The following is a 576,716-nucleotide window of genomic DNA, read 5'->3' as shown; positions in this document are numbered from 1 at the left end:
TAAATTCTAAAATCTTTAAGAACAGCCCTAATTCCCACTATCTCCCTCAACATACAGTATTTATTCTCTTGGCCAGGGCAGATGTGCACTTAGAGAGCTTATTACTTGGCCTTCCCCACTGTGCTGGCTTTTACCCCACAGACTAATGACCCAATATGGTGTTTTGTGAACTACCAGGTAAGGCTTCCCGGGCTTAGAGAATTCAAGGGAATCTAGTGATTCAAGATTTCCTAGGTCTTCAAACTAGATGTATTCACTCCATATGTCAGGTTCCCATTCTTTTTCAATTAACTCTTTTTGGAGCTTGGCTACTCTGATGATTAAGTCTTGGTTCTGGTCCTTGGCTTTCTCTATCCTCCCATTGTAGAGATGAAAGCCTCTCTGTAAGCTCTCAGGAAGACCTGGATTTCACACTTTGTTTCCAATGGGCAATTAATGCTCCCAGCTTTTCATTATTTTTTTCTAGTTCTTCATGATAATCGATAGCATTGTCCTTACAGTTACTATAGTGACCCCTCATATAGTTTGCTTAGATTCTTCAAATGCCTCATATACTAGTATCTCACCAGCTAATTAATTTCCTTCCACCATATATCAAACAATTCACCCCTGGAGAAAGTTTTAACAACCTGTGATGTGTCCTTATCATACTAGTAAGAAGTGATACAGTTCCAAAATTTAATTTTGTAACTGCTCCTTTATTAAAACTCTCTGGTAACAACTGTCATAGGATGAATTTATCAGGAAGCTGAGACCACTTTGGCTGAGATGACCAGGCCTTTATTCCTTTTTGTTGATAAAAGTTGTCGGAGATGGGCCTTCCAAAGTGGTGGGCACTGGATGAGGTGAGGGAACTGACAGCTGGATGTTGCCTGCTGACAGCAACGCTGGGACAGCAAATCCTTCATAGAAGGGACTCAGTGTGGGTATCTCAGTGCCCACCAGAGAAGTTTATGGTATAAGTTCAAAAGACTTAAGGGCTACATCAAGCATATGTGTTATATTGATCATATGATCCTGATTCAACTATAAAAGTTATTATGTGAGAATCAGAGAAACTGAATACTAAACAGTGATATTAAGACATGTTGATTTTTAGGTATGATCATGGTATACAGTCATGTTTTCCTGTTTGAGCTCTTTCTTACCTTTTAGAGATACATGCTCAAATGTTTATAGATGAAATGATGGCTAGCTGGGATTTGCTTCAAAGAAATAGGTTGAAGCAAGTTAGAGATACGTGGGACAAGGGTGACTATGAGTTGTTGGTATGGATGGAAGACAAAATAATGCCTCCCTGCCTGCCAAAGGTGGCCATGTTCTAATCTTTAGAACCTGTGAATATGTTAGCTTACATGGCAAAAGTGTTTTTGCAGGTATGATTAAGTTAAGGATCTTGAGATGGGAATATTACCCTGGATTTTTCCAGGTGGGCCCCATATAACCACAAGTGTCCTTATTAGAAGGAGGCAAAGGAGTCAAAGTCAAAAAAAGGAAAAGAGCATGTCATAATGGAAGCAGAGTCAAAGAAAGAAGATGCTTTGCTGCTAACTTGGAAAACGGAGGAAGGAGCCACCAGCCAAGGAATGAAGGAAGCCACTAGACTAGAAGATGAAGAAGGCAAGAGACAGATTCTTTCCTGAAACCTTCAGGAGAAATGCAGCCCTGCTGACACCCTGATTTTAAACTGCTGACTTTCAGAACCATAAGAGAATAAATTTGCATTGTTTTAAGCAACTAAATTTATAGTAATTTGTTACAGCAATAGAAATCGAATACAGTAGATATATGAGGATTTAATATGCTATTTTTTCTACTTTTGTGAAATTTTCTATAATAAAAAGTTTTTTAAAAAATAAAAAACCAGCATTAAGAAATAAATGTAGCCTAGTTGGTGTGGCTCAGTGGTTGAGCACTGACCTATGAACCAGGTCAGGGTTCGATTCCCGGTCAGGGCACATGCTTATGCTGTGGGCTCAATCCCCAGTGTGGAGCATGTAGGAGGCAGCCAATTGTTGACTCTCTCTCATCACTCATGTTTCTATCTCTCTCCCCTCTCTGAAATCAATAAAAAATATAATTAAAAAATCAATAAAAATATAATTTTAAAAATATAAATAAATAAATAAATGTAATAGGAGCTGAAACGAACTCGGGCAAGTCCTCCATTGCTTTTCTTTTCCCCCCATTAGGGAAGGGGTTCGTTTTATTTTTCAAAAGCCTCAGGAGTTATTCTATTATAAAGGGACATGGCTGAAGAGGTAGGAATTCCCCATTGTGAGTTCTCCTGATGGCTTCTGCAAGAATCATGGAGATGTTGATCACTTGTATTTTGGAGCAATGCTTCGTCTTATGCTCCTGAGGTATGGTATTGGTGACCACTACTGCTTCAAAGCATGCATTGTTAATGCGAGGAATGGCGGAGCCAGAAAAGATTCCGTGAGTCAAGACAGCATAAACTCTGGTGGCTCCAGCTGAAAGAAGTTTGTCAGCTGCATAGCAGATTGTGCCACAAGTGTCAGCCATGTCATCCACGAGACTGGCCACCCGGTCCTTCACGTCTCCTACCAGCACCATGCGGTCCACTTCCTTGGCCTTCTTCCGTTCTTTATGAATCAAGGCAAAGTCAACATTCAACCGGTCTGCAATGGAGATCACTCTCTTAGCTCCCCTACGTCGGTAAGACAATAGTGCAGTTCCTCCACTCAGATATATTCTCCCTTATCCACTTCAGGACAACTGGTTCTGCATACAAATTGTCCACAGGGATATCAAAAAAGCCCTGAATTTGAGAAGCATGAAGGTCCATGGTAATAATATGATCTGCACCTGCTACGGAGAGCATATTTGCAACAAGCTTGGCTGAGATCGGAGCTCAGCTCCAGGCACAGGCAGTCAGCAATTTTCTGGGACAAGTCCTGGTGGGAGATGCCGCTGAAGATTCTGATATTCGACATCTTGGCCAACTACCCTAGGCACTCTTTGCTCAGCAATCACTGCTGCTGCAAGTCCTGAACCAAAGTCAGCCCAGAGACTCAGTATAAAAGCTTCCGCTGCTACTCCACCATCTTATGTTCCCCCGGGGCCACCCATTGCTTTTTAAAAAAATATAATTTTTGCTGTTCTTCCACATTTTGTCTCCCAAATATATTTTTAATTGGCTTGTCAAATTTCTGTTTAAAAAAAAATCAAGTATTTTATCAGAATTTTATTGAATATAGATTAATTTTGGGAAAATCATATCAAAGATAACTGTAGCCCTACCCGGTTTGGCTCAGTGGATAGAGCATCGGCCTGTGGACTAAAAGGTCCTAGGTTCGATTCTGATCAAGGGCATGTACCTTGGTTGCAGGCACATCCCCAGTAGGTGTGCAGGAGGCAGCTGATCGATGTTTCTCTCTCATCGATGTTTCTTTTTTTTTCTTCCTTTTTTTTCTTTTAATTAAATCTTTATTGTTCAGATTATTACATTTGTTCCTCTTTTTTCCCCCCCATAACTCCCCTCCTCCCAGTTCCCGCCCCACCCTCCGCCCTCACTCCCCACCCACTGTCCTCATCCATAGGTGCACGATTTTTGTCCAGTCTCTTCCCACAACTCCCACACCCCTTTCCCCCCCAAGAATAGTCAGTCCATTCCCTTTCTATGTCCCTGATTCTATTATAATCAACAGTTCATTCTGTTCATCAGATTGTTTATTCACTTGATTCTTAGATTCAGAATTTGACTTCAGCACTGCGCCTCCTCTGAGTGTCCGTATGCGTTTCTCTTTCCTCCTAGTTGTAGGACCTCCACTCAGCCAGCGTTCCTGTGGTTCTGGGTGACATCCCTTCCGTTTTCTGGTTTCACTTTTGAAGTAGTTGTTCAAAGCAGCAAACTCCAGCGTTAACCTATGCCGCCATCTTGGTTCTCCCTCTCATTGATGTTTCTAACTCTCTATCCCTCTCCCTTCCTCTTTGTAAAAAATCAATAAAAATTATTTAAAAATTAAAATAAAATAAAATATTTTTTTAAAATATATTTTATTGATTTTTTACAGGGAGGAAGGGAGAGAGATAGAGAGTTAGAAACATCGATGAGAGAGAAACATCGATCAGCTGCCTCCTGTACATCCCCCACTGGGGAAGTGCCCGCAACCCAGGTACATGCCCTTGACCGGAATCGAACCCGGGACCTCTCAGTCCGCAGGCTGACGCTCTATCCACTGAGCCAAACCGGTTTCGGCAATAAAATATTTTTTTTTAAAAAAAGGTAAATGTAACAATATGTCCCTGCTAGTTGGAGCTGATTATTGTGTATGTCTAGTGGATAGATGTCCCTTCTAAGTTACAGGAGTTCAAGGAGGTCTGTGGTTCTCCAGGCAAGCCATCTATGACTAAGTGGGCAAGTTCTATTCAGAGAGAAGAGAAAAAAAAAAGACACTTGATCTCCCTTTCAAGACACAGTCTCAGGATAACTTTACTACCAACATGTAATTATTTTAAGCCCTGTTTGTACTGCTCTCAATTGGGTATTTGGGGCTGCCCTGGAATCAAAGAATTTCCTCTATCCCTTCACTCTCCCTCCATTGGAGACAATAATTTTCCTAGTTCCTTTTCTCATTTCTTTTTAAACTTCACAACATGTTGTTGAAGACATTGGCAAATTATGTAATATGTATAAGCTGGACTGTGGGAGTTTCACTCCTGACCTGTCCCATGGAAATCTTAGGATGGTTCTCTTTGGTTTCACACAGTTGCTAGTGGGGCCTTCACTTCCTTACCTTCCCTAGCCACCCATCTTGTCCAGGGCCCCACTTTCGGGAGACAGGAGCAAAGCTTAGAAGTATTTTGGACCATGGGAGAGGGGTGCAGGAGGCAGCCAATCGATGATTCTCTCTCATCATTGATGTTTTTCTCTCTCTCTCTAGATCTTCCTTGCTTTCTAAAATCAATTTTTTTAAAAAGAAATCATTGTTTTAAAAAAATAGAGTAGTTTTGTGAGATGACGTAGACTTAAGGTGACCATCTTATAGGTATATGAAGGCAGAAGCCTTTGGAATACCATCTTTCCACAAAGACCACTAACACACACCTCAGCACAGGTAATCTGTGGCATTCCCTGGCACAGCAAAGAAGGATCTTCCTAGAAATAGGATAGAAATTGATATAGGGATATAGGTTAGACCAGCTGTGGGCAAACTATGGCCCGCAGGCCGGATCCGGCCCGTTTGAAATGAATAAAACTAAAAAAAAAAAGAGACCGTACCCTTTTATGTAATGACTAGAGGCCCAGTGCACAAAATTCGTGCACGGATAGGGTCCCTAAGTGGCTGCAAGCTCCCGGCTGGAGTCTCCCTTCCCCCGGCTGCCTGCCACCACCGCCGGCTGGGGCCTCCAGCCGACCCCAACCCCTGGTTGAACTCATGGTCAAGGGGACAATTTGCATATTAGGCTTTTATTATATAGGATGTTTACTTTGAATTTATATTAGTTCACACAAACACTCCATCCATGCTTTTGTTCCGACCCTCCGGTCCAGTTTAAGAACCCATTGTGGCCCTCGAGTCAAAAAGTTTGCCCACCCCTGGGTTAGACTCAAGTTAGGGTTAGACTTAGGTTTGGCTCCCATGGGTCTTCCTGGTGCCAGGAAGCAGTGTAGTCTTTTGAGGCAGACTCTTTTTTTTTTCTTTCATGTTATGGATCTGGGAGGTGTCTAAAGCCCTCCTCCAACTCTTGAGGATGTTTTTGTCCTCCAGTTTCCAATCCAAAATCTTGTAAACCCTTGGTCCTTGGTGGTTTACATATTTATCCTATATAATAAAAGGGTAATATGCAAATTGACTGACCGCTGAACAACCAGTTGCTATGACACACACTGACCACCAGGGGGCAGACACTCAACATAGGAGCTTCCCCCTGGTGGTCAGTGCACTCCCACAGGGGAAGCACTGCTCAGCCAGAAGCTGGGCTCATGGCTAGTGAGCACAGTGGTGGTGGCAGGAGCCTCTCCCACCTCTGCGGTAGTGCTAAGGATGTCCGACTGCTGGCTTAGGCCCGCTCCTCGGAGGCATCCCTCGAGAGCTCCTGGACTGTGAGAGGGTGCAGGCTGGGCTGAGGAACCTCACCCCCCCCCCCCGAGTGCCCAAATTTCGTGCACTGGGCATCTAGTATATTAATAAATATATACTTATTTATTTATATTGACCAATGTCACCCCAATAAATTTAAGTTTTAAAAAAGTTTCCCCCAACATTTAATTATGAAAAATTTCAAACATATAGATAAACTGAAAAAAAAAACCAAGATGGCAGTGTAAGTAAATGCTGGTACTTGCTGCCTCCCAAAATTACAACTAAAATACAAAACCACCATCAGTCAGAACCACCTGAAAGCTGGCTGAATGGAAGTCCTACAACTAGAGAAGTAAAGAAGAAAGTATATTGAGACTGGTAGGAAGGGCAGAGGTGCGGAACAGACTGGTCCAACACCCACGTGTGGCATTTTTATAATAAGGAGGGATATCTCTAAGGCCTTCCATAAGAAGCAGGGTTTCCCAGACCCACACCAGACCCCCAGCCCAGGATTCCAGAGCTGGGAAGAGAAGTCCCTGTAACCTTGGGCTATAAAAACCAGCGGGGATTGTGACTGAGTGACACGGAGGCTGCTGTAGTCCCAGGTGTTACTCTTAAAGGGCCCATGCACAAATTTACATGGTCCTGCTTCCTCTGAGCTACAGCACTGGGTGGTAGCTTTGGGGGAATCTGGGGACACATGGGGAGGAACTGGACTGTCTGGCATCAGGACAGGAACTTGGGGGTTTGCTTTCTCCCAGACAGGGGTGTTTGCAGGGGTCATTGTTCCTGTGCTGACACCTCCCCCATTGCAGAGCTGACTGGAAGCCATATCTGAGTTTCCATCAGTGTGGGCTCACTGTTTTCTCCACCCTGGTGATTCCCTGAGACCCTGCCCCATCCAATTTGCAGCCCCACCCAAGCTGTTTGCAGCAGCTTTTCCTTATGAATGGTCTGTCCTGGCTCAGGCTTCAGATTATGCTAAAATCTCTCAAACAAGCATCATCTGGCATCAGTGTGCCCCAAACCTATCAATAAAAAGCCCAAGACCCAGGCACTAGCACCAGCCTACCATGCTTCACAGCTGGGCCAAAGGTTACTTCCTAGCCCAATACAAGTAGCAGCTATCTTCAGATCTCTCTGTAGCTCCTGCTGGGTGGCCCCAGGTAGTGTCTGACTTTGCACCTCCTAGATGACCCCAGAGCCAGGTCACCTGGTGGGCAGCTTCAGACCATAATAGATTACAACTCTACACATCCACAAGTGACACACTCAAGGGGCAGACTCAGTGAGCACCAAAGCCCCACTGAAGCAAGTCCTACTTCATATGGGTGTCTCTTGCACAACTGCTCTTCCACTGTAGTCACAGCTGGTCCTCACAGCTAATTGGCCTGTAGTCAATTCCTCCCAGTGATTCCAACAGCAATCAAAGTTCAACTACAAAACTGTGCACACAGCTCACCCATGTGCGCACCTACAGCGCCCAGCTCAGGTTACTGGGGAAGCTGAGCCACTGGGCCCTATAGGACACCTAATACACAAGGCCACTCTACCAATTCTAGGAAACATAACAGCTCTACCTAATACATAGAAACAAACATAGGGAAGCAGCTGAAATGAGGAGTCAAAGAAACAGACATGTCACAAATGAAAGAAATGGAATCAAGCAAACTACTGGATACAGAGTTTAAGACCATGGTTATAAGGATACTCAATGATCATAATGAGAGCTTCAGGGACTTAATGAGAGCTTCGAGGGATTTAATGAGAGCTTCAAGGGACTTAGCGAGACTTTCAAGGATCTTAGTGAGAATGTCAAAGACATGAAAAAGGGCCAGGGATTCAATAGTAGAGTAGAGGATTCCAAGAATCAATGATTTGGAATATAAGGAAGCAAAAAATGCCCAATTAGAATAGCAAAAAGAATAAAGAATCCAAAAATATGAAGATAGTGTAAGGAGCTGTGGGATAACTTCAAGTGTACCAACATTCGCATTATGGAGGTGCCAGAAGGAAAAGAGAGAGCAAGACATTGAAAACCTATTTGAAGAAATAATGACAGAAAACTTCCCTTATCTGGTGAAAGAAATAGACTTACAAGTCCAGGAAACACAGAGAGTCCTAAACAAGAGGAATCCAAAGAGGTCCACACAAAGACACATCCCTAGCTGGTTTGGCTCAGTGGATAGGGTGTCAGCCTAAAGACCAAAGCGTCCCAGGTTTGATTCCAGTCAAGGTCATGTACCTTGTCATGTACTGGGGCCTGGCAGGGGCCTGTGCAAGAGGCAACCAATCAATGTATCTCTCTCACATCAATGTTTCTTTCTCTCTGTCTCTCCCCTTCCCTTCCACTATCTCTAAAAATCAATGGAAAATATCCTCAGGTGAGGATTAACAACAACAGAAATAATAAATAAATAAATAAATAAATAAATAAATAAATAAATACCAAAGGTTAAAGACAAAGAGAGAATCTTAAAAGCAGCAAGAGGAATATAGTTAGTTATCTACAAGGGAGTGCCCATATGTCTGTCAGCTGATTTCTCAACAGAAACTTTGCAGGCCAGAAGGGAGTGGCAAGAAATATTCAAAGTGATGAATAGCAAGGACCTACAACCAAGATTACTCTATCCAGCAAAGCTATCATTTAGAATTGCGGGTCAGATAAAGAGCTTCACAGACAAGAAAAAGCTAAAGGAGTTTATCACCACCAAACCAGTATTACATGAAATGTTAAAGGGTATTCTTTAGGAAGAGAAGAGAAAGGAGAAGCAGAAGGTTAAGGAAAAGGAGAAGAAGAAGAAGAAAGAAGAAAGAAGAAGAAGAAGAAGAAGAAGAAGAAGAAGAAGAAGAAGAAGAAGAAGAAGAAATAAAAAATATGATCAATAAAATGGCAATAAATACATATCTATCAATAATTGAATCTAAAAATCAAAACAAACAAAAAATCGAATGAACAAAATAAATTGACTAAAATAGAATCAGAGGCATGGAAACATGGAACAGACTGATGAATCTCTGAGGGAAGGGGAGAGGGGGTGTGGGAAGAAATTAACCAAGGATCTTATATGAATATATATGCATTACCTATGAACACAGACAATAGGATGGTGAAGGCCTGGGGTGGGGCTGGACCCAGGTAGAGGTTGGGGAAAAGGGAGGACATCTGTAATACTCTCAACAATAAAGATTTAAAAAAATAAAACCATACAGACAAGCTGAAAGATTTACACAGAGAACATAAGTATATCCACCACCTAGATTCTGTTATAACATTTCACTATACTTGCTTTGTCAAACTTTATATGCAACCATCAATCCACCTCATTTTTTATACATTTCAAGTAAATTGTAAACATAACTTCACTTACCCCTAAATTCTTTAGCACTAATATCATTAATGAAATTTCAAATTTTGCTTACTATTTTTTCTTTTGAATGAGATGCAAAGATCTTAAGGGTTGAGTTTTGACAAGTGCATATACCTGAATCACCCAAATCCCTACCACAATATAGAACATTACATTACCCCAGAAAGGATTACTTTTAACTGTATTCCTTTTAGCACCTCCTGATTTTTGTACGATGTGCTTGTGTTTTCTATTTTTAAATTAAATATTCAAACACTGTAAATACTTAAACACTCTTATAATGATGGACCCTAGAATCTAAATTGGATGAGGAAAAAAGTGAAAACAAGAGGGGATGATAGATAACCAGGAAGTGGTGGTGGTCAATGGAATGGAGAACTCATTGTAGTCAGAATCATAGCAGTGGTGTTGCCAAAATTAAGTGAGTTAGGAGGATGGAGTGTCTTGTTAGACAGTGGGATGTTTGAAAATGAGTTTTCAAAAGGAGCCATAAGGTTCAGAGTGTGACCAAAGAACAATGGTAATTAGGATATTAGTCCTCCACCCTACCATATCATATCAAGTGCATGTTGTAGTTTTCCTTTGCAGTATTTGTCACAATTCCAAATAATTTATTTGTGTAACTATGCTTCATACCTCGCTTCCTTATAAAAACTATAAGCTCCCGGAGGACAGAGTTGTCTGTCTCGTTGATTTCTTGTGTTTCCAGTGCCTAGTAGATTTTGCGGGTTCAGTTCCAGACTACCACAACAAAGGGAGTAGGAATCTTTTTGCTGGTGGAGGGTCTTGCCTTCAATTTGTAAAAAATGCAACATTTGGGATAATAAAGACCATTATAAATTGATGAACAAAAATAGATACAGAGGCAGAGCAGCACTGAACAGACTGTCAAACTACAGTGGGGAGGTTTGCGGGGGTGGGGGTTTAAGAGATCAACCGAAGGACTTGTATGCATGCATATAAGCATAACCAATGGACACAAGACACTGGGAGGTAGGGGAGGCGGGGGGAAGGTCAAGGGGCCCCCCCCCCAAAAAAAAAAGAGGCATATGTAATACTCTTTGTAATACCTTAAGCAATAAAACAAAATTAAAAAATAAAAATAAATAAATAAAGAGTTTTTGTATATATTAGAGACATAAAAAAATGCAACATTTGGGAAGTGGAAGAAAGTGAAGAGCAATAAAACGAGGTATGCCTGTGGTAGGTACTCAAACAAGTATTAAATACTTAATTGGATTCTTTAAGTAGGGTCCTACATTCATTCATTCACTCCTTATATCACAGCTTGTCACCTACCTTTTTTTTTTTTTTTAAGAGTGCATAAAGCTGATTATAATTTAATATTGAGTCTTACATTTTACATTAAGCATTAGAGTTGAACCAGGGTTAAAGATAACCTAGTTTCCCTGGAAAAGGGAACCATAATTATATAAAGTTTACTTTGGATGAGGTCTTTTCTCTAACCCAGTTGAGTGACCCTGGCCAGATCACTTCTCTGAGCCTCATTTTTTCTTATCTGTAGAACAAAGAAGACCTCTAAGAGTCATCCCTATGTTAACATTCTTCCAGGACATTAGGGCATAGTAGCTCTGTTCCACTACTTACTCACTATTTAATAGTGCCTAGATTGCTCTCTATTAAGTCATTTGTAAAACGGAGACCCCCAAGGTGGCATGATTTTTGTGTTGAGTTCATGAATATTACAAAACCTTTCTAAATTACCCTGCTGCTTCTCTTCACCATGCAGCAGTCACAGTAATATGTTAAAATGGGAGTCTGACCATGGCAGTCCTTTGTTCAAAAGCCTGCCATGATGCCCCACCTCCCCCAGAATAAAAACCAGACTTTAGCCCTAGCTGGTTTGGCTCAGTGAATAGAGCATCAGCTCTTGGACTGAAGGATCCCGGGTTCAATTCTGGTCAAGGGCACGTACCTGGGTTGCAGGCTCACTCCCTGGCGTGCTGGAGGCAGCCAATCCATGTTTGTCTTTCCCCCTCCCTTCCACTCTCTCTACAAATTAAAAATCAATGGGAAAATATCCTCGGGTGAGGATTACCAACAACAACAAAAAGTCGTTACAGTCAACAAAGTCCTATACAATCTTACGCTCTCCTTACTTTTTCTGCTCTGAACACACCACCCTTCTCACTGTTCCTTGGGCCTTCGGGGCACCCTGCCACCTGAGTCCCGGCTGGACTGCTCTTCTCCCACCTACACTTGGCCTTCTGCCTTACTTTCTTCGAGTCTTTGCTCAAATGCCATCTGCTCAGTGAGCCCCACCCGGCTCACTCTATTTAAAATTCCAAACTTCATCCCCCTCCCCTGGTTTATTTCCTTCTAACACTGTAAATCCTGTTTGTAAACATGCATAACACAATATTGCATTGTATTATGTAGGTTCTACATATAAATTACGTTCTCTTCCCTTGGCCAGTGGCTTGTGGTCTGAAGGGGTAAGGCTTGGGGGGCTCACGGTTCAGAAGCTGCTAATATAATGTGCCTTCAGGAAATCCAAGGTTAATACTATGAACCTTGATTGATCCATCGTTTATAGATTTCAGTGCCGGGCACTCTTGAATAGAATAGTTAGTACGTTGGTGCATTCACCCACTCATATATTCATTCCACAAATATCTACTGGGCGGCTTCTACGTGCTAGTTCATGTTGAAAACAGCTGTTAAAAGCATTTCATTCGGGATCAGGTACCTCGGGATGTGGGGCGCGGGATGAGGGAAGATGTGCGGTCCCGCCAGCAGAGGGCGCGCTCCCGCCCCTTCGCCGCCGCCGGGCCCACCTAGGCTGCCAGGCTCCCACGCTCGCTCCCGAGCGCGCCCCCGCCCCGCCCGCCGCGTCACGTGATGCGGCCGAGGAGCCCGAGCTGCCGGGCCTAAGCCCAGCTAAGTTCGGAGCCGGTGGCCGCCGCGGGTGCAGCCACAAAGGCTAACCCGAAGGCGTGGGGAAGCTCGTGGAGCCGATGCTTCCTCTTCCAGTCCAGGTCGGCTCCCGTTACCTTCTCCCTGTTCGCCGGAGCGGCCTCCCTGAGCGTGTGCATGAGCTCTTCCGTGTGGGGCAGCTGCGGTGACCATGTAGGGGAGACAGTGAGAGCGCTCCAGGGACTTGGGACGAGGTCCGCGCGTCGGCAGGCCGCCCGCTCCCGCCGCACCCGGTGCGGCCCGCTGGGCCCGTCGGCCCCGTGGGCACCGCGGCCTCCGGCTGCGGCCTGGTCCCGAGCGCCACGAAGTCGCGCGCCGTCTCGCGAGACTCGAAGTTGAAGGAACATGGCGACGTCTAATCTGTTAAAGGTAAGACCCTCCGTCCCGCTTGGCTTCCACTCGGTGACCGCTGGGTCCAGCTTTTTGGGAGAGGCTCGGTTCAGGTTCCGGAGGGGAAGTGTGGGCGGTGTCTCACGGGAGGGAAGCCCGGGAGGCTGCGGCCGGGGCCCGGACCGGGACGCGGGTCTCCGGCCTTGGGGTCGAGAGGCTCCGGGTGTCCCTCCGGCGCGTTGACCGGTGTGCGGGAGGCCGGGCTGCGGGCTGACGGGGTGATGCTGGCGGGGGGACCCGCTGTGGCCTCGGGCGGGAGATGAAAGGAAGTGCATGTGCCCCGACCGGCCAGGCAGTTGCTACTCTTGGGGTCTCCGTTCCTTCTGAAACGAGGGTGTAAGGTGCATGCGAGGAAAATCCGAGGAAACGCTGCCCGACGTGGGTCTCCGTTTCTGTCCTCGTCCTCCGCCCGGATTCCGCGTCGGACGGCGGTGCTTCCACCCTACCCCACCCCCGGCGGCACGCTGTCCTCGCCCGCGATCGGCCCCCGGTTCTTCCGCGCCCGGGCTACCCCTTTTCCTTCGGAAACTGCACCCCAACCCATTGCAGATGGGGACCGAGGCACTGCTGCCTCGTTGTAGGGCTTAGCCTGGAAGCGTTACCTTTGTCAAAGAAAACGGCTTAAAAGTTAAGTTTTCTGTACCTGGGAGAGCCAAGGCGAGCTAGGCCCCGAGGGGCAGGTTCTCTGTCGCCGGTGACCGCGTTGGGAGGAGGAGGAGGAAGAAGACGACGGGGCCCCTCGAGTCTGTCTGTCCTGTGCGTGTGTTCCCAGGAGGAGCCTTGTGCCTGGAAAGTCTCCCAGCGGTTCTCAACCTGTGGGTCGCGACCCCTTTGGGTGGGGGGGGGGGGTGTCGAACGACCCTTTCACAGAGGTCGCCTGTAAGACCATCGGAAAACACACATATCATTACATACCGTTTCTGTGATTCATCACTATGCTTTAATGATGTTCAATGTGTAACAATGAAATTGGGGTTCACCACAACTAGAGGAACCGTATTAAAGGGTGGGGGCATTAGGAAGGTTGAGAACCACCGACACCGAAATAAATGGGGGTGCGATGAGCTCGGGGAGCCTCGGTGCAAAGGGTGGGCTCCTCGCCCAGGTCATCGTCGGACGGTGTAGATGGATATAGGAAACAGCTGGGTGGAAAATGGGTTAGCGTATCCTGACACCCCTCGCAGGCCTTACTGACTGCCCGGTAGGTGGGACTGACTCTGAAGGTGGACCTATTTCTACTAACCTAAGAGGCAATGTGTGTTCTTTTCAATGAAAGGGAGGAGGGGTCTAGAGCCGGACAGTGTGGGCTGCTTCGGAAGCTGTTTGACCTTAGGGAAGTTTCCTGCCCTCTCTGCCCGGTTATTCATCCGTAGAATGGGACTATTAATAGCACCTGTTAAATACCGTGAAGGTTGAGTTGAATGAGTGTAAAATGCTTAAAACAGTGACTGGCAATTGAGTATGCAATACACAGAAATCACTAGAATTGCTACTCTTGGCTGTTTCTCTAAGAAAAACAATTCATGGGCATTGAGTAACCCGTCCTATTCAGCTCTTAGAACAGTATAGCAAAGTCCTAATATATTAGTTCAGAAAGAACACTTGTTTGCCTTCTAAAGACGACTGTTAGTGCACCCACATGCAATATACTAAGAAGTGCTATCTCGTCATTAATTGAAACGTCTCCAAGAAACGATTGGGTTCCTGATTCTTTGTGAATTCCTGACTTGATTGTTGCACATATACAACAAGGTCTTTTCCCCCAAAACCTCTCTCGGAAAAGAGCGAGTTGCTGTATTTGCCCCCATTCAAAGCCTTGCCAAGGACTGACTGGAGGAGATATACTAAATCTGAAGCTGGTTCAGTCAACACGAGTAAGTCCTTACCTTGTGGAGATGATGAGTCTACACCTACAGCATACACCTGCCCAGTGAAGGAACTGTCTGAAGGTACAGAACACGAGTACTTCGTGTTTAGGTTAAAAAGATAACAAGGATTCAAAAGTTCTGTGACTCCAACAACTTTTATAAATAAGAGGAAAGAAACAGTGTTTTGGAACACTGCTAATGACTCGCTCTAGTGAACATGAACACAGATGCCAAAGATTCACTGGGATCTTTTCAATAAAATTGTTTTATGAAATGTTGAACGGAGGGAAAAATAATTTCTAAATATTATTTTTAGTAGTGTGTGGTTTTAAATACGTTCCACTAACATAATATAAAGGACACTATAAAGAGACATTTAATTCTTTTATCTGTATCACCAAAAGTATACTTTTTTTTTTCTTCAAAAGTTTACGTATTTAAAGGGAAGCCCGGGAGGCTGGAGCCAAGGACCGGGACCAGGGTCCATAACATAATTCATAGGATCATTTAAATTCCAGGCTGGTGGTACCTTGAATAAAGATAGGGCTGGCTAGGGTATGGCCAGATTCACCTCATTTCCTTTTTCTGACACAATTAATAGACTGGTTCATTAGAAAAATGTTTACACATTGTGCAGTTAGATTTCACCAGAGAGAGAGAGAGAGAGAGCACGCGCGAGCAAGCGTTTTATTGATTTTAGAGAGCGGAAGGGGGAAAGAGAGGGAGAAACATCGATCGGTTGCCTGCCATTCACAAAACCTGGGTATGTGCCTGACCGGGAATCCAATCGGACAACTTGTGGTGTGTGGGATGACGCTCCAACTGAGCCATCCAGCCAGAGCTTCACTAGAGCACATTTGACAGAATTAGCATGTCCTGTGGTCGAAATGGAGATATGTGAGCTGGATAAGAATTCGGTTAGAATTTGATTCATTATCAGTTAAATAACTGTACTTACAGACTGGTGACCACTAAGCTGTCATCAACCCTGAAGGGAGGCCTTTAGTGTCCGACTTGAGGAAAATGTCCTCTTTCTGTTTATCAGTAACTTGGATTAAGTTTATTGAATTTGTGGATGACAGACTTCAGAAGGATAGTTAATATGTTATGACTGATTCAAAACTTTGATATGAAACTTGAAATAAAAATCACCTACTTATTTTAAATATTGGATTTTGATTGTAATAACAATTGTATTCTTTATTTAAAGAAAGTGGACTATTGCCCTGGCCAATGTGGCTTGGTTGGTTGGAGTGTCTCCCATACACCAAAAAGGTGACAGGTTCGTTTCCCCGTCAGGGCACATAACGAGATGGCCGGTTTGATCTGGGTTTGGGGGAACATGCAGGAGGTAACCCATCTATGTTTTTCTCACATCACTGTTTCTCTTTCTCTCCTTCCCTCCTCTTCCTCTCTCTAAAATCAATTAAAAAAATTTTTTTTTAATTTAAAAGAAGTAGGTTGTTGCTGGATTTTGGAAATCTTTTGGATAATACAAGATTTGCGTTGTACATTTTGACATTCGATTATCAGTTGCTTGGGGAGTTTATAACTTTAATATTACTACTTGAAAATTTTGTTTTAACGTTTAATGCTGCTTGTTCCTTTATTTTTGCAGTTACCATCTAGGTCCTTGGTGCCTATTTTCTTCATTTCCAATTGAGTATCCTTTCCCGAATAGCAATTGTTTCAATCTTATTTTGCTGAGCATCACCCCATTTAATTCTTTTTTTTTTTTAATATTTTTTATTGATTAAGATATTACATATGTGTACCCTCTACCCCCCCCCCTCCCCGCTCACCCCCTCACCCCCCCGTTGTCCGTGTCCATTGGTTAGGCCTATATGCTTGCATATAAGTCTTTTGGTTGATCTTTCCCCCTTGCCCCCACCCTCCCCTACCTTCCCTCCAAGGCCCGACAGTCCAATCAATGCCTCTCCGTCTCTGGGTCAGTCCTTGTTCATCAGTTTATGTTGTTCATTATATTCCACAAATAAGTGAGATCTTGTGGTATTTATCCGCTCTCCAGTTCCATCCATGCTGTGGCAAATGGTAAGAGTTCCTTTTTCTTCTTCCTCTTCTTAAAGAATACCTTTCAGCATTTCATATAATGCTGGTTTGGTGGTGATGAACTCCTTTAGCTTTTTCTTATCCGTGAAGCTCTTTATCTGACCTTCCATTCTGAATGATAGCTTTGCTGGATAAAGTAATCTTGGTTGCAGGTTCTTGCTATTCATCTCTTTGAATATTTCTTGCCACTCTCTTCTGGCCTGCATGGTTTCTGTTGAGAAATCAGCTGACAGTCGGATGGGTACTCCCTTGTAGGTAACTGACTGTCTTTCTCTTGCTGCTTTTAAGATTCTCTCTTTATCTTTTGCTCTTGGCATTTTAATTATGATGTGTCTTGGTGTGGTCCTCTTTGGATTCCTTTTGTTTGGGGTTCTCTGCGCTTCCTGGACTTGTAAGTCCATTTCTTTCACCAGGTGGGGGAAGTTTTCTGTCATTATTTCTTCAAAAAGGTTTTCAATATCTTGCCCTCTCTCTCCTTCTGGTACCCCTATAATTCTGATGTTGGTACGCTTGAAGTTGTCCCAGAGGTTCCTTACACTATCTTCATATTTTTTGTATCTCTTTTCTTTCTTCTTTTTTGGTTGGGTATTTTTTGTTTCTTTGCATTTCAAATCTTTGACTTGATTCTTGGGATCCTCTTGTCTGCTGTTGGATCTCTGTAATGTATTCTTTATTTCAGTCAGTGTATGCATAATTTCTAATTGGTCCTTTTTCATGACCTCCATGGTCTCACCATACTCCTTGAGGGATTCATTAAATTTATCGGCGGTTTCCATAAAATTCTTGACAAACCTTATAAACGTGGCCTTGAACTCTATATCCAGTCGTCTGGCCTCCTCCGTTTCTGCCAATTGTGACCTGTTTCTTTGTCTCCGCATTTTGGCTGCTTCCCTGTGTTGATAGAGTGGCCTGCGCGCCAGGTGTCCTGTAGGGCCCAGTGGCTCAGCCTCCCCAGTTACCTGGGGTGGACACTCTTGGTGCACTCTTGGTGCCTCGGTTGTTGTAGGATCACTGGGAGGAATTGACCTCCAGGCCAATTGGCTGTGGGAAGCAGCTGTGTCTGAAGTGGGAGAATGGACCCCCTCTGACCACTGGGTACAGTGGCTCCTGGATCTAAGGAGGTGCTAATTCAGCCCCTGCCTGAGGCCACCCAGCAGGAACTACGAAGAGGCTCAGCTGTGAAGCAATGCAAGCCGCTGCGAGGCCTTGGGCCTTCTCTTGGAAGTTCCGGGTCTGTCTGGCCCGGCTGCAGTTAGGTAATTATCAGGTTGCAAAGTTCTGGGGCATTCACATGCAAAAGCCTCTGCCGCAGCCCGGGTGGGGCGTGGTCTCAGGGAGTCAAAGGGCGTAGAAAGAAGCAATGGCTGATTCTCCGCGCCTGGAGTCGCGCGTCTCAGTGTCCCGGTAACGGCTGCAAGCACCTCTGAGGGAAAGCGGCCCTCAAGTTCGCCCGCTGCCGCCTGAGAGAGCCGCCTCTCCCCGTATGTGTCCTAAGTCCCCAGAGACTTCCCAGAACCGGAGATCAGAGCAGTCGGGAGCTTGTGATTCAAAAAGACAGCCACGTCCTCAGGTGCCACCCCCTTTCCGCACGCCCGAGCCGCCACCGTACCTCTGCACTCAGCCTCCGCAGCTCCTCTGGCTCTCAGCGTGCTTTTCTTTTCTTCTAGTTGTAGAAATTACACTCAGCCAGCCTTCCTGTTGTTTTGGACGATGTTTGCTCCGTCCTTTGGGCTAATTTTCAATTGTTGTGGGAGGCGACTATTTCCCGGTGTTTATCTATGCCGCCATCTTAGTTTCTCCCCACCCCATTTAATTCTTGGCACATTACTTTATCAAGCTATTTGGAGTGCCGTTAACTTCCTTGGTCAATACCACAAAATTTCCTGGTTTTCCCTATGTTCTCTTTTCCAAGGCACCTTCTGTTTTGCCCTCTTCCGCTTGTTCTGCCTTCATTTCACCCCTACGGCCTGGCAGCATGTCTCCTATATTGTGTTTCAATCTCCTTTATTCTTTGGAAATAAAAAAAGTTCATGTAACTACTCATATAAGCTTACCCTGTGCTCTTTTTGCCCTCAAACTTGTGTTCTTTTTTCTCTTTCCATTCACTGTCACAGTTCTTAGAAAAGCAGCCCCCACTTGCTGCTTTGTAATTCTTCCCCTTTTCCCTTAACTTGCTGTGACTTGGCTCTCTTCCTACCCTCACACAGTTATACTGAAGCTATTAGTCTTAAGGGGTCCAGCAGCCTCCTCACTGCCAAGTAAGATCCTTCTCAGACATTCGTCCTCTTTCCGGATATTGTTGATTACTACATCTGCTTCCCTTTTGGTTTCTATGACATTCTCTTCTTGATCTCCTATGTTTCAAATCACTTTGTGTTTTTCACTGACTTCCCTCTTCTTCTCTCCTCCCCAATGTAATTATTTCTCAATATTTAATCTTTAGCCCTTTTCTATTATTGTACTTTCTTTTTTTGGGGGGGGGAGGGGGCAGTCATAACTCCCATGATTTCACGATTTTTATCTCTTAACTCTGTTGTGAGCTCTAGTCCAAAACTAACCAGTACTAACCATTTAACTTTCCTGCTCGGATACCTTTGGTGGTTCAAACTCTTAGATACCCTTCCAACTGGGTCTTCTCCATAATAACACATTCATATTCACATTTCTCCCTCTTTCTCTCTCTCTCTCTGTCTACCTGGCTGGTTATTTTTGGTTCACTAGCATACTAGAGCCTTTAAGACTCTTATGTTTGATGTTTCTTTTATCAAGAATCCCCCCTCCCCTCAGTGTTTGCCTATTAAAAAATCTTATTTATTCATTAAGACTTAGCCAAACTACCTCCTTTCTTTTAGTGCTTTCATTTGCAATTAATTGTTGCCTACTTTGCACAACCGTAGCCCTGCATCAGTCTCTTCTAGCACTTACATTATGCCTTGAGTATTAGTTACAGGATCTGTTTACATATCTCTCTTTCTGGATTGTAAGCCCCTTTAGTGCCAGGACTTCATTAATTTGTGTGGATGCCTTAACCATCTTCTGCAAAGGAGTGATTCAGAGTTGTGTAGAATTTACTCATTATTAAAATAATTTTTTAAAATATGTTTTTTATTGTCTTTAGAGAGAGAGGAAGGGAGAAGGAGAGAAAGAGAGAGAAACATCGATGTGAGAGAAACACCAATTGGCTGCCTCCTGCACGTGCCCCACCAGGGATTGAGCCTGCAACCAGGGCCTGTGCCCTGACCGGGAATCAAACTGCCACCTTTTGGTGCGTGGAATGACGCTCAGCCAACTGAGCCACACTAGCCAGGGCTAAAATAATTTTATCAGATATGTGTGCAAGGTATCATGAAGGATAACAAGGATGTGTAAACAATGCCCAGCCTATTTGGGAATTTACCATATACTAAAAAAGATTAAAAAATAATGATTTGCTCTAAGGCAGAAACTTCAAGAGTGTTACTGTGCGCTGTAAGATCCCTCACAGACTGAGATCCTTTCTGGTGGATGATCAAGGAAAGTTTTATGGTGAAAACATTGGAGCTGGATTTTGAAGAATGGGTAGACTGTTTGTAGGTGGTGATTAGCAGAAAATTTGCCAGGAATGGAGACTAGATCAGTATGGCTACCTTGTAGCTGGACTGTATGCTGCGTTGCATTCTCTATGAATGGTCCTCCTGAAATCTTTGCAGTACAGTAACCCAGAATATGGGAAACAGTGAGAGATAGGAATGCAAAGGAAAGTGAGGGTTAGATTGTGAAAGGTCTTTAATGCTGGACTAGGGAGTTGAAATAAAGTTCCATAGAGAATGAATAATGAAAATACGTGATCAGATACATTGTTAGGCCCTCAATCTCTTCTTGGCTGTCACATGTAAATCCTGTTACTCATCAGTACTTCTCTTATGCGTGTATTCAGAATCTGATTTGTGGGGTGGCCATGATTGAAGGGCATTGGTGCTAATGAAACCATGTTCATTGAAACCAAACAGGAGTCTTTAAGTCTGTGGAAAATAAAGTCATTTCAACAAGCATTTTCTAATTCCAACTAGACAATGGCTATCTAGGTAGACAAATACTTACCCTTAATGTAACTTACATTTTTGTGGGGAAGAGAGGCAATAAACATATAAGCAAATAGTGTATATTAAAAGGTTAGGTTGTGATAAATGTTCTGAAGAAAAATAATCAGGGTAAAGGATAGAGAGTGATAGGTATTATTTTTGATAGGATGATCAGGGAAGGCCTGTAAGGAGATAAGTGAGGCGAGATCTGAATGAAGCAAGGGAACAGCCAAGTGCATATTTGGGAGAGGAGTTTCAGGTGGAAGGAACAGAACAGCCAATGCGAAGGCATTGAGTCAGGAACATGCTTGGCCAGGAATATGGACGTGATACCAAGATTTGAATGTTGTCAATGAGTGTAGTTAAGATACACAACTGGAACTTTCTTTTTAATGTCTATTTTAACATAGATAAGAGCCTCCTTTATTTAGAACCTTACTTGTCGGGTTTCATTGGGTTAATGGAAATTACCCTCTTGAATGGGCATCTAAGAGTGATGTGATCCTTGGGCTGCCTTCTCACTCCAGTGTCTTGTCCTGGAGACATGGTTACATTTGACACTCACAGCCTAGGGAGAAAACAAACTCAGGTGTATGTTGATTATTGGTAGAGTGGGAATAATGGATCAAATCACATACTGTAAAACTGTGTGATAAATGTGTGAAAATTTTTCATGGTATGAGAAAATAAGTGAGTGAATAGTTACCATAATCTAGAAATGATGTATGTTCATTAAAGCTACTAACAGGAAGTCACAGTTCCAGATAAACTTTGAGAGATCAGTCATTTCATGAATTAGAAGAGCATTTTAGACTCATGAAGGCATCAAGAGGACACTAGGCTTCTATCTGGTGGACAGAGAAGGATAGGAAAGACAAAGACATGTTTCTTCTTAGGTGTTTTGCTAGGAGACTGGTGAACTCAGCTGTGTCACAGAAAGCCATCTGCCTCTTGCCTCAGTATAGTAGGTAAAGCAAACTGGTGCCTGATAGGCTTTGTAAACAAACCAAGTTACAGCTCAGGTTAAAACATTGGTCATAATACATGGAGTACATACAAGTAATATTGAGGATATTTGATCTGTATAACGGGGGTTTATTCATTCCACTAATACCTGAGCATCTACTCTGTGCTCAATACTATGTGACAGACAAGTTAAAGAAGTAAGTAACACATTGGGTAGGTTTTGTAGCAATGAGGGCTGTGTTGAAAACAATATAATCAAGAGTGTTCAGAAGATGGGGCACTATTTTACTTATTTACAGCAGAAAATAATTTTATTTTTTACCCTTAATATCACTTTCAACTATGTTGCGTTGAATTTTCCTTCCTTGCTTAGAACACATTTTAGTCAGATCCCATAGCTTTCTGGTCTTCTTAAAAAGTACTCTTTAGTCTGAATCAAAATGTCAGTCTCATAGCAAAATCAAAGCAACACTTCTACCAGCTCATGACCTTGGCTCTGGATATGCAGAAAAGACAGTGAGAGAGCATTTTTCTTGGATTGGTTTGGGAAGCCCTCTCTGAAGTGACATTGATCCTGAGCCCTGAATGATCTGCATGTTAGGCAGAGGTCTTGAGGTGCAGTGGTGAGCTTGGCATATTTTAGGAAAACCATTTCTTAAATGCATTTTTATTGATTTCAGGGAGGAAGGGAGAGGAAGAGCGAGATAGAAACATTGGTGATGAGAGAGAATCATTGATTGGCTGCCTCCTGCAAGCCCCACACTGGGGATCAAGCCCGCAACCCAGGCATATGCCCTGACTGGGAATTGAACTGTGACCTCCTGATTCATAGGTTGACGCTCAACCACTGAGCCACGATGCCTGGGCTGAGGAACACCTTTAAAAGGGTTGTGTGGCTGGAACATAGAATTGCCAGTATTCAAATGTATACTGTAGTTTGTGGTTCTTTTGGTTAATGGGGATTGCAAATGTGGTTTTAAAATCACATAACTGGGAGCACTAGTGGCTCATAGACAATATGGGAACCCACACATTCAAATAGCGAACCTCATAATTTGTTTGAGAGACTTAAAATATACAAATTGGATTCCTTTTGTAAGTTATTAGAATGCCATCATTGGATATAATCTGTAGTCAATAGATTAGAAACTTCAAAGAGAGAACAAATACAGATCTTAAAACAACTAAACTCCTTGTATTGTAGTCAAAATGTTATGGGCATGAAAAAATACAAAGGACAGAAAATAATTGCTATAGATATTATTATTTCTTGTCTTGCCTTCAACTTGTCCTTTCACCGTAACTCTCCTTGCACTTTTGTCATGAAGAAGATGTAGCATGATGATGTACAGCAATAGTAACTACTGTTTTTTATCCTCACCCAAGGATATGTGTATGTTTTTATTTGTTTGAGATAGAGAGATATTGACAGGTTGCTTCCCATACGGGCCCCAACCTGATCGAACCTGAAACCTAGGTATGTGCCCTGACTTGGAATTGAACCCATGACCTTTTGATGTATGGGACAGTGCTCCAACCATCTGAGCCATCGACCAGGAAAATAACTTCATTCTTTATTTCCTCTTAAAAGCAACAGTTGACATCATTGTAAAATATTGTAGTAATATTGCTCCTACTAATTGATGGGGTATGTTTTGTTCTGTATATTATCTAGGAATTTCTGGACATTTTCAGGCAAACCAATAGGTCAATATTTGTTTCAAAGTAAGTGAGTCATTAAAAAATGATAATCTTACTTTTAAAACATTTTAGCCCAGCAGTCGTAGCTCAGTGATTGAGTGTCGACCTATGACCCAGGAGGTTATGGTTCTATTCCCGGTCAGGGAGCACATGCACGGGTTGTGGGCTCGATCCCCAGTGGGGGACGTGCAGGAGGCAGCTGATCAATGATTCTCTCTCATCATTGATATTTCCATCTCTCTCCCCGCTTCCTCCCTCTCTGAAATCTATAATAATATTTAAAAAAAATTTTTACAAACCAGTGTTTTTGTTAATTTGTATGTATTTATTTAAGCATTCCTATTTTTTAACATGGTATCAAATTCTCCACATAAGCAATTGTATATCTACTTCTTGGGACTGAATAAAGTAGAATTGTAAATTAACTCGTTATTTGAAAAAGCATTCTTGAATTTTGATGGGAGGTGTGCAGATTTTTTTAAGTAGTGCTCTATTCTAGAAAGATCCATATTGCATCTTTCATTACTGGCCTATAACACCTCCCCACACTCCAAGCACATTATAAAAAGTTAAACTTTTTCTGTAACTTATTCCTAATGCATGTCTTGTTTGTTTGTTGTTTGCTTTTAAACAACAGTGGCTACAACTAAGAGATTGTGAGACTTTACTGTCTATCTGTTTTATTTATTTTTTTCTTATTTATTGATTTTTAGAGAGAGAGAGGAAGGGAGAGAAAGAGAAGGAAACATCAGTTTGCTGTTCCTTGTATGTGCCCTGACCAGGGATGGAACCCACAACCTTGGTGTATTGGGAGGTCGCTCTAACCAACTGAACTACCCTGCCAGGGCTTTTGGTTTTGTTTTGTTTTTAAATTTTTTTAATCTATTGATTTGAGAGAGAGGAGAGAGAGAGAGAAAGGGAAGGAGGGAGAGAGAGAGAAGGAATATCAACTTGTTATTCCACTTATTAATGCATTCATTGGTTGCTTCTTGTGTATGCCTTAGCTGGGATCGAACCTGCAAACCCTTCGGTGCAGAGGCCGACATTCTAACCATTGAGAAACACTGACCAGGGCCAGTTGTTTTGTTGCTTTTTAAATAACCATGGCTTCAGAGAAGTGATTGTGGGACTTTACTGTCAATCTGTCTTTTTCTTGTCTTTTCTTATTTATTGACTTGAGGCCCGGTGCACGAAATTTGTGCACTCGGCGGGTAGGGGGAGTCACTCAGCCCAGCCTGCACCCTTTACCAGTCTGGGAGCTTTCGAGGGATGTCCAACTGATGGCTTAGGTCCGCTCCTGGGAGGAGTGGGCTTAAGCTGTCAGTTGGATATCCTTAGTGCTGCTGTGGAGCCTGGCTTCTGGCTGAGTGGTGCTCCCCCTCTGGGAGTGCACTGACCACGAGGGGGCAGCTCCTGCATTGAGCGATTGTCTCCTGGTGGTCAGTGCACGTCATAGCGACTGGTCGTTCTGCCATGGGGCCGAAACTGGCTCTCCAACATCCCCCGAGGGATCCCAGATTGTGAGAGGTCACAGGCCAGACAAGGGACCCCACTGGTGCATGATTGGGGCTGGGGAGGTTAGCCAGCCAGGGAGGGACCGCGGGGAGGGCTCCAGGGCATGTCCGGCACGTCTCGCTCAGTCCCAATCAGCCGGACCCCAGCAGCAAGCTAACCTACCGGTTGGAGTATCTGCCCCCTGGTGGTCAGGGTAGATAGAAAGACAGACAGACATCAATTTGCTGTTCTGTGTATGTGTCCTGACCAGGGCTTGAACCTGCAACTGTGATGTTTTTAACTATTCTTTCATTAGGTAATACTTTTCAGATAAGGCTGAATATATTTTATTTGAGTCTGTGCAAGCAACATTTTATATTAAGACATCCTGATTTTTTAATGCTGATTAGAGCAGGTAAAGGGAGCTGAACTTTCGTTCACATGTTTTTCTTTCATCATTTTTTTTCTTACTATTTTCATCCTCTCTCCTTAATTGTTTCTGAGAAAATTGACACTGGTTTTTCCCCCTCAGCCCTATGAAGGTGATATTAACACATTGTGGACCAGTAATTTTATTGCTAACTTTACCCAGTGGCCAGATAAGTTTCTATTGAATGAGTACAAAAAAACGTTTTACTTAAATTTTAAAGACATGCTTTAAAATTAAATACCCATTGCATTTTGAAGTTATTTATTACATGTTCTTGCAAGCTAATATCTTTTTAAAGTATGATACTTTGTAAAACACTGTGTAATATGAAGTGAGAATTCTCATGATCTATCTGCAATGTGTTAAGTAAAAAGCAGTGGGGAGTACAAGTGATGAAGGGGACTATACACTAGTCATTTGAGAGCTTAAGGCCTTAATATTGCTTGTGTTGAGTTATTTTCAACATTCTTTTTCTCAGTCCCACATCTCATTATCACCAAATCTTGTTATTATTGAAGCAGAAGCAGTGGAAGTTCTAATCTTTCCTAATAATAGACAAATATGTAAATTAACCGTCCCTCCATTACGCTCACCAGCCAATCAGGAGAGTATACAAATTAACCCAACAAAGATAGCAGTTAATTTGCATACGTAGGGGTGAAGTGGCGGAGCGAAGACTGAAGGCTCCGTCCAGAGCGAAGGCCTGGGTCCTGGGTGCCAAAGGAAAACCGGTGCCGGCAGCCAGGGAAGGGAAGGCCTATTGCACGAATCTCTTTGGGTAACGGGCCTCTAGTATTATAATGATAGCCAACACTGTATGTTTCTTTATGTCAACTACCTTTCTGAACATTTCACACATATCCTATCTAATAAAAGAGAAACATGGTAATTAGCGTACAACCGCTACCCTTCCCATTGGCTAATCAGGGCAATATGCAAATTAACTGCCAGCCAAGATGGCGGCCGGCAGCCAGGCAGCTTAAAGCGAACATGAGGCTTGCTTGCTTCAGTGACGGAGGACTCCAACGTTCCCCGCCTGCCGCTGCAGGCCTCTGAGCTGCAACTCTAAGCAACTATGTTACAAATATAGAAGCTAAACAAAACCCCGGAAACCTGCTTTAGTCAGCCCGGCTTCAGCCAGCAGGATCGCAACATTGTTTCAAATACAGAAGGTAAACAAAGGCCAGAAACCTGCTTTCAGCAGCGGAGCCCTAAGAGCTGAAGCTAAGCCTCCGAGCTAAAGCTGGCCCAGAATAAAAAAGAAAAGAAAAAAAGGAGTGGTTGGGAGCTTTAGTCACCCGCCAGCCTGAAAACAGCCCTCAGCCCCTCATCCAGACTGGTCAGGCACCCCAGTGGGGACCCCCACCCTGAAGGGTGTGTGACCAGCTGCAAACAGCCATCATCCCCTCACCCAGGCTGGCCAGGCACCCCAGTGGGGACCCCCACCCTGATCCAGGACACCCTTCAGGGCAAACCAGCCGGCCCCCACCCGTGCACCAGGCCTCTATCCTATATAGTAAAAGGGTAATATGCCTCCCGGCACCCAAACCCCCTGATCGCCCTGTGGCTCTGTGTGTGACGGGGCGGGGCCACAACCTCCCTATCGGCCCTGCTGTGTTCCTGACAGGGGAAGGCGCCCCAACCCCCTGATCAGCCCTGCTCTGTGCCTGATAGGGGGGAGCTCCCCAACCCCCTGATTGCCCTGCGGCTCTGTGTGTGACAGGCTGCGGTGCCCCAACCCCCTGATCGGCCCTGCTCTGTGCGTGACAGGGGGGAGCTCCCCAACCCCCTGATGGGCCCTGCTCTGTGCGTGACAGGGTACGGAGTCCTAACCCCCTGATGGGCCCTGCTCTGTGCGTGACGGTACGGAGTCCCAACCCCCCTGATGGGCCCTGCCCTGTGCGTGACAGGGGGTGGCGCCCCAACCTGCCCATCGACCCTGCCTTGAGTGTGACAGGGGGCGCTGCCCCAAACCCCCAATCAGCCCTACCCTGAGCATGACTGAGGGTGGCATCGCAGCCTCCCGATCCGCCCTGCTCTGTGCATGACAGGGGCGGCACCCCAACTCCCCAATCAGCCCTGCTCTGAGCCCTACCAGGATCTGCACCTAGGGATTGGGCCTGCCCTCCGCCACCTGGGAGCAGGCCTAAGCCAGCAGGTCGTTATCTCCCGAGGGGTCCCAGACTGCGAGAGGGCACAGGCCAGGCTGAGGGACCCCCCTTCCCCCCGAGTGCACAAATTTTTGTGCACCGAGCCTCTAGTATACTTATAACAGCCTTTTCAAATACATACTTATTATATCCATTTTATATAGATGAAACTGGAGCAGAAAGAGTTTAAGTAATTTACTCAAGGTAACACATTTGGCAAGTGGCTACATTATAATCTTATTCTTACAAAATCTGCTTCATAACCATCTTACCATTAACACCTTCCTTTCTGTTTCATTGCCTCAGTTTTAGGCATAATCATTTATTGCCCCATAGTAGTAGCTTTTTGCTAGACTCCCTTTCAATTTTTCCTTCAGTGAATTTATAGATGATCTTTGTAGAAGTTGAATATGATTATGTCAGTAGCCAATGGCTATCATTCTCCCACCATCCAAAGAATTGTATTAACTAATATATTACAGATTGTTACTATCATTTATTTTGCTTAGATTGAATACTTTCTTACTTTACTCAACCTTGGAACTAGCATGTTCTCTAAGAAGCCTTTTCATGGAATAGGGTATTGCAAAATCAAAATCTGGATGCTAGGTATGCTAATGTCTACTGGGGAGTCACTCCTTGCAGACCCTCTCAGTAGACTGAACTAGACATACACATACACACCCTATACTTATTTATCTGTATTATTGAAACCTATGAGTTCATCTCAATTCAATAAATTGATTTCTATCCTTTTCCATATATGTAACTTCCTTCTCTGGAAGTGAAAAATCTGGCTTTTGGACTGAATTATTCAGGAAAGAGGAATGAAGGGACGGAAGGAAGGAAAGAAACTAGTACAATATTCTTGATATGTGTAGATGTAAAAGTCGCTGTACATTTCTTAAGTTCAGTGTATATATATATATATATATATATATATATATATATATATGGCTAAGTGACCAACTGTACGTACGTCTGACCGACCAACTGGCCAGTACATATGATGCGCACTGGCAATTTAAAAATAAACATTGACTCACACATGCACGATACATATAAAGCTCTAGCTGGCACCAATCGTACATGTATGTTTCGATCTTTCATTGTCCATTGTGAATTTGGTTGTTTTTGTTCACATTCTGAAGCTGAAAGAAAGCATCATCATTGACAGAATATGTCTGAAGACCAAGTATTGGCACAATATACCTCTGAAGCCAAAAGAAGCTGGTGTTGTCAACAGAATGTATCTGAAGACCAACTGTTGGGACAACATACCATTTGAGTGATGATTCCATTGATTCAGTGGATGATGCCAAAAAGGAAAATTTTCTCATCGAGTTTCTTAATAGTATTACTCCTTCGGGCATTCCCGAGCTTCATAAATTAAAATTGAAAGTAGGAGCAATGGTGATACTACTGAGAAATCTTAATAGTAAATGGTGTCTTTGTAATGGTACTAGATTTATTATCAAAAGATTGCGACCTAACATAATTGAAGCTGAAGTATTACTAGGATCTGTGGAAGGAGTGGTTGTTCTGATTCCAAGAATTGATTTGTCCCCTTCTGACACTGGCTTCCCATTTAAATTAATTCGAAGACAGTTTCCCGTGATGTCAGCATTTGCGATAACTATTAATAAATCACAAGGACAAACTCTAGAACAGCGGTCACCAACCTTTTGGACCTCATGGACCACCAGTGGTCCGTGGAACACTGGTTGACAACCACTGCTCTAGACAGACTAGGAATATCCCTACCTGAACCATTTTCAGACATGGTCAGTTATATGTTGCTTTCTCTCAAGTTTGAAGAGCGTGTGACGTTAAAGTTGTAAATACTTCATCACAAGGGAAATTATTCAAGCACTCTGAAAGTGTTTTTACTCTTAGTGTGGTATACAGGGAGATATTAGAGTAAGTTTAATCAATTTATCAGTCATTGTTTTTATCAGTGATTTTATATCACTTTTTGTTGTTTTTATATCATATCTTTGTTGTTTTTATAGCATGTTTTTGTTTTTATATTATGTCTGTTGTTCCTATATCATGTTATTTATTAATCAACTAGAGGCCCTGTGCACAAAAATTTGTGCACTTCGGGGGTCCCTCAGCCCGGCCTGTGCCCTCTCACAGTCTGGGACCCCTCAGGGGATGACCACCTGCTGGCTTAGGCCGGCTCCCTAGGGGATCAGGCTTAAGCTGGCAGTCAGACATTCCTCTGGCAGCCCGGGAGCCCTCGGGGGATGTCCACTTGCCAGCGGGGAGCAGGCCTAAGCTTCAGTTGGACATCCTTAGTGCGGCTGAGGAGGTGGGAGAGGCTCCCCCCACCACCGCTGTACTGGCCGCCATCAGCCTGGCTTGTGGCTGAGCAGAGCTCCCCCTGTGGGAGCGACCTGACCACCAGGGGGCAGCTCCTGCATTGAGCATCTGCCCCCTGGTGGTCAGTGTGTGTCATAGTGACCAGTCATTCCCAGTCGTTCTGCTGTTAGGGTCAATTTGCATATTGCCCTCTTATTATATAGGAGTGCCTGGCCAGCCTGGGTGAGGGGCTGATGGCTGTTTGCAGGCTGGCCACAGCCCCTTCAGGGTGGGGGGTTCCTGCTGGGGTGCCTGGCCAGCCTGGGTGAGTGGCTGATGGCAGTTTACAGGCTGGTTACAACCCCTTCAGGGTGGAGGTCCCCGCTGGGGTGCCTGGCCAGCCTGGGTGAGGGGCTGATGGCTGTTTGCAGGCTGGCCACAGCCCCTTCAGTGTGGGTGTCCCCACTGGGGTGCCTGGCCATCCTGGGTGAGGGGCTGAGGGCCGTTTGCAGGCTGGCCACAGCCCCTTCAGGGTGGGGAGTCCTGCTGGGGTGTCTGGCCAGTCTGGGTTAGGGGCTGAGGGCTGTTTTCAGGCTGGCTAAGCCCCCCAGTGGGGACCCTCACCCCATGAGGGTGTGGCCAGCCTGGGTGAGGGGCTGATGGCTGTTTGCAGGCTGGCCACAACCCCCTAGCCACCCAAGCTCCCAGTGGAGGCTGGCTGGAAGCAGGTATCTGGGATTTATTTGTCTTCTATAATTGAAACTTTGTTGCCATGAGAGGAGGCTACAGCTGGCTCAGAGCAGGGGGAAAGCTTGGCTTCCTCCATCACCCGGGCAACCAAGCCTCCTGCTTGCTCCAGCTCCATGGCTGCCGGCTGCCATCTTGGCTGGGTTAATTTGCATAGTCGCTCTGATTGGCTGGTGGGCGTGGCTTAGGGCGTAGCAAAGGTATGGTCAATTAGCATCTGTCTTTTATTAGTGTAGATGTATATATTATTTTCATATATATCTTACTAATTTTCATTCAGTTCTGACACTTCTATTATAGAGAAAGGGTAAATAGTGATATTAAGGTATTTCTTCTAATTAATTTCCTTTTAATGTGCATAAATTTGTGCACCAGGCCACTGGTTCTTTTATTTTTTTATTTTTTCACTAGTTCTTTAATAATTAATGAATAGATTTACCAGTTAAATGCAGCACTAAAATCTCAACAAGATTTAAATGAACAACACCAGCATGACAATTTTTAAATAATTGTATTATGATCTCTATACAGGCATTTTTAATTAACATACCTGTATAATCAGCACCCTATCTAGGTAAAATGTTAACAGTACCCCCAAAAGCCCCTCTCTTGCCCTGTCCCTGCCTCTATCTTGCTATCCCCTCCCCAAGATAATCACTGTTCTGATTTCTGATAATTGTAGTTGTGTTTTGCCTATTCATGAGCATAGTTAGTACTCTTGTGTCTGACTTCATTGCTCAACATTATGTTTATGAGATTCATCTGCATTATTACATGTTAAACTTTTCTTGCTTTACCGTAGTTCATTGTTATGACTGTTCCACAATTTATCCATCCTATTGTTGATGGATATTGGGTTGTTTCCAGTTTTTTACTATTGAGAATAAAGATACTATGTACTTTATTTTATAAATAGACAAATGTATGCAGCTCTGTTGGAAGTATATCTACAAGTGAAATTGCTGGATTATATAGTATACATATGCTTAGCTTTCATACATGCTGATAAATCATTTTTTGAAATGGTTGTACCAATTTACACTCTTACCAGTACAATGAGAGTTGTGATTTCTCTAAATTATTTCCAATACTTGGTATTGTCGTTCTTTTCTATTTTAGCCTTTTTGGTAATATGTAGTAATATTTCACTGTGGGGTTTTTTAAAAATAGTTTTAAATTGATTTTAGAGAGAAAGAGAAAGGGGGTGGGAAGGAGAGAAACAGTGATATGAAAAACATCACTTGGTTGTGTCCTGCACATATTCGACCAGGCTCAAACCTGCGACCTGGGCATGCACTCTGGCCAGAATTGAACCAGTTACCCTTCAGTGCACGGGACTGCTGCATTATACTCACCCAACTGAGCCACACTAGGCCAGGGCTCATTGGGGTTTTAATATGTATTTTCCTTTTGATGAATGATGATGGGTGCCTTTTCATAGGGTTATTTGCCATTTAGATACTGTCCTTGTGAAAGGTTTGTTCAAATGTTTTGCCAGTTTTTAAATTGGGTTGTCTTTCTTATTGATTTTTAGGAATAAAACTAACAATGTCGGATACCAATCAAAAATCTTGGGTATATGTATTAGAAATATTTTTTCTACTCCGTGGATTGCTTATTTTCACTCTCTTAATGGAACGAGAGTTCTTAATTTTAATATAATACAACTTGTGTTTTTTTAATGGTTAGTCTTAGTTATAAGGTCATAAAAATGATCCACACTCTACTTGTATTAATATTTTATTTAACTTTTTAAAACAAATAACAAAGTAAAAAAATTTTTTTCTTAGTTTTGAGCCTCAAGAATATATCCTGCCATCGCCAGTTTGGCCTAGTGGATAGAGTGTCAGCCTGTGGACTGAAGGGTCCTGAGTTCGATTGCCAGTTAGGAGGGCACATGCCCAGGTTGCGGGCTTGATCCCCAGTAGGGGGCGTGCAGGAGGTAGCTGATCAATGATTCTGTCATCATTGATGTTTCTCTCTCCTTTCCTCTCTCAAATCAATAAAAATATTTTTTTAAAAAATACATCCTGGGGCCCTTTAAGGAACCTATGAACCACAATTTAAAAAGCACTATACTAGAATGTCAATTCCTTGAAGGCCTTTCATTTATGTGTCCCAGTAACTGACATAATTCTTCATGTACAGTAGGCAGTCAGATACTGGTTGAATGAATAAATGTAATAAATGAATGATAAAGAAGCCCCCTAAAATAAAGTGTTTCATCATTACTATTATTTTTGTTTTTTTCCCCTTAAAATAAGTTGTTTGAGTTTCAGAAAATAAAGCATTGTCAGAATTTGTTTAAAATTTTTTTTCCTCTACAAGAGAAACCTAAAGATTTTAAAGAGAAGTGTAATGTGATATTTTCTATTTCAATGAAAACAGATATTTAAGTTTTGGGAACATAGTGTCCTCCCCCTCTCTCATCATGTTTAAGGAGAAATATATCTTTTATGTAGTGATGCTTCTACCTTATGGCTTCTAGATAATTGCCACTAAATTCTTTTAATTTAGATTTTTGTAGTTTACAAACCTGATGAAATTAAGTGAAAGGCTGGATCTGGCCAAATGTTAGTTCTTCCATTCCTCATCCAGGAAAAATCCAGGGAGTAGTTAAGAATGTGGCTCTAACAGAATTAAACTATTCAGATTTGAACTCTGTCACTTTTACCTATAAGTTTAGGGAAATATCCTAATCTCAGGCTACAATGTACAGTATTTTTCATTTATAAAATGATACTGTCACCTAACACATAGAATAGCTGTAAAGATTAAATGAATTTATCCTTATATTTGTTTATTTTTTGCAAGAATTTATTGACCGCAGCAAAAACATACGTAGGGTAATGAAACAAGGAAGGGCACAGGAGAAGCAACAGGAGAGCCTAGACTGGGCTGTGTTGGCTTCCTGGGAAGTCAGAGAAAAGGGGGAAAGGGAGACTTGGAGACAGGTTCAGGGGGTTAGCCCAGGACAAGCTGCCACTGCCCATTGCTCCCCTGGCTGCATGTCTCATGAGATCCCTTAGGCTTAGAGGTTAGGTAGAGGAAACTCGCTAAAAATTAACAAAAGGAAGTCCTCTTTTGTACCACAGATATCATATGCATAAGTTTCATTGTGCTCTATTAACCCAGAATAGCCAAATGACATATATTTTTAATGAAAGAAATAGTAGAAAATTTTGCAATAAAATGATTAAATAAAACAATCTATAATAATAAAAGCCTATTATGCTAATTAGACCCAACAGTGGACGACCTTCCAGACATCATTCCCGACATCCTTCTGGACAACCTTCCAGACGAAGCTGTGGCGGCAGGGGCCGAGGCAGAGGCGGCCACCACAGCAGGCGAGGGCTGAGGCAGAGGCAGTTAGGGGCAATCAGACAGGCAGGTGAGTAGTTAGGGGCGATCAGGCAGGCAGGCAGAGGGGTTTGGGGCTATCAGGCAGGCAGGAGAGTAGTTACGGGTGATGAGGCAGGCAGGCAAGTGGTTAGGGGCCATGAGGCAGGCAGGCGAGCAGTTAGGGGCGATCAGGCAGGCAGGTAGAGTGGTTAGGGGCGATCAGGCAGGCAGGCAGGCAGGCGAGAGGTTAGGAGCCAGCAGTCCCAGATTGTGAGAGGGATTTTGGATTGCGAGAGAGATGTCTGGCTGCCAGCTTAGGCCCGATTTCTGTGGGATCAGGCCTAAACTGGCAGTCAGACATCCCCCAAGAGGTCCCGGATTGTGAGAGGGTGCAGGCCGGGCTGAGGGATTTACCCCCCACGCATGCACAAAGTTTGTGCAGTGGGCCTCTAGTAATATAATGAGAAAGTTTTTTAAATTCTACCCTTCCATAACCTCAGTTTCAAGCATCCCACTCTGATTACTTCCTCCTGTCTTTCTAACTCATGCTAAAGCTCTTATTTCAGTAATCTAACTCTACTAGGGCCTCCTTTTCATTGATTATACCTGTTTATTGTTTAATGTCTTAGATCTGTGGGGCTTTAGCTTTCATCAAATTAGGAAACATTGGCTTTTATTTCTTCAAATATTCCCTCCACCCCAAGACTCCAGTTATATGTGGGTTAGGTCATTTGATGTTGTCCCACAGCTCACAGATACTCATTTTAAAAAAAAATCTTTTGTTTGTATGATGTTCATGCTTTCCTCTGTCTTCTTGAATGTGTGGAGTATATTTATAATAGCTGACTTAATGTCTTTGTCTACTAAAACTATCCATGTCATTTCTGGGTCAGTTGATGTTGATGGCTTTTTTCAGATTTTCCTCTTTTTTGCCTTCCTGTTCATTTTTATTGGATGTCAGACATTGTTAGTTTTAAGTTTTGGGAGCTGATTTTTTTTTTTTTAATTTTCACCCAAGGATATGTTTATTGATTGTAGAAAAAGGGGGAGAGAGAAACATCGATGTGAGAGCACATCAATTGACCGCCTCCTGCACGCCCCCCCCCCCACACACACACACACACACACACTGAGGATTGAGCCCACAACCCCGGCATGGTCCCTGACCAGGAATCGAACCAGTAACCTTTTGGTGCACACAACCATGCCCAACTAACTGAGCCACACAGGCCAGTGTGAGTGACTGGATTTTTAAAATTTCCTTTAAATATTTTGATTTGGCTATGACACAGTAAAGTTACTTTGAATCAACTTGATCCTTTTTTTTTAAATCTTTATTGTTCAGATTATTACATATGTTCCTCTTTTTTCCCCCATACCTCCCCTCCACCGGGTTCCCACCCCACCCGATGCCCTCACCCCACCCCCCATTGTCCTCGTCCATAGGTGTAAGATTTTTGTTCAATCTCTTCCTGCACCGCCCCCCCACACCCCTTTCCCCCCGAGAATTGTCAGGCCTTTCACTTTCTATGCCCCTGATTCTATTACATTCACCAGTTTACTCTGTTCATCTGATTTTGTATTCATTTGATTTTTAGATTCACTTATTGATAGATATGTATTTGTTGTCACTTTGTTGTTCATAATTTTTTATCTTTACTTTTTTTTCTTCTTCCTCTTCTTAAAGAACACACTTCAGTATTTCATATGATATTGGTTTGGTGGTGATGAACTCCTTTAGCTTTTTCTTGTCTGTGAAGCTCGTTATCTGACCTTCAATTCTAAATGATAGCTTTGCTGGGTAGAGTAATCTTGGTTGTAGGTTCTTGCTATTCATCATCACTTTGAATATTTCTTGCCACTCCCTTCTGGCCTGCATAGTTTCTGTTGAGAAATCAGCTGACAGTTGTATGGGTACTCCCTTGTAGGTAACTAAATGTTTTTCTTTTGCTGCTTTTAAGATTCTCTCTTTGTTTTTTTCCCTTGGCATTTTAATTATGATGTGTCTTGGTGTGGTCCCCTTTGGATTCCTCTTGTTTGGGGTTCTCTGCACTTCCTGGACTTATAAGTCTATTTCTTTCACGAGGTATGGGAAGTTTTCTGTCATCATTTCTTCAAATAGGTTTTCAGTATCTTGCTCTCTCTCTTCTTCTGGAACCCCCATAATTCGAATGTTGGTACGCTTGAAGTTCTCCCAGAGGCTCCTTGCACTATCTTCATATTTTTGGATTCTTTTTTCTTTTTGCTCTTCCAGTTGGGTGTTTTTTGCTTCCTTGTATTTCAAATCTTTGACTTGATTCTTGGGATCCTCTACTCTATTGTTGAATCTCTGTAAATTATTCTTTATTTCAGTCAGTGTATGCTTAATTTCTGACTGGTCCCTTTCCATTTTTTTGGCATTCTCACTAAGATCCTTGAAGGTCTCACTAAGATCCTCAGGTGTTTCCAGAAGATTCTTGAGTAACCTTGTAACTGTGGTTTTGAACTCTATATCCAGTAGTTTGCTTTCCTCCATTTCTGTCATTTGTGACCTGTTTCTTTATCTCCGCATTTTGGCTGCTTCCCTGTGTTGATAGAGTGGCGTTCTGTGCTAGGTGTCCTATAGGGCCCAGTGGCTCAGCCTCCCCAGTTACCTGAGGTGGACACTCTTGGTGCACCCCTTTGTGGGCTGTGTGCACAGTCTTGTTGTAGTTAAGCCTTGATTGTAGTTGGTATCACTGGGAGGAATTGACCTCCAGGCCAATAGGCTGTGAGGACCAGCTGTGTCTACAATGGAAGAACCGCTGTGCAGGAGACACCCCTATGGGGCAGGACTTGCTTCAGTGGGGCTTTGGTGCTCACTGAGTCTGCCCCTTGAGTGTGTCTCTTATGGATGTGAAGAGTTGTGATCTGGTATGGTCTCACACTGACCACTGGGTACACTGGTTCTTGGATCTCCAAGGAGGTGCAAAGACAGCCACTGCCTGAGGCCACCCAGCAGGAGCTACAGAGAGATCTGCAGATTTCTCCTCTTTGTATGGGGTTTGGAAGTGCCCAGATGAGGCCCAGCTGTGAAGCAATGCAGGCTGCTGCTGCCGGGCCTTGGGCCTTCTTTTGGAAGCTTTGGGCTCTCTGACCCAGCTTCAGTTTGACAGGTTTTAGGCTGAGAAAGGACAGGCCATTCATATGCAAAAGCTGCTGTGCACAGCTTGGGTGGGGTTGTAAATTGGGTGGGGCGGGGGTCTCAGAATCACAAGGGCAGAGCAAACAGCAATGGCTGCCAGTCAGCCCTGCACCAGAGTGGTCTACGCATCTCCGCATCCCATGCCCCTGCGCAGGAACAATGATCACTGCAAGCACTTCTGAGAGAAAGCCACCCAGCGTTCTGGCCCGATGTCAGCAGTCCAGTTTCTCCCCATATGAGTCTGGGTTCCCAGAGTCTCACCTGGAACTGGAGTTCAGAGCAATTGGGGGCTTGTATCTCCCTCCCAATTTTAAAAAAACAAACAGCACACCCGGTTTCCAGCCTGTTCCGCGGGCGCCTTCACACCTCCTACCAATCTCAATGCACTTTTTTCTTTCCTTCTAATTGTAGAACTTCCACTCAGCCAGCTTTCCCGCAGTTCTGGGTGATAGTTGTTTTGTCTTTTAGTTGTAGTTTTGATGTGGTTTTGAGAGGCAGCAAGTACAGGTGTTACCTATGTCGCCATCTTGGTTCTCTCCTCAACTTGATCCTTTTGAAGCTTGCTTTTAAGTTTTGTTAGGATGAGTCTAGAACAGTGGTTTCCAACCTTTTTCTGGCCATGCCCCACCGAAGCATCTCTAAAATCCTGATGCTCCCCTCCCGTAGCATATAATTCTTATTATTATACAAAAATTGAGCTCTTATTCAAGTGGAGGAAGCCTAAAAGGCCATTAACTTGGTTTAAACAAGCTTCCAAAGAACATGAGATCCATGAAAGAGAAAAATAAAAGAACTAAAGGACAGTTGAAGTACTGAGGAAGAAACCATTAAGAAATTGTTAAGAAGAATAATAATATGAAGTGATACGAAAAAATAGAAAATAAAGTTTCAAAACATCATAGACAACTGAAATGCATAAATATGTCACAATATATATTTATACTAGAGGCCCAGTGCATGAAATTTGTGCATTGGAGGGGGGGTGTCTCTTAGTCCAGCCTGCATCCTCTCCAATCTGGGACCCCTTGGTGGATGTCTGACTGCCGGTTTACCCTAAACCGGCAGTCGGACATCCCTCTCACAATCCGGGACTGCTGGCTCCTAACCACTCGCCTGCCTGCCTGCCTGATTGCCCTTAACCACTCCCATGCCAGCCTGATCACCCCCTAACCACTCCCATGCCAGCCTGACTGACACCTAACTGCTCCCCTGCCAGCATGATCGTCCTCAACTGCCCTCCCTGCTGGTCCGATTACCTCCACCTGCCCTCCCCTGCCAGCCTGATCGCCTCCACCTGCCCTCCCCTGCCAGTCCAATAGCCTCCAACTGCCTTCCCCTGCAGGACTGAGGAGACTGGAGGACTGAGGCTGGATGCTGTGGGGACTGGATGAGGCGGAGCTGAGGGGACTCCGGCTGGATGAGGCGGGGCTGAGGGGACAGGGGGACTGAGGCTGGATGAGGCGGGGCTGAGGGGACTGAGGCTGGATGAGGGGGGCTGAGGGGACTGAGGCTGGATGAGGCGGGGCTGAGGGGACAGGGGGACTGAAGCTGGATGAGGTGGGGCTGAGGCGACTAGGCGCCTCCATCTTGTGACTGTGGGTTCTGCCATCTTTGTAAGGGCGTGGTAATCAATTAGCATATTCCCTTTTTATTGGCTGTGGGTGCTGCCATCTTGTGAGGACGTGATGGTCAATTAGCATATTCCCTCTTTACTAGATGGGATTCTGTATAGGAGGTCCCTAGAAGCATAAGAAATGTAAAAAATGCACTGTTGATAACTCTCAAATTGCCCTCCTTAGAAATAAAATTGTGACACCTCCCCCCCTCCTCCGTGGGGCATATGCCCCACCTTGGGAACCACTGGTCTAGAACAACATTCATGGTAGGGCTATTTTGGCTCCACTATAAATGCAATATCTTTTTGAGGTCTCTACCCAATGCCTAGCTTGTTACGGAACATTTAACTCTGCCCAGCTGGCGTGGCTCAGTGGTTGAGCGTCAACCTATGAACCAATAGGTCACAGTTCAATTCCTGGTCAGGGCACATGCCTGGGTTGCAGGCTCGATCTCCAGTTGGGGGATGTGCAGAAGGCAACTAATCAATGATTCTCTCACATGATTGATGTTTCTATCTCTCTCTCCCTCCCTTTCTCTCTGAAATCAAATATATATATAAAGGAACATTTAAGTCTGGCTGGTGGGAACACAAACTCTTCCTAGCCCTGTGTGGGCTCTAGGGATTGTTCTGTCCACTTCTTTCTCATAGTTCTTCATCCAGTCTCTGGTATTTTTCTCACACAAGTGTCTAGGTTAATATTCAGTCTCTAGGGGACCCCTCTGCATATCTCCATAGCTCCCTCTCTAGTTTTCTTTTTTCTGGTACTCATGGTGCCACAAAATTTTGTTGCTTTGACTTGCCAAACTTTGAAATCTGTCTTCTAAACTTAGTGGAACCATAGTAATTTATTCTTCCACTTTCCTAGATGCCTATTTCACATATTTTCTCTAAGATTCCAGCACCTCCTCCCCCATCTCCCAAGCATTTTTCTTATTTCCACATCACTGAGAAACTGAAGCAATAAAAAATGAACTCAGCATGGTGCCTCGTCTATCCTCCTAATCAGCACCTATTTCCTACCAGTATCTACAGGTGCATACTTTGCCTTCCCCCTTAGCATATAGCCAATTCCTCCACCTATGCATTAGATTCCATTCCCTTCTGCTTCCCCAGGGCAATTTAAATTCTATGGCAACTTCTCCTTTTTTCTCCTACTTCATCAATATTATGTCCTGGAGCATGCCTACCAATATACAAACATTGTATTCCATCCTTTTTTTAAGCTTTTATTTATTTTTTTAAAATGTATTTATTATATTTTTTTATTGATTTCAGAGAGAAGGATGAGGGGGTGAGAGATAGAAATATCAATACTGAGTGAGAATCATTGAACAGCTGCCTCCTACATGCCCTCCACTAGGGATCGAGCCTACAAACCAGGCATATTCTGCAACCAGGAAGAGAACCATGCCCTCTGGGTTCATAAGTTGATGCTCAACCACTGAGCCACACTGGCCGGACTGTATGCCATCTTAAAAAAACAATTGACTCCCTCTCATTATACCAGTTATTATGCCATTTCTGTGCTCCCTTTTAAAGCTAAAATTATCAAGTTCTCTTTACTTTTTCTAGTGCCTTTCTTTCTCTCTCTTTTTTAAAAATACATTTTTATTGATTTCAGACAGGAAGGGAGAGAGAGATAGAAACATGCATGATGAGAGAAAATCATTGATTGGCTGCCTCTGGGGATTGAGCCTGCAACCCAGTCATGTGCCCTGATTCAGAATTGAACCGAGACCTCCTGGTTCATAGGTTGAGGCTCAAACACTGAGCTACGCTGGCTGGACTTCTCTTTAAAAAAAAAAAAAAGGTGATAATTATGATAAATCTCCCATCCATCTGACACCATACATAGTTACTAGATTGTTATTGACTATATTCCTTATGCTGTACATTACATCTGCATGACTATTCTGTACAACCAATTTGTATTTCTTAATCCCTTCACCTTTTTCACCCATCCTCACCACCCCCTCCCATCTGGCAACTGTCAAAACGTTTTCTGAATCTATGAGTCTGTTTCTGTACTGCTTGTTTGTACATTTTGTTTTTTAGATTCAATTGCAGATAGGTAATGTATTTATTGCCATTTTATTGTTCATACTCTTTTTTATTTGATCTTTAAGAGAGGAAGGGAGGGAGAGAGAGAAGCATCGATCTGTTGCCTCCTGTAAGCCCCCCAACTGAAGATCGAACCCGAAACCTAGTTATGTGCCCTGACCGGGAATCAAATCCACCACCTTTGGTGTACAGAACAACACTCCAACCAACTGAGTTACACTGGCCAGGGGTATTGTTCATATTCTTGGTTTTTGTCTTAAAGAAGACCCTTTAACATTTCATATAATACTGGTTTGTTGGTGATTAACTCCTTTAGATTTTTCTCGTCACAGGAGCTGTTTATCTGTCCTTCAAGTCTAAATGATAGCATTTCTGGGTAGAGTAATCTTGATTATAGGTCCTTGCTTTTCATCATTTTGAATGTTTCTTACCAGTTCCTTATGGCCTGCAACATTTCTCTGAGAAATCAGCTGTCAATCTTATGGGAACTCCCTTGTAGATAACTAACTGCTTTTCTCTTGCTGCTTTTGATTCTCTTTGTCTTTAACCTTTGGCATTTTAATTATGATGTTCTTGGTGTGGGCCTCTTTGGGTTTATCTTGCTTGGGATTCTCTGTGCTTCCTGGCCTTGTATGTCTATTTTCTTCACCAAGTTAGGGAAGTTTTCTGTCATTGTTTTTTCAAATAGGTTTTCAATTTATTGCTCTCTCTCTCTCCTTCCAGCATTCCCATGATGCGAATATTGGTATGCTTGAAGTTGTCCCAGAGGCTACTTACACTGGCCACACTTTTTGGATATTTTTTTCCTGCTCTGCTTGGGTGTTTCTTACTTCCTTATGTTTCAAATGGCTGATTTGATTCTCGGCTTCATCTACTCTAGTGTTGATTCCTTATAAGACATTTCTGTTAGTATATCCTTTATTTCTGGTTCTTTTGTATGATGTTGAGGTTCTCACTAAGTTCATTGAGCATCCATATAACCCATGTTTTGAACTTTGCATATAGTAGATTTTTTTAGTTCTTTTTCTGGTGTTTTGCTTTGTTCTTTCATTTGGGGTGTGTTTCTTTTGTCTCCTTATTTTAGCAACCTCCCTGTTTGTTTAAGTGTATTAGGCAGAGCTGACCCATCTTCCAGCCTTGGTAGAGTGGCCTAATGTAGTAGGTATCCTGTAGGGTCCAGTGGCACAGCCTCCCCTATCACCCAAGCTGGGAACTCAAGGTATGCCCTCCTCTGTGGTCTGTACACCCTCATCTTGTGGTTGAGCCTTGATTGTTGGCACATCAATGGGAGGGATTTACCCAGGTCAGTCAGCTGCAAGGACTGTCTGTGACCACTGATTTCTGACCACCATAGAGGATTGGCTGTGCAGGGGCCCAGCCTATGGAGTAGGACTTACTCTGGCAGGGCTTGGGTGCCTGCTGAGTCCACTTCTTGAGTGTGACACTGGTAGTTAGGTGGTTCTTCGACATTGTCTGAAGCTGTCCACTGATTGCACTTGCTCTGGGGCCTCCCGTGAGGTGCAGACCAAAGTCAGCCCTGTCCTATGTTCTGCCTGGGGCCACCTGGCATAAGCTACAAAGTGATCTGCAGATATCTGCTACTTGTGATGGGCTTGGAGCAGCTTAGGCAAAGCCAAGCTATGAACCAAGGCTGGCTGCTGCTAATGCTGGGCCTGGAGCCACTTAGCTGCTGGTATGAGGCTCACTGAGGCCACATGCTTCTTATTTGAGAGAATTTAGTAAGATCTCTCTTAATTATACTCCAGTATGGCTTTTGTTCATATCACCCTAGAAAAACTATTATTGACAAAGTCTCAGTAACTTTCATGTTGCTATTTCATGGGTTATCATACATAACCTTTTAGGAGGATTGCTAAAGTGGATCATCCTCTCTTTCTTGATATGGTTTCATTCACTTAGTTTCCAGAATGCCATACTCTTTGTGTGTGTGTGTGTGTGTATGTGTCATTTAAAATTTTTTTAAATTTATTGTTTTGAATTACAGTTTATATTCAGTATTATTCTGTATTAGTTTCAGATGTACAGCAAAGTGGTTAGAAAATTATGTACTTTACAGAGTAGTCCCCCTGCTGCTTCAAGTACCCACCTGGCCGCATACATAGTTATCATGATACTATTGACTGTAATCCCTATGCTGCAATCTACATCTCTGTGACTGTTCTGTAACTACCAATTTGTACTGCTTAATCCCGTCACCTTTTTCACCCAGCTCCCAATCCCCTCCCCTCTGACAACTGTCGGTCTGTTCTCTGTATCTATGAGTCTTTCTATTTTATTTATTTTGTTCATTAGATTCCACATATAAGTGAAATCATATGGTATTTTTCTTTGTCTGACTTACATCACTTAGCATAATACCCTCTAGATCAGCGGTTCTCAACCTGTGGGTCGTGACCCCTTTGGAGGTCGAATAACCCTTTCACAGGGGTCGCCTAAGACCATCGGAAAACACATATTTTCAATGGTCTTAGGAACCGAGACACTGCTCCTCTATCCATCTCCAGGCAGGCCCGCCCACATGCAGATACGCCCACATACAAGTACCCGGCGTGATGACATCATCGCGCCAACCCCATCACATACACCCCATACAAATACAGGTGTATGTGACAGGGTTGGCGCCATAATGTACTTATGCGGACCAGTCACACATGTGTAGAGAGCAGCTACTGTGTAGAGAGCAGCTACTGTGTAGAAAGCAGCTGCTGTGTTGAAAGCAGCTACTCTGTTAAAAGCAGCAGTATTGGAGGTAAAACGACACTTCATGAGTTATAATTACTGGGTAAATGTAAAATCATGTACTGTAAAATCATCAACTACTGCAAAAAAGAATATCTGTACCATGGGAACTTAATCTGGATGCTGATCAGTCTTTTTATATTCAGCTGTGGTTGATGTGAATACTGCCCCCTTGTGATAGTAACAGGTATGTAAAAAAACAACACAGAGAATGGTAAATCATAGGAAAGTTTAATGAACTGTATTGACTGAACTATGCCATGTATCATCTTTTGTATTATTAAAGCTATTGTTATATATTATTTTCATTAGCAAACCATCCCATGACAATGGATCGTGTAGAGAAGAACGTTAAGAAAAGAAAATATAGTGAGGATTTTTTACAGTATGGTTTTACCTCAATAATTACAGCAGGAATTGAGAAACCGCAATGTGTTATTTGTTGTGAAGTTCTATCAGCCAAATCTATGAAGCCGAACAAACTAAAACGCCATTTTGATAGCAAGCATCCAAGATTTGCTGGCAAGGATACCAACTATTTTAGAAGCAAAGCTGATAGACTCAAGAAAGCCAGACTTGACACTGGTGGCAAGTACCACAAACAAAATGTAGCAGCCGTTGAAGCTTCATATTTGGTGGCACTCAGAATCGCCAGAGCTATGAAACCTCACACCATTGCTGAGGATTTACTGTTGCCAGTGGCCAAGGACATTGTTCGAGTTATGATCGGAGACAAATTTGTTATGAAATTGAGTGCAATTTCCTTATCTAACGACATTGTCCGCAGAAGAATAGATGACATGTCTGCTGATATTCTTGGTCAGGTAATCCAGGAAATTAAATCTGCTCCACTTCTAATATTTAGTATCCAGATTGATGAATCTACAGATGTTGCAAAGTGCTCACAGTTACTGGTTTACGTGAGGTATATTAATGATGGCGACTTTAAAGATGAGTTTATTTTTTGCAAACCTCTTGAAACAACAACTACTGCACGTGATGTATTTGACACAGTTGGTTCATAAGCTCTCCTAGGAAAAGGTTTGTGGTGTTTGCACAGATGGTGCTCCAGCTATGCTAGGATGTCGCTCTGGATTTCAATGTTTGGTACTGAATGAGTCACCAAAAGTCATTGGAATTCACTGTATGATTCATCAGCAAATACTAGCAATGAAGACGCTGCCACAAGAGTTACAAGAAGTAATGAAAAGCGTCATAAGTTGTGTCAATTTTATAAAGGCGAGCACTTTAAACAGTTGACTGTTTTTGCAACTGTGCAACGAGTTGGATGCGCCGAACAATGCTCTGCTATTTCACACTGAAGCGAGATGGTTTTTTAATCAGAAAGCAAGACCGCAGTTCAAAGCACTTTTCAGCAATAAAAGTGAACTGCAGAAAATAGTTTACTTGGTTGACATCTTTGCCATCTTGAATGAGTTAAATTTATCACTGCAAGGACCAAATGCGACATGCCTCGATTTGTCTGAAAAGATCCGATCATTCCAAATGAAACTTCAGCTTTGGCAAAAAAAAATTGGATGAAAATAAAATTTACATGTTGCCTACCTTATCTGCTCTCTTTGAGGAACATGACATTGAACCAGACAAAAGGATTATGATGATAATTTCTGTGAAAGAACACTTGCACATGCTTGCAGACGAAATTTCATCATACTTTCCAAAACTAGCTGACACCCCATTTTCACTTGCCAGAAGCCCATTCATAGTCAAAGTTGAAGATGTTCCTGAGACAGCACAAAGAGGAGTTCATTGAACTTATTAATAACAATGCAGCGAGAACTGATTTCTCTACAATGCCAGTTACAAAATTCTGGATAAAGTGTTTGCACTCATATCCTGTTCTGTCTGAGACTGTGTTGTGCCTTCTTCCATTTCCAACAACATATCTTTGTGAAACAGGGTTTTCCAGCTTGTTGGTTATCAAGTCTAAATACAGAAGTAGACTTGTTGTGGAAGATGATCTTTGTTGTGCTCTTGCAAAGACTGCCCCGAGAATTTCTGATCTGGTGAGAAAGAAGCAATCTCAACCTTCACACTGACATTGGCTTTTTATGCTTACTGTCACAAAATGTAGCAATGGAGTTTACTGTTGTTATATTAAGACTGTTACCCATGCTACACCATGCTTCAAGACAAAATTTCATTTATTTGTAATTAGAAATAAATATTTCACAATATATAATTACATATTGTTTTTGTGATTAATTACTATGCCTTAATTATGTTCAATTTGTAACAATGAAAATATATCCTGCATATCAGATATTTACGTTACGATTCATAACAGTAGCAAAATTACAGTTATGAAGTTGGAACAAAAATAATTTTATGGTTGGGGGTCACCACAACATAAGGAACTGTATTAAAGGGTCGCGTCATTAGGAAGGTTGAGAACCACTGCTCTAGATAAAACATGTCAAACTCAAAGGTTAACACAGGCCAAATAAACAAGGCATGTGGCCCGTGGCCTGCGAGTTTGACATGCTTGCTCTAGATCCATCTATGTTGCAAAAGATAAAGTTTCATTATTTTTACCGCTGAGTAGTATCCATTGTGTAAATGTACCATAGCTGTTGTTTTTTTATCCACTCTTCTACTGGTGGGCACTTGAGCTGCTTCCATATCTTGGCTATTGTAAATAATGCTGCAATGAACATAGGGGTGCATATATTCTTTTGAATTAGTATTTGGGGTTTCTTCAGAGGTATTCCCAGAAGTGCAATCACTGGGCAAAAGGCAGTTCCATTTTTAACTTTTTATTTTTATTTTTTTATTTTTACTGATTTCAGAGAAGAAGGGAAAGGGAGAGATAGAAACATCAATGATGAGAGAGAATCATTCATTGGCTGCCTCCAACTGGGGGCCGTGCCCAACCGGGGCATGTGCCCTTGACTGGGATGGAACCTGGGACCCTCCAGTCCGCAGGCCGATGCTCTGTCCACTGAGCCAAACCGGCTGGGACCCAACTAGGTCCAACTAATTTTATGTTTCATGAGCACAGAAACTTTGTTTGTCATATTCATCACTCTATCCCCAAAGCTAGAGCAATGCCTGGAACATATAGTATATGCTTAATAACTACTTGTTGAATAAATAAATGTTTTTTATGATGATTATGATGATGACAACGAAACCTCGAAGGACCTGGCCATAAATTCTAACAATTTTCCCAAGAATAATAATTGCAGTTCCGAAGTTAGATCCTGGAAGACAGTGGAAACCTGATAATAAAAGATCTAGGGGCCCTGACCGGTTTGGCTCAGTGGATAGAGCATCAGCTTGCGGACTGAAGGGTCGCGGGTTCGATTCCGGTCAAGGGCATGTACCTGGGTGGCGGACACTTCCTCAGTAGGGGGTGTGCAGGAGGCAGCTGATGATGTTTCTCTCTCATCGATATTTTGAACTCTCTATCCCTCTCCCTTCCTCTCTGTAAAAAAAATCAATTAAGAAAAATATATAAAAAGATCTGGGGCAGAAGGCTGGGGGAAGCAAAGGGAATATTAGAACTTTGTCCTTTTTTCCCTATTCAAGGACCCCAGATACCTTGCAAAAGGAAGGCCTAGAATCTTTTGATCAGAAATTCCAGGCCAGCCACAATGGATGATTTTTATCCATGATTCTTCGCAGCCACTTTTGCTAAGTCGCAAATACGCAAACACCTCTCCATTTTTAACTTCTTGAGGAACCTCCTCAATGTTTTCCATAATGGTTGCACTGCCAAGAGTGCACTGGGGTTCCCTTTTCTCCAACACTTGTTGGTTTATCTATGGTAGCCATTTATCTATGGTATCTCATTGTGGTTTTGATTTGCATTTCTCTAATGATTAGTGATGTTGAACAACTTTTATTTATTTATTTATTTATTTACTTATTTATTTTTAATCCTCATCCAAGGATATGTTTTTCATTTATTCTAGAGAGAGAGGGAGTTTTGAGGGAGAGAGCGAGAGAAAGAGGGAGGGAAACATCATTGTAACCGAGAAACATCTATCGGTTGCCTCACACACAGATGGTTGCCTGCCATCTTTTGATGCACTGGATGATGCTTCAGCCAATTGAGACACACTAGCCAGGGCTCAAAAAAAAAAAATTATTAATCTCCAAAATTTATAGGGAACTCATACAACTTAACAAAAGGAAGATAAACAATCCAATCAAAAAATGGGCAAAGGACCTAAATAGACACCTTTCAAAAGAGGACATTCAGAAAGCCAAGAGACATATGAAAACATGCTCAAAGTCACTAATCATCCAAGAGATGCAAATCAAAACAACAATGAGGTACCATCTCACACCTGTCAGACTGGCTATCATCAACAAATCAACAAACGACAAGTGCTGGAGAGGATGTGGAGAAAAAGGAACACTTGTGCACTGCTGGTGGGAATGCAGACTGGTGCAGCCACTATGGAAGACAGTATGGAGTTTCCTTAAAAAACTGAAAATGCTCTGTGGGTAATAGAGGGCGGCGCCCCAACCCCCTGATCCGCCCTGCCCTGAGTGTGACGGGGCGGTGTCCCCAACTCCTCTATCGGCCCTACTCTGTGAGTGACAGGGGGGAGCTCCTCAACCCCCTGATCGGCCCTGCTCTGTGCGTGACAGGGGGGAGCTCCCCAACCCCCTGATTGGCCCTGCTCTGTGCGTGACAGGGGGTGGCGCCGCAACCTCCCCATCAACCCTGCCTTGAGTGTGACAGGGGGCGGTGACCCAACCCCCCAATCGGCCCTACCCTGAGCGTGACTGAGGGTGGCATCGCAACCTCCCAATCTGCCCTGCTCTGTGCATGACAGGGGAAGGCGCCCCAACTCCCCAATCGCCCCTGTTCTGAGCCCGACCAGGGGCTGCACCTAGGGATTGGGCCTGCCCTCTGCCACCCAGGAGCAGGCCTAAGCCAGCAGGTCATTATCTCCCGAGGGGTCCCAGACTGCAAGAGGGCACAGGCTGGTCTGAGGGACCCCCCCCCCCTTCCCCCGAGTGCACAAATTTTTGTGCACCGGGCCTCTAGTCTATTATAAAAACTTAATAGAAAACATTTAATTATTAAATTCCTTCTTTAATTGATTATTAGGAGAAAGTGTTTCTGTAGTTAATCTTGTATGTTTCATCAAACAGAAGCACCAAAATGTATTTCCTGTTATTTTGCCGTAGCTGATAGATTTCAGAGCCTAACCAGTATTTAATTTATCTCAAATACCTATTTATTCTAGTCCTCTGTACCTTTTTAATTTTAATTGAAGGATTTATACTACATTTTATTTTATAAATTGCCAAAATGACTTATGGAAATAGACTTAATTGACATTATAAAATATCCTTTTATTAAGAGGAAATTATGATTCTCCATGTCATAATCAAGAAGATTTGTGCCCTGGCCAGGTGGCTCAGTTGTTGGAGTGTCATCCCATACATTAAAAGGTTACAGGCTCAATACCTGGTCAGGGCACATACCTAGGTTGTGGGCTTGATCCCCAGTTGGCTGCATATGGGATGCAACCAATCTCTAATCACATTAATGTTTCTCTCCTTCTCCTTCTCTCCCCCCCCCCCTTTCTCCTTTCCTCTCTATAAAATAAAAAATAAAATTTTTAAAGTACATACCTTGGGTGAGACAGTACAATAAATTTTAGGATCAACTGTATTTGTAGGTGTAAGAAGGATCACTTGCTTTCGAAGAGTTTAATATTAGTGGTTTCTAACTTTTTGAGTCATAAGCCCTCCTAACATTTTTGTACACTTTTATCATGAATTTGTTATATATGCAAATTCTAATCTCACCTCAAGAGATTCTGATCCAGCCCTGCTGGCATTGCTCAGTGGTTAAGTGCCAACCTATGAACCAGGAGACCACAGTTCAATTCCTGGTGAGGGCACATGCTTGAATTATGGGCTCAGTTTCCAGTGCAAGGGGCAGCCAATCAATGATTCTTTCTCATCATTGATGTTTCTATGTCTCCCTCTCCGTTCCTATCTGAAGTCAATGAAAATAGATTTTTAAGAAAAAAAAGAGATTCTGATCCAGCAGGTCTGAGTTAGGTTTTAGAAATCTATATGTGTAATCACCATCCTAGGTGATTCTGGTGTAGGGTCTTGTCAGACCATATGTTTAAAAGCTGCTCCTGGCTCAGCCAGCGTGGCTCAATGATGGAGCATCAACCTATGAACCAGGGAATCATGGTTCGATTCCTGGTCAGGGCACATGCCTGGGTTGCGGGCTCGATCCTCTGTGTGGGGTGTGGAGGAGGCAACCGATCGATGATTCCCTCTCATTATTGATGTTTCTACCTCTTTCTCCCTTTCCCTTCCTCTCTGAAATCACTAAAGTATATTTTAAAAAATAAAAATAAAAACTGCTTCTGGGTTATAGTTTCAGGGAGTTTACAGATTCCATGCCGTCAGTGCATGAATCTTACCTGATACAAGTGAGCAACACCTTCAATAAGATATAGTAAAAACAATAATGAGTTTCTTAGGGTGTGTGATACTGGTATGTTAGAAAATTAATGATTTTTATTCAAATTTATGTGCAAAAGCAAGTCACATGGCTATATTTAACTTATGGGGTCTCTTTAGTAATGTAACAAATTGATATTTTTTTCTAATATTGAGCCACTTTGACATTCCTGGGATAAATTGTGCATAATTATAAGGTGTCATTCTGTTGATATACCACTTGTTTAATTTACTATTTATTTAAGAGGTTACATCTATGTTCTCTATGTTAGATTGGTCTAGAGCAGTGGTTCTCAACCTTCCTAATGCCACGACCCTTTAATACAGTTCCTCATGTTGTGGTGACCCCCAACCATAAAATTATTTTCTTTTTTTTTTTTTTAAATATATTTTATTGATTTTTTACAGAGAGGAAGGGAGAGAGATAGAGAGCTAGAAACATCGATGAGAGAGAAACATCGATCAGCTGCCTCCTGCACATCCCCCACTGGGGATGTGCCCGCAACCCAGGTACATGCCCTTGACCGGAATCGAACCTGGGACCCTTGAGTCCGCAGGCTGACGCTCTATCCACTGAGCCAAACCAGTTTCGGCCATAAAATTATTTTCATTGATACTTCATAACTGTAATTTTGCTACTGTTTTGAATCGTAATGTAAATATCTGATATGCAGGATGTATTTTCATTGTTACAAATTGAACATCATTAAAGCATAGTGATTAATCACAAAAACAATATGTAATTAAATATGTGTTTTCCGATGGTCTTAGGCGACCCCTGTGAAAGGGTCATTTGACCCCCAAAGGGGTCGCAACCCACAGGTTGAGAATCGCTGGTCTAGAGTTTTCATTTTTTCTCTTCTCACTAGTTTGGTATCAGTATTTTCTTAGCATTTTAAAATGAAATGGAATATCTTCTTGTGTGGGTTTTTTTTTTCTTCTCAGTTTTCAGAGTTTATATAGATTTTAAATGTACATTTTGTGAGGAGTTTAGGGCAACTATAAAATTTGAGGCCATATTCTTTGCACACATGACCACCTTCATTTCTGACACTAGCTACATACATGTGGGGTTCCCAAAACAGCATGAGGTTTCATAATTCATTAGAAAAACTCATAGATCTTACTGAAAGCTGCTTTACTCATGGTTATGATTTGTTACAAGGAAAGAAAAGATTAAGATCAGCCGAAGAAAGAGACATATAGGGTTGAGTCCAGGAAGGTTTTTTCGAGCAGAGCTTCCCTTGTCCTTCCTGGTGTAGTCAGGTCTCATTTCTCTCCTTGCCTCACTGTGTGACAGTGCATATAGAGTACTGCCACCATGAAACTCACCCAATTTTTGATGTCCAGAATTTTTATTGAGGCTTTGTCATGTAGGCATGATTAATTGATTGCTCACATGGGTAATCTCAGTCTCCAGGTTGGTTGAACCAAAGCCCCCACCCTAATTTGCATTGTTATTGTTTCCGAATTGGCCAGTCCCCACCCAAAGACTATGTGGGTTTGGTTAGTTCCCTTCCTAAATCACATTGTTAGAATATTCAGTATGAACCAAGGTCCCCAGGCAAATAATGACATAACATTCCAAGGGCCCAGACTAGAAGCCAAGGGCAAAGGGTAGACCTTCACTTTGGACAACACCAAATTCTTCACTATATAATTTTGTACAATTGATTTTTTTTTTTATGGTTGTCTTTCTGTGATTTCTTGATACCAGGTTAAATTTATAGAGATTCCATTATGGAAAACTGATTCTTTTAAATTTCTCTTGCTATCTTTTAAAAAATAAAAATAAACACTTTTGATTTAACTGCATTTAAATTAAACTATTATTTATTCTTTTCTTTTTATCAAAGAATAAAGGTTCTCTTCAGTTTGAAGACAAATGGGATTTCATGCGTCCAATTGTGTTGAAGCTTTTACGCCAAGAGTCTGTTACAAAACAGCAGTGGTTTGATCTGTTTTCGTAAGTAATCCATTAATTCTAACATTTTGCTAACATAAAGGAAGTTTGGGTGGTGTATTTCTATATTCAAGTGAAATGTTTACTCTATTGATCTAGTTACTTGTTTAAAAGTATAACTACTTACGTTGGGGGTCCTCAAGACCACCCCTGATTTCAGTGATTTGCAAGGACTCATAGGACTTAACATGTAGTTATACTCACAGCTATGATTTATCACAAAGCAAAATCAGCAAAGGGGAAAAGGCACATGGGGTGAAGTCTGAGGAAAGAAACACAAACTGCCAAGAGTATTCGCCCAGTAGAGTCACATGAGGCACACTTAACTTCCCCAGCAACAGGATTGACAACGTGATGTGTTGTCTTCCAGAGAAGCTCATTGGAGACTCAGTGCCCAGGATTTTTATTGGAGGCTGGTCACATAGGCAGCTTCTGCCTGTCATGTACCAAAAATTCAGACCCTCAGAAAAAGAGAGCAGGTGTTCAGTGTAAACCATACTATTTACACAAATAGATTATTAGACACAGTTAGCCATTCTTATCATTTCAGGAAAGTTTTGTCAGTGTAGGGAACTGTTGACCATTCAAGTTCTCAGATTCCAGCCCAGGCCAAGCAGGCCTTTCTAAGGAATACAGTCTCCGGTCTGCTGTGTTAACTCCTGACCTTTGGCTAAATGTCTTTACAGCAAAACTGTTATCAGTAGGACTTCACACAGCAAGGCAAGACCAACCTATAGAATTGATCTCAGGTACATCTTTTAGAGGTCCTGGATTTAGTTAGTTAAAATAAGTCCCATTAACCATGAGGTTTGTCTTAGAAAAGTAGGTGACTTTCTGTATGGACCTTTTTACATGGCCTGAAGTATCAATTCAGGCACAGTACAACTCTGGTCTATAAATTGAAGCGGACCTGAACACTTCCAGGGTTCAAGCAGTGTCATGATAGGGTACACAAATAAAGAAGTACAGCCTTAGACGGTGTACATGGTACCCTTGGGAACAAATAGTTTACAATTGTTAGTCCGGTAGTATAGGTTAAGAAGGCGCCCTAGTGTGCCCTCCTCCCAGGCCTTTCACTCTAGAGTTCCTAATCCAGTCCAGTTAATTCAGTTCAGGCCTTGATTTCAGGCTTGGATTGCAATTAATTCCAAACAGTTTAATTTATCTATGACACCAGTTCATTTGCCTCACCAGTGCAGATTACATTTAGAGTTGGTCTTTGTGGAAAATGTCGGAATTGGGGCTGCTCTCTGCTGTCCCGGAGCACTGTTAGGTGTGATTGGAAGCTCGGCAGTCAGCTTGAAGTCAAAGCATTCACAGCAGCATGGAAAGTTAACACCAGGAGTTTTTTGTTTTTGTTTATTTTTGTGTGTGTTTTGTTTTCCAGGAAGAGGTGAAAGCTTTCCAGAATAGTTCTGAAAAACAAAAATCATTAATGTCCTCCTGATGCTGAGTTTTGTTTTCTCTCCCTTATAAAATCAGTATGTCCAATGCATTAATGAAAATTATTCATTGCCCCAATTATCCAGACCTGCAAGAGGTACAAAAGCATTTGTATAGAAAGACATTTTTGTACAACCTACCTAGAAAGATGTATCATGTTTCGGGATTTGCTGGATGAAATCCCAACTTTTCAAAAACTTTCAAAAATAGATTTACATGACCTCCCACCTCTTTTGTCCTGATAATCTAGTGAGCAGCCTGGAAAAAGTTAGTTCCTCTGAAAATAGCAGTGTTTAATAGTTAAGTTGCCTAACTAAAATGTGTGTACACGGAGGGGTGAGGTAAAAGTAAGAGAAATAGAGTCAGGTTATTAATATGTTGTTGAAAACTGCAGCTAATCCAGAAAGCTGAACACAAGTCAATAGTAGTGAGAGATCCCTAAGAGCAATGGAGAGTCCAGGCTGGAAGGAGCGAGTACAGTGCCCTCTGCCAACTAGAGCTTTTGTCAGTAACCACAAGTTAGGAAGGTACTTAGTCTCTGTATCAGATAGATAAAACCAGGCAACAGCTTGATTTCAGATGGTCCATCAGAGAATAAGCCCTTTTCTGTGGGCATTGCAAGTGGTTCCGATGGTCCATCCAAACAAAGTATATGGTGTTTTCAGCTTATGGCTCCACAGAAGTGTGTCTTAAATCTTCAGCAATCAAGTCAAAGACGAGTTCACTGAGCATATGCCTGATTTAGTTCAGTACACTAAACTGAAGTTTGAAGTTTAAACAGCCCAACACCAGACATTATCAGGTTTCAGCTTAGATTCAGATCCAGGCTTAGGATTTGCGAATTCGGGATTCCAAAAAAGCCAATGACTTTTCTTCAGCGTAGCAAAGACAGTATATGACAGAACAGACAGTCATGTTCCAAGTCCCAGTGACAAGACTTTTCTAAGCCTATTTTACTCTTGCCAGTCTTAGATTCCAAATGGATCCACTCAAAAATAGCACATCAGGCTGGAAGATCATCAGCCTCTAAGGGCCAGACATCTGATTTCAAAAGAGCTCAGTAGCAACTAACAACTGTGTTTTGAAACTCCAAAAGTGTATTGCTATCTGGAGATTTTCTATGTTTTCTTCCTTTTCTCAGAGACACCAATAGGTAAAAATAACAGTAAATATCTTTCATTACAGCAACTTAATCTGTTTCCAATACTTAAACACTTTAAATTCCAATCCCCTCACCAGCAGTAAAAAGCGAGGAGGGTGTGTATTGCTAACTTTTTATTTTACAACTTTTTCTGATTGATATGATCCCTCTAGCATTTATGAGAGTACAAACATATAACATTTTATATCTTTATCATACATCCATGTTTAATAGTCACAAAATACAAAGCCATCTTTTTAAACTTACCCTGCTCCTTTTTTCATTACAAATTTACTCAAATTCCAGGAGTAAAATTCAGCATTTATAACATTAACATAGTTGCTGGGAGATCCTACCTGAAATGGAAGCAGTATGAAGGTGTTGTTGCAGCAGCAAGTTAGGCTAAAGAAACAGTTGGAGTGGTTTCCCCTCCCTTGGTTTATCTAAACCCTTCCCCTGCCCTGGGATCTAATTTAACTATTATTTCCTCATGCTTAGAATAGAGCAACACAAAAGTTTAACCTTTGTGGTCCACCCAAAGCTTACCTGTGGGAACTATTAGGTCTTTTCTCCTCCGACTTGGAGGTGAGAACAAAAACCAAATGCATTATCCAGGCTGTACTGCTTCTCTTCTCACTTGAATCAACATGGCCCAAAAGCAGCCAGGAAATTAAGCGACGCAACTCGCCTGGGGTTATTTTTAAATTTCATAGATAGCTCTTCCCTCTCATAGCAGATACCAACTCAGCTGCTGTTCATAGCCACCCTAGCAGGAAAGGTTTGTCATCCTACCATTTCATCCTTGCTTTTCCCAAACAATGCTTTCACCATGTTTCAATGAGTCAGTTCTAGTGAATCCCACTTCTGACACCAACATGTCAGCAGTCTCAAGACCACCCTGGGTTCAAGGAATGCTAGGAAGACTCATAGGACTGACCATATAATTGTATTCCTGGCTGTACTTTATTATAATGAAGGATACAAAACAAAATGCCAACAAGATGCATGTGGTAAAGTTCAGGTTAACCAAGCATCTTCTCCGAGTGAAGTCACACAGGATAGACCTGATTCTTTCAGCAACAAATTGTTACAACACATGTGAAATCCTGTCTACCATGGAAGCTCATTAAAGACTCAGTGCCCAGGGTTTTACCTGGGGCCAGTCACATAGGCAGCCTCTGCCTGACATGAACCAAAGTTCCAGACTCTTAGGTGGAAAGCAAGTGTTTAACATAAATCAGATTTTTACATAATCAGTATAGATACAGTGAACCAGTCTTATCAGGAAATGGTGAGAACATTCCCAAAATCCAAGTTCCCAGATGCCAGCCAAGGGTCAACTTTGCAACCATGTCTTCCTAAAGATGGCAGTCTCACACCTGCTATAATTTGTGTGTGCGCACTAGTGAAATACTATATCAATGACTATATCAGTGAATTGTAGACATGTGACTGAGTAATCTATATGTATACATTAAGCTATTGTGCTCATTTTTTCTCTTTATTACATAAGAAAATAATCTAATTTCCCTAAACAATATAGAACTTGTTGCATATTAACTTATATCCATGATTCTGCCTTTTAATAACTTAGCATTTAATAAGAAACAGCAGAGACCTTTTAAAAGTTCATAGCATTCATATATACATGTATTTTTCTTAAATTATTTGATTAAACTATTTTATGAATAATATGTTGAATGTGGTAGGGTTTCTTTTTGTTTTATTTTTTCTAATTTGTATTGATAATATGCTTTATCATCTAGAATAATGCTTGTTCTCTGTGCACTCCTGCCTGGGAACAGGACCATAGTGTGATGCCGTTCCTTGCTTAATGTGTACTTTTAAGCAGAAGTAGTCAATAACTTTGTACTTGCTACAGCTAGTGGCTTTAATATACTGTTTTTAAAAATCTTTGATCTCCTTGGAGTTACCCAAGGTTTATCAATATGTTGTCCTCTTAGGATTCCTGGATGTCTTATCATGCTATCACCAAAGTTGCAGGACCTACCTTTCCAAATTTTAACCTATTGAACCATAATAATAACAGAGCTTGCTTATCTCTAAATCTGACGTGTTTAATGTATTGATGTTTAACTACATTGACTATTTACTCCCCTTTGCTTATAATCTTCATCCTTATTTTTCAGTAAGAGTGTTATTAACGTTTTGAGTGGTTATAAAAGATGATCCTACATGTTGTGGGTTGTCTATTATTCTGGCATTCATCCTCATAACATTTAGTAGCGGACACTCCTTGTTTACTCTCCTCCCCTCCCCTCATTATTGAACAGAAAAGGCTCTCATATGTTTCCAGATGTCCTTGGGAGGGGTGGGAAGCACCTCACTCAGTTGAGAATTACTTCTTTTTTAAAAAAATATATTTTTATTGCCCGACCAGAGAGTTGGCCTATGAACCAGGAGGTCATGGTTCAATTCCTGGTCAGGGCACATGCCCAGGTTTCAGGCTCGATCGCCAGTAGGGGGTGTGCAGAAGGCAGCCGATCAATGATTCTCTCTCATCATTGATATTTCTATCTTCCTCTCTGAAATCAATAAAAAAAAAATTTAATAAATATCAAGGCTAGATCTAGAATCAGATTAACTTCTACTAAAAAGGGTTTCAGAAGGAGAGAACAAAAATAGTAGAGGAGAAGATACAGGCAAAGTACAAGAAGAAAGTTTCTAGGACTAAAAAGTCTTCCCCTTGCCACCTATTCCTACAAGTTTTCATATTGAAGGTGCTTAAAAAAATGCCTAGACACATCCTCAAGGAATGTCAGAATTCCAAGGATAAAGAAAATAATCCTAATTCTTGCAGAGAAAAATAAATTACCTTCCAAACAAAACAGACTACCCCCACTCTTTTCATTGGACAAATGGGATGCAGGAGGCTAAAGGAAGATTTTCTTTAAATATTTGAAAGGGTAGTATCCTATACCTAATCAAGTTTAAGACAAAATGGAAATATTTTCGGACAGGTTAGAGGATTTAAGGATTCTGCAGAAATGAAAACACATACCTTTTCCTCCACCATTACCAATATCAGCCATTATCAAATTGAGCTTTATCAAACACAAACTAATTATTGAAATTCTGCGGCACACCAAAAAAATATATTTTTGGCCTATCTGACAAAAAAGAAATAGGTACAGTTTTGATTCATTCACACCAAATAGTAATTATTGTGTTGGCTGTTGTCATTTTTTTATTTGACAATCTAAGGCAGTGGTTCTCAACCTTGGCTGCACATTAGAATCACCTGGGAATCTCTTTAAAATCCTGATTTCTGGGCCTCATCCTCCGGAAATTCTGTTTCTTTGTTACTAATGTTGTGGCCCCACCCCATAACAAAGAAACAGAATTTCCGGAGGATGAGGCCCAGAAATCAGGATTTTAAAAAGATTCCCCAGGTGATTCTAATGTGCAGCCAAGGTTGAGAACCACTGATCTAATGGAAAAGAGTTCAGTGCCCCTGACTAAATAGTCAGGTATTGCAATGTTTTAAAAATTCTTGTGGCACACCAGTTGAAAATCACCAATCTAAGTCACTGTTAATTGAGTTTAATGTTTTCAGTTGTGTACATCCTGGATGTTATAAGGATGTGTTAAAGTATTCCAAAGTATTTGTATCTTACATATCTAATTATATTTTTTTATATGTTGGTATAAATTTTCTGGTATAAACATTTTTTGTCTATTCATAAAGCTTTTATTCTACTTACATAATACACATTCTTAACAGTTATGCTTAGATTATTCGTGAAAAAATTTCATGAGACATTAAACAAAGCTAATCATAATTTCCAGTTATTTCACTGTTAACTATTTTGCAGCATGTGCTGCATGTTAGGCAAGTATCAAAGAAAAATCCACAAAAGCAAAAACCTTTAAAAATGGTAAATACATGTTTTGTTTTTTGTTTTACTGCTGTGCTTGATGTACATGAAATAATGGATATCAAGCAATTCACTTTATTGCATCTTGATTTGTACATGTGTTCTTAAGTTGCCTAACACATTTAAATACAAATAAAATGAGTGTAGCAAAGTGAATGAAAGTAAACAGCAGGTAATTTTACAAATTAGGGAATGTGAACCATTTCTGCCCTTATCCAGAGTAAATTGGGTCACGTGTAAAGAAATACTTTTTCAGCTGTAGTCACAGGTGTGCAGGTGTGAACATTGAAAGTATTCCACAGATACACACATGGTTCAACATGTGCTATCCATGGGATATCCATTTTTACTACATCCCTCTAAGTGAGGAGTAGAGAACAAACGTCTGGCTCATGGGGCATATAAAGCCTGAGAAATCATTGGGTCTGGCCCTGCCAATGCATTAGGGATGAGGTAATTAAATGTTTGACCAAATATAGCAGGCTAATTTTTAAGTTGATAATTTTGTATGGCCTACAAATCCTATATAATAAAGAAGGAATATGCAAATTGACCGTCACTCTGCCACATAGATGGCGGCACCCACTGTGGAGGCTGAGTTCCCATAATAAGCCTTAACGAGCAATCAGCAGGGACCTGAGGCTGCACCGCCCCCCCCCCACCCAGCCCCCATGGGGCTTGACAGGGGACCTCAGACCACACACCTCCGCCCTGGTGCCAGCCCAGGGGACCTCATGCTGCGTCCCCTGCCTTGGCGCCAGGCCAGGGGACCTCAGGCTGTGCCCCCTGCCCAGCAGGGCTTGATGGGGGACCTCAGGCCCCACCTCGACACCAAGCCAGGGGACCTGAGGCCACGCCCCCTGTGCTAGCACTGGGCCAGAGGACGTGAGGCCACACCCCCTGCCTGGCAGGGCTTGACAGGGGACCTCAGGCCGTACTCCCCACCCGGCGGGCCTTGACAGGGGACCTCAAAGTGTGCCCGCCCCAGTGCTGGGCTGGGGGACCTCAGGCTGCACCCCATGCCCAGCAGGGCTTTACAGGGGACCTGAGGCTGCGCCCCCCTCCTGGCCAGGCTTGACGGGGGCCTCAAGATGCACCCCCCGCCCGGTGGAGCTTGACAGGGTACCTCAGGCCAAGCCCCCCATCTGGCGGGGCTTGACAGGGGATCTCAGGCCATATCCCCCACCTTTCATGGTTTGACAGGGGACCTCAAAGTGCACCCCCAGCCTGGGCTGGGGGACCTCAGGCCGCACCCCCCGCCCTGTCGCCAGGCCAGGGGACCTCAGGCTGTGCCCTCCGCCTGGAGGGGCTTGACAAGGGTGGGACCAGCCAGGTATGGATCTAGCCCAATGGGGGTGGGGTGCCGGCCAAGTCTGGGTCTTACGCGATTTTGAGGCAGACGACGTGGGTGGGCAGGGACTTGACTCTGGGTCCCATGGTGCGCCCCAGACTCTGACAGGAGGAAGATTTTCATATATATTTTACTAATTTTCTCTAATCTCTGACACTTCTATTATAGAGAAAGAGCAAATAGCAATATTAAAACATTTCGTCTAATCCCCTTCTATTTTATTTTTTTTAAATATATATATTTTTTAAATTAAATCTATATTGTTCGATTATTACAGTTGTTACTCTTTTTTTTTTCCCCATAGCTCCCATCCACCCAGTTCCCCCCCCCACCCTCCACCCTCACCCCCCCCCACTGTCCTCATCCATAGGTGCACGATTTTTGTCCAGTCTCTTCCCACATTCCCCACACCCCTTTCCCCCCCAAGAATAGTCAGTCTGCTCCCTTTCTATGCCCCTGATTCTATTATACTCATCAGTTTATTCTGTTCATCAGATTATTCACTTGATTTTTAGATTCACTTGTTGATAGATGTGTATTTGTTGTTCATAATTTGTATCTTTACCTTTTTATTCTTCTTCCTCTTCTTAAAGGATACCTTTCAGCATTTCATATAATACTGGGTTGGTGGTGATGAACTCCTTTAGCTTTTCCTTATCTGTGAAGCTCTTTTCTGACCTTCAATTCTGAATGATAGCTTTGCTGGATAAAGTAATCTTGGTTGTAGGTTCTTGGCATTCATCACTTTGAATATTTCTTGCCATTCCCTTCTGGCCTGCAAAGTTTCTGTTGAGAAATCAGCTGACAGTCGTATGGGTATTCCCTTGTAGGTAACTGAGTTTCTTTCTCTTGCTGTTTTTAAGATTCTCTCTTTGTCTTTTGCTCTTGGCATTTTAATTATGATGTGTCTTGGTGTGGTCCTCTTTGGATTCCTTTTGTTTGGGGTTCTCTGCACTTCCTGGACTTGTAAGTCTATTTCTTTCACGAGGTAGGGGAAGTTTTCTGTCATTATTTCTTCAGATAGGTTTTCAATATCTTGCTCTCTCTCATCTTCTGGCACCCCTATAATTCGGATGTTGGCATGCTTGAAGCTGTCCCAGAGGCTCCTTACACTATCTTCGTATTTTTGGATTCTTTTTTTATTTTGCTTTTCTGTTTGGGTGCTTTTTGCTTCTTTGTATTTCAAATCTTTGACTTGATTCTTGCGATCTTCTAGTATGCTGTTGGAACTCTGCATAATACCCTTTATTTCAGTCAGTGTATGCTTAATTTCTAGTTGGTCCTTTATCATAACCTCAAGGGTCTCACTAGATTTCTTGAGGGTCTCACTACATTTATCGGTGGTCTCACCAGACTTTTTGAGGGACTTACTAAATTTATTGGCGGTTTCTAGAAAGTTCTTGAAAAACCTTAAAAGTGTGGTTTTGAACTCTATATTCAGTCGTTTGCTTTCCTCCATTTCTGTCATTTGTGACCTGTTTCTTTGTCTCTGCATTTTTTATGCTTCCCTGTGTTGGTAGATTGTCTTTGTGTGCTACATGTTCTATAGGGCCCAGTGGCTCAGCCTCCCCAATTACCTGAGGTGGTGGGCTGTGTGCACAGTCCTGTTGTAGTTAAGCCTTGATTGTAGTTGGTATCACTGGGAGGAATTGACCTCCAGGCCAATAGGCTGTGAGTACCAGCTGTGTCTACAATGGAAGAACCGCTGTGCAGGATACACCGCTATGGGACAGGACTTGCTTCAGTGGGGCTTTGGTGCTCACTGAGTCTGCCCCCTGAGTGTGTCCCTTATGGATCTGAGGAGTTGTAATCTGGATGGTCCCACTCTGACCACTGGGTACACTGGCTCTTGGATCTAAGGAGGTGCTAATTTAGCCTCTGCCTGAGGCTACCCAGTAGGAGCTACGAAGAGATCTGCAGATTCCCCTTCCTTGTTTGGGGTTTGGAGGTGCCCAAATGAGGCCCAGCTGTGAAGCAATGCAAGCTGCTGTGGGGCCTTGGACCTTCTCTTGGAAGTTCTGGATCTGTCTGGCCTAGCTGCAGTTTTTTAGGTACTTTTCAGATTGCAAAGGGCCAGGGCATTCATATGCAAAAGCCTCTGCCACAGCTTGGGTTGGCGGGGTCTCAGGGAATCAACAGGGTGGAGCAAGCAGCTATGGCTGATCCTCAGACCTGCCCTAAGGGGCCCCGAGTCTCAGTGTCCCGGTAATCGCTGCAGGCACCTTTGAGAGAAAGCCACCCTCGAGTTCTGAGTTCTGCCCTCTGCCAGACAGTCCATTTTCTCCCTGTATGAGTCTGGATCCCCGGAGACTCACCCAGCACTGGAGTTCAGAGCAGTCAGGGGCTTGTGACTCCCTCCCGATTCAAAAAGACACCCGTGTCATCAGTTGCCAGCCCATGTCATGTGTGCTTCCGTACCTCTGCACTTCCGCACCTCCTCTGAGTCTCAGTGTGCTTTTCTCTTTCCTTCTAGTTGTAGAATTTCCACGCAGCCAGCCTTCCTGTGGTTCTGGATGATGTCCGTTTTGTCTTTTAGTGTATTTTTGAATTTGTTGTGGGAGGCAGCAATTTCCGGTGTTTACCTATGCCGCCATCTTGGTTTCTCTAAATATATTTTATTGATTTTTTTACAGAGAGGAAGGGAGAGGAATAGAGAGTTAGAAATAGCGATGAGAGAGAAACATCAATCAACTGCCTCCTGCACACCTCCCACTGGGGGTGTGCCTGCAACCAAGGTTCATGCACTTGACCGGAATCGAACCTGGGACCTTTCAGTCCGCTGGCCGACGCTCTATCCACTGAGCCAAACCGGTTAGGGCTAATTAATCCCCTTTTAATGTGCATGAATTTTGTGCACCAGGCTACTAGTCTATCTACACTAATAAAAGAGAAACATGCAAATTGACTGTCCCTTCGCTATGCCCACCAGCCCATGAGAGTGAGTATGCAAATTAACCCAACAAAGATGGCAGTTAGTTTGCATATGCAGGCGGGGGCGAAGACTAAAGACAGTGTAGAAGGAAGCCAAGAGCTGTAGAAAGGAGCAAAGTGGCAGAGAAGGGAGGGAGCCGAGGCAGCGGACACGGCAGCCGAGCCAAGGCAGTGGAGAAGAGAAAAGCTCCCTTCTCTGCTTCGCTCCAGCCACAGGAAGCCCTATTCTTGCAGGAATAGGCCTGAGGAAGCGCTGTTCTTGCAGGAATCTTCCTGCAACGGGCCTCTAGTATATATATATATATATATAAAAGGCTAATATGCAAAGTGTCCCCTCAGAAGTTCACCTGGGAGTTTGCTCGCTATGATGTGCGCTGACCACCAGGAGGCGGTGCGGAAAGAAAGAAGGCCCCAGCCGGCAACCTGGGAAGGAAGGCCCCGATTAGCCCTGATCACCAGCTAGGCCTACGAACCCCACCTGTGCACAAATTTCATGCACCGGGCCTCTAGTGATGTTTTAAAACATCAGTAAAAAGGTTCCCCACCTCTGCTCTAAGTGCTCCAAAACTTCAATACCTACAACTACACTTGTGACTAGAAGCAATTATTCTTTTTATTCCCCACCAGGAAAAACCAACATGTAGGCAGTTTTCTTTGCTTAGACATGGAAACTGTTTTAACACTGGTCCTTGTGAAGCCACAGTGTTCCACATGTACTATGTCAAATATTTATAACTTGTATAAAAATCCCACATCCCCCTATTGGCCACCTCAAGATGAAAACAGAACTCCCTAAATGTTAACTATTTCTATTCCCCTAATATTAAACATAAAAACCACATGGAAGATAGAGAAATTCAAATTAAAATAACAAATCTGTCATAAATGGTAAACAAAAAACTATTTGTGGGACAGCATGGACGAGAAATGGTACACTGTGTAAATTTTAAAATGAGGCAGACAAAAGTTGGGAGGTGGGTTAATTTTCTCTTCATTCTCCTGCTTCAGCTCTGTCTTTTTTAGGCATCCAATATCCACAATGTCAAGTGTTCTCTCAGTAATTGCATTATTAGCTTGCTGTCTTTGTGTGACTCTTCACGTAATATATCAAGTTCAGCAATGGCTTCATCAAGTTTTGTTTGCAAAGCAGACTTTCTTCAAAGAGTTCAGAATCTCATACTAGAACACTGAGAAGTTAAGGACCAGCCAGATCCAATCTGATAGGGTGTGTTGGTTACCTTTCTTTTGCTGATTTCAAAAGCATCTTGGTATGCTGGTTGTGACTGATCCACAATTCCTTTATTGTCATCACCAGCAGCAACCTCAGTCAAGTAACAATAGTAGTCCTTTACTTTTCATAAATTTCTTTTTTTCTTTTTTTTTTTTTTTTATTTTGAGAGAGAGGAAGGGGGAGAGAGAAACATCAATCAGCTGCCTCCCAACCAGGTATCAAACCTACCACCCGGGTTTGTGCCCTGACCGGGAATCAAACCCACCACCTTTTTGTGTAAGGGATGACGTTCCAACCAACTGGAGCCACACCAGTCAGGACTCCTTTCCTTTTCAAATTGAAAGCTTTGCTCTGTTCTTGTGAAGCTTTGGGGATCAAGAACTTTTCCAAGAGAGACAGTACTACATCATTGCATATAGCCCCTAACTCGGTCTCAATTTTCTCTTTATATTGAGCCATCTGCTGTTTCTTCTCAGCACCTCTCATTTTTCGCTCAATAGTGGAGATGACTCTCCAAGATAACCCGGACTGCTATAACATTCTTACAAGCAACTGAGAGAAGATTCCTCTCTTCATTGGATAATTCAGCTCCTTGCATTGTAGGTTTATCCCTGGCCCAGGTTCTTGTAGTTCACTTCCCATTTCCCCTCACAGACATTTACCTCAATAAATCTCTTGTTCTTCTAATCCCATCTGCCTCTTGGAAAACCTAAACTAACATGAATCAATATATGTAGAGTGTCTGACTCATGGCAGTCAGTTCATACTGGTTTTTGTTATAATCAAGAGATTATCATGATTTTAATTATATAATGGTCGTGATGGATGGAAATATCCAAATTAGAGTGGTATTTAGGAAATGGGTATAATAGGACCATGATTGAACTTAGGGGCTAAAATAAGGTTAGTTTGCCTAATTTTTTGCTTATCACTCCCCACTTTACATACTAAACACAGTGATTTGTTTATAGTGCACTACAGACACCATAGTAATCCACAGTTCTTTACTCATTGTTACTTCATAAAATATTCTTCCACCACTCTCTTATGCCTTGTGTTTATATGCACAGTAATAGTTGTAAACATACTGAGTTATAATCAATCTATTTTTGTATCAATTTCTTCTTTTCAACTCTTGATTCCTTTAGTTATGAGGTGATACTGCAGCGTATTATAGGGGTCAATTAGCCATTTTGTACTTTATTCAAAGAGTAGTGGAACACCATTGGATGATTTTAAATGTAGAGGTAATATGCTGTGATTTTTGAGTTTCATAAAGATTATTTTGGCTACTGTTGGTTGGATGGATTGAGGAAGTGCAAAAGTAAATCTGGGGAAATGGTTGGTGTGACCTCTGGAGCCCAACTGCCTGTTTCCACCATATATACTAGCTCTGTAATCTTGGGAATGTTACTTGGGAATGCTCCTTAACCTCTCTTTGCCTGTTTCCACATCTGTAAAATTGCAATGAAAATAATACTCCTTCAGAGTTGCTGTGAAGGATAAATGAGTTAAAACAGCTTAGAATAGAATCTGGCACATTGAGCAGTCAGATGTTACTTGACCATTATGTTGTTATTTAACAAATATTTGTGTGCTTACTGCATTCCAGACACTGGAGCAGATACCACTATTAAGCTGAATTAAACAAATGACAAAAGCAAGTTCAAATTAATATGCAGCCTGGATGGTGTTGCTCAGTGGTTGAGGTTTTTGACCTACGAACCAGGAGGTCACAGATTCCCTGTCAGGGCACATGCCCTGGTTGCGGGCTCGATCCCCAGTGCGGGGTGTGCAGGAGGCAGCCGATCAATGATTCTCTTTCATCATTGATGTTTCTTTCTTTCTCTCTCCCCCTCTCCCTTCCTCTCTGACATCAATAAAAATATATTTTAAAAAATTAATATGCAGCCCTAGCCGGTGTCGCTCAGTGGATAGAACTTCAGGCTGTGGACTGAAAGGTCCCAGGTTTGATTCTGGTCAAGGACACATGCCTGCGTTGTGGGCTCGATCCCTAGTGTGGGGCGTGCAGAAAGCAGCCGATCAATGATTCTCTCTCATCATTGATGTTTCTCTCTCTTCCTTCCTCTCTGAAATCAATAAAAATATACAGTATTAAAAAAAATTAATATGCAGACAGAACTTTGGGTTATACTGATGTTCCTTACAATCTGAATATAAAACAAACTATTTGGCCATTATTATAATGTTATAATTCTGGAGGTGTTTTATTTAGATTTCTTTGACATTTTTTACACTTGATCTTAGCCAAAAGGCCTAGAAGCGATCTTTGACATTTTTTATAGCAGGGACTTGAGAAGGTGCTGAATAAGTCACTGGGGAGCATTTTCTAAATAAAAGAATCCTTAGTAAAAAATCCTGAATAAAAGACTACCCTTTTGTTATGTTTCCCTGCTCTACAACTTAGTAATTAACAAATTGACTTTGAGGATATGTATTAATCTTAAATATATTTCTGTAATGAATTTCTTTGGTTAAAATATGTCAACTTGATAAGTTTAGAGTTTTTTTAACCAGTTTATGAGAGTTTTTGTTTTTTTAACTAAAGGAGACACAATAGTAATTAATGTGTAAATGTAATGAATGTATGGAAGATTCACTGTAATGGGATCTAAGTTACTATATTTTTAAAACAATAGACTAGTTTACATATATTGAATTAAAGAATTAATAGGGTTTATACTTGCTTTGCACAAGAAAATATTAATAGGAGTTCACTTTGGGGAATGGGATTAGGAGATAGTATACTTTTATAATTAAAAATATTTATGCAGCCCTAGCCAGTTTGGCTCAGTGGATAGAGTGTCAGCCTGCAGAACAAAGGGTCCTGGGTTCGATTCTGGTCAAGGGCATGTACCTTGGTTACAGGCTCCTCCCCGGCCCCAGCCCTGGTCAGGGCTCTTGCAGGTGACACCAATCGCTGAGTTTCTCTCACATCACTATTTCTCTCTGTCTTTCTCTCTCTCTTCTGCTTTCTCTAAAAATCAATGGAAAAATATCCTTGGGTGAGGATTTAAAAATATATGTATACTAGTGGCCTGGTGCACAAAATTCATGTATGGGGGTGGGAGGGTGTCCCTCAGTCCAGCCTGCACCCTCTCCAATCTGGGACCCCTCGGGAGATGTCTGACTGCCGGTTTAACCAGCAGTCAGACATCCCTCTCTCAATCCAGGACCGCTGGCTCCTAACTGCTCACCTGCCTGCCTGCCTGATCACCCCTAACCACTCTGTCTGCCGGCCTGCTCGCCCCCAGCTGCCCCCCCTGCCGGCCTGCTTGCCCCCAACTGCCTGCCACCACCAGCCTGATTGCCCCCAAATGCCCCCCACCACCGGCCTGACTGCCCCCAACTGCCCCCAACTGCTGGCCTGATCACCCCAAATTGCCACTGCCTCGGCCCCACCACCGTGGCTTTTTCTGGAAGGACGTCTGGAAGGTCTCCTGGAAGGTCTCCCAGTCTAATTAGCATATTACCCTTTTATTAGTATAGATATTTATGCAGCCCTGGCCAGGTTGCTTGGTTGGAGAATTGTCCCATACACCAAAAGGTTGCGGGTTCAATCCCCAGTCTAGGCACACATGAGGCAACCCATCAATGTTTCTCTCTCACATCAATCAATTTCTCTCTCCCTCTCTCCCTCCCTCCCTCCCTTCCTCCTTTCCTCCCTCCTTCTATTTCTAAAAAATCAGTAAACATATCCTTGGATAAAAATAAAAAAATCTATATATATTATGCAATAACTGGCAGAGATTTAAAGAAAACAATGAATGACAAAGAAAATAGAAACGAATATGAGACAACTTACAACACATGCTTAGTTCATATGAATGGATTCTATGGTCCATGGAAACTGTATAAAAACAGAACTTAACATGAGTTTTGTCTTTGTTCTTGTTCCAGTGTTAATGTTTGTTTATCTGCTTTATTTTTATAGGGATGTGCATGCTGTCTGTCTCTGGGATGACAAAGGCCCAGCAAAAATTCACCAGGCTTTAAAAGAAGATATTCTTGAGTTTATTAAGCAAGCACAGGCAGTAAGTTCTGCACCTTTATATTACGTTTATTTTAAGGTTTTACTCAAAGAATATTATAAAAAATACTTCAAATGTAGGACTTTCTGAAGTAATTTTAAATATTATATTGGCTCGACGTATTTCTTAAATAAATTTTTTCATGAAATGATAATCATTTGGTTATTTCCCCCCCTCAGTGACATTTCTTTTAAGAGAGTACATTATTATCCTCAATTAAAAGATGCTATTAACAAGGGAACAAACAAAACAAAGTTATAGACACAGACAACAATATGGTGGTTACCAGAGGGGAAGGAGGGTGGAGGGATGTTGAAGAGGGTAAAGATGGTAAAGATGGTGACAGAAAGAGACTAGATTTTGGGAGGTGAGCACACAATGTAATATACACATAATGTATTATTGAATTGTACACTTGAAACTTATATAAAGGTTATTAACTAATGTCACCACAATAAATTTAATTGTTAAAAACAAAGATTTAAAATTTCAGTTTTTTATAGGTCCTTTAGATGTCCCCACCACCATTTATTTTTAGCCATATGTCAGCCCACATAAATCTATTTTTTCTCACACTAATACCTCTTTTCAAACTGACAGTAGTTTTCTTCAAATTCCATCCATGTTGTTCCAAATGGCATGACATTTTTTTATGGTTGAATAATATTTCATTCTGTGTATGTACCACATATTCTTTCTCCATTCATCTGTCTATGGACATTTAGGTTGTTTCCATATCTTGGCTATTGTAAATAATATTGCAACGAACATGGGGGGTTTTCATGGGGGTTTGGTTCAAGGACTCCTAGCAGATGCCAAAATCCATGGATGCTCAAATCCCTTAGTCCGCCCTTTGTATCTTTTGGCTCTGAATCTGTAGATTAAACCAATTACAAATGCAGAACCCATGAATACAGAGGGCCGAGTGTATATTTTTTCAAATTAGTGTTTTTGTTTTCTTTGGATGGATAGAGGTAGAATTTCTGAATCATATGGTAGTTCTATTTTTTATTTTTTGAGGAACCTTGATACTATTTTCCATAGTGGCTGTACTAATTCACATTCCCACCAAAGTGCAGAAGGGTTCCCTTTTCTCCACATCCAACATTTATTCTTGTCTTCTTGATAATAGCCATTCTACCAGGTGTGAAGTGGTATCTCATTGTGGTTTGGATTATCATTTCCATGATGATTAGTGATACTGAACATCTTTTCATGTACCTGTTGGTCATCTGTATGTCTTCTTTGGAAAAAGGTCTATTTGAATTCTCTGCCCATTTTTAATTGGTTTTTTGTTTTTTTTTTGTTTTGTTTCTGTATTGCTATTGAGTTGTATGATTTTTTAAGATCTATTTTGGATATTGACTCTTATCAGATAGGATTTGCAAATATTTTCTCCCATTCAGTAGATTGCCTTTGTATTTTGTTGATACTTTCCTTTGATGTTTGGAAGCTTTGTTGTACATTGATGTCCTCCTACAATGTTTATTTTTGCTTTTTGTACCAACTGCAAAAAAAAAAAACACTACCAACATTGATGTCAAGGAGCTTACTACCTGTGTTTTCTTTTAGTAGTTTTATGGTTTCAGATCTTAAATTCAATCTTTAATCTGTTTTGAATTAATGTTATTTATGTTGAAAGATGGTCAAGTTTTATTCTTTTGCATGTGGCTGTCCAATTTTCCCAGCACCATTTATTGAAGATATTGTCCTTTTCCCATTGTAGATTGCTTTGGGGTTTATGCACATTTTAACAATATTCTTCCAAGTCCTGAGCACAGAATATCTTTTCATTTTTGTGCCTTCTTTAGTTTCTTTTATCAATGTTTTATAGTTTCCAGTGTAGGTCTTTCCCCTTCCTGGTTAAATTTGTTCTTAGGTATTTTATTCTTTTTGATGCATTGTAAATAGGATTGTTTTTATAATTTCTCTTTCCAGTAGTTTCCTATGAAACAAACAGTATAGAAACACAATGGATTTTTGGGTTGTGATTTTGTATCCTGCAACTTTACTGAATTTATTTATTCTAACAGTTTTTTTGTGGTGGTGTTAGGATTTTCTATATATAACATCATATCATTTGGAAATGGTGAGTTTTTCGCCTTCCTTTCCAATTTAGTTGCTTTGTATTTCTTTTTCTTGCCTAATTGCTTTGGCTGGGACTTCCAATGTTTTGTTGAATAGGATTGGTGAGAGTGGGCATCCTGTCTTGTTCCTGACCTTAGAGGAAAGACTTTCGGCTTTCTCCGTTGAATATGACATTAGTTGTGGGCTTGTCACGTAAATCCTTTATTATGTTGAGGTACTTTCTCACTATACCCACCTGGTTGAGAGTCTTTATCATATAAGGATGTTGAATTGTGTCAAATGTATCTTCAGCATCTACCAAGGTGATCATGTGCTTTTTATCCATCTTGTCAACATGACATTATCACATGGATTGATTTGCCAATGTTGAACCATTCTTGCATCACTGGAATAAATCCCACTTGATCATGGTGTGTAATCCTTTTAATGTGCTGTAGAATTTGATTTGCTAATATTTTCAGGATTTTTGCATCTACATTTATTAGGGATTTTAGCCTGTAATTTTCTTTCTTGTGGCACTCTTGTCTAGTTTTAGAATCAAGATAATGCTGGCCTTGTAAAATGAGTTTGGAAGTATTTTCTGTAAGAATTTGAGAAGAATTTGGTATTAATTCTTCTTTAAATACTTGATAAAATTTACCAGTGAAGCCATCTGGCCCTGGACTTTTGTTTTGTTTGTTGACTTAAAAAAAATTTTTTTTTATTGATTTCGGAGAGGACCAGAAAGGGAGAGAGAGATAGAAACATCAATGATGAAAGAGAATCATTGATCAGCTGCCTCCTGCATCTCCCCTTCTATTCACGCCCCTCCCCAGGAATCAAGCCTACAACCGGGGCGTGTGCCCTAACTGGGGAATCGAACTGTGACCTCCTGGTCCATAGGTTAACCTTTGAGCCACACCAGCCGGGCTGTTTGTTGACGTTTTTGATTGAATCTCCTTACTAGTGATCCGTCTGTTCAGATTTTCTATTTTTGTATGATTCACTTTTGGTAGACTGTATGTTTCTGGTAATCTGTTCATCAGTTCTAGGTTGTCAGATTTGTTGGCATGTGATGGTCATAGTAGTCTCAAGACCCTTTGTATTTCTGTGGTATCAGTTGTATGTCTCCACTTTCATTTCTGATTTTGAGTCCTTTCTCTTTTATAGGTAAGTGCACAAGTTTTTGTGAACATTTTCTGTACACAGATATTTATAATAATACTAGAGGTCCGATGCACAAAATTTGTTCTTAGAGTGGGGGTTCCCTCAGCCCAGTTTGCACCCACTCCAATTGGACATCCCTCTCACAATCTGGGACCACTGGCAACTAACAACTCACCTGCCTGCCTGCTTGATTGCCCCTAACCTCTCTGCCTGCCTGCCTGATCACCCCTAACTGCCGTCCTCTGCCGGCCTGATTGAACCCCCAGCTGCTCTCCCCTGCCAGCCTGATCTCGCCCCCACCTGCCCTCTCCTGCTGTCCTGATCTCACCCCCAACTGCCGTCCCCTGCCAGCCTGGTTGCCCCGAACTGCCCTCCCCTGCTAGGCTGATCTTGCCCCCAACGGCCCTCCCCTGCCTGCCTGTTCGCCCCTAACTGCCGTCCCCTGCCAGTCTTATCTCACCCCCAACTACTCTTCCCTGCCGGCCTGATTGCCCCTAACTGCTCTGCCTGCCTGATCACCCCTAACTGCCCTCCCCTGCCCGCCTGATCTCGCTCCCAACTCCCCCCCCCCCCCCCCCCCGTAGGCCTGATCTCACCCCCAACTGCCCCCCTCTGCCGGCCAATTTGGTTCTGATTGGTCAGTTTCTATGCCAGTCACCATCAGAAACTTCGCCTCCTAGGCAGCCATTGGCTCCTCACAGTTGACCCAGATTTGGTTCTGATTGGTCAGTTTCTATGCCAGTCAGCGTCAAAAGCTCTCCCTCCCAGGCAGCCAGTGGCTCCTTATATTCACCCAGATTTGGTTCTGATTGGTCAGTTTCTATGCCTGACTGCATCTCTGGGCCTATCAACAGCACCTGATCAGAAAGATGGGGCTGATCAGCAGCCCTGGTGGAGGCCTGGAGAGAAATGGAGGTGTGGCTATTGGCCAGGCCTAGAGAAAAAGAGAGGCAAGTTCTGATCAATGGCTGCCACAGAGGCTACAGATCAGACCCTGCCTCTCTCTCCACAGGCCTCTCTCCGGGCCTGATCCACAGCCCCCTAGGCAGTCAGTGCTGGGTCGGGGCGCCCGCAGCGGCCCCAGTCAGTGCTAGGTCGCCACAGCAACCCAGCACTGACTTCCAGTCTGGTCGAGCCTTGTTACGACCCTGGCTCTTTATTATATAGACTAGAGGCCCAGCACACAAAATCGTGTGTGGATATGGTCCCTAGGACTACCCTGTGATCAAGGCCATCTTCCCCAGCTGCCAGCAGCCGGCCTCACCCCCCACTGCCACCCACCCCAGTTTCCCATTCACCATCCAGCGATGAGAACCTGATGGCCGGGGGAGGGACTGAAAGGTCGGCCATTCCCGCCTGCTTGCCAGCCCCGACCCCAACACCGGTTGCCCTCTGTGTGTGGGGGGGGCGACCAGCAGAGCAGGGGTCTTGGCCTGGCGCCACCCGCATCCCCCACCACCCACCCAGGGTCCTTGTTCACCATCGGTGATCGGAGCCTGCCTGCCAGGGAAAGGGACTGAGAGGTGGTCAGTGCACCTCATAGTGACTGGTTGAGCGGTCATCTGGTCGTTCTGCCGTTACGGCCGCTGGGCTTTTATTATATAGGATTATTCATGATAAGTAAAAGGTGAAAACAACCCAATGTCTGTCAGTGGACAAAAATGAATAAAATATAGTGCTTCGATAAAATGAAATAGTATTTAGCCACAAAAAGGAATATAACATGGGCATACTCTACAACAGGCAAATATGTGGACACAGAAAGTAAATTAGTGGTTGTTTAAGGCTGAGAAAGGGGTAGGAGAGGGGAGAGATAAAGGGGAAGATAAGGTGATAATGGATACAGGGGTTTTGTTTTTTGTTGTTTTTTTTCTTTCTACAACATTCATTTATTTGCCTTTTGCTTTTCTTTTTTTTTTAAATATATTTTATTGATTTTTTACAGAGAGGAAGGGAGAGGGATAGAGAGCCAGAAACATCGATGAGAGAGAAACATCGATCAGCTGCCTCCTGCACGCCCCCCACTGGGGATGTGCCCGCAACCAAGGTACATGCCCTTGACCGGAATCGAACCCGGGACCCTTGAGTCCACAGGCCGACGCTCTATCCACTGAGCCAAACCGGTTCTGGCAATGCTTTTCTTTTCTTTTTAATTTTGTTTTATTGCCTAAAGTATTACAAAGAGTATGATACAGGGTTTTTTTAATTGACATTATTGACATAGAGCATTTTATTAGTTTCATGTATATACCATAATGATCAGATATATGTATTAATTGTCAAATCACAAGTCTGTGTGAACATTTTAATTTTCTCTTGGATATTACATATGTTTTAATTTCTTTTGGGTATAAGATAGTTTATGCTATAAATATTCTAAATTTATAGCATTAAAATGTTCTAGTATTCTTTAAAGCACCTGTATTTCAAATTGATACAATTCTTTTCTTTTTTTCCAGCGAGTACTAAGCCATCAAGATGATACAGCTTTGCTAAAAGCATATATTGTTGAATGGCGAAAATTCTTTACACAATGTGATATTTTACCAAAGCCTTTTTGTCAACTAGAGATTACTTTATTGGGTAAACAGGGCGGCAATAAAAAATCAAATGTAGAAGACGGTATTGTTCGAAAGGTAAGTAAGTTTTCCCATCTTTTTTCCAATATTCTTCAGGAAGGATGATTTAAAGACTTAAAATATATATTGATTACAGAGAGGAAGGACAGTGGAAGGAGAGAGATATAAACATCAGTGGTGAGAAAGAACTACCAATCAGCTGCCTCCTGCACACCCCACACTGGGGATTGAGCCTGCAACCCAGGCATGCACTCTGACCAGGAATCAAACCGTGACCTCCTGGTTCATAAGTTGACACATAACCACTGAGCCTGGGCAGATTTGAAAACTTTTGAAAGTACTTTATATATTAAGTGGGTTTTTCTGCTTCACATATAAATTCCTTTCTAGCTCTTGTTGGGTTTTATCAAATAATGTTTTTTCCCATTTTTAGCTTCAATTTTCTTTCATCTTTTTATATGGTGTTAAGCTGTAGATCTGTGTTTCAAACATTACCTTCTTTGCTTTTCCTTTCACTTTCTTCTTTTCCTAGTTTTATCTTCGAGTTTTTATTTTCTTATTCTTTCTTTGTATCTTTCCCTTCCTCTAAATTACATTACTTTTATTGTGTTTCAAAAATCTCTTCTTTTATTAGGTTACCTTCTGATATCTTTGTATTTACATAATTGTGGCTAAATATTTTGCATAATTTGTAGTTAAAAGCACTGTACCCAGTAATAACTCATGATTTAATGGAAAAAGCTAAGCTCTGAAATTGGAGTCCCAGATTTCCCTTTCAACTCTTCAATCAGCAATAACCTAACCTCTCCGTCCTCATTTATCATGTATTTTCCTACTTGTGAGAATCACATTAAACCATATTTGAAAAGTTAAAAAGGCCATTTAAACTTTAAACAACTCTCACTACTTGCTGCAATGTTGTAACAACAAAATCCGGCATTCAAACATTCAGGTAGTGGCCTGGGCATTAAAATTTGTATTAATGCTGACGAGATTACTGTAAATTTGAGACTCCTACTGGTAGAAATTTCTTCAGTGGTAGAAATAACTGCAGTATGAGACATTATCACCACCACCCCAAAAAAGAAAAAAACACTTCTGGATGGTTTTTAATTTGCAGTTTCATAATCTTGTTCACTCTTGGCGTGTTTGTTTTTTTTTGTTTGTTTTTAAATTTCTTTAATTTTAACTGTTCCCTACAGATTGTGGGAATCAGCATCACTTAATGATTAAGAGCATAGACTCTGCAGCAGTTCTCAACCTGTGGGTCGCGACCCCTTTGGCAGTCGAACGACCCTTTCACAGGGGTCGTCTAAGACCATCCTGCATATCAGATATTTACATTACGATTCATAACAGTAGCAACATTACAGTTATGAAGTAGCAACGAAAATAATTTTATGGTTGTATTTAAAGGGCCAGAAGGTTGAGAACCACTGGCATAGAGTCTAGTCAGGTGGGCAAACTTTTTGACTCGAGGGCCACAATGGGTTCTTAAACTGGACCGGAGGGCCGGAACAAAAGCATGGATGGAGTGTTTGTGTGAACTAATATAAATTCAAAGTAAACATCATTACATAAAAGGGTACTGTCTTTTTTTTCAATAGTTTTATTCATTTCAAACGGGCCGGATCCGGCCCGCGGGCCGTAGTTTGCCCACGGCTGGATACTACAGTTGTTGCATTCAAGTTCTCGTGTTGTCACTATGAGCTCTGTAAATATGGGAACATTAGCTTTCCTCTCTGTGCCCCAGGTTCCTCATATCTAAAAGGAGATAATTGTACCTATATATAAGTTGTGAGGATTAAATGAGTTATATGTGGAAAGTATTTAGAGCAGTGCTAGGTACATAGTGAATGTTATATAACTATTATTCTTGTTATTGCTGTTGCTGCTATTATTAATATATTTCCTATATCTGACAAAGTTACTTTTGGAGTGACAGTACATACTCATGAATGTGTATACAGTAGGTCCTCAGGTTACATTGGAGATCCATTCCTACTGCATGACATAATGCGATTTTCGCCTTAAATTGGAACCCACCTACATAAGCACCTACGTCACTCACATGGAGCACATACACAGCAGTAATTAAGTGAAACAGCAAAAAAATATTTAAAAGAAAGATAACAATTCCTGACCTTTACTTGTGGTAAATAAATAATAAAAACATAAAGCACATATGTACATACGTCGAAATGACAGAACTTTTTTTTTTAAATAAATAAATGGGAGATGGCGACGTAACCACGAAATGTCGTAACCCGAGGACTGCCTGTATATTATTTCCATCATTTAAATGGAACATCTATAAGATTGATGGATTTATATGTTCCTTTTTTATAAGGTCCACTATCAAACAGATTTTCAGTTGTTTTCGCATTTATTATGTGTTTCTACAAATGTGCACATGAGCATTCCAAACACATAACCAATATTTCTTGTTTGTTTGTTTATTAATTTTAGAGAGAGTGGTGGTGGGAGGGAAACATTCCTTTATTGTTCCACTTATTTATGCATTCATCAGTTGATTCTTGTGCCCTGACTGGGGATCAAACCCACAACCTTGGCTTATTGGGATGATGCTCTAACCAACTGAGCTACCCGGCCAGTGCCATACCAGTATTTCTGAAATTCAACCTTGGAACTATAAGGGAATTAACATTTTCCATGTATTACCATATTTAATTTTTGCAACCAGTTGAAATTTATACTATTATTTTCATTATTTTATAGATGGAAAGGAGGTAAATAAGTAACAGAGCTGGAATTCAAACCTAATTATGTTTGATTTTTATTTTGGCTTTGGTTGTGCATATTTTAATCACTTTCTGATAAAGAATAAGGTCAGTCTAAAACTAAATATTGCATACCACACCAAACTTTGCCATAAGCAAAAGTAATGATTTCAAACAGAAAAATATCACTATTAGTAATAGTCAATATATATAAATTATAACTTTTTAAAATAGTCCACAAATTTTACATATTTTTTCATTTTAATCCACATAACTAAATTTTGATGTTTAACAGTTATCTTGGATTCTGAAACACATATTCTTTACCATTAATTGCCATGTATTCTTTACCACATTTAAATATACTGCTTCCCTGAAGGGTTCAAGTGAATGTAGGTCTAAGAATTTGATTTCCTTTTTTAGTATTTGTACTTAATTTTTTTTACCCTAGCTTCGTTTTCAAAATGCCCACCCCTCTCTTTCTAAGACTCACACTCATCTCAATCTCAATTCATCTGAACTCCAAACTCCATTCCCAAATAAAAGAAAGTGCTCCATTGTTCCCACTTCAAAAAAAAAATGTGTATATGTGGTGCTTTGTATATTAATAATTTAAATGAATTGTGTATTTTGTTCTTTTTTTCTTAGCTCATGCTTGATACATGGAATGAGTCCATCTTTTCAAATATAAAAAACAGACTCCAAGATAGTGCAATGAAGCTGGTACATGCTGAACGATTAGGAGAAGCTTTTGATTCTCAGCTGGTCATTGGAGTAAGAGAATCCTATGGTATGTTCTGAACTTTTATGATCATAATTTCCTTTTCATGCAAATTCTAAGACAATCATAGAGTAGTGCTAGCAAAAGTATGTTTATTAGCACAAGTAACATGTACTTTTAGTGCCAAATGCTTTCCGAGTACACAAAAGGTATTCTGCTTTAAAGAAACCTACAAAAATTAATATTTGAGTGGTGAATATTTATTTTCTCCTTCTCATTTATTGGTTGATGAATGTTTTTAGCAACTTAAATTAGAGAAGTGTAGATTTGAATCTTTAGCTTATAAATTAACTGGTATAGTACTTATATATTTAGGATGTAAGTTAATTTCATATGTACATTTGTCTCCAGTCTTTTCTGTTTCTGACAATGATATTCTCATTTTTTCTTTCAATCAGATATTCCTCTGACTAGAATATTCTTCCTCCTCCCGTTTTATCTTCTTACTTATTCTCATCTTCTATTTCCTCATGCAGCCCTTTCCTAATACCCAGACTAAGTTGGGCCCTCTCATAGTGCTTTATAGTACCTATTAGAAGCCCGGTGCATAAAATTCGTGCAAGGGTAGGCCTTCCTTTCCTCGGCTGCCGGCACCGGCTTCCCTCTGGCCCCTTGGGCCCGGGCTTCCCTCGCAGCCCCAGCTTTGTCCGGAAGGACATCCGGTCTAATTAGCATATTATGCTTTTATTATAATAGATGCCTCCTTGTCATTCTACTTTCAAGCAATTAACTGTGTTGTTGACATTGTATTTTTGCTGAACATGGAATGCCTGGCACAAAATGGTTGTCATTAAGAATTTTTTATATTAATGAACCTTTAGTTACCATTGACTTGCTTTCTTCATTGCCCTCATACTTCTTTAGGTATCAAATCTAAATTTTCATTAGCCAAGTCCCTATTCATTCCTTTTTTTTTTGCATTTTCATATACATATATATATATATATATATATATATATATATATATATATACACACACACACACACACACACACACACACACACACACACACATATATATATATTTCATTTCCATTTACTTGTTTTTTGCATTTCCACCTATATATTTTTTGTGTGTGTGTGATTTTATTTTTTCATTGATTAAGGTACTACATATGTATCCTTATTCTCCCATTGCCCACCCACTCATGCCCTCACCCCCCTGGTGTCTGTGTCCATTTGTTAGGCTTATATGCATGTATACAAGTCCTTTGGTTGACCTCTCCCCCTTACTCCCACCCTCCCCTACCTTCCTTTTTATTTCACCTGCCATCAGTTTGAACTTCTCTAAACTTTACTTCTGGAATTTTGAAATAGTCTTCTTATATGGATCATATTGTTATTATTTTACCCATATGCTGTTCACAAGATTAATTTTAAGTACTGTTTTATTGCTATTTTCCTTATCCACTTAGTGGTACACCATACTAAATTCAGGTTACTTAGCCTGAGATATGAGGCTCTCCACAACCACTTACCCTTACCTTCTGTTAACCTTACAATCTACTCAGACAATCTAGTCATTATACTTTGACTTGACCTTGTGCTTTTCTACTTCTAAATATTTTTTTTTTACTTACTTTAGATAGATCTAGCTATGTAAATCCTAGTTTATCCCTTAAAACTCATTTCAAATCTCATCTCTTTTGTGAATGGTGTCTTGATCCAGTTAGAAGTCAGTGTCTTTCCTATTCAAAATAAAATATCATGTTCTCTATGCTGTTTGTTGCTTTACTGCTTTGTGCTGTTAACTTTTAAGTTTTTTATAGAGAAGGTTTTGTCCCATATATTTTTATGTTCTCTTGAGCATTGTCAGTCCCTTATACATAATGACTCCTCATTATTTGTTATTTCATTTATCTTACTCAAAATACTGATATTAATCGTAATTAGAGTAAAATTTTATTTTCTGTTTTTCAGTTAACCTTTGTTCTAATCCTGAGGATAAGCTTCAAATTTATAGGGACAATTTTGAGAAGGCGTACTTGGATTCAACAGAGAGATTTTATAGAACACAGGCACCCTCATATTTACAACAAAATGGTGTACAGAATTATATGAAATATGTAAGTCAGAACTTAGTATAAGTGCTAATTTGAGCTGTTCTCTTGATATTCTTAAAATGATTGCTATTTTGCCTCTGGACAGGCAGATGCTAAATTAAAAGAAGAAGAAAAACGAGCACTACGTTATTTAGAAACAAGACGGGAATGTAACTCTGTTGAAGCAGTAAGTAGTTTTTTAACTGTATATTCTATGGGATTATTTGAAGTACAGTAGCCCAGGGATGGCAAATATATAATACACGTAACATGACTTATCCTTTCTCTGTCTCTGACCAACATTACTAATTGATTATAGTACTTTCGCAGTGAGACAGAGCACAGCTTTAATAGACACCTTATTGAGAACACATTGATTTTCAGAGCTTACATGAAAGATAAAGTGTATTTGCCATCCTTGCTCTAGACTTTTTGCTATATTAAATGTATTCACTTTTTAATCAGTCTCCTTTATTATGTGTTATGCATATCTAAAGTTAACCCTTTTAGTGACTTTCATGTGGCAAGTAAAATATGCTCCCCAAAGATACATTTGATTCTCATTATTTGCAGAGATTATGTTCTATAAAATGGCTGTGAACACTGAATTAGTGAGTACTGAATCATTGCTGCTGCGGGATATTTCCTCTTCTTATGGGCGGATGTTTTCAAACTTCATCTTGTCATGAGATAAAATACTATTTGATAAGTGAACACCAGTCTTTAAAATTGTTTCATGTAATTTATATTGCATGCTCCTCATTTTAAAAAAACTGATCTGAGGTAGTAGCTATGCTACAATATCTGTTCTGGGTGTTTTCTCTTATATGGAGAATGACTTTAGTGTACTTTAATAAGGAAAATATAGCAATAATATTTCCTCCAGTTCCTTTCAGCCTTTGGAGCCTGGGAATTAGGTTTAGGTTTACATTCAAAGAAGTAATATTTCAGTTTGCCTACAACCAAACATTTTCAACTGATTTTTTTTTTCCTTCTGACTTTTCTTTGGCTTCTTTCATCTTAAATGGTAGTCATGTTTATTCTTTGTTCAGGGTTTGGGTTGGGTTGGGTTGGGTTGGGTTGGGTTGGGTTGAGTTGGGTTGGGTTGGGTTGGGTTGGGTTGGATCTTTTACCTCCCTTGTTTTTGTTTTGTATTGCTTTTCATAACGGGCAGTATATTTCCTTTTTCAAAGGTTAAAATAACTTTGCTATTGGCCAGGAAAGGAGGCTAACTAGCGTATGGTTGTTTTATAGAAGTTTTCTATAGAAATTTAAAGCTGGCTAGGGCTTCATTCAGAAGGCAGGGAAGGCCATTGAATGTTTGTTAAATAAGTTTGCCTTGGGAAGATTAATGTAGTGACAGTATGAAAGTTCAATTGAAGTGGGGAAGAGCTGAGAATCGGGAGTAAGAAGGAGGCTTTTACAGTAATTCAAGAAGGTATTTGCAGTACCAAGTAGGGTTATAGCAATGGGAAGGAAAGGATCAGGTAAAGACTGCCAGTGGTGGAATGTTGTATCCTATGGGTTGGGCTAGATATTGGACAGAATTGAGTCCCTTTGTTTCTGAGGTTTTGGCTTGGGAAAATTGTGCTGCTACAGAGACCAGGTATAAGAATAAATCCTAGTAGTAAGGGAGAAAGATGAGTTCAGTTAGAGCAGCAATTGTCAACCTGTGGGTCGCGACCCCTTTGGGGGTCAAACGACCCTTTCACAGGGGTCACCTAAGACCATTGGAAAACCCATATATAATTACATATTGTTCACAGTAGCAAAATTACAGTTATGAAGTAGCAACAAAAATAATTTTATGGCCAAAACCGGTTTGGCTCAGTGGATAGAGCGTCAGCCTGCGGACTGAAAGGTCCCGGGTTCAATTCCGGTCAGGGGCATGTACCTGGGTTGCAGGCATATCCCCGGTAGGAGATGTGCAGGAGGCGGCTGATCGATGTTTCTAACTCTCTATCTCTCTTCTTCTCTGTAAAAAATCAATAAAATATATTTTAAAAAATAATAATAATTTTATGGTTGGGGGTCACCACAACATGAGGAACTGTATTAAAGGGTCGTGGCATTAGGAAGGTTGAGAACCACTGAGTTTGAGGGATTTTACTATTTTAAGTTTATTATGTGTCCATTTCATCTGGGTGGAGAATGTTGCAGTTTCGTATGATAGGATTGTTGTTCTATTCTTCTACTCTAGTTTATGTAACTTAATTAGAGCATACCCATATTAACATGGAAATTCAACTATAATGGTCTGACTGAGAATCAGAGACAGCAAGAAAAACAGAATGAGAAAGGTAGAGATAAACAAATACACATGACAGCCTGAAAGAACAGTTAAATCTCCCTTTCTACTTTATTTATTTGTCTGTTTGTTTTGTTAATCCTCACCAGAGGATATTTTTCCCATTGATTTTTAGAGAGTGAAAGGGAGGGGTGTGAGAGAGAGAAACATCAGTGAGAGAGAGACACATCGATTGGTTGCTTCCCGCACATGCCCCAACCGGCCCAGGGATTCAACCTGAAACCCAGGTTTGTGCCCTTGATCAGGAATTGAACCCGCAAAGCTCCGGTCTTCCGGCCGATGCTCTAACCGCTGAGCACACTCACCCAGGCTCTCCCTTTGTACTTTTAACACACACACACACACACACACACACACACACACACACACACGAGCAAGCACGTGCGCACGGAAAAAACTTGAACTAAGAGATGTGAATTTGCTCTACCACAGTTACCAAATAGTGTGAGCATCTCACCAGCTAAATGATGCTAGAATTTAAAGATAAGTCTTTTTATTATTTTTCAACAAAGACACTAAATGCAATATAGCTTGCTTCCAAATAAACCTTCTACCCTATAAAGGGTGGTTACTTTCTCTTTCTTCAAAGATTATCATCTCCTAACTTTTAACAACATAGATTATAGCAAAATTTGGTGTAGAGAAGACATTAAGCATCAGAACTTTAGAATTAATTATGACAGTGGGAATGTAAGACTTAATGCAGATGTATTACTATATTATATACCTCACTGAAGTAAAGCCGTTATACTGTATACATAATATTTACTATAATGTTTGTTAATTTACATTTTTTGTTTTCAAAGAGAAATAATGTGTTAGAATGATGTACTGGAAGGAACAGAAAACAAAAAATCACGCAAGTCCTAGGTCAGTGATGGCGAACCTTTTGAGCTCGGCGTGTCAGCATTTTGAAAAACCCTAACTTAACTCTGGTGCCGTGTCACATATAGAAATTTTTTGATATCTGCAACCATGGTAAAACAAAGACTTATATTTTTGATATTTATTTTATATATTTAAATGCCATTTAACAAAGAAAAATCAACCAAAAAAATGAGTTCGCATGTCACCTCTGACACGCGTGTCATAGGTTCGCTGTCACTGTCCTAGGTTCTACTAGTAATCCTATATAATAAAGAGCTAATATGCTAATTAGACCAAACAGCAGAACGACCGCCTGGACTACCTTCTGGATGAAGCTGGGGCTGCGAGGGCCGAGCCCCTTACACGAATTTCATGCATCGGGCCTCTAGTTTAATATAAATAAGGTGTAGCTGTAGCTGGTTTGGCTTAGTGGATGGACCATCGGCCTGTGGACTAAAGGGTCCTGGGTCAATTCTGGTCAAGGGCACATGCCCAGGTTACGGGCTCGATCCCCAGTGGGAAGCATGCAGGAGGCAGCCTATCAATGAGTCTCTCTAATCATTGATGTTTTTATCTCTCTCCCTCTCCCTTCATCTCTGCAATCAATAAAATATATATATATATATAAAGTGTAAACACTATTATTTGAACAACTAGTAAAAAACAAGCCACTTTCTATACTAAAAACTATTGGAAACAGACTTACTCTCCTAAATTTTCTCTTAGAGGAATTATCAGTCATCAGAACACGTTATGCTATATCTTTATTGATACTAATTTTGTCTATACTTATCTATTAGGCTATTCTTATTAATGGAGGACAGTTATATGGTCAGTCATATGGGGCTACACAAAAATGCACAGCAGAATTTAAGATTAAAGTAGTACATTTTTGGCACGTGTATTTTCCTCTAACATCTAGCAAATTATTATGGTTTATGATTCACCTTCTTTAAATTTAGTTAGCCTGGGTCACTCTTCTAAACCTGATTAGTTTTCAATATATGCAGAAAAAAAGTTTCTGGACTGTGTTCTGTATAATAGCAAGCCTCACCTAGGTAGTACCCAGTTGTGAGGCCAGGCCTAATGAAGGCCAGATGTACATTTCAAGTGCTCATAAAGTGCTTAGCAGCTTACTGATTTTTTTCGTGGTTTTTAAGAGTGTTATTTCATTCTTTTATTCCAAGCATCTAATTGTCATTTGTAAATGATGTTGCTTCTTCTTTTCTAATATTAATACCTTCTATTTCCTTCAGTGAATTAAATCCGTCTAATATTAAATGGTTAATTTTAGAAAAATGTTAATAATTTCTAGATCCTTGTCTTCTTCTGATCTTTGATGGGAATGCTTCTAAATTTTCACCATTATGCATGGTGGTGTTTTTTTGGCATGATCTATGCATTTTTATTATATTAAGTGAGTATACTCTTATTCTTCCCTTAAGAATATTATCAGGCTCTTCTACTTTACCTTATAGGAGAGCAACTTAGCACCACTCAGATCCACTTCCAGTAGACACGCAATTCTAATAAGCTTGATTATCTTTGGATTGGTCTAGAGCAAAAGATCAGCAGTATGTTAGTGAAACTGGGTAAGAGGCTTCAGAGCTGTGCTCCTGAAGAGGCATTATTGATAGCAAAAAGAGACCCACAATAGTAAGAAAAGACCAAGGAAAAAATTTTAAACCAAAATAAATTTTTTCTATGGCCATTAATATTTTAGGTGATAGTCCAACATACCTTGGAGTTCCTGAGAGCACTCAGTTAGTATTTATTATGCACCTAAACTATGTCAGGCCTTGTGCTAGGGGAATAATAAGATAGACCCGGTTCCTGTCTTAGGAGTGACCCTGGAGTACAGTGGGTGGTTACATGGCAGAGTAGTGGCATAGAGAGTTACTGGTGGTGACAAACATCTCCTCAAAAGGACTGGGCACTCGTGGGGAGTCAGAGACAGTGTTACAGTGGTCGGGGCATTCATATGGAACTAGTGAGGATTTGAATTCCACTGTTGTCATTATACCAGCTGTGTGCCCTTTGGCAAATTATTCAACCTCTGTAATCCTTGTTTTCCCAACTGTACAATGGGATAATGCCCACTTATGTTATCAGAGTGTAATAAAATAACTGTATAGAAAACATTTAAGCACTGTCTCTGCCATGGTAGTTTTTACTGTTAGGGCTCTGGTTTGGAGAAAGTTGCTTACTGATTCTAAGACAGAAACTAGTTTACTGTCTGTAAAAAACATTGATAAAACTCAGAACTAGGTCATAGTCATAAATTATTGTCTTTAAAGTGGATAGTTGTTAATCTTGAATATTTTAGTATATTAAAGGTGATATCCAAAAAGTTAAGGTGAATTAGTTTGACTATTCATTGTTCTGTTTAAAGGGTTACTTTTGTAACTAGTTTAGAAATGAAGCAAGCACCACTACTTAAAATGGCAAAAGGGAAGGATTGAGGGAGGGAGGGAGGGAGGGAGGGAAGGAGAGAGGGAGGGAGGGAGGTCTAAACCAAGCTAGAAAGTCCAAGAGAAATTAATTTTGAGAATAACCTCCCACACATGGAATAAATTAATTATTGAATACATCACAGATATCTGTGTATGGTTAAATACCTAGTTGATAATGAAAAAGTAGAATCTAAAAGTGGAGAAACATAGGATAATTTTTAGTTCAAACTTCTATTTTATACCTGAGGCAAAGCAAATTATTACTGATACAGAATTACATAACTAATGGAAATCAGAACTGTTCTTGTTGCTTCTTACTAAATTTCAGTGAAGTAGAGTTAATTGTTGAAATTGAATACCACTAAGAGAAGACTACTGTATCACTTAGCCTGCCTCTCCCACCTTTCATTTTCGACAGTTACTGAGTGCCTGCGGTGTTTTATGGCAGGCATCGTCTTTGAAGAGTTTTGCTATAGAGGAAGGTAAATCATCAAGCACATTGATAGTTAAGTGTTTCACCTTGCAGACCTCTGGGGAGAGATTGCTTTGGATTTAGAAGTTGTGCTTATCTCAGGCAAAATATAGGAGTGATGGCATATAGCAAAAGTTTTTTTCTTCACGGAAGCTAGCGAAAGGAGACAGAAAGGAATACAGGGTGAGAGAGAATGGCTTATCACTGTCCTTTCATTCAAGATGTATTTTTCAAATAGCAAGAATATATTCAGGGTCGACTGTATATAGTACTTTGAAAATGATGGGGAAGAAATACAAAGGAGGAATAACATGGTCTCTGTCCTCCAAAAACTTACCCTCTTATTAAAATAAAACTCATTTGAAATAAAGAGAGAACACTATAAGCAACCTTCCTTTCTTCTTTTTGCCAACATAGAATAGAGTTCTAAAGATTTTTCAACACATAGGGATCTATACTATAATCTTTTTTTTAAGAAAAGCTTTGTTATAAAAGTTTTCAAATATTTATAAAAGTTGAGAAAAATAATATAATGAATCCAGCTCACCATACCCAAATCCCAGATTTAATAATGTTCATCATTTTGTCATATTTGCTAAGTTGATCCCTCTTTTCTTCTTCCTACCCTTCCTTCCTTTTTCTTTCTTTACTCTAGCATTTTTTTAAAAAAATTTATGACATGCATTTTTACTCCAAACCAAGCATATCAAACTCATGGCCAGTGGGCCGCATGCCTTGACCACGAGTTTAACATGCTTACTCTAAACCCTTCTATAGTATAACATTTTTAATACCTGTATATTTTTTATCATATGTGTATGTGTGTGTTAATATACCTAACCAATCCTCTAATTATGGGCACTTGAATTATTATTCATCCTATATAACAAAAGGCTAATATGCAAATCGACCAACCAGTGGAATGACTGGTCGCTATGATGCGCACTGACCACCAGGGGGCAGATGCTCAATGCAGGAGCTGCCCCCTGGTGGTTAGTGCACTCCCACAGGAGGAGCACTGCGCTTGCTTGGCCGGCAAGTGCAGTGGTGGTGGTGGGAGTCTCTCCCGCCTCTGTAGCAGCACTAAGGATGTCCAATTGACGGCTTAGTCAGACATCCTCTGAGGGCTCCCAGACTGTGAGAGGGTGCAGGCCGGGCTGAGGGACCCCCACCCCCGCCAAGTGCACGAATTTCATTTCATGCACCAGGCCTCTAGTGATACTATATTTCTTACAAATAATACTTCTTGGAATGTCCTTTATATACCTATATCTTTTTTAAATTTTAAATTTTTATTGTTGTAAGTATTACAAATGTCCCCCTTTTTCTCCCATTGACCCCTTATAATCAGCCCCTGTGCCCCACCCCTGAGTACACTGTTTGGAGCTATCAGCCATCCACAGCTTGTGGCTCTCTCTGCTGGGACTGAGTTCCATTGGAAAGGATCAAAATGTGCACCAAGATCTGTTTTTCCAAGCCCCGGGCCCCAAATAGATCAGGCATACTCAGTTTATTGGAGCATCATCCCATGCACCAAAAGGTTGCTGGTTGGATTCCAAGTCAGGGCACATACGTAGGTAGGGTCGGGCACATACGGAAGGCAACCTGATTGATGTTTCTCTTAGGTTCTCTCTCCCTCTTTCTCTCTCTCTCTCTCCCTCTTTGTTCTAAAAAAAGCCCTAGCCAATATGGCTCAGTTGGTGGAGCATTGTTCCATGCACCAAATTGTCTCGGGTTTAGTTCTCAGTCAGGTTATACCCAGTTTTGGGTTTGATCTCCAGTCAGGACATATACAGGAAGCAACCAATTGATGTTTCTCTCACATCGATTTTTCTCTCACCCTCTTCTTCTCCCTTCCCCTCTCTCTAAAATCAATCAAAACATTTCCTTGGATGAGGATTTTTTAAAATAATGATTTTTTAGAAGCTGAGGTATCATTATTTCTTATCTCTGATTTTCAAGACCCTTCATAATTTGGCCCTAAACTATTTTTCTAACTTAATGCTGTCCTGTGAGAGTCATCCTACTCCAGTAGTCATCCTACTTGTTCATATACCTTATTTTACTAGTATTCATTTTTTTTCTTGGATTCATTTCTGAGTAATGTTTCTTCTTTTTAAAATGTTTTACTTACTATTTTTCTGCCTATTAAATCCTTCAGAATCCTTATAGCCCATTATACAATAAAGTTACCCCAAATTCTCTAGCTTTCATAAATTTTCTCTTATTTGATTTCACACTGTCTCTATTTATTGATTTCATAGCATATTATAGACTGCTTTGTTGTGTTATTTTATGAAACACCAACTGTGTGTGAGGCCATGAATATATAGCAATGGGCAAAACAGTCTCTGTTCTTACAAAGTTTGTAGTGTCATAATGATGGATATATTTTCACTTTTTTGCTTTATTCATGAAGTTGAACTTCTTTTGATATACTTCTATTATATATGAAGTATGCACACATTTTTAGATAGGTAATTAATTATATTTCTCAACTGGATTGAAAAATCATTGAGGATATAAAGCATGTTTTATACTTCTATATTCCTTATAACACTTAACTCAGTTCTGAGCATATAGTCATTACTAAGTATATATTTGCCCTGTTAATGTAGTAACAAAAATTGTAGGCTGTGGAGTCCTGTACCTGATCTCATATTACAGCTGAAGACCTTATAAAGTAACTCTATAGCATTTGCAAGTTACTTAGCCTCTCTAAGCTTAGTTCCCCATATGTTAAACTAGAGGCCCAGTGCACAAAAATTTGTGCACTCGGGAGGGTCCCTCAGCCCAGCCTGTACCCTCTCGCAGTCTGGGACCCCTTGGGGATGACCACCTGCTGGCTTACGCCTGCTCCCCGGGGATTGGGCCTAAGCTGGCAGTCAGACATCCCTCTGGCAGCCCGGGAGCCCTGGGGGATGTCCACTTGCAAGCGGGGAGCAGGCCTAAGCTGCAGTCGGACATCCTTAGCGCTGCTGCGGAGGCAGGAGAGGCTCCCACCACCACCACTGTACTGGCAGCCATCAGCCTGGCTTGTGGCTGAACAGAGCTCCCCCTGTGGGAGCAGACTGACCACCAGGGGGCAGCTCCTGCATTAAGCGTCTGCCCCCTGGTGGTCAGTGTGTGTCATAGAGACCAGTGATTCCCAGTCGCTCTGCTGTTAGGGTCAATTTGCATATTGCCCTTTTATTATATAGGATAGAGGCCTGGTGCATGGGTCAGGGCAGACTGGTTTGCCCTGAAGGGTGTCCCGGATCAGGGTGGGGGCCTGCTGGGGTGCCTGGCCAGCCCAGGTGAGGGGCTGATGGCTGTTTGCAGGCTGGCCACAGCCCCTTCATGGTGGAGGTCCCCGCTGGGATGCCTGGCCAGCCCGGATGAGGGGCTGGTGGCTGTTTTCAGACTGGCCACATTCCCTTCAGGATTGGGGTCCCCCCTGGGGTGCCTGGCCAGCCTGGGTGAGGGACTGATGGCTGTTTGCAGGCTGGCCACAGCCCCCAGCCACCCAAGCTCCCAGTGGAGGGTGGCTGGAAGCAGGTTTCTGGGACTTATTTAGCTTCTATCATTGAAATTTTGTTGCCTTTTGCGGAGGCCACAGCCGCCCAGAGCAGGCATGAAGCTTGGCTTCCTCCATCGCCGGGGCAACCAAGCCTCCTGCTTGCTCCAGCTCTGTAGCTGCCGGCTGCCATCTTGGTTGGGTTAATTTGCATATAGTTGCTCTGATTGGCTGGTGGGCGTGGCTTGGGCTTAGCGAAGGTATGGTCAATTAGTGTCTTTGTCTTTATTAGTGTAGATACCTGCTTCATAAGGTTTTCATGTGGGTTAAATGAGATAATGTATGTAAACCATTTAGCAAAATGCTTGGTACAGAGTCAGTGCTTATTAAAACATACCTATTATTATAATTTGTTTAACCTCTCAAGCTAGAAACTGCTTCATCAACCTTTTATTTCCCTAAGTTCTTTCATTTCAGTAGTTAACCAAATTCTGCTCAGTTTACTTCAATTATTTTTTCAATTTAGCCTCTTCTCTTAATCCTCATCATAACCCACAATAAGAAATACATTTAATATTTTTATTATGTTCATTTGCAGATACTTGAAACAAAAGTTTTATGAAATAATTTTGTAATTATTTGTAATGCATTCTGATTTTTTTTTGTTCTGTATTATTAAAACTTTTTTTTTTAAATATATTTTATTGATTTTTTACAGAGAGGAAGGGAGAGAGAAAGAGAGTCAGAAACATCGATGAGAGAGAAACATCGACCAGCCGCCTCCTGCACATCCCCCACTGGGGATGTGCCCGCAACCCAGGCACATGCCCTTGACCGGAACCGAACCTGGGACCCTTCAGTCCGCAGGCCGACGCTCTATCCACTGAGCCAAACCGGTTTCGGCTTATTAAAACTTTTAAAAAGCTGTGCCCTGGCTGGTGTGGCTCATCAGGTTGGAGCATCATTCCGTGCACCAAAGTGTCCAGGGTTCAATTCCCAGTCAAGGCACATACCCAGGAGGCAACCGCTTGATGTTCCCTCCCCCCCCCCCCCTCTCTCTCTCTCTCTACCTCCCTCTGTGCATGGGCCACGAAGTTTCATTCGCACTGTACGTGTGCGCCCCCACATGGTATTTTGTGGAAGAGCCACACTCAGGGGCCAAAGAGCCACATGTGGCTCACGAGCCGCAGTTTGCCGACCACTGGCTTAGGGCTTGACTGATCTTTTAAAAATGACTTGGGAGAAGTAGAAGCTCATTACCTGTGTCCTCTGTTCAAAATCTTCTATTCTTTTTTCCCCTACCTATAGAATAAAATCCCAAACCATAGATTTTTTCATTCATGTTCTTGTTCCAGCCTAGCTTTCTCATCCACTGTCTGTCTCTTCTCTGCAACATTCAGCTTATTATTCCTATAAAATATTCAGTCCTTTTAGCACTGATACTTATTTTCAAGATCCAATTTAAATTTCATCTACGGATGAAAGAAGTATATAGTTCCTTTTATTGCGTATGTTCTATGTGTGTGTGTGTGTGTGTGTGTGTGTGTGTGTGTGTGTGGCCAAAGCAATGGTTATATCTCACTCTTCTTAATTTCCTAAACACTTCTTTGGTACCCATACATAGTAGGCATCCAATGATGGTTTATTGAATGAATCTATGAGTACTTTTAGAATTTTAGAATCTAATTCCAACACAGACTCTCCAGAAAAGTTCATTAAAGTTATATTTTCATTTTGTTTTGTGTGTGTGTGTCATTTTTTCCCACCCCTCCTTTGGGTAGTTTTGTTAAAATTTCGGGAGAGAACCCAAATTCCATAGCCTTTTCCTTAGGGGAAACATACTCTGGTAAACTAGTGTAGATTATCCATCTTCAACATTCCTGTAATAAAGGTAAGTAAAATCTACTTTTAGTATACTTAATTTTTTGCTGTTGTTGAAAAATATAGTTTAATGGGTCTATAAAGCAAAATAAAATGGAATAAATTTGTGCTTATAATAGACTTGACCAATTTTTGATATATTTCAGCTCATGGAATGCTGTGTAAATGCCCTGGTGACGTCCTTTAAAGAAACTATCTTAGCAGAGTGCCAAGGCATGATCAAGCGAAATGAAACTGAAAGTAGGTAAAATATCACTTAAAGTTCTCATTATTTTTTAAGAGGATATCTTTGAGACAGATCACTTTTAATAAATTGCTCTTAAATCACTCTTTTATACATAGGTATATTTGTTGAAGTAAATTGTGCTTAAAGAAAATGATAAAATATTTAGCACAGTTAGAAGCACTGTGAAGAAGATTATACACTTGTATGTTAAGCATTCCCCCCCCCCCTTAGGTATCAGTACATGCACAAATGCACATGTGTGTATTTATTCTTCGAAATGTGTGTGTGTGTGTGTGTGTGTTTTAATCCTTACCCGAGAATATTTTTCCCATTGATTTTTTTAGAGAGAGTGGAAGGGAGGAAGAGCTGGGAGAGAGAGAAAGAAAGTAACATCGATATAAGAGGGACACATTGATTGGTTGCCTCCCGCATGTGCCCCGACAGGGACCTTGGATGAGCCTGCAACTGAGGTACGTGCCTTTAGCTAGGAATCAAACCTGCAACCCTACAGTCCCAGGGCCAACACTCTAACCGCTGAGTCAAACCAGCCTGGGCAGGACTCTGTTTTTAAAGGCTAATTTAAATAGTAAACATATGGTACAGGATGGAACTAGGTATCTGACTTTTGTGTGGAACCTTGCAGCAAATATTTTTAGAAAGTAATAAAACACTCTGTGTTAATTAATATTCATCCCTCTCCCAAAAAATTTTACAATTTAAGATTTCAGAAGTGTTTTTTTAATTACTTAAATGTTTTCTTAATAAAGATGTATTTGAGTGGCAAGTACATTACAACCAAAAAGAATACAGTATAAATGATCCATATTCCCTACTGCCCAGAGAACCACTTTTGACATTTTGATGTATTCCTCTCCATATTTTAGTATGTATAATTGCAAGGTCCCATTTAATCTCTAGTTGCATTAAAGTATGTCTTTCAATTCACTTAAGTTCATACACTTTATAGAAGTAATAAAAGCAAGCTGCTCAATGGCTTAAATGAAATATTTGAATTTCTGTATGCCAGACTAAGTAGAGTTATATCTGATCCATTTTGGACTCCCTCCAAAAGGATTTATTTAGTAGTAAGCAATCTGTGAAGTAAGATTTTTGTGAAGGTCAGTTAAATAGTATAACATGAGAAAATGCTTTTGAACACTGAAAAAAATCTTTATGAATACAGCTGTATATTATCACTAATAAACTTTTATTTTATAATTATTACTCTGGACAATCTGATGAGATGATTTTTTTTACCCTTTAGTGATATGGTAGTGTATTTAATATTATATCTACTTCATAAAATGTGCTGCTGTTCTGTATAAACTGTTGTACTTCTTAGAATAAAATATTCCATGCATTGACAGTCAAATGACCCACATTTTAAAAGAGTTGGGTTTTATAGTATGTGCTCATTTTTCATTAGTTTTTTTTTTTAATAACTTTTTGTCAGACTGACAAGGTGGATGAGGAATTTATAGTACTTTACTATAACAACTCCTGAACTAATTGTACCCACAATATTACCAACTTCAAACTAATATTTCTCCAAACTCTTACTGTCGTAGGTGTTCTACACCAGTGGTCAGCAAACTGAGGCTCGCGAGCCACATGCGGCTCTTTGGCCCCTTGAGTGTGGCTCTTCCACAAAATACCAACTTCTGCGCATGGGCCACGAAGTTTCAATCGCACTGTACGTGCGCGCCCCCACGTGGTATTTTGTGGAAGAGCCACACTCAAGGGGCCAAAGAGCCACATGTGGCTCGCAAGCCGCAGTTTGCCGGCCACTGTTCTACACCCATCATACAATCAAAGAGAAAATTATTCTGGTGGTTGCAATGATTACGTGTGTGTTCTATCCTTTCAGAATTACACTTAATGTTTTCATTGATGGACAAAGTTCCTAATGGGATAGAGCCAATGTTGAAAGACTTGGAGGAACATATCATTAGTGCTGGCCTTGCAGATATGGTAGCAGCTGCTGAAACTATTACTACTGTAAGTTTTCCTCAATGGCAATGACTGATGTATATCAAGTTTATTTTTTTAATGGAGATTTGGGTATTTAAAATAGTAATTGATTGGAAACCAGTGATGTTGGAACCCATTTATTTTAATGAAATTTTTTTCCAGAAAATGTCCCAAATTTTAAGGCTATCGTGTTTTATTAAAATTAATAGTGGACCGGTGCATGAAATCCGTGCACGGGGGCGGTCCCCTCAGCCCAGCCTGCACCCTCTCCAATCTGGGATCCCTCTCACAATCCTGGACCGCTGGCTCCTAATTGCTCACCTGCCTGCCTGCCTGATCACCCCTAACTGCCCCCGCTGCTGGATTGATCACCCCTAACTGCCCCCTCCTGCTGGCCTGGTCACCCCTAACTGCCCCCCTCTGCTGGCCAGGTCACCCCCAACTGCCCCCCCTGCCGGCCTGGTCGCCCCCAACAGCCCCTCCTGCCGGCCTGGTCATCCCCAACGCCCCCCCTGCCAGCCTGGTCGCCTCTCACGGCCCCCCCGCCAGCCTGGTCATGCCACACAGCCTGCTGTTCAGTCTTTTTGTCGTCCCTCACTAACCCCCCTGCCGGCCTGGTCGCCCCATGCAGCCTGCTTGTTCATCGTTTGGTCATCCCTCGGGCCAGCCCTGGGTGGCTGGGCAGCTGCCTTCTTGTGGCTGTGGGCACCACCATCTTTGAGGGCGTGGCAGTCATTTAGCATATTCCCTCCTTATTGGCTGTGGGTGCCACCATCTTTGAGGGTGGGCCGGTCAATTAGCATATTCCCTCCTTATTGGCTGTGGGTGCCGCCATCTTTGTGATGACATGAAGGTCAATTAGCATATTCCCTCTTTATTAGATAAGATGTATATATTTTCTCACTTTTTTGTATTCTTTTCTTTTTAAAAATTCAGTTGACTATAAAATGTTTTATTTTTAGGACTCTGAGAAATATGTTGAGCAGTTACTTACACTGTTTAATAGATTTAGTAAACTCGTCAAAGAAGCTTTTCAAGATGATCCCCGATTTCTTACTGCAAGAGATAAGGTATATATCCCTGTATATTAACACTACTGTCATTACTTACTTTTTATTTAGATTTGGAAAGATACATTGGTTATTGAATAAAAGCAAAGTACAGAAAAGAATATCGTATAATCCTGTTTATGGAAAACTGAAAGGCTATGCATTTTATACTTAGTTTGCCTATAACATGTCATAGTTTATTTTATTAGAAACTAAAAACCTAGGAACTCAGATTTTTCATCAGTTGAGGGCAGCCGTATTTATTATATTTGGGTTGTTAGACATTTTTGTAAGCATTAAGTATACTTGTGAATTAGAATTTAGCCAGAAACTTGCTCTTCCTCATTTTCCCTAGAATGTTTTTTCTGGTTTTTAGTATTATTGAAATATTAAATTAAACGGCCTGCAAAGGCTTCTTTGAGGTGACATTTGAATCAAGATTGCGGCTGATTAGAATGAGTCATGTGTCTGTCTGAGGGAAGAGTGTTTCAGCCGGAGCAAAGTCTGTACGGCAGGAATATACAGTCATGTTCCAGGAACATAGAAGAAAGACGTCAATTTGGCCAGAGTGGATTGAATGAGGGAGAGAATAGTAGAAAATAAAGTCAAAGAGGTAACAGGAACTCAGGGCATGTAAGACTCTGTGGACCATGGCTTTTACTCTGAGTAGGGTTTGGAAAGTCATTGAAAGCTTTTGAACAGAATGACAGGACCTGACTTACATTTTAACAGGATCACCTGGCTGCTGAATAGACTGAAGGGGGGCAAGAGAAGAAGCAAGAATATCAGTTAAGAACCTATTTAAGTAATTCAATTAAATAATGGTAGAAGCTTGGCCCAGAACAATAGTGGGTACAGGTAGTCATAAGTGGTTGAATTCTGATTACATAATGAAAATAGACTCTGCAGGATTTGGTAATGAATCAGATATGGAGTGTGACAGAAAGAGATCATTCCAGGATGCCACTCAGATTTCTGTTCTGATCAATTAGATGCTTGCTGAGATGGGGAAGACTGGAAGAAGTATGTTAGGGAGAGATGGTTGCAGAGAGATTAGGAGTTTAATTCTAGACAAGTTAACTTTGAAATGTTTATTAAACATCCATGTAGCAGTATCAAGTCTGGACTTTAAGGGAGGGAGTGGGCCTGAAAAAAATAAATTTGGGAGCTTCAGCATATAGGTGGTATTAAAGCACTGACACTACTATGATCACTAACGTAGTAAATCAGGACAGAAAAGAGATCCAAAAACTGGCCTGGTGCATTCTAGATTTAGTTATCAGAAAGATGAGGAACCATCTTTCCTCATGAAAGGAGAATGGGTGGAACGACCAGGAGAGTGTGGTATGCTAGAAAACAAGTGGAAAAAGCACTTTCATGAAGAGGGCATGCTCTACGCCTTTAAAATGCTCCTGACAGGTCAAATAAGATGGGGATTACCCATTATCTTCAGCAACAGGGAGGTAGTGAGTGACTCTGACAGAACGAATGGGTGGAGTAGCAGTGTGAAAGTGTGCTTGGAATGGTTTCCAATAAGAATGGCAGTAGAGAAATTGTAGAAAGGGAGTTAGTTCCTCCAGGAGGTTAGCTTCAAAGAGAGAAATGGGACAATAGCTGAAGGTGGACAAAGCCAACAGAGAATGTTTAAGATTTAAAAAATAATAATGTATTTGTATGCTGAAGGTACAGAAACAGTGGAGAAGGGAAAAGTTGGTGATGCAAGAGAAATGGGAGGGAACTCTGATTATTAGTTTTCTCCGTGAAATAGGAAGCTACATTGTCAGCCAAGAGTGTACATGGAGGAGGAAATACTGGAAGTTTGATGAGAAAAGAGATAATATGAAAATGTTTTCCGGGATAATTTGTGGACAAGAGAAAATGGTATGGCTATCAGGCAGAATTAAGACCCCAGGAACTTGAAGATAATGACAATCATAAAATATCAAAGAGAATGCTGAAGTCATTTACTTTAAAAATTCTATCAGGCCAAATACACCATTAAAAATAAAACTATATTTTTATGTATTTTTGGAATTGTAACTATTTATCTAACTATATTTTAAATATCAAAAAGAATCTTTATATTTTATTTTAAATTATTATTTGCAGGCATATAAAGCAGTTGTTAATGATGCTACCATATTTAAACTTGAATTACCTTTGAAGCAGAAAGGGTAAGTTTTTTTAAATCATATGTTTGAAATTCATAAATTTTTTTGAGTGTCATATTTGTTATTGAGTATGCTATTTTTCTGATTTTATTAGGTTTGTTTTTTGTTTCATTTTTTTTTACTTCATGATTTGTGCAACATTTGATTATTAAAAACTCTGCCTCAATTTTTAATTGTGTATTAAGTTATCTCCTTTTATGACCTAAAAATCTTAATTGATCTGTCATTTATAGGATGAATTTACCTGTGCTAAATACTATTATAGAAAAATCAGAAAGTCAGAATGTAATGAAATAGCAATAAATCTGAGCTAGTTATAGTAACTTCAGAGTAGTGCTAAGTAGCACTAAAGGTCAATTGGAAATATATTTTGATGTAATTTCTAGCTGAGAATTGCTATTTTAAACAAATTTCACACTTAATTCTAAAACATTTTATTTATTTTTAACATTTTATTTGAGAAAGAGAAAGAAACATGGATATGGGAGAGAAACATTGATCAGTTGCCTCCATACATGCCCTGACCGAGGATCAAACCTGAAACTTAGGTATGTGCCCTGACTGGGAGTCAAACCCATGATCTTCAGGTGCACAAAACAACATTCAACCAACTGAACCACACTGGCCAGGTCTGTTTGCAGTTTTTTTAAATGGATGATAGTAGCTAGCAAGCATATCACTTTGGAATTTAGGTTACATTGGAAAGAAACATTTCAGAGAGTGAAGGAACAGTTTTATGTTAACATATTAGTAATGAAAAGTTTTAAATGTTAACATAAATATGCATGGATTTACACAATGCAATATACAGGTAATGTATTACAGAATTGTACATTGGAAGTATAATTTTATTATGCAATGTCATTCCAATAAATTTATTTAAAAATAATTTTAATTCAAAAGTATTTTATCAAGTATATAAATAAAATCTTTTAAAGATCATTGGCACCCGGCCAGTGTAGTTCAGTAGCTGAGCATTGACCCAGGAACCAAGAGGTCACGAGTTTGATTCCCCATCAGGGAACATGCCTGGGTTACAGGCTTGATCCTCAGTAGGGGGCATGCAGCCAATTGATAATGTTTCTCATCTCATCAATGTTTCTATCTCTCAATTCTTCTCCCTTCCTCTCTCTCTAAAAATCAATAAAAACTTATTTTATTTTTAAATTTTCTTTATTGATTAAGGTATTCCATATGTGTCCTTATCCCTCCCCATTGCCTCCCACACACACACCAATAAAAACATACTTTAAAAAATAATAATAGCCTTAGGCAATTTTGCTCAGTGGATAGAGCATCGGCCTGTAGACCAAAGGATCCCATGTTCGATTCTGGTCAAGGGCATTGGTTGCAGCATCCTCCTTTGCCCAGTCAGGGCTCGTGCAGGAGGCACCCAATCTATGTATTTCTCTCACATCGATGTTTCTCTCTGTCTTTCCCTCTCTCTTCCACTCTCCCTGAGAATCAATGGAAAAATGTCCTCAAGTGAGGATTCACAAAAAAGTAAAATAAAACAAATAATAAATAAATATATATATCATTGGCAAGGCCACTACTAGAATAAGGCAAAGAGGCACCTAGGGTACAAAATTTTAAGGCCTAGCAGGTCTACCTCTCTGAGAACCTAAGAGTGCGTGCCTCCTTAAATTGTGCACCCAAGGTGTCTTCTTGCTCACCCAAGTCCCAATCCTGATCACTGGTTTAATTCAACATAAGAAATTTGTGAAAAATTGGCTCTAGAAGAAATATTTGTAGATATCAATTATTTTTTATTAATTGGTTTTAATTTCTTTTTTAGGGTAGGATTAAAAACTCAACCTGAATCAAAATGCCCTGAGCTGCTTGCCAATTACTGTGACATGTTGCTAAGAAAAACACCATTAAGCAAAAAATTAACTTCTGAAGAAATTGAAGCAAAGCTTAAAGAAGTGGTACATAAATTTTTTTAATTTCAAAGATTTTAATGACCGGACTTTGATTTTGTAGTTTACTTATAAGACTTTCTGTGATAGCATCAATTTTTTTTAAATGTATATTTATAAGAAACTAATATGAAATTTTATAGTGCAAGATCTTTATAGGAAAATGTTTTTTCTTCCTGAAAATTTTTTTCTATAACTTCCAGAAAGGGAAATAGCATTTAATTCTTCTCTTTATTAATTATTTTTAGGCAATTAAATTCTAGCACCTATTAAAGGTCAAAACATGGCGGGGGGAAGAAGGGAATGGTGCTGATGGTGATAGAATGATTGTTGAGACAGAGTTTTTCACCTCTTTTTTTTGTGTGTGTGAGTCCAAAATAGGTAACTAGGGATGAGCGAGATAAATAAGCAATTTATTGTTTTCATTTTTATTTTTTTCCTGGTTGTTAGTGTCATGTAATATAAGCCCAGGAAAATAAGAAGTAATAATAGACAAAAAGGCCTAGAGAGAAGATTAGTGTCAGAAACAAGTGAAGAAGACATGCAAAAGAGAAAATTGGGAAGAACCATTGCTTTTTATGTAAAGTTTTATTACATTTATATAAAATTTGAAAAATTGATGTTTGCAGGAATTAAAAAGTTATTTGGTTATTGTCTCAAATTTGCTAACTTGTACAGTAGTGTATCAGAGATGGGCAATTTAGTATTCCCCTCTCTCTGTATATGCTTATGAATTTCTGAATTTTGACAATTGAAAGATATAGGAAGTTCTAAATGAGAGAGATTTATATATGAACTAGAGGCCCGGTGCACAAAAATTTGTGCGCTCGGCGGGTGGGGGGGTACCTCAGCCCAGCCTGTGCCCTATCGCAGTCTGGGACCCCTCGGGAGATAACGACCTGCTGGCTTACGCCTGCTCCCGGGTGGCAGAGGGCAGGCCTAATCCCTAGGTGCAGCCCCTGTTCGGGCTCAGAGCAGGGCCGATTGGGGAGTTGGGGCACCGCCCCGTGTCATGCACAGAGCAGGGTGGATTGGGAGGTTGCGATGCCACCCTCAGTCACGCTCAGGGTAGGGCCGATTGGGGGGTTGGGGCGCCGCCACTCTCACACTCAGGACAGGGCCGATGGGGAGGTTATGGCTCTACCCCATCACACACAGAGCAGGACCCGTGGGGTGAGGGGGTTGGGGCGCCACACGCTGTCACACACAGAGCCACAGGGCGATCAGGGGGTTGGGCAGCTCCCCCCATCAGACACAGAGCAGGGCCGATCAGGAACAGAGCAGGGCAGATAGGGAGGTTGTGGCCCCGCCCCCTGTCACACACAGAGCTGCAGGGTGATCAGGGGGTTTGGGCGCTGCCCCCTGTCACACTGATCCCGGTGCCGGGAGGCATATTACCCTTTTACTATATAGGATAGAGTCCTGGTGCACGTGTGGGGGCCGGCTGGTTTGCCCTGAAGGGTGTCCTGGATCAGGGTGGGGTCCCCACTGGGGTGCCTGGCCAGCCTGGGTGAGGTTCTGAGGGCTGTTTTCAGGCTGGGACTGAAGCTCCCAACTGCTCTTTTTTTTCTTTTTTTTTTATTCTGGGCCAGCTTTAGCTCTGAGGCTCCAGCTCTTAGGCATCGGCTGCTGAAAGCAGGTATCTGGTTTGTTTCGGTTCTATAATCGAAACTCTGTATCAGTTCCAGCTCTGAGATCCCGGCTAGCTGAAAGCTGGTTTCTGGGGTTTTGTTTAGCTTCTGTATTTGTTACAATGTTTTTTAAACTGCAGGCTCAGAGGCCGGCAAGGCAGGAGGGGAAGGTTGGTTTCCTCCATCACTGAAGCAAGCAAGCCTCATGTTAGTTTCAAGCTGCCTGGCTGCCGGCCGCCATCTTGGCTGGCAGTTAATTTGTATATCACCCTGATTAGCCAATCGGTCATACACCAATTACCATGTTTCTCTTTTATTAGATAGGATTAACAGTAACCTTGTTTTCTGTACAGCTCTTGGTACTCAAATACGTACAAAACAAAGATGTTTTTATGAGATATCACAAAGCTCATTTGACACGACGTCTTATATTGGACATCTCTGCTGATAGTGAAATTGAAGAGAATATGGTCGAGTGGCTAAGAGTAAGTGAATTTAAAAATATTTGGTTTTCTTAATATAACACATGGTTCATAGGTGGGGTTAAGTAACACATTTTTGTGATATCTTCAGTGTCGAAGAAATAGGGAATATTTTATAAGCATATAGCATCAATTAGATAAAATAATGTGATATCTAATGTTATTATTTAATGAAGAATTTTAGTGAAGCACCTTTACTCATTTGAACTGACCTTATTAAATAGGCCACAGAACAGATCATTTCATTTTTAAAGTGTTTTTCATACTAAATTCTTCTGTATATCAAAAAGAACCAATAGGTAAAAGATGATGGCTTATTTAGGGTAATCATTGCTGATTGTGACTGAATTCCCCTATCAAAATATTTTGTCTGTTTCTCCCAGTTCATTTTAATGGAATTTGAGTTACATTAAAATGTGTTTTTCATTTGTACATATGGTATTATATACTGTACTAGGGGCGTGGTGCACGAAATTCGTGCACTGGTGGGGGGAGGTGTCCCTCAGCCCAGCCTGCCCACTCTCACATACTGGGAGCCCTCAGGGGATGTCCTATTGATGGCTTAGGCCCGCTCCCAGCTCCCCTTGGGGAGCGGGCCTAAGCCGCAGTCTGGCCTCCCTTTGTGGGAGGTGACCGGGCTGATCAGGGGAAGGCACCAGCCCCATCACCCCGCTGCTGCAGCTACTGCCAGTCACTGCAGCCAGCAAGGTTTGCTGACTCCGCCCCTGCCCCCCACGGTTGCAGGCTCTGCCCCTGCCCAGGCCTAATGCCTCTGGCCAAGGCATTAGGCCTGGGCAGGGGACCCCCAGCTCCCCGCAATCTCCCGCTCTGCCCCTGCCTAGACCTAATGCCTCTGACCAAGGCCTTAGGCCTGGGCAGGGGACCCCCAGCTCCCCGCGGTTGCAGCCTCCACCCCTGCCCAGGCCTAACGCCTCTGGCCAAGGCGTTAGGCCTGGGCAGGGGACCCCCAGCTCCCCAGGATCTCCTGCTCTGCCCCTGTCTAGACTGCTGGGGTCCAACCCCAGCAGGTCCAGGGGTCCCCAAAGGTGTGGACAGAGTCGGCGAAGAAGGAATGACATGGAGACAGCGTTCAGTTGATCAGAAGTCTAGCCAGGATCTCTAGCCAGGTTCTGGTCAGGATCTCCAGCAAAGTTCTGGTTAGGATCTCCAGCCAGGTTCTGTGTTCATGTTCTCTTGCTAGGTTCTGTCTCTAGGTTCTGTCCAGGTTCTCCAGCCAAGTTCAGTCACCAGGCTCTAGTCAGGTTCTCTTGCCATGTTCTATCCAGGTTCTGTAGCCAGGTTCTGTCTCTAGGTTCTTCAGCCAGGTTCTCTTGCTAGGTTCTGTGGCTAGTTTCTGTCCAGGATCTTTTGCCATGTTCTCTCCGGCGAAGTTCTTCTGTCTCTAGGTTCTGTGTCTAGGTTCTATTTAGGTTCTGTGTGTTGTTGTCTTGTTACATCTGTATTTATACTGTTGATTCTAATCCTATCAATCTCTATTCCAAAGGTTAGGGCGTTTCTTATCTCCATTCCAGGGAGTAAAGATTATGTAGCTTAAGCATGATTGTTCGTAGTTAAAGTGATTAATTACCCGCCTGGCACTTAGTTAAGGGGTTTTATTCCCTCCTTAACTTCAGGGGAAAATCCCTACCTGGGGAAACAACCTTTCTCAGAGAGGTGACCTTGGTTAAAACACATAGTGCCAAAAAGGTGAGCAAACATATTAAGAACAGTATGCCATATATGCCAGGTCCCTTGAAACAGCAAGGATGGACCGGCTCCCGGCACTAGACCTAATGCCTCTGACCTTAGGCCTGGGCAGGGGACCCCCAGCTGCCCAGGATCGCTGACTCCGCCCCTGCTCCCTGCTATGGCTGGTTCCGCCCCTGCCCAGGCCTAACACCTCTGGCCAAGGCGTTAGGTCTGTGCAGGGGACCCCCAGCTCCCCGGATTGCAGGCTCCACCCCTGCCCAGGCCTAACATCTTTGACCAAGGCTTTAGGCCTGGGCAAGGGACCCCTAGCTCCCCCGGACTGCCGGGAGAGCGGGTTGGGGGCGTGACTGTGGGCGGACGCCGCAGCCGCCCCGATAGCCCAGGTCTGCCGGCCAAAGCCGGGCGACCGCCTGCACTCACACCCCCAGGCGGATGCCGCAGCCACCCTGCAAGCCCGGGTCTGCCGGCGAGTGATCCCTTGAGGAGAATTCTGAGGATGCGACTTCCCTGCTAAGAGTCTCCACCTCTGGGCAGGAGGAAATCCAAACTCCTCATCTTTTAAAAAATATATTTTATTGATTTTTTACAGAGAGGGAGAGAGATAGAGAGCTAGAAACATCGATGAGAGAGAAACATCGATCAGCTGCCTCCTGCACATCTCCTACCGGGGATGTGCCCGCAACCCAGGCACATGCCCTTGACCGGAATCGAACCTGGGACCTTTCAGTCCGCAGGCCGACGCTCTATCCACTGAGCCAAACCGGTTTTGGCCAAACTCCTCATCTTGAGGGGCTTCATGTAAGGCCCTCAGAATCTGGGACCCATCTTCAAATCCCCATCCTGTCTCAGCCCGTCTCAATTCCATCCCATCCTGGTCCATTCAACCTCATCCTGGTTACTACCCACTCTCCCTACAGCTTCAAAGAATTTACTGTAGCCCTAACTGGTTTGGCTCAGCGGGTTGGGGGCGTGACTGCAGGCGGACACCGCAGCCGCCCTGCAAGCCCGGGTCTGCCAGCGGGAGCGGGTCGGGGGGCGTCCGCCCGCACTCACGCCCCAACCCGCCCTGCGGGCGGAAGCCGCAGCCGCCCCGCCAGCCCCGGTCTGCCGGCGGGAGAGCCGGTTGGGGTCTTGGCCAGTAGGGGACAGTTGCGGTCACGCCCCACCAGCCCTGGGTTGGGTTTCCTGCCATCCAGGTCACAGATAGCAGGCCTGGATGGCGGAGGGGCAGGCAGGATGCCGCTGTCCCATCCTGCCTGCAGTATGCAAATTAGCCGCCATCTTTGTTGGCAGTTAACTGCCATCTTAGTTGGCAGTTAATTTGCATATCGCTGTTATTAGCCAATGGGAAGGGTGGCGGTCGTACGCCAATTATCATGTTTCTCTTTTATTAGATTAGATTATATTGATATATAATAATAAAATTATATATAATAATTATCTTTATTATACATGAATATTTTATGTCTTTCATTTATATATATTTCAAATTGCAGATTTATAGGTAAACCTGCTTTGTAGTGTGGGATAATGAAAATTATTGTGCAAACTGAGACTATGCAAAGTGATCTTAATATTAAGTCAGTGGAAAAAATATTTTGTGACTGACTTCAGAAATTTTTGTCAATACATTAAAAGCTCTTACTATATATAAATATGTAGGAAAAATGAAAAATTAGCAAAATCAGTATTTATTTAGTACACTGTAATTTAAAATAAACTTTGTGTTTTATTTCTTTGTGAAAAAACTTTAGTTATGAGTAAATATGCATTACTCATATTTAACACATAGTGGTAACTGAAAGTTGAACTGTGTTGTTGGTGTCCTGGAGTTATTTATTATACTAAGTAACTGAAATTCATGCGTATTGGAATTGTGCAAAGAAAGCCAGGATTGCCTGTACTATCTTATTTACTTCCTAAGAATTGCATTTAGTAGGTAGTAGACTATAAACATTGTAATAAGTGAGAGGAAGGGTATTATTTAATGCTTCTGTCTTTGGTTTTCATAGGAGGTTGGTATGCCAGCAGACTACGTAAACAAGCTTGCTAGAATGTTTCAGGACATAAAAGTATCTGAAGATTTGAACCAAGCTTTTAAGGAAATGCACAAAAATAATAAATTGGCTTTGCCAGGTATCATTTTATAATTTTGTATATGATACACACATATTTTTTAAACTTTTTTTACAAGAAATATCTTTGTTTTCCAGTAAATTAAAAATAAACACTGGCAGTAATAGATACAAGGATATTGCAAAGATCACATTCCTTAGACATCTGCAAAATAGAGTTTATATTTGCTAATCCTTATTTTAGAAGCAAGAGTACACTTTTTATTTAAAAAAAATACGTTTTTATTGCTCTCAGAGTGGAAGGGAGAGGGAGGGAGAGATAGAAACATCAATGATGAGAGAGAATCGTTGACTGGCTGCCTCCTGCACGCCCCCTACTGGGGATTAAGCCCACATCCCAAGCAGGTACCCTGACCAGGATTCAAACTGTGACCTCCTGTTCATGGGTGAATGGTCAATTACTGAGCCACCCAGGCGGGTCAACAAGTATACACTTTTAAAATCTTTAGTCCTGTTTATTTTCACCAAAGCTTACCCTGTATGTAATATACATGCTTATTTATTTTGAATTTTTATCGATTGTCAAAATTTACTTTATATTTTTCTGATATTTTTGTTTATAGCTGATTCAGTAAATATAAAAATTTTGAATGCCGGTGCTTGGTCAAGAAGCTCTGAGAAAGTCTTTGTCTCACTTCCTACTGAACTGGAGGATTTGATACCTGAAGTAGAAGAATTCTATAAAAAAAATCATAGTGGTAGAAAATTACATTGGCATCATCTCATGTCAAATGGAATTGTAAGTAAATGTGTTAGTTAAGATATTGGTTTGACTGAAAGTGTCAGGATTCCAAATAAGAGTTGCTTAAACAAGATAGGTTTGCTTCTCACATATAAAGTCTGAGCAGGAGTAGTAGATCTCTTCCATGAACTTGTTAGGGACATAGGCTTCTAATTATATCCCTTCCTTAAGATATTGCCTTTGTCCACAGAATTCAATATGATCCTTACTATGTCTTTCCTCACAACAGAAAGATGAGGGTATATGTTCATTTAAGGGCAACTTTTAGAAGTTTCCCCCATCATTTCCACTTGTATCTCATAGGCCAGAACTCAGTCATATAGCTACATTTTGTTCCAGGGAAAGTTGGGAGATAAGCCTTTATTCTGGGCAGTCATTGAGGTCTGTTAAATATCTTAATGCCTTGTAAGACAGTTAAGAATGGATATTGGAAGGCAGCTACCAGTGTTATCCATATGTAATCTCACGTAAGAGATACTATAGTAGATAGATGGTGATCATTATGAAAAGATTCTTAGTTTTAACTAATTGTATTATCTGTTATGTTATAGATAACATTTAAGAATGAAGTAGGTCAATATGATTTGGAGGTAACAACATTTCAGCTGGCTGTGTTGTTTGCCTGGAACCAAAGACCCAGAGAGAAAATCAGCTTTGAAAATCTAAAACTTGCAACTGAACTCCCTGATGCTGAGCTTAGAAGGACTTTATGGGTTTGTTTTTTATTTTTAAAATTTTATACTGTCACATAGCAGAAAAATGTGTTGATTTGCTTATAATAAATTTATGAATTCATAACAATTTCAAATGAGTTTTAACCAAGAAAAATGCATTTTAATGACGTATTTATGGAAAAAAGGAAAGTGAAAACAAACAAGTAACTGAGATGGAGAAAGGCAGAAAAAGGAGAGAACGATTGCGTTGGTAGTTAAATAGTATCTCTGAGGAGTGTGACCAAAGATTTCTTTATGAGAATGTGTTCAAAGATCTATGACCAAAAATCTAAGAATTAGACAACTTTGGTTTTTTGTGGCCTTATAAAATGTACTCATTAGCCTCCTGCTCATAACTACATTTTATCCCTACTCCATAGACATCTTAAAAGTTCCAAAATAAGTTATTACCTAGAGAGAAACAGCTGGTATATAACTGGCAAGTGGTGTTTGCTGTGGGTCATGTATGACCAGTCCCTCTAGTTTCTTGATGTATTGTAAAGGGAACATGCATTGCTTCCTCATAAGCAACTCTTTTCTCCTCATTCTCTCTGTTCTCATTATGCATTTACATTAGTATATTCATGGAGGTACCAAATAAAAGGTTGAATTATATAATCTTTTCTCACCTCTATTGGGCATGGTGGAGAATTGATCTTAGTGTTTAATACTGTTCATAGGTGCTAATTGTTTTCTCTTTATTTATAGTCTTTAGTAGCTTTCCCAAAGCTCAAACGGCAAGTTTTATTGTACGAACCTCAAGTCAACTCACCCAAAGACTTTACCGAAGGTACCCTCTTCTCAGTGAACCAGGAATTCAGTTTAATGTAAGGTTTATGTTGGTTGATCTAAAACAAAAATACCTTGTTTGAATTTTGGTATTTAAAACACACCCGTATACTCTTCATCATTCTAGAGCAGCGATTTTCAACCTTTTTCATATCATGGCACACATAAACTACTAAAATTTTGCAGCATACCAAAAATATGTTATTGCCAATCTGACAAAAAAAAAGTATAATTTTGATTTATTCACATCAGATAGCTATTGTTGTGTTGTAGTCATTTTTTATTTGACAGTCTAAGGCAGGGGTGGGCAAACTTTTTGACTCGAGGGCCACAGTGGGTTCTTAAACTGGACCGGAGGGCCGGAACAAAAGCATGGATGGAGTGTTTGTGTGAACTAATATAAATTCAAAGTAAACATCATTACATAAAAGGGTACGGTCTTTTTTTTTTTTTAGTTTTATTCATTTCAAACGGGCCGGATCTGGCCCGCGGGCGGTAGTTTGCCCACGGCTGGTCTAAGGGAAGAGAGGTCAGTGCCCCTGACTAAGTAGTCAGGTACAGTACTGTATGTTTTAAAAATTCTTGTGGCACACTAGTTGAAAAACCTGCTGCTCTAGAATATGCCAGTGAGCTGTTCATTAAACATTAATGAACTAGAGATGTTTATTTCTTTTTTTAATTTAAATTATTTATTGTTTAAAGTATTACGTATGTCTCCTTTTACCCCACTGATCTCTCCCCGGCCTCTCCCACCCCCCAGCACATGTCCTCACCCCACTACTGTCTGTGTCCATGGAGGTATTTATTTCTTTACATGTTTTTCATGGATACATTTTTGTGTCTGACATTATACTGTATTGCTTTTCACCTTTAAAGTAAATCATCTTTTTGCATTTTAAAGTAGCTTTATGCACACAAAGCATTTTTTTTTCCTTAAGATTCAGTTAGGCTCTGGCTGGGTAGTTCAGTTGGTTAGAGCATTGTCCCAATATGTCAACGTTGCAGTTCCATCCCTGGTCAGGACACATACAAGAATCAGCCAATGAATGCATGCATAAATAAGTGAATCAGCCAATGAATGCATACATAAATAAGTGGAACAACAAATCTCTCTCTCTCTCTCTCTCTCTCTCTCTCTCTCTCTCTCTCTCTCTCTTTCTCTCTCTTTCTTTCTCTCTCCCCCTCTCCCCCTTCCTCCTTCCTCCCTCTCCCTCTCTCCTTCTCTTTCTCTCTCTCCTTTCCTCCTTCCCTACTTATCCCCTTCCCCCCTCTCTCCCTTCCTCTCTCTCTGAAATCAGTCAATATATAAAAGTTTTTCAAAAGTTCCAGTTAAAAGATAATGCTGGCCCAGCCGGCATGGCTCAGTAGTTGAGCATGTACCTATGAACCAGGAGGTCACGGTTTGATTCCTGGTCAGGACACGTGCCTGGATTGCAGGCTCAATCCCCAGTAGGGGGCATGCAGGAGGCAGCCCATCAATGATTCTTTCTCGTTGATGTTTGTATCTCCCTCTCTGAAATTAAATATATATATGTATATATATGTCTGTGTGTGTATATGTACGTATGTATATGTATATAAGATAATGCTGAATTACAACATATATATCTTTAAATATCTAATCGCATTCATGGCAATGTAAATTATATTCACTTTGTTATTACAAGGAGTGTAATCACCTATATTTTATTAATGGAGTCTTTATTGTGTTTGAGTGAAGTCATAGAGTTTATTTTAGAAAAAGCTATGTATGTTGGTTATTTGTTACTTATCCTTTAAATAATTCTGGATATTAATTTTTAAAATATATCTAACTCTTTTCTCTCAGACCTTGTTGTTATAATATGATGTTTACAAGGCCTCTCACTGTAAAATAATTTGATTCAATGTTTTTTATAGAAAAAATGCAAAAGTTCAGAAAAGGGGTAAAATCAACTTGATTGGACGCTTGCAGCTCACTACAGAAAGAATGAGAGAAGAAGAGAATGAAGGAATAGTTCAACTACGAATACTAAGAACCCAGGTTTGTAATATTAAGACAGAATGTCTAAATTTTTTTAAACTTTGGCATTTTGATGTTGTTTAATTCTTCAAACATTTTTTTTTACATTTAAAAGCATGTATTCAACCTTTTTGTAAGGAAGACCTAATTTTTATTTTTTTCCTTTTTTGACCTAATTTTCATTTTACTGGAATTTAAAAATTGTACTGAGATGTCTGTCTGCCCTGGCCAATGTTGCTCAGTAGTTAGAGCATTGGCTTGGGCACCAAAGGGTCTTGGGTTCGATTCAAGGGCATGTGCCTAGGTTGCAGGTTTGATCCCCAGTGTGTGCCTCGCTTTCTCTCTCTCTCTCTCTCTTTTTTCCTCTTTCCTCTCTCCCCCTCTCCCTCCCCTCCACTCTATCTAAAAGCAATGGGAAAATATCCTCAGGTAAGGATTAACAAAAAGAAAAGAAAAAAAAGAGATGTCTGTATGGTAGATTCTGTAGGTTGTGCCAACCCTTGGTTTTAGGTTCTGTCTTCATTTGACCACACCTGATTAAATGTATCTCAGCAAGAAATTACAATTCTGGGATTGATATATTTACATTTTTATTTGACTTCTAATTCCATTGAAATATGAAATTAGGGAACATTTTTAAAAACATTTTAAAGCTAGGGTTATGATACCTTCTGAACATAATAAAGAATACCTATTACAAGCTAATATACGACCATTGTAACTTTAGAAATACATCTATTAAAACCAACTATGCCACTTTTACAATTTTTACTTAGTATTATTTTAAACTACTGGCCAATGCAATGAGAAAAGGTTAAATTTTTTTTTTTTATTGATTAAGGTATTACATATGTGTCCTTATCCCACCCATTGCCCCCCCCCCCCACCCCACCCCCACTCATGCCCTCACCCTCCTGGTGTCTGTGACCATTGGTTAGGCTTATATGCATGCATACAAGTCCTTTGGTTGATCTCTTCCCCTTACCCCCGCCCTCTCCTACCTTCCCTTTGAGGTTTGCGGAAGGTAAAATTTTTTGTTACTTAGAGATTATATAATATGATAAAGGAGTAAAGATGAATAAATAAAAATTGCATTTCTATTTATCAGTAAACAAATTTTAAAACAAGAGGTAAAGAAGAAATCATAAAATTCATAAGTATTTCTTTAAAAAGTAGTGTTTAGGATCTTATATGAAGAGAATGGACCTTTACTGAGACTGAAAAGAAAATATGAATAAAGAGATCATGCTCTTTTGTTACTAAAAGTTTTTAGTGGAGTGTAATTTGCATATAACAGAATGTGCCTTTCAAAGTATAGTTTCCAGTGAGTTTTCATAAATGTATATACCTGTATGACCATCATCTCAATTAAAATACAGAACATTTTTCCCAGCTGGTGTGGCTCAGTTGGATGAGCATCGTTCCATAAACCAGGAGGTCTCATTTCAATTCCCAGTTGGGGCACATGCCCAGGTTGCGGGCTCAATCCCAGTGAGGGGTGTGTAGAAGGCAGCGGATCAATGTTTCTCACATATTGATGTTTCTCTCTCTGTCTCCCTCTCCCTTCCTCTCTCTGAAATCAATAAAACATTTTTAAAAACAGCAACAAAAAAACCCAAAACATTTCTATCACTCCAGTAATTTCACCATATCTCCCATCCAGCCACTGTCCCCGCTTCCAGCCCACTTGATTCTTATCACCATTGCTTAGTTTTGCCTGTTCTAGTTCTTCATAAAAATTAAATCAGACAGTATATGTACTCTTTGTTTCTGGCTACCTTTGCTCAACATGAAATACTATATTCCTTAATGAAAAGACTGAATAACTTAATGAGTCAGTTTTTACCATATTAGTATCAAGTTTACCAAATTGCATACAAAATTCAACCAAGAATATTTTTGGAATTTTATATATTGATTCTCAGTTTTATCAGAATAATATGCTTGAAAACTTAAAAAAATAATAGGGTGATGATGGTGAGCTTGCCTTGCCAAATATTAAAACTTATTAAAATATCTACAAAATGCCCTAGCCAGTTTGTTCAGTGGTTAGAGCATCAGCCCTTGGACTGATGGGTCCTAGGCTCGATTTTGGTCAAGAGCATGTACCTCGGTTGCAGGCTTGATCCCTGGCCCCCATTGAGGAGCATGCAGGAAGCAACCAATCTCGATGTTTCTCTGTCTCTCCTTCTCCCTTCCACTCTCTCTAAAAATCAATGGAGCCCTAGCTGGTTTGGCTCAGTGGATAGAGCGTCAGCCTACAAACTGAAGGGTCCCGGGTTCGATTCTGGTCCAGGGCACATGCCCAGATTGCAGGGGGCATGCAGGAAGCAGCTGATCAATGATTCTCATCATTGATGTTTCTATCTCTCCTCCCTTCTTCTCTGAAATCAATAAAAATATATATTTTTTTAAATCAATGGAAAAATATATCTGCAGGTGAGGGTTAACAAAAAATATCTACAAAAATATGACAAGCAGATTACTTGAGGAAAATAACTCAGAAGTAAGTCTCCTATATAAGTACAGACAAACTTTACAATAAAGGAAATAATTTTCATGGCCAATGAAACGGGAATGGATTATTCAAGAACAAGTTTTGGGAAATTTTACTTTTTGGAGGAAAAATTATGATGTATTCCTAGTTTATGGTGACACCAGGACAGATAAATTTCAGATGGATTAGAGCTGAGATGTATAATGGGGTGGCGGGTAAAGTCCTACTATTAGATGTGCAGAGAAAATGGAGGTTTTTTGTGTTGTCTTAAACTGACCCAGAGTTGTGCCCAGTCTAGTAACCTGAGCTGTTCCTTTAGGCCATGCTGAGCCTTTCTTATTTCTCCCTGGTCCGATCCCACCCATTTGCATTATTTGCTATTTTCACAGATGGCATCTGGCTGTATTGAGGGTGAAAGGAATTCATCTGGCCTTGTAGTGGCAGTGACGGGGTTGTCATGTTTATAAGCTGTGACAGTGTCCTGGGTTCTTGCTCATGGCAGCTGTGGAGAGCTTTCTCTGTCAGATGGGAATTTGCTATCTACTGCTGCTGTCTGTAGCAGAGGAACTAGGATTTATTCTTTTTGCAGTTGGTAAGGGCCACATAGCCACTTCCCTGCTCTCACTGCCATCCTCTGCTCTCACTGAGCTCTTGAGCTCTCTGAGACTAGGCCACATCTTCAGTGTGGCCCGTGGCCTACATGGCACACTGTCACATCCTCCGCTGCTGCAGGATCACTCTCCTGCCCTGTGGCAGGTTCATTAACTCTAAACTCTGCGTCATGTGGGAATGGAGAGAGATTCAGGAGTGCCGATTATTTCCATCGTATCATACCACTCTTCTAGGGACCTCCAGCACAGTAAATGGGGACCAGCCACTGGCCGGTGTGGCTCAGTCGGTTGGGTGCTGTCCCGTGCACTGACCGGTTGCCCATTCGACTCCTGGTCAGGGCACATGCGCAGGTTTTAGGCTCAGTCCCCAGTAGGGGGTGTGCAGGAGGCAGCCAGTCGATGTTTTGCTCTCACATCGATGTTTCTCTGTCCTGCTCCCTTCCTCTCTCTCTAAAAATAAATGTTTTAAATATTTTTAAAATATATTTTTATTGATTTCAGTTTTCATCTTAACTTCTTTATCACAACCACCATCTTACCACTACAAATCTAGAAGGGAGAAATTGGGACATTTACAATTGTTCTCCTCCTCCTCCCTGGTTTCTCTAATCCTCAAATGCTTAAAGGGACAAACTTTCCCTCTTCCTTCTTTCTGTGTGGACCCTTGACCTAAACCCCTGTGATCAGGAGCTTGGCCTCTGGATATATTGAGAATGGGAAGAATTCACTTGATCTCCAAGTAACAGTGTAGGAATTAAACCATCAAGGAAAATATTGAATAAATTGACATAGATAAAAATGTTTACTCCTGAAGAAATTGAAAAAGATTTAGTTGAATCGGTACAAATTGAAGATAGTATTTATAACAAATACGATTTATTAATCTGATAAATATATAAATCATAGTAATTATTGATGTCTTAAAACAGACACCAACTAGCCTCTCTTACTACATAAAGAAATAACTGAATGCAAGGGGAGAAGTATGTGTAAGGGTTTTGTTGAATCTTGATTTTTTAAAAAATACTTTTATTGATTTCAGAGAGGAAGGGAGAGAGAGAGATAAAAACACCAATGATGAGAAAGAATCATTGATTAGCTGCCTCCTCACACCCCACACTTGGGATCAAGCTCACAACCCAGACATGTACCCTGACCAGGAATTGAACTGTGACCTCCTGGTTCATGGGTCGACATTCAACTACTGAGCCTCGCCAGCCGGGCTCTTAATTAATTTTTAACACAATACTGGATTATATACATATTGTGCTCACAGGTAATATAAATTTTTAACATATACATAGTGTGGAAAAAGGAATGAAAGGAATTGGCTAAAGTAGCCGTGGGCAAACTACTGCCCGCGGGCCGGATCCGGGCCGTTTGAAATGAATAAAAATATTAAAAAAAAAAGACCGTACCCTTTTATGTAATGATGTTTACTTTGAATTTATATTAGTTCACACAAACACTCCATCCATGCTTTTGTTCCGGCCCTCCGGTCCAGTTTAAGAACCCATTGTGGCCCTCGAGTCAAAAAGTTTGCCCACCCCTGGGCTAAAGCATTAGTCTGGTTTTCTTTCAGCAGAGAGAGAATAGGTAATTTTGCTTTTTCTCGTTTTCCAAAATCTCTATAATCAGATTATCTTTTACAGTGAGCAAAAATAAAAGATACTGGTCTCAATGTTAATCTCCTAGTGTAGTGATTTTCAACCTTTTTTAATCTCATTACACACACAAACTAATTAGTAAATTTCTGCAACACACCAAAAAGTTTACTTTATACCGATCTGACAAAAAAAAAAAAAGGTATAATTTTGACTGGCTTACAAAAAATAGTAATAATAATAATTATCTACCCTTTTTGTTCCAAAGTGACTTTTAAAAAAATTAAGTGCCTATACTTTTACATAAGGATTTCTAGGCACAACCTTATTATGCAACGTGACAAATAGGATGCAACTCTGTTATGTGACTTTATTTATGGCTCAAGACAGGGCATGCACACCACATGGCTGTTGTTAATTTGACAGTCTAAGAGAAAAGAGGTCGGTGCCCCTGCTAAATAAATAGTATTGCATGTTTTAAAAATTCTTGTGGAATACCGTGGCACACTGGTTGAAAATCGCTGTCTTAGTGATTATTTATCATTTGGATAGATGTTGGATAGAAGATAATAGACATAAAAAGTCATTTTTTGTTTTCCTTTACTTAAAATAATCTAATTATTCTCTTTCATTTTTATTTTTTGTTTTAGGAGGCTATCATACAAATAATGAAGATGAGAAAGAAAATTAGTAATGCTCAGCTGCAGACTGAATTAGTAGAAATTTTGAAAAACATGTTCTTGCCACAAAAGAAAATGATAAAAGAGCAAATAGAATGGCTAATAGAGCACAAATACATCAGAAGAGATGAATCTGATATCAACACTTTCATTTATATGGCATAATTTTGAACATCTTGGACAACATTAAGAACTCAAATTTTGGAGTGCTTGGGCAGAAAGTTGCAACAGTTTGTGCTGAAGGTTTATTTGGACTTTGATTACATAAATATTAAAATCTCTGCCTTACCTAACAAAACAACTATATTTTGCCAACCACATTAGTTAGCATGATGGCATTCCCTTCATGTCACACACTCTTTAACAGCATGCTCTTTTGTGGGAGACACTTGCATTCATGAAGAGCCCTTTATGAACTTTTAAAAGGAAATTTGACTTATACCCACCAGAAGAAATACAGTTGGGAAGGGTGAGGGTGGGATTCTTACTGCTTTTTTTCTCCTTTTTCCTCTCTTACAAAAATGTACTTGCACAAGGAAGGATCTTCAGATATTTGTGCACTGAAAAATGCTGTTATGTGTTGTTTTTAAAATGCAATTAAAACTAGAAATAGCACTCTTGGTTTCTTTTGGTCAAAAGAGTGAGCTGGTCTACACACCATTGGGAGAGGGCAGATGTAGGTGAGAAGATAAGTATTTAATAAGTATCAAATTATTTGTTCAAACACTGCTTCAGTATAATAACTGGATTTTAATGGTGACCTAAGAATGGTATTAAATTTTTCCAACTTACAAATGTTGGCTTTCTTTAATCAAGAGACTGCTGTTTTAGTTGTTTGTTTTTTAAGGATAAGGAGTATTTTTTATTTTATATGGCTTGAGAGCTTGTTTTGGAAAAGTGAAGCTTATATTGTTTCTTCAGTTGTTTGAAACATGTATGGAGATAGGTTGGTCATTTTGATTGCAGAGTCAAAATATCAAAAAGTTAAGTGTGTTTTTTCTAATACACTTAATATATCTATACCTAATATTTGTTCTGCCATATCCAAATTCATTAAAAACAAGGCAGAAACCTCCTGCTCTCATATAATTCAGTTATATAATTGATCCCTTAATCTGTAGCATAGAAATATTTTGGTATTTTAGTCTCTTGATTAGGGATGTATAGCCTCAGGTTTCCTGATAGGAAGATATTCTGCTTTAAACAAGTAATAAGTACCAGTTACCTATGAGGAAGAGAGAAACCACAACATAGGAAAGACCTGAAAAGCATAAGTAAAAGTGTTGCAATCTTAACATGAACAGTAAACTTGCCAAATACATGTACATATATATTTATATATTTGAAAAATAAACATTTTTTAAATGTTAGAAGGCAACTCTTACCTTGTTCCTCTTAGTCAATCCAAAGTAGCAACTTACAAGTTGCTGGTAACTGAATATCCAGAGGAGTGAAGATTTCGTACTTGAGGAAAGGAGCAACTTAGAGAAGAACTCCCCATTGGGAAAGTATGGCTCAACATGGATTTTTATTCATTATGATACACGTTTCAAATTTTCTTACAAATTGTTTTACTTCTTGTTTGATATTGAGTAAAATTTTTAACATACGATTTTGAAGTCAGTCCAATAGGGTGTGCTGGAGCAGTGAAGGCTCACAGCATTATCAGAGTGACTACAGGAGCATTTCACGGAATCTGCCCAACCCCAAGAGGCTTTGCGAGCTGCCTGATAAAGGAAAGCTGATTTAAAACACTTAAGGTTTTGCTGATTATAGTCAAATGCCTGTTCTGAAACTCATAGGAAATTGGAATTTTGTTTCTAATTTTAAATCTTATACATGAGTTCTAAGATAGCATATGTCAATTATTAGACCAAGTCTATTGTGAAGAATTAATTTAGTGCTCATCATTTTCTCTAATTAAATGACTGCTAACAATGGATAAATTCTTTAAGGATTGTAATAAATGTGGTCCTTATGTTTAGCAAATAGTTTGCTCTTGGCATATTTGCTTATCCAATACAAGAATGCCAAAGGAAGGAAATACAGGCTATTTTTCAAAGTCGAAGATTTATTGTTTTAAATTATAATTGTTCTCAGAACTTTTTTGTAACTTCTAATCATTTTGGTGATTTAATTTAAGAGTGAGAGCCATGATGTTTTGATTTAATAAAGGCAAATTTAATGCAAAAGTGGGTAACTCATAGCAAACTTTTCTATTAAATTTTATAAATTTTTAATAGCTAATTATGTCCTAACTGTATTTTGGGGAATAGAACAGTAGTAAATACTGTAGACTCACAGCTTTCATCATTTTTTTTTTTGTTATGTATACAAAAGTTTAACTACTTTTTGGTATTTATAAAAACCATTCAGTTGACAAGGTGCCTATACCATTACTGAATTTTCTTTAAATACGTTTTGACAATAGGTTTGCTAATTTAAATAAAAAGAATCTGAAGAAAAAGAACAATTTACCAGCAATTTGCTAAATACATAATCACAGTTGTATCTTTATCAGGTCCCTTTTCTATAATGTGCACTTAAAATTAGTGCTATCTGAGCAGGAATGAAACCTGGCATAGTTAAGGGAAAAAATATAGACCTTTTTTTTCCCCATGACTAGTATGGCAATAGGACTCCTCACAGGTTAATTTAAGCTTCAAACATTCATCTTCTAACTTAGAGATGGAGCCATCTCGGAAATGTTAACCTTTGTTACCATCCCATTGCCAGAGTAACTAGATGTGAAAAAAACAAAGTAAAATATAGAACAGTTTTAATACGAGATAAATATTAAACCATTACTGTTTCAATGATTTAATGAAGATCTTGAAATACATTCTGAAGTCTTCCAATTTTTACATTTATTGGAGGGGGTCTCAGCATTCTGTCAACCTATTTAAGTCTCTTACTCTTACTTTGTGCATAAGTGTTGAAATTTCCAAAAATGAAATGTTAGCTTCTTATTTTTACTTCCTATTAAATTCAGTGCAAAATATGACCATGGTTTAAAAGTATTATGCATTATTTGCAGTAGGATTTCATTAGCCCTGCTCAAAGGGCAAATTTAAAAAAATACATTTTGGGTGAACGATTTGCTAGTTTTCCAGAAAGATTTGCTATCATAAACTCAAGCTGGTTTTTCTATTTTCATGTAAATGACTGGAATGCTATTTACACACTCTTTCAAGGTCATGTTTGTGAAGTAAACATTACATGAAAGCTTTCCTGTCATCTACACTATCTGTGTCGCCTGGAGTGTTGAACAAATTTGAGTTCCTAAGTTGTAATCTTTCCGTATATGGTATGTACGATTTTGAATGTGTGCCACTACATACTGAGGTGATAACGCTGTACAATTTTAAATAGTAGCAGTTTCTGTATGCAGTAGGCTGAAATATTTTGATGAACTGCTTAATTTTTGGATTTTATTTTTTAAGTTGTATAATTTATTTTCTTGCAAAATAAAAATGTAATATAAAAGCTTTTACCTACCCAGAAAATGTTGATGTTCTACTGTAAAATAGTTTCTGAGTTTAATTTAAAATTGTATAATAGGTATATTTATGTATTTCATGGAGAAATAGTAAATCTCAGCCAGCCTTAGGAATCAGAAATATGAAGAGGAACCCACTTTTTTTTTAGATTTCAAATTCTAGTTCAGAATGAAAGCTATCAGGAATGTAGTTTTTCCGTTGATGCTAGCATATGGTCCTCATGCCTGGAAGAAGTCAAAAATTCTAAACCTGAAAGTGATTAATGCATTCATTCATCAGTTTAGATAGGCCTTGTCATAACAAATTTAAATTTCATATCAGATCAAATTTAAAAATATAAATTATATATATGAAAATTTGTAAATATTTAAGTTTTGAAGCTATAGCTTAGTAATAAGGTTATGAAAATGGACCATGTCTTTGTCATTGGCTGCTATAACAACATATAAAAACTGGGTGGTTTGGAAGCAACAAATTTATTTCCCATAGTTCTGGAGGCTGGAAGTCCAAGATCAGGGAGCCATCATGTTTGATTCTGGTGAACAACCTCTTCCAGGTCACAGACTGCTGACTTCTCGATGTACCCTCACATGGCAGAAAGAGGGCTTTATAAGGGCACTAATCCCATCCATGAGGACTTGACCCTCATGACCTAATTGCCACCCAAAGCAAAGGCCCCACTCATTCCCCTGATGACATCACATTGGATTAGGCTTCAACATACGACTTTGAGGGAGACATAATTCATAGCACTTCATAATGACCCTAAACTAAACCATAGACTTTAACTGGGATTGTGTGTGTGTGTTGGGGGGGTGGTAGGAGGGTTGACTTGAAGACAGAAAAGTATGGTCTGAGTATAAGATTAATCAGAACCTAGATTTACCATTAAGTTTCGGGGCTCTTGCACAGGCCCTTGGAGGGGCCCTAGGGATTTTGTATTTGTATATTTTTCTCAGAGTCCCCAAAATATCAAAAGTTGGATGCAGTCCTGATAGCACTCAATGCAAAAAGAAACCATCTGGCACATAGTAGGACTCAAATGCCGATCGAATGAATGAGAGCATGTATGCTTGAGAACAGAGTAGAGTTCAATGTTTTAAGTGGAGAAGCTATTTTATAGTTGCTCATTCTAGGCTATAAAATGTGGACTTTGTCACTAAACTGTTTTGACCAAGGACAGCCTGGAGCAGGAGTCTTAGATTGTTGTGGAATTGGAGACATTTATGAGCATCTGATTCAAGAAAAGACATGCATATAAAGGATATAAACAATTCTGTGTGTAAATTTTAAGTGTTCCAACACCCAAGATGAGAAATCTTTTAGAGTGAGATTCTAGAGTGAGGGAAGAGTAGCAGTTCGCTCTGTGGAATGGTAGTGACCTAATGTCACAAATTCTGATCCAAACTTTAATTTTGGCTGTTTATCTAAAAATTGACAGGAAACTTCCCTGGGCGTTTTTCTTTTAGTGATAAATGCAGTGTGTCCTTTATTGTATTGTGGCTACTCGGGCAGACTGATACTATTTAAGATGTTTCCTGAACTGGCCAGCATGGCTCAGTGGTTGAGCATCAATCTATCAGTATGAACCAGGAGGTCATGTTTCAATCCCCAGTCAAGGCACATGCCTAGATTGTGGGCGATCCCCAGTGTGGGGCCCAAAGGAGGCTGCCAATCAATGTTCTCTCTCATCACTGATGTTTCTATCTCCCTTCCTCTCTAAAATAAATAAATTAAGAAAAACCAAGATGGCGGCATAGTAAACACCAGAGATTGCTGCCTCACACAACCACTTCAAGAATGCAACTAGCCAAAACCGGTTTGGCTCAGTGGATAGAGCGTCTGCCTGCGGACTGAAGGGTCCCGGGTTCGATTCCGGTCAAGGGCATGTGCCTGGGTTGCGGGCACATCCCCAGTGGGGGATGTGCAGGAGGCGGCTGATCAATGTTTCTCTCTCATCGATGTTTCTGACTATCTCTCTCCCTTCCTCTCTGTAAAAAATCAATAAAATATATTTTTAAAAAAAAAGAAAAAAAAGAATGCAACTAAAAGACAGAACGGGCATCATCCAGAACCACAGGAAGGCTGGCTGAGTGGAAATACTACAACTAGAAGGAAAGAGAAAAGCATACTGAGACTCAGAGGAGCTGCGGTGTGGAAGTTAAGTGCACAGTTACGGAGGCAGACGCGGAAAGGGCTGGCGGCTGAGGACACGGCTTTTTCAATCGAGAGGGAGTCTCAAACTCCCTACTGCTCTGAACTCCAGTTCCGGGCGAATCTCGGGGGACCCTGACTGATATGGGGAGAGGCTAGACTTTCTGGCATCGTTCGCATCTCGAGGGCGGCTTTCTCTCAGAGGTGCTTGCAGCGATTACCCGGACACTGAGACTCGGGGCCTCTTAGGGAAGGACTGGCGATCAGCCATAGCTGTTTGCTCCGCCCTATTGATCCCCTGGGACACCGCCCTGCTCAAGCTGTGCACGGAGGCTTTTGCAAGCTGAAAATTACGTAACAAACTTGCAACTGGCCCAAGGCCCCAGGGCAACTTGCATTCCTTCACAGCTGAGCTCCGGCTAAATAGCCTCAGGCAAAGGCTAGATTAGCACCTCCTGAAAGATACAGGAGCCAGTATACCTGGTGGTCAGAGTGACTCAGTGAGCACCAAAGCCCCAATGAAGCAAGTCTTGCCCCGGAGGGGTGTCTCCAGCACAGAAGTTCTCCCACTGCAGACACAGCTGATTCTCACAGCCAATTGGCCTGGAGGTAAATCCCTCCCAGTGTTACCTACAACAATCAAGGCTTAACTACAACAGGACTGTGCACACAGCCCACAAGGGGATGCACCAAGAGAGTCCACCTCAGGTAATTGGGGAGGCTGAGCCACTGGGCCCTATAAGATACCTAGCACAGAAAGCCACTCCATCACAGGGAAGCACAAAAAATGCAGAGACAAAGAAATAGGACACAAATGACAGAAATGGAGGAAAGCAAATGACTGGATATAGAGTTCAAAACCACACTTTTAAGGTTTTTCAAGAACTGTCTAGAAGCCGCCGATAAATTCAGTAAGACCCTCGAAAAGACGGGTGAGACCACCGATAAATGGATAAATGTAGTGAGATCCTCAAGAAATCTAGTCAGACCCTCGATGTTATGATAAAGGACAAACTGGAAATTAAGCATACACTGACTGAAATGAAGGATATTATACAGACTCCCAACAGCAGACTAGAGGATAGCAAGAATCAAGTCAACGATCTGAAATACGAAGAAGCAAAAAGCACCCAACTGGAAAAGCAAAATGAAAAAATAATCCCAAAATACGAAGATAGTGTAAGGAGCCTCTGGGACAGCTTCAAGAGTACCAACATCCAAATTATAGGGGTGCCAGAAGATGAGAGAGAGCAAGATATTGAAAACCTATTTGAAGAAATAATGACACAGAAAACTTCCCCTACCTGGTGAAAGAAATAGACTTACAAGTCCAGGAAGCGCAAAGAACCCCAAACAAAAGGAATCCAAAGAGGACCACACCAAGACACATCATAATCAAAATGCCAAGAGCAAAAGACAAAGAGAGAATCTTAAAAGCAGCAAAAGAAAGATAGTCAATTACCTACAAGGGAGTACCCATATGACTGTCAGCTGACTTCTCAACAGAAACTTTGCAGGCCAGAAGGAAGTGGCAAGAAATATTCAAAGTGATGAATGCCAAGAACCTACAACCAAGATTATTTTATCCAGCAAAGTTATCATTCAGAATTGAAGGTCAGATAACGAGCTTCACAAATAAAAAGCTAAAAGAGTTCATCACCACCAAACCAATATTATATGAAATGCTGAAAGGTATTCTTTAAGAAGAGGAAGAAGAAGAAAAAGGTGAAGATCAAATTATGAACAACAAATACACAGCTATCAACAAGCGAATCTAAAAATCAGGTGAATAATCTGATGAACAGAATGAACTGGTGATTATAATAGAATCAGGGGCATAGAAAGGGAGTGGACTGACTATTCTTGGTGTGGGGGGGAAGGGGTGAGGGGGATGCGGGAAGAGACTGGACAAAAATCGTGCACCTATGGATGAGTACAGTGGGTGGGGAGTGAGGGTGGAGGGTGGGGTGGGAACTGAGTGGAGGGGAGTTATGGGGGGGGGGGAAAGAGGAACAAATGTAATAATCTGAACAATAAAGATTTAATTAAAAAATAAATTAGATAATTAATTTAAAAAAATATATAAGTTTGTTTAAAAAGGTATTTACTCCACAGTGATTGATGGTTCAGTGATAGAAATGGGAACCAGGATGGTGAAGTTTGAGGAAATCGCCAACTTTGAGGAATGAGCCGGTTTGAAAATTAACACTCCTTGTTAAGAGACCATAGTTATCTTGCCTATAAGAAAGAGTGGGGCTTGGGAACACTTCTACAAGTTTCTTTTCCTGAGACTGAATGTGTAATGGTTCCTCTTCACTACATTACCCCCTCCATTCTTAGCAGAAGACTTTGCTTTGATAAACAAGCAGAAAAAAACAGACCTTCGGCCCTAGCTGGTTTGGCTCAGTGGATAGAGCGTCGGCCTGCGGATTGAAGGGTTCAGAGTTTGATTCCAGTCAAGGGCACATGCCCGGGTTATGGGCTCAACCCCCAGTAGGGGGCGTGCAGGAGGCAGCTGATCAATGATTCTCGTTATTGATGTTTCTATCTCCCTTTCCCTTCCTCTCTGAAATCAATAAAAATACAGTTTTTTTAAAAAAAACCAGACCTTTGGCATGAACTTTCATAACTTGCCTTCTCTCCACCTCGAAGTGTGCATCTGCCTTCCTGTCTCAGAGAAAGGATATACCTCACTTCTTACTCAAGGCCAACTATTTCACCCCTTCACGGAGTCCCTTCTGCCTCCTATGTTTTGCTCTAAAGTATCTACATTTCCTATATTTCTCACACAACCTTCTTTTGGTTATTTCCTCCTTAACCTCCTTGGCCTACAGACCAGCAGCATTATCAGCACTTGAGAACTTGAAAATGCAAGTTCTTGAGCCCCACTCAGACCTATTGGTTCAGGACTGTTCAGGTCGGGCCCAGCACTCTGAATTTTAAGAAACCCTCCAGGTTCGCACTCAAGTTCAATAACCATTGGCTTACAAACATATTCAACTATCCACCGTCCTTTAAAAAAAACCCTCCTTCCCCTCCCCTGATGGTGTTTTGTGTGACCTTATTTTCCTCCTTCCTCTATTCTTTGCTGACCATCTTGAAAGAGTGGGAGAGAAGTCCATAATCTGATTGTATTCTGCCTGGTACTCATTGGCTTATGTTCCCACGAGTCCTCTTGCCCTGGTCACCAGTGACCTCCCTATTGCTTAGTCCGAAGCTCATTTTCAATCTTCCTCTTGATCTCTTTGCAGCATTTGCACCGTGAGCACTCCTACTTATTGAATTTGTTCCATATCTTAGCTTCAAAGATACCGTTCTCTCCTGGGCTCACGCTTCTCTCCCTTAGCTTTCTCAGTCACATTGTCTGGCTCTTTCTGCCTGCACCTCGGGATCTCATCTCCGTTCTCCCCTGTTGCTGAGCTACATGCTCTTCCTGAGTGACTTCATCTACTCTGGCTTCAACCACTGTCTGCATGTTGATACTCCATTGTGTCTCCAGCCCAGCTTTCCCTCCTAAGATCAGCATGTGTACCCAGCGATGTCTTTTTATTTTCTTTCTGTGTAGAGAGAGAAAGAGCGAGACATTGATTTGTCGTTCCACTTATTTATGCATTCATTGATTGACTCTTGTATGTTAGTATCAAACCAGCAACCTTAGCCTATCGGAACGATGCTCTAACCAACTGAGCTACCTGGCCAGGGCTCCAACAATTTCTTTTTTTTTTAATATATATATATATATTTTATTGATTTTCCACAGAGAGGAAGGGAGAGAGACAGAGAGTCAGAAACATCAATGAGGGAGAAACATCAATCAGCTGCCTCCTGCACATCTCCCACTGGGGACGTGCCCGCAACCCAGGTACATGCCCTTGACCGGAATCGAACCTGGGACCCTTCAGTCCGCAGGCCGACGCTCCATCCACTGAGCCAAACCAGTCTTGGCTCCAGCAATTTCTTGAACATATCATCTTTCACAAACTTGCTCCATGTGGTAGCTATCTCAGCCTCCCAGGTTGGGAATTTTGATGTAATCTCTATTGCTCCCCTCCTTATACCACATTACAGTTCCACCTCTGCATTATCTCGAGAACCTGACCTTTGTTTACTTGTACTGTGTTCACTGAGTGAAAAGGAACATTAATAGTATGCTTATACCATTTGAGGTAGGGAAGGACTAGAGGCCCGGTGCACAAAAATTTGTGCACTTGGGGGGTCCCTCAGCCCCGGCCTGTGCCCTCTCACAGTCTGGGAACCCTCGGGGGATGACCAGCTGCTAGCTTAGGCCCGCTCCCCAGGGGATTGGGCCTAAGCTGGCAGTCAGACATCCCTCTGGCAGCCCGGGAGCCCCTGGGGGATGTCCACTTGCCAGTGGGGAGCAGGCCTAAGCCATCAGTCAGACATCCTTAGTGCTGCCGTGGAGGCGAGAGAGGCTCCCACCACCGCTACTGCGTTAGCCAGCCATGAGCCCAGCTTCTGGCTGAGCGGCACTCCCCTTGCGGGAGCATACTCACCACCAGGGGACAGCTCCTGCATTGAGCATCTGCCCCCTGGTGGTCAGTGTGCATCGTAGCAACCGGTTGTTCTGCTGTTCTGTCGATCTGCATATTAGCCTTTTGTTATATAGGATAATGTCTTATTATGGGCAAGGCCCCTAATTCAATTTTTTTTAGGTCGTTAAAGGGAGGGGCAGAATTTTCACTTGAGCTTGAAGCTAAAATTGCCCTTAGCTCAAAAATCTGCATACCACTGAGACACATCTTGGTGAGGCTGATTCTGAACCCATACACTGTTCTATTATGTGTATAAGTATTGGGATCCTTCTTATCTCTTTAGTGAAAGGAACCTTTTGTTATGTTAAAATGACTAACTTTATCTCATGAGTTGTGTTTTGGCTTCAAGCCTGCAAGTATTCATGCAGCAACTTCAGCGCTTCTGTTCAATATTTACATGGCATATCTTTTATTTTCTCTAAATCTTTCCAGATTTTTATGTATTAGATAGGAATAGCCCGTGGACAGAGACAGTAGTCTGGCTAAGGCCTGGAAGGGGTGGGTGCAGGGTGGAAGAGATCAATGGGGGGCGGGAAATTGAAACAAAGGGACATCTGTAATACTTTCAACAATAAAGATATATTTTAAATAAAGAAAAATATCTTAGTTGAAAAGAGTTTTATGTGAAATAAGTAATTGCTCTACACTGTACTGTATATGCTCAACTCCTCTCAAAGAGATATTAATTGACCCTATGTCACTTAATATTAATTGACCCCATGTTCAATGACTGCAGGATTGACTTCCACCACACCGACCCAGCACTGACTGCCATGGGGCTGCGATCAGACCCTGCTTTTTTCTCCCGGTCTGTCCCGGACCGAGGGTTCCATCTCCGTGAAACCCGGGTCAGTCTTTGCATCGGGCAAGTGGAATCGCTGAGGCCTATTTGAGAGTTGCCAAGGCTGGGAGCGTGATCTCAGAATAGTTAAAAACACGTTCGTGAAGGGATGCTAGGGGTTCTCATTAAAAAGCCCGCACGGTCTGTGCTGCACCAACAGGGTTGCTTTAACGCAGAAGCCTCCATCCGCAAGCCCACCGGCTCCAGGAGCGGGCGGGAGGTTGAAAGTGGCCATGGGTAGATGAGGCCGGTGCCAGGCGACCTGGCAGGTGTCAGCGGCTTGGCCGTCTGAGCCCCAAGCGCGGGAGACAGGCTCTGACGTCACCACCGCCCGGAGGATTTGACAGCAGCGGCTTCAGAGCTTGTTGCTGTTTTGTTTTACTTATGTCTCCTTTTCCCTTTACACCTCTAGGTTGCCTTTGTTGGAGAGAGGAGCAGCCTTTGCAGCCTCCTCGGTGGAGAGCAGGCCTTCGATCTGGGTTCACACGCAGCCAGCCAGAGTCCTGTTTAGAAACACGTGTGGGTCTTGCATTAGTTGCTCTGTTGCCCAAAAAGAGGGTTTTAGATTCTGGCACGTAAATGTGTTTCCTGCTTATCCACGACGGCAGGCCGAGCGCAGCCCAGGCACAGCCACATTCTTCACTCCTTCGCAGGCCTCCGTCCAAGGGCGGCTGTGCAGGCTCTTCACACGGGGGGGGGGGGGGGGGGGGGGGGGGAGAGCAGCGGGGGCAGCCCTGCTTTTCCCAGACCTTCTCTCTCGGTCCCCATCTTCCTGCTCCGGGTCTGTAGGGTCTTCCTTTGGAGGCGGATTCAGGCGTCTGGGGGGACATGTTTATCACACGCTGTTTTCCGTGTGGGTGGTCAACAGGGGGGTGTTTCTGAATCAGGCTTCCTTCGGCATTGCAGTGGGGGGCGGGGGGGGCGGGGGGGGGAGACAGCATGAAGGTGCAAACACAGCCCGTGGGGACTTCTCGCTGAGCGCCTTCTGTATACCTTCTGTATACCTGGTGGGCGTCTCCCCTCAGAAAGGGCGCTCCCTGCGTCTGCGACCAGTAGGTGTGTGTGTGTGTGTGTGTGTGTGTGTGTGTGTGTGTGTGTGTGTTGGGGGGGGGGGGGGAGGAGGATGAGGCTGGTTGGCTGCTGCAGTGCCCTCATAGCCAGTGTCAGCGGGTGGGGCAGAGTCCCTGGGACCCTGGATTCCCTCTGGGGTTTGCAGAATCGCCCCCTCCCTGTGTTCTCCCATTCTCCGCGGAGGAGGCGGCTGTTGGCAGACAGCAGGGCGGATGGATCCGCCATCAGACCTACCGCCGGACCTCCAGGCAGGTTTCCTGCCCCCTCTGTGTCCCCCGCTCACCTGAAGCCCCTAAAATAGTCGGGGTGCCCACTGCTCAGAGGCTCTCCTGAGCTCATGGAGGTGGCCCTTGGTCACCGGTTCTTATTTTTTTACCACATTGCTTCCGTGGGCAGTGACCACACTTCACCTGGAGCGGGGCGGGCTCGGTGGCCTTGTGGAGCGTCTAGGGCGGGAAGCGGCCGCAGGGCCATGGTTGTCAGTGCCCGCAGCTCCGGACCACCCTGCTTGGTTTTAAACGCAAACCCGCCCTGGACAGGCCTTCAGGGTCTTTCTTCCTTCTGTCCGCTCACATTCAAGTGCTGCAGCGCCGGTCCCTTGTGCCTGGCCTGTCCTCTTCAGCCTGCGGGACGCTAAGGGGGCCAGTCCACGGCAGGGGAAGCAGCCGCTGTGCTGATGGCGATCTCGGGCGCAGGCGAGGCGGCACACAGGCCTGGGGTGCCACGTTGCCTGCTCCGAGGCTCTCCGAAGGCAATGCAGCTCTCTCTCCCTCCTATTGCCGTGTGATCACCGGTTGCAGGCCAGCCGGCACCCCTGGCCTGCCCCTGGCTCTCTCTCCCTCCAGTCGCCATGGGGATCATGGGCCACAGGCCTGCCGGCACCCCCGGCCTGGGAGTGTCACCTCACCTGCTCCCCGCTTTCTGATGGCATCACCGGCTGGGGGACCGGCAAAGGAGGCCCCAGCTCTTGCCTGCCACTGATCTTCCCTCTTACCCGTTTTGCCTCCCATCATTGCACCTATGTATGCAAATTAACCGCCATCTTGACTGGTAGTTAATTTGCATATCACCCTGATTAGCCAATGGGTAGGGTAGTGCATGTACAGCTAATTACCATGTTTCTCTTTTATTAGATAGGAGATATATATATATATATATATATATTGATTTCAGAGAGAAAGGGGGAGGGATCAATGATGATAGGAGGGTCATTGATCAGCTGCCTCCTGCACATCCCACACAGGGGATCAAGCCCACAACCCAGGCATATGCCTTGACCAGGAATCGAACCGTGACCTCTGGGTTCATAAGTCGACGCTCAACTGGCTGTGCTGGGATAGACTTCTTTTATTGAGGCTCATTTAATCAGGGAAAGGCATTCAATGAGGGGAGTTGGAATATTCAGAATCTTTCTGGGAAATGGGTGGAGACTTCTCAGAAAAGCTCCATCAGCTATGTAGTATCTTTATTGGGGGGGGGGGGGTTGATATTTCTTTTTCTTTTTAAAAATAATTCTTTATTAGGTATCCTTTAAGAAGAGGAAGAGGAAGAGAAAGGTAAAGATACAAATTATGAACAACAAATATGCATCTATCAACAAGTGAACCTAAGAATCAAGTGAATAAATAATCTGATGAACAGAATGAACTGGTGATCATAATAGAATCAGGGACATAGAAAGGGAATGGACTGACGATTCTTGGGGGGGAAAGGGGTGTGGGAGATTCGGGAAGAGACTGGACAAAAATCGTGCACCTATGGATGAGGACAGTGGGTGGGGAGTGAGGGCGGAGGATGGGGCGGGAACTGGGAGGAGGGGAGTTATGGGGGGGAAAAAAGAGGAACAAATGTAATAATCTGAACAATAAAGATTTAATTAAAAAAAATAATTCTTTATTGTTGAAAGTATTACATATGTCCCTTTCCCCCATGTAGTATCCTTGTATATGCTTCCATTTTCTGATCATGGTGGTGCAGGGTGTGTGGTTTGGCAGGCTGCTCTGTTACAACGAGTGTATAATGAGGCTAGGGTTTACCCAAGGTGAAATTAGTCACCGTGTTGGATCAAGCTGGTCTCCGCGGGTTCTAAGCCATAAATCTATTGGGGGTTGGTCTTACTATCTTCAGGATAGTCCTTGTGAGGCAGGATAGTAAGAAACTAGGAAAATCCCTTGGCAAGTGGAATGAGGGAAACTGACACAAAATAATTAAGGCCAAACAACCTGAGCAATTTCCAGCCAGCTAGTGAATCACAAGGTCTTGTCTTCCCTAACCAAGGACACTTAGGAGTGAATGGTTTACACATTCCAGACCCCGTCTTCCCTAACCAAGGACACAGAAGCAAATGACTTATATATTCCAGATCATGCCGAGCGCACCTGCCTCAGTCCTGGTCCCTCTTCAATGACATTCTTTATTATTATATTATTATTACTAATTATTATTATTAGTTTAATCCTCACCTGAGGATATATTCCTTTTTTATTGATTTTAGAGAGAGAGGAAGGGAGGGAGAGAGAGAAACATAGATGTGAGAGCGAAACATTGATTGGTTGCCTCCTGCGCATGTCCTGACCAGAAATCGAACCTGCAACCTTTTGGTGTATGGGATGAAGCTCCAACCAAATGAACCACTGGCCAGGGCTTCAGTGACAGTCTTTAAGGATAAAACTGGCCCTAGCTGGTTTTGCTCAGTGGATAGAGCATCAGCAGGCGGACTGAAGAGTCCCAGGTTTGATTCCGGTCAAGGGCACATGCCCGGGCTGCAGGCTCAATCCTCAGTAGAGTACAGGAGGCAGCTGATCAATAATTCTCTTTCATCATTGATGTTTCTCTCTCTCTCCCTCTCCCTTCCTCTCTGAAATCAATAAAAATATTTTTTTAAAAGATAAAACTGAAGAAGACCCTGAACCCTCTACACAATCACTTTGATGAATCAATCAAAGGACACACCTGGAAAACTAATGAATATTCTGTTAAGACCCTCCCCTGAGACCTCACGTTGGATTTCTGCTTGCAGAAGAGAGATTAAAGCCTCAAGACAAAGGACCCAGTTTGGGTTCTCTCTAGAGCAGAGGTTCTCAACCTGTCGGTTGCGACCCCTTTGGGGGTCAAACGACCCTTTCACAGGGGTCGCCGAAGACCACCGGAAAACACATATATAATTACATATTGTTTTTGTAATTAATCACTATGCTTTAATTATGTTCAATTTGTAACAACGAAAATACATCCTGCATATCAGGTATTTACATTACGATTCATAACAGTAGCAACATTACAGTTATGAAGTAGCAACGAAAATAATTTTATGGTTGGGGGTCACCACAACATGAGGAACTGTATTAAAGGGTCGCAGCATTAGGAAGGTTGAGAGCCACTGCTCTAGAGCATGCTCATGCCTTTTCTCAGGCATCAACTTTTTACTTCCTTTCTCCTAAACTCTAAGGGTCCCCAAGGAACTTGCACCCAGGGGAGCAGTGGGCAGTGGCAGCTCATCATGGGCTAACCCCCTGAACCTGTCTCCAAGGCCCCCTTTTTCTCTGACTTTCCAGCTAACAGCAGCCCCACCTTGGCTCCCTTTGGTCGCCGTGACTTGCACTTTTCAGTGAACTCCTGCAATCCAGTGTGGCTCACTTCTTTCCTATAACAATTCGAGAGCCAAAGCAGCCTCGCCTCCTGTCGCTTCTTCTACGCTAAGCCCTTCCTTTGTTTCACTGTCCCCAGCTTTAATAAACATCCTCTCAAAACCACCTGGACTCATGTTATGAAATCTATTCTGCATAAAGTCAAGAACCCCCGTACTACTGGCCAGCCTCAGGCAAACCTAGTCTGGGTCAGTTAGCCTTTCTGGTAACAGAGGGACAGCTTGTCTCTGCTCAGAGGGACAGCTTGTCTCTGCTCCGTAATGTCTGGGGCACAGTTAGTAGGGTGGAGGGCTAGGAACCGGAAGCATCTGAGGGCTTTTTATCCATATTTCTGGCTGGACCTGGCCTGGGAAGTCACATGCCCTCACTCGTGCCATATTCCTTTGGTGGAGGCAGTCAATAGTCCCTGCCCAGATTCAAGAGGAGAGAACACACCCCATCTCTGGTTGGAGGAGGGAGCATATCACATTGAAAAAGGAGCATAAGGGAAAAACAAAGAAGAAGAGCTTGAGGGACGGGTTAACGGTAAGTGTGGCCATTTTGAAAAAACACAATCTCCCATAGCTGCCAACAAAAATGTAAAAACAAGTTAAACAAAAATGTAAGTGGAGGTGGGAGTGGGGGTGGGTGAGGATTTTACTTTAGGAAAAACATGGGTTTGGCCTGGAGTAAGTTGAGTTGAAGTGTTCATTTTATATGTTTTCACTCCTTTTACCTAGTATATGACAATCAATGTGAAGGAAAATAACCTTACAAAGTAACAAAGATTTGCTGTCTCCAGCTGAGGATCCAAAGTAATGCGTTTCCAAAATGTGAGAACGATCATAGTTAACATTTATGTCACTCTCTGGGAAAAGGTACAGGAAAGCAGTGCAATATAATTGTTGCAGGCCCAAGGTTTGCATGCCCGATCCTTCAAAAGAAAGGCCAATATTCAAGATCAATGGAGCAAGGGAAAATTTATTGATAGACAATGCCTAGTTCAAATCCATCTTAAGGACGGTCTAGAATCCAGGAATCTTTTTTTTTTTTAATCCTCACCTGAGGATATTTTTCCATTGATTTTTAGAGAGTGGAAGAGAAAGGGAAAGACAGAGAAATATCTATGTGAGAGAAACACAGTGTTTCTATGTGAGACATCGCTATGTGAGACAAACATGCAAATTGACTATATCTTTGCTATGCCCTAAGCCACGCCCACCAGCCAATCAGAGCGACTGCATGAGCCCAACCAGGGCCAGGCCAGGGAGGAGCCTGCAACCGGGGTACGTGCCCTTGATCAGAATTTAACCTGGGACCCTTTGGTCTGCAGGCCGATGCTCTATTCACTGAGCCAAACCGGCTAGGGAAGGTTTGTTTTATTGTTAAGGAAAGGGAGTAAGGGTGAGGCAAGGGATGGTTGCTGGCTTTAGCTAAGTAGGCTTCCAGAGGGATCCTAGGAAGAGTGGGAAATTTCTCAATCCTTCTCTCCCCCCAACCCCCCAGCCCCCATTGGTTCTTGGTCCATTGACTCCCGCTGATCTGTTAATGGGAACCCCCTGGTTGGGCTCAGGCTGCCTGTCGCTGTGTCCAATAACGAAGGCAGGGTTGAATCGTATTAGGCGTTTATTGAAAAGGCTAGCCAACCAAGAAGACAGGGGGCTTACAAGCATTCAAATCCTGTCCTACAGTAAGGTGCAGGGGACAGGATTATAAAGGGGAAGGGGCTAGGGTGAGGCTGGGAACAGACGTCAGCTATTATCTTTAGTTATCAGGTGATGAGATGATGTTGATAAGATAATGTTTTGACTCCTGGTGGGTTGGTCTGACCCTCTTATCAGTTCTGGATTCACAGCTGAGTCACCTCCTTAATCGCTTCTCACAGGCCTTGAAAAGGAAACTTTAAGAAAAACTTAACCCCCTATCCACACTAATAAAAGACAAACATGCAAATTGACTGTATCTTTGCTATGCCCTAAGCCACACCCACCAGCCAATCAGAGCGACTATATGCAAATTAACCCAACCAAGATGGCGGCCAGCAGCCACGGAGCTGAAGCAAGTAGGAGGCTTGGTTGCCCCAATAATGAAGGAAGCCAAGCTTCCCAGCCGGCTCTGAGCTCCACTGAAGGCAACAAAGTTTCAATTATAGAAGGTAAATAAACCCCAGAATTAAACAAAAAATGAAAAAAAGGAGAGGCTGGGAGCTTCTGTCGCCGGGGGGCTTGGCCAGCCTAAAAATGGCCCTCAGCCCCTCATCCAGACTGGTCAGGCATCCCAGTGGGCACCCCCCACGCTAAAGGGGGTGTGGTTAGCCTGAAAACAGCCATCAGCCCCGCACCCAGGCTGGTCAGGCACACCAGTGGGACCACCACCCTGATCCGGGACACCCTTCAGGGCAAACTAGCCGGCCCCCACCTATGCACCAGGCCTCTATCCTATATAATAAAAGCATAATATGCAAACTGACCCAAACAGCAGAAAGACTGGGAATGACTGGTCACTATGACACACACTGATCACCAGGGGGCAGATGCTCAATGCAGGAGCTTCCCCCTGGTGGTCAGTGTGCTCCCACAGGGGAAGCTCTGCTCATCCACAAGCCAGGCTGATGGCTGCCAGCACAGCAGTGGTGGTGGGACCCTCTCCCGCCTCCTCAGCAGTGCTAAGAATGTCTGACTGCAGCTTAGGTCTGCTCCCTGCTGGCAAGTGGATATCCCCCAAGGGCTGCCGGGCTGCCAGAGGGATGTCTGACTGCCAGCTTAGGCCCAATTCCCCAGGGAGCGGGCCTAAACCAGCAGGTGGTCATCTCCCAAGGGGTCCCAGACTGAGAGAGGGCACAGGCCAGGCTGAGGGACCCCCCGAGTGCACAAATCAAATTTTTGTGCACCGGGCCTCTAGTCTATATATAAAAGCCTAAGTGACCTTTACGACTGAACAACTGGAATGACTGGAACAACTGGTCAACCAGTCGCTATGACATGCACTGACCACCAGGGGACAGGCGCTCAACACAGGAGCTGCCCCTTGGTGGTCAGTGTGCTCCCACAGCCAACCTCCCGTGGCCCCTCCCCGTATTCCTCCCCTTGGCCAGCAGGCCTTGATTGGCCTGGCCCTTATCAGGACTGGGAGAGAGGGCTCCGATTGCCCCTGATCTCCAGCCAGGCCTAGGGACCCCATCTGTGCACGAATTTGTGCACTGAGCCTCTAGTTTATATATAAGAAACTTAACCCCCTATTCCCATAAATATATGTGTTCACGGTTTAAAATTGTATGATTACTTTTCAGGTTAATTCAGGTGCTCTATCTATTAGATTATAGGTCCCCCCCTATGAAGTCCAGTTACGGGATTCCTGTGAATCTTTGAAAAACAGTCATTACTTTGTGCAGGCCATCAGAGGGAGCAAGCATTTCATTCTGTTACCTATGATATTAGACCCCTCCAGCTGCCCCACTTTCTGTGCAATCATGGACAAAGTTAATTACTTTGTACTTTATTGTGGGGGTTCAGAGATAGTCACCCCAAGATGTGCTTCTGTGGTATGGGGATTGTTTTAAGCTAATGGAAACTTTAGCTGAGGGCTCAGGAGAAACTCCTGCCCTCCCTTGACTATCTGGGAGAACCTGAATGAGGGCCTCTGGGAGATCATCAGAGACAACCTCTTCCGACACATTTGTAGGGAAGAATGAACTCTTATTTCCTAAACACCTGATCTTCTTATATTCTGTAATGCCTCTTTGAAGCCCCCAAACCACCTTACCTCATCACTCGCTCAGGATGTCTTATATACATACCCATGTTCCCTCTCTGTCTTGAACTGCTCATGCATGTGGGGCTCTCATTCATGTATTCGGGGTTCCCACGTGTATGTCTTAAATTTCGTTATTTTCCCTTGTTAAATGGTTTCATGTCTCTTTGATTATTGGAACAGCTAGAAGAATTTCCAGGACAGAGGGAAATTTCTTCCTCCCCCACATTATCTCATCAGTGAAGGGGTAGATAATAGCATCTAATTCGTGGAGTTTCTGTAAATATTAATCATTAATTGTTCAGTAAAGTTAGCTGCTAATATGTATTCTGTTTCTCCTTTTCCTCCTTCTACTGAAAACCAATTGCAAAATTACCTCATCATAAATGAAAAGCTAATTGGATTGCCTAAGAATATTTTTCACAACTTTCCTTTGTACTTTGCTTCCTTTGTACTTTGCGGGTGTAAGTGAGAGTACCGGCTCAGAGAAAGGAACTGGCCCAGTCACACTTACACCAGTGACTTTGGAAGGTCAGAACTGGTATAGCCGGTCCCTGGCCGGTTAGCTCAGCTGGTTAGAATGTGGTCAGGCTAGGCCAAGGTTGCGGGTTCCACTCTGGGTCAGGGCACAGACCAGAAACCAATGAATGCAGCAAAAAGTTGAACGAGATTGCTGTTCTTTCCAGACTACTTTGCAGCAAGTTGTGAGTTTTGAGCATCACCTTCAGCTTGAACTCTTTGCCGACGGGTTCTAGGAGGAACTTCAGGCTGTGACTAGACTTGTAATGGATTCACCAACAAAGCTTAATGCTCCCTCCACTGGGTCATTTTCTCAGATGTCCAAGGAAAGGTATTCAGCTGACACTCAAGCTGTCTCAGAAGCACTAGCAAAAAACCTTAGTAAGTTGACTCTCAAGCATAGTATCCAATTCTCTTCCCTTCCACAAAAACATTCCCCCCCACAGCAGGACAGAGAAGAAGAAATACCCGGGGGGGGGGGGTACCAAATAGTGGGGATGAGTTATGGCCTGGTCTACAGGAGGAGAGGTGGAGTGAGGACAATGGCAAGTCTTAAAAGAGACCTCAAAGGCCTGTTTCCAACATGGCTGAGGAGGAGGAATGAGGCTACTCAGAACCTCAAGAAGAATAGGAATGAACCTGTACTTCAGTGTGGCTGGAGTCATTGCCTATCACATCCAGGTCCTTCTTCTGGTAGTGCTGAGAATTATGACACGAAGTCATGTTAGGCATACACCGTATTCTTGTACTCATTTACGTTGTAACACATTTTTTGATGTATCATTTCAATTTTTAGTAGCAAATGTGTGTATAGGCCAGGGCATCTTTAATAAACTTGAGGCATAGCTGAAAAAAAAAAAGTTGAACGACAAAGCGATGTTTCTCTTTCTCTCTCTCTCCCTTCCACTCTCTCTAAAACAAATACAAATTTTAAAGAGTTGTATACCCAGAAACTAACAGCGTGGTCAGTGTTTGCTGGGTTCCCAGCTGGCACTTCCAGCTCCTTGGAGCTTGCAGATTCCTGCGAGCCGGGCTGCAGGCGGGGCCAGAGGGCTGGGGACCGGCTGCCCCGCCCTCCTCTGGCTGCCGGTCAACAGCCGCGGGCCCCGCGGGCCGAGGCTGCTATTGGTGGAGGGCGGTCCGCGGGCGCCGGGCCAGGCGCGGGGAGGCGGAGGGGCGCGGCGGGGCGCCCGCCACCCTCGCCGGCCTGTGCCCTTGACGTCTCCGCTCCGCTCGGCGACCATGGCGGTGCTGGCGGCCCTTCTGCGCGCTGGCGCCCGCGGGCGCAGCCCCCTGCTCCGGAGGCAGCTGCAGGTGAGAGCGGCTGGGGGGGACCGGCGCGCCGTCTCCCGCCCTGGCAGGGTGCTGCCCGCGCCCCGGCGGGACGCAGCGGGGCCGCTGGGCCTGGGGACCCGCCTCGCGCGGCCCTCGTCCGGAAGCCCCCCGGTGCCGGCGGCGCGCGCGGCCCGGTTCTGGCCCAAAGCGCGTTTCCGCTCCGGGGCTGCTTCCGTAATCGTAGCAATTGCTCAATGGTGCGTAAAGGGGCCCGGGAGCTTGGCAGGCGGAACTGCGGGGCTGGCCCGGCCTCGCCTGACAGTATCCAAGGCCCAATAAAATGATTTCCGGGCTTTTAAAGAAGAAAACATGTCGGTGTCCTTGTCAAGAGACTTTATTTTCATGCAGTGGGTGATCACTGGGCTGACCAGGTGCGAAGAACTAAGTCATCACTCAGATGCACCTGCTCCGGTAACTCCGGTGACTTCAGGCTCATCAGGGAAAACACAGTAGAAAATGCTCGCGGTACCCGGACTGAAGTACACAGATGCCCCCTGATAGCCGCAGGGGTGCGGTTCCGGGGGCCCTGGCGCAGCCCCTGGTAGAAAGGGACACAGCATTTCCATATGCTGGGTCAGCTCCATCCACTTCCCATCCCTAATGCAATGCCAGGAGTTGCTACCCTGTATTGTTCAGGGGGAAAGGTCTGCACATGTTTAGTACAGATGCAGCCGGCAACCATTTCAGGCTTCACCGAGTAGTGCCGTCAGCAGCCACGGAACGTGTTTGCCAGCTGTTTTCAGCTTGTGGTTGGTGGGGCCCCTAGGTGGGTGCAGAACCCCTGGATGTGGAGGGGGGAGTTGTGCTGGGCAGTAAAGCTTACGTGCTGACGGTGTCCAGACACGTGTTTGCCCTCCGGCTGCTGGGGGAACGCAGGAGCCACCGCCCTGAAACGAAAGCGCCTGCTTCCAGAGCATCCAGCAGAAGGGAGCGGAGCGCACGTGCAGGGGGCGGGGCGGGCCAGCCTCGGGAGTCGGTGGAGGGCGCCAGGGTGTGGGTGGCGAAGCGCGAGCCTTGCGGTTTGGTTGGGGTGATACGCTTGGAAATCCAGTTGTGTTGGAAGAGCTTGGGTTTGACCCACGTCAGGGGGGGCCGTTGATGTTTGTGTTTTTGTCCTAACCAGAGGCCAGGGAAGATGGAAGTGGGGAGAAAACTGGGATTTCGGGTGTAAAGTAACTCGAACGAGTGTGCTGGCCACAGGTGAGCATTGTGCGAGAGACGGCGAAAAAATAAGTGTGGAACTTGACAAATACGGAGTGAGGGCGTGGAGCCAGGGGAAGAGGAAGAATTTGAAATTAATCCCAGGAGGAGTAGGTTTCCAGGAAAGATGAGTTTTTCGGTTTTTGTTTCTTTTTGGAAAGATGAGTTGTTAATCAGCATATTTGTTAGTTTCATGGAATGACTTGGGAAATCACAAAAATGTAATTAGGTTCACCTAGGTTTCAACCAGTGTTGAGCAGGTGAATGAGGTAGGTACTCTCTTTAAAATGTAAAAAAAGAAAAAGAGCAGAACCTTCTTATAGTTTAAGAGCTTACAGTTAAACACAAACGTTGGTGATGAGGAAAATGACGCTGTAGGTTGTATAAGCACGTGACTCACGGTGTTCATGCTACTGAACTCGAGGAGTTAGTTGTACAGACAAACCTCGGAGATATTGCAGGTTTGGTTCCAGACCACCACAGTGAGTTGGAATCTTTTTGTTGATGGAGGGTCTTGCCTACAATTTGTATAAAAAACACACAACATGAGGCACAATAAAGGAGGCATGGCCTTTTTGGTGACTTGAATTGAGTGGTCATTTACTAACCATGGAAATATGTTTGCTTTAATAGGAATTTCAGTCTCATTCTGTGGAATAATAGTACCTACTGGTTCTACTTCTAAAACAGCAATTTTCAACCTTTGTCCTGCAAGAATTTAAAACATGCAATCCATGACTATTTAGTCAGGGGTACTGACCTCTTTCCCCTTAGGTTGTCAAAACAAACAAACAAAAAAAAAACACAAAAAAAACCTGATAACAGCCAACACAACAATAGCTGTCTGGTGTGAATCTATCAAAATTATATCAATTGTTTGGTCATATCGGCAAAAACTATATTTTTGGTGTGTGGCAGAATTGTAATAATTAGCTTATGTGTGCCATGAGATGGGAAGGGTTGAAAATTGCTGCTTTTTTAAAAATATATTTTTATTGATTTCACAGAGGAAGGGAGAGGGAGAAAGAGAAACGTCAACGATGAGAGAGAATCATTGATCAGCTGCCTCCTGCACGCCCCACACGGGGGATTAAGCCTGCAAATCCGGGCAGGTGCCCTGACTGGGAATCGAACTGTGACCTCCTGGTTCATAGGTCAGCACACTGAGCCACGCCAGCCGGGCAGAAAATCACTGCTCTGAAGACGTATTTCAGATCTCTCTGTATCAATCAACCCTTTTGTGACTCAGCCACACAAACTCTTGCTGGGCGCCTCCTTTTGCTACTCCCGTCTGTCCGTCTACAGTCAGCTCTCCACACTGTGGTCAGAGTGACCTTTGTATTACAGGAAAGCCTGCAGGGGCTTCTCCTCGCACCGACCAGAAAACAGACTCCTCCTCGCGGCCTGCTGGGTCCCTGCTCACTGATCCAGCCTGCGCTCGGCCCTGGCTGTGCGTTCCTGGGTAGGTGGCTCCTGCTACACTGCTCTGCTGCCTCCACGGGGCAGGTGCCAAGCTTGCTCCTAACCCAAGGCCTTTGTCCTAGTTCTCCCAGGTGCCTCCAACGCTCCGTCCTCCATCTTCCCAAGGCTCTTTCACAGGCATTTCTCAGCTCCAGTGGCCTCTCCAGAGAGCTCTTTTTTCACCCTCCCTTGTAAAATAGGCCCTCACCATCCCCTTCTGTGGCTTCGTAATGTATTTACCCTGTCTGAAATGATTTTGAGTGTCTAGTAAGCATCAGACTTTGTTCAAATATTTGTATAGCATCTCCTGCCATCGCTGGGATAGAAAATGAAATCAATCTCTTCTTGGAACTCACAGTCCGCTGGGGGCCTCTGAGGGTTACAAAATTATGTATTCCTGGAAAAATTAGTGTGCATAGGGCACTGTGGCAGCTGGGATGGGAGTTCCTGTCTGCCTGGCATGATCAGGTGAGGCCTGCAGAGTGGGTGGTACAGCTGAGCTGTCCTTGGGAGATGACTGTGCTATAATTCTGGCATCCATTCCTGAGCTATTTAATGAGTTAAGGGGGCCCAGTGCCCACTGCCAGCACCGTAGCAGTGAAGGAGAGAGAGCCCTGCTCCCAGGGAGCTTGCATTAGGTTGAGAGAGAAAGAGAGACTAAAGATGTGAACCCCATATTTACACAGTGTGAAAGGGGCTTTGAAAAAGGTAAACGTGGAAATAAGGGAGGCCAACTTTAAATAGGGCGGCTAGGGAGAACCATGCTGGGGATGTGTCTTTTGAGCTGAGACCTAAAGAATGAAAATGAAGCAGCCAGGAAGCTCTGGGGGAAAGGCTCTGACCGGCAGAGGCACAGAGCAGAGATCTGGAGGCGGGAATGGGCTCAGAAGCAGGCAGAGGCTGGTGTGCCTGGTATACAGCAAGAGTGATGTGCGTTTGGAAAGAAAATCAGGAACCAGATCATACCGGGTCTTGAAAGTTCAGGGGAAGAGTTGGGGTATTATTCCAAGGGCTATGGAAAGCCATCAAAGGATTTTAATTAGGGGAGTGATGCCATCCAGTTTACATTTTTAAAACTGGATGGACTGGAAGGGAAGTTGGAAACTAGAAAACTAGGTAGAAGGTTATTATTGTAGCGAGAGGAGGTGGCTGGAACTAGATGGAGGTAGTGGGATGAAGCAAAGTGGAAGAATTGAGGTATATTTTGGACACAGTATCGACAGTACCTGTGATAGAGTATCTGGGTTTTAAGGAAAGATGAAAGGCGAGTCCGAAGATTTTGGCTTGAGCACCTAGATAAATTGTGATGCAATGTTGTGAGGTGGGAAATACTGGGAAAAAAACTAATTTCCTAGGCATGGAGATTGAGAGCCATGATTTGGTCATTAAGTTGAAGCTATCAGGCCCAGCTGGTGGGTTGAGCCACCAAGCACCAAGAGGTCTCTGGTTCGATTCAGGGTCAGAGCACAAGCCTGGGTTGTGGGCTCTATCTCTAGTAGGGAGTGTGCAGGAGGCAGCTGATCAATGTTCCTATCTCTCTCTTCCTCCTTCCAAGAAAAAAACAACAACATCCAAAAATAAAAAACGTTAAAAAAATTGGAAGCTGTCAGGTCAGCACTTGGATACATGAGTCTGGAGGTCACTTGAGAGGGAAGGCTGGAAATAGAAATTTGGAAATCATCAGGCTGTTAATGCTGTTTAAAGCCATGGAACTAGATATAATTAAGGAGATAGTTAAGTCGTAAAATAAAAAGGGGCCTAGAACAGAGCCCTGGGACATTCTAGCACTTACAAGGTGGGAGAGGGAGGATGAGACAGCAAAGGAGACAAGAAATTAGGGAGGTCTGAGGGAAACTCAAGACTGAGTTAAGATAGAAGCTGAGGCAAAGGAGGGTTTGCATAGTGGATTACATATATCACCTCATTTCATTCTCAAAACAACCCATTTGAAAAAAGCAAGGTAAGCCCTGGCTCTTAACTACTGTTAGGGCTTTAGCCTGTGACTTGGGCTCTGGAGGAGTTCACAACTGAGAGAAGAGATAGGTTCACAGAGTTTATTTTACTTTCCGGAAGGGAAAGGGCCTGTGCATACTAATCAATATAAAGGCAAAGAAATCAACAGTGGTCTGCTCTTTTAATGGCTGCTGTTGCCAGGTGACAGGGAAGGGAGGAGGATTTTTGGGCTGGAGTTGAGCAGGTATCTGGGGTTTGTCTTTGAAAAGTTTTTCAATCCAGGCAGATGTCCTAGGGAGGTGTCTTTAGCAGGATCTTCACAAGCCTGTAAAACATTCTTAGAGCGAAAGTTACAAAGAGTTCAAAAGGGGACCAGCTTGGGTTTGAAAAGGAGGGAGTAGAGTCCTTCTAACTAGAAACTTTCTGGCCCCAATTTCTGTGGAGTCATTAAAACCAAAGGGAGGAGGGGTATGCAAGAATGTAGCCTTGAAAGTAGCTTACCTTGTCTTGCAGTTTGAACAGAGGGGCTGTTTGAATCAGAGGAGTGAGCAATCTTGTAGTTTAATTACCAGGTGCTTTTTCATATATTGTGGAAGGCTACAGGAAAGAAAAGAAAAAGCCCACTTTCCCCCTCCTAACACTGTGCATGATTCCCAAAGAAGAAAAGTGAATCCAGTGTTGCCAAGAGGTGATTATAGTGTTTATTGGATTTTGCTCAGAGCCAATAATAGTATAGGTAACAGCCAGGTTGGAGGAGGTTGAACAGAAAACAGGAGGTGAGGACAAGGAACAAGAACTTGTACGTAACTTGTTGGAGAACGTACATTGTACAAGGGAGCTAAGAAATGAGGTGAGAGTTCAGTGGGAATGTGGCTTCAGGGAAATTTCTTTTTAGGTGGGAGGACTCAGAGCCTGTTGTATGCTTATGGCATGAACCAGGAGTAAAGGCGGGGTGTGATGTAAGGGAGAGGAAAGGGATCATGGTGTGGGTCAAAGCCCCTTCCATTCTTGGTCTTGTTTGCTCTGACTAGTGGGAGGATATGGGAATTACATTGTATGGGCCTAAGGCTGTCCCTTACAGACCCTTTGATTTGGAGAGCAATGACTGGCATGTTTACTACAAGTAGGAACTTTTAATGCAAAATTGGATCACAGGTAATATGTTAGAATCCTTCATAAGTAGGTTAAGTAAGCAGCAGCCCAAACTAAGACATGTTAAGGGTACAATTGTTATTGCACAGCTGATACTGAGGAGTACATGCATTAAGCAGATGCACTTGGGGCTTGCCTACTGAGTACAGATGTGTGCTGGCCTGGGCCAGTACCTACACAGTCACTTGGGTGGACATGGGAAGCTCAGGAGAGTAAAAACACAAACCTTGCTAATCTAATGACATGGCTTTCAGAGGTGCAAATCGAACCTGATGTGTTTTCCTTTTGTAGGTCACTTCCTTCTTTCCCCTGGATGCTTTGAGAACCTTTTCTTTTTCATTAATTTTTGATAGCTTTAATACAGTGTGCCTTCGCCCTAACAGGTTTGGCTCAGTGGATAGAGGGTCAGCCTGCAGACTGAAGGGTCCCAGGTTCGATTCCGGTCAAGGGCATGTACCTTGGTTGCAGGCACATACCCAGTAGGGGGTGTGCAGGAGGCAGCTGATCGATGTTTCTCTCTCATTGATGTTTCTAACTCTATCCCTCTCCCTTCCTCTCTGTAAAAAATCAATAAAATATATTTAAAAAAAAATACAGTGTGCCTTGGAGAGCCCGGCCAGCATGGTTCAGTGGTTGAGCATCGATCTATGAACCAGAAGGTCATGGTTTGATTCCCGGTCAGGGCACATGCTTGTTGTGGGCTCAATCCCAGTGTTGGATGTGCAGGAGGCAGCCAATCAATGATTCCCTCCTATCATTGATGTTCTATCTCTCCCTCCCTCTCTGAAATCAATAAAAATATATTTTAAAAAACACACAAAAGAAAACAATGTGCCTTGGCGAGGGCCTCTTTGGATTCAGGTAACTAGGGTTTCTGTTTGCTTCTTGGATTCGAGGATCTAGTTCTTTCCATAGGTTTGGGAAATTCTCATCCACTGTGTGTTTGAAGAGGCTCTCTTCTTCCTCTCTTCTGGTATGCCTGTTATTCGAAAATTGCGTTTTCTGGTGAAGTCAGATCCCTTAGAGCTCTTCCCTTTTTTTTTTTTAACCCTCAGGTCTCTCTCTTCTTCCCTCTGTGCCATTTATAGATTCCTGCCTTCGAGGTCACTAATTCTTTCCTCCATCCGGTCAGCTGTTTTCTATGCTCACTACTTCACTCTTAGCCTCCTTGTGGTTGTCTCGTCTTATGATCAGTATTTGTCAAATATACTTGTTTTTTTGTCTGTGCTTTTGTTTATTATTTGCAGTGAGTCAGGACAAAGCCTGTTAAATCTCTGAAAAGCTAAGTTCTTGGGTCAGTTTAAAGTTTTTAGATGTCTGTAAACTTGCTTTATTACCCGGTGGGTTATGTTTGGACATAACTATCAACAAGATTATGTTCTAAATATAAGTTGTCATGTTTGAATAATTATTATGCTTTCTGACCTCAGAGGACAGAAAAATCTTCTTTGTTCTTTGTCCTGTAAATTGTCCAATTTCAGATGAATTAGGTCTCTGAACTGTGACCTGCATTTTTAGAATTTGTTATTATTGGCATTTGCTCCTAAGAACAGTGTGGGAAAAACTGAGATGTAGGGACAAGGTAGTTATTATTTTCTTTCTTAAAAAAGAATTTATCTGGTAAAATAGACCATGTTTATGTAAGGTGTGTTTGCCTCACATAAATCGGAAACATTTGTTAGTAGTGGGTGGGGAGAAATAGCAAGTTTTACTTAAATATCTTTTTAAGCAATGAAGATATTTTCTTTTAAAAAATATTTTTATTGATTTCAGAGAGGAAGGGAGGAGGGAGAGAGACAGAAACATCAATGAGAGAGAATCCTTGATCAGCTGCCCCCGCATGCCCTTACTGGGGATCGAGCCTGCAACCCATGCATGTGCCCTTGACCAGAATCGAACCTGGGACCCTTCAGTCTGCAGGCTGACGCTCTACCCACTGAATCAAACCGGCCAGGGAAGGATAGTTTCTTGTAGTGCTTTAAAATTCCTTAATTTAAAACTTAAATATTTAACTTACACTAAACAGCAATTTTAAGATAAATGTACATTTCCAATGAACAGTTAATCAAAAGAGTATATTACAAAGTAGTAATTTTTTCTCAATGTAACACTGATATGTTAACTAGAAAATCTGGAAATCTACACTAATAAAAGAGAAAAATGGTAATTGGCATACGATGCTACCCTTTTCATTGGCTAATCAGGGCTATATGCAAATTAACTGCCAACTAAGATTGGCAGTTAACTGCCAACTAAGATTGGCAGTTAACTGCCAACAAGATGGCGGCTAATTTGCATATGTAGGCACAATGCAGGGAGGCGAAAGGGAAAGCAGGAAGAAGCCCCCTGCCACTGACAGTGATCTGAAACCCAGGGGGGAGCTAAGAGCTGGGGGGCAGGGCAAAGGCAGCCCTGGGGCCGCCTTTGCCCTGCCCCCCAGCCGTGATCGGAGAATCAGGCGCCTTTGCCGCCCTGGCCAGTGATAGCAGGAAGTAGGGGTGGAGCCAGCGATGGGAGCTGGGCACGGTCGAAGCTGGCAGTCCCGGGAGCTAGGGGTCCCTTGCCTGGGCCTAAAGCGAAGCCCACGATCGCGGCGCCCCCCGCTGCCACTGCAGGTCCCCGCTGCCTGGGCCGGACGCCTAGGCCAGAGGCGTTAGGCCTGGGCAGGGGCGGAGCCTGCAACCGCGGGGAGCTGGGGGTCCCCTGCCCAGGCCTGACACCTCTGCCGGAGGCCTCAGGCCTGGTCAAGGGGCCGATCCGATGATTGGTGATCAGAGGGTGATGAGGATTAACTCCTCTGGCCGAGGCATCAGGCCTGGGTGGGGGGCGGAGCCGGGGATTGGAGGGATATGATGGTCCCCTTGCCCAGGCCTGAAGCCTGGGTCAGAGGCGTCAGGCTTGGGCGGGGGTTGGAGCAAGCGATCAGAGGGAGATGGGGGTCCCCTGCCCAGGCATGATTCCTGGGCCAGAGGCCTCAGGCCTGGGCGGGGGCCAGAGCCAGTGATGGGGGGAGATGGGGGTCCCCTGTCCAAGCCTGACACCTCTGGCGGAGGCGTCAGGCCTGGGCAAGGGGCCGATCAGGCGATCGGAGGGTAATGGGGGTCAACGCCTCTGGCCGAGGCATCAGGCCTGGGCAAGGGGCAGAGCCAGCAATCGGAGGGGTCTGGGGGTCCCCTTCCCAGGCCTGACACCTGGGCCAGAGGCATCAGGCCTGGGCTGGGGGCAGAACCAGTGATGGGGGGAAATGAGGGTCCCCTGCATCAGGCCTGGGCAAGGGGCCGATCCTGCGATTGGAGGGTGATGGGGGTCAACGCCTGAGGGCTCCCAGTATGTGAGAGGGGGCAGGCTGGGCTGAGGGACACTCCCCCCCCCACCCACCCAGTGCACAAATTTCGTGCACCGGGCCCCTAGTAAAAGTATAAAGAAGCAGAGAAATCACCATAACTTCATCACTAAGAAGTATAAAATGATATACATTAATATTTTTATATCATAACATTATATTTATATTACAGGAAATAAGATATGTGGAGCGAAGTTACGCATCAAAACCTACTTTGAATGTAAGTATAAACTTAAATTGTGCTTTAAAACGAAAGAATTTAAAGGAAATGTAGTTAATAAAAATGCATATTTTTATAATTTGTGTATATGGGTCCGCTTGGGATGATGTAATGATTAGAATTAGCTAATTATTGAAATACTAACTTCCAACTTAAGATAAAAATTTTTAATCTAGTGCATAATTTCTGCTTCTTCCTTTTTGTCTACTGTAAAACCACCTTTTCTTAAAAACCGGGCAGTATTCTTCCCTTACTGTCTGGAACCCTCATTATGTTGTATGTGACACATTGCAGAGGCCACTTGAACGACAGTAGAAGGGACTGAACCAGGCTGGGTGTTAGACAGGAAGGCGCGTCCCCTGATCACTGAGTGCTTTGTGGGAGTCCTCTGTTTCATGAGGGCCCCTAAAATGAATAGGGACCAAAATCTGGGAAATAATTCTTATTTATTAACTTGAAATGGGAATGTGGAAGGCGAGTGTAAGGAGAGAATTGTTACAATAGTGTTTCATAATTATTTAAGAGCTCTTGTCTACTTTTTTTTAAATTTCATATTAATATTATCTTCTTAGTAATCATTTAAGAAACTGTGGCTCTGGCTTTGTCCCAGTTGTGGTGTGGCCCTATCTAGTCTAGCATACAGGTATTGATTCCTAGCCCAGAGTTCCCTTCAGCAAGGAAGCTCATTGGTTAGGGCAGTGATGGTGAACCTATGACACGTCTGTCAGAGGTGACACGCGAACTCATTTTTTGGTTGATTTTTCTTTGTTAAATGGCATTTAAATATATAAAAAAATATCAAAAATATAAGTCTTTGTTTTACTATGGTTGCAAATATCAAAAAATTTCTATATGTGACACGGCACCAGAGTTAAATTAGGGTTTTTCAAAATGCTGACACACCGAGCTCAAAAGGTTTGCCATCACTGGGTTAGGGTTATCATACAGTTAACAAGGATAAAGTTATCATTTCTTAAAGTTTGACTGAGGAGTAGAATTGAAATTTCAGCTTCTGGTTTTAAACCTCCCGTGGAGAACTGAGAAGGATCAATGCCTATTTTAAAGTAGGTTTGTTTTAAATTTTCGAATATATCTTAAATCATTAAGTACCAGCATTAAAGGGATTAGTTTTATTCTGTTTAAATATTGAGATTATTGCCCAGCCGGTGTAGCTCAGCAGTTGAGTGTCAACCCAGGAACCAAGAGGTCGCTGATTCAATTCCTGGTCAGGGCATGTGCCAGGGTTGTGGGCTCGATCCCCAGTTTGGGGTGTGCAGGAGGCAGCCAGTCAATGATGTTCCTCTCTCATCGATGATCCCTCTCTCTAAAAACAGTAAAAAACATTATTTAAAAATATTGATATTATTTTGATCTTTGATGATTAACTCAGAAAACTCTCTTTCTTCGATAATAATGTCTATGAATTATGTTTACTAGTATTTAATAAAAGATGATTTGGGTAAGATATTTAAATACAATAATTATTATCATCCCCCGTCTTACCAGGAAGTGGTCATAGCAAGTGCTACAAGAACACCCATTGGATCCTTTCTAAGCAGCCTTTCCTCCCTGCCAGCCACTAAGCTGGGCTCCATTGCCATTCAGGGAGCCATTGAAAAGGCAGGTGAGTGGTTGCTATGCTCTTTGTGTTAAGGGGCAGTGATTCACTGGAACAAATATTTATTTTGGACATATGTAACACTTAGAAATGACTTAATGCCTATATTTCTGAATTCCCTCATAAAGAAGTTTTTGTACTATAGAGTTAGGAATGAAACTCAAAAACTGACAAGAAAAGGAAACCATCCCTGCTTTATAATGTCATGTACCTTATTAGATAACCACCAATTATTACATTGAATAAAATATGGAAATGCATTTTTGGTTTTTTTTTGAAAAAGGAATACCAAAAGAAGAAGTGAAAGAAGCATACATGGGCAACGTTATACAAGGAGGTGAAGGACAAGCCCCTACACGGCAAGCAGTACTGGGTGCAGGTACTAGGAATACATTTTGGCTTTCATACTTCAAATGTTTGACATGGCAAAATGGAGGTCATTTCAGCTTAAATAAAAAGTTAAGTGCATAATATAATTTAACACTTATAGACTTGTATTGGCAGAAGTAATGGTGCATACTTTATTAATTTTAGTTCTACAATTGTGTTTGAAGAGCATCTTTGTTTTTAAAATTATGACTTGTCTGTATTGGTTTTAGGCTTACCTATTTCCACTCCATGCACCACGATAAACAAAGTTTGTGCCTCAGGAATGAAAGCCATCATGATGGCCTCTCAGAATCTTATGTGCGGACATCAGGTAAGAAGGACCTTCTTTTCAATGTTATAATTAAAATAATACACAACGCTAAAAGACACCAAAAATCTAAGCACATCCATGCTTTAGAAGTGCTCCTAGTATAGCTGCTGTGTTGTTTCAGATACTCAGGAATGTCTACTGTGCTAATTCCCTTTGAAATAGAGGTCAAGATGATACCGAAGTGTCTTGTGTTAAAAAGTAGTTTTCAGCCAAGATATTTTAGTCTTCAGAGTCTTTCTCTGAGATTCTTGGTCATTTCAAACATCATAAATTTTATATTTACCAGAGTAAGGGGTTTCATCATACATGAGAAGAGGTGCTCACTCTGGGAATCAAGTAGTTGATTGACCCAAGAATTGATGACTTATTTGTAGTTCCTGTGTGCCCAGGTTCAGTTGTTAAATTGTACAGGTTTTCGGGGGCCCAAGTCCTTCTGATCGAGGCCCCCCCCCAAAAAAATTGTACAGGTTTTCTATTGGCCTTGCTGGTTTAGATCTTCTCTTTACCTGAGATCAAGCAAGAGATAGCAGTATATGCTGTGGTGTGGGGCGACTAGACCTAAACCCATAGAAATAAGACTTCATTAGATCTAGCCCTTGTTTTTTCAGTTGAGGGAAGTGAGGTTGAGATGACCACAGACACAAAGTTAGAGGGTTGGAAATAGAAAATGGATGTCTCTATCCCTGCTTGGTGCATTCCAGCTGATTAGGGCATAACACACCAGGATAAAATCAATTGAGATGTTTCCAAATTGTTTCTTACATATACAAGAACCACAATTCTGTATACCCTTGATGATATCCCTCCTTTGCTTTGTTTCCAATTGTAAGGCAAGCCAAAGAGAAAAAATATAGTGATATCTGAGGTACTGTATCAGAGACTTTATGAGTTTTATATGCACATGCTAAAACCTGATGGTATAGAAAAGTATAAAATGAAAAGTCTTTTGTTCTTGCCCCTCTCTGAGTGTCTGACTTGTTTACCACTTGTGTATTCTGACACTTAAGAGCAGAGAACTTTGGGCAAGTTGTTTAAACTCTGTGCCCCACTTAATGTCTTGGAGATTCTATATCAGCACATAAGATAGTATTCTATTGAACTGAACAATTTATTTTATGGGTCCTTATTGAATGAACACTTAGGCAGTCTCCAGTTCTTAACTATTTTACATTATTTATTTAATGTTTTTTTTTTTATTGATTTTAGAGAGAGAGGAGAGGGAGAGAGAGAAACATTGATGTGAGAGAAACATTGATTGGTTGCCTCCTGTATGCACCCGACTGGGGATCAAACTGGCAATGTGGGTATGTGCTCTGACCAGAAATCAAACCCACGACCTTTTGGTGTATAGGACTAAGCTCCAACCAACTGCGCCACACCAACCAGTGTAGTTCTTCACTATTTTAAGTAAAGCAGTGAGTATCGCTATACATATATCTTTGTGACTTATACCTACTTGAATCACCTCCACTGAGGCAGTACAGTGTAATGGTTAAAAACAAAATCTAGAGCCGGATTAATTCCAAATTCTACTTCTGTCTCACATTAGCTGAGCACTTACTATGTGACATTCACTGGAGATTGGTCAATAAGACATTAAAAAATCATCATGTGCAAGTCTGTTGGAAAAATTCCTAAGAGGAAAATTTTTGAATCAGAAGATGTTAAAATTTTGATATTTCAAATGCTTTCCATAGAAGTTGAACCAGTTATAGTTTCCAAAGGTTGTGAGAGTTTGTTTGCCTACATATAAGTTAACACTAACACTGCCTATTACCAAACCCTTGTGAAACCAGTGGATGAAAAATGGTCATGAGATGTTTAGATGTTACAAAACTTAAAATGAAAGAGTTTTATCTCAGTTGAGTTATCGTGGTTCTGTACCAAATGCTATTTGCACTACATTAAAATGCTTTCAGTTTAACTAATCTGTGCATGTATAAAATGATCTGATTTATAGGAATATTAGGAATTGCCTTATTTTGAACAATTATCTATGATTTTGGAAAATAATCAAGTTTATTTCCTTTTCAATTATAGTTGACATTCAATTTTATTTTATAGTTATTTCAGGTACATGTAATATTATTTTGTAGTTATTTCAGGTGCATGTATAATGGTTAGATATTTATATAATTTACAAAGTTATCCCCCACAATAAATCTAGTACCCATCTGGCACCATACATAATTATTATAATACTAGAGGCCCGGTGCACGAAATTTGTGCATGGGTAGGGTCCCTAGGCCTGGCCAGCGATCAGGGCTGATCAGGGCCTTCCTTCATTCCGCGCCGCCCCCTGGTGGTCAGCACACATCACAGCGAGTGGTTGAACTCCCAGTTGGTGGAACTCCCGAGGGGACAATTTGCATATTAGCCTTTTATTATATAGGATTATTGATTATATTCCCTATGCTGTACTTTATATCCTTGTCACTGTTCTGTAACTACCAGCTCGTACTCCTTACTCCTATCACCTTTTTCACCTAGCCCCCAAATTCCTTCCCATCTGGCAATCATCATTTTGTTCTCTGCATCTTTATTTTTGTTTTGTTTGTTCATTTATTTTGTTCTTTAGATTCCACATATAAATGAAATCATACGGTATTTGTATTTGTCTGACTTACTTCACTTAGCATAATACCCTCTAGACCTATCCATGTTGCAAATGGTAAGATTTCTTTTTTATGGCCTAGTAATATTTCATGGTATATGTGCACTACATCTTTATGATGAATTTTATTTTATACTGAAGAATGATTAATACTTTATTTTCTGTCTCTTACTGCCATCATCCCTAGAAAATAAAATCTATTCCAAAATAGGTGAAGAATTTAGTTTTACTTGTTTCTCCTTATTCCTGATTAAAGGCTGTGAGAAAATAATGTTTGCTTTAATTAGCCTGAGAGGCATGTTGTAGGGAGGTTGAAACCGCCAGAAATTAGTATGGACATTTGAATGATGTTAATTTTTCCTATCTATAAACATGGTATAATGCTCCCATTTACTTGTGTCTTCTTCAATTTCTTTCTTCAGTGTCTTATCATTTTCCCAAGAAAGATGGTGCCTATGGACGAGGGACTCAATACAGGGATCCTGGTCACTGTCCCTTTAGCTCTACCCTCAGAGCCACACTACTCATTTTCTCCAAACATGAGTCTAGTTCACTTTGAGCTGCTCTTCCTCCACTGGAGCCCAGAAGGTGTGGCTGAGAAAAATACTTTGTGCCCTGGCCCTTTAACAGGGCACCTGGGTTTCTAGCTGACACCTGTCTCTCCCTGTGGACAGGATCCCTGTTGATTTTCACAGCCAGATGTTATGTGGGCTTTGCTTCTTCACTCTTGATTCTCGGTGGTGGAGCATGGCATGGGCTTGAGACCCCATGTTCCTCAGGGGAGACTTTTACAACTGAGATATATTCCCGAGGATTCTCAGCTGCCTCATGTGAGAATGGGGTCAGACCTTTCTCCCATTATTGGTGTGGCTTCTGTAAATCCTTCGTTACAAGACTTCTGTTCAGCTAGTCTTCAGTTGGTTATTCAGGCAGACTGTTCTGTATTTTAGTTGCAATTGCAGTTTAGTTCTGGAAGATGAGTGTAACTTCCACCTACTCTGTTGCCATCAGATCCCGACTCTAACCTTAATTATCATTACACATTGTAGACCATTTCCTTTCATCGGGGTTAAGAGGGTACTTCTTGTATTCACTGTGTAAAAAATGTTTAATAAAGTCCATGTAAATTACTTGTTTATTGTAGTTGTGTAAAGGGTATAATGGATTTGCACTTATGTATATTGACATTGGTTTTTTTTTTGTGTGTGTGCTGATCAGGATGTCATGGTCGCAGGTGGGATGGAGAGCATGTCCAATGTTCCCTACGTGATGAACAGAGGAGCAACTCCATATGGTGGGGTAAAGCTTGAAGATTTGATTGTAAAAGATGGGCTAACTGATGTCTACAACAAAATTCATATGGTAATTATTGCTTTAAAATTATATATAATATATATATATAACATATATATATATATATATATATATATATATATATATATATATATATTTTATTTCAGAGAGGAAGGGAGAGATAGAAACATCAGTGATGAGAGAGAATCATTGATTGGCTGCCTCCTGCACACCCCCTACTGGGAATTGAACCATGACAGTCAACCACTGAGCCACGATGGCTGGGCTTAAATTATATGTATTTAAAAATTGAATTGAAGGATGGGCTCTATAAATGTCTATTTTAGCCATTCATTTGAAGAAAATATTTTTCTATGCTCATTGTAAATTGCTGTACACCAGAGTAGGGCACTTTCTGATTTCTCATAATGGATTCTGTAACTATTAATTATTTGCCTTCAAAATAGCAACAGCTGAGCTAATTCAAGTATTTGAAGATGAGACATGAGTGAAAAGTTACCTAGTACAGAATAGTATATATATATATATATTTTTTAATATATTTTTATTGATTTTTTACAGAGAGGAAGGGATAGAGATAGAGAGTTAGAAACATCGATGAGAGAGAAACATCGATCAGCTGCCTCCTGCGCATCTCCTACTGGGGATGTGCCCGCAACCCAGGTACATGCCCTTGACCGGAATCGAACCTGGGACCTTTCAGTCCGCAGGCCGACACTCTATCCACTGAGCCAAACCGGTTTCGGCCAGAATAGTATATTTTAAGAAACGAATTGCTTTTTTATGTTATGCAAAGATAATGTATATTTTATTAAGGTATGCAACATTAATTAGTTCTTTTTAAAATTCCAACTTTTATCAGGGTAACTGTGCTGAGAATACTGCAAAAAAGATGAATATTTCACGAGATGAACAGGATACTTATGCTATTAACTCCTACACCAGAAGTAAAGCAGCATGGGAAGCTGGGAAGTTTGGAAATGAAGTTATTCCTGTCACAATTACAGTAAAAGGTAGAGCGATAATGCTCCAAATACATTTTAATTTTTAGTAGACTTTACATGTTGCAAATTTTTTTGTTTAAGTCTTAGTACTTTTTTTATTTTGTTAATCCTCACCTGAGGATATTTTTTCCATTGATTTTAGAGGGGTTGTAAGGGAGGGGGAGAAACAGAGAGAGAGAGAAGCATTGATATGAGAAACACACATTGATTGGTTGCCTCCCACACGAGCCCAACCAGATTGAATCTGCAACCAAGGTATGTGCTCTTAACCAGAATGGAAGCGCCACCCTTCAGTCTGGGGGCTGACGTGGGCCGACACTCTATTACTGAGCCAAAGTGGCTAGGATTAAATTTAGTACATTTTAATCTTTTTCATTTCAACTGAGGACACTGACCTTTCTGCTTAATTACGGGAAATGTTGCCATTTCAGACAGTTCAACCCAATTTAATATAAGATTTCATTAAAATTGGCTCAGGCTTCCTAAGTTTCTACCTTTATTCATAGCTCACATAGAGCTCCTGACCAACTCCAGAATAAATCCACAGTAAAGGTTCATTTCCCTGGCTTAGGTTACATTTTCATTCCAGGAATGATTAACGTGCCCAGCACGGTGCCCAGCACGATGGACTATAACGGCTTATCCAGCCTAGGGCAGACATCTACCCCTAGGGTCAGGAGAATAGGATCTGTGATTACAGAAGGAGGTGGGGAGACAAGAGAACAGGATGTGGCTGAATAGAAGATTGCTTTAAGCTACGTAATAACTTGTAAGACACTAATAGATTACAGATGGTAGGTTGTACAATAGAATTTACTCAGACGGTTTAAGGTATGCTGGCATACAAAGAAAGGCACAGACTACCAGGCACCCAATTGTTGTCTTGACTGGTGATAACTTAAACGATGTTTGTTCTAGGTAAACCAGATGTAGTGGTAAAAGAAGATGAAGAATATAAACGTGTTGATTTTAGCAAAGTTCCAAAGCTGAAGACAGTTTTCCAGAAAGAAAACGGTTAGTATTAAGAAATGAAGCATAAGAAAAAATGGGAGTATTAATACTATATCTTGTCTTGGAATTGCCTAAGGATTTAAAAAAAGTAATTCTAGAAAACATCTAGGAACTATTTAACATTTTGAATACATCAGGCTCAAGTGAAATTAAGAAAACAAATATTTATCTAAAGTATATTTAAAATTGCTTAACAGTTAATGCTTTTAATAGATAAATCCTAGGAAAGTGATTAGTAAACCAGCATTTTCCCAGTGCCATCATGCATGTATTTGGCTCAGGCTCTGAATAAACTGTTATAAAAAATTAACACAAAAAAGCATTCTTACATTAATTTATAGTTATGTATATGTTTCCAAAGGGCAGGAGCTATCTCCATCTGTATTTGTAATTTTCCATGCATCTAGCAACATAAGCAGTACTAGGTAGGAACTTGTTTAATTGAACCAAATGGATTCAGTGTGAAGGAATGTTTTGACTTCATGCTCATTGATGCCTTCAGGCACAGTCACAGCTGCCAACGCCAGCACACTGAATGATGGAGCAGCCGCTGTGATTCTGATGACTGCAGATGCAGCCAAGAGACTCAATGTCAAACCACTGGCAAGAATAGCAGGTAGAGAATGTTCTGAACTTGTTTATTCCTAAACCTCTGCAAGCCGTTCCTGAAACTGAGTTTCCTTGTCAGTAATACATAATATTGAAGCCATCTGTAGCTACATAGGTTGTGCTTTGTGACAGGATATAACTAGTACATATTTTAACAGGGATAGAAGCTCCTTTAATATTATTATAATTTTCTTTATATAATAGTAAGCTTTAAAAATATTTTCCTCTCCTAGAAAATAAGTGGGAAAATACAGGGTGCATGTTTTATTTTACCCGGGCATGTAGGGAACAGTAGCCAGATAAAATCCCATATACATAAAAAAAAAAAAAATCCCATATACATAAAAAGAACATGGGATGAAGAGTCTAGAAATATGAAGTCTAGATGTTCTTCCATTTATTATTTCTGGGCTTGGCATACCCTCAGTTTACTTAAGCCTATCTTCAGCTGTAAAATCTGCCTTGCCTTCTTCATAAGGAGTTAAACAGAAATTTTGTTACTTTATAAAAACCTTGTGATTGAATTTATTCTTAGTTTAGATCATGGTTTCTTAACCTCAGCACTATTGATATTTTACAATAAATAATTCTTTCTTTTTTGGGTTTGTTCTGTGCATTGTAGGATGTTTAGCAGATTTTTGGCCTCTACTACTAGTTACTATAGTAAGTGGCATTGTACCCATTAGGACAACTAAAAATATCTCTAGTTAACACCAATGTCCCTGGAGGCAAATTTCCCCTAACCCCCCACTTGTGAAAATCAATGGCTTATAAAGTGTAGAATGAAACAAATACATTTACATTTATTTCAGGGGATAGGAAATTTGCATTTTTGCATATTATACAGGTTGTCCCAAAAAATGTATACACACTTTAAAAGCTGATAGATCGATTTTGGAAATGAAATGTATTTTCATAAACACTACCTTTATAATTATTCTAAGTATGTGTATACATTTTTTGGGGGACACCCTATATATAACAGTTAGACCTTTGAGTGCAAATAAAAAGATTTCAAAAGCTTTTCATTTTTTTATGAAGCATTTGCTGACGCTGCTGTAGAACCTATTGATTTTCCAATTGCACCTGCATATGCTGTACCTAAGGTAAGAACATACTCCATTCTGCCAAATTGAACAAAATAAACTGATGAATAAAACAGAACCAGAGCCATTCAGAGGGAAGGAGGGAGCGGGGGTGGGAAGAGAGTAACCAAAGAACATATATGCATACATGCATTACCCACGGACACAGACAACAGGGTAGTGAAGGCTTGGGGTGGGGAGGGATCCAGGTGAAGGGAGGCAAAAAGGAGGTCATCTATAATATTCTCAACAATAAAGATTTAAAAACCCATACCATTACCAAATGACCCAAGAATTCCAGTCCTATGTACATACCCAAGAGAATTAAAAAAAAAAAGAAAGGCAAGGGTGCCTGAGGCAGGCTAGATGCTGAGGGCTAGAGAAGTGGTTCACAACTGGGTGCCATGTTTTGTCTAGTGCTGCTGGAACAGAGGAAGCTGCTTGAACTCCACAGCTTAGAAAGTTACCTGAGCCCAATGGAGAAAGAGAGAATAGTTTCTTGTTAATTTTACTGTTGCTCACAACATAAAAACTTCTAAAGAAAAAGGGCACTAGCAATATTTTATAAAGATAATCATTACCATCACAACACTTTCCTGCCTATGAGGAACTACCAAAATAAGAGATATTTAAATTTAAAAAGACTTCAAACAGGTAAAATAATTTAAATAAATAATTCGCAGTAAAGTAACAATAGCTCTGAATATCTGTGCTCCAAATAACTCCACAGCAACTTTTATAAAGCAGAAACTATAAGGGATGCAGTAAAAACATTAACCATACCAACAGTAGACATTAATATACCTTTCATTTGACAGACCAAGCTTCTCTCTCCAAGATAGAAATTGAGATAGTACAAATAAAATCTTTTGATTGTGGTGCAATAAGTTGAGAAATTAAAATCAGAAAATAAAAGGTCTATTCTTCCTGGAAACTAACAAACTACATATTTACATATCTCTTGCATCAAAGGGAAGTACAAACTGAATTTCTGGTTAAGATGGTGGACTAGGTAAATACTGAGCGCACCTTATCCTATGACCACATCAGAATTACAACTAAATTACAGAACCACCATCACTGAGAACCACCTGCAGCCTAAGTGAACATAACTCCCGTAACCGGATATAGTTAGGAAGAAGCCACGTCAAGACTGTTGGAGGAGTGGAGACACGCAGTGGGCAGGTCCTATACCCATGGTGTGGCAAGTAAGAGTTGGGAGGGATAGCTCAGCTGTGGCGGTCCCCTCTGAGGAATAAAGGGTCCCAGCCCACAGCTCCAGTGCCAGGAAGGAGAGGTCCTCATAACATCTGGCTGTGACCATCAGTGGGGATTGTGGCTAAGTGAGAAAGAAGGCTGCTGTAGTCCCATGCGTTCCCCTTAATGGCCTGTGTGTGGACTTGCTTGCTGACACTCACTCCCTCTGGGCTCCAGTAAAGGGTGACAGATGGGGAAGAACTAAATTCACTAGCTTCAGGGGCGGGGCTCTGCATGAAAGTATTGGCAGGCAGGCACTAAATTGAACTCTCCATTATCCTGGTTAACACTGTTTGCCCTTTCCCCTCCTCCTCCCAACTTATGCAGCTAGTCTGAATCTCTTCCAACAGTTTTTCCGTCTAAATGCCTTACCTTGGCTTGTGTTGTAGACTTTCCTAAAAAATGACAAAGGTTCACAATACTGAAACAAGCATCATGTGGCTTCAATGTACCCTGTAACTCTTGTTTAAATAGCCCCAAGCCTGGCACAAGCAACAATTGGTGTCAACTTGACATTGTAACGTCCATCAGGTGGCCACAAACCTGGCATAACCAGTGGCCAGAGTTGGCTATAATTAAGCAGCCACAGCACAAGTGGCAGCTGGCCTCAGCTCAGTGTTGTGTCCACCAAAAGTCCCATGCCTGGCACAGGTGGTAGCCAGCCTTCGTTTGCAGGATAGCCTCTCCCAAGTACCTTCAAGCCCCACAGAAGTGGCAGTCAACCAGAGGTCACTTTGTAGCTCCTACCAGGCAGCACCAAGCCAGGAACAAAGGATGGCTGACCCCTCCAAGGGCCTCTAGAACCAACATACCTGGTGGCCAGCTTCAGACTATGCAAGAGCATCACCCAACCAGCTCCACAAATGGCACACCGAAGGGCGGACTTGGCTGGCACCAAAGCCTGATTAAAGTGACTCCTGCTCTGTGGGGTCTGATCCTGCAAAAGAGCTTGTCTGCTGTGATCATGGCAAGCCCTCATGAGGGTCAACTCCACCTACTGACAAGCCAACAGCAAATGAGGCTCAACTACAATAGGAGGGCACATACAGCTCACACAAAGGACCCCATAGAGCGACCAGCTTAGGAGACTGGGCCCCACCTGGGGCTACTCTGAAGACCAGGAGATGTACTAGTTCTACCTAATACACAGAGATATATAGCCCAAATGAGAAGACAAAAGGAACATCCCAAATGAAAGAACAGATTAATCCTCCAGAGCAGTGGTTCTCAACCTTCTAGCCCTTTAAATACAGTCCCTCATGTTGTGACCCAGCCATAAAATTATTTTCGTTGCTACTTCATAACTGCAATGTTGCTACTGTTATGAATCGTCATGTAAATATCTGATATGCAGGATGGTCTTAGGCGACCCCTGTGAAAGGGTCGTTCGACCACCAAAGGGGTCGCGAACCACAGGTTGAGAACGGCTGCTCCAGAGGAAGAACTAATGAAATGGTGACAAGCAATGTACCAGGTACAGAATTCAAAACACTGGTTATAAGGATGCTCAATTAGCTTAGGGGAAAATTAGATGAAGTCAGTGAGAACTTCAAACAGAAAGCATAAAAGTGAACCAGTCAGAAATGAAGAATCCCAATGACATAATGCACAGAACATCCAGACAGAAAACTGATAAGGAAATAGTTGCCTTAAATGACACATTACAGAAGAATGTAATTAGTATCTTAAAGATAAGTCATCCCAACACAGTAGAATATAAATTCTTCTGAAGTGCACATGGAACATTTTATAGAACAGACCACATGTTAGGCTACAAAACAAGTGTCAATACATTTAAGATTGAAATGTGAAGCATAATTTCTTTTGCACAATGGTATGAAACTAGCAATCAGTTATAATAAAACTAAAAGCACAGACATGTGGAGGCTAAATAACATGCTACTAAACAAGGAATGAGTGAACAATGGATCAGGGAAGAAATCAAGATACTGTGAGACAAAATGATCCAAAATCTATGGGACACAACCAAAGCAGTTCTGAAAGGGAAATTAACAGCAACAGAGGCTTGCCTCAAGAATCAAGAAAATAAAAGCCCTGGTTCATGTGGTTCAGTTGGTTTAGAGCAGTGCTCGGCAAACCTTAGATCGCGAGGCACATGCGGCTCTTTGGTCCCTTGAGTGTGGCTCTTCCACAAAATACCGGCTCTTCCACAAAATACCGACTTCTGCGCATGGGCCATGAAGTTTCAATCGCACTGTACATTTGCGTGCCCGCACATGGTATTTTGTGGAAGAGCCACACTGAAGGGGCCAAAGAGCTGCATGTGGCTCGTGAGCCGCCATTTGCCGACCACGGGTTTAGAGCATCTTCCCGTACACTGAAAGGTGGTGGGTTTGATTCTCAGGGCACATACCCAGGCTGCAGGTTCAATCCCCAGTTGGGGCATGTACAGAAGGCAACCAAACGATGTTTCCTCTATCAGTGTTTCTCCTGCTTTCTCTCTGAAATCAATGAAAAGCATATGTTTGATTGCGGATTTAAAAAAAATCAGACAAACAATTTAACATTATAACCAAAGGAACTAGAAAAAGTACAACAAACAAAGCCCAAAGTGAGTAGAAAGAAGACATTGAAATAGTCTAGAAAAATGATACAAAAGATCAATGAGGAGAGAGAACCAAGATGGCGGCATAGGTTAACGCCGGAGTTTGCTGCTTTGAACAACTACTTCAAAAGTGAAACTAAAAGACGGAAGGGACATCACCCAAAACCACTGGAACGCTGGCTGATTGGAAGTCCTACAACTAGGAGGAAAGAGAAACGCATACAGACACTCAGAGGAGGCGCAGTGCTGAAGTCAAATTCTGAGGTGCGGAGTGCGTGGAGCGGACTGGCGGCGGCGGAGGGCGCGGTTGGCGTTTTCAATCGGGAGGGAGTCGCAGACTCTGAGCTCCAGATCCGGGCGAGTCTTTAGGGACCCAGACTCAAACGGGAGAAGTGCGACTGTCTGGTTTCAGTCAGAGCGAGTGCAGCTTTCTCTCCGAGCTTTGCAGCGGGTGCTGGGACTCAGAGAGGCAGAGCCCCTGGGGACAGGACTGAGAGCCGCCATAACTGCTCTCTCCGGCCCACCCTGTTGATCCTGTGCGACCCACCCCGCCCAAGCCCTGCACAGAGGCATTTGCCGGATAGCCTCAGGCAAACGCCAGATTAGCACCTCCCTAGAGGACAGAAGTTCTCTCACTGCAGACACAGCTGATTCTCACAGCCACTTGGCCTGGAGGTCAGACCCTCCCTGGAATTAGCTACAACAATCAAGATTTAACTATAGAACCACGAACAAAGACCACTAGGGGGTGCACCAAGGAAGCATAACAAAATGCGGAGACAAAGAAACAGGACAAAATTGTCAATGGAAGATATAGAGTTCAGAACCACACTTTTAAGGTCTCTCAAGAACTGTTTAGAAGCCGCCGATAAACTTAATGAGATCTACAAGAAAACTAATGAGACCCTCGATCTTATATTGGGGAACCAACTAGAAATTAAGCATACACTGACTGAAATAAAGAATATTATACAGACTCCCGACAGCAGAACAGAGGAGCGCAAGAATCAAGTCAATGATTTGAAATGCGAGGAAGCAAAAAACACCCAACCGGAAAAGCAAAATGAAAAAAGAATCCAAAAATGCGAGGATAGTGTAAGGAGCCTTTGGGACAGCTTCAGGCGTACCAACATCAGAATTATAGGGGTGCCAGAAGATGAGAGAGAGCAAGATATTGAAAACCTATTTGAAGAAATAATGACAGAAAACTTCCCTCACCTGGTGAAAGAAATGGACTTACAGGTCCAAGAAGCGCGGAGAACCCCAAACAAAAGGAATCCAAAGAGGACCACACCAAGACACATCATAATTAAAATGCCAAGAGCAAAAGTTAAAGAGAGAATCTTAAAAACAGCAAGAGAAAGAAACTCAGTTACCTACAAGGGAATACACATACGACTGTCAGCTGATTTCTCAACAGAAACTTTGCAGGCCAGAAGGGAGTGGCAAGAAATATTCAAAGTGATGAATACCAAGAACCTACAACCAAGATTACTTTATCCAGCAAAGCTATCATTCAGAATTGAAGGTCAGATAAAGAGCTTCACAGATAAGGAAAAGCTAAAGGAGTTCATCACCACCAAACCAGCATTATATGAAATGCTGAAAGGTATCCTTTAAGAAGAGGAAGAGGAAGAAAAAGGTAAAGATACAAATTATGAACAACAAATATGCATCTATCAACAAGTGAATCTAAGAATCAAGTGAATAAATAATCCGATGAACAGAATGAACTGGTGATTATAATAGAATCAGGGACATAGAAAGGGAATGGACTGACTATTCTTGGGGGGGAAAGGGGTGTGGGAGATGCGGGAAGAGACTGGACAAAAATCGTGCACCTATGGATGAGGACAGTGGGTGGGGAGTGAGGGCGGATGGTGGGGCGGGAACTGGGAGGAGGGGAGTTATGGGGGGAAAAAAGAGGAACAAATGTAATAATCTGAACAATAAAGATTTAATTAAAAAAAAAAAAAAAAAAGATCAATGAAACCAAGGCCCAGTTCTTTAAAAAGGTAACTGAAAAATAAAATGAAATATATGGGAAATAAAACCAAAATTGCAGAATTTCAAGAAAACAAGTTTTGATTGTTAATTACTTGAACATAATATATAAAATTATTTTAGGTTCTTAAAGCTGCAGGAGTGAAAAAAGATGACATTGCAATGTGGGAAGTAAATGAAGCCTTTAGTCTGGTTGTACTAGCAAACATTAAGATGCTGGAGATTGACCCTCAAAAAGTGAATATCAATGGAGGAGCTGTTTCTCTGGGACATCCAATTGGGTAGGTAAAATCACAAAGAAATATCTCTAAGTAGGTTAATGGGTGCCGTTGTGTTTCTGTTTAAAAGTGTTTCATGATAACTCCTATTACTCTGTGTTAAATAGATTTCTTTCCTACCCTTCATAAGGCAAACACATTTGTGATAGGACTGAACATTGAACACAGATCTGTAACATTTGTTGCTTGAAAATTAATATTTTATTTAGAAGATTTAAGATTACAGTCTATGCTTGGGCCTTTAGAAAACCCTAACCATTATTAAAACGAGTCTCCCAAGTTTAAGAAAAGTAACAAAATTGAGCTATGATTAATGGCAATAAACTTTTAAAGAATTTAGAAAAGAACTTTTAGATACCTACTCATTCTATTACTTCATTAAAGAATCAAAATGCTTTCTTACTCCTAGGATGTCTGGAGCCAGGATTGTCACTCATTTGGTTCATGCCTTGAAGCAGGGAGAATATGGTCTTGCCAGTATCTGCAATGGAGGAGGTGGGGCTTCTGCCATACTGATCCAGAAGCTGTAAGACGACCTGTCACCAGTGTGGCTGACTTCCTTGGATCAGCTTATACTCCAAAGAATGTTTCATTTTTTATTATTTTCTATTTTAACTTTTTCTAAATAAGATGAAAAGATCAAATCCCCAAACATTTTGAAATTATAAATAAATTTTTTCTTCTGCTTTAAATTTTTGTTAATCTTCAGAAGTTTCCTATTTTTGTTATAAAGCTATATTTGAAATGCCAGTGTGCAAACTTAGTGGCTTACCAGTAGGTAGGGCAGTGATGGCGAACCTATGACACGTGTCAGAGGTGACATGCGAACTCATTTTTTTGGTTGACTTTTCTTTGTTAAAATGGCATTTAAATACATAAAATATCAAAAATATAAGTCTTTGTTTTACTATGGTTGCAAATATAAAAAAATTTCTATATGTGACACGGCACCAGAGTTAAGTTAGGGTTTTTCAAAATGCTGACACCCCGAGCTCAAAAAGTTCGCCATCACTGAGGTAGGGGCTTAGTAAACAAAAATAATTCTTCAAACATCTAGGTAGAAAAATGTGTAGCCTGTTCTTAGTTCCATTATAGTAAACGCCAGAAGACAAGGAACAAACATCTGCATAATATTATTAACGGACGCCTAGCTGGTTTGTTTGGCTCAGTGGATAGAGGGTCCGCCTGCAGACAGAAGGGTCCCAGGTTTGATTCCAGTCAAGGACGCATACCTCGGTTGCAGGCTTGATCCCTAGCTGGTTGGAGCTGGTGTGGGAGGCAACCAATCGATGTGTCTCTCTCACATCCATGTTACTCTCTGTTTCTCCCCCTCCCTTCCACTCTAAAAATCAATGGAAAATATGCTTGGGTGAGGATTAACAACAACAAATACATATTAATGGAATCTATAATAATAAAAGCATAATATGCTAATTAGACCGGATGTCCTTCTGGGCGACCTTCTGGATGAAGCTGGGGCTGTGAGGGAAGCCCGGGTCCCGGGTGCCTGCTGGTGACTGGAGGTAAGCCTGGGTCCTGATGCCAGAGGGAAGCCAGTGCCGGCAGCCGGGGGAAGGAAGGCCTACTCTTGCACAAATTTCGTGCGTCGGGCCTCTAGTAAAGTAATAAAAGCCACTGGAAGGTGTCTGGGCACACAATAGTTTAGAAATATAGCACTGTGATGTTTCCTCAAAGAATGATGAAAAAAATAATCAAAATTAAGAAATCAGGAATGTGAAACTTTAAAAAGTTTTTAAATGATTAAGGACTGGTTGGGGATGAAGGTTAGTTAGTGGTAAAATAGTAATAGACATTTTACAGTTGGCTGAACAATGAGGGGTTAGGGAGCCGATTTCCTGTGCAGTCAAAAACTTGCATATAGCCTGACCGGTGTGGCTCAGTGGGTGAGTGCCAACCTATGAACCATGAGGTCATGGTTCGATTTCCAGTCAGGTTACATCCCCAGGTTGTGGGTTCAATCTCCAGCAAGGGTGTTGGTGCAGGAGGCAGGTGATCAATGATTCTTCTCATTATTGATGTTTCTATCTCTCCCTCTTCCTTCCTCTCTGAAATCAACAAAAATATATTTTAAGAAAACCTGCATATAACTTGATTCCCCAAGAACTAAGTTGTCTTTCAGTATCTGCGGGGGATTGGTTCCAGGACCCCCTGTGGCTACAAAAAAAACAAAGATGTTCAAGTGCCTTATATGAAATGGCATAGACCAATGCATACAGTTGGCCTTTCATATCCACAGACTCCCAGTACAGGTAGTTATTGAAAAATATCTGTGTATAAGTGAACCAACACAACTCAAACTCATGTTGTTCAAGGTCAACTGTATATGCTAAATAAGGGCAAATGCCCATATAAATAAAAACGAGTTCTACATTTTAAATTACTATAGAAAGTAAGAGTTGAAAAGGCCAATTATCTATACCAGTGGTTGGCAAACTCATTCGTCAACAGAGCCAAATATCAATCAATAGTACTTCTTCAAAATAGACTCGCCCAGGCCGAAAACCAACTTCTGCTCATGGGCCACAAAGTTTCAATCGCACTGTATGTGTGCCCGCACGTGGTATTTTGTGGGAGAGCCACACTCAAGGGGCCAAATAACCGCATGTGGCTTGGGAGCCGCAGTTTGCCGACCACGGGTAAAAGCCTATGTGGTTGCCATGCCCTCATGCCGTGATGCCTTCACGCTGTAACAATCTGTCATCAAGAGGCTGCGTGCGCGTGCAGGTGGGCAGGGACTTGACCCAGCGTGCGCAGCTTGGAGGCAGATCCCGCGTCTCTGTGTGGAGCTGGGTCCCAGAGGCTCTGTGTGGCGGGACTCCCGGCTCCGGCCTACCTCTTTGGGACAATCCATTGAGGAGCCTCAGATGGGTGGGTGGGGCCTACCTCTTTGGGGAGCTCAATCGCAGGGCTCCCGCACTGTGAGAGGGCACAGGCCAGGCTGGGGAACCCCCGCCACCTGAGTGCATGATTTTCGTGCACCAGGCCTCTAGTAAAGTATAAAGAGAAGTAACTTCTAAATTTATTAAAAATAAGAAAGTGTTAAAATAGGACCAACACTATTCTGTATAAAGAAAAGATTATTCAAAGTAAAATTACACAGAATCCAATGACAAGTAGAAGGGCACAAAAATAATTTTTTATGGAGGATGACAGGAAAATTTAGCCCACAATTAGGAGATGACTGTGATCCTCCCTTGAGAACAGGGATGTTAGCAGATGCCACCTCTGCCTTCTGACTTATGCCCACTAAAATCAGTATTTCCTAGAAGGAGCTTGCACACATGTGTGGCAACTCAACTTTCATAGGTGCTACTCAAAGATCAGGCCCTTGGATCATCTGGCTTTGATAGCCAACAAGGCTTGCACTCATGGATCCAACAAAAACTAAAGCAAAGCAGCAGGTATTAATGGGTGCTAACCCCCAGTGCCCACTGCCATCTGCCCAGAAGAGCCCTAATATATCCTTTCCCAGCTGCTGCCTGATGTTAGTTTCTAATCAGCCTGCATCTAGGTATTCACTGCAATCCTCCCTTTTAGGACACTGGTTGTTGGCACATCTTCAGCTATTGGGAGCAACTAAAAACAAAGAAGGCCACAAGGACAGTTGCAACAGTTTAAGAGGCGATAAGGAGCTCTGGCCAGGCTGATTGTGTCCTACACAGATCATTCTGTTAAGACTGGGAGAGGTGGCTGTTTTATCTAGTGCACAGAAACCAACACAGAGAGTAAAGGAAAATGAAGAAATAGAGGAATATGTTCCAAACAAAAGAACAAAAAACATTTTAGAAACAGACCTTAATTAAAAAGAGACAAGTGATTTACCTGATAAAAAAATCAAATTGATGGTCATAAAGATGCTCAACAAGGTTAAGAGAATAAATGCATAAAGTGAGAATTTTAGAAGAGAAAGAAAATATAAGTATCACACAGAATTGAAGACAATAATTACACTAGAAAATTCAACAGAGGGGTTCAACATCAAAAGTTAAGATGGCTAGAGGCTTTATGTGACACAATCAAATGGGCAATATATGCATTACTGGGGTCCCAGAAGGAGAAGAGAGAAAGGGGGGAAAAGCTTATTCAAAGAAATCATGGCAAGAAAACTTACAATCTGGGAAATGAAACAAAAAACCATACAAGGAAGCCCAAAGAGTTAAAAAAAAGGGGGGGGGGATGCAGAGAGCCCCACACTAAGACACATTGTAATTAAATTGTCAAAGTAAAAGACAAGGAGAGAATCTTAAAAGCAGCAAGAGACAATCTGTTATGTACAAGGGAACCACAGTAAGACAATAAGCAGATTTTTTAGCAGAAACTTTACAGATCAGATTGAGTGGCATGATATATTCAAAGTGTAGAAAGAAAAAACTTCCAACTAAAAGACTTTTACCAGCAAAGCTGTCCTTCAGAACTGAAGGAATGATAATTTCCAGACAAGCAAGAGCTGCAGTTCATCATTAGTATACTGGCCTTGTAAGAAATGCTAAAGAACCTTCTTCAACCTGAAACAAAAGAACACAAATTAGTAACAAGAAAACATTTAAAAGTATAAGTCTCATTGTGACAGATAAATTCAGAATGTTCTAATGCAAAGGTGGTGTACTGTAAATCACTTATAACAATAGTATAAAGGTTAAAATACAAACTATTAAAAAGGTGTAACTTCAAAAAATTAATAGATACACAAGGTGGAAAATATATAAATTGTGACATCAAAAACAATGGTGGGGGAGGAGAGTAAAAGTGTAGACTTGTAGTATGCATTAAATTACAGAGCTGAAAATACTTACAAACACGAGGTATTTTATGTCCGCAAGGTAGACACAAAGCACAAACCTACAGTAGATACACAAGAGATAAAGAGAATCTAAGCACAGCGTTGTAAGAAAACATCCAATTACCATGGAAGAGAGTAAGAGATAAATAAATGATAAAACAGCTGGAGAACAACTATGTACTAGTAAGTCCGTATCTATCAATAACTATGAGTATAAAGAACAAAATTCTTTAATCAAAAGACAAAAAGTTGCCTGTCTGGCATTGTGCAATGGCTGAACATCAACCTATGAACCAGGACATCATGGATTCGATTCCTGGTTGGGGCACATGCCCAGTTGTGGGCTCGATCAGTTTACCACTGTTAACATGTTCTATCCATTGTTGAAATGAGATATTTGTATCTTATTAAAGTCTTAGCCTTAAAGTCTATTTTGTCCAAGTGCTTTCTGTTGCTTTCCATGCATGAAATATCTTTTTCTGTTCCTTTACTTTCAGTCCTTAAAGCTTAAGTCTCTTGTAGGCAGCATTGATTTGGTTCTTTTCTTATACATTTGGTAACTCTTTGTCTTTTACGTGTGTGTGTGTGTGTGTGTGTGTGTGTGTATATTTCAGAGGGAAACATTAGTGATGAGAATCATTGATTGGCTGCCTCCTGCACACCCCCTACTGGGAATGGAGCCCACAACCCAGGCATGTGCCCTGATTGGGAATTTAATCATGACCTCCTAGTCCATAGATCGATGCTCAACCACTAAGCCATGCCAGCCCAGCTAAATTTTCACATTTTACTATATATTTCATTTCCTTTCTGTTAAATTTTCATTTACATTTCATGTCCTTTTTGTTCATAAACAAAATAAATTTATTATAAAATGCTTTGTTTTTCAAACAGCCTTCTGGAATGAATTAAGTTTGAGAACTGAGGTTCCACTATATATCTTGACAGAAATGAAAATATATCAAAAGTTATGGGGAAGCTCATAGTGATAAAATTCTACATTAAGATTGATGACATCAGGGGTTTCAAGATAGTGGAGTAGGTGGACAACCCAAAACCAAACTTGAAATGAAACTAAATTGGGGATTGAAAAGGTGACTATCCTGCTCTGACTGGTTTGGCTCAGTGGATAGAGCATCGGTCTGTGGACTGAAGGGTCCCAGGTTCGATTCCAGTCAAGGGCATGTACCTTGGTTGCAGGCACATTGCCAGTAGGAAGTGTGCAGGAGGCAGCTGATCGATGTTTCTCTCTCATCGAAGTTTCTAACTCTCGATCCCTCTCTGTAAAAAAAAAATCAATAAAATATATATATATATATTTTAAAAAGAAAAGGTGACTATCCTACTGCAGAGAGTGGACAAAGGCCAGACAATAGGAACAAAGTCTGAAGAACATAAACAAAGTATACGTCAAAGAGGAACCCTAAAATAGAGACCAAGGAAGATTTTCTGCCGTTTCTTGGCAAAAATGGCAACCAATGATACTGTTCTGAAGAGACTGGAACAGAAAGGTGCAGAGGCAGATCAAATTATTGAGTATCTTAAACAGCAAGTTGCTCTTAAGGAAAACAACAACTTTACAGTCAACTTTGAGAGAAGAAAGAAAAGAAACTTCGAGTCAAAACTGCTAAATTGAAGAAATAGAATCAAGAGCTAATTCAGGCAGAAATTAAACATGGAGTGAAACAAATACCATTTCCGTCTGGTACTCCACTGCAAGCTCATTCCACGGTTTCTGTAAATGTAATACAATTTATGCCAATCACACCCGTATCTTCTGGTGCCAAAGAACAGGTAAAAGGAGAAGAAAGGAAGGTGAAAGAGAAACTTAAAATAAAGGAGAGAAAAAGGAGAAAACCACCACCAGTAGCAGGAAGTGCTAACTCTAAACCAACAGATGTTTCCCGTGAGGATCTTCGAATTGTTGTATCATCACTGCTAAAAAACATCCTGATGCAGACTCTGTACGTAGAAGTAGATGTTGGAGAAGCAGTCCCAAGAATAGTTGTCAGTGGCCTGGTGAATCATGTTCCTCTTGACCAGATGCAAAATTGGATGGTGATTTTACTTTGTAACCTAAAACTTGCAAAGATGAGGGGAATGGGGAATACTATCTCAAGCAATGGTTATACTAGTATGTGCTAGTTCACCGGAGAAAGTTGAAATCTTGGCACCTCCGACTGTGTCTGTTCCTGGAGACAGAATTACTTTTGATGCTTTTCCTGGAGAGCCTGACAAAGAGTTGAATCTTAAGAAGATGGAACTAAATTCATTGCCTTAATTAAATCGTTTACATGGTTTTAAAAGGAAAAAAAAATCAGATAATTCTTTATTCAATTTAAGAAGCTAACTGTGAAAAAACTCTGAAAAAATAGGAAACAGAAATTAGCCAATTAGAAAAGTATACACTGAGTGGCCAGATTATTATGACCACCCCATCAGTACTTCATTGGGCCACCTTTTGCCTTCAATACTGTGGCAATTCTCCTTGGCATTGACTCCACGAGATGTTGAAAGGTGATGCGAGGAATCTGACACCATGCACTGTCCAGTTCTGTGAGATTTGATGGTTGTGGAACCAGCTGCCTGATGGCTTTTAACTTCATCCCACAAATGCTCAATTGGATTGAGATCTGGTGATTGTGGGGACCACCTCAGCAAGGTAAAGTCTCCCTCATGTTCTTGAAACCACTCCTGCACAATACGAGCACCGTGTCATGGTGCATTGTCTTGTTGGAAGAAGCCATCTCCATTGGGATACGCCATCAACATGATAGGATGAACCTGATCAGCAACGATACTTAGGTATGTTGTGCTATTCAGACGTTTATAACGATCTGGCCCTCTAGCAACTTCAGCTCGAAATTATAGCTAATTTGCCTATAAATGTCAGGTGGTCATAATAATCTGGCCACTCAGTGTATAGTCGTTACCTTGGTTGCATAGCTCAGTTGCTTGGGTGTAGTCCAGTGCACCAAAAAAGGTGGCCAGTTCAATTCCTGGTCGGGCATATGCGGGCTTGATTCCTATTAAGGTTGTGCAGGAGGCAGCCAATTGATGTTGCTCTCTTATCTCTCTCTCCCTCCACACACCTTCTCTTTGAAATCAATAAAAACTTTTTTTTTTAAAAGAAAGAAAAACATGCCCTGCCAGGTGTCACTAAGTGGTTAGAGCATTGTGGGTTTGATTCCCAGAAAAGGGCATGCATCTGGGTTGCAGGTCTGATCCCTGCCCAGGTTGGGGCATTATGTGGGAGGCAACCAATTGATGCATCTCTCTCCCTCTCCCCCTTCTTCCCGCCCTTCCACTCTCTCTAAAGATCAATGGGAAAATATCCTCAGGTGAGAATTAACAACAAAACCCCCAAAAAACAACAAAAAAGAAGAGTATTCAATTGTCAAATATAAGAGGTGATTCAGTCAGGAAAAAGTTAATCACATCTAATTTAAAGAGAATACAAGTAAATATTAGAGGAAAAAATATTTAATTCAGAATAAGCTAAAAGCCTGACTAGACCAATCAGCCGGGAGGAAATTAGTGGTAAAAACTGAGTTTCTTCTGCAAAAGCCTCCAGGCCTAGATGATTTCTCGGTGATTTAGTTCCAAGGAACAGTTGTTTCCCATTCCAAATAAACTGCTGCAGAAAATAGAAATAAGAAACAGAGTAAGCTAGAATAGCAGCTAGATGTTAGAGTGCTTATTATGTTCCAGACATTGATCTAAATCCTTTACATATACTGTTTATTTAAATACTAGTAGCCTGGTGCACGAAATTCGTGCACATTAAAAGGGAATTAATTAGCATAAATATTTTAATATTGCTATTTGCCCTTTCTCTATAATAGAAGTGTGAGAGATGAAAGGAAATTAGTAAAATGTTTATGAAAATAATATATAAATTTATTAATAAACAGTAACAAAAGGATATAATAGCAACAGAGGCAGGATATAAAAACGACAAAAACATGATATGAAAACAACAAAAACATGATAGAAAAACAACAGTGATGCAAACAATGACTGATAAAGTGATTCAACTTATTCTAATATCTCCCTGTACACATTAAGAGTGAAAACACTTTCAGAGTGCTCGACTAATTTCCCTTGTGATGAAGTTCTTAGAACTTTAACTGTAACGTCACATGCTCTTCAAACTTGAGAGAAAGCAACATATAACTGACAATGTGCGAAAATGGGTTCAGGTAGGAATATGCCTACTCTGTCTAGAGTTTGTCCTTGTGATTTATTAATAGTCATCACAGATGCTGGCATCATGGGAAATCGTCATCGAATCAATTTAAATGGAAGGCCAGTGTCAGATGGGGACAAATTAATTCTTGGAATCAGAACCTTTCCCTCTGTAGATCCTGTTAATACTTCAGCTTCGATAATGACATCTCATTATATTCAGCAAAAGTTATGAAAGGTTGACTATATAGTGCAGAAATCCATGGTTAAAGAAGAAAAAAGAAAAGCTGACATTATGGTGCTAGAAGTCAGGAAAAGTTACCCCTGAGGCTAGCAGTTACGAGAAGGAAGTGTGAGGGAATTCCAGGGTGCTGGAAATGTTCCATACCTGATCAAGTGATTGTGTATACTTTGAGAAAACTCATTGAACTGTTTGAACTTAATAGTCGGTGCACTTGTTCTATGTTATGCTTCCATAAAAATTTTACATTAACTAAGAAAGCAATAACCAGTTAAAACAATGTAATAAAGAGTTCCCTAAAAACAGCAATAAACAAAATACTCAGTTTAGCAAGACATTTATGAGAATAGAAATAACTATAAAACTATTAGATAGCCCTAACCAGTTTGGCTCAGTGGATAGAGCATCGACGTGCAGACTGCAGGGTCCCAGGTTCGATTCCGGTCAAGAGCTTGTACCTTGGTTGCGGGCACATCCCCAGTAGGGGGTGTGCAAGAGACAGCTGATCGATGTTTCTCTCTCATCGATGCTTCTAACTCTCTATTCCTCTCCCTTTCTGTAAAAAATCAATAAAAAATATATTAAAAAAACACAGCCCCTCCCTCCAAAAACTATTAGATACTAGAGGCCTGGTGCGTGAAATTCGTGCACTTGGGGTGGGGAGGGTCCCTCAGGCTGGCCCGCGCCCTCTCGCAGTCTGGGAAGTCCTCGGGGATGTCCAACTGATGGCTTAGGCCCGCTCCCCGGGGGGAGCGGGCCTAAGCCAGCAGTCGGACACCCTTAGCACTGCTGCCACCACCACTGTGCTCGCTAGCCATGAGCCCAGCTTCTGGCTGAGCAGCGCTCCCCCTGTGGGAGTGCACTGACCACCAGGGGGTAGCTCCTGCATTGAGCGTCTGCCCCCTGGTGGTCAGTGCGCATCATAGACTGGTCGTCCCGCTGTACGGTTTATTTGCATATTAGCCTTTTATTATATAGGATACCATACTGCCATTACCATTTTCTTTTAGTACCAGGTATTATAGGGTTAATGTACTTCAAATGACTATTCCAATAGAATTTTAATTGAAATAATACTGGTGATTTTAAAGTTAACCAGGATGCATAAAAGGGGTGAGCACTTAAAAAATAAGAAGCCACAATGAATACAAAACCATAATGATTTAATCAGTGACACAAAAAACTTGTATGACATAGTATATAGTGTATGTATATAAATTTAATACAGGCCAAAATTTTATCTTATACCTTTATGATTAGCTGGGTTTCTTAAGTCAGATATTTAGAATTTAGAAACCAGTGATAATATTGCTGAATAAGCATCCTATGGAGGAAATGACAATTTGCTAGTAGGAATATAAATTAATTTTCTGGAAGAGTTTGGCAAAATGTATTGAGATCCTATAAAATGCACTCATTTTTGATTTGGTAATTCCACTGTCTAAAATGTCTCCTATGGAAGTAACTGATAACCAAAACAGATATATATTTACCAGTACAAGTACATTCACTACTTTTTAATAAATAATGTAATTTCAAGGAGCTGGACCTGAGGCTGAAAGATAGCAGCTTGAGAAATGGATCAATGCAGAATATATAGTAATGTGCCTTTGAAATTACTCCCATCAAAATTAAATACAGGTCTCCCTACTAGTCCTAACATCTAGCCTTTGGCTAAATGCTAATGGATGCTTTTCTCATGTACAATTTCAACATACTAAAGGGTTCCAACAATTTCCAGGGCTAAAATAATCACAAATTTTAAATACAAGATTTTTCAGATTTAGCATACATTGACATCAACCACTAAGTACTGTCCAAAATTAAGAGTGTATCTTTACATGTAGTTGTAAAAGTAGCTACAAGTTCTTTGTGGTATACTTTAATCCTAAAATGTCATCACTGGAATTTGACTGTTAAAAACAGGTTACCAGATAACAATACTACAATTTAGTCCAGCATGCTTAGACTTTGAAGGTAAAATGGGGTTTATGTTTTTGCTCTTGAACATAAATGAAAGCTCTAAATACAAGCCGTCTCTGGACATATCTAGTGGCTGCTGGCTAGTGAACTAAGAATCTTGAACAAAGTGAACTTATTTTATTTGTACATGAATTCTTAGTGCTTAGCACATATAAATACATATTAATTAAGTGAAAAGAAAATCTGTAATTCTCAGCATTATGTAAACTTCTGAAAAAGCATGTAAGAATTGACTTGCAAAGGAACATAACCAAAATACCTAAATAAGAATGACTGCCAATATGAAAGAATTCAAACTTTAAGTTAATGAAAATATTTATTCAAACCTAACTGTATTACAGTACCAAGTTGAGTTAAACATCAACTGTATGATATTTAGTTCCTTAGGAATATCAACTACTGCCACATCAGAAAATTTTTTTACAACATAAATTTCTGCAGTGAGATTCAGCAATTAAGATGTGATTTCCACATGGAGAAATGTTGTTCAGAGCAGAACAGATTTCGTTTTATAAAGGCCCAGTACCAAAAAAAAAAAAAAGGTTGAGGAAAATGTCTCTGTAACAGTACATACATCTGTAGGAAAAAAGCTTAATATACTGATATTTAACCAAACAGAAAGCACTTAAGAGAACATACTTTAATGTCTAGGCACAATTGGTCAGGTACTAATTATAATTTCTATTCTCATTTAAATGTTTAAATCAATTCATCAACTTAACTGATGTGTGTACGTCTAATACAGAGAAGGCACCTCTCATTCTCCTTTTTGAGAGTAACTCTTTATAACATTTTAAGGAGCACAGAGACAATGCACTATATCTGAGTATAGATATAGTTATTTAACAGCCCATTTTAGGAGAATCTACATTAAAATATAAAACTATGATTTCTCTTCTTACATCTTATGATGGGCATGGCTTTCTAAAAGGATACCAGAAGATAATCCTCCACATAAGCTTTAAAATAGGATACAAAATTTAAATTAAGTGTGCATTGGTCACTACTACATAAGGAGTTCTAAGAATTAGTGCAATTCTTTAAATCCCCAGTATTTAGGGGAAAAGTATATATATCCCAAGAAATCTCAACCAGTACATAACCAAACCTTTTATGGCTCAATAGTCGAAAGACTCAAAGTTCTGTAAAACATTTTGAAAGTTATAAACAAAACAAAAGATCAGAACACTCGTGGCTTACAAAACTTCCTCTTTAAAACAAAGAGACCAGAATGACCAGAAGTATAAATTTCAGGAATATAATCTTTACTGTAATTGTAAGAAGGGGTGATAAAGTATTCACTGTAGAAAATCCCCCAAACTGTTATTTTCTGATTGCTTTACTACCATTGGAGGTGGTTATCACTTTTGTACTATTTAGTGGCTATGTCTTTAAATGTCTCGTTGGACAGTTACTGAAGGCAATTTATAAGGAAAAACATTATTTCCCTCCCAACAGTGAGAAACTATTCCAGATAAATAAGCCTCAGAATTAGGTATCATAAGAAGTAAAAAAACACAGTGTTAAGAACATTGGGTTGATTTAACCTCTATTTCAACAATGTTTACACAATATTTACAATATGCAATTGTCAAAGCTATACAGATTTGCAGAATGGCTTTACTTACATGTCTGCAATTTTTCCCCCCAAATAAAAATATAACAGGTAAATCTATTTACAAACTAGGAAGCTGCTTCAGAAACAGCATGATTTAGATATAAAGTGAAATTTCAGTATAATGAAAGTGCAGGTCAAGCTTTTAGATTTTGTCAATATCTCATTCCCTACACTCAGTTTAAGGGATACGAGTTTTAAACAGCTATTGTTCTTATATGTTCAGCATGTTTACTCATCATAATGCAAGGATAACAAAAATTTGTCCACATCCATTCCAGCTGGAAATGAACTGGGTAGCTTCTTTTTCTGTCAAAAAAAAAAAATAAAAAAATAAATAATAAATAAAATAAAAAAGTAAAAATAAAAAAAAAATAAACCTAAGTTAACATATTGAACTCAAACAAAGTCCCAAAACTTTCTTAAATCAGAACATTTTATCGAGTTCTTCCATACACTAAAATTTTTGACAAATTTTTCAATTTAGAATTTTAGTTTTACAGAGCAGAGATAAATATAATAAAATCAAGGTTAATAAAATATTCCGATGGTTCTTCCAACATTAGTTTAGGGCATAAGACATTATACAAATCCAGAGTGTATAACTGCTGAATGAAATAAGTAAGATACAACATGATTTCTATAAAGTGGTCATTATTGCCAAACCATAAACCTTAGAAAGGTTTACTAAGATTTTAGGATTATCAGGTATTTTTCAAGTTCCACACATTTAATATATATCAGGCACTTTACAAACACTACATTTAGGTAAGATAATGTGGTAACCTTTGGTTAGTGATGCAGCTGAGACTCAGGGAGCTATGGGCTTAATCATAATCACAGAAGCAATAAAAAGGAGATGCAGGATTCAAACCCAGGCTTGCATGGCAGCAAACCCTAGACTCTTTCCCTGATACATTTTAAACACCTTTCTTTCTATTCAATCCACTTGCTAAATGGCTAAACAGATTAGAAACCAAAGGACTTATAATACTTATATGCATAGCCCATGGACACGAGTAATAAGGTAATGAAAACTTGGAGGGGTGGGTAGGGGCTGGGAGGAGGGGGGAGGGGGAGGCAAAAATGGGAGATATCGGAAAAACTATCAACAATAAAAAATATATGGAAAAAAAAGAAAGAAATGTGTTTCATTTATTAATGCTATCCCTGCATTGCCTTTCCATGATTAAGGAAAAAACAGGTAAGTTTAGTTTTTACACAGCTCCACATATTAACATCTATAAGAGCCCGTGAAAATATGACAGGACATGGGAAAAAAACCCAAGATGTAGGAGTTAAGTAGTTTTTACTTGGCAATTCCACACACAATAGTGGCTCACCAGTTTTTCATACCTCACGTCAATCGCCACCCCACAAATATTCATCCTACCATGACACAAACAAAAAACTCCTTTTCCCAAGGAAGATGTTTATAAACAAACTAGAGGCCCAGTACACAAAATTCATGCGGGGGGGGGGGGGGGGGGGAGAAGGGGGAAAGAGAATCCCCTTAGCCCGGCCTGCATCCTCTCCAATCTGGGACATCCCTCTTGCAATCTGGGACACCTGGCTCCTAACTGCTCACCTGGTTGCCTGCCTGATCGCCCCTAACCGCCTCTGCCTTGGCCCCCGCCACCGTGGCTTTGTCCAGAAGATGTCTGGTCTAATTAGCATATTACCATTTATTAGTATAGATGCCTTAGCAATTATTCTGAACTGTTTTACTAGACAACTTCTGAGTACCACACTAGCTGAGAGACACTGCTATACAATGTGTTTTGTCAGTTAAACTCAAGCTGTTTTGAGCAGAATGTTCAGTAAGGTAGCTATGGTAAAAAATGCTGAGCTCTCTAATCTGAGCACTGAACGAAGGGCAAAGGTAGAATTTTGAAATTAAGACTTTCAAACTTGCCTTGATTCTCTTCTTTTTCATTGGTACTGACGAATTTGAAAGATTTTTATTAGAAGTACGGGAGTTTCGCTCACGCTCATCTAATTCTTCAATTTTCCGCTTTTTTGTGGTACTCCTTGCAGATGTTCTAAATTGTTGTGTATTGTCCTTTAGAGGAGTTGCTGAAGTAGTCCTAGAGATGGCTGCTCTGGAGAGAATCATTAATGTGTGCGCAGCCATGTTCACACTGTTTTCACTCCCTGCTTCACTGGCAGGGCTGCAGGCCGGCAGGTCAGGGGTGACAGGAGGGACCATTATTTTGGGTGTGCTACTGTCTTCAATGAGACGTCTGCTAGAGGGGACCTTGATACCATCGGTAGGCTCTTCTTTATGTTTTTCCCCTGCCCCTGAGCCAGGTGTCCGGGGCACAGATAGATGAGCACTGTCCACGAGCCTGTTTACTGGGCTATGACGCTGAGCGTCCTGTAACATTTCTGTGGTATGTTTGCTTAGTGGGTTAATCAAAGAACTGGCAGATTTGGTTTGTTCCTGTTTTAGATCCTTCACAGCTGCACCTACGGAAATGACATTTTTACTGTTTGAGGATGTGCCTTGTTTTTTGGTTAGTTCTTGCAGTGATGCTATAGTCTTCTCATTCCGTAAACCTCCATTTTGCTGCCCATTAGACAGTTTTAAAATTTCTGGATTTTTCTGTCTTTCCACATCACTGCATAATTCATTCTCCTTATTAGCTGTTGCTTTATGGAAAGATTCAAGTCCAATTTCTGTTGATGAAACTTTCTTTTCTGACTGAGCTTCTTTTATGGTATGTCGGCTAATGGCAGTTTCTGATTTAGATAAAATCTTAGGCACAGGAGGTTTCTCTCTTTCTCTTTTGAGAGCATTATTCGAAGAGAGTTTTAAGGTAGAGGACATCATGGGTGAGCCAAGATTAGGAAACGAAATGTCATTCCTTTCTTTGCTCTGGGACATCATCTTATGGTTTGCCCCCTGTGTATCTGCCACAGGAGCAGTACTATCAAAACAGAGCACACGCCTATGGCTTTCCAGTGGTTTGCTAGTTGGAACTATATTCTCTGAGAAGGGAACTGTGATTTCTTCGAGTTTTTTTCCATGATCTGTTGTCATATTCTTGTCAGAAACTTCAATTCTTAAAAAAAAGAAAAAAGCAACCTTTAGCAACATAAAGAAATCCTTTACATTTGAAATCTGTGCATACAAATAATCCGATAGGAACTACTTTTAACTTACCTTTGTGCATGACATCCAACTAAATGACTTGATGAATCCACCAAATTATTTACCTGCTTTCCTGGAATTATAAATGAATTAATTAGAAAAGAAAAACATTCCTGAGAGAAAAAGTATATTCCTCTGAAAGAAAATGGAACAGATCACACTATATCACACATCATGAGACAAAAATTTAAACGAAAGCTGATGTACAAATGAAAACTTTCACATATTAAGTTTAAAAGCAGTTTTGTAATATACACAATATGGTCACTCATCCATTTTAGAAGAAATACAGAAATGCCTTGCTTCAACTTCAGGCAAATATTATGAATCCGTTTTTGGGTTTATGAATTACAATGTTCACTTAAGAGTACTACTTAGCCCTAACTTTTGGCTCAGTGGATAGAATGATGGCCTGCGCACCGAAGAGTCCCGGGTTCGATTCTGGTCAAGGGCACATACCTTGGTTGCAGGCTCCTCCCTGGCCCAGGCCCTGGTTGGGGCTCATGCAGAAGGCAACCAATAGATGTGTTTCTCTCACATGGATATTTCTCTCTGTCTTTCCCTCTCTCTTCCACTCTCTCTAAAACTCAATGAAAAAATATCCTGGGATGAGAATTAAAAAAAGAAAGAAAAAAAGAGTACTACTTAGGTCTAGAAAGATATTTAAAGAAAGCAGTATGTTTTGCTTATTTTAAAAATGTGCCCATATAATTTTCTTGTTTGTAAGCCTGTCACCTATAGCACATGTTCCGTAGTTTTAATAACCATATTTTGATTTCTATGGAGTTTATGTGAGAGAGCAGCAAGACATGAAGCTAGAAGGAAAAGCAGAGATGAGACCATGAAGGGCCTTATGTATTTAAAATTTTTTTTAATGTTTTTATTGATTTGAGAGAGAGAGAGAGAAGGGAGAGAGATAGATCTCAATGAGAAAAAAATATCAATCGGTTGTCTCCTGCATGCACCCTGATCAGGGATGGAACCCACAGTGTGTGCCCTGACTGTAAATCGAACCAGGAACCTTTAGGTATACAGGAGGGCACCCAACCAACTGAGCCAACACTGGCCAGGCAAGGACCTTATGTATTATGCAAAAGGTTTCAGAGAGAAACCTCGTGAGTTTTAAATAGGAAACGTTCACGAATAGATTTATGTTATAGGGTCACTCTGGCTAAATAGGAAACGTTCACGAATAGATTTATGTTATAGGGTCACTCTGGCAGTAGTATAGAAAATGAACTAAAAAAGAAAGAAAACTAGAAATAGCAATTTTAGATAGATATAATTAGACTAGAAGGCCGATGGACGAAATTCGTTTAAGAATAGGCCTTTGCAGCCCCAGTTGCCTTGGCCCTCGCAGCCCTGGCTTCGTCCAGAAGGTCATTCTACTCTTCAGCTATTTGGTCAATTTGCATATTATGCTTTCATTATTATAGATGGCTCTAAATATTCCAGGTAAGAGACAATGAGGATCTTAAGATTCAGTAAAGGGAATTTACATAGCTATGAAGAATAAAGGAGCAATCAATGGTGATATTAACCAAGGGAGGAAAAGTACGCAGAAGAGGTCTTTGAGGAAGAAGAGGTGAGACTTGGATAGGCAGAGTGTGAAAGTCTCCAGTTATAGAAAGTTAGAGAGGGAGGAACGTCGTATAGTGGTGGTTCCAGAAGCCATCAACAGTTGGAAGTAAAGAATGGAAAATGTCCAATGCATATAGCAATATTAGGTCACTGGTGACCTCATTTTAAACAGTTTTAGTGGAAACATGAGAAAAGACAGTAACATGGATAAAGAACTGAGAGATAAGAGGGATTGAGGATAAAGGGTTGGCAGGTTGGACACACCTAAGGAACTTTACAGCCAGAGAGGGAAGGAGCCCCAAAAGAAAAGTTGAATATATATATTAGACTAGAGGCCCAGTTCACGAAATTTGTGCACGGGTAGGGCCCCTAGTGGCTGCTGGCTGCTGGCCAGGAACTCCCTTCCCTGGCTGCTGGCTGGGGCCTTCCTTCGTTCCGTGCCGCCCCTGGTGGTCAGCACACATCATAGTGAGTGGTCGAATTCCCAAGGGGACACTTTACATATTAGGCTTTTATATATAACCTAGGGCATAAGTAGATTGCATTAACCTTATAAAGGAGATAATTATTCCTCTAAGAGAGAAAGGAAAAATGATTTTGGAAGTAGAACAGGTACATATTGAAATGGAGTTTACTACTGATAAGTGGGGAAACTAAGTGGCATTAAAGCGCCAGTGCCACTTCTAAAGCAATGCTCAGAAGCCCCGGTGTGAGCGCAGAGATCACTGGTTGGTTAGAGCCAGGGCTGGGGGTACCAAGTGGGTATGGTAGAAGAATGTAGATATGAAGGTTTTTAATTGTACTGAGAAAAATGACTGATGTGGTAGGGAGTAACCCGAATAGTGAAGAAAAACTAGAATGGAACTGAGTGTTCAGTTAAAAGGTGAGGATTCAAACACCAGGAGCTATCACTGGTGGAAGAGAGAGTCAGTGGATATATGGAAATGACAGAAGTTATTGGTCTTTAAAAATTAGTGAAAAATTAAAGATGAAGCTATGGGAAAGGATGAGTGAAGACTCAGAAATGGAAAAAATCAGAATTCTGAGGGTTAGGTTGTTTGGCAGGTTATCTACATGGGCATGTTGTTACCATAAAGATGGAAAAGTTTTAGGTACAGAAGTCTGAGAACTAGGTGCAATATTCATCAAGGCCCTGGACGAAAGTCTGGTTGTTACTTTGTATATGGCATCTTTTGTTGAAAAAATTGTAATTTTGTATTCAGCACCATCACACTTTTCCATGTATAAATTATGCATTTTTTCATTTTTTAAAAGCAATTCCTTTATCCCAGCATCATTAAGATATTCTCTTACATTTTCTTTTATGCTTAATTGTTTTGCTTTTCACTTTTAGGTCTTTAATCATCTTGGGTTTCACCTTTGTATCAGATATAAGGGAGGGTTCTAATTGTTTCCTGTAATATACATAACAGCCAATAAATTTCATTTATTAAACAATCCATCCTTTCCCCTCTGACTTCTGATGTTACCTTGATCACATACAAGTTCCTATACATACGGAGTCTCTCTTAAATTCTATTTTGTTCCATTTATCTTTTTGTTTAAATTGTTGCAAAAACTTTAAGCAAAGAATGGATGATCACCTGTTAGGAATGGTATAAGTGCTCAAAAAGAAAATACTGTGGTGTTGTTGCAAACAAATGAATATATAAACATAAAGTTGACATTAATGAACTTAAAAATGTACCTGTACAAGGTTTATTTCTTAGTCCCTGAGTTTTCTGAGACTTTGGAGGCACAGGGAATTGAGGGATACTTCTATTGCATAAAGGTGCTGCCAAAGGCATATGAAGGACCTACAAAAGAAGCCATTAGTTATAAACTATGTTTGAAAAAACATCACCGCACCACTTTTTGTTAAAAAATCTTACCTGCTGAGGAGGAGCAGAAAATGTATTTGCATTCTGACCAACCACAGATACAGGTATCATTCCTACCATTCCTTGGAGTACAGGCTGGACTGGAGAAGCAATTATGATGGCAGATCCTAAAAAAAACCCAAATTCAATAAAATAAGATTCTGTCTCATGAACGAACATAAGACACCAAATTACTAATTTGAAACAAACTCTCTAAAATTATAATCCCCTTTCCTTACAATTTACTTTTCTTTTTATGAAATTAATTTAGGAACTGATAAATTAAGAAAATGTGAATTTGAATATTATAGTGATGGCATTTAGTCAAGGTGAATATCATAAGCAAGCATAAGACTCTACAGCCAAGATGTCATATTATATTTATATCTTGATTCTTCTAGAAAGAATAGTAAAATTGATTAGAAAACTGGTGGTGAAGGTTTCAAATCTGAATCTTATACCAGATTATTAGGGTTCCAATTGAATATTAATATTCCAACATTTGCTCACAACCCCAACCTATTATCTCAATGGTACTGGTCAAAAACGGTCCAGTCTAAATTATGGGAGGAAACACAATGCTTACATGGTCCTTCGAAGTCAACAATAGAGTCTGTGGCTATCATAATTTAGCCCTGCCCGGTAAATGAACCTTTTCCTTACACACGTTCACTAACTGATCCTCAGGATGATCTCACTTTCATGAATATCTACTTCAGCAACTCAACTGTCTACCTACATTTGTGCTACTTAAGATTCCTTCCTTCCTTTTACTCCAAATACTACCTTATTTCTCTAAGTTTCATCTCAAGTTCCATTCTCTACCTTTATCTTATTTTAAATAGCACTTGATACCAAGTCATCAGGCTTGGTACTTAATTGTTGGTATTTAACCAAATGTTATTGTATGCTTATAAATGTAAAAGAGGGGGGAAAAGTGGGAACCAATAATTAAGGACATGTAGATGAATGTGTCATAAGTTCTATCTTGAAGGAACATACATAAAAAAATATGACAGGCATGTCAATCAACAACTACAGATAAAATAGCATGTACTAACTGCCACAAGTCCTCTATAAACAAAGAAGTCTAAAGACAGGGATAAATTCTGGAAGGTGGGAGACAGTGAGACATTACGAAGGGCTTTATGGAGGGAGAAATTCAGGTTGTGTCTTAAAAGTTTCTCCAAATACATAATAAATTCCTTGAAAATTAAGACTATAATAGATCTATTTTTTAAAAATTCGCAGAACAATGGATTTTAGTAGGTATATAGCTATTTGGTAAATGAATCTTTCTTTTTTCTCTTTTGTAGTTTAGCACATGGATTGGGAAGTAGTTGTAAAAAACAAAAGGAAAAACTGTAAACCATCAAATTCCATAGCTTAGAAAATAAAAAAGTTTAAATTAGCTAAAGAGGAGGTATAATCACACACTTCAGAATCTCTTCTCATACTACCTATCTATGACTTATTACCGCTTAGTCAGTAATTGTATACACAAGAGAAATTAGATCCTACGCCACAGAAGTAAACTTCAGTATGTTCTTAAAGTTACCTTGTGAAAAGTTGGGTGACACAGCTTGGTTGACAGCAAATACACTGTTTGACCTTGGTGGTGTCTGTAATTGGGACGGTGAAGGTTGGGCAGTCATAGGTGCAGAATTTCCAGGCAACACCACAACACTGGACTGACTTACAGTTGTTCCCAAAGCTGTTGGATCAGTCATGCAGGTAGCTATCAGAATGTTATTTGAACTACCAAAAGTTGTGCTTGTAGCTGGCATCAATTGTATAAACCCCCCATCCTTGGAAGCACACGGTGTAACATTGGCTGAAAAAGCAATGCTGTCTTCACTCTGAGTGTTGTTTACTGCAGAGTCTCCAGGTTTAAGCACTAAAAGGCTCTGTTCCATTGAGGCTGAATTCCCTGTTCCTTCAGCAGATGTGATAGTACCTGCAGTTTCTTCTGAAGGCAGGCATTTAGCTAATTCTGCATTTTTGGCAGGGGATTTAGCAGAAGACAAAATTATAGTTGGCACATTTTCTCCACTGATACTAGAAACAGCAGTGTTAAGTTCAGTCTCCGAGGAAACAAAGGAATCATCACTAATGATAATTTTGAGAGAGACAATATTTGACGCATCTATCTCTGCTGAGTTGTTGCTAGCAGGTTTATCACTAGTATTCTGGGACTCAGGGCGAGACTCTACCACTGAAGAGCACACAGGTTTTGAAGGAAGAGAATGTCTTTCTTCTACAAGATTACCTTCTGGAGGTGTCAATGCAACTTCCCCACAGTTTTCATTTTCACCTAATGAGAGAAAAACACTATTTCTATCTTCTTTTGCAGAAGATGAAGGTTCTTGTGAATCCAAAGCAACTTTCTCAGACTTGGAGGGCTGATTTTCATGTCCTGTATGATCTAACTCAATACATGATGAATCATTAGATGGTTGTTTAATTGAAGATATTGAATCTCCAAGACCAATTTCTTCTTGTTCAGATACATTTAAAACTGAACTTTCAACAGACACAGATATACTTTGAAGTGAAGAATTATCTTGGCACTCTGAAAGTTGTGATGTAACTGGTAATACAGCATCAATTTCAATTTTACTCTGATGAATTTCTCTAGACTCTGGTGCTTTGGAACCATGGAAATTAGTTTTCAGTCTTCCTACATCTTTAGAATTTTCACAAAATTGGCTTTTTTTAGATGGCTTTCCAGTTAATGGTATATCTTGGGATAAAAGTTGAGAACTTTCCCCAGAGAGAGTTAAGTTTTCGTTTTTAGTTTCACCACCAAGGGAAACAAATGAAGTTACTGGTGTATCAGACTGATCTACTTGTAATCGAGATTCATTCGGCACATTTGGAGACAAAGAGTTCTTTTCAACTTCCATAGCCATGTCAGTTTCAGTGAACATTTGATTGGTGTATAATTCACCACAATGCTGATTACATTTGGCATCAGAATTTACTCTTTGGTTAAAGTCATTTAAATTAGGCACAGACTCAAAGGTAATATCAAGGTTACACTTCTGTTCAGTAGGTACACCTGTTTTGAAGGTTTTTTTCTGGATGCTAGAACCTATCTGGGAAAAATGTCCCTGGGTTTCCTGTCTAAGCTCATCATGGTTGCTGCCATTCTTCAAAGCATTTGATGTGTCTTCATTTTGATAAGATGTACAAAGTGAGGGTTGACCAGATTGATCATCTGCAAAATATTAGCACAGTAGAAAGATATGGTGAGTATGTACAGCTTTTGAGGTAGTCATCTTTACATAAAACCTATTAAGCCAAGGAAGTCACCATACATTGACATACCAGTAAGCAGAAGTCTGATGTATCAAAAGTACTTAAAGGTACTTTTCTTATCATAGATGCCTTTTAAACAAGTGTCAAATTGTTTTCAACCTTCTCGGGAAATAGATGACACAATGAAGGACAAAGTATACAGGTTTAAGAACATCAAATATTTACCAGCATATAAAAAAAAAGAGGTCCAAACACAGTTTTTTTCAAGACACTTGAGTTTTTAATTTCTACCATTTCTATTGACCTTATCTGATATATTCTTTTTTTTAAAATATACTTTATTGATTTTTTACAGAGGGGAAAGGAGAGGGATAGAGAGTTAGAAATATCGATGAGAGAGAAACATCGATCAGCTGCCTCCTGCACACCCCCTACCAGGGATGTGCCTGCAACCAAGGTACATGCCCTTGACCGGAATCAAACCTGGAACCTTTTAGTCTGCACGCCGACACTCTATCCACTGAGCCAAAATGGTTAGGGCTGATATATTCATAAAAGTGAAATGGGGCCACGTACATTTCACATGATCAACATATGATGTTCTTGTATATTGTTTGATATTCAACACACATTTACTGAAGATCAACCATATGATTGGTACTGGGAAACAAAGATGAATGACCTTGGAGAAATCAGTATAGTAAGGAAAGCAGATACAGATCAGAAAGCCGTAATAAAACATGATAAAAACTGTGAAAGTATAGGAACAAAAGGCATCTCTTTTTGCTAGGGATGTGAACAAGTGTTACAAAGGAGGTATTATATCTTGAAAAATGTAGTGTGATAGTTGGAATAAGAGGAAATGATACTTCAGAAAATAGCAGAGTACTGAAAAACTGCATATGGTATTCACAGGTTAGGACAGAAAACAGTAACAATTAACAATATAAAAAATACAGGAAATGTTAATCAACAATCACGTAATTCTGTTAATGTGACACTGGTAAAATAATATTTGGTACAGAAAACATTTGAATCCTTATTGTGGGGAAATTAGTGGAGATTGCAGTCAGGCCAAATAAATTCACTAGTCAAGTTTCAATGAAGCGGGAAGACCATCTGAGAAAATAAATTTCAAACCTCATTTTGTGCATGGTAGAGCTTAACGGAAGCACGATGTTCCACACAAACTATGTAGTGAGAAAGGCACGCCCCACCATAATTCAGGCGAAGAAGAAACGGAGGACTGGACCGGGTGTAGGCAGAGGACTCAAAGCAGAAATGTAGGTTAAGGTTCTCCAACATTAACTTTTGTAAGACATGATGCAAAACTAGGAAACCATCAGGGTTTTTAGGGGTGATAATATTTAAGAACACATGAGCAGAAATGATTACTTTGGCACAGCTTGTTGTAGACAGAAATGAATACACGTGGTACTAAAGAGGTCTAGAGTTTAGCAAGAAGTATGAGATGCCAGGGTAATGTGAGAGAAACCAGGATAATGGTTATCTTTGAGTAACAGGAATGGAAAAAATATTGATTGGGTAGCAATATGAAGAGAGGTTTTGGTGGTGCTGTGGTGTTTGACATGAGAGACGGTTATATAGTATTTGCTGGACTGTAATTCAATGAGCTATATTCATTTTTTACTGTGCAGTTCTGTACATGTGTTGTATTTCACCAAAGTACACTTTGAAGAAAACTGGCAAATATTTAAAAGATCTAAAATGAACATATTTACTATCTTCCCTCATTTAATAAGTAGTTATTGTGGGGGCAATTATGTGCCATATTGGTACTCCATGGGAGGCAGAAATACATACAAAGAATTGAGTTAGACACAGAGAAATATTACCTCAAACCTCATAAATCCTTAATTCAAGAAATAACATATAATTTCCTCTCAGTAAGGGAGCTATAAATACTGAGCAGTCAGCTAAATTTGCTTACTAGCCTGAATGATTAATACCACACACAAACCTTATATATTAGAGATGTGAATTTGTGGCTCAAAAAAATTATGTCAAATGTTATAGATTTTTGTTTAATTGGTCAATACTACTAATACCAATTTGTGCATGTCAAGAATCTATTGTATCATGGGAGAGTAAGTACTAAAAATTCATCTTTTAATCAAAGTACTAAAGCCTGGGGAATAATTTTCTTTTTATATTTTTTATAACGAAGAGAGAATACTAGAAATACAAAAATGACCTACGTTGTAATTTGAACTTCCAAATTAGACAAGGGTTTTTGCTTTTGAAATTTTGAGACTGACATTTAGGGTTTGGATTGATGATATTAACAAAGTCAAATTCTTACCAGATTCTTCTGTTTTAAAAGAACCTTTAACTGTTAGATTAGTTTCATCTGCTAAGACTACATTGGGATTGGTTTCCATATGCTGACTGGAAATGCCTTGTGATAAATTTTTATTATTCTTTGTTTTACCTGTTAAAAAGGGAACAGGGAAACAATCGGTTACATGACTAAAATAAAAATAAGCATCAATTAATGAAGCTTGACAGTGGTCAAGCAAATGTTAGACATTGGTTTTAATTATGGTATTTTGGATGTTTTTAATATATTGCTTTATATATGACTGACAGGTACAAAGATTTTTCCACCAGACAGGTAGTTCTTAAACTTTAGCCTAGGATCACCTGGGAAAGGGGGCCACAATTTTGCATTTTTAACATATTCTCATATAATGCTGATATTGCTGGTTGAGAGACTACACTGAGAATTACTTCACTAGGCCATAAGGTTGAGGGAAATAGCCAACTTTTTGTATTCCTTCTGTATTATCCAACTGTGTTTGGTATAATGTATGTATAGTAGCAGACTTCAACACATTTGTGCTGCCTGGCAAAAATGTCCACAAAAAAACTCCTAAACTTTAAAAACACTGTTCTGCATTTTTTCAGCTTAGCTAAAGTTTCTTTAAGAAAAACAAAACAAAACAAAAACTCCTTTCATATCCGTATAATGTTTAATGAAAATAGGAACTTTTTTCAGATGCTCTGGGAAATGTTGCTTCACTTTGGTTAAGTTTCCAAAGAAACGAAGATACTTTTTTCTTCTAATTGCCTTGAAAGAAACGGTCTTCTTACCATAGTCAAAGAGATCAAAGAGTGCCTGAAATGCTGGATCTGATTCTGTCTGTTCCAGTATATCCTGTATAGCTTCTTCAGACATATGGATTTCACTCTACCAAAAACAAAAAACAAATCCCCATTGAATATAGTTTAATACTAGCAAAATAAGATATTTTCAAACATTAAATAAACATAGGAACTATACACAAATATAAATACAAAATAAAATCAAGCTATAACTTGATATATAATCCTATATAATAAAGAGCTAATATGCAAATGCACGTAATGCCCTTGCGTGGGGGGAACCTGAGGCCGCGTCCCCCATGCCCGGCCAGGGGACCTGAGGATGCACCCCTTGCCCTGCAGGGCTTGACAGGGTTGGGGCCAGCTGAGTCTGGGTCTCGTGCGATTTCGAGGTGCATGTGGGTGGGCAAGGACTTGACTCTGGGTCCCATGGTGTACCCCAGACTCTGACAGGAGGGAGATTTTCATATACATTTTACTAATTTTCTTTCATTTCTGACATTTCTATTATAGGGAAAGGGAAAATAGCAATATTAAAATATTTCCTCTAATTACCTTTTAATATGCACAAATTTCATGCACCGGCCCACTAGTATTGTATAAGTTTAAAGTGTACAGCATAATTACATGACTTAATACATACAATGTAAAATGATTCCACAATAAGTTAACATCCACCATCTTATATAGACTAAACTAAATAAAAAAAATATTATTACAGTGATTTGTAAAGCCTAAGATATCTCGCTACCTCCAGGTCTGGAAAATATTTTTAAAATTCCTACTTCACCTATTTGTATAACTAGCTGTTCATGCCTTAGTGAATTTGATGCATATACTATTCAGTTGGATATTATGTCTTGTTGTTCTTTTATTATTATCTTATTTATTTTTTTAATTGATTTCAGAGAGGGAGAGGGAGAGAGATAGAAACATCAATGATGAGAGAGAATCATTGACAGGCTGCCTCCTGCACGTCCCCTGCCCATAACCTGGGCATGTGTCCTTGACTGAAGACTGACACTCTATCCATTGAGTCAAACCAGTGAGGGCGTCTTGCAGTTCTTTTAAAAAGCTATTTAAACCTGGATATTTAACTTCTGACAGATACTGCAGAGCATTATAAACAACCAATAGCAGAGGGTTGTATCATCACTTTAATATAACCTCTCACAGTATCTAACAGAGTGCCTTGATTACAGTAACCACCTGATTTTAGATGTCTGTGGAGAAAATATAAGGAAGGACTTTGAGATTATAAAAATTTAGAATACACAATATGTATCTGTTAACCATTAAGATAGAAGAGGCTGTAAAAAGCAATAATGATAGATAATGTAAACGTTGCTTTATAAAAGCTTATCCTGTTTTGTTAAATTTACTGAATTTCACCATGGGAGAATATAGATGTATTCTTGTGTATGATTAAAAAAATTATTCTAAAGGAACTGACAAAAAGAAAAAAAATTCAATGGTTTTGACCAGAATTCATTATCTGAAAGAAAACCCACTGTAATGAATTCATTTTGTGGGCATGGCAACAAACATAATTACACTGTCTGACGGTACAAGTGAAAGGATGTGCTAGTTACAATCTCAGCTGCTCTTCAAAAAGGCTATTGACTCACGGACGAATCTTAAAATATACGCCGTTGACTTATTCCCTCACCAGCTCACACTCTCACCCTCACTGAAGAGCAAGCGACTGTTACCCGCGTCTTCCTTTTCTTAGCAGGAGGTCTCACAAAATTACTCACTTAGTTAGTCCCGTTCATTATATGTTGTTAAATATCACTTGAATCCCTTTTATCTTTTTGAAAAATTTTTATAGTTTATAGCAGTGCAGGGAAAATTAATGTGTTACACACTGCACAGCACTGCTGCTTATTGCACACAAACATACCCACTCATGAATCTTTGAGTATTAAATACTTTGAAATACATGACTGATTGTTACATGGACATAGGAAGTGCTTTACTGATATCTGGAAGAGTTGGTTAAAGATATTCGATGGGTTTTATTATTTTTACCATTTAAATAAGGCAATTTTAATATATGTAAATCAAACCATCATGCTATATGCCTTACATTTATACAGTAATGCATGTCAATTGTTTTTCTTTTCTTTTCTTTTTTTTCTTAAATATATTTTATTGATTTTTTACAGAGAGGAAGGGAGAGGGATAGAGAGTTAGAAACATCGATGAGAGAGAAACATCGACCAGCTGCCTCCTGCACACCTCCCACTGGAGATGTGCCCGCAACCAAGGTACATGCCCTTGACCGGAATCAAACCTGGGACCCTTCAGTCCACAGGCTGACGCTCTATCCACTGAGCCAAACCGGTTTGGCTGTTTTTCAATAAAACTGGAAAAAATAGTTAAGTATCACTCAACAATGGGATATGTTCTGAGAAATGCATCATTGGTGGATTCTGTCATTGTGTGAACATCATACACTAGCACTTGCTGCCTCCCACAATCAAAATTACAACTAAAATACACAACAGCCATCATTCAGAACTGCCTAAAATCCAACTGAGAAGATGTAGCCTACTGTAGCCAGGGTACATGTTATAGCTTATTGCTCCGAGGCTACAAACCTGTACAGTATGTTATGATACTGAATACTGTAGGCAATTTTAACACAAACACATAAGTACTTGTGTATCTAAATATATCTAAACATAGGAAAGGTTCTGTAAGAATATGGTCTAAGAGGTTAAAAATGGTATACCTATACACAGCACTCAGTATGAATAGAGCTTGCAACAGTGGTAGTTGCTCTGGATGAATCAGTGAGTGAATGTGAAGGCCTAATACATTCTTTACACTACTACAGACTTTATAAATATTGTCCCACAAGCCCTTCTCGTGCTTCCTCCCAACAGAGTAAGCAACAGAACATCGAAGCTGCCAATGCTGCTCTATGAACAGGGATGTGGGTGAGACTAATTGGAAATATAGCTGGGTAAGGCATAAATCACTCTAAGAGTGACTGTCAGGAGGAAGTGACATGTGGCCTGAGAATCAGCAGGAATAGACAGAAATCAAGATGGAAAGATACAGGAACATCGGGGATAGTCAGGATGATGTGGTTTGGGCTATTGCATATTGGACCAGTGTTTAGATTAAGGAACTTTGGGGGAGCTATAAAAAAATGAGGGCTTCCCAGCCGGCATGGCTCAGTGATTGTGAGTCGACCTATGAACCGGGAGGTCACATTTCAATTCCCAGTTGGGGCACATGCCTGGGTTGTGGGCTCGATCCCCAGTGTGGGTTGTGCAGGAGGCAGCTAATCAATGACTCTCTCATCACTGATGTTTCTATCTTTCTCTTCTTTTCTCTCTGAAATCAATAAAAAAATATTTTTTAAAAATGAGGATGTTTAACATGGAAATGGTGTAATACTAAGAACTCAGTATTTTGACTTTGGAAATTTGTTTTTCATTCCACTGGCACAAAGGTCTCCCTCAGGCATTGAATTCATGAAAGAAATAAAACTTTTCTATGCTTCACAGCATTCCAACCTGAAAATATTCCCAAAGTACAGGGTCAGGTTGGCTCCACACCACCACAGAAAGCTTTTATTAAAGCGGCAGTGTCACTCAATAATTGCTAAGGTAGCTCCTGTAGACCTGTGTCCTTGTACAGGGCTATAGGTCCGCAACAAAGAACTTACAACAATGTCCTCTGGCTAGATCTGGGAGGGCTGTAGCGCCCTCCGAATATGTGGCACTGAGGACAGGCTCCTCTGTACTGAAACAGGTCAGCAGCAGACTGACGGGGATGAAACCTGTGCACTCAAAACTGAGGTGCTGTGAGTGAAAAGGAATCTACAGATTGCCAAGTTCCACAGAACTTTGCTTCTGTAAGAAAAAAAAAATTCCTCCTGAATCACATATCTTCTGATTTTTACAGAAAATTCAGTTCCACTAGTAATCTTATTATGGAACCACCTTCGTATATTTGGTCCATCACTGACCAAAACATTATGTGGCACATGACTATAATGCAATTTTAATGATTATCTGAAAACTCACTGACAAAATTTTAGGAACAGATTACATTCAGATAATAAAGAAAATTTATATCTTAATTATTTTAAATAATTATATATCTAATCTGTTGGCAATGGTTTTGGAATAAAACCAAAATATCATCTTTTTATACATATATAATTTTTTACTGATTTCAAAGAGAAGGGAGAGGGAGAGAGTTAGAAACATCAATGATGAGAGAGAATCATTGACTGGCTGCCTCCTGCATGCACCCCCCACATGGGGGATTGAGCCCACAACCAGTCATGTGCCCTTGACCAGAATCAAACCTGGGATCCTTCAGTCCGTAGGCTAACACTCTAGCTACTGTGTCAAACCGGCTAGGGCCAAAATACCATTGTTTTTAACTATGAATAAATGTACTGCACACAAAGCCACCTTTACCCATACCTGAAGTCCCAGAAGTTCATCAATTGAAGTTTCTGGTTCAGTAGGGTTGCTATCTGTTTGCTTAGGTGCTTGAGCAATATTGTTGTCACTGTAATGCAGAAAGGAAAATTTTAGTATAGTTCCTAATTAGGCAAAAACAATTAGGCATTTTAAACACACATAGCTTACCTAGTCAAAAACTTATTAATGTTCTCTGCAAGCTTTTCTTGAAGAGATTTGTTGCTTAATATTTTTTCTCGTGCATTTTCAATAACCAGTTGCTGGAAAGGAAAGTCAGTATTAGCAGAAGGACAGAGAGAATATTATGTTATTTATGAAAAAACAAAACAAAACCAATTAATGAAAGCTGGATAGTTTTAATAAATCTAGGTGGAAAATTAGAAGTCATGGTGGCTCCCTCCAAATTAATACCCGAATACTACATTTTATACTTTATAAGTGTTCAAAGATCCTTCACCAACTCCTTCTGCAGCGATTACAAAATACAGTTAAAAATTCTAGTTTTTCATACAAGATTTTTAATAATCTGACTCCAATAAAATGCTCTATTATGATAGGTAATTCAACAACATTGTATTTACTGTTTCTTAAACATACAGCTGTTACTTCCTTGGTGCATTTGCATAAATATCTATTCTGAAGGCGCTGTCTCTTACTGTTAAACTTCACCACTCTCTAGCCCAAGCAATTCAACTACACAGTCTTTGTAAATATATCAGTATTTTAAAACTCAGGAATATCTTCAATGGCAAAGTTTGGGAAAGTCACTTACTTTTTCTACTGCAAATGCATTTGGATCCTGGAAATTCCATATTGTTGACTGAGGTCCAGACAAAGTGATATTTTTCCTTTGAGATTCACTGAAACACATTTTAAAAGCTAGTCTTTAAAGCAGTATGATTAAAAGATTCAATGATAATTATATACACACTAGAGGCCTGGTGCACAAAAATTTGTACACTCGGGGGGAGGGGGGTCCCTCAGCCGGCCTGTGCCCTCTCGCAGTCTGGGACCGCTCGGGAGATAACGACCTTCTGGCTTAGGCCTGCTCCCGGGTGGCAGAGGGCAGGCCCAACCCGTAGGTGCAGCCCCTGGTCGGGCTCAGAGCAGGGCCGATTGGGAAGTTGGGGCACCGCCCCTGTCATGCACAGAGCAGGGCGGATTGGGAGGTTGCAATGCCACCCTCAGTCATGCTCAAGGTAGGGCCGATTGGGGGGTTGGGGCACCGCCCCATCACGCACAGAGCAGGGCCAATCAGGGGGTTGGGGCGCTGCCCCTGTCACGCACAGAGCAGGGCCCATCAGGGGGGTTGGGGCTCCGTACCCTGTCACGCACAGAGCAGGGTCAATCAGGGGGTTGGGGAGCTCCCCCCTGTCACACACAGAGCAGGGCCCATCAGGGGGTTGGGGAGCTCCCCCGTCACGCACAGAACAGGGCCGATCAGGGGGTTGAGGAGCTCCCCCCTGTCACTCACAGAGTAGGGCCGATAGGGGAGTTGGGGCACCGCCCCGTCACACACAGAGCAGGGCGGTTCAGGGGGTTGGGGCGCCGCCCTCTATCACCCACAGAGCAGGACCAATCAGGGGGTTGGGGTGCCGCCACTGTCACACTCAGGGCAGGGCCGATCAGGGGGTTGGGGTGCCAAACTCTGTCACACACAGAGCCACAGGGTCATCAGGGGGTTGGGGAGCTCCCCCCTATCAGGCACAGAGCAGGGCTGATCAGGAGGTTGGGGTGCCTTCCCCTGTCACGAAGACAGCAGGGCGGATAGGGAGGTTGTGGCTCCGCCCCCTGTCACACACAGAGCCGCAGGGCCATCAGGGGGTTTGGGTGCTGCCCCGTCACGCTGATCCCGGTACCAGTAGGCCTCGCGGCTCTGCTGATCCCAGTGCTGGGAGGCATATTACCCTTTTACTATATAGAATAGAGGCCTGGTGCACGTGTGGGGGCCGGCTGGTTTGCCCTGAAGGGTGTCCTGGATCAGGGTGGGGTCCCCACTGGGGTGCCTGGCCAGCCTGGGTGAGGGGATGATGGCTGTTTGCAGCTGGTCACACACCCTCCAGGTTGGGGGTCCCCACTGGGGTGCCTGGCCAGTCTGGGTGAGGGGCTGAGGGCTGTTTTCAGGCTGGCGGGTGACTGAAGCTCCCAACTGCTCCTTTTTTTTTTTTTTTTTTTTAATTCTTGGCCAGCTTTAGCTCTGGCTCCAGCTCTGAGGCCTCTGCTGCTGAAAGCAGGTATCTGGTTTGTTTGGGTTCTATAATTGAAACACTGTATCAACTCCCGCCCTGAGATCCCGGCTGGCTGAAAGCAGGTTTCTGGGGTTCTGTTTAGCTTCTATATTTGTAACAATGTTTCAAACTGCAAGCTCAGAGGCTGGCAAGGCAGGCGGGGAACGTTGGAGTACTCCGTCATGGAGCAAGCAAGCCTCATGTTAGCTTCAAGCTGCCTGGCTGCTGGCCGCCATCTTGGCTGGCAGTTAATTTGCATATTGCCCTGATTAGCCAATGGGAAGGGTAGTGGACGTACGGCTAATTACCATGTTTCTCTTTTATTAGATAGGATAGTATGTACATTATAAAAATAGACATACATCTTAACATCATGATAAAAGAGATATTTTCTTGATTTGTGGTAGGAACAAAGAGCAGTAGAGTGGAAAAGAATTATAGTCTTGAATTAAAAACACACACATGAATTTGAAGTCTAGCATTACCACTTATTAGCTATGTGGTCTATAAAAAGGTAGGTTATTACCATCTGATTCACTTTATAATGGGTAAGACCAACTGCATTATTGGGTTTATGAAAGAATTGAATGAAATAAAGTATATGACTTTATATATAGGTCAAGGTTCATATAAATGTTAGATATTATTATAGTTGTTTTTCTATTTTATATGGTTAAGTGAGAAAGTTTGTCATAAAGAAAGCTGAGGTTAGCCTTGAATGAGAGAAAATGACACTAAAAACTCTATCTAAAATACTCATGACATGGCAAGGGAGACATCAGGAAAAAAACACTCCCATTTTAAACTAATATCACTCTTTTCTGAATATCCTTCAAACAAAGACATATGGGTTAAGAAGGAGAGAAGAAACTTTTCTCAGACTGTCTCTGAAAAGATCACCTACTAGCTATTGATTTAGGACTTAAATATGTGTTTGTATACCTTAAAACATGCCAGTATTACTTATATTCATTTAAAAAACATTCATTTAAAAAACCCCGAGATAACGGCAATTTTAAGAAATACTTTTCTGTATCACTACAGAAAAAACGTATTTCCAATGGAAGTGATATGCCATTATTATTAAGACTATAGAGGCCCAGTGCACGAAGTCATGCATGGGTGGGGTCCCTCTGGGTGGCCTGTGGGGATTGGGTTTTGGAAATAGGCCCAAAACCCACAATCCAACACCACTGCATCTACTGCTCCCGCTCATCCCAGCCCCAATGCGCCTGCAGCGGGCTCGCGCCCAGTCAGTCCTGATTGGGAGAGGCTCATGCTGCTGCAGCTGCACTTGCAAGCCGTGAGCCCTGCATCTGGTGCCTGTGGAATCGGGCTGAAACTAGCTCTCTGACATGTCCTGAGGGGTCCCAGATTGCAAGAGGGCACAGGCCAGGCTGAAGGACCCCACGGGTGCACGATCAGGCTGCAGAGGGACCACGGGAGAGCTCCAGGGTGTGTCTGGCCCAGACTCTCCAGTTCTGATCTGGACCAGCTGGCCGGGGAGGGACATGGGAGGTTGGCCAGCCGGGAAGGGACCGCAGGTGGGCTCCAGGGCGTGTCTGGCTCATCTTGCTCAGTCCTGATGGCCAGACCCCAGCAGCAAGCTAACGTACTGGTTGGAGCATCTGCCCTCTGGTCAGTGCACGTCATAATGAGCGGTTGAGCAGCCTTAGCATATCATTAGCATATTATGTTTTGATTGGTTGAACAGTTGACCAGTCACTGGATGACCGGACACTTAGCATATTAGGTTTTTATTATATAGGATGCCACCTGATTTCAGGGAGGTTACAATATGAAAAAAACATGTTTTGAAATAGATATAATAGTAAATAGTTCCAAGAACTTAATCCAATCTTGTTATTATATTTCTGATGTAAACTTGTCCTTTTATTTTTATATATATTTTTTTAAATATATATTATATTGATTTTTTACAGAGAGGAAGGGAGAGGGATAGAGAGTTAGAAACATCGATGAGAGAGAAACATCGATCAGCTGCCCCCTGCATACTCCCCACTGGGGATGTGCCTGCAACCAAGGTACATGCTCTTGACCGGAATCGAACCTAGGACCCTTGAGTCCGCAGGCCGACGCTCTATCCGCTGAGCCAAACCGGTCAGGGCTAAACTTGTCCTTTTAAAAAGCATTTACCTTTTGCGTCTACCAGGAGACATTAAACTGGCATGAGTTTTCTTCTCCTGAGGACCAGGAATGATATTTAAAGTCTCTCCAGCTGTATTTCAAGAAAACAAAAAAATGAAATTGATTAGTTTTCTAAACTTGAATCAATGGAATAAGTAGCATTCCAGAAATTTTATACATAATTCAGTTAGTATACTGAGTATCTACTATGCATAAGGCACTGTAGAAGATATTAGGATGAATAAAATATAGTACCCAAGGCTTAAGGTTTTGCAATAAAACACAAAGTACAGTATAATCTCAAGAAAGAATAGCATGGCAGAATGAAAACTATAAAAGGTATAAACTAAGTGTATATATAATACAGCGTATACATGCTAAGTGCTTTTACCCAGAGGTATAAAAGAAGTTGGAGAAAAGATGGAAATGAGAAAGAATGTAATGGATGGCAATGAATTTTAGCGGCACAGAAGAGAAAGACGACTGGTCTAGAAACAGAAAGCTGGCACCTCAATTCTAATCCCAACTCTGTTATTAACTAGCTTTTGCTCCTTAATATCGTGTTTCAAGGTTTCAAGTATACAACAAGCAAGATGTACCCAGATAATTTCCTAGTTTATCACCAGCTTTAAGATTCAGCCAGGAGTATACAGGATTTTTAGTATGTAGAGATGGAGGTGAATTGGAAAACACTCCTCATTCCAGAAGGGCAGGCCAGCATCAACAAAAATATAAGGCAGTGGAGAAATATAACGTGTATTCCTTTTAGAACAGACATAAGAATCCTAAATCAAAATATCTCGTAGATTTAATAATATACTATTTCATGGCAAATTTATCGAAAGTCTTTCTTGCCTTTTTTGGGGGGCTATTTATTTTACACTATGAGTATAAAGACAATAATATATCATCTCACTTACACAATTTGATTAACAATGAAATTTATGAGCATACAATTTAAACTTACTGGTCACAGTGTCTTGAGATTGTGAATGGTTAACCACTACAAAATTTGACCTCAAAGGAACTGAAGTTTGGCTAGTTGGCCGAGTAACTTGTGGAGCTGTCAAGGGAGCAGTAGTAAACTGTCCTGAGAGGTACGGTAAAGTCAGCACCTCTGAACTGATGGGAGCTGCTTGAGATGCAAGCCTTCTCTGCCGTTTGATTTCCGCAATTCCACTTCTTGTTCGGGCTGAAACAAAGGAGAGTTTAAAAAATTGACTCAATGTCAGATTAATGTGGGAATTTTAAGAAATCTACATGACCCATAGACTACTATTTAATATATTAGAATATTAGATCTATTGAAAAATAGCCGTTAAAAATATCAACTAACTTTATGAGACGTCATAAGAAACTGAAGTAAATTACAACTATAATCTAAGAGTATATTTCTTCTGTTATAGGTCATACTAATACCACCTCCAAAAATCAGAAAACAAACTTATGAAATCAGAATGAAAAGATGTAAATACACGTAAGAGCCAATGAGAAAAACAGGGAGTACAGTGCTTAAATGCATAGTTTTACAATAAATGAAGATGTTATTTCCTACTATGAGAATAACTATACTTAGAAAAGCAGTAGTTTAAACAAAATGTATACTTAGCACACATGTGGTATTAATTAAAATGTTCTTCTGACAGAGTTTAAAATAATTCTGAACATTATTTTGATTTAAAGTTGAATACCAACCTCTCTGATTGGCAGCAAACCCTGGGGAACCTTGCATGTTCCTAATAAATAAAACAAAGTAGTTAGACATTACGAAACTTCTCTTACCAAGTTACACTCTGATTTAGCTGCAGTCAGACTTGAAGGAAATTATGAGTTAAAAGGCAATAGATCAAAAATAAAATAAAATAAAATAAAAGGCAATAGATCTTTTTCAGACAAAAAAGACAAGCACATTTTGCTTGTCTGGGGGAGTGCTGGCCTGCAAACTGCCAGTGGACCCTTGCCCAAGCCGGCTCTGCGCCCCAGTGGGGACCCCCACCCTGAGGGGGGCGTGGATGGCCTGTAAACTGTCTAAGCCCCTTGCCCAGGCTAGCCATCACCCCCCCCAGTGGGGACCCCCACTGCAATTGGGGGCGTGGCTGGCCTGCAAACCGCCCATAGCCCCTCGCCCAGGGGAGAGTCAAAGCTTGTTTTAGCAGAAAAATAGTGGCAAATAAACACTCAAACACAAATAATTTTAATAATCAAGTTTCTATCTAATGTAATATGCACTAGAAAGCCTTGACATTCCATTAAGAGTACAATTTGACTTTAGGAACTCAATATATGTAAGAAAGCCATATATATAAAATTTTACAATTTCCAATTATCTATACAGGCAGTTCTCGGGTTACCGACGTACGTTGTTTTGTGGTTACGTCGCCATCTCCCATTTAGAGTATTAAAAAAAAAAAAAAAAAAAAAAGTTCCGTCATTTCAACATATGTACATATGTGCTTTATGTTTTTTATTATTTATTTACCACAAGTAAAGGTCAGGAATTGTTATCTTTCTTTTAAATTATTTTTACTGTTTCATTTCATTACTGCTGTGTATGTGCTCCATGTGAGTGATATAGGTGGGTTCTGACTTACGGCGAAAATCACGTTACGTCGCGCTATAGGAACGGATCTCTGACGTAACCGAGGACCTACTGTACTAATAAAAGGATAATATGCTAATTAGACCAGATAGACTGGACATCTTCCGGATGTCTTTCCTGACAAAGCTGGGGGCGTGGGGCCTGCAAACTGCCAGCGGCCCCTTGCCCAAGCCGGCTCTGCCCCCCAGCGGGGACTCCCACCCTGAGGGGGGCGTGGATGGCCTGTAAACTGTCTAAGCCCCTCGCCCAGGCTAGCCATCACCCCCAGTGGGGACCCCCATTGCAATTGGGGGTGTGGCTGGCCTGCAAACCGCCCATAGTCTCTTGCCCAGGCCGGCCATGCCCCCAGCAGGGGACTCCTAACCTGATTGGTGGTGGGGCCGGCCAGGAAACCCTGCGGCCCCTCGCCCTGGCCAGCAGGGCCCCACCCATGCACCACGTCTCTATCCTATATAATAAAAGGGTAATATGCAAATTGACCCTAACTGCAGAATGGCCAGAACCGCTGGACCAGTCATTATGAGGCACACTGACCACCTCGGTCCCTTCCCCTGTCCATCAGGCACCGATCACCTAATGGTGAATGGGGAACCAGAGGTGGGTGGCGGTGGGGGGCAGGGCCAGCTGTGGGTAGCTGAGGAATTTGGCCCTGATTGCAGACCAGGCCCAGGGACCGTACACACGCACGAATTTTGTGCACCAGGCCTCTAGTCTATAATAAAAAAAGTATAATATGCAAATCGACTGAATAGCAGAACAGTCTGGATGACCACACTATGACACGCAATGGCACCAGGCCAGCCAAGGCAGGTGTGATGCGATTGGTCGGGGGCCCTGCCATCACCCCATGATTGCCCCGCAGAGGGAGGCCCAGGCCACTGATGCTGTGGTGGGTGTGTGGGGCCAGCCAGCGATCGCACCACAAAGGGAGGCCCAGGCCAGCCAAGTGATTGTACCCCATGCCTGTCGCCTGCAGAGAGGGAGGTGACTGATGGTGGGGAGGAGGGGCAGCGCCACACAGATGGCAAGCAGTGGCAGCGGTGGGGGCGGGGCCAGCTGCTGGCAGCTGGAGGAAGGAAAGTCCCGATAGGCCCTGATCGCCAGCCAGGCCTAGGGACCCTAGCCCCGGGGTCCCGGATTGCTAGGGCTCAGGCCGGGCTGAGGAACCCCGACCCCTGGGGCATAAATTTCATGCACTGGGCCTCTACTCTCTTATAACTACAGAGGTGCCTTCCTAGAGAAATTCTGACTTCACATATGACTCCAGACATAAATACTTCAGAATACCAAAGCTGATTTCAAAGGACACCCTGCTTTTATCAAATTTATGACTATGAAATTATTTCATCCAACCTCTAAAAAAATAAAGCAGACACATATAAGAAAATTCAGAATACAAGCTGATTCTCCTTTTATTATGATTTGGAGTTAAACAATCAGACACTGTACCACTGTCCTAGAATTCTGTCAAATAAGTCGCTACCAAAAAGAGCCACTTACTGAATCAAATACGTAGTTTCATTTACACAAACCAATCTTGGGAATACCTGGCAAAGGGCCTTTCCTTCATATGTAACACCCAGTCAATAAAATATCTCAATAACTTCTAAGTATTTATAGGTGTTAATTAAATTGTGAATATTTTTGAAATTTACTGGCAAAGGAAGAAAATATAAGAATCAAGAAAGAGAATAAAGGTAAGACTAGCAAATAATATGTGTTACAGTTAGATATAAAACATTTGGAGTAGTTTAGCAGTTTAAACTGAGGAAGGAAAATGAGGCCCCCGCTGAATTTAAGCAGGCTATTCACCTGTAGCTCTGGGAGAAAGGGGAAGAAAGTTAGGTTTTCATACTAGAGTCAATAAGAGATTTTATAAAATTAAAATTAATGGGGTTGTCATTCCAAGAACTTGACCTAGGTAGAAGATAATTAGTACTATGTGAAAATCTCAAAACAGAAGATTTCAGAAGTATTATTACTCAAGTTGTTGCCTTATGAGGGAAAATGGATGGGCATGGATTCCACACATCAATGCTCTGCAAATGTAATGGAAATGCAACTGCATAAGGGAATTCACAGAGGACTGGGATTAGAAGATTTGTATTGACACTAGAGTGGGATCAGATCCATATTCTGACCAGAGATCTGCCTATAAATTGCTATGGGAACTTGGAAGTGTTCATTAACTTCTCTAAGTCTCAATTTCCTCTTTTCTAAGGATTTTATTGAAGTATGAAATTATTTCAAGTTATTCCAATCAAAGACACAGAAATAGCAATAACCTCTAGAGTAATTTCAAAATTAGATCAATGTTATATAAATGTACCAGATGGGTTATAAGAAGATTTAAAAAACTCAGTGATTCTTATATGTTTGCATCCCCAAATCATTATGAAACAGGAATTTGGGGGAGGGTGTGTGTGAAAAAGACAGGTTTTAGGAAATTTTAGAAATTTTGGAAATTAAGGGGACCATGGAGGAAGCAAAGGACTGCAGAGTAGCAGAAGGTATATTTCCATAGAATAGGGAAGCGGAAAAGCTGCAACAGATAACTTTCCATAAAATGAGGGAGCTGGGAACAGCAAAAGCTCTATATCAGGGGTCCTTAAACTACGGCCCATGGGCCACATGCAGCCCGCCAAAAACATTTATCCGGCCCGTTGGGTGTTTTTGCTGCTGCTGCCTGTTGCTTAGCAGCCAACTAGTTTTTCTTTTTAGACTGAAGAATCTCAGGGAAGCTCGGTGAGGGTGGGTGGGGTTGGGAGAGATTAACCAGGGAACTTTTTTTTTTTTAATTAAATCTTTATTGTTCAGATTATTACAGTTGTTCCTCTTTTTTCCCCTCATAACTCCCCTCCTCCCAGTTCCTGCCCCACCCTCCGCCCTCACTCCCCACCCACTGTCCTCATCCATAGGTGCACGATTTTTGTCCAGTCTCTTCCCGCATCTCCCACACCCCTTCCCCCACCAAGAATAGTCAGTCCATTCCCTTTCTATGTCCCTGATTCTATTATGATCACCAGATTATTTATTCACTTGATTCTTAGATTTACTTGTTGATAGATGCATGTTTGTTGTTCATAATTTGTATCTTTACCTTTTTCTTCTTCTTCCTCTTCTTAAAGGATACCTTTCAGCATTTCATATAATACTGGTTTGGTGGTGATGAACTCCTTTAGCTTTCCCTTATCTGTGAAGCTCTTTATCTGACCTACAGTTCTGAATAATAGCTTTGCTGGATAAAGTAATCTTGGTTGTAGGCTCTTGGTATTCATCACGTTGAATATTTCTTGCCATTCCCTTCTGGCCTGCAACGTTTCTGTTGAGAAATCAGCTGACAGTCGTATGGGTACTCCCTTGTAGGTAACTGACTGTCTTCCTCTTGCTGCTTTCAAGATTCTCTCTTTGTCTTTTGCTCTTGGCATTTTAATTATGATATGTCTTGGTGTGGTCCTCTTTGGATTCCTTTTGTTTGGGGTTCTCTGCGCTTCCTGGACCTGTAAGTCTATTTCTCTCACCAGGTGGGGGAAGTTTTCTGTCATTATTTCTTCAAATAGGTTTTCAATATCTTGCTCTCTCTCATCTTCTGGCACCCCTATAATTCGGATGTTGGTACACTTGAAGCTGTCCCAGAGGCTCCTTACACTATCTTCGTATTTTCGGATTCTTTTTTCATTTTGCTTTTCCAGTTGGGTGTTTTTTGCTTCTTCGCATTTCGAATCTTTGACTTGATTCTTGCGCTCCTCTGGTCTGCTGTTGGGTGTCTGTATAATATTCTTTATTTCAGTCAGTGTATGCTTAATTTCTAGTTGGTTCTTTATCACAACATCGAGGGTCTCATTAGATTTCTTGAGGATCTCACTACATTTATCGGCGGCTTCTAGACAGTTCTTGAGAGACCTTAAAAGTGTGGTTTTGAGCTCTATATCTTCCATTTCTGACATTTGCGTCCTGTTTCTTTGTCTCCGCAGTTTTTTATCTTTTCTTGGTGCTCCTCGAAGTGGTCTTTGTGTGCAGTCTTGTTGTAGTTAAGCCTTGATTGTTGTCGGCAATACCGGGGGCGATTTGACCTCCGGGCTAACTGGCTATGAGAGTCCGCTGTGTCTCTAGTTTTTGTTTTGTTTTGTTTTGTTTTGTTTTTAAACTATACTCCGGCCCTCCAACGGTCTGAGGGACAGTAAACTGGCCCCCTGTTTAAAAAGTTTGAGGACCCCTGGCTATATTTACAAAATAAAGAGAAGGAAGCCCTTCACCCAGAAGAAGAAAGCCCAAAGGGAACAGCAAAACAGTAAGGAAGGATAGAGGGGTGGGTGAGGGGGGTGGGCAGGGGAGAACTTCACATGTCCCATGTGAGGTTCCACCTCTGAGATTAGGAGTAACTATAGTAACCAGTCTAAGGGAATAGTGACCAATCAGAGGGGATACCAAGGCACCATATATAAGCCATAGGGAAAAGGAAATCAGTGGGACCCTTTCCCCCTCTCCAGGTGGGAGTCCATTCTGTGGGACTCTTTCTCTCTCCCCACATGGGAGTCTGTACTTATTTTTCAATAAATCTCCACCTTTGCTTACTACTTTCTGTCCATGGATTCATTCTTCGACTCTGGCAGACGAAGAACCTGGTTCCAGTCCAAAAATTCCGTTTCAATTATATATATTCTGATAAGCTTATTACATAAGATTTTCATTACCTGATCTGAGAAAGTGTGTGGTCTAACTTCTTCCACAGAGATGACATAATTGCTGGGACGTGACTTGATGTTTCTAAATCATAAGAGAAAAAGTTTCTTTCCAGTTGGAAAAAATATATCATTTAATTTGACTATACAGAGAAAACGAATAAAAAAAAGTTAAACTTTTATTTCAGCTGTTGACATTATACTGGGAACTGAAACTATAATGAGATGGCTTTCTTTTTCCTTAAGCCATTGAGTATCAGATGCAATATGAGTGAAAATGAACATTTGTGAAATCTCTGAAGCTTAATTTCAGAGATTATCAATTTTATATCTTCTTTGAATTAAAGACAACCATTTTTTGGGGCCTTAACCGGTTTGGCTCAGTGGATAGAGTGTTGGCCTGCAGACTGAAGAGTCCCAGGTTCGATTCTGGTCAAGGGCATGTACCTTGGTTGCATGCACATCCCCAGTAGGGAGTGTGCAGGAGGCAGCTGATCGATGTTTCTCTCTCATCGATGTTTCTAACTCTCTATCCCTCTTCCTTCCTCTCTGTAAAAAATCAATAAAATATATTTAATAAAAATAAAGATAACTATTTTTTTAATCTTTATTGTTGAGAGAATTATAGATGTCCTCCCCTAACCCCCCAGGCCTTTACCACCTTATTGTCTGTTTCCCTGGGCAATGCATATATGCATGTAAGTTAATCTCTTACTGGCCCACCTCTCTCCTTCCCTCTGAAAGGTGTCAGTCTGTTCCATGTTTCCATGCCTCTGCTTCTATTTTATTCATCAGTTTATTTTGTTTACTTGATTCCACATATAAGTGAGATCATGTGACAAGGACAAACTATTTTTAAATCTCTGTTCTACCTGACATCATGTGATATTTGAAAGTGAATTAAAATAATTCGTAAAGGTTATGCAAATTCCTATGAGTATGGAAATTAGTTTTCAACATCTAATATTTTCATTTACAAAGCACTGTGATTGCTCAGCAACCCTTAAAAAAAGTCTTAACCAGTTACTATACTTGGAATCACAGGCAAATTTCTAAGAATGTCTTTTTTAGGATGTGCTCTAAAGCTATAATGATGGGAAACTCATAAGATGTTTAAAATCTTTCCCATCCAATGTAATAAAAGGCTAATATGCAAATCAACTGAATGGCAGAACGACTAGTTGCTATGATGTGCACTGACAACCAGGGGGCAGACGCTCAACTCAGGAGCTGCTTCCTGGTGGTCAGTGTAATCCCACATGGGGAGCGGTGATCAGCCAGAAGCCCTGAGCAGGGTTCACGGCTGGTGAGCACAGCAGCCATGGCAGCGCTAAGAATATCCGACTGCCAGCTTAGGCCTGCTCCCTGTGGGGAGAGGGTCTAAGCCATCAGTCAGACATCCCCCGAGGGCTCCCGGACTGTGCAAGGGTACAGGCAGGCTGAGGAACACCCCCTGAGTGCACTAATTTCATACATAGGGCCTCTAGTATATTTATAAAAACTCAAACCAGAGGAAGCTAGTCAACATAAAAGTGGGATATAAACCCTTGTATTACAATCACATATTGTTTCTGATGTCATTTACACTCTAAATATTCCTATATTATAGTTAAGAAACTTGGGAAAAGAAAATGTTGGCAGAAAGATCAAGAAACCTTCTTAAAGAATTAGAAATGAGATTCAGACCCTGAACTTCCAGAACTGTTATTTTCTGCAATTTCTAGTTTTGTGATCCTGGAAAAGTTATCTGGCTTCTCTAACCCTCAGTTTTCTAATACTTAAAAATAGGTTGAAACAAATAATCTCTTACTGAATTATTTCTTTTCTTATAAAATATATATTTTTTGTTGATTTCAGAGAGACAGAAACATCATGAGGAGAAAGTATCATTGATCAGCTGCCTCCTGCACACCCCGACTGGGGAATCGAGCTCGCAATCAGGGCATGTGCCCTGATCAGTAATCGAACCATGACCTCCTCGTTCATTAGTCAATGTTCAACCACTGAGCCATGCAGGCTAGGCTCTCACTGAATTATTTTAAGGACTAAGATAAAGTGTTACAAAGCATCTAGGCACAATGCTGCATACAGACAATACTCATTAAATGTTAAGTTAATTTTCTTTTGATATGTTATCATTTTATGCTAAAAACTTTTTATTGCCAATTCTTTTGCTAATGTTGTAAGCTACAGAAATTATAAATATAAGAGAATAAACAATTTTAACTTTCTGCCTAAAACATTAATTTAGGAAAGATTCTTTTTTATTCTGATGAATAAAAGCCAGAATTTTATGACTGGTTCCTGTGTCCAGATTTACACTACAAACTTAAAATTAAAATATTAGATTGAAATTTTATAACACATAACTTTTTCACCAGGGTAGATACCCAGAGTAGAGTTTTATTCTATAGCTTTTTAAAAAATTATTTATTACAAATGCTAACAGATTTGTAAGTTACTTACCACTCAATATAAACACAAACTATTAATAGGCACTTCCCAGTAAAATTTATCTCATTGTAACTGAGACAAGTTTTTTGGTTTTCATAAGGTGTTATTATCCTTTAAAAAGCATTTGTAATGAAAACAGATTAAGTACTGTGTAAAACAAACCAAAAAAATCCCTGAACAAGAATACTTACCTTTTGTTTTCATAGCTACATATTCATTTAAAATTGTTGTCAAGTTTTTTCCAAATAATGACTGAAAAGGAAAAGATCAAGCATTACCAAAACTGTGTAATATGACCAATAATTTCCGACCATGAAACATTTTGCTATATAGAAGTTAATAAAATATCTGGACTGCAGAGTAACTGATAAAGAAAATATAAAGAGCAGACCATCTAAAATGAAAAGTCACTCAATTAGGGGCTGCAAAAAATTGGCAGTTTATTTTTTCATTAGATTCCATATATTAGTGAAATTATATGGTATTTATCTTTCTCTGACTGGCTTATTTCACATCGCATAATACTCTCCAAGTTCATCCATGCTGTTGCAAAGGGTAAGAGTTCCTTTTTTTTATATAGCTGCAGAGTATTTCATTTTATAAATGTCCCATAGCTTTTTTATGCACTCATCTACTGATAGGCACTGGGCTGCTTCCAGATCTTGGCTATCTATAATAATAAAAGTGTAATATGCTAATTAGACCAGACAGCCGAATGACCTTCCAGATGTCATTCCAGACCTCCTTTCAGACAAAGCTGCAGAAGCAGGGGCTGAGGCAGAGGCGGTTAGGGATGATCAGGCAGGCAGGCAAGCAGTTAGGAGTGATCAGGCTGGCAGGCAAGTATTTAGGGGCAATCAGGCAGGCAGGCAGAGTGGTTAGGGGTGATCAGGAAGGCAAATGGTTAGGAGCCAGTGATCCCGGATTGCGAGAGGGTGCGGGCCAGGCTGAGGGACCCCTGTGCACGAATTCCGTGCACCAAGCCTCTAGTCCTATATAATAAAAGGCTAATATGCAAATGGACCGAACAGCAAAACAACCAGTCGCTACGACACACACTGACCACCAGGGGGCAGACGCTCAACGCAGGAGTTGCCCCTGGTGGTCAGTGCGCTCCCACAGGGGACCGCTCAGCCAGAAGCCCGCCTCACAGCTGGCAAGTGCAGCCACAGTGGCAAGAGCCTCTCCCACCTCCGTGGCAGTGCTAAGGATGCCCGACTGCCAGATATCCCCTAAGGGCTCCTGGACTGCGAGAGGGTGCAGGCCAGGCTGAGGGAAACCCACAAAGGCATGAATTTTGTGCACTGGGACTCTAGTCCTATATAATAATAAAAGCCTAATATGCTGCCTTGGCCGCTTTGGCTCAGTGGATAGAGCATCGGCCTGCGGACTCAAGGGTCCCAGGTTCAATTCCGGTCAAGGGCATGTACCTTGGTTGTGGGCACATCCCCAGTAGGGGGCAGCTGATGGATGTTTCTCTCTCATCGATGTTTCTAACTCTCTATCCCTTTCCCTTCCTCTCTGTAAAAAATCAATAAAACATCTTTTTAAAAAAAATCCAATTTTTAATGGTTTATACATATAAAAGCCTAAGCGACTGAACGACCTGCCACTATGAAGCACACTGACCTCCAGGGGGCAGACGCTCAATGCAGGAGCTGCTCCCTGGTGATCAGTGAGCTCCCACAGTGAGAGCGCTGCTCAGCTGATGGATGGGCACCAGATGTAGGGCTCATGGCTGGCCGTCCCAGCCCAGAAACCGCAGCGAGCCCACCGAGCGGCGGCAGTGGCAGGTGCAGCGGGGCCAGGATGAGCAGAGCAGTAGGCAGGAGCAACAGGCGGCCTTGGACTGCTGGTTTTAGCCTGATCCCCGCAGGCTATGCTGAGGGACTCCACCAGTGCATGAATTGCACACCAGGCCTCTAGTTATGGTTATAAAGAAATATGATGATCGTTTGTGTATTTTGCATCCTGTGACCTTACTAAACTCTAGCACAGTGGTCACCAACCTTTTGGACCTCAAGGATCACCAATGGTCCCTGGACCACTGGTTGGTGACCACTGTTCTAGCAGGTTTGCAGATTTACATTTCCTCCAAAGATAAACATGTTGTCTGTGACAAATGAAATGAACAGAAGAAGCTATGTTTATAATAAAATGATAAAATATCGCTGAAACCGGTTTGGCTCAGTGGATAGAGGGGTCCCAGGTTCGATTCGGGTCAAGGGCATGTGCCTGGGTTGTGGGCACATCCCCAGTGGGAGATGTGCAGGAGGTGGCTGATCGATGTTTCTCTCCCATCGATGTTTTTAGCTCTCTGTCTCTCTCCCTTCCTCTCTGTAAAAAATCAATAAAATATATTTAAAAAAATAAAATAAAATGACAAAATATCATCTCAAATAATGTAGTTCCAGAATATATCCATTCAATACCAAATGACGCTCTGTTGGTCTAGTGGTGACAAGAAGATATCAAAATACCTGTTTTATATTGGTCTGAAGCAAGCAATAAAATAGAAAAGGATGGGCTGTTATAAAATACCATAGACCAGGTGGCTTAAATAGCATTTACTTCTCTCTGTTGTTGAAGCTGAAAAGTCTAAGAACAAGGTGAAGGGTAATTTGGTTCCTGGTGAGAACCAACTTACTGGTTTGTTGACATCTGCCCTCTTGCTGTGTGCACATGGAAAGATCTCTCCCTTTAAACTTCTTATAAAAGCACTAATCTCATTATGAGGGTCGCAACCTCATGATCTAATCTACACTTAATTACTTCCCAAAGATCCTATACCCAAATACCACCACACTGGGGGTTAGGGTCTCAACATAATAAATTTTGAAGGGGCATAAATATTCAATCCATAATAGGAAGGAAACAAGTACAGTTAAACCTTGGCTTTCGAATGTCTCCATCTTGAACAATTCAGTTCTAGACCAAGTTGTTCAGGGGAAAAATGTGTCCATTTTAACCTTCAGTTCTCAACCTGACAACCCTTTCATTCCGATACATCAGCTTGACAAACAGTGTCTCTTAGATTGCACAAAGAGAGAATAGGCCAGTATGAGTCAGCTTACAGCTGAATCCTGCCTTGCTAACCTGAGGAAATTGTGCTGTGAATATGTGTTTTCTTTCTGCTTTTGTTGCTGGCAGAAATGGACAATTAACACAATTTTAAAACACAAAGAGGCCATCAAGAGTGCGAATGTTGCTAAGAGTATGAAAGAAACAATGATCACAGGCAAGAGAAGAGATTAAAAAAAAAACTGGCTGTTGGTTTGGATAAACCAAAAGCATTTTGGAGGCAGTGATATGTGAAAAAGCGAAGATGCTGCACTCCTGGAATGAGTGCTGAAAGGGATTTGTTTAAGGCTAGTAGGAAGGAGGTGGTTCAATAAATTTAAGGAGTGTTTATAGATTAAATAATACATTAGACATGTACTGTATGTAAGAAAGGTTAAAACAGGGAATCATTTGGGGGTCTGAAACAAATGAATCAATTTAATTATTTCTAGTTAGAAAATATTATTCTATTTTTTGAACAAATCACTTCTCGCATAGCATTCCAGAATAAATTATGAAAGGGGGCAGAAATAGGATGTTGGGGAACTAGCCAGTATTGTAAGAAATATTAATCATGCTGTTAACCATGACTACTTTATTCTGATTAAAGAAGGCACATTCTACACTGGCTAGAGCTGACCTAGAGATGTAGCCCTTCCTCCCCATTTGGAGCTGCCTATTATTATGGAAAAATTAACAAAGATTTGTTCCAGAAACCAAAATAGCCAGCCCATTGAAGATCCCCAGCTCTTTTTGTACACCTGCAGGCCACTGCAAATCTCCAGTCTGCTTACCTATTTATTTGGTACTCCCTCTGTCTATTTCCCCATATAACCCCAGCCCTTGCATATCACTAAGCCCTTTGAAGATCCCAAGTTCTTTTGCATATCTGTAAACTGCCCTTTTGCCTACTTTTCCTTTATACTTATGCCTATATAAGCAGCTGGCCTATGGTAGGCTGGAGAGCCGATTTTTGTGGATAACCTGTTGCTCTCCCATATGGCAGGCCGGCAGTGTTGGAATAAATGCTCATATATGATTCAACCCTGTCTCTGCTTAATTGGCTTGAATAATGACAGGCAGCACAGACCCACTGTTTGTTCAGTTACAGTTAGAAAACTGAGGTTCCACTCTAAGCCTCAATCTGTAGTGAATATAATTAGAAATGAAGGTATCAATTTGAAACTGATTTTCAAAGGCAAAGTTGTAATTCATTTACCGGCTTTGGCATAAATTTGTGAAAGAAGAGCTGGCATGCTTTGGGTTTTTTTCAATTATGCATGAATACAAACTATCAAGTTTCTGCCAATTTTGATTTTGATGATGAGCTGATATTTTTAAGATTGTGTGTATAGTCTCTTGTGTTGGTCAATGATGAAATATTTCCATTAAAAAAGAAATCACGCCCTAACCGGTTTGGCTCAGTGGATAGAGCATCTGCCTGCGGACTGAAGGGTCCCAGGTTCGATTCCGGCTAAGGGCATATACCTTGGTTGTGGGCACATCTCCAGAAGGAGGTGTGCAGGAGGCAGCTGATCAATGTTTCTCTCTCATCGATGTTTCTAACTCTTTATCCTTCTCCCGTCCTCTCTGTGAAAAATCAATAAAATATATTTTAAAAAAAAGAAAAAAAAAAGAAATCACTTACCAGTAAACAGGCTGGGATAAAACCTTCATCTGTACAGTGTTCTGCATATTCTTTTAAATGTGAACTTTCCAAAATAAAAGTCTGGCAGGTAGAAGTGAGGTTTTCCTGTTGTAAGTAACCTAAATGAAAAATAAAAGTTTAGGTAATTATAGTCAATTCTGCACTTTTAAGAAAACAGCTGTTAAAAATGTTAGAGGCCCCTATTAGGCACATATACATAAATACATACACACACACACACACACACACAACCTAGAGGAGGTTCATATCACAAATGGAATGTGCTGGGACTCTACAGCCTTGCTCAGAAACAGCAGTTTGTGCTACCATAAAGTAAAATTCGTAAAATACATGGCTGTTTAATGGGGAAAACTCTAGATAAACTAGAAAAATAAGGTGTTTGATAAAGTGTAATGACTGCACAGTAATGCCTGCAGAAGAATCAATAAAGTTATAAATAACTAATATAAAGAAATAATATTCTTCTGTACCATAATCTCCATATTTTAGATAAGGTATGTGGTAAAACAATTGCAATCAATAAAAGCTACAGGAACTATCAACAAGACCACCCCCTACTGGATTTATGACTTAAAATCTGCAGAAATCCTGCTGGGTCCAACATGGGGGCTAATTTTACTTAAGGGTAACCTCTAGCATCATTATACACTCACTAGAGGCCTGGTGCATGAAAATTCGTGCACTGGGGGCTGGGGGGGAGGGGGTTGGGGGGAGGGAGAGTCGCTCAGCACAGCCTGTGCACTCTCACAGTCTGGGACCCCTCGGGTGATGTCCACCTGCCAACTTAGGCCCACTCTCCAGAGGATCAGGAATAAGCTGGCAGTTAGACATAACCACTGGCAGCCAGGGAGCCCTCGGGGTGATGTCTGACTGCGGCTTAGGCCTGCTCCCCTAAGCCGCAGTCAGACATCCTTAGCGCTGCCGAGGAGGCTGGAGAGGCTCCCGTCACCGCCACTGTGCTCACAGCCATCAGCCCGCCTTGTGGCTGAGCAGAGCTCCCCATCTGGGAGTGCACTGACCACCAGGGGGCAGCTCCTACATTGAGTGTCTGCCCCCGGTGGTCAGTGCGCATCATAGTGACCAGTGGTTCCCCCTTTAGGGTCAATTTGCATATTACACTAGAGGCCCGATGCATGAAATTCGTGCATGTGTGTGTGTGTGTGTGGGGGGTGTCCCACAGCCCCGCCTGCGCTCTCTTGCAATCTGGGACCCCTTAGGTAGAATCCCTAGGCCTGGCTGGCGATCAGGGCCTATTGGGGCTTTCCTTTCCCTGGCTGCCAGCAGCTGGCCCTGTCCTGCCGCTGCACTGCTTGCCATCTGTGCGACACTGTTACCCCCTAACCCCCACCACCGGTCACCTCCCTCTGAGGGCGGCATGCATGGGGTGCAATCGCTTGGCTGTCCTGGACCTCCCTCTGTGGGGTGATCGATAGCCCAGCACAGGGAGGAACTGCCCACCTGCGGCAGCACCGCCGGCCAGGTAGCCTGGGCCTCCCTCTGTGGGGCAATCTATAACAGAGCCCTCTCATCAACTGCCCTACAGAGGGTGGCTTGGGTTTCCCTCTGCGGGGCGATCCTGGGGCAACCTTGGACCCCCCGACCAATTGCATTGTACCTGCCCTGGCTGGCCTGGCTCAGTGTGTGTCATAGGATGGTCGTCAGGACAGTCATTCTGCTGCTCAGTCATTTGGTCGATTTGCATATTATGCTTTTATTATTATAAATTGTAATACATCAGCACGCTAAACCATACATCATGCCCCCATTATCTGAAACGGTAAGCCCATATACGGATACAATATGTCCATTGGAGCTCCTCTGAAAAGTCTCCATCCCGTTCCTGGGAAGATCCTGAATATTTTTCCCCCTCAGAGAATACCATACTCCCGATTAAATGAACCTCAATAAAGAAAGCAAATTGTCCTAAAGGGGACTGCTCTATCTATGGAGTAGCCCATTCTTTATCTCACTGCTTCGCCAATAAACTTACTTTCACTTTAAACTCTATGCTGGCTCATTTTTAATTCTATCCTGTCCAAAGCCAAGAACCGACAGTGAGTCACAGACCCTATGTCCCCAACCCCGGAATGCGTACATCATCTTGACTAGGTCAGTAGATGGTATAAAGTAACATACTAAACCATGAAAAAAATCTACAATTTCCAATGTTGCTATTTACTTGTATACTTCAACATTTGTCTAATGCAGTGGTTTTCAATCTTCTTAATGCCGTGACCCTTTAATATAGTTCGTCATGTTGTGGTGACCCCCAACCATAAAATTATTTTCATTGCTACTTCATAAATGTAATTTTGCTACTGTTATGAATCGTGATGTAAATACCTGATATGCAGGATGTATTTTCATTGTTACAAATTAAACATAATTAAAGCATAGTGATTAATCACAAAAACAATATGTAATTATATATGTTTTCCGATGGTCTTAGGCGACCCCTGTGAAAGGGTCGTTCGACCCCCAGGTTGAGAACCGCTGGTCTAATGGTTTAAGAAAAAAATGGAACAAAATAACTAATTTGTCATGAAAGGTAAGAAAGGCACCCTGTTTTTCTTTTTTGCCCCTTGAAAATCAAAGCATTAATTATTTCAACAAATAGCACACATAACTGACATTCACAGAACAGTATTATGAACCAGTGTTTGGTAGTTTTACACATATGAATAGTTTATCAGTCCCGACTAGCAGCCTATCCTTGTTCTTTTGTTTCTTAGAATTACTAAGGTTTAACTAAACTAAGAACTAAAAATAATATAGTACAAAAGAAACACTGAAGGCCAGGAAACATGCTTCTTATTCTATTCTGTTAAAATAAACATTGGTATTTCAGGGGGGAAAATCACCTAAAATCTTGAGGACTCAAGATGATTCATCTATAAGGCATCAATCACACTTGCCTTGACTTGTGGATCAAATCTGGTTAAATTACTCTTTTGTATAAAGCCCTTCAATCACTTCCCATGGCTTTCTTTTTAAACCTCTACATTCTGAGTGGTTTCATTAAGATTCATGGGCTGAGAACCTCAAGAAAATCCTCTCAATCATAAAAGCATATGAGAACCCCGGCACAAAGTATCAACTTTTATAGAACTCTCAAAAACAATCAGTGTTGTAAAAATCTGGGAGCATTTATTTTTTTAAATGGCTAAATGTTACTAAGTATAGTGAACATTGTGGCATTTTAACTTGCTCTATTTCTATGCTCATTTCCCCAGCTTAGCAGTACACTTGAAAATAAACAAGCTGCCATCATTGTGAAAACCATCAGCCTAGCAGTTGGTGAAGCAAGTTTTCCACAGCCCCATTGCCAGAAACTGCCATTATTTGACCTGTGTGACAACTCCCTGTAAACCCAACTTGCATAGCTTGTCTTTGAATTGAATCAGTGCTCATTCAGTGCAAACAATCTTCCCCTTGGGGGTGTTTGCTTAAAATAGCCAGAAGGAACTGTTTAACACCACAGATGCCTGTGACACAGAAGAAGGCTGGGACAAACAATAAGCTAAACAAAACACCATAAAACAGAAAAGATGGAGAGAAGTCCTTAGAGTAGCAGTTCTTAACCTGTGGGTCTTGACCCCTTTGGGGGGGAGGGGTCGAATGACCCTTTCACAGGGGTCACCTAAGACATATTTAATTACATATTGTTTTTGTGATTAATCACTATGCTTTAATGATGTTCAATTTGTAACAATGAAAATACATCCTGCATATCAGATATTTACATCACGATTCATAACAGTAGCAACATTACAGTTATGAAGTAGCAATGAAAATAATTTTATGGTTAGGGGTCACCACAACATGAGGAACTGTATTAAAGGGTCGAGGCATTAGGAAGGTTGAGAACCACTGCCTTAGAGGGTTCTGACCGGCTCTGACAAGGTTCTGAGATAATAGGCCATGTACAAGTGTAGAGCAATGCATATATTTAGAAAAGACCTGACACAGCTGCAAACTCTCATCTCTACTCATCAAGTGAATAGTAAGGCAGATTTGTTCAATGTGTAGATGAATGTTGAAGTATGTTTCAAGTACACAAAGCCCCCAGGCAAACAACAGGAAAGGTACTGACTCCAATCATTTAAGGAAATTAATGCCAAATCAAAGAAAATAAACTACAAAAAATATAGACTTTACAACAAAATTCGCTCAGCGAATTAAGTGCTAAAACAACCATAATGAGTAATAAACATAGGAGAGGGAGAAAATTTTGATTACAATTGTCACATTACTTAAAGTGGCCAATTGTTAACAAAAAATTATTAGACATCTGGGAAAATAAGAAAATATGGCTCATCTATGGGGGGGGGGCACAGGTGGGTGCAGGTAATAGACACTACCGTTAAGCCAGCCACGACACTGGACTTAATACTTTATTTATTTATTTATTGCTAATCTTCATTCAAGGATATTTTTCCCACTGAAATTTTAGAGTGGGGGTGGGGGGGGGGAGAGAGAGAGAGAGAGAGAGAGAGAGAGAGAGAGAGAGAGAGAGAGACAGACAATGACTAGCTGCCTTCCTGCACGTGCTGGGACCCGGGATGGAACATGCAACCGAGGTATGTGCCTCTGACCAGTAATTGAAACCGCAACCCTTTAGTCTGCAGGCCTGATGCTCTAATCACTGAGCAAAACCAGCCAGGGCTCGACTTAAGACTTTAAATCAGTTATTTAAAATAACTTTGGAGAACGAAAAAAAACCCAGGATTAAATATCTAATGGAAATTATAAAAATGTCTCATCAAAAAGAAATAAAAGGTAGAAATTTTAAGAAAAAACAAGTAGCAATTCTAGAAGTGAAAAGTATAACTGAAATGAAATATTTACTAGAAGGGGCTCAACAGCAGATTTGAGAAGGCAGGTAAAGAATCAGTAAACTTTAACAGGGATAGATGAGATCATCCAGTATGAGGACTAGACATAAGAAAAGACTAATGAAAAGGGAACAGTCTCTGAGAGACCTATGGGAGATAGTAAATTGAAGTCCCAGAAGGAAAGCACAGCAAGAATATGTGAAGCAGCAGTATCTGAGAACATCCAAAATTTTATGAAATACATTAATCTACTTATACAGGAAGCTCAACAAACTGCAAGTAGGATAACTCAAGAGAGATCCAAACCAAGACACAATCATAATTAAACTGTCAAAAAACAAAGAAAATTTTGAAAGTAGAAAGAGAAGCAGTTCATCACATATAAGGGATCCTCAATAAGATTAACAGCTTTTTTTTTTTTCAGTGAGATGACATATTCAAAGTGCTGACAGAAAAATAGTCAACCAAGAATCTAGCAAAACTCCTTCAAAATAAAGAAATTAAGATACCTCCAGACTAAAAAACAACAATAGAGAATTTCTCGCTATTAGACTTGCCCTATAAGTAATATTAAAGGGCTATGGCTAGGTAGGGTTGATTAGAGCATTGCCCCGATATGCCAAGGTTGATAGTTCAATCCCCCTTCTGGGAACATACAAGAATCAACCAAAGAATGCATAAGTGAAATAACAAATTGATGTTTCTCTCTCACTAAGATCAATTCTTTTTTTTTAAAAAAAAGGAGAGAACGAAATATTAAAGGAACTTAGTCCTTCAGGCTAAAATAAAATGACACTAGACAGTAAATCAAATTCACATTAAAAAATAACGAACACTATCAAGATAACTACATAGGTAAATATGAAAGGGTAAAAATGATTTTTTGTAAATTTTTTCTCCTCTGCTTTAAAAGATAACTGCATACAGCAATAATTATACATCTGTTTCGATGGGCATACAATATATAAAGAGGTAACGTATATCACCCTAACAGCAAAAAGGCGTGAGAAGAAAATGGCATCACATAGGAGCAAAGTTTGTTTGCTTGGTTATTTATTGAGGGTGATACTGGTTAATAAAATTATATAGGTTTTAGGTATACAATTCTATAATACAACATTTTCATACTGTATTGTGTTTACCACCTCAAGTCAAGCCTCCTTACATCAAGCAAAGTTTTTATAATAGTATTGAAATCAAGCTGGTTCTAATCAAGAAAAGATTGCTTTTGGTTTAAATTGATTTTAATCTCTAAACAACCACTATAAAAATAACTCAAGAGATTTAAGATGGCAGCCAGCAGGACAGCAGTGAGGGAGAGAGTGTGAGGGGAGTGTGTGGACGTGTGTGTGTGTGTGTGTGTGTGAGAGAGAGAGTTAGATCCTGCAGGATTCTCGGGGGCTGGCAGACTGGGCTCTCCTGGATGGGGAGCCCCAGCTACCGCTGCAAGCACTGCTGGGGCATCCTAGCCCTGGCACAGAAACCACTCAGTCTTCAAGGGAGAGCTGGGTGACTAGAAGCCCAGCCTCAACACCACCCAGACTGGCCTTAGACACCGTCCCAGACCCAGGAGACATCCAGGCCAAAGACCTGCTACCTTATCTGCAGACCTGCAGTCCCCACCTCCCTGGCCGATGACTCCGGTGAGTCTCAGAGTGCGTGACCCTCCTGCCAAGCCCGCTGCTTCAGCGGCAGATCCTGAACTACCAGCGCCTTGGCTCCTGGACCTCTCGCTAAGTCCTGGAGTGCACGCTTCTCCTGCCAAACCCACACTGCTTCAGCAGCAGCCTCCAGGACGCCTGCCTACCCAGACACAGGTTCCAGGATCTCTGCAGGGATTCACAGAGTGACGCCACCTGGATAACAGTCACACCACATCAGCCAGAGTCGCGCTACCGCAGTCGCCAGCCCTGGGATCCCTGCAACCCTGCCGGTGAGCTCTGGGACCCCATAGTTAGATGCACGCCAATGAGACCTCAGGCAACCCCTTTCACAAGCACATCCACAATAGCTTTCACAATGAGGCCGGGGTGTCACCTTGTTGGACAACCTGTAAGGAGACTACATCAATGAACGAGAAACTAACATTTAAGACCCAACTACACCAGGAGAATCCAAATAACTCAAATAGAGGGCTCCTCTAGAACACACAGCTCAGGATAACTGAAAGACCAATTACCTAGGACTACCGCCCCCACTCCCAAAGAACAATAAAAACAAAACAAAACAAAACAAATGTGGGTGGAATAGCAGCTGGATCTAAGACATAAAAACATACATAACGGCACAGCAAAAATGGGGAGACAAAGAAACAACCCCAAAGGGAAAGGAGGAATCACCAGAAAAGGAACTAAATGAAATGGAAGCAATTAATTTGTCAGAGAAGGAATTCAGAGTAATGGCTATAAGGATGCCCAAACGTCTGGATGACAAATACACACAACTCAATGAGATTCTAAAGGAGCTGAATGAGAATTTCACCAACATGAATAAGAATCAAGAGGAAATGAAGAATGACATCCTATATAATAAAAGCCTAATATGCTAAGTGTCCAGTTGTCCATTCAAGCAATCAAAGCGTAATATGCTGATATGCTAAGGCTGCTCAACCGCTCACTATGATCTGCACTAACACCAAGGGCAGACGCTCTGACTGGTAGGTCTTGCTTGCTGCTGGGGTCCAGCCAATCGGGACTGAGCGAGACAGGATGGACACACCCTGGAGCCCTCCTGCAGTCCCTCCCTGGCTGGCCAACCTCCCACGTCCTTCCTGGCTGTGGATCGTCCTTCCTGGCTGTGGATCGTGCACCGGTAGGATCCTTTGGGTTGGCCTGCGCCCTCTCGGAACCCGGGATCCCTTGGGGGATGCTTGAGAGCCAGTTTCAGTCCGGTGGCAGAACAACTAGTCACTATGATGCACAGTGAACACCAGGGGGCAGACGTTCAATGCAGGAGCTGCCCCCTGGTGGTCAGTGCACTCCCACAGGAGAAGCACCGCTCATCCAGAAGCCGTGCTCATGGCTGGCGAGTGCAGTGGTGGTGGCGGGAGCCTCTTTGCCTCCACAACAGTGCTCAGCTGTCAGTTGGACATCCCCTGAGGGCTCCTGGACTGTGAGAGGGCGCAGGCCAGGCTGAGGGACACCCCCGAGTACACGAATTTCATCCACTGGGCTTCTAGTAGCTGCAATTAAAAAAAAAAAAAAAAGGTTTCAACAGTAGACTAGAAGAGGCTGAGGACCAAATCAGTGAGGCAAACAGAAATGGAAAAAAAACGAAACAAAAAACTGGGGCAGCAATGCTTATATTTGACAAAATAGACCTCAAAGTGAAGGCCGTAACAAGAAATAAGGAAGGCCACTTCATAATACCAAAGGGATGGATACAACAAGAGGATAAACAATGGTAAACATATACACACCAAATAAAGGAGCATTCAAATACATAAAAAAGTTCTGGAAGATATTAAGGGAGAGATCGACAGCAACACAATAGTAGGGAACTTTACTACTCTATTGATGTCACTAGATAAATCCTCAAGACAAAAACCAGCAAAGAAACAGCAATCCTAAATGACTCACTAGATCAGATAGAACTAATTGATATCTTCAGAACATGTCACTCCAAAGCTACAGAATATACATTCTTCTCAAGTGCACATGGAACATTTTCAAAGATAGACCACATGCTAGGACATAGGCTAACTCTCTAAAAATTCCAGGAGACTGAAATCATATCAAGCATCTTCTCATATCACAATGGCATGAAATTAGAAATCAACTACAATAAATACAATCACAAACAATCAAACATATGGAAACTAAATAGCATATTATTAAACAATGAATGGGTTACCAAAGAGATCAAAGAAGAAATAAAAGGCATCCTGGAAAAAAGTGACAATGAAAGCACAACAACCAAAAATCTATGGGACAGGAATGCTTACTTTCACCACGCCTGCTCAAGATAGTACTAGAAGTGCTAGCTGTAGTGATCAGACAAGAAGAAATAAAAACATCCAAATTAAAAAGGAGTAAGTAAAACTTTCACTATTCGCAGAAGACATGATACTGTACATAGAAAACCCTAAAGACTCCATAAAAAAACTCCTAGATTTAATAAGGGAATTTGGCAATGTAGCAGGATATAAAATTAATACCCAAAAATCTATGGCATTTTTATACACCAATAATGAATGCTCAGAAAGGGAAACAAAACAATCTCATTTACCATTGCAACAAAAAAGTTTAGATACTTAGGAATAAACCCAACCAAGGAGGTTAAAATACCAGTACTTGGAAAACTACAAGATAGTGAAAAAAGAGAGAGGAAGACATTATATAAGTGGAAGAATATACTGTGTTCATGGATTGGTAGAATCAACATCAGTAAAATTGCCATACTACCAAAAGCAATCTACAATTTCAATGCAATCTTTATCAAAATACCAACGGCTTGTTTCACAGGCGTAGAACAAATATTCCCAAAATTTTTATGGAATCAAAAAAGACCCTGATTTTTTTGCAATCTCAAGAAAGAACAACAAAGTTGAAGGGATCACAATGCCAAATATCAAGCTATATTTCCAAGCCACTGTACTCAAAACAGCATGGTACTGGCACAAGAAAGGCATATAGACCAATGAAACAGAACAGAGAACCCAGAAATCAACCCAAGGCATTATGCTCAATTAATATTTGACAAAGGAGGCAAGGTCATACAATGGAATCAAGACAGTCTCTTCAATAAATGGTGTTGGGAAAATTGGACAGATACATGCAAAAAATGAAATTAGACCAACTTACACCATACACAAAAAAACCCCTCAAAATGGATAAAAGACTTAAATGTAAGACGTGAAACCATAAAAACCCTAGAAGAATCCATAGGCAGCAAAATAGCAGGCATCTCTTGTAGCAGTATCTTTAAGGATACATCTCCTAGGACAGTGATGGTGAACCTTTTGAGCTCGGCGTGTCAGCATTTTGAAAAACCCTAACTTAACTCTGGTGCCGTGTCACATATAGAAATTTGATATTTGCAAACACAGTAAAACAAAGACATATATTTTTGATATTTATTTTATATATTTAAATGCCATTTAACAAAGAAAAATCAACCAAAAAAAAAAATGAGTTTGCGTGTCACCTCTGACACACGTGTCATAGGCTCGCCATCCCTGTCCTAGGACAATGGAAACTAAGGAGAATATAAACAAATGGGACTACATCAAAATAAAAAGCTTCTGCACAGCAAAAGAAACCAACGAAGTAATAAGAGAGCCCACTGCATATATGGTGGGATGATAAAAATTTTACAACCACTTCAGAAAATCACTTGGTAAGTTCTTAAAAATATTAAACAGAGAATCCAATATAATAAAAGCCTAATAATATGCTAAGTGTCTGGTCATCGGTTCAACCAATCAAAGTGTAATATGCTAATGATATGCTAAGGCCATTCAACTGCTTGCTATGACGTGTATTGATCACCAGGGGGCAGACAGTTGACCAGTCACTATGATGTCCACTGACCACCAGAGGGCAGACAGTCAAGACCAGTCTACCAGTCACTATGACATGCACTGACCACCAGGAGGAAGACCCTCCAACCGGTAGGTTAGCTTGCTGCTGGGGTCTGGCCGATCGGGACTGAGTTCTTGGGCCAGACATGCCCTGGAGCTCTCCCACAGTCCTTCCTTGGCTGGCCAACCTCCTGTGTCCCTCCCTGGCACCGGTGGGGTCCTTCGGCCTGGCTTGCACCCTCTTGCTATCTGGGACCCTCGGTGGATGTTTGAGTGCCAGTCTTGGCCCAATCCCACTTAACGTAGAAGCTGCACCCTGGTGGTCACTGCGCTCCCACAATGGCAGTGGTGGGAGCCTCTTCCGCCTCCACGGCAGACGGACATTCCCTGGGCTCCTGGACTGCGAGAGGGTGCAGGCCAGATTGAGGGACTCCCCACCACCAAGTGCACGAATTTCATGCACCAGGCCTTTAGTTACCATATAAGCAAGTCAAATCTTTAGATATACATATATCTAAGAGCATTAAAAGCATATGTTCAATAAAACTTGTACATGAATGTTCATAACAGCATCCTATATAATAAAAGGGTAATATGCAAATTGACCCTAACAGCAGAACGACTGGGAATTACTGGTCACTGTGACACACACTGATCACCATGAGGCTGACGCTCCATGCAGGAGCTGCCCCCTGGTGGTCAGTGCGCTCCCACAGGGAGAGCTCTGCTCAGCCACAAGCCAAGCTGATGGCTGCCAGTACAGCAGTGGTGGTGGGAGCCTCTCCCGCCTCCTTAGCAACGCTAAGGGTGTCAGACTGCAGCTTAGGCCTGCTCCCCGCTGGCAATTGGACATCCCCCGAGGGCTCCTGGGCTGCCAGGGGGATGTCTGACTGCCAACTTAGTCCTGATCCCCCTCGGAGCGGGCCTAAGCCAGCAGGTGGACATGCCCCGAGGGGTCCCAGACTGGGAGAGGGCACAGGCTGGGCTGATAGACCCCCCATCCCCCTGAGTGCAGAAATTTTGGTGCATTGGGCCTCTAGTTTTTCATAATAGCCAAAAAAGTAGAAATGTCCATCAGTGAATGGAAAAACAAAATATGATATACCCATACAATGGAACACTATTCAGGCACAAAAAGAAATTAAGTACATATATATGTCATAACATGGATAAATCTTGAAAACATTAAGTTCAAGAAGTCAGGCAGAAAAGTTCACATATTGTATAATCCCATTTACATGAAATTTCCAGAACAGGTAAATCCCATAGAGACAGAGTAGATCAGTGGTTGCCAGAGGATAGCGGAAGGGGACAATTGGGTGTGACTATTAACAGGCATGGGGTTTCTTTTGGGGTGATAGAAATGTTCTGGGATTAAGATAGTGGTGTTGGCTGCATAAAAATGTGAATATACTAAAAATTACTACATTTTGCACTTTGTGGTATGTGAATTATACCTCAATAAAAAACTATAATCCTAACTTTTTAACATGTCATATGAGATTCTGTTTTGCATCATAATTTCCTTTTTAGCCCTATATCTTGTTATTCCATCTCTTCCAGCCAAACTGGTCTTTCAATCCTGCAAATAAACAAATGATGTTATTCCAAGGCCACTATATACTTTATTCACTTTGGTTGAACAGCTTTATCTTTTCCTAGTGTAGATAATTCCTATTCATCCTTCAGGTATAGTCTAACTATCATTTCCTCAGAGAATTTTTTTTTTCAACCCTGTCATTATGTACCACACTCCTATGACCAGGTACTAGATTCCCTTATACTTGCCTTTGTAAGTATACTTACTAGTATCTCAGTGCTGGTATAATAATTAAGTATTTAACTACATAAGTCCTCACTTAACATTGAGAATAGGTTCTCTGTGATTTTAAGCAAAACAATGTATAATAAAACTAGTTTTACTATAGGCTAATTGATATAAACAAAAATTAAGTTAATGATCTGGCATCCCATCAATGTTATAATGGAAAAACATTGAAACAAGTTATTCAAAGATCTGTTGTACTAAAGCAATTATTCCAATTTGAAAATTATAAGGTCCTATTCTTTCCCCCTGAAACTATATATTGAACCAGGCCCGACAATTAAAAAAAACAACAACAACAAATCAGTGGGCCTACAAAGTCATTATATATGATCATTATAAAAATAAAAAGGAAATTATCACCTCATTTTAGGAAATGTCCTAGCTGGGATGTGGGAACCAACACACCACTTCCTACTTATAGTTGATTAATCAGTTTTCCAATCTCTTGCTAACTAATGCTATAGGGAGAAAGAAACATACAACTAAAACACCAAAGACTCTGTCCTCTGGAATATGGGAAAGCAATTAGAAACCAGGTAGCATATAGAAACCTTTTTTAAAAATCTCAGATACTACTACTCTATATCCCCATCACTAAAGATGTGAAATCATCTGACATGTGAAATCAGATGGATCAAAGATAAATTGCTATTTTCCTTGTTTTTTATTTTTTTTAATTTTTCACAAATAACTCAATATAAAACCCTATAAAAATATAGCCAGTTGAAAATAAATTGTTTTTAAAATGGTTCGCTTTCTGAGTTATATTATTTGGAATAATTAAGTCAGATGCTACTAGGATTTCATTAATATAGAAATTTAAAATGTGTACAACCCTAAATTAGAGTCACCCTGAAATCGGGGCAGTTGGAGTTCTTCTTTTTTAAATATATTTTATTGATATTTTTACAGAAAGGAAGGGAGAGAGATAGAGTTAGAAACACTGATGAGAGAGAAACTTCGATCAGTTGCCTCTTGCACGCCCCCCCTCCCCCCCGCAGATGTGCCTGCAACCAGTACATGCCCTTCACCGGAATCGAACCTGGGATCATTCAGTTTGCAGGCCAACGCTCTATCCACTGAGCCAAACCAGTCAGGGTTGGAGTTTTTCTTTATGTGCTTCAAGATTCAAATTGAAAACCCCAAATAAATAGTTTCTTTTCATGGTGGAGAGTTTCCAAAGTACTAACCACCTCAGATGTTTTCATAACCACTTGGGAGTTGTAACAGGTGCTGGTATGAAATCTAATTCCTTAAAGCAGATTTGATTTTCTCTAGACCAAGCATTCTCAAAAAGAATGACATAGCCCCAAGCCATTGAAAATTGGTACCGGGAAGAGAGTGGAACTAAGAAAATATTCTTTAATGCTTATTTACAGAAATACACGCAATATATAAGCAGTATATTTGAGGCATTAAAATTTCACGAGGGCAGGCAATTAGGAAAAAAACCTCTAAAAATATTCCTTAAGGCTGCAATCATGAAACAAAGGTTGAGAATACTTCCCTGGATGGAATGTAGTAATATACAGTTAACCCTTCTCAGAAAATATGGTTATTTGTGCTAGCATACGCTGGGAAAGGAATCATGGCAGATCATATAGTTCATAGTCTGTCATAAGAAATTACACTTTTGTATAGTATACACTTGAGAAAAGGCTGTTAAAAGGCTAGATTACTTCTATGACAAGTGTTCATGTCCCACTTTGGGCAAGCTAGAGTTTCCATTTTAGATTAGACTTGGTGTATTTAGCTTTACTTTTGTCCTAGAAGTTATAAAATAATGTGGTAAATAGTTGACTACATTCATGTTCATTTATCATTTTATATATATGTATATATGTGTGTGTGTATATATATATACATATATATGCACACTTACTAATATATGATTATATGTATGTGTGTATATATACATACAAATATATATATACATATATATACACACATATATACATACACACATATGTTAACTAATTATTTGCTTACAAATAAGCTTAACTGAGAATTGTAAGCAATTCTCAATCATAGTAACAGGGAAAATTTTAGGTACAAATTATTCTAAATCTCAAATGTCACAGTAAAAATACAAACTACACCAATCATCTCTTATTATAACAATACAATTACTCTTCAACTAAAATTAGCTATTAATTATTGTTTCTTCGTATTTCTAAAGGTAACTTTAGAATAAAATAACTATCTTTTGTATAGACTTAGTGGCAAAGATATTCAAATAACTAAGGAAGTATGCCTGAATTTCCTTTTTTCCTAATACAATACCTACTGGCTTCTGCCTGCTTTTTAGTGGAGGTAGTAATAAGCAACAAAATATACTGAAGGAGAAACAAAACTGAAAAAGGAAAAGGAAAGATAAAATTCTAACTATATATTAAGGGTATTCAAATTTTAGGAATTAGGATGCTGAGTCTGGTCTCTTCCTATTTTAGAGAGGGAAACATAAAAAAGAGAGGTGCATGCCCAGGCCCATGTGGTTCGGTTGGTTGGGCGTTACCCCGTGCACCAAAGGGTTGGTGATTTGTTTCTCAGTCAGGGCACATACCCGGGTTGTGAGCTTGATCTCTGGTAGGGGCATGGAGGAGGCAGCCAATCAATGTTTTACTCACATCAATGTTTCTCTCTCACTCCCTTTCTCTAAAAATCAATAAAAAAATCTTTAACACGTTAAGCGCCCAGCCTGTTGTGTCTTCCGGACCGAGATACAGTGTCCAAGTCACCAGTGACTGACAGGGCGCTTAATGTGTTAAAAAAAGAGGTGCCTGACGGAGAAAGCAAGTGATAGCAAATCTCCCTACCTGAAAATATCTCCTTCACAGTGGTTCAATGATCCTAAAAAAATGTAAGTAATTCATGGGAAGTCTTAACTTATGACACATTATAGTACTAGATCCACCAATAACAAAATCTCGGTTAATAAACAAGTTATGATGAACTAGGACTCACGTATACACAAAAACAAAGCAAAGGTGGTAAGACACTAGGACTTACTTCATGGGAGGATAGGGATTAGAGCAGCAGTTCTCAACCTGTGGGTCGCGACCCCTTTGGCAGTCGAATGACCCTTTCACAGGGGTCACCTAAGACCATCCTGCATATCAGATATTTACATTACGATTCATAACAGTAGCAACATTACAGTTATGAAGTAGCAACGAAAATAATTTTATGGTTGGGTCACAACATGAGGAACTGTATTTAAAGAGCCAGAAGGTTGAGAACCACTGGGTTAGAGGAAGTATTACCATTACCAGACTTGGGGAAAATTCTGCAACATTTCAAGGAAGAGGTGAATCTTGAAGAATGGCTGGCATATCCCAAAGAAACTGATAGAAAATATATATGAAGAGCGTGTTTGGGAAACATGCCCAGTTTGGATGAAGCACAATGTATATGATAGAACAGTTGGAGATACAACTGAAAAGACAGAATGGGTAAGGATCATAAAAAGTTGTAAATGTCAGCAATGACAGTATTATTATCCTATATAATAAAACCCTAATATGCAAACAGACTGAACTGCAAAGCAACTGGTCGCTATGACACGCACTGACCACCAGGGGGCAGACGCTCAATGAGGAGCTGCCCCCTGGTGGTCAGTGTGCTCCCACAGGGGGAGCGCCGCTCAGCCAGAAGCCAGGCTCACGGTTGCGCTGCAGGAGCCTCTCCTGCCTCCTCGGCAGCACTAAAGATGTCTGACTGCTGGCTTAGGCCCACTCGCCAGGGCCTAAGCTGTCAATCGGACATCACCCGAGGGCTCCTGGACTGTGAGAGGGTGCAGGCCAGGCTGTGGGACACCCCCCACCCCCAACACACCGAGTGCACAAATTTCATGCACCGGGTCTCTACTGTCAAATACTCAGACTGGTTTCAATTTTCCTGAATGGATGTTGACTCACACAGAAAGGAACAAACCTATTTAGGAATCCTAAGAAAGTTCTGGCCCAGTGGTTGAGGTATGACCTATGAACCAGGGAGTCATGATTGAATTCCCGGTAAGGGCACATGCCCAGGTTGCAGGCTCAATTCCCAGTAGGGAGTGTGCAGGAGGCAGCCGATTGACGTATCTCCTCATTGATGTTTCTCTCTCTCTCTCTCTCTCTCTCTCTCTCACTCTCTCTCTCTCTTTCTTTCTCCCTGTCTGAAATAAGTAAAAGTATATTTGTTTTTAAAAAAGAAAGTTTTGGACACTTCACCCATAAAACACGCTACCTGCACATAAACCTTTACAGATAGTTTGTGGGATCCCAGAACTTTTGAAGCCTGCCCATTAATCCCAGATTAAAAATACTGAATATGACAAAAAGGTAAGTAACTTTCTAGAAATAAAATTCTAGAGGGGACCCTGGCTTGTTTGTCTCAGTGGATAGAGTATCTATCGACCTGCAGACTGAAGGGTCCCAGGTTCAATTACAGTCAAGGACACATACCTGGGATGCAGGTTCGACCCCTGGCTTGGTCGATGCATGTGGGAGGCAACCAATTGACGTGTCTCTCTCACATCGCTGTTTTTCTCTCTGCTTCTCCCCCTCCCTTCCACTTTCTCTGAGAATAATTGGAGGAATATACTAGGGGTGAGGATTAACGACCACAACAAATTCTAGAGGGGGATAACGGTGGTGGTTACAGAACAACGTGAATGTAAATAAAGCCACAGAACTGTACACTTAAAAATTACTGAAATGGTTAAATTTTGCATATGTTTTCTAAGGAAAAAAAAAAAAGGAAAGCAAACATACAGCTACCATAAAACATGGTAAGGGTGTAACAGAAGTAATGTATAATGCTGTGGAAACATTTAAGAAGTACTAACTATACCTGCTGGACGAGGTTTCAGAGATTATGTTTGACCTGAACAATGAATGTAAGTACTTAGGAAGACAGGGAGAATAAATACTGCAGGCAGAGGGAACAGAACGCATAGGACAAACAGGAGATACTGCAGGTAGTCTGGTATTCCTGAAGCACAAGTCAGATGTTGAGAAGTTGAGATGAAGCAGGATCAGTTCCACAGAGCACTTTGTATGACATGCTGATAAAAACAAAACTGGTGATCCAGAGGCAATAAACAACATTTTGATGCATTTGGCTTGTGCAATAATGAAACAATTTCCAGCAAGGCAACAGCTGGCTGTAGCTGAATAGCAAGAGCTGTTTAAACAGAGTAGTGAGGTACAAAAGTCACTGCTGTATGTTGAAAAATGAAAGTTAGCCGGAGCTGGTTTGGCTCAGTGGATAGAGCGTTGGCTTATAGACTGAAGGTTCCCAGGTTTGATTCTGGCCGAGGGCACATGCCCAGGGTGCGGGCTTGATCCCCAGTAGGAGGTGTGCAGGAGGCAGCCAATCAACCACTCTCTCTCATCACTGATGTTTCCAATTCTCTCTACCTCTCTGAAATCAATAAATATATGTATGTTAAAAAGAAAAACGAAAGTTAGGTGAGCAAGTAGAGCAACTAAGTAGAATCTATTGTTTTTTGAATAAATTTGACTTGTGAAAGGATGGTGGAGCATTAGATAGAATGTGAGGTGGGGTGTACGAAAGTGTTTAGTGTGTGTGCATGTGTAAGGGTAAAAATCCTAATTACATGAACTCTAAGGGGAGAACTTCCTTCTCTCTATTCCTAGCATTTGGCAGTGTCAGAACATAGCAGGCATCCAAAGATTTACTGAAAGAACAATATAAAGGAAAAGGTCCAACATCAAGAGAGGGGCTGAAGATGGGGAGGGAGTACTGACAAGAGAAGAATCATGAGTGAATAATAAACCTGTTAATATTTTAAGTCACTATGCTTTGTAATTGTAGGTCTTTACATGCTGATATGAGCTTCAAAATACATGACAAAAAAGCAAGAGTAGTTAAAGCGGGAAGATTTATTACATATTCTTTTGTACAACTTGAAATTTTTGGTAACTGCACAGTTGTTTCAACTTTAATAGGAGGTGTAGTGCGAATGCTTTAGGCAGATTTTGTTTTGTAACAGTAAAGATGAATGGCAAGACTATCTGAGAAGCAAGGACAAAAACCCAAAAGAGAAGTAGGAGGAGGCATATTGCTAGGATAGGTGGCAATCAAAATGGAATGCGAAAGACAAAGAACTAGTTTAGGACACCAAACGATGACTGGAGAGCACTGAAAACAGTAGAAAGAAAGCAGATCAGCTGGTTTGTGGAGAATAAAGACTCACAAGTTGGTGTAAATTATTCCACTTAGAAAATCAAATTGCTTTTGTAAAACCAGTGGTTCTTAATTGAGAGTGATTTTTTGCCCTACAGGGAACATACTGTCAATATCTGGAGACACTTTCTGTTGTCACAACTGGACAGAGGGTGAGTGGAGCCCTACTGGCATGAAAGGATAGAGGCGGTGGATGCTGCTGAACATCCCACAATGCACAGGACAGTTCTCCATAAATAATTATCTGGCCCAAAATGTCAACAATGCCAGGTCAAGAAATCCTGTTGAAGACTGCGGTTACTGGATTACCAAACTGCCCAAACTCAAAAATTCTCAAGTAAACACTTCATGGAGGGGGGAAAAAAATGTCAATGTGATCATAAACAATGTGAAAGTCTACTTTGGACTGGATCACATGCAAGTCTAATAGAACAATTACAAGACAGCTTTTTCTCATACATACAAGATATAGATGTGGGTTAACGACTGATACTCACTTCTGGTTAAGTGGGCAAAAGATTAGCCAAACATTAACAAAAATATCCGTTTAAACTTAAGCCATGAAGTTAATCAAAAAAAATGGATGATGGAACCACTACACTCTAATATTTCCTGCCAAATGTGTCTATCACAAGCCCGTGCACAAAACACCATTTCTTTGGACAAGAGCTGGGTATTTTAAAAAGAAACAAGACAGATGCGTTTTCCTACCAATAAAACATCGGTCGGTAGGAATGACTGTAGACACTATGGGAAGCTTCATCGCAGATGTTTACCATTTAACTTCCAGGGATGTCGAACACGATGTCTGCAAATCATTGGCTCGCGTTCTGAGTTTAATGGGGCTCTCGTCCCCAGCCGTACAACCCTCTTTATTCTTCCGGGGCACATGCAACAACAACACCTGTTTCCCACCCAGACAGGACACCCAGACCACTGCCCCGAGGAACTAAAGCCGCCGCGAATGGAGGAAAAACTCACCAGGACTCAGAAAAGTCAACTGAAAGTCATTTCCCATGTGAAGTTTCTTGCTAGTCCCCTCCATCCCCCACCGGTCCCCCAAAAAGGCATTGCTTCTGTTTCAAAATATGCAACTGACATTTGAAACCTCTAGACCGGACCGACTAATTGCGGCGGGTGGAGGGAGAGAGAACACCCCATTCGGCCCAAACTCGCAGCCGTCAAAGCGAGTGACGAGAAGGGCGTCAGGAAGGTCTTTCCACCAAGCTGGGCGGCTGGGGAAGTCCTGGTGTTTTTGTGTTTTTTTTTTTCCTCTTTTGGTCCAAGCCCTGACCAGGGAAAAGCGCACCCAAGGCTGGAAAACACGCAGCCGTCCGTCCATCCGTCACGTAGACCACTCGCCCTCGGGGTCCCGGCGAGGTGTGCAGGCCCGCCCTGCCCGCGGCCCCGGCCTCAGGTGTTCCCCCCCGCGCTCCCCTCCCGCGCCCCGCGCCCCGCAGCCCCGGGGAGAGGCGCATCCACGCACAAAGAGGCGAAACCTGCCGAGCCCCCGGCGGAGGAAGCGCCGCCGGCGCCGGGCTGCAGGAGTCGGCGGGGAGGCAGAACCCCAGAGCTTCCCCACCCGGGGAAACCTTTGGCCCCAAAGGTCTTTCCGTCCGGCGTAGCTGGTCCCATATCCCTCCCTCCCGCCCGCCCTCCCGCGGCCGAGCTCACCCAACACCAGCCGGGCTACGTCCGAAGGTAACAGCATAATCGAAGCCGCAGAAGGAACCGCAATAGGAGACAAGCCTCGGGTAAAAGCCGACACAGCGACAGCCGCTGCGCCGCATCTCCCGGTTCCAGTGGCGGCACTGAACCCGCGGCAACTCGTCCCGCCTCTTTCGCTCCACGCCAGCCAATCGCCTCCGCGAGAGAAAGAAAGGCGCCGAAAAGAAACCCGCCTCCGTGCTCCTGGAAACTGTCGTCATTTCCTCCCTCTGATTGGGAGGGGTGGGGTTAAAGGGGCCGAGGAGGCGTGGTGCCGGCCCAGGAGCCGCAGCCGCCGGGAGAGCCGCAGAGGCCAGGACGCACGCCATTGGTGGGCACGGCGCAGGCGCCTCCGCGGACGTGCCCAGTGTTTTGGGGGAGCGAGGCCCAGCCGCGGAGGGCGAGGGATGCTGACGCGCATGGGCAGACGGGCCCGGGCGCCGGGGCAGCCTCACTTCCTCGCGGGACGAAGGCTGCGCTGTCACGCCGGGTTTGAACCGGAAGCGGGAATGGTGCGCGGATAGCGGACTCCAGTCTCTGCGGCCGCGGGCTGAGGCGACTTGAAAGCGGCGATTTGGGCTGCAGCCACCGTCCCCGCAGGAGATTGCCTTTGGGCTGTCGGAGTCCAGCGGTGGTGGCGCGGGAGCCGGGCTGTCGGGGAATCGAGTCGTCCGAGCCGCCTGCCCTGGGCCCCGGACGGCCCTCTCTGCACCCCTTTCCCTCTCTGCACCCCTTTCCCTCACTGCACCCCTTTCCCTCTCTGCACCTCTTTCCGGGGCTCCCGTCCTCGCCATTCTCTCCCGCAGCAGATTTAGCCACGAACCTTCCTCTCAGTGCCCCCAGATTTAACTAGATGACTTGACTGATCGACTTTCTCCCCCTCTGGCAATTATTTGTAATCAGCGAGCATCTGTTGCAGAGTAAACCGCAGTCGCGTGGCGAAGAGCCTGGGCTCTGGACTCGTCACCCCGCTGGGGTCCGCCCTCTGGCCGGCAGCGGAGTGGCCACGCGCTCCTGCCTTCCTCGTGACCGTCCTTTCCTGTGGTGAGCATTCTAGAGCGTCCGCTGCGGTTTTGACCCGGTTCCGATTAAGTAAAAAGACTTAAATTCAGGATGAAAATGTGGCAGAAGAGCACGGTGGTAGCAGAGGGGTGAATGAGCTTCTCTGCAAACAGATCAATTCAGTTTGGGCCCGAGCCCTCCCAGTGTTGAATTGCCCCGGAGGGTGGTGGGAGCTTTCTGTACAGAAGGCAAACATGCGTGTCAAGGCGCAAAGTGCAGACGGTGCCTGAAGCTCCAAAGTGAGGTCTGGTATTAAAGGAAATTAAATGTGGGCATTGTCGACATGTCGAAGTCGTAGGAATGGATGAGATCCCACTGGGTTAAAATCAGGGAGAAGTCAGGAAACAAGGATGTTCTTTCGGGTGTGGGTGGGAGAAGAACCATCACAATGGACTGACGAAACAGAAAGGGTAATTGCTAACGGTAGTTTATTGAGCCTTTGCTGTGTTCCACGCACTGTTGGACCGGTACATGAATCCTCACAGTGCCGCTTTGAAGTAGGCTCTAGTATGCATTATTGCTTTTTTTCATTTTATCATTGAGAAAGCTGAGGTGAAGAGAGAGTAGCTACCTTGCCCAAGGTTCTACCGCTTATAAACAGTAGCACCGGTACAGTCTGAGTACAGAGTCCACACTCTTACCACTTACAAGAGAATGGCATCCCAAGGGCTGGATCACATTCAAGAGATGGGATTTGTCATGATTGTCAAATTCTGCCAAGGGGTCAGCACTGGGTTTGCTGATCCAGAGGCTGTTACTTAGGAAATAGAGATCATTTAGTTGCATGTTGGGAATGGAAGCTAGATTGTTCTGGATTAATGCCTTGGTTGAATTCAGCTTTAACGGATGACGCTCTTATTGTAGCTGATTACTCTCTGGTTCTTTTGGTTGCTTTTTCCATCTTAGGACCCTTAGACTAGTCTTTTCCCCTAATATCTCTGTCCTCCAGCTCTTTCTGTGATTAGCGCAAGTTCATTCAGATCTTGGCTTTTTTGTAACCTCCTCTGAGACATGTTTCCTAATAGTGTATAAAAAAACTAGAGACCCGGTGCACAGATTCATGCACTGGTGGGGCCCCTTGGCCCGGCCTGCGGGGATTGGGCCAAAACCAGCTCTCTGACATCCCCCGAGGGGTCCCGATTGCGAAAGGGCGCAGGTCAGGCTGAGGGACCCCACCGGTGCACGAATCCATGCACTGGGCCTTTAGTATGCATATAAGATCTTTGGTTAATCTCTTCCCACCCTCCTCCCTCCCCCTACCCTCTGAGATTCATCAGTCTGTTCCATGTTTCCATGCCTGTGGTTTCTAATCCTGCGTCGAGCATCTGCCCCCCTGGTGGTCAGTGCACATCATAGCTACCGGTTGGACTGTCGAATGGTCGGCTGGTCACTTAGGCTTTTATAAATATATTCCTCTTATTGTGTGTTTGTTTCCTTTGAGTCATATCACAGTTTGGAATTATGCATTGATTTATTAGTGTACTTGTTTATTGTCACTCTCTCCCACTAGTTATGACTCAGCGAGGGTAGGATTTGTGTCTGTTTGGTTCATTATAAATCTAGACTCTCCTAATATAGTACCTTGGACACAGCAGTTGCCCAATAAATACAGTTTCATGTATCAGTGAGTAACATTTCCTGTTTATGTAGGTAATACTGAACTGTTTCATTTTCTTAAAAGTAATCAATCTTTGAGAAACTGAAGAAGAGAAAAAACAAGTTCAGAAAAGCCACAGCTTAAACAAGTTTAGAGTTGCCTCTTCTTGGATGTGTCACATGTTTAGGAAACATGCATTTTTTTTTTCACATTATAAATAACATCTTTAGTATATTTAGAAATAATGGTGCCTACTTTTATGGTTATTTGAATATTTTGCTAAGGTGTTTTATTTTTCTTACTGGCCAATCAAGAGGACTTTAAGATTGACAAGAAGGGGGAAGAGTCCTAGATACAACTATAGGGGATGGAAAAACAAAAATTACAGTTCTGTTCTGAACAAGTATATAGTCAAATGAAAAATACTATAAGTAAGTAACATCCTGTAACCCACAGCAGAGTTTGTAATGGTGTTGAAGGGGTCAGAACAACCAATGAATACTAATGGAGAAGGGAATTAGAGGTATCTGCCGGTTAACTTTGAAGTCTTATTAGGTAGTTTGCCTTCACTGCAAGTGTTTGAAGAAAGGACAATAACATTTTAGGAGGGATTTCTTCCTTTGAAGGAAGATGGGACATGATCTCTCATTTCCTGCCACTTTTAAGATTCTGTGAGATTAAACATGGCCCGATAAACATACTTGATCCTGAAAGATTGAGTAGAACATACGTGGATGGATGGGAAAAGGACTTTTCCCAGTTTTTTTCTCTTGCGATATATATGTACGTGTAGATATCATAGACGTAATGTGTATGTTTTTCTTTGTTTATTAACATTGTGTAACAGAAATGAGCCTTTTTTATAAAAAGACTCAAATACTAAAATGTTTTTCTTAGAAGATGTTTTCGAAGGTTACCAAAGGAAAGTTTGATTACCAAAGGAGGAGAGCTACTGCAGTGGTATTAAGGCACAGTAAAATATAGTTAATCTTTGACATTTGCAAAGGATATCATTATGGCTTATCATTTCCATCATTTCCTTTTAAAACAAGAATATCATTTTCCTCCTGTTTTTATGTATTAAATGAGAATCATAAAGCCAATTAAGATAGAAATGCTATGCAGGGCTTTCTAGCTCTGATAACCTTCTGCATTTCAATCCCAAAACATAAGCAATTTATGTTTTTGGCTCAGCTATATGATGTCATTACACATAGGAAAGGGTGCTTTTAAATAGTTCAGATGGTCAGTGTTAAATCCTTAAGTGCTCCTTTCCTTACTTTTTGCCTGGCTGTCTTCCATTCATTTTTGTGTTTCGATTTATTTTTATTTATTTATTTTTTTAAAAATATACTTTATCGATTTTTTTACAGAGAGGAAGGGAAAGGGATAGAGAGTTAGAAACATCGATGAGAGAGAAACATCGATCAGCTGCCTCCTGCACATCTCCTACTGGGGATGTGCCCGCAACCAAGGTACATGCCCTTGACTGGAATCGAACCTGTGACCTTTCAGTACGCAGGCCAACGCTCCATCCCCTGAGCCAAACCGGTTAGGGCTGTGTTTCAGTTTAAATGTCGTGTTTCTTAGAAGAGGTCTCAGAAAAATAAATTATAACTTTCATATTTTTATCTTGCTACTGCACACAAAGTACACATTGCATGTTGAAGCTTTGTTGTGGTATATACTAAGAAAACCTCATCTAAGTATGGAAATGTTAAGAAAAACCATCCTGCCCTTGATCACAATATGTCTGTAGTTGTTGCTCTAACTGTATGTTAATGACACGGCCTGAAATAATTGTATGTATGTATTGTTTTTACAGTGATGTGTTTTCTGAAATCCTGAACCATGAGTCTAGCGCTTAATGATCTGCTTATTTGCTGCCGTCAACTAGAACATGATAGAGCTACGGAACGAAGGGTAGTAAATTACTTAAATTCAGTCTTTGCTTGAAACAAGTGTGTGATTGGTAACCCATTATTGTGCGTGTTTTTTCATTTTCAGAAAGAAGTTGAGAAATTTAAGCAACTGATTCGGGATCCTGAAACTGTTCAACATTTAGATCGACATTCAGATTCCAAACAAGGAAAATATTTGAATTGGGATGCTGTTTTTAGGTATTTTATTCTAATTTTAAAAAATGTATTTTTATTGATTTCAGAGAGGAAGGGAGAGGGAGAGAGAGATAGAAACATCAATGATAAGAGAGAATCATTGATCGGCTGCCTCCTGCATCATGCCCCCTACTGGAGATCGAGCCTGCAACCTGGGCATGTGCTCTGACCGGGAATTAAACTGTGACCTCCTGGTTCATAGGTCAGTGCTCAACCACTGAGCCATTCCAGCCAGGCTCTAATATTTTTACTGTATTTGTTTTTTATTTTTATTTCTGTTGTGATTTTTTGGGGTCTATATTTAGATTTTATTTCTCTTTGTCTCCTGTATAACATTGTGCCTTGCATATGAAGTTGGCACTTAATATTTATTTAAAACATAATTTTAAAAATTATATATTATTATTGATTTCAGAGAAGAAGGGAGAGGGAGAAAAAGAATCATTGATTGCTGCCTCCTGCATGCCCCCTACTGGGGATCGAGCCCACAACCCGGGCATGTGCCCTTGACCAGAACAAAACTTGGGACTTTTCTGTCTGCAGGCTGACACTCTATCCACTGAGCCGAACCAGCCAGGGCTGAAACATAATTTTTAATAGATGTTTATATAGAGACAATTAATTTTAAATCATTTTTTCAGTAAAATGTCTTATGCATATTTCATTCAAGAATAGAGAGAATTCCTTTCATATCAGTTAGTTCATAAGACTGTTTTAAATTAGAGAGTAAGGTCAAATTATGACAAGTGCATTATTATTACTTTGACACCTTTAAATATTACTTTAAGAAACTACCAGATGTTAAATTATAATAGAAAAGTGAAAGGAATTTTAGGATAATTATATATGAATGCAGTTAAATAAAATTCAGGCATATAATTGGAAAGCTATAATTAATTGGTTGCTGGACTTCAAAGAGAATTGATGCATTAAGACAATTTGCAGTTATGAAGTTCTGCTGCAGTTAAATATTTTACCCTTTGTTCTCCCTGCGTGATCTACAATAATACTCTGCTTTGTGTTGATGTTTAATGCTGTGTTGTTGACCATTATTTGAAAGAGAAGTTGGAGTGCTTCACTGGGCTGGAAAAAGTTTAGCTACATGAGAAAGCAGGTCTAATTAAGCAAGTTTATTCTATACATATAAAAGGCTAAGTTGACGCGCGCGTGTGTGAGATACATAAAACTCTTGCTAGCGCCACTCACACGCATGTGTTTCGATCTGTCGTAGATCATGAATTTGGTTGACATTTCTATTACAGAGAAAGGACGAATAGCGATATTAAAATATTTCTTCTAATTAATTTCCTTTCAATGTGCAAAAATCCGTGCACTGGGCCAGTAGTGATAAAATAAGAAAGCAGGCAGTAAGTAAAACAATAGAAAATCATGAAGGTTAGAGAATAAGAGCAGACCAGATTCTAAATTGGTATTCTGGGGCTAAGGCATTGAAAAAGAAATTTATATCATTTAGTTGGTACATTGATTGAAACTATGATTTATAAGATGTTCTTTATGATGGCATGAAGAACTTTTTGAAGCTATTATAATAATTTAAGTATTTAATGAGTTTCTGAAATTCCATTTTTTTTCCTGAAGATTTTTACAGAAATATATTCAGAAAGAAACAGAATGTCTAAAAACAGCAAGACCAAATGTTTCTGCCTCAACACAAGCCACAAGGCAGAAAAAAATGCAAGAAATCAGTAGCTTGGTTAAATATTTCATCAAATGTGCAAATAAAAGTAAGTGCTATGTTATTTATTATAAATAATTGGCTTCATAGGCAATTGTTGCATGAGTTTGGTATGAATATGGTGAGATAAAAGTTGAGTGCTAACTCTAATTTCTAGCACATATAATGATTTTGAATATAGTTTTAAATATTTGGAGGAATTTATGTAAACATGAAATGATATCAACATCTCAGGGTTAAAAGGATTAAAAATTATTTCAACAGCTATTCTTCTTGGATTGCTTCTTTAAGATATTTGAAGTTAGCCTAGATATTTCCCCTAAGTCTTCTTTTCTGTGCTAAACAGACCTACTTCCTTCAGTGCATATGAGTATCACTTTCTTCTGAATATTCTTCAGTTTAATTCTACCTCTCTTAAATTGTGGGACCCAATGTTATGCTCTAATTGGTACAGAGTAGAGCAGGACTTGACATCCTTTGGTGTATACTTTTACTAATGCTAAGATCACTTTGCTTTCTTGGTAATAAAAACTCACACTCTTTTTAAAAATATACATATTTTTATTGATTTCAGAGAGTGAAAGAGATAGAAGTATTAATAATGAGAGAGAATCATTGATCGGCTGTCTCCTGCATGCCCCCCACTGGGTATTGAGCCCACAACTCAAGCATGTGTCCTGACCTGGAATTGAACTGTGACCTTCTAGTTCATAGGTCAATGCTCTATCATTGAGCCATGCCAGCGGGGCAAAACCCACACTTTTAAGTAACAGTGTACTTACTATTGATTAAAAAAAACCCCAAATTTTGTTTCTGCTGATGAGCCACATCTCTCCCATTGAGCTTGTACAGTTGATACTCTGAATAGTTGATATTTTTGAACCAAAATGCAGGGTCCTAGTAGACTTATGTAAGGAAAGGAGCTTTATATAATCATGAAAAACTAGAATCAGTGTTTGTTTAGGGATTCTTGGGGTCAGACTTTGTTTAATCTTCATAGATAAGGACAGCTTTATGATACCAAGTTTAGTTTAAGAATCAGAAAAGCCCAGGCTGGCCAGTGTGGCTCAGTTGGTTGAAAAGTGGTGTTTTTCTTTAAGTTTTTCTTTTTCTGCAGGTTTGACTTTGTATCTTGAACATCTTTAACCTTGAAGGAAGAACCAGGGCATTATTATCGTGCCATCTCACTTCTTTGTTTTTTCAAATGTTGGGAGGGTTGATGGGAATTTAAACACAGGTCCAGACTTTGCCAGACCTGCTTGGCATTGGTATACAAGGTACAGTGAAAGAATCAGAGATTAGGAGAAAAGAGGCATCTGGGAAGTAACCAGTAAGCAAATATTGTTCATTCCTCAATGTAGGCATTTGTCAACTTCTGTACAAAGTATAGACATTCTAGAGAATAGAAAATCCCACTGTGAAAAATGTTAAGTTCCATGAGGTTCCTAAAAAAACCAATGCAGCCAGCTTAGGCGTCCTTTTGAGGTAAGTTCATTCAAAAAGAAAGTCAGCATAATATATATGTACATATATATGTTTATTGATTTCAGAGAGGAAGAGAGAGGGAGAGAGAGTTAGAAACATCAATGATAGGAGAGAATCATTGATTGGCTGCCTCCTGCATGCCCCCTACTGGGGATCGATCCCCCAACCCGGTCATGTGCCCTTGACCAGAATCAAACCCAGGACCCTTCATTCTGCAGGCGAATGATCTATCCACTGCTCTATCCACTGAGCCAAACCAGGTAGGGCTGTCAGCTTAATTTTTGAAACACTTGTCAAATTTTATAGAGGAAGGAAATACATTGGGATTAAGGCCATAAGGAATTATGACTTCATTCTGATACTAACTTACATAGTTACTAGAGTCCAGTGCATGACATTCGTGCACTCGGGTAGGGGGAGGATCCCTTAGCACAGCCTGTGCCCTTTAGCAGTCCGGGAGCCCTTGGGGGATGTCCGACTGATGGCTTAGGCCCACTCCCTGCAGGCCTAAGCTGCAGTTGGACATCCTTAGCGCTGCTGTTCAGGAGAGGCTCCTGCCAGCGCTGCTCTGCTCACCAGCATTCATCCTGGCTTGTGTCTGAGCGGTGCTCCCCCTGTGGGAGCACAGTGATCCCCAGGGGACAGCTCCTGCGTTGAGCATCTACCCCCTGGTTGTCAGTGAGCTTCATAACGACCGGTTGTTCCACCTTTTGGTTGCTTTGCATATTACCCTTTTATTATATAGGATTTAACAAATGTTTATTAACTTCTACTGTTGGACAGTCACTGGGCTATATGTTGGGATATATACCAAGTGGCCAGATTATTATGACCACCTGATGTTTGTAGGCAAATTAACTATAATTTCGCGCTGAAGTTGCTAGAGGGCCAGACCATTATAAATAGGGAAGCAGGTTGTTTACCACGACAGTAAAAGATATGTGTAAACAACACGATTTAATAGTCTTTGAACGTGGGATATATACATATATATATATAGATATATATATATATATATCTATATATATATCACACACACACACACACACACACACACACACACACACACACACACACTGAGTGCCAGATTATTATGACCACCTGACGTTTGTAGGCAAATTAGCCATACACTGCATCATATGGGATATGGAAGCCGAAGGCCTATTCGAACACCTTTGCTGTCTGCAGTTACCAAGATAAAACGTCTCCAATTCGCACAGGAACACAAGGATTGGACGGTCGAGCACTAGGAAAAAGTCATGTGGTCCAGTGAATCATGTTTCCAGTTGCATCATGCAGATAGCAGAGTGAGAATTTGGTGGAAACAGCATGAAAGTATGCACCCCACATGCATAAGTACAACCCTTTAAGCTGGTGGGGGCAGTGTTATGGTTTGGGGCATGTTTTCCTGGCATGATTTGGGCCCTTTAATTCATGTGGAACAACGTCTGAATAGCACAACATACCTAAGTATCATTGCTGATCAAATTCATCCTATCATGTTGATGGCGTATCCCAATGGAGATGGCTTCTTCCAACAAGACAATGCGCCATGCCACGGTGCTCGTATTGTGCAGGAGTGCTTTCAAGAACATGAGGGAGACTTTAGCTTGCTTAGGTGGCCCCCACAATCACCAGATCTCAATCCAATTGAGCATTTGTGGGACGAAGTTAAAAGAGCCATCAGGCAGCTGGTTCTACAACCATCAAATATCACAGAACTGGATAGTGCTATTCATCAGGCATGGTGTCAGATTCCTCGCATCACCTTTCAACATCTCGTGGAATCAATGCCAAGAAGAATCGCTGCAATATTGAAGGCAAAAGGTGGCCCAACGAAGTATTGATGGTCATAATAATCTGGCCACTCACATTCAAATATATCCCACATTCAAAGGCTGTTAAATCGCGTTGTTTACCCATACTTCAGAAAAAATATCACTTCTGTCATGGTAAAGAACCCACTTCCCTATTTATAATGGTCTGGCCCTCTAGCGACTTCAGCGCGAAATTATAGCTAATTTGCCTACAAACGTCAGGTGGTCATAATAATTTGGACACTCCGTGTAGAGATCAATTACTTTCCATAAGGATGTAATCATATAACATGTTACAGATAAGAAAATGTTATAAGGACTCTAAGAGAGAGTTGTACAGGATATTACAACAGAGGAACATATGATTGTGCATTTGATTATTGGCCACGTGCCTAAAATTATAAAGCAAACCTCACATAAAAATTATTTTCTAGTTATATCACTGTATATTAATTTAGCTTAGTCTAATACTTCTGAATATAACTAATCTCATAAGAAAATTCAAAACTAGAATATATTCATATATACATAATGTCTTGTGGAGCACACTCATAGCTTAAAAAATATTGTATGTAAATTTAAGATTGTTAACATTGAAAATATGATAAAATTTCAGTTATGACATCAATATGATTTGCTCAAAATTTTTTTAATTAAAAAGCAACATTGTCATTAACAGCTTTATTTTAGAAAGTACTCATCCTTGGCAAACAGTGGAGATCTCTTAACCTACACATCTGTTACAAGTGAGTTTTATAAAAGGAAATAGTTTAGTATACCTACCGTAAATATGATTGATAAACCCAAGGCAGCAGACACACAAGCTGCAGGTTTAATCCTGGTTGGGGCGCGTACGGGAGGCCACCTATTGCTCTTTGTTTCTCACATCTTTGTTTTTCTCTCTATTGCTCTCTCGCTCTCTCCCTCTCTATTTAAAAAATCAATAAAAAAAAATATCCTAGGGTCAGGATTGAAAAAACAACATTGTCTGTGCTGGTCTGTTTATCCTGATAAAATCTTCAATCCTTCCAATACTATTAACCCAGCAATTGATAGTGGAGTAATGCCCCCTTCAATTGATTTTATATCACATCTGCTCTTCATATTCATACTGAAAATATGCATCCTGAAGTTTGCAGCAGAGGTGACAAAATCCATTACAGGTGGGTCATCCTTGTCCCATATGAGCTCAGCTCAATCCCCTTTTTCTGCTAAATGAACTCTCAAAGTCTCATTGCTCTTTGAAAAAGATGTGCATTGCTCTTTACATCTAGAACCTGCTGTTTTTTTAGACCTAACAGATTAATTTTGTTAATCTGATACATTGGTCTCTTCTTTGACTCTGTCCTTCAGCCTAGTCCAGTGGAACTGGAGATTTCCTTTTTCCCCATAGTTTGCCCATTGTCAAAAGATACCTGATACCAGCTTTAAAAAGCTTGGTAAAAAGTTTAACTGGCTCGGCTGGTGTGGCTCAATAATTGAGTGTTGACCTATGAACCAGGAGGTCACGGTACGATTCCCGGTTAGGGCACATGGTGGGGTTGTGGGCTCCATCCCCAGTTGGGGTGGGGGGTGCTGGAGGCAGCCAATCAGTGATTCTCTCTCATCCATGTTTCTATATCTCCCTGTCCCTTCCTCTCTGAAATCAGTAAAAAGATTGAAAAGAGAAAAAGAAAAGTTTAACTGGATTATATTCAGTTGATTTAGCTCCTTCCTTTGTGGAAATAGGTTTAATGTCACCTTCTTCATTCAATGCCCTGCTCTGGCTTCAGCTTCCATTGGTTTCCAGGAAGCTTCAGTGTCAGCTCTGTCAGTATATACTACTTAATTGTTTTTCAAACAACTGGTTGAAAATTACTTTGCCCAAATGATGCAAAGAATAGGTTCTGAAGGTGTGTTATGAATTGTACAGCTGGGAAAAGTTTTCTGGGTTGGTTTGGGATGACAATCATAACACTCAGGTACACCCTTTTTGATAGTGGTTACTTGCCCAAGATAACCAGCAGTTCCATGCTCAATAAGAGGAACATCAGGTGCCAGGTACATCCTATTAATATGGTCTCAGGCAGCTCTGCTATCTAAAGCATTCATAACCAATATAAATTGTCAAAAATATTCCACATCATAGTTGGGGTTCATGTTGCCGTCATGATGGGCTGTGATACTCGCTTTCAGGTAATACTGCCGTACACTGTCTTTGTCAACCTGGACCTTTGATCTTCAAAACTAGAAGATCTTTTGAAATAAGAACTGCCAGTTGAGGTTGCTGACATCAGTGATATCCATATCAATTATGTTGATGTGGCAAAACCCAGTGAGCACAAGGTTTCAAGGAGTTTGCAGCTGATGCTGCCCGGGCAGCCCCTGTGACAGAGCCATGGCAGGATGACCAGGAGCATGACGGAAGCCTTAATTTTTAAATTTACTCTTACCTTCAAGAATTTCTTTCCTGGCCGGTGTGGCTCAGTTGGTTAGAGTGTGGACCCTTTGGTGCACTGGTTGTGGTTCGAGTCCTGGTACGGGCACATACCTAGGTTGCGCTTTGATCCCTCCAGGCACGTGCAGGTGCATGTGGTAGGCAACAGACTGCTGTTTCCCTCTCTCCTCTCTCCCCCTCTCTCTACCTCTCTCTCCCTCTCCCTTTTTCTCTGTCTCTCTTATCAGTGAAAAACATATATTTGAGTGAGAATTAAAAAAAAAAAGAATATATCCGTTAATGCTGAATATTCAGGACCTCATAAATAAAACTGTAAAAATTACAATCTTATATATTTATATGCCATAAATACTGTTACAGGTCTTGGAAGTCATTTTGCTTTTCAAAATAAATACTCTCCTTATAATCTTGTTATTCTAATAAATTCACTTTTTTAAAGTACCAAGAAACTTTGGATCATTTCAGGTCTAATGCCAGAAATAGTGAATTATTAAAGATGGAATGAATGATTGTTAGGCTACATAATCTCTGTCTCTACTACTCAACTCTGCTATTTTATTTCCAAAAACAGGTGGCTTGCAGAATTTTGCTCATGGACTATTGTTTGCTAATTTCTGCTATGTGAGGAGATTAATTAATAGTAATTTAAGGAATTATTTATATTTATATAGTTGCCATTCCAAGTGTTCTTAATTATTTTTTCTGAAGATTTATGTGTGTTTATTTATTTGTTTATTTTATTTTTCAAATAGGAGCACCCAGGCTAAAATGTCAAGAACTCTTGAATTATATCATGGAAACAGTGAAAGATTCATCTAATGGTGCCATTTATAGAGCCGATTGTAGCAATATACTGCTTAAGGACATTCTTTCAGTGAGAAAATACTGGTGTGAAATATCTCAGCAGCAGTGGCTAGGTATGTTTTGAAATTTGTTCTTAATGAATTTTTCCTTGTGAAATGATATTTCCCCAAAAGAGTAGTTAAGAGTCTTTCTGTATCTCTAAATGACCTCACAGTTTAACGTTACTTTAATAAAATTAAATGATTACAGAATTTGACCCTAAGATTGCATTTCTTATGTGCTTCCTAAATTATTTTCACTGACAATATATTAGGTGTCTGCTATCAGAAATGGAATTATAGAATTGAAAGATGCCATCTCCTAGCCTCAAGGACTTGCTAGACCAGTGGCAGAAAAAAAAACAAGTCAACCAAAATTACAATGCAATATGATATATTTGGGTGCTGTGAGTTCACTTATCAATGACACTTAAACTCAACCATGATTAAGGTAGAAAAAAGAAAACCGAAACAGAGTATATCATAAAAGTGAAAGCAAAAGAGTTTCAAGTTGAAAGGAGTGTGACATTTCAGTGTTGTAGAAATGGTAAGACATATAAGTATCCATTGGGTTAAGCAATTAGCAGGACACTGATAATGTAATGGAAATCAAAAGTGTTAGCATAGGTTATGTAGGACCCAGTGTGACTTATATGATTAGTAGAGTGCAGGGAGGAATCTAGTGTTGTTGACAATTTGTAGGTGAGAGGTACTGAGAGATCCCAGAGGAAGGAAGTTATGGTCAGAGACTGAAAGATTTGAGTTTATTAATTTCAAATGTGGAACATTTCTGGGTCTTAAAGGGTCATGGGTACCAGGAAGGAACCTCGTATGTTGACAGTTTGTTAAGTGAAAGGTACTAACTGACCACAAAGGAAAGAAGCTGTGGTCAGAGAGTGAAACATTTGAGTTTATTGATTTCAAAGGTGGAAGCATTTCTGGGTCTGAATGGTTTAATGAAAAAGGAATTTGGCTCTAATAAGATCACTTTAAGCCACAAGTCAAAGTCTTCCAATACAATCACCTCTGAAAATTTAGAAACTCAGTATTTTCATTGAAAAGTATTTAAGATAAATTGTGCTAACTAAATTAAAAGACATTTGTCTTTATTGTTTACTGTCAGTTTATCATTTCAAAATGAGATATATGTGAACCATAAAATTATAACCTAATCAGTGCCCTGTCTGACACTCTTCTGTTCCCACATGAATAAAAGCCTGCTCAGCTGTTGCATTTATTTCTAAGGCATCATCTGATCCTTTGCTGTAGTTCTGAATACAAGGTTAGTTTTATCACAAGCACAGCCTTCCACAAAGCTTGTGGCAGCCTTTGGAGAATAGGCCAGTAATATCTAGTATGCTCCAACAAGTCTCTCACCAAAGTGGTCCACCCTAAGTATTTAGGACATTTGCAGATTTGAATTTTAGATTGTTACTTGTAACCATAGTTCTCAGTGGGAAAAAAAAGAAGGCAACCCTTCTTTTAATATGCTTCCATCATTTGGCATATTCTCTGAAATCCTTTTTTATTTTTAAGCAAACTACTACCACTTGTAATGGCCCTTTTGTTGAATTATTTTCCTAGTTAGCTCCCTTCTCTGAAACTTGCTTCTCTAAGGAGGACTCTGCTCAAGAAGTGAAGTTTACATTCAAAATACATATTTGGCAGTAGTGGTGGTTGAAGCTATGGTTAGTATGAGATTGTCAAGGGAAAGTGTTTAAGAGTGAGATGAGAAGATGGCTTAGGACTGAGTCAACATTTCCATATAAATTTTGGAATCACCTTTTTTATTTCTACAAAAAATCCTGCTGGGGTTTTGATAGGGATTGCATGGAATGTATTGAACATTTTAGGAAAAAGAGACATCTTAATATTGAAGACTCTTCCAGTCCATGAAAATAATATATTTCTTCACTTATGTAGGTCTATTTTGATTTATGGATGTCAGTGTTATTATCGGTATATAGAATTTGTATATTGTTATTAGATTTATATTGTAGTAGTTTATAAATTTTATTGTTTCTAAGAAAGTAGATCTTAGAAGTTCTCATCACAAGGAAAACATTTGGTAACTATGGTGGTGATGGATATTAACTAGACTGACTGTGGTGATCATTGTGCAGAATACACCAATCATATTGTATACCTGAAATTAATATAATATGCCAGTTATATCTCAAAAATATTAATCCTTTAAATAAAGGAAAGATCTCCAGTCAATGATCTGAGCTTCTATCTAAAACTAGAAAAACAAACAAACCCTGCCCGAACGGTGTGTTTCAGTGTTTGAACATTGACCTGTGAACTAGGAGATCATAGTTCAATTCCCTGGTTTCAGGCTCGATCCCCTCATGAGATGTGCAGAAATGTGAGATGCATTGAGACCTATCTCCCAACACAATGAAAAGCAAGATTGCTAATGCAGGTTCTTCCCATAAAGAGATAATTAGAGCCCTGGTAGAGTTGCTTTTTTTCCAGGCTGTTGTTTTTTAGATATGTTTGTATAGTGAGCCTTGGGAGAAAGAGATGTTGATAGAGATGATTAATGGCTTCCTGCAGAGCAAAGGACAAGTTTGCTTAATATTATTATTATTTTTTAAAGAGTTGCACTTTATTCTTTTTTAATATATTTTTATTGTTTTCATAGAGGAAGGGAGAGGGAGAGACAGAAACATCAATGATGAGAGAGAATCATTGATTGACTGCTTTCTGCAACCCCCGCCCCCCCCCCCCCCCCCCCGCAGGGGATGGAGCCTGCAACCCAGGCATGTGCCCTTGAGTGGAATTGAACCTGGGACCCTTCAGTCTGCAGGCAGACACTCTAACCACTGAGCCAAACCAGCTAGGGCAAGTTTCCTTAGTTATTATAAGCTTGGGGTTTCTCTCCATAGCTCAGTGTTCATACCTGTTTCACCTGTTCCTCTTCACTTTGCTTTTGACATTGAGGAACTTATGCAAAAATGAACATACCCTACTGTTATTTCTGTGAGAAATAAATTGTCTACTATTAATCCAACGGCATTAAAACAAAACAAAACAAATCTGGAATGTGCACTGTGTCAAGTGCTTTGTTAGGCCTAGATGAAGGAACATAGGGTTAGAGAAGTTAAATTGCTTATCTGAAGTCTGGCTCTCAAAGGTGTTTCTGTTCTCTGCTGCTTAAGTTGTTCCTGTCTTGAACGCAACTTATATAAAACTAGAGGCCCAGTGCACAAAATTTGTGCACTGTGGCGCGGGGGGGGATCACTCAGCCTGGTCTGCGCCCATTTGCAGTCCAGGACCCCTTGGGGGATGTCCACCTGTCGACTTAGGCCCACTCCCCGAGGGATCAGGCCTAAGCTTGCAGTCATACATCCTTCTGGCAGCCAGGGAGCCCTCAGGGGATGTCTGACTAAAGGCTTAGGCCCCCAAGGGAGCTGTGATGAGGAAGCTGGGGTGACAGAGGAGCCACACTGTCCCGCCCTGCCACCCCAGGTTGGGTTGAACACGGGACGCCTGGGCGGGCCGGCTGATTACTGCTGCCCCGTCCAGCTGCCCTGGGTTGGGTCGCACACGGGACGCCTGCCACCCCGGGTTGCAGACAGCTGGCAGGGCAGGCAGGATGGTGCTGTTCCGCCCCACCGCCCTGGGTGGCAAATAGCAGGCCCATATGGTGGCGGGGCAAGTGGGATGGCGCTGACCCGCCCTGCCTACAGTATGCAAATTAGCCGCCATCTTTGTTGGCGGTTAATTTGCATATTGCACTGATTAGCCAATGGGAGGTGTAGCGAAGGTATGGTCAATTACCATGCTTGTCTATTATTAGATAGGATACAATTAAATATTGATGGAATGTTTTCACTGTATTTAAATAGTATTATTTAAACCTTTATTTTTGTGTGGAATTATTGAAACTTAAATTGTGATCTTTAAGTTAAATGATTCGATACTTTTCTTTTTAAAAAGCATAACTAATACTTTTTTTTTTTTTTAAAGAATTGTTTTCTGTGTACTTCAAGCTATATCTCAATCCTTCACAAGACATTAACAGAGTCTTATTGGCTAGAATCATTCATGCCCTGACTAAAGGATGCTGTTCACAAACTGATGGATTAAATTCCAAATTTTTGGATTGTTTTTCTAAGGCTATTCAGAATGCAAGGTAATTTAATCTTTTTGTATTTTATTGAAAATCCATTTGATCTTGAAAACCATGTTTTTGATTCAGTAACGAAAAATTCTACCAACTTTTAAAACTTGGCTCATTATAGTAGGACTAGTGGATTCCCAAAGGAAGTACTAGTTAGATCCGACACTTCCTGAATATCCTGCGTGCAGACCTTGAAATGATGTTCCTAAGTGAGACCTCTTTCTTGCTTTTCTAATGGCAGGAAAGCTAAATGCCCTCTAAGTAGTTTTGTTTTTCCCATTTTTAAGAATAAGAATAAAATAAAATAGTATATTTTGGAAATATCAATATCTTTTTTTTTTAATATATTTTATTGATTTTTTACAGAGAGGAAGGGAGAGGGACAGAGATTCAGAAATATCAATGAGAGAGAAACATCGATCAGCTGCCTCCTGCACACCCCCCTTTGGGGATGTGCCCGCAACCACAGTACATGCCCTTGATGGGAATCAAACCTGGGACCCTTCAGTCCGCAGGCCAACGCTCTATCCACTGAGCCAAACCAGTTAGGGCGAAATATCAGTATCTTATATTTGTGTCGTATTACCCACTTATTAATGTGAAACATTTTATAAATGGTAGGTATTACAAATTAGTTTTGTGTAATTTTAGACAATGTTCCAGAAGCAGAGAGAGCTAACAGGAGTGATACTTAGCACCAAAGAAGAACTTTTTTTTGTTGCTATGTAGTGCTGCTGATATTTGTGTGTGTGTGTGTGTGTGTGTGTGTGTGTGAGAATAGTTCCGAAACTATTATTTGAAAATTAGATATTGTTTTATTTCAGCATGCAACTTCATAAGTGTCTTCAGTTTGTGTCTTTTTCTCCCTGTTAAACCAAGTTGAGTGTGTTTATTTTCTTTCACAGACAAGAACAGACCTCTGCCGGTTTAAATCATATCTTAGCAGCATTTGTTATCTTCCTCAAGGCTTTGGCTGTTAACTTTCGAATTAAAGTGTGTGAGTTAGGAGATGAAATTCTTCCTACCTTTCTTTATATTTGGACTCAACATAGACTTAATGATTCCTTAAAAGAAGTAATTATTGAATTATTTCAACTGCAAATTTATATTCATCATCCAAAGGGAGCCAAAACCCAAGAAAAAGGTATAAAGGAAGTTTTTGCTGTTTTGAATTTGCTTCGTCATTGAAACATAGAGGCTTAAGCATGAAATCCGTATTTGGTAGGAGGTAATGACCTACTTTTGGATTGCTGTGCTTACTGATGATATTAGTCATGATGATATTTTTCACACACATGTTTTTAGAATTTGGAGCTGTGGTAGAAAATCATTTTTGCCTTGCCCTTTTGATTAGTATAATGCTAGATATTATGAGGAATACAAACAAATATGAGCTACTATTCCCTCTAGGAGTTAATTATGCAGCAATAATTAGTTGCTGAGAGGTATGGCATAGACTAAGTGTAAAAGAATTTAGAGAAGGCATGGTCTTATTTACCCACACATTGCTTTTATTAGAAGATAAAATAGATAAATAAGGGCTGAAAATAGCCAATCAGGTTAGTCAGGGCCCAAGGAAGATTTATACAAATAGCCTTAAACCTCACAGTTACTCCAGGCCGCTGTTTACTGGGAAACCAGAAATGAATGACCCATGCACTCTTAGTCCTTCACATCTGTCTTTCATCAAGAGAGTATTGCTTGGATGGTGTAGCTCCATTCAGTAGACAGGAACTTTATTGGGTGGACCTGGAACAGAATGAGTTTTCTCATGCTCAGCCTGGGCTTGCCTTTGGGCTTATACTAGCCTTTGGACCAATTCATCCTGACTAGTTTAATGACCTTATTAAGATATCATTCTGCATTGAGTAATAGTCCCTAAAACGAGGGAGAACTGCTGTAGCCACTTTTTAAAATCAAAGGTAGCTGTGTGTATTACATGAGTTCTAGTATGTATGGTTAGATATATTTTTAACCCATGTAACCACTGTGAGCCAAAGAATGGTAATTTTTCTTAGTTTATCATCTTTCACATAGCTCTCACCAAGATGAAAATCAGGTTTATTAGAAGATGTATGGCATTTTTAGGGTTTTAGGTAACTGCATATTAGGATGAATCAAAAATTGGCAGGATGAGGAGGCTGCCAGAAATGCTACTGTAGTGTAAGGCTAAGTAAGTAGATTTCGTGTTTTCTGTTTTGTTTGTGGGAAGTAATAGCCCATTGTCCCCCATACTGGTCAGATCACAGTGTAAGTATTATGTTCATCAGATTTTGTAAAGTCAGCATTTTAAATTGCTGAGTAATAAGTTGACTGGAGTGTATCTAGGGAAAGAGGACTGGGATAAGGAGAATTGTGGATAACATATTATTTGTACACTAGTTGAAGGAACTGGTAAGATGTTTCTTTTTTAGACATACAGATAACTTGGTCCTCATACAAAAGAGGGAAACATCCACTGAATTTGCTTCAGGGGAGAGAAGAAATTAGAGAAAGCTTGATTGAGATTTTGATTGAGTTGATTAGAGAAAGTTTAGATGAAAATATAGAAGAATTTTATAACAAATACAATTAACTGTGAAATGGACACTGATATGAAGTAGATCTTGGTAAAGATATTGTCAGAGGAGGCATTAGTACTGAATAGAAGGTTGGACCATATGTCTTCTAATGTTGTTTTCACCTTAACAGATGAATAATTTTGTGGGAATTGGTGGTACAAATGGAATATATATATAATTTTTTGAATTACAGGTGCCTATGAATCAAGAAAATGGAAAAGTATCTTATACAACTTATATGATCTGCTAGTTAATGAGATCAGTCATATAGGGAGCAGAGGGAAATATTCCTCAGGATCTCGTAACATTGCTGTCAAAGAAAACTTGATTGACTTGATGGCAGATGTTTGTCACCAGGTACAGTAGATCTTGTCACATTTTAACATTTCTTGTTAATTTTTTTTACTGGGCTTTTAAAATCTGTGTTCTGATAAAAAGCCTATAAAATTGCTTTGTATATACATGTAACTACTCTTTTCAAAGCACCATAAATATTTAGAATTGCCTTCTGACTTAAAAGGTAACTGTTCTGTATATTATAAATTTAGTGAAAAGTGATGATGAACTTTTTCATTCTTAATATATTATCTGTAGGAAATAAGATTACTCTAACCTTAATGTTTCTTTGTTGTTGTTGTTCTACTGAGTTAGAAATCACAGCACACAATGTGTTAAAGCGTACAATTTGGTATTTTTAAGTATTTTCACTGTGCTTTATACCCATCACCTCTATTTAATTACAGAACATTTCCCCAAACTTTTCACCTATTAGTGTCAGTCCTAATTCCCCACTTCTTCCAGTCCCTAGCAACCCACCACTAACCTACTTTGTCTATCTGTTTTTCCTAATTTGAACATTTCATGTAAGTACTGTCATACATAAGTGGTCTTTTGTGACTGGCTTCTTTCACTTAGGATAATGTTTTCAAGTTTTATTCATATTTTACCTTGAATCAGTATTTCATTTTTTAAAATTGCTGAGTAATATTCAATTGTGTGGCTGTTTTACATTTTGTTACTCATTCATCATTTGATAGCTTAATGTTTCTGAAGTAAAACTTTTTCCCTCAAGATTTGGTTAACATCCTAGATCATTTTACTTGTCAGTGTTTTCTTAATGCTAAATTTATGATTTAATTCCTTTGAAAAAAGAGGTTTTTGCTTTGCTTTTAGATATCTTGGTGTTTTTTTTAGTAAATATTACCAGAAGTAAAGCTAATACTCTTTTTGGTAATATGTGTTCTCTAGAGAGCCATTGCAGTCATGCAAAATTGTTTACTTTATGACTTCTTGTATCTTCATTTGAGGAGTGATGTTGTTTTCTAATAGTTCATAAAAAATAAATCTTTATTTTTTTTTTATTTTACAGGTTTTTAATGAAGATACCAGATCTTTGGAGATTTCCCAGTCTTATACTACCACACAAAGAGAATATGGTGTACCTTGCAAAAAGAGGAAAATAGAATTAGGCTGGGATGTAATAAAAGATCATCTCCAGAAGTCACAGAGTGATTTTGAACTTGTGCCTTGGTAAAATATAACATTTTCCCCCCTCTTTCAGTGTCCTTTTAGTCTCATTTCGTTTTTCTCACAAAGACCTCCTTTATCTCATTAGCCAGTAGAATAATTTCCTTGGCCAGAATGAGGTCATTTGCTCCCAAACCATTCACCGACAAAGGGAAAATGCTTGCCAGGACTTGGTGAGATCGACCACCATGGCTCATCTGCTGCTGCAGGGACAGGGCCACTTTTCTTAAGCATATTGCCATAGCAAGGAATACGCGAGACTGGATGCCTCCTAGGCAGTCACTAGTGTGACTCATGGAATTCATTCAGTTGTACACCTCAGTATAAAGAGAGTTAACATGCATAGCACCTTTTTGTAGAATTATATTAGGAAGAAACTCAGGATGCCTTAGCTGGTTGGGCTTAGTGGATGGAGTGTCGGTGTGCGTACTGAAGGGTCCCAGGTTCGATTCCAGTCAAAGACACGTATGTTGGTTGCAGGCTCCTCCCCGGCCTGGGCCCTATACAGTCGATGTGATGTGTTTCTCTCTCTGTCTTTCCCTCTCTCTTCCACTCTCCCTAAAAATCAGTGGAAAAATATCCTCAGGTGAGGATTAACAAAACAAAACAAAAAAAGAAATTAAGGATAACATCCAGAAATATATTTGGACCTTATGCCATGACAAAAGGCTGTTTTTTTTCTTGTCTCATATAGTACTCACAATTATTTAAATAATTAAATAATCAGTGGAATTCTGTGGGGAAAAAAAAGTTGGTCTGGGTAGAAATCTTCAGAATTCATCCAGTTCAGCCTGTTTGCTGTACTAAAGAAATAAGTGAAACTGAGAAAGGTTAAGCAGCCTGCCTAGGGACTGTTGGAAATTGGAAGATTATAGTCAAACTATGGTTAGTGTTCTTTTGATATTTACTATGTAGATGTAATGTTTAAATATAATTGAGTTGTGCAGGGGAAAGCGTATTTATTTAGATACCTCTTGTTTAAGCTCATGTTTGTTTTATATAGTTGAGGGTACCTAGTTCAATTAGTTAATTTGTCCATTCAGTAAAGAGTTATTTATTGAACAGCTGCTGTGTGCCAAACATTAGCGATGCAGAAGTGAATAAGATAAAGTTTCTATTCCTGAGTAGCACCCATTTTGGAGAACTCACAGCAAATATTTATTGAATTAACTGAATTAATGTCAAGGAAAAACCGTTTTTTGAGGTTTTGTTTGTTTTTCTGGTTTGAAGGAATATTATCGGTGGCTGAAGAACAGGGATGGGTGCAATAACGCAGGAATATAATATTGCTAATATAGTTTTTCTTTAAAGTTTTTGTGTAAGGGAAATATAGCTTACCCAGCTAGACAAAAAGCTGTAACTTCTTGACACTTTAGGAAGTAGGGCCTAATAAAAATTAAGAGCCAGTGTATTATGAGAGCAGTACGGAAAATAATGATGGTGATATTCTAATTAGGGTATTATAAATGGTACTATAGCTATACATTGATTTTTTAGCTTGTTAGTAGAATTGAGTAATTTTCAAATTAATTATAATTTTTTTCAGGTTACAGATTGTAATTCAATTAATATCAAAATATCCTGCATGTTTACCTAACTGTGAGCTATCACCATTATTGATGATACTATGTCAGCTTCTACCTCAACAGCGACGTGGGGAACGCACACCGTATGTGTTACGATGCCTTATGGAAATTGCATTGTGTCAAGGCAAGAAATCAAACCTAGAAAGCTCACAAAAGTCGGAGTTATTGAAACTCTGGATTAAAATTTGGTCTATTACCTTTCGCAATGTAAGTTTTGAACAAATACAAGCTGAAAATTTTGGCTTACTTGGAGCCATAATTCAAGGGAGCTTAGTTGAGATTGACAGAGAATTCTGGAAGTTATTTACTGGGTCAGCCTGCAGACCTTCATGGTAAGTTGACTATGCATTGTATTAGATTTTGCAATTTTCATATTTACATATTTTATTTATATATATACACACACATAGGGGTGGGCAAAAGTAGCAGTAGATTTATCTTTGTGAGTACGCAAACACAGAGTTTATTTTTGTAGAGGCCCAGTGCACGGATTCATGCACCGGTGGGGTCCCTCGGCCTGGCCGGCAGGGATCAGGCCGAAACCCGCTCTCTGACATCCCCCGAGGGGTCCCGGATTGCGAGAGGGCGGTTCTTGGGTGACACACCCCGGAATCAGGCTCATCACCCAAGAACTGCAGCTGCCAAGTCACGGTAGCTCGACAGCTCCTGTGTTGAGCGTCTGCCCCCTGGTGGCCAGTGCACATCATAGCTACCGGTTGGCCGGTTGCTTAAGCTTTTATATATATAGATTAATTGTATTAATTGTATTATTTCCATATGGACAACTGTAAACCTACTTTTGACAACCTCTGTATACAAGGTGTCCCAAAAGAATGTATCCACACTTTAACAGCTGATAGCCCAGTTAGGGTTTCTTTCTTTTCAGATTTAACCCATTGGAATTGATAATTATTCAAAGTGTGTGTACATTTTTTGGAATTCTACCCCCTGACTTTCGGAATTTGGAATTTCAGTTAAAGATTGTTAAATTCCATTTCAGATGCTTTTAATGTTTGCCCAGGAAGTCTTTTATTTTTTTTTTAATTAATTAATTTTTTTTTTAACAATCGATGCGTCTTTTATTTACAAATAGAAGCCACGGAAAGTGAAATCTAAACATTTGTACAGAGGGGTGGGCGCCCCCGGAAAAGCACACCGCGGTCAGAAAACAGCCCGTGTGGCGGGGACGCCCTCGCGCCCCCCCCCCCCACCCCCCCATGCTGCCCGGGGGACCCAGGGAGCCAAGTCCAGGGCACCTTCCATAGAAAACCGTAAAAACATAGATCCTTTGTCTGCAAACCCCATGGCAAATACCGCGTTTATCGCAAAATGATACAAAACACGGGCCTGACAGAACCGCAGCAAACCCCACCCCATCCTTTGTGTGCGGGTTGTTCTTTGCTGTGATTTTGGTAAGAATTCCTGCCATGGAAGAAGGTGCCGCGTGCCGTGGGCTCAGCCCTGGGCACTGTGTCCAGGAAGTCTTAATAAATAAATGTAAATTTAGTTTTAAATGTGGAGAGATTACTGCAGTCAGCTTTAAAGAATTAAATGTTTTAAATTTTTTATGGGTAATTTGACAATTTACCACTTGTTTGCTCAATATTCATAAACCTTATTGTTTTAGTAGTACTACATTCTTAAAGAGGTTACTTATAACACAAATCATTCTTTGTTTTGTTATAGTCCTGTGATATCCTGTTTGACTTTGGCACTGACCACCTGTGTAGTTCCAGAAACAGTAAAAATGGGAATGGAGCAGAATATATGCGAAGTAAATAGAAGTTTTTCTTTAAAGGAATTGATAATGAAGTGGCTCTTACTCTATCAGTTAGAAGATGACTTTGAAAACAGTACAGAGCTGCCCCCAATTCTTCACAGGTAGTTTGAGTTCATTGGTGTGCTGTTGTTTTTTGGTTTTGTTAAGTCAGGCTCCATCCATTACTATTTGATGCTAGATGACTTTATTTTACAGTAATAATGCAGGATTTCCTAGAGCTAGCCCAAATATTAAGTAGTCCCTTTGTTGTTACAGTTTACTTTCTTTTTGCCTGGATCTTAGTCCATGTACTTTTACTTTATTTTTGCCACTCTGTCTACACAGTGAGAATAAGAGGGATGTGCACAAAGAATGTGCATATAACTCTTTGAGCACCTATGTGTTCTTTTGTGATCTTCTGTAAATAGATCCACCTGAACATATATCCAACTCAGGTGTATCCTGGAATCATAATGAGAGTATCTTCTGGGTGAAATATGTTAAATTAGCGGATGGATGAAATGAGAAAAAGGCAAAATAGGGCATAAGTAGCTTGCCCACGTAACCTTTCCATAGTCAATAATTGGAACTGAATGATTGGAGGACAGACCTCTGGATCCTAGTACTTTAATTTCATAGTTGTTTTATTTCAGAAATGAGCTTTACAAATTTGCACATGATTTTGCTTCTAGAAAGTGTTAAAAATAATAGTAACATAAAATGTATGCTCCTTAAATTCTTTCAGATGTTAAGATATTCAGTATAAGTGAAAGCAATTTTAATTTTGGATCCAAATTTTAGAGGTATATACTAAAGTCAGACATTAATGTTTAAGTTTAAAGAATACTTTAAATGGCTTTGGTGTTCTAAGTGAAGATTTTTATTTTCCTTTATAGTAATTTTCCTCATCTTGCACTGGAGAAAATTCTTGTGAGTCTCACTATGAAAAACTCTAAAGCTGCAATGAATTTTTTCCAGAGTGTGCCAGAATGGTATGTTATCTAATAGAGTTGTGTGTTTTTTTTTAAGTTATATCTTTAATTACATCTTAGAAATGTTGAACTAAATTGGTCAACTAAAAAATCGCAACTGTTAGCTAGGGAAATGTTTCTTATAATATATAAGCTCAGTTGGTTGGGCATTGTCCAATGCACCAAAGGGTTGCTGGTTTGATTCCAGTTGGGGCACATACCTAGGTTGTGAGTTCAATCCCTGGCAGGAGGTGGCTGATTAATGTTTTGTTCTCACATCAATATTTCTCTCTGTCCCTCTCCCTAAAAATCAATTAAAAGAAAAATCTAAACAAATAAAAAAGTAGTCATTAAAAATAAAAAAAGAAAAGAAAAATCTGACTATGTGACCTTCAAAAACGAATGATAAAAAATGGCAATGATATTTGAAGAAAGTGAAAACAAAAATAAATTTTAAAGCCTCATTTTAGTTCATGGACTCAAGGGTTGGTTTTTTTTTCTACTATGACTGGCATGAAGGTTTTTAATCTCCCTCAAGAGGGCTAAGATGAAAAAAAACCCTACATTTTGGAGAAATCAAAGGTTAAAAAAAGTAAATGCTTTATAATGTTATTTTCATATTTATATCTGGTGTTATTAGTGTTTTCTTTTTAATACTTTCTGAATTTTCTTTGAGATTGAAATTTGTATTTGTTCTGTGCATCTGTTAGGAAAATTTGCTGCTTGAATAATGAAATTTGGTTCAAGTAGGTATCAAAGTCCAAAGAGGAGCATTTAAAAGAATAATTTAATACTTGTATAAACAGTCTTTGAATAAGTTAATATTCTAAAAAAGATCTTACTTTCTTTAAGTGAACAGCACCAAAATGAGAAAGAAGAGCCTTCATTCTCAGCAGTTGAAGAACTATTTCTTCAGACAACTTTTGACAAGATGGATTTTTTAGCTGTTGTGGAAAAATGTGCAATAGAAAAGCACCAATCTAGTAGAGGCTTTTCTGTCCATCCAAATCTCAAGGAATCACTGGATCGCTATCTTCTGGGATTGTCAAAACAGCTTCTAAATAACTATTCATCTGAGGTGAGATCTTTAAAAATAACGAAGGCCCATATTTCATTCCACTTTGTAGACTGTTTAGGAAGGAGAAATAGGTAGGAAAGGCACTAAGAATGGTGAGAAGCTTCCTTTTAAAAGCAAAGTGACAACACATGTCAGCTAATAGTGAAAACAGCATGAAAAAAGGAAAATCAAAGAATAATAATTTGATACTCTTTGTACCAAGAGCTCTGGTAAACACCATAGAAGTAGAATTCTTTGGGTGGGTTTATGGTTAATAATAGTAATGGTTTTGAGTAGAGCAATTTGATGAAAAAGTGACTCAGTTTTGTGGAGGGAACTGTTATAACACCAAAGAATATAATTGAAACTGAATGTCAATCCTTGCTAAAGCCTTTCTTAGATAATCTCAGCCATAATAATTCATCTTTTGATTTTCATAATACTTAATACTTCTATTTTGAAAGGATACTTAGCATCTTCCTTGTACCATAATTTGTGTATATATTTTATACACAAATACCTCTTAAACCATGCTATAAGTTCCCTAAAGGGCATATATGTATTTTTATTGATTTTTGTATCTGCCACAAGCCTTGTTACATGGTAGATGATAAAGTATTTGTTGAATAAAATAAAAACTATAAGCTACTCAAAGGAGTGAATTCATTAACCAGGAATAGTGAGCTAAAGAACCAGAGAAGGGACACTGTGCCTGTTTCATCTGCCTTAACCTTAGTTACTGACATTCTTCAGGATCACAGTTGTAACCACTTTCATTACAAAGTAATACGGTGTCCTGTGTTTTCTCCTAAAATGCCATTTCCTACAATATAAGAACAACAACAACAACAAAAATCTAGTTTTTCTGTGTAACCTTAGCAAAATCATTCATAATTTTATAAAATTGGCTAAACAGTACCTACTTGCAAAAAATATTTGTGTCAGTCTATGGAATCTAAAAAGCTGAATAAGTCAAGGTTCATGTCCTTCAGAAACTCACAAGGTCATTTTAATATTTCTTTATATAAATCTAATTTCTGTGTCTGTTCTAAGAGTTACAGACACTTATTTGCCTATCAGGTTTGTTTTTTTTTCTTACTCCTTCAAATACTTAAGGGCCTTCATTTGCAGAACACTGGGCTACTTTAAGAGGAGATGTCTTACTTGGCCATGATTACATACTTCCGCTGTTTTCTTGAGAATCCTGGTTATCAAAATTCTGCAAGAATCTCTTAGATGTTTTTTAGAGATAACCAGAATTATGCCACTATTAACTCAATTTACTGTATTTAATGTTTCTTACTATGTACATAAATTTTTTCTTATAAGAGACTTGAGGCTTGGTGCATGAATTTGTGCACAGGACCGATCGGGGCCGGGCCGGTGGCGGGGAGGGGACGCAGGAGGTTGGCCAGCTGTCCCGACCCCCGATTGGGGTGGTGGGGGCCGACTGGGGGCCAGGTCAGCAGGGGGAGGGGCCACGGGTGGTTGCGGGGAGCCGATTGGGGTCCCAATCAGATGCATATCATAGCAACTGGTCATTCAGTTGTTCCGTTGTTCCGGTCGCTTGGCTTTTATATATATAGATAATCATAGTGTACTCAAATTACTTATAAACTGTATGTTTTTATTTGTGTTTTACTTTTAAGACTTCAAATACAGAAATGCTTGTCCGGTGTTCAAGTCTTTTGGTGGGTGTTCTTGGTTGCTATTGTCATATGGGTGTAATAACTGAAGAGGAAGCATATAAATCAGAATTATTCCAGAAAGCCAAGGTATGAGAATTTATGTAAGTTCTAGATTAATTGAATGAAATATATCCCTGGGAAAATTAGTGTACATGTTTAGAAAACACAAATATTTATGTAGGTTGACCATTTCCCTTGTATTTATGTAGCCTGAGAAGAAATGATACTGTGTGTCCTTTCTTGAGATGTGAAATTATTTTAAGCCAAAAATAAATACAGTAATTGAAATAATATTACATTAAAATTTAATCTTAACAAAAATTCTTATTTTTATCTTACTTTTAAAAGTTTTTCCTGTGATCAGTTATCCTAAAGAATCCTTGACTAAGAGTATTAATCAAGTAGGCACTCAGCATGAAACTTATTTTCATCTCTGGGTACTACTGTCAGTTGTGTGATTTGTACAAATGGGATAATATATGTCCTTTAAAAATTGTTAGTAATTTTTAATTATGCTATAAATCAAGTATAACTTCTTAAATACTTAATTTTACCTTTAAGTAAAACTTTTAAAAGCAGTCACTAAACTCTAATTTTAACTGGAATTTGAATTTTTCCTTCTTTATTTTTAATAGTCTCTAATGCAGTGTGCTGGAGAAAGTGTTACTCTGTTTAAAAATAAGACAAATGAGGAATCTAGAATTGTTTCATTGAGAAATATGATGCATCTATGTACAAATTGCTTATGTAACTGTAACAAGGTAAGATGTTCTTCCTGCTTGACAGTATAGCCTTCCTAGGGGATTGATAACTGGTTGGTGTTGTTATTATTTTTTGTTTTTTTGGTCCATTTGTAAGTTTACACACTGATATAAAATTAAATTGAATGGAAAATAAAAGGTAGTATCCAGAGGAATAAAGCAACAGATAATCAGAATTTCTCATGAAACTAATTTCATCATTTCAGGAAGGTTTCAGAGATTATTTTACCACTGTTATATACTACATACATGACTCTTGCTGCCAGCATATTTTCATCCTATATAATAAAATGGTAATATGCACATTTACCCTAATGGCAGAATGCCCGGGAACGACTGGTTGCTGTGACATGCACTGATCACCAGGGAGCAGGTGCGCAATGCAGGAGCTACCCCTTGGTGGTCAGTGTGCTCCCACAGGGGGAGATTCGCTCAGCCACAAGCTGGGCTGACGGTTGCGAACACAGCGGCAGTGGCGGGAGCCTCTCTTGCCTCCTTGGAAGCATTAAGGATGTCCAACTGCGGCTTAGTCTGTCTGTCAGTCAGACATCCCCCGAGGGCTTCCAGGCTTCCAGAGGGATGTCTGACTGCCAGCTTAGGCCCAATCCCCCGAAGAGTGGGCCTAAGCCATCAGTTGGACATCCTCCGAGAGCTCCTGGGCTGCCAGAGGAATGTCTGACAGCCAGTTTAGGCCCGTTCCCCGGGGAGCGGGCCTAAGCTGGCAGGTGGACATCCCCCAAGGGGTCCCGGACTGGGAGAGGGCACAAACCCGGCTGAGGGACCTCCCCACCCCCGAGTGCACGAATTTTCGTGCACTGGGCCTCTAGTTCATTTAATAAAAATGTATTGACTGCTAGCTGTTGGATGTGCATACCACTATACCAGGGATAGTGAGCACCACAAAGATAAATAAGTCCAGCACATATGTTACTCTCTTTTTGCCCATATAGTCCTATATAATGTTTGGTGGGAAGAGTGCTACTGTGTATAGTCTTTGTTTTGTTTTGGAGCGGGCCTGAGGGGGTAGCTGAGCCAGTTCAAATTGTTAAAAATAATTGGAAACATTTTGAAAGCTGATGTTAAGTATATGACCATGTATCAATATTATCAACATGTATTTTTAGTTTTGTAATGTGGTATTGTATGTTTTGCTGTAAGTGGGGAAGGAGAGAAAAGGAAGAATAAAATGTAAGCTACAATTATTGCTTGCTTATGTTTAGGGTCATTAACTGGTATTTTACTTTAATGTTGTTTATGCACAGTGAAAGATATGTAGTTATTATCTGAGGAAAGATAATTGTATTTTTTGAAGTAATTTATCACTTCTCCCCAATAGCAAACTCTTTATTTGTGCTTCTTATGTTAGAGAATTTTCAGTGTAAAGGAAAATTTACATTTCAGTCAAGATAGAAAAAATATTATTTGTCAAGAATAATTGTTATTTCTTTGTTTGCTTGGTTTTCTTGTTCAACTTCATTACAGCACAGTCCAAATAAGATTGCATCTAGCTTCTTCCTACGATTGTTAACATCAAAGCTAATGAATGATATTGCTGATATTTGTAGAAGTTTAGTAAGTATGCTTCTTGTTTTACTACCATATTTCATTGATTTTAAGATGCTTTCCTCCCCCCCATTGAAATAGCTCTTAAATGTTGCATTTCACAATATATGGCATTTTATGCTTTCTAAATGTGGAAATTAAAGTTATTTGGTTTGGGGGTGGGTATATTTCATTGCTTCTTAATATCAGTACCTAGCACAGTGCTTGGCTTTTAAATTCTCAATAAATAATAATAGACTGAACAATTAGGAACTAAGCATCCAGGCTTGCCGGGGTCCAACCCCAGCAGGTCCAGGGGTTTCCAAAGGCGTAGACGGAGTCGGCGAAGAAGGAATGACACGGAGACAGCGTTCAGTTGATCAGCAGCCTAGCCAGGATCTCCAGCCAAGTTCTGGTCTCGATCTCCAGAGAGGTTCTGCTTAGGATCTCCAGCCAGGTTCTGTGTCCATGTTCTCTTGCTAGGTTCTCCAGGTTCTCCAGCCAGGTTCTGTAGCCATGTTCCCTCGCTAGATTCTCCAGCCAGGTTCTGTCCAGGTTCTCCAGCCAGGTTCAGTCACCAGGTTCTAGTCAGGTTCTCTTGCCAATTTCTGTAGTCAGGTTCAGTCCAGGATCTTTTGCCATGTTCTCTCGATAGGTTTTGTCTCTAGGTTCTGAGGCCAGTTTCTGTCCAGGATCTTTTGCCATGTTCTCTCCAGCGAAGTTCTTCTGTCTCTAGAGAACGTTCTGTGTAGGTTCTGTGCCAATTTCTGTCTCTCTCTCTGTCTCTTGCTGTCTTGTTACATCTGTATTTATACCAGTTGATTCAATCCTATCAATCTCTATTACAAAGGTTAGGGCGTTTCTTATCTCCATTCCAGGGAGTAAAGATTATGTAGCTTAATCATGATTGTTCATAGTTAAAGTGATTAATTATCCGCCTGGCACTTAGTTAAGAGGTTTTATTCCCTCCCTAACTTCAGGGGAAAATCCCTACCTGGGGAAACAACCTTTCTCAGAGACCTTGGTTAAAACACATAGTGCCAAGAAGGTGAGCAAACATATTAAGAACAGTATGCCATATATGCCAGGTCCCTTGAAACAGCAAGCATGGACCGGCTCCCGGCACAGGCTCATATCTATTTCTCTGTAATATAGTTCTCTATTCATAAAAATAAAACAAAAACCTTGGCAGAGCAGAACATAGTCTCATCATGGTATTTGTTTTTCTTCTTCCATACAAATGAACTCTGCGTTGCATACTTTTTTAACTGAAATAATACCTGGCACACAGAGTGGATATTCAACTATCTAATGAGTGAAAAAAAATACTCTATAACTGAATTAACTTCATTTAATAATAAATCTTGGTCACTTTTTCATGTCACTGCTTAGTGTTACACCTTCCACTTTTTTAGCCGTAGCCTGGTATTTTATTATATGGGTATGGTATATATGTAGTTTTAACCCATCAGATCTTTTTTTTAAAGTAATTTAAAATTTTTCAATTATATTTTATGTTACAATATTATGTTAGTTTCAAGTGTACAACCCAGTGATTAGACAGTTCTATAACTTACAAATGATCACCCTGATAAATCTAGTACCATCTGACACCATACATAGTTATTACAATATTATTAACTATATTTTCTACGCTGTACTTTACATTTCCATGACTGTTCTGTCACTACCAATTTGTATTTAATCCCTTCACCTTTGTCCCCCATGTCCCCAATTCCCTCCCATCTGGCAACTGTGAAAATGTTCTCTGTATCTATGAGTCTGTTTCTGTTCAGGTTCATTTATTTTGTTCTTTAGATTCCACATATAAGTGAAATCATATGGCATTTGTCCTTCTCTGTCTGGCTTATTTCACTCAGCACAATATCTGCAGGTCTATCCATGCTGTTGCAGATGGCAAGATTTCATTCTTTTTTTCAGTTTGACTCATACTCCATTGTATGCATGCACCACTTTTACTTCATCTGTTCATCTTTTGATGGACACTTAGTTGACTTTCATATCTTGGTTACTGTAGATAATTCTGTAAGGAACATACGGATGCATATATTTTTTCATTCTAGTGTTTTTGGTTTCTTTGGATAAGTACCCGTAAGTGGAATTGTTGGGTACTTCTTTGTCTCTGGTTATAGCCTTTGTTTTAAATTCTGTTTTGTCTATTATAAGGATTGCTATCCCAGCTCTTTTGTTTGTTTTTATTTTCATAACATATTTTTTCCCATCCCTATACTTTTAGTCTGTATGTGTCTTTTGATGTGAAGTGAGTCCCATTTGTCTTTTGATTGGAGCATTTAGTCCATTTGCATTTTAAAAATTAATTGTTAATAGGTATGGAATTTTGGTTCTTGAACTTAATTCATTCCGGAAGGTTGTTCAAGGAGCGATTTATTCGAAAATCAAATCATTTTTTCCCTATTAGAAATAATGTAAATGGAATTAATCTGTTTCAGACCCCCCAAATGATTTTCTTCTTTAGCCTTTCTTATATACAGTACATGTCTAATGTACTGTTTAATCTATAAATACACACTTCTTTTCTTAAATTTATCAAAACACTCCCTATTAGCCTTAAACAAATCACTTTTAGCATTTGGTCTAGGGATGTCTTTCAGGTCTGCATACAGCATCTTTGCTTGTCTATATTTTACTGCCTCCAAGAAATGGCTCTCACTGGCTAACTGCTTTTCATCTGTCCAAACCAACAACAGTTTTTCTGCCTCTTTAATTGTCTGTGATCATTGTTTCTTTCACACTTAGCAACATTAGCACTCTAGATGGCCTCTTTCTTTTTTAAAATTGTGCTAATCCTTGTTTTCTCCAGCAACAAAAGCATTCTCTTCTTTGTTTGCTGCCTGAAAGATTCCTTTTGTCATGCTGAGGTATCAGCATGAAAGGGTTGTCAGGTAGAAAACCAAAACTTAACAATTAGGACGTTTTTGCTGTGAATAACTTGGTCGAAAACCCAAATTGTTTGAGATGGGAGATGTTCAAGAAATGAGGCTTACGTGTATTTATTGCCATTTTATTATTCATATTTTGTATCTCTTTTTATTCTGTTTGATGGTGATGAACTAGCCTTTTCTAGTCCGGGAATCTCTTTATCCTTCCATTCTAAATGATAGCTTTCCTAGGTAGACTAATGTTGGGTGTAGGTCCTTGCTTTATCCCTTTGAATATTTTGAGCCACTACTTCCTGCCTGCAAAATTTCTATTGAGAAATCAGCTGACAGTCTTATGGGAGCTCTCTTATAGCTAACTAATGGGTTCCTTCTTGCTGTTTTTAAGATTCTCTCTTTGTCTTTAACCTTTGGCATTTTAATTATGATGTGTCTTGGTGTAGACTTCTTTGAGTTCATCTTGTTTGGGACTCTGTATTTCCTGGACTTCTATGTCTATTTTCTTCACCAGGTTAGGAAAGTTTTTTGTTATTATTTTTTCAAATAGGATTTCAATTCTTTGCTCTCTCTCTTCTTCCGGGAGCCACCCCCATAATGTGAATGTTGGTACGCTTGATGTTGTCCCAGAGGCTCCTTAAACTGTCCACAATTTTTTGGATTCTTTTTCTTTTTGCTGTTTTGATTGGGCGTTTTTTGCTACTTTATCTTCCAGTTGCTGGTTTGCTACTCTGCTTCATCTTCTCCGTTTTGTTGATTCCCAGTAACTTCATTTCAGTTTGTGTATCTTTCATCGGGTTCTTCTCTATGTTTGCTATTTCCATTTTTGTATTTCCTCTCCTTATTAAAGTTCATTTAATTCATCTGCTCTTCCCCTAGGTTCATTGAGTATCCTTCAACCAGTGTTTTGAACTCTGCACCTGGTATTGCTTGTCTCCATTTGTTTAGTTCTTTTTCTGGGATATTGTGCTATTGTTTCATTTGAGACATGTTTCTTTATCTTCTCATTTTGGCTGCCTCCCTGTGCTGGCTTCTATGTAGTAGGTAGAGCTGTTACATGTCCCCGTCTTGGTAGAGTGGTCTAATGTAGTTGGTGTCCTGTAGGGCCTAGTGACACAGCCTCCCTGGTCATTTTAGCTGGGTACTTCAGGTGTGCCGTGTCTTGGCTATGTGACCCCTCCTGTTGTAGTTGAGCTTTGATTGTTGTTGACACATCAATGGGAGGTATTTACCCCTAAGGCCGTTTGGCTACAACTGGCCATGACTACAATGGAAAAGCTCTTATGTAGGGGCCAACCCCAGGGAGCAGGACTTGCTTCAGTGGGGCTCTGGTGCCTGATTAGTTCTCACCTTGAGTGTGCCGCTGGTAGAGGTGGTTTGGTGGTGTTCTGGCATTGTCTGACACTGTCCACCTGGTGCGCTAGCTTTGGAGTCCTCAGGGAGGTGCAGACCAAAGTCAGCTGCCATCCATATCCTGCCCAGGGCCACCCAGCATGAGCTACAGAGCGATCTGCAGAAGACTGCTACCTGTGCTGGGCTTGGAGGTGATGGGGAGAGCCCATGCTGTGAACATGGGCCAGCTGTTGCTCTTGCCAGGCCTGGAACCATTAGCAGGAGGTATGAGGCATGCCGAAGCCAGATCCTGCTTGTTGAGGTAGGTTTTGTGAACTTTTGAGAGATTTTAGGAAAGTTCTCAGCAGGAGCCAAGACAGGCTGCTTGTATGGAAAAGCTACTGGAAGTTGCTTGGATGGGCCCACAAGGTGGGTAGGGCACTGTCTCAGGGACTCACCAGAGTGGGGTGAACAGTTAATCAGGCTCAGATATGGTGCTTGCCTGTGGGCCCTGTGCCAGATGGCGGGGTCGGGGGCAGGGGACTCAGAAAAGGAACAATGGTTTTTGCCAGCACTTCTGTCTGGGTAAAAGCCACTCTTCCAGTCTTTGCCCCATATCCAGACAATTCAGTTCCTCCCTGTATGTCCCTGTTGCCTTTTGAGCTGCTGCCCCAGTGCTGGAGCTCAGAGCAAGTGAATCTGAGTAAGTTTTTGCAGTGGAGCCCTTTAAGAGGAACACCTGGGACTCCAGCAGCCCTCTGTCTCAACCACAATCCCTGCTGGTTTTCACAGCCAGAAGTTATGGGGACTTGTCTTCTGGCACTGGAACCCTGGGCTCGGGGGCCTGGTTTGGGGCTGGGAACCCTCACTCCTCAGGGGGATCTCCACAGCCAAAATATCCTCCTGATTTTTAAAACACGCGTGTGGGACTAGCTCCCTCTGTATCTCTACCTCTTCTACCAGTCTCAGTGTGGTTTCTTCTGTATATTTTTATACAGACTTTTGTTCAGCTAGATTTCAGGTGATTCTGAGTGATGGTTGTTCTGGAGTTTAGTTGTAATTTTGATGTGCTTCTGGGAGGATGTGAGTATTGCATTTATCTATACCTCTGCCTTGACTGGAAGCCCAGTGCATTGGGTCTTAATTAACATTTTAAGTAGTTTCTATTTTTTTTCTGTGGTAAAGGTTGTTTTGTCTACTTATATCTGTACCTATGAAGGATGAAGGAGATATTCTAGAAATGAAATTAGTTGTTCAGAAGGAATGTGAATTTTATGTTTTTGATGGATATAATAAATGTCCTCAAAATAATCATATCAACTTATACTTTTTTCCACACTGTTATCAATTTTGGGTAGTATTAAAATTTCTTAGTGTAAGAAATTTTTTGTAAAGATTGCATATTATTCTGTTAGGTAGACATTACTATTTATATCCATTTTTCTGTTGTTGGACATTTAATAGAAATAATACTGCAGTGTTCATGCACATGAATCTTGAGCCATATGATTAGGTGAATTTTAATTACAATGTGCTTCGGAAAGAAGCCAACTTGAAAAAACATCTTTCTTTCTCTTTTGAAGGTCTCCTTTATAAAAAAGCCACTTGACTATGGACAAGTAGAATCAGTGGGAGATGACACTGATGAAAATGTAAAGGAGATGGAGAATCAGTCATCCATGAGTGTGTTTAATAGTTACCCTGCTAGTAGTGTTAATGATGCAAATGAATCTGGAGAGAGCCAGCTTACTATTGGTAAATATATATTTACTTTGTGGGATTATTTTTATTTCTTCATATTGATTTTACATTACAAAAATCCTCATTGATGCCAATTGTATGCTCATTTTATTTTTTATTTTTTGGTATAGTTTATTAGGATTGTTTTTTTTCTGTACCCTTTAGATTCTCTAATTTTAATGGAATTTATTAGTTTTCTGTTCTTCATAAGGAAAATTAAAATAATCACTAAAGAAAATCATATAATAGTTTTTTTGGAAAATTGAAAGCAGGAGAGTGATAAAGTACCCACAATGCCATCCTTTTAAACTTTTTCTGTTATTTGTCTATAGACCTTTTGAAAATTGTAATTAGCATTGACATTCTTATGCCTTTTTTACACCTTGATTTTTTAACATTAATTATAAACATTTTTTTTTTTCATTGAGCTGCTTGAATTGATGAGCAAATTTTTTAATGGCTTCATAGTATCCCAATTAACATACATAACATAATTTACTTGACCATTATTTACTGTTAGAAATTTAGATTTCTATTTTCTTATAATTAATAGTACTGCACTGAATGTCCATATGGATTTTTCCATAGATCATTTCTTTTTTTTTTTTTTTAATTTATTGATCTTTTACAGAGAGGAAGGGAGAGAGATAGAGAGTTAGAAACATCGATGAGAGAGAAACATCGATCAGCCGCCTTCTGCACACCCCCTACTGGGGACGTGCCCGCAACCCAGGTACATGCCCTTGACCGGAATCGAACCTGGGACCTTTCAGTCCGCAGGCCGACGCTCTATCCACTGAGCCAAACCGGTTTCGGCCATAGATCATTTCTTGATGATAAAATCCTGGGGTAACCTTTAATGAAGAATTTTGAAGCTTTTAGTGTTTAGTTGATTTCACCATAATTTTGTTTATCATATACTTTAATCTTTTTTTTCTTGATAGAGGGAAGGCTATTTGAGCTAATAATGTTCCATGTGTGTGGCTTTTGTGCCCTGCTCTTAGTTTTAATAAGTGCTTTTTATTTATAGGTGCCATGAATCCCTTAGCTGAGGAACATCTGTCGAAACAAGACCTGCTTTTTTTAGACATGCTCAAGTTCTTGTGTGTAGGTGTAACCACAGCTCAGACCAGTCCTGTGTCATTTAGAGCAGTTGATATTCGGAGGAAATTGTTAATGTTAATTGATCCTAGTATACTAGATCTTACCAAATCTCTCCACCTACACATGGTGAGTTAAGTAAAATGAAGATTCTTTATAGTTCTGTCTGGCATTGCTGCTGAAGATAATAGATTGACATCAGAACCACATAGTACCTTTAAAGTGTTGAAATTGCTTTCTTGATAAATGAATCTGAGATTAGTTATAAAATACACTTTTTCCTTTAAAGTGCTTGGGGAAAAAATTTAAGTAGACGCAGAAACATTAAAACTTGGATTGACTTTACGTAGATTTATTATCTTAAGGTATACCTAATTATAAGTTCTTTAAACTAGGCCAAGAAACACAGATTCTGAATGTAAAAGTAATCTATATATATAAGAGACTAATATGCTAAGTATCCGACTGTCTGACTGGTCGCTGTGACGTGCACTGACCACCAGGGGGCAGATGCTCAACACAGGAGCTGCTGTGACAAGCACTGGCCATTTACAGAGAAATGGCAACGCAGACCTGGCGCTGATGAAACAACAATTGGCTTCCCCAAGTGGGACACAGGCCCCGTCACCACCCTGGAGTGACAGCCCACCAAATTGCAGCCAATGCTGCCAAGACCCCATGGTACAAAATGCAACCTACAGCCCAGTCCAGCCCAGAAACAGTGGCTGTGGGCACCGGATAATGACGTCACATAGCAACAACTGGCTTCCTTTCCCTAGCAACTAGCCTCCTTGGATTTTCTTCAGCCGAGGACAGTGATGGCGAACCTTTTGAGCTCGGCGTGTCAGCATTTTGAAAAACCCTAACTTAACTCTGGTGCCGTGTCACATATAGGAATTTTTTGATATTTGCACCATAGTAAAACTAAGATTTATATATATATTTTATATATATATATTTATTGACTTTTTACAGCGAGGAAGAGAGAGGGATAGAGAGCCAGAAACATCGATGAGAGAGAAACATCGATCAGCTGCCTCCTGCACACTCCCTACTGGGGATGTGCCCACAACCAAGGTACATGCCCTTGACCGGAATCGAACTTGGTACCCTTGAGTCCACAGGCTGACACTCTATCCACTGAGCCAAACTGGTTAGGGCGAAGACTTATATTTTTGATATTTATTTTATATATTTAAATGCCATTTAACAAAGAAAAATCAACCAAAAAAATGAATTCGCGTGTCACCTCTGACACGCGTGTCATAGGTTCGCCATCACTGGCCTAGGAACACGACTTGCTTTATAGCCAGGTGGAAACACTTTACACTTTAACCAAATATCTGTGAAGCATTTTCCCGTGCCTCATCTCATTTGATCCTCACAGAAGTCCTGGAATAGGCAGATAGGAGATTCGGTGGAATCCTAGTTTCTATTCATTAGCTGGGAAATGGAGATTTAGAAAGCTCAGAAACATGACCCGACTGAAAAGAAGTAAGAAATGGTGGACCTTGAAAATGACTTCAGGTTTTCTCACTGCACAGACTATAGTCAAACACTGCTGCAGTTAAATATTTTACCCTTTGTTCTCCCTGCGTGATCTACAATAATAGTCTGCTTTGTGTTGATATTTGCTGCTGTGTTGCTGACAGTTACCTGAAAGAGAAGTTGGGGTGCTTCACTGGGCTGGAAAAAGTTTAGCTACATCAGAAAGCAGGTCTAATTAAGCAAGTTTATCTATATTTATATGTAAAGCGCTCGCTGGCGCCAGTCGTACCTGTGTGTTCTGATCTGTCATTGTTGATTGTGAATTTGGTTGACAAATCTATTATAGAGAAAGGGTGAATAGCAATATTAAAATATTTCTTCTAATTAAGGTACGTGTGAGGTTAGAAACAATATAGTTTTAGATTCTTGTTAAGGCACTTAATCCCAGCAATTAATAACTATCATTAATTGAATTCCTACAATAAATGTTAGATCTTTACATTCATTTCCTTTAATCCTCACAGTAATCTGGCTAAATAAATGCTATATCCCCATTTTACAGGTGAGAGTACAAAGGCTCAGATGACAATGCAAGTTTTTTTTTTTTAATGTTTTTATTTTTTAAAGAGAGAGGAAGGGAGAGGAATATAGATATAGAAATATTGTGCATTGAGAATCATAGATTGGCTGCCTCCTCTAAGCCCCCTACAGGGAACCGAGCATGCAACCTGGGCATGTACCCTGTCTGGGAATCGAACTGGTGACTTCTTGGTTCCTGCGTTGGTGCTCAACTACTGAGCAACACTGGCTGGGTGACATTGCAAGGTTTTTCACCACACAAGTAATAAGTTGTGCTGGGATTTGAATCCAGCTGTGTTTGACCTCAATTGCTTTTTTTTTTTACTATACTACCTTTTAAAGAAAATCACTGGTCTTGTGTGGCTTGTGTGTATGAATATATGATTTTGTGGTTAAATATATACTTATTTAAGTAAATGACATGTTTAAAAACAATTGATTTCTCACTCCCTACCCTCCACCCACCCAACTATCTTAGTATCTAGTGCTTTTAAAGGAGCTTCCTGGAGAAGAATATCCTTTGCCAATGGAAGATGTTGTTGAACTTCTGAAACCACTATCGTAAGCAACTAAAACCATGTTATGTTCACTTAAAATTTATAAACTAACTGATGTGTTCTGTTATGCTTATAAAGTTAAACTTTTTCCACCGTAGCAAATTGTGTTCTTTATATCGCCGTGACCAAGATGTTTGTAAAACAATTTTAAACCACATCGTTCATATAGTGGGGAACCTATGTCAAGGCAATATGGATTCTGAGAACACGAAGGATGCTCAAGGACAGTTTCTAACAGTTATTGAAGCGTTTTGGTAGGTACAGATTATTCTGTGGAGTTCTTTTTTTTGCTTCTTCTGATACAGATGTAACTTTTACATTTCTGCATTAGTGACTTCTTCTAATCCTTAATTGTAATTACATATTCTTTTAACAATAGTAAATGTAATTTGTGTTTTTTCCCCCCTTAATTTCTTGAAGAACTACATTGTATTTTTTTTAAGGCTTGGCTTTCTAAAGTGTGTTTAGTATTTCCCTGCAAATTTTGAATCACTTAATAGTTTGACATATATGGTGAATAAAGCAAAGTGCATCATGTCGAAATCAATGGAATTGGCCTTATCAGTATCTGGTTATTTCATGTATGTAATCATAGTGTGAGACAACACTATGATACTTACAGAGTAACACATATATATAATTTAGAGCTCTCATATCATTTGACTGTAAAGGACTTCAGAATCAATATAGAAATGGTTTTTAAATTTTTGATGTAACAACAAAGACTTTAAAATGTTTCTCTTTAAATTAAGATTACTATATAACATGGTTAGCTGAAGTAAGATAGCTAAGTCAGACATAATCATATAAGTCTAATAATATACATTAAAATGAACTAAGCATTTCTTTTATATGGAATTCTTTTTGGAAGATGAGAATATTGGCATGTGCCACATAATGATTAAAGTTAGCATGGAAAGAAATTTTGGAAGTGATTTTTTTTTTTTACTGTGCTTTTATTGAAATAATTATTTGACATTGAAACACTTTATTTCAGGCAATTAATCAAGGACGGGAAATGCATATTCTCTGTAAGAATGGCACTAGTAAAATGCCTGAAAACTTTGTTTGAGGTGAGTTACTCCACATTAAGTGTTAGAAAGTTTTCCGTAAATTTTAAAAATAGCCTTTGTTTCTGTTTGTTAATGGGTGATTTCTTTCTTAGTATTTCGTATTTAACCTAAGTTGTTCTTTTTCCATAGGCTGATCCTTATTCAGAATGGGCTATTCTTAATTCAGCAGGAAAAACCTTTTCTGTAAATGAAGTATTTCCACAATTTCTTGCTGATAATGACCACCAAGTTCGCATGTTGGCTGCAGAATCAATCAATAGGTAATGAGTCAAATATTTATGAAATGTCTGGAATGCTGCAGATATCAATACAATGCTAGCATAGTCATGGGTTACTTGTTGCGATATTAAAAATAGCTAATCACTTATATCAACTGTAATTTCTTTAAAAAGCTAATAGTTATTGAGCATATACTGTATGCCTGGCTTTTATGTTTTCTCTCTCTCTCTCTCTCTCTCTCTCTCTCTCTCTCTCTCTCTACACACACACACACACACACACACACACTCTAGAGGCTCAGTGCATGAAATTCGTGCACTCAGGGCGGAGGTGGGGGTGGGATTCCTTCATCCTAGCCTGTGCCCTCTCACAGTCTGGGAGCCCTTGGGGGATGTCTGACTGATGGCTTAGGCCCGCTTCCCAAGGGGAGCGGGCCTAAGCTAGCAGTTGGCCATCCTTAGCGTTGGCCATCCTTAGTGCTCACTGTGCTCACCTGCTGTGAGCCTGGCTTTTGACTGAGTGGTGCTCCCCCTGTGGAAGCACACTGACCACTAGTGGGCAGCTCCTCCGTTGAGTATCTGCCCCCTGGTGGTCAGTGAGCGTCATAGTGACCAGTCGTTCTGCTGTTTGGTTGATTTGCACATTAGCCTGTTATTATATAGGATATTTTCATTGATTTCAGAAAGGATGGGAGAGGGAGAGGGAGGGGGAGAGGAAGAGTGAGAACGCACGTGTGTGCGCGCGCGCGCGCGAGAGAGAGAGAGAGAGAGAGAGAGAGAGAGAGAGAGATACAAACATCAATGATGAGAGAGAATCATTGTTGGCTGCCCCCTGCACGCCCCACACTGGGCATGGAACCTGCAACTTGGGCATGTATCCTGACCAGGAATTGAACTGTGACCTCCTGGTTCATAGATTGATACTCAACTACTGAGCCACACTAACTGAGCCTGGCTTTTATATTTTCTTTTAATTCTAACAACTCTCTCACTTAGATACCATTATTTTCTCTAATTTATAAATGAAAACTCTCTGGCTTAAAGAGATAAAGTAGCTTGATCAGTGCGACAGAGCTAGTAGGTGGTTGAGTTGAATGAGGTGTGTCTACTACCCAGGATATAAGATCCTGATGGCATTTTATTTGTCTGTTGATTTAGCACCTAAAACAATACTTGCTAATAGGTGTCTAATAACTTCTAAAAATCAATGAATATTGAAAAAAATTACATTATACTTTAAAAACAGTAAAGCAAAAAATCATTTGAGTAACTTTGTTGTCCACATGTAAGTGACCAATAATTAAAAATCACTATAAAGAAATTGCTCCAGCAGTCACATCAATATATGTGTTAGATAACCTAATGTGTCCAAAATTTGAATATGATGACAATAATGTTTGTATAAATAGAATTGTGTCTAACTCCTCAGGTTTGGGATTCTTCAGTAAACAATAGTGCATTGTAAGGATTGCTAATGAATGTGTGCTTTACTTCAAGTCTTAGACGATAGAAAATATATACTGAAGTTAAAGCCCTGAAGTTATACTCAAAGAAACAAAGAAAAAACTGATAGTTGTCAGAGGGGATGGGGGATGGATGGATGAAAAAGGTGGAGGGGAATAAGAGGCACAAACTCCAGTTATAAAATAAATAAGCCACGAAGGTATAGTACACAAGCTCTGGGAATATAGTCAATAATAATGTAATAACTTTGCATGGTGACAGATCATTGCTAGACTTAGTGTGATGATCACGTTGTAAGGTATATAAATGTTGAGTCACTATATTTTACACCTGAAACTATAGTAATATTGTATGCAAACTATACTTTAATAAGAGCATTTTTTAAAAGAGCTTAAAAAAAGATGAATTTATAGAGGATCCTAAGTTGAATGTAATAAAGCAGTGTAATAGTAGCATTGCATAATCTCTTAAGATTCAAAAATGTATAAATTCAAGAATAGCATGAACATTGCACTTGTTGATTTCTTTTTTAGGTGTTTACTTGTTAGATATCTAAATTGGACATTTTAACAGAAATTAAAGAAATTGGAGGAATCAGAGGAACACCAAAAAGTTTAAAAGTCTTGATACTAAAAGCGCATAAAGGACAAAATTGATTGAAGAGTTGTCCTTAAATATACTAGGATTTTTTGCAAATGGCACTGATCAACTGTTTTCCATCACATAAAATATTTAAGTGGAACATCAAGACATTAAGCTATTCACTTTCAGGATGATTGAATATTAGGACAGGTTAATATACTCATAAGAGTCTGTGGCTCGTTCTAATTGGCATTTGACCAGAGGACAATTTTCCTTTTTTGGGTACTTTGAGTTCAGGCCAATTCAGGTTTGCACAGTAAGCTAGAAGGTCTTTGAGACCCTTTTTGGTTCTAGGGGGAAATGGAGTATATGGTAAAGACCCTACCATTATTCAGCAATGGATCTTAACCTCTTGTAAGTGCACTCATATTTTCTTGTCTTTTGAAAGAAGACCTATTAGGATGTCTCACAGAGTGATTTATTTTTGTCCTGTAATTTGTTTTAGGAAGTAAGGTTTAAGGTAAAACATTATTTCACTTTTTTTTTCAAGGTTATTTCAGGATATGAAACAAGCAGGTTCTTCCACGTTATTGAAAGCACTTCCTTTGAAGCTTCAGCAAACAGCTTTTGAAAATGCGTACCTGAAAGCTCAGGAAGGAATGAGAGCAGTGGTAATTTTAGTAATGTGTATTTGCTGTTATTGTATACTTTCTATAAACATACCATATATTACTTTATCAACATTGGCCCAAGACAGTTTCTATCTAATAGTTTACAGTATAAAGTTAGACTATAGCAGGAAGGGTGGAAGTGGGAAAAGGTTGGGGGTTATGGGAAACATCTGTAATAATGTCAACAATAAAAAAAGTTAGACTAAAACAACTGTATGAACTGATTGAAATATTTGTATTTATTGGTCAGGATTAGTAGAATAATGGCAATTTCTTTTGATTCAGCTTATATGTAGCATTTTTGCTGGAAAACAATTTCCTGAATTTTCTAGGAGTATAAATGGTTTTCTTTTTTATTAAACATTTTTTTTTTTTGTAAGAGCTGGACAAAATCTAGTTCAGAGAACAGGTAACAATAGGAAGAAATGGATTGAGAAAAATGTTCTAATAAGGAATATCAAATTACCATGGTGTCCTTTAGTGAACCTCTTGATTTTCATATTTCTCTGTAGAATAATGATTTTTTTCCTTAAAATGAAAATTGTCCTAGGCTTAGAATTTATTCATTTATTTATGCTTTAATTTGTTTGTAAAAGCTATATGAGGCAGTTAATTAAATGACTTTCTAGTCTGTGATAGCACAAGACTGAAAAGGACAGTTGTGTGAAGAATGTGAATTTAGTAAAAGATTTCAATAGATTAGAAAAATGAGTTTAAATATTATAAAATTAATAGAGATAATGTATATTATACATTTTAAAATCAGCCTGTCATGTGCAAAAAGGGAAAATATTGACCTGACAACAATTCATTTAGATAAAGACCTAAGAAGTTTTACATTTGAGAGCACACTATGAATCAACATTGTAACAGTCTTTCAAAAAAGCAAAGTCTGTCTTTGACATCATTGATAGAAGCATACTGGCATGAACAGGTTGATAGAAAGAATTTGATCTTCTATACATTTTATTTTATTTTTTAAATATATTTTTATTGATTTCAGAGAGGAAGAAAGAGAGAGAGAGAGAGAGAGAGAGAGAGAGAGAGAGAGAGAGAGAAACATCAGTGATGAGAGAGAATCATTGATTGGCTGCTTCCTGCACGCCCCCCGCTGGGAATTGAGCCCACAACCTGGGCATGTGCTCATGACTGGAATCAAACCTGGGACCCTTCACTCCGCAGGCTGGCGCTCTATCCACTGAGCCATACCGGCTAGGGCTCTTCTATACATTTGAGAGGGCAGCTAGCATGTTGAGTTTGGCTCTCAGTAAAAGTAAAGTAGACTTTGAGTTAGGATGTTAGCGAGTCTGTAGATCCATCTCTTATAAGGAATAGGTGGAGTTGACTCATTGACCTCATAGCTGTTTTTGAGCATGTTGATTGCCATTTAGTAAAAGAATTAGATCCTTACTTTTTCTTGTACCAAAAACCAAAGCTAGCATCAGAGAGTAGCAGTTTTTTTCTAAATGTGAAGAGAAACTTCTATCAAGTATAGCTAATCAAAAAATGTACATATTTGTAGGGATATTATAACTATTGAAGGGTATGTCATCCTGTCTAGTTGCATGTTTTGATTGTTCCTTTTGGTAAAGATATGAAAATATTTTTAAAAATAAGAAGTATATATTGTTGTAATGATCATAAACATCTTATGAAGTATACTTGGTAGTTGAAGAGGAACTTTTAATCTCTCTCACCTACTTGCAATTTCTCTTTTTTTCTTTGATGTGCTTTATACATCACTGAAATGTTTAGCAATTCTTTCCATAATCAAAAGCAGTCTTTGACACTCTAGAAACTGATATTTTCTCAAAATCACTACTCTGAGCTTTGTCACTGTAGGATTTAAAACTGTTCATTGCCTGCTTAAATGTTGTTATAGCATACTTTGATTTTATCCTCACTGGTTTATTTGTAATGTTTAAATATTTATGAAGTCCCACAGTGCTGAGAACCCTGAACTTTTGGATGAGATTTATAATAGAAAAGCTGTTTTACTGATGACGATGGCTGTGGTTTTATACTGTAGTCCTGTCTGTGAAAAACAAGCTTTGTTTGCCCTATGCAAGTCTGTAAAAGATAATGGATTAGAACCTCACCTCATTAAAAAGGTACATGTGGATGAATATTTTTTATTATAATCTTCCTTGGGTGACTTTTAAACAATTAAAAAAGTTAAACTAGAATTTTGAAGTGGCACTTACAAAAGACTTAGAGACAGTTTATTTTTTAATAATGTGTTTGAAAAATCGTGTATTTATTTGTATACCTTGTTATTATTTCTTGCATTCAATGCAAGAACATTTCACAGGTATGCATTAAACTAACAAGGGTGAATGACCCGTTGCCATGCAGACCAGGCCTTCTGTAGTAGCATTTATTGACTGAAACACGGAGAACACAGCAGTAGTGAGTGTTCTGCCTGGCTGATTCTGGGCAGGGCATTGGGATCTAGCAGAGTCGGGCATGAAATTGTAGAGCTTTTCAGTTGCGTGATGAGGGAAGGAAGACCAGGGTCTATCCTTGCAGTTTCATCAGCACAGTGCTGAGAATGTTCATTCCTGACTTGATCCCCTGCCTCAACATTCATGGTTTGGGAAGTTCCAAGCCCTTCCAGTGTAGATTTTTTTTTTTTTTTTAAATATACTTTATTGATCTTTTACAGAGAGGAAGGGAGAGAGACAGAGAGTTAGAAACATCGATGAGAGAGAAACATCGATCAGCTGCCTCCTGCACACCTCCTACTGGGGATGTGCCCGCAACCCAGGTACATGCCCTTGACCGGAATCGAACCTGGGACCTCTCAGTCCACAGGCTGACGCTCTATCCACTGAGCCAAACCGGTTTCGGCCAGTGTAGATTTTTATATGATGAACGAGTGACAGCTCAGCAGCCTGCTATCCCATTCAGCATCCTGACAACCTGGTTTCCATGGAGCTTTGCGGTAGGCCAACCTGTGGGTAATCAGTCTTAGACAAGTTAACCTTTTACTTCTCAGGATTAAGATAAGTTGCTTTAAAAAAAAAATACAGTTGCATCACCTAATTATTATTGTAAGTGGAATATAGTGTTCAGTATTTTCTCATTTGGGTTTAGGACTGAGAAGAAGAATTATTTTACTTTAGACTCGGGGTGGGGAACATCTGCCCCATGGGCCATATAAGGCCCATGAAATCATTTGGTCTGGCCCTACCAAGGCATGAGGTGTGAGTGAATTGATTGTTTGACCAAATATAGCAGGCTAATTTTTAAGTTGATAATTTTGTATGGCCCGTGATGATGTTATAAATATCCAAATGGCCCTTGGCAGAAAAAGATTCCCTATTCCTGCTTTAGACCTTCCCTTGGAATATAATTAAATGTTTAAAATTTCAACTTTTTCTGTTTTTATTAACATTTATTAAGAACTTGCTATGTGCCAGGCATGGTGCTAATTATATTAAGTACATTTTTCTTATTTAGTCTTGCTGAAGTGGATACTTTTATTATCCCCATCTTATAGATGAGTAAATCAAGATATAGAAAAGTTAAATGAATGCTTAAAGTTATACTGTTAGTAAATATTAACAAGGATTTAAATAACATATTGGTTTGCTATTTTCTTAAAGCATTGACTTTTTTATTTGTATAGGTTTTAGAAAAAGTTTCTGAAACTTTTGGATATAGACATTTAGAAGACTTCATGGCTTCTCACTTGGATTATCTGGTTTTGGAATGGCTAAATCTTCAAGATACTGAACACAGCTTATCTGCTTTCCCTTTTATTTTGTTAAACTACACAAACATTGGGGATTTCTATAGGTAGGTTTACATGTGAACTATGTTTACCTTAAAATTAGGTGACTGTTTGGCAATCCCAGCCCTTCCCCCCTGACCCCCCATTCTCTAGTCCCCCCCATGTACAGATGTGGGAGGTTTATAGTATGAGAAGCAGGACAGCTTATTTTAATGAAAGTGTATTGAAGGGAATCCCTAGACTTTGGATCTGGTCCTAGCTGTGTCAGTTACCAGCTATGTGACTTTAAACAAGCCATGTAGGGACTTGATTAAGCCATTCGTTGGGGCTTGATTTTTTTAAACTGTAAAGTAAGGGAGTTACACAAGGACATCTTAATGTTCCTCTCAGCTTAAACATTTGGTAATCTTTTCTATGAAAAGTGAAAGATAAACTAATAGTGACTGGTTATTTCTGCCTTGTTTTTGTTTTCTGTTGTGTGACTGTAGGACATTTAGTCATTATTTCTATTTTAATGTAAAAGTACTTATTTTGCTAACTCTAACTGTAGAGAAGAAAATTTTGAAGATGGAAGGTTTTGAAACAACTAAAGAGTAATTTGTACATAGGATGATGGGAAGACTGTTCATTATTGTTTAGTGGTCCTTATTCAGTTTGGCAGTAATATTCCCATTTAGTCTTTGAATTTATAAGTTTCTTTCACATTTCATTTTACATATTTACATATATATAAAAGCCTAATATGCAAAGTGTCCCCTTGGGAGTTCAACTGACCAGAGTTTGATTGCTCGCTATGATGTGTGCTGACCACCAGGGGGTGCTGCGGAACGAAAGAAGGCCCTGGCCGGCAACCAGAAGACCCCGATTGGCCCTGATCACATGAATTTTGTGCACTGGGTCTCTAGTTTTATATGCAGAAGTAAACATAAATTTGATTTCTACTTTTTTTATCATAGAATTAGGATAGTATATTCTATGATCTCTATTCTTTTTAATGTGACTATTTAAAATGTACTTAACTTCATTTTTCCATTTTTAAAATTATGGTAAGAATGCTTCAGCTAGATAAAATAGTATTCTAATATTTATTTAAAGAATTTTATTATTTTAAGAACTATAATAAAAATTTTACTTTGAAAAGTTATATATAATACATTTTTTAAATGTTTTATGTTTTAGATCTTGTTATAAAGTTTTGATTCCACACCTGGTGATCAGAAGTGATTTTGATGAGGTGAAATCCATTGCTAATCACATTCAGAAGGATTGGAAGTGTCTTCTAATAGACTGTTTTCCAAAGATTCTTGTTAATATTCTTCCTTACTTTGCCTATGAGAGTATAGGAGACACTGGGATGGCACAGCAAAGAGAGACTGCTACCAAAGTTTATGATATGCTTAAAGATGAAAACTTACTAGGAAAACAGGTATGACTTCAACTTTTACTTACATTTTATCCCCTAATTGATCTGAGATGTAACTTTAAAATTTTAAGGCTCTTTATCTATGAAGTTAAACTTAATATGTGGAAATCACTATCTAGCATAGACAGTCCATGAATTGCTGTGGTAGTGTTCTCTCCTTTTGATTGGCTTTTTAAAAAAATATGCTTTTATTGATGTTTTTAGAGAGAGAGAGATGTAGGGAGATATAGAGATAGAAACTTAGATTAGAGATGAAACATCAACAATCAGCTGCCTCTGCGAGTTTCGGATCGAACCCGAAACTTGGGCATGTGCCGTGACAGGGAATCAAACCAGTGACCTTTTGGTTCATGGTCAACGCTCAACAACTGAGCTACACCAGCTGGGTTTGATTGGCTTTTTAATGAAATGTTTTTAATCAGGTATTTAAAAAATAACTTTTGAATAACTTTTTTTTCTTTTTAAAATTTATTATAATTTGCAGTAATAATAAATGCAAGTTAAATTCAAGCAATACTGAAAATGTATAGAAGAATCTTCCTATTTCCTCTTTAATCTCATTAAACCCCTCACTTTTCAAGGAAAAATACAACCCCAGCTTTCCATACCTTGCTCTTCCTTGTTTCCACAACTACCTTCTGACATATGGTATCATTTACTTAGGAATTATGTTCATTGTTTTTTATAATCATCTCTACTATAAGTACTATGAAGGTAGAATTTTTCTTTCTTGCTGATGCATCCTAACCATTTAGTATATATATAAAATATTCATTTTTTGATATAAGATGGACTCAAGTAAAAAAGGATCTAACAATTTTTGATTTACAGCATTTTACAGAAATTTAAAATTATTTGAGGAAACTTATCTTAAAACACATATACAGGTTGTGGCAAAAGTAAGGTTATAGTTCTTATGGAAAATAGTACAGTGATTAAATAATAATACAAGAATAAACTGTTTCATGTACTCACAGCTGTATCCTACTTTTGTCCCACTAGTAATCTTTTTTTTTAAGATAAAAGATGATTGGCCAGTTCAGTTTTTTTTTTTCAGTGTAAGTAATGGTGACTAACCAAATTTGGTTAACATAAGAATTATAATTTGATGAACTTTGAGAGGGTTTTTTTTTTTTTTTGGTTGCCCAGTTATCTATGTTGAACCAAGAAATGGAACAGCAAGACTCAAAGTTACTTAGGTAGACCATTGCCAGTCAGGTGGTTGTAAGTCTAGTCTGGTGACAAGTGTGACAGTCAGAGCAGAATGTTGGCACACCGGAGGTAATGGAATTTATGAGGGACATTGTTTCTACCCACTCCCACCCAATCTCCTAGCTTAGACTTCTGAGCAGGCCTGATCTTACTAGTCTCTTTATGTATTCAGACCAAACAATAGCAGTTTTCAGTCAGAATTAGTCTAGGAGGGAAAAGTTATTACATTAAATCTTGATATCTTAGCTTCTTGGTAAAAGAAATATACTAAAATTCTTGTTAGTCTCAATTTAGCATGAAGTTGTCATCAGTTAATTTTTCTTTGTTTCTCTAATTTGTGCTTTATCTGAATCAGTCTTATAGATTTTTTTTTTTTGTCAGTAAGTGTTGGTACAACTATTATATCTTTGCATCTTCTAAAACTGTTAATTGTTGAAAGCCTAAAATCTTTACCGTGAGATTGTTTAGCTATATCTAGACATCTGAACAATTTATATATACTAAAGCTAAGATTACATATCTGGTTTATTAGAGAATCAAGTGAAATTAGTGAAGTTAGTTAGGATCTTATGTGCAAGGAAACATTCATTAATTTTTCCTCATTTTTTTGTAATATTTTTTATTGATTTTTAGAAAGAAAGGAAGTGAGAGGGACAGAGAGATGGAAACATTGATGAGAGAGACACATCATTTGTCTGCCTCCTGCACGCCCCCTACTTGAGCATCAACCCATGAGCCAAGAGGTCCATGGCATCGAACCAGGACCTCTTGGTTCATGGGTTGATGCTCAACCACTGAACCACACTGGCTATGCTTCATCGGGTGTTAATTAGATTGGCCAATTTGTCCTTACTTATTATAGATACACTTTGAAATGAAGCTGTATTTTTATAAGGGCTGAAACCTTGGAAATGATGATGTGGACAATTGATATGTAAGCCAGGGGGAAAGGATAGGATTTTTACATTAGGTTTCTTGTCACATTAAAAAATATTTCTGTTATGATAGGAAATATTTCAAATCTCCTTGTGTATCAAATAAATCAGCCATTTGCCTTGTAGTTCAAAGCACTATAATTCTTTATTTGGAGAGCTAATAAATTCATCCTCAAGACTTTCACAGTTTTCATACATTTGGCTGAGGTGTAAGGTAGCAGCCCCAGGATGTAGAGAATTTATGCTCTTTGTAAGGCTACCTATAGTAGGAAGTGAATGACAAAGAGTTTGCTCCTGTTGGGTTTTAGTCTATTGTTGATGATGAATTGTAGGTAGCAACTAGCTTCAGCATTTGGGATATCAACCAAGGGAGAAGTCATGCAGGGAACAAAGAGATGATTTTTGCTAGTCACTGAAACTTTACTAGTAAAGTTTTCTAAGTGAAATAGCAATCCCAAATAAGAGTAAAATGCAGATTGAGGAGCAGTACATATTAGTGGGGAATTTAGTTGTCAAGGAAATGATTAGATTGAGCAATTTAATGTAGACCTGAAGGCTTCATCATTTTAATGATTATTTAAAAAATACATATTTTTATTGATTTGAGAGATAAAGGGAGAGGGAGAGAGTGATAGAAACATCAGTGAAGAGAGAGAATCATCAATCGGCTGCCTCCTGCACACCCCACACTGAGGACTGTACCTGCAACCTGTGCATATGCCCTGACCAGGAGTCCAACCGTGACTTCCTGGTTCATCGGTCTGCTCTCAACCACTGAGCCATGCCAGCTGGGCTAAAATGATTCTTTAAAATTAAAGGGTCATATTAAGGGAGTCTTGTTTGGTGTGGTTTCTTTACTTTCCTCTCAGTTTATAAGTTGGCTGCATAGCAGAAAAAAATGGAGTTAGGTGTATGTCTTGCAAATAGACCTTTGGTCATCTATTTCCTTCTGTGGCCACTGGATAATATTGGAAATGAAGCAATAACATGAGCCCCTTGAACTGTCTTAAAGGTCACAGACATAAAAACTTAATTAATTTTATGTCCTTGCAGATTGACCATTTATTCATTACTAATTTACCAGAGATTGTGGTAGAGTTACTGATGACGTTACATGAACCTGGGACTGCTGGTGCCAACCAAAGCACTGACCTCTGTGACTTTTCAGGGTATGGGTATTTTATTTTAATTTATTTTTAAATTAAATTTATTTTTTTCCATCATATATTTATCAGGGTATGGGTATTTTAGACTTAGAGAATTAGCTGCAGCTTCAGAAGTTTATTGGCAAATGTATTGGTTGACACCTTCAATTGTCTATTTCAGTTTTTAGGCATATACTCCGCTTTTAAATTATTTCTTTAAAAATGACTTCCTTTGAATTGAAGTAATTACCTATCTGCTTCTACTGTAGCTTTGCTGCAATAACTGTTCTTTCTAATTGACCTGTTTGTTTGCAAATTCAATGAGCTTTTTTCTTCAATGTTTCTGTAGTATTTGAGCGTTGTGCCATTGGTTGTCTCTTCAAATTTTCTTCCTTATGACACTTTATTTTATATTCTCCTCTCTTTATCTATGACTTGCGTTTTTAGATCACCTTTTCTTTATCACCCTTCTTAGCTATCAGAATATTACTATACTACAATTTAATTTGGATATGTAAACCCCCTTGGTTGTTCATGAATGTTAGTTATCTTCCCAGCTTGATTTTGTAAACGGCTGGAAAGCATCCTTTATTTTTTTGGTATGCCCTATAGTGCTAGGCATATGAAATAATAATGCCATCTACCAGAGTACTTTTATATATATAATTTCATGTGATACAGATAGTGTTTGATTGCTGTGTCTTAAAGAGTATTCTGTTTACAGTACTAGCATAGAGCTTTAATTCAGACCTGAAGTAAAATGGGTGACATTAAACCTCCTTTGTGGGATCACCATTAACTTCATGAAAGATTTTTTAAGTAAATCTTTTAAAAACTGATTAAATCCTAGAAGGTAAAGGTATGTAAATACTCTGGTTGATGAATATAGACTGTGATATGTCATTTTATTAAAAGTAGTTTTCAGTAGAGAAATAATTTTTTAATTTGAGGTTATTATAATCTAAATTTTTATTCTGGAATTCACTGGTCTGTCAACTAAGTCTATTTTTTCTTGATTATTTTGTCCTGAAAATGATGACTCTTTTCCTATAACTCTTAGGGATTTGGATCCTGCTCCTAATCCACCTAATTTTCCATCACATGTGATTAAAGCAACATTTGCCTATATCAGCAGTTGCCATAAAACCAAGTTTAAAAGCATTTTAGAAATTCTTTCCAAAAGCCCTGTAAGTATACATTAGCAGTATAGTAACTGAGACGAGAATTCCTTTGTTTTCAGCCAGAAAATCTATATATGTACATTGTAAGGAGAAAAAAAGTAAACAAATGGAAAATTCAACTGAATAAATTAAGAAGAAAAACACTTATTTATAAGTTTATATCTTGGTATTTTACTTGTCAGTATTAATTGAAATGTGTCACATATGAGGGCTGAATTTTTTTGTTACATTTTAATCATATATTGGCTCAGAATTTTTTTAAAAAAAATATGCTATAATTTTTTAAAAATATACTTTTATTGATTTCAGAAAGAGGAAGGGATAGGAACATTAAAAATGAGAGAGAATCATTGATCAGCTGCCTTCTGCATGCCTCCTACTGGGCATCAAGCCTGCAACCTGGACATGTGCTGGACTGGGAATTGAACTGTGACCTTCTGGTCGATGCTCAACCACTGAGCCACACCAGCTGGGCAAATATGCTATTTGATTATAGTGTATGAAAATTAAATAAATTGACAATAGTTGTTTATGTTTAAGATAGTAATTTTCTTAATATAATATTTAACATTTGATATCAGATCCAAAACTAAATTCTGTAATTTTGTGTACAAAATGTACTTATTATACCACAGTATATTATACCATAGTATTCTGATTTGACAAGCTTTTACTAAAATGTATCTTTATTTTCTAGGATTCCTATCAGAAAATTCTTTTAGCCATATGTGAACAAGCCACAGAGACAAATAATGTTTATAAAAAGCACAGAATTCTTAAAATATATCACCTGTTTGTTAGTTTATTACTGAAAGATATAAAAACTGGCTTAGGAGGAGCTTGGGCCTTTGTTCTTCGAGATGTTATTTATACTTTGATTCACTATATCAACAAAAGGTAAATAATATATATAGACCAAGGTTGAAGTATTTTTCTACCCTGGTATCTTAATTGAAAATTTATATGCTGATAAGAGGTAGACACCAGAGTATTGTTTCCTGAATTTATAGCTATCTGGTTTTTTAAAAAATAAATTGCATTACTACTTCTCCAAATCTTAAGTACTAGAAATCTTAATTTTTAATGGTCTTCAACATTTTAAAATAAAAATTCTAATTTTAGATGGCTTGAAATATATATGTTACCATAGCAGTTCTGGTCACCGATTCCAATGTGTGTGTGTGGGTGGGAGGGGGTTGGGGGGGAGGTTTTTCACACATATCCAAGGAATTCTCCAGACCCAGCTGGGTGTCTTACAATTCAACTCAATGTTGATGAGACAGTGTCAGATCCCAGAGGTTAAAGGCTCTCAGTTCTATAAGATTTCCTCCCCTTACCCCCCACCCCAATCACATGCCAGTGATAAATCCAGGTTATCATCTGTGCCTCTGACCACCTGGCTGTAGATTATAGGTTCTAATGACCCCACCTGCCTTGTGTCTGAGTAGTTTGCTCGATTGACTCATAGAACTTGAGAAACCCCTTTACTCACTAGATTACCAGTTTTTTTTGTAAAAGAGGATATAACTCAGGATCAGCCAGTCGAATTTGATGCATAGCACTTCCATTAGTGCTGGGCCTGGGACCAGTTAGCAAGGGGCATGGGGCATGCTAATGCCAGATGTGTTTTTTAGGGTTTGTGAACCTTTGAGAGATTTTAGGAAAGGTTACAGCGTGATGCAAGACAGGCCATTTGTATTGAAAAGCCACTGGAAGTGGCTTGGGTGGGCTGCAAGTTGGGTGGGTTAGGACCTCAGGCAATCACCGGGAGGTGGGGACTGGGGAGAGGACATTGATGGAGACTCAGCAAAGGAACAGTGGCCTCTGCCAGCACTTCCCTATGGGAGAAAACTGCCCCTTCAATCCTGTCCCTAAAACCAGATAATTCAGTTCTTCCAAATATGTCCCTGGCACCTTTAAGTGAGACTCCTAGGATTCCATCAGCCCTTTGTCTTACAATCTCCACTGATTGTTCACAGTCAGGAGTTATGGGGACTTTTCTTCCTGGCACTGTGATCTTGGGCTGGGGAACCTGGTGTGGGTCTGGAACTCCTTGCTCTTCTGCAGTGGAAATGTCCTTCCCGATTTTTAACCCTCACATATGGGTCCACACCTTATGTGGACCAGCTGGTTCCGGTCTTCATCCTTCCTACCTGTCTGAATATGGCTTCATTTATATCCTTATTTGTAGGACTTCTGTTGAGCTAGAGTTCAGGCAGGTCTGAATAATGGTTGTTCTATAGTTTGGTTTTAATTTTTTAAAAATATGGTTTTATTGATTTTAGAGAGAGAGAAATATCAATTGGCTGCCTTTTGTATGTCCCCCATTGGGGATCAAGCCTGTAACTCGGGAATGTGCCCCAACAGGAATCAATGCATGGAATGATGCTCAACCAATTGAGGCACAGTGGCCAGGGCTAGTTTAGTTTTAATTTTGATGTGGTTGTGGGAGGATGCCAGTATCACCTTTTTGTATGCTGTCATCTTGACCCCATTTTTAAAAATTATCTTGTCTTTTTGTCATTGAGCTGTAGCAGTTCTTTATATAGTCCTGGGTTTGACTTTTTTTGTTATTGTTGAAGGCTACAGTAGTCCATTTGCTTCATGAGTTTATTCAACTATTTTTACAGAGAATGTATTCCTTGTATATGTGGTCACTGAAGACTGTTCTTAACTTGTGCTCAGGTAGTGTTTTGATGGAGATTTCCTTGAATACCCGGAACCAGAAAAAGAGAGAGAGAAACCTTTTATAGTTTTTGTAGATTAGCGGGTAGAACTCTCCCTCAGCCCTTAGCCAGGCTTGCACTGAGCCTCGGGATCAGCCCAAAGTGAAAGCTTATGGTCTTCAAAGGTAGTTTTTGAGCAAGCATCTTACCCTGGGCATGTGTGTGGCTTCCTAAATTCCTCAAATATATGGTGAATCTGAGTGCTCTAATATCCCAAGGAAGCTCTCTCCCCAATTCTCCCTCCTAGGCAATCAGTTGTATGTGTCAATAATCTTTGGTACCAGGCAGCTGTGGGCTTTTGGATAGCTTAATGTTTTCAAGCAATGCCCACAGCTTTTCCAGCCTTCAGATATCTCTCAGACAGGTTTAGAACAGACATACACAGTAATATGTGAATGAGGTCTGCTCTGCTTTCTGGAGAACTAAGGACCAGTTGAGGAATGCAGTTTTCAAGACTGCGGCCAACCTGGGGAGTGGGTCGGACAGGGCAGCTAAAATCACCAAAGAGCTTTGCTGCAGTTTTTAGGTTGCCTTTTTCTTGGCGAAGAGTTTGTTTGATTACTGTAAACCTTTGACTGTTTACAAGAGTTCTAACAAAGTACTGATAATTCTTTTTTTAAAAATTGGCTGTTTGATACAAATGGTTTTTATTTCATACTATTCTTGGAGATCTTTTCATGACAAGCTGTAGAGCTGCTACATTCTTTTTTTAAAAAAATATTTTATTGATTTTAGAGAGAAAGGGAGAGAGAGATAGAAACATCACTGGTGGGAGAGAATAATTGATGGGCTGCCTCCTGCAAACCTCCTACTGAGGATTGAGCCCACAATCCAGGCATGTGCCCTTGACCAGAATCGTACCCAGGACCTTTCAGTCCGCAGTTCAATGCTCTATCTGCTGAGCCAAACCGGCTAGGGCGCTGCTGCATTCCTTATTAAACTTTTTTAAAATTTATTTTAAAATTACAGTTTATAGACAATATTACATTAGTTTCACATAGAACAATGTAGTAATTGGACATTTATAAATCTTATGATGTAATTATCCTGATAAATCTAGTACTTATCTGACACAATATACTAGTAAAGGTAATGCAGTATTATTGACTATATTTCCTATGCTGCACCTTACATCATCATGACTATTTTTATAACTGGAAATCTGTATTTCCTAATTCCTTTCACCTTTTTCACCCATTCCTCTATTACCCATTCCATCAGGCCACCATCAATTTGTTCTCTGTATCTATGAGTTTGTTTCTGTTAGTGGGATTGTAAATTGGTGCAGCTACAATGGAAAACAGTGTGGAGGTTCCTTAAAAAATTCAAAATAGAAATGCCTTATGATCCAGCAATTCCACTTCTGAATATCTGAAAAAATCCAAAACAGTAATTCGAAAAGATATGTCCATCCTATATTCATTACAGCATTATTTCCAATAGCCAAGATATAGAAACAACCTAAGTGCCCATCAATAGATGACTAGACAAAGACAGTGTGGTACACACACACACACACACACACACAGGAACCTTACTCAGCTGTAAAAAAGAATGAAATCTTGCTATTTGTGACAACATAGATGAACCTAGAGGGTATTATACTAAGTGCAATAAGTCAGACAGAAGAAGACAAATATATGATTTCACTTATATGTGAAATCTAACAAATGAACAAACAAAACAGAAACAAACTCATAGTTCTTGTTTTTCAGTGTCTCAGGAGAGATTGGAGCTGCCTACTGCACAATTTTGCTGATGCCACTTCTCTTTTTTGGTTTAAGGATTTGGATATGAAAGTGACTTTTATGTTAAGCCATAACATAATTTGAGCTGCTGACTAAAAATGACGATAGAATAAGTTTATATCAAACTAGTTGCCTAGAACTTAACTGTCTCCCCCCCCCCCCCCCCAACAGGCCTTCTCGTTTTATGGATGTATCATTGCGTAGCTTCTCCCTTTGTTGTGATCTGTTAAGCCACATTTGCCGTACCGCAGTGACTTGCTGTAAGGATGCTTTAGAAAACCATCTTCATGTTATTGTTGGTACACTGATACCCCTTGTGGATAGTCAGATGGAAATTCAGGAGCAGGTAATTTCATAAACCATTTTCAAAATGATATTTGAATTACACGTATAAATTATTCTTGAAAGGAGCCGAATATTTCATGTTTACTTGGTATAATTCTTAATTTTAATGAAAATCCTATATAATAAAAGGCTAATATGCAAATCAACTGAATGATGGAATGACTGGTCGCTATGACGTTCACTGACCATCAGGGGGCAGACGCTCAACACAGGAGCTGCCCCTTGGTGGTCAGTGCGCTCCCACAGGGGGAGCGCCGCTCAGCCATAAGCCGGGGTCACAGCAGTCGGACACCCCCCAAGGGCTCCCGGACTGCAAGAGGGTGCAGGCCGAGAGAGTGCAGGCCGGGCAAAGGGACCCCCTCCACGCCCCCCCCCCCCAAGTGCATGAATTTCCTGCACTAGGCCTCTAGTTACTTATATAAATGTTTCTGTAATATTGGCATTTTTATACTTCAGGGCCCGTCCTGTAGAAATACTTCAATGGTTCGTTGAATTATTTGAAAACACTTTAACGGTTTGTTGAATTACTTTAAAGCATGGAAATAGCTGGGTTCCTTAGAAGTAATTAAGATAGTTTATCTGAATTGGGTTAGCAAAGTTGTTATTTATTACAATGGGTTTGGTTATTTTACTTTAAAATATAATTAAGTTATTTGTCCCCTTTCATTTTTTTTTTAATTATGTTTAGGTATTGGACTTGTTGAAATACTTAGTGATAGATAACAAGGACAATGAAAACCTCTATATGATGATTAAACTTTTAGATCCTTTTCCCGACCATGTTGTCTTTAAGGATTTGCGTGTTACTCAACAGAAAATCAAGTACAGTAGAGGACCCTTTTCACTTCTGGAGGTAATAATTATTCCATCATCTAACTATTTTATATTAGAAAGGATAGACAGTAGTACCTTTTGAAAACCTATAATGCTTTAAACGTGAAAAACTGAATGTTTTTAAAAAATTATGATAAAAATATAGCATGAGAACAAACCTCTAAAATAAAAACTGAATCTTAATATATCCTCTTGCATTGCAATGAAAGTATAAATATCAAAGTTTTTTGTAAACATTTAATTTAAATATTGATGAGATATGATATAACATATGCTTGATTTTCATATGCATAAACTCTATTTTTTTAAAATTTTGTTTTATTGCTTAAAATATTACAGAGAGTAGTACATATGTCTCCCTTTTTTCCCCCTTGATCTTCCCTCAGCCTCCCCTCCCCCCCCCCCCCCGTGTCTTGTGTCCATTGGTTATGCTTATATGCATGCATACAAGTCCTTCAGTTAATCTCTTACCCCCCCCCCCCAACCCTCCCTGGCCTTCCCGCTGTATTTTGACAGTCTGTTCGATGCTGCTCTGCCTCTGTATCTATTTTTGTTCATCAGTTTATAATGGTCTTTGTTATCCATAAATGAGTGAGATCATGTGGTATTTTTCTTTCATTGACTGGCATATTTCACTTAGCATAATGCTCTCCAGTTCCATTCATGCTGTTGCAAATGATAAGAATTCCTTCTTTTTTATAGCAGCATAGTATTCCATGTGCATAAACTCTATTAATATCACAAAATTACTGCCTGATTCTTTGAGGGACAATTTAATGTTTGAATTAAAGAGTTTTCCAAATTTTAGTTCTGTCTTAATCTTTATAAACTTCAAAAATATGTCCAGATACATTTTTCCTTATAAATCTTATTATAATTTAAAAATGATGCTCTGTATTTTGCTATATATCAATATGAAAATATAGGTAAATATATTAAGGTCTAAAACTAGTTACAGTACTAAGTGAATAGAAATTTAAGCTTTCTTTTCCAATTGAGTATGCTATAATCTTATAGTCGTATTATATTGTGAGGGAATCTATTAGAATTTAAATTAAAACATTATAGGGTTTAAAATAGAGGAAATAATTTACTTCTAACTTGTTTGGTAGTAATAGTGAGATGAGTCAGTGTCTATAAAAGGCACTTACTAATTTTTTTTCCAAGCTTTATTTAACAGACTTAACCAATACATGCCAAAAGCAATTCCATTTTTAACAAATTTTCTCTTTTAGGAAATTAACCATTTTCTCTCAGTAAGTGTTTATGATGCACTTCCATTGACAAGGCTTGAAGGATTGAAGGATCTTCGAAGACAGCTAGAACAAAATAAAGATCAGATGGTAGAGCTCATGAGAGCCTCTCAAGGTACTAATTTTAATAACCTGGGTTATTTGTACCTATTCCTTTTGAAAGAATCTTTTATAAGTTCTTTTTTTTAAAATTAAATCCTTATTGTTCAGATTATTAGTTGTTCCTCTTTTTCCCCCCCATAGCTCCCCTCCACCCGTTTCCCACCCCACCCTCCGCCCTCACCCTGCCCCCCACTGTCCTCATCCATAGGTGCACAATTTTTGTTCAGTCTCTTCCCGCATCCCCCCCAAGAATAGTCAGTCCACTCCCTTTCTATGCCCCTGATTCTATTATAATCACCAGTTTATTCTGTTCATCGAATTATTTATTCACTTGATTTTTAGATTTACTTGTTGATAGATGTGTATTTGTTGTTCATAGTTTGTATCTTTACCTTTTTCTTCTTCTTCCTCTTCTTAAAGGATACCTTTCAGCATTTCATATAATACTGGTTTAGTGGTTATGAACTCCTTTAGCTTTTTCTTATCTGTGAAGCTCTTTATCTGACCTTCAATTCTGAATGGTAGCTTTGCTGGATAAAGTAATCTTGGTTGTAGGTTCTTGGTATTCATCACTTTGAATATTTCTTGCCACTCCCTTCTGGCCTGCAAAGTTTCTGTTGAGAAATCAGCTGACAGGAGTACAAGGGTACTCCCTTGTAGGTAACTGACTTTTTTTCTCTTGCTGCTTTTAAGATTCTCTCTTTGTCTTTTGCTCTTGGCATTTTAATTATGATGAGTCTTGGTGTGGTCCTCTTTGGATTCCTTTTGTTTGGGGTTTCTGGGCTTCCTGGACTTGTAAGTCTATTTCTTTCACCAGGTAGGGGAAATTTTCTGTCATTATTTCTTCAAATAGGTTTTCAATATCTTGATCTCTCTCTTCTTCTGGCACCCTACAATTCGGATGTTGGTACGCTTGAAGCTGTCCCAGAGGCTCCTTACACTATCTTCGTATTTTTGGATTCTTTTTTCATTTTGCTTTTGCAATTGGGTGTTTTTTGCTTCTTCATATTTCAAATCTTTGACTTGATTCTTGCGATCCTCTAGTCTGCTGTTGGGAGTCTGTATAATATTCTTTATTTCAGTCAGTGTATGCTTAATTTCTAGTTGGTCCTTTATCACAAGCTCGAGGTTCTTGAGGGTCTCATTAAGTTTCTCGGCGGTTTCTAGAAAATTCTTGAAAAACCGTAAAAGTGTGGTTTTGAACTCTATATCCAGTAGTTTGCATTCCTCCATTTCTGTCATTTGTGTCCTGTTTCTTTGTCTCCGCATTTTTTTATGCTTCGCTGTGTCGATAGAGTGGCTTTCTGTGCTAGGTGTCCTATAGGGCCCAGTGGCTTAGCCTCCCCAATTACCTGAGGTAGACACTCTTGGTGCACCCCCTTGTGGGCTTTGTGCACAGTCTTGTTGTAGTTAAGCCTTGATTGTTATAGGTAACACTGGGAGGGATTGACCTCCAGGCCAATTGGCTGTGAGAATCAGCTGTGTCTGCAATGGGAGTACTTCTGTGCTGGAAACACCCCTCTGGGGCAAGACTTGCTTCAGTGGGGCTTTGGTGCTCACTGAGTCTGCCCCCTGAGTGTGTTCCTTATGGATGTGAGGAGCTGCAATCTGGATGGTCCCACTCTGACCACCGGGCACACTGGCTCCTGGATCTCTAAGGAGGTGCTAATCTAGCCTTTGCCTGAGGCTACCCAGCAGGAGCCAGCTGTGACACAATGCAAGTTGCCTTGGGGCCTTGGGCCAGCTGCAGTTTGTTAGGTAATTATCAGATTGCAAATGGCCAGGCCTTTCATATGCAAAAGCCTCTGTGCAGGGCTTGGGCAGGATGGGGTCCCAGGGGATCAACAGGTTGGAGCGAGCAGTTATGGCTGCCCTCAGTGGCCCCGCTTCTCAGTGTCCCGGCAATCGCTGCAAGCACCTCCGAGAGAAAGCTGCCCTCGAGTTACGACTGATGCCAGATAGTCCAGTTTCTCCCGTATGACTCTGGGTCCCCAGAGACTCGCCCGGAACTGGAGCTCAGAGCTTGAGACTCCCTCCGGATTGAAAAAGACAGCCGTGTCCTCAGCCGCCAGCCCTCTCCACATGGGCCTCTGTACCTCTGAATTTTACTTCCGCACTGCACCTCCTCTGAGTCTCGGTATGCTTTTCTCTTTCCTTCTAGTTGTAGAATTTCCACTCAGCCAGCCTTCCTGTGGTTCTGGATGATGTCCGTTCTTTTCGTTGTATTTTTGAATTGGTTGTGCGAGGCAGCAATCTCCGGTGTTTACCTATGCTGCCATCTTGGTTTTCTCGATCTATAAATTCTTGCTGTTGGTTTAATTGCCATGGACTTAGATTCTTATCATTTAGTTCAGACTTTCATCATTTCTCATCTAACTATAAAAGACTAAGAATGGTCTTCTGACCTTGAACTACTCCCACTTTATCCTCCTCTACACCTCTGCCGGAATGATTTCTCTAAACCCAAACATGATCATGTTATTTCATTGTTTAAAAAATGTTAACTCACCCTAGCTGGTTTGGCTTAGTGGATAGAGTGTTGGCCTGTGGACTGAATGTTCCCGGGTTCAATTCCAGTCAAGGGCACATGCCCGGGTTGCTGCCTTGATCCTCAGTGGGGGCATGCAGGAGGCAGCCAATCAATTATTCTCTCAGCTTTGATGTTTCCATCTCTCTCCCCCATCCCTTCCTCTCTGAAATCAATACAAAAAATATATTTCTTTTTAAAAAACGGTTAACTTCCTGCTGCCTAAAAGAGACATGAATTTTTTAGAGCCAGGCATACAAGGTGTGTCTGCCTACTACTACAATTTCTTTTTTTTTTTGTCTAAAACTTCTACACTAATAAAAGACAAAGATGCTAATTGACCATACCTTTGCTACGCCCAAGCCACGCCCACCAGCCAATCAGAGTGACTATACGCAAATTAACCCAATCAAGATGGCGGCTGGCAGCCACGGAGCTGGAGCAAGCAGGAGGCTTGCTTGCCCTGGCGATGGAGGAAGCCAAGCTTCCTGCCTGCTCTGGCTGGCTGTGGCCTACGCAAAAGGCAACAAAGTTTCAATTATAGAAGATAAATAAATCCCAGATATCTGCTTCCAGCCACCCTCCACTGGGAGCTTGGGTGGCTGGGGGCTGTGGCCAGCCTGCAAACAACCATCAGCCCCTCACCCAGGCTGGCCAGGGACCCCAGCAGGACCCTCCACCCTGAAGGGGGTGTGGCCAGTCTGAAAACGGCCCTCAGCCCCTCACCCAGGCTGGCCAGGCACCCCAGCAAGACCCCCACCCTGATCTGGGACACCTTCAGAGCAAACCAGCTGGCCCCAACCCATGCACCAGGACTCTATCCTATATAATTAAAGGGTAATATGCAGATTGACCCTAACAGCAAAGCGACTGGGAATCACTGGTTACTGTGACACACACTGACCACCAGGGGACAGACATTCAATGCAGGAACTGCCTCCTGGTGGTCAGTGTGCTCCCACAGGGGAGCTTTGCTCAGCCACAAGCTTTGCTGACAGCTGCCAGTACAGCGGTGGTGATGGGAGCCTCTCCCGCCTCCTCTGTAGCTGGGCCTGCTCCCGCTTGCAAGTGGACATCCCCTGAGGGCTCCCGGGCTGCCAGAGGGATGTCTGACTGCCAGCTTAGCCCCAATCTCCCAGGGAGCAGGCCTAAGCCAGCAGGTGGTCATTCCCTGAGGGGTCCCAGACTCTGAGAGGGCACAGGCCATGCTGAGGGACCCTTCCGAGTGCACAAATTTTTGTGCATCGGGCCTCTAGTACTTAAATAAAAGAAATTTGTCTCATTTTAAACATCATTTAAGTATGTGTGTGTGTGTGTGTGTGTGTATATATATATATATATATGAATGAACATATATGAATGAACATGTATAATTCTGTGATACATTATCTGTATATATAATTCTGAATGAATGAAAACTTAATAAATATATATATATATACACACACACACATACATGCACACACACACACATATATGTTTGTATATACACATATCTATATATGTTTCTAGCTTTATTTTCCTTAAGAAACATTTTTATATTAATTTAATTTGAGTTTGGGTTATACTATTGTACTTGGGGGAATCTTTTTCTACTTATTTTTTTTAAAATTTATCTTTATTGTTGAAAGTATTACAGATGGCCCCCTTTTTTTCCTCTCATTGATCCCTTCCTCCCCACTCCTGTCCCCTCCCCTACTATTGTCTTTGTCCATGGGTTATGGATATAGGCATATATGTTCTTTGGTTAATCTCTTCCCGCCCCCACTCCCTTCCCTCTGAGAATCCTTAATTGTTGCATGCTTCCATGTCTCTGGTTCTATTTTGTTTATAAGTACCGCGCGCTAACCGATTGCGCCACTGGAGCTCCTCTATTTTGTTTATTAGTTTATTTTGTACATTAGATTCCATATATAAGTGAGATCATGTGATATTTGTCTTTTTCTGATTGGCTTATTTCACCTAGCATAATACTCTCCAGGTCCCTTCATGTTGTCTCAAAGGGTAAAAGGTTCGCTGCATAGTATTCCATTTTGTGAATGCACCACAGCTTTTTTATCCACTCAACAATGGATGGGCACTTGGGTGTTTCCAGATCTTATTGTAAATAACACTTCTGTGAACATAGAGGTGCATATATTCTTTCTGATTGGTGTTTCAGGCTTTTTAGGATATATTCCTAGAAGTGGGCAGTTCCATATTTTAATTTTTTGAGGAAACTCCACACTGTTTTCCATAGTGGCTGCACCAGTCTGCATTCCTGCCATCAGTTTACTAGGGTTCTTCTCTGCATCTTCTCCAGCGCTTGTCATTTGATGATTTGTTGATGGTAGCCATTCTGACAGGTGTGAGGTGGTATGTCATTGTCATTTTAATTTGCACCTCCCTGATGATTAGTGACTGAGCATTTTTTCATATATTTCTTGGCCGTTCGTATCCCCTATTTGGAGAAGTCAGGTAAAGAATTCAAGCTCTACTTATTTGATTTTCATCTTCCTGTGCTCATTAATTTCGTATTTCTATTGTATTCTTTTTATCCTAAGTACTTTTTAAAACTAATTTTGATAGCCACCTGAATTCTGAGATTCTAGTGTATTTGTTTTCATATCTACCTATATATAAGATATGAACACCTCTGTCTCTTATTATCATTTATTTGGGTGTTTTATTGGTCTAACATGTCTTGTCCAATACACCCACTAGCTCTTTGTAGCTACTTAAATAGGAATGAATGAAAACTTAATAAAATTTAAAATACAGTTTTTTCATCATACTAGCACATGTCAAGTTCTCAGTATTAACATGTAGCTAAGTGGCGATCATTGGATATTGCAGATTATAGAATATTTCCCTCATTGTCTAAAGTTCTATTTGATAGTTTTGGTATAGACTGAATGCCAGAAATTAAAATCCAAGCATATCTCCCAGGGTTTCTTCTAGCTCCTGATCATGTTGAATGATTTTTGTGTTTGTGATTTTGTTATGGTATTAATTTTTCTGTACAATTTTTCTGTACAGATTTTTCTTTCTTTCTGTCAAATGTTGCTGATCACTTTTGCATAGTTTTATTTCATAGGGAAATTCAAATACGTTTACTTCATTTTACTTTTTATTGTTTTATTAAATTTATTGGTGTGACATTGGTTAATAAAGTTATATACGTTTCAAATGTATAATTCTGTGATACATTATCTGTATACTGCATTGTGTACCCATCACCCAAAGTCAAATCTTGTTTCACCATATACTCAATCCCTCTACCCTTCACTAATCTCCACCCCCACCCCCTTTCCCTCTGATAACTACCATATGTTGTCTGTTTCTATGAGTTTTTGTTTGTTCATTTGTTGCTTTCAGTTTTATATCTCACATATGAGTGAAATCATATAACTCTTGACTTTTTTCTAACTTATTTCGCTTAGCATGATAGTCTCAAGATCCATTCATGACACTATTTCATCTTTTCTTATGGCTGAGTAGTAACCCATTGTATATATGCACCACATCTTTATCTAATCATTTATCGAGGGATACTTTGGTTGTTTCCATGTCTTGGTCACTGTGAAAGTGCTGAACATACAGGTGCATATATCTTTGCAAATAAATGTTTTAAAATTTTTCAGGTAGGTACCCAAAAGAGGGTTGAATGGTCATGTGGTAAAACTATTCTTAATATTTTGAGGAACCTCTATATAATTGTTTTCCAGAGTGCCTGTATCAGTTTACACTCCTACCAGCAATAAATGATGGTTCCTTTTTCTCCACAGCCTCTCCAACACTTGTTGTTACTTGTCTTGTTGATAATGGCCATTCTGACAGGTGTGGGGTGGTATTTCATTGTAGACATTGAGCATCTTTTCATATATCTATTAGCCATGGTATGTTTTCTTGAAAGATGTGCCTGTTCAGGTCCTCTGCCCATTTTTAATTATATGTTTGTTTTTTGTTGTTGAGTGATATGAGTTCTCTATATATTTTGGATATTAACCCCTTGTCAGAGCTGTTGTTTTCAAATACCTTCTCCCATTCTGTTGGTTGCCTTTTTGTCTTATTGATGGTTTCTTTTGCTGTACAGAATCTCTTTAGTTTGATATAATCCCATTAAAAAAATTTTTTTTTCACTTCCCTTGCCTTTTGGGTCAAATGCTCCAAATCCTCTCTAAGACCAAAGTCCATAACTTTAGTATAAGGGGAGAAACAGTAGTTTAGTTCCATTGTTTTGCGTGTGGCTTTCCAATTTTCCTAGCACCATTTATTGAAGAGGCTTTCTTTTCTCCATTGTGTGTTTTGGGCTTCTTTGTTGAAAATTATTTGACCATATACATGTGAATTTATTTTTGGGCTCTCAATTCTATTCCATCGGTCTGTGTGTCTGTTTTTCTGTCAATAACATGCTGTTGTGAATATTGTTGCTTTGTAGTATAATTGGCAGTCAGGTAATGTGATATTCCAGCTTTGTTCTTTTTTCTCAGGATTGTGTTGGCTATTCAGAGTATTTTGTGGGTTCATACAAATCTGATGACTTTCTGTTCCGTTTCTTTAGAAAAAAAGACATTGGGATTTTGATGGGAATTGCATTAAATCTATATATTGCTTTGAGTAATATGGCCGTTTTAACTATGTTGATTTTTCCAGCCCATGAACATGGAATATCTTTCTATGTTGTTGTGGCTTTTTCAGTCTCTTTTAATAATGCTTTGTAATTTTTAGAATATAGGTCCTTCACACCTTTCAAGTTTATTCCTAGGTATTTTGCAATTGCAAAAAGAATCTTTTTCATTTCTTTTCCTGAAATGTCATTATTAGCATATAAGTATGCAATGGATTTTTGTACATTTATTTTGTATCTTTCAACTTTATTGGTTTATTATTTCTAATAGCTTTTTTGGTGGAATCATTAGGGTTTTCCATATAAAGAACTATATCATCTGTAAAAAGTGACAAATTTACTTTTACATTCCCAATGTGGATGCCTTTTATTTATTTCTCTTGCCAGATTTCTCTGGCTGGGACTTCCAGTACTGTGTTGAATAAGAGTGATGAGAGTGGACATCCTTATCTTGTTCCTGATCTTAGAGGAAAAGCTTTCAGTTTTTCACCATTGAGTATGCTATTAACTAAGGGTTTATTTTATAAGGCCTTTATTATGTTGAGATACTTCCTCTCTATACCCATTTAATTGTTTTAATTGTAAATAAGTGTTGTGTCATGTCAGGTGCTTTTTCTGCATCTATTGATATATCAGATCATATGGTTTTTATCTTGTATTTTGTTAATTTGGTATATCACATTGATTTATTTGCATATTCCTTGTGCCTCTGAAATGAACCCCACTTCATTGTGATATATTATGTTTTTAATGTATCATTGTATTTGATTTGCTAGAGTTTTGTTGACGATTTTTGCATCTGTATTCATCAGAGATATTGGTCTGTATATCTCATTTTGGCGTGGGTTATCTTTGCAAGGTTTTGGTAGTAGGGTTATGTTGACCTCATAAAATGAGTTAGGAAGCTTCTTCAAATTTTTGGAAGAGTTTGAGAAGGATAGGGATCCAGTCTTCGTTGAATGTATGGTAGAATTCACTAATGAAGCCATCTGGTCTTGGGCTTTTGACGTTTTGGGAGTTGTTGTTTTTTTAAATTAATATTTTTTTTCATTGATTTCAGAGAGGGGAAGGGAGAAAGAGAGATAGAAACATCAATAATGAGGGTGAATCATTGATCGGCTGCCTCCTGCCTACCCCCTATTGGGGATTGAGTCCACAGCCGAGCATAGGCCCTCATCAGGAATTGAACCTTGGCTTCCTGGTTCATAGGTCAAATCTCGACCACGGTTTTTGGGAGGTTTTTGATGGTTGTTTCTATTTCCTCGTTGATTGGTCTGTTTAGATTTTCCAGTTCTTCATGATTCAGTCTAGGAAGGTTATTTATTTATTCAGTCTAGGAAGGTTGGAATTTATACCTTTCTTCTAGGTTATTGAATTAGGTGTCATATTCTTTCATAATGTTCTTGAATGATCCTTTGTATATCCGTGGTATCTGTAGTAACTTCTCTTTTCTAATTTTATTTACTTATCTTTTCTCTATTGAGTATAGCCAGATGTTTGTCAATTTTTTAATCTTTCAAAGAACCAGCTCTTTGCACTAATATTTTTGTATAGTCCTTTAGCTCTCTATTTTATTTAATTCTGCTCTAATTTTTATTATTTCCTTTCTTCTGCTTACTTTGGGCTGCTTTTCTTCTTCTTCTAGTTATTTATATGCAGTGTTAGGTTGTTTACTGGGATTTTTCTTGTTTCTTGATATTGGCCTGTAATGATATAAACTTCCCTCTTATTACCACATTTGCAGTATCCCAAAATTTGATATGTCATATTGTCATTCTCATTTGTCTTTCTATATCTTTTTATCTCACATTTTATTTCTTCTTTGGCCCTGTCGGTTTTTCAGTAGCATGTTTTTTAACCTCCACATATTTGTATTTTTTTCCACTTCCTTTTTGCAGTTGATTTCTAATTTCAGAGCATTGTGGTCAGAGAATAGTTTGGTTATCACTTAATATTTTTTGAAGTGCTCATGATTTAAAACCTTTTCAAAAAACTTTATAAAAATTTTCTAGTCAGATAATTTAAATATATAAAATGTAATATCATAAAGAAAAGTGTTGTTTCCATTATAGTTTAATTTTTTTTTCAAAACTGCTTCTAGGTAACCCACAAGATGGCATAATGGTGAAGCTGGTTGTCAGCTTGTTACAGTTATCTAAGATGGCGTTAAATCACACTGGTGAAAGAGAAGTTTTAGGTAAACTATTTGGCTGAATGACTGTGAGTTTTTTGTTTGAGTGGTCATCTTTATAATTTTCAAAATCAGTAAAAGTTTATCATTTGAGGTACTGGGGAAATGTAAGATGCTAGCTAAGTAATATTTCTATTTAGCTCAAGCGTCCCTAAGCTGCCCTCCTTTCATATTTTCTTCCTTAGGCATTCATTTACTTTTTACTTTATGCATAAAGTAAAAGTTAGTTCTTTACACATTTATAACTGTGAATTTGAAAATGTTTTGTAAATATTTAGGAAAGTCAGATATACCTATTTGTAGTGAAGTTGAAGATAAATTGATGTATGCTATTAATGACTGGTACTTAATATCTTTCTTATATAACTGAAATAAGAATGAAGATTTGGAGTGCTGGATTAAAGTCATATATTAAAACCATATTCAAGTCCTTTTCCTCCTCACCATGTGGAGGAAACCTGATGTAAGATAAATAGCCAATGTCATGTCTAGAGTGTAGTTGTTTAGGTTTGGTGCTTACAGGAGGGAAAAGTCACATTAAAACCAGCTGGAAGTCCTCATGATGGCATTGCTTCCAGTAAGAAGTGGGAGGAACAATAGCTGTTTCATACATCTTACTATCTTTCAATGGAGTCTTTTTTAACTTCTCATCAGGAGCCTATTATCTAGGTTACTTAACATTTTTGATAAATTTTTAATTGAAATATATCTGACATCAGTAAATTGTACAGATCATAAGCATATCACTTGAAGAATTTTTACAAGCAGAACACACACCTGTGCATCTAGCTCCCAGACTAAGAAACAGAACCTATGAGCATCCTAGAATTTTTCTTTAACCAAGGAATTTACCCCTTTGTCCATAGTAATACTGGCTCTGGGGATAAATCTCATTTACTGCAAGAACCGTAAGTGGCTTTCCTGTGTAGCATAAAATCTTTGTACCCATGACTAACATCATACTTAACGTAAGAGATTGATGGTTTTCTCCCTCAAATCAGGAACGAGAAAGGTTGCCCACTTTTACCACTGCTATAGCCAGAGCAGTTGGACAAGAAAAAGAGATAAAAATTATTCAAATTGGAAAGGAAGAAGTACAATGATGTCTACTCACAGATGACATAATCACATATGTATATGATCCCAGAGAATCTATAAGAAAGCTACTATAATAGAGATAAATGAATTTAGCAAAGTTCTAGGATACAAGGGCAACACACAAAATTTAGTAGTGTTTATGTACACCAGCAGTGAACAATCTAAAAAGGAAATTCTATTTCATTTATAATTTCATTTGTAATAGTGTCTAAGAATTAAATACGTGCAGATAAACTTAGTCAAGGAGATGGAAAACTTGTACACATTCTCTTTGTTAGAAGCCAGTCACTAAGCACAGCCCAACATAAATTAGGCTTCACCTTTTGAAAGGAGGACTATCAGAGAATTTGTGAACATATTTTAATAAATTCCACCATGACTGGCAAGGAACATGAGGGAGTCTTCTAGCATGCTGAAAATGTTCTATCTTTATCGGGGTAGTGATAATACAGATGAGAAAAAATGAATTATGTGTGTGCGCATGCACGTATTTGTGTATGTGTGAGTTTTTGCTGAACTTAGTGTTTAAGGTTAGTGAACTTTATGTACTTAATATCAAAAAATTTTTAAGTTTCAAAGTCTGCTGATACTCCCATTCAGTACCTGTGTTTAAACTTTCATCCTTAATATCTGTATTCTGTGACTGGTCTATTTCTTGGATATGATTCTATAGGAAAAATTATTGCCTACATGGATGATATGCAAAGGAAGTGATACAATATTTTGTTGCTGCTTTAATTTACTCCAGATCTTTGAGAGAAACTGAACTCTTGAAGGATGACAGAGTAACATTATATTTTGGAACTCAGGAAATTTTTGTTGTATGTATGATCTCTTAGCTATAACTCTACTGAAATGTAATTTCTGTATGTAGAGGCTGTTGGGAGCTGCTTGGGAGAAGTTGGTCCTGTAGATTTTTCTACGATAGCTATACAACATAGTAAAGATACATCTTATATTAAGGCCCTTGAGTTATTTGAAGATAAAGAACTTCAGTGGACCCTCGTAATGCTGACCTACCTGAATAACACATTGGTAGAAGATTGGTGAGTACTTAATGATACTTTATTTCTGATAGCATTTACTTAATCTGACATTCAAGGAGAATGATACTGTCTCTTCACATAAATTAATAGTTCCAATAACTTTAAAGCTTTCTCTTTTAAGTTGCCATACTTTTCTTTCAATCTCAAGTATTTTAATGAAAATTGTTAGATTTTTATTAATGCATGAAATTACTGAAGCTCTTTTATGTACCAAGCATTTGATATGGTGAACTAGACAATGTCCATGTGAAATTCTGGTGAGAGTAGCCTAGACAAATAGATAATAAGAAAATTGCCAGGTGGTTCTACATAGAACATTAAGATAGGGGAATGCAAAATGAGATATTGGGATATTTGTCAAAATCAAAGGTGTCACTCTTCCCAGCTAGACTATGTATGTCCTTTTAAAATAAGTTGTAGAGCCCTGGCCAGCATGGCTTCATGGCTTAATGGTTGGAGTGTTGATCCGAGCGCTGAAGGGTCTCAGGTTTGATTCCCTGTCAAGGGCACATACCTGGATTGCAGCTTCCCCATCCTGGTTGGCTCTTTCACTTCGATGCTTTTCTCTCCTCTCTCCTTCTCTTCCCTCCTCCCTCCCTTCCACTCTCTATAAAAATCAATGGAAAAAGTATCCTCCAGTGAGGATTAACAAACAACAACAAAAATAATAAATTGTAGAGCAGAAATTTCATAACTCAAAAATTAAGCTAATCAAACGGTTTTTACCCATTTATTCTCTGCAAAACAAAATTGCAACAGATTTTTCAGCTTGCTGGTTATGAGATTATGGTTGCTTGCTTTCTTTGCCCCCCTTCCCATTTATCTGTTTATTTATTTTTGGTATATTTGAGCACCTCATCACAATTTTTTGGGTGTGGATCAAAGGATTTTAACCCACAACTGGGTCATCTAAGGTCAGTAGGTATTTTGCATCTATTTCCTTCCAAACCCTCCCCCTCCGTTTCTTGGGGAATAAATGATTGGCAGTAATGTCTACCTGCCATGTTTTCATTGTTGATTTAATGGACATATATTTTTCTCTCTTGTTGTTGTTTTTGCAATAAAAAGGCTGATGTGCTTTTCCCCAAAACATTTTATTATACTAATTTTCAAATGTACAGCAAAGTTGAAAGAATTTTGCAGTAACACCCATATATTTACCACTTAGATTCTCCTAGGTTCTGTCATAACTATTTTACTATACTATACTTGCTTTGTCACATCTAACCATTCTTCTATTTATTAATTGATCTCATTGTATAAACATATTTCAGATTACATCTGGCACAATTTTGAAGAGATTTTCCACAGAAAAGTTGCAGGCATTAAGTGTTTCATTTGTAACACAGTAATTTGCAGTTGATTTTTTCTGAAAAGGTGTACACAGATACTGGTTTGACTTAAACTTGAGAGATCTAGGGAACAAGTATAATTTGTTGTTCCTATCTTTCTTTTTTGTAAATACGTTTTTATTTTTAGAGAGAGAGGAAAGGAGAGGGGCAGAGAGAGAGAGAGAGAGAGAGAAACATCAGTCAGTTGCCTCCCATATGCAACCCCACCAGGGATTAAATCTGAAACTGGGTATGTACCCTGACTGGGAATCAAACAAGTGACCTTTTGGTGCATGGGATGACACTCAACCAACTGAGCCACACCAGCCAGGGCCCTATCTTTTTGTAATAGGGAAACTATCATTACATATTTATGGACCCTCAGTTCTACAGAGGGGATGTTGACCAAGGAATTCCCAGAATAGCAGGTCATGGAAGGCTTTGCTGAGGAAATGTCATTTGCTGATTTGAATGATCAGGAATCAGCTGTAAGATGATTAGGGATAAAACATTCCAGATGGGAAATATCTAGAGTGGAAATAAGCTTGGTGTGTTTGAGAAACAGAAAGAAACCTGGTGTGGAAGGAGATGGCATGAAATGAAATTAGAAAGGTAGAACTAATTTCGATAAGAAATTTAGATTTTATTTGAAATATGTCAAGCCATGGTGTGATAAGCAAAGTACTATCACGATGCTGCTTACATTTTTACTGACTTTTATATGGCAAATGGATTATGATAGGGCAAAAGTAGAAACAGGAAGCCCTATTTTGAAACTTCTAGTAGTCCAGAGGGCAAATGATGATGACTTAGATTAGGTTGGCAGTAATGGAGATGAGATGGGAAATGGATGGAGCCAGGGTATGTTTTTAACAGAGAGCCAGCAGGACTTGCTGTTTAATTAGCTATGGAGATGTAGGGAAATAGAGAGCAGTGAAGGATTAATTCAAGTTTATGATTTATGCTTTTATGTCTTAAATTGAGAAACCTAAAAGGAATTAGGCCTTTACAGTATTGGGCTTTATGACATTTTTTGTCAGCTGTTTTATTTTCAGTGCTCTTGTATTGCAGCCCTCCTTTTCCGTTTTTTTGTTTGTTTGTTTGTTTTTTGTTTTTTTTTGTTTTTTTTTGCAAAAGAGAAGGCCCTTCACTGTGTTACTAGAGGTTTTAGATGTGTTACCTAATGATTCTCAGCTAGCTTCTGGTCTGAAAGTGTGTATTTTACCGTTTGTTTAAAATTGTTCTAGACAATAACTTTATCATTTGGATGGAAATAGCATTCTGCCTTATCCCAAATTATTTGTATTTCTTAGAGAAAAATATCAAAATATTGTTTTCTCAGGTGAATTACTATTGTCATTCTTATTGCTCATTTTTATTAGTTGGTGTTATTTTACTTATTTTTATGAGTCCTTTTATATTTAGCAGTCATATTACAAATTTTATTGAAGAGAATGCTATTGCAATGGTTAGTAACTCAATTTTACTGAAAGAATATTAAGAATCCTTTGGTAATTTTGGCTGTGATGTAATATAATTTTATAGATGTAAAATTTACCAATAAGTGTAGAATTGTCCTAATGATATAAATTTTAGATTTCAGGGTTTTTTTTTATTGGAGGTTGTTTAGCATTTATCAAGCTTAATAGTTGATATATTTTTTAGGCTTTTGAACTATATCTGTTTTTCAGTGTCAAAGTGCGATCAGCTACTGTTACCTGCTTGAAAAATATTTTAGCCACAAAGACTGGCCATAGTTTCTGGGAGATTTACAAGACGACTACTGATCCCATGCTGATCTATCTACACCCTTTTAGAACACCGAGGAAAAAGGTCTTTCAAATAATGAATGTTTACGGTGTACCCACTATTCTAGAATTTTATTTTATTTTATTTTATTTTTGCTATGGATAGGAATATCAAATTGCTTAAATGGTATTATACTAACATTTAACCTCTTTTAGAAATAATTAAAGCTGAGCTATAGATAGCCTAGAAAGGTGATGATTGATTTGGGGGGATTAGGAGAAGTTCTTAGTGATAGGCCTTTTTTCTCAGGAGTGAAAAACCCTAACTTAGCCCTAACTGGTTTGGCTCAGTGGATATAGCATCGGCCTGCGGACTCAAGGGTCCCAGGTTCAATTTTGGTCAAGGGCATGTACCTTGGTTGCGGGCACATCCCCAGTAGGGGGTGTGCAGGAAGCAGCTGATCGATGTTTCTCTCTCATCGATGTTTCTAACTCTCTATCCCTCTCCCTTCCTCTCTGTAAAAATTCAATAAAATATATTTAAAAAACAACAACAAGAAAAAAAAAACACCCTAACTTATATTTCATAACAGCCATTGATCCTGGGTGTGGTTATTAGGTGTTGAAATCAACAACTAAGTATTTATTTCTATAGCAAGTTTTAAGTAATACAGTTCCCTAGTAAAATGTAAGATGACCTATAAATGTCTCCCTTTTTCCATGTTGATATCATAAGATTCCACCAGGAGTACTTTGTGAAGTATATTTAAGAACTCTTGCTCTCCTTTAGTTTGAACATTCCTGTTTAATATTTGAAGTAGTGCCTTTTTGTTGTTGTTGTTATTGTTTTGTTTTTTAGTCCTCACCTGAGGATATATTTTCACTGATTTTTAGAGAGAGAAACATTGATATGAGAGAAACATCGATCAGTTGTCTCCCGTATGCACCCATACCTAAGTATGTGCCGTGACCTAGAATCGAACCCACAACCTTTTGGTGTAAGGGATGGTGCTCCAATCAACAGAGCCACCCAGCCAGGACTGAAATACTGCTTTTAAATGTATCATAAATATAATTTCAGTATTAGTGAAATTAATGGTAATATAAACTATTAATAAAATTAGCAATGTAACCTGTAAAACACTATAGTTAGAACATTTTATAATATTACTTCATTTTGAAATCAATTCTGTGTGGTAGATTTGGACTGGTTTTGTATGTAAGACAGATGAGGCAGAGTTTGTGATTCATATAATATACTACTATGAACTTACTACTGTCTAGACCAGTAATTCTTTTTTTTTTTTAATATATTTTATTGATTTTTTTACAGAGAGGAAGGGAGAGAGATAGAGAGTTAGAAACATCGATGAGAGAGAAACATCGATCAGCTGCCTCCTGCACATCTCCCACTGGGGATGTGCCCACAACCCAGGTACATGCCCTTGACCGGAATCGAACCTGGGACCTTTCAGTCCGCAGGCCGACGCTCTATCCACTGAGCCAAACCGGTTTCGGCTAGACCAGTAATTCTTTAAAAAATATATGTTTTTGTATTGATTTCAGAGAAGAGACAGGGAGAGAGAGAGAGAGAAACATCAACCATGAGGGAGAATCATTGATTGGCTGCCTCCTGCACGCCCCCTGCTGGGGATCGACCCTGCAACCCAGGAATATGCCCTTGAGTGGAATCCAACCTGAGACCCTTCAGTCCGCAGGGCAACGCTCTATCCACTGGGCCAACCCAGCTAGGGCTAGACCAGTAATTCTTTACCATACTAGTCTGACCCTCACATAAACATAAATGTATTTTAAATTTAAAGGTAACCCTGGCCTCCAGATTTAGTTTTAACTATATTTAGTTTTACTTGGAAACAGGTTTGTGTATATTTAGATACTTGTTTTCCAATGTATTTCTGATTACCTTATTTTTATTTCCTGATCATTTTCTTTCTAGTTTCTAGAGGTACCCAGACTTGACAGAGAAAGCCCTTTAGAGGGTTTGGATGATACAAGCCTGTGGATTCCTCAAAATGAAAGTCATGATGTTTGGATAAAGTCACTGACCTGTGCGTTTTTGGATAGTGGAAGCATAAAAAGTGAAATTCTTCAGTTACTAAAGCCACTGTGTGAGGTGAAAAGATTACCTGGTCTGACTGCATTCCTTCCTAACTTTGCTTTGTTTCATTTCCTTTTTTCTCTGAATAGCTTTTTTCGCTTTCCTCGTTCCACTTGGCTTGTGTGTACATGCTTGTTGCCTATAATAAATGTCTCAAAAAAGAGGCCTGTGGAACAGCACATTCTCCTCAGGCAACATCACCCCCACTCAGCTGCTGCGAGCCCATCAAACAGTATTGTCTTTATTTAGCCACAACTTTACGCAGTAGGTTTCAGCCGTGAGATACACGTTGTGGATGAGTTCTAAGGGGTGCCTCAAGTACTTTGTTACTAATGACAGTTAAGATCCTGGTGACTGTAAATATTTATATTAACCAAAAGTCTGCTCTTTTTTTGTTTGTTTACTCCTAATAAGGTCATTGTCATTTACTTTTCTCTGAGGTGCTTTCTCGAATGAGAAAAAGGGAGCAGGTAGCACTTAGCACTACTTTTTTATTTTTGAAGGTACTCTACAATTTATTTCAATAGAGAGTACAGGTACGAACCAAGTCAAACAAAAGTTTGTTATATGCTTTTATCAAGACAGCACTATGATTGTGCTCTAGGACTTTTAACAGCTATCTAGTTTATAATTCTGCCAAGCATGATACAACAGAAATGTGAAATAAACTGTGACTAGGTCAAACATCCACCAATCACAGATAACTGGTAGAGAAGTGAATATTTTGGTAAAAGCAGTTTAAAAAGCGGTCCTTGTTTCTTACAGTTAATAAATCTTCACTCCGTCTGCAGTACTGCACTGCACTGCACTCACACCAGGTCAGCAGAGTGAGATCCTGTGCCCACACACACAGCTCACTTCTCATCAGTGAACCTAAGATTTTTATAAAATTCTAACTTTGGCCAGAAGATAAAATGCTCCAAATACACAGTTATGTATACTTCAATTCCTGGTTCCTTAAATTCTCTGTTTCCAAAATTGGCATTTTGACTTTAGTTTAACAAGGAAATTGTTCATCTACAATTTGTCTTATGTGTGTGGCCTGTAATGAATATAAGAAGATGGTATATTTGCAAAAATAAGATTGAGCACTGTTTTAATATACCAGACATATTAAAGCACTTTTCTACACTCTGGAGTATACCAAAAATAAGTACCCAAATTTTATACCCAGAAATTTGGATTTATTTAAAAAAATAAACATTTTAACATCGCTGTTGTAGCTCTTCACTAAGTACAGAAAATGTGCAAAAATCAGATTTTCAACTTTTCTCATAAACATTGATCTCCATTTTTCCTTACATCAAATTAGAGAACTTGCTGTTATTAGTAACACTTTTCAACTTATAGTAGTGACATAATTTCATTTGTACGCAATATTCTGTTTCATTATATGCAAACTAGAGGCCTGGTGCACGAAATTCATGCACAGTGGGGGTTGTCCCTCAACCCAGCCTGCACCCTCTCCAATCTGGGACATCCCTCTCACAATCCAGGACTGCTGGCTCCTAACCGCTCGCCTGCCTGCCTGCCTGCCTGCCTGATTGCCTCCTAACCACTCCCCTGCTGGCCTGATTGATGCCTAACCACTCCCCTGCCGGCCTGATTGATGCCTAACTGCTCCCCTGCTGGCCTGATTGCCCACAACTGCCCTCCCCTGCTGGCCTGATGGCCCCCAACTGCCCTCCCCTGCCAGCCTGATCACCCCCAACTGCCCTCCCCTGTCACAATCCACCTCCTTTGCGTGAGGCAGTGGAGACACCAGGACCAGCCTCTTCCACGCTGTGCAGAGCCATGGGACCCCCCCAGGCCTCACCGTGCAGAGCAGCCACTGGGCCCCACCTCTGCTGTGCACACGGCCATCTTGTGGCGACATCATGCAAGGGCATGACGCCACCTAGGCTTTTATTATATAGGATGGTCTAGGCTGGAAATGAATAATTAACATTGTAACTAACCATATATGTTTTATATAGATATTCTGTGTTAGTTTGAATTTTTTTCTTAAAAAACACTATCTGGTACACATGCTTTCTAGCAGTACATTGAGGTTATGACATATTCATCTGTCATTTAAAGCTTACATGCCAGTAACATGGAAAGAAATTGTAATATATTGTTTTTACTTAACCTATTGACTGGTTGTGTTTGGGTATTCTAGGTGAAAGCTGACTTTTGTCAGACTGTGCTTCCATACCTGATCCATGATGTTTTACTTCAAGATGAAAATGAATCATGGAGAAATCTGCTTTCTATGCACATTCAGGGATTTTTCACTAACTGTTTCAGATACTCCTCACAAACGAACCGATCCATGACCCCTGCAAGTTTGGATTCAGGTATTCTGTTAAAACTCTCACATTTACACTGTTAAGGTCTTGGTTCTAGAGAAAGACAGATTGGTTTGAATCTCATCAAGACTCTTTGTAGGTGTAATTCCATAACCTCTACACATCTATTTCTTCATCTATAGAATAGAGGTAACAATTGTAACAAGTTTTCAATGAGATAATGTATGTAAAGCAACTATGGTAACACTTGATGGATAGTATTCCCTCATTAAATTTTGGCTATTAATTAATTACAGAGAATTCAGTATGTGTCAAGCAATGTGCTTGGCACTGGGAATATAGATGTGAACAAGACACACCCTATATTCCAGCATTGGATAGAGCAGACAAATGTGCAGCCAGATATTATAGGGTCTGTGTTGGACATGTGATGGAAATTTCATATTAAAGCTCTAATTCAGTGGTTCTCAGCCTTGGCTGCACATTAGAATCACCTGGGAATCTTTTTAAAATCCTGATTTCTGGGCCCCATACTCCGGAAATTCTGTTTCTTTGTTATTGGGTGGGACCACAATATTAGTAACAAAGAAACAGAATTTCCGGAGGATGAGGCACAGAAGTCAAAATTTTAAAAAGATTCCCAGGTGATTCTAATGTGCAGCCAAGGTTGAGAACCACTGCTCTAATTTTTTTTTTATTGATTTTTTACAGAGAGGAAGGGAGAGAGATAATCAGAAACATCGATGAGAGAGAAACATCGGTCAGCTGCCTCCTGCACATCTCCCACTGGGGATATGCCCTCAACCCAGATACATGCCCTCAACCGGAATCGAACCTGGGACCTCCCAGTCCACAAGCCGACGCTCCATCCACTGAGCCAAACCGGTTTTGGCCTGAAGCATTTTTTTTAAAAGCAGCCTTTTTTATTACAAAATCATCTTTATTGTGGAAAGTACAGAAACAGAACATAAGTTTAAAAGATTACCCATAATGCTATAATCTAGGATAACAACAGTTAACATTTGGTATGTATCCTTCCAGCTTTTTAAAACAAAAATTGGGTTTTACTTTATTTACTTTTATAACCTACATTTCCTTCCATGCTCTCTAAGTGCTTCTCATGCTAAGAGCTCATAGCAGGAGAAATTCCATCACGAATTGGGTATATATATATATATATATATATATATATATACACACACACCACACACATACATATATACATACATATATGTGTGTGTGGGGGAGAGAGAGATGCATGCAAGTTGAGGGCTCATTATCGGTCAGTTTTTCAAACTTAAATTAAAAAAAAAGAAAAAGAATTGCATAGATCTATGATGTTAACTTATCTTTAATATATTGTATTAATATATGGTATATGCAACATAAAACTAGGTACAAAGTCACTTATTGTACTTTAAGACCAATACAATTATAAGAAAAGTATTAATATAATGTGATATTTGCTACAACTAAATTGCTCTTCCCCACCTTGATTAGTGACTTGGGCATGGTCATGATTACTCAGCTCTCTCAGTTGTTTCTTTAACTTTTACTACCACAACTTTAATTTGACATGACCATGATGTTATTTAGACTTCGCTTTGCTCTGCTTAAGTTTTATGTGTATGCTTTTCTTTTGGCTAACAGCAATTACATATCTATTTGAAACAATATCATTATAAACATAAGTATGGATGCCCATTCTGTGGTCATACTGGATTATAAGTTGGTCATGTAAATGATCCAGAATATGCTTATATTTTTTTAGGTCGTTGTAATGAAAGTCTTAAAATTCTCATGGACATTTCACAAACTGTTTAGACGATGTCTCCTTTTCTTAATTTGAGAAATATAGGTATAAGTAACTCACAGTTACCAGTAAGCATTTAAACTTTAAACATTATGTAATTTAAAGCAGTATTAAAAACAATTTTATTTTCTACCAAATTTAATATAACCACTGCCTTTGATAACCTGACAATTTATTATCATGAACATGGCCAAGCCTTTTTTTTTTTCATGTTTATCATTTGTGCATACATATTTATGCTACAAGCATTCAAAGGCAAAATCAGCCAGTTTTATGTCTTTGTAGAGTGCCAATATTTTCATTGCCTTAACTGAACATTTAAACTTGACACATAAAATTTTATTACTGAAAAGGAAAGTAAATATGGATTTCTGTCCAATTAAATGGTTTATCTTTTCTGATATCACTGCCTTCACTTGAATGTCCCATATGCATCTCCTACATAACTGTCTGAAAATAAACTTGCCTTCATTCTCTTCCCAGCCTACGTCTTTTACTGCGTACCTCTTCAGTGATGGCAGGCATGCACTTGCCCAAGCCAGAAATCTTTCTCACATGTCTCATCTGACTATGAAATCCTGCCAATTCTGTTATAAATAACTTTAGTCCATCTATTTTTCTGTCCCAATGTCCTTACTGCTTTACATCTCTGTGGTTTAGCCATATTGAAAATATTTTCCTAAATTCTCTTAAGTTCTTTCTTGTTCCAGCCATTTCAGGTAGTATCACTACTGCCTGGAACACTATCCCTTTCCTCTTCTGCTGGACCCTTACTCTTCTTTCAGATCTCACTTTTAAAAATATTTCCTTTTTATTGATTTCAGAGAAGAAGGGAGAGGGAGAGAGAGGGAAACATCAATGATGAGAGAGAATCATTGATTGGTTGCCTCCTGCATGCCCCCTACTGGGGATCGAGCCCACAACCCAGGCATGTTCCCTTGACCGGAATCAAACCCAGGACCCTTTAGTCCCCAGGCTTAGGCTCTATCCACTGAGTCAAACCGGCTAAGGCCCAGATCTCACTTTTGCTGTGAAACTTTTCTCATTGAGATTGCCTTCCTTTCTATACTCCTCTACAGTATTCTAAACTTTTCCTATCATACGTAGTATTTATTGAATTAAGACTCTCTGCCCTGTCCACTGTTTCTCAGAGCATCGGCTTGTGCACCAAAGGGTCTCTGGTTTGATTCTCAGTCAAGGGCACATACCTCAGTTGCAGGTTTAATCTGGCCCGGTCCAGGCACGTGCAGGAGGCAGCCAATTGATGTCTCTCACATCAGTGTTTCTCTCTCTTTCTCTCTCCTGCTCTCCCTTTCTCTTCTCCTGCCTCCTTCCCTTCCACTCTCCAAAAGGCTGTGGAAAAAATATCCTTAGTCCTGCTGGTGTGCTCAGTGGTTGAGTGTCGACCTATGAACCAGGAGCTCATGGTTTGATTCTTGATGAGGGCACAAGCCCAGGTTGTGGGCTCAATCCCTAGTAAAGGGTGTGCAGGAGGCAGCCAATAGATGATTCTCATCATTGATATTTCTCTCTCCCTCTCCCTTCCTCTCTGAAATAATATGTGTGTGTGTGTGTGTGTAATTTTTTTTAAGAAAAGGAAAATATCCTCACGTGAGGATTAATGACAACAACAAAAAGAATCTCTCAGGCTAATTAGTGGGTTCTAGGTGGTCAGAATTTGTCTTATTCATAGTTATATACTGTACCTAGTACATAAAAGATCCTAGATAAATATTTGTTGAATCAATGAATTAGGCCCCTTCAGAAATAAAATTATAATTAATTTCTCAGTTATATTAAGCACAATAGTTTCTTTTAAAAGAAAAAGAAAGCCATTAAATTCCATTTATTAATTCGTATTTATTAAGAAACAATTTTGTGCTAGGTTCTGCCCACAGAACCTTTGATAGTGTAGAGCAGTGGTTCCCAACATGGGGCACAAGCCTCAGAGGGGGGCAATTTGATTTTTAAGGGGGCAATTCGAGAATGAGCTATTAATAGTGAATTTTTTGCTTTCTTATGATTCTAGGGGCTTCATATACAGTATATAAATATAATTTGACATATTTATGCATTTCGATTCTCTATTAAACGTTTTGAAACTTTACTTGCTATTTTTTCAAATCACTTCTTTTTTTTTTTTTTTAACAATTTTTTAGTGATTTCTTCCTCAGTACTTCAACTGTCCTTTTCGTTCTTTTACTTTTCTCTTTCATGGATGCCATGTTCTTTGGAAGCTTGTTTAGACCAAGTTAATGGCCTTTTAGTCTTCCTCCACATGAATAGGAGTTCACTTTTTGAATAATAAGAATTATGTGTCATGTGGGGGGGCGGGGCATAGGATTTTAGAGATGCTTAGGTGGGGGTCATGGCCACAAACAGGGTGGGAACCACTGGTGTTGAGAGAGACAGATACACCAACCAAAACAAGAATGTGCTTAAGCAGTCCGCCTGGGACTGAGAGGAGATATTTTTGTTTGCCAGAGCCAGAGCACTTTTCCCGATGTTGCTTGGATAAAAGATCACAAAGAACAATGCTTGCTGTTGTGGACTACCTGAGGAGACAAAAGAGGTAAGTAATGAATACTGCTCCTTGAGTTTGGGGATTTGGAAGTGTAACTTGCTACCTTGGCTGCATTTTAACATGATTATTTGAAGTGATGTGGTTGCAAGGAGCTGTATTTAATTTGTGTTATGCTTATATCTGTTGTAATAATTCCTGTTTAGGGTAGTACTTTGGTTACTAGTAAATCAGTGTCAGGAACTCTGAATTCTAGTCCTGTCAGTGACAGTGTTATCTTTGCTAAATCATGCACCCTTTTGAGGCTTCAGTTTATTTCATCTATAAAGTGATGGGGAAGGAGTAAGTTATTTTCCAGGTTACTTTGGGTTGCATTACTTTTAACTTTTTACTTTTCTTTTTTATAACTCATAAAAGTAACTAGAGTTATGTCAAAGTCTCCTTTATGTTTCTTTTGTCCATGGAAAAACAGTATCTACTAGGTGTTTTGTCACAAAAAAAGGATTTATTTTGTAAAAATGTAGGGTTGAAGGGTTGCAACTCAGTGCATGCAGACATGACAAACCACTTGTACACCCTGCACAGGGTGCAAGATAGAGAGGTATTTATAGAAGGGAAAAAGGAAGTTAAGGGAGGGGTAGTTACCACCATCGAGCTTTATTGTAAGCATAAAGTTCTTCCTGTAGGGTTCTTGCTATGGCATAGAGTGCGAGAACTCCTCTCATAAGCTTTAGCTCCTCCCATAGACCCCTCCCCCCCCAGCCATAATCTTTATCACTTTACTGTGTATTATGGTCCTCAAAATCAATGGTTCTATACACTCTGCAATGGCTGTGTTTATTTTCTTGATTCTGATCAGTTGTTTTACAATATAATATCTTTTTGTTTTTAATTTTTTTTTATTTCAGAGAGACAGGAAGGGAGAAAGAGAGAGAGAAACATTGATTTGTTGTTCCACCCATTCATTCATTGGTTGCCTCCTGTGTGTGCCCTGACCGGGGATTGAACCCGCAACCTTGTCACATTAGGACCATAGTCTAACCAACTGAGCTAACCTACAATACCATATCTTTCTCCCTATTATTTCTCATGAGATTAACAGTGAATACAGGAATTGCTGGAGTGAGTCAGTCATCTGACTGCTCCAGAATTAACCTGAACTTTGAAAAAATAATGTAGTAGGCCTATAACTTAAGTAGGTAGGAATTGATGTCTCATGTGGTTATGGCAGTAGTTGATTAAAGATGGGAGGAAGATGTGGGAGAAAAGTGAAAAGTTATGTTTAACCTAAATGCATTTATATCATAAAAATTAATTCCTCTGGCCCTGGCTGGTGGGGTTCAGTGGTTGGAATGTCGGCACATGCACCAAAGGGTCTCTGGTTTCATTCCTGGTCAGGGTGCAGGCTTGATCCCTCACACACACACACACACACACACACACGTTTTGTTTTGTTTTCTTCTCCCTCTCTCTCTCTCCCACTTTCCCCCTCCCTCTTTTTCACTCTCTCTAAAGATCAATGGAGAAAATATCCTTGGATGCGGATTAACAAAAAAATAAAATAAATTCCTCTGTGTCCTCCTCATACCATTCTACTCCCTTTTTAGAAGAAGTGTTGTGTTAGGTCTTTCAGTGTCTTCGTTTCTAGTGAGAAAGTTACTGATTCACCTGACTGCTTTGTAACAGATTCTATTCTGAGAAAACCCTTAAGAAGCTCTAACTATTGCCAGAAGCATCTCTTTTCTTGGTAGTGGGAGGCAGTTTCACCTTCGAATCATTAATTCCAGGTTTATCATCAAAGTAGAATGGGGTTTACAGTCGTAGGCCTCGGGAGAAGTTAAAAATTCTTAATATTCAGTTTTAACTCTGAATAAGACTAAAGAAGATTCCTTGAGAGATTATGAATGAGACATAGACTAAAGGGTAAGTAAGGGACCTGAGTTCAAGTCCAAGCCTGATACTTTGAAACTTTGTGATCTCTGAACTTCAGGTTCCTCAGAAGAGCTATCATTAAATGTTGACTGTATAATAGGCACTTTATTATTAGCCTTATAAGCATTATTTACTCACTGCAACTATTGTCGGAGATATATATTGTTCCCAGGTTTTACAGATGAGGAAACTGAGGCTTAAGCAGTTAAGTTGCTGGAGATGATAGTTTGTAGTAGGCGATCCAGCTGGATTGGAACCTAGCTGTATCCTGCTCTAAATCCAGAGTTCTTAACCATGTCACATCTCTATAATGTTCGTTTAGAAAAGGTAATATCTATGATCCTGTCCAGTTCTGGCCCACTGTTACCACAGTGGAAGGTTTTTATTGCATAACTCAACCTAGACAAAAAAACTAAGGAGAAAATGAACTGCAGACAGGAAGGACGTGTAACTGTGACTTAGAAGAAATAAATAATTTTTTATTAAATTGGCCATTTAAAAGATTTGTGTATGTGTTGTTATTCTGTGTAGCTTATTCTTAGCTTATGGTCCAAATAGCCCTTGGTGGAGGGGAAGTATGAACCCCAAGTTTGCATAGGATGATAGACCACAGCTTTCATCAGATTTCCTAAGGGTGTCTGATCCAAAGAGGCTGACACATAGGGCTCTTCAGCCATGTTATCTTAGTTGTTTATAGATACAGTCGGCCCTTCATACCCATGAGTGCCCATCTACAAGTTCCACATCCACATAGCCAATCAACTGCAGATCAAAAATACTCGAAAAAAGAAATTTCCCTCGTTGCTCATATGTCATATGTAGTAAGGCCATGATGGTTGCATCTGTACTGAACATGTACAGACTTTTTTCTTTGTCATTATTCCATAAACAATACTGTATAACAATGATTCATATAGCATTTATATTTTGTTAGATATTTTAGTGATCTAGACATGATTTAAAGTATACAGGAATGCAAATACTGCGCCATGTTATATTAGGTACGTGAGCATCTGTGAACTTTGGTGTCTGCCTGGGGTCCTGGAACCAGCCCCCACAAATACCAAGGGACGACTACATATTGGGAAAATGTGGTTCTTGGTTATTTGAATGTGATATTCTTTTTAAACTAGTACTTGCTTCCATTGTATTTGCTATCACTATACTTTTCTTTTAATATTGAAGTTAATGAAATGGACATGACTTCATTTAGAATTTTTCTTTAGATCTTCCTCAGGAACAGTGTTTGATGATGCTTTCTGGCTGGAGTTGAATTATCTAGAAGTTGCCAAGGTAGCCCAGTCTTGTGCTGCTCACTTTACAGCACTACTCTATGCAGAAATCTACGCAGATAAGAAAAACATGGAGGATCAAGAGAAAAGGTAATGGAATTTACAAGTTTTGTTTTTCAAAATTAGTGTTGACTTTGTTTCAATGAAGTTTTATATTAAAGATTTATTCTGTTCTCACTTCCACATTTAAAAGATATTTTAGATAGAAGTTTTCTGTCTTTAAAAGAGAAATAATAATATTTTTAAAAAGAAATAAGGAATTCTGTTCTGGAATAAATAGAGATGTTTATTATTTAAGAATTGTAAAAAATTATACAAGGAGCTACTGGGAGACAGAGACCATACTTTTCCCCTGTATTCCCATAGCAACTGGCATTGGAAACTTAATATAAGTGAACAATAAATATTTTTCAAATAGTTGAATGATTCCCTAATTTCAGTTAAATTAAGTTTATTACTATTCCCTCAGCTTAATCAATATCTATTTTACTTGTTGACTGTGAAATAATGTAACTGATTTTTTTTCTGTGACTACATCACTTTCATTGCTGTGTTTGTTACCTACCTGAATTTCTAATACTTTAATTTGCTTTTCCTCTAAGTTAGAACTCTCATAAGAATTTAATAAGTGTAGTCCTAGATAATAGTGAGAAACAAAACAGCCAAGAAAGTTCAAGAGTGAAAAATAGTTTATTCCCACTTGTCCTCAAATTTTCATTCATTTGAAATAGCCTAGTGTTTATTTTTATAGTTCGCTTCACTTTTCCACCACAAAAATCACTTATATTAAAAAATTGACTAGAAGGGGTCAAAGGGGGACATCTGTAGTACTTTCAATAATAAAGATAAATTTTTTAAAAAATTGAAATAGCAAATATGTATAATGTTGGTACATTTCTCATGCTTGCTACTTATAATTTCTACTTTAAAAAATAAATCTTTATTGTTGAAAGTATTACATATGTCACCTTCCTCCCCGCCCCCCCGCCCCCCCCCCCCCCCCGCCCATTGCCCTCTCCAACCCCTCTTCCCCCCCCAGGCCCTCACCACCCTACCGTCTGTGTCCATGGGTTATACACATACGCACATGAGTTCATTGGTTGATCTCTCCCCCCCCCCCCCTTCAACCTCCCCTGCATACCCTCTGAGGTTTGACAGTCTGATCATGTCTCTGTGTCTCTGGGTCTATTTTTGCTCATTAGTTTATGTTGTTCATTAGATTCCACATATGAATGAGATCATGTGATATTTATTTTTCTTTGACTGGCTTACTTCACTTAGCATAATGCTCTCTAGTTCCATCCATGTTGTTGCAAATGATAAAAGTTCTTTCTTTTTTATAGCTGTGTAGTATTCCATTGTATAGCTGTACCTCAGCTTTTTAATCCATTAGTTTCCATTTTGGATTGCCATTAAGCTGGAAGAAGTATGGTTTTTAGACTGAAAAAATCAGCAACCAGAATTCAGATCCTAGTCCAAACATAATTAATTTAGTAGACTTGGACTGATTTTTTAATTCTCTGGTTTGGTATTTAATTTCTACTTTCAAGTTGAAAACTGGAAAAAATCTACAACATGTAGATTATGTGTATAATATGTAATGGATATGTTCACAATCACAGTAGACTTCCTATCAACAATATTAAGCATGTTGTCTTTAAAGTATGTATTGAATAAGAAATTGATTATTGCCTATTCTTAAAATCTTAAAATCTTGAGTCAGGGCCTGCATACTTGGTAGCAGTAATTATAATCCAAATGTGCTTCAGTAGTTTGGTTCAATTGAATGAATGGTATTTCTTACTAATCTGGAGTGTATAATTGAGCTCTTCTCTGAGTAAAAGTAAAAGCATCTTTAATTTATGGAATGTGGCAACTTTTTGAAAAATTAATTGTCTATCAAGCAGGAGTGTCTCGATTTTATTTTGGTTAACTTTAGGGAAATGTGCTTGACAGATAAATAGTGCTTGCTGTTTGCTTTCACAGTCTGGTATTGATTTTTTTTTCCCTGATGCCCGATTGGGGAAGAGGGTGCAAACAGAGATAGGAGGTGTGTAAAATGTAGGGATTGCCAGTTTTGTTCAGTAGCTCAGGTGAACTGAGACTTTGTAAATTTAAAGTGATCAGGGAAAGCATAATTGTGAGCAAAAACCAAATCAGTAGTTTACACACTGTCGGGTCCAAGAAGTGAATTGCTCTCTTAAATTTTCTATTTGTTATTTAATATCAAAATACCTCCATACTGGCTATTCCAAAAAATACATATGAAGTTTTACTTACTTGTAACTTGCTCCTGAGAAAATAGTGAGATTTCAACGTTTAGTGTTCATATTTTTTTTTTAGAAGTCAAAACGTTTTCAAACAGGATTTAGACAATAGGTGTTACTAGTTCGCACCCTCAGTCATTTTAAGGTTCCTGACAGAAGTCCTGAAACTCCGTGTGCCTGGATGAATGACAGCCATAGACTAGAATCATACTCTGTAATATCTTTCCTACTTTCCAGATTTCTTCTCTAAAAACTGACTTTTTTCTGTATGACTTGCCAATAAGGAAATATATGCAGTATCTATGTATAAGGGTTATAAAGCAAAATAGAATGTTGTCAGCACCATTATATTAATGAGTGGTCTCTGCCCCATCCCTCTGTGCTTCCTCCAAGATGCAAATGTTATCTTCTGTCTTGTGTTTATCATTCGCTTAGATGATATTGTTATGTGAGTATGAGCTCATAAATATATTGCCGTTTTCCTTATTTTTGAGCTTTATAAGAAATTATGTGTATTTTTCTATAGCTTGATTTTTCATTTAATATTTTTGTAAGATTTGTTTATGTTGTGTGTTGCTGTAGTTCATCAATTTGTCACTGCCATATAGTGTACCAGTGGGAGAATATGCCACAATTAATTTACCCATTCCCCTGTCACTGAGAGATAGCTAAGTGTAGAATTACTAGGTCGCAGGGTATGTAAATTTTAACCTTATAATATAGTGGTTATACCAATTTGCATGCTTCTCAGAAATGTGATTCGTGAGAAGTGGATAAATAGGGAGCCTTACATTTGAAGAAGGAGCCAAAGTACTATTTCTAGTCTGGGTGGAAAAAGTAAAGAAGAAACTGAAATAAGTTTAGAGGTAAATAATAGAGGTGCTGTCACATATGATAGTGTTTTATAGGCACTGTGTATGTTGCATGATATTGGAATTGAAATTATTTATAGGACTGAATATCACATATAAATGCATGGTTTTAAAGCTAAGGCCTTGGAGCAGACAAATCTGAGTTCTAATCCTTATTACTACTTATTAGGTTTATAATCGTGGTATAGGTTTCTCAACACAATATTATCAGACGTCTTAACTTTTGCCCATTTATCCAGTTTAAGTGGTGTTTTAGTGTGATCTTAATTTGTGTGCCTGTGATTATTAATGAGGTTGAACTTTAGGTAAAAATACTGGCAGGACAGTTGGGAACTGAATTGGGTGGCAGCTACTCTATTTTTAAACAGGCCTGTTTATATAAATAAGCATTTTTGGCATGTAGCCTTTCCATACATAACATTGCCATTAAAATGTAATTCTCATTGAAAAATTAATATTCACAAATTTGTTTTTCATCCTAGGCCTAAGTGATACTATGTTTTAAGGTATAAATGGTTTACTATGTTTTATTTGTGACCATTATTAGTTTTTCCATCAAAGTCTATAGTCTATGCATTCACAAGCATCTCATTAAAATATGTGTTCTTGACAAACAGAAATCTCGTATTTGAAGAGGGAAGCCAAAGCACAACCATTTCTAGCTTGAGTGAAAAAAGTAAAGAAGAAACTGGAATAAGTTTGCAGGTAAATATTATAGGCCTACTATTTGTGATAATATTTATTTTATACTTCATATTATTTTGTTAGAGAGACTGTATAGATATAATTTGATTTTCAAACTAAAGTTTGGACTGTCATGTACATAAATTCATGGTTTGAAGCTTGGGCCTTAGAGTAGAAAATTTGAGTTCTAATCCTGACTCTACCACTAAGCTGTATAGTCTTGCACCAATTACTTAACCTTTCCAACCTTGAGTTCCTTTATTGGAAAGATTGATGTAAAACCTATATCATAGGGTAATTGGTACCATATATTTTTCATTTTCCTTATAGTACTTAACATATATAATTACATATTTATTGGTTTACTTATTTATTGTATTGGTCACATCAATACATTTCTTAATATCTACTCTTAAATTGGCCTGTTCCTACTGAATTTCTGAGGTCAGTTTGTTTCTCTAAAATGACAATTTCAACTTCTCTGATCTTTTCTGCTTTGCTTTTGTTTTAGCTTTAGCTTTCCTCCTACTTCTGGAGAAAACGGGTGACATAGACAGGAAATCCCACCACAACCTACTATCATAGAAATCTCCCTGCATCTGCTCCCATCGTAGAGAAATGGTTTCTCCTTCTGTCTGCAGACTAATCCTTCTTCCTGTGCTTTGTTTTTCAACAACTCTTTTTCAGAAAAAAAAAATATATATATATATATATTGTGCTGTGCCCTCTCTCAACATATCAAACTTTTCCTATTAAAATCATTTTCCTGCAAACTAATACAAAATCATTTTCCTAGTCCCTGTGTCTTTTTGTGTGTGTGTCACCCTCTTTTTCTCCCTTCCCTTCACAGCAAACTTTTGTGAAAAAGTTCTCTCTAGTTGGTGTCTCCATTTCACTCTCTCCACTGAAGCTGCACTTGCTAATGGCACCAGTAAACTTCATGTTATTAAGTCTGGTGGTCATCTTTCATTCAATATGTTTCTTAACATTTCATTAACACTTGGCACCATCAACCATGCCTTGCCTGAAATATATTCTATCTACCTTTTTAAAATTCCATTCTCCCAATTTTTCTTCTTCCCTATTTGCTTCTTTGTACTCTTAATCCTCTTTTACTTAGTTTTTGGAGTATTTTTTGTATTCCAGGCACTGTGCTAGACTTAAATACTAAATGTTTTAACACTGAGACCTGACTTCATGTTTATGACTAGAAACAGTTTAATTACAAATACACAGTGATGCCAATATCAATGAATTTTTATTTAAGCAATATCCTTCAAAGCAAGCACCTTTTAGGCAGTTAAATTGCTTTGTCGATTTCCTATGGAATACAGTTTCTTACTTTTTCAATTTTTATTTTTATTTTATTGAGATTATTTTAAAATGATTATCTTTTTCCTGTGTAAATTTCACAGCAAAGATTTGAGTCATCAAACCACTTCTTTATCCATATCACATTTTACCAATTATAGCATAATGCAGATTTGAGTTTGTTTGTTTGTTTTTTCACTAAATTCCATTTCCAAGAATCAGGCTTTGCTTCAGAACATCATTTTTCCATCAACAGTTTTAGCTATTGACAGGATTATTGGTGTGTGTTTTTAATGATTATTTTTGCATGTATTAAAAGCCTAGTCAGTTGGGATTTATTTCTTTTTTTTTAATATATTTTATTGATTTTTTTACAGAGAGGAAGGGAGAGGGATAGAGAGAAACATCGATGAGAGAGAAACATCGATCAGCTGCCTCCTGCACACTCCCCACTGAGGATGTGCCCGCAACCAAGGTACATGCCCTTGACTGGAATCGAACCTGGGACCCTTGAGTCTGCAGGCCGATGCCCTATCCGCTAAGCCAAACCGGTTAGGGCGGGATTTATTTCTTATCTAATTCATTAAATTGTGAGCATCTCTTCTCAGTCATTAATTATATTGTTATTTGGTTATCTGGGATCTTTTTGTGTTCCTAATCCAAATTAATATCATTTTTTTTTTATATTATAGCATTTATAGTTGAGATTTACATGTTGGTGAACTTCCAATTTGCTAAATTCATAAAGTGATAAGTTTTCCTCTTCATTTTTTGTTGTTTCCATGTTTTTAGGATCTGCTCTTAGAAATCTACAGAAGCATAGGGGAGCCAGACAGTCTGTATGGCTGTGGCGGAGGGAAAATGCTACAACCCCTTACTAGGTAAATTGCATTTTCTAGGTAATGGTATTATAATTCTGTTTGTAAAGGAGTTACATGTGGAACTCAAAGGTATTTTGAAATCTTTAATTATAGACTACGAACATATGAACATGAAGCAATGTGGGATAAAGCCCTAGTGACATATGACCTTGAGACAGCAATCTCTTCGCCAACCCGCCAGGCGGGGATCATTCAGGTATTTATTTATTTTTTCCTGCTTTAGTAAAGCACTAAAAGTGTAGTGCTGAGATGATTTCAGTGTGTCAGTGGAATATTTATATAGCCCGATAAATTCTAGGTATAAGACTGAAATTACGTGTTTTTTCAGGCATTGGGCTAAAAAGTCAGAGGGATGCACAGGTAAATAAGACATGTCACTGACCTAAAAGATAGTGTTGATGATAATCTTGTTAGCTAATATTAGAAGATATTTTTTTTTCATCTTATTTTTTTTTAAATTAAATCTTTATTGTTCAGATTATTACATTTGTTCCTCCCAGTTCTCGCCCCACCCTCTGCCCTCACTCCCCACCCACTGTCCTCATGGATAGGTGCACGATTTTTGTCCAGTCTCTTCCCGCATCTCCCACACCCCTTTCCCCCCCAAGAATGGTCAGTCCATTCCCTTTCTATGTCCCTGATTCTATTATAATCACCAGTTCATTCTGTTCATCAGATTATTTATTCACTTGATTCTTAGATTCACTTGTTGATAGATGCATATTTGTTGTTCATAATTTGTATCTTTACCTTTTTCTTCCTGTTCTTAAAGGATACCTTTCAGCATTTCATATAATCCTGGTTTGGTGGTGATGAACTCCTTTAGCTTTTCCTTATCTGTGAAGCTCTTTATCTGACCTTCAATTCTGAATGGTAGCTTTGCTGGATAAAGTAATCTTGGTTGTAGGTTCTTGGTATTCATCACTTTGAATATTTCTTGCCACTCCCTTCTGGCCTGCAAAGTTTCTGTTGAGAAATCAGCTGACAGTCGTATGGGTATTCCCTTGTAGGTAACTGAGTTTCTTTCTCTTGCTGTTTTTAAGATTCTCTCTTTATCTTTTGCTCTTGGCATTTTAATGATGATGTGTCTTGGTGTGGTCCTCTTTGGATTCCTTTTGTTTGGGGTGCTCCGCGCTTCTTGGACCTGTAAGTCCATTTCTTTCACCAGGTAGGGGAAGTTTTCTGTCATTATTTCTTCAAATAGGTTTTCAATATCTTGCTCTCTCTCATCTTCTGGCACCCCTATAATTCTGATGTTGGTACGCTTGAAGCTGTCCCAGAGGCTCCTTACACTATCCTTGCATTTTTGGATTCTTTTTTCATTTTGCTTTTCCGGTTGGGTGTTTTTTGCTTCCTCGCATTTCAAATCATTGACTTGATTCTTGTGCTCCTCTGGTCTGCTGTCGGGAGTCTGTATAATATTCGTTATTTCAGTCCGTGTATGCTTAATTTCTAGGTGGTTCCCCAATATAACATCGAGGGTCTCATTAGTTTTCTTGTAGATCTCATTAAGTTTATCGGCGGCTTCTAAACAGTTCTTGAGAGACCTTAAAAGTGTGGTTCTGAACTCTATATCTTCCATTGACAATTTTGTCCTGTTTCTTTGTCTCCGCATTTTGTTATGCTTCCTTGGTGCACCCCCTGGTGGTCTTTGTGCGCAGTCTTATAGTTAAACCTTGATTGTTGTAGCTAATACCAGGGAGGGTTTGACCTCCAGGCCAAGTGGCTATGAGACAGAAGATAGTTCTTGACTGTGTACAGCAAACATGTCAAACTCAAAGGCTAACACGGGCCAAATAAGGTTTAAGTTTATGTGGGCCGCAAAAAAAAAAAGCTTCAATTTTCATAGAAACATAGGTTTATTTCGATAGAGACATGCTAAAGACAAAGGACTGAAATAAATGAATAATCATTAACATAAAATAATAGAACATTTTAATAAAAATTAATATTTTTTCCCGAACATTAAATTACCAGACACTGAATAACTGTACAAATTAATAAGCATAACGCAAATAAACCTATTTTTCTTGTTCTCCAAAAGTGAAATATTTCCTGTTGCACACACCAAACAAGTCAGTCCAAGACTAATGACAAATATTCACTGGTAGCATTAGTGGAGAGAAATGGTGTGCCTGTGTGTAAGGCGCGTAAGTGAAATGAATGCAACACGATTTTAGTAGTCATTAGCCAACGTTGTAGTTCGTTATTAATAATTATGTATAACAATAATTATGTATAACAGGATATTGTAAAAATTAAGTTACGAAATTTTTATTAAAACATTTCTCGCGTACCATTATATTGGCGGGGCTGCAAAAATACTCGTTGTGGGCCACATACTTGACATGGTTGGTGTACAGTGTGCTAGGTAATGAATTAAGTCCACCTGGAAAATCTCATGTAAACTATTTCTAATAGTTTGCATTAGAGCTGGTCCCCGAAGGTATCATTTCTGTTACTGGCTACTATTTCTTAACCATTCTTCCATCAAATATTAGAGTCCTTTGAGCTCTATCTTTGTGTTTTGGGGGAACATAGCTACCATTACTTCAGAATTTTAAATGAAAAGTTCACTACGAAACTTTTTTAAAAGTTACTTTGCGTGTTTGATTGTTATATTTTATTTCTAGTTTTCTGTTATCTTTGATTACTTACTTTATTTTTAAACTCCAAATTTAGGCCTTGCAGAATTTGGGACTCTGTCATATTCTTTCTGTCTACTTAAAAGGATTAGATGATGAAAATAAAGAGTGGTGTGCTGAACTACAGGAACTTCATTACCAAGCAGCATGGAGGAATATGCAATGGGACCACTGCATTTCTGTTAAGTAAGAAGAACTCTGGCATTTTTAATCATCATTTCTCTATTTATAAACAATACACTTTTAAAATATTGCTCTATGAATATAACAGGATTTCTGTTTTTATGTTTTTGAGATCTTTCAAGCTGAAGATATGCCTATATGCTTAAATAAGATAGCAATAAGCAGTTGATGTACCTAGACTTGAATTTCACTCTCTTCCATTAGGGCAACTCTACCCCTACCCCCAAGTATATTTGAAAATAGAAATATAAAAAGTATTTTCTCATGAGAATCTTCTCACTTATATTTATAAGTCCAAAGAAAAATATATCTATTTCTCTCCCCACTCCCTGCTGCAAACATTTTAGTTAATCAGTTAGCCCTGTTATTGACTGGATGTATACAAAAGACTGTTTACCTTTATTTATGAAATATTTTTTTATAAAAAAATACTGCTAAATTACTAACACAGGACGATAATATTTGTAGGATCACCTCATTTTCTGAATGAAAAGCCAAATACCTAATTAATAAATGATTTTGTATCTATGTTAAAAAGTCTTTTGATGAGGTAAACAACAAAAAATTCTATCATATTAACTGTATGTTTAACTGACTTCATAGAAGTTTTTTTGTGGTTTTTTTTTTTATTAATGGGCATTTCTTTACAATTTCAAACTATTAGATTACTATAAAATTAGAGATACACTTTCATATTTTTAAAACATTATAGTCTGTGAGCTTGTTCCTGCCTACTTATATAAGTCACCATACACTGTTCTTCTTTTGCCCCCCCTATTTCAGCCACAAAGGTCTTTTCTATTTTTTCATCACGGCCAAGCTGTTTCTACCTAAAGGCCTTACATGTATCTTCTTTTTCCCCATTGCCATGTGTGTGGCTTCTTGTCATTCAGATTTTAGTTTAATAATATCACATCTCAGAGGCACCTTTCTTGACTACCCATTCTAAAACATTGATTTTGTTTTGTTACTCTGTTTTAATTCTCTGCATGTTCCTTATCACTACCTTATATTTTTCTTATTTATTGTCCATCTTCTCCAAACTGGAACATAAACTCCATGAAAATGAATCTGATCTGACTTTGCATCTAAACCTGGTACCTAGTGCCTGGCACATAGTTGGTGTTTAATGAATAAAAAAGTGAAAATATAGCATGTTTAGAATCCCGCACAGTATGTGAGAGACATTTTTTCTGCTTGAAGAATTTAAATGACCAAATTTTTTGTATTTCTTAACTGAAATTTCTAGAAATGCTTTTTATAATGGAGAAATCTTAATTTTAGTTTTAAAATTGTGTCTCTTGATGAATTTATACATGCATATCTTAAGATTCTGTTTTTAAATGTATTTTTTCTTTTTAAAATTACCTCACAGCAAAGGAATAGAAGGAACCAGTTACCACGAATCATTGTACAATGCTTTGCAGTCTCTGAGAGATAGAGAGTTCTCCACATTTTATGAAAGTCTCAAATATGCCAGGTATTATAAAAAGAAGTTATTGTATTTTAACATTTAATGTCATGGCTTCTTTTCTGAAAACTTGACAAATGATTTCAATGTAAGGATTTGCACTGGTGAAGAGGTAAGAGCTTGGTGGCTATAGTCAGGTTGTTTCTTTGTCATTTCTGCCCTCCGCGCAAAAACACTTCCCTGTGTAATAAACATTCATGTGAATTAGTGTTGAAACTCAAACAATGCAAATGGGGGATGGGGACAACATCCAGGATTTAGCAGTTCCCTACCTTTTGGACATCTGAGAAATGAGTTCTCAGAAGAGTTTTATCTTCTGCAAGCAAATTGGTATGCGAATTGTGGGTGTGCCTACCTTAATTGTTTTCTGTATCTTGAAAAAGTATTCTTTGTTTTTTCAGTATTATGTTAGAGAATTCTTTAATGCACATTTGTCAAATATATATTAGAGTGTTTTTATTTTTGTTTTAAATGTAGGAGCATGCTCAGATGCTAGGTGCTTACATAAATTGTTACATTATTTTTCTTATGTAATACATTTTTCTTTGTTTATGTAGCTCAAACATGTTCTTTCCTTTAAAAACAATTCCCTTTGCGACCCCAAGGCCAAGTTTTTTATGCTGAACTCTCAAGAAAGATTTGTTGATTGCCACTCCTTTTGTTTTCTTCCTTGACCAGTTCACTAAGAGTTTTAATCTTATCTCCTTTAGTAGTTTGTATGGAATATACCTGTTTTAGTGTTTTTTTTTTAAGTAAAGTCAATGCTTCAGTCTTGTTATGGGGCACAAATGAGACATTGCACCTTATAGTACTTAACCTGTTATAGACCAAACAAGTGTAACATTGCTTTTTGTTTAACAATAGCTAGTTACCTATTAAATCCTGTATTTTGTTACAGAAATAATATTGTTACCATTTAGGTGCTTATTATGTTCTAGCCACTTAGGCTTTTTTTATGTGTATATTCTCTAATGTTCAAAGTAATTCTGGAAGAGAAAAGCTTAGATTCAGAGGGAGCCAGTATGTGCCCAGTTTTCCAGCCATACGCGGCCGCGCTGAGGTTTAGATCTAGGCCTGTCCGATTCAAACAAACTTACTTTGAAAACACTGCATTAGGCCAGTGCTAGTGAATATTATTATTATTAGATCAAAATGAAGCCTAGGGTGAGAACTATCTTCCTGAAAACCTCTTCCTCGTTTTTCCATTGTCGTGTCTGTTCTGCCACTAGAGTAAAAGAAGTGGAAGAGTTGTGTAAGGGCAGCCTGGAGTCCGTGTATTCCCTCTACCCCACACTTAGCAGATTGCAGGCCATTGGAGAGCTCGAAAGCATTGGGGAGCTTTTCTCAAGGTAAGTGACTCGTACGACTGCATTCCTCGTCAGTGGTGTTTTTGCTTCCAGCTGTGACTTTAAAAAATAGAGACCAGCAGTAGGTTTGTTTCTTTCCTTTCATCAAGTTGTAAATTGATTAGTCTAGTGAACTGTACTCTTATTCAAATCAACATTTTCAAAAATAATGAAAGTAAAAATTCAAGTCTTTAAAATTTAGTATTAGATGCTTTCCTCTTGACTTCGTGTTCTCTTTTCTACCCCAGGTGGAAGTGTTTCCTCATGTTTTTTGCTACAGCATATTATTCTCCCTTCTGTGGAGCACTGCACTGACATTGGTGTCATTTTGTATATACTCTGCTATGCTGTGCCAGAAGCTCCTAAAAGTGGGGCCCATTCTCTTGTTTGCTGTTGTATCCCCAGTGCATTTTCCTGGTGACGGATTCATACTAAACATTCGGTGACTGTCAGTGAATTTGGAGTAGGTGTGTAGGGGAGATTGGCTTTTATAATGGTGAGAGGGAAGTGATCCAGAATACTGAAAAAATGAGCTAAAACAGTTATTCAGGATGCTACTGATCTCAGTTTGGATTTTGTGACTCTGAGAAAGTTCCTTGTCCTTTTTGGGCCTTACTCCCCTCATATCTAAACTGGGGGGTTTATATTTGATGGCCTCTAGGGCCCTTTGTAGCCTGTAATTCTGAGTCACTATTATTATTATAAGAGGAAGGAAAGGGGGTGTAATTTGCTAAGATCACCATACCTTTATGCTACACTAGAGCTTGGAATATGCTTTGTGAGTAAAAAGGAGAAGGAAATTTTAGAGTCAGAAAATAATTATAGTTTTTCAAAATTGCACAAAGACAAAGCCATTGATGTGGCTCTTCTTAACGAGAATAAAGGAGCAAAACTGCTTTCTACTTTCATTAATAAGTATGTTGGTAGTTCTTACTGCCACAAATCCAGGAACTGTTCCTCTGGATGAAAGATGTCTTCACTAAAGTGAGGACAGATTGCTTAAGAAAGCCCTGAAGAGTGATACTGGCTCTGTCTCTGATAGGGAATTATAAGGAGGGGAGTGGAGGGCCATTTGATGAGCTGGTGAATAGTAGTTCTTAAAGTAGCTTGTATATATATATATATATATATATATATATATATATATATATTTTATTTTTTTAAATATATTTTATTGATTTTTTACAGAGAGTAAGGGAGAGTTAGAAACATCCATGAGAGAGAAACATCGATCAGCTGCCTCCTGCACACTCCCTACTGGGGATGTGCCCGCAACCAAGGTACATGCCCTTGACTGGAATCGAACCTGGGACCCTTGAGTCCGCAGGCCAATGCTCTATCCAGTGAGCCAAACCAGTCAGGGCAAAGTGGGGTATATTCTTGAGGGTCCCCAAATCTATTCATGGAGTCCATGAATCATACTTATAATAAGATGTTCTTTCCTTTTTCTGTTCTCATTCTCTCATGAGGTGCAGTGGAAGTTTTTGAGGTATCAGAGAAAAACATCCACAATTATCTGAGAAGACTATTAACATACTCCTCCTTTTTCCAACTACATATCTGTATGAGGGTAGAATTTCTTCATGTACTTCAACCAAAACATCATATCACAACAAACCAAATATAGTAGCAAAGATGAGAATTCAACTATCTCTATTAACCCAGACATCAGAAATTTACAGAAATTTACAATGACATTCTTCTCACTAAAGTTTATTTTGAGAACTGTGGTTATTGTGTGTGTGTGTGTGTGTGTGTGTGTGTGTGTGTGTGTGTAAGGATATATAGTAAATTTATTATTATCATTTAAGTAAATTAATATGTATTTGACTTTCCTCAGTTTTCATTTCCAATATGGTAAATATAGATAGTTATAATCCAATAAGTGGGAGTTCTTTAGGATCTTCAATAAGTTGTAAGAGTGTAAAGGGGTTCCTGAGATTAAGATGCTTGATACCCCCTGCTCTAGGATCATTAGTTCTGGTTCTATGAATGTGTGTCACAGTTTCCTTCTTTATCAAGCAAGTAAAAGAGCTTTCATTTACTAGCCAGCACTTTGTCATCTTCTTTATCTCCCTGCTTCATATTAATTTCTCTCAACACAGTAGTTCTGAAGGGTTAGACAATATTGCTTAGTTTAAACATCTGGGAAGCAAACTGTTCATATAAACGAATCATACAGCATTCTTTTTCCTCTTCCTTTAATAAATAATGTTGGTCCATGAAACCTTTGCCAGCACTTCCTTCACTGGGATTGCGATTTCTTTACCAGCTGCATAGAGTCATCCACTACGCCTGGCGGCTACAGTAGGAAATTAATGAGTTGATTTCATTGTCTTGCTGACATGTCCTCTTTTACTACGAGGAGCATTGAAGCAAGAATACAGGTGTGGGCATCTTGTATGACAGGCCTGATGAATGTGTTCTCATTTCAGAAGACAGTATTTTGGAAATGCTGCTTTTTGTGAAGTCTGAACATTTTTAAAATATATATATATATTTTTATTGATTTCAGAGAGGAAGGGAGAGGGAGAGTGAGATAGAAATATCAAAGATGAGAGAGAATCATCAATCGGCAGCCTCCTGCATACCCCACACTGGGGATTGAGCCTGCAACCCAGATATGTGCCCTGACTGAAGTTGAACCTTGACCTCCTGGTTCATAGGTCGATGCTCAATCACTGAGCCACGCCGGCCAAGCAAATCTGAGTATTTTTAAGAAAAATTTTTTTAAATGTTCATTGTCTGTAACCTCTCTGTCAACCCTCAGAGCTTGGACCATTTTGTAATTTTCTAAACTTCGACCCTTATTTTGGATTTTTTAGAAGTTCCATTCCTGTTACTGTAATAAACTCCTTTGTATTATATCTTAAATTTAGACCCTGCATTATAGCACATTTTTCCCATTTCTCTTGATTACATTAATTCTGTGATTTTGCTTTCAGATCAGTCGTGGAAAGGCAACCCTCTGAAGTATACATTAAGTGGCGGAAGCACTCCCAGCTTCTCAAAGACAGTGATTTTAGTTTTCAGGAGCCTATCATGGCTCTGCGCACAGTCATCCTGGAGCTCTTGATGGAAAAAGAAATGGAGAACTCCCAAAGAGAATGTTTTAAGGACATTCTCACCAAGCACCTTGTGGAACTCTCCATACTAGCCCGAACTTTCAAGAACACCCAGGTAATTGAATTTAAAACTATGTCATCTCACCTCTTGACTGGTTTTTTATTACCTAGAAAATAGAAAGCATGAGTAAAAAAGCAATGTCATTGAGAGACAGAGATCACTTAAAATACTGTATAGCACCTGGCTGGCATGGCTCAGTGCTTGAGTATTGATTGACCTATGAACCAGGAGGTCACAGTTCGATTCCCGATCAGGGCATATGCCCGGGTTGTGGGCTGGATCCCCATTTGGGGGCATGCAAGAGGCAGCCAATCGATGATTCTCTCTCATCATTGATGTTTCTAGCTCTCTCTCCCACTCCCTTTCTCTCTGAACTCAATAGGAATATGTTAAAATATATATATATATATATATATATATATATATATATATATATAGTATAGCATAATTGTTTAAGCTAAGGTTTCCATTTTTGAGTTAGATCTGATTTTAAGCCTTGAGCAAGGTACTTAACTCCTCTAAGCCTCAATTTCCTTTTCATAAAATGAGAAGATACCTACCAATTTAATGATTTTATGTACTATGTATACCCACACGTACATATATGTGAGAAAAACAGTCAGATGTGAGGGCTGGGAAAGGCAGGTGGAGATGTACCTAGGACAGTTCTGACAAAGAGTCAAGAACTCAATGTATCCTAGTAGTAATAATAGTGAAAGCATTTACTTCCATGTGTTCTTTTCATTTCAGCTCCCTGAAAGGGCAATATTCCAAATTAAACAATATAATTCAACTAGTTGTGGAGTTTCTGGGTGGCAGCTGGAGGAAGCACAAGTATTCTGGGCAAAGCAGGAGCAGAGCCTTGCCCTGAATATTCTCAAGCAAATGATCAAGAAGTTGGATGCCAGTTGTTCCGAGGTTCATTCCTTTTTTATTGGCTGAATTAATATTTTGTTATAAAAAAATTATGGTGCTTTGAATATTTTTAATAAATTCATAATTTTTATAGCCTTGAAATTACTGCTATGAGTGAGAAACTGTAAAAAGTAATCTGAAAAATTAATGTTTGTGAAAGGGTTAAAAAAGTATTCATTTTTCCTATTTGAAATAATTATATCAGTCCATCTTATGATAGATTTATTTGATTTATTGCAATGCCTTTTCCTATAAGATTCAGGAAGGACATGTGGGAAACAAACATGAAGTTACTATCAATTTGAAATAACTAAGAGAAAAATGCTTGAGAGAACAAAAGTTTTAAAATAAGCAAGTTGGAATGATTAGGTTGTCCATCCAGATACTTTGAAAATATAATGTTAATGTTTTATCTACCATTTCCTATTAGTTATTGAAGATTTGGCTGCTCTAAAGCTTTATTTACAGCACACAATGGACAAAAGTAGAGGCATTTGTAGGAATCATAATGTGTTAAAGGGTGTGATCACAATAATGTCCTTCTGACATGCACCTGATTAGTGAATATCAACTCATTGCACTTTTGCTATTGAGCATTTGTATGGCATCTTCCATTATTAGAAAAATCACTATTATGCCAGAGTTACTGGGAGCCAATATGATATGATGTTTAAACTTTGTTTAATAATATGGGTGCTGGGGTAAGGCTGCCTGCAGTTACCTACCTTCTTTGTACCTCAATTTTAGTTTCTACTCTGCAAATTAAAGATAATACTCATTTCATAGGGTTAAATGAGTAAATATACATAAAGCCCTTAGAAAGTGCCTGGCATAAACAAATACTCAATAATTGTAAGTTATTCCAGTAATAGTAATAATAATAAGTAGAGGGTGAATATTTCATAAATTTACTTACTTGGATTATTAAAATAGTTGTGTGGTGAAAGCAGATAAAGAGAAACATTGTTAACCTGCTTTTTTCCCTAAGTGAAAGATATTTTTGTATAGTCCTGATGATGCTTTTAAGATCTTAAGATTTTGCTTTTCATATGCAGGATGATCCCAACCAAAAACTTATATACACAGAATGTCTGAGGGTTTGTGGCAACTGGTTAGCAGAAACTTGCTTAGAAAATCCTGCAGTCATCATGCAGACCTATCTAGAAAAGGTAAGGTTTTCTTACAACCATTAAGACAGTTGTTTAGCATGAATAAAACTTGATCTTTTCATCAAGGCCAAATTTATTTCAAAAGCAAATAAAGTATAATTTCTATGTATTATATATTACTAGTGGCCTGGTGCACAAAATTCGTGCACAGGGGTTGGGGAGTATCCCTCAGCCCAGCCTGCACCCTCTCCAATCTGGGACCCCCTCGGGAGATGTTCGTCTGCCGGTTTAGGCCCGATCCCGTAGTTGGACATCCCTCTCACAATCTGGGACCACTGGCTCCTAACCGCTCGCCTGCCTGATTGCCCCTAACCACTTCTGCCTGCCAGCCTGATTGCCCCCTAACCGCTCCCCTGCTGGCCTGATGGCCCCAAACTGCCCTCCCCTGCCAGCCTGATGGCCCCCGACTGCCCTCCCCTTCTGGCCCGATGGCTCCCAACTGCTCTCCTCTGCAGGCTCGATCGCCCCCAACTGCCCTCCCCTGCCGGCCCAATCGCCCACAACTGCCCTCCCCTGCTGGTCCCGCCTCCTCCGCCAGGACCCACCTCCTCCTCGCGAGGCAGCGGAGATGCAGGACTGGCATCCTCTGTGCCACGTGGAGCCGCAGGACCCCCAGGCCTCATTGTGCAGAGCGGCCACCAGGCCCCGCCTCCTCTGTGTGCATGGCCATCTTGTAACAACGTAGTGCGAGGGCGTGACAGCCACCTAGGCTTTTATTAGTATAATTAATACTGCTGTAGCTCTATATAACTGTAGGGCAGAATGGAATAGAATATTGCAAAAGAAAGAGCATTCTTTTTAAAATTTAAATTCTTTATTCTTGAAAGTATTACATGTCTCCTTTTTCTCCCAAGAAGGAGCATATTTTAAAAGTAAGCTCAAATGTGTTTTCCTTTTCCCCACAACCAGCACCCACTCTTTCAACAAGTTGTTTCTAATAATTTCTCCATTTATTTATGTACAAAACTAGCTGATTAAGGAATGTGCAAGTCAGTCTGTGCTATTCATTTGTAGCCCAACCACCCAGCAACTAGTATTAGGACTTCTGTAGTCCAGCCCCTTTCAGCCTTCCTGTTTCTTCTTCTTACTGCTTTAGTTTAATTGTAACTATCAGAGTTGTTTTGAAAAGTCAAGAAAGTAGTGTAGTTCATATGATTTAGCTAGTGCATAAACAAGTTAAACTTTAGCGTAGGTATTTCTTTGACCTGTGTGATTCTTGAGATGCCTTTAGTACCTGTAAATGTAATATAAACAGATTGTGTTTTCTTGAAGGCAGTAGAAGTTGCTGGAAATTATGATGGAGAAAGCAGTGATGAGCTCAGAAATGGACAAATGAAGGCATTTCTCTCATTAGCACGATTCTCAGATACTCAGTACCAGAGGATTGAAAATTACATGAAATCATCAGAATTTGAAAACAAACAAGCTCTCCTGAAAAGGGCCAAAGAGGAAGTGGGCCTTCTTAGGGAACATAATATTCAGAGCAATAACAGGTAACTAACTAGGTGTCTACAAGTGACAAGATAAACAGGTATACTGTGACTATAGGTATACAGATACACAGAATTCATGTTCTGGTTCTAAGCTCATTATAGAGTATACTAGAGGCCCGGTGCACAAAAAATTGTGCGGGCGGGGTGGGGGGGTGTCCCCTTACGTAGTCTGGGACCTGTGCCCTCTCGTAGTCTGGGACCCCTCAGGGGATAACTGCCGGGAGCCGGTCCATCCTTGCTGTTTCAAAGGACCTGGCATATATGGCATACTGTTCTTAATATGTTTGCTCACCTTCTTGGCACTATGTGTTTTAACCAAGGTCTCTGAGAAAGGTTGTTTCCCCAGGTAGGGATTTTCCCCTGAAGTTAGGGAGGGAATAAAACCCCTCAACTAAGTGCCAGGCGGGTAATTAATCACTTTAACTACGAACAATCATGCTTAAGCTACATAATCTTTACTCCCTGGAATGGAGATAAGAAACGCCCTAACCTTTGTAATAGAGATTGATAGGATTGAATCAACTGGTATAAATACAGATGTAACAAGACAGCAAGACTCAGAACTTAGGAGGCAGAGCTTAGAACACAGAACTAAGAAGACAGAACCTACACAGAACCTACAGACAGAAGAACTTCGCTGGAGAGAACATGGCAAAAGATCCTGGACTGAACCTGACTACAGAAATTGGCAAGAGAACCTGACTAGAACCTGGTGACTGAACCTGGCTGGAGAACCTGGACAGCACCTGGCTGGAGAACCTAGCGAGGGAACATGGCTACAGAACCTGGCTGGAGAAACTGGAGAACCTAGCAAGAGAACATGGACACAGAACCTGGCTGGAGATCCGAAGCAGAACCTCTCTGGAGATCCAGACCAGAACTTGGCTGGAGATCCTGGCTGGAGATCCTGGCTAGGCTGCTGATCAACTGAACGCTGTCTCCGTGTCATTCCTTCTTCGCCGACTCCGTCTACGCCTTTGGGAACCCCTGGACCTGCTGGGGTTGGACCCCGGCAGATAACCACCTGCTGGCTTAGGCCTGCTCCCCGGGGGATTGGACCTAAGCTGGCAGTCAGACATCCCTCTGGCAGCCCGGGAGCCCTTGGGGGATGTCCACTTGCCAGCGGGAAGCAGGCCTAAGCTGCAGTCGGACAGCATCCTTAGCGCTGCTGATGAGGTGGGAGAGGCTCCCACCACCACCCCTGTACTGGCAGCCGTCAGCCTGGCTTGTGGCTGAGCAGAGCTCCCCCTGTGGGAGCACACTGACCACCAGGAGGCAGCTCCTGCATTGAGCGTCTGCCCCTTGGTGGTCAGTGTGTGTCATAGTGACCAGTCATTCCCAGTCTTTCTGCTGTTAGGGTCAATTTGCATATTACCCTTTTGTTATATAGGATGGTTGTTAGCTTTCTGTTTTGCTGTTTTGGTTTGTTGGTATCCTGTGTAATAAAACCCTAATATGCAAATTGACCGAATTGCAGAACGACTGGTGGAACGACCAGCCACTGTGATGCACACTGTCCACCAGGGGGCAGACACAGGAGCTGCCCCCAACCTGCAGGCCCCGATAGGAGGCGGTGGCAGGGGGTGGGACCGGTGAGTGTGTGGCGCCAGGCCAGCCAAGGCAGGTGCCAGTGGGTGCACCCAATCTCCTGCTGGTTGCCCCGCAGATCAGCCCTGATCACTGGCCAGGCCTAGGAACCCTACCCGTGCACGAATTTCGTGCACCGGGCCTTTAGTTATATAAAAAAAAAAAGAGGTGTTGAAATTAAATACAAAAGATAACCTATTTTGATGTAATTAAACCTTTTATTCCAACTTGCCTTTGGTCTGTATATTTTAGTGTAAGGAGAGAATAAAGTAAACTAAATACCTTAGGTAGAGTCCACTCTGTCTTTGGTTGTCTATGATAGCTTTTGAATTGCACAAACTTACTTTAAGACAAAAAGTAAAAGAAAAAGACAAAAAGTAAGTTTGTTTCCTTTATAACCCTTAGAATTTTGCCTTTTCTGATTTTTCACTTATGTTGTATATCATGTATGATTTTTGTTGTCCTATAAATTTGACGGCTTTTGTGTTTTACTTTAATTATTCAATGCTAGATACACAATAAAGGTTCAGCGAGAGCTGGAGCTGGATGAATGTGCCCTCTGTGCACTGAAAGAGGATCGGAAGCGTTTCTTATGTAAAGCTGTTGAAAATTACATCAGTTGCCTGTTAAGTGGAGAAGGGCATGATATGTGGATATTTCGTCTTTGTTCTCTCTGGCTTGAAAATTCTGGAGTTTCTGAAGTCAGTGGCATGATGAAGGCAAGTTGTTTTTTCAACCTGATATTCTGCCATGTGCTTGAAAAGCTTAGTGTCAGGGATTGTGTATACTTCGTATCCCTAGCACTTGGCTTGGTGCTCATAGTACACAGAGGTTCAAGTATGCACAGGTATACTCAATTAGCGTCAATGATGCAGTGTTGTATGGCGATGAGAGAATTTAGGTCAGTATTTTCCTATTTCTTTGCAATTACCACAGGAATGTACCCAGAATACTAGGGGGATTTGGAAAGCAATAAAAAAATGATGAGGTCAGCCCTAGCTGGTTTTGCTCAGTGGATAGAGTGTTGGTCTGTGGACCAAAGGGTCCCAGGTTCAATTCTGGTCAAGGGCACGTGCAACGCCCAGGGTTGCAGGCTCGATGCCCAGTAGGAGTCGTGCAGGAGGCAGCCAACCAATGATTCTCTCTCATCATTGGTGTTTCTATCTCTCCCTCTCCCTTCTTCTCTGAAATCAACAAAAATATATTTTAAAAAAAATGATGAGGTCACAGGTAGATTTCTTTGCCTGCTTTATGCTTTTCTAGAATTTTTACAGAGAATTCTTTTGTAAATGGAAAATAATTTTTTTAAGAAAGCATCAAGGCAGCAGTATTTCATAAGTTTTTATTTAAAAATCTTAGATTTTATTGATGACACCTAAAATTAAAGTTATGTTAATTATATATAGGGTATCCCCAAAAATATTTACAAACACTTTGAATAATTATAAAGGCAGTGTTTATTAAAATAAATTTCATTTTCAGAATTGTGCTCTCAGCTGTTAAAGTGCATATACATTTTCAGGGACACCCCAAAGGTTAAAATAAATTTCATTTTCAAAATTGAGCTCTTGGCTGTTAAAGTGTATATACATTTTGGGAGGGGACAGGCAATTTGAAGCTTAAAAGTAAAATGGTTCTGCTGGATGAAAAGAATGGTAAGACTCATAATAGACACAACCAGTCTCAGTTACTAGTGCACAAACCTGTTACTTTTAGCATGTAGGGGGTAATTACCCCATCTTATTATACTCTGTCTGCTCAGGAGTGCAGATGCCATGGTCCTCAGATCCAGATCCACGTTCCTTCTTGGGTTCACTGGAATATAAGCAGTGCCAAATATTTCACTTCTCAATACAATTTAATTTAGGATCAAATACGATGGATCAATCTAGAATGCCAATCAGAAAGACTGTCAGATAAGATAAATGATAAGGAAAAAATGTAGTGAAGTTTTATTAACAACCACAAGGTTGTGCTAGTTGAAGAGCATTAGCAGCGGTTCTCAACCTGTGGGTCGCAAACAATGAAAATACATCCTGCATATCAGATATTTACATTACGATTCATAATAGTAGCAAAATTATATTATGAAGTAGCAACAAAAATAATTTTATGGGTGGGGGTCACCACAACATGAGGAACTGTATTAAAGGGTCCCAGCATTAGGAAGGTTGAGAACCACTGCCTTAGAGTAATTTATTTACTTAGATGTGAGACTATGTGAAATGCATTGTTTCTTAATTTTATATTTTTTAATGATAGAGATATGGAATGAAGATTCCATCATATAAGTTTTTGCCTCTTATGTACCAACTGGCTGCTAGAATGGGGACCAAGATGACGGGAGGCCTAGGATTTCATGAAATCCTCAATAATGTAAGTAAACCTGGAAATCAAAACAACAATTACTTTTCTTTTATATTATTATATACTATATCAAGTATGTACTGCTGTTCCATTCTAAGAAATGGAAATACAAAAAAATTTAGTCCTCTATTTATTGTGCCAAGGGCAAGAACAAAGATTTCCTTTTGTCTCCTCTCATTGCACATACATTACTCAGTTTCTCTCTTATCCTCATGTACCCTGTCTCTAACCCACACTTCACCCACTGCGGTATCTAGTACAGTAACACATATCTCAATGTTAAGTAAAATGAAAAGTGTTGTGGATTTTCTACTTTTTTGTTTGTTTGCATAAAACTAATAGTTCTTCATTTGTGACAGCTCATCTCTAGAATTTCAATGGATCACCCCCATCATACTTTGTTTATTATATTGGCCTTAGCAAATGCGAACAAAGATGAATCTTTGACAAAATCAGAGGCAGCAAGATGGAGTAGAATAACTAAAAATGCACCTAAACAGAGCTCTCAGCTTGATGAGGTATTTGGATTAAACATATATAACTTTTTGAATTGTGATATTCATATTTTCCCAGAATATTCTTTTCTTAAATTCTAGTGATTCTAAGAATGTGTGTTGTGACTAGATTCGGTTTGTAAATCCTTTGTTATTATGATGCCACTTAAAATTGGTTCAAAATTTCTGAATACTTCTCAAAGCATAGGAGATACCAGTAATATTTTACATTTTTTCCTCACAGCAATGAGCAAATAAAAACTAGATTTTGAAAGGCACCCATGCCACTTACTCTTGAGATTATTATATCTTTTATGTATTTCATTCATAAGGGAGCTGTTTTTTTTGGATCTGAGGGATTATAGTCCTTTCATTGCCTACATATGTGCATACATTCTTTTTTTTCTTTTGTTATTATATCTGAAAAGTTGAAATGTCAGGTATTTTCTTATGCATTGTTCTTTGTTTGTTTTTTATGAATAGGATCGAACTGAGGCTGCAACCAAAATTATAAGTGCTATCAGAAGTAGGAGGCCCCAGATGGTCAGGAATGTTGAGACACTTTGTGATGCTTATATTATATTAGCAAACTTTGATGCCACTCAGTGGAAGACTCAGAGAAGTATGTGTTTAAAAGAATGAGTGTTCCTTTCATGCTATGTTATTCTCTGTAGAGATATGTTAATTACAGAACCTAATGTGTAAATCTCTTTAAATCACAAACATTACTGTAATTACAGATACAAAGGTCCTGTTGATTGCAATTCACACATGATCCAAAACTTAATTTTTATCTAATGGCTTCAATACCATTCACTTTTTCACTTAATATATTTTGGTGGAACTGATAATAGATGACCACACTGAATTATTTGATTTCTCTGAGTAATCTTCTGTTGCAGAGAATTGTATAGAAGCACATCCTTTAAAATAACTGAATAGCTAAGATTTTTTAGGGTCAAAGCTTTTTAAAATAGTTAGATACTCACTGTGCCCTAGGACTTAAAAATGAAAAAGCCTCCATTTCTTCCATAGAATGTCTTGCATGTAATCCATCCTTCTTGCTGTGTCTGTTAAAATAATTATGAGATGCTGTAATTTTTTATTATATGCATTCACTTGTAAGTATCTCTCTCCCCATACTTTAATAATGATATTCCATTTTGTTTAGAATCATATCTTCACATTTAAATTTAATAATTATTACTTTAAAATAAGAATGAGATTTATTGTGTGCCTCTAAACCAGCGGTTCTCAACCTGTGGGTCGCGACCCCTTTGGGGGTCGAACGACCCTTTCACAGGGGTTGCCTAAGACCATCGGAAAACACGTATATAATTACATATTGATTTTGTGATTAATCACTATGCTTTAATTATGTTCAATTTGTAACAATGAAAATACATCCTGCATATCAGATATTTACATTACAATTCATAACAGTAGCAAAATTACAGTTATGAAGTAGCAACGAAAATAATTTTATGGTAGGGGGCATCACCACAACATGAGGAGCTGTATTAAAGGGTCGTGGCATTAGGAAGGTTGAGAACCACTGCTCTAAACAAACAAAAAATACCGTCATGTCCTTTAGTCACTCTTTTTTTCTAAAATGTATTTTTATTGATTTCAGAGAGGAAGGGAGAGGGAGAGAGAGACAGAATCATCAATGATGAGAGAGAGTCGTTGATCAGCTGCCTCCTGCACGCCCCTTACTGGGGATCGAGCTTGCAACCCAGGCATGTGCCCTGGACCAGAATCAAACCCGGGACACTTCAGTCTGCAGGCTGATGCTCTAGCCACTGAGCAAAACTAGCTAGGGCCCTTTAGCCACTTTTAATAGTATGGCAGGAATACGTTAGGTAACTATCTTATGTAATGACTTAAAAAATATGTCATTATCTCAAGGTGCTCAAGCTGTCCCCCTCGATCTGATTCCCAGGGCCAGGTAGCCAGCAACTGCATTTGTAAGCCATATTAAATTAACCATCGCTGTGCTCTGACCCTGAGCTACAGTGTGCCCCGAGCCCTTGGATCTTCATTCCTAAACCAGGGACTAAACCACGGATCAGCCAGAGGGAGGGTCTGTGGCATCTGCTGAGCTGTGCGTTACTGTCAGTGCCGTTCCTGTTTTCGGTTGCCACTAAAACCTCTTTATTTTAAATACAGAAGGCATAAAAATTCCAGCAGACCAGCCAATTACTAAACTTAAGGACTTAGAAGATGTTGTTGTTCCTACTATGGAAATTAAGGTAATTTACCATCAACTCTTTTATTTTATTAAACTAAATTCCTCTGTGTTAGGTTAAATCATTAGAAATCGTCTTTTTTGTAGATCAAAATTGGTTAAATACTGGCAATTTCATTTGTTTCAACCTATAGTTTTTTTCTTTATTAAATTCCCTGTGCTCAAGCCTTAAAATGCATAAAGGCCTCTCCAGCTTTCTTTTCCTTTGCCTTCAGTTCCATACCCCCATCTTTCTTATGAAGAATGTCTATAGACTGTTATTTTCATTGGCCAGAAGGAAAAATTCCATGTGCTTATGCCAAGATTAGTTTTTAACTTGGCAAGAAAGTTCCTACTTGTGTTACTGGTTTTTAAAGTTCTATATGCATTATAATAGAACAGTATTACAGTATTAAGCAATGCAGTGTGTGTTGCAATATAAAATTGATTATAATGTACATTTAGCTATGTAATAATGATCTTTTATTGCTATAAGTACCCTATGGTCAGGGATCTATGTAATAATAAAGGTTATAGTTTAGAAAATGATCATTTTTAACTACATTATAAATCTCTCCTTTGAGTTTGCAATTCAGTGGTTAGTACCTAAAGTTATTTGATTTGAAGTATAACTGTTTTATGTGAATTAACTAATATCTTCCCAACTATTCCATCAATATTATTTAGCTGAATAATTCCTGAAAATGCATACTTAGTAGTTATAACCTAGAGAACTCCTCTCCATGCTTTTCTAAAATTTACCTTATTATGATTTTGTGAGTACTATTTCCTAGATGACTTAACATGTACAAGTCAGTGTTAAGACATGTTTTCAATGACACTATTCCAATTTTGTATACCCTACTTTTATTAAGATATATTTAGGGAAGCAGTGTCATTTTTTAAAGCCTTGTCAATGTCAAATATTCTCTTTCATTTAACAGAAAGTTATAGCTCCAGTTCTTAACCAACAGCACATTGACATTCCTTCCTCTTTTTAGTATTAAAATTATTGATGATAATTCATTTTTCAAATAGTGTATCTGACCTATTATCATTTTTATATTTTTTATTAGGTGGACCCCACAGGAGAATATAGAAACCTGGTGACTATACAGTCATTCAAAGCAGAATTTCGTTTAGCAGGAGGTGTAAATTTACCAAAAATAATAGATTGTGTGGGCTCTGATGGCAAGGAAAGGAGACAGCTTGTCAAGGTGAGGCTCCCCTTCTGTGGTGTGGTTCTTAGAGAGTTGATGAAAAAAGTCAAAGAAAACGTTGATATGTTCTTCCTGCTTTATTTATGTCTTTATTCTGAATAATTACAAGTAAGGAAAACTTATAGAATAGGAATACATTATTTTCTAGAAGCACAATGCTTTTTTCCATCTTTTTATGTGTCTCTGAAAGATCATCATTATTATAACGATTATACATGTACAGACAGGATGAGGTTAACAGTCAGCTTGCTTGTTGTAGGAAAGATATTTTGGGGATTGTTATCTATATTCTTTTTTTAATTTAAATTCTTTATTGTTTAAAGTATTACACATCTTCTTTTTCCCCCCATTGACCTCTTCTCAGCCATTCTCACCCTCGAGCACATGCCCTCACACCCCTACGTCTGCGTCCATGGGATATGCTCATATGCATGTATACAAGTCCTTTGGTTGATCTCTTTCCCTCCTTCTCCCCTGCCTTCCCTCTGAGGTTGGACAGTCTGTTCGATGCTTCTATGACTCTGGATCTATTTTTTGTTCCTAAGTTTATGTTGTTCATTATATTCCACAAATGAGTGAGATCATGTGATATCTTTCTCCGACTGGCTTATTTTGCTTAGCATAATGCTTTCCAGGTCCATCCATGCTGTTGCAAATGGTAAGAGTTCCTTCTTTTTTATAGCAGTGCACATTGTGTAGATGCACCACTGTTTTTTAATCCACTCATCTGCTGATGGGCACTTAGGCTGTTTCCATATCTTAACTGTTATTAATTGTGCTGAACATAGGGGTGCATATATCCTTTCTGATTGGTGCTTCTGATTTCTTGGGATATAGTCCTAGAAGGAGGATTACTGGGTCAAATGGGAGTTCCATTTTTAGTTTTTTGTTCTCCACGGTGGCTGCACTAGTCTGCCTTCCCACCAACAGTGCACGAGTGTTCCTTTTTCTCCACATCCTCTCCAGCACTTGTTGTTTGTTGATTTGTTGATGATAGTCATTCTAACAGGTGTGAGATGGTACCTCATTGTCGTTTTGATTTGCATCTCTCAGATGATTAATGGCTTTGAGCATGTTTTCATATGTCTCCTGGCCTTCTGTTTGTCCTCTTTTGAAAAGTATCTATTTAGGGCCTTTGCCCATTTTTGATTGGATTGTTTATCTTCCTTTTGTTAAGTTGTATGAGTTCCCTAGAAATTTTAGAGATTAAAACCTTGTCGGATATAACATTGGCAAATATGTTCTCCCATGCAGTGGGCTTTCTTGTATTGTTGTTGGTTTCTTTTGCTGTGTAGAAGATTTTTATTTTGATGTAGTCCCATTTGCTTATTTTCTCCTTAGTTTCCAGGAGCTGTATCAGTAAAGATATTGTCCTAGGAGCTGTATCAGTAAAGATATTGCTAAGACATATGTCTGATATTTTGCTGCCTATGGATTCTTCTAAGATTTTTATGGTTTCCCATTTTACATTTAAGTCCTTTATTAATTTTGAGTTTATTTTTGTTTATGGTGTAAGTTGGTGATCTAGTTGCATTTTTTGCAAGACTGTCCAATTTTCCCAACACCATTTATTGAAGAGACTATCTTGACTCCATTCTATGCTCTTGACTCCTTTGCCAAATATTAATTGAGCATAATGTTTGGGTCAATTTCTAGGTTCTCTGTTCGGTTCCATTGGTCTGTATCAGCAGTTCTCAACCTGTGGGTTGCGACCCCTTTGGGGGTTGAACGACCCTTTCACAGGGGTCACCTAAATACATCCTGCATATCAGATATTTACATTACGATTCATAACAGTAGCAAAATTACAGTTATGAAGTAGCAACGAAAATAATTTTATGGTTGGGGATCACCACAACACGAGGAACTGTATTAAAGGGTCGCGGCATTAGGACGGTTGAGAACCACTGGTCTATATGTCTGTTCCTGTGCCGGTACCAGGCAGTTTTGAGAACAGTGGCTTTGTAGTATAGCTTGATATCTGGTATTGCGATCCCTCTAACTTTGTTCTTCTTTCTCAGGATTGCTGTGGCTATTCGGGGTCTTTTTTTGTTCCATATGAATTTGTGGAGAGTTTGTTTTAGGTCTGTGAAATATGTTGTTGGTATTTGTTACTTCTATTCTTGATTAGTTCAAGTTTAAGGTCCTTGCTTCAATATGCTGAGTCTGGCACTATACCCAAGTGCTCGTAACTGTACCAGAAAGGATGGCGATTCTCCCTTAATCTGTTCAAAAGTTCTTTGGGCCTCGCTGAAGAGTGGCAGAGAGAGAACAGTTGCCCCACCCAGCTCTTTTGCAGCTTGCCCTCAGGTGGAGAAGTTTCAGTTGAGGGGGATTCTTCTTTCTAAATTGTTCTGCCTACGCAGTGTTACAGCTTCTTATGAAAGAATAGCCTACGTCTTAATTATTTAAGAGACCATTAAGAGGAGCACTGATGCTCAGATTGACTTCTGAGTGCCCTTTCGCAGTCCTCAGATGTATCTTGCTATGATTTTATTGTAAAGAAATGAACTGTGCTTAGTTATTCTTTTTTTTTATTATTATTCTGAAGGGCCGTGATGACCTGCGACAAGATGCTGTCATGCAGCAGGTTTTCCAGATGTGTAATACGTTGCTGCAGAGAAACACTGAGACCCGGAAGAGGAAGCTGACTATCTGCACATACAAGGTAACTCGTTTTTACTTCTGCTGCATCACCAAGAGTCATATTCAGACCAGGGTCAGCAAATGTTTTCTGTGAAGGACCAGATAGTACACATTCGAGATGTTATGGGCCACAAAAGGTCTCTGTCATCTGTCCTTTATATTTTCTTTACAACCCTTTTAACCTGAAACCCCATTCTTAGCTCACAGGCTCTTCAAAGCAGTCTGGGGCTGGGATTTGTCCAAGGCCATAGATTGCCAATCTCTGATTTAGCCACTCTCTCATTGATGTTTCTCCCTAACCCTTCCCTTCCCTTTCTCTCAAATCAATAAAAACATTTTTTGTAAAGTACAAAGCATAAGGAAAACAGGGCTAATTCCTCTTCCAAATGGAACCAACTAAGTATGGCTCAATGTAGGTGATGAAGGGGATCATAAACAGGACTGACTTCTCAAGGGAATCATGGAGACTAAGAGATGAGCAGGTTCTCAAGTCTAAGCAGCAGGCTAGAAAATCTTACCCTAGAGCTTAAACAAGTAAGCTTTCCTCCAAAGAACTTTGTCTCCTGTGGATAGAGAAATAGTAATACAACTTGTGAAAATGCTTCACCCGGACTCTGATAGTTCAGTGATTATCATATGCTATTTAATGCCCTTCCATAATCAAAAGGTATTTAATCTATAACTTTAGGTGGTTCCCCTTTCTCAGCGAAGTGGTGTTCTTGAATGGTGCACAGGAACTGTCCCTATTGGTGAATTTCTTGTTAACAATGAGAATGGTGCTCATAAAAGATACAGGCCAAAGGATATCAGTGCCTATCAATGCCAGAAGAAAATGATGGTAAGTGACACCCAAAAGTATGAGGTATTGCAGGATTGTTTAGTAGTTTATTAAAGCTCAAGGTTATCACATATAGAATATAAACAGTTTTAATTTCGGCAGGTAATTGTTAATGATACTAAGTAAAAGAAAGAAAGCTCACTGGAATAAAAGGTTGTATGAGTGGAAAATGAAGGTTTTTAAACTGTAATGTCAACCCTTGTCTGATGAGATTTTAATATTTTTCAATGTATGCTAATTCTTAACAAAACAAAACACCAAAACAAAACCATTATGAAATAATTTTTATCTGAAACTAATATAGAGAGCTTCTAGGACATTTGCCACATTACACGGGTCATTTGGCATTCACTCTCAGCAGTGTTTATTAAATGCCTCCTCTGCACCAGGTGAGCTTTCAGAATCTGAAATTTCACAGATGTTAAGACTAATCATCATTGTACTCATCCCAGTGAAAGGTGAGAAGAAATGCAGAGAACTTCACTTGCCCAAGGTCAATGAGCTAATAAGTGGTGGGACAAGGATTTGAACCTTGTCTCTACAACTCTAAAATGCACTTACTTCTCCTTTCATTGTTCAGGGTACAGAGGGTACAGTGCAGGACAGAGGAGGAAGTGGTTAGTTCTCCCTGGGATGGGGCATGGAGAGACTCCGATTCAAGAAGGGCTTCATAGAGGAGATGGTGTTTGAGGCAAGTTTTGTAAACGAATTTGTCTTCAAGCAGAAGAAGATACAAGCAAAGAGAAGGAGGTGTGAACATGCAGTTAAAGACAGCACAGCCTTAGTCTTTGAGGAGGAGCAGATAGGATATTGAATCAGTAGTCATTACTCAAAAAATAGAAAGATAACTCTGGCCCAGCCTGCGTGGCTCAATGTTTGAGCATGGACCCATGAACCAAGAGGTCATTAGTTTAGTTCCTAGTCAGGGCATATGTCAGGGCTTGATCGCCAGTGAGGGGCAGCCATTGATGTTTCTTTCTCTCATCAATGTTTCTATCTCTATTCCTCTCCCTTCCTCTCTAAAAATCAATTAAAACATTAAAAAAAAAAAAGGTAACTCTAACAGCACTGTGGGTTATGTTTTCAAAAATTCCGACTAAAAGGCATGAAGCAGGGGATCTGAACTAAGATTCATAAACAAGAGGAATGGAGAATAGGGGGTACATATGAGAAATAATAAGTAGGCAGAACAGGTAGGATTTGGTTGCTGATTAGAAGTGGGATTGGTGAAAACGTAGTCAGTAGCACCCAGTTTTCTGGTTAGGGTGTTGGGGTAAACGGAGAGGTCATTTACTGTGTAAAGAATAGAGGAAGTGGCTGAGCTTTGCCACAGTTGAGAAGGTGGATTAGTTTGGATTTGGAAGTGATCCCAGTGAAGATGTTGAGTGGGCAGTTGGGAAGCACATCATGCTGGAGCTTAATGAAGGTGTCCCGGCCAAAGGTGGAGATTTGGAAGTCATCAGCACATAGGTGAGAGTAGGCCCAGTGAAGTAGACAAGCTATGCTTCAGGAAGGTATGTTAGAAGCCAGGTCTGACACTTGTCAGCTGCTTTGCCATCCATCAGTGACCCATTCTTCCTCCTTTTTGTTTCCTATCCCACCCCTAGTACCTAGTGCCATAACGCCACCTAAGACTGTCTGGAACTACCTTTGTCACTTTTGTTTACTTTCACATAGATTACAGGATCATGCAAGTTAGTGTGCATCCTTCCACTAATATGAAAACCCTAAAGGTATTAGAACTTGTTATTAATTGCTTCCCTGACCAGTGTGTTAGCTCCTTGAGAGTAGAGATACCTTATCTTTTTATTACCTGTACGTCTGTCATACTATTTTCCATATAGACACTCTTAGTGGGCTTAAATTACTTGAACACAATATTGAGAAAATAATTTTATATTTGATCTATTTAAAGGATGCGCAAAAGAAGTCTTATGAAGAGAAATATGAAACATTCATGGATATTTGTAAGAATTTTCAACCAGTGTTCCGTTATTTCTGCATGGAAAAATTCTTGGACCCAGCTGTTTGGTTTGAGAAACGATTGGCCTATACTCGCAGTGTGGCTACTTCTTCTATTGGTAATCTTACACATTTTAGTAAATTCACACTTCCCACATTCTTAATTGCAGGGGATGATGTTATTGATAGTGGTTGTTAACTAAATTGTTTTCATCTTTAGATCATTGAGTTTTTTTGTTCATCTTGATTTTTTAAAAAATCATTAATTCATTTCATCAAGTATATACCAGAGAGTGGAAGGGAGGGGGAGAAGGGACACACACACACACACACACACACACACACACACACACACACACACATTGATCAGTTGCCTCCAACATGTGGGATCATATCCCCAACCCAGGTATGCTCTCTTGACCGGGAATCAAACCCACGACCCTTCGATGCATGAGCGACATTCCAGCCACTGAGCCATGCCAACCAGGGCTCATCCTGATTTTTTTTAATTAAATATTTTTTTTATTGATTTCAAGAATGATGAGAGAGACTCATTGATTGGCTGTCTCCTGCATGCCCCCCCAACTGGGGATCAAGCCCGCAATCTGGGCATGTGCCCCGATCTCCTGATTCATAGGTTGACACTCAACCATTGAGCCATTCTGGCTGGGCTCATCCCAGTTCTTAGCTTCTAGTTGTAGCTCTTAGCTTTTGCAGGAGAGAATTCTCCTGCCCCAAGGTAGAGAAACAATCTGGTTATTCTTTTTTGTTTAATAGTGAATATGGTTTATTTTCTCTTCCTGAATTCATTGTGTTATTTTCTGAGATTTCCTTTGGAAAATAATAAAATGCATGATAACTGCATGTAAGTTATTTCCTTTAATTATTAGTGTTCTTTGTGCAGAACCTCTGTAATACCATATAAACACCCAGTGATTGATTCTGTTTAATAAGATTTTGTTTTTAGAATAGAAATAACAATACCTATTTAAATATTCAGTGTCCAACGTGTACTTTGACTGTTTTGCTTTTTTCATTTGTAAGAGATTGGAAAGGCTAGATAGGGCAATTAACATAATCATAGAGTGTGCGAGCTAACAAGAACAGAGATCTTTTATCTTTTAATCCCCCGGCTTTTAGCTAAAGACCACTGCCTCCATCACTTCGGGACCATTCCCCAAGAAGGCAGGGCATGTATGTTTAAAACAATTGTAGATAATTATGAAATTCTCTTCTACATTGAGGATCGTTCATCTGATTCGACTAATTTAGGTTATAAACAAGAAAGTAGGCCCTGTTAATGACAGAGCAAACCATCCTGGCTCCCTATGTGGTGTCTTTTCTGTAACAACCTAGTGTCTTTTTTTAGGTTAAAGGTATTTTAAGTCGTGTCATCATCTGTCTTAAAAATAAAAATCGCCGAAACCGGTTTGGCTCAGTGGATAGAGCGTCGGCTTGCGGACTGAAGGGTCCCAGGTTCGATTCCGGTCAAGGGCATGTACCTGGGTTGCGGGCACATCCCCAGTAGGGAGTGTGCAGGAGGCAGCTGATCGATGTTTCTCTCTCATCGATGTTTCTAACTCTCTATCTCTCTCCCTTCCTCTCTGTAAAAAATCAATAAAATATATTTAAAAAAAATAAAAATAAAAAATAAAAATCAATTGGGTTTTTTTTTTTTTGGTATATACCTGATGAAATGAATTAATGATTAATTTGTGTTAAATATAACCAAGCAGAAGAAAGTTTCACTGAAGAATGAAGAATTTTCTCATGAATTACTCAATAAATATTTGAATGCATATGCACTTGGTCCTGGTAAATAATGGTCTCAACTTTAACCACACCAATGTCAGAGTACTAATATTTTAAAATATGTGCTGTATTTGTAAAGGGGAAACTTTTTAGCAAGTTATCTAGGGTTTTAAAATGCAGTATAAATGAAAATAGCTGGTGAGATTTGACTTCAAAATGGCCAGCTATGAACATGTTTTCCTTTAAGTAGGCTAAAATGTCCAAGCTACTTAAAATTATGTAATCAATGATAATAGTTGAAATTATAACTAAGTGTTATTAGAAATTGATGATACCAGTGATTTCAGGTTTGTTTTTTTTCCCCAGTTGGTTACATACTTGGACTTGGTGATAGACATGTACAGAATATCTTGATAAATGAGCAATCAGCAGAACTTGTACATATAGATTTAGGTAAGTCATAAAAGATACGTATTTTTATTTTGTTTAATAACTAGTCATCAAGAAATACTGTTTTCCTACCAAAGAAGATGTATATGTTATAGGAATGGGGAGACAGTCAGTGTGCCAGAGTAGAGCCTGCATGTAATCGAGTAGCATGAGAGATAGATTGCTATGAGGCTGTAAAAAGCCAAGCTAAGAAGTTTCAACTTTAATCCGTTAAATAAAGGGATGTAAATGAAGATATACTTAAGCAAGACGTGATTACATTTGATTATTGGAAAGATAATTTGGGAGCAGTATTTATTGGCTGCGGGAAGGCAGGTTAGTTGGTGTTACAGTAGTGTAGACAAGAGAGGTTGAAGATTTGGACGACATTTGTGAAGTCCAGAGCATTGGATTTGGAGGACGTTTTTGCAATAACCTGCACCATTGATCTTAAATGTGGGAACTGTGGGAGAGGGGGCTCCAGGGGAACTGAAGTTTCTAGTAAGGAGCAGAGCAGGTTTTGTAAAGAATAAGGAAGCAGTAAGTTTAGTTTTGCAATTTCCAGATGGAGTAGGCAGTTTACTATATAGGAGAACAAAGAAGTTGAGCATAGTGACGTGGAACTTTCAGCAACAGATGTCAGGCGAAGTGAGTGGACTAGAGGAGGTTCTGAGCTCATGCATCAGCCGTGATAAAGAAGACCAAGGATGGGGTCGTGAGGAATGCTGGCGTTGAAAAGGCTGAGTCAGAAGGAAAACGGGAAAAACCAATACGTCATGGAAACTAGGAGGGGGCCTATCTGGAGGAAACATTTTTATGAAGGAAGAGTGCTCCGTAGTGGCCAATACAGAAAGGTCAAATAAGATGAATGCAGTAAAAAAGGCCTTTGTATTTATTTAACAATCAGCCTTAGGGGCCTAGGAAGTAACTTTTGGATAGAATGGTTGAAGTGAGACTGTAAAAAGGCAAGGACCGAAGGAAGTTAAAGATGTATAGACTAAGAAGGTGGAATTGTCCCGCAAGAAGCTTAGAAGGGGAGGGGAGGGTGGGAGAAACTTGCCACAGAGATGATGTAGAGACACATATTCACTCCTCTTTTTGTTTAGTTTTGACTGTTTTTGTTTGCTTTGTTTAATATGAGAGAGGCATGAACATGTTAGATGTTGATAAAATACAGGAAAGATAAAATTAAAACAGCAAGGGAAATTGCAAAGTGCATGAGCGGTAGAATTGGCTTTACATTGGAGGCATGTGAGCTTTTCTGCTAAGAGGAGGAAAGGATGAGTGCTAATAGGAAAGTCAGAAGCTAGAGGGAAAGAGAATTTTAGGAAAATTGTATTTGCTCTTCTGTTATTTCTGAGAAATAGAAGGCATGTTTACTTGCTAATAATCAGAGGGATGGTAATCAACCTTAAAAGAACAATAAAATTCTAAAACAGGTACCAAGAAAATGAGACCAAGAGTTGTAGAAAGGGAGAAGTAAAAAGACATGCAAAGCAGTTTAAGGGTCACTTTCCTAAGGTGATAATCCTAAATTTGAAGTGGAGCCAATAGTGTCTCCATATGACTTCTTCCACCGATCCTGAACATCCTGGAGTTGAAGTTTTAGTTAGAAATGGTAGGTGTGGTGGGGCAAGGAGATTTGAGGTACTAGTGAGAGTAATCAACTTTGTAGTCTATACTATGGGCTGAGTAGGGAAGGAAGAGAGGCTAATAGACTAGAAATCTCAATGAGTTTGAAGACTATTAAATAAGTGTACAGAAGAAGAGGTCTTGATTAGAATGTAGAATTTAAGAATTCTAAGAAGGTACAGTTTTAAGAAATTAGAAACTCTACAATGTGATCCACATAGATGGTTTTCTAAGAGAGAATAAAATTTAATTCCATTAGAAAGAGATCAAAGATATTATAAATATAAATTTATATATATATATAAATATATATATAAATATATATAAATATATAAATATATATTTATATATATAAATATATATATATATATATCTCCTCTGCATTTTAAATTCTACCTGTAACTACTTCATTTTTAAAACCATCCTTGAATCTCTATTTCTCTAATTATGTCAAGAAGTAGTAGATGTTTCTTTAACAGTGGTGGAGATGAGGAAGCTGGGCTGAGCAGGAATGGAGTGAACTCCTGTGTGTTGTAGTACTGAGAGGATATAGGCGACAGAGTATTTGGTGCCTCTACAAAGTTCACGTGCCATTTGGGAGGAAAGTCAATTAGCTATGGAACCTCCTAACCTCACTGTGTTTTTCTCTTAGGGGTTGCTTTTGAACAGGGTAAAATCCTTCCTACTCCTGAAACAGTGCCTTTTAGACTCACCAGAGATATTGTGGATGGGATGGGCATTACTGGTGTTGAAGGTGTCTTCAGAAGGTAAGTGATGTGAGATAGGGCAGATGATTTTAGGTGTCAAAGTTATTTGGGTGGTTGACTTTTATAGATTATAGAATTCACTGCTAGAATTACATGCCAGTGCTTTGCCAGCACTAAGGAAGAGACCCTGGCTAAGAATAGCAATTGTTTCCCCTTCTTTCAGGTCACCTCAGACCTCACCCAATATATCAGACGTACTGTCCTTCCTAACCTCTGGAAGCTGCCCACCTTTATCTTCAGTGCCTCTGTTTGACTAACTTTCCTTTTAATGTTCGGAATTCCTCTCAGGTGCTCATCAGTGGGCATATAATCGGTCCCAAAGGAGCTTATGAGCCAGTTCCAGTGCCTGCTAAAAGAAATGTGCAGTTCCCTATATTTTCCCTGCATAGGTCTATGTACTCAATTTTTAATGGGGCAGATTCTAATAATTACCACAGTAATTAATGACTGAAAGAAATATTTCATAGTATTATATTATTCTTATATTCACACATATATATATTGTTATTAAAGTATAATTGACATACAATACTTTATTAGTTTCAGGTGTACAATGTAAGAGTTCGACATTTATACATATACCTAATATATTTAACAGTGGTGGAGATGAGGAAGCTGGGCTGAGCAGGAATGGAGTGAACTCCTGTGTGTTGTAGTACTGAGAGGATATAGGTGACAGAGTATTTGGTGCCTCTACAAAGTTCATTTATAACATATAGTTATAAATGTAACTATATGTTACATATACCTTACTATGCGATCACCATAAATCTAAAATTTATCGCCATATAAAATTATTATGATATTGTTGACTATATTCCCTGTGCTGTATATTACATCCCTATGACTTGTTTATTTTATTTTATTTTTTACTTGTTTATATTATAACTGGAAGTTTGTACCTCTCAATCCCTTTCACCTTTTTATTCATTCCCCCAACCTCTTCCCTTCTGACAGCTATCAGTCTCTGTTCTATGTTTCTATGAGTCTGTCTCTGATTTGTTTTGTTGATTTTGTTTTTTTAGATTCCACACATAAGTGAAATCATAGGATATTTGTTTTTCTTTGTCTGACTTATTTTAGCCTCTAGATCTACCTAACAGCTTTGTTGCTGTTGCTTCTGGAGACACATCTAAAAATATATTACTGGGGTTGATGTTACAGAGTTTACTGCCTATGTTTTCTTCTAGGAGATTTGTGGTTTTAGGTCTTATATTTAAGTTTTTAAAATCCACTTTGAGTTTATTTTTATGTATGATATGAAAGAGTGATCCAGTTGTATTTTTTTTTTGCATTGTTGCAAATGGTAAGATTTCATTCTTTTTTATTGCTGAGTAATATTCCATTGTGTGTATATATAACATCCTCTTTATCCATTCATCTATTGATGGACACCTCGTTGCTTCCATAGCTTGGCTATTGTAAATGCTGCAGTGAACATAGGGGGTGCATATATATTTTCGAATTAATGTTTTTATTTCAATAAGTACACAGAAGTGGAATAGCTGAGTTATATAGCAGTGCTATTTTTAATTTTTTTAGGCACCTCCATACTGTTTTCCACAGTGGCTACACCAATTTACAATCCCACCAACAGTGCACAAGGGTTGCCTTTTTTAGTATATGTGCTGCCGAAGCGAGCACAAGGGGTTGCCTTTTTTCAACATCCTTGTCAACACTTGTTTGTTGACATTTGATAATAGCCATTCTGACAGGTGTGAGGTGATATCTCGTGTGGTTTTGACTTGCATTTCCCTAATGATTAGTGATGTTGAGCATCTTTTCATATGTTTGTTGGCCCTCTCTATAGGGTAGGGCTAAAGTAGTTTTAGAGTTATGAGTATGCAAAACACAGATTTAATTTTTTTATTATCATATATTAATTTCCAGTGGGACAAAGATCGATTTATGAAAAACAATTTATTTCTGTATTATTTATTAACTATTGTATTATTTGCCATACAAACAACTGTAAACCTACTTTTGTTCTGCTGTGTATGCCTTTGGAGAAATGTCTGTTCAGGTACTCTGCCCATTTTTTAATTGGATTGTTTGTTTTCTGATTTGTGAGTTGATTTCATCATATATTTTGGGTATTAACCTCTTATCTGGTATATCATTAGGTTGTCTTTTTGTTTTGTTGATGGTTTTCTTTGCTGTGCAGAAGCTTTTTAGTTCCATAATGCTTTTGTTGCTGCTGCCTGGAGAGACATCTCCAAGAAAATATTGCTAAGATTCATATCAAAGGGTTTACTGACTATGTTTTATTCTAGGAGTTTTATGGCTTTTAAAGACTTATACCTAAGTCTTTAATCCATTTTGAGTTTACTTTTGTATATGGTACAAGAAAATTGTCCAGTTTTATATTTTTGCATGTATCTGTTTAGTTTTCCCAACACCATTTATTGAAGAAGTTGTCTTTTCCCCACTGTGTATTCTTGCCTCCTTTGCCGTGGATTAAGTGACCATATAAGTGTGGGTTTCTTTCTGGGTTCTCTATTCTGTTCCATTTAGATATATATTTGTATTAATTTTAGAAACATCTATTGAAAGCCCACTCTGCCAACTTCTATGCTCTTTATTAATAAGGATCATCTCAGTATACTACACATGAAGATAGATGATAGATAGATAGATAGATAGATAGATAGATAGATAGATAGATAGATAGATGGATTTGAAAACATTGATGTATAACAAAACCCATATTTACAATGTGCTTGTAGATGCTGTGAGAAAACCATGGAGGTGATGAGAAACTCTAAGGAAACACTGTTAACCATTGTGGAGGTAAAGTATGTTTAAGGAAGTCTTTATTTCTCTACCTGTCAGGCTGTTAGCAAGTCACTGATTTGAGGATGAATGCCTCATTTCCATGTGGTGGAGTGATGGGGGCTGCAGGAGGGGAGGGGCTTGCACACATGGGTGAATGAATAGTGGTTTAGAATGGCTCCAGTTTAGTTCCCTCCAGTTTCTTACCATGTTACAGCCTAATAGTCATCTCTAGTCTTTATTACATAAATCAGCACTTTTATATCTTAGACTTCTCGTTTTGTATTGTTTTCAGAATGGATTCCATTGCAGGATTAAGAGAAATCATTAGTTATCTCCCACCCCGAGGTTCAGAACCATTTAGGCTGGCAGATGGAGGTCAGAGTCAGCATTGGTAGTGGAGGGGCATGGCTGCAAGTGCAAACTGGCTTGCAGCCGGTGTTCCCTGCTGTCTAACCTTGGGGCATGCACGCTGCACCAGGCTCACTGCCTCATGCTAAACAGGGCAGAAAGGGGAGGAAGTCGAGCACATTTCCAGTGCTCATGACCTTAGCTTTCCCCAGCGAGAACTGGGCAACTAAGGCAGGCGTTCACCACCCTGGAAGAGTATCTGCAGCAGAGACGAGGAGTCTTTCCTCCTCAGGGAAGCATGGGACGTGGAGCTTGGGCATGCCTCCCTCACATCCTTTAGCTTTTTGTTCCGTTAACCTGGTGGTGCTGGCCCTGGCTGGACTTCAGTATCCCCTGTACTGCTTTTACAGAATATTGATGCTGACCAAATTCGAAAATTTGTATTTTTTAAAAACTCTATGCAGCCAGGGTTGAGAATTAGTCCAATTCACCAGCATTCACCTTTGAGCCTGTGGTCAACAAGGGTGGGTGTATCCTGAGTAGAGGGAAATTAACAATCTGTTAGGGAGGTCCTGTGTCCACCTTATGAACCACGGAGATCTGTGGAATGCTGGTGGCAACATGGATTTTTGCTACAAAGGGGATCCCAGTAGTATGTTGATAATTTAAATAAAAGGCTGTACCCAAGGCTGAATGAAGATGCATTCTCCTTCCTTCCTTCCTTTCTTCCTTCCTTCCTTCCTTCCTTCCTTCTTTCCTTCTTTTTTTAAATATGTTTTTATTGATTTCAGAGAGGAAGGGAGAAAGAGATAGAAACATCAGTGATGAGAGAGAATCATGGATTGGCTGCCTCCTGCACATCCCCTACTGGGAACTGAGCCCACAACCCGGGCGGGCATGTGCCCTGACCAGGAATCAAACTGGGACCTTCTGGTTCATAGATCGATGCTCAACCACTGAGCCACACCAGCCGGGCTCCATGTGTATCTTAAGATGTCAACCACAACACTAGACCTTGGGTATTGAGGAGCTTTCAATAAATTATACCTTTTTTTTTCTCCCCTCAAAGTTGGAACTGAGAGAAAAAGCCTTAGAATAGGATAGAGTTCAAAATGTCAGGTTATCCTATCTAATAAAAGAGAAACATGGTAATTAGCCGTACATCCGCTACCTTTACCATTGGCTAATCAGGACGATATGCAAATTAACTTCCAGCCAAGATGGCGGCCGGCAGCCAGGCAGCTTGAAGCTAACATGAGGCTTGCTTGCTTCAGTGACGGAGGAATCCAAAGTTCCCCGGCTGCCTTGCCGGCCTCTGAGCTTGCAGTTTGAAACATTCTTACAAGTACAGAAGCTAAACAAAACCCCAGAAACCTGCTTTCAGCCAGCCAGGGTCTCAGAGCTGGAGTTGATACAGTGTTTCGATTATAGAACCCAAACAAACCAGATACCTGCTTTCAGCAGCAGAGGCCTCAGAGCTGGAGCCAGAGCTAAAGCTGGCCCAGAATAAAAAGAAAAAAAGAAAAAAAGGAGCAGTTGGGAGCTTCAGTCACCCGCCAGCCTAAAAACAGCCCTCAGCCCCTCACCCAGACTGGCCAGGCACCCCAGTGGGGACCCCCACTCTGAAGGGTGTGTGACCAGCTGCAAACAGCCATCATCCCCTCACCCAGGCTGGCCAGGCACCCCAGTGGGGACCCCCACCCTGATCCAGGACACCCTTCAGGGCAAACCAGCCAACCCCCACCCGTGCACCAGGCTTCTATCCTATACAGTAAAAGGGTAATATGCCTCCCAGCACTGGGATCAGTGGAGCCACGAGGCCTCCCAGCACCGGGATCAGCGGAGCCAAGAGGCCTCCCGGCACTGGGATCAGCGTGACAGGGGGCAGCGCCCAAACCCCCTGGTTGCCCTGCGGCTCTGTGTGTGACAGGGGGCGGGCCACAACCTCCCTATCCGCCCTGCTCTGTTCGTGACAGGGGAAGGCGCCCCAACCCCCCGATCAGCCCTGCTCTGTGCCTGATAGGGGGAAGCTCCCCAACCCCCTGATTGCCCTGCGGCTCTGTGTGTGACAGGGTGCGGCACCCCAACCCCCTGATGGGCCCTGCTCTGTGTGTGACAGGGTGCGACGCCCCAATAACCCCCTCCCACGGGCCCTGCTCTGTGTGTGATGGGGTAGATCCATAACCTCCCCATCGGCCCTGCCCTGAGTGTGAGAGTGGCGGCTCCCCAACCCCCTGATCGGCCCTGCTCTGTGGGTGATAGAGGGTGGCGCTCCAACCCCCCCCCCCCCCCAACGAGCCCTGCTCTGTGTGTGATGGGGTAGAGCCATAACCTCCACATTGGCCCTGCCCTGAGTGTGAGAGTGGCGGCTCCCCAAACCCCTCATTGGCCCTGCTCTGTGGGTGATAGAGGGTGGCGCTCCAACCGCGCCCCCCCACCCCCCCGCCACCACCACCATGGGCCCTGCTCTGTGTGTGATGGGGTAGAGCCATAACCTCCCTGTTGGCCCTGCTCTGAGTGTGACAGTGGCGGCGCCCCAACCCCCTGAACCGCCCTGCTCTGTGACAGGGCAGAGCTCCTCAACCCCCTGATCGGCCCTGCTTTGTGCATGACAGGGGGGAGCTCCCCAATCCCCTGATGGGCCCTGCTTTGTGCGTGACGGGGTGGCGCCACAACCTCCTGATTGGCCCTGCTCTGTGCGTGACGGGGTGGCGCCGCAACCTCCCCATCAACCCTGCCTTGAGTGTGACGGGGTGGTGCCCCAACCCCCCAATCAGCCCTACCCTGAGCGTGACTGAGGGTGGCATCGCAACCTCCCGATCCGCCCTGCTCTGTGCATGACAGGGGGCGGCGCCCCAACTCCCCAATCGGCCCTGCTCTGAGCCCGACCAGGGCCTGCACCTAGGGATTGGGCCTGCCCTCTGCCACCCGGGAGCAGGCCTAAGCCAGCAGGTCCTTATTTCCCGAGGGGTCCCAGACTGTGAGAGGGCACAGGCCGGGCTGAGGGGTCCCCCTTCCCCCCGAGTGCACGAATTTTTGTGCACCGGGCCTCTAGTTAGTGATAAAACTGTCGGAGAACATGGCCTGCGAGTGAGATCCAAATAGGCTTGTTAGTGCTGTCCACGTCCCATGACCTAACCTGTCCCACCTGAGGGAGAACGGAGCTTGCAGAGTACATGCCCTTAACCAGGACAGGAGAGAGAAGGAAAGGAAGTGACTGGTGCTTATCCCTTCTAATAGGTTAGTTTCACCCAGTAAGGAAACATGGTCAAGGTGTACCCCCACCAGGGAGGAAGAGTGACTCCAGAACGGGATAAGAAGCCCGGAGCATTATGCTTATGTAGTTTCCTCCGTAAGGAAACAAGAAGCCTGTGCAATAAGTTTGTCCCTCCTGCAGTCGACTGCCGTACGACTGGCCGCCGTTATGTTTATAATACTGGTTATGCTGTTAATAGCGACACTATCAAAATGCACATTGTTCTTCTGATACGTCTGTTCTCTCTGTCTAGGTCCTCCTGTACGATCCTCTCTTTGACTGGACCATGAATCCTCTGAAAGCTCTGTATTTACAGCAGAGGCTGGAAGATGAAACTGAGCTTCACGCCTCGCCCAATGCAGATGACCGAGAATGCAAACGAAACCTCAGGTGAGCGTATTTTAGGAAAGAGCTAGAGTCAGTTGTTCAGATCTTCCTATTCCCCAGGCCCTTTGAACTGTTCCACCTCATTAACACCTTTGTGTTTTTGTCATTAGTGAAATTGACCAGAGTTTCAACAAAGTAGCTGAGCGTGTCTTGATGAGACTACAAGAGAAACTAAAAGGAGTGGAGGAAGGAACTGTGCTCAGTGTGGATGGACAAGTGAATTTGCTCATACAACAGGCCATGGACCCCAAAAACCTCAGCCGACTTTTCCCAGGATGGAAAGCATGGGTGTGATATTTGGCATATGAAATTCCCTTGGATTCAACCTTCAGAGGTTATATGTTGGCCTTTATTTTTGACTCACCTCCATACTTTGAATATATGGTATTAATATTAGCTAAGCGAACTACTTACTGTGTTGTTTAAAAAGTGTTTCGTACTCGCTTCAATCACCTAAAGTTGCTTTGAGGTCTCAAGGGACATCTCTACTTGCACACTTTAGAAATAGTTATCATTCATGCTCTACTTCTAGGCTAAACATTTATTTTTTTCTCCTCAAATTCATGCCTGTATCATTTCCGGTAGAGTCACTGACTTATTTATGCTTTAGCTGAAAATGGAAGCAGAGGAATGCCGGAATATCACTGACAGTTTCTCCTGCCTTATATATTAGAACCTCTGGTTTTAATTAACATTTGTTTCCCAGATATTACATATGAATGAAAATTATTTGATATTAACATATAAAAGGAAGAAAAAAATTCAAAATTGTAACCATCAGGGTAAAAACAACCTTAAAAATAAGAAACAATGTTGGAAACAGTAGCATTTAATAGGTTTGGGTTTTTAGTAGCAAGATCACTCAATGTTACTGAATAAAAAAAGTTGTATGGAGAAAAAACTTCAAGTATGATTACTATTGTAAAAAAATGTATAGTGAACCTACTCATTCTACCCTCTTTACCTTTTAAGCCCATCTGTGTTTTCCATTACTTTACCTTCCTGTGATGCCTTCATCGCTGCCTTCTAGTTCATGAATTATCTTGTCAGCTATCTGTATAATCTCCTTTTAAAATTATTCATTGGGTTTCTTCTTTCAAAACTTGCTTTTAATTTCTAGCTGTGTATCATTCTTCAGATCTGCCTGTTGTTTCATGATGTCCTTTTAAAAAAAACTTCAGTTCCTTTTGTGTCACTAATCACTTTAATTAAACATCCCTGTTTTATAGGCTAATAGCTCTATTAAATCAAGTTCCTGTTGTTTGTGTGTGTTGGTCCTTATATATATTTGTAGACTGTTTACCCGTGTATTTTGTAAGTTTGAAAAGTGAGCTTATTTTCAGCAAGGCTTTCTCTGGGGGGATCTTGCGTGGCCTGCGTTCAGAATAATTCCTTCGAGATAAATTGTGTGTCTTATGTCATATTCCCAGGGCTGTTACTAAGAACCACTGGATGTTAATTTCTTGGCTTCGGAGTTTCCAGACCTCAGAGTGTAAATACTGAGGAGACTCCCAGGCCAAGACTGACCCTTCCTCAGTGTCCTCCTGTGCTGGAGGGCAGAATGTTTCCTGGCCCCCCTTCCCCAAGGCTGCCCACCTCATGTGTCCCAGCTTCATGTTGGGCTGCAGGGAAGGTGTGTTTTACTCCTACCCGCTGCCTTCTGCAAGTCCAAGGTTTCACCATTTCCCTTATAGACAAATGTTAAAGCAGAAACCCATAGGTTAGTGGGGTTGGCAGTGGAAACCACATAGAGAAGCTACTAGAAAAGCTAATAAATTGAGACTAAATAGTTTGTCCAGATCAAGGAGATCATAGCCACCCCTCCATTCTCTGTGCTAGTCATACCACCCCAAAGTATCTCCCTCATCAGTAGGTACGTAAATCCATGGTTATTATAGTACACACTTAAAATATGTACACTTAGAAATGCTAAGAATTTGAAATGGTCTAAAGCAAATAAATGCAAAACGAAAAAACTTTGAACTTACTAAAGATTTAAGTAAGCTGGTCTTTAAAAATATGGAATGCTAGTGTACTGGCTTGAAATACAGAGATATAATGCCATTTCACATTTTAATTGCACCTTAATGAAATTATATATTTTATATAGATTTATTTTAGGACTATTGAATGTATTTCTTTACTGTTACAGTTTCTGAATAAATAATTCTAAAAATGTGTGCTAAGACTCATTCATATTATTCACATCTTTGAGTGTTCTGTGTGCCAGGCATGGTGCCAGGTCCTAGGGAAGCAGCCGTGAGCAAAGGGGGCACAGCCACCATTACAGAGCTCAGTCTGGGCCAGGCAGGCAACAAAGGGTGTGAACTGGGGAGCCTGCTGCACAGAACCAGCCAGGTAGGTGCACCTCAGTCTAAACAGTCTGGGAGTACTTCTTAATTACCCCATAACGAAAGGCAAATGAATGTTCTTTGGGCCTAGAGCAGTGGTCAGCAAACTGCGGCTCGCGAGCCACACACGGCTCTTTGGCCCCTTGAGTGTGGCTCTTCCACAAAATACCGACTTCTGGTGGCTCGCGAGCCGCAGTTTGCTGACCGCTGGCCTAGAGAATAATCTAATTGACATTTCTAAAGTCTAAAAGATGGGTACTAGAATATGACAGATATGAAGATCCTGGTATCTTAAATGTGAAGTTAGTATACCACATGTTTATTTTCCTTTTTTTAATTGGATTTATTGGGGGGATATCCTATATAATAAAAGCTTAATATACAAATCAACCGAACCGTGGAACGACCAGTCGCTATGACATGCACTGACCACCAAGGAGCAGAAACTCAATGCAGGAGCTGTTGCCAGCCAAGGTGGGTGCCAGAGGGGTCCACCCGATTGCCCCACCAGCCGCCCCACTGAGGGAGGTGACCAGCGGTGCCAGCAGGGGGCAGGGCTGGCTGTCAAGCAGGTGGCAGTGGGGTGTGGGGCCAGTGAGCAGGCGGCACCAGGCCAGCCAAGGTGGGTGCCAGCTAAGTCCCCCCCCCCCCCATCACTCCACTAGTCGCACCACAGATCGGCCCTGATCGCCAGCCAGGCCTAGGGACCCTACCTGGGCACGAATTTCATGCACCGGACCATTAGTTGATTAATAAAACCAGGTGTACAGCTCTTTAACACATCATCTGCATAGTGCATTGTGCACTCACCACCCAAAGTCAAGACTCTTTCTGCCACCATTTACCTTTCCTCTCCCCTCTTCCACCTTTCCCTATCCCTCTTTCCCTCTGGCAATCACCAGACTATTGTCTGTGTCTACTTTTTTTTCTTAACCCTGTCACATTTTTCATGCAGACCCCCAACCCTTCTTCCCTCTAACAGTTGTCAGTGTTCTTTGTGTCTGAGTCTGTTTCTATTTTGTTAGTTTATTTTGTTCATCAGATTCCACATAAAAGTGAAATCATATGGTACTGTCTTCCTCTAACTGGCTTATTTCACTTAGCATAATACTCTCTTTTTTTTAAAATATATTTTACTGATTTTTTTACAGAGAGGAAGGGAGAGAGAGAGTTAGAAACATCGATGAGCGAGAAACATCGATCAGCTGCCTCCTGCACATCTCCCACTGGGGATGTGCCCACAACCCAGGTACATGCCCTTGACCGGAATCGAACCTGGGACCTTTCAGTCCACAGGCCGACGCTCTATCCACTGAGCCAAACCGGTTTCGGCCATAATACTCTTTAGATCCATCCACACTGTCACAAAAGGTAAGAGTCCCCTTTTTAAAATAAATAAATAAATTATATATATATATATATATATATATATATATATATATGTATATGATTGATTTCAGAGAGGAAGGGAAAGAGAGAGAAACATCAATGATGAGAGAGAATCGTTGATCAGCTACCTACTGCAAGCTCCACACTGGGGATCAAGCCCACAACCCGGGCATGTACCCTGACTGGGAATCAAGCCATGACCTCCTGGTTCATAGGTTGATGCTCAACCACTGAGCCACACCAGCTGGGCAAGAGTCCCTTCTTTTTTATGGTTGAGTAGTATTCCATTGTGTAAATGTACCGCAGGTTTTTTTTTTCCACTCATCTACCAATGGACACTAGGGTTGCTTCCAAACCTTGGCTATTGTAAATAATGCTGCAATGAACATATGTTCTTTCAAAGTAGTGTTTCAGGTTTCTTTGAATATATTCCCAGAGTGGAATTGTTGGGTAATAAGGCAGTTCCATTTTTAGTTTTTTGAGGAAACTCCATACTGTTTTCCACAGTAGCTGCCCCAATCTGCATTGCCACCAACAGTACATGAGGGTCCCCTTTTCTCTGCATCCTCGCCAGCACTTGTTGATTTATTGATGGTGTCCATTCTAATAGGCATGAGGTGATATATCATTGTGGTTTTAATTTGTATTTCTCTGATGATTAGTGATGTTGAGCAGCTTTTCATATGTCTTTTGGCCATCGGTATGTCCTCTTTAGAGAAGTGGCAAATACGTTCTATTCCATGGGTTGTCTTCATTTTGTTGATGGTTTTCCTTGCTGTGCAAAAGCTTTTTAGTTTGATGTAGTTTCATTTGTGTATTTTTCTCTTTTGTTTCCCTTGCCTGAGGAGATATATCAGAAAAAATACTGCTATGAGAAATATCCGAGACTTTACTGCCTATGTTTTCTTCTAGGATTTTTATGGTTTTCTGACTTACATTTAAGTCTTTAATCCATTTTGAGTTTATTTTTGTGTATGGTTTAAGGAGGTGATCTAGTTCCATTTTTTTGCATGTACCTGTCTAATTTTTCCCACACCATTTATTAGACTGTCTTTACCCCCTTGTATGTTTCTGCCTCCTTTGTCAAATATTAATTGGCCATAAAGGCATGCATGGGTTTATTTCTGGGCTCTCTATTCTGTTTCATTGATTTATATGTCTGTTTTTATGTATCATGTTTTTTTTTTTTTTATTACTATGGCCTTTCATAGTTTGATATCAGGTAGCATGAGACCTCCAGCTTTGTTTTTTCTCACAACTGCTGTGGCTATTTTGGTTCTCTTGTGGTTCCATATAAATTTTTGGAATGTTCTAGTTCTATATTGAATCTATAGATTGCTTTGGGTAGTATGTACATTTTAATGATGTTAATGCTTCTTATCTATGAACACAACATATGCTTCCACTTGTATCTCCTTCAGTTTCTTTCTTTAGTGTCTTATTTTTTTTTACTACAGGTCTTTTGCATCCTTGGTTAAAGTTATTCCTAGGTATTATTTTATGCAATTGTAAATTGGACTGTTTTCTTTGTTTCCTGTTCTGAGAGTTCATTATTGGTGTATAAAATGCCACTGATTACTGAATGTTAATTTTGTATCCTGCTACTTTACTGAATTCATTTATCAGTTCTAGTAGTTTTGGGTGAGATTTTTAGGGTTTGCTATGTACAGTATCAAGTCATCTACATATATAAAAGCCTAAGCGATCATTACAACTGAAGGACTGGTCAACCAGTCGCTAAGATGCACACTGACCACTAGGGAGCAGACGCTCAACGCAGGAGCTGCCCTCTGGTGGTCAGTGAGCTCCCACAGCCAACCTCCCACATCCGGCCAACCTCCTGTGGTCCCTCCCCCCAGGCCGGCCGGCCCTAGGCAAGATGGCCCTGATGGGCCTCAGTCGCCAGCCAGGCTAAGGGACCCTACCCATGCACAAATTTGTGCACTGGGCCTCTAGTTTATGAATAATAATAGTTTTACTTCCTCCTTTCCAATTTGGATGCCTTTTGTTTTTTCTTCTTGTCTGATCACTGTGGCTAGGACTTCCAGTACTATGTTGAATAAGAGTGGTAAAAGCGGACATCCCTCACTTGTTCCTGACCTCACTTGTTCCTGAAAATGCTTTCAGTTTTTGACCACTTAGTGTGATGTTGGCTGTGAGTTAGTCATACATGGTCTTTATTATATTGAAGTAAGTTCCTTCTGTTCTCACTTTGCTGAGAGTTTTTATCAGTAATGGGTACTGGATTTTATCAGATGCTTTTTCTGCATTTATTGATATGATCATATTATTTTTATGCTTCATATTGTTTATTTGGTGTATCACATTTGATTTATGAATATTGTACCAACCTTGCATCCCAGTAATAAATCCCACTTGGTGATGGTGTATGATCTTTTTAATGTAGTCCTGGGTTCGGTTTGCTAATATTTTGTTGAGGACATGTTTATTTATTTATTTATTTATTTTAATTAAATCTTTATTGTTCAGATTATTACAGTTGTTCCTCTTTTTCCCCCCATAGCTCCCCTCCACCCATTCCCACCTCTCCATCCGCTCTCACCCCTCACCCCACTGTCCTCATCCATAGGTGCACGATTTTTGTTCAGTCTCTTCCTGCACCCCCCACACCCCTTTCCCCCCCAAGAATAGTCAGTCCACTCCCTTTCTATGCCCCTAATTCTAGTATAATCACCAATTTATTCTGTTCATCAGATTATTTATTCACTTGATTTTTAGATTCACTTGTTGATAGGTGTGTATTTGTTGTTCATAGTTTGTATCTTTACCATTTTCTTCTTCTTCCTCTTCTTAAAGGATACCTTTCAGCATTTCATATAATACTGGTTTAGTGGTGATGAACTCCTTTAGCTGTTTCTTATCTGTGAAGCTCTTTATCTGACCTTCAATTCTGAATGATAGCTTTGCTAGATAAAGTAATCTTGGTTGTAGATTCTTGGTATTCATCACTTTGAATATTTCTTGCCACTTCCTTCTGGCCTAAAAATTCCTGTTGAGAAATCAGCTGACAGTCGTACGGGTACTCCCTTGTAGGTAATTGACTTTTTTTCTCTTGCTGCTTTTAAGATTCTCTCTTTGTCTTTTGCTCTTGGCATTTTAATTATGTTGTGTCTTGGTGTGGTCCTCTTTGGATTCCTTTTGTTTGGGGTTCTCTGCGCTTCCTGGACTTGTAAGTCTATTTCTTTCACCAGGTAGGGCAAGTTTTCTGTCATTATTTCTTCAAATAGGTTTTCAATATCTTGCTCTCTCTCTTCTTCTGGCACCCCTATAATTCAGATGTTGGTATGCTTGAAGCTGTCCAAGAGGCTCCTTACACTATCTTCATATTTTTGGATTCTTTTTTCATTTTGCTTTTCCAGTAGGGTGTTTTTTGCTTCTTCGTATTTCAAATCTTTGACTTGATTCTTGCGATCCTCTAGTCTGCTGTTGGGAGTCAGTATAATATTTTTTATTTCAGTCAGTGTATGCTTAATTTCTAATTGGTCCTTTATCATAACCTCGAGGGTCTCACTAGATTTCTTGAGGGTCTCACTACATTTATCGGCGATTTCTAGAAAGTTCTTGAAAAACCTTAAAAGTGTGGTTTTTGAACTCTATATCCAGTAGTTTGCGTTCCTCCATTTCTGTCATTTGTGTCCTGTTTCTTTGTCTCCGCATTTTTTTATGCTTCGCTGTGTTGATAGAGTGGCTTTCTGTGCTAGGTGTCCTATAGGGTCCAGTGGCTCAGCCTTCCCAATTACCTGAGGTAGACACTCTTGGTGCACCCCCTTGTGGGCTTTGTGCACAGTCTTGTTGTAGTTAAGCCTTGATTGTTGTAGGTATCACCGGGAGGGATTTACCTCCAGGCCAATTGGCCGTGAGAATCAGCTGTGTCTGCAGTGGGAGAACTTCTGTGCTGGAGACACCTCTCTGGGGCAAGACTTGCTTCAATGGGGCTTTGGTGTTCACTGAGTCTGCCCTCTGAGTGTGTCCCTTATGAATCCGAGGAGCTGCAATGTGGATGGTCCCACTCTGACCACCGGGCACACTGGCTCCTGGCTCTCTAAGGAGGTGCTAATCTAGCCTCTGCCTGAGGCTATCCAGCAGGAGCCAGCTGTGATGCAATGCAAGTTGCCCTGGGGCCTTGGGCCAACTGCAGTTTGTTAGGTATTTATCAGATTGCAAAGGGCTAGGTCTTTCATATGCAAAAGCCTTGTGGCTTGGGTGGCATGGGGTCCCAGGGTATCAACAGGGTGGAGCGAGCAGTTATGGCTGCTCTCAGTCCTGCCCTCAGAGGTCCTGCTTCTCAGTGATGTTCAGTGCAGCCTCCCCGGGGGGGGTCCACAGTCACGTCCCCTCTTGCCATCCGCCTATGCTCTTTCGAGAACACACCTTAGAGGGCCTGCATCAGCTGGTGGGGGCAGGCCAGGGTCTGGATTGTCTCAGGTATTTGATAGGTGCAGAGACTCGGCCTCACCCTGGGCTTGCTAGCGGCTGCTCCCACTGTGGGTCAGCCAGGCAGAGCTCCCTCTGTGGGAACACACTGACCACCAGGGGGTAGCTCCTGCATTGCGCATCTGCCCCCTGGTGGTCAGTGCGCGTCATAGTGATTGGTCGTTTCGCCGTTCGGTCACTGGGCTTTTGTATGTATAGATACCACATTTTGTTCATTCATTTATATGTTGATGCACACGAGTTGCTTCACCCTTTTGACTATTTTGAATAATGCTGCTGTGAACTTGGCTATACAAACATCTCTTTAGGACATTGCTTTTACTTCTTTGGGGAATATACCCAGAGTGGAATTGCTGGATCATATGGTAGTTCTATTTTTAAGTTTTTTTGAGGACCACCATACTGTTTTCCATTACAGCTACACCATATTACATTCACACTAACACCATGCAAGAACTCCAGTTTTTCCAGATACTTGCCAATATCTGTTATTGTTTTTATAGTAGTCCTTCTAATGGGTGTGGGTGAGTCATTCTTGCAAACAAAAGGATTGTATACTTTATATTAGCTCTGATCAGTGGTATTGCAAGAAATGAGTTTCAGAAGCAATACATGTTCTTCAATTGACACTTTTGAAACCTGATTCTGTGTAATGTTGTTAACCTCGCTAGTAGATCTTAATATTTGGTTGATATATTGTCTCCTAGTGTTTCCTGGTGTTGGAATATTCACTATAGAATTAAAATTCTTTATTAATACTATTAGAATTAATACTTCTTACTTCTTAAACAATGTTTTTAAAATATCCAGGATTGTAAGAGCTGGAAGTATTTTAAGAAAGAAAAGGGTAATCAGCTGACTGCAGATTTGTTTTAAGTTACTGCAGTGTAAAACACCATGAACAGGTGTATTTCATGAGCCTCTCAAATTCAAGGCATGAAAAGGACAAAAAAAAAATTAATCCTGATGTGTCAATGGCTTCTATTTCTAAGGAGGATATAATCCCAATGTTGCACAAATTTACTGATATTAGAAGAGCCCATTTTATGAGGTCAGGATTATCCTTATGTCAAAAATTACAAAAGAGAAAACAAAAGACCAGTAGGCCTTCATGAACATAGTTGCAAAAGTTCTTATAAATATTAGTGAATCAAGTCCATCAATATAAAGACCAAATGGCAACCACTGCATGGTTCAGTGGTTAGAGTTGGACTGGGGATGGGAGGGTCATGGTTTCAATTCCAGTCAAGGATACCTATCTGGGGTACAGATTTGTTCCCCAGCCATTGTCAGGGTGCATGTGGGAGGCAACCAATCCATGTGTCTCTCTCACATCAACGTTTCTCTCTCTCTCTCTCTCTCTCTCTCTCTCTCTCTCTCTCTCTCTCTCTCTCCCTCCCTCTCCCTCTCCCTCCCTCCCTCCCTCCATCCATCCATCCCTTCCTTCCATTCTCTCTGGGGGGAAAAAAATCAATGGAAAAAAATATCTGTGGGTGAGGATTAAAAAAAGAAAAAAAGAAAAAAAAAGACCAAATGGCATCATTCCAGGAATAGCAGGTTGGCTTCATATCTGAAAATCAATGTAATAAACTGAAGGCAAGAATGCTACTCTTACCAGGTCTATTTAACATTGTACTAAGGCAAAAAAAAAAAATCTTATCTAATAAAAGACAAAAAGGGTAATTTACCGATGCATCAGGCCTAGACAAGGGGCTGATCTGGCGATTGGAGGGTGATGGGGGTCAACATCTCTGGCCGAGGCGTCAGGCCTGGGCAAGGGTGGAGCTGGTGATTGGGGGGAGATGGGGTTCCCCTGCCCAGGCCTGACGCCTGGGCCAGAGGTGTCAGGCCTGGGCCGGGGGACCAAGCTGGCGATTGGTGTGAACTCCAGAGGAAGCACCTTTTCTGACCGCTCACTGGCTAAGCTCCCTGTATGCCACTGGTAATATTCTTAGTAACTTGGGTAATAAGAATCCAAAAAGGTGATCTAGGGTTTTTCACCACACTCCTGACGAAAAAAACGAAGGTCTGCTGCTGGAGGGCTAAGAAATGTCATATCCTGCCCTAACCAGTTTGGCTCAGTGGATAATGCCTTGGCCTGCTGATGGCAGGGTCTGGGTTCAATGCTGACCAAGGGCATGTACCTAGGTTTCAGGCTCTTCCCTGGCTGGGGCCCAGGTCAGCACTCATGCAGGAGGCAACCAATCAAAGTGTTCCTCTCACTTTGATGTTTCTGTCTTTCCCTTTCTCTTCCACATTCTCTAAAAATCAATGGAAACATAGCCTCAGGTGAGGATAAAAAAATTAATAAAGAAATTATTATTATATGAAAGATACATCTTGAAAATGCCTAAAGAAAGTTGTCATTTTTTTATGGTGAAGGGACTGGTGTCCGTGTTGATGAAAAAACCTTGCTGGCTGCGGGGTGATGGGGCTGGTGCCTTCCCCTGATCAGCCCGGTCACCTCCCACAAAGGGAGGCCAGACTGCTGCTTAGGCCCACTCCCCAAGGGGAGCAGGGAGCGGGCCTAAGCCGTCACTAGGACATTCCCTGAGGGTTCCCAGTATGTGAGAGGGGGCAGGCTGGGCTGAGGGACACCCCCCCCCCAGTGCATGAATCTCGTGCACTGGGCCCCTAGTATTATTATAATAATAATAAAGGGAATAAAAAGACAGTTTGTAAAGGGAGTACAGTTATAATCATTTGCAGATGATGTCTCCTATGTAGAAAATTCTAGAATCTATTTTTTTTTTTTTTAAAGTCTAGAACCAGCCCTGCCTGAGTGGCTCAGTTCTTTGAGCATTGTCCTGTGCACTAAAAAGTTGCTGGTTCAGTCCCCAGTGGAGGCATGTATCGATGTTTCTCTCACATTGATGCTTTCTCTCCCTCTCCCTTCCTGTCTCTAAAATGTAAAAATCAATAAAAAACACATTTTTAATTAAAAAGTTAGAACCAGTGAGTTTAACAAGGTAATTATGATAAAGGTCAATATACAAAATACCAATAATATTTCTATGTACTAGTGTTAAAGTGTCCTAACTAGGCCCAAGATGGAGTTGCTTATGCTAAACCCCATGTCAGCAAACGAAAGCTTAACTAAATTCCTGTACTCAGCTCTCCCAGAAAACATAACTCTGTGCCAACCAATGAGCACTTGCCTGCTTAGCACAAGTTACCTAACCCTGCTCCAAGCTTCCCTTTGCTCCGTATAAGGAAAGTACCCCTGTGTAACAATTAACAATGGCCAGTGTAACTTTCTTGTTCCTGCTCACTTTGGTCTATGAAACTCTCTCACTTTGTACAACCCTTGGAAACTCTTTCCTGTTTTCTAGACTTAATGCTTTCCAATTTATGAATTGTTAAATAAAAGTCAACTAGATCAGGAAATTAAGTGTCTGAAATTTTCTTTATAACCAGCAATGAACAGTTTAAAATGAAATGTAAAAACAATAGCATAAAAAAAATAGTTTGGCATAATTTCTTCCCCAATCCTCACCCAAGTATAGATATGCTCTACTGATTGGGGGAAGGGGGGGAGAGAGAAGCCACACACATCGATTTATGAGAGAAAAATCATTTGGCTGCCTCCTGTACACACACTCTGATGGGGGATCGAACCTGTAACCTAGGCATGTGCTCTGATTAGGAATCAAACCAGTAACTCTTTGGTGCTGGGACAATGCTCTAACCAGCTGAGCCACATTGGCCAGGGAGTTTGGCATAATTTTTATAAAAGATATGAAACCTATATATTAAAATTTACAAAACATTACTGAGAAACCAAGGGCCTAAATATACAGGGAGATGTACCATATTCATGGATTAATATGCTCTATTAAGATGGCATATCTCTCCTAAACTGATATATAGAATCAATGCAATCCAATCAAATTTCATCAGGCATTTTTTTTTCTTTTAGAACTTGACAATTTGATGGTACAATTTTTATGGGAATGCAAAGGAACTAGAGTAGCCAAAACAGTTTTGAAAAGAAAAAAAACAACAACACAAAAAACAAGCCCAAGCTGGTTTGGCTCAGTGGATAGAGTGTCAGCCTGCGGACCAAAGGGTCCTGGGTTTGATTCCAGTCAAGGGCATGTACCCTGGTTGCAGGCTCCTCCCTGGCCCGGGCCCTGGTCCGGGCACATGCAGGAGGCAACCAATAGATGCATTTCTCTTACATTGATGTTTCTCTCTGTCTTTCCTTCTCTCTTCCATTCTCCCTAAAAATCAATGGGGAAAAAAATATATCCTCAAGTGAGGATTAACAAAAAGAAGAAAAAAACAAGTTTGGTCAACTTAAGCTAAATCCATAATAACAAAAATGGTATTGCCATAAAGACAAGACAAAAAGATCAATGGAACAGGATAAAGAATCCAGAAATAGACTCACATATATGCCATTTTCAGCTAGGGCTCCAAGGTAGCATAATAGGGAAAGGATAGTCTTCCTAAAAATTAGTGCATATCCATATGCAAGGAAATGAATTTCAAACCTTCCCTCCCACTATACTAAAGGGTGTCCCAAAATTCATGCAAGAAGTAATTTTGGTAGAAAACACAGGTTTATAATTAAAAATTGTAAATTTTTTATTGATTCATAAAGGATACAGTATAGGGTTATGTATAGAATAGCATATTGGGTAAATGGCCTCCATAGCTTTGCTGGCACATATGCACTCTTTTGTTGAAATTTTCCATGACTATTCTGCATAAATGTGGCTGAATTTTATTGATACAGTGCTCAATTTCCTCCTTCAAGGCGTGGGTGGTCGTGGGCTTGCTTGTTGGCATAAACCTTAGACTTCAAAGAACCCCAAAGAAAAAAGTCCAACGGTGTTAAATCACATGATCTGGGCGGCCAATTCTGATCACCAAAATGGGAAATTACACGACCAGGAAATGACTCATGCAGTAATTGAATTGTTTCTCGGGCTGTATGGCATGTGGCACCGTCTTGTTGAAACCACATGTCATCCACATCCGTATCTTGCAATTTAGGCACAGAAAACTGGATTATCATGTCACGATAGCGAGCACCATTAACTGTTATTGCCTGAGCAGCCTCATTTTCGAAGAAGAATGGTCCGATGATGCCTCCAGCCCAAAATCCACACCAAACAGTGACACGTTGTGGATGCATTTGTTTCTCAACAATCACTCGTGGATTTTCTGAACCCCAAATGTGACAATTTCAGCCCGAGAAACAATTCAATTACTGCATGAGTCATTTCCTGGTCGTGTAATTTCCCGTTTTGGTGATCAATGAAATTCAGCCACATTTATGCAAAACAGTCATGGAAAATTTCAACAAAAGAGTGCGTATGTGCCAGCAAAGCCGTGGAGGCCATTTACCCGATATGCTATTCTATACATAACCCTATATTGTATACTTTATGAATCAATAAAAAATGTACAATTTTTAATTATAAACCTGTGTTTTCTATCAAAATTACTTCTTGCGTGAATTTTGGGACACCCTTTAGTATATAATCATTAAATTAAAATATACTTAATTGTGAGACCTAAAATTATAAAATCTGGATAAGGACTCCTTTGTGACCTTGGTTTAAGATTTCCTAGACAAGACACTAAAAGCATGAACCATAAAGAAAAAATTGTAACTGAGGCTTTATTAAAATTAGAAACTTTTCTCCCAAAAAGACATTGTTTAAGAAAAGGAAAGTACCAGTCACAGAATGGCAAAACAGTATCTGATAAAGGATTTGTTTTGAAAATATATCTTAAAATCTTTTAACAAAATACACATTTAAGTAATTAAAAATGGGTAAAAGATTTGAACAGACATTTTGCCAAAAAAGATATCCAAAGGTAAGTAAGCACATTAAAGATCCTCAACATCATAAGGCATTTGGAAAATGCAAACTAAAGTCAGAATGAAAACATTCACTATACATCCACTAGAACCACTGAGATGAAACATCTGACAACCCCAAGTGACAAAACCAAGTGGAGCATCTGAAACTGATTCATTGCTGGTAGAAATGCAAAATGGTACAGTCACTTTAGAAAAACATTCTTATAAAACAGTTAATATATAGTTACTAGAGGCCCAGTGCACGAAATTCGTGCATGGGTAGGGTCCCTAGTGCCTGCCGGACACCAGCCGGGGCCTCCCCTTCCCCAGCTGCCGGCTGCCGGCAGGGGCCTTCCTTTGTTCCGTGCTGCCACCTGGTGGTTAGCACACATCATAGAAAGTGATCAAACTCCTAGTTGGTTGAACTCCCAAGGGGACACTTTGCATATTAGGCTTTTATATATATAGATTGCTTGCCTCAGCAATTCCACTCCCAGGTATTTCCCAGGAGGAATTAAAACATGTCCCCATAAAGAAGAGGATATGAATGTTCATAGCACCTGTATTCATTATGATCCCAAACTGGAAACAACCAGATGCCCATTGACTGGTGAATGGATATACAAATTGTGGTTTAATCATACAATTGTCATTTAAAAAAGAATGAACAGCTGATGCAAGCAACAACAGAGTGACTCTCAAAAGCATTATGCTAAATGGAAGAAACTGGACCAAAAAAGGCTACATGTAGTCTCACTCCATTTATACGGCATCCTAGAAATGGCAGAGCTGTAGTGTTTGAAAGATCAGAGGTCCCAGGGCTTGGGGTGGAATGAGTGGATTGACTGCAAAGATGCACATTTTGAGGGTGATAGAAATGCTTTATGACTTAATTGTTGTGAAAATTACATTTGTCAAAACTCAACATTCAAATGGGTGAATTTATATGTAAATTATATTTCAATAAATATGTTTTTCTTAAATACAATAGGTCTGTTACTGCTTATTTGTGTGTATATGTCTGTGTGTGTGTGGGGGGGGGGTTGTTTTGTTTTTTGGTTAATCCTCACCCAAGGACATTTTTTCCATTGGTTTTTAGCGATTGGAAGGGAGGGAAGGGGAGAGACAGCAGAGAGAGAGAGAGAGAAAGAAACATAGATGTGAGAGAGACACATTGATTGGTTGCCTCCTGCAGGCACCCCAACCCTCAGAGGATCCAACCTGCTACCTAGGTATGTGCCCTTGACTGGAATCAAACCTGAGACCCTTTGGTGCTCAGGTCGATGCTCTAACCACTGAGTCACATAGGCCAGGTTTAATTGTTTTTTTATAGTTGGGGCTATAAGCTCTGGTCATTAGGATTGTAGACAGATTTTTAAAGACGGTGTGATAAGTGTGATGGCAGGCAGCAGTAGAGGGTGCTTAGACCTGGAGGGTGTGCTGGATTCTTTCTTGACTCAACAGTCATCTCCAGTCTTCGACTCCTCCCACTGTGGAAGCCAAAAGACAGGTTCTTGCTTTTCCAGCTTCTTCAGCTAAGGGTGCCCCAGTGATCTTGTTTTGTTCAAGGATGTCTAAGGTGACTAGGGCTGGGGCTTCTAGTAAGCCTATTGCTTTCCTAATAAAAAGAGAATGTGCTATACTGTCCCCGACTCCCCCCTCTTTTTTTTAATGTGAAAAGAATTCTGCCTGATGTGATTGCTCAAATAGAAGATACCTCAAAAAGGAAGAAAAACAAGCTGAAGATTTTTGCACCTAAGCATATTTATTTAAGTGTGATGGTCAGAATATTAGTTTTCAGAATACCAGAAATAATTTCTGTATTTTCTATGACCACTGTATCTAGTCCAATGTTCTATTTCTTTTTAATCTTCCTTAATTGGGTAGATTCTGTGCCAAGAATATATGTCATTCTAGTCAGAATAACTTATCTCTTAGGTATAGCGAATGTAATCAGGGTTTGAAGGGCTATAGCTCAAAAAAGAAAAGAGTACTTTATATTTATGTTCCATAAGGGGAATTAGGTGTTAGGCTAGTAAAATTTGGTTCTTCTTAAGTATTTCCATATGAAGTATTATCTGATGTTCCCATGCCCTCTGATATCGCTGAATAGTCATATATATATTTCTGTTCTTGTTGAAACCTGAAACCTAGAGAGAGAGAAATGACAAATGTTTAGAAAGATGCCTAATGTGATAAGATATAGACTCATTCAATATACCAGGCTAAGGTCTATTCCACATTCCTTTCACCACTGTTAGAGCACCTATCTTTATATCCTACTTAACTGAAGCCATAAATGTCCCAAGTTTTTTAGTTCATCCTACTGTTTCCTACTATATTTCATTGTTTATCTCTACAAAAGGCTCTGAAGGACTTGGGTTTGAGTTTGATTTATTACTAACTAGAGGCCCAGTGCATGAAATTTGTTCACAGATAGGGTCCCTAGCAGCTGCTGGCTGCCGGCTGGGACCTCCCTCCCCATGGCTGCATGCCACTGTCGCGGGCCAGGGCCTCTCTTCCCGCGGTTTGCCTGGACAGCCCTGCCCCCTGGTCAAATCGGTTGAACTCTTGGTTGAGGGGACAATTTGCATATTAGGCTTTTATTATATAGGATTAGCTGTGCAAATTGTGGCAAGTTATTTAACCTAAGTCCCAGTGTCCTCATCTATAAAATGGGGCTAACAACAGCGCATACCTAATCATTTTTGTAAGAATTAAGTGTAATGTGCATGTAAAGAACTTAGCATTTAGCGTGGCGTTTAGTTAGTGCCCAATAATTCACTACTAGCTAACAGTTTTTTATTCATAAATGAATAGAAGCCTTTTCTCTCTCTAGAGCTAAAGTTTCCAAATATCTGGATTAGATTACCCTGTGCTGTTGAAGAAGTGGCACACATTCTCTCCTCTTCTCCAGTGCCAGCACCTTCAATGTCTCACCTTCTACTGACTTCAGCTATAAATGCAGACCTCTCCCACTTAAAATAAATTTCACTTTCTCCTGTGCTCCTTCCAATCATCATACTGTATCTTTCCACCTGTCTGCCATCGGTACAGGCAGACCTCGTTTCGTGGCACTTCACTTTATTATGCTTCACAGATATCGCTTTTTTTTTTTTTTTTTTTTTTTTTTTTTTTTTTTTACAAATGGAAAGCAAGACCCTCCACAAGCAAAAAGACTATGATTCACTTTATTGCATTATTGAGATGGTGTGGAACTGAACCCGCCATATCTCCAAGGTATGCCTGTAATCGCTCTCTCTTTTTAAAATATATTTTAGAGGGAGAGAAAGGGGGAGAGATGGAAACATCAATGATGAGAAGGAATCATTAATTGGCTGCCTCCTACTGGGGATTGAGCTGGCAACCTGGGCATGTGCCCTTGACCAGAATCAAACCTGGGACCCTTCAGTCTGCAGGCCAATGCTCTATCCACTGAGGCAAACCGGCTAGGGCTGTAATCTTTTAACTCAATATTTTATATTCTATGCTCCCACTGTTTTTACTTGTCATTCCTTTCTGTTCTTTGATCTGTCATTGAAAACTTACTGTGTGCTACACACATTGGGGATTCAGCAGCAAACAGGACAACTCCCTGCCCTTAGTGAAGATAGTTCCCTAAAACTGTTCTGTAGAAGACCACCAACTCCATTAAACCCCCAAAGTGGAAACCACAGAATGTTTGAGGAACAGGCAAGAGGCTGTGAGTGAGGGGGCAAGTGGGACATGATTAGAGTGGAAAGCTAAGCCAGAGCCAGAGCCAGAGCCAGAGCCAGAGCCAGAGCCAGAGCCAGAGCCATCCTAAAGTCAGGACTTGGGTCCAAGCGCAGTGAAAACGGAGAGGGAGCAGAAGTGGTCCTGGTTAGGACATGGGTTCTGGAGCTGGCAGCCCTCACAGGTTCTTACTGTGAGACCCTGAGCAAGTAACCCATCTCTTTGCTTGCTCATCTGAAAATGCAGATAATAGAACTCATTGGGCTGAAGATCAAATGAGTTAATACTATAAAACACTGTAAGTTAGCACTCCCACATGGGATTGCTAAAGAAGGGATCCTGTGTACTAATTGCGTTGGTTTACATTGTGAAAGATCACTGTCTGCTGTGTGGGGAATGGCCTGGGGCGGGGGGAGGGGAGGGAAAGGGGTAATAGGTTTGGAGGCTGTCACACAAGCTTGCAGAGGTATGATAGCAACCTGGACCGTGGGGTGGTGGTAGCAATGAGCTGGACACAGTGGCTAGGTTAAGGCTAATTATAGAGTATGAATTCCCTGCCAGGAACTAGTCCAGTGATGACGAACCTTTTGAGCTCGGCGTGTCAGCATTTTGAAAAACCCTAACTTAACTCTGGTGCTGTGTCACATATAGAAATTTTTTTATATTTGCAACCATAGTAAAATACTTATATTTTTGATATTTATTTTATATATTTAAATGCCATTTAACAAAGAAAAATCAACCAAAAAAATGAGTTCGCGTGTCACCTCTTACACACGTGTCATAGGTTCGCCATCACTGAACTAGTCTAAGCTCTTCACACGTTTTTCCTTAGTACGTCACTGCTACCTATAACCTTGTACTATTGTTAATCTAATTTTACAGAAGAGGAAACTGAACTAGTAACTTGCCCAAGATCACACAGCCAGTAAGCAGTAGAGCCAAAAATCAACACCAGGCACTCTGAACCAGCTCTCCACAATTGTAACTTCTCCGTGTTACCGCCTCCCACAGATGACAGCAGGAGAGAACTCCTAAGCTCAGACTATACAACAACCATGATTAGACTTGGCTGTGTTAGGTGTTGATATTTCTGGGTTATGATGCTGTGCTTCTTCAACTGCTCTGTGTTTTGGACCACTGAGGGACAAGAGTGGCATAGAACCTAAACATTACTTCTTATATTTTGAGGCATTTATTTAGTCAAGTGAAGTTTGCTCACTAAATAATTTTTATTTAATAATTGAAACCATGAAGTATGCAACTTTAGAAAAGGATTCATGAATAACTCAAGAAGATCAGTTGCTTTTGAATTCCTTATTTGATTTGATTTACTTAACTATACATTACCTAAGTACATTCTAACATTCCAACTGTTAACCATAAATGGGTAAAAGTAGTAAAATTGGTTTTCTAAAAATGCATTCTGTGCTTTAAAATTTTTAATTTCCACAAATAAAATACATTCATTTTTATAGACACTCAGTATCATTTATAAACAGAAATGTTATCTTTTGTGCTAATAATGCTATAAGAAGGAAAAGTAAAGGAGCTCTTTTCTGCTTAAAAATATATAGCTATTGGATATTTCTAGCTACATTGAAAATGAAGTATGGTTTCAAACTGGAAAAAAATTTAACCCTATATAAAATAAAAAATCCTTCTATTTCCAATTGACAGTCTTACTATAAGATAATAATGACTTGGCAAATTTACTTATGTCTATATACTGTGCAGGGTGTGGAAATGTTAGGTGCTAAGAAATGTGTACATATGTGGAATGTATCATTTTTGTTCAGAAGAACTTCCCATAAAGTATTGCTAAAAATCACCTACTTTTGAAGTTAACTGAAGAGTCGCTTGTAGCAATTTCCTTCCAGTTGGCAACATACCTAAGCACATTATATAGACATTAAATTAAATTGGTTTATTAGGAAGTAATTGACTTATCAGTTCACGCTTAGGCTACTTCTACAATTCCACTTCCTTTGTGAAATCGCAATGACAACAAACTCACTTGTCCAAATGTTTCATCCTCATGACTTTCCCACCTCCAAGTAGCTCTCATGCACCCAAGACAACCTCTAGGACAGGAAGTTGCAGGAAGTTTAAAAATGGTACCCACCATGTACCATCCTAGTGCCCTGGGTCCCTCAGCACACCTCTCCTCATCTTATCCTGTTCCATTCCTTTGAGATCATGTCTTCATTTGAATACCTACTAAGATGTTAGTTAACTTCTAAATTGAAAGTATGGACAGAAAATTCTCTGGGAGGGAAAAAGAGAAAATCTTTGTCCTTGGTTCTGGATTGCAGACCTACTGTCTCTGACATGTTAACAGAAATTTAGTGCATGTGCTTTACGATGTTAGTAGAGCAATGTGCAGTCTTTGCAGTGTGCTGTAAACATGAGAGGTCGCATTCAAATAGGGCACATGCAGCTGCCACCTAAGTTCCTTAGATAGACTGAAATAGGAAAACCAGGGTAGCCTGAGAAGAGGTCAAATAGGGAAGGGCAAGGTCTCATGAGGAAATACTCTGAAAGGCAGGTTTCCTGCAACTGTTCCACTTCATTTTAGGCTCTGTGTCCCCTTTCCCAAGCCTCCTTTCTTCCAACTGCACCCCAGAAATCAGGTAAGAAACTGGTCACAGGAGGTACTGAAAGGGGCCTGGCAGAGAATGTATGAGGAGGATTGGAATTGTCGTGTAAAAAAATGATATTCCAAGAATTCATTTATTCCACTGAATTACTCTTACTAGCTTTGTGTTCCTGAAGTGTTTTTGTTTTAGGAAGGTATATGTTATCCAAGAACATTTAAATATCTTAAGTACTGTGTCTAAAGTCAGCTCCTTTTGTTACTCCTACCTCTTCTTGCTCCAAGAACTTTATTCTATGGCCTTAAATGGGATATTGCTGGGTCACTGTTACATAAAAAAATGCAAGAACCTCTTCCCAGGACCTCTTAGGAGACAGTTCAATCTGGATTGACCTTAAATTTAGGCAGACTTTCAGCGATTGTTTAGGATCACTATGAAGAGCTGGGTGTCTATCACCTGCTTCCTTGGATTTATATACCGAAAGGTTTTCATTCCACCTTCAAGGACACCTGACAGTCTTGGTTACAAACATATGCCCTATTTAACTAAGGCTGATCACTGGCCTAGCTTTACCTGATATTAGGACAATTATTTAAAAAGAACTTCTCATAAGGAACATATGTAACTATGTAACTAATAAAAACAGTGATAAAAAAATCTAAGTTTTATAAATAGAAGCAACAGTCTGGTGATAGCATTACCACACTGCTCATATCATAGCGCTAATTTGTCTTTCTCTCTAGGACATTTTTAAGATAGTAATTATAGAATAATTACTATTCTACATGTGGAATCTATAATGAATTCCTCAGGGATGCAAAGTTAACATTTTAGTGGTCTGGAAGTCCCTAGCCAGAGAGGCCATGTAACTACATATCCTAGAAATTGAAGGAACAGCTTCAGATATAGAAACTACCCCTCACACACATAGGCAAAGATCCCCCGCCAACACAGTTAATAATTGATCATCAGGAAATTATTTAAGATACCCCAACTGCTGATTAGTTAGGTTATTTCAAAATTCATATGCAATTTGAAAATTATGAAGATCCTGGAAGTGGACCATCTGGTAGATAGAGTATATGCCCCTGAAAATCCAACAAGAACATTAGCCACCATGCAGCATTGCGGGCAGCTCAGTGATGGTGACGTGGGGGGTTACATTCTAAGTGCCTGCAGCAACACATCTCTAGATACTGCAGAATTTGCAACAATACTCATCAGTGTCTGTGAGTCCAACAGTGAAGCTGTCTCTATTCATTCTTCCAAATTATAATATTGTGCTCAGTTGATATTGTTGCAATGCGCATCTGCAGATGCACATGGCCATCCGTCATGACAAGGGGCTAGCACAAAAGTTGCTGGGGAAGAACCTGGTTTGTATCACTCAATATCAGTGTTTAACACATTTATGTCAATCTAATGGTCTGACTAGTGAAAACTGCCCACAGATTTTGAAGGATACTCTCCAAGAAATTAGTGGCTACCAATTCTCCTGAAGAAAAATGTCAGACTCTGAAATTCTCATCAAACAAGGTGAGTTACGAACATCTAGATGACTGCAAAGATCTAACAGGAAAGTAGAGTGTGGAGACCATAAATGCACTGGGAAGAAGGTGCTGGCTTATACCTAATGTCTGCAGTCAGCTGGGGGAAGATCTCTGCAAAGTTTGGTCTTGCCTCATAATCAGCAGCTTGGGATTAGTAAGGCTACTGAAATAATCCCAAATTATCACACTGGATTCTATTTGAAATATTTGTTGTCCAGGGCTCAGTAGAAAAACTTGCTTCCTAAGAATTCAAAGTTGGTTCCAAATTATGATTGTGCCTAAATGAGAGAATAAACTGCTAGAAATTGTACATAATTTGGAAGTGTGAAGTATCTGCATTAAAAAGAAAGAAATTTTCTGTTAGTCTTTCCATGTCATAGCTAGGTGTATTCATCTCATCCAACATAGAGTATATGATACAAAAAACCACTTCAAGTCTTACTGGTTTAATGTTTTTGTCCTTTCTTCCACAAAGAGACCATTAGAAATGTAATCCCCTACCAGAGAAGGGTATGGCAGGTGGCTGAGATGCCTGTTTATTTCCTCCCCTCACACTCAATTGCATCATTCTAATTATATTCCAACTTGAGGCCGGGTGCACAAAAATCTGTGCACTTGGGGGAGTCCCTCAGTCCGGCCTGTGCCCTCTCACAGTCTGGGACCCCTTGGGGGATGTCCACCTGCTGGCTTAGGACCACTCCCCCGGGGATTGGGCCTAAGCTGGCAGTCAGACATCTCTCTGGCAGCCCAGGAGCCCTCGGGGGATGTCCACTTGCCAGCGAGGAGCAGGCCTAAGCTGCAGTCGGATCCTTAATGCTGCTGAGGCGGGAGAGGCTTCTGCCACCACCGCTGTACTGACAGCCATCAGCCTGGCTTGTGGCTGAGCAGAGCTCCCCCTGTGGGAGCACACTGACCACCAGGGGGCAGCTCCTGCATTGAGCGTCTGCCCCCCTGGAGGTCAGTGCGTGTCATAGTGACCAGTGATTCCCAGTTGTTCTGCTGTTAGGGTCAATTTGCATATTACCCTTTTATTAGTATAGATAGAGGCTTGGTGCACAGGTGGGGGCTGGCTGCTTTGCCCTGAAGGGTGTCCTGGATCAGGGTGGGGGTCCTGCTGGGGTGCCTGGCCAGCCTGAGTGAGGGGCTGAGGGCCGTTTTCAGACTGGCCACACTCCCTTCAGGGTGGGGGTCCCCACTGAGGTGCCTGGCCAGCCTGAGTGAGGGGCTGAGGGCCATTTTCAGGCTGGCCACACCGCCTGGCAACGCAAGATCCCAGCCTCTCCTTTCATTCTTTTTTTTTTCAGCGCCTCCTTGAGCAGAGGCAACGGCAGGCTGGAAGCAGGTATCTGTGATTTATTTATCTTCTATAATTGAAACTTTGTAGCCCTGAGAAGAGCCCAGGGCCGGCCAGGGCAGGCGGGAAGCTTGGCTTCCTCCATCGCCAGGGGCAACCCAAGCCTCCTGCTCACTCCAGCTTTGTGGCCGCTGTCATCTTAGTCTGGTTAATTTGCATACTCACTCCTGATTGGCTGGTGGGCATGGCTTGTGGGTGTAGCAGAGTGATGGAGTGATGGTTAATTTGCATGTTTTGGAGGAACCAGGATGGCAGCATAGGTAAACACCTGAAATTGCTGCCTCACACAACCACTTCAAAAATACAACAAAAAGACAAAACGGACATCATCCAGAACCACAGGGAGGCTGGCTGAGTGGAAATTCTACAACTAGAAGGAAAGAGAAAAGCATACAGAGTCTCAGAGGAGCTGTGGTGCGGAAGTAAAGTACAGAGGTATGGAGGCGCATGCAGAGAGGTGCCGGGAGCCGGTCCATGCTTGCTGTTTCAAGGGACCTGGCATATATGGCATACTGTTCTTAATATGTTTGCTCACCTTCTTGGCACTATGTGTTTTAACCAAGGTCTTTGAGAAAGGTTGTTTCCCCAGGTAGGGATTTTCCCCTGAAGTTAGGGAGGGAATAAAACCTCTTAACTAAGTGCCAGGCGGGTAATTAATCACTTTAACTACGAACAATCATGCTTAAGCTACATAATCTTTACTCCCTGGAATGGAGATAAGAAACGCCCTAACCTTTGTAATAGAGATTGATAGGATTGAATCAACTGGTATAAATACAGATGTAACAAGACAGAAAGAGAGACAGAACCTAGGCACAGAACCTACACAGAACGTTCTCTAGAGACAGAAGAACTTCGCTGGAGAGAACATGGCAAAAGATCCTGGAAAGAAACTGGCCTCAGAACCTAGAGACAGAACCTAGCGAGAGAACATGGCAAAAGATCCTGGACTGAACCTGACTACAGAAATTGGCAAGAGAACCTGACTAGAACCTGGTGACTGAACCTGGCTGGAGAACCTGGACAGAACCTGGCTGGAGAACCTAGTGAGGGAACATGGCTACAGAACCTGGCTGGAGAACCTGGAGAACCTAGCAAGAGAACATGGACACAGAACCTGGCTGGAGATCCAGACCAGAACTTGGCCGGAGATCCTGGCTAGGCTGCTGATCAACTGAACGCTGTCTCCGTGTCATTCCTTCTTCGCCGACTCCGTCCACACCTTTGGGGACCCCTGGACCCGCTGGAGTCGGACCCCGGCAGAGAGGGCTGGTAGCTGAGGACACAGTTGTATTTTTCAATCGGTAGGGAGTCTCAAGCTCTGAGCTCAAGTTCTGGGCGAGTCTCTGGGGACCCAGACTCATACGGGAGAAACTGGACTGTCTGGCATCGGTCGGAACTAAAGGGCAGCTTTCTCTCAGAGGTGCTTGCAGCGATTGCCAGGACACTGAGAAATGGGGCCTCTTAGGGCAGCCATAGCTGCTTGCTCCGCCATGTTGATCCCCTGGGACCCCCGCCCCACCCAAGCTGTGTGCCGGCTTTTTCATATGAAAGGCCTGGCCCTTTGCAATCTGATAATTACCTAACAAACTGCAGCTGGCCCAAGGCCCCAGGGCAACTTGCATTGCTTCACAGCTGAGCTCCTGCTGGGTAGCCTCAGGAAGAGGCTAGATTAGCACCTCCTTAGAGATCCAGGAGCCAGTGTGCCTGGTGGTCAGAGTGAGACCATCCAGATTGCAGCTCCTCAGATCCATAAAGGACACACTCAGGGGGCAGACTCAATGAGCACCAAAGCCCCACTGAAGCAAGTCTTGCCCTGGAGTTTCCAGCACAGAAGTTCTCCCACTGCAGACACAGCTGATTGTCACAGCCAATTGGCCTGGAGGTCAATCCCTCCCAGTGTTACCTACAACAATCAAGGCTTAACTACAACAAGACTGTGTACAAAGCCCACAAAGGGGTGCACCAAGAGCGTCCACCTCAGGTGACTGGGGAGGCTGAGCCACTGGGCCCTATAGGATGCCAACCACAGAAGACCACTCTATCAACTCAAGGAGACTTAGCAGCTACCCATACATAGAAACAAACACAAGGAAGCAGCCAAAATGTGGAAACAAAGAAACAAGTCACAAATGAAAGAAATGGCTGAAAGCAAATGGTTGAGTTCAAAACCACAGTTATAAGGTTACTTAAGAATCTTCTAGAAACCTCTGAGAAATTTAGTGAGACCCTCAAAGATATAAAAAAAGACCAATCAGAAATTAAGCATACACTGACTGAAATAAAGAATAATTTACAGAGATCCAACAGCAGACTAGAGGATCCCAAGAATCAAGTCAAAGATTTGAAATATGAAGAAGCAAAAAACACCAAACAGGAAAAGCAAAAAGAAAAAAGAATCCAAAAATATGAAGATAGTGTAAGGAGCCTCTGGGACAACTTTAAGCATACCAACATACGAATTATGGGGGTGTCAGAAGAGAGAGAGCAAGATATTGAAAACCTATTTGAAGAAATAATGACAGAAAACTTCCCTTACCTGGTAAAAGAAATAGACTTACAAGTCCAGGAAGCACAGAGAATCCCAAACAAAAGGAATCCAAAGAGGACCACACCAAGACACATCATCATTAAAATGCCAAGAGCAAAAGACAAAGAGAGAATCTTAAAAGCAGCAAGAGAAAGACAGTCAGTTACCTACAAAGGAGTACCCATATGACTGTCAGCTGATTTCTCAACAGAAACTTTGCAGGCCATAAGGGAGTGGCAAGCAATATTCAAAGTGATGAATACCAAGAATCTACAACCAAGATTACTTTATCCAGCAAAGCTATCATTCAGAATTGAAGGTCAGATAAAGAGCTTCACAGATAAGGAAAAGCTAAAGGAGTTCATCACCACTAAACCAGTATTACATGAAATGCTGAAAGGTATCCTTTAAGAAGAGGAAGAAGAAAAAGGTAAAGATACAAACTATGAACAACAAATACACATCTATCAACAAGTAAATCTAAAAATCAAGTGAATAAATAATCTGATGAACAGAATAAACTGGTGATTATAATAGAATCCGGGGCATAGAAAGGGAGTGGACTGACTATTCTTGGGGGGGGGGGGGGGGAGGGGTGTGGGGGATGTGGGAAGAGACTGAACAAAAATCGTGCACCTATGGATGGACAGAGGGGTGGGTGAGGGCGGAGGGTGGGGTGGAAACCAGGGGGAGGGGAGCTATGGGGGGAAAAAAGAGGAACAACTGTAATAATCTGAACAATAAAGATTTAATTAAAAAAATAAAAAATAAATGACACAATAAATAAGACACTGAAAAAAATTTGCATGTTTCTCTTTTATTAGTGTAGATAGTGATGGAATATAGAATATTGGGGTAGATTTTGGAGAAATCTTTCACTAAAGCTCTCTGGCCTTCACTTGAATTAGCCAACAATATAAGGGAAAGGCTAATCAGGATTTCAAAAGCTTACTTGAGAAAATTCTCTATCCTGCTCTCAGAAGCTCATTAAAAATGAACCTGACCACTCTTTCCTCCCTCCGCCACCCCATTCGCTATCCCGCAACTTTTACCCTTAGGGGGAAAAAAGTCCAAGTATAGCATTAAATAAAGTATGTGATTGTCTAACCACTATGCTGTACACCTGAAACTAATACAAAATAATATTAAATGTATATACTTTTGATTTTTTAAAGTTTATACAAAAATTTTATACAAAAAACGTTTTTTAAAAATGCTGGCCTGCATTGCTTGGAGATTGAGTGTTGATCTGTGAGCCAGGAGGTCATGGTTTGATTCCCAGTCAGCGCAAATGCCCAGGTTGCAAGCTAGATCCACAGTGTGGGGAATGTGGAAAGCAGCCTATTAGTAATTCTCTCGTCATTGATGTTTCTCTCTCTCTCTCCCCCTCTCTCTTTCTCTCTGAAATCAATAAAAAATATATTTAAAAAAGTTTTAAAAGTACAGCATTACAGTTCCTTTCTTTGGATGTCATTTCTTGCATCATTATTATTGTCTGTGTTTATTCAGTGTCCCAAAAATCACAGATGTGCTGTCGATAGGGAATCCCAATATTATGGCTTGGACAAAATATTGAATCACAACAATCTCTTTTTACTATTAGTACAAGATATCTTAGAGCATCTATCTACTATGAATAATTAGTTCTTCATTTCTTCTTATCTTTCCCTTTATATTTTCTAATATATCCTTATCTTCTTTCTTATTGTTTTTTTCTATTTTCTTATTCTTTCTTTTCCTTTGTCATCTTTCCTTTTTTCATTATGCTCTTCTCTGATTCTTGTTCAATTCTCTTCTTGCTGTTTTATTGTTATACTAGAGGCCCTGGTGCATGAAAATTCATGCACTGGAGAGGGAGTCCCTCAGCCCGGCCTGCCCCCTCTCACAGTCCGGGAGCCCTCAGGGGTGGGAAGTGACCCAGCGATCAGGGGAAGGTGACGCCTCATCACACCTCTGCTGCTGCCACTGCCGGCAGCGCAGGCCTCAGTTGGCCCTGGTTACCTGAGCCTTGGGTGGCTCTGAGTGGCTGAGCAGCTGCCATCCAGGCTTTCCTGCGCCTCAGGCCAGCCCTGGGTGGCTGGGCAGCCAAGACCTCGGGCATCGGCTGGGCAGCCACGATTCAAGGCTTGCCTGTGCCTATGGCCGGCCCTGGGCAGTTATAATATCACTGAATCATATCATTATAGAATCAAAGGGGATTGGGGGACTCTGAAGGCAGGCACATGGCGGGTCTGAGGGGACTGGGCACCACCATCTTGTGACTGTGGGCACCACCATATTTGAGGGCGTGGCAGTCAATGAGCATATTCTCTCCTTATTGGCTATGGGTGCTGCCATCTTTGAGGGCAGGACAGTGTATTAGCATATTTCCTCCTTATTGGCTGTGGGCACTGCCACCTTTGGGATGGTGTGAGGGTCAAATAGCATATTCCCTCTTTATTAGATAGAATGACATGTTGATTTTTTTCTATCCTATTTTCTTTTCTCTCTTCCTTTTTCTTATGTTTCTTCATGCACAGCATCTTCATTTTATTTTTTCTGCCTTTCATCTGTGCAATATTCACATTCATTACTGTAGCTGAGTAAATACTCAATATATTGAAATCTTTTTGAGATATAATCCACATGCCATAGAACTCACCCATTTAAAGTGTATAACCCAATGGCTTTTAGTGTACTCAGTCAATTTCAGAACATTTTCATTTTCCAAAAAGAAAATGTACCTCTTAGCTATCACCTCCCAATCCCCATAAGTCTCAGCCCTAGGCAACCACTAATCTACTTTCCATCTCTATGGATTTGCCTATTCTGCACATTTCATATAGATGGAGTCATATAATATGTGGTCCTTTATGACTGGCTTCTTTCACTTATCGGGTTTATCAATACTGTGGCATGTATCAGCATTTCTATTTATTGTAGAATAATATTCCATTGTATGGATATACCACATTTTATTTACCCATTCACCAGTTGATGAATATTTGCGTTGTTTCTACTTTTTGGTTATATTGTAAATAATGCCGCTATAAACATTTATGTAAAAGTTTTACATGAACATTTTTATTTCTCTTGTGCATATATACCGAGGACTACAATTGCTCAATTATATGGCAAGTTCAAGTTTAACCATGAGAAACTGCCAGATTATTTTCCAATATGGCTACACCATTATATATTTCCACTGGCAGTTTATAATGGTTCTAATTCCTTCATCTCCTTGACAATGTGTTACTATCTATCTTTTTTATTATAGCTATCATAGTGGGTCTGAAGTAGGATCTTATTGTGGTTTTAACTTGAATTTCCCTGATGGTTATATTAAATATTTTTCAATTTCATCACACACCAAAAAATTCCTAAAAAATTAGTTTTCCAAGGGCCATAGTATGTCACTGAAAAAGAATAACTTTTTAATGTTTCACATTGGGAAGATCAAGGACTATACATTAAGGAAATTCTTTATATTATTAATTGCATGTTCTTAGCCTTGTTTCTAAATCCCAAAGTAAAAAATAAAGCAGATTTAGACTAAGGCCTAAGAATAAAGTCTGACAGTAAAGAACACCTTTCTAGTTTTTCTTTTTCCTATTTTTAGATCATCCCTTTTATACCTTTCACCCTCATTTCTTCTTCTTTCTTTCAAGACAAGTAATGCATACTCATTTTGGGGAGAGGAGATTATGTCTGTGACCCCCTAGATTCAACTTGGGAGTGGAAAATATTAGAAATAAAAATATGATGCCTGCCCTTGTTCCCCAAGAATAGTAACATGTATTTACTCATCAAAGTTCAGTGTATTTGTCCAGTTCAGCACTTCATCCACTTCCCATTCCATCACAGAATCTATTCCGCCATCTTCAATAGATTTTATTAGCCCCTTTGATGCTCTGTGAATTAAACCTAGAGTTTTTAGATTTGTTGACTTAGCCTCCAGGTGTCCTTTATAGTACCTAAGTAGAGGAAAGGAAGAGAGACAAAAATCCTTTGGAATACATAATTACTAATAGGTGCACTTAGTATATATTGTTATAATACTATTTAAATATAAACCATCTTTTTATCCTACTTAACTCAAATACCTCTAAACCAAGTTCTGTGATGGAATCTTTTGGAAAAAGCAAAGCAGCATAAGTAACCACACTAACCAGAGAAGCTTCATTTCAAAATTACCTCTCAGTAAGTTGGATTTTTATGATATAAAAAAACACTAAGTTATTATTTCACTGAATCATATCATTATAGAATCAAAGGATCTTGGAGCCAAATAATTGGCCAACTTGTTTTATAGATAAGGAAATACTAAAAGAGTTTAGTAACTTTTAGAAGGTCACGTTGCTAATGATAAATATAAAGAGGGAAGAAAAGAGAAAGAGAGGAATAAAAAAAGGGAAGAGAGTTATCGACATCTTTTTTGTGTCAGGTACTTCTGATACATCATCTTGTTTCATTCTCTTTTAAAAGACAGCCATTTGAGACAGCTATTTTTATTCCCATTTTATTCATGAGGAAATTGAGACTTAGAGAAATTAAGAAATTGTTCAATAATATGTATGTAATATATATATCAGAGCCAAATCTGATTTTAAGCCCATACTTCTAAAGTACAGTTCTCTTGAAAAAAAAAAAAAAAAAAAAAAACAGAAGATAGTGGCATAGGTAAATGCCTGTACTCGCCACCTCCCACAGCCACATCAAAATTACAAATAAAATACAGAACAACCATCATCCAGAACCGCTGGGAAGCTGACTGAATATAATCCCTACACCTAGAGAAGTAGAGAAGAAAGCACACTGAGACTGGTAAGAGGTGCAGAGGCACGGAACAGGGTCCGGCACCCACATGTGCCACTTTGTTAGGGAGGGAGATCGTCTCTGTGGAGGCTGCCTGGAGGAGCAAGGGGTCCCAGCTCCACACCAGACTCCAGCCCAGGGTCCCAGAACTGGGAAAAGAAGTACCTATGGGCAATAAGAATTACGTGCTGTAGCGTGAGTTGGGGGAAGAGGCGCTGGTGGGAGGGTGCCGGCCAATGTAGAGGAAGGAGAATGAGAAGAGGGAGGAGTGACGGGGTCGGGATGGATGGAGGAATCTTCGAGGGAGAAGAAAAGGCAAAGGGGGAGAAGCTGATGGGCGGGGGTTGGGGTCCGTTTGTGGGGTGGCGTGAGAGGAGACCCTGAGGGGACTCACCCGGGTACGGGGGGAGGGAGGACAGCGCGTCCCGGGGAGAAGCTGGCTGGGTGGTGTGGAAGAAAGGGGACAATGGAGAGGGGGCCCGAGGCAGATGGGAGGAGGCAGCCCGTCAAAGCAAGGCAGATGACTGGAGCACGGAGCGCCAAGTTGCGGGAAAACTGGAGACGGGACCTCTGCCTTCTGAGAAATAAAAAGAATAAAAAAAAGAATTATGTGCTGTAAAAACCAGTGTGGATTGGAGCTCAGTGACACAGAGGCTGCTGGAGACCCAGCTGCTCCTCCTAAAAGACCAGCACCACCAACTGAACTTACAAGGTCTCACTTCCTCTGAGCTCCAGCACTAGGGCAAGGCTCTGGTGGACACAGACACAAAGGAGGAGGAACTAGATTTTCTGGTATCGAGGCAAGAACTCGGGGGTGGCTTTCTTCCAGACGGAGATGCTCACAGGGATCATTGTTTCTATGCTGGGACCTCCCTGATTGCAGGGATGACTGGCAGCCATTTCTGTTTGCTCTGCCCTGGTGATTCCTTGAGACCCCACCTCATCCAAATTACAACTCCACCCAACCTGTGTGCAGTGGCTTTTTGCATATGAATGGCCTGTCCTTGCTCAGGCTAAAATCTCTGAAGCAAGTTGCAGCTGATTCAGGGAGCCTCAAACCTATCAATAAAAGGCCCAAGACCTGGCACCAGCACCAGCCTGCCTTGCTTCATAGCTGGGCCTCATCTGGGCACTTCAAAACCCGATACAAATAGGAGGAATCTGAATATTTCTCTGTAGCTTCTGCTGGGTGGCCCCAGGCAGTGGCTGACTTTTCACCTTCCTGGAGACCCAAGAGTCAGTGTACTCAGTGGTCAGCATCAGATCATATCAGATTATAACTCCACACATCCATAAGAGACATACTCAAGGGTCAGACTCAGTGAGCACCAAAGCCCCACTGAAGCAAGTCCTGCTCCATAGGGTTGTCTTCTGCACAGCAGCTCTCCCACTGTAGTCACAGCTGGTCTTCATAGCCAATTGGCCTGGAGGTCCATTCCTCCCAGTGACACCAATAGCAGTCAAGTCTCAACTACAATAAGACTGTGCACACAGTACACAAAAGGATGTGCCTGGAGCTCCCTTTTCAGGTGACTGGGGAGGCTCAGCCACTGGTTCCTATAGAGCACCTACTACACAAGGCACTCTACCAACTCAAGGAGACATAGCAGCTCTGCCCAATACATAGAAAGAAACACAGGGAAGCAGCCAAAATGTGGAGACAAAGAAACATGTCACAAATGGAAGAATGCAAACTACCAAATATAGAGTTCAAAAACACAGTTATAAAGTTACTCAAGAATCTTCTAGAAACCTCAAAAAAAATGGAAAAGAACCAGTCAGAAATTATGCATACACTGACTGAAATAAAGAATAATATACAGAGATTCAACAGCAGAGTGGTGGATTCTGAGAATCAAATCAATGATTTGAAATGTGAGGGGGGAAAAAAACACCCAACCAGAACAACAAAAAGAAAAAATAAAAACATATAAAGATAATGTCAGGAGCCTATGGGACAACTTAAAGCATACCAACATTCGCATTATGGGGGTGCCAGAAGAAGAGAAAGAGCAAGATACTAAAAACCTATTTGAAGAAATAATGACAGAAAACTTCCCCTACCTGTTGAAAGAAATAGACTTACAAGTCCAGGAAGCACAGAGACCCCAAACAAGAGGAACTCAAAGAGGACCACACCAAGACACATAATAATTAAAATGCCAAGGGCTAAAGAGAGAAAATCTTAAAAGCAGCAAGAGAAAAGCAGTTAGTTTCCTATAAGGGAATGCCCATACGACTGTCAGCTGATTTCTCAACAGAAACTATGCAGGCCAGAATGGAGTGGCAAGAAGTATTCAAGTGATGAATTGCAAGGACCTACAACCAAGATTACTCTACCAGCAAAGCTATAATTTAGAAAGGAAGATCAGATAAAGAGCTTCACAGATAAGAAAAAGCTAAAGGAGTTCATCACCACCAAACCAGTATTATATGAAATGTTGAAGGATATTCTTTAAGAAGAGGAAGAAGAAAAAGGTCACAAATATGAACAACAAAATGGCAACAAATACATACCTATCAAGAATTGAATCTAAATGTCAAAATAAACGAATAATAAATCTAATGATTAGAATAAACTGGTGAATAAAATAGAATCAGAGGCCTGGAAATGAAGCAGACTGATGATTCTCAGAGGGAAGGGGGGTAAGGGAGCAGGAAGAGATTAAACAAAGATCTGATATGCATATATGCACTACCTGTGGACATAGACAATAGGATGGTGAAGGCCAGGGGTGGGTCAGGAACTGGGTGGAGGGGGACAATGGGGGGGGGGAAGAGGGACATCTGTAATAATCTCAACAATAAATATTTTTTTTAAAATAAAGTACTGTTCTCTTATATTAGTCTGAGCACATAAATTAATGCATCCCACAAACATGAGCTGAGTGAATAGACAGAAGTTGTCCTTACTAAGATTACTAGAATATAACATTTTTATTGTTTTTCATTTTAAGATCTACATTGGAAGTGTAAATCCCTATAAACATTTACAACAACCGCTGGCACATAGTATGTATTCAATAAAAGAAGGCTTACACAATTCTGGATGGCAACAGATGTGACAGTGAGAAGATATACCTCTGACCTCAGGAAGTTTTTGCTTTGTCAGACTTTAAATGGATAATGATCTATGAAAGCTAATGCATTTTATAGAAGCAGAAACATGCCTCTTGATTTAAGTTGGTTAGCTAGAGTTCAAATTTAAGAAAGTATGATTTCATCATTTTTCTAGAGTTCTTCATTGGCTTATTCATTTAATAGATAGTTATTGTCGACCATTTGTAAAGCAATCTGTTCAAAAGTGAAATTCCCTCATGGAACTTGCAATCTTTCAATTCTATAATCTCTTCCCTGAACATAAAAGGCAACTAGTAGACATTGATTAAATGAAAGAATAATTAAATGATGGTACCAACTGGCCCATATTTATTAACTAATACTCATCCCACAACAAAAATCCATTTAGAAATCAGAAACTTCTGGAAGGCTGGGGGTGAATGGATTTTTTATGAGTTTCTCCATGTTTTAATTTCTCATATGTCCAGACACTTAAGATTAGATACTTCTTCCTTTTAATTATTATTATTTTTATTTGACTTTCTAGAGAGGAATGAAGAGAAAGAAAAACATCAATCGGCTGCCTCCCACACTGGGACCAAACCCACAACCCAGGTATGGGTCCTGACTGGGAACTTTTCAGGGTAAGGGATGATGTTCCAACCAACAGAGCCACACTGGCCAGGGCATCCCTTTACTACTTTAAACTAGAGGCCTGGTGCATGAATGACACTCTACCCAACCCACATTAATGGACTGCAGCTAGCCTGATGCTGGATTGGACTGGCTCCAACGTGGAAAGGAAACTCTAGACACTGGTTTTGCTTCTAGCTCTATTGAAACCCCAACCCAGCTGGTGTGGCTCAATTGGTAGAGCATCATCCCATGCACCAAGAGGTCGCCAGTTTGATTTCAGTAGGGGCACAAGCCCAGGTTTCAGGCTCGATCCCCATGGGGAATGTGCAGGAGATAGTCTATTGATGTCTCTTATCTCTCTCTTCCTCTCCCTTCTCTCTAAAAAAATCAATAAAAAACATTTAAAAAAAAAAAAGGGAAAGAAATCCCAGCTACACTTCCTCTGTAGGGAAATGGGACTTTGGAAACCCAGTGGTATAATTCCACGGAAATAAAGCTTTCTATCATATTGAAAAATAAATATATAACATAGTTATTTTAGTAATAATAGCAAAAAAATAAAACCTTAAAATACTATATACTTTTTAGTAAGTCTTTCATCAACTTACATTTGCCTCATCCATTCTATTTTTCTAATTTTTCTCTTTTTTTCTATATCTTGTCTTCTTTTCAGTTTAGAGAAATGAAATTTGATTTCCTTTTTGTCTCCAATTGCATGTTCAGTAGACAACCAAAACTATCGAGAAATAAAACAAGAATATACAAAATGTTGAAATACTGATTGTGAGGTTATCTGACTGTACACAATAACTTCTGAGTGCTCAATACGAATATGCCAAGGTAGAAATAGAGGGTAAGATAAACCCTTGAAAGGTATTTCTAATTTAGTGATGGGTGAATAGCACAGGGAGCAGCAGTTCTCAACCTGTGGGTCGCGACCCTTTCACAGGGGTTGCCTAAGACCATCGGAAAACACATATATAATTACATATTGTTTTTGTGATTAACCACTATGCTTTAATTATGTTCAATTTGTAACAATGAAATTGGGGGTCACCACAACATGAGGAACTGTATTAAAGGGTCGCAGCATTAGGAAGGTTGAGAACCACTGCTAGAGGCACATGCCACAGAAAGACTGACCAGGTGCTAGTGTACTGCGGTACTTAATAAGTACTTGTTGAATGAATAGACATATTCTAAAGTGTTTTAGTTTCTCACAAGAACAGACCTGACCTATTCTTAGTGCTGGTGGCTTTTGAAGACCCTACTCTTTAAGGAGTATAGGCAGGTTCCAAGAACACAGAAGTCTCACCATTATGTCCTAAGAGTATGTGGTTTCTCTTGTATGACACTGTATCCTAACTGGTAGTCTATTTTCCTACTTCTGATTCTTCCCCCTTCGTCCACCACACACACGTTAAATAATGAGGAGAGTTTGCTCTTCCTCACAACATTCTATATTTGCCACTATTAAAGCACATATTTATTGCATTATATTGAAATATCCTGTTTACTAAATGTCTCCCAAACTAAAAGGGAAACTGCTTGAGGAGAGCAACTATTCTTATACTATTATATCCTTAGCATTTGGTACAATGCCTGACACACGGTTGGTATGCCATCAAGTTTGTTGAATAAATGCATACCCTGATCATTTTCACTTTTCATATTTAGTATATTCAACATACCACATTCTATCATCTGAGGACTGAAGATTTGATGAAGATATTTGAAGCAATATAAACAGACATCTAGAGCTACAGAACCAGATCGTGTTAACCTATAAAATGTAACCTTACAAATATCCTTAAGTAGGAATTATTTCCACAAAAGAGATTAAACATGGCTGTCTACAGAAAAGTTCCTGAATCACATATAGCATTAGGATCTATGTATATTTAAAATCACTGTGGTCAATTAATATGAATACGTGTTAAGTTTCCTAACCATGAAAATTCAAATGATTTTCCACCAGTCTCTGCTATTATAAGCTCTGTAAGAGAAAATGTTATATTGTTCTCAATAACCCCCATTTCTAGTCCATGTATAATACAGAGTCAATATCCTCACATTTGCTTTGATATCAAAATGGTAAACTGCTGAGTACCAGGGAGTACCTAAAGGTGGCTTCAATCAAAACTACTAAAAGTAGAAATAAATGTAAGAAAAAAAGAGATATATTTTTATACCTTGAAGTATCATTAGTAACCCCAGAGTAGTTAACTAAGCAATTTTTATCAACTAAATTACTAGGATTTACTATTTAAATGTAATTTAAAATTAATTTTAAAAAAGATAAATTGGTTTATAAATATTAAACATTCAAAATTATTAATATTTCTTTTTTCTTACTCTATCAGAAACAAGCCTCCAGCCATTGTTCTCTATACGACGATACCAGCCTCTACAATCCTGTTTCTGAAGATTATCACTTCTAATATGAGATGCATATTTTGCTGAAAGTTTTGTGTAATCTCTAGGGCTATTAGCACACAGATCTTCAATGTGTCTTTCAGTAAAAATTTTATAGTATATGTCAGGTGGAAATTTAGCCTGTAGATGGAAAAGTACAAAGGACCGTCGTAATCTAATAACAAAATGGTTTACATTTAAACAATTACATCTTTAAAATTAAATATAAATGTGCTCTGAAACTACAAGTAAGGCCCTGGCCAGTTTGTCTCAGTGGATGGAGCATCGGCCTGTGGACTGAGGGGTCCCAGGTTCGATTCCGGTCAGGAGCGCATGCCTGGGTTGAGGGCTCGACCCCCAGTGGGGGGTGTGCAGGAGGCAACTGATCAGTGGTTCTCTCTCATCATTGATGTTTCTAACTCTCTCTCCCTCTTCCTTCCTCTCTGAAATCAATAAAAATATATTTTAAAAAAACTACAAATAAGAATTCATCCATACTTACACCACCAAATCTGAACCGTACATGAATGCCAGCTGCAGCATCTAGAAGCTCTGCCTATAAAAAATATTACTTTTTAATATTCTGTATATACCAATTCACTACTTCTCACTCTATCATGTTAACATAGTTGCTAAGTATTGAATTTTTATAAAATAAGGCAAGTGACTAAACCTCAATTATTTTTAAATTAGAAGATATTTTAATTTCTTTTAGTTATCTTAGAGTAAAACAGCTTACATGATAACTAGAAAAATAATATGAAACTATGCTTACTTTCTATGCAATATATAAGTATAAAAGTAAAATTATTTTTTATTCATAAAACTGAAGTTTAAATAAGTCCTCAGGTAAATTCAGAGAAAAAATTGTGATTGATCAATCTGAGTTTAACATCAGATGATTTTTCCTAACTAGCTTTTATTAAATAAAAAAAAATCTATATTTAAATTTCTTAAGAATTTATAATTGGTCTTCTAAATTTTAGTGCCCTGGACCAAATGGAAAATAGAGAAAAAAATATTTGGTCTTCTATTAGAAGACAGTTTCACCTGTCTCCTAATAATATTAAATTAGATAAGAAAATAGATGCTATCCTAAATTGTTTAGTCCATAAAGCCTAAAAAAACACTAGTTTTACATAATTTTCTTCTGAGTAAAAATTATACATACCTAGAGGCCCGGTGCACAAAATTCGTGCATGGGGTTGGGGGGTGTGTCCCTCAGCCCAGCCTGTACCCTCTCCAATCTGGGACGCCTAGAGGGATGCCCAACAGCCCGTTTAGGCCCGATCCCTGGGCCTAAACGGGCAGTTGGACATCCCTCTCACAATCTAGGACTGCTGGCTCCCAACCGCTTGCCTGCCTGCCTGCCTGATTGCCCCTAACTACTTCTGCCTGCAAGCCTGATCACCCCCTAACCACTCCCTGCCAGCCTGATTGATGCCTAACTGCTCCCCTGCTGGCCTGACTGCCCCTAACTGCCCTCCCCTGCTGACCTGGTCACCCCTAACTGCCCTCCCCTGCCGGCCTAGTTGCCCCCAACTGTCTTCCCCTGTAGGCCTGGTCGCCCCCAACTGCCCTCTCTTGCTGGCCCAGTCACCCCTAACTTCCCTCCCTTGCCAGCTTGGTTGCCCCTAACTTCTCTCCCCTGCAGACCTGGTCACTCCCAACTGCCCTCCCCCACTGGCCTGGTCACCCCTAACTATCCTCTCCTGTAGGCCTGGTCACCCCCAACTGCCCTCCCCCACTGGCCTGGTCACCCCTAACTGTCCTCCCCTGTAGGCCTGGTCACCCCCAACTGCCCTCCCCTGCTGGCCCAGTCACTCCTAACTTCCCTCCCTTGCCAGCCTGGTTGCTCCTAACTGCCTTCCCCTACAGGCCTGGGTCCCCCCCCCAACTTCCCTTCCCTACAGGCTTGGGTCCCCCCAACTGCCCTCCACTGCAGGCCTGGGTTCCCCCAACTGTCCTCCCCTGCAGGCTTGGTCCCTCCCATCTGCCCTCCCCTGCTGGCCATCTTGTGTCCACAGGGAGGCGGCCATCTTGTGTTGGAGTGATGGTCAATTTGCATATTACCTCTTTATTAGATAGGATATGCACATATATGGACATACTTCAAATATGAATAAAGATGTTTTATAATAGGATCTCAAATTATATATTCATAAAATTTATACTTTTATGTATGAATATATATATATATATATCTTTTTCCCACTAAAGTAGGCAAATCATAAGTGCATAGCTTCCTCTTCTAATCAGCTAGGGTGAGGGGCTGATCAAATCAATCCAATCAGAGATTGGACTGGGTCAAGTCTGAATTGTAGTTTTAGTAATCCATATCTAATTTGTTCACTTCTAATTTTTCCCAGTTTCTCAAGATGTGATGCTGACAGGTCTCTATCTTCTCAACCATGAAAGACTATGGGAAACTCAGTTACACTCTTTGGAATATTTGAGGTTAATTCCTTATCTTCTACCATCTACAGACTCAAATGGGTGTGTGGGGGGGGTGTTGACTGTGTATTGGAGGAAGTTCCATTCTCTCTACTATGACTTTGTTTCTTAAGTTTATGAGAGATTTCATTTAGTGTAACAGTGTTATTTAAAGTGGACTTAGGGTAGTTGTAAATTGGTTCACTACAAACTCTAAGGCAACCAAAGAAAAGTTAAAAAGAAGTATAATTTATATACTAAGAGAGGAGAGAAAATATAACCATATAAAATGCTCAAATAAAACCGGGGTGGGGGAGAGAAAGGAAGGAAAGAAGGAAGGAAGGAAGGAAGGAAGGAAGGAAGGAAGGAAGGGAGGGAGGAAGGGAGGGAGGGAGGGAGGGAGGGAGGGAGGGAGGGAGGGAGGGAGGGAGAGAGAGAGAAAAAAAGAAAGGAAACAAGGACAACAAATACCCTTAGGCAATACTGTTAGGAAATGGTAGATCAAACTATATCAATAATCACTTTAACTGTCAATGGCCTAAACATACCAATTAAAAGACAGAGACTGTCAGAGTGGATAAAAAAATAAGACCGAACTATATGTTGTCGACAAAAACTCACTTTAAATATAAAGGCAAACTGGTTAAAAGCAAAGGGATGGAGAAAGATTTAGCACTTTAACACCAATCAAATGAAAGCTAAGCAACTATATTAATTTCAGGCAAAGCTGAATTCAGAGCAAAGAAAATTATCAGCAATAATGAGGAATATTACATGATAATAAAGTGGTCAATTTCCTAAGAAGGCACAACAATCCCTAATGTATATTTGTCTAACAACAGAACATCAAAATATGTAAGGCAAAAACGGACAGAACTTCAAGGACAGCTAGAGGAATCACTATTATCGTTGGAGACTTCAAACCCCTCAATCAGTAATTGACAGATTCAGCAGACAGAAAATTAATAAGGCCATAATTAAACAATGCAGCACCATCAATATCTGGATCGACATTTATTGAATGCTTCATGCAACAATAGCAGAATATACATTCTTCTCAAGCTCACATGGAACATTTACCAAGATACAACACTTTCTGGGCCATAAAAACACACCTTAACAAAGATAAAAGAATAGAAATCATATCAAGTAAGCTCTCAGGACCCAGTGGAATTAGACTAGAAATTAGCCCTGGCTGGTATGGCTCATTTGGTTGAGCATTGTTCAATGAACCAAAAGGTGGCAGGTTCCATTCCCAGACAGGGTACCTTCTGGGTTGCAGGCTCCATCTACTGTGGGGATGGGCGGGGGGGGGGGGGGGCGGGGGGGCAGGGGTGGGAGGAGGGATGTGTAGGAAGCAACCCATCAATGTTTCACTCTCGCATTGATGTTTCTCTCCCTTTCTCTCCCTTTCTCTCCCTCTCTCCTTCTCCCTTCCTCTCACTCTAAAATCAATAAAAACATATTTTAAAAAAAATAAATGAAAAATAAAACCCTAGAAATTAGTTGCAAAAGGATAGATGAAAAGCTCCCAAACTTGGAAATTAAACAATACACTTCTAAATAACAAATGGGTCAACTAAAACATCTCAAGATTAAAAATTTTAAATATTTTTAACTAAATGAAGTGAAAATACAACTTATCAAAATTTGTGAGATGCAGCAGAAATAGTGCTTAGAGAACAACTTATAGTACTGAATACATATATTAGAAAACTACAAGGATCTGAAATCAGTAATCTAAGCTTCCACTTTAAGAAACTAGGAAAATAAAACAAATTAAAAGTAACAAGAAATGAGAAAAAAATAAAACAGAAATGAATGAAATTACAAACAGGAAATCAATAAAGAAAATCAAAGAAACTAAAAGCTGATTCTTTGAAAAGATCAATAAAATCAATAAGCTTCTGGCAGGCTGACTAAGAAAAACGAGAAAAGAGACAAATTACTAATATCAGAAATGAAAGAAGGGCCATCACTACTGGTTTCATAGGCACTAAAAGGATAACAAATATTGGCCTGGCCGACGTGGCTCAGTGGTTGAGCATTGACCTATAGTAAACCAGGAGGTCACAGTTAAATTCCTGGTCAGGGCACATGCCCAGGTGGGCTTGATCCCCAGTGGGGTGTTCAGGAGGCAGCCGATCCATGATTCTCTCTCATCATTGATGTTTCTATCTTTCTCTCCCTCTCCCTTCCTCTCTGAAATCAATAAAAAATATAAAAAAGAGTACTAAATATTATGAACAGCTCTATGCCCACATATTTGATAACCTATATAAAATGAATCAATTCTTTAAATGTGCCAAAACTAACACAAGGAGAAATAGAAAATCTGAATACCGGTAGACCAATATCTATTTTAAAAATTGAATCAATAATTAACCGTTCAAAACAGAAAGCACCAGGCCCAATTGATCACTGGTGAATTCTACCAGGTATTTGAGGAAGAAATACTAATTCTCTACCACCCCTTCCAGGAAACACTTTCTAACACATTCTATGGAGCTAGCACTGCCTGAATACCAGAACTAGACAGATACATCACAAGAAAGAAAAATTATAGACCAATATGTCTCATGAACACAGATGTAAAAATCCTCAAAAAAATATTAGCAAATCAAGTCCAACAATGAATAAATAGAATTATACAACATGACTGAATGGGATTCATTCCAGGTACAGCAGGCCATTATTAAATTATATAAATGGGCTAAAGAAGAAAAATCATATGATTGTATCAAAAGAATGAGCATTTGACAAAATCCAACACCAATCATGACAAAAATCTTTGTCTAACTAGGAATAGAGGGGTACTTCTTAAACTTGGTAAAGAACATTTACAACAAACTTACAGTAAACATCATACTTATTGGTGAGAAACTAAATACTTTTCTTCTAAGATCAGGAACAAGGCAAAGATACCCCTCATTGCTCCAATGCAACATCATATTGGAAGTTGTGGCTAATGTGAGAATAATAAAAGAAAATAAAAATAGGAAAAAATCTTTTAAAACCTGTTTTTGTTCCCAGATAACATGATTGTCTTTTATAAAAATCCCAATGAGCCCTGGCTCGTGTGGCTCAGTTGGCTAGGCATTGTCCTATGCACCAAAAGGTTGCTGGTTTGATTTCCAATCATGGTACATGCCAAGGTTTCGGGCTTGATCCTTGGTGGGGCTGGGGTGGGGAGTGCAGGAGGTAGCTGATCAATGTTTTACTCTCATTTCTATGTTTCTCTCTCTTTCTCCCTCTCCATTCCTTTCTCTCTCTCTCTCTCTCAAAAAATTTGCAATGAGTCAATGAAGACATTTCTGTAACTAATAAGCAATTATCATAATATTGGAGGGTATCATGTTAACATACAAAAGTGAATTGCTTTCTTATACACCAGCAACAAATAACTGAAATTTGAAATAAAAAACACAATGTCATTTACATTAGCACCAAAAAAGTAAAAAAAATTAGATATAAATCTAAAAAATATTTGAAAATCAATATGAGAAAAACTACAACACTGTGATGAAAGAAATGAAAGAAGATCTAAATGAAAGGAGAAATATTCCATGTACCTGAACTAGAAAAATTCAATACTTTCAAGATATCCATTCTTCACAACTTGATCTGTAGATTAATGTGATCCCAATCAAAATACCAATAAGTTATTTTGTGAATGTGGACAAAATTATTCTAAATTTTATATAGAAAGGAAAAAGACTTAGAATATGCAACACAATGTTGAAGGAGAACAAAATTGGAGGGCTGATACTACCCAACTTAAGGACTTACTAAGAAAATTACAATAATCAAGACAATGTGGTGTTGTTGAAAGAATAAATAAATCAATGGAACAGCAGAGAAAGCTGTCCACATAAATACAGTCGACTTATCTTTAGTTAGTTTATTTGTTTTATTTTTCATTATTTATTGTGGAAAAATACACATAACATATATACATATAACAATTAATATCTTAACCATATACAGTTCAGTGGTATTAAATAAATTGTTGTGAAAATCATTACCACCATTTATCTTATCTTTGACAATTCAATGGAGAAAGGATAATCTTCAACAAATGGTGAACAACTATACATCCACGTGCAAAATTAAAAAACAACAACAAATCTAGACACAGATCTTGCACCTTTCGCAAAAATCAACTGAAAATGGATCATAGACCTAGATGTAAAATGCAAAACTATGAACTCCTAATGGATAATATAGGAGAAAATTGGAGGGTAACATTGGGTTTGGTGGTGACTTTTTCTCCCCAAAATCAGTATATGGCGTTTATTTCATCTTTAAAATCTCATAAATAAGTCTGAGGAATTATCCAGCACCTTGCTGCTTCTGTAGCTGGAAACTTAGATCTTAATCATCAACCTGCTGAACTGTTCCTTTTTCAGAAGCATAAATACTATCCAAAATTTTTCTGATATCCTTGTTTTTAATTGTTGTGGCTGCTGAATCAAAGCAGCTGAATTTGATACAAGTTCAAGTCATTTCCTTCAAGAAATAACTCAACTTTCTGGGCTTGAGATACTGAACATGCAATGCCTGACCTCATCTGAACCCTGTGAATGTATTTTTAGCCCAAGATATTTCTGATCTCAACAAGACAATCATTCTCCTGAGTAACGACATTGATGGGGAAGTGAGTGTAAACAGACCTCATCTTGTAAGGGAAGTTCAGTGAAACACCCTTGATCATGTTCTGTATATGACTGTAGATAGTGTGAATGGTGGTCAGTTCCTTCCTATTTGCACCATTTGTCAACCAGAAGTCTCTTCTTTTTCTCTCCAAGAAGAGTGAATTCTACATTGATGACGTGATGGAAGTCCTCTGCAGGGTTCCCCTGGGGCCCTTCACATAACTGTGAATCCCTTCAGAGTGATGTCAACATTTTCTGGAATGTTGACAGTTTGATTGCTGAGACTGGTCTTCATCCTCGCAGTAGATGTGACAAAGACATGGTGTTGACTTTTTAGATACAACACCAAAAGCATGAATGTGAAAGAAAAAATTTGTAAGATGGACTTCATTAAAATAAATGCTCTGTGAAGGACACTATTAAGAGAATGAAAAGAGAAGTATTTCCTGGGAAGAAAGAAAAATGCCAATTTTATATGATTTTCATAAGTCAAATATGAATAATGCAGTCTCTTGTGTAAGCATAAAAGAATGATAATAGAGAGGGAAAATGTAACAACAGAAAAATAATCAGCCCAAAAGAAGTCAAGAAAGGATTTTAAAAAAAATAACATAGAGCATTTGAGCATATAGTCAGTAAGTAGTAAAATATTAGCAATTACATTGAATGTGAATGGAGTAAATGCTCCAAGAAAAGACAGAGTATCCTACTAGATTAAAAAAATGAAAAAAAAGTTAACTAACAATTACCTGCCTACAAAATACACAGAATGTTGAAAATAAAATAATGAGAAAGACGTACCATGCAAACAATAATGAAAAAAAAATAGTTGATATGGCTACATTAATATCAGAGATCTTGGGCTTTAAAGCAGAGATTATTACTAGAGATACCTTGTAATGATGAAAAGGTTCTATTAACAAGAAAAACAAAATAATCCTAAGTTGATATTCAGTCAACAGCATGGTCTCAAAATATATAAAGTATCAGGAAAATAACAAGTCTTTATTCACAGTGAACGATCTTAACATACCTCTCTTAGTATCTGATAGTATAACTAGGCAAAATATGGATATGGATGATTTGATCAACATAGTTGACAAATTTGATCTAGTTGACATCTGTAGAGCACTATGCTCAACAACTGCAGAGTACATATTCTTTTCAAGAACAAATAAAAATATATAAAATTGAAAATAACAGAGGATTGAAATTACAGAGCAATTAAGATCAACATTGATAATAAAAAGATGATGATTCCTAAATGTTTGGAAAAATTTCAAATAAACAAAAGAAATCAAATTAGAAATTTAAAAATCTTTTGAATTGAGTTTGATTTGATGTATCAAAACTTGTACACTGTCACTAAAGCCATGCATAGATAAAAATGTATATTATATATCAAAAAAGGCTGAAAATCAATAAACTTAGTATCGATTTCAAAAAGTTAAAAAATAACAGCAAATAGAACTCAAAGAAAATATAGAGAGATATACTATACAGCAGAAAATGAAGTAGAAAATAAATGAACAATAGAAAGGAACAACAAAGCTGAAAGTTGGTTCTTTGAAAAGACTAATAAAATTGAGAAAACCCAATGAGATTAGTGAAGAAAGAGAGATATATACATTCCCATGTTTACTGAAGCATTATTCACAATAGTAATGACATGAAAACAGCCTAAATGGGGATGGGGGGAGGTAGAAGAGGGTACGGGGGGGATAAATGGTGATGGAAGGGAAACTTGACTTGGGGTGGTGAACGCACAACAAAATAGATAGATGATGTATTATAGAACTGTATACCAGAAACTTGTATAATTTATTAACCAATGTTACCCCAATAAATTCAATAAAAAAAGACAACCTAAGTACCAATCAAGGAGTGAATAGACAAAAAAGATGTAATATGGTAATATGTGTGTGTCAAACATACACATATGCACAATGCTACATTTTCTTAATCCATATATTTATAATGCAATATTATCCAACTATGGAAAAGAAAAGCATCCTGCCATTTGTAACAACATGTATGGACCTTGAACGTATAGTGTGAGATAAGTCAGATAGAGAGAGACAGGTACTGTATGACATCACTTATATATTGAATCTAAAAAAGCCAAACTTACAAAAACAGGGAGTAAAATGGTGGTTACCATGAGATGAGGAGTGGGGGAATAAGACAGATATTGTTTAAGGGTATAAACTTGCAATGAGTAGCAAATAAGCCCTGGAGATCTAAGGTACAGTACAGTGAATATAGAAAACAATACTGTATTATAAACATCAAGCTTGCTAAGAGACTAGAACTCAATATGCCAATAACTACAAAGAAAGATTAATTATGTAACATAATGGAAGTGCTAATTATCACTACAATGGAATCATATTATAATTATTAAATGTAGCAAATTAACATGTTGAACACCTTAAACTTACACAATCTTATATATCAAATATTGTGCCATGCCAGCACAGCCAAGGGTTTGGTGAGCCTGAGGGGGTGGGGGGGGGGCAGGCAGCAAAGGATGTAGAAAAGACAGAGAGAATAAGCTGGGTCTAGGTCAGTGACGGCAAACCTATGACACGCGTGTCAGAGGTGACACACGAACTCATTTTTTGGTTGATTTTTGTTAAATGGCATTTAAATATATAAAATAAATATGAAAAATATAAATCTTTGTTTTACTATGGTTGCAAATATCAAAAAACTTCTATATGTGACACGGCACCAGAGTTAAGTTAGGGTTTTTCAAAATGCTGACATGCCAAGCTCAAAAGGTTCGCCATCACTGGTCTAGGTGGATCTTCCTGTGCCTGGCTGAGGCCACAGAGAGAGAGAGAGAGAGAGAGAGAGAGAGAGAGAGAGAGAGAGAGAGATCCAGATGGCAAGCTGCGCCTTTATTTTATAGCCAGAGGTAAACAAGGTAGTGGTCACCATAGTTATAATGTTCTTGTGAGTTTCACTTGTTTTGGCAGCACTTGCTGCATCTCCCACAGCCCATTAGCTACCCAGATAAGATTTAGGGAGCATCATAAGGTCAAGCCTAATTATGCTAAGAAGGCTGTGCCCCCTAAGCTGGGACTTGTTTGTGGCTTTGCCAACAGGTCAGTCCAAGGCTTAACCCTATAGCCACTCCCTACAAAATATATTCAATTAAAAATATAAATAAATAAGAAAGAGATAAAAAATAACCAATGTCAAGAACAAAATAAAGAAAGGTTATTATAAGTTTTAAGACATTAGAAAGATTTTAAGAGGATAATATGAACATAAATTTGTAAATAAATTTGAAAATTTAGATAAAATAACTTCCTATAAAAATACAACTTATTGAAACTATCACAAGAATAAATATAAAATATGGATAGACCTATAACTATAAATTAAATTTGTTATTTAAAATCTTCCCACAAAGAAAACTTCTGGCACAGATAAACTTCACTGGTAAAGCCTTTCAAACATTTAAGGAAAAAATAACATTCAATGTTTAAAAATTAAAAAATAAATAGAGAAGGAACATTTTCTAACTTATTTTAGAACTAGTGGCCCGGTGCATGAAATTCATGCACAGGGGAGGGTGTATCCCTCAGCCTGGCCTGCACCCTCTCCAATTTGGGACCCCTCGAAAAATGTCCTGCCAGTTTACAGGAATCGGGCCTAAACCAGCAGTCGGACATCCCTCTCGTAATCTGGGACTGCTGGCTCCTAACCGCTCACCTGCCTGCCTGCCTGCCTGATTGCCTCTAACCACTCTGCCTGCCAGCCTGCTTGCCCCCAACTCCCCCCCCCCTGCTGCCGGCCTGCTTGCCCCCAAATGCCCCCCCACCAGCCTGATCACCCCAAACTGCCCCCCCTGCTGGCCTGCTCCCCCTGCTGGCCTTTCCTCCCCACTGGCCTGCTCATCCCCAACTGTCCCCCTGCTGGCCTGCTCACTCCAAACTGCCCCCCTGCTGCCCTGATCACCTCCAACTGACCCCCACTGGTGGCCTGCTTGCCCCCAACTGGCCCCCCAGCTGGTCAGCTTACCCCCAATGGCCCCGTCCCCCACCAGCCTGATCACCCACAACTGCCCTCCCCTCTTGGCTTCTAACTGCCTCTACCTCGGCCCCGCCACCATGGCTTTGTCCAGAAGAACATCTGGAAGGTCTCCCAGTCTAATTAGCATATTACTCTTTTATTAGTATAGATATATTTGTCTGTAAATATGATTATGATTGCAGATATGAGTAGGACCAGGTAAAATTTTATAGAATGGGCCTTTTATTACAGATGGTTTGCCATGTATGCATTTTTTCTAAAGAAGTAAAAATTACTTTAAAAAATGTTTCAGGAAGACTTTGAGAAATTTACAGTATCTGCTTTTCTTCCAAGAAAGTTGTCACTTTTATGCGAGAGTGAGAATTATTTGTATGCTTTGTATGTCAGCATTGGGCCACTGTGACTGGGGGGGCATTTAGTTTGACTTGAGAGTAATTATCTTGCTCACTCGCTGGGAGGGAGAGTGTGTGGCAGAGGAGATAAATACTGGGTTCTGGATTATTCATAGATTGCTGACTTTCTGGATTGATTGTGTAAGCCCCTCCTTTTATTGATGTCCACCTTCTGTTGACAGACATCTACCCTGGGAGAGAAATGAGATGAAACTCTCTTTCTTGTCATTGTAAAAAGCATTTGAATTCTTAAGGTGTGATAAGGCCACCCAGCCATCCACAGTTAAGGTACACATTTTCATGGAGGATGTTCCCACTCTTGAATAAATTAAAACAATTTTTTTCTTTTAATTTAAACTTTCCTCTATAACTATTTTCTTATTTCTTAAAAGCTAGTTTTTTTAAAAAATGCTTCCAAAGCTTTTCAAGCTGTATATGTCCTTGGAATGAATTTATAAATAAGAATTGAGCCTGGTGGGTGTGACTCAGTGGTTTAGCATTGACCTATGAACCAGGAAGTCACAGTTTGATTTCAGGTCAGGCCACATGCCCGGGTTGTGGGCTTGATCCCCAGTACAGGGCGTGTAGGAGGCAGCCGATCAATGATTCTCTCTCATCATTAATGTTTCTATCACTCTCCTCTCCCTTCCTCTCTGAATCAGTAAGAATATATTTTAAAGATATATATATACACACACACACACACACACACACACACACACTAGAGGCCCGGCCTGGTGCACAAAAATTTGTGCACTGGCAGGGGGAGGGTATCCCTCAGCCCGGCCTGTGTCCTCTCACAGTCTGGGACCCCTTCGGAGATAACGACCTGCTGGCTTAGGCCCGCTCCCGGGTGGCAGAGGGCAGGCCCAATCCCTAGGTGCCTGCCCCACAGCCCCTGGTCGGGCTCAGAGCAGGGCCGATTGGGGAGTTGGGGTGCCACCCCCTGTCATGCACAGAGCAGGGCGGATCAGGAGGTTGCGATGCCACCCTCAGTCACACTCAGGGTAGGGCCGATCAGGGGGTTGGGGCGCCTTCCCCTGTCATGAAAGAGCAGGGCGGATAGGGAGGTTGTGACCCCGCCCTCTGTCACACACAGAGCTGCAAGGCGATCAGGGGGTTTGGGCGCTGCCCCCCGTCACGCTGCTCCAGGGGCCAGGAGGCCTTGCGGCTCCACTGATCCCAGTGCTGGGAGGCCCCATGGTTCTGCTGATCCTGGGTTCAGGAGGCCTTGTGGCTCCACTGATCACAGGCCGGGAGGCCTCGCGGCTCCGCTGATCCCGGTGCTGGGAGGCCTTGCGGCTCCACTTGACACAGGGGCAGTGAGGCCTCACAGCTCTGCTGATCCCGATGCCAGGAGGCCTTGCGGCTCTGCTGATCCCGGTGCTGGGAGGCCTTGCGGCTCCACTTGACACAGGGGCAGTGAGGCCTCACAGCTCTGCTGATCCCGATGCCAGGAGGCCTTGCGGCTCTGCTGATCCCGGTGCTGGGAGGCCTCTCGGCTCCACTGATCCCAGTGCTGGGAGGCCTCGCTGCTTCGCTGATCCCGGGTTCAGGAGGCCTTGTGGCTCTGCTGATCCCAGGCCAGGAGGCCTCACAGCTCCACTGATCCCAGTGCTGGGAGGCATATTACCCTTTTACTATATAGGATAGAGGCCTGGTGCATGGGTGGGGCCCGGCTGGTTTGCCCTGAAGGGTGTCCCGGGTCAGGGTGGGGGTCCCGCTTGGGTGCCTGGCCAGCCGGGATGAGGGGATGATGGCTGTTTGCAGCTAGTCACACCCCCTTCAGGTTGGGGGTCCCCACTGGGGTGCCTGGCCAGTCTGGGTGAAGGGCTGAGGGCCATTTTCAGGTGGGCGGGTGACTGAAGCACCCAACCTCTCTTTTATTTCTTTTTTCTTTTTTATTCTGGGATTTTATTTACCTTCTATGGCTGTCACTGGAGCTGAGAACCGTCTTTAGCTCTGAGGCTCGGCTCCAGCTCTGAGACCTCGGCTGCTGAAAGCAGATTTCTGGGCTTTGTTTACCTTCTGTATTTGAAACTTTGTTGCGACTCCAGCTCTGAGATCCCGGCTGACTGAAAGCAGGTTTCTGGGGTTTGGTTTAGCTTCTATATTTGTAACAATATTTCTTAGAGTTGCAGCTGAGAGGCCAGCAGCAGCAGGCAGGGAACCTGGCTTCCTCCGTCACTGGAGCAAGCAAGCCTCCATGTTCGCGTCAGCTGCCTGGCTGCCGGCCGCCATCTTGGTTGGAAGTTAATTTGCATATCTCGCTGATTAGCCAATGGGAAGGGTAGCGAAGTTACAGCTAATTACCATGTTCCTCTTTTATTAGATAGGAGAAAGAGAGAGAGAGAGAGAGAGAGAGAGAGAATATGTTTGTAAATAAGAAAACATGTATTTGATGCTCTTAGAAAGTCTTCTTCTATTAAAATGTGTGCAGTATAGGGAACTCCATAGATTCTCTTAATTTGAAGAAAGTTAAAGGGAAAGGTACTAATTCAGAGTTCCTTGGGAAAATGTATCACTTATATATTTTTTATGTTTATTTTTTTAAATAAAAAACTGAAATATTTTCTATTCAGAAAATATATTTGGATCTAAATATCTTCTATAATTTTAACCCTAAAATATCAATTTAAATATTTTAAAAATGGTTGGGATGTTTGTTTTTTTAAATAAGTTCGGTTACTGGAGTTCTACATGTTACTGGATCACCTGGGGTAATTTTCTGATTGAAAAATTAAGAATTATAGTCAGAGGGAAGGACATTAGAATTTTAAAAGAACATATTCAATTTACTTTAGAAGCTGAACCTCTCTTATCATGTGACTTGTTTTGTATGTTTGTTAAACTATATTATCACATAAGCATTGCTGCTATTGGGACAAACAGTGACAGTTGATTCAGGTCATTTGAATGTCCACTGTCTGTTTTAATTTGTATGTTCATTTTGACTCTGTCATATGCTCAATCTTCAGTGGAAGTCATGAAAACCTATTATTTTTGCCTGCTCCCTCCTTTACATTGGAAATATTCTTTTTTACCCAGAGGGACCTTAACTTTGATGTAAGGGATTGTTTCCATTGCCAACTTTTTTTTTCCTTGCCAAGTAAAAGGGTTGTGAACTCTTCAGTGATGCCTTCCCCAGGATATTTGCAGATGTGGTTGGGAAAAGTCATTTCATCCCCGACCTTTGCATGTCAGGTGCTGGGGTGCCCGGGTGCCGCCTGGCCTGCTGCCCGGCTGATGGTAATCACCGTCTGGGGGGGCGGGCAAAGGCGGCCTTTGCCCGCCCCTGTCAGGGCCAGCCTGACAGGGTTGAGCCGGGCTGAGGCAGGGAGGTGGGAATTGAGAAAAGAAAGAAAGACAGGAAAGCGGGGTCGGGAGGACCCCAGTTCTCTTGATGAACTGAAGCGAGTTTATTAGCTATACAATCCTATTTATACACAACACACTGAATCGGAGGTCTGTCAAGAGGAATGTATTCTTTGTTCCTCTTAATCTCTGAGGGAGAGATACAGCAGAAGGACAAGTTCTCAGTACAGCATATCTCAGTAAATAGTTATAGACTTCTTGGCAAGCTATGAAAGGCTCTTCTTATTCTACAAATGTTACTCCCATTCTACTGATAATCGCCATCCAAACAAGTCTGGGAAAACTGTGTGGGTAAGGGTCCCAGCCTTGCTAGCCCCTGCAGGTGCAAGGACCTTGCCAGCTTACATCTGGCCCCCAACAGATCCCCCTTCTTTGTTTTTTAGGCAAAGTTCATGTTTCAGTGTCCAACAGTTTCTTATGAGTACATGTCAGCAGTAATATTTCAGTTCTGGATGGTGGACAAATGGTGGCAATGCAGGTCCGACCCTCTCTGGTTTGGTCCTGGGCAACCTGCAGCGATGCACAGCTGCTGACTGCTAGCATGATAAGGTGTCTTCACCATCTTTATTTCTGGACTGCTTCTCTTCTCGTTGTCTCATGGGGCCACTGCTATTCTGTGGCTGGAGCAGTCCTGATAATTCCTCTCTGTTGCAGGAATCCACATGGTCTTGGAGTTGTTTTCTGAAAATATACAAACATATTCTCGACCAAAGGTTAATAAAGCAATCATATCTATTATTTAGACTTGGGATTCTTTTAATTTTTGTCCAAACGATTTTCCTTTGGCTTATTTTGACACCATGTATATTTTCATGGGTGCCTTCCTATTAGCATTATAAATGAAAAAATTAATTTTCAAGTAAAAATATTAAAGCAATTAAGGCATTTACTTAACAGGTTATCATTTACTTAACAGGTTATTATTCCACTATCCCCCCTTTTTTATTTTTTAATATTAGGAGGTTTTTGGAAATTATATAATGCAGTCTAGATAACTTTAAATGTTAATTTTTGTATAAAAATATGACTGCTTTAGGTTTATAGTATGTTAAGCAATTTGTCCATGAAATGAAAATTTTGGTTAATACTTCTTGAGCTAGTTTTAATTAATCTGAAAACTTGACTATTATTTTACTGTTAAATTTAATACTTTAATAACAATCTTAATTTATACTGTAAATATTAATGGAAAGGATTATTTTGCATCCTTGAGAAGGCCCTGAGCATTCCTGGTGTTAAGCTAGATTTATATATAGGGTAGTTGCTGTTAGCCAAGTCTCTGTTATCTGGGTACCGATTTCGGCTGGTTTAAGTCTCTTTCTGTTATCTGGTCCCGATCTGAGCTGGGCATGGGAAGCGCAGCAGCCATGGGGGCAGGAGACCTCCCTCAGAAGGGGCGAGTGTTCAAGCCCCTGCATAGTTGGGGGGGTGAGGATCTTTGCCCCACCTCTGTTGACCCCCAAGTTCTCCACTGAGGCCCCCTGCGACTGTGCCTGTCTTAGGTCGCCCCTCCCAGAGGGGTCTTACCCGTCGTTGACTAACCAGCCATCCTCCGGGGCCAAGCAGGGTGATGTGAGGTTTAGTTTTGTCTCCTTGGTAGCGTATGCCCCTGTGGCCTCCATGCCCAGTAACTGCCTTTGGATCCCCTCGCCTGCTGGCGGGGCCCCGGCATTGATCATGGGGAACCCAGATTTCTTCTCTAGAGAGGGCCCAGCTTATGCCATTGGGCAAGAGACAGATCCATGGTACCAGCCACCATGAGGCTTCAACTTCAGTATGAACAGAGAGCTTAGGTAACAGTTGTAGGCAATTGGAAGAGGGACCCCCTTGGCAAAAAGGGCAAGAGAGGTCAATATAGAATGCTTAAGTGCCTTCCCAGGCGGCCTTCCACACAGTGGAAGGGATAAAATCCTTTTATGTTCTTATTAAATTCCTGCCAAACAATTAGTTTGTAAGCTTGTTTGGAATAAATGTTAATATGCTGTTGTAAAATATTAAAAATTATTAATGAGCTTTTGTTATTTTAAATTATATCTTAAAATTCTACTGCTGTATTTTAAGAAATATTAAATAAGATAACGTGTTTTGCCCTTTCTTAGAGGCAAAAACTTAAAATATATATTTATTAATATTTATCTGATAAATCTTTCTATGTGATTTCAAGAATATTAAATTAGCTTTATTAAAAAATCCTTCAAGAAAAGAGAATAAACTTTTGAAAACATTTCAGGGCCCATGAAATGTCCCAAAGTCATTCCTTGATTATATTTTTGAAATCTAACTTAAAAAACTATTAAATATATATGTGTATTTATAATTTAAAGATTATATACCTTTTATAATTATTAAGAGATATCAATTAAATTAAAACTGATCTTTGTATTTAAAAATTTTGGTTGGGATTATAGAATTTATCCTCGTTTTTCAATTAGATAAATGTTGAAATTTTATTATAATTATATGATTTCTCCCAATTTATGTAACCAGAACTTTATACTCTTAGCTGGCAAGTTAAATATTTAGTATTTCTTAATCAGTAACAATTTTAAGAATAAACTTCAAAAATACATGACATAATCAATAGATTTAATTCTGTCCTCTAGATTTTTCATGAGGGACATTTAGATTAATATTTTAGCATTTTGTTATTTCATAATATTTAATTTAATTTAGTAAACTCCTAAGCCTTGGGGTGCCAGTCACTGAAAACAGGTAACCATTAAAATGCAAATTAGTTACATTCTTTCTACCAAGGATGGGAAACTGGGAAGCAAGCCTCTCTTTAAAAGTTGTCACTGGCAGGAAATTTTTGGCCTACCTGCTCTGTTTCTAATAGAGCCCTTCCTCTATTAGAAATTGCTTTGGGAAGCCAGCCTTAATTAAAGGGCGTAGCCGTCTTTTACCTGGGCTACTTAGATTTTTATAATTAATATATTTTAATAATTCTTGAGATTTAAATTCAATTTATTATTTTAAGGCATATTCTTTAGCAAATTTTTGTAACAGAGATAATTTTACTGAATTTCCTTTTCGGCCTTGAAATTAACTTTTTAATATTCTTAATTAGTATTTAAAAACTGTTCTTTATCATGGAAATGCCAATCCTGCTGCTAGAATCTAGCCAGCATCTTTTTTCCTTTGGGTTAAATTTTGCCATCTTTCTTAGGAAATAATCAGTCTTGGGTTTTATTTTGTATATTTGTAAAGAGATTTTAGCTTGAAACTCTATCTAAATGTCCAAAATCGGACGATGCGCGCCTTAGTTCCAAGCCAGTTTTCTCTTTACACATGTACAGAAATCCCAGACGTATTTTTAATTTCAGATCCGGTGGCATTTGCTGTAGCTGTATCGGAAATGCAAGGAAATCATCATTTCTTCTCTATGTGGGAGGTTTTAAATCTAATGATATTTTGTTTATTTCATAGGCAAGGGCAGCACCCAGGGCAGACAGAATGTCTTATTCCTATGGATCCAAGGTCCAGCCCAGCACTCCCGGGGGTTGCTCGGAATAGCTCTTGTATCTATTTTGCTCTCTGGAGCGGGCTGGGTGCTGTGCAGCCTGCTGACCTTGAGACAGCATAAGGACAGGAGGGTAAATAGACAATGCCCCTGTTATTTGCCGTGGCTGGGCTGGCCCCTTTTGGTAGTTTCCCGACTGGTGTTGAGGCAAAGAATTTCCCTGGATATCTGTCTTAGATTTACACTCATTTGCCCAATGTTTTCCTTTTTTACATTTAGGGCATAGTCCAGGTTGGTTGGGACCTTTGCCATTTCCTTTATTAACCCCTTTATTAGAAGGACACTGTTTTGCCATGTGTCCTGTTCCTCCACAAGTGTAACACTTGTATGTTTGACTTTTCCCTGTGCTAAATTGTTGCTGAAGAATTCCTTCAATGGTGGTTCCCTTTAATGCAGCCGCAATGGCAACTCCTTGTATATATGAGGGACCAATATCTGCGCAGATGCGGATATAATCTGAGAGAGTCCCCTGTCTTTGATAGGGCCGCAGTGCAGCTTGGCAGGCAGTGTTGGCGTTTTCATATGCCAACTGTTTAACTATCAACATGCCAGCCTCTCCATCCACCACTACTCGGCCAACAGCCTGTAATAGCCGAGAGACAAAATCCTGGTACTTTTCATCTGGCCCTTGAATAATTTTTGAGAGCTCCTCTGTTTTCTGACCAGAGGTGGGTAACTTTTTCCAGGCTCTGACCCCAGCTCCATTAATCTGTCCATAAGCTTCCTGGGGGTATTGAATTTGATTGTGGGTATCAGCATAGACTCCTTCACCTACCAGCATTTCATAAGAAATATTAATCTGGGCAGCTCGATTACGAGAAGCTTGTTCCTTAGCCTTTTCATCATATTCTGATTTCCACAAGAGATAATCCCCTCCTGATAAACAAGCTTTGGCAATAGCTCTCCAATCATTAGGTGGGAGAGCCTCTGAGGCCATAGTTTCCAAGATGGTTAAAGTATAAGGGGAAGTGGGCCCATACTGAGCACAGGCTGTTTTTAACTCTTTTAAGGTTTTAAAAGGAAGCGGGTCATAAGCACGCTCACACTGTCCCATGTGAGGGTTCACCTGTTCCATAACAGGGAAGGCATGAATGTCCAATTCCTCACCACACTTTCGTGCCTCCTGCAAGGCCATCTGGAGAGGGGAAAGTGGAACTGGTGCTGCACAAGGCAGCGGAGAGCGGCGGGAACGGCCCCCGCGGCTTCTCTTTTTCTTGCCAAGAAGCTTTAATGTTTCTGAAAAGGATTCCAACACATCCTCTATATCACTGCCCTCTTTAGTTCCAGCAGAAAAACAGTCTTCCTCCTCTTTTGCCTGAACAATACCTGTATTATCATTATGACAAAGAGCAGCATCTTCCTCAAAATCCTCCTCATCTTGAGGAGTTAAATTGTCTTTAAAAGTTACATTATTTCTTTTTAATATACTGTCTTTTTTAGACCCCTGTTTTGTGCTATCACACTGCTTCTCCTTTTGTTCTGGCTTAAGAGACGGTTGATTATGGTCATGCGTGGGATCTAAATAATCCCGTATTAAATTGGATAAGGAAATGCAGACCTCCTGAATGAATTTTAAAAAATTTTCTACTTGCTTGTCATTAACCTTAGTTCCTCTACTATTGAACATAAACTTTAACATTTGCCCATAAAGGGCATTTTCTCTAGATTCTAATTGCCCCATGCTTTACTCCCGATTATAAAAAAATTGCTCCTCCGTTACCTTAACAAGTGCACTCTTTATCCGGAGGAGATCCTCACGTCGTCTCTCCAAGCCCGACGGAGTTCCTCACCTTCTTTTTCCCAGTTCCTCAGTCCCTAGCTCGGGCGCCAGATCTGTCAGGGCCAGCCTGACAGGGTTGAGCCGGGCTGAGGCAGGGAGGTGGGAATTGAGAAAAGAAAGAAAGACAGGAAAGCGGGGTCGGGAGGACCCCAGTTCTCTTGATGAACTGAAGCGAGTTTATTAGCTATACAATCCTATTTATACACAACACACTGAATCGGAGGTCTGTCAAGAGGAATGTATTCTTTGTTCCTCTTAATCTCTGAGGGAGAGATACAGCAGAAGGACAAGTTCTCAGTACAGCATATCTCAGTAAATAGTTATAGACTTCTTGGCAAGCTATGAAAGGCTCTTCTTATTCTACAAATGTTACTCCCATTCTACTGATAATCGCCATCCAAACAAGTCTGGGAAAACTGTGTGGGTAAGGGTCCCAGCCTTGCTAGCCCCTGCAGGTGCAAGGACCTTGCCAGCTTACATCTGGCCCCCAACACGCCCCCCCAGCTCTTGCCTACCGCCTGAGTTCCTGATCACTGTTCTTCCGTCTTTCCCCTTTCGCCTCCCATCATTGCGCATATGCAAATTAACCGCCATCTTTGTTGGCGGTTAACCACCATCTTTCTTGGCGGTTAACCGCCATCTTTCTTGGCAGTTAATTTGCATATCACCCTGATTAGCCAATGGGAAGCGTAGCGGAGGTACGGTTAATTACCCTTTTTGTCTTTTATTAGATAGGATGCCAGCTACATTTGATACCAAAACCTGACAGACAAGGTAAGAATAAATTACATGTTCTGCATAAATGTAGGTATAAAAATGTAAGCAAAATATTTGCAAACTAAATTTAGTAATATTTAAAAAGTAGAAATACTATATGATTTCACTTATATATGGAACCTAATGAACAAAATAAACTGATGAACAAAATAGAAACAAAGTCATGGCTACAAGGAATGGACTGACACCTGCTAGGGGGTAGGGGGTGGTTCGGGGACTAGATGAAAGAAGGTAAAGGATTTAACCAAAAAGCATATATAAATAACACATAGATACAGGCAAAAGTGTAGTGATAGCCAGAGGGAAAGGAGGATAGGGGATAGGTGAAGGTGGGCAAAGAGACGGATAAATAGGGATGGAAAGAGACTTTGCTTTGGGCAACGGACAAACGATGCAGTGTACAGATGATGTTTTATTGAGTTGTACACTTGAAACCTGTATGGTTTTGCAAACTAATGTCACCCCCAATAAACTCAATAAAAAATAAAATAAATGAAAAGGATAAGACATTATGACCACTAGGTGAAAAGGTATAGGGATTAAAAAGTACAAATTGGTAGTTACAGAATAGTCACAGAGATGTACATGAAAGTATAGAGATTATAGAAATAATATTATAATAACTATGTATGGGACCATGTTGGTACTTGAAATACCAGAGTTACTAATCTGTGAAGTCCATGACTGTCTAACCACAATGCTATACACATGAAACTAATATGGAATAATACTGAATGTAAACTGTAATTGAAAAAAAAGATAGTATCACCGAAATGTGTGTATCCCAGGAATACTAAGTAGAATTAATATTCAAATAAAAGAAAAATATCTCAAAGCAGAAAAATATTTTATATATAAAGTTTAACATTCATTTTTGGATTAAAAAAAACACCTCTTTTAGCTCAATAAGAATAGAAGGAAACTTTCTTAATCAGATAACAGGTCTCTCTAAAAAATAATTCCTAAAGCACAACTCATATATAATGTTGAAAAAACTGAGCCCTTTCCTTTAATTTTTGCTGATTTTCTCAACTTTATTAAAGTATAATTTGCAAACAATATGTTCATTCATTATAATTGTGCAGTTTGATGACTTTGGGTAATTAGACACAGTCATAACCACCAGCACAATCAAGATATAGAAAGAGAAACCAAGATGGCAGCATAGGTAAACACCTGAAATTGCTGCCTTGGACAACCACTTCAAAAATACAACTAAAAGACAAAACAGACATCATCTAAAACAGGGGTGGGCAAACTTTTTGACTCTATTGCCACAATGGGTTCTTAAACTGGACCGGAAGGCGGGAACAAAAGCATGGATGGAGTGTTTGTGTGAACTAATAAAAATTCAAAGTAAACATCATTACATAAAAGGGTACGATCTTTTTTTTTCAATAGTTTCATTCATTTCAAATGGGCTGGATCTGGCCCCCAGGCTGTAGTTTGCCCACGGCTGATCTAGAACCACAGGAAGGCTGGGTGCGTGGAAATTCTACAACTAGAAGGAAAGAGAAAAGCACACTGAGACTCAGAGGAGGTGCAGAAGTAAAGTGCACAGGTACGGAGGCTCGAGCGCTTGCGGAAAGAGGCTGGCAATGGAGGACGCCGGTGTCTTTTGCAATCGGGAGGGAGCACAAGCTCCCAACAGCCCTGACTCCAGTTCCGGGTGAATCTCTGGGGACCCAGACTCATATGGGGAGAAACTGGACTGTGGGGCATCGGGCGGAACTCGAGGGCGGCTTTCTCTCAGAGGTGCTTGCAGCAATTACCGTGGGACACTGAGACGCGGGGCCTCTTAGGGCAGGACTGAGGTTCAGCCATAGCTGTTTGCTCTGCCCTGTTGATTCCCTTAGACTCCACCCCACCCAAGCTGCACATAAAGGCTTTTGCATATGAATGGGCTGGCCCTTTGAGATCCAAAATTACCTAAAAAAATGCAGCTGGGTCGGAAAGACCCAGAACATCTAAAAGAAGGCCCAAGGCCCCACAGCAGCTTACATTGCTTCACAGCTGGGCCTCATATGGGCACCTCCAAAACTCAAACAAGGAAGAGGAACCTGCAGATATCTCCGTAGCTCCTGCTGGGTAGCCTCAGGCAGAGGCTAAATTAGCACCTCCTTAGAGATCCAAGAGCTTGTGTACCCAGTGGTCAGATTGGGACCATCCAGATTACAACTCCTCAGATCCATAAGGGACACACTCAGGGGGCAGACTCAGTGAGCACCAAAGTCCCACTGAAGCAAGTCTGGCTCCAGAAGGGTGTTTCCAGCACAGAAGTTCTCCCACTGTAGACACAGCTTATTCTCACAGCCAATTGGCCTGGAGGTCAAGTCCACTCAGTGATACCTACAACAATCAAGGCTTAACTACAACAAAACTGTGCACATAGCCCACAAAGGGGTGCAGCAAGAGTGTCCACCCCAGGTAATTGGGGAGGCTGAGCCACTGGGCCCTATAGGACACCTAGCAGAGAAAGCCACTCTATCAACACAGGGAAGCATAAAAAATGCGGAGACAAAGAAACAGATCACAAATGACAGAAATGGAGGAAAGCAAACTACTGGATATAGAGTTCAAAACCATGGTTATAAGGTTTTACAAGAATTTTCTAGAAACTGCTGATAAATTTAGTGAGACCCTTGTGGATAGAAAAAGGACCAACAAGAAATTAAGCATACACTGACTGAAATTAAGAATTATATATAGAGATCCAACAGCAGACAAGAGGATCCCAAGAATCAAGTCAAAGATTTGAAATACGAAGAAGTAAAAAACACCCAACCGGAAAAGCAAAAAGAAAAAAGAATCCAAAAATATGAAGATAGTGTAAGGAGCCTCTGGGACAACTTCAAGCATCCCAACATCGAAATTATAGGGGTGCCAGAAGAAGAAAGAGAGCAAGATATTGAAAACCTATTTGAAGAAATAATGACAGAAAACTTCCCCTACCTGGTGAAAGAAATAGATTTACAAGTCCAGGAAGCGCAGAGAATCCCAAACAAAAGGAATCCAAAGAGGACCACACCAAGACACATCATAATTAAAATGCCAAGAACAAAAGACAAAGAGAAAATCTTAAAAGCAGCAAGAGAAAGACAGTCAGTTACCTACAAGGGAGTACCCATATAATTGCCAGCTGATTTTTCAACCGAAACTTTGCAGGCCATAAGGGAGTGGCAAGAAATATTCAAAGTGATGAATAGCAAGAACCTACAACCAAGATTACTTTATCCAGCAACACTATCATTCAGAATTGAAGGTCAGATAAAGAGTTTCACAGATAAGAAAAAGCTAAAGGAGTTCATTCACCACCACACCAGTATTATATGAAATGCTGAAAGGTATCCTTTAAGAAGAGGAAGAAGAAAAAGGTAAAGATAAAAATTATGAACAACAAACACATATCAATCAACAAGTGAATCTAAAAATCAAGTGAATAAAAAAATCTGATGAACAGAGTAAACAGGTGAATACAATAGAATCAAGGGCATAGAAAGGGAGTGGACTGACAATTCTTGGCGGCGAAAGGGGTGTGGGGGGTGTGGGAAGAGACTGGACAAAAATTGTACACCTATGGATGAGGACTGTGGGGGGGGGGGGTAAGGGCAGAGGGTGGGTGGGAACTGGGTGGACGGGAGCTATGGGGGGGGGGAAGAGGAACAACTGTAATAATCTGAACAATAAAGATTTATTTTTTAAAAAGCTATAGAACAACTAGAGGCCGGTGCATGGATTCATACACTGATGGGGGAATCAGCCCACTGTGGGAGCGCCACTCATCCTGGTCATACGAGTGGCTGTGGACCCACCCTCTGATCAGTGCTCCCGCCCTGGGAGCGCACTGACCACAGGGGGCAGCTCCTGGGTTGAGTGTCTGCCCCCTGGTGGTCAGTGCACATTATAGCAACTAGTCAACTGGTCAACTGGTCATTTTGCTGTTCGGTTGCTGGGCTTTTATTATATAGGACTAGAGGCCCAGTGCACGACATTCATGCACTGGGGTAGGGGGTTCCTCAGCCCAACCTGCATCCTCTCCCAGGCCTAACCTGGCAGGCGAGGTCCTTAGCGGAGGCAGGAGAGACTACTGCCACTGCCGCTGCACTCGCCAGCTGTGAGCCCAACTTCTGGCTGAGCAGCACTCCCCCTGTGAGGTCAGTGCGTGTCACAGCAACCAGCTGTTCTGCTGTTTGGTCAATTTGCATATTAGCCTTTTATTATATAGGATAGTATTCCCTCACCTTAAAATGTTATTTTTAATATATTTCTTATTGATTAAGATATTACATATGTGTCCTTATCCCCACGTTACCCCCTACCCCCACCCCCCCCTCATGCCCTCACCCCCCCATTTTCCGTGTCCATTGGTTAGGCCTATATGCTTGCATATAATTCCTTTGGTTGACCTTTCCCCCTTACCCCCACCCTCCCCTACCTTCCCTCCAAGGCCTGACAGTCCAATCAATGCCTCTCCATCTCTGGATCAGTCCTTGTTCATCAGTTTATGTTGTTCATTATATTCCACAAATGAGTGAGATCATGTGGTATTTATCCGCTCTCCAGTTCCATCCATGCTGTGGCAAATGGTAAGAGTTCCTTTTTCTTCTTCCTCTTCTTAAAGAATACCTTTCAGCATTTCATATAATGCTGGTTTGGTAGTGATGAACTCCTTCAGCTTTTTCTTATCTGTGAAGCTCTTTATTTGACCTTCTATTCTGAATGATAGCTTTGCTGGATAAAGTAATCTTGGTTGTAGGTTCTTGCTATTCATCACTTTGAATATTTCTTGCCACTCTCTTCTGGCCTGCATGGTTTCTGTTGAGAAATCAGCTGACAGTCGTATGGGTACTCCCTTGTAGGTAACTGACTGTCTTTCTCTTGCTGCTTTTAAGATTCTCTCTTTGTCTTTTGCTCTTGGCATTTTAATTATGATGTGTCTTGGTGTGGTCCTCTTTGGGTTCCTTTTGTTTGGAGTTCTCTGCGCTTCCTGGACTTGTAAATCTATTTCTTTGACCAGGTAGGGGAAGTTTTCTGTCATTATTTCTTCAAATAGGTTTTCAATATCTTGCTCTCTCTCTTCTTCTGGTACCCCTATAATTCTGATGTTGGTACGCTTGAAGTTGTCCCAGAGGCTCCTCACCTTAAAATGTTTTTTTTTAAATGTTTTATCATGCCTTTCTGTGGCTGTGTTTTAAACCCACCACAGAACCTACATATGAATGAACACAAGTTTCAAAGAATAAAAAATTCTTAAATAAAAAAGAAATAAAGTGAAAAGTGATTTAAGAGAAAATGGCACACACAGACAGAGATATGCACATATACACACATTAGGCAAAGATGACCCAATGCATACAGAATGGAAATCCTGAAGATGAAAACCAAAACAAGATGCAAAACAAATATAAAAAATATTTAAATTTAATTTTTTTTTTGGAAATAAAACAGACTTGAAAATTCATAGTGAAAGGTATATCTCATACCTGCGAAAATCAACCTATAACAGCTAATATTCTAGTTAAACTATTGGACCTCAAAGAAAAAAATTGCAAAAGAGAGCAAGTCACTTAGGAAAAAAGTCAGATTGCCATCAGACTTTGAACATAATATGTTATGCCAGAGGACAATGAAACCACATATTAAAACTACTCAAGGAAAGAAATTTTGAGGTAAGGATTTTATACCAACCATACTGACCTTCAAATATGAAGACACAGGCATACTGTTATGAAAACACACAAAATTTAGGGAATACTGTCTCCTGAGTCCTTCCTGAGGTGCCTACTAGAGAATGAGTTTCAAAAAACCAAATATCTACAAAGGTACCACAAATATATATTTTCCTGTAGAATTAAGACTAAATGACGGTTCTTAGAGAGAGAAAACAGTATTGATGGTTTTGTGACCTGACATGTAAATAGAGTAAAAGTACCAAAAATGGAGGGAAAATGCAGAAAGTATATCAAAAGTTCAACAAGCTTGCAAATTGACTTGTAGGTTTTAAGTGAAAGTAAAAGGATATCACCTCAAATTAGATGCTGTAGAGATGGTGTAGTGGAGAAAGAGGAAGTTACTAGATAATTTCAAGATTGCACATAGGGAGCCCAGCTTCGATGTGAGCCCTTTCCTTTTGAAATCAGGAATGAGACAGTTGTCACTACTTCTGTTCACCAACTTATTGAAGGCTCTAGTTCAGTGATGGCGAACCTTTTGAGCTCGGCATGTCAGCATTTTGAAAAACCCTAACTTAACTCTGGTGCCGTGTCACATTTAGAAATTTTTTGATATCTGCAACCATAGTAAAACAAAGACTTATATTTTTGATATTTATTTTATATATTTAAATGCCATTGAACAAAGGAAAATCAACCCAAAAAATGAGTTCGCATGTCACCTATGACACGCGTGTCATAGGTTCGCCATCACTGCGTCTAGTTAGTGTAAAGGGCAAAAACAAAAAATCAATAATGTGTAATGGTTGGAAAGGAAAAAAATAAGACTCATTAGTTGAGAACAGCATGCTTGCTTATGTAGAATATCTGAAAGAATCTATGTACAAATTATTAGAATTAATAAATGAAGATAGCAAAGTTGCTGGGAACAAAGCTAATTAACAAAAATGGATTATCTTCTTATACTAGTGCAAAAATGGAAAATAAAATTTTCTTACTTTTTTAATATTGTATGTCAACTTTAATTTTTTTACAGTATACAAAATAAATGTATTACCATATTGTAGATACAAAATAATTAGCCATTTATATGCAATAAACATTAATATTTCAAGAAAATGATTTTAAATATATTACATGCAATAAACATTAATATTTCAAGAAAAATATTTTAAATATAATATTACCAAAACTGGAAACAGAGCTGCTTGAGACTAGGATCCTGGCCTCAGCACCACCCAGTCTGATCTCAGAGGCAAACCAGGACCCTGCAGCCACTGGGGACAGAGACCTGTGACCACAGCTACAGACCCACGGACACCAACAGTCCAGAAAATCCCGGGCAGATCCATGAGTAACAGAGCCCATCCCCTCCCCGCAGGCTCCTGGGCAGCGCCATAGTAACTGATAGACCCACCCCTTGCCTGGGCCTCAGTGCTGCTACAGGAACTTTAGCCTGGAAGTGTGCGAACACTGGGAACTGGTCCTGTACAGCACTGGCTACAGGTGCCCTGGCCTGGGGGCCAACGTGCGAACACTGGGAACTGGTCCCGTGTAGCGTGGGCCCAGGGTCCCTGATTCTCTGGGCAGGAGGCAGCACCAAGCACCAGTGACTTGACTGTGTTTCTTATCACCTGAGCCTGGGATTCCCTGATTCCCTGTGCATTCATACTAAGAGCCAGTGACTCCAATTCTTGGTGCATGGGCACATAGGGACCCTGATTCTCAATGCGAGGCTGCGCAAAGCAACAGAGACTCTGATACTGGATTCATGGGGAACTCTGACTCCTGGCCCACGCTAGGGGGCTCTGATTTTCAACACACTCCAGGGGAGGTCTCTGTTTCAGCACAGTGCAGGCAGGGTCCCTGATTCTAAGGGCGCACACGAGGCCACATTGAGTGCTGGCAACACTGACTCTGAGCGAACCTGGTTCCCACCAACCCACCACAACCATACATCTTAGTGTCAGAGCTCTTCAGTGACACTAGAGTGGTGTGAGGCTCCCACTGCACACGGCTCAGGCCCACGCAACACAACGTTTGAATCATCTGGAGATAATCAGAATGGGGAGACGACACAACCCCCAGAGGAAAGAAAATGAGGAGTTGCCAAGAAAGGAAATTAATGAAATTGAAGCGTGCAACATGACAGAAAAAAAATTCAGAGTAATGGTTGTATAATTCATTCACCGGATGGATGAGAAAATCAACAACCTATGCAAGAATCAGGGATAAATGAAAAAGTGATATAGCTACAATCAAAAACACCATAGAAGGTTTCAAGAGCAGACTAGAAGAAGCAGAGGACTGAATTAGTGAGTTAGAAGATACGGCAGAGAAACAAGCTCAATCTGAACAGCAACTGGAGAAAAAAATTAAAAAGCAGGAGGAGAGCCTAAGGGAGCTTTGGGACAACATGAAATGAAGTAACATATGCATAATAGGGCTGCCAGAAGGACAAGAAGAGCAGCAAGGATGAGAAAATCTATTTGAAGAAATAATGACAGAAAACTTCCCAGATATGGGGAAGAAAAAAGCTATACAAGGACAGAGAGTCCCAAGCAAGATGAACCCCAAAAGATCCACAACAAGACACGTCATAATAACGATGGCAAATGTACAAGACAAAGAGATAATCTTAAAGGCTGCAAAAGAGAGACAAAGAGTTACTTACAAAGGATCCCCCATCAGATTATCAAATGATTTCTCAACAGAAACACATCAGGCTAGAAGGGAATGGAAGGAGGTATACAAAGTGTTGCATAGCAAAGGACTGAATCCAAGAATACTTTATCCAGCAAGACTATCAATCAAAATTGAAGAGGAAATCAGGAGCTTTGTAGACAAAAAAAGGCTAAGGGAGTTTATCACTACCAAGCCAGCAATGCAATAAATGCTAAAGGGAATATGGTAAAAGGAAGAAATATAAAGGTAAGAAAGAACACAGGCATAAAAATAGAAATGACTACAAGCAAGTACCTTTCAATAACAACTTTAAATGTAAATGGACTAAATGCTCCAATCAATACATCGAGTGGCTGAATGAATAAAAGGACATGACCCATATATATGCTGCCTATAAGAGACCCACCTCAGAAGAAGGGACTCACACACTGAAAGTGAAGGGATAGAAAAATATCTTTCAGGCAAATGGAAATGAAAAGAAAGCTGGGGTAGCAATACTTATATCAGACAAAATAGACCTCAAAGTGAAGGCCATAACAAGAGATAAGGAAGGCCACTTCATAATACTAAAGGGATCAATACAACAAGAGGATATAACCCTTATAAACATATATGCACCCAATGCAGGAGCACCCAAATACATAAAACCTCCTGGAAAATAACAAGGGAGAGATCAACAACAACACAATCATAGTAGGAGACTTAAACACACCACTGACATCACCGGATAAATCCTCTAGGAAAAAAAAATCAGCAAAGAAACAGAAATCCTAAATGACTCACTAGATCAGATGGTCTTAATTGACATCTTCAGAACATTTCACCCCAAAGCCACGGAATATACGTTCTCCTCAAGCACACATGGGAAATTGTCAAAAATAGACCACATATTGGGTCACAAGCAAAGTCTCCCCAAATTCAAGAAGATTGAAATCATACCAAACATCTTCTCAGATCACAATGGCATAATATTAGAAATAAACCACAATAAAAACAATCCAAAAAACTCAAATACTTGGAAGCTGAATAGCATGTTACTGAATAATGATTGGTTTACCAGTGAGATCAAAGAAGAAGTTAAAAACACCCTGGAAACTAATGACAATAGCAGCACAACAATCCAAAATCTATGGGACACAATGAAAGCTGTCCTGAGAGGGAAGTTTATAGCACCACAGGCCTACCTCAAAAAACAAGAAAAAATGACAGTAAATCATTTAACTCTACAACTCAAAGAATTAGAAAGAGAATAACAAAAAAAAAGCCCAGAGTGAACAGAAGGAAGGAGATAATAAAGATCAGAGCAGAAATAAATGACATAGAGACCAAAAAAACAATACAAAAGATCAATGAAACCAAGAGCTGGTTCTTTGAAAGGATAAACAAGATTGATGAGCCTCTAGCCAGGCTCACCAAGAAGCAAAGAAAGAGGACTCAAATAAACAAAATCAGAAATGAAAGAAGTGAAATAACTACAGACCCCTCAGAAATTCAAAGAATTGTTAAAAAAAAATACTATGAACAACGCTAACAAACTAGACAACCTGGAGGAAATGGACATATTTCTAGAAAAATACAACATTCTAAAACTCAATCCAGAAGATTCTAAAAATCTCAACAGGCCAATAATTATGGAAGAAATTGAAGCAGTCATCAAAAAGCTCCCAGCAAACAAAAGCCCGGGGCCAGATGGCTTCACAGGGGAGTTTTACCAAACATTCAGGAAGAACTAAAACATATCCTCCTCAGACTACTACAAAAAATTCAAGAGGAAGGAACACTTCCCAGCTCATTCTATGAAGCCAGCATCACCCTAATACCAAAACCATATAGAGACAACACAATGAAAGAGAATTTTAGGCCAATATCCCTCATGAACATAGATGCCAAAATACTCAACAAAATTCTAGCAAATCAGATCCAACAATACATCAGAAAGATCATACACCATGACCAAGCAGGATTTATCGCAGGGATGCAAGGATGGTACAATATCCGCAAATCAATAAACATGATACATCACATAAACAAATTGAGAGATAAAAATCACAGTCATATCAATTGATGCAGAAAAAGCGCTTGACAAAATTCAACACCCTTTCTTGACAAAAACTCTTAGCAAGGTAGGAATAGAAGGATCATACCTCAACATAATAAAAGCCACATATGACAAACCCACAGCCAACATCATAATCAATGGGCAAAAACTAACACCATTTCCCCTGAGAACAGGAACAAGACAGGGATGCCCCCTCTCACCACTCCTGTTCAACACAGTACTGGAAGTACTAGCCATTGTGATCAGACAAGAAGAAAAAATAAAAGGCATCCAAATTGGAAAAGAAGAAGTAAAACTGTCCTTATTTGCAGATGACATGATACTGTACATAGAAAACCCTAAAGACTCCATCCAAAAATTAGTAGACTTAATAAATGAATTCGGCAATGTAGCAGGATACAAAATTAATGCCAAGAAATCTAAGGCATTTCTTTACACCAATAGTGAACTTACAGAAAGGGAGACTAAAAAAGCAATCCCATTTACCATAGCACCAAAAATATTAAGCTACCTAGGAATAAACTTAATTAAGGAGGTAAAAGACTTATATGTGAAAAACTACAGGACACTGAAAAAAGAGATAGAGTAAGACATAAACAGATGGAAGAACATACCATGTTCATGGATTGGTAGAATCAACATCATCAAAATGTCCATACTACCCAAAGCAATCTATAGATTCAATGCAATCCCCATTAAATTCCCAATGGCATATTTCACAGATCTAGAACGAACATTTCAAAAATTCATCTGGAATAAAAAAAGACCTCAAATAGCTGCAGCAATCCTGAGAAAGAAGAACAAAATAGGTGGGATCTCAATACTAGATATCAAGCTGTATTACAAAGCCACTGTTCTTAAAACAGCTTGGTACTGCCACAAGAACAGACATATAGAACAATGGAATAGAATAGAGAACCCAGAAAACAACCCAAACCACTATGCCCAATTAATATTCGACAAAGGAGGCAAGAGTATACAATGGAGTCAAGACAGTCTGTTTAATAAATGGTGTTGGGAAAATTGGACAGATACATGCAAAAAGATGAAACTAGACCACCAACTCACACCATACACAAAAATAAACTCAAAATGGATAAAGGACTTAAACGTAAGACGGGAAACCATAAAAATACTAGAGGAATCCACAGGCAGCAAAATCGCAAACATATGCCGAAGTAATTTCTTCTCTGATACTGCTTCTAGGGCAATGGAAACTAAAGAGAAAATAAACAAATGGGACTACATCAAAATAAAAAGCTTCTACACAGCAAAGGAAACCATCAACAAAACAACAAGAAAGCCCACTACATGGGAGAACATATTTGCCAATGAGATCACCGATAAGGGTTTAATCTCCAACATTTACAGGGAACTCACGCAACTTAACAAAAGGTATATAAACAATCCAATCAAAAAATGGGCAACGGACCTAGACACTTTTCAAAAGAGGACATACAGAAGGCTGAAAGACACATGAAAACATGCTCAAAGTCACTAATTATAAGACAGATGCAAATCAAAACGACAATGCGGTATCATCTCACACCTATCAGAATGGCTATCATCAACAAATCAACAAACAACAAGTGTTGGAAAGGATGTGGAGAAAAAGGAACTCTTCTGCACTGCTGGTGGGAACGCAGACTGGTGCAGCCACTGTGGAAAACAGTGGAGTTTCCTCAAAAAACTAAAAATGGAACTCCCATTTGACCCAGTGATCCCACTTCTAGGAATATATCCCAAGAAGCCAGAAACACCATTCAGAAAGGATATATGCACCCCTATGTTCATAGCAGCACAATTCACCATAGCTAAGATTTGGAAACAGCCTAAGTGCCCATCAGCAGATGAGTGGATTAAAAAACTGTGGTACACCCTAACCGGTTTGGCTCAGTGGACAGAGTGTCAGCCTGCGGACTCAAGGGTCCCAGGTTTGATTCCAGCCAAGGGCATGTACCTTGGTTGCGGGCATATCCCCAGTGGGGAGTGTGCATGAGGCAGCTGATCGATATTTCTCTCTCATCGATGTTTCTAGCTCTCGATCCCTCTCCCTTTCTCTCTGTAAAAAATCAATAAAATATATTTTAAAAAACACAAAAAAGTGTGGTACATCTACACAATGGAATACTACACTGCGGTAAAAAAGAAGGAATTCTTGCCATTTGCAACAGCATGGATGGAACTGGAGAGCATTATGCTAAGTGAAATAAGCCAGTCAGAGAAAGATAAATACCACATGATCTCACTCATTTGTGGCATATAGAGAACAACATAGACTGATGAACAGAGACAGACCCAGACAGAGAAACAGCAATCAGACTATCAATCCCCAGAGGGAAAGTAGGGGAGGGTGGGGGTACGGGGAAGAGATCAACCAAAGGACTTGTATGCATGCATATAAGCCAAACCAATGGACATGGACAACAGGGGGATGAGAGTATGAGTGTGTGTGTGGGGGGGAGGGAGAGGTTTGAGGGTTAATGGGGGAATGAGGACACATTTGTAATACCTTAACCAATAATGAAATTAAAAAAATAAATAAATTTCTGCAATGAAAAAAAATATTATCAAAACTGTAACAACATACTATAAAATTACAAAAGTAATAAAAAAATTTAAAAATCTGCAAATAACAGGATTATTTCTATAATATTCTAAAATATTTTTTTCTCTGACTCTATTTTTGTTCAACAGTTTATATTGTTCATTATATTGCACAAATGAGTTCATGTGATATTTATCTTTCTCTGACTGGCTTATTTCGCTTAGCATAATGCTATACAGTCCATCTATGCTGCTGTAAATGATAAGAGTTCCTTCTTTTTTATAGCAGTGTAGTATTCCATTGTGTAGATGAATCGCCATTTTTTATTCCATTCATCTGCTGATGGGCACTTAGGCTGTTTCCAAATCTTAACTATTATAAATTGTGCTGCTATGGACATAGGTGTGCATATATCTTTTCTGCTGGTGTTTCTGATTTTTTGGGATATACAGTATTCCTAGAAGTGGGATTACTGGGTCAAATGGGAGTTCTATTTTTAATTTTTTGAGGGAACTCCATACTGTTTTCCACAGTGGTTGCACCAGTTTGCATTCCTACCAGCAGTGTACTGGGGTTCCCTTTTCTCCACATCCTCACCAGCACTTGTCATTTGTTGATTTGTTGATGGTAGCCATTCTGACAGGTGTGAGATGGTACCTCACTGTCGTTTTGATTTGCATCTCTCAGATGATTAGTGACTTTGAGCATGTTTTCAGATGTCTCCTGGCCTTCTGTATGTCCTCTTTCAAAAAGTGTCTATTTCGGTCCTTTACCCATTTTTGATTAGATTATTTATCTTTTTGTTAAGTTGTAGGAGTTCCCTGTAAATTTTTCAGATTAAACTCTTACCGGTGATAACATTGGTAAATATCTTCTACCATGCAGTGGCTTTCTTGTTGTTTTGTTGATGGTTTCTTTTCTGTGCAGAAGCTTTTTATTTTGATGTAGTCCCATTTCTGTATTTTCTCCTTAGTTTTCATTGTCCTAGGAGCTGTATCAGTAAAGATATTGCTATGACATATCAGTGATATTTTGCTGCCTATGGATTCTTCTAAGATTTTTATGGTTTCCTGTCTTACGTTTAAGTTCTTTATCCATTTTAAGTTTATTTTTTGTGCATGGTTGATCTAGTTTCATTTTTTTGCATGTATCTGTCCAATTTTCCCAGTACCATTTATTAAAGAGACTGTCTTGATTCCATTGTATACTCTTCTCTTTTTGGCAAATATTAATTGAGCATAATGGCGTGGGTTTGACTTCTGGGTTCTCTGTTCAGTCCCATTGGTCTATATGTCTGTTCTTGTGCCAGTACCAGGCAGTTTTGAGAACTGTGGCTTGGTAATATAGCCTGATATCTGGTATTGTGATCCCTCCCACATTGTTCTTCTTTCTCAGGATTGCTGTGGCTATTTGGGCTCTATTTTTTGTTCCAGATGAATTTTTGGAGAGTTCGTTCTAGGTCTGTGAAATATGCCATTGGTATCTTAATGGGGATTGCACTGAATCTATAGATTTCTTTCGGTAGTATGGATATTTTAATGATGTTGATTCTCCCAATCCATGAACACAGTATATTCCTCCATTTGTTTATGTCTTCCTCTATCTCTTTTTTTGATGTCCTGTAGTTTTTGGAGAACAGGTCTTTTACCTCCTTAGTTAAGTTTATTCCTAGGTATCTTAATTTTTTGTTGCAATGGTCAATGGGATTGTTTTTTAGTTTCTCTTTCTGTGAGCTCATTATTGGTGTATAAAAAAGCCATAGATTTCTGGGTATTAATTTTGTATCCTGCTACATTGCCGACTTCATTTATTAAGTCTAGTAGATTTTTTAATGGAGTCTTTGATGGAGGGTTTTCTATGTACAATATCATGTCATCTGGGAATGATGACAGTTTTATTCTTCATTTCCAATCTGAATGCCTTTTACTTCTTCTTTTCTGATCGCTATGGCTAGCACTTCCAGTAATACGCCAAACAGGAGTGGTGAAAGTGGGCACACCTGTTTTGTTTCTGTTCTTAGGGGAAATGGTTTTAGTTTTTGCCCACTGAGTATGATGTTGGCTGTAGGTTTGTCATATATGGCCTATATCATCTTGAGATATGCTCCCTCTCTATCCCCACCTTGCTGAGAGTTTTTATCAAAAATAGGTGTTGGATTTTGGTGAATGCTTTCTCTGCACCTATTGATATGATCATGTGATCTTTGTCTTTCAATTTGTTTATGTGATGTATCATATTTATTGATTTGCAAATATTGTACCAGCCTTGCATCTCTGGAATAAATCCCACTTGGTCTTGGTGTATGATCTTTTTAATATATTGCTGGATCCGATTTGCTAATATTTAGTTGAGGATTTTAGCATCTATGTTCATCAGGGATATTGGCTAGTAATTCTCTTTCTTTGTAGTGTCTTTATCTGGTATTGGAATTAGGATAACGCTGGTCTCATAAAAAGAGTTTGGAAGTGTTCCTTCCCCTTGGTTTTCTGAAATAGTTTTAGGAATATAGAGGTTAGTTCTTCTTTGAATTTTTGGTAAAACTCCCTTGTGAAGCTGTCCGGACCTGGGCTTTTGTTTGGTGGGAATTTTTTTTATTACTGCTTCTATTTCATCAGTTTTTCTTGGCCTATTCAGGTTTTCTGATTCTTCCTGATTCAGTTTTGGGAGATTACATTTTTCTAGGAATTTGTCTATTTCATCCACATTGTCCAGCTTCCTGGCATACAGTTGTTCATAGTAGTTTCTTACAATCCTTTGTATTTCTGTGATTTCAGTGGTTACAGTAATTCTCCACTTTCATTTCTGATTTTATTTATTTGTGTCCTCTCTATTTCTTGATGAGTCTGGCTAATGGTTTATCAAATTTTGTTTATCCTTTCAAAGAACCAACTCTTGGTTTCATTGATTTATTTTTATTTTTAGTCTCTATGCTATTTATTTCTTCTCTAATCTTCATTATTTCCTTCCTTCTACTTACTCTGAGCTTTCCTTGTTCTCTTTCTAGTTCTTTAAGTTGTAGGGATAAATAGTTTATTGCTGATTTTTTTTTTGAGGTATGCCTGTAGTGCTATGAATTTCCCTCTCAGAACTGCTTTTGCTGTATCCCAGAAATTTTGGGTTGTTGTGTGTTCATTTTCATTTGTTTCCAGGAACTTTTTTCTTTCTTGATCTCATTGGTAACCCATTCATTGTTTAATAACATGCTATTTAACCTCCATGTGTTTGAATGTTTTGGGGTGTTTTTACTGTAGTTGAGATCTAATTTCATGCCACTGTGATCTGAGAAGATGCTTGATATGATTTCAATCTTCTTGAACTTGTACAGACTTGTTTTGTGCCCTAACATGTGGTCTATTTTTGTGATTGTTCCATGTGCACATGAGAAGAATGTATATTCTGCTGTGTTGGAGTGAAATGTTCATAAATGTCAATTAAATCCATCTGATCCAGTGTGTCCTTTAGTCGCTCTGTTTCCTTGTTAAGTTACTGTCTGGAAGATCTATTCAGTGAAGTCAGAGGGGTGTTAAAGTCCCCTACTATCACTGTACTGTTGTCGATCTCTCAGTTAAAGTCCTCTAGAAAATTTTTTTTTAATATATTTAGGGGCTCCTATATTGGGTGCATATATGTTTACCAGGGTTATATTTTGTTGGATTGATCCCTTTAGAATTATGTGGTGACCTTTGTTATCTCTTGTGATAGCCTTCATTTTTTTAAAAAAATATATTTTATTGAATTTTACAGAGAGGAAAGGAGAGGGATAGAGAGTTAGAGACATCGATGAGAGAGAAACATAAATCAGCTGCCTCATGCACACCCCCTACTGGGGATGTGCCTGCAAACAAGGTACATGCCCTTGACCAGAATCAAACCCGGGACTCTTCAGTCCCCCGGCCGATGCTCTATCCAGTGAGCCAAATCAGCTAGGGCTAGCCTTCATTTTAAAGTCTATTTCATTGGATATGAGTCTTGCTACTTCAGCTTTTCTTTATCTTTTCCATTTGCATGGAAAAATTTTTCCATCCCTTCACTCTCATCCTTTGTGTGTCTTTTGTTCTGAGGTGTGTTTCTTGTAGACAGCATATACTTGGGTCATGTTTTTGTATCCATTCAGCTATGCTGCGCCTTTTGATTGGAGCATTTAATCCATTTATATTTAGGGTTATTATTGCTAGGTACTTATTGCCATTTTAATTTTGTATGGCTAGGTGTATCTCTCTGTTTCTTTTTCTCATTACAGCAGTCCCTTTAGCACTTCTTGTAATCCTGGCTTAGTGGTGATGTACTCCTTAGCCTTTTTTTGTCTCTTTATTTGACTATCTGTTTTGAATGATAGCCTTGCTGGATATAGTAATCTTGGTCTCAGATCTTTGCTTTCCATTACCTTGAGTACTTCATACCTCTTCTTCTGGCCTGTAGAGTTTCTGATAAGAAATCAGGTGTCAGCCTTATGGAAACTTCTTTGTAGGTAACAGATTTCTTTTCTCTCTTGATGCCTTTTAGATTCTCTCTTTGTCTTTAATTTTTGGCATTTTAATTATGATGTGTGTGGGGGTGGGCCTGTTTGGGTTCTTCTTGCTTGGGGTTCTCTGTGCTTCTTGAACTTGTGTGATTTTTTCCTTTACCAGGTTAGGGAAGTTTTCTGTCATTATTGCTTCAAACACATTCTCTATTCCTTTCTCCCCTTCTGCTTCTTCAGGCACACCTGCTATTCTAATATTGTTATGTTTCATATTGTTCCACAGCTCCCTTAAGCTGTGCTTCTGTTTTTTAATTGGTTTTTCTTTTTGGTTCTCTGATTTTTTTCAACTCTGTCTTCTAATGCACTGATTTGATCCTCAGCTTCGCCTAATCTGCTGTGTATTCCTTCCAATGTGTTCTTTGTTTGTTTTATGTCATTCTTTATCTCAGACTGTTCTTTTTTTTATAGTTACTACTAGGGGCCCAGTGTACGAATTCATGCACCTTTAAAGGAACTGTGAGCCGCAAGGTTGTTGTGGGCACAGAGGCAGGTCTTGGCCCATCCTCCGTGCCCACCTGGCCCCTTCCACTGTGGGCTCCAGTCCCCTGTTTGCTGGCAACTCCGCTCCTGCCACCGCCACTCCCATGTGCTGATGGCGCTGGTTCTACTTGCATCCGCTGATGGCAAGGAACAACTGGGGCCAGCGCCAGCAGCGGGTGTGAGCAGAACCAGTGCTGTCAGTGGGTGCAAACAGTGGCTGCTGCCCAAACTGCCCCTCAGGAGCAGGGGGAGGTGGTGAAGCCCGAGTGATCTGGACTGGCGCTGGGTGCAGCCAGCGGGTGTGAGCAGTGGTTCTGGCGCCAGCTGTGTGTGTGAGTGGGGCTAGTGCCAGCAGGTGGTGCGAGCACTCAGCAGGACTGCGGTGCATGAGATCAAAGAATTTTCAGTAACCACTAGAGGCTAGCCCTGATGACAGCACCAGTGCCTTGCCTTATTTTGGTACCCCCACTCACCTGCTCCACCACCCTGCTGCAGCCGATGCCCACCATATTCCATGCTCTGCCACTACCTGGCATGTCCCGCGCGCGCCCCCTGGTGGTAAGCGCACATCATAGCTATCGGTTGTTCAGCTGTTCTGCCATTTGGTCTATTTGCATATTAGAGTTTTATATATAGCGATACCTTTTTTCATACTGTTGAGCACCTTTACCATCATTACTCTGAACTTTGTTTCAGATAAATTTCTTATCTCTGCTTCATTTCTCTCTTCTTCTGGAGAATTCTCTTGCTCTTTCATTTGGGGGTTATTTCTTTGTCTCCTCATTTTGGCTTTCTGTTTGGGTTTGTGACTATGTATTAGGTAGATCCTCTACACCTCTCAATCTCTAGTGCAGGACAGTGTTAAAGGCTATTTCTGACTAATTAGATCAGGCAGACTCAAAGTCTCCAGAGACTGACTGCCTACAGACTGATAGGATTCCCACTTGAATTGCCCCACAGGCAATCATCCTCAGGTGTGGTGAGAGTTTTTTCAATAGGGTGGGGCAGTTGCTTCTCCCTGGAGGCTAATTGTTATTTTTAATCTCTTAAGTGGCCTCTGGGCAAGGTGTTTTCCAATAGGGTGTGTCAACTGTCTTCCCACCAGGCAAGGCAAATGTGTATGTGGGAAAGATGTCCTCCTCTGCATTAGAAAATGACTCAGCCCAGGAAACTTGGGGTGTCTGTCTTCTGAGCTCTATCCTCTGAGTCCCCAGTCCTGGTTTCTACTCTCATAGTTCCAGTCCACCTCACCCTTCCTCTGCCTGAGCACAAGGTGGGTAGCTCCACAGGGAATTTTGTGCATTGGCCTTTTAACAGGACGCCTGGATTTTCATCTCTCACTCCCTGGCAGACAGCATCCCATTGCTTTTCACAGCTATATGTTAGGTGGGTATCCTTCTCAGATTTGGTGCTCTCCTGGGGGGCCCAGCTTCGGGATTAGGTCCCAGAGTTCTCAGTGGCACCACTTTTGCCCCACAGCTGAGATATCTCTTCGGGACTTCAGTTGTTGTCTGTGGGTGCCTGGCCAGCTCTTTCGCACCTCTGCCCCTCCTACCAGTCTCTATGTGGTCTCCACTTTTGGCCCTCCGGTATCAGGTTTCTCTCCTGTGAGTTTTCCATTGATTATTCAGGAAGTTTTTCTGTATTTTAGTGTAATTCCAGTTTGTTCGTGGGAGCATGTCCATCTAAAGTTTTCTAATTACCATTATAGCTGCATGAAAATGCAAGATATAAAGCTAAGAAATGATATGAAACTCCTCTACACAGAAAACAAAACAGCATTATTAAGAGAAAGTATAGAAGAGCTTAATAACATGGCAGATTGGGATTTTTGGAAGAAGATGCTGATATGAAATTTGTGTGTCACATGTTTATTAGGAATAAACACCTATGAAAGCCAGGGGAAGGAAGGATTTGAACTGCAATGCAGACCCCTCAACACCTGGGCCAATCTTGCTGGGAGCTCTGAAGTGAATACTGCCCAACAGAGTTGTTCTACCTCAGACTAGACTTTACATTCCTTTCCCCATTCCCCTCCCCCTGTCCTTCCCCCATACTGGATGCCAGCTGCCTTAGAAATAGCTGACCTTGGGTAACAGTTCCCTGCAGGTAAAATAGAAACTGAAGATGCTCACAGCTGGGGGCTGTCTGTTGGTGGCACTCCCTATGACTGGATAAAATCCTCTTATAAAGAAGAATTTGGGCAGCACATTTCCATGTTTCCCACAATCATGGGTTTGAGCTCTCAATATTAACATGTAAGTTTTCCTCAAATTGATCTAAATATTCAATACAATACAATAAAAAAATCCCAATATTTTTAAATATAAAAATTATAGTAAGACACACTACAAAAATGTACTATTAGTGGTATTTGCAATATAGTTCAGCCAATGTCTATTTCAAGAATATTTTCTCTTTTTTAATTGATTTTTTTTTAGAAAGAGAGGAAAAGAGAAGGAGAGAGGAAGAAACACTGATGTGAGAATGAAATATTAAGCAGTTGTACCTGCATGTCCCATACCAAGGATTGAGCATGCAACCTTGGGCCTGACCAGGAATCAAACCCTAAACATTTTGGTGTATGGGATGCCCAACCAACTGAGCCACAGTAGCCAAGGCAGGATAGAAAGCTTTTCATTATTTTCCCCAATAATATAAGCAAGAGTTAACGTGTCTAAAACTGAAAGAAGCAACATCTCACTTGTTCCATTTTTTCCCCATGGAACTTCCCAGCGGTAGAGAGTCAGGTGCATCAGCGAATTTGTGGGTGTCCTCTCACTGTTGAGGGTGTCTAGAACAAAAGGCTCTGGCTGTTTAATAGACTCTGAAGTGTGCATGTGTGTGTGGTGAGGGTGGGGGTGGGGTGGTATTGATGAAGGAGGGTCAGAGTGGACTGAGGCAGAGTGGGGAAAATGTCTTCAAGAATTCTCCTATAAGAAGGTATCTGCAAAGGTACCTGAAGACCTCTGGCCACGGCTTCAGAAAAAGAGACTTAGAAATGAAGATACTTGGGTAGCAGTGTAAGTAACAAAAGCAGGCCCCACCTGGGGGCCTGAGTCCTTCAGTGCATCTCCCTTCAGAGGCTATAATACTTTGGCTGTGCGCCAAGTATGGTTTCTTTTCCGAGAGGCCAGTTAGCCTTTGTAACTGCCTGGAATCAGGCCTGAAAAGTCACATAGGATTATAACCAGGAGCTGAACTCCTCAAAAAGATTCTCAACTTAATTAGTAATCAGGGAAATGCAAATTTAAAAACTGACAATATTAAGTGCTGTTGAGGGTGTAGAGCACCAAGAATTCCAAAAGACCTCTGACGATGAATATAAATTAGTTAAACTTTGGAAAACAGTTTGGCATATCCTGTCACTCAGCAATTCCATTTCCAGGTGGAGTAGAAATCAAAAGAAATTCATGCATATGTGCACCAGGAGACTAAAATAAGAATAATCTCAGACGCAATCTTTATAATATCCTCAATTTTTAAAAAAAATCCAAATGTCAATCAACTGTAGAATGAGTAAATAGCAATCCTATCTAATAATAGACAAACATGGTAATTGACAATACCTTTGAGACGCCTCCCACTGGCTAATCAGCATGATATGCAAATTAACCACCAACAAAGATGGCGGTTAATTTGCATATACTGGCTGGGAGCGAAGACTAAAGATAACATGGAAGCGAAGCACTACAGAAGGGAGCAAAGTAGAGGCGGAGGAGACAGGAACGGAGACAAGGATGTGAAGGCGGGAGGCGGGAGGGGAAACCCAGCCGCAGCGGCTAGAAGTGGGAGAAAAAAACCCAGCCACAGCGGCTGGGAATGGGAGGGAAAACCCAGCCGCAGCAGCTGGGGGCAGGAGGGGAAACCCAGCCGCAGCAGCTGGGGGCAGGAGGGGAAACCCAGCCGCAGCTGCTGGGGGAAGGAGGGCAAATGCAGCCACAGCGGCTGGGGGTGGGAGGGGAACCCATCTCAGCAGGTTTCGCTCCCTTCTCTGCTTTTCTCTAGCCACAGGAAGCCCTATTCTTGCAGGAATCTTCCTGCAATGGGCCTCTAGTCCTATCTAATAATAGACAAACATGGTAATTAACCATACCTCCAACACACTTCCCATTGGCTAATCAGGGCGATATGCAAATTAACTTTCAACCGAGATGGCAGCCGGCAGCCAGGCAGCTGAAGTGAACAGGAGGCTTGCTTGCTCCAGTGATGGAGGAAGCCAAGGTTCCCTGCCTGCTGCTTCCAGCCTCTGAGCTGCAGTCTAAGAAACAATGTTGCAATTATAGAAGCTAAACAATCCCCAGAAACCTGCTTTCAGTCAGCCGTCCTCGGAGCTGGAGTCGCAACAAAGTTTCAATTACAGAAGCCAAACAAAGCCCAGAAACCTGCTTTCAGCAGCCAAGGTCTGAGCTGGAGCTGAGCCTCAGAGCTAAAGCCAGCTCTCAGATCCAGTGACAGCCATAGAAGGTAAATAAATCCCAGAATAAAAAGAAAGAAAGGAGAGGTTGGAAGCTTCAGTCACCCGCCAGCCTGAAAACGGCCCTCAGCCCCTCACCTGGACTGGCCAGGCACCCCAGTGGGGACCCCCACCCTGAAGGGGGTGTGACCAGCTGCAAACAGCCATAATCCCCTCATCCAGGCTGGCCAGGCACCCAAGCAGGACCCCTACCCTGATCCGGGACACCCTTCAGGGCAAACCAGCCGGCCCCCACCCATGCACCAGGCCTCTATCCTATATAGTAAAAGGGTAATATGCAATCTGACCCTAACAGCAGAAGGACTGGGAATGACTGGTCACTATGACACACACTGACCACCAGGGGGCAGACGCTCAATGCAGGAGCTTCCCTCTGGTGGTCAGGGCGCTCTCACATGGGAGGAGCTCTGCTCAGCCACAAGCCAGGCTGATGGCTGCCAGTAGAGCGGTGGTGGTGGGAGCCTCTCCTGCCTCCTCAGCAGAGCTAAGGATGTCCAACTGCAGCTTAGGTCTGTTCCCTGCTGGCAAGTGGACATTCCCCGAGGGCTCCTGGGCTGCCAGAGGGATGTCTTACTGCTAGCTTAGGCCCAATCCCCCAGGGAGCCAGCCTAAGCCAGTAGGTAGACATCCCTCAAGGGGTCCCAGATTGTGAGAGAGCACAGGCCCGGCTGAGGGACCCCCCCCCCCTGAGTGCACAATATTTTGTGCACAGGCCCTCTAGCATATTAATAAAACAGAGTACTTCAATTATTGTTAACAAAGTGAATGAAACTTAGCTACATAAAGATAATGTTGAATGAACAAAGCTAGATACAAAAGTATACTATAAGATTCTATTTATATATAGTTTAAAAACAGAAAACTAACGTACAATATTAGAATTCAAAATAGTGGCTACTATTCTTTTGGAAGAAAGGAAGTTGGCAGTGAATTGCAGAGCACCTGAAGTCACTGGTTTGAAGTATGATGGTTATACATTATACATTTATGTATAATGAATTTTTCAGATGTGTACAATACTTCATTAAAAATGTTTGTAAAACAAACAAATATAATCACATTGAATTTATAAAGTAGCCACACAATTTCAAGAAGGGAAAATGCTGTATCAATAAATAATGTCCTTACCTCTTTAGGATTAATACATCTTATTATGTGACGTGGTTCTCCTTGTCTTCTTATATCAATCAGACTTTTAAAGTATTGGAAAATAGCGATATTCTAAAGGTTCAAACATAAAATTTTATGGTCAAAACTGGGCAAAAGGAATATAAACTATAAAATAGATTCTATATATGTAAACTAGATTTTAGATATATGATCCATGCAGGGATTCCTTTGACAAGCCATGCAATATTGGTATTATTCTCACAACAAGTTTTAGCCTTAAGTTTGTAACTGTATTACTAACAGCTATAAATAAAATATCTGGAACTTTGGTTGGGTTACTTCTGTATACTCCAGAGTAATCTAGGAGAAAGACAAAATACAAGCTAGTGATTAAGAACACTGACTCTGGCATACTATTGTCCAGGTTCAACTGCTAGTACTTGCTGCTGTGTGACCCTGGACAAGTAGCTTAACCTCAGCTTAACTAAAATATGGGAATGATAGTAACTATCTACAGGTTGGTGAAAAATGAATCTGTTAATATTTGTAATGCACTTAGAACAATCTTTGTCACAAGAAAGCACCCAATAAATATTATCTATTATCATCATTATAGAATCCTCTTCATTCCTGTTAAGTAATTCCACTGATTTACAAACCCTATTTTTCATGTTGGCACAAATTTAGTCAAACAATTCCTAAAAAAATTCTTCAATTTTTGAAAACTGTTTCTTTGGTAACCCACTCGTCATGTCCTAGCCCTCAAAAACCCCTAATAATTCTTGGTAAACTGCCTCCCCCTCTTAGTTTGCTTATGTTAAGCCAAATCAAATAAATTCATATTGAAGTAAATCCATAGTACCAATATGACAATTTGAAGCCCCATTTCAACTGCCTGTGGAAGAAGGTGCAGTCACTATCAACATAGATATTATTTCTGCAAGGAAGATATAATTTCCTTGAAGTAAAACCCAAAATTGAGTATCAAAAAATTATGATGGTTTAAAATCTGGATAGTATCTTCTAAATATGTAGATTACTGTATCAAACCACCCCAAACTTAAAGCAACAACTGTTTTCTGTGGGTTGACAAGGAACTTCTGCAGGTTTTGAATATGTGCCTATAGTCAGCTGCCAGATCAGCTGGAGCTGAGTGATTAATATGACCTCACATATATATATCTGGGTCTTTAGCTTGGAATGTTGGAACATCTGTGTTGGCTGGGACTCTATCTCCACATATACTTTCAGTTTGAGTTTTTTCACAGCATGGAGTTTCAAAATACCAAAGAGAGAAAAAGTAGAAGTTGCAAGGTTTCTTAAGACCTTGTCTTGTAAGTCATACAGCATCAGTTATTCTTCATTTTATTGGTCAAAGTCGAGACCTAGCAGACCTCAAGAAGTGAAGCTCAAAGTGTGACCTATAAGAAATTCCATATAGACATTGGCCTCATGCAGGGGTGACCCTGAAGGACAGGCATGAAGATAAATCCTTCCATGGGACAGAATCTCAAGCAGCATACATGGTTGTAGATTGTGCCTGGAAGGAAAGATGATCAGAGGTACAGATCTACAGATGGACAGTGACTGATGGTTTGACTGAATGCTCAGGAATTTGGAAAGAACATGGTTAGAAAATTGGTGACAAGAAAGTCTGGAGAAGAGGTCAAACCACCCACCCCCAAATGCACACCAAGTGTGTATATATTTGTGTCCATATGGATGCTTACCCGAAAGCAATCTCAGCAAAGAAGACTCTTAACAATCATACAGGCAAAGTGACTAGTTCTCTGGAGTCAGCCAGCCTTTTCCCCCAGCCACTGCTCTCCTTGCTCATGAACAAAGTGGCCATCCAGCAAAGTTGGAGGTTATTCATCGGCTCAGCTACTGTCGACTGCTGAATGGCCACTTTGCCAAAACATAGACCAACACTGAGCCCTTGATATGGCATCGTTCCTTGGGGTAATTAGCCAGCTTCCTGTGGCACACTGATTAGAAGAAACATTCCCATTATGAAAGGTGCAACACTTTATACTCACTGGAAGTGACACTTTACCCTTCTGTGTACACACCATCTGTATACTTTCATTATGCTTCATTTACTGTCATAGTATTGCACATAGCATTAGTTCTTATCAGAGAAATTGCTTCACAGCAAATGTAGTACACCAATGGGCCCATGTGCATGAAATTCACTGATATGACCATTCCTTATCACACTGAACCAGCGATTTTCAACCAGTATGCACAAGCATTTTTGGGTCGCAAGCATTTTTATCCCTTCACTCTCATCCTCTGTGTGTCTTTTGTTTTGAGGTGGGTCTCTTGTAGACAGCATATAGTTGGGTCATGTTTTTGTATCCATTCAGCTACAAAGCATTTAATCCATTTACATTTAGGGTTATTATTGATAGGTACTTATTAATTGCCATTTTAATTCTGTATGGCTAGGTTTATCTCTCTGTTTCTTCTTCTCATTACAGCAGTCCCTTTAGCATCTCTTGTAATCCTGGCTTGGTGGTGATGTACTCCTTTAGCTTTTTTTTTTGTTTTTTGGGAAGCTCTTTATTTGACCATCTGTTTAGGATGATAGTCTTGCTGGATATAGTAATCTTGGTCTCAGATCCTTGAGTATTTCATACAATTCCCTTCTGGCCTGTAGAGTTCCTAATAAGAAATCAGGTGTCAGCCTTATGGGAACTGCTTTGTAGGTAATAGTTTTCTTCTCTCTTGCTGCCTTTAAGATTCTCTCTTTGTCTTTAATTTTTGGCATTTTAATTATGATGTGTCTGGGGGTGGGTCTGTTTGGGTTCTTCTTGCTTGGGGTTCTCTGTGCCTCCTGAACTTGTGTGACTTTTTCCTTTTTCAGGTAGGGGAAGTTTTCTGCCATCATTTCTTCAAACACATTTTCTATTCCTTTCTCCCTTTTTGCCTTTTCAGGCACATCTGCTGTTCTAATATTATTACATTCCACAGCTACCTTAAGCTGTCCTTCTGTTTTTTAATTGTTTTTTTCTGTTTGTTTCTCTGATTGAGTGATATTTTCAACTCTGTCTTCTAATGCACTGATTTGATCCTCAGCTTCCCCTAATCGGCTGTGTATTCCTTCCAATGTGTTCTTTATTTGTGCAATGTCATTCTTTATCTCAGACTGTTATTTTTTTCATACTTACTATATCTTTTTTTCATGCTATTGAGCACCTTTACCATCATTACTCTGAACTTTGTTTCACATAAATTTCTTATCTCTGCTTCATTTATCTCTTCTTCTGGAGAATTCTCTTGTTCTTTCATTTGGGGGTTGTTTCTTTGTCTCCTCATTTTGGCTTTCTGTTTGGGTTTGTGACTATGTATTAGGTAGATCCTCTACACCTCTCAATCTCTAGTGCAGGACAGTGTTAAAGGCTGTTTCTGACTAATTAGATCAGGCAGACTCAAAGTCTCCAGAGATTGACTTTGCTCACAGACTGATAGGATTCCTCAGGTGTGGTGAGAGTTTTTTCAATAGGGTGGGGCAGTTGCTTCTCCCTGGAGGCTAATTGTTATTTTTAATCTCTTAAGTGGCCTCTGGGCAAGGTGTTTTCCAATAGGGTGTGTCAACTCAACTGTCTTCCCACCAGGCAAGGCAAATGTGTATGTGGGAAAGATGTCCTCCTCTGCATGAGAAAATGACTCAGCCCAGGAAACTTGGGGTGTCTGTCTTCTGAGCTCTATCCCCTGAATCCCCAGTCCTGGTTTCTTTTTTTCTTTCATGTTTTAAATTTTTTCTTTTTCTTTTTTTTATTGTTTTATTGCTTAAAGAATTACAAAGAGTATTACATATGTCTCCTTTTTTCTCCTGCCCTTGACAATCCCCTGGCCTCCCCTACCCCCCAGTGTCTTATGTCCATTGGTTATGCTTATATGCATGCATACAAGTCCTTCGGTTGATCTCTTACCCCCCCCCCCTTCCTGCCCCCCAACCCTCCCCGGCCTTCCCGCTGTAGTTGGACAGTTTGTTCGAGGCAGCTCTGCCTCTGTATCTATTTTTGTTCATAAGTTTATAATGGTCTTTATTATCCATAAATGAGTGAGATCATATGGTATTTTTCCTTCATTGACTGGCTTATTTCACTTAGCATAATGCTCTCCAGATCCATCCATGCTGTTGCAAATGGTAAGAGTTCCTTCTTTCTTACAGCAGCATAGTATTCCATCATGTAGATGTACCACAGTTTTCTAATCTATTCATCTACTGATGGGCACGTAAGCTGTTTCCAGATCTTAGCTATGGTGAATTGTGCTGCTATGAACATAGGGGTGCATATATCCTTTCTGATTGGTGATTCTGGTTTCTTGAGATATATTCCTAGAAGTGGGATCACAGGATCAAATGGGAGTTACATTTTTAGTTTTTTGGGGAAACTCCATGCAGTCTTCCTTAGTGGCTGCCCCAGTCTGCATTACCACCAGCAGTGCACAAGTGTTCCTTTTTCTCCACATCCTCTCTAGCACTTGTCATTTGTTGATTTGTTGATGATAGCCATTCTGACAGGTGTGAGATGGTACCTCGTTGTTTTGATTTGCATCTCTCGGATGATTAGTGACTTTGAGCATGTTTTCATATGTCTCTTGGCTTTCTGAGTGTCCTCTTTTGAAAGGTGTCTATTTAGGTCCTTTGCCCATTTTTTGATTGGATTGTTTATCTTCCTTTTGTTAAGTTGTATGAGTTCCCTATAAATGTTGGAGATTAAACCCTTACCGGTGATAACATTGGCAAATATGTTCTCCCATGAAGTGGGTTTTCTCGTTGTTTTGTTGATAGTTTCTTTTGCTGTGCAGAAGCTTTTTATTTTGATGTAGTCCAATTTGTTTATTTTCTCTTTAGTTTGCAATGCCCTAGGAGCTGTATCAGTGAAGAAATTGCTTTGGCATATGTCTGAGATTTTGATGCCTTTGAATTCTTCTAGTATTTTTATGATTTCCTGTCATATATTTAAGTCCTTTATCCATTTTGAGTTTATTTTTGTGTATGGTGTAAGTTGGTGATCTAGTTTCATTTTCTTGCATGTATCTGTCCAATTTTCCCAACACCATTTATTGAAGAGACTATCTTGACTCCATTGTATGTTCTTGCCTCCTTTGTCAAATATTAATTGAGCATATTGGTTCGGGCCGATTTCTGGGCTCTCTATTCTATTCCATTGATCTATGTGTCTGTTCTTGTGCCAGTACCAGGCAATTTTGAGAACAGTGGCTTTGTAGTACAGCTTGATATCTGGTATTGAGATCCCACCTACTTTGCTCTTTCTCAGGATCGCTGCAGCTATTCGGGGTCTTTTTTAATTCCAGATGAATTTTTGAAATGTTCGTTCTAGATCTGTGAAATATGCCATTGGGAATTTAATGGAGATTGCATTGAATCTATAGATTGCTTTGGGTAGTATGGACATTTTGATGATGTTGATTCTACCAATCCATGAACATGGTATTTTCTTCCATCTGTTTATGTCTTACTCTATCTCTTTTTTCAGTGTCCTATAGTTTTTCACATATAAGTCTTTTACTTCCTTAATTAAGTTTATTCCAAGGTAGCTTAATATATTTGGTGTGATGGTAAATGGGATTGCTTTTTTAGTCTCCCTTTCTGTAAGTTCACTATTGGTGTAAAGAAATGCCTTAGATTTCTTGGTGTTAATTTTGTATCCTGCTACATTGCTGAATTCATTTATTAAGTCTACTAATTTTTGGATGGAGTCTTTAGGGTTTTCTATGTACAGTATCATGTCATCTGCAAATAAGGACAGTTTTACTTCTTCTTTTCCAATTTGGATGCCTTTTATTTCTTTTTCTTGTCTAATTGCAATGGCAAATACTTCCAGTACTATGTTGAACAGGAGTGGTGAGAGTGGGCATCCCTGTCTTGTTCCTGTTCTTAGGGGAAATGGTTTTAGTTTTTGTCCATTGAGTATGATGTTGGCTGTGGGTTTGTCATATACGGCTTTTATTATGTTGAGGTATGATCTTTCTATTCCCACCTTGCTGAGAGTTTTCATCAAAAATGGGTGTTGAATTTTGTAAAACACTTTTTCTCCATCAATTGATATGACTATGTGATTTTTATCTTTCAATTTTATATGATGTATCACGTTTATTGATTTGCAGATATTGTACCATCCTTGCATCCCTGGGATAAATCCTACTTGGTCATGGTGTATGATCTTTCTGATGTACTGCTGGATCCGATTTGCTAAGATTTTGTTGAGGATTTTGGCATCTATGTTCATGAGGGATATTGGCCTAAAATTCTCTTTCATTGTGTTGTCTCTATATGGTTTTGGTATTAGGGTGATGCTGGCTTCATAGAATGATCTTGGAAGTGTTCCTTCCTCTTGAATTTTTTGTAGTAGTCTGAGGAGGATAGGTTTTAGTTCTTCCTTGAATGTTTGGTAAAACTCCCCTGTGAAGCTGTCCGGTCCAGGACTTTTGTTTGCTTGAAGCTTTTTGATGACTGCTTCAATTTCTTCCATAGTTACAGGCCTATTGAGATTTTTCGATTCTTCCTGATTGAGTTTTGGAAGGTTGTATTTTTCTAGGAATATGTCCATTTCCTCCAGGTTGTCTACTTTGTTGGAATAGAGTTATCCATAGTATTTTTTAACAATCATTTGTATTTCTGTGGGGTCTGTTGTTATTTCACCTTTATCGTTTCTGATTTTGTTTATTTGGGTCCTCTCTCTTTGCTTCTTGGTGAGCCTAGCTAGAGGTTGATCAACCTTGTTTATCCTTTCAAAAAACCAGCTCTTGTTTTCATTGATTTTATGTATTGTTTTTTTGGTCTCTATGTCATTTATTTCTGCTCTAATCTTTATTATCTCCTTCCTTCTGCTCACTCGGGGCTTTTTTTGTTGCTCTCTTTCTAATTCTTTGAGATGTAGAGTTAGATGATTTACTACCATTTTTTCTTGTTTTTTGAGATAGGCCTGTGGTGCTATAAACTTCCCTCTCAGGACAGCTTTCATTGTGTCCCATAGGTTTTGGATTGTTGTGTTTTCATTGTCATTAGTTTCCAGGGTGTTTTTGATTTCTTCTTTGATCTCATCGGTAACCCAATCAATATTTAATAACATGCTATTCAGCTTCCAAGTGTTTGAGTATCTTGAGTTGTTTTTATTGTAGTTTATTTCTAATATTATGCCCTTGTGGTCTGAGAAGATGCTTGCTATAATTTCAATCTTCTTGAATTTGGGGAGACTTTGTTTGTGACCCAATATGTGGTCTATTTTTGAAAATGTCCTATGAGCACTTGAGAAGAACGTATATTTTGTGGCTTTGGGGTCAAATGTTTTGAAGATGCCAATTAAGTCTATCTGATCTAGTGAGTCATTTAGGATTGCTATTTCTTTGCCGATTTTTTTTCTAGAGGATTTATCCAGTGATGTCAGTGGTGTATTAAAGTCCCCTACTATGATTGTATTGTTGTCGATCTCTCCCTTGATATCTTCCAGGAGTTTTTTTTTTATGTATTTGGGTGCTCCTGCATTGGGTGCATATGTTTATAAGGGTTATATCCTCTTGTATTGATCCCTTTAGTATTATGAAGTGGCCTTCCTTATCTCTTGTTATGGCCTTCACTTTGAGGTCTATTTTATCTGATATACGTATTGCTACCCCAGCTTTTTTTTCATTTCCAATTGCCTGAAAGATATTTTTCCATCCCTTCACTTTCAGTCTGTGTGAGTCCCTTCTTCTGAGGTGGGTCTCTTGTAGACAGCAAATGTATGGGTCATGTTTTTTTATCCATTCAGCCACTCAATGTCTTTTGATTGGAGCATTTAGTCCGTTTACATTTAAAGTTATTATTGAAAGGTACTTATTTGTAGCCATTTCTATTTTTTGTGGCTGTTTTCTTTCTGAGCTTTTTACACCAGTCCCTTTAGCATTTCTTGCATTGCTGGCTTGGTGGTGATAAACTCCCTTAGCCTTTTTTTGTCTGTGAAGCTTCTTATTTCCCCTTCAATTTTAAATGATAGCCTCGCTGGATAGAGTATTCTTGGATTCAGTCCTTTGTTTTGCATCACTTTGTAAATTTCCGTCCATTCTTTTCTTGCCTGATGTGTTTCTGTTGAGAAATCATTTGATGATCTAATGGGAGATCCCTTGTATGTAACTTTCTGTCTGTCTCTTGCCGCCTTTAAGATTCTCTCTGTCCTGACAATTTGCCATGGTAATTACGATGTGTCTTGGTGTGGGTCTTTTCGGGTTCACCTTGTTTGGGACTCTGTGCTCGTGTGACTTTTTTCTTCCCCACCTCAGGGAAGTTTTCTGTCATTATTTCTTCAAATAGGTTTTCTAACCCTTGTTCTTTCTGTTGTTCTGGCACCCCTATTATTCGTATGTTGTTTTGTTTCTTGTTGTCCCATAGCTCCCTTAGGCTCTCCTCCTGTCTTTTAATTTTTTTCTCCAATTGCATTTCAGTTTGGGTGTGTTTTACTTCCCTGTCTTCTAATTTGCTAATTCGGTCCTCCGCTTCCCCTAGTCTACTGTTGAAACTTTCAAGGTGTTTTTTATTGCAGCTATATCACTCTTTATTTCTTCTTGGTTCTTACATAAGTTGTTGATTTTTTCATCCATTTCTTTTTGATTCTTACATAAATTGTTGATTTTTTCATCCGTTTCTTCTTGATTCTTGCATAAGTTGTTGATTTTTTCCTCCATCTGGTTTATGCATTGTAGGACCCTTAATCTGAATTCTTTTTCCGTCATGTTGCATGCATCTGTTTCTCTTAGCTGCTTTTCTGGTGAGTCCTCTTTTTCTTTCCTTTGGGGGTTTCTTTGTATACCCATGTTTGATCTCACCAACATATCTAGTTGTTGAGTCAGGGGCTGCTCCTTGGGTGGCAGGCTGTGCTTGCTCCTCGGGCGGTTGTGGTAGCAGTTGCTCCTCAGTTGGCAGCAGCTCCTCTGGTGGGTGCTGTTGACAGCTGTGGTGGCTCCTTTGGTTGGTGTGGGGAGGCTTCATACACAGCTGCTGTTCCTCAGACAGAGGGTGTGCTGATTATGAGGGTGCTGTTCCTTGGATGTGGTCAGGCTACACACGCAGCTGTTACTCCTTGAACTGGGGCGGACTGCTCACGTGGCTGATGATCAATGAATGGGGGCTAGCTGCACGCTGCTGTTGTTCCTCTGATGTGGTGGGCTGCTTGTGGGGCTACTGCTCCTTGGACTTGGACAGGTTGATTGCAAGTCTGCTGCTTCTCGTACGGGGGTGGACTGCTTGCACGGCTGCTGTTCTTTGGACGGGAGTAAACTGCACGCGTGGCTGCTCCTCCTCGGATGGGGACAGGCCACTCACCTGGCTGCTGCTCGTCGGACAGGTGCAGGCTGTTGTGGCTGTGCTCCTTGGACCGGTGCGTGCTGCGCAAGACTGCCGCTCCTCGGACATGGACGGTCTTCTCGTGTGGCTGCTGCTCCTTGGACCGGGGTGGGCTGTTGCTGCTCCTCGGATGGGGGCAGGCTGCTCACACAGCTGCTGTTCCTCGGGTTGGGCAGGCTGCTCGTGTGGCTGCTGCTGCTTGGACGAGGGCAAGATGCTTGAGCAGCTGTTGCTCCTCGGACTAGTGCAGGGTGCGGGCTGTGTGCAGCTGCTGCTCCTCGGATGGAGGCGGGCTGCGCAGGGCTGCCACTCCTCAGATGTAGGTAGACTGCTCGTGCGGCTACTGCTCCTTGGACAGGTCGGACTGCTCGCATGATTGCTGCTCCTCGGACGGGGAAGCGGGCCGTTCACACAGCTGCTGCTCCTTGGACAGGGGCAGGCCACATGAGGCTGCTGCTCTTAGGCCTGAGGTAGGCTGCTCACAGGGCTGATGTTCCTTGGACAAGAGCGTGCTGCTCACGTGTCTGCTGCTCACGTGGTTGAAAAAGTAATGTGAAAAGAAGTAGGAAATAAAGCAACAAACAAAAAAAAGAGAACAAAGAAAAAAGAAGAAAAAAAAGAGCAACAAAGAAAAAAGCAAAAAAGAGCTAACAAAATAATAATAAAAAAATTAAAATGAAAAATTGAAATGTCATTCCATTGGCTGGCTTAAGATCCCAGTTTTCTGGAATGTCTGAGATTTTTGTTGTTGTTGTTGTTGTTGTTGTTGTTGTTGCTGCTGGGACTGAAAGCCCCTCTATAGGCCACACCCTGTTAACTCCCAGGGACTAATCAGATTATTTTAATCCTTCATCCCATTCAGGGTGGAATCTGGGTGTGGCTGTATTCCTTGCCTGGGGCCTGTAGTTATATCCTCAGGAGAAAATGGCTGCCCAAGTCCTGGGCTCTGGGGTGACTCAGCACTCAATTTGCTGCCACCTCTCCTGGACCCCCCTTCTCTCCCCAGCCTCTCCCAGATTCCACTCATTTGCACCTTCTCCCACTCTTCAGCACAGGTGAGTATCTGTATCTGGAATGTCCTATGAACAGGGTTCAGTGAAAACAAACAAACAAATGCCAGCCACAGAAACGGGGAGGACTGACTCTGTAAGCTCCTCTCTTACCGGCACTGCATGGTCTGGTCAGTGCTTCAGGCTGCTCCCTTTAGGCTCAGTCGTCCGTAGTTACGGAACCCAGATCTCAAATCCCCCGGCACCAACAGTCCCCGTGGATCTCCTTTCCGCAGTCAGAGGCTGTGCCTGTCCCAAGAGACACGGCTGTGTGCCGCGCGGTCTCCCTCTGACACTCTGGGCTCGGAGGTCTGGCAAACTTTCCTGCCCAGATCCCTGGTTCTTACCTTTCCAGGGGAACTCTGCCCTTCCCGGCTGCAAACTGTCTCACCAGCAGAGTATACGTCGTCAATTCGGGGTGGGTGTTCTTAGTTTCAGCTGCTCATTCTATTTGCTCCGGGACAAGCCTTGGGACGCATGACTATTCCGCCTCCATCTTGTCTTCCCTCTTATTTTTTTAATTAAATCTTTATTGTTCAGATTATTACAGTTGTTCCTCTTTTACCCCCCCCGCCCATAGCTCCCCTCCACCTGGTTCCCACCCCACCCTTTGCCCTCACCACCCCCCAATTGTCCTCATCCATAGGTGCATAATTTTTGTCCAGTCTCTTCCCGCATCCCCCACACCCCTTTCCCCCCCAAGAATAGTCAGTCCACTCCCTTTCTATGCCCCTGATCCTATCTAATAAAAGAGAAACATGGTAATTAGCCGTACATCCGCTACCCTTCCCATTGGCTAATCAGGGTGATATGGAAATTAACTGACAGCCAAGATGGCAGCAGGCAGCCAGGCAGCTTGAAGCTAACATGAGGCTTGCTTGCTTCAGGGACGGAGGAAACCAACGTTCCCCGTCTGCCTTGCCGGCCTCTGAGCTTGCAGTTTGAAACATTGTTAACAAATATAGAAGCTAAACAAAACCCCAGAAACCTGCTTTCAGCCAGCCAGGATCTCAGAGCTGGAGTTGATACAGTGTTTCCATTGTAGAACCCAAACAAACCAGATACCTGCTTTCAGCAGCAGAGGCCTCAGAGCTGGAGCCAGAGCTAAAGCTGGCCCAGAATAAAAAGAAAAAAAGAAAAAAAGGAGCAGTTGGGAGCTTCAGTCACCTGCCAGCCTGAAAACGGCCATCAGCCCCTCACCCAGACTGGCCAGGCATCCCAGTGGGGACCCCCACCCTGAAGGTGTGTGACCAGCTGCAAACAGCCATCATCCCCTCATCCAGGCTGGCCAGGCACCCCAGTGGGGACCCCCCCCGATCCAGGACACCCTTCAGGGCAAACCAGCTGGCCCCCACCTGTGCACCAGGCCTCTATCCTATATAGTAAAAGGGTAATATGCCTTCCAGCACTGGGATCAGCGGAGCCACAAGGCCTCCTGGCAACGGGATCAGCATGACAGGGAGCAGCGCCCAAACGCCCTGATCGCCCTGCAGCTCTGTGTGTGACAGGGGGTGGGGCCACAACCTCCCTATCTGCCCTGCTCTGTTCATGACAGGGGAAGGCGCCCCAACCCCCTGATCAGCCCTGCTCTGTGCCTGATAGGGGGGAGCTCCCCAACCCCCTGATTGCCCTATGGCTCTGTGTGTGACAGGGTGCGGCACCCCACCCCCTGATCGGCCCTGCTCTGTGTGTGACAGGATGCAGTGCCCCAACCCCCTGATCGGCCCTGCTCTGTGTGTGACAGGGTGCGATGCCCCAACCCCCCACCCCACGGGCCCTGCTTTGTGTGTGACGGGGTAGAGCCATAACCTCCCCATCGGCCCTGCCCTGAGTGCGACAGTGGCAGCACCCCAAACCCCTGATTGGCCCTGCTCTGTGGGTGATAGAGGGCGGTGCCCCAACCCCCCCCCCCCATCCCACGAGCCCTGCTCTGGGTGTGATGGGGTAGAGCCATAACCTCCCCATCAGCCCTGCCCTGAGTGTGACAGGGTGCGGCGCCCCAACCCCCTGATCAGCCCTGCTCTGTGTGTGACGGGAGGATCTCCCCAACCCTGATGAGCCCTGCTCTGTGCGTGACAGGGTACGGAGCCCCAACCCCCCTGATGGGCCCTGCTCTGTGAGTGACAGGGGGCAGCGCCCCAACCCCTGACTGGCCCTGCTCTGTGCGTGACAGGGGGTGGCGCCGCAACCTCCCCATCGACCCTGCCTTGAGTGTGACAGGGGGAAGTGCCCCAACCCCCCAATCGGCCCTATCCTGAGAGTGACTGAGGGTGGCATTGCAATCTCCCGATCCGCCCTGCTCTGTGCATGACAGGGGGCAGCGCCCCAACTCCCCAATCGGCCCTGCTCTGAGCCCGACCAGGGGCTGCACCTAGGGATTGGGCCTGCTCTCTGCCACCCCGGAGCAGTCCTAAGCCAGCAGGTCGTTATCTCCCGAGGGGTTCCAGACTGCAAGAGGGCACAGGCTGGGCTGAGGTCCCCCGTGCCCCCCGAGTGCACAAATTTTTGTGCACCAGGCCTCTAGTTCTATTATAATCACCAGTTAATCAGATTATTTATTCATTTGATTTTTAGATTCACTTGTTGATAGATATGTATGTTGTTCATAATTTGTATCTTTACCTTTTTCTTCTTCTTCCTCTTCTTAAAGGATACCTTTCAGCATTTCATATAATATTGGTTTGGTGGTGATGAACTCCTTTAGCTTTTCCTTATCTGTGAAGCTCTTTATCTGACCTTCAATTCTGAATGATAGCTTTGCTGGATAAAGTAATCTTGGTTGTAGGTTCTTGCTATTCATCACTTTGAATATTTCTTGCCACTCCCTTCTGGCCTGCAAAGTTTCTGTTGAGAAATCAGCTGACAGTCATATGGGTACTCCCTTGTAGGTAACTGAGTTTCTTTCTCTTGCTGTTTTTAAGATTCTCTCTCTGTCTTTTGCTCTTGGCATTTTAATTATGATGTGTCTTGGTGTGGTCCTCTTTGGATTCCTTTTGTTTGGAGTTCTCTGCGCTTCCTGGACTTGTAAGTCTATTTCTTTCACCAGGTAGGGGAAGTTTTCTGTCATTATTTCTTCAAATAGGTTTTCAATATCTTGCTCTCTCTCTTCTTCTGGCACCCCTATAATTTGGATGTTGGTACACCTAAGGCTGTCCCAGAGGCTCCTTACACTATCTTTGTATTTTTGGATTCTTTTTTCATTTTGCTTTTCTGGTTGGGTGTTTTTTGCTTGTTCGTATTTCAAATCTTTGACTTAATTCTTGTGATCCTCTAGTCTGCTGTTGGAATTCTGCATAATATCCTTTATTTTAGTCAGTGTATGCTTAATTTCTAGTTGGTCCTTTTTCATAACCTCAAGGGTCTCACTAGATTTCTTAAGGGTCTCACTATATTTATCAGCGGTCTCACCAGAGTTTTTGAGGGTCTTACTAAATTTATTGGCGGTTTATAGAAAGTTCTTGAAAAACCTTAAAAGTGTGGTTTTGAACTCTATATCCAGTAGTATGCTTTCCTCCATTTCTGTCATTTGTGTCCTGTTTCTTTGTCTCCGCATTTTTTATGCTTCCCTGTATTGATAGAGTGGCTTTCTGTGCTAGGTGTCCTATAGGGCCCAGTGGCTCAGCTCCCAATTACCTGAGGTGGATACTCTTGGTGCACCCTTTTGTGGGCTTTGTGCACAGTCTTGTTTTAGTCTTGTTGTAGTTAAGCCTTGATTGTTGTAGGTATCACTGTGAGAAATTGACCTCCAGGCCAACTGGCTGTGAGAATCAGCTGTCTGCAGTGGGAGAACTTCTGTGCTGGAAACACCCCTCTGGGGCAAGACTTGCTTCAGTGGGGCTTTGGTGCTCACTGAGTCTGCCCCCTGAGTGTGTCCTTTATGGATCTGAGGAGCTGCAATCTGGATGGTCCCACTCTGACCACCGGGCACACTGGCTCCTGGATCTCTAAGGAGGTGCTAATCTAGCCTCTTCCTGAGGCTACCCAGCAGGAGCTCAGCTGTGAAGCAATGCAAGTTGCCATGGGGCCTTGGGCCAGCTGCAAGTTTGTTAGGTAATTTTCAGATTGCAAAGGGCCAGGCCTTTCATATGCAAAAGCTGGCGCACAGCTTGGGCAGGGCGGGGGTCCCAGGGGATCAACAGGGCGGGGCAAGCAGCTATGGCTGCCCTCAGAGGCCCCATTTCTCAGTGTCCCAGAAATCACTGCAAGCACCTCTGAGAGAAAGCTGCCCTTTAGTTACGACTGATGCCAGACAGTCCAGTTTCTCCCATATGAGCCTGGGTTTCCAGAGACTCACCCAGAACTGGAGCTCAGAACTTGAGACTCCCTACCGATTGAAAAAGACAACTGTGTCCTCAGCTGCCAGCCCTCTCTGCGTGCACCTCCATACCTCTGTACTTTACTTCCGCACCACAGCTCCTCTGAGTCTCGGTATGCTTTTCTCTTTCCTTCTAGTTCAGGGGTGGGCAAACTTTTTGACTCGAGGGCCACAATGGGTTCTTAAACTGGACTCAGAAGAAGGAGCTGCGGCCGTGTTTCCCGACGTTGCCATGTTAACACTGCTGCTGGTGAAGGAGCGGAGGGGAGAGCAAGAGAACCCTCCGCTCTTTCAGCTCCGCGGGCAGGATAGAATAGCTGAATGGGCCGGATCCGGCCCGTGGGCCGTAGTTTGCCCATGGCTGTTCTAGTTGTAGAATTTCCACTCAGCCAGCCTTCCTGTGGTTCTGGATGATGTCCATTCTGTCTTTTAGTTGTATTCTTGAAGTGGTTGTGCTAAGCAGCAATCTCCAGTGTTTAACTATGCCGCCATCTTGGTTTTTCTCCCCAGTCCTGGTTTCTGCTCTCAAGAGTTCCAGTCCACTTCACCCTTCCTCTGCCTGAGCACAGGGTAGGTAGTTCCACAGGGAATTTTGTGCATTGGCCTTTTAACAGGATGCCTGGATTTTCAGCTCTCACTCCCTGGCAGACAGTATCCCATTGCTTTTCACAGCCAGATGTTATGTGGGTACCCTTCTCAGTTTTGGTGCTCTCTGCTGAGTGGCCCAGCTTGCGGATTAGGTCCCAGAGTTCTCAGTAGCAACCCCCCAGAGCTGAGATATGTCTCAGGGACTTTAGTTGCTATCTGTGGGTGCCTGGCCAGCTCTTTCGCACCTTTGCCCCTCCTACCTAGAGACTGGTAGACTCTATGTGGTCTCTACTTCTGGTCCTCAGGTATCAGTGTTCTCCCTGGGGAGTTTTCCACTGATTATTCAGGAAATTTTTCTGTATTTTAGTGTAATTCCAGTTTGTTCCTGGGAGCATGTCCATGCAGCATCCACTTACTCTGCACCATTTTTAATCCTCAGGACCATACTGCAAGCATTTTCAAAATAATGCAATACCTGACTATTTAGTCAGGGGCACTAACCTCTTTTCCCCTTAGGTTGTCAAATAAAGAAATGACAACAGCCAACACAACAACAGCCATCCAGTGTGAGTGGAATAAACATTATACCAGTTGGGTTTTTTTGTCAAATTGGGCAAAGAATATGTATCTTTTGGTGTGCTGCAGAATTTTAGTAATTAATTTATGTGTGCCATCAGATAAAAATGTTTGAAAAGCGATGCCCTAAACTAACTGGCCTGTGAGAATGGTGGAGTGGAATTTTTGAGACTCAGTTACAGTTAGAGCTCCAATAATAACACCTTTCAGATTAGGGTGATGTTCTCTATGTCATAGTATTATCATATGAATCAATAACGAGCATATGATGTTATTTTGCCCAGAGCCAACAATTATGATTCTGAGAATCAAGGGGTAGAAATGAAAGTGGCTTCCTCTCAATATTACTTCTAATGATCCACTAGTGAAAATTTTGCTTCCTCTCATACATTTGGGCTCTATGGCTATAAACATCTTAGCACCATGGAAGGAATGCTTCCACCAAAGTACACACCCATACTTCAGTCTATATGATCTTGTAATTCAATGAACTTCTTTAAGAGGATCATTCAGACAGTTCAGAGATCTCCATTTCTTTAGTGTCAGTTATTGAAGTTTTATTAGTATCTTTTTGTGGTGCCATATATTCATAATACATATATTCAATAAAGGACTTGTATTAAGGATATATAAAAAACTGTTCCAAGTAAATATTGACAATATAGTAGTAGAGGTGATAGAAATTTGGGGTTAGGATATTGGGAGATTATGTGAAGAAAAGGGTAGGGAAATTTATATCTTCATCATATATAAGTTGTCAAATAATGCTATATTAGCATGATGGAACAAGAAATATATGTTTAAATATTTTTTACAGCAATAAGGTAACAAACAGAAGAACAGAAAAAATAATAATTTATGATACCAGGAGGGGAGATAATAAGTAGGGTTGTAAAAGGTAAGAAATTCTCTATCTTTTCAAATCACTTCTAAAGTTGACAAATAAAAAATAATTATATAAACATGTTACTTAAAAGCATGGCACTAACTACTAGAAGATCCAAAAAACAGTTTAGGTGGTTGCTTTTAGGGATGAAGGTGGAAAACAGTGAAGTGACATAAAAGACTTGCTTTTTAGTATGCATCTACATTATTTTATTTATGTTAAAGAAAGACACATTATTTTGATAAAAATATTTAAATGATAGAAAAAAATCTATATTTACATTACTATCACTATGCAAATTATTCTAAGACCACATAATACGCTAAAACTATGCATCCTTATTTACAAGTCACCCTCTTAGCTACCTGAAGTAGAATGTATCTAGAATGAGGATCAAATGTACTCTCTTTACATCTTAAAACTATTTTCATTTGCATTATACTTGAACCATGACGTTCATGGTTGGCCCTTTTTCAGAGTTTCTAACCACTTTTTTAAAAACATATATTTTTTTATTGATTTCAGAGAGGAGGAGAGAGAGAGAAACATCAATGATGAGAGAGAATCAATGATTGGCTGCCTCCTGCACACCCCACACTGGGGATTGAGCCCACATATGCCCTGACTGGGAATTGAAACCTGATCTCCTGGTTTATAAATCAACATTCAACCACTGAGTCAACCGGTACAGACTTTCAGTCAGCCCCCTTGTTTACAGTCATTCTCTTCTAGGCTTTTTAAATTGCTGAATCCTAACCCATATCCTTTCGAGGGTTGCAATGGCAAACTAGCTCTCTCACTGGGGCCCCTTTGAGGTATATCTAGGCAAGTCTTATACACAGTTTTGTCCAACAGGATGCTACCACCTGTTTTGGTTTTCCATAAGTGAAATAAAATTTCTTATTTGCTCACGAACTCTCTTCTCTGTGTTATGGGTTAAGTTTCTGTATATTGTTCTTTCAGTGGGGTGTTGGAGGAATAGAAAGTGAAAATGTGTGCTCAGTCTACCACACATATACAAGTTGTTTGTTTATATGCATGTCTTCTCTACTGAAACTCTTTAAGGGCAAGGTTGTATTGTAAAATGCTAGCACAGTGCCAGGAATATAGTTGGCTTTAATAGCATGTGGCTCTTTGGATTTGGATGTAAGATAAAAGAACTTACAAATGACAAAAAAAAAAACACACAAAACCCTTAAGCCTAGATAAGTATGCTGATTGAAATCATCAAAGGAATAGATTTTTAAGAAAAAAATGTATTTTAGTGCTGAAAATTAATAGCTACCCCCAGAATAGGTTTTATGGCTTTGATAGTGGCAATAGAGGAAAAAATGGAAGCTACTTTGCAAAATGTGATTAACTGATACAAGGGTGTTCTTCTGTGCTAGAAACACAGCCATATGATTTCACACAAAATTATCAAGCAGAGAGAGTGCTGCTGCTATCAGAAAGAGAAAAGTGAAGTCATTTTAGCTCTTGGCTCTCACCTAACCAGGGAATCAACTTGGAATATTCCTTACTGGATAAGAAGACCAGCTCTACCCATATTAAAGCATAATAAGGAACTAATACATTAACCCAGATATGGTGTATTATTGAACTTTAAGTCCTCAAGAGTAGGTATTCAATTAATATTTAATGAGTGAATGTATCCCTAACACCTGTTCACAAACCTGATTCCAGAGTCAATAAATAAGTTTTTAGAGGTGAAAGCCAAATAAGACAATTAGTGATACTTTCATTGATAGTAGCTATTATCAAAGTGACTGGCCCAGATCAGGAACTCCATAAATATTTGTGAGGCTAATAAGATAATTAATATTAACTTTTTGAAACTTTAAAAAACAATCTGCTTTTAAAGCAACTCTAAATATACTAAAAACTACTGAAATGTACACTTTAAACAGGTGAACCTTATGATATCTAAATTATTTAGCAATAAAGCTGCAAACAAACAAAAAACTCACGAGAAACCTTCTCCAGGCCTTCTGAATGACTCTGGCAGCTTCATCCCTCTTTGCAAAGTCAAATTCCTTTTCTTGTACCAAAGACATTTAAAGTCCTAAAAAAAACCAAAATAGATATATTTAAAATTACTTTATATATCCCATTATGAAAATGTCACTAGAACTCAGTGAAAATTAAATAGAAAGTTGTATGAATGAATGAATAATGCCATATGTTAAATTTATAGTAGTGATCTGGTTCTGAGATGCTTTATCATAGTCCAAACTCAGTAAACTGCTATTTTAAGATATACTCTTTCTAGCCAGCAGGTGGAGAAGGCACAAAGTGTAGTTTATTTGTGTATTTCAGGATACTTCAGGGGAAAAAAAAATTCTTCTTTGTAAATAGTGTAATAATCAGTTTTAATAATTTTTAAGGACACTGTCACTGTTTCTATTATTAAGTAAGGTAAATACAAAAGATAGCTTTGACATCTGAGATGTATCATAACTTTAAAAATCATATCAAATTTTATTTTCTGTATTAAGGTATTACATATGTGTCCTTACCCCCCCTTAGCACCCCCTCCCACTTCCCCCACTCATGCCCTCACTCCCCTGGTGTCTGTGTCCATTGGTTATGCTTATATGCATGCATACAAGTCCTTTGGTTGATCTCTCCCCTCTTCCCCACCCTCCCCTGCCTTCCCTCTGAGGTTTGATGGTCTGATCAATGCTTCTCTGTCTCTGGATCTGTTTTTGTTCATCAGTTTATGTTGTTCATTAATTTTAAAATGTGAGGAAAAACCCTGGCCAGCCTGCTCAGTTGGTTGGAGTGTCATCCAGCACACCAAAAAGTTGGGAGTTCAATTCCCAGTCAGGTCACATACCTAGGTTGCCGGTTTGATCCCAAGTCAGGGTGCATAGAGGGGGCAACTGATCTCTCTCTCTCTCTCAATTAATGAACATATCCTCGGCTGAGAATTAAAGGAGAAAAAATTAAATTTTTTAAAATGTGAGGAAAAAATAGAAAAATAATTATACTGAATTTTGAAATATGATTACCTTGATTCATTACTCTTTTTTTGTGTGATAAAGCTCTAATTTTATTATTCATTTTAATTAGTCAATTGCCTCCAAATCTTGTCATTTCTTTTTGCTCCATTGATTTGTAAAGTGGCCTTTGTAATACAGATTCATTACTCTTAAATATTTTTTTCTGCTTTCTTTTTTTCTTAATATTTTTTTATTGATTTCAGAGAGGAAGGGAGAGGGAGAGAGAGAGATAGAGACATCAATGATGAAAGAGACACATTGATTGGTTGCCTCCTGCATGCACCCCGACTAAGGCCAGGGATCAAACCTGCAATTGAGGTACGTGCCCTTGACCAGAATCAAACCTGGAACCCTTTGGTCTGCAGGGCGATGCTCTATCCACTGAGGAAAATTGGCTAGGGCTACTCTTATATTTTCTTGTCCACTGGTCTTGTATACTCTTATATTTTCTTTTTCACCAGTCAACATACAGAATGCAATATTTGGTATTCATAATTAACCATAGGATCAGGGTAATATTCAGATATTAGAAAAATATGTAAATAGCATTCCCTACCTAACATCTCATTACTGTTTTAAATTCAAAATTATTCATATTACTGCTGAGATTTATTTACTTTAAAATTATTATATAAATAGTACATAAATACATTTTTGGAGAAAAAATTTCAAACAATATAAAACTGTAGAGTAAAAAATCCTCCATTTCTTCTAGCCAAGTCCTTTCTTGAAAGATTATATTTCTCTGTTAATAGATGTGTGATTCTTCCAGCTCTTTTCATATATATAAATTTAAACAATATATATGTATACATGCACATGCACATGGTTATATATATTATATATACACATATACATACATCATACAGGATTATTTGTTTGTATTAATGTGATAAAACTGTACATATTTTCTGCTTTCTTTACCTAACAATATGTGTTGGAGACTTTTCCAAATTAATACATTCTTTTTATAGTTGTACAGCATTCCTAAGTATGGATATGCCATAATTTATTCTTTATTATTGGACATTTAGATTGTATATTAGCTGTTACAATTACAAAGTGAATAAACTTATACATCTATTTGTATACCTGTGCAACTATTTTTGTTAGATAGATTTTTAGAAGTGAAATGGCCATGACATATATTTTTCCCATTGCCTTTTCTGGAATGGGTACCAGAAACTGGTAACAGTGATTGTCTCTGGGGAGGGACCAGGGGACTAAGGGGATTTGGTTTTAGGGATGAATGTAAGATTTTATTCCAATACTAGAGGCCCGGTGAACAAAAATTCATGCACTCGGAGGATGGGGGGCCTCAGACCATCCTGCACCCTCTCACAGTCCAGGACCCCTTGGGGGATGTCCACCTCCTGCTTAGGCCCGCTCCCCAGGAGATTAGGTCTAGGCTGGCAGTCAGACATCCTTCTGGCAGCCTGGGAGGCCTCGAGGAATGTCTGACCAACCGCTTAGGGGGAGCAGGGCTAAGCCACAGTCAGCATCTTTAGTGCTGCAACGGAGGCGGGAGAAGTTCCCGTCACTGCTGTTGCACTCACAACTGTCAGCCCAGCTTGTGGGTTTTATACACACACACACACACTAGAGACCCAGTGCACAAAAATTGGTGCACTGGGAGACGGGGGGCAGTCCCTCAGCCCGGACTGCCCCCTCTCACAATCTGGGAGCCCTCAGGGGATATCCTGCACATGGCTTAGGCTCCCCCTGGGGTGCGGGCCTAAGCTGCAGTCTGGCCTCCCTCTGCGGGAGGCAACTGGGCTGATCAGGGGAAGGCACCACCCCCATCACCCCGCCGCTGTTGCCACTGCCGGCAGCAGCGGCTGTGAGGCCTAAGCCCTGGGCCTCGCAGCCGCTGTGGCTTTGTTTGGATGGACATCCGGAAGGCGTCCACCCTAATTAGCATGTTACCCTTTTATTAGTATAGATATGTGTGTGTGTGTTGTGGTGGTTTGGTGTGAGAGCTAATTTTCATTTCACATTGTAGGAAGTTACCAGAAATAGCTAATCTAAAAGAAATCAAGAATAAGTAGAATAACATGATATTTAAAATATGGAGGTAAAAAACAAAAGAAGCGCACGTGCAATAAAGAAGGAAAAAATAAGAGTAGTGGGATAAAGAATGACGGGTATTTTAGCAAAAGTAGTCAGGGGAGGTCTCTTTAAGAGGAGACATTACTTTTTATGATGCAAACAGGCAATGATAGGAAAGTGATAGGTTTCCAGGCACAGGGAGCAGAAGATAAAAATGTCTCGAGATAAGGAGCTTGGTGTCTTCAAGTGGCTGAAAGAAAGAAAATGTCATCGGAGCTTAGAGAAGAGGCAGAGGAGCAGAATATAAGGTAAAAAAAAAAAAAAAAAAAGTAGGCAGGAGCCAGACTACAATTACAGTGGGGCCTTGACTTACGAGTGTCCCGACTAACGAGTTTTTTGAGATACCGGCTGTTCTCGGCCGATTTTTTGCATTGAGTTGATAGAGTAATTTGAGTTAACGAGCTCGGTCTCGGAACGAATTAAACTCATAAGTCAAGGCCCCACTGTATATGGGAAATTGACTCACATGGTTAGGATGGTGAACTGGAGCTGGCTTGCACTGGCTCAGAATAATCAAATTTTCAATTGCAAAAATGTTGTGAGCTTATTTTAAATACAGTCATTATTATTTAAAGTACATTTTTATTTATTTCAGAGGAAGGGAGAGGGGGAGCGAGATAGAAACATCAATGATAAGAGAGAATCTTTGATCACTTGCCTCCTGCACATCCCCCACTGGGGATCGAGCCCCCAACCCGGGCTTGTGCTCTGACCAGGAATTGAACCATGATTTCCTGGTTCACAGGTCCATGCTCAATGTCTGAGCCACACCAGCCGGGCTAACCGCAATCATTAAAGTTTAACTTAACTTACAATTAAATTAAATAAAGGTAATAAATACTCAAAACTCCTAACTTACTAATTATTTTACTATTGAAAGGGAACAGAATATCCTACCCCAAAATATCCACTTTGGCATAAGGATTATATTGAGCTGAAGACAACTGAGAAACAGCACATGTAATCAAAGCTCTCTACCCTGAGTTTAGCTGCCTAAAAGAAAGAGGGAATTTCCCTTCGAGAAGGTGTTGCCTTTTTCCTTTCCCATACCAGGCGGAAGAAAATAACCACTGTCAATGGCACTAAGGTGGGTCTGCATCCACAAACCTAACTTAACCCTTTTCTTCTATTAGTTTACTCCTAAACTTCTCTTCCTATGTCTTATCATTTCACAAACTTACCTCCATTTGTTAGCATGGTATACAATATTAACAGCCTCTTTGGGCTTCCCCTTCCTTTTCTGTGTGCATGTAAAATTGAAATATTAACATCAAATAAAATTTGTATGCCTTTTCTCCTGTGAGTCTGTCTTTTGTCAGTTTAATTTGCAGGCTCCAATCACAGGACCTAAGAGAGTAAATGTTTTTTTCCCTCCCCATCACTATATTTTACTTCTAATTTTCTTGAGGTTGCTGATGTTTTTGCAAGCTTGCTCAACAATGGCACTAATGGTAGTTTGAGCTGGAGTCTTTGTTGTGGGAGTTGTCCTACGCATGGTAGGGAGTTCAGCGGAATGTCTGGCCTCTGCCCACCAGATGCCAGTAGCACAGATGTGACAACCAAACAAAAATATCTCCAGACATTGCCAGACGTCCTCTGGGGAGCAAAAGCACCCACAGTTAGGTATTACTTGGTCTCCGCATAGCATCTACGGGTATCTGCCTGGTGGAAACACGATGGCAGTGCACTGCAGCACATCTCTTCCCAGTTGCTGAGGCCATGGTCCTAGCTTGGAATTGGCCAGGGTGGGAATATGTACATCACCGGACTTGACCAGCACCACAAACCAGGGCTCGATTTACTGTTTTGTTGGTTGTCTAAATTTAAGAAAAGAGTGGTGAAAATGTTAATGCACACTAACTTGTGTGTCACCGTGACATTATGAACAGTACAAAATATTGATGGAATGAATATCTTCCAGGGTTCAAAAATTTCTGATTCAGAAACGAGGCACTCGCATTACTGAGAAATAATTACGTTGTATGTGTGTCAAGAAAAAAGAGCGTGCTCAGCTGTGTCAAATGCTGCCGGAGGGTCAAGGACACGGAGAATAAGTTGGATTTGCCCAGATAAGCTTGCTGCTGACCGGTTGGTGGAGCAGCAAGGAAGAAAGCCTGGGGTGTGTTGAGGAAGTGAGAAAGCTGAGGATAGTAAGGATTCTTTGGAGGGAGCAGAGATATGGGGTGGTGGCCAGTTGGTGGGAATGAATCCAAGGGACTACTACTATTTTTTAAATCCTTACCTGAGGATATTTTTTCCATTGATTTTACTTGGAGACAGAGGAGGGAGGGAAGAAGGGGTAAAAAGAGAGAGAAACAGGATATGAGAGAGAGAGACATCCATTGGTCGCTCCCTCGCCACCAGACCAGAGGGCGGCGGGATAGAACTTGCAGCCGAGGTCCGTGCCCTTGACCGGAATCAAACCCGCAGGCCGATGTTCTAACCACTGAGCACCTGGCCAGGGCTCAAGGGATTTTTTTTTTTTTTTTTTTAATATGGGGGAGATTAACACATGTTAAGATGTTGTTGGGTATGATCCAGTCGTGAGAGAGAAATTAAATGTGAAAGAGAGAGATAAATTTAAGGGTAAAAGTCTTTTGAGTAGGTTTAGGAGGCCAAGGTCCAGGGATAAAAAGGGGAGTAAGGACAGTTGATGGCCTTAGATTTAAAAAAACACACAAAAAAACAATACTGAGGCCATAAGGTTATCAGGAGGCTCCAAAGAAATTAACCAACGTGAGACCACTTCATAAATCCCAAGATACTGAAGAGTGCTATCAAACTACTGTTCAGGTAATAAAAGATTTTACTTGCAGATTCTGAGATGCAGAATTTTTCTCTGTCCCACATCAATCACTTTCCTAACATGTCATGGCTCCGCTAATCTGGTCAAACTGCACGAAAAAAGCCTGCACGATACATCGCTCGATTCTCCGTTCCATTCGCTTTAGAAAGCTGGGAAGCAGCGCCGAGGCTCACACCCCGGGATCAGAGCCTACACGCCCCATTTCGCTTCTCCTGCTTGTGTTACTGAATCAAGTTCCGTGCTCTTCACCGGTCTGGCAGTTCCGCTTTTCCTTCTTTCCTGTGATCCTATACCAACGGCAGGTGCAGGAAAACATCTACTAAACTCCTCCTGAAAAACGCCTTTCCCTTTCCATCTCTAAATAACTGAATGGAAAAGCGAAAAACCACTTGAGGGGTCGAACAGGAAAGAAGTCCCGGAACCATGTGAGGTTGGTCAGCGAGTGTTTCCCCCTCGGCCCGAAGGTGGAGGCGCAGCATCGCCGCAGAGGCGCGCGGTGCGGAGCTGCGGGCGGGCGGAGGAAGCGGGAGGGGCGGGTCGCGGGCTCGGAGGCTGGGGGCCTAGTGGGCGCTACAGAGAAACGGAACGTCCACCAGGCGCCGGACACAGCACGGGCCTCGACAGCTCGGGGCCTGTAGGGCTCGGAGACGAAGGTGGAACCTGTCTCCAAAAAGGCGGGGAGGCGCGGCTGAGAGGGCGGGGACACCATTCCCTTCACCTGTCAATCGCCGCTGGCCTGGGCTCGGCTTCGGGGCTTGGCTTCGGGGCTTGGCTTCGGGGCTTGGCTTCTGCCCTGGGTAACTGCGCAGACGGAAGTGACGTTTCTAGTTCCGGTCCGTCTCTCCTCTTGGCCCCGCCTCCCGGCCCGGCCCCGCCCCCGGTTCTCCCGGCCCCGCCCCCGGCTCTTCTGTTTCCTCCACCCGCGCGTTCCTGGAATCCGAAGCCGTAGACCGTGAGGGTGGTTGGAGCTGTTAGAAGCCCTCAAGGCCACAGTCAGCGGCTTTCAGGCCACGGCTTTTAGGCGAAAAACCAAAGTGATTTTCTGCGAAACTGGACTCAGTATGTTATAAATTCCGGTCACTTCAACCAGGATTTTAAAGATGTTGGAGATACACAGTGAAACCTTTTCTATTTAATGAATTGATTCATTTGCAAATAAGAAAACGGATCTTTCCAGTGATTTGACAGGTTTTGCCCAGGATCAAAGAGTAAGTGACACCCGACCGCAGTCCAATGCTACTTCTGAATGGAAGCTCTTGAGCTGGTTAAAACAGTTTTTAAGTGAAAACAGGTGACCTCATAAATGAATTTTTCACACAATCTTAAATGATACAAATACCGCACATCTAAAGCAAGTTTGAGTTGCTTGAAATCTAAATGTCTCACACTTGGGCAATGCTTTAGTTTGCCAATGATTATTGCAATGTAAAATACTCTTGTTCAGAAACTGCCCAGCTCTGGTATTTCCTTCCTGTGCTCCTGCATGTAATACAATTATTTTGTAAGAAAGATGATTTGTGGGGGGAAAACACTGGAAGAGAACATTTCCTATATGATAACATTTGTGCTGAAGAAATTCCCTGTAGGCTAATTCAGTGATTCATTGAGCTTCCAGAGTTCTTTAAAATCATTCTCACAATCATAATAAGCAGGAGGGGTGAGCTGTAGTTCCCTTCCATGTGGTTACCTTGATGCATTAGCATACAGGAGCTATGTATGTTATATGTGAAAATATAATCATGGAAGCATTATGTATACTTGTACTTAATTTTTTAATCTTGTAGAAACTGTGTTTAAATTTGAATTTATTCAAAACTACAAAACTGCACAACATTGTTGAATGTACTTATGTTATGAATTGTATTCTTAAATATGGTTAAAATGGTAAACTTATGTATATTTTACCAAATTTTTTAAAATTAAAATTAGAAAACTACAAAACTAAGCTAGTAAATAATTGAGAAAACATATTTTTAAATGTAAAAAAATGAAATAGAAAAATACATTTAAGGGTCATTGCCTTGTTTATATGTTACTTTTAAAATAAATCCTGCACGGGGGGCAGGGGCAGATTGGAGGGAGCCAATGGGGGAGAAAGGGGGACATATGTAATACTTTCAACAATAAAAATTTTAAAAAATAAAATAAGCCCTGCAGGTGTGCTCTCCCTCCTGGGAGCAATGCCAGTGCCTTTTCCTGCCCCTCCCCCTCTTTTTCCCCCCACAGGCATGCATCTCCTAAACTCTAAGGGACCCAGGAGACTTGCAACCAGAGCAGCAATGGGCAGTGGCAGTTAGTCCTGGGCAAACCTCCTGAACCTGTCCCCAAGGCCCCCCTTTCTCTGACTTCTTCATATATATATTTGTTACAGAAGAACAAAGAAATACCAAGCACGCTTCCTGGAGAAAGGGAGGGACCCCGTTTATTAACACTAGTGGACTCCGGGAATAATTTCCAAATCAGAGTGAAGAAACACGCAGAGAGCCTGTCTGTATATATCCCGCTGGGGTCTTTGTCCTGCAGACATGCCCCCTGCCCCTTCGTGGCCCTGCAGGGAGGCCCCCAGGTGTCAGGCCACATCCGATGGCCCGGCCTGGCACCAGCATAACAACCCTCTCCCCCTCGGCCCCTCCCTCCCCCGAGGGCAGTGCATTGTTCACAGTTTCTATGGCCTGGCCCGCCTTGCAAGACCAGTTTCCTCCTCATATTGATTTCAGAGGTGAAAGGAGAGGGAGAGAGAGATAGAAACATCAATAATGAGAGAGAATCATTGATTGGCTGCATCCCACGGGGGGGGGGGGGGGGGGGGGGGCGGGGGATAGAACCTGCAATCCGGGCATGTGCCCTGACCGGGAATCCAACCATGACCTCCTGGTTCATAGGTCAATGCTCAACCATTGTCAACCATTGAGCCACCCAGGTCCGGCTCTCTGACTTTTTTTTTTTTTTTTTGCTTAAAGTATTACAAAGGGTATTACATATGTGTCCTTCTCTGACTTCTTAATGAGACAAAGCAGCCAAGCCTAGCCTCATTTCCCCACCTAATCCCTCTCCTGTTTTCCTAGGCCCTTCCTTATTTCACTGTCCCCAGATTTAATAAATGTCCTCTAAAATTCAAAATAAAATAAAATAATCCCTACGTATTTTTAAGGACATAGCTGTCTGAATTACTGTAGAAATAATTATAATAGTTACAATTCAAGCATATATTATTTTGCCTCTAATTTGATCCAGAGGAATTCTGTAATTTCTTAGTAATAGGCTCAGATTTCTTTTAATTGCTCTAATACATGTAAACATTTTTTTCAGTTCTTTAAAAGTATCTTTCTTTCTTTTTTTCTTTCTTTCAATCTCATTGGGATTTTTGCCAGATAGTACCTCTTTAAAAAAAAATTCTTTATTGTTGAATGTATTACATATGTCCCCCTTTTCCCCTCATTGACTGCCTCCAGCCCCTCGCCCTGCTCCAGACCCTCATGGCTCCATTGTCTGTGGCCATGGGCCATGCATATATGCATACAAGGTTCTTGGTTGATTATTCCCATCCTCCCCCGCCCCCCACTTCCCTCTCAGATTCCTTACTCTGTTCCATGCTTCCATGTCTCTGGATCCACTCCGTTCATCAGTTTATTTTGTTCCTTAGATTCAACATATGTGTGAGATCATGTGATACTTGTCTTTCTCTAAGTGACTTATTTCACTTAGCATAATACTCTCCAGGTCCCTCCATGCTATCTTAAAGGGTAAGAGATTCTTCTTTTTTACTGCTGCATAATATTCCATGGTATAAATGTACCATAGCTGTTTTATCCACTCATCTGCTGATGGGCACTGGGGCAGTTTCCAGATCTTAGCTATTGTAAATGGTGCTGCTATGAACATAGAGGTGCATTCATTCTTTCTGATTGCTGTTTTGGGTTTCTTAGGATATAATTCTAGAATTGGGATCACTGGGTCAAATCGCAGTTCCATATTTAATTTTTTGAGGAAACTCCATACTGTTTTCCATAGTGGCTGCACCAGTCTGCATTCCCACCAGCAGTGTACTAGGGTTCCCTTTCTCCACATCTTCGCCAGCACTTGTCATTTGTTGATTTGTTGATGGTAGCCATTGACAGGTCTAAGATGATACCTCATTGTCATTTGAATTTGCATCTCTCTGGTTATCAGTGACTTTGAGCATGTTTTCATATGTCTCTTGGCCATCTGTATGTCCTCTTTGGAGAAGTGTCTATTTAGGTCCTTTGCCCATTTGTTAATCGGATTGTTTGTCTTCCTTTTGTTAAGTTCTATGAGTTCCTTATATATTTTGGATATTAACCCTTTATCAGATGTATCATTGCCAAATATGTTCTCCCATATAGTGGGCTCCCTTTTTGTTTTGCTGATGGTTTGTTTTGCTGTGCAGAAGCTTCTTATTTTGATGTAGTCCCAACTAAGGAGATATAATCTCGTTTTAAAAAATTATAATTTTCAAAATTTTATTTACAAAATGTACTTTATTAAAAAAGTATATATAATATGTCCCATGATATAACATTCTAAACATAGATTTAAAAACAGCATAATAGAAAATATAAATATCCATTTTTCCTAGGTATATCTTTTGTGCATTTATTGTCTTTTGCTAGGTTTGCATTTTTATTTATTTTATAGTCTGATTCACACTTATAGTAAAAACATTTTAACTATCTCACACAGGTATAAAGCAAAAATTCCCTTTCTTCATCCCCTCTTCAGATATTGGTGAATATCCTTTCAAACTTTCAACCACATGGATATATTTTTGTTTTTTACATAAATGGTTTCACATTATACATGTTGTTCTGAAAAAACTTGCTTTTCCCCCCACCCCTGAACACTGTTATGGAAATCTTTCATAATAGTGCATTTAGAGCTACTTTATTCTTGCTTGTACTGTATTCCTTTATGTATCAATATCTATGTAGCCAATTCCCTAATGATGGCTATTTAAGATGTTTCCAACATTTTATTAATAAAAACAAGACTGCAACAAATGTTGATATTTAGACAAATGCAGTTATTATATTCACTTGCATATCCTTACATCCCTTTCCTCCTTTTAAAGATCAGGTATTTTCATGAAAACTGAAGTATTAAAAATGACTAATGGAAATCATGGGTAATGTCTGAACTAAGAAGGAAAAAAATCATGGTTTTAGTAATCCCATTTTTACTAAAGTATATTCATGTCAACAAACCAGGAAGCCATCTAAACTCACTCATTTTAAAGCCATGACTGAGTTGGTATGATGGAGGATTATTTATGAAGGCTGCTCCCTTCCAGTGGAATTTCTCGAGGGGCTCCACTTAATTTCTTAAGCACATCCTTGTTGTTCCACAGCCAGAAGCTGCCTGGCTTATCTCAACTCAATTTTAACTGTTTGGCGGCAGGTGATGTAAATTTTAAAAATTTAAGATGTCTCTAACAAAATATCATTAGCCATCAAAAAAGACCTGGGTTGCCCTAACAGTTGGCTTAACGGTTTGGCTCAGTGGATAGAGCGTCGGCCTGCGGACTGAAAGGTCCCAGGTTCGATTCCAGTCAAGGGCATGTACCTTAGTTGCGGGCACATCCCCAGTAGGAGGTGTGCAGGAGGCGGCTGATTGATGTTTCTTTCTCATCAATGTTTCTAACTCTCTATTCCTCTCCCTTCCTCTCTGTAAAAAATCAATAAATCAAAAAAAGGACCTGGGTTTGGAGGACAGGGAGATATGAGGGAGGGCAAACTTTCTATAATCTCAGCTTTGACGAGTCCAAACTCCATGTATCATATATCAATGACATAGATTCATTAAGATCTGGTCTAACTACAGCTTGCCCTTTATTTTATGCTGTCCACTTCTGCATTTGGAAAACTTGGGTTTTAGGGTTTTCCATGGATACTTGGCTTTGATTACATTGTTCCTAAATGTGATTTTGCTCTTATCTAGTTAAGAAAAATTCTTATTGTTTTTCAAAAAAGAATAGATATGACTACTTTTAAGTGGTTACATTGTTTTCCAGATTAAGTTAATATTTCAATTAGGGGAGTCAATATTTTAAGATTGGGAGTGTGGATAGTTCTTGTTTTTTTGGAGTGTGGTTCTTCAGGTAACTCAGCCTTGAACTGGTATTACAAGGAATGTGCATCGAACTTCTGGGCTGTAAGTCTTAAGTTTGGACCCTAAAGGCAGAGGAAATTTCCATTTGTTTAATCTTGGCAGTGCAACCCAGTGAAATGGAGGAGGGGTGCAGTGAGGATGCTTGCCTTTGTGGTTAGCTATTAGTGAATCCCAAGATACCAGGCTTCCTGCAGTTTGTTGCAGAGGTTTTCAAGTATCCCTTTAAAATATTAAAAAGAATTACAGATCCCCACCTGACTGCAGTTACCTTTATTCAATCCTATATAATAAAAGGCTAATATGCAAATCGAATGAATGGAGGAACGACTGGTTGCTATGACGTGCAGTGACCACCAGGGGGCAGACACTCAAGGCAGGAGCTGCCCCCTGAGGGTCAGTGCGCTCCCACAGGGGGAGTGCTGCTCAGCCAGAAGCTCTGAGCTGGGCTCATGGCTGGTGCAGGAGCCTCTCCCACCTCTGTGGCTGTGCTAAGCTGGCAGTCGAACACCCCTCGAGGGCTCCCAGGCTGCGAGAGGGTGCAGGCCGGGCTGTGCACCGTGCCTCTAGTATATAGATAATGAATGGTCCCGTCGGGGGCGTTCATCTATTTTAATAACTGTGATAGATTGGAAACTACTAGCTTAAGGCACTTTCTCCTTATTTTTATTTCAGGTGTAGGTAAAACTCAGCTAAAAAGCTATGTGTGAGCTTTTAAAAAATATTCCCCATCATAGAATCCCAGCTACCATTCATAACAGAGTCATCTTCTTCTTCCTTATTCTTATCAGACTTTTCCCAGAGGAAGCTGACTGTTACTGAATGTCAAAAGCAGCTTGTAGAAGGAGAAATTGTGTGGTAGGGGGGTAAAAAAACAACCCTGCCCAAATATTTTTTCTTTATAACTGGAAATGGAAGAGCGAAAGCAAACAATGAATAAAAAACCAAATCAATAAATATGATGTACATGCATTCCCTAGAGAGTGATTTGTATTTTGGCAAGCTGTGTTCTTCGTAGCTTAGATTCTGTCTGGATGCTTCCATTGAAGATGCAGCCGGCCTACAGAGGAGTGTAAATCCGGGCTGACTTAAAGTTCTTCTCTTGAAGGTCTCTTCCCCTGGCACTGGCAGATGGATGTGCTATCATCCGGCTGAGGAACAAGTTCCATTCCATCACGTATTTCGGGTTTGCTGGACTGGCGCTCAGCATAATTCTGAATTGTGGTTTTAAAGGCAACAAAAAGATTAGTCCACACTTCATTCCCCTTAATCCTTCCCAATCGTGCTGTCACTTCTAGTGGCTGCAAACCAGAGGTCTGATGTTACATTTTTCACTTTAGTTGTTGTAGGTACTAGTGTGCTATCTCATAACCTAACAAGGAACCCTAATCCACAATTTTATGTGTAGGTAGGAAGCCTCTACAACAAGGATGTCAAGCCAAGTGTTCTGGAAACAACAGCACCAGTTAGCACTTATCCTCCGCGCGTCAATGAGTAATTAACTTTACTGAATATTCAAATCAGATGGTAAGCATCTCAAAATAAAGTTGGTGCTCTCTCCTATCCCTCCCTTAGGCCTGTAGTCATGCACTCTAGGTACGGTAAATGGTGACAGGCCTGTGAAATGTCCTTCCCCTTTGGCCACTGACAACTATTCCTAAAAATTGGGTATTTCAGTTCAGTGGTTTCAAATACATTGAGCTGGACACTCCTTGTCCAGGGCCAAACCCAACAAAATACTGACATGAACACATGAGCCTAATTAATGTTGTAGGGAGGGAAACGTCTACCAGCCCAGCAGAGGGAACAGAGCTTACCTAGGGGAAAGGTTGTTTCTGGTAAACGGCGTAATTCATCATTTAAATTTTTCTGTGAGAGGTTGGTATCAACAAGCATCTGAGGAAACTTATTTTTTTTTTCTGCTCACAGGAAAAATAAGTTTAGGTTCAAAACAAGAACATATGTTCTTATTTTTTTTTTTCTCCCTGGCTAGATTTTAATGAGTAAAGGTAGTTACACAAGAACTAATCCTTGGATTCCCAATAAACATTTGTACAGTACTTCGTTATTTAGCTCTAAGGTGTTAGTACTATTATAAGTATTTTTCATTTGTTTGTTTTATGTAGGAATCTAAATATTTGCTTTCTATCCTATACTATGATAGCAAAAGCAGGACTCGTAAGTAGCAGGAAGAACAAAGAGGTGGGCATTTTGAGTGGGAAGAGATGTTACTGACCTCTACTCCAATTTTCTAGATGATGAATTCCTTAAGGCATTTAGTAAAAAAGAAAAAAGAAAGAAAGAAAAAAGGCACTGGCAAGATAGTAGGAGCTGGGGGAGATCTATTTTTGTAAGGCTGTAAGCATTGTTTTTGTAATACCGAGTGGAGATAAAATATGTTGGCTACCAAGAGACTTAAAACTCTTCCTCCTTTAGGCTGGTCCTTGGCTTAACTAGAGTCCACAAGCTCAATCTCAGTAGCACCCCCAGAAGTGAGGCACTCAGGCCAAGCATGACCCCGCAGGATGGATACTCTGCACTGACCTGCAGTACTCTGTAATAGTAGCAGTAAATCCTGTGTGGCTGTAGCAAGTCCCTGGCAGTCAACTGCCCTTCTTTGGCAATCCTCTTGGCTTCTTCGTCATTTTCCTGAAAGGTTGAAAAAGAAACAATGAATGAAAATGACGCCGGTGAGCCACAGACAAAGCCAAAAGTGAGTGTGCGCGAGGACAGGTGTGGGGTTGGATATGCACAGCACGGGAGAGAGGGATCGTGATGAAAATATCACCTAAGAACAAGGCTATGGAAACGGACAAAGTGCTCTCCTAGACATCTCTGTTATGTGGAAATGATCATGCATGTTTGTACCCTATTCCACAGGCCCACTACCAGCTCCCCCCGTCCCCACAAAGTGCAACAACCCACATGCAGCTTCTATTGTGACTACCTTGGTACTTTCCTAGGCACCCAGGAAGTTTAGGGCTCATCATCTGTTCCCCCATTCTAGCCTTCTCTGTTTGATATTAAAATACAAGCTAGAATAGAATGAGTCAGTTTTCATGTTATAACATCTCTTAAAAGTGCCATTTAAATATGCAGAGTCCCAAATTTCTTATAAAATGTTACCAATGAAAGACTATATTGCTGTTGCAATAAAAATTTAGTCACCAGTACCCACAGGCTGTCCCTTTAGTTGCAGGAATAGTCAGCATGCCTAATTATATTTTGGGAAAATAGCTAATATTCTACCATGCTGCCCATAGGAAAAGCCATTTACAAGTTATTCTGACTCGTTATAAAGGGTCACAATAATTATTCTGCCTCAGGCACCCAGTGATTTCCCTAACCAAATACTGCTTCTTAGAAACAGTAAAGTCTTATAATAAAAGGGTACATTTTTATAGTTTCATAATAAAACACAATCACTATTTAATACTTTTCTTTTTAAAAAGAATTCTTATTTTATGGGAGACTTGTGATTCTTGGATGCTGTATATCATGCCTTCATTATGAACTTGGGCCCTTTTCTAACTGAGGGGGAAAAAGAGCACCATGTTGACTTAAATGTTTTCTTGTGCTTAAAGCACTGCAACCTGGTCTTTTCTATCTGTAACTCGCATTTGGAGTATTTTCGCTTGTGTGTGTATATGCACAAATAGTGATCCCATGAGAACGATATATATATTCTATAAAACACTGGACTTCAAGTATAAAAATCCTCAAAAATGTTGACAGAGGGCATATCAAGTGATAATGATATTGGTTCTTCAGCTACTTCAAGAGAATAAAAACTTCAGAAAATATTTCTTTTGACTAAATATGTCAAATTAAGTTGTGTCATGAAGGAATTCCTGGAACTAAAGTATGACCTCTCTTTAGAATAATAGAAATATATTTAAATTAATTCTTCCATAATATTTCTCTTCCATAATATTTCCCTACTAGGAAAGAGAATATAAATATATGTATACCTGTGTATATGTATACCTGTGTATATGTATATATAAATATATGTATACCTGTGTATATGTATACCTGTGTATATGTATATATAAACATGAAGTAGCTGAAGAACCAATATCATTATCACTTGATATGTCCTCTACCAACATTTTTGAGGATTTTTATATATTTAAAGTCCAGTGTTTTATAGAACATGTATATCTTTCTCATGGAATCACTATTTGTGCATATACACACACAAGCGAAAATACTCCAAATGCAAGTTACAGATAGAAAAGACCAGGTTACAACATGGAATTCCTGGAACTAATTCTGGTGCATTTGTTATTGCCTAAAGAAACTAAAATTCAGAAAGTATACCTTGGCCCATTTAACTTTCTCTAGTAAATCAGCAAGGTTCCTTTTAATTGGCACGTAATGTTTCCAGGGCTGTAGTGCCATGTAAAAGTGTTCATAATACGGGGAGTCCTGCTTCAGAACCAGACTGTCCCCCAGCATGAGATACGGGTATCTGTAAGCAGCCACAGTCCCATCCACATTCACTTGATACTTGTACTAAAAGGTTAAAACAAACATAAACAAACATTTTAACATTTGCTTCACTTATCAACAGTATAATACTACACATAAAGGAATTCATTTCCACTTCCTAACTTTATTGTTTAGCAGGTTTATATTTTATTTTGTAACTCGTATTTTCTCTGTATTAACATCATAAACACCATATTAGCGGGTCAATTTTAAGAAATACAATGCAGCCCAGCCAACATGGCTCAGTGGTTGAGCGTCGACCTATGAGATAGGAGGTCACGGTTTGATTCCCCGTCAGGGCACATGCCTGGGTTGTGGGCTCGATCCCCTGTGGGGAGCATGCAGGAGGAAGCCAACTGATGAAGTTTCTCTCTCATCATTGATGTTTCTATCGCTCTCCCTTCCTCTCAGAAATCAATAAAAATATATTTTTCTTAAAAAAGAAATACAATGCATTTAAAGATAAAATCTTAAATAATTTTAGGTAATAGGAATACCTATTTCAACTATAATGGAGAATTCATATTTCTGTAACAACGTAGGAAAACGATTCTCAAAGGTTTTATATTTACTAAACTGAATATTGATAACCATTTAAAATTTTTCTTATACTTTTTTTTTCTTATACCCATGAAAAAGGAAGGCAATAACCTAGCTGGTGTGGCTCAGTGGTTAACATTGATCCAGGAACCAAGAGGTCACTGTTAGATTCCCAGTTAGGGCACATGCCTGGGTTGTGGGCTCTATCCCTTAGTAGGGTGCATGCAGGATGCAGCCAATTGATGAAGTTTCAACAAACTATGTAACTAAGTAACACTCACACATCTTTAATCCTTAGCTTGCTCAGAACTATGAGCACAGCACTTCTGAATACATGGAAGAATTTTGCTAATATGCTGTTATGTGTATCTATATACATATACATATACATATACATATATATATAAAATATATATATATAGTTATACACACACACACACACACACAGGTATACATATACACAGGTATACATATATTTATATTCTATTTTTATTATTCTAAAGAGAGGTCAGGGCACATGCCTGGTTGTAGGCTCAATCCCCAGTAGGGAACATGAAGGAGGCAGTCAACCCATGATTCTCTCTCATCATTGATGTTTCTATCTCCCTCTCCCTCTCCCTTCCTCTCTGACATGAATAAAAATATATATTTTTAAGTGAGAAAACTAATATTCAGAGAAATTTATAAACCTCTACTCTCTGAGTCCAAATACCTTGTTCTCATAATTATATGACACAGAGATGAACAGGATATACTCAGAAATTTAGTAATTAAATTTTTCTTAAATAATCGATACTAAGGAGTTTACTAGCCAGTCAGGTTTTGCCACACTGTTCACAGCTCTGTCTCCTCTGAACTCAGGACAATGCCCTGAGGAGCGAGGCAGCAGCACCTGTGTTCACAGGACAGAGGCAGTAAGACATGAAGGCCCCACAGTTAGCGGCAGAGGCAGGACTTAACCTCAACTCTAGCTCCTATGTTACTAATATGGAATTTATATTCTTTCCATTTACAAAGGCATTTGAGACCATTTATGTAGAAGACATTTATATATCCAGTTTACTGAAAAAAAGCACACAAAGAAATGCACCCAAACTCCAGGTTAAGCCTCGTGCTATATTTTGAGTATTAAGTGAAGTTCTGAGTTGTTTGGTAGACATACAACAGGAAACCAGGAGTTTTGTAACTCCCAGGCCTGCTAAGAAAGTGTGTGCCAGCTCACAAGACAGGAGAAATTGGCCCAAGCCCAGCTATTTCCAAATTTATCACTTCAGACCCACCCAGGAAGAATTAAATGCATACCTTAAAGAAATCAAAGAAACCTATCAGTTTAGCTTTTCCAAGCTCTTTCTCTTTCTCTTGGAAAAAGAAATACCCCGTGATTCCCGCATCTAGGAGCTGTGGGTTCTCCTTGGCCAGCTGCACCAGCTGGAGCCGCTCCTCTCGGCTATCCCTACCTCTGAAGAAAGCTTTCTCTGTCTTATTGATCCAGGAAGGCCCTAGAAGGTTGAGACCATAAAAAAAAATAAAAAAATTAAAACTTTTATGTGGTAAATGTAATCATCTTTACTCTAACATTGGCATCTATGAGGTTAAAGCTCTTTTATCATCACCACGTCTTCGAAAGCAGGGGTGGGGAACCTTTTTTCTGCCAAGGGCCATTTTGCTAGTATAAAATCATTTGAGGGCCATAAAAAATTATCAGCTTAAAAATGAGCCTGCTATATTTGGTCAAACATTTCATTAACTCACCCCTAATGCCTTGGCAGGGCCAGACCAAATGATTTTGTGGGCCTTAATACCACCCTCCGGCTGGACGTTCCCCACCTCTGTTCTAAAGGAAATGCTATTTTCAAACAGTATGGGATTAGAATGCTCTAATTTCATTTCTTTGTCTGCTAGGGAGAGCTCACTCAAATGTTAGAGTTTCTGTTGTGCAACATTAGAAAATATACAAAATATTAGTGGACCAAGTTCAAAGCAAAGAGAGATTCATCGACTTGGCCTGTTCACCAAGGCATTAGCTTCTTCCATCTTTTTTGTTTGTTTTTGTTAATCCTTACTTGAGGATATTGTTTCCATTGATTTTTTAGAGAGAGTGGAAGGGAGGTAAGGAGAGGGAGAGAAGAGTGAGAGAGGGAGAAACACTGATTTGAGAGAGACAGATCGATTGGTTGCCTCCCACACTCGCCCTAACTGGGGCTGGGAATCGGACCTGCCACCTAGGTAAGTGCCCTAGACTGGGAATCGAACCCAAGACCCTTTGGCATGCAGGCTAATGCTCTAATTACTGAGTAACACCGAACAGGGCACTTCTTCCATCTTCTGTGCTTCATAGTACAAAATGAGCCAGCTTTTGTCTGTAGACAAGGTGACCAGAACAAAATATGTAAGTAACACCCATGCATCTTTAATCCTTAGGTTGCTCAGAATTATGAGCACAGCACTTCTGAATACATGGAAGACTTTTGCTAATATGTTATTATGTGTATCTATATACATATACTAGTACATATACTAGTACATATACATAAACAGGTATACATATACACAGGTATACATATATTTATATTCTCTTTCCTAGTAGGGAAATATTATGGAATAATTAATGTAAATATATTTCTATTATTCTAAAGAGAGGTCATTATTAACATCTGTCAGTGTTCTAAGGGATAAATCACAAGACACAGAAATTGGAGAGGATCAAACTCATTACTATGTTAGCACACTTTTCAGAAATTCCCTGTTATCAAATAAAAAGTAGGTCAGTTTTCCTTTCACATCATCTTTAGATAGTTTACAAGGCGTCTCTGGTCTTGTCTATTAAATCAGTCCACCAATCCACAGTAAACAGAAAGAGGCTATAAAGAGAAGGCAGGCTTTCTTCGACTCAGGGAGTTCAGTGTAATGAAAAGGTGTGTTGTGCCATAAACCTAAGGCCATTAAAAATGGGAAAGGAATTCAGGTTTTAAAGAATCAAGAGAAGCAGAAAGAGGAAAGGGGAGAATTTCTTAGACACAGTGTTGGAGGTAAGAATATCCAAATGATACTGCTATCATATTCTCATATATATCATTTTATACTTTTCAAAATTATCTCTCACTTCATCTAGCGATATAAAAACGTTGGTGTCAGAATTCAGTGACAATTTTACCAAATATATATGTTCAAATAGTAGTTATAAGTGACTAACTCAAAAGAGACTCAGCTCTGAGAGGTGTGCACATCACTAGCCCTGCTCATGTATCTTTAATTTTTGGATTAGAAGAATCCTAAAGAAACCTCTTTGGCATATAGGGTGCTGTTCCTCTTTTTCCTTGGTTAGAAAATAAGAAAAATGGTTATTTAAATATATATACATATACCCTCCTTGACTAATACATCCCCTTCACCTTTTTTTATATCTAAGTTTTTTCTTAGAACTTGAATTTACCTGTATTTCCCTGAATAGAGAGGAGATCATTTGTGACACCCCTCATTGCTTCAAGTGTGGAGTGAGTGATGTCATACGTCGGAAGGATAATATCTCGTGAATCCAGAGAGCCACACCATGAAATGATAGGTAAAGGGCCAGGCGTTTCGTTGACTTTTCGATGTTCCAAAGGCCAATCTCCAAGATTAATATAAAATTCTAAATCTGGGAGAAGGACCTAAATAAACAAAAATATAAACATCAGCGCTGAGAAGACTTCAGTGTTTGGTACTAAATGTTTTAGTTCTTTGGCCTTCTTAAATATTTCTGATAAAATGAAACATCTGAAAATAGCAGCAAAAGAGAAAAGAATGCCTCAGTCATCAGTGGTATCAGAGAATCAAGGATGAGGACAATACACAGTCAATTCACTTAATCAAGCGTCAGCTATCTCTGTTCAGGGGTGACATTTTAAATTGGTCAGTAGTGTAGAAGTTGAAATTGTACAGATGGGTATGAATGAGTGGCTTTCTTTCTGGCAGCTGCCTAAGTGAGGATCTACAAAGTTAGACTCAAGCCCTTGTTTTCCTTCTCTATCAAACCTCTTTATCGCTTCTACCTTTGATTCTGGAATCTGCTACTCCATCTCCACCTCCGCGGTCAATGCCTTAGTTTAGGTCTTTATCATCTCTTGCCTGGATTGTTGCAATAGCTCACTTCCTAGGTGTTCTGGTGCTAGACTGTCTCCACTCTGATATGTTTTCCACATTGCTGCCCACATTTCTAAAACCAAAGTTAATGTTATTACCAGGCTTAACAGAATCTTAAGCCTTTAGGACAAGGTCTAAACTCTCTGGCTAGAACTCAAGGTCCTATTATTACCTTTGAGCCTCATCTCCTATCTGCTTATGTGCCAGTAAACTTTAGGCCACGCTCTGAAAATGCCACCCACTTTAATATGTAATTCTCTTTGGCCGGAATGTTCTTCTCCTACTTATTCATTTGGCACTTTCCTTTCTCATCCAGAGCCAATGTTACCTCCACTATGACTCCCCTTCCCAGGCATTTTAACCTGGTACCTACTTTTCTCTCAGGCCTATCATGTTGTGGTACAATTGTTTGTTTGTATTCACATTCCACCCTCACTTCCAAATCACAAAAACAAGTCCCATGAGAAAGAGGAGCTCTAAGACCAGAGGTGAGACTCATTTCTCTTAGATTTCACCCCAGTCACTGGGCAAAGAACCTGGAACAAAATGGAAGGTCAAGGGATGTGACTATTCACCCTATTGCTTTTCTCATATCTATATATATAAAAGGCTAAGCGACCGTCCGACCAGTAGCTATAATGCACAAGGACCACCAGGGGGCAGACACTCAACGCAGGAGCTGCCAAGTTGCGGTGACTTAGGTTCTCGGGTGAGGCACCCCGGAACCAGAGAGGAGGGAGCCCAATTCTGGGATATGTCACCTGAGAACCACCCTCTCGCAATCTGGGACCCCTTGGGGGATGTCAGAGAGCTGGTTTCGGCCCGATCCCCACAAGCCAGGCTGAGGGACCTTATGTGCCAGAGCGACCCCGCGTTCACTCCACAGATGCCCTTCGAGCTGCAGCACCGCCCCAGGTGTGGCCAGCTGGGGAGGGACCATGGGAGGTTGGCTCCAGGGCATGTCCAGCCTGTCTCGCCCAGTCCTACCCTGCTGGCCACCTTCTAATTAATTTCCTTTCAATGTGCATGAATCCATGCACCGGGGCACTAGTAATGTATAAGCTCATTAATAAAGCCCAGATTAGGAGTCCTCACTACAGAGCAGAGTTTCTCAATGTCAGCACTATGGACATTTAGTTGTGGGTAATTATTTGCTGTGGTGTTGTCCTGTGCATTGTAGGATATTTGGCAGCACGCCTAGCCTCTACCCACCAGATGCTAGTCGCAACCCTCCCGTGGTGACAACAAAAAATGTCTCTAGACATTGTCAAATGTTCTCTGAGGGCAAATGTATTCCTAGTTAAGAACCACCTGAATATAAGATAGGGGAATATAGGGCAGGGGGGCTGGTGGCAGCCCAGGAAGGAAGCACCACCTTCAGGATCAGTTGCCCATATGTTCATATTGTGGACTGGTGGGGGGAGGGGAGGCAACTGCTAGTCAAAATCAGAAATGATTGCAGCCACACATTCAGTGTGCTTGGGAAATTATACAACTCATATCAAGAAAGTTGGCTTTTGGTTTAGAAAACTACCTCGATGGTCTTTCTGGATGAGAAACGTCAAATTGCCCATCTTCACCCCTTACTCTATGGTCAGGGAAACAGGACAAAAATCGCTTTGAATTACTCTACTTAAGAGTTTTACAAATGGGAAAAGAAGGGCTAAATAGAGGATTTGGAGTGGGAGGTGGATGACTGAAAGTACAGGGATACCCATTTTTAAAGGCTTTTGTTTATTTACTGATTGATTTATTTTACTATGTATGGGTACAAAATAACCTTTCTCGGCTACTCTACCCTTCGACAAAATGTGCCATACTCAGTATCTTTCAGAGGTGTTTAGGGTACAGCAAGGAAGCTGTGTTCTAAATTCAAGTCATTCTGAGGTGACAAGAAGAAAACAGCTGCAGAAAGTAAAATCTGAACGGAAGGAATATTCAGTAGGAACGGAGAACTTCTGGCAGTGGCCTTGAGGCTACAAATGTCTGAGAGTTCACAGAAACCTTGGGAGTACCCTGTGCCCTACTTATTTGGGATGGAGGGTGAAGCCACTTCCTGTAAATATTAAAGGAAAGGGAGAGCCATAGACATGGAGAACTTACAGACACACGGGAGGTGGACACCTCACGTGCACATTTCCAAGCCTGGAATCCAGTTCTATCCTTTGCCATTATTCTCCTAAGCATTTAAATGTTACAACTAAGTACTTAAATGATACTGTTTTTAAAAAAATCAATGAATTCATTCTCATACCTTTCTGGCCAGTGATAGCAAGATCTCATCTGAGAACATTTTGAAGTCTGTGTATTTCCCTAAAGGTCTCCGGTAGATGTGGTTATTGAGAATCGTGTAATGAACAATGGCACCTCTCTCTTCCCCGAACCTTTTTGGAACTTCATTTAGCATCTGCTGGAGATTAATGCTGGGAAAAGAAGCAAAATCTTTGGCAATCTGTGGTTCTTTGGTTGGACAAGACAGAGTTTCCTGCCAAGCCTGGGGATCCTCTTCTGGACACTCGCAGTACTCGTGGTAGATGGGTCCTGGGGAAGGCAAAGCACACACTTCATTAGCCAGCGCAAGGCAAGCAGTTGTTTCTGCCCCTGTTGTGAACGTGGGATGACTTCTTGGTGAGTTCTAAGATTATCAGGAAAAATCTGCCCTAAACACGTCAGTGGTGAAAGTACTTATGTCAGAGTCCTGCACTCCTATTTTCTGTCTCCCTTTTGCAATCCCCTAGACCCCTGGTCGGCAAACTGCGGCTCGCGAGCCACATGTGGCTCTTTGGCCCCTTGAGTGTGGCTCTTCCACAAAATACCATGTGCGGGCGCACACGTACAGTGCGATTGAAACTTTGTGGCCCATGCGCAGAAGTCGGTATTTTGTGGAAGAGCCACACTCAAGGGGCCAAAGAGCTGCATGTGGCTTGAGAGCCGCAGTTTGCCGACCACTGCTAGACAATCTAGTATAGCACATGATCTCTCCCAATATACTCTGGGCCAATTAGCTGATAAATTCCTAGTGAGTTATAAATGGTTGATGAAGGTGACACAACTTACCTTATGCGAAGAATGGAGAGTACTGGAAATGGAACTACCTAGCTAAATATGTAATATTTTTATAATTATTATCACTTATATCTCTTTAAGTTACTTAGTTTGTCTTTCCTTTAAAATTTCAAGTTAAATTGAGCTTCCCTTAAATTTCAAGTTAAATTGAGCTTTACTTTGTTCCATATGACTTCAAGGTCATCATAACTCATTCTGAAAAGCATGAAATCTACATATAAGGTTCTAAATTATATAATAATCACTTACCTTTCAAAATATAGGGAGACTGGGCAACATGTTCATCACCATAAAGGACCTCTATCTTCAGCCCTTCATTGACAGATTCATACATCCTATACCTGATCAAAAATGTTCCATCGTTCCTGTCCAAAGGTTTTGGGACATGAATCCGGACTAACTCTTTAGGTGAAAGAGATTTGATTACTACTTTAAATTGTGCTTGACCTGAAAGAAAAAAATATATAAATAACTCCACTACTTCAAAGTCGCTTTGTTGTAACAATTAGTGGATAGCTGTCTCTACACAGGAGTTTCTAATTTTTCTACTATTAATGGTAAAAAAATCATTTTAGTTTGAAAGATCCTTGAGGCCATAAACTATTCTGGTTTATGTCTTCAAATCAGGGACCTGACTCAACATTGATTCATTAGATCAATAAAGATTTATTGCATGAACAAAATTACTTCATAAAAAAGCAAGGAAGAGGTGAACTTTTTGCCTATTTGATCTTTTCTCTTTTGGGTAGGTAAAAGCCCAGGTAGTTAAAAATCTGGGAATCATAAAATAACAGAACTTGAAGGCAATCCAACTTTTCCTTTTAAGACATACACAAGCTTTCTTTGTAAAGCATTATAATATCAAATAACCCTCATTTCTGAGGATGTTTCCTTTTGCTAACCCAAATTTCAAGCTGTACATCTAAGCCCATTTCTTTAAGTAGAGAGAGATTTTAGAGAGTTACACGACCATACAGAAATACACACATGTGCGCGTGTGCTCGCGCGCGCGCGCGCACACACACACACACACACACACACAAACATGCTCATACACCTTTGTAACTACTAGAGTGCACTTCTCTAAGCTCGATTTCTCAGGTTGAAATGAAACAGTTACACAAGGATGATCTAATACCTCTTATAACTCCAAGACTCCATGGGTTTTCTGTTCGAGGGTAAATAATACCTACTTAGAAACCCCCTTCTCTTTTGGCAGGAGATAGCTGACTTTAGGTTTTGACATAAAGCGGCTGTGATTAACATTACTGTGGCCCAGGTATGAACGTTGAGACCTTTTTCTTCAGAGAGGGCAGAGGGTGTATTCAGTGCAGATCTGATCCTCAGAAGCTTTAAGAATCAAGATCTGCCCTGGCTGGTTTGCTCAGTGGTTAGGGCACTGGCCTGTGGACTGAAAGGTTGTGGGTTCGATTCCAGGTGAAGGGCATGTACCTCCGTTGCAGGTTCAATCGCTCAAGTAGGAAAACAACCAATAGATGTGTGTCTCTCATGTCAATGTTCCTCTCTCTCCCCTTCCTCTCTTTCCCTTTCACTCTCTCTAAATCAATGGGGAAAATATCCTCAGGTGAGGATTAAAAAAAATAAATAAGTAAAGATCAATTAGTGTCCTAACCACAGTTAATCATATTTAAAAAGTGGTGAATCCTCTGAAATCCACAGCCTAACAAACAATAAGTTGTGACCAAAGTATTCTTTTATCTCATATCCCTCACTGTGAAATTAAGCATATTTAATACAGGGGTGAGAAAGGTAGGTTTATAGTTGTTCATAACAAATAATACAATAATCCTATCTAATAAAAGAGAAACATGGTAATTGGCATACGACCGCTACCCTTCCCATTGGCTAATCAGGGCAATATGCAAATTAACTGTCAGCCAAGATGGCGGCCGACAGCCAGGCAGCTTGAAACTAACATGAGGCTTGCTTGCTTCAGTGTTGGAGGACTCCAATGTTCCCCGCCTACCGCTGCAGGCCTCTGAGCTGTAAGCAACTATGTAACAAACATAGAAGCTAAACAAAACCCCAGAAACCTGCCAGGCTTCAGCCAGCAGGATCACAACATTGTAAGCAAAGGCCAGAAACCTACTTTCAGCAGCGGAGGCCTAAGAGCTGGAGCCAAGCCTCAAAGCTAAAGCTGGCCCAGAATAAAAAAAAAAAAAAGAAAAAAAGGAGCGGTTGGGAGCTTCAGTCACCCGCCAGCCTGAAAACAGCCCTCAGCCCCTCACCCAGACTGGCCAGGCACCCCAGTGGAGACCCCCACCCTGATCCAGGACACCCTTCAGGGCAAACCAGCCGGCACCCACCCAGGCACCAGGCCTCTACCCTATATAGTAAAAGGGTAATATGCCTCCCAGCACCGGGATCAGCAGAGCCGCAAGGCCTCCTAGCACTGGGATCAGCGTGACAGGGGGCAGCGCCCAAACCCCCTGATCGGCCCTGCTCTGTGTGTGACAGGGTGCAGCGCCCCAACCCCCCCGCCCCCCCCATGGGCCCAGCTCTGTGTGTGATGGGGTAGAGCCATAACCTCCCCATCAGCCCTGCCCTGAGTGTGAGAGTGGCGGCGCCCCAACCCCCTGATCGGCCCTGTTCTGTGGGTGATAGAGGGTGGCGCCCCAACCCCCTGATGGGCCCTGCTCTGTGCGTGACAGGGGGCTGCACCCCAACCCCCTGATTGGCCCTGCTCTGTGCGTGACAGGGTACAGAGCCCCAACCCCCCTGATGGGCCCTGCTCTGTGAGTGATGGGGGAAATGCCCCAACCCCCTGATTGGCCCTGCTCTGTGCATGACGGTGTGGTGCCGCAACCTCCCCATCGACCCTGCCTTGAGTGTCACAGGGGATGGTGCCCCAACCCCCCAATCGGCCCTACCCTGAGCGTGACTGAGGGTGGAATCACAACCTCCCGATCGCCCTGATCTGTGTATGACAGGGGGCAGCGCCCCAACTCCCCAATCGGCCCTGCTCTGAGCCCGACCAGGGGCTGCACCTAGGGATTGGGCCTGCCCTCTGCCACCTGGGAGCAGGCCTAAGCCAGCAGGTCGTTATCTCCCGAGGGGTCCCAGACTGTGAGAGGGCACAGGCCGGGCTGAGGGACCCCCCTCCCCTCCCGAGTGCACAAATTTTTGTGCACCGGGCCTCTAGTAAATAAATAATAAAAAATAACTTATACGTTTCACAAACTCCCCACTGCAAACCAACTTTTGCCCACCTTTGTATATATTTTTTAAATTACTGAAAAAGTTTGTATCTCCTCTTTTTAGTTTCTAAATGTAGCAAGTGACTTTTCTATTTTCTTTTGGTCTTCACCAGTTTTATGTTTTTTTCTTGTGGGTCAGGAGAAATGTTCCTCAGTCTCTTTGATTTAATAACAGTAATGTTGTATCTGACATCTTGCTATTAAATAATTACGTACCAAGCACATACATTTTTAGATATTTGAGATAAATGTGACAAAATTATGACGGACATTTGCCAGAAGAAATGACCTATAATAGATAAATATAGGGGGTGGTTGTAAAAGAAAGGTAATAATATAATGTGAAATTATTTAAAATGTTGGCCGGTTAGCTGAGATGCTTAATGAAACACATTAGCTTTTGATTTGTGTTATTTTCCAGAAAGGCAAGAAGACTGAAAACCAGGAAGGCAGAGCCTGGGGACCAGAGAGCCATTTCCATGATTCCCTCCCAGACTAGAAACAGGACAAAAGTTTTCTTGTCTCCTGACTAGATAGTCCTGCTCTCCATAAATTTATGATTTTAATAAACAAAATGAATAGAAGACAAGCATAGTAATGACTGTGTGATTTTTTTGGCTACTTTTGTAGGAATCCTTCATGCCTCTGTCATTGTTGGCATGAAACTAATGTTAGATTCAATGCAAAATAATAATGACCAAATAGAAATAAGCAATTCCAATCTCATAAAAGAGAAAATGAGAAGAATGTAATTGCAAATTGCTTCAAAAGGACCAAATGTGGATTCTCACTTGCCCTGCGGCTAATATAATGGACCAGAACTGAAGCTCAGCTTGAGTTTTTCTGCTCCACAAATTCAAAAGCTAATAAACTGAGAATGCAGTGACTGTGGAGACCAAAAGAGGTTGCCAGTATCAAAGTCTTACATCGTTAGAATCAGAAATTCTGAAGACTTTTGAGTTGAAAGAAATAAAAAACATTAAAAAAAAATCACCTAACCAGTCCATGAGCTTGAGGTTTTCACATGCATTGTCTACCTTATTTATTTATTTTTTTAAAAAATTTTTAATTTATCTCAGAGAGGGAGGAAGAGGGAGGGAGGGGGAGAGAGAGAGAGAGAGAGAGAGAGAGAGAGAGAGAGAGAGAGAGAAAGAAACATCAATGATGAGAGAGAATCATTGGTTGGCTGCATCCTGCATGCTCCCTACTGGGGATCGAGCCTGCAACCCGGGCATGTGCCCTTGACCAGAATTGAACCCGGGACCCTTCAGTGTTCCTGTATATGCCGACAGCTCCTTCCTTCAGTCTGCAGGCCAATGCTCTATCCACTGAGCCAAACTGGCTAGGGCTACCTTATTTATTTTCTACAAGAACTTGTTAGGTAGGTATTGTCACCGTCATTTTACAGACCAGGAAACCAAGGCTCCCTGAAAGAAGTTACGTAACTCACCCAAGGTCACATGCATAGGAGTAATTGAGTCAGTGTTTGAACACAGCTTGGATGGATCCTTCTTCTTTCAAAGCCCATCCTGAATCCACCTGGTCACACGTGTAATGTTAGCATACGGGTTCCCGGAATTCAAAGTTGGAGGAATGACCTCTGGCACTCCTGGTTGAAAGGAGCTATCGCCAGCCCCCAACCCCGTTGTTCAGGAAGTTTATTAAGGGTCTCAGCAGCTGCCACAAAAATGTTGAGCCACATGACCAAGGGAACAGAGTCCCAGAAGGCCAACTGGCTTTGCCTTGAGGCTGCATGGAAGCCTCCAAAAGCGCCTGGCTGCCTGCAGACCACGCACGGCAATTCTATTATGGTGATTTGGTTAAAGGGAAAGTGCACTGAACTAGGTCTCCCACAGCTGGCTCTGACATTTAGTAGCTGTGGGGCCATGGGCAAGGCATTTTAGCTTCACTGATCCTCGGTTTCTTATATGTAAAGTGAAAAGACTATCCTTCCTGTATCACGAGACAATTTGGGAGAACAAATTAAATAAAGCAAGTTTAAAAAGTAAAGTGCTACACAACTAGGAGGTAAGACTATTTTATAGTGATGTCATCCCTGATAAAGACAGGAGAGGACTGAATAGAAAATGAATACAGTTGACCTTTGAACTACCTGAGCTTGAATAGCATGAGTCCACGTATACGCGGATTTTTTTTCAATAAATACACAATTGGGCCCCCATTTCCCTAGGTTTCACCTCTGTGATTCAAACAACCACAGACTGAAAACAATATTTTTGATCCACGGTTGGGAATTCATGGATGTGGAGGGCTAACTGTATGCATTGTTTTACGCCATTTTACATAAGGAATTCGAGCACCTGTGAAATTTGATATCTGTGAGTGTCCTGGAACCAATCCCCTATGACATGGAAAAACACTATAGTTATGTTTTGGGGTAGTCAAAAGTTATACGTGGATTTTCGACAGCACCTATAACTCCCACCTTGTTCAAGGGTCAAACGCACTTGTATTCTACCATCTTGCATATTCTAACCACCCTCCCTCTACCCCAGTGGTTCTCAACCTTCCTAATGCCGCGACCCTTCAATACAGTTTCTCATGTTGTGGTGACCCCCAACCATAAAATTATTTTCGTGGCTACTTCATAACTGTAATTTTGCTACTGTTATGAATCGTAATGTAAATATCTGATATGCTATATGTGTTTTCCGATGGTTGCAGCCCACAGGTTGAGAACCCCTGCTCTACCCCTTCTTTCTTTTCTTCTACAATATTTACTGAGAATCTCTGCCGGACACTGTGCTAGATGCTTGGAATACAAAAATACCAATAGGTTCTGCCTATATTCATAATAGAAGGAAATACTCAGTTTAAGTCAGAAGTTAGAGAAATCAAGATATAGATAGGTCCTTTTCCCCGTCCAAGGTCTTAGACCCCCTAATTTCTGTCTGGGGACTCCAGTTGAAATCTCCAGATTTAGACCACTCAAGTTCACAACATGTTTGCTATCTCTGTACTTGAAGATATGCCACATAACAATGGGATTCAGATACTATTAAGTGAGAGTGATAATTACAGTAATAAGGGAATCTGGGTAAGTCATGTAAGACAATCTAGAGCTTGTGGAAATATTGCCTCTTTTCCAATTAGTTCTGGGAGAAGAAAAAATTTCAGAACTTACAAATGAATGACGGTGGCAGGAGATGTGAGAAACTGGTTTGTTTTTCAGAGTATAGGACAGCCTTTTGAATGGAAGGTAGGAATCAAGTGGCAGGAAAGGAAACAAGTGGAGTCTAAGGGAATGAAAGTGAGGTTGTCTGAAGACTTGGTGAAAGTCTTTTTTTTTTTTCCTTAAAACTTTTTCCTAACTAAAAATACAATATAACCATTTTTGGGGAAAATTTTCTTGAAAATTTCCTTACTCTCTTGCTATAACCACTGATGACACTAATGAGTGAGGTACAGGTTAATTTACTGATTACAAAATTAGAATGAAACTACATAGTTTGTTTCCTGTTCATTCCAGCCTTAACCAAATATAAACATCCTATATAATAAAAGGCTAATATGCAAATCGACCAAATGGTGGAACAACTGGTCGCTGTGATGCGCACTGACCACCATGGGGCAGATGCTCAATGCAGGAGCTGTCCCCTGGTGGTCAGTGCACTCCCACAGGGGGAGTGTTGCTCAGGCAGAAGCCGGGCTCACAGCTGGCAAGTGCAGCGGTGGTGGCGGGAGCCTCTCCTGCCTCCAGGACATCCCCCAAGGGCTCCCGGACTGCAAGAGGGTGCAGGCTGGGCTGATTCCCCACCCCCCACCCCCCAAGTGCACGAATTTGGTGCACTGGGCCTCTAGTCTTTTAATAAGTTACTTCAAATTTTTTAAAAATTGTGAAAAAAAAAAGTAACATAAATTTGACCATCTTAACTACTTAAAATTTTTTTTTGGTTAATCCTCACCTGAGGATAATTTTCCCATTGATTTTTAGAGAGAGTGGAAGGGAGGGAGGGAGAGGGGGAGAGAGAGAGAGAGAGAGAACCATCAATGTGAGAGAGGCACATTGATCGGTTGCCTCTAGTACATGCCCTGACCAGGGCCTGGGATCAAACCTGCAACCCAGATATGTGCCCTTAACCAGGAATCGAACCTGAGACCCCTCCTTGCGTGGGCTGATGGAGCACACCAGCCAGGGTTTAACCAATTTGTTAATCCTCATCGGAGTGTATATTTATTGATTTTAGAGAGAGAGAAAAGAGGGGGGAGGGGAGAGAGAAACATCAGTTGGTTGTTCCTGTACTCGCCCTGACTTGGGGGTCGAACTGGCAATCTAGGTATGTGCCCTGACCAGGAATCAAACCCACAACCTTTTGGTGTAGCTAAGGATGCTCCAACCAACTGAGCTACCCAGCCAGTGTAACCATTTAATTGTATAGCTCAGTAGCATTAAATATATGCACATTGTTGTGCAACAAATCTCAAGACCTTTTTCAAACTGAAACTCTATACCAATTCAACAACTTCCCATTTCCCTCTTCCAACAGCCCTTTGGCAAAACATTACTTTTAATGGCTGTCAAATATCCCATCACATGCATGTACCATACTTTATTTAGCAATTACCTTATAGTTGGCTACTTAAACTTACAATAATAATAATAATAATAATAATAATAATAAAATAAACTTACTATAATAAACAATTACAATGCTGCAAGAATATCCTTGTATATAAAAATCTTCTATTATATTCTGATCATTATCTCAGGACAGATACCTAGGAACCAGACCACCAGATTAAAGGCCAAAGGCATTTTTTATAAGTGACATTTACAAATGACATTTTCTAACTGTTGAAAATCATTTTTTTTTTTGTACATTAGGTTTGTAAATGTTTAAAATTGCTACATTTGGACAATTACTTTCCAGAAATGCTTGGCCAATTTGGGCTCCATTAGCAGAGGATGAAGGTCACTGAGTAACTCATTGCTCCCTTAACAGTTTTGAGTATTACTACTTTTAAAAAATTGCCAATATTTTTAGAAGAAGAAATGGAATTTTATTTGAATTTACAGCTCTTTCATTAATAGTAAGATCAGCAGTATTTCATTTTGGAGCATGTAATTTTTCTTTTTTTTTCATGTAGAAATTTTTTTTAGTTTTCCACCTTCTTTTCTTTCCACCACCTTAGAGCATAATAAAATTAATTTTAGAAAATGAAGAAACTATAAGGAAGAAAAATACACCGCATAGTGAAGGACTTTGAATCTGGGTTTAAGAATATTGTCTTCTGATTCTTAGGCCCATGAAAAGTCTTTCTAAAACTAAGTAGTCATCGTTTTCCACTGGCAGGGGAAGGAGAGGCACTGAATAATTCTGATTGATTCCTTTGTTGATCAAACAGGGTGCCAGTTGGCTGAACATAAATGAGACACAAATTAACAAATCTTGACTGGTAACCGCTTGAAACCAGCAGGACTAGTTGTAATAAGTTGCAAAGGTACATGGGAAGGAGAACGTGGGAGGACAGCTGGGCACAGGGATTCAGGGCAAGATCCACCCTCGGGAGAGGGAACACCTCATGAGTTGTACTGAGTTTCTCCAACTCCTGCCATCTGCTTTCAAGAACTCAGAATGGTAGGAAAGCCAAAATCTAGCAGGCAAAACTGCCTTCTTCCTGCCCGCTGATCTGACAGTCACTCCCTTAGTGTAGGAGTTAACTGTCTCTCACCCCATCGGGCCCCAGCAGTGTGAGCCCAGCGATTCGTGGGCTTGATGACTCAATACTTGAAGGCGCTCCTCCCTACGAGCTGAAGCAGTTGGGACTCATCAGAGGTCTCCGGTGTGTGACTAACGTATCTTCCTGCATTAACACCTCCGGCGCCGCGCACTCGGAGCGTCAGTCCCAGCGCGTTAATGGAGAAAGGGCCCTCAGGGCTCATTCATTCATTCATTCATTCAACTGCGACCTTCCCCCTTTGTGGACCGAGGCGGAGGGAAACGGCTGTGACCAGACCGAGGAAGGGCGACGCGCCAGGGGAGGGGCGCCACGCAGGCGGCGGGCGGACTCCCGAGGGGCGCGGGCGCGGCGGGGGCGCGCGGCGGGGGGACGCAGGGGAGCGGGCGGCGGGGCGAGGGAGGCCCGCGGTGGACGCTACCTGGGGGCGAGCGAGTGAGGTTGTGGCCCTCGGAGCTGACGGCCTGCAGGTAGAAATAGCGGACGGGCAGGACGACGCCCGCCTGCAGCCCGGGGCCCCACACCAGGCTCCGCGGCGCGCTGACCGGCGCCTCCTGGGCGCCCGCGGCCGCGAGCAGGGCGAGCTGCAGCGACAGCAGCAGGGCCCGCGGGAGGCGGCCCATGGTCCCGGGCCGCTGGGTCCAGCTTGGCGGCGGCGGCGGGGAAGGGCGGGGAGGGCCGCGAGCGGAGGCGGGCACTGGCGGGGCGGGCACACCCCGGGCGGGGCTGCGCCTGGGCTCCGCCAGCCCGCCCCCGGCTCTCTGCGGGCGGCCACGCGGGGGCGCGGGGTGGTCGTGGGCCTTGCGCACTGAAGAGGGTGGGCGATGGGCCGGTCCCCCTGTCCCCCCAGCCTCCTCTGCCGCCTGGAGAGCCGGGATCGTAGGTCTGGCAAAGAGAGACGGAGGATGAGAGTAGCACCCTTGATCGCCAAGGCCTTGGCGCGCCGGGCCTCACCTGTTGCTTGAATTTGTCAGTTGTTTAGAGGAAAATGGATTTTTTTTTAAAGGAGGCAACCTCTGCGGTGACTGCCAAGGGTAGGCGGGGGAGGGAATGAAAGACCCAGCAGGGAAGAATTTTATATCGTTTAGGAGAAATGCCTTTAGACAGGGAATTTCACTGGTTGTGTCTGCATGTTTTAAGTTGAAAGCTTCCCTCTGCTCTAGCTAGCACCTAAAATAAAATAAAAAGAAATTTGAAACATTTTGTTCACTTTCTTCCAAAAATCAAACTTTGAAAAAAATTTTCCAGAGAAAGAATCTGAGGGTTAGCTGGTACTGGATGATAAAATATGGCCTAATGAATTATGTAACACATGTGGTAACACCCAGTTTTATTAAGAACATGTCAAAGAAGCCATATAATTGTATCTGAGCACTCCTTTAGCAATATTGCATCTGTACCAACCTGTTTCCTTTCTTAATCCATATCTTTAAAAGCGCATCTCTCTTCAGATCAACAGATGTCTCGGCCAGATTCTTTATCATAAATCAAATTGAATTTACTCAACAAGCATTCATTCACTGTCTATTATGTTTTAGACATTATACTTTGACTTCAAAGCTCCTGTGGTTTAGTGGACAAGAAAGAGAGGCAGTGTAAATAGTGTAATGGCTGCAAAAATATGGGTGCCAGGAGCTGCGTGGGGCCTGGGATTTCAGCCTACCTTCAAGCTCACAAGTTAGTCTTTATTGTTCCATGGACACTGCAAAAGACACAGACCCCTGGGTCAGAGACCGAACTTCATTAGTCACTGCAAAAGCAGCAGCCAGAGCTTCATGGTGGTTTGTGCTGGATCTCCATGACCCCTGTTATGGGCTGAATTGTATTCCTCCGAAATTTGTATGTTGAAGCACTAACTCCCGAACCTCAGAATTTAACTGTATTTGAAGATAGGGCCTTCAAAGAGACGATCCATTTAAAATAGGCACTGGGGCAGGCCCTAATCTCATCAAACTGGTGTCCCTATAAGAAGAGGAAATTTGGGCACACACAGAGACGTCAGAAGAGTTTGAGCATGGACGAAAGACCATGTAAGGATGCAGTGAGAAGGCAGTCCGCAATCCAAGGAGAGAGGCCTGAGAAGAAACCAGACCTGCAGACGACTTGGTCTTGGATGTCAGCCTCCGGAACTGTGAGAAAATAAATTTTGTTGTTTAAGCCACCCAGTCTACAGTCTATTTTGTTATGGCAGCTCTAGAAAACTAATATACCACCCCCGCCCTCTCACCCCACCCCACCAGATCCAGTGGGGACAATGCAAAAGGCCTATCATGGATGCCTGCATTGCAAGAGAAGCACATGGAATTTAGAGAATTACTGCTTTTAGAGTAAGGTGAATTAAGCCTGCTCTCTGTAGGTACGGAGATGTTATCTCCTCCTTCAAGGTGGCTTGCTGCAAACACATGACAAATGGCAGGGGGAAAGAGTGGTCAAGGACATTCTTTTTTTTTTATATATATATATATATTTTATTGATTTTTTACAGAGAGGAAGGGAGAGAGATAGAGAGTTAGAAACATCGATGAGAGAGAAACATTAATCAGCTGCCTCCTGCACATCTCCCACTGGGGATGTGCCCGCAACCCAGGTACATGCCCTTGACCGGAATCGAACCTGGGACCTTTCAGTCCGCAGGCCGACGCTCTATCCACTGAGCCAAACCGGTTTCGGCTCAAGGACATTCTTTTAAAAAATATATATTTTTATTGATTTCAGAGAGGAATGGAGAGATAGAAACATCAATGATGAGAGAGAATCATTGATCGGCTGCCTCCTGCACACCCTACACTGGGGATCAAGCTTGCAACCCATGTATATGCCCTGACCAGGAATCGAACCATGACCTCCTGGTTCATAGGTTGACACTCAACCACTGAGCCATGCCAGCTGGGCAGGACGTTCATTCTTGGCATACTCATCAAAAACACTCAGAGATGTCAGGGCCCATGGCAAACTGCTTTTCCCAATATTAGTGTGTCATATGAAGGCCAGTTAACCTAATCTTGATGGAATTCAGACAGGCTTTCTGAAAGAGATCATGCCCATGCTTAAACATGAAAATCATGGAAGAGAGGGAGAAGGTCTTTTCTGGCAATAGAAAAGTCACACTATCCAGTTTTGCTCCAGTGGTTAGGTAGGGGTGGGCAAACTTTTTGACTCGAGGGCCACAATGGGTTCTTAAACTGGACCGGAGGGCCGGAACAAAAGCATGGATGGAGTGTTTGTGTGAACTAATACATGTTAACACTGCTGCTGGTGAAGGAGCGGAGGGGAGAGCAAGAGAACCCTCCGCTCTTTCGGGTCCGCGGGCCAGATAGAACAGCCGAACGGGCCGGATCCGGCCCGCGGGCCGTAGTTTGCCCATGGCTGGGTTAGAGCATTGGGACTGAAGGGTCTCAGGTCAATACCAGTCAAGGGCATGTACCTCAGTTGCAGGCTCCATCTCCAGCCCCTAGTGGGCAGAAGGCAACCAATCAATGTGTTTTTCTCACATCAATGTTTCTCTCTCCTCCTCCTCCTCCTCCTCCTCCTCCTCCTCCTCCTCCTCCTCTTCCTCTTCCTCAATTCCATTCTTTCTAAAAATCAATGGGGGAAAAATAATCTTGAAGTAAATGATATACTTCAAGAAGTTTCTATTCCCTTTGACGTTCATCTCTATATTGAGCTCCAATCTCAGACACATGGAATTATGGTCTATGTGAGACTCTGGAAGGTCTATATATTCAGTATACTTTTATGTATTGCACTGGCGCCTGGAATTGTCACATTAAAGCTATGTAAACTTCACAGCTATTGATTGTCCACACAGATCATAGCATTTCTACCCCCTTCTAGTAACTACTTCTCTCTCTCTCTCTTTCTCTCTCTTCCCCTCCCCCCCCCCCCCCAATCGACAGTTAACAATGAGGCTTCATAAAATATCACCTTAACCCATGGATGGCCACAATTGATTGGCCCATAGTTTGGAACCTGCCTCATGCTGGACTAATCAGAACCTTTTCTTTGGGAATTTAAAAATCAGAGTTAAGGGATTTCAATTTGTAACTGACGGTTCTCTTAAACAGAGGCAATGTAAACGTTACCATTTTTTGCCTTGTAGATGAAATGGAGGAGAAAACTTAGAGAGTTTTCTATATAGTGCACCATACGGGCTTGGTACAGTTCATAAGTGGCATCTCCACCCTTGGTTTTAGGGATAGCTCTGTTTCTTATGATAAATTCCTCCTTTGACATTAGAGAACTGTCTCATTTTCAATATCATTAATTAATAAAAGAACTTACATGGGCTTAGGCAAGCTTAGATCCCATAAAATGCATAAATATTTAATTATTTTAATAATATTTATTCAGCATGCAATTTGTCATGTATTCTATAAGATACTGGGGATATAAACTTCTATTTATTATAGTTCCTAGAGTGAATTTTAATGGCTAGATATTTGGTTTAAATATTGCACTCAGAATCTCATAGAATAGGTATACTTCCTCTTAAAGCACAGTTGCTGGAAGAACCAAGATGGTGGCATAAAACGCCTATTCTCGCTGCTTCCCACAACCACATCAAAATTACAACTGAAATATAGATCAACCATCATCCAGAACCACGGAAAGCTGGCTGAATGGAAGTCCTGCAACTAGAGAAGTAAAGAAGAAAGCACACTGAGACTGGTAGGAAGGACAGATGTGCGGAACAGACTGGACTGGCACCCTTGTGTGCTGCTTTTTTATTGGGAAGAAGATCATCTCTGTGGAGGCCGCCTGGAGGAGCAAGGGGTCCCAGCTCCATACCAGACCCCCAGCCCAGGCTCTCAGAGCTGGGAAAAGAAGTCCCCATAACTACAGGCTGTAAAAACCAGTGCAGGCTGGGGCTCAGTGACACAGAGGCTGCTGGAGACCCAGAGGTTCCTCTTAAAGAGCCAACACATGAACCGAACTTACAAGGTTCTGCTTCCTCTGAGCACCAGTGCCAAGGTAAGGCTCTGGGGGACACAGACACATACAAGGAAGAACTGGATTATTTGGCATCAGGGCAGGAACTTGAGGGTGGCTTTCTCCCAGATGGAGGTACTCACAAGGGTCATTGTTCCTATGCTGGGACCTCCCTGGTTGCAGGGCTGACTGGCAGTCATTTCTGTTTGCTTCACCCTGGTGATTCCCTGAGACCCTGCCCTATCCAATTCACAACTCCACCCAACCTGTGTTTAGTGACTTTTGCATATGAATGGCCTGTCTTTGCTTAGGCTTCACACTTCGCTAAAATCTCTCAAACAAGCTGCAGCTGGGTCAGGGAGTCTCAAACCTCTCTATAAAAGGTCCATTTTAGCCCAGATCAGCTGCTACTGCTCATTGCTGCCCTGGTTGCAAGTCTCATAGGGTCCCTTAGCAGCGGTTCTCAACCTGTGTGTCACGACTCCTTTGGTGGTTGAACGGCCCTTTCACAGGGGGTGCCTAAGACCATCCTGCATATCAGATATTTACATTACAATTCATAACAGTAGCAACATTACAGTTATGAAGTAGCAAAAAAAATAATTTTATGGTTGGGTTACAACATGAGGAACTGTATTTAAAGGGCCAGAAGGTTAAGAACCACTGCCTTAGAGGTTGGGGGAAACGTGCTTGGGGGGGGGGGGTGGCATGGGTGTGCTCCTTGGAGGGAGAGTGTACCCTGGGTCCTCTGTCCTGAGCACATTTATCTTTCTTTCAGGTGGAAATCTTAGGGGAGGTCATAGGGGAGGCTCTTAAAAGACTATTCATCAGTTTTCCAGGTGTGCTCTTTCAGGGTCGTGGTCTCCATTGATTGGTCACTGCCAGGGCAGGGGGTCATTAGTCAATGCAGCTGGTCCTAAGGCAGCCAGGGTGTCACTTGCCTGGTTTTGCTGCTTTTGGGCCTGGAGCTGAAATGCAACTGAGGCCTAGATGTTATCTTTAGGGAGGAAAAGGTCAGGGTTCTAAACCACATGACCAGTGCTATGCTAGGGGAGGACAGCTTACCCCGGGGTGAGGTTCTTGTTTTCCTAGTTTTGCCCTCGCTAGGCATCCAGAGTGTTCTGCCCTGGTGAGTTTCTATACCCGGCCCATTGTCCTTGCTCTGCTCATGTGTAACACCCACTGATATTTTGAAGTGCATAATATAATTATATACATACAGTATATTTCTTTTTAAAATCCTTACTGTTGAAAGTATTATATATGTCCCTCTTTTCCCCCATTGACCTCTCCCAGCTGCCTCCGCTTCCCCATCCCAGGCTTTCACCCTCCCTATTGTCTGCATATATATATATATATATATATATATATATATATATATATTTGGTGTATTTACATTTTTGAGGGGGTCTTGCTACCCTTCCTCTCTTTCCTGATGTTCTTGAACATACCTCCCAACAGCCCCCCACCTCCCACCTCTACCTACCCCGACTCCCTGCCGCAAAGCAGCCTTGTATGTATCCCTCTGTATGTACACATGCACATGCAGGTGTGTTGTTAATAATTACAAAAATGAGATTTTGCTTTTCTCACTCAACAGTACTCATGCAGACTCTTCCAAGTCAATGTATGTGGTTTTATTTTATACTTTTTAATGGTAATATTACATATGTGTATGTCCCATAACTATATTCAATCATTTTTTATTAGGTATTCACTTTATTTCCAGTTTTTGCTATAATTGAACATTGTAGCAATAAACATTCTTCTGTGTAAGTCTATACATACTATTGCTTTTATTTCTATTGCTTTCTGGGGAAAATGAATATGGTGATTCAGTATGCTGGCTCACTCAGCTTCCTGATTCTGCATCTTCTTTGTCATAACAGAGACAACAGCTCCAAATCAACTCAATTCTGTGTCATGGTTTTAGCTTAGTGTCTTTTTCCTCAGACCTACCAATGTTGAGAGTGCCGTGCCAGCACAGCCAAGGGTTTGGTGAGCCTGAGGAGGGGCGGTGAAGGATTAAAGAAAAGACAGACAAAGAGAATACAGCTGGGGCTCGGTGGATCTCCTGTGCCTGGATGAGGCCACAGAGAAGGATCCATCCAGCAAGCTGAGGCTTTATTTTATAGTCAGAGAAAAACAAGGTAGTGGTCAACATAGTTACAATGTTCTTGTAAGTTTCCCTTGTCTTGGCAGCACTTGCTGCATCTCCCACAGCACATTAGCTACCTAGGAAGGACCTAGGGGGTGGCCATAAGGTCAAACTTAATTATGCTAAGAGGGCCCTGCCCTCTAAGCTGGGACTTGTTTGTGGCTCTGCCACAGGTCGATCCGAGGCTTAACTTTAGAGCTGCTCCTTACAGTTGAGTAGGAATTAACATTGCATGTCTTATATTCCCCTTACAAAGACCTATTTATTTTTCATCATTGCTACCGGGCAGGAAGACCCAGCTCTATGCAGCTCCCTCCTCCTCTATAAATGTGGGAGCTCTTGGAGAAATGCTAGACTTTATTCACTCCTCTTCTGTTAGGCAGCCGGGTTCAATGACCTCATTTGTTGGTTGTCTGTTTTGGGGTACAAAGAGAAGAAGAGAGAGGCCCCTGTTTTTTTTAAAACCACTCATATGGTTGATATTCAGTAATCACCAAAAAGATGTGTTTGAATACTCTTGGACTGTGCCTCTTCCCTTCGTAGTTTTCCTGAAACGTTCACATTTAAAAAATCATCATTTGAGGATGGGAATGAAAACTAAGTCGAACAGTGCATTTATTGAAATCATTTATTTCAACACAGGTATTGTTTTAAGGGTGTGCTTTTCTCATTTCACATCTGGAGAACAGGTCTGAGAACAAGCATATAAAAGGATTATTTGACAACATTTTAACAAAAGTGCTTAAGGCTTATTTGTTTCAGGACACAGGAGTTCCTGTTACAAAGAGCCCCTAAGTGGTAATACATCACAAACTTGCTTTGCGAATAAAATATTTACACATTTACACTGTACATCTAACTGGGATATTCTGGAGCAGTACTACTAACATTAACAATAAGCTCTTACCAGTAAGGTCTGTTTAATCCGCTTGGCATCCTTTTTACAGTTTTTCCAATCTGATTCCCATCTTCACCATCACCTAAGTGGACTTCCTTTCATCACCTCCAATACAGGCACAAACTTACCTCCTACAAGTCACTTTTATTAGCTTATTATCAGCCAAAAGCTTGTTAGGAGCAGTTGGAGTTTTATTAACATCAACGTATTTACAATGTAAGGGAATAAATTCTTTAGTGAAAAGTCTCTAAAAATTAAAATAACCTCATTAGGCCCTATTTTAAATGGACTTTACATTTAAAAATTTATGGCTTTAGAGGTCCATTATCTAAACAAGTTAATAATTTACCAGATACTTATTAGTATAGATTCCCTCCTGGATTATTCCATTTATAAGTATAAAAATTGCTATTATAAATTACTACAGCTATACCAAAAATGAATATTAAAAAGCAGTAATTTTTATGTTAAAATACATAGAAATTCTCTGTACTTCTTTAACGAAGTGTTTTATAAAAGTATAAAACTATAGAAGGTGCTATTTTAATACATTTTCTGTTTTCTTGATTCTTAAGCCAAACCAACAGCAAACATTACAAATCGTGCAAGTGAGTGCTGACCATCAGTTACCTTTGAAACCAGATATAGTAGATTCCAGTGCCAAGATTCCTCACCTTAACTTACTTATGTTAACAATGTTGTTTCAATGTTAATATAGCCTAAACTCAGTGAAAAATAAGCTAACTTCATCTCCTCTTTTGTAGCATACATGTAGACTCAGATATTTACTGAAATAGAACTCAAAAGCTGATCATTAAAAAAAGTCAAGAATCAATATTAAAATATTAATCGAATATCTTTAAATTACATAGAAAATATAGGTCATGGTTTATGAAAACTTTACTTAAATAAGCAGATAAATAGAAAAAGGGAAAGGTAGAATTTACAAACATTCATAACACAAAATATTAAATGTTATTTCTTTTTTACCATACAAATTCAAATTAAAAAATATAGAATAGTTGATTTTAAATTCTATTATCAGTCTCTTTAAGATCAAGATTGGTCAGAGCCTGAAGTTTAAAACAATTTACAGATTTAAGGATTAGCTTTCAAGTCAGTTACCACATCTTCATTAGTTTTGAGTTGCATGGGAACAACATAAACTTGCCCTAGCATTTTGCTTCTAAGCCAGGCAATGATTAAGAAGATAATGATAATATAGCACTGTCTTGAATTTTATCAGTTCCAGATCTCCATACAGGTCACCAACACCTATCATTATCCTTAATTTATATGGATAAAACAGACTAGTGTGGAAGTAAGTATAAAGCAAACAAGTATAAGCCCACTCATGTTGACCTTCACAGTACTAAGATGGCATGCTTTCTGTAGTTTTAGCAAATTATCTCTATTCTGATTAGGAGGAGAGAAATCCCCCTGAAGTTCTGCATGGCAACTAAAGCGTTAGGAAAGTCAGGTTATCAGAGCGTATGGGAAGTTATTTAGTCGGATAAATTACTGAAAGAATCATAGTGACAAGCCCTTAGAAGATCTGCCTTGTCATTTCGAAGGGTTTGGTAAATGATCCCACAGGTTAGGGACTTGGCCAAGGTTACCACTGGAAACTTATGACTAAAATGTCCCACATGGAAAAAAGTATTCAATCCTGCAATGAAGAAATGGAAAAATGTAGTATGGAAATGGGAGAAACCAGTTGCTTAGAGAGCTGCAATAGGAATTTCAGTCTAAAGAAGGGGTGTCTACTTGTCTCCACCACTCAGTTATGTTTCTTTCCTAAGCAGAAATTCTGTGGCCAAGCCTTCTGTCCCCTCAGGTCCTTGACTTAATTAAAATTTAGCTCTTAAGAATTCAGCCAATTCTTACAATTTCAAAGGAATTCCTACAAGTGTTGTTTGGCTTCCTAGGAATTCAGCTCCTTATCTATCATCTCAATAAGCACTCAAGACATGTGCCTCCCTGGCTCCACCGTGGATACAACAGGACGTCCTTATAAAAATTCCTTTTTTCTTTGTCCAAGAAAATAAACCCTAAACCCTAAACCTCCTAAATGTTAATGAGTTAAACAGGATGATACTATTTACACCACTGTCATCATCCCTACATTCTATTTAATGCCATGATATGGGGTGTGGGCCAGAGGAGGGCAATAGAGTTTTGCAGTTGGACTAGGTAACTAGTAAGTTTTGTATGTGTTTGGGATATTAGGGTTGTAAATCACAATGGAAGGTATAAAAAAAAAAAAAAGTCAGGGGGAAAACAGAGCAGAAAGCCAATACTGAACCGTGAACTAGAGACTAAACTGGGTGTAGGGGAGGAAGGCTAAGGATATATATAGAGAGGAAGAAAATAGCAGAGAATCCCTCAAAATGAGAATTGGTTGCTGTGGAATTCCGAAAGTAGAGGGGAAAAAAGAAAAAGAATTTGGGTTGCTTCAGAGCAGGTACTGCCCAAATAGATTTTCCTTTTTTATATATTTGTTCTTCCCATAGACACACACAATTATACTTAATTTCCACTATAAGCTTTTGGAGAAAAGGTTATGCATTTTATTGAAAAAAGCCTCACAGTTCTGACTCTTTGTCATTTTCATCCAGGTAGTACTCATCATCTGTGGTTGTGTCTGTGTCACAGTCTGAGTCCAGCGGATCCTCTTCATAGATATTAAGTGGTACATTTGGAGGTAAGCCACCTTCTGGCGTCAGATTGCTAGGAGAATCTGAGCTCGATGACTCCACTGGGTTAGGAGGGTGAACTGTATCATCTTTCAGGAAGCCAGGGTTCTTCAGAAAAGTTGGTTTCCATAGCCTTCCTTGTGTGAGTGACCTCTTTACATTCTCCAAGAAAGCCAACTGCTGTTCTTTCCCAAATATCCCGTAGTCAATAGGTCTGGATATAGATGTTGCTGACTTGGGACCCGTTTCTGCCCTGCCACTCTGCAAAGCCCAGCTTTCATTTTCATCACAGGAGGAAAGTTCAGAAAAGGACTTGAATCTTCGACTGGACTCACTGTGGTTAGGGAATTCATTCCCAAGGGTCAGGCGGCTCAGGGCATTGTCAATAGAAGTGCTTTCAGAAAAATGGCGCTCCCTGGCTTTCGGAGGATGACTTTGGCGTAGCAGATTGCCGTGCACGTGGATATTTTTTAAACTCTTTGAACGATAGGGGTGTGGCTCAGGTTCCCACTCCTGAGATGCACTGCTCCTTTGTTGTTGCTGACACATGGCCAGTGGGATGCTCACTGTAGATTTCTCCGCAGGCTCCCATGGTAGATGAGGGGTCAGCCTCCTCAAATGGCTGGAGAAATTGGCTTCGCTGAGGCTGGTGAAGGTGGGTTGGGCCAGGGCTCCTGACTCTCTTTCCAAACTCTGAACTACTGTTACATCTTTAGAATTCTCATGCTTTGGTGGTGATCCTGAGATATTTCTAAACTCATCCTGACGTGGTTGTGAAATGCTGCTAGACTTCTGATTGCTTAAGTGTGTGGAAGCTTCTCTGTTGGATATCATAGTAATCTGGAAAGGGTCCTCAGATTTCTTCACATCCATTCCATCATGATTCAACTTGTTTTCATCTGTAGATTCTGTGAGCTTTGGAGTAGGCTCAGGGGACAGTGGGTTGCAGTCTGGTGTGCCAAGAGATAAACCACCGAAGCCAGAGCTGTTCTCACCTTGGGGGAAGATAGTAGCTATATGTCTTCTGGGGCTTACATCTTTAGCTGGAAATTTTCTGCTTGCTTTGGACATGGTCGCCAATCTGTGTTTAACAGAAGATCTGCTTTTCCCCTTTTCTAGGTCATCCAAACTGGTTTTGTTTTTATTGCTTCCTGCAGGAAGTGAGAGTTGATCCCCTGCCAATCCCTGCGTTTCATCTTTAGCCTTCCCATTCTTTGTCAGAGTTACCTCCTGACTTCTTTGAGGTATTTCTTTGGGTTCCGACTGCAAACTATCCAAATCTCGTTCACCTGAACAAGTCTCATCGAGATGTAGTTTATGCAAAGCTGGAGTAAGAGCAAAGACTTGGCTTTCTGAGTCAGAAAGTGCTTTATCCGTCTTTTTTTGGAAATCTGCTCCTCTGACTTTCCTAGGCTGCAATCCATTGGAGCAGCCATCTTTAGCGATGCCCGTGCTGACTTTCTGAAGACACTTTGCGCTTCCAGTAGTTGTGATGGCTACACCACCACCTGCACACTCCCCAGAACTTCTTCTGGTTTTCAGATTTTCAACGTTCCCTTCTGAATGGGCTGGAGGATTAGAAGGACCACTGTCAGCAGATTTAACGGAGTGCTGACAATTTTCAGATTTCTCTTCTGTGACTTTTCCCCCCTGAAGCATTGATGAAGTATGCAGGGTTTCACTTTGCAACTTTCCCCCCCTCTTTTTCTTGCTTTGTGAATCACCTAGAGGTGTTTTAGCTAAGTTACCTGGGGAAGTTTCTCTAGTTTTAGATTCTCCTGTATGAAGAGAAACATCTGCCTCAATTGAAGCCATTTCCTGTAGTGTGGGTTCTGAGGGCCCAATACTTGGTAATTGTAAAACAGTCTCATTCTCAATGTTGTGAGAAAGGCAACTGCTGTTTTCCTGAGACGTTAGGTCTTCAGATGAAGTTGTTCCTGACTGCTCTTGTGTAGAATGATTCAGTTTCTCTTTTTCTAAAGTATCAGGGAATGTTTCAGTAAGTGCGTCAATATTTTCAGTATACTTTTGGAGGAGGCTACAGAATTTTTTGCTGTGTTTCCTTGGTAGAGTGTAATATATTGACACGATCTCAAGACACTTTACATTCTCTTCATCACCCGAAACAGAAAACATACTCGTAGTCTTAACTTTATGTAATGTTTTCCCACTTTTTCCCCCAGACATAGCCGAAGAAAGGGGTAAAGGGTCTTCATTTGAAAGGGAAAATGTACCTGTCTTGGAGGCAACAATTTTACCATCCTCCTCAGTGCATTCTTGACAGTGTTCCTTTCCGTGGTATCTTTTGGTTAAAGAACAATCCCTAACAGATGAGTCACTTTCCAGAGGGTTCATGGTTTTCTCCCAAGGTCGTAGTGTTATAGCAGAAGCATCCATGTCTGTGATCAAGCATTTTTCTCTCTCATCTTTTCCAAGGGAGGCATATGGTACCCCTAAAGGACATGACACAGCCCTCTTGATGAGGAATGGAAGGGGTCCTTTTCTAATGAAAGCAGGTCCAGTGTTTGCCATCCTCTCTGTGGCTTTAGGCCCAGCTGAGGCAGAGTCTGAAACTACTTTGGAACAGCTGATTTCTGACTCAGAAGAACTGGGGCTGAACTTGTTTGATGTGTCTCTCCCTATTGGATCCTCTACATCAGTTTCAGATTGGCGTGGAAGTGGCTTATTCCTAAGTGAAGGAGCCATTATCTTACTTTCGGACTTCCTGCTGTTCATGGGGAAACTGGCTGCTGTTCTTGGTAAGCTACAGTAAATTGTGTGAAGCTCAGGAGCCTTGGAATCACTCGGATTCACCTCCACGAGGCTACTGCTGCCCCTTGTGGGTGCTGATTTACTTTCGGCTTTGCTCAGCTTTTCAAGATAGGATATACGCCGTCTTACTTTTCCTTTTCCCCTTCCAGCCCTGACAGGAGAATGTGAATGGCGTCTGACATCAACCACTTTGTGATGGATAGGCACAAAACTAGCATCTCTGCTTTCATTTTCTGAAGGGCTCGAGGTAAACGGATTATGTTGATGCTTGCTATTATTGTCTTCATTTTCTTTTTCTCTCAAAGATGGATCTTTGCCTGAAAGACTTTTCCCAGAGAACACTGTCGTAGAAGGACCTATCAGAGCACCAAGGAAACCATTATTTGATGGCGAAGAATCTGGTGCTGTACCTGAGGGCAGACCTAAAGAATCACATGGGATATTGTGGCCCGCAGTTGACTTGCTACCATTGGTGGAATGAGTTTTGGTACATTGTTCTTCCTTGGTATCTAAAATAGCAGCCATTTCTGGTGACTGTGTATTTTTATTACCAGTAGATTCAGAGCTCCAGTGGCTACTTTCAGTAGTACTGGAAATAGCTTCATTACTTACTGTTAATTCCTGGAGGCCCTCTCCACTTGGGCTGGGGATCAATGATGGTATTCTGCTCTCCTGAATGAAAGGAAAGGAAGTTGCTGGGCCAAGTTTTCTGTTTTCAGTGTAACTCTGATCTTTCTTTGGTTCATTGGCCTTACCTCTCTGTGATATATGAATTTTGGAGACATCTTTCCCAGAAATGACTTGGGGTGACTTTTTTGAACTTTTTGTGGTAGATGCATTAAAAACAAGTCCATTGGTTTTGGCTGAGTCTCGGGAGAGGGAACTTTGAAAATCAGCTAAAGGATTAGAGATTACTGTCTCTGAAACAGGTTGGGGCTTTTCACTTGTTGTGTTTGCCTGGTCCATCTTGTTTAGTTGTTTGTCTTTTTCCAAAATAGATCCATTCAAGTCTTGCTCATCATTCACTTCTGAGGCCAAGATGTTGGGTTGGCCTTGAGTAAGAGGTGGGGAATCAACTGAATCGCTGTTGGTCACAGTGACTTCTGTGTAGCTTCTTACTAGAAGAGAGGCAGGCTTACTTTTCTGCCAAGTGACCATGGGATTCTGAAAGTTGGGACCCTGACGATTCCTTTTGTCATCGGAAATCTGGGGAAAGGAACTTCTGAATGAGGATGCCAGAGTCGGAGCAGTTCCAAATGAGTAAGGTTCTTTGTTTCCATGTACTTCTACAGGAGAACTGTCCTGTTGACATCCTAACCCCCTAGATTTGATGTGATAGTTTGAACCCACCGTGGAGCACATATTTGGCGTGCCAAAATGAGTCATCTGGTTTCCATTACCTTGTGACACCTCCATGCTCTCTAGTGTAGACGTCTGAGGATCAAACTGCCAGGGATATGGCTCTTCATGGTTTCTGGAAATATTTGTTCTGTAGCTAGGTGAAAATGATGCCCAGTGTTGGGAAGAAACATTATGGCTGTGACCAGCTGATGCACAGTTTGCCTCAGGGGAAGTCATTTCAAAGTCTCTGTCAGAAGTGAAAGGTTTCCTACTTTGACGAAAGCCAGACCAGGGAGCATGTTCTTCCTGTTGGCCCCCAAAAGGACTTTGTCTAAATCTCTGTTGCCTGCTCCGTCCAAAGGTATTGCTAAAAAAAGACCTCGCAAATGGGTTGTCTTGACGGTAGAATGGCATGTTCTCTGAGTTCTCAAACGGGTCCGGACTCACTGTGCTATCCATGGGGGAATTTAAACTTACATTTTGGTAAATAGTCTGTGAATGATAAAATTCATATCTCCTAGTCTCCTGAAAACACCTGGGATACATATACTGGTCGGCAGGGTCAATTTCCATTGGTGATGGTGCCCTCAGGAACTCTTCCTGGTTTGGCCTCTCTCCAGAAGAATCTGATCTATTCCATATGATGGATGATAAAGGGGTTCTCTTTGGGCTCTGCTGGTGGCGTGGTGGCATAAATCCACTCTTGTTCTGAGTAGTGGCTGGAAAATGTATGCTTCTTGTTGTGAAACGCCCTGTGGCTGGGGAGGCTAATCGTTGCCTGCTGTCAAAACACAGAGAAGTGCTGCCGAAAGCACTCTTTTGCGCATAATCTTCTTTTAAAACTCGGGGCTCCCTTGTTCTGTACATATCATAAATGGTCCTTGTTCTAGGAGAAAAGGTTCTAAATCCTTCTCTAGGAGCTCCTGGTCTGAGGATGTCATAGAAAGACATATTAGAAGTTTCATTAGAGCGGGTTTTGTGCCTTCCAGTGGTATTACCATGTCGGTTCCCACTGGAGTAAAAATGAGTGAACTGTGTTCTTGGTCCATAGTCGAGAGGCGTTCTTGAATTCACTGAGCTTGAAGACTGCTCCTGAGCCAGAGTGCTATCCAAGTCATCTAAAACTGAAAGGAGAATATGAGTGACATTTTGGTATAGCATGTTAGCCTAATAACTTGAGTTGTTGGGGCTCCTCTTGAAGAAACATAATAATTTTATATTTATCATATTATCATAGATGTGATCACATTAGTTTCAATTATAATTTTACAATAGTCTGACTTTTACAAAGCTGTAATGAAAGTTTCTTTTTCATAGTTTTTCAAAGTTAATCTTCCATAATGCCTTAATGGACATAAAGCTACATTTTCCCAAATGACAGGTTTTAATCGTGGCTTCTTTTAATACTTCTTTTGTGTCACTAAGTGGCTAAAGTATTTACAGCCATGTTTACCTCAGAGGATTGTAATAGAAATGAGAGTCTGTAAACAACATGTGATTTCTCAGTTCTACATTAAGAAAACAGTATTACCACCAAAAATTTAACACCTAATTTATAAACATGCTTGGATGGATTTGAGCAATTCATAAAATTTAAAGTTCTATACAATATTGTTAAATGATTTGCTAATGGTAGATTGTTTTTCCTGGAAAAATTAAGACCTATTAGTACTCACTTATTGAAAAAAATTTATTGATTGATTTTAGAAAGAGAGGAAGGGAGAGAGAGAGTGAGAGAGAAACATCGATTTTTGTAGTTCCACTTATTTATAAGGCCCATTAGCACTCCTTTAAGATAGCACTTCCTATGTGTCATGCACAATTCTAAGCACTTAAATTTATTAACTCATTAAATCCGCACCTAACATTATAAGATTTGGTGTTATTACTACTCTTGTTTTAAAAATGAGGAAACGGAGGCACAAAGAGATGCGGTAAGTTGCTAAGGTCACACCGCTAGTACGTACATGGATACAGGCAGTCTGTCTCCGGAGGCCATACACGCAACCGCTATGCAAGGCCACCTCAGTGCCGTAAAAGTTCACTTTTCACTATTTCTTTTAATGGATTATAGAGATGATTTCTCTATGAGCTCACAATGTTACAAGGTTGTGAATGGCCACTGTCAAACAATGTTTACCTTTCTCTCAGTAGCAAGGTCAGAGAATGGTGTCCAAGTTAGGACCTACTGACCTCCTTCTCATGCCAAGGACCTAGGCCAACCCCAGACCAGTGCTCGGGCTTCCTAGGTCCACATCTCTGTGCTCAGACCAGTCACAGGGTATTTGCAGTTGGTATCTCTTTGAATTGTGTTTATTTAATCATATTTGACATCTTTTTCTCAATAAAAACCTGTTAGAATTTAAATAGGACCATAATCTTCTAAAGTTTTAAGATTCCCTAAAGCCCACATTGTAGTAGATATAATTTTACCATATTCATGTTACAATGACTATAAGTCAATGACACCTTTATTGAAGAAATGTTCATTAAAGAAGGTAAAGTCTTTATGAGAAACAAGTTAGGGGATTATTTAAATTGCTAAGGCGTTTTTACAGAAATCTTTCATTCTGAGTTACATAAAATGGTGCACTCTCCTCGGTTATTTAAAATTATTTGTTATCAAAGTATTTGATTTTAACTCTTCAATGATAGGGGAAGCGAGGCATATCAGTATCTGAGTGAATGTAAGTGGGATGTACTTGTGACATGTCAATTAGGGCAGGTGCTGAAGGGGTTTGGGGCCTCTGTTCTGGATCACCCCTACCCTGTATTATTTGTAAGTTGGTGTTATTAAGTTTGCACAGCCAGTAGAAGAACTGATCTTGAGCCTTAACGATCTGTAACTAAGGAATTCCTCAGGGAATCATCCTGTCAGTGCTTTAATGAAAAAAAAAAATTATCTCATCTCTGAAATCATTTATCCCACATATCCACAAATAAAATAATCAAGCAATGCCAAACTATAGGTGGGGCAAAAAAAGGAAATACTCCAAAAACAACAACAAAACAAAACCCAAAACTATGTGATGAGTAACATAATCTGCCTTTGAAATAATTATAACAAAATCTCCTTGAATGCTATTCTCCCTTTAAAGCTGCTCGTAGTTTTTCTTTCCTGAAATAAAGTCTTTTGCTGACTATAAAAGCAATATGTGGCTATAACAGAACATACAGGAAAGAATAACCAAAGAGGTAAAATCACCTGGAATCCTCCTCAGAGGGAACCACTCCTTATATCCCCATAGAACCCCAAACTGGCAATGCTGTTTTACTAACTACTCTTGAGGTTTTTTGTTTTTCTTTTTTCAAGTATCCTGTTCTGCTTCTCCTCTTTATTTCCAGAGGGGCGAAGTCATTTTTTCCATTTCATATATCATTGCTCTCCTCTACCAGCAAAACCTTTTTCTGAAACAGAGATTTTCCTCTGGGTCTCTTTCCTCGGACGCAAGTTGTCTGCCGGGAACCATCTTACTAGAAGGGGTCCCCAGGTTGCCAGTCAGCTGGGTGCCTCTCACTGACCCCCTCACCCGTCCCAACTACAGGGCCTAAGTGATGTCACTGCCCTTGCAAATTGAATTTAGTTCTGCAAGTGAAGCCGGGGGTGACTTCAGAGTTACTTTTCCAGTGGCCAGGCTTCTTTTGATACAGAATAACCTATGTAAAGGCGAGCTATATTCACATAATAATAACATCCATGCGTGGGTTGTACTTTTGGAATCTCTTTCTTTATTGCTATCTATCGTACAAGGTTAACTGTTTAACAACAATTAGATTTCATCACAGTGCATTTAGGTAGGTCCTAATCAGTAACAATAAAAGCTTACTAAGAACAGTAAACTTTATAGATACATTTCCTAAAGGTGCATTTCCTTTTCAACTGAGGTTAAATATTAAACATTATGACCATTCCATAGATTTATCAGCCTTGGTCTGAGAATATTTGCTTAGTTTATATTTAAACTTAAGAGTCTTTAATATTTGTGTTACTAACATATAACAGCATCCTCTTTGAGTAAGGTAAACAAGAGGGTTTAAAAAATAAAGTAGAGTTTGATATGTTTTGAGGATTTTCATACAAACTGTAATTATTTGCTTTAGTTTAGGGCGTTGCAAAGAGGATTTAATGCATAGACTTACCTCGGAAAAACTCGTTGTCTAGCACAGAAGTACCCCACGGGGGCACACTGCTTCCCTCCCTCATGCCTGCTGGCCTGGGCGCAAATGCACTGTTCACTGGGTGGTTTTCCAGAGGTGAATTGTATCGTTTTGCCTGCTGATTTTAAAATAGAAAAATGCAATATTATTTCTGGAACTTCTGTAGACAGAATACTCACATATTCCCACAGAAATTTTCATTGCTTAAAAGTACTACTCTAAGGACTGCCACCAATTTTTCTAACATTTGTTCCTCAACTTAATAGTGTTTTGTTGTTTCTGTCATTTTCAAGAGATCACAAACTTCTCATTACCTATGTCAATTCTTTTTACTATGAGTCTTCAGGCAAGATATTGAGTCTTTCTCTGCCAAAGACTCCTACAAACTTAAACAGCACTACACAAACCTTAGGGAAATCCTTCAAAAACAGGAAAGAAATTGAACTCTTTTAAGTTGGGAGTATTGTCTCCGTGGCACCAATGGCTAGAATTTTAGCTTTCTTATCACTGTACCTATTCTATCAAGAGGTGGTTAGCTGAAGCTGGAAGTGGACCTTAAGATCTGTGAACTTCCCTTTTCTCCACATCCTTGCACTGTTGGTGGGGATGCGGATTGGTGCAGCCACTGTGGAAAGCAGTATGGAGTTACCTCAAAAAGTTAAAAATGGAGCCCTGGCCAGTGTGGCTCAGTGGTTAAAATGTAAGGGTCACAGGTTCAATACCTGATCAAGGGCATGTACCTGGGTTGCAGGTCTGATCCCTGGCCCAGGTCTGGGCATGTGTGGGAGGCAACCAATTGATATGTCTCTCTCACATTGGTTTCTCTCTCTCTCTTTCTCTCTCTCTCTCTCTCTCTCTCTCTCTCTCTCTCTCTCTCTCTCTCCCTCCCTTCCTTCCCCCCCTCCCTCCCTCCCTCTCTCCCTTCCACTCTCTTTCAAACCCAATGGGAAAATATCCTCAGGTGAGGATTAACAAAAAATAATAAAAATAAAATAAAAATGGAGCTGCCTTATGACTCAGTGATTACACTTCTGGGAATTTATTTGAAGGAACCCAAACCACTAATTTGTAAAGATATATGTATCCCTGTGTTCATTTCAGTGTTATTTACAAAAGCCAAGATTTGTAGATGAGTGGATGAAACAGCTGTGATACATTTACACAATGGAATACTACTCTGCTGTAAAAAGGAAGAAAATGCTACCCTTTGGGACAGCACAGATGGACCTGGAGAGCATTATGCTAAGTGAAATAAGCCAGTCAGAGAAAGACAAGTACCATATATATGATTTCACTCATATGTGGAATCTAATGAACAAACTGAACTACCAAGCAAAATAGAGACAGACTCAGAGAGAGCTGGCAGACAGCTTTGGTGGTGGTGGTGGTGGATCAGTTGGGGGAAGGGAGGAGGGATGGAGCAAAAAAGAAAAAAAGAGAACTCATAGACATGGACAACAGTGTGGTGATTTCTGGGGTGGGAGGTGGGTGGCGGTGGCAGAGGGCATAGAGGGGACAAAAGGTGATGGAAAAAATTAAATTAAAAAAAATTTTTGTGAACTTGCCCAGGCCTGTGTAGCTCAGTAGCTCTCACATCAATGTATGGATGTCTCTCTCTCTCCCCCTTCCTCTCTCTCTAAAAATCAATAAACTTTTTTTTTAAAGAACTTGATGGATGTGGTGGTGGGGGGTGGGGGGTGGGGAGGGAGTACTTTTATCCAAAGAGTTCACATAGAATGGTAGACCCTACCAGAAAGACACAAGATGCTGATTCATAGTTTGGAAACCCAGGTGCTGAAAAGTATGACCTTGTAAAATTTTTCAAAAATCATTGCTAGCTTTACGGGATTTAGGAGAATGATGTAGAGCTAACGTTGCTTTCTTTACTAGCAAATGTTTATTTTGATTTCATCAAACCCATCACTGCCCTACTTTCAAGCTTAATTTGTCCTCATAACCTTGGGGGAATTATCCACTCCCACACCTTCACTTTCTTGCGCCACAACTCCATTTGCATTTCCTCTGCCAAACTGGCTCTGTCACTCCTGACTCCACCTCAGCTAATCCTGCACCCATCCCTGAACCATTCCGGTGTCTTTGTTTTCAGTCCCCTCTGCGACCCAGTCCTTGCCTCTTGACTCCTTTCCTTTCCCAAGTTTTCCCTTCCCATTCGATGTTCACTATTCCATTTCATCTCACTCTGAAAGCCTCAGCACAAATCTGTAATCTTTCCAAAACTCCAACTTCTCTCCTTCTCCAGCACAGGTCTGTCCAGTTCTAAAGCTCCGGTTCCCTTAATCCCTACATTCCTCACAATCTAGTATTTTCGCTCCCACCTGTTTTCTTTCTCAAGATCTAGGTCAGTTGTTATAGAAGCCCTGCCCAAATTTCATTGACTTGTGGCATTTAGTTCTATGGGAAAGCCATAACTGAATGCATACAAGGAAGATTTATTAATAAGAAACAATCCAATCATACTATGTTGGTCATTGCATATAATTTAACACATTAATATAAAATTCAGAAGTGAACAAACGTTAGAAGCAAAACATAACTAGTGAGATACCAACTGTAGGTAATAAAACCAGAAGCTAATCATTTGAGAAATGAGATCAGTTACAGCTAAATTCTTTTCTTTGTAAAATTGCATCAAGACATTGTTCTCTTTTGTGCCCTTCCTACTTCTCTCCAAGTCTTCATTTGTGCTAATAACAATCGTCATGCATCGTATAAGTCCATTCTTCCCAAATCTGCAGTCTGGTAGTTGGTACAGACTAGGAACATCTGATTAAGAGAATTCATTGTCTCTCATACATTTAAAAAATATATATTTTTATTGATTTCAGAGGAGAAAGGAGAGGGAGAGATAGAAACATCAATGATGAGAGAGAATCATTGATTGGTTGCCTCCTGCATGCCCCACACTGGGGATCAAGCCTGCAACCCAGGCAGGTGCCCTGACAAGGAATTGAACCATGACTTCCTGGTTCATAGGTTGATGCTTAACCACTGAGCCATGCCAGCTGGGCATCTCCGCCATTTTAACACCCACACAAATGTCAGATTTCCTCTATGTAGACCAGAGTACACTCTTGTGGCCTCCTGCATCACAACCCTTTATAATGAAAATATATATTAAAATGAAAAGATAGGAACCAAGGGCTCAGGTAAAAAGATGAACCCCTTTAAGCTGGGAAAGATTACTACCACCTAGAGACCTTGCAAATAACCTCCTTTGGCTGTATGTCTGCCAGATCCTCTACTTCAAGACCAACCCTGCTCACCCAACATGCTAAGAATGCTTCTAACACAGAGAGATCTAAACTATATGAGTAAGATAAAATATGGAGAATTTACTTACACTCAACTTTAATTCTGCAAGAATATTTTTCCAGTGATGAAACGTAAAAAATTAACTGCTAGCCCTGACTGGTTTGGCTCTGTGGATAGAGCGTCAGCCTGCGGACTCAAGGGTCCCAGGTTCGATTCCGGGCAAGGGCATGTACCTTGGTTGCGGGTACATTCCCAGTAGGGGGTGTGCAAGAGGCAGCTGATTGATGTTTCTAACTATCCCTCTCCCTTCCTCTCTGTAAAAAAATCAATAAAATATATATATTTTTAAAAAATTAACTGCTAGTCAGTGGTAGATATCAGACATAGAGAAGACTGAACTCTACCAGTGCCCTAGGGACCCCATTTGCTTAAGCTGTATGTGAGATATTATTATTAGCTGCAACAGCAACTATATACTAATTATTCTAGGCAATGTGCTTAGGGCTTCATATGGATGACTTTATTTCATTATTTTAACAACTCTGTGCAGTTGGTGCTATTATTTTTCCCACTTTGAGAAAAGTGTGTTTGCAAGAAGTCAGGTCACTTGCTTCAGGTCGCAGGGGTAGCGGGAAGGATTCATTTCCAGGCTGTCGGATTATGGAGCCCAGGCTGAATCACCTCTCACTACTTTTTTATTAGCTTATCAGTGTCCTGTACCCTAGCGATAGGCATCTTCCGAGGCCAAGCACAGGTCTTAGAGCCGCTGGACAACACCTGGAATTTCTCGATACTCAGAGCAGAGGTAACATCCTCCGGGCCCAAAGCACATGGTTCCTGTCAGGGCTCAATTTTGGCCTCAGAATCCCCCCCCCCCCCCCCCAAATAATGTTCCATGCCATGAGGCTGCCATAAAAAATAAAGTGTATTTTCCATTCCTGGCCTAGAAGATGAGGTTGAAACACCTCTATGCAGCAAAATTTTGCCCAAATAATTTTCCAGCTTTTGATTTAAGCCTTTCCCTCCCCAACTCTCTTCAAGTGCCCTGTGCTCTGAGTGCACCACACAGTTCTCTAAAATGCTGCACACATCTTTCTCGGCCTCCACGTTTCTGCTCCTGGCTTTCGCTCTTTCTCTTCTCCTCCTAGAAAATATTAGCTCACCCTTCAGAGTCTAGTTCACATATCATGGTCTCTGTGAGCCCTTCTCCAATTCTCCCAGGAAGAATGAATGACCACAGTATATTTGTATGGATCTCTGGTATGATAGCTATTATGTCACAGCAAAGTCGTTTACATTCTCATCAACTCTTAAATTACTCCTAAGTTCATTTTTCAATACACTTTCAAAATAACCTATCTCATTTAATCCTTAGAACAAATTTGTGAATGAGGTAAGGATTATCATTCCCATTTTGCAGATGAACAAACTGAGTCTTGGGTAAGTGATATGAATAATAAATGGTAGCACTGGCTACTCACACTCACTGGATCTGATCCCTAACCCTGTTCTTTCTACTCTGTTGCTTTTACTCATGTACATATCTTCAATTAGATGGTAAATTCTCTGAAGACAGGAACTTTGCTTTAAACATTTCATGCTCTCCATGCACACCATTATGGGCTGATTTACAATATGCCAAGGTAGAAAATTACATTTATAAAATCTCTAGTACACATTATTACGAAGTGGAGATGCTGAATATTTATAACATTAGGATTCAGAAAAGCATGTCCGAGGTGAGAAAGTGTAATGGTTAAACACATGAGTTCCATAGAGATCCAAGTCCTGGCTCTGCCCCTTAATAGCTGTATAACTTTGGGCAAGTTATCACACCTTTCTGTACCTTAGTTTCTTTTTTTGGTAAAATGGGGAAAAAATTATAATAACAGCAGCAGCAAAACCCCCACCTCACAAGATGAAATGAATGAATAGTTGTAGAACAGCTTGGAATGGTGTCCTGCGCTTAGTAAGTCCGTATTGTTAGTCATTACTACTCTTGTGCGGTTTCAGAAGATTTCCGGGAGCACTGACAATGAGCTAGAAAAATGTCCCACAGGGTTAGAGGCCAGAGTCTCAAAATGCTGGCTTTTAGGATCTCAGTGACATTCTCAAACATGGTGAATCACATGTGAGCAACATGAGGCCTTTTAAAAGCAACCTCAATGCACTCTACTGATATAGTTTGCAATTCTGACATGACGAGACAAACAAACCTGTCACAGAGTAACCTTAAACTATTTGAGAACTTCCTGGAGCAGACAAACCTGCAGAACAGCTGTTGGAGCAGAAGTCTGAGCCCGCCGATGTTATCAAATGCCTTGGTACAGTCAACAAAGTAATTTTCCAAGATGTTCCTGAATTTGTTCTGTGTCTGCTTTCCGGCAAAGGTCAAATTCACCAACGCGCTTTGTGGCTGAAAACCACCACTCATTCATTTCTTCTTTCAATCTCTGAGTGCTCAGGTTGTGCCAGGATCCCACAGCTGACATATTACCTGACAATAGGCCCCGCCAAAATTTGTTCGAATTTGAGGAGTGATCAAGTGGCCAAGGCCATATGTTTCGTTTCTATTCTCATCGACTACTTTGACCTTGGATTTCTCACCTGTAAGGAGATGGAGCTCAACTGACAGCAATTGCTCTTTAAGGAACATTTGGCGATTTCTGGAGATATTTTTTTTAAAAAAATAGTTTTGTTGATGATTTAGAAAGAGAGGAAGGGAGAGGGAGAGAGAGAGAAACATCAATTGGCTACCTCCTGCTCGAGGGAATGGAGCCCAAAACCCGAGCATGTGCCCTGACCGGGAATTGAGCTGGCAACATTTTGGTGCACAGGACGATGCCCAACCAACTGAGCCACACCAGCCAGGGCTGGAGACATTTTTGATTGTCACAACTGAGTGGAGAACCATGGACATCGAGTAGGTAGACGCCAAGGATACTATTAAACATCCTACAATACACAGGACAGCCCCAACAGAGAATTATCCAGCCCAAAATGGCAATAGCACTGAGGGTGAGAGCAACTCTGAGCTGCATGTCTCTAAATTTCTCTCTGTTTTCTCAAACCCTTTGTTTCTTTTTCTTTTTTTAAAAAAATATATTTTATTGATTTTTTTTACAGAGAGGAAGGGAGAGGAACAGAGAGCTAGAAACATCAATGAGAGAGAAACATCAACCAGCCGCCTCCTGCACACCCCCCACTGGGGACTCGCCTGCAACCAAGGCACATGCCTCCGACCCGAACCGAACCCGGGACCCCTCAGTCCGCAGGCCGACGCTCTACCCACTGAGCCAAACCGGCTAGCTCAAACCCTTTGTTTCTTTTAAACCGAAGCAAAATGTTTAAATAGCAGTTTTCTTCTATTTTGAGTGGAAGGTTATCTATTAATGTAGTACAGTCTCCTATAAAATACCAGAATCCTCTTTGCACCATTCCTGACAGGTTGCCAAACAAATAATGGGAAGTTCGTTACCTTAAACCTTAGCAAGAATCCCTCTGGCATCAACAGCCAACTTCCAGCTTCCTGCAGGCTTAAGGGGATAGAGCTTCCATGAATAAATAATGGAAACCTACATATCATACAAAACCTTTGTTTTAGACCAGGAGTGAGGAACCTTTTTTCTGCTAAGGGCCATTTGGATATTTATAACGTCATTCTGGGGCCATACAAAATTATCAACTTAAAAATGAGCCTGCTATATTTGGTCAAACATTTCATTAACTCACCCCTAATGGCTTGGCAGGGCCAGACCAAATGCTTTTGTGGGCCTTATACACCCCAGAGGTTGGATGGTCCCCACCCGGTTTTAGACAGTAGTTTTATTATTTTCTCCCTCCTACTTCTTATAAAAGTTATTAACTGGGATCAACAATCAGGGGTGCGAGTAGCATGTATTTTCCCAGTTCTGACCTTTTATATCGACACGCTACGAGCAGTGAAATGGTTAAATGCAAGCAGCAATTGACAGTGCCAAAGAAAGAAATCTATTAATCCCCACATTGGGTTTTCAAATCCTGAGAATTCCAAATTGGCTCTACTGTTTTATAACTTCTAGGCATTTGCATTTTTTTTACTTTCCTCATCTGCTTCCGAGGCCGCAGCTCTCAGAAGGGAGAGGCCAGTAGCTTGAGCGCTTTTCTCCAAGGAAGAGCGCGGACACAGAAGCATCCTGGAGCAGACTCTGCCTCTTAGGGAGCAGAGCTCTGTGCGTGCCCCCTCAGTCCACTGCTCCCCCGTTAATGGAGAGTCTGCAGGGAGTGAGCACCCAGGGCTCATATGCACACAGGGCTTGGGGGCTGACGCCGCTGTAGGCATCATTAACTTCTGCCTGGGAGTTACAGAGACCCAGCATTTCTAACCCTGACTCTACCACTGACCTTGAGCATGATCTTTACATTCTCTAAACTTCCGTTTTTTCATCTTTCATATGGGGACTTGGCACAGTTCCTCTGGGGATTAACTGAAATGATCTTTGAGAATGGCAGCTGGTGCTGGTGTCTTGGCTGGGGCTCAAGCATATAAAGGAGAGTGACAGGGTTCAGTGTCATCCAGAAAGAAGGAACGAAGCAGCATTACTCAGAAGGAAAAAGGGGCTCACTTTGTTTTCAAAGGACCTCTGTTTATATGCTTTCCTCACCAGAATTCTCCCCCATGCTTTTTGCAAAAGCAAACAAACAAAAACAAGAGAGAGAGGTAAGACTACTAAGACCACAATGAATTGAAGAATACCTCTACCTCCTCCTGCGCTCTAAGATCTCTTCCAACCAAAATTCTCATTCTTTCAGCTCCAAACCACACGAGTGGCTCAGACAGTCACAGGCATGTGTAGAACCAAAGTGAGGACCATGAACAAACAAGAAATAGAAGACGTACCGCTTTTCAATCTTGTAAGCACGGGAGCACACAGATAGATTCCCATCTAAGCCCTTGGTGGAGAGTCATGTGGGGACTGTACCTTCCTGTGAGCTTGTTCCGGCCCAAAGCATCCCACCGATCAGTGGCTTCCTCTCTGAATACGAATGATGATCGTACCCAAAAAGGTCCAGCCCAGGCCCACATGGGTTTGCAAAAGTGGCGGTGATGCCTCTTGCCTCTTCCTCCGCCCACCGTGTTAGCCCTGAACGGGAGGGACACGTGGTAAAGTATCGGAGATGCCACTGGTGGTGCCAGTGGACACCCAGGGGCCTCGCTCCTGCTTGGCAGAGCCAGCACCAACGGGAAACCCACCACACGCATGGAACACTGTGAGCTCTCTAGGAGAAATCCAAGTTTCCTAAGTAATTTTAACGCTGAGCCAAAAAGAATCCCATTGAAATAGGTAGCCAACCAGGGATTACATTAATTCTGAATTCCTTTTGTTTCCAGCTACTTACCACAGCAGTTCCCCTCACAGACACAGGAGCTCCCACGTGGCCGTCACACCTGTGGAAAGAAGTTGAAATAATTTCTTTGAAGAAGTGCCTAACTTTTTTTACCGGGAGGAAAATCAACAGCCATCTGTCATTATACCTTGCTATCTGGAGAAGATGTGTGTCTACTGCTCTGTAGATTTCTTAGTTAGTGCATTGTTGAAAAAAGTTTCAGAAATCTCTTCCTATGATCGCTTAGGAGGGATGTTTTTACATCTTTGTCACCCAGGGAGTCGAGGAGAAATTACATATTTGAACACAGCATGAGACGTAATAGCAACATGGTTACATTTGTTGAGTGCTTAGCCTATGTGCAGGCAGTGCTCTCGCAGATGCTCATATTAACTCATTTAAATGCATCACTCTCATGAAGTGGGTACTATGTCTATTCCCCTTTCACAGGCCAGGAGATGGAGATACAGAGAAGGTAGGAGACACTGCCTAAGCTCTACATCAGTGATTTTCAACCTTTTTCATCTCATGGCACACGTAAACTAATTACTAACATTCTGTGGTACACCAAAAATGTATTTTTGGCCGATCTGACAGAAAATGGGTGTAATTTTGACTCATTCACACAGGACAGCGATTGTGTTGTCTGTTGTGGTTAAAAAAATTTTTTTTTTATTGACTTCAGAGAGGAAGGGAGAGGGAGAGTTAGAAACATCAATGATGAGAGAGAATCATTGATCGGCTGCCTCCTGGACGCCCCCTACTGGGGGTTGAACCCACAACCAGGCATGTGCCCTGACTAGGAATTGAACCATGACCTCCTGGTTCATAGGTTGACACTCAACTACTGAGCCACACCAGCCAGGCTGTTGTCATTTTTTATTTGACAATCTAAGGGAAAAGAGGTCGGTGCCCCCTGACTAAATAGTCAGGCATTGCATGTTATAAAAATTCTTGCGGTACACTGGTTGAAAATCACTGCTCTATATTAATAATATTTATAAGTCAAATACTGCTTTTATTTTAATTCTTCCTTTCCCTACAGCCTTACTGAGCTTGCCTGCCTCCTACCTGCTTGGCACCATTTTGAGTGCTTTGGAGGAAACACGGCCCACTGCCACAGGGACCCTGCTCTCTGAGAGCATTTATAATAGGGAAGATTAGATACCTAAGGAGCCCAGATACAAGCCAAGATGCGGTAAGGACAATAGAGAGATGTTAGTAAAATGCGCTGAAAATGCAGAGGGGCCAGGGAGCCCTTCCTGGGGTGAACAGGGAAGGGGACAGGGAGAAGACGAGGGCTAAACTGGTAGGAGAGACAACGGACAGCCGGAGCAAAAGCCTGGAGATGCGAAAGAGCAAGGGAAGCTGGGAATGGGCAGGTAATTCAAATGTTCAGGAGCCAGGAGAAGCAGCCAGATTGTTAAACAGTTTTCCAGAGCCCCGAGGGGCTGCAGCCTTCCCGCGCACCCACACAGCTCCACACTCTCCCCAGCTCCCCAGGCCCCAGTCTGATTGAAAAGGAGGGAGGAAAATGAGGGCAGGGGGCAGGAGTCAGTTTCTGAGAGTGGCAGGTGGAGAAGGTGCGACTTTAGAGGATGCCTGGGACCTAGTGCCATGGAGGAGTTTCAGGATGCATGCTCCCTGAGGGTGTGCAAAACTGCGTGAGGTTGTGGATTTAGGCCGCAGGGGACAGGACTCAGCTGGCTTGGAGGCCCAGAGTCTCTGCACCCACCCCCAGGGCCTCCTAAAAGTTATGTTTCTGATGTGAATGGCTTCTGTTCATAGAGGAAATAAAAGCGACAGTGGTATCATGAAAGCTAAGCTGGCAAAATCCTCTGGACTTCGTGATTTCAAGGTTTACAAAGCTACCTCATCTTCTGCACTTATTCTCAAATCCTACTGATGCCACGTCTTAAAGACCTCTCACTTATATCCCCATTTTCCCAACTCCACTCATTCTTATATCAAACTCCCACAGTTTCTCTCCTGGACTTCTCTCCATCCTTTCTTTCCTATCACTAGAGAAATCTGTCTAAAAAATGCAAATATAATCTCGATAAGTCTCAATTTCCTACTTAAAATCTTATAAGGTACTAGAGGCCCGGTGCATGAAATTCGTGCATGGTGGGGGGGGGGTGTCCCTCCACCTGACCTGCACCCTCTCCAATCTGGGAGCCCTGATAGCTCAGGCCCACTCCCTGTGGTTCTCTGCTCTCTGCGAGGCCTGGCCGCTCCGTGCCCACTGCCCAGAGGCTCTCTGCGCCCAGAGGCTCTCCACAGCCAGGTGGGATGCTTGCCTCATTGTGGGTTTGATCCCCAGTTGGGGGCGTGCAGGAGACAGCCGACTGGTGATTCTCTCTCACTGATGATGTTTCCATCTCTCCCATTCCCTTCCTCTTAGAAATCAATGAAAACATATTAAATAAAAATAAAAAATAAAAAAAGAAGAATGAATAAAACAAAGCAAAAAAACAGCCATTCTCTGGATCATTGTCCCAACCCCTTGAGATTCTGCTTCCCGGCAAGTGTGGACAGTTTGGCTCAAGTAAACTCATAAAAGTTCTCTACAGGTTTGAATGTTTTTACATGAACATGACATATACACCTGCTGGTTTCTGAGGGTGAGGAAACAGAATCAGTCCATGAGGTCTGCTGTGAAACTGTAGAGGAGTCTGTTTTTGCTGACAAAAGCCAGGCCACCCTTAGAAAGAGTGTAGAAAACCAGAAATGGGATTTACAAAGAGAAAACAGACAGAAGCGAACAGAGGGATGCTTCCGCCCTCTTTTCCACCCAGACAGGCCGGTTTTTCAAACATCCTCCCTCCCTGAAGTTGGTGAGCTGTGGCCTAAGGGTGGGGGAGTCAGAGAAGCCTGAGGCGAGGTCCGAGGCCCTGACATCACCAGAGAGCTTTCTGCATTTGAATGAAGCCTTGGAGTGAGATCCATTGGAATGAACCGCCCTGGCCTCCTCTCTTCCTGCTTGCTTCCTCCCCACCCCCTACTCCCTGAGCTCAGGATCTGTCTGCTCCCAGCTGCCTCCCCTGAACATGCCGGGCACAGGTGGATCCCAGAGAGCAGGGCTGACAGGACCGGACACTCCAGTGGCGGGGCTGAGGGGACTGGGTGCCACCCTCTTGTGGCTATGGGTGCTGCCATCTTTGTGATGGTTAATTTGCATATTATCCTTTTGTTAGATAGGATACTCCAACATCTCAACTAGGCTTTTCTTTCATCTGATGAGTCCCCTAGAAAACCCCCATCCTTCTATAGGTACCTGTATGCTAGACTTACGAAATGTATTCTTCCTCCAAAATATTCTCTCTTGTCTCTATCCCTTTGCAGATTCCATTCAGAGATCCCCATTCAGTGGATATTTCTCCACTGATTTTTAGAGAGAGTGGAGGGGACAGGGAAGAGACAGAGAGAGAGAAACATTGATGTGAGAGAGACGCATAGATTGATTGCCTCCTGCATGTGCACCGACCAGGGGATCGAGCCTGCAACTGAGGTATATGCCCTTGACTGGCATCAAACCCAGGACCTTCAATCCTTGGGCTGATGCTCCATCCACTGAGCCAAACCAGCTAGGGCTCAAGAACATTTTTTTGAAAAAATATTCTTTCCTAACTTAAGCCCTGGGTCATTTCCCCCAAGTATTGGTGGGCACGCTCTAATTACTGCCCATGGAAGACCTCCACCTGGGTGAACACAGGCAGTTCAGACCCTGCATGTCTCCTTCCACATCCACCCTGTCCTGTCTCATGGACAGGTAGATCCTGTTGATTCAAACACAGAAATCCCTCTCAAAACCACCCCATCTCCACATCTCCCTGCCTATTCCCTCATTAAGACATTTATCATCTTTTGCCTTTATTATTGCAATAGCCCCTTAACTGTTCCTCTGTCTCCAGGTTTTGCTCTAATCCAATCCATTCTTGACACCAGTGATTTTCAACCTTTTCATCTCATGGCACACATAAACTAATTACTAAAATTCTGCTGCACACCCCCAAAATATTATATTTTTTGCTGATCTGACAAAAATAGGTATAATTTTGATTCACCAGGTGAATGCCAATGCACACCAGGTGGCTATTGTTATATTGACTGCTGTCATTTTTTAATTAATTTGACAACCTAAGGGAAAAGAGGTCAGTACTCCTCGCTAAAGAGTCAGGTATTGCATGTTTAAAAATTCTTACTATGGCACACCAGTTGAAAATCTCTGCTCTCTGCCAAAAATTCTTATGACACACCAGTTGAAAATTTCTTCAGAGTGATCAGTATAAACTGAGACATGCCACTTCCTGCTTAACATTTTAATGATTCCCATTTACAGTTGGGTGGAAGTTCAAATTCTTCTCTGCATTCAGAAGACCCTACATCACCTAGCTCCTGATACTTTTCAACCTCGCATCTCACCTTCCTTTATCCCTGCTGCCACAGGAAATTAGCCACACTCCTGAACCTATGCACTCATTGTTCCTTTCCTGAGAACAATTTTCTACCATTGTTTGCCTAAATAGCTATCTCATCCTTGAAGAATCATTATAAACTTTATTCTCCCTGGCAGACCTGCCCAGACTTTGATTCTTACTCTAAGACACCCCCCTAACCCTCTCCCAAACGTGCTCCCAGAACACACAGAACTCCCCCTTCTTAGCACGAGTCTATGTTTCTGTTCCCTTTTTGTTGTTCTCACGAGATGAAGGCCTGCAAAGCCAGGGATGGTTGCTTTGTTCCAGAGTGCTGCCAATGGGATTCCTCCAACAGTATTTGTTAAATGAATGAGCAAATGTGTTCATTTTTCTCCCCATCTCCTCTGTTCCTTCTCCTATATTCTTCGCCATCATCCACCTGGTTCCCTGAGTTCTCCTTTCTTCCTCAGGCACCACATCCAATGGCCAGGTTCTCATGATTCCATGTTCTAAACTGTGCACAGATCTGTCCACCTTTGCCCTCCTTGTTGCCACTACCTTCGTTTAAGCCACTACCATCTCAGCGGTCTCTCACCTGGGCTCCCTACTCAAATTTTGCCCCCTCGAACCTGTTCTTTTGAGTCCCAGCTGGAGGAGTTCGTGGCCTTGGCACTCCTGGCCTATCTTTGGTGTGGTGGTCTGTCGCATGCATTGAAGGATGTTTAGCAACATCTCTGACCCCTACACACTAGATGCCAATAGCACTGACCCCCAGTTGTGTAAAACAGTAACGCCTTCGGACATTGCCAAATGTCTTTCGGGGGCAAAATTGCCTCTGATCCAGAACCACTGAGCTAAGGTGAGCTTTCTAAAATGAAAATCTGATTATGTTACTTCTCTGTTTAAAAACTATCAATGAGCCCTGACCAGTTTGGCTCAGTGGATAGAGTGTCATCCTGTGGACTGAAGGGTCCCAGGTTTGATTCCAGTCAAGAGCATGTACCTTGGTTGCGGGCACATCCCCAGTAGGGGGTGTGCAGGAGGCAGCTGATCAATGTTTCTCTCTCATCGATGTTTCTAACTCTCTATCCCTCTCCCTTCCTCTCTGTAAAAAATCAATAAAATATATTTTAAAAAAACTATCAATGAAAAAATTACATACATATGTACACACACACATGCATGAAATACACCAAAATACTAGTGTTTGTCCAGTGAGTCATGGGTGATTTATGTCTGTTATATATGCATATATACATAAAATAAAGAAACATATATAACATATATATTAAGGAAAAGAATGGTATTATTTTAAAACATGACTTATGGCTCCCTGCTGTCTACAGCATTAATCAAGTCCAAACTCCTTAGCACTGCACTTGTGAGTCCCTTTGTCCTGGACTCTGCCATCCTCTCCCATCCCATCTCCTATCACTCTCACCTTATACTGGCTCACTGAACTTCAGTGACCCAGATGATTGCCTTTCCCAGTCTCCGGATCTTTGCTGTGTCATTCTTTCTGCCCGGTGCAACATCCCAACTCTTACTTGCTTAGCTCAGCCCTCCGCGTCCTTCAAACATTGGCTCTCTTCTTCCAGGAAGCCTCCTGGATCCTGCAGTCTGAGCTAAGTGCTTCTCCTATATGTCCTCATGGCAGGAATGCCATGCATCCACCATAGCACTTGCCATATTCTACCATAGTCGTCAGTACACCAGGCTGTCACCCAGGTTGCAGGGTGGTCAGAAGGTATCCCTGTGTGAATTCTGAAGGGCATCCCTTCCTCAAGATCCTTACTGTCATTTGCCAGAAAACTGCCATAATAAATACCCGAATCCACGATGACCCTGATGTGGTTGGCATGTCCTAGAGAACATGATGCGGTGCACCTCCTGCCCAACCAGAGGCAGCAATCTGGTGTTCCCTACTAGATTACAAAGCCCTCCAGGCGGAGATTGGCCTTATTTCCACGATTTTATCTCTAACACTAAACACCGTATCTGATCCAGAGTAGGGCTTTGGCAAAAGCTTGATAAATGAAAGACAAACTATCGCCTTGGCTGCAGGCCCCCACGCCAAGAACTCTGACAGCCTTTAGCACAGAGGGAGTAGGAAGCTCTGCTGCTGTCGTTCCCAACCCTGAATGAACATCCAAACGTCCTGCAGAATTAAAAGTAAACTATAACTAAAAATAAACATCCCTGTGCCCTACTTCAGACCTTCTTAATCAGCGTCTGAAGGTTGGGGACTGATTATCTGTCATTATTTCTATTTATTTTTTATTTTTGTTAATCCTCACCTGAGGATATTTTTTTCACTGCTTTTCCAGAGAGAGTGGAAGGAAGGGAGGGAGGGGGAGAGAGAGAGCAACATCGATGTGAGAGAGACACACGGACTGGTTGCCTCCTGCAGGCACCAGACTGGGTGGAGTGGGGTGGGGTGGGGAGTGAACCTGCAACCCAGGTACATGCCCTTGACCAGGCAGACACTCTAACCATTGAACATACCAGCCAGGGCTGCCATTAATTTTAAATTGCTGATGAGATTATGATACTGATCAATCAGATCAATGGGGAACCACTGGCCACCCAGCGATGAAATTCAAGACCACTCCGCTTGTCCTGCTTCGCCCTGCTGTCTCCACACCGGCTGTTCGTCTGTGGACACCACACCTGGTGTGGAGCCCTTCCTAAGAAGGAGCTCCTTACTCTCACTTCTTCAGTCTGGGTGTCTCAGACGTCTGTGCTCCACGCAAGCACAGGCACTCAAGTAGGGGCGGGGGAGAGAGCACAGTAGGACATTTGTAGGGCATGGAAGAGAAAATAAAGTAACAACCAACCAGAATCTAGGAAAATATGAATCTGCCTTTCAAGTTTTCCAAAATAGTACTTGAACTTTTTGCTTATATAAACTGAGGTTGCAGCTGGAGTGCCTAAGCTGTGTACACCCTATGGATCAGGCAAATTTGGGCATGTCTGAGGAGTGGCTGGCTGGATCCACCAAAACTCTGCATCTCAAGGGGGAAAAAATGATCCTAAAGGAACAGGGTAGTAGGCCTGCATACACTCACTCCAGGATAGCAGTTATCACTCGCTAAGGAGGGAGTACTTACTATATGCCAAGCACTGTGATGGCCCTGGAAGGAAAGAAGTGATCTTAAGCTTAATTGTACATGAGCCTGTGAACTAATTCTCTTGTATTTGCACTTTGCCCAGCCCTTGGGATTACAACAGAGGAAAGAGCAGGGAACCAAAGTCCATATTTTGGAGGCGAAACTGGTGCTATTTGAAGCAGAAATGACAGAGCTTTTTGCCTTCTGATCAATTCCCAAGGCCACTGTGTTCCCATGATTCTTCACGCACTGACAATAGGAAATCAAAGCTTCAAAATGCCATTGCTCTTATTGGCTGGGCCTTTCTAGAAGGAACGAGCATATCTGGTAAAATGATAAAGTCCATTCTCACCCCCCCCCCCCCACCATGGGGAGTGTTACCCCCATATCCAGTGTCATTGCTCAGTTAAGCCACACCTTAAAAGAGGAACAGAAATCTCTCTGATATGCAACTCTTTTAGGGCTGAGCAGAAGGCTGAATTTTGTCTAGAGAGGCTGGTTCTCCTTCTGTGATTTGCAAAATCCTATAAACTGCTTTGCTGACTTGTTCTCCAGAGCAAGGAGTGTGACAAAGTCAAACCTTGATGACTTCAGCAAGTAGAAACCGGCCGCGAATGACTGCACGTCGCCGGGGCCCTGTGCCAGTCCCCCTGCTGCACTCAGAGGCAAGGAGCAGCTCCTGAACCAGAGCCTGTATTTTGGAGGTCGATTTTGTATTTAGAAAGATCGGAACTGCCAAAGAAAGTTCATTTCTACTTAAGGGTAAAGAGCCCCTTGGAACTGATATTCCTACCATAGGAAAACACTTCCTTAACTGTACACGTTCAGGATTTATATCCAAATAGTTAGGTCAAACTGATATTTAAAAATAAAAAGGACATATTTTTACATTTTATCTCTGAAACCTCTTAGGAGCAGAAACAGTGCTTTCATGACATTCGCACCAGCATAACTAATAAATATTTATTCCTAATTATGTTTTGAAAGTAAAATATATTTAAAGATTAAAAAGTAAAATATATTTAAAGCTAAGCACACGTGTACACTTAAAATGACGACATCTGTTTAATTTCTGCACGCTGTGTTACATGTTTCAGTTCATCTGGTTAAAAGAAAGCTACACGTCATTTTGGTAGATGAGAAGGATGGTTGCTAAACAGAATTTTGCAGGAGTTTCAGTTTTCTTTTCAGTTCGGTGTATGACAAAGACACATGCCACCCAGAATGAAGATCATAGATCTTTTATCTTCTTTGATCCCTTTTTCCAGTAACTTGCAATCTGAGCTTGGAAATAACTTGTCCATGGAGCTAACAGGTTTTTCAACTTTTCCTGGTTTGCTAATGTTAGATTGTTCAGCAATATAAAACTCTGCCTTAAAAGAAAATCACTTAAAACACAGATTACATCACAAGTCCCAGCTACAATACACATAGGATGATTTCTCCTTAAAAGAAATTTTAGCTACAAAGGAAATACTCCTCCATTTTAATTTCCCAAATGAATGACTGATGTTTAAAACATTAAAAAAAAAAAACAAAACACACACAAAACAACAAATCGACTCACCTCTTTGAAGAGAATTTGCTTGTAAGTGACTCTGGTGGAGACAGTCACGTAAATCTACATCTTGTTCAGCTCTTTCTTATTTCATCAAAGACAAAAGAGCCTCCGGTGAAAGCTAGGAGCAAAGAGCCTTCCATCCACCCCAGAGGAGGGGACAGAACTGTCTCCTGAGTCCAGGAGCCTCATCACCCCCCACCAGCTGCTGGCTGCCTACTGTTTCTCTGCAAGAGTGACCTCTAACACCTTTTACCGAAGCACTGCAATGCACTCTTAATGGTTGGACGCACACCCGGAACACACCACGCGCCAGGCCAACACCTTAAGAGGGTGGGAAGCTCTTTAACCAGGAAGGCTTGCTGAAAATATTTAGCAGTCAGCTCAATTGCACGGAAGCAAACAGTCTTGCTTGCTTTTCAGAAAACAATCCAGCAATATGAGTCAAGTAGACCTGATTTATGCCGATCTAAATCAGGAGCCAACTGGGGCTGTGCCTCCACTGCTCCCAAAGCTTCCCACTGCCCCCATTCACCTGAAGTTTAAATTCTGGGCAACAGCATTGCAATGGTTCTGATTTGCCCAGGGTCTCTTCGCCTATCTCATTAATGCTCATTTCGTGCCCCATCTTTCTCTGCCACCACAGACACACCTACTCCCCCAGGAAGAAGTCGCTTTGATTTGAGTATATCTGCCGGACCAAGGCACAGACCAGGCATTTGGAGCAGTGGGAAAATTGTCAGTAATTATTACCTGGGACGTGTGCAGTTGGTTAGAAGTGGGATTTCAGGTGAGCCAAGTTTCATAAGGACTTTGTCCCTCTGCAAGCTAAGTCCTGTTTCCTGCGTTAGTATCTAAATTTAAATTCTGGGAGCAAACATTAACATTCTGAACACACACAGGCTGCCGGCCTCCTCCGGGATCAGGTAACTAATGAGCTGTCACATGACCTGAATTTGACTCACCCTTTCTGTCCCAGCGACTGAAGCTTTAAAGTGTCTTTCCTGGGTTTTCTGAATGAGAACAGGGAAGCAAACGAGGATCTGAAGCTCAGCCGGGAGGGAACGGGTGTTGGGTTTCTTGGAGTAGGTGTGTTTTTAGATCTGGATGCTTGTAATTCCAGAGGATCTAAAAGAAAATTGTAAAAATTCTGCGTCATTAAAATATTTCCAGGTAAACGAATCTCATGGAACTAAGGCTTTATTCTCTCTTCCCTCCGCTCTCTCTGGAGTCTGGAGGCACAGCAGACATCTCCACATGGAGACCTCAGGACCTGAGGGGAGTCCTGTGCCTCTGATGGTTCTGCCAAGTGGAGAAGATCCATGTGCACTGCAGAGAACGTGGGTGCCTCCCCTGCTCCAGCCCTGGGAATTTACTCAGCCTGTCTTCCCCATAGCTATCTAAAACCCAAGGTGAGGTGGCCCTAGCTGGTTTGGCTCAGTGGATAGAGCGTTGGCCTACAGACCGAAGGGTCCCAGTTCAATTCCAGTCAAGGGCACATTTCTCCCTGGTCCGGGCCCCGGTCAGGGCTCGGGCAGGAGGCAACCAATCAACGATATCTGTCTTTCCCTCTCTCTTCCATTGTCTCTAAAAATCAATGGAAAAATGTCCTTGGGTGAGGATTTAAAAAAAATAAATAAATCTATAATAATAAAAGTGTAATATGCTAATTAGATCAGATAGCCAAACGACCTCCGGACATCATTCTGGACATCCTTCTGGATGAAGCTGCGGCAGTGGGGGCCAAGGCAGAGGTGGTTAGGGGTGATCAGGCAGGCAGGCGAGCAATTAAGGGCGATTAGGCAGGCAGGCAGAGTGGTTCGAGGTGATCAGGCAGGCAGGCAGGTGAGTGGTTAGGAGCCAGTGGTCCCGGATTGTGAGAGGGATGTCCAACTGCCAGTTTAGGCCTGATCCTGCAGGGATGATTGGGCCTAAACCGGCAGTTGGACATCTCCCAAGGAGTCTGGGATTGCGAGAGGGTACGGACTGGGCTGAGGGTGGGCTGAGGGACACCCCCCCCACACACACACACACATATGAATTTCGTGCACCAGACCCCTAGTAAATAAAGAAAACCTAAGGTTAGGTGTTGGGGACCTCATTCAATTCTTGTGTGGCTCTTAACCACCCTGTCCTTCAGAAATTTTTATTTTAGTATTTTAAAACATCGTGATAGGTACAATGTAACTTTCATATCAAAGAGATGAAAGGAAAAGGAAATTAAGCCGTTTAAAGTAAAGAATCTATTTCCCTATATATTGCTAGATATATGGTTTATATGTACATATGCATGCAATACAAATATGTAGAATATAGATGTATAGATAGCATATAGCTTTACATACGAGTGCTAAAAATTCTAAGGCAACATGAACACATACAAAGTCATTTATGCACATTTAGCACACCATCTTTTGGGCATGCTGAGTTTATAAATATTAGAGGAATTCAAGGTAAGGAGAAAGTCACGATAGTATATGAAAGGTTCAGAGTTGGGCCGGGGTTGCGCACCTATGACATGAGGCTATAATGTATCAAAAGAGATTTTATTCCCGACACCTGGGTGCAAGTGGGCTGAGACTGAGAAAGGCATCAGAGAAGAGAGCAGGGAAAGATAGGTTGTTATTAATTTTTGCTGGCTGCAAGCCGCTCTGCTGGCGTAGGGGTCTGGTCCGTCCTTGGTTCCTCCCATGCCAGGTGTCTTCTGGTTATCTGAGTTATGCTGTGCTCAAGGCTTCAAGCTTTCTGCAAGATATCTGCTAAGCACAGTAAGTTTCTCTCTGCCCTGTTTTATTCTCTTTAACCCTTTCAGCACATATATATGGGGTTAATCTAAATATCGGAAACGTGGGTCTTTTTAGATGTATTTGTTTATTATGGGAGTTACAAAATACTGTCAATATGTAAGTTTAGAATTATTGTTACATGTTTTCTGATGTCACTAATGTTAGTCGCATATAAGCAAAAGTAGTCAATGTGACTATCAGTAGAAAGGTACTGTATACTGTTATAGTACATATTTCATAACTTCTAATGCACTTTGTTATTCTCATTATAGCTCTGTGAAAGGTTTTATTATCCTTATTTACAGATTTTAAAAAAGTGATTGGTGAAGGCAGGTAAGTGACATGCTGGATGTCACAGAGTTAGGCTGTCCACTGAAGATGTTTATTGGAGCTCACAGGGCTGAAGTTACCAAAGTACCAGAAGGGTCACATCTTCTCTACACCATCCCATCCTTCCCCACCTCTCCTGTCTCCTTCTTCTGCATCATCACCACACTAATCTAAGTGCTTACTGTGACCCAGCCTAGTACTTCATGCATATAATTTTATTTAATTCTCACAACCACCCTGTAAGGTAAGAATTATCATATCCATTTAAAGATGAGAAAATTGAGGCTTATAGAGAATAAGTAACTTGAATAGAGTCACATGGATTCTGAAAGAATAGAGAATGTACATAGGGTGGAGATTTGAATCCAGGGCTATTAATGTCTGTGTTCTTAACCACTGTATTATATTGCTTGGCTCTAATAACAGATACCCCAGATATTATAGTATATTTTCAGTTCACTTTTTTTCTTTATCTTTTTATTTAACCACTTTTTTTCTTTCTTTATTGATTAAGGTATTATATATGTGTCCTTATCCCCTATTACCCCGCCCCCCCGCCCCCCCCGCTCAGACCCTCACCCCCCTGGTGTCTGTGTCCATTGGTTATGCTTATATGCATGCATTCAAGTCCTTTGGCTGATCTCTTCCCCTTTCCCCCACCCTCTCCTACCTTCCCTCTGAGGTTTGAGCATCTGATCGATGCTTCTCTGTCTCTGGATCAGTTCACACTTTTCATTGTGTGTGTTATGACAGTTTTGTATCATATTATTTCAAAATAGGCCTAAAGATAAATGGGTTAGAGTTAAGAGCCCTTGAGCCTTATCTACAATATTGTGCCATAAGAAAAAACAACAAACGAGACGTAAAATTTTTCTCACCATTTTCTGCCATCCCCTTCCTTAGCCTGTATGTAAGGGGTTGTTTTAACATTTGGCTGACATCTGTTTCATTGCAAAACTTTTTTCTTTGAATTTCTTCAAACCATTCACCAGTCACTCCTTGAAGCCATCTGATATCCCTCTTGGTCTTCTGGAGCTTGCTGAAATAAAGAAAAATATAAAATACACCCTTAAATTCTTCACATCAAGTGTAAACTCATGTGGATGGGCTAAACTTTACCTAATGGAGACTCTCCATAAACTATAAGTTTTGGGGGGGGGGGGGGCCAGAAATTGGTGGTAGTCAGAATTTCCTTTTCACGATTGTGTATATGTATATATATTAGTTTTATTCTTCCAAATACACTAACAATCCTCACTTACAAATAAAAAAATAAGTTTTTGCTGGTAGTCAAAATAATCAAATCCATGAGGACAACCTGTCTTGAACATTGTGCAAACCTGACTTAAAATGCATTTGAATGACAGATGTTTTAATGACATGTTGAAACTAGAATATTCTAGTTCTGATTACTCATTCATTCATTCATGTTTATTGAGCAATATCCATGTACCAGTCCCTGTGTAGGCAGTGGGGATTCAACAATGAATACAACAGACAGGGTATTTACTTGCCCATCCAGTGGTCAAAGATAAAAGAAATTGCAGAAAAGAAATTGTTGAATGTAAGTGGTCCTAGATAATGAAATTCTTTAAACACAAAACCACAAAAGCCCATGAATGAACAGAGAGCGAATACTCAGGGAGTAAGAAGCAGTGTGATTTGAGATAGCTGGCAAAGGAAACCCACGCACAAATGTGTCTGCCCCCCACTTTCAGAATACCAGAACCGAAATTCTATCATTACTTCTTCCTTTTCCCCTACCGTATTCTGCTTAGTCCTCTTCCAAATGAAAAGCTACTCTAAGTTTTCATTTAATCATTGGTTGTAATAGGTTTTTTGTTTATTTTTTTGTTTTTAAATTACAGTTTTTTGTTTTTAAATTGGCGTACAATATTATATTAGCTTCAGGTGTACAACCTCGTGATTAGACATTTATACAACTTACAAAGTGATCACCCTGGTAAATCTAGTACCCATCTGATACTATACACAAGTTATTACAGTATTATTGACTATATTTCCTAGGCTGTACTGTACATCCCTGTGACTATTCTGTAACTGCCTATTTGTACTTCTGAATCCCCTCACCTTTTTCAACCACCCCCTAACCCCTCTCCCATCTGGCAACCATCAAAATTTTCTCTGTATCTTTAAGTCTGTTTCTATTCTGCTTATTTTGTTTTTTATATTTAACATATAAGTGAAATCATCTGGCATTTGTCTTTCTCTGTCTGATTTATTTCACTTAATATAATACCCTCTAAGTCTACCCATCTTATTGCAATAGCTACATTTCCTTTTTTATTATTTTTTTTTATTTTTATGGCTGAGTCATACCCCATTGTATACATGCACCACTTCTTTATCCATTCATCTGTTGATGGACCCTTGGGTTGCTTCCATAGCTTGGCTATTGTAAATAACACTGCAGTAAGCATATGGGTGTATTTTTTATTTATTTTTTTTGGATAAATACCCAGAAACAGAATTGCTTGGTCCTTCTTTGTCACTTCTTATAAACTTTGTTTTAAAGTCTATTTTATCTGGCATCAGTATTGCTTCCCCAGCTTTTTTGTTTTCATTTTCATGAAATATCTTTTTCATCCATTTACTTTCAGTTTGTGTGTGTCTTTCAATCTGAAGTGAGGATCTTGCAGACAGCATATGTAAGGGGCTTGTTTTATTATCCATTCAGTCACTGTGTATCTTTTGATCGGAGCATTTAATTCATTTGCATGTAAAGTAATTGTTGATAGAGATGTATTTACTGCCACCTTACTATTCATATATTTTATCCTTTTCTTCTTTTTTGGTGCCCTTCCCTGGGAATTGAACCCGCGGCCCTAGGGTCTGTGGGCTGACACTCTAACCACTGAGAAAAACCAGCCAGGGATCCTGTTTTTTAAAAATCCTCACTGGAGGATATGTTTGGGTTTTTTTATTATTATTGATTTTCAGGGAGAGAGGGAGAGGGAGAGAGAGAGAGAGAGATTGAGATTGGTTGCCTCTTGCACATGCCCTGATGGGGGATTGAACCTACAATTTAGGTATGTGCTCTGACTGGGAACTGAACCCACAACTTTTTGGTGTGTAGGACAACACTCCAACCAACTGAGCAACCAGGGCAGGGCCTTCTCCTTCTTCTCAAAGGAGACCCTTTAATAATTTTTTGTAATACTGACTTGGTGGAGATGAACTCCTTTAGTTTTTTCTTGTCTGTGAAGCTGTTTTTTGTTTGTTTGTTAATCCTCACCCAAGGATATTTTTCCCAAGGTGATTTTTAGAGAGAGTGGAAGGGAGGGGGAGAGACAGAGAAAATAAACGATGTGAGAGAGACACATTGACTGCTTGCCTCCCGCATGTGCTCCAACCAGGGCTTGAGATCAAGCCTGCAACTGAGGCACGTACTCTTGACTGTAATTGAATCCAAGACCCTTCAGTCCACAGGTTGATGCTCTATCCAGCTAGGGCTGAAGCTCTTTATCTGACCTTCAATTCTAAATGATCACTTTGCTGGATCATCTTGGTTGCATGTCCTTGCATTTCATCACTTTGAATATTTTGAATCCCTTCTGGCCTGCAAAGCTTCTGCTAAGAAATTAGCTGACAGTCTTATAGGAGCTGCCTTGTAGGTAACTAACTGCTTTCCTCTTGCTTTTAGATTCTCTCTTTGTCTTTAACCTTTGGGTTTTAATTATGATGTGTCTTGATGTGGGCCCCTTTGGGTTCATCTTGTTTGGGACTCTCTGTGCTTCTGGAACTTGTATTTCTATTTCCTTCATCAAGTTAAGGAAGTTTTATGTCATATTTTTTCAAATAGGTTTTCAATTTCTTGCTCTTTCTCTTCTCCTTCTGGCACCCACCTGATGTGAATGTTGATATGCTTGAAGTTGTCCCAGAGACTCCTTACACTATCCTCATTTTTTTTTTTTTGGATTTGTTTTTCTTTTTGCTGTTTTGATTGGGTGTTTTCTGCTTCTTTATTTGCCAAATCGTTGATTTAATTCCCTGCTTCATTTAGTCTACTGCTGATTCCCTATAATTCATTCTTCATTTCAGTATTCTTTATTCCTGACTGGTTCTTTTTATGGTTTTCATATCCTTTTTTATGCTGTTGACATTCACACTAAGTTCCTTGAGCATCCTTATAACCATTGGGAGTTGTTTCTTTGTTTCCTTATTTTGGCCGCTTCCCTGTGTTTGTGTCTATGTATTAGATGGAGCTGCTATATCTCCTGAACTTGCTAGAGTGGCCTTATGTAGGGCCCAGTGGTACAGCCTCCCCAGACACCAGAGCTGGGTGCTGCAGGTGTGCCCTATGTATGCTGTGTGCATTGTCCTAGTGTATGTAGTTTATCCTTGATTGCTGTTGGCACCTCAACGGGAGAGATTCAGCCCCCACCCAGGTCAAATGGTTTTGAGGACTGGCTATGACTACAATGGAGGATTGGCTAGCTGTACAGGGGCTGACTTCATGGAGCAGGACTCACTTAAGTGGGGCTTTGGTACTCATCATGTCCACCCTTTGAGTGCATTGCTTGTGGCGATGATTGCGTGGTGTTTTGGTGTCGTCTGAAGCTCTTTACTGGGTGCACTGCCTCTGGTGCTTCTTGGAAGGTGAAGGTCAGCTGCCACTTATTCCCTACTTGGGGCCACCCAACATGAGCTATAAAATGATCTGCAGATGGCTGCTACTTGTGCCGGGCTTGCAGGTACCCAGTCCAGGCTAAGCTGCAAACCAAGGTTGGCTGCTGCTTGTACCAGGCCTGGGACCAACTAGTGAGGGGTAGATGCCATGCAGAGGCCAGATGCTGCTTGCTTGAGGAATTTTAGGAAAGTCTGAAGAATGAGCCAAGACAGGCCCTTTGTATGGAAAAGCCACTGGAACTGACTTGGATGGATCCAAAAGTTGACTGGGGCAAGGTCTCAGGGCATCACTAGGGCAAGGCAAATAGTGTTAGTCAGGTTGATGGAGACTTAGATATAGTGCCTACCTTCTGGCTTTGTTGGGGGAGGACTCAGCAAAGGAACAATGGCCTCTGCCAGCACTTCTGTCTAGGATAAAGCTCCCCCTCCGGCCCTTACCCTGATGCCATACAGGTCAGTTTCCCTCTGTATGTCCCTGGTGCCTTCAGAGTGATGCCTCAATGCTGGAACTCAGAGGAAGTAAGTCCAAGTAAGTCTGTGCTTGGGCCCTTTAAGAGGAATACCTGGGACTCCAGCGCCTTCCTCTCACTCAGCCACAATCTCTTTTTCTGGTTTTCACAGCCAGTAGTTATTGGGGACTTATTGGCACTCAAACCCTGGGCTGGGCGTTTTGATGTGGGACTGGAACCCTTCACTCCTTAGGGGGAGCCTCCTCAGGAGAGATATCCCTTCCGATTGCCACACAGGGGTATGAAACCAGCCTGTTCCGACTCTCTGCCCCTCCTTTTAGTCTCCAGGTGGCTTCTTTATATCCTTAGTTACAGGACTTCTGTTCAGCTAGATTTCAGGTGATTCTGCATGATGGTTGTTCTGTTTAGTTGCAATTTTGATATTGTTGTGAGGGTTTCTGAGTACATTTACCTGCACCGCCATCTTGGCCAGAACCTTATGATTGTTTTTAAAAAGCAGATCATTATGTCCAGCCAGTGTTACTCAGTAGCTGAGCATTGACCAATGAACCAAGAGGTCACAGTTCGATTCCTAGTCAGGGCACATGCCCGGGTCGTGGGCTCGATCCCAGGTTGGGGGTATGCAAGAGACAGCTGATCAATGATTCTCTTGCATCATTGATGTTTCTATCTCTCCCTCTCCCTTCCGCTCTGAAATAAAACATATATGTATGTTTTAAAGGTCATTTTCCTCTATTTCAGGAGGCTCCTAGAAGTGTTTGGAAATGGGAAGTGCTCAGTCCAGAGGGAGACAGCCCTGAGGCAAACAGAGCAGAGAGGGGAGTTTGAAGAACCTGACAATTGTCATGAAGAGGTAGCTTGGCATAGCACTGATGAAAAAGTGAGGCTTGCTGCTGGGTTCAAACTTGGCAAGTTCTGCTGTTCTGGAAAGAATTTCATGTGACTCTGCAGTGGTTGCCCTTTACCCAGGGTCCTCAGTGAAGCACACGTTTTAGGGACCTTGCACTACTAAGAAGGTGGTGGTGCAAGACAGCTGCAGAGTGGCAAGTTTGGAGTTAAAGGCAATGAACTGAGGTAGTTGCAACGCAGGCTCCTGCTTGGGGCTATGATACTGTCATTTTATAAAATAATTGAGAAGGAAGCCAGAGGCCATCCTGCCCAGACTTGCATTTTGAAAAGCATTAGGCAACAATCATTAGGTCCAGCCTACATAATTTGCACTAGTGCTTCCCATTTTGCCACTGCCACCCCTCTGACAAAAGCTCACTCCTATCTTTATTGCTACTTCCCTTACTAAAGTATCAGACACACACACATCCCCCCTCCCCTTTTTTTTAATGTTTTAATTGATTTCAGAGAGAGGAAGGGAGAGGAAGAGAGATAGAAGCATCAACGATGAAAGAGAATCATTGATCAGTTGCCTCCTGCACGCCCCCTACCGGGGATGGAGCCCATAACCCAGGCCTGTGCCCTGATGGGGAATTGAACTGTGACCTCCTAGTTCATTGGTTGATGCTCAACCACAGAGCCACACCAGCCGGGCAATATCCCTCTTTTCTGTTTTGTTACTTTGTCTTTTACCATGAAATTGCCTTACAGCCAATTAGTTGTATGGTCAAAATATTTGCAGCAAAGATGTTTATGGCAAAAATGCTTACATTGAACATGCAGGACAGTTTTTCACATGGTTGTAATAAATCTTATTCAATATGTATTTGTGGAAGGCCTCCTATGGTGCAGGTACAGAGCTATAATGGTGATCAGAGCAGGTATGTTTTTTTAAAAAATATTTTTTTATTGATTTTAAAGAGAGGAAGGGAAAGGGAGAGACGGGGGCGGGGGAGAGAGAAAGAGAGAAGGAGAGAGGTCAAATGAGAGAAACATTGATTGGCTGCTTCCCACACATAACCCAACTGGAAATTGAGCCCTCAACCTGGGCATGTGCCCTGACTAGGACTAGAACCTGTGACCCTTTTAATAGCATCTATTAAAAAGTAAATAGATGTGATGAGAGCATATACTAGTAAGAAGGGGACATGGTCTGAGGCAGCAGCAAAGATTTCCCTACGAAGATGACAAACGACCTGGAGGTTGAAGGGTAAAGGATGAGGCAAAGGGTCATGGGCAGGAAGAGTTTTCTAAGCAGAAGAGTAGCAGCTGTGGGGCAAGTGGCCCAAGGAAGACCCAAGGGACTGAAACGAGGCCCACCTGGCTGAGGGCGGAGAAGACACTGACGGGAGAGGAGGCGGCAGCTGGCTGCCAGGTCAGGCAGTGTTTGGGGTTGGGTGAAAGCTTGGCATTCGGTTCTGGAGCAATGAGAAAGCGCTGAGGATGTGGCAGGGCATGACACATCTGACTTGCCTTCGGAGAGAAAATTCCAGTGGCGTACAGGAGAGATAGAATTGACCCCCAAGTGCCCACCAAGAGGTGAAGTGACTTTGTAGGGTTAGGGACAGAGACATGTCTGGAAGACTCCCAGATTTTTTATTTTCATGGGTACATAGAAGATGCTATTCATAGACACAATGCTCATATAATCTAAAAAAAACAAAAACAAAACCCCAACATTATAAACACCTTTAACATTACTGATCTTGGGAGCAATCATTAAATATTTGCACAATATTCAAGCTGGTATATTTTCCATAATTTATTTATTATCGCTCTGGTGTGGAACATTGAGATTTCCCCCTTATAAATACTGCTGTAATGAGTATCAGGAGCATTTTCTACTTTTATAGTGCCTATGACAGACACTGAAGTAGAATTATTGGTCAAAAAGTCAAAACATTTTTGTGGTTCTTCATACATACTACCAAATGCTTCTCAAAATGGCTGTAGCATTCCTACTCGTGCCAGCAATGTGCAAGACTGTCATTAGGCATCCTTGGGAGACTGATAATATTATTTTGAGTATTTTTATTTTCTGAATTTAATACTTTCAAGGTATGATTGTGGGTGGCTATTTTTCTTTCAAAAAATTTTTATTTTCTTTGCTTAACAAAATATGCCACATTTCTTTGATAAATAGTAAGGTTTGAACACTTTCCCATGTTTGTTTACTAATTACATTTTGTGTTTTGGCAGTTGTACATTTTATCAATTTATGAATCCATGTCTCAGAGTTTTTCATTGGACTAAGGCATGATTAATAAAAATATGAACTAATTGCTCTAAATACTTCTCCCAGGTTTCTGACTTTCATCCTGATTAAATGTGAATCTTGGGCCATAGAAAACGCATTCTGCCTAGGCTAGAGTAGGTAAAACATAATTGATCTGTAGGTGTGCATATGCTAATATTTGTTTCATGAAAACCATGAGAAATAAAATGCAGACAGTAGTTACAAGCAGATACATAAAAGGGCAAGATTTTGGAGAAATTCAACAACTTTTAAAGAACTATTTCAAGATTAATCCTGGGGAGCGTTGTCAGGAAAGTGGGGAACATGTACAACCAGAAAATTCAAGGGTAAAGTAGTAAAAAAAAAAAAAAATAGCACTGTGTTTACCTATTACCAATGAAGCAAAACATAAATAGCTCTAGCCTTTAAAGTAAGGATAACCCAGAAAGGGAAACTGGGAAATGCCACAAACATCTAAACTCCCTGCGTACTTATAGCTCAGCTCCTTAGTTTTAGACACTCAAGAATCCTGTGTACTATAAAATAGCCTGTACATTAATAATGGTTAAGTGAGCTTTTTGTAGTAAAAGGAGCATAATTGTAAACCAGTGGTTTAGATTCACTCATTTACTTAGAAGTAAAGTACCAAATTAGTTCAACACTAGCAAAAGAAATTCTGAACATAAAGTAGGGTGCCCTGATATGTGGGACTTAAGAGGGCAGTATTTTTAAGTCTCAGCTGGCTTTAGTCTGACAGGGGTAACATTTGCTTACAAGTGGAAATCAACCAAGTTCATTGCCACCCTGCATGGAACTCCTCCTCATCTACATTGGTTTGTTATACACTCAGCCAGCCATCTAGAGCAGACAATCCACTTTATGCCAATGAGAAGAACCTTGGGGTTACACATGGCATGCATATAGATAAATTACAAGTGTACAACTGGTTTGCTTCATCAGTCCAGCTTGATGCAACATTATCATGAGGACTGCTGACTACACTTGTAATTTGTCCTAGCCCCAGGCTAGTTAACGTGACTAAGTTAAATCAGGTCTTCTCTTGCTGGGCCATATCGTCTTGGCCCTCTACTGCGAGGCAAAATGCTCCTCCTTCATTCGCAGGAATCTTAGCCTGCCCTGTGCAGGCTTGGATTCCATTCCAGCATCTCCCGAATGAGTCTGCCCCCTGAGGTTCCTCCTCCTGAGTTAGATTTGTTTCCTTTATTTTCCATCCTTGAGTAATGAATCAAATCCCCTTCTTTATTTTCTCCAACTGTGCCCTTGCTGATCTTTGTTACTCACTTTTTTTTTGTTCACCTTTATTCTGAGCAGGTGTTTGTCCTCATATTTATTTCCATGACTAATTGATCATGTCCGACCCATTTGCAATGTGCGCAGTAAATGATATTTGTCCCTTTATCTCCATTCTTTGGCCCCACTTGTCTGCTTTCTGTGAATCAAACCCTAGCCCGTTCTTGAGTTGCCTTCAGATACTAGAAAGAGCAGTGGAGGCGGCTCAGGTTTATTTGGATGATCTGGGCCAAATATTTAACTTCCTTGGCTTTATTTTCCTGGTTTGCTAAGGACGGTTAGATGACGTGGTACCCTGTTACAAAGCAGGTCTCCCTAATTCCTCTCATCTCTAAAGGCACTCTTTCTCCATGTGACTTTGTCACTTCTCCTCGACCTTGAACCTGGGCTGGCCTTGTGCTTGCACAGACCAGCTGAAAGTGACAAAGTGAAATGCGAGCGAGGCCTTGCAGCTTCTGCTCTCTCCCTCCTGGAATCTTGATACTGCCGCATACAGAATCTCGGGCTAGCTTCCTTGAGCATGAGGTCCTGTTCAGAGGGAGGCCCCGTGAAGCACATCACCAACCACCAGACTGGTGAGTTAATGATCAGAATTCCTTTAAGCTTTGGGATGGTTTGTTATGCACAATTTAAAAACATGAACAAAGGTGAGATCATCTTGAAGATATCTTCTAGTCTAAAATGTCTGATCAAAAGACTCATCATTCCTACATCAGATTTAAATCATTAAGAAATCTTATAAAACTAAAAAGGGCCTTAAAACATCAACCTCCCTGTCTTCAGGTGAAATAATAATAACAACAAATATTAACAGCAGATGTTATGTATGGAGTGCCTACTATCTCCAAGGACTTTGACATCTTTTTTGCTAATCCTCACAACTCTCGGATGTACAGATGTCCACATTTAGAGACGGCATTCAACTCGGCAGACTGGATTTGTTGCACTGGGACAAGAAATCGCACTTCAATTCTAAAGCCCCTGTCCTCCTCATCTTCTATCTCGCTGCCTCTGGGTGCTACTAACCCCACTACTAAGCAATGCAGCTGGTATAAGCTTAAACTTACTTTTGCCAATTAAAAATGTGATAATGACAATTTAAAAATGATTGACAAATTTTGAAAGCAAACAAGTCCCTGAAGCCCTAAGACAGGAATTGTATCTTCCATTTCCTTGTCAGAAAAATCTCAACTATTTCTCAAAATAGTTCCCTTTACCAGTTCCTCTCGCCAAGGGCATCAATTCCTCTTTTTTTGTGTTTTCACCCACCTTTTTTTGTCTCAGCACTCACATTTTTTCCTCCAGTTTCTTACTTCCTTGGCTTTTGTACACATGGTGTACTTTCATAGCTGATCTTCCTGTACCTGACCCATCTTATTCCACCTTGTTCTGACTTCTAGGCAGTTAAAGCATCTAGATCCCTATCAACCGTCTACTCTTGGTTTCAAGGACCTTTTGCCAAATAGTCTCCAAATCCCCCACCCCATGCTGGCTTTCCAGGTTCAGTCATCAGTGAACCGTAGAACGAATTGTTCAATTACAGAGTCCTGGAAAAGTGGGCTTGTTGCCTGAATTATAAGAGATCAAAGCAGCACAAAGTTTTCCTCCCATAGAGGAATTCAAACACATTTTTGTTTCGTGTTGCCCAGCAGCCACAACACACAGAAAAAACCACAGATGGTGTGCATGGGGCAGGAATTGTATTCTGAGTCAGAGCTTAAACGTTGGGTTAATGCCACAAGGAAGCTGGATAGTCTGTCCATTGAAAGACCTTTACAAAATCCCAAAACCCCAAGGAAACTCAGGAAAGTGTTGCCCCTTTGTTTTTCTGCCCCAGAAAGGTGATACTTCCAGGTACAGATTTCTTAGGGCTCATCCTCTAGGGAAAGCTTTAGGACAACTGTTGTGAGCTCTCAGCCAGGAAGGGGCAGAGTAAAGAAAGCAAAAGCCCTGGTCAGGGGCTGCCCCAACAGCATTGCAATCCAGGGCCTGGCTCCTCCACCTGCTGAACTTCTTACAAGATTGTTTTTTGAGAGCCTTTCCCCTGTCACCAGAACCTGTTCTTCGGTTCAGCTGGCAGCCAAGACTCAGGGAAGGGCAGGGATTAGAAAAGCAAGCAGGTTTCTGGGGAAAATGTGTTCTTTTGAGAGTAAAGTTAAGCCACCGAAGGAAGCCTGAGGGAAGGGAAGCTCAGATAAAGAAAAGCGATACTGTCTAAAGCAAGCAACAATGACAAAAACAACAGATCTTTATAACTCAAAGAGTAGCAGCAAAATAATGGCACCAGCATGCAAGCCACACTGGATAATCATCCCGTTTAATCCCCTTGAACGGCTGTGGCTGGGGTTGCCCAATCTAGAATAAAAGACAGTCTTTTCTATATTTTAAATTGGGAATTATAACCTTCCTGGATATTTATCCTCACGTGACACACAGTCACAACAGAGGGCGGAAATAAACTGTCTGAGTAATACCAATGATGTGTAATTCCCGTACTAGTTCAGATCACAGCGAGTGACATCTTACCGATGCATCACCCTAAAGAAGGTGCTGTAGAAAGCCTGGCTGTCCATCCACTCTAAGGTCAAACGGAGAGTTTAAGGCCCGATTCTTCACGTAGATATCAGGGCTTTTCTGTTTTCCTAGATTTATCTTATCTTTTTAAAACCCATTTATTCTTTTTACTCACGCCACCTGGGAAAGCACCCAGGGTCACCCCTGTATTTACCAGATTATATTGAGTCACCCGTCACGTACCTGTTTGGGCCTCTGTATTTTAGCCTGAAGAGTCCCAGGCTTTCATATTGTTCCCAGGTGTCAATTGCCCTTTCATGGCCTTTGCCTGTTGCTTCTCTCTGGCTCCTTCACATTCCAGATTCAAACAGAATGTGCATTTACGGGAGATGGAGGTAAAATTTTGTGTTGTATCTAGTACCTTCATAATGCGGCTGAGTGCTATGGGAACCCCGAACCCCGCAACCGCACTGCACTCCCTGGGGAGGAAATTGGGCCTGTCATTAAGTGCTAAGCATATGTTTTGTGACAGCCACTGCACTGGGTGCTTCCACATAAGTTATCTCATTTAATCACCACAGGTGAGGTGACATGATTATCCTCATTTTACAGTAAGAGGAACTGAAACCAGGAAAGGTAAAACAGCTTGTCTATGGTTATAAAGTGGTGAGTGAAAGAGCTAGGCTTCTAACTCGCTTCTGACCCCTGCGCCCCAGCACGATAACAGGTGCTGAGTGACTACAGGTATTATTTCCCAGAGCCTGTGTCTGCACTCCTTTTCATCCCAGTTGTCTTGCCACTAGTCTGTCAGCTCACTAAGCAGAGGACAGGACTTTCTGAAAACACAGCAAGCAGTGATGAAATATTTGTTGAATAAACCAACAAATAAATACAAGAGAATTGAAAACTAGCGTTTTTAGCCTTTGCTTCCTACTTATTCCCCTTTATACATCTGCTCAGACATCTTCCACTAAAATGTGTAAGGCAAGAGTTAATGCAAATTGGCAGCGTTGCTTACGATAGCCAAGAGATGCAAGCAACCCAACAGCCCATCAACAGACAAGAGGGATTAAAAAGCTGTGGTAAAACTAAAAAGAAAATAAACAAATGGGACTACATCAAAATAAAAAGCTTCTGCACAGCTAAAGAAACCATCAACAAAACAAGAAAGCCCACTGCATGGGAGAACATATTTGCCAATGTTATCTCTGGTAAGAGTTTAATCTACAGCATTTACAAGGAACTCATACAACTTAACAAAAGGAAGATAAATAATCCAATCAAAAAATGGTCAAAGGACCTAGACACTTTTTGAAAGAGGACATTCAGAAAGCCAAGAGACATATGAAAACATGCTCAAAGTCACTGATCATCCGAGAGATGCAAATCAAAACAACAATGAGGTACCATCACACACCTGTCAGAGCAGCTATCATTAACAAAGCAACAAATGACAAGTGCTGGAGAGGATGCGGAGAAAAGGTGGGAATGCAGACTGGTGCAGCCATTGTGGAAAACAGTATGGCGTTTGCTCAAAAAGTTAAAAATGGAACTCTCATTTGACCCAGTAATACCACTTCTAGGAATATATCCCAAGAAAACAGAAACACCAATCAGAAAGGATATATGCACCCCTACGTTCATAGCAGCGCAATTTACAATAGCTAAGATTTGGAAACAGCCTAAATGCCCATCAGCAGATGAATAGATTAGAAAACTGTGGTACATCTACACAATGGAATACTATGCTGCAGTCAAAAAGAAGGAATTCTTATCATTCGCAACAGCATGGATAGATCTGGAGAGCATTATGCTAAATGAAATAAGCCAGTCAGTAAAAGATTAATACCACATGATCTCACTCATTTATGGATAATAAAGAACATTACAAACTGTTGAACAAAAATAGACAGAGGCAAAGGAGCATCAAACAGACTGTCAAACTACAGAGGGAAGATAGGGGAGGGTTTGGCGAGTAAGGAATCAACCGAAGGATTTGTATGCATGCATATAAGCACAACCAACAGATGCAAGACACTGGGGGCAGGGCGGGTGGTGATGAGGGCAAGTGCTGGGGGGTAGGGGAGGCCGGGGGGAGGTCAGTGGGGGAAAAAAAAAGAGAGACATATGTACTACTATTTGTAATACCTAAACAATAAAATTTTTTAAAAAGCAGCTGTGGTACATTTACAATGGAATGGTACTCAGCCACACACACACAAAAAGAAATCTTACCATTTGCAACAGCATAGATGGACTTGGAGGGTATTATTATGCTATGTGAAGTAAGTCAGACAGAGAAAGGCAAATACCATATGATTTCACTTATATGTGGAATCTATAGAATGAAATAAATGTGTTCAGAAACAGACTCATAGATATAGAGAACAAACTGATGGTTGCCAGAGGGAATAAGGGTTGAGGGCTGGGTAAAAAAGGTGAAGGGGTTAAAAAGTACAAATTGGTAATTACAGAATAGTTATGGGGATATAAGGTACAGTATAGGGAATATAGTCAATAATATTGTAATAATTATGTATGGTGTCAGATGGGTACTTGAAATATTGGGGGAATCACTTTGTAAAGTATATGATATCTAACCACTATCTGTACATCTAGAATTAATATAGAATAATAGTGAATGTAACATAAAATAAAAGATGTAACAGTAAAAAAAAAAGACTTAATACAAATTGGGTGTTGGCTTCTACAAGTTTCAGAAAGCTGCTCGTTAGCTGCAGAATTAGACATAAACACCTATTGTAAGGCTGTTACTAGCACACCTGTACAGCAGGTTGGAGCCAATAAATTCTGATGCATAAAGTGAATGATCTCAATATCTTGGATTTGTCATTATAGTGTATATTTATTTATATGTATATTTGTATATGTATATATTACTATGGTATGTTATAATACGGTGGGGGGCAAATGTTGTGAATATTCAAAACAGAGTATATTCTTGCATTATTATTTATTCATTATTGTATTACTTTCCACAGGAACAAGTAAATCATATCATATCATATATCATTCATGACTTCTTTTCTAAGGTAAGTATACCCCAGAGGCTGACCATACCTTCTTTACTGCTAGTTGTGTAGAGTTAGGTAATAAGACAGAACTGTACACATACAGATCTAGTGCACCTCTCCTTCATTTTTATCAATAAGAATGCAGAGCATGCTTTTTTCTTGTATTTGGGTAATTTAATGTTAATTCGTTTTTTAAATTTTCAAAAATTTATCTTTATTGTTGAAAGTGTTACAGATATCCTCCTTCTCCGCACATTGGCTCCCCCATCCAGCTCCCACCTCCCCCAAGGCCTTCACCACACTATTGTCTGTGTCCATGGATTATGCATAGCATATAAGTTCACTGGTTAATCTCTTATATCATGTCCTGCCAGGAAAAGAAGACAGAAAGGGGACAGTGCAGGAGTAGCTTAGGCAATTCCACATGGTTGGAAGTAAGTGATGCCCCCATAGTTCATTCCAGGTCCAGGCCGAAGGTCACATGACTACATTGCCTCCACTGTAATTAAGATCCACAATTGTTATAGTCAAATTAATTCACTCTATCATGAAAACTTGAAGATGTTAGAAAACCAACCCAAATTCAACATTCTGGAAGTAGCCTTAACTTTAAGGAACTTAACGTTGCAAAATGAGACTCCTTCCTTCCACTCCTACCCACATATACTACTGACCAAATGCCTAAGCAAAGAAAGATAGTTCACAAATAGCTGTTCAGTCTTTGCTTCAGGACACAGAATCCTAAGAAAATGCCCCGTGGTTTCCTAAATGCCCTGGATTCCCATCAGGGATCACGGAGACTCAGAAAGTTCATTACTTGCAAATCATTATCCCCTGCAGGATTCACTGCCCAGGTCAGAGAAAGATTGATATGGGTATCAGTTAAAGCTCATTGGATTACAGTTTGTAGTATATTTTCAAAAAGAGTTAACCCTCAGAGCAACCCTTATCCAAATGGCTGCTGCCTTTTCCAAGTCCTCTCTAGCACACCTGCCGCACCATAATTAGCTTGGTTTAAACTCTTTTTCTCCATCTACTGACCTGACAAGCCAACGCTCCACTTCCATTAAAGGGCTTTACTTTGCACATTTCCCTCTGAATCCTGATACTACATGTTGTCAGAATTATTACTCTGCTGATCAGTTATCCCAAACACACATGATGTTTTCATATGGTGTTATCTCATCTAGAAGAGTTTATTAAGTTTTGTCTTTATGTGCAGTTACACTTACTAGTATTTACCCATACTCCTAAGAAGCACTCCTAGAATGATTCTCTAATAGAATCAGTACCTGGGGTGAAATGAAATAATGCTAGTTGTACAAATGCATTGTCTTCTCCTAATTCTATAATTTATTTATGGAATCTTAACATTTGTGTAAAAGTTATTTTACTGTTAATATTGTTATACGTTATTTGCTTTCAGATTTTAGTATCTAAATTCTTCTTTCTCAGTAACAAACAAAATTTGTGATCAGCCCTAACTGGTTTGGCTCAGTGGATAGAGCGTCAGCCTGCGGACTGAAAGGTCCCAGGTTTGATTCCGGCCAAGGGCATGTACCTTGGTTGCGGGCACATCCCCAATAGGGGGTGTGCAAGAGGCAGCTGATCAATGTTTCTAACTCTCTATCCCTCTCTCTTCCTCTCTGTAAAAAATCAATAAAATATATTTTAAAAAAATTTGTGATCATTGTTCATAATGTATTAAATGCTTTATCATAAAATCTCAATGGCTCTTTGGACAAAAGTCCTAAATGAAGCTCTGTTACACAATAAAAAATGATAATGCAACATTGGAGGCTGTTATGTACTTTAAATGAATATCTCAGTACATTAAGAAGTGGTATAGAATAATTGTAGTTAATCTGTAAACATCCGGGTAGGGGGGTCCAGGGGATTGTCAATGGCGGGGGGAAAAAAAGGACACATATGTAATACCCTTTGTAATACTTTAAGCAATAAAATAAATTAAAAAAAAACAGGAAAAAAAATCTGTAAACATCCAACCCATTTCTAAAAAATGGAGAGAAATGCCAGTGTAATGAAGTAGTAATGCCAAGTGCATTTTACAGAACGAAAGTGGACATGAAAAAAACTGTTTACTTTGAATGGGTAGGTATATGGGTGTGGCATATTCTTTATTAACAATGACCTTATATTTTAAAAGGCATTATCTATTTAGCTTTGAGTCACTTTGGTCTTATTTGCAAAAATGTTTTTGTTTCCTTATTTATTTTTCAATTACTGTTTATATTTAATATTATTCTGTATTAGTTTCAGGTGTACAGCATAGTGATTAGACAATCATGTACTTTACAGAGTGGTCCCCCTAAAATTCAAGTACCCACCTGGACCCATTCATAATTATACAATATTATTGACTATATTCCCTATGCTGTAATTTACATTCCCATGACTATTTTGTAACTACCAATTTGTATTTCTCAATCTCTTCACCCTTTTGTTTTCTTTCAGGTAGGATAATGAATGACAAAGAAAAATAAATCTCGGTATCTGAATTCCCCCCATCTTTTTGTTTTGTTTTGTTTTGTTTTAAATCGTTCTGGTACCTCTATTCTCTTTACTGAATACAAAACAGAACTTAGTGGATAGAGCGTCAGCCTGTTGACTGAAGGGTCCCAGGTTCGATTCCTAGTCAAGGGCACATGCCTGGGTTGCACACTCTATCCCTAGTGTGGGGCGTGCAGAAGGCAGCTGATCAATGATCCTCTCTCATCATTGATGTTTCTATCTCTCTCTCCCTCTCCCTTCCTCTTTGAAATCAATAAAATATCTCTACAGAAACTCAGGCCACAGAAATAATGAATTAAGTATGGGGTAGATCTGTCTGAGAGTCATGGACCATTTTTCTAGCACATAGGCAGCCCATGAATGGTTGGGAGCGTGTGCCACCTACAGCAAAGCAGTCATAGGTAGTTGCTGTGTTTTGGGTCATATGATCCAATACTTTTTGCATTCCTAGTCAACCAAACCATGAATTTGTGCTTGACCACAAAACTAAATAGGAGCAAAAATACTGCCCAGAATTTTAAAAGTTCTTTATTAGAGGTTAAACATTATTTCATTTGTTTATTGTATGTCATTTTTATGACTTAATCTCTACACCTTTCCTTATTATTTTAACCCAGGTGTCATTGCAAATATTACTTTTTTGACAATAAAAACAAAAATATTGCCCTAACCGGTTTGGCTCAGTGGATAGAGTGTTGGCCTGCGGACTGAAGGGTCCCAGGCTCGATTCCGGTCAAGGGCATGTACCTTGGTTGCAGGCACATACCCAGTAGGAGGTGTGCAGGAGGCAGCTGATCGATGTTTCTCTCTCATCGTTGTTTCTAATTCTCTATCCCTCTCTCTTCCTCTCTGTAAAAAAAAATCAATAAAATATATTTAAAAAAAGAAAAAGAAAATATTAGTTCTTTAAAACTCAAGGAAAAGGACCAAAAAGATGGCAGACTTGGCAACTCTTGGTATTTGTTTCAAAGGGCAACTCATAAACTGGTCTGTGCCTCTCTAAGCAGGGGCTCAGACTGGCGACCACAGCATGCCATAGAGCAGCGCTGAATGCGTCTTCAGTGTCCTGAATTTTCTTGGTTATTTGCCTCAGTTTAGGTTGCAGCATCAAGTACAAAGAGAGGTATATGTGGCTGAACTAAACAGACATGATTGTCCTGGACACTCTCTAATAATATCTTCATCTTTTCCCAGCCAATTATCCCAACCTGGCAGGGTTGCATAAAGCCACTGTCTGAGCTTCTGTGAGGGTGTTGGGCCTGGATGGTGGGTGCAATCAGATGATGGGTTCTAATTCCTTTGTTACTTGGGCCGATCAAATGACATCTTTGTGTCTCGTTTTCCTCATCTGTAAAGCTCAATTCTTCATAACCAGACCCCGTGCATACCTATCTGGATTGTTTCCCATTATCCTTTCATTTAAATCCTGGGTACCAACCATTCCAAACTCTGTACCGTGACCTCTGGATGTGTTTCCAACTTTCCCTTCTGTTTACAGTGCTCGTCCTTACACAGTCTTTGCCTATGATCTAACTCAGTGCAGGCGCTTAGTTAACGGATTGAGAAATGTTTTTTGAGTAAAAAAAAAAAAAATCAGTTCAACTATAATGAGTAAGAAAATTTGTAAGAATAATTTGAAGACACTAAGAAATTTAAGATGTAACAGTGAAAAAAATATGCATAAAATAGCTGTGATATAACACAGGACAAATCATTAAAAGGGGAGGTTTCTCTACTCAAAACACTCTGACACCAACTACCTGGAGTCAGTGCAGACCCCATAGGTTAAGGGCGCAGTCCCATAAAACTGACCCCACTATCAAGTCCAGTACTTCCGACTGACCAACTATAAATCCGGGGTTTTCACAACCCCCTCTTCAGGTTTAATAATTTGCTAGAACAACTCACGGAACTCAGATAAAATAATAGTTTGAAATGAAAGTTTACTTACTATCACAAATTTATTACTAAGGATATTTTAAAGGATACAAATGAACAGCCAGGTGAAGAGATATATAGGACAAGGTCCAGAAGGGTCCTGATCACAGGCACTCTGTCCCATGGAATTTGGGGTATGCTACCATCCTGACACATAGACACATTCTTGTTCACCAACCCAGAAGCTCTCTGAACTTTGTTGTTTAGAGACGCTTCATCATGCAGGCATGGGTGATTAAATCATTTGCCGGTGGGGCTAAAAGTTCCAACCTTCCGATCACAGGGTTGGTTCCTCTGGCAACCAACTCCCAGAGTTACCTCCTTAGCATAAACTCAGGTGTAGTTGAAAGGGGCTTATTATGAAAAGATACTCCTCTGACCCCTACCACTCAGGAAATTGCAGGGGTGTAAGAAGCTCTGTGCCAGGAAAGGGAACAAAGACCAAATATATACACACACACACATATATATATATCTGTATATATATTTCTTATTATATCGCTATCATGTAATAGAAAACCAACTCTCTTGCTTTGGGATCATAAAGAAGGATAAGTTGAATTCTGGCTAAGGTCTGAGAAAGCATTTGCAAAGATGGGCCTCAAAGGACAGATAGTATAACTGCAGAACCAGCTCAAAATGGTCCCATGCTGTTTAACAAGATACCTGGGTTACTTTTCAGAGACAGCAAACCAAAACCGCAAGTAATGCAGTCAAAGCATGCCCAGCTGCACCTGAATCGGTCTCCTATCCCCCCTATTCCCCCCCCCCCCCCCCCCCCGCCCAGGAACCAAAGAACTGGGACAGAACCTGAACTTGAACACAGGAACCATTTCAGAAGCCAAGGGTCCCTTGTACAGGAAGATCGGTGCTAACGCCCCTTTACCATAAATGGCCAAGTTCCAAGGTTCTCCAGTTAAAACTTGCCCCAGCAGCAATTCTGCACACCTGTTTCCCCTAAGCCCTGAGAAAACCATTAATAAAGTCTAGTGAGCAGGATGGGTTTGAGACACCATTAGGTCTCCCACCCTCTTGGTTGGCTGCTTCTCAATCAATACACCTTTCCTTACTCAAACTGACATTTTGAGTTTTGGCCTTTCGAAGCGTTGGGCACACGACCTTGGGCCCTGTAACAGAGGAAGCAGACTTACTGAGTCTAAGCCCCATTAAGGGGCCAAAGTCTGAATCCACCACTGTTCTTCACCAGTGATGCTCATTCTCCAGTGCATGATTCAATGATTCAGAAAGTAGATGTGGGGTATGTGTACGGTGGGGGAGGGTGTGAAGGGTGTAGGGGTGCGGGGGTGAGGTGGTGTGGTGGTGGTGGGGGAGGGTGTGAGGTGTGTAGGGGTGCGGGGGTGAGGTGGTGTGGTGGTGGTGGGGGAGGGTGTGAGGGGTGTAGGGGTGCGGGGGTGAGGTGGTGTGGTGGTGGGGGGGAGGGTGTGAGGGGTGTAGGGGTGCGGGGGTGAGGTGGTGTGGTGGTGGTGGGGGAGGGTGTGAGGGGTGTAGGGGTGCGGGGGTGAGGTGGTGTGGTGGTGGTGGGGGAGGGTGTGTGTGTGAAGGCCATGATAAGCAGAGAGTAATCTGAGCAAAGGAACTGGAAAATGAAAATTGTTTTTTGTTTTGAGGGAAGCAGAGTTTGCAACCCCCGAAAATGCCTTTTATGGGATAATGATTGTTTTAAGCTGGTTATTTTTAAGACATGAAAGACTCAGGAAAAACATCTGACCTTTCCCTAAACTACCTGCAATAATTTAGATAGAGGACCTTTTCCAGGGAGGGAGCTATCATGATATATAACTATGGCTTAATACCAACTAGGTGGGAGAAAACCCAGAAAACATTTGTTTACCAAACATGTGCTTTTCATCTCCATAGGAACTGCCTTCCTGCCTTTTGACGTCCCAAACCACAACCTCCCCCCTTCTTAGCTCCGTGGCAAATAAGCCTCAATTTTCCCAAATTGTCCTCTGGCTCCATATTCTTAGGTATATACATATGTAATAATTTGGTTATTTCCCCCTGTTAATCTGTCTCATGTCAATTTGATTATTAGACCAACCAGAAGAACTTAGAAGGGTAGAAGGAAAATTATTTTTCCTCCCCACAGTTTGTTTTTGTTTTGCTTAAGTTGTCGTAAGAAGTGTTTATTTGCTGGCCTTGTAATCAGCAGAAACTGTCAAAATTTATTCATGGAGGTCAACCATTATCTATTAATATTTTCATTGCCATCCTGTGTCCCTGGGCTATAACTAAGAATCCCTAAACTCTGAAACTCTCTCAATTTCTTGATAGATACACACAGATAGTATTGAGGAGAAGGTCAATGCTAAGATCATGAAAATCTTCTGGAGGTTTCCTACGTTCTCATGTTAAGAACAGGGCTTGGAGCGGGGAAGCTAAAGATTTCTTTTTGTGGCTTCATGCCTGTCACTCACACAAACACCAACAGACTGGGAGATTGCTCCCTGATTCAGCAGATTCAACTGAAAACCTGAGGTGTGGAGAAAGTTACCACATAACCCTTAAACACATACTTAACTTCTATTTTATCAGAAATGATTTCATGCTATGCTGCTGCTTATCATTTACAGAATAAAAAAAAAAAAAAGCCAGTTAGCCTAAATCTCATTCTCTTGTGCAAGGTTGTTAAAAATCAGTGGACGTTTAGTAGAAGCCACTGAAGGTGAACAGTTCCCTGGGCAGGGAGGAGAGGAATTCAGGTGGGATGGAATGCTCTAGCAAGCCAGCATTTACCCACAACAGACAAACAAACAAACCTTTTTTTTTTTTTAAAGGACTTTAGCTCCTAATATTGACATAAATAGCCTTTCTGAATGGAAGATTTACATATTCTAGCTACTAATTAAAGTTCATTAAGTGTGTTATGTAGAATAGGCTCAATGGAAGTGTTAACAAGTCATAACTGCAAGTCATTCTCCCTTTACTCACCTTCCACTTATCTACACCCAGTCACCCTTCGAGGCTAGCCTCTTTCTGAAGGCTTTCCTAATAACTTCAGTTACTACCCATCTTTTCTTTTCTTTTTTCACTCCAAAATCTACTGTCTATCTATGCCACTCACCAGGGCACTTAGCCATGTGCAGCCTTATAACATTATTTAATTTTCTGCGTTCTGCCCACCCAAATAGATTATCCATTCCTTGAGTTTTACACTTTGTATTTATCATAGTAGGTTGCATAGCCCATCCAAAGAGTAGGTCCTCAAATTATTTGTCAAGTAGCTCTTATTTTAATAAAAATGAAAATATCACTAATCTTAATCGCCCAAAGATGCTGGGATTTATTTAAGTAAATTCCCGTCATGATAAACTTGGAAAGGGGTATCTTTTTCATTTATCACCATGCCTGCTGGAGATAACATTCTCAGCCTTGCTGCTTTGAATCCAGAGATGTGCATTCAATACATTCAAGCCGATTCTGGAATACCAGGTCCAGAGGACCTGCCAAGGGCTTCATCTTGGTGTACAGCAGCTTACCTGGTAGGTGCTGGGCAGCCAACGGCAGAATGATGGCTTCGCCTCTCTCCTCGGTGACTCTGGACAAGCTTTCAAACCAAGGTCCCCAGCACCCCAAGCTGGTGGGCAGCGCACACCGAAGACAGAGAATCCCTCACTGGCTGAAGGGGAAACACATTTCTACAGATCCCGGACCGAAGAGGAGGGTGCTGATGAAAAGCCGGCTCGCTGCTACTTTACAGAGGTAAATAGCCACTTGAAATATCTTGGGGCTTTTTTTGAAGGGAGTGGGGGAGGGTATTTCAGGGATCAGTTGGTCTTAATTATTTTTGCTTAGAATAGGAGAGAAATAAAGCTCCTGACAGAATTCCAAAGCTGACCGGGAGGAAATGAGACCAGGTGCAGCTGCATCTGGCTGGCCGGGCACCTGCTGCCTGCCAGGCTGTCCCCCTCAGCGTGTGCGGGTGGTGTCCCTGTGGGCCAATCAGTCCCTCTGCTGCTTTCAGCTTCTCCCCAGAAGTCCTCCCCCAGGCCATCTGGAGCTGGGAACACGGCTAAGCTCCCTTGCCAGGGTTCTGCTTGGATATGTGCGCACTCCTCACTTCACCCCCAATCCTGCTCGCAGGTCCGAAACGACCTCTATTGCCAAGAAATAACGTTCATTGAGTGGTAATGTATCTACACATCTTTAAATGTTCATAGGAATTGGTGCCTTTAGTATTCAGAAATATTACCTCACTCTGGACTCGCAAAGTGTAGAGTCCACTTGAATCCACCAGTTCCCGTGTAAACAGTAGCTCAAATGCCAAAGACGTCAAAGCTGAACCTGAGTTCATCTGCACGCCCCTTTCTCCCTCCTCCCCCAGCCAGTCAGCCACTAAGTCCTGCTAATTCAACTTTCCACATATTTCCTGAGTCGCTCCCCTTCTCTTCATCTCTAGTCAAGGTTCCTAAACACATCTTTCTTCGAACCCAGACTTAACCCTTTACCCACAGCCATTTCACATTGTCACTGTTGCTCTAAGCATTTTGGCGACTCTGCTTAGCCTCTAGCTTGTACCAGGCTCTCCCTGGTCAGTCATGGCCTCTCATTCTACTGATACCCACTGCTGACGGTGCCTCCAGCTCCACCTTCACCTTTCACACCTTGTGCCTTATCTCACGCTGTTCGCTCCATTCCTATCTTTGTTTGCCCCACACCTCCTTCAACACTCAGTTCAGGCACCATGTCCAGCAAATCTTCCCTAACACCTCACCTAAGGTCAAATGGCCTCGGTATCCCTGCGGGCAACTATTTTATCACCTGCTGCATTTTAGTGAAGATACTGTTTTTAAATCTATCTCCCTCACGACGTTGAGAGATTGTAGAGAGCATTTTTGTTTCTCTGATAATAGTGTGTAATTGGATAACCAATGGGTCTGTGCTGCCTGTCACTACTTAAGCCAATTAAGCAGGAACAAGGTTGAATCATATATGAGCGTTTATTCCAATACTGCCGGCAGTATGGGAGAGCAGCAGGTCATCCACAAAAATCTGCTCTGCCCCTCCCCATAAGCCAGCTGCTTATATTGGGTAGGAAGCAAAGATTATGTGGGAGAGTAAGAATTACAGGCATGGGAAAGTAGGCCCGGGATAATGGTTACAGGCAATTCGGGCTGGGGCCAGGGATGGTGGGGGGCGGTTTGCAGAGGGTGGGTGCCTCCTGAACCAGATAGTTTCAGCCACAAGGTTATTAATCTTTTCATAATGGTAGGCAGGTCTTGAGAAAGGAGGAGGGACTGCATTCCAATGTTAGCTCCCATGTCCCAGGGCGTACAACTCTCGTCCCAGGGCGAGGTTAGAATGTGCTTTCTCAAATCAGATCAATCACAGTTAACAGAGCATGATTAATATTTCTTATAATTGTAGCTAGTCCCCAATATTCTATTTCTGCCCCTAACCCTAGGTTCATAGTAGGATCTCAGTATATCTGCTAAAGAAGTGTTTGATGCCTAACAGAAATATTGTTGAATCATAATATGAAAAAAAATCTATTCTGTGGGGCTCTGACTCTAAAGTAGACACAGAGGTACCCAGACCTCTGACCCCTGATGCTGGAAGGCACTGTGTGTGCGGAGGATCCTGAGGCAGTGACAGGGTCGAAAGACAATTAATTGCCTTCATGCTGCAAATGGAGGAGCTTGTCATATTGATGTCAATGTAATTAACCTAGTTCATTCATTACTGGAAAGGAGCAAAGGAAAGGCCAAACAATGTAGGCATGTCACGTGGACAGTTTTGCCAGGAAGCTGCAGTTAACACACGCCAGGGAGGCACTGGTCTGTTCCCTGCAGATCCTCTGGGGAAGGACTGGACAAGGGCAGAGTAGACGCACGCTCAGTAAAGTCTGGGTGAAATAGGGAAGGTAACTATCTGTCAATCACCCCTGGGAACAGGTCATTGGCCAGAGTAGGTGTGGCCACTGCAAGCACGTGAAGATTTGAGACACTTAAGCTCCTAAACAAGGGAGTTTTCTCTCTTGCCTCCTGGCATAGTGCCTTGACTCCTGGCCTGTGAAGCTCTCATGTTCTGCACTTGCCCACATGGCCACGGGCCGTGTGGACCCTCCACACAATAGCCTAATGCAGTGATTCTCAACCTTCTAATACCACTACCCTTTAATACAGCTCCTCATGTTGTGGTGACCCCCAACCATAAAATTATTTTCGTTGCTACTTCATAACTGTGATTTTGCTACTGTTATGAATCGTAATGTAAATATCTGATATGCAGGATGTATTTTCTTTTTTTTTTTAAATATATTTTTATTGATTTTTTACAGAGAGGAAGGGAGAGAGATAGAGAGTTAGAAACATCGATGAGAGAGAAATATCGATTAGCTGCCTCCTGCACATCTCCTACTGGGGATATGCCCGCAGCCCAGGTACATGCCCTTGACCGGAATCAAACCTGGGACCTTTCAGTCCGCAGGCCGACGCTCTATCCACTGAGCCAAACCGGTTTCGGCCAGGATGTATTTTCATTGTTACAAACTGAACATAATTAAAGCATAGTGATTAATCACAAAAACAATATGTAATTATATATGTATTTTCCGATGGTCTTAGGCGAACCCTGTGAAAGGGTCATTCGACCCCCAAAGGAGTCGCGACCCTCAGGTTGAGAACCGCTGGTCTAGCTCTACTGGGTCCTCAACTGCGCTCCTTCCAGGACTGGATTAAGGGAAATGGGGCTTCACTAAAGGGATGTAATTCTATGAAAATAAAGCTTTTTACCACATCTCATCTCCCATGGGGGCCTCTGGAAATGCTTATTCCAGTAGCACCCCAAGAACCCCATTCGCACTAGCAACAGGGAAAGACCATCTATGCATTTTTCCAATAATAGTATCTGGCAGCCAGTTGACTGATGACTACCTGCCTCCCAGGAAGGAAGGCAGATCCAAGCCAAAGGAGTGTGGGGACCTGGCTTCCCTCCTCAAGAGACCCAGCCGCTAGAGGTGCAGAAGCTCCCATCTTTAGGAGCCTGTGCCTGTAGCCCTCGGAGATGAGCTGAAAACAGAAAAGCATTTTAATCACTTTATGATAAAACTAAATCATTGTTTTGGAGCACTGTTTGGAAATTGTGGCATTTACACCATTTGTTAGTTGGTTTTTAGGCACATGTAAGCTGTTTATAATTAAAAAAATGACACTTATTGCCTGGCCAGCATGGCTCAGTGGTTGAAGGTTGACCTATGACCCAAGAGGCAGCCAATCGATGATTCTCATTATTGATGTTTCTATCTCCCTCCCTCTCGGAAATCAATAAAGATATATTTTTAAATAGATTTAAAAAAAAAAAAAAAGGACATGTACCACTTTGCTCCTGTGATATCCCTCCTCTTAAGAGGCAAGAACAAGGTGTTATAAGTTGACACATGGGGATGTGAACAAAAGCTGGGGAAGAAACTGGAGCCAGAGCTCAGTAAAACTGGGTGTGTGAGTGCTAGGCAGAACTAGGTGAGGGTGGGGCCAGTGTGGCTTTGAAGGTGTAGATAGCTACCCTGGAGGGAATATGTTACTCAATAACCTTTTTAAGAGTTTTGCCTGGATGGCAGTGGACAGACATGACCTAATTTATTGGCCTTTCCAGTGGTCCATGGAGCCAGTGCTAAAGCATAACCCACAACTGCAGAGCAGAGAGAGCAGAGGGGTGGCTAGGTGCCGCCCCCCCCCCCCCATCCTCCCCAGGGGAAGGCCCCTGGCAGAAATGCCCTGCCCAGCTGAGCCCAGGGCTTTTTCTGTTCTGAGGAGCCAGCAGAGTTCACACTTGGCCTTTGGTGATTCTGAGGGGAGTGCAAGCTCAAGTGCAAGTGCAGTAATTCAGCCAGCAACCTAGACCTACCCTCTAACACTCACAGTCCACGTTCATGGACCTCACCAGCATCCGGAGGGAAAGAACGTTCCAGAAGTACACATAGAGTGCATGACGGCAATTTTTAAAACAGGCTGTAAAAAGTCCTGCAGTTTAAAAGCCTAAAAATGAAAAACAAAACACAAGAAAAAAACTTGTTTTGCCATCTGGGCTCTGACACATTTTAAATAAAAATGCTGGCTGTTTAGGGGATTTAATTAAAACCTATAAAATTGTCCTCAGGCCATCTGGGGGCCTCTGAGGATCCTGTCGTCAGAGCTCCTCAGCTCCACCATCCTGTACCCCGGCCTGTATCCCTGCAGCACCTCCAGGATGTTCATTGAGGGGCTGAGTGCTGCAAGCCCCTTGTCGGCAGCGAAGGCGGTCCTGTGCGAACCTTTGCTAAATGGACAGCACTTGGGTGTCACTTAGATCATGAGCTCACTTGGTGTGACAGTAGCTGATGGAAATCATGGAGGGCCTCAGTCTGACCTCACACCGCTATTACTGAGATCACACACACATGTTCCCTTCCTGTTATTTAACTCCCTGAAAGCGGAGGTATTAACTCCCCTTTGAACCTACACATATTTCCACACATGTCCATTGCCCGTGTCTGGATTGCTTCACCTGTAGAGCCACAGGACATGCTGCACAAGCGCCACAGGGGACAGTTGGAGTCCTATGTTTTGTCCCACATCCACACTTGGGTGTTACTATGGTCTTGAGGCTCTTTGGGAAAAGAGAAAAATATGGATAGTATCTCATCCAGAAAAAATGAGGATAATGGTATCTGCTCTTTCTACCTTAAAAGGTATGGGAGGGAGTCAAGTCAATGTGGAAGGCATATCCTTTATAATAAAACCCTAATATGCCAATCGACCGAACGGTGGAATGACCAGCGGAACGACCAGTCGCTATGACGTGGACTGACCACCAGGGGGCAGACGCTCAATGCAGGAGCTGCCCCCTGGTGGTCAGTGCGCTCCCACAGTGGGAGTGTCACTCAGCCAGAAGGAAGAAGTCTCATGGCTGGAGAGCACAGTGGCAGTGGCAGGAGCCTCTCTCGCCTCCACTGCAGGCGGGCAGTAAGGAGTGAGGGATCCCGGACTGCTAGAGCCCCAGACTGTGAGAGGGCGCAGGCCGGGCTGAGGGACCCTCCCCCCCTACCTCCCACTCCCCACGCATGAATTCATGTACCAGGCCTCTAGTATTTAAGAATTACATATACTAGTATTTTAAAAGTCACTAGTCAAGAATTCCTGAAGAATCACAGAAACATCAGAGAGAGAGAGAGAGACCTAATGCCTCTTTCTTTTGGCCAATTTGGATGGAAACCAGGCTGCTTTAGCCTTTCAGAACTCTCTGGGTTTCTATGTTGCCCCTCTTGAGCCATTTCCCGTTTTCCCCCATTGAACATAACCACTCAACCACCAGTGTGAAGAACCCATGACTAGAGTCGGGTTCAAGGAAGTGAGTTCACAGACCAGGATCTAACCAGCTCATGGCTATTACAGTACTTGTGTTTCTGTGTAAGCCACACTTAGTGGGCAGTAAAACAAAATAAAAACAATGAAAAGTAAAAAGCAATTCTTCCAGGGACAGAAGGACCTTTTGATCCTATTGATACGTGGACTCCCAAGCTCTCGGACTCTCCTTGCGGTTTCTTGTCCTATGAAGTTTGAAGAATAAAATTCGTGGACGAAAAGATTTTAAGCAAAGTGTGGAAGTTTATTGTAAGCATATACAAACCCCCCTGGGGAAGGGCTCCGCAGATGGGAAAAACCTACTCCCTCAAGTCTCTTTGTCTAAGGGTTTATGAATGCTGTTAGCCTCTTTGTCTGAACATGACACTTTCTAATTGGTCCCTTCCTTAATTTATGTTCCCTGTGTTTTCCCAATTGGTCACTTTCCCCTTGTTCCTTACATGGTATCAGTTTCCAAGTTTTAAAGCTTCAGAACCCACTCAGTGCTCCCCCCTCCTCTTGTGAGATAAACATCCTCGTCTGGAGCCATCTCCTCCCATCACCTATGCATTCCTCTCCCGTGGACTCCCCTTCTCTAAAACTGCCTTTCCTGTTTCTAAACTCCTTTCACTATCAAGCACTTTTAAAGTGGGAAAGTTCTAGAAACAAGGTTTACTACACTGATGTCAGTTATGACCCTCTTGACTGTTCTTTGCTAGGTCTCCAGGCTTTCCCTTCCCAAACAACAGAGTTTCCTGAGAAATCAACAGTGCAACTCATGGAAAGGTGAGGAGTGTGGGAAAGATGTGACAGGTGAAGCCAGTGCCCAGGCAGCCAAGATGGGATTCCTGCTGCATTTTAGAGTCATCCGGGGAGCTTATAAAAAATACCCATGCCTGCCCTGGCCCTGAGCAGTGGTTAGAGCATCAGCCCAGGTACCAAAGGGACATGGGTTTGATTCCTGGTCTAGGGTACATACCTGGGTTGCAGGTTCATTCCCTGCCCTGATGGGGGTGCTCTCTCTCCCTCCCCGCCCCCCCCCCCCCCCCCTTCTGCTCTATCTAAAAGCAATGAAGCCCTAGCTGGTTTGGCTCAGTGGATCAGCCTGAGACTGAAAAGTCCTGGGTTCGATTCCAGTCAAGGACATGTACCTCAGTTGTAGGCTCAATCCCCGGTCCTGGTCGGGGCACAACCAATCAATGTGTTTCTCTCTCACATCGATGTTTCTTTCTCTCTCTCTCTCTCTCTCTCTCTCTCTCTCTCTCTCTCTCTCTCCTTCCCTCCCTCCCTCCCTTCCACTCTCTAAAAATCAATGGAAAACTATCTTGGGGTGAGGATTAACAACAACAACACAACAAAAACAAATAAACAAAAATAAATTTTAAAATGCAATGGGAAAATATCCTCAGGTCAGGATTAACAACGAACTCCCTCCCCACCAAAAAAGAAAAACCCCACCTATGCCCAACCCGATCACAGACCAATTAAGCCAGAGTGTCCATGGGCCTGGCGTTGGTAGTTTCTTAAATTCCCCAGACAGTTGTCATTTCAACCAGGGTTGAGAATCTCTGTGTTAGAGTCTGTGGGCCAAGACCTGCCATCACAAGAGGCAGGAAGACACAACAAATGGATGTTAGTGCCCAGGTGGGCAGAGAGAGAGGAGAGGCAGAGTGAGGAGAGTGAAAGCAAGTGCACCCCCTCTCTGGGCAGGTAAATCCCAGTGCCTGCCATGCCAACATGACATCACTCTGAGGTGAACTGGATGGCCGATAGCCCCTGCTGAGAAAACCCAGCACTAAGCTTTTCCCCGGGCCCGTGCTACAGACTGGATGCCTGACTGGAGGGCAGCCCATCCACAGGTTGGCTAGAGATGCATCAGGTGACCTGTCGTGGACAGCCATGGGCTTCGGAATCTGGACCAGCTAATGAGGAATGCATCGGCCAGTTAAAGAATTCAGCCTCATCAGGAGAGGGAATTGAAGGCATCCTGGAAGGATGGTGCGGGCTGTGGCATGCAAGCAGAGTGGGTAGCTGGTCCCTAAAGCCATCTTGGTTCCCCGAGTTCGTCAAATTCCAGTTTCAGTCCATGAGCAACCTTTCTGCAAAGCCCTCTCTGCCACTGGTGCGCTGAGTGAGACTCCCCGTCTCCACACAAAACGCCGACTCACCCGAGCATGCCGGAGACTGCATAGCGCAATACCCAGGTGGCAGAAGCAGTAGCACAAAGAAGGGAAGAGCAGAACAGAGCAACTCCCAAAAGGTGCAGAAGCAAGAGAGAACCCACAGAAGGGCACAGAACAGGCATGACCCGCAGTATAGAATAAAGGGAAGGAAAATTCCCCTTTTGAGAATTTTCTGACAGGGAAGCAAAGCCTTAGCAATACAAGGCAGTGAGAAAATGCAGAATCTAAAGGACGACAGGAAAAGACAACAGGGGTGGAAGAGAAAGGAGGAGGACAGCAATAGTCTCTCCCCGGCTCTGCTCTGTGCAGCTGGGAGACAGCCCTACAAGCCGCATTTCCCAGGCTCTCACTACTGGTCGGCTGCTTCCAGCCGGCTCCAGCCGGGCACGGTCAGGAGATTTGTGGGCGAGAAGAAGGGAAAAGTCAGACTGTTTCTCCTCCTCCTGTCTCATGGAGGACTTCTTGGTAGTTGGTGATTGTCTCTCCAAATCCCCAAGCGGGCCTGCCACGGTCCCAGTTTCTCCTGGGGGATTCTGGCCTGTGGGCGTGGGTAACACCACCTGCTCCCTTTTCCTTTCCAGCGGGTGGAGTGCTAGAGCTGGCTTGTACTGACTCACAAGAGCAGGCTGGTAAATATTTAGGAATTTGGCAAGCTGGTTGTTAAACTGTTGCTAGCATCAAATTGGCCCATGCTAAAATCAGGGCTTTTTTCCTCGGGGAGAGCCAGTTACCAGCGCAGCACTGCCTCCGGGCCTCCTGCTGCTGCCAATCTCTCGTTTCCTCACTGTCCCAGTTGGTTTCTCTGCCTCTTTTTATCACCGTGTAACCGATTCCCTGCACTACATTCTGTTTTACATAGCGAGTAGTTTCTGTGTTCATGGTGGGACCCTGATTACTACACCGACAATGAGCTCCTAAAGAGCTTTCATATGCTTGTGTTGATTTGAGAGAGAGCAAGGGACGGGGAGAGAGAGAAACATCAATGCTGAGAATCATTGTTCAGCTGCCTCCTGGGAATCGAGCCCACAGCCCGAGCATGTGCCCTGACTGGGAATCAAACGTGACCTTCTGGTTTGTGGGTCGATGCTCAACCATTGAGCCACACTGGTCCGGCAGAAAAAAGCCCAAACCCACACTGAGACTCTGTATCAGTGTTGGTTGCCTTCTAGAATCCATGCCCTCCAGGTGCCTCCTCCTTTCTAGTTTTGTTGTGAGCAACAAAGTGTTCATTCCCAGGGGATGGGTCATGATTGGTCTAAGCTTAGCATTTGAATCCTTTTTGGCTCAATTCCCTTGCAGTGAAGGGTGACCTGAAGACCTGGTTCTGGTCAGTGAAATGTGAGGGGACATCTATTGGGATGGCCTCTGGAGAAGCTATTACTTCAGTAATAAAAGGGACAGAGGCAGTTGGCTCAATCCTGTCCCCTTTCTTGTTGCCGTGAACGTGGATGTGCTGTTTGGAGGCGTTGCAGACATCTTGCATTGCCAATACGCCATGCTGATTGACATCCTACACACTACACCAGCCTGCAATTGCATACTTCCAGATGTCTTTTTATGTCAGAAAAGTTTATCCCCAGTTTGTAGAAGCCATGGTTTGATCTGTTATTCGTGACAAGAAGCAACCCAAATACAAATCTTCAAACATAAATGGGCAAAGCTATGAATAGACAATTCATAAATCATGAAATGTAAATGAGTAGTAAACACATCAAGAAGTTTAAGGTCATTATAAACATTTTTAGAAATTAAACCAGTATAAGAATCTTTTTTCTTTAACCTACAAAATTAGATTTTAAAAACATAATAAAACCATCAAGTGCTGAGAAGGGTGTGGCAAAATAGAGGCTTCCCACATTGCCAGTCAAGGTGCCATTTGGTAGAACAATTTCGGAAAGCAATTTGGTAACATGCAACAAGAACTTAGAAAATATTTACATTATAAACTAACGATTTGACTTTATGGAATTTACCCTAAGGAGACAATTTCAGTTGAATTAAGAATGTAAGCACAAAGGTTTGTCACAGATTATTTAGCATACCAATAAAAAAAATCAAGATGGCTAAAATACTGGAATGGTTAATTAAATTATAAAATATATGCAAGAGAATAGTATGCAGCCACAAAATTATGCTGACTAGGAGTCAATTTGGAAAGGTTATTTTTATGTTAGATGTTACATAAATAAAAATATACACTGTATAAAGTGAATGTGGATGAAAATAGTTTAATGTTCCTAAAAAGTTAAACGCAGAATTACTGAATGTCATAGTAATTCCACTCCTGGGTATGTACCCAAAAGAAGCCCAAACAATCCTTATAGATGAATGTTCATAGCATCACTATTCACAACAGCAAACAGGTGAAAACAACCCAAATGCTCACCAACAGAAGAGTGGATAAGCAAACTGTGGTACCTACACACAATGGAATATTACTCAGTCATAAAAAGAAAGGAAGTACGGATCCACACTACAAGGTAGATAAACCTCAAAAGCATTATGCTAAGGAAAGCAGACACAAAAAGGTTCCATATCTATTTAAATGAAACATCCAGAATAGGTAAATCTGTAGAGACAGAAAGCAGATTGGTGGTAACCAGCAACTGAAGGGAGGTGGGAATGGAGAGGCACTGTTTAATGGGTTTTATTTTAGGGTGATGAAAATGTTTCTAGCCTTGTGCCTCCTTGTTAAAAAACTACCCTTAATTGAATTGCCTGTGTACCTTTGTAAAAAAAATCAATTGGAGATATTTTGGGGGTCTATTTCTGGACTAAATTCTGTTCCATTAATTTATATGTCTTTCCCTTCACAAATACCATGCTAAATTGACTTTATAGAAAGTCTTAAAATCAAGTCACATAATTCTTCCAATTTTACTCTTTCTCAAAATTATTTTGCCTATTCAGTTCCTTTGTTTTTTCATAAAAATTTTAAATTCAGATTTCTAATTGTTCATAGCTAGTATATGGAAACACAGTAGATTTTGGTATATTGATTTTGTATTCTACCACTTTGCTAAATTCGCTTACTAGTTCTGGGACTTATTCTTTTCGGTAGATTTTCTTGGGGGATTGTCTTTCCTTCTTTTTTTAAAATTTTTTTTTATTGATTTGAGAGAAGAAGGGAGAGGGAGAGAGAGATAGAAACATCAACAATGAGAGAGAATCATTGATCAGCTGCCTCCTGCACGCCCCACACTGGGGATTTAGCCAGAAACCTGGGCATGTGCCCTGACTGGGAATTGAACCTTGACCTCCTGGTTCATAGGTTGACACTCAACCACTGAGCCACACTGGCCAGGGCCTTGCTGAGATTTTTTAAATAATGAATGCATGTCCAATTCTGTCAAGTGCTTTTTTTGTTGTTGTTAATCCTCACCTGAGTATATTTTTCCGTTGATATTTACAGAAAGTGGAAGGGAGGGGGAGAGACAGAGAGAGAGAAACATTGATGTGAGAGAAACACATTAATTGGTTGCCTCCCGCACATGCCCCAACCAGGGCCAGGGATTGAGCCTGCAACTGAGGTATGTGCCCTGCCCTTGACTGCAATCGAACACGGGCCCCTTCAGTCCGTGGGCCAATGCTCTTTCCACTGATCCAAACTGGCCAAGGGCTGTCAAGCGCTTTTTTTGCATTAATTATTGTGATCATGTGTTTTTCTGCTTTACTGTAGACAGTTGATATAACAGTTTACAGTAATTTATTTTAAAATATTGAACCAGCCTTGCTCTTAAGGGTTAAATTGTATCCTCCAAAAATGTGTGTGTGTGTGTGTGTGTGTGTGTGTGTATATATATATATATATATATATATATATATATATATATATATATATAATCTCCTAACTCCCAGTACCTCAGAATATGAACTTATTTGGAGACCGGGTCTTTACAGAGGTAATCAACTTAAAACGAGGTTTTTAGGATGGGCTCTAATCCAATATGACTGATGTCCTTACAAAAAAGGGAAAATTCGGACACAGAGACAGACACCCACGCAGGGAGAGTGTTATGTAAAGACTGGAGTTATGCTGCCACTGCCGAGGAACTACCAGAAGCTGGGAGACATGCCTGGAACGGTCTCTTCCCAAGTGTCTGCGAGGGAGGCTGGCCTCCCTGACTCCTGAGAACCGACCTGGAGAGCAGAGCAGAGCTTGCCAGGTGACCATCCCTCCCAACAGCCTCCCCCCCCCCCCCCGACCCCCACCCCCACCCCTGGCTCCCTTCAGCTGATGTGCAATGCGTTGTTTTAAAGTTGAGACCAAGGCTAATTGGATATAAATGTAAAACACCCCATTTCTTTGGGGAGTTTGGTCCTTGCAGCCCACTTTCCTCTTTCGTTATTAGAAAGTCTAACACAGTGGAATGAGGAAGCTGGCTCCTGTGATATGCTAAGGTGATATTTTAAATCCAGCCTTTAAATAGCGCCACTGGCAATGCCAATAAGGAAACATTCCTGAGAAGGAGAGGAAGGTGAGCCTACGGCTCTCAAATATCACAGTCTGTGCAGATAACTAACTGCAGCAAAACAGACTCGAATCGCCTTAGCAAAGCTCTCAGCTAGCTGTCTCTGTTTCAAGGCCCAAGTATGCTAACAGGAGGAAAAATATTTCTGACTAACCTTCGCCTGAACTTCTTTGTCCTTCATGTGGTTTCTCCAGATCTTTCATTTCCTTTGTATTCCCTTACCGAAGTTAAGGTCCATTTAATTAGGAATTGAGTACGACTAGGCTCTCCATCCCTTACAACCCTTGACCACAATCAATGTACAGAAACCAACCTAGCCATGACTACCTTAATGTTACTAAAACACTATAAAGAAAAGGGCAGCAAAACACTCAAGTATGTTTTAAAAACAAATTATTTCAAAAGTATGTGTGAAAGTTAAAAAGGCAAACATCTTGCATTTCTTTATTGTCAAAAGAAATGGTCAGCATTTAAAAAATTAGCTCATGGTCAGTAGAAATAGCAAGAGTTTTGTAGTGAGAAGAGGTCAGGGTTGGCTCTGTTACAAGTTGTGGGGTGATCACTTTAACTTCTTCATACTTCATTGTGGGAGGCAGTACAGCACAGGGATTAAGTGCACATGGAGTTCACAGATCCAATACTTCCTGGCAGCTTTTTAAAAATTGATTGGGGGGGGCGGCGTAGGGGGAGAAGAGAGAGTGTGAGAGAGAAACATTGAGTTGCTGTTCCACTTATTTATGCATTCACTGGCTGATTCTTGTATGTGCCCTAGACAGGGATTAAACCCACAACCTTGGCATTGGGACGATGCTTGAACTGAGCTACCTGGCCAGGGTTTCCTAGCAATATTATCTCAGTCAAGTAGCTTATCCTCTCTAAGCTTCCTCTGTAGAATGGAGATTTAAAAAAAAAAAAAAAAAATTCCTTAACTCATTAGGCTGTTGTGAATTAAATGAGATAATGCATTTGAAGAGTTTAACAGAGCCAAGTGTCAATAAGTATTAGCTATTATTACTGTTGTTATTAGCTTTACAAAAAGGTAAAAATACCTGCTTTATCAGATTACAAAGAGGATAAAAGAAAATAGAAAAAAAGCTAAGAGAGTTATAATGTCACAAAGCTTAACAAGGACACTCTCTCCAACTCTGGGATATGGAACTGTGATCTAGTAGTTTCCATGTGTATTGCCCACGGAGACCAACCCACAGGAGTAAGTAGGCAGGCGAAGGTGTCTGAGAGAAAGATCTCCCCTTGGTTTAAAGGAATTGACTAAATTGGATATTACTAGAAAATGCAGACACCCCAGAGATCCATGTTCGTCTCAGACCTTGTTACATTAGGTACACTCAAGCCTCCAGGGCACTCCTGTGACTCCCAGGCAGTTCTCAGGGCCCCCCCTCCCCAGGCCACACAGGGCTACTGGAGGAGAAGCTACATTGATAAGGACACCTTCACCTTGCAGGATTTACCACCAACCACAGCGCGAAGCCATCGGGGCAGAATCCATTTCTTTTTTCTCTGCTGTACCCTCACAGGGTCTGGCATCTGATGTTTCCTGAAAGTCTGTCTCTCAGCCAGAGGCAGAGTCACAGGCTGGGAGCGGAGGGAGCAGGCGGGAAGCTTAGGAGAGACGGGAGACCTGAGCACCTGGCTTCCAATCCCTCTAGGACGCGGCAGCTTCCACCAGCTTCCACCCACTTCACCGCTTTGGTTCTGCAGTCCCTCTGAGGACTGCGCCACAGCTCAGGGACACCAGTGAAATCATTCACAGACAACTAAGTTCCGGGAAACCCTCCTGGGCTGCAATCCTGCCATTGAGCAAGATAGGCCAAATCTGGGCATGCCATTTTTCAACGGGACTACACCAGGCTCTGTAACATCTTATACTTAAACGTTTTTGACATATTGATATCTCTTCTGTGAGCTGATATAATCTCTTGGTACTTTCCATATCAGTTACATTTATGGGATGTGGGTGGGTGGGAGTGGGGGTGATAGGTAGGTAGTTGTGTTTTCCAAAGACTTGTAGAAAGTAAGACACTTTTCAGAATCGATAAATAGGGATTCAAATTCTCAGCCATTTTTCTTCACGATGGCTAGAACCACAGTCTGGGTAAGGCCTGAGAAGTCACGCCCAGGTGAATACCTCCAGGAAAAAATCCTGTCCACAATCCAACAAGAAGTGGAACTGTCAGGTTGGATTTTAAATGGCAATTTCTATCTCCTTAACTGGCTCTGAGAATATTTCTGTAGCACGAATCTTACACTCACACAAGAGAATAAATGTAACACAGAGATTATAGCGCATGACAGGGTTCCAAGGAAGGAGAAATCTTGTGTGGTTGGGCAGAGGATGTTTGAAATGTACAGGAAGGCAAAACAGAGTCAGAAGTGGGGAGAGAAGTGAGGGACTGCAGGAGCCTTTGACTTCAGCCAGTGCAAGTCACTAATTCCTCTAAGTGTTTATTGGAGGCCTATTATAAGGCAAGCTCCTTGGTTGTCCCTGGTGTCCCCTGTCCTCTAAGCCATGAAATCCTAAGCCCTCCCCTCATCTGCCTTCCCAGAGCCTCCAAGGTGGCCTGTGCCCAGCATGAACCCCTGCCTGGCCTGCAGGCCTCCTCTCCCTCAGGCCTGACTTTCCATCTTGGCAGTGCTGGGCTTGAGGACAGGAGACAGGCTCTCCCAGCTGTCAGGGCAAGCCCATGCTTTTCGTAAACATTTACTGAATGGCCCAGGCCAGTGTGGCTCAGTTGGTTAAGCATCGCCCCATGCACTGAGAGGTTTCCAGTTCAATTCCTGGGCAGGGCATATGCCCAGGTGGATTCAGTTGTCTGGTAGGGTGTGTGTCCCTGGCCGGAGTGTGTGCCTCTGGTCAGGGAATGTGGGAGGCAACCGATCAGATATTTCTCTTTCTGTCCCTTCCTCTCTCTCTAAAATCAATAAAAGCATATTTTTTAAAAAGCAAACATTTACTGAATGTTCACCATGTGCCAGAAGCTGCATCAAGTCCTAGAGATTCATCAAAAGCAGGGGTGGGCAAACTTTTTGACTCGAGGGCCACAATGGGTTCTTAAACTGGACCGGAGGGCCGGAACAAAAGCATGGATGGAGTGTTTGTGTGAACTAATATAAATTCAAAGTAAACATCATTACATAAAAGGGTACGGTCTTCTTTTTTTAGTTTTATTCATTTCAAACGGGCCGGATCCGGCCCGCGGGCCGTAGTTTGCCCACGGCTGATCAAAAGGCACAGGTTTTTGCTCATTTTCTTCCAGTTGCTGAGCACATGCACAGATGTCCTGAAGAAAGTGCAATGATAGCATTGGCGCTATTTTTTGTTCTGCTTTTTCACAAAACAAGGCCACATTTGCATCTTCCCCACAGTTTTATATACGATAAGCTTGAGGTAGCTAAATAACAACCAAGGTAGTCAGGAATATAGAACTATAATATCACTCCGGGTGAGATATAGTAATTATCTCACAGTTGTCCTTTGTAAGGACTATGCTCTATTGGACATTTAGATTTGAAATTTCCAACTATATTGCTATTACAGGAAATACTGCAATAAATATCTGAGACTATATTTTCTTGTTTTTCCTCTACTAAATTATTTCCTCAGGAAAAAATATGGTATAGTGGAAAAATATAGGCTTTGAAGCCAAACAGATTTGAGTTCCAAATCTAGCTCTGCCACTTATGAACTATGTGACCTTGGGCAAGTTCCTTAACCTTGCTAACTTCCAGTTTCCTTCTACACAAAGCCATTAATTAATAACACTCACCCCAAGGGAAGATTGTGGGGATTATTCAATGCTGATGGGTAAAACAGTTTTGAGATTGGTCTGGAATTATATTCTGGCTCTCTCGCTTAACTTGGACAAGATACTCAATCTTTGTAAGTTGTTTCCTTCTCTGTGAAATGAAAGTTAAAGTGTGTACCTAATGAGGTTATTTGGAGGATTAATTAAATATAGATAGCATGTTTAGTACTGTGCCTAGTATACAGTAAGAGACCAATAAATACTGTTATTTTTTATCGTAGTAATTACTATTATTATATAAGAAGGAAGCCCTGAATAAATGTTGGTGTGGCCATTTTCTCCTCCCTAATCTCCTACTAATGAAAAATATCCAAGAATTGGACGACTGGGTCAAGGGTAAGGCATTATGTACAGGTATCGCTTTACAGCTCACCAAAAGGATTGTATTCAATTTACAACGCCACTAACAATACACTGAATCTATCCATTTCACTGCAACCCCACACTAGTTTTTTATGTTATTTTTAAAGGTGCAACATGGTATCTTGTAGTTACTTCCATTTTCATTTCTTCATTACTGTGAGGGTGAATGTTTTCCTGTAGTATTTTTGTTTACTGTTTGGATATCTTCTAGCATGAATGATTTGTTTCTACCTTTGCCTATCATTTTGAATCTTGGTGTTTTTTCTTAAAAATTTGAATAAACTTGATATATTAAAAACATTATAATATTTAATGCAAATATTTTCCTAGGAAGCTGGAGACAGATGAGGTCCGGGACCAATGAGGAGAGAAGAGGGGAAAGTACTGTGTGTTCAGGATCCTTTCTTAAATGGGGCTGTCTGCCGTCTCTGCTTGAACTCAACTATTCTCACTCCTTTAACATTCATCTCTGGATATCTCTGGCCCTGCGTGACACTGTAGTTCTACAAAATGTTTTTTCCTGGTTGTCTTGTAGACTCCTCAAGCCTAGCACAGCTATGGGTAACTGAAATCATCAGCTGTCCCCCAACCAGCAAACTTCCCAAACGTCCTCATTTGGTCCCTTATTATCCTAGCCAAGAGATTTTGAGACTGTTTTTCAATGTAGTAAAAAGGCCTCCCAGAGTCTCAAATAATAATCTTGAATTATAAGTCACATGTTCTGACTTTTGATTTGGAAAATATGATGATCATACATATCAGGAAAATAAGCAGAAGAGGCGGCCAAGTTGACACGTTATCTCAGGCCTTCTCTGCATGCCAGTACCTGCTATTAAAACCGATGCACATGGGTCGGAAGGCAGAACAATCCCACTGCGACTGCTATCCAGCGACAGGTATTTGGTAGTGGGATCCAGGGAAAAGAATGCACTAGATATAATTGCCTTGAGCATTTCGCCCAAGTGCCTACTTTCCTTAAATTTTTTATATTTAATGTATTTATATATACATATACATATTTAATATAAAATATATTTTATATTTTTAAAATTTGGGGTAATTACTTTTAATACTTTAATAGTTAAAGGTATTAATTTTTCTATTGATGTTCCAGTTAGGATAGGAGTGCCATGAAATCAGCAAATGTGTTTTAGCCTTCCTGCTGAGGCCTTCCTGCTTAGCCCATGGCCTTTGCCACTGATGGGTAGTTGCAGTTCCCACTGAAGTCAGCTGACATGACCACCAAAACCTGCTGTAGAGTAAACACAAGGCAAGCATCAGGTCAACTATAGAAAGTCAAAATTCCGTTGAATCAAAATTAAAATAAAGAATATTACTATTTCTTCAAAAATATGTTTTTATTGATTTTAGAGAGATAGGAAGGGAGAGAGAGAGAGAGAAACATCGATGTGAAAGAGAAACATTGATTGGCTGCTTTCTGCACGCCCCTATTGGGGATGGAGCCCAAAACCCAGGTATATGCCCTGACCAGGAGGAATCCAACCAATGACCTTTCAGTGCATCAGACGACACTCAACCACCTGAGCCACCTGGGCCAGGGCAACATTACTGTTTCTAAGACTATATAGTTCATGAGAAGCCACATTGGTAATATCCAAAATGGAAGCTCCCCTCCCTCCCGATAGTTCCCAATTCTCCCCTCAATTTCCCCGAATACATAGCACTGGATAACTTAAGCCCCATCCTCTGCAGAGACAAGAAACACTTCCAAGAACACACACTGAGAGCAACAACACTTTCTTATTGCTTTCGGACTATGTGTTGAAGACAAACTGCACGCAGTTCTAAAGTTCTTTTCAAGGTTGGGTGCGCCTGTGTATAGTGCACGTCCACATGTGTAGGTACATGCACGTGGGTGTGTGGGTGTGGACAAACTGTGTTCATGAGGACACACTTAAACACTGTCTGAGGAAATGATGGGGTGGGTGTATTTTTTGAAAGGCAGAGTATGATGGTGTGAAAAACACATCTTCAAACTTCAACTATTCATTTATCCCCACAGGAGCCAGTGGAAAAGAAAAGATGGGGCATTGGGCCCAGGGTATTCTAATTGTTTTTACAACAAAGACCAGCTAGGGTTTCCCTATGTGAAGAGGATCTTTGGAGGTTTTTAACTGGGGGTAGGGCAGATGGGCAGTGAGATAATTGATAAGAGGTGGAAATCTAGAACTCACATCACCACCACCAACAACAACAAACATCACTCACAAACAAAGCAGCTTTCCAAATCCCAGTCGATGCCACATGCTTTTTGGGCTGAGAGCGAATTCCTTTCCACAGTCAACTGAGCAGGCTTTGGGTGGTCTATTCCCGCACCAATTCCAGGATTTAACCCACACTTCCCCAACAGAAAAACTGGTTAATTTACCTCCCAGGTTGTAAACTCTCGATTTCATTCCCTCACCTCCAGCACCGCATAGTAAGGTCAAGGGTGAAATTCCCGGGCAACTTCCCCATAGCACCACCAGCAAGGAGCCCCACCCATCCCAGCCTACTCGCGCATCCCAGCCCCAGCCCGGTTCACTCCGGACAGTTTGGCAAGTTCCCGGAGCTCCAGCCCTCGGGGTGGGGAATCATTTCGCCTCCGGTGAGAGGTCAGCCCTCCCTGGCCCCGCTGACCGTCTGCGTGGGGCGGGGAAAGGTGTTTCTGCGACCGAGAGAGTGTTGGGTGGGGAGCTGTGAAAGCACCTGGGTGCGTGCGGCCGGGATTCCGCTCCACGCGGCGCAGCGCCCTTGTCCCATTTCACCGTCTCCCCGGCCCCGTCCTGAGACGGACGGGAGGCAGCCGAGCGAGGCGCCAGAGTCCCACCGGCGGGACCCCAGTGGCGGGTCCCACCCCCGGGTCCTGGCGGAGGCGGGGCAGCGGCGCTGGACCCACTCGGAGAGAAGCGCCCCGAGTACGAGGCGCCAGCCAGGCGAGGGCAGGGGCGCTCCCCACCCCGCGGGACCCGAGCCCGTCTGTGCCGAGAGAGCACCATCCAGGCACCCCAAAGTCCTTAAGGGAAAACCTCACTGCAGATGTGCCCCGGCCGGAGCGCACCGGGGGATGCTGCGCGCCTGAGGACCCCAGACAGGTGTCCCGGGAAGCTCCGCGCCTCCCTCCCCCACGCCCCGGCCGCCGCGGGACGCAGGTCCAGGGAAAAAGAGAACGCATCGGCTTTGTACCTGATTCTGTCCTTCTCTGCCCTCTGCAGCTCCTCATTTCTTTCCAGCACCTGAAGGATCTTCCTGGCTTCGTCGTCATTTAGGAAACTAAAATCAAACCCCCGAGGAACGTTCGTCATTTTCTCTGGGTCGTGCGTGAATTACCCTTAAGCTCCTTGGCGCCTCCTGTTACGATGACATCTTTCGAGCTACAGAAGACTGGGCCCCATAGCCAATAAGTCTGTCCCTTTGAAAATCTAAAACCACAAACTTAGGGAACAGCCCACACCTACGGGGCTCATTTTGACACCACCTGAACGACAAGTTTGTCTCCACCTACCCAGCCGCGGTGCCAGATGAACGGCTAAAGGGAGAGAGGGAACCAATCCCGCTCCCGAGGGGCGGGCCCCTTCTCATCCCCTCCCCACCCCTCCACCTCCTATCCTGTTTGCTAAACCAACAAACCTACTTACTTCTGCTGCTAAGTGAGGCTGAGGCTTAAGTGTTGGCTCCACAGTATTTGTTTTGGCTGTTGCTGTTTGCTTTCAGAACTTGAGCAGGATTAATAGGAGGGCAAAGGAAAGAGGTTCGC

The 576,716-nt window shown here is 40.8% G+C and overlaps 7 protein-coding genes and 4 pseudogenes across 13 annotated transcripts; 4 read left to right on the top strand and 7 right to left on the bottom strand.

Moving 5' to 3' along the window:
* Positions 1–2,237: 2,237 nt before the first annotated feature.
* Positions 2,238–2,577, bottom strand: LOC308525608 (ribose-phosphate pyrophosphokinase 1-like; annotated as a pseudogene). Its single transcript has one exon. The product of its transcript is annotated as a ribose-phosphate pyrophosphokinase 1-like (transcript).
* A 9,696-nt stretch (positions 2,578–12,273) lies between these two features.
* Positions 12,274–114,727, top strand: CUL5 (cullin 5). The gene is made up of 19 exons (XM_081098786.1): positions 12,274–12,727; positions 51,814–51,923; positions 67,872–67,971; positions 73,662–73,838; positions 77,171–77,312; positions 79,224–79,369; positions 79,452–79,532; positions 90,969–91,062; positions 92,916–93,046; positions 93,982–94,089; positions 96,178–96,242; positions 98,038–98,170; positions 100,146–100,277; positions 103,997–104,120; positions 104,683–104,858; positions 105,413–105,574; positions 106,283–106,401; positions 108,263–108,386; positions 113,728–114,727. The coding sequence occupies exons 1-19, from the start codon at positions 12,704–12,706 to the stop codon at positions 113,920–113,922; spliced, it is 2,343 nt and encodes a 780-aa protein (XP_080954912.1). The 5' UTR covers positions 12,274–12,703; the 3' UTR covers positions 113,923–114,727.
* On the bottom strand, positions 63,705–64,514 carry LOC308524703 (14-3-3 protein zeta/delta-like; annotated as a pseudogene). Its single transcript has 2 exons — positions 64,238–64,514; positions 63,705–64,031 (listed from the first exon to the last, which is right to left on the bottom strand). The product of its transcript is annotated as a 14-3-3 protein zeta/delta-like (transcript).
* Positions 114,728–134,927: 20,200 nt separating the features above from the next.
* On the top strand, positions 134,928–162,196 carry ACAT1 (acetyl-CoA acetyltransferase 1). 3 transcript variants are annotated; one of them, XM_081098789.1, is made up of 14 exons: positions 134,998–135,085; positions 136,230–136,306; positions 137,654–137,768; positions 144,388–144,435; positions 145,942–146,059; positions 146,337–146,432; positions 146,653–146,753; positions 150,586–150,729; positions 151,544–151,694; positions 152,604–152,699; positions 153,199–153,312; positions 154,347–154,411; positions 160,341–160,498; positions 160,905–162,196. In XM_081098789.1, the coding sequence occupies exons 6-14, from the start codon at positions 146,369–146,371 to the stop codon at positions 161,023–161,025; spliced, it is 1,014 nt and encodes a 337-aa protein (XP_080954915.1). In that variant the 5' UTR covers positions 134,998–135,085; positions 136,230–136,306; positions 137,654–137,768; positions 144,388–144,435; positions 145,942–146,059; positions 146,337–146,368; the 3' UTR covers positions 161,026–162,196. The 3 variants fall into 3 exon arrangements, with proteins under 3 accessions (XP_080954914.1, XP_080954913.1, XP_080954915.1); XM_081098788.1 differs by lacking the exon at positions 137,654–137,768 and having other exon boundaries at positions 134,928–135,085; XM_081098787.1 differs by lacking the exons at positions 136,230–136,306; positions 137,654–137,768 and having other exon boundaries at positions 134,929–135,085.
* Positions 162,197–166,746: 4,550 nt separating this feature from the next.
* Positions 166,747–167,577, top strand: LOC308525566 (aminoacyl tRNA synthase complex-interacting multifunctional protein 1-like; annotated as a pseudogene). Its single transcript has one exon. The product of its transcript is annotated as an aminoacyl tRNA synthase complex-interacting multifunctional protein 1-like (transcript).
* A 4,368-nt stretch (positions 167,578–171,945) lies between these two features.
* NPAT (nuclear protein, coactivator of histone transcription) lies at positions 171,946–229,823 on the bottom strand. Its single transcript, XM_081098782.1, has 18 exons — positions 229,670–229,823; positions 209,596–209,714; positions 205,079–205,139; positions 202,446–202,518; positions 196,848–196,888; positions 196,120–196,344; positions 195,162–195,243; positions 191,549–191,636; positions 190,945–191,036; positions 190,777–190,864; positions 186,314–186,410; positions 185,523–185,651; positions 181,497–183,158; positions 179,951–180,066; positions 179,767–179,875; positions 176,490–176,550; positions 175,239–176,388; positions 171,946–173,632 (listed from the first exon to the last, which is right to left on the bottom strand). Exons 1-18 carry the CDS (start codon positions 229,704–229,706, stop codon positions 173,555–173,557), a joined length of 4,308 nt encoding a protein of 1,435 aa, XP_080954908.1. The 5' UTR covers positions 229,707–229,823; the 3' UTR covers positions 171,946–173,554.
* ATM (ATM serine/threonine kinase) lies at positions 229,686–361,524 on the top strand. The gene is made up of 63 exons (XM_081098784.1): positions 229,686–230,746; positions 234,187–234,284; positions 234,369–234,481; positions 236,078–236,223; positions 242,666–242,830; positions 246,731–246,896; positions 247,790–248,028; positions 249,639–249,802; positions 250,815–250,975; positions 252,519–252,890; positions 254,245–254,439; positions 255,214–255,309; positions 256,141–256,366; positions 257,995–258,120; positions 258,669–258,794; positions 260,277–260,366; positions 266,167–266,338; positions 267,354–267,553; positions 269,970–270,052; positions 270,147–270,302; positions 271,046–271,121; positions 271,251–271,381; positions 273,936–274,056; positions 275,994–276,167; positions 277,688–277,857; positions 278,972–279,218; positions 282,416–282,531; positions 283,568–283,694; positions 284,386–284,585; positions 288,334–288,508; positions 289,196–289,360; positions 290,577–290,709; positions 299,934–300,029; positions 301,996–302,167; positions 305,190–305,331; positions 307,204–307,380; positions 309,527–309,704; positions 313,954–314,041; positions 317,149–317,304; positions 320,971–321,058; positions 323,141–323,229; positions 323,323–323,425; positions 325,912–326,060; positions 327,433–327,537; positions 328,758–328,877; positions 331,820–332,054; positions 332,751–332,918; positions 333,971–334,084; positions 335,357–335,577; positions 337,676–337,883; positions 339,427–339,540; positions 339,891–340,049; positions 340,509–340,647; positions 342,195–342,277; positions 343,329–343,469; positions 346,024–346,140; positions 346,807–346,956; positions 348,872–349,037; positions 351,037–351,123; positions 353,384–353,498; positions 356,225–356,288; positions 360,131–360,267; positions 360,375–361,524. Exons 2-63 carry the CDS (start codon positions 234,213–234,215, stop codon positions 360,556–360,558), a joined length of 9,168 nt encoding a protein of 3,055 aa, XP_080954910.1. The 5' UTR covers positions 229,686–230,746; positions 234,187–234,212; the 3' UTR covers positions 360,559–361,524.
* A 14,068-nt stretch (positions 361,525–375,592) lies between these two features.
* LOC308524388 (protein MFI) lies at positions 375,593–466,959 on the bottom strand. Its single transcript, XM_081098783.1, has 8 exons — positions 466,861–466,959; positions 460,193–460,287; positions 397,430–397,483; positions 396,868–397,068; positions 395,121–395,248; positions 389,805–389,975; positions 379,828–379,883; positions 375,593–376,427 (listed from the first exon to the last, which is right to left on the bottom strand). Exons 2-8 carry the CDS (start codon positions 460,277–460,279, stop codon positions 376,330–376,332), a joined length of 795 nt encoding a protein of 264 aa, XP_080954909.1. The 5' UTR covers positions 460,280–460,287; positions 466,861–466,959; the 3' UTR covers positions 375,593–376,329.
* Positions 403,766–404,310, bottom strand: LOC308525607 (large ribosomal subunit protein uL6-like; annotated as a pseudogene). The gene has a single exon. The product of its transcript is annotated as a large ribosomal subunit protein uL6-like (transcript).
* Positions 466,960–472,240: 5,281 nt separating the features above from the next.
* On the bottom strand, positions 472,241–494,042 carry POGLUT3 (protein O-glucosyltransferase 3). The gene is made up of 8 exons (XM_081098781.1): positions 493,827–494,042; positions 484,737–484,934; positions 483,676–483,962; positions 480,733–480,949; positions 478,602–478,798; positions 476,589–476,783; positions 474,810–474,914; positions 472,241–473,479 (listed from the first exon to the last, which is right to left on the bottom strand). Exons 1-8 carry the CDS (start codon positions 494,026–494,028, stop codon positions 473,354–473,356), a joined length of 1,527 nt encoding a protein of 508 aa, XP_080954907.1. The 5' UTR covers positions 494,029–494,042; the 3' UTR covers positions 472,241–473,353.
* Positions 494,043–503,430: 9,388 nt separating this feature from the next.
* EXPH5 (exophilin 5) lies at positions 503,431–576,427 on the bottom strand. The gene is made up of 6 exons (XM_081098780.1): positions 576,146–576,427; positions 534,081–534,241; positions 531,052–531,214; positions 521,010–521,058; positions 512,340–512,475; positions 503,431–509,323 (listed from the first exon to the last, which is right to left on the bottom strand). The coding sequence occupies exons 1-6, from the start codon at positions 576,262–576,264 to the stop codon at positions 503,976–503,978; spliced, it is 5,976 nt and encodes a 1,991-aa protein (XP_080954906.1). The 5' UTR covers positions 576,265–576,427; the 3' UTR covers positions 503,431–503,975.
* Positions 576,428–576,716: the final 289 nt, after the last annotated feature.

The sequence above is a fragment of the Myotis nattereri genome (assembly GCF_964212035.1).
Source record: "Myotis nattereri genome assembly, chromosome: 9".
In the NCBI taxonomy this organism is placed as follows: domain Eukaryota; kingdom Metazoa; phylum Chordata; class Mammalia; order Chiroptera; family Vespertilionidae; genus Myotis; species Myotis nattereri.
Note: the sequence above shows the minus strand (reverse complement) of the source record. Positions and strands in the feature narration are given on the sequence as shown.

Bases quoted from the DNA above. Each gene is read 5' to 3' on its own strand.
- POGLUT3 (XM_081098781.1), bottom strand. From the start codon at position 494,028: ATGGGCCGCCTCCCGCGGGCCCTGCTGCTGTCGCTGCAGCTCGCCCTG. The intron at 478,799-480,732 runs GTAAATTCAAGT...TCAACCTTCTAG, and splicing joins CTCTATTCAGGGAAATACAG to GGCCTTCCTGGATCAATAAG. The intron at 473,480-474,809 runs GTCAGTGCAGAG...ACCACAATTCAG, and splicing joins ACTATTACAGAGTACTGCAG to AATTATGCTGAGCGCCAGTC.
- NPAT (XM_081098782.1), bottom strand. From the start codon at position 229,706: ATGCTGTTACCTTCGGACGTAGCCCGGCTGGTGTTGG. The intron at 191,037-191,548 runs GTAAGTGACTTT...TTTCCTTTCCAG, and splicing joins ATGCATTTGCAGTAGAAAAA to CAACTGGTTATTGAAAATGC. The intron at 180,067-181,496 runs GTAACTTTAAGA...GGTTTTTTTTAG, and splicing joins GTCACCCAACTTTTCACAAG to GATCTGCCATCATAATTGCT.
- ATM (XM_081098784.1), top strand. From the start codon at position 234,213: ATGAGTCTAGCGCTTAATGATCTGCTTATTTGCTGCCGTCAACTAGAA. The intron at 283,695-284,385 runs GTAAGTATACAT...TTTATTTTCTAG, and splicing joins AAATTCTTTCCAAAAGCCCT to GATTCCTATCAGAAAATTCT. The intron at 332,919-333,970 runs GTTCATTCCTTT...TTTCATATGCAG, and splicing joins TGGATGCCAGTTGTTCCGAG to GATGATCCCAACCAAAAACT.
- EXPH5 (XM_081098780.1), bottom strand. From the start codon at position 576,264: ATGACGAACGTTCCTCGGGGGTTTGATTTTAGTTTCCTAAATGACGAC. The intron at 531,215-534,080 runs GTGAGAAAAATT...ATTTTCTTTTAG, and splicing joins GAAGGGGATGGCAGAAAATG to ATCCTCTGGAATTACAAGCA. The intron at 512,476-521,009 runs GTAAGTAGCTGG...TTTTAAAATCAG, and splicing joins CTGTGAGGGGAACTGCTGTG to CAGGCAAAACGATACAATTC.
- ACAT1 (XM_081098787.1), top strand. From the start codon at position 135,014: ATGGCGGTGCTGGCGGCCCTTCTGCGCGCTGGCGCCCGCGGGCGCAGC. The intron at 144,436-145,941 runs GTAAGTATAAAC...CCGTCTTACCAG, and splicing joins CATCAAAACCTACTTTGAAT to GAAGTGGTCATAGCAAGTGC. The intron at 150,730-151,543 runs GTAATTATTGCT...AACTTTTATCAG, and splicing joins TCTACAACAAAATTCATATG to GGTAACTGTGCTGAGAATAC.
- CUL5 (XM_081098786.1), top strand. From the start codon at position 12,704: ATGGCGACGTCTAATCTGTTAAAG. The intron at 77,313-79,223 runs GTATGTTCTGAA...TCTGTTTTTCAG, and splicing joins TGGAGTAAGAGAATCCTATG to TTAACCTTTGTTCTAATCCT. The intron at 104,121-104,682 runs GTATCATTTTAT...TTTTGTTTATAG, and splicing joins TAATAAATTGGCTTTGCCAG to CTGATTCAGTAAATATAAAA.
- LOC308524388 (XM_081098783.1), bottom strand. From the start codon at position 460,279: ATGTCTTTGGTACAAGAAAAGGAATTTGACTTTGCAAAGAGGGATGAA. The intron at 395,249-396,867 runs GTAAGAAAAAAG...ATTTCTCGATAG, and splicing joins GGAGGCTTGTTTCTGATAGA to TTTTGGTTGTCTACTGAACA. The intron at 376,428-379,827 runs GTAGGTGATTTT...CTCTCTCTCTAG, and splicing joins CTCTTCAGTTAACTTCAAAA to GTTTCAGGTTTCAACAAGAA.